General features: G+C 34.5%; 25 protein-coding genes, 4 long non-coding RNA genes and 1 pseudogene across 43 annotated transcripts in view; 15 read left to right on the forward strand and 15 right to left on the reverse strand.

The window, feature by feature from the left end:
• Positions 1 to 1,030: 1,030 nt before the first annotated feature.
• On the reverse strand, positions 1,031 to 47,348 carry LOC126828483 (origin recognition complex subunit 5). 4 transcript variants are annotated; one of them, XM_050558237.2, is made up of 16 exons: positions 47,174 to 47,348; positions 12,941 to 13,063; positions 10,990 to 11,113; positions 9,064 to 9,156; positions 8,528 to 8,716; positions 7,783 to 7,857; positions 7,485 to 7,596; positions 7,069 to 7,199; positions 6,786 to 6,834; positions 6,498 to 6,588; positions 6,231 to 6,298; positions 5,776 to 5,888; positions 5,393 to 5,443; positions 4,615 to 4,725; positions 3,984 to 4,096; positions 1,031 to 3,822 (listed from the first exon to the last, which is right to left on the reverse strand). In XM_050558237.2, exons 4-16 carry the CDS (start codon positions 9,145 to 9,147, stop codon positions 3,777 to 3,779), a joined length of 1,233 nt encoding a protein of 410 aa, XP_050414194.1. In that variant the 5' UTR covers positions 9,148 to 9,156; positions 10,990 to 11,113; positions 12,941 to 13,063; positions 47,174 to 47,348; the 3' UTR covers positions 1,031 to 3,776. The 4 variants fall into 4 exon arrangements, with proteins under 4 accessions (XP_050414194.1, XP_050414191.1, XP_050414192.1 ...); XM_050558234.2 differs by lacking the exon at positions 10,990 to 11,113; XM_050558235.2 differs by lacking the exon at positions 10,990 to 11,113 and having other exon boundaries at positions 47,146 to 47,348.
• LOC126828484 (LHFPL tetraspan subfamily member 3 protein) lies at positions 28,775 to 37,627 on the forward strand. The gene is made up of 3 exons (XM_050558238.2): positions 28,775 to 29,391; positions 33,954 to 34,193; positions 35,755 to 37,627. Exons 1-3 carry the CDS (start codon positions 28,980 to 28,982, stop codon positions 35,892 to 35,894), a joined length of 792 nt encoding a protein of 263 aa, XP_050414195.1. The 5' UTR covers positions 28,775 to 28,979; the 3' UTR covers positions 35,895 to 37,627.
• An 849-nt stretch (positions 47,349 to 48,197) lies between the features above and the next one.
• On the reverse strand, positions 48,198 to 66,461 carry LOC126827749 (protein CFAP20DC). 2 transcript variants are annotated; one of them, XM_050557260.2, is made up of 19 exons: positions 66,096 to 66,461; positions 64,258 to 64,338; positions 63,007 to 63,100; positions 62,425 to 62,497; positions 61,626 to 61,740; positions 60,869 to 61,025; positions 60,281 to 60,372; positions 59,116 to 59,206; positions 58,664 to 58,776; positions 58,295 to 58,331; positions 57,520 to 57,702; positions 56,624 to 56,743; positions 55,842 to 56,201; positions 54,811 to 54,940; positions 53,651 to 53,759; positions 53,106 to 53,501; positions 52,465 to 52,722; positions 51,284 to 51,366; positions 48,198 to 49,299 (listed from the first exon to the last, which is right to left on the reverse strand). In XM_050557260.2, exons 1-19 carry the CDS (start codon positions 66,114 to 66,116, stop codon positions 49,044 to 49,046), a joined length of 2,769 nt encoding a protein of 922 aa, XP_050413217.1. In that variant the 5' UTR covers positions 66,117 to 66,461; the 3' UTR covers positions 48,198 to 49,043. The 2 variants fall into 2 exon arrangements, with proteins under 2 accessions (XP_050413217.1, XP_050413216.1); XM_050557259.2 differs by having other exon boundaries at positions 55,842 to 56,204.
• Positions 66,462 to 66,817: 356 nt separating this feature from the next.
• On the forward strand, positions 66,818 to 99,830 carry LOC126827156 (5'-3' exoribonuclease 1). Of its 2 annotated transcripts, none has more exons than XM_050556387.2 (38): positions 66,818 to 67,010; positions 68,246 to 68,377; positions 68,625 to 68,725; positions 69,072 to 69,169; positions 69,800 to 69,909; positions 70,525 to 70,635; positions 71,070 to 71,158; positions 72,084 to 72,171; positions 72,406 to 72,574; positions 73,525 to 73,592; positions 73,965 to 74,099; positions 74,581 to 74,650; positions 75,234 to 75,357; positions 76,115 to 76,204; positions 76,469 to 76,625; positions 77,176 to 77,295; positions 77,530 to 77,699; positions 78,103 to 78,229; positions 78,670 to 78,863; positions 79,445 to 79,576; positions 83,948 to 84,110; positions 84,381 to 84,494; positions 85,899 to 85,991; positions 86,587 to 86,843; positions 87,356 to 87,442; positions 87,949 to 88,084; positions 88,289 to 88,351; positions 88,852 to 89,054; positions 89,611 to 89,941; positions 90,703 to 90,846; positions 91,489 to 91,890; positions 92,459 to 92,582; positions 92,889 to 93,027; positions 93,357 to 93,438; positions 94,412 to 94,525; positions 95,037 to 95,142; positions 95,442 to 95,794; positions 96,195 to 99,830. In XM_050556387.2, exons 1-38 carry the CDS (start codon positions 66,936 to 66,938, stop codon positions 96,453 to 96,455), a joined length of 5,532 nt encoding a protein of 1,843 aa, XP_050412344.1. In that variant the 5' UTR covers positions 66,818 to 66,935; the 3' UTR covers positions 96,456 to 99,830. The 2 variants fall into 2 exon arrangements, with proteins under 2 accessions (XP_050412344.1, XP_050412345.1); XM_050556388.2 differs by having other exon boundaries at positions 95,037 to 95,088.
• A 2,076-nt stretch (positions 99,831 to 101,906) lies between these two features.
• Positions 101,907 to 123,369, forward strand: LOC130013560 (uncharacterized). The gene is made up of 9 exons (XM_056102250.1): positions 101,907 to 102,031; positions 106,058 to 106,156; positions 119,179 to 119,347; positions 119,690 to 119,789; positions 120,109 to 120,299; positions 120,495 to 120,776; positions 121,117 to 121,273; positions 122,818 to 122,956; positions 123,217 to 123,369. The coding sequence occupies exons 1-9, from the start codon at positions 102,017 to 102,019 to the stop codon at positions 123,367 to 123,369; spliced, it is 1,305 nt and encodes a 434-aa protein (XP_055958225.1). The 5' UTR covers positions 101,907 to 102,016.
• A 641-nt stretch (positions 123,370 to 124,010) lies between these two features.
• On the forward strand, positions 124,011 to 187,477 carry LOC126827067 (dynein axonemal heavy chain 3). The gene is made up of 77 exons (XM_056102208.1): positions 124,011 to 124,115; positions 125,006 to 125,204; positions 125,856 to 126,062; positions 126,839 to 127,092; positions 127,466 to 127,670; positions 128,463 to 128,666; positions 129,227 to 129,357; positions 129,778 to 129,973; positions 130,502 to 130,696; positions 131,157 to 131,345; positions 131,579 to 131,707; positions 132,233 to 132,433; positions 132,617 to 132,756; positions 133,152 to 133,242; positions 134,286 to 134,353; positions 134,634 to 134,862; positions 135,263 to 135,415; positions 135,847 to 135,985; positions 136,352 to 136,550; positions 137,152 to 137,260; positions 137,413 to 137,532; positions 137,912 to 138,082; positions 138,734 to 138,871; positions 139,569 to 139,712; positions 140,106 to 140,270; positions 140,577 to 140,711; positions 141,201 to 141,419; positions 142,125 to 142,225; positions 142,607 to 142,721; positions 143,458 to 143,591; positions 145,761 to 146,042; positions 146,268 to 146,412; positions 147,530 to 147,565; positions 149,750 to 149,773; positions 150,832 to 151,070; positions 151,635 to 151,784; positions 152,253 to 152,469; positions 152,862 to 152,975; positions 153,755 to 153,904; positions 154,289 to 154,465; positions 155,989 to 156,127; positions 156,808 to 156,998; positions 157,579 to 157,674; positions 157,905 to 158,096; positions 158,389 to 158,522; positions 158,786 to 158,948; positions 159,303 to 159,485; positions 159,996 to 160,154; positions 160,271 to 160,342; positions 160,780 to 160,980; positions 161,736 to 161,891; positions 162,424 to 162,519; positions 162,645 to 162,749; positions 163,572 to 163,705; positions 164,211 to 164,382; positions 164,776 to 164,862; positions 167,535 to 167,651; positions 168,036 to 168,221; positions 169,200 to 169,337; positions 170,082 to 170,186; positions 170,933 to 171,093; positions 171,322 to 171,493; positions 171,881 to 172,006; positions 172,706 to 172,883; positions 177,390 to 177,466; positions 178,119 to 178,205; positions 178,701 to 178,907; positions 179,314 to 179,451; positions 180,026 to 180,286; positions 180,768 to 180,860; positions 180,985 to 181,083; positions 181,470 to 181,652; positions 182,159 to 182,251; positions 183,004 to 183,177; positions 183,814 to 183,924; positions 185,156 to 185,216; positions 185,618 to 187,477. Exons 1-77 carry the CDS (start codon positions 124,051 to 124,053, stop codon positions 185,761 to 185,763), a joined length of 11,472 nt encoding a protein of 3,823 aa, XP_055958183.1. The 5' UTR covers positions 124,011 to 124,050; the 3' UTR covers positions 185,764 to 187,477.
• A 1,145-nt stretch (positions 187,478 to 188,622) lies between these two features.
• On the reverse strand, positions 188,623 to 193,558 carry LOC126827303 (uncharacterized). Its single transcript, XM_050556575.2, has 4 exons — positions 193,394 to 193,558; positions 191,280 to 191,329; positions 190,300 to 190,528; positions 188,623 to 188,834 (listed from the first exon to the last, which is right to left on the reverse strand). Exons 1-4 carry the CDS (start codon positions 193,407 to 193,409, stop codon positions 188,809 to 188,811), a joined length of 321 nt encoding a protein of 106 aa, XP_050412532.1. The 5' UTR covers positions 193,410 to 193,558; the 3' UTR covers positions 188,623 to 188,808.
• A 2,855-nt stretch (positions 193,559 to 196,413) lies between these two features.
• Positions 196,414 to 199,913, forward strand: LOC126827304 (uncharacterized). Its single transcript, XR_007682649.2, has 4 exons — positions 196,414 to 196,568; positions 198,118 to 198,173; positions 198,508 to 198,592; positions 199,686 to 199,913. It is a non-coding gene; the product is annotated as an uncharacterized LOC126827304 (long non-coding RNA).
• Positions 199,914 to 205,729: 5,816 nt separating this feature from the next.
• Positions 205,730 to 207,441, reverse strand: LOC126827686 (uncharacterized). Its single transcript, XM_050557140.2, has one exon. It carries the CDS (start codon positions 207,318 to 207,320, stop codon positions 206,181 to 206,183), a length of 1,140 nt encoding a protein of 379 aa, XP_050413097.1. The 5' UTR covers positions 207,321 to 207,441; the 3' UTR covers positions 205,730 to 206,180.
• Positions 207,442 to 209,066: 1,625 nt separating this feature from the next.
• On the forward strand, positions 209,067 to 211,732 carry LOC126828067 (uncharacterized; annotated as a pseudogene).
• A 2,436-nt stretch (positions 211,733 to 214,168) lies between these two features.
• On the reverse strand, positions 214,169 to 250,028 carry LOC126828772 (zinc finger protein castor homolog 1). 3 transcript variants are annotated; one of them, XM_050558748.2, is made up of 11 exons: positions 249,918 to 250,028; positions 240,914 to 241,934; positions 225,426 to 225,555; positions 224,849 to 224,933; positions 223,071 to 223,235; positions 222,326 to 222,542; positions 221,840 to 221,977; positions 220,814 to 221,396; positions 220,290 to 220,412; positions 219,690 to 219,810; positions 214,169 to 219,120 (listed from the first exon to the last, which is right to left on the reverse strand). In XM_050558748.2, the coding sequence occupies exons 2-11, from the start codon at positions 241,815 to 241,817 to the stop codon at positions 216,958 to 216,960; spliced, it is 4,629 nt and encodes a 1,542-aa protein (XP_050414705.1). In that variant the 5' UTR covers positions 241,818 to 241,934; positions 249,918 to 250,028; the 3' UTR covers positions 214,169 to 216,957. The 3 variants fall into 3 exon arrangements, with proteins under 3 accessions (XP_050414705.1, XP_050414702.1, XP_050414703.1); XM_050558745.2 differs by lacking the exon at positions 249,918 to 250,028 and adding an exon at positions 243,977 to 244,098; XM_050558746.2 differs by lacking the exon at positions 249,918 to 250,028 and adding an exon at positions 242,782 to 242,916.
• Positions 250,029 to 256,336: 6,308 nt separating this feature from the next.
• Positions 256,337 to 265,709, forward strand: LOC126828773 (leucine-rich repeat-containing protein 23). The gene is made up of 8 exons (XM_050558749.2): positions 256,337 to 256,706; positions 257,458 to 257,570; positions 259,262 to 259,515; positions 261,147 to 261,277; positions 261,587 to 261,723; positions 262,142 to 262,218; positions 263,018 to 263,175; positions 265,146 to 265,709. Exons 1-8 carry the CDS (start codon positions 256,566 to 256,568, stop codon positions 265,179 to 265,181), a joined length of 1,047 nt encoding a protein of 348 aa, XP_050414706.1. The 5' UTR covers positions 256,337 to 256,565; the 3' UTR covers positions 265,182 to 265,709.
• Positions 265,710 to 267,057: 1,348 nt separating this feature from the next.
• LOC126828771 (dihydrolipoyl dehydrogenase, mitochondrial) lies at positions 267,058 to 277,299 on the reverse strand. The gene is made up of 14 exons (XM_050558743.1): positions 277,174 to 277,299; positions 275,784 to 275,853; positions 275,555 to 275,634; positions 275,226 to 275,364; positions 274,727 to 274,827; positions 273,942 to 274,085; positions 273,431 to 273,532; positions 271,465 to 271,686; positions 270,245 to 270,381; positions 269,866 to 269,927; positions 269,213 to 269,340; positions 268,580 to 268,717; positions 267,949 to 268,038; positions 267,058 to 267,698 (listed from the first exon to the last, which is right to left on the reverse strand). Exons 1-14 carry the CDS (start codon positions 277,213 to 277,215, stop codon positions 267,630 to 267,632), a joined length of 1,524 nt encoding a protein of 507 aa, XP_050414700.1. The 5' UTR covers positions 277,216 to 277,299; the 3' UTR covers positions 267,058 to 267,629.
• Positions 277,300 to 277,743: 444 nt separating this feature from the next.
• LOC126828769 (mitochondrial carnitine/acylcarnitine carrier protein) lies at positions 277,744 to 289,057 on the forward strand. Its single transcript, XM_050558742.2, has 8 exons — positions 277,744 to 277,994; positions 280,825 to 280,917; positions 281,174 to 281,301; positions 284,075 to 284,165; positions 284,745 to 284,938; positions 285,723 to 285,832; positions 286,055 to 286,179; positions 286,915 to 289,057. Exons 1-8 carry the CDS (start codon positions 277,902 to 277,904, stop codon positions 286,975 to 286,977), a joined length of 897 nt encoding a protein of 298 aa, XP_050414699.1. The 5' UTR covers positions 277,744 to 277,901; the 3' UTR covers positions 286,978 to 289,057.
• A 2,447-nt stretch (positions 289,058 to 291,504) lies between these two features.
• Positions 291,505 to 298,400, reverse strand: LOC126827390 (actin-related protein 2/3 complex subunit 4). Its single transcript, XM_050556686.2, has 6 exons — positions 298,336 to 298,400; positions 296,797 to 296,915; positions 296,304 to 296,415; positions 294,981 to 295,076; positions 294,200 to 294,407; positions 291,505 to 292,575 (listed from the first exon to the last, which is right to left on the reverse strand). The coding sequence occupies exons 1-5, from the start codon at positions 298,336 to 298,338 to the stop codon at positions 294,231 to 294,233; spliced, it is 507 nt and encodes a 168-aa protein (XP_050412643.1). The 5' UTR covers positions 298,339 to 298,400; the 3' UTR covers positions 291,505 to 292,575; positions 294,200 to 294,230.
• A 1,701-nt stretch (positions 298,401 to 300,101) lies between these two features.
• LOC126828143 (serine/threonine-protein kinase Nek4) lies at positions 300,102 to 326,372 on the reverse strand. 2 transcript variants are annotated; one of them, XM_050557737.2, is made up of 16 exons: positions 325,667 to 326,372; positions 325,008 to 325,274; positions 320,080 to 320,180; positions 319,364 to 319,460; positions 319,009 to 319,116; positions 318,344 to 318,501; positions 317,502 to 318,141; positions 316,351 to 316,479; positions 315,729 to 315,914; positions 311,307 to 311,367; positions 307,489 to 307,580; positions 306,930 to 307,054; positions 306,391 to 306,453; positions 303,221 to 303,496; positions 302,648 to 302,729; positions 300,102 to 302,195 (listed from the first exon to the last, which is right to left on the reverse strand). In XM_050557737.2, the coding sequence occupies exons 1-16, from the start codon at positions 325,760 to 325,762 to the stop codon at positions 302,094 to 302,096; spliced, it is 2,583 nt and encodes an 860-aa protein (XP_050413694.1). In that variant the 5' UTR covers positions 325,763 to 326,372; the 3' UTR covers positions 300,102 to 302,093. The 2 variants fall into 2 exon arrangements, with proteins under 2 accessions (XP_050413694.1, XP_050413695.1); XM_050557738.2 differs by lacking the exon at positions 306,391 to 306,453.
• Positions 308,993 to 344,531, forward strand: LOC126828150 (heme-binding protein 2). Its single transcript, XM_050557748.2, has 6 exons — positions 308,993 to 309,207; positions 338,253 to 338,555; positions 339,504 to 339,618; positions 343,344 to 343,476; positions 344,010 to 344,187; positions 344,301 to 344,531. The coding sequence occupies exons 2-6, from the start codon at positions 338,467 to 338,469 to the stop codon at positions 344,500 to 344,502; spliced, it is 717 nt and encodes a 238-aa protein (XP_050413705.1). The 5' UTR covers positions 308,993 to 309,207; positions 338,253 to 338,466; the 3' UTR covers positions 344,503 to 344,531.
• Positions 328,910 to 338,182, reverse strand: LOC126828152 (heme-binding protein 2). 4 transcript variants are annotated; one of them, XM_050557752.2, is made up of 6 exons: positions 338,076 to 338,182; positions 335,405 to 335,532; positions 334,904 to 334,990; positions 333,558 to 333,696; positions 330,448 to 330,628; positions 328,910 to 329,235 (listed from the first exon to the last, which is right to left on the reverse strand). In XM_050557752.2, the coding sequence occupies exons 3-6, from the start codon at positions 334,988 to 334,990 to the stop codon at positions 329,046 to 329,048; spliced, it is 597 nt and encodes a 198-aa protein (XP_050413709.1). In that variant the 5' UTR covers positions 335,405 to 335,532; positions 338,076 to 338,182; the 3' UTR covers positions 328,910 to 329,045. The 4 variants fall into 4 exon arrangements, with proteins under 4 accessions (XP_050413709.1, XP_050413708.1, XP_050413710.1 ...); XM_050557751.2 differs by having other exon boundaries at positions 334,904 to 335,004; XM_050557753.2 differs by lacking the exon at positions 338,076 to 338,182 and adding an exon at positions 337,575 to 337,593 and having other exon boundaries at positions 334,904 to 335,004.
• A 21,808-nt stretch (positions 344,532 to 366,339) lies between the features above and the next one.
• Positions 366,340 to 371,473, reverse strand: LOC126828147 (octopamine receptor Oamb). Its single transcript, XM_050557746.1, has 2 exons — positions 370,875 to 371,473; positions 366,340 to 367,367 (listed from the first exon to the last, which is right to left on the reverse strand). The coding sequence occupies exons 1-2, from the start codon at positions 371,305 to 371,307 to the stop codon at positions 366,679 to 366,681; spliced, it is 1,122 nt and encodes a 373-aa protein (XP_050413703.1). The 5' UTR covers positions 371,308 to 371,473; the 3' UTR covers positions 366,340 to 366,678.
• Positions 371,474 to 406,900: 35,427 nt separating this feature from the next.
• Positions 406,901 to 410,748, reverse strand: LOC126828153 (MICOS complex subunit Mic10). The gene is made up of 4 exons (XM_050557755.1): positions 410,592 to 410,748; positions 409,425 to 409,472; positions 408,397 to 408,506; positions 406,901 to 407,605 (listed from the first exon to the last, which is right to left on the reverse strand). The coding sequence occupies exons 1-4, from the start codon at positions 410,668 to 410,670 to the stop codon at positions 407,573 to 407,575; spliced, it is 270 nt and encodes an 89-aa protein (XP_050413712.1). The 5' UTR covers positions 410,671 to 410,748; the 3' UTR covers positions 406,901 to 407,572.
• A 2,888-nt stretch (positions 410,749 to 413,636) lies between these two features.
• Positions 413,637 to 433,411, forward strand: LOC126828151 (ADP-ribosylation factor 1). Its single transcript, XM_050557749.2, has 4 exons — positions 413,637 to 413,882; positions 429,395 to 429,546; positions 429,666 to 429,903; positions 430,381 to 433,411. The coding sequence occupies exons 1-4, from the start codon at positions 413,825 to 413,827 to the stop codon at positions 430,644 to 430,646; spliced, it is 714 nt and encodes a 237-aa protein (XP_050413706.1). The 5' UTR covers positions 413,637 to 413,824; the 3' UTR covers positions 430,647 to 433,411.
• A 352-nt stretch (positions 433,412 to 433,763) lies between these two features.
• Positions 433,764 to 442,580, reverse strand: LOC126828149 (zinc finger MYND domain-containing protein 12). Its single transcript, XM_050557747.2, has 8 exons — positions 442,383 to 442,580; positions 439,328 to 439,469; positions 438,985 to 439,156; positions 438,017 to 438,186; positions 437,130 to 437,252; positions 436,022 to 436,145; positions 435,099 to 435,244; positions 433,764 to 434,069 (listed from the first exon to the last, which is right to left on the reverse strand). The coding sequence occupies exons 1-8, from the start codon at positions 442,487 to 442,489 to the stop codon at positions 433,962 to 433,964; spliced, it is 1,092 nt and encodes a 363-aa protein (XP_050413704.1). The 5' UTR covers positions 442,490 to 442,580; the 3' UTR covers positions 433,764 to 433,961.
• Positions 442,581 to 445,507: 2,927 nt separating this feature from the next.
• On the forward strand, positions 445,508 to 456,004 carry LOC126828154 (uncharacterized). 3 transcript variants are annotated; one of them, XR_007682909.2, is made up of 4 exons: positions 445,508 to 445,755; positions 453,300 to 453,423; positions 453,683 to 453,770; positions 454,460 to 456,004. It is a non-coding gene; the product is annotated as an uncharacterized LOC126828154 (long non-coding RNA). The 3 variants fall into 3 exon arrangements; XR_007682910.2 differs by lacking the exon at positions 445,508 to 445,755 and adding an exon at positions 446,229 to 446,670; XR_007682907.2 differs by lacking the exon at positions 445,508 to 445,755 and adding an exon at positions 446,230 to 447,356.
• Positions 456,005 to 459,818: 3,814 nt separating this feature from the next.
• LOC126828155 (uncharacterized) lies at positions 459,819 to 461,424 on the forward strand. Of its 2 annotated transcripts, none has more exons than XR_007682912.2 (5): positions 459,819 to 460,066; positions 460,292 to 460,552; positions 460,682 to 460,843; positions 460,963 to 461,151; positions 461,275 to 461,424. It is a non-coding gene; the product is annotated as an uncharacterized LOC126828155 (long non-coding RNA). The 2 variants fall into 2 exon arrangements; XR_007682911.2 differs by having other exon boundaries at positions 460,295 to 460,552.
• A 2,985-nt stretch (positions 461,425 to 464,409) lies between these two features.
• Positions 464,410 to 467,135, forward strand: LOC130013618 (uncharacterized). The gene has a single exon (XM_056102429.1). The coding sequence runs from the start codon at positions 464,659 to 464,661 to the stop codon at positions 466,735 to 466,737; it is 2,079 nt and encodes a 692-aa protein (XP_055958404.1). The 5' UTR covers positions 464,410 to 464,658; the 3' UTR covers positions 466,738 to 467,135.
• A 6,373-nt stretch (positions 467,136 to 473,508) lies between these two features.
• LOC126828158 (uncharacterized) lies at positions 473,509 to 477,425 on the reverse strand. The gene is made up of 3 exons (XR_007682914.2): positions 476,687 to 477,425; positions 475,872 to 476,007; positions 473,509 to 475,577 (listed from the first exon to the last, which is right to left on the reverse strand). It is a non-coding gene; the product is annotated as an uncharacterized LOC126828158 (long non-coding RNA).
• Positions 477,426 to 478,287: 862 nt separating this feature from the next.
• LOC126828145 (uncharacterized) lies at positions 478,288 to 480,903 on the reverse strand. The gene has a single exon (XM_050557743.2). It carries the CDS (start codon positions 480,375 to 480,377, stop codon positions 478,299 to 478,301), a length of 2,079 nt encoding a protein of 692 aa, XP_050413700.1. The 5' UTR covers positions 480,378 to 480,903; the 3' UTR covers positions 478,288 to 478,298.
• Positions 480,904 to 524,261: 43,358 nt separating this feature from the next.
• Positions 524,262 to 534,056, forward strand: LOC126828142 (chordin). Its single transcript, XM_050557734.2, has 18 exons — positions 524,262 to 524,803; positions 524,989 to 525,089; positions 526,014 to 526,146; positions 527,527 to 527,740; positions 527,881 to 528,116; positions 529,067 to 529,189; positions 529,317 to 529,396; positions 529,584 to 529,725; positions 529,897 to 530,138; positions 530,285 to 530,441; positions 530,587 to 530,912; positions 531,068 to 531,256; positions 531,419 to 531,646; positions 531,825 to 531,927; positions 532,256 to 532,413; positions 532,566 to 532,704; positions 532,872 to 533,048; positions 533,168 to 534,056. The coding sequence occupies exons 1-18, from the start codon at positions 524,668 to 524,670 to the stop codon at positions 533,170 to 533,172; spliced, it is 2,889 nt and encodes a 962-aa protein (XP_050413691.1). The 5' UTR covers positions 524,262 to 524,667; the 3' UTR covers positions 533,173 to 534,056.
• A 5,589-nt stretch (positions 534,057 to 539,645) lies between these two features.
• Positions 539,646 to 555,767, forward strand: LOC126828146 (protein-serine O-palmitoleoyltransferase porcupine). Its single transcript, XM_050557744.2, has 13 exons — positions 539,646 to 539,952; positions 542,657 to 542,945; positions 543,638 to 543,851; positions 545,911 to 545,954; positions 546,274 to 546,458; positions 547,129 to 547,235; positions 547,912 to 548,037; positions 549,250 to 549,350; positions 551,002 to 551,078; positions 551,811 to 551,874; positions 552,612 to 552,697; positions 552,953 to 553,057; positions 553,548 to 555,767. The coding sequence occupies exons 2-13, from the start codon at positions 542,669 to 542,671 to the stop codon at positions 553,644 to 553,646; spliced, it is 1,485 nt and encodes a 494-aa protein (XP_050413701.1). The 5' UTR covers positions 539,646 to 539,952; positions 542,657 to 542,668; the 3' UTR covers positions 553,647 to 555,767.
• Positions 555,768 to 555,908: 141 nt separating this feature from the next.
• LOC126828144 (limulus clotting factor C) overlaps positions 555,909 to 576,716 on the reverse strand; it is a 40,946-nt gene continuing 20,138 nt past the window's right edge. The window contains exons 14-18 of the mRNA XM_050557741.2: positions 559,962 to 560,141; positions 559,076 to 559,161; positions 558,534 to 558,786; positions 557,447 to 557,554; positions 555,909 to 556,506 (exon numbers count right to left, since the gene is read on the reverse strand). Coding sequence (XP_050413698.1) covers positions 556,358 to 556,506; positions 557,447 to 557,554; positions 558,534 to 558,786; positions 559,076 to 559,161; positions 559,962 to 560,141 — 776 coding nt within the window. The 3' untranslated portion in view covers positions 555,909 to 556,357. The remainder of the gene's footprint in view (positions 556,507 to 557,446; positions 557,555 to 558,533; positions 558,787 to 559,075; positions 559,162 to 559,961; positions 560,142 to 576,716) is intronic.

The following is a 576,716-nucleotide window of genomic DNA, read 5'->3' on the forward strand; positions in this document are numbered from 1 at the left end:
TTAGAATCGAGAACGAACCATCCGGCACTCTTGAAATGGAACGTGACCCTCTTCTCACTTGCCAACTTTCATTTACTGATCTCACTAATTCCAGCTTGATTTCCGGTTTAATAAACCATTCCATCTAACCTTTCACGTTTTCCTTTTTCTTTCTTCTCTTACCTTACTATAGCCTCCGGGCCTCAGACCCGCCCTGGGCCTGCCTTCTTTTCCCATCCAATCTACCCGGTCTGAAGAGTTCAATACGAACGAAACTAATTCACCGCTTTTTGCCCGAAATCCCGGCAGAAGTATAGACACGTCTACCTCGCACCATACCTAAATCTTACTTTAGGTTAATCCTGAATTGAGCCTCAATACCGAACTACGGTATTCGAATACTCATGAACCTCACCACAAGACCACATTCTGGCAATATAATCTAGTAACCTCGGCGACCCCGCCTAATACTCACCCCGCTAAATCATATTTACGGGGACTATTAACACCGAACCCCGGTGCCTGGCATATTCATGAACCCCGCCAAAATATCAAACCCCGGTATACCAACCCGGCCAAATTATACCAAACACCTGTATAATCAACCCCGCCAAAATTTACCAAACCCCGGTAAACTGACCCCGCCAAATTTTACAAAACCCTGGTAAACTGACCCCGCCAATTCTCGGAATAGTATAAATAGACCTCCGCCTTTGGAGTCTAACCAGTCTGAAGAGTTCAATACGAACGAAACTAGTAACTTAAAAAACCAGGGATAACTAGAAGATCGCCCTTTTCTTTCTAATGTTATTTGTGATTTAAAGAAAAATATTACTCGAGATGTGATTAACTGATTTTTGATGTATTTGTCAATGTGGGAATTACTATTTTTAATGGATAATAGTACCATGACCCTGGTAAGACAAGCAGCTACGGGTGCACATTTTTTTTTTTTTTAAAATAATGTGTTCACCTTTTATTTTAACCTGCTAAACCCAACCGGGGGAAAAATCAATAACAAAAATGACGGTGATTGATAACGCCTCTCGGTAATACATTTTATTAAAATCTAAATTAAATCTTCCTCCAATGATGTCCAAATTTACGTTTGTCTTTTTAAGGCAGAAAACAAATATTTAGTATTTTGGGGTAAAGACATGAACCATTTCTGACATTGTGCCAAGAATTGTGAAGGAAATGTGGATAAAATGAAAAGTATGGAGATTTCTGTCACCATCTGAAAATATCGTTGACGGGTTTGCTTCAGTAAAGAACAATGTTACGGCTTGTGTACCAAAATTGATTATTATAATGAATGAATGTAACTGATTATAACCCTTTCGCTGACAATTTTTCAGTGCGATCAGAAGCCTTGTCTACATTACAAAACTTTAAGCGTGTCAAAACAGGATGTTTAATTTTTTGATCGTGGAAATGTATCAAACATAAGCGTTCCGTACTGAGAACTGCTCCAATTTGGAACACTGAAGATAAATTTTGTAAATAGGTCACTTCATGTAACTGAAGATCGAAATGATAAAATTTTGTAAAGCCCGACCATTTATCAATAAACTCCTTAGTAATTTCCCTAAAATGTTTGGCCCTAACCCGACTTTATCTATTGATGAACCGATGATCAAATACGACTGTCTAAAGTGGAAACAATATATGCCCCAGAAACCTACAAAGTGGGGAAAAAACCCTGATGCCTATGCAACGCCATTACTGGCTACTGTCTGCAATTTGAAGTTTATACTGGATGAACAAATGACGATAACCCTATCCTAACAACAGACTTGCCTACCTAGTTGTCATGGACCTGATGATTTCATTTTATCAAACCCCCAATAGAACTGTGATAGCTTTTTTTTTTTTTTTTTTTACCTCTCTTGACCTTGTGCGTGATTTGATGAGTGATAGGGCAAGTGTGATGAAATCATTTGACAAAAGTTTCAACGTGAAGGAGCAGCAATCGTTACAGAATTTCTGCATTACTTACAATGCTCATTTGGAAATTAAACTGCTTGTCTAAAAAATAATTGCCTCTCAGAGAAATTGAACAGTAAACTAAATGGTCACCATTAAACTAAGACATAGTAGAAACTAAACCATGTTTTACCATCAAGTTACCAGTAAGTAACGTCTTTCATCAACAAGCGAACTCTTTATCTATTTAGTGTTTAACCAACCAGTAAAATAATTTACGAACAAAATCATTTATCGAATCAGTAAATTTTGTTTACCAATAAGTAAAGTGTTTTACTAAGAAGTGTTTTACTTATCAGTACAATTCAACATGTGAACTGTTTACTCAATGTCTAATTTTAACTCAATATATGAGCTCTTTTGCCAACAAATGAACTGTTTCAACCAATTAATGTAATAAATTGTTACTTCTTAAATAAATTCTTTGAGGAATCATATTACAGATAAATTTACCCAAAACGAAAAATTCAAATTTTCAAAGCAGTGCTAGTTTTACCCAGAAATAAAATATGTTTATACTTCTGTTACATCAACAAAACAGCATTAAATTCATCAAACTACAGTATTACCTATAGTATAGATAACAAAATACAAACCAAATGATAAATTACCATTGCCTCTTGGAAATATTGTTTTAAACAAATTCCTAAAATAATAACATGTCTTTTGCAAGGCAATAATAAAAGCTTGAGATGCAATTATCACTTTCGAAAAGGAAATAAATGCATTAGGGATTTCTTTGAAATATAATTTCATTTTCAAAATGACAATAACTAATAAGAATCCAACAATACTATAAGTTTACGTATGTTTATAATAAATTGACAAGCTCTTGGAAGCAATTGCCAAAAGTGATAATGTCTCTTTGATTTTAGAATCGAAGAATTTCTTTATACAATTTGATTTATTTTCAAATCTGAAAAAGATTTTAAAGTATTATTCATCTTTATCCAGAAGTCACCATAAAAAAGTATGAAATCAGGTAATTATTTTATTTATGCTAATTCCTGCATAATACTGCTTATCAGCATGTTTTATCGAGATCTTTTCAAAATAAGTTTGTGACAAATTTGACTGATTATCCCATTTTATAAACAAATTCTTCACATGGACAGTATATTAAATAATATATTTTACAATATCTACTTAAAGATTAAGCCCCACATTATTGACTGCTGATTAAGGCTAAACGGGGATCAACTTCGAAGAAGTAACTAAACTTTTAATCACTGATTATCCCAAATCAGGAATCAAGAATATGGTGGTAATGCAATATTCCATCATATCAATGTTCTAAGCCTAAATAAGGTTATTTTGTACATGTAAATATAAACTCTGTATCTTCAAATAATTTAACATAAATTTTTGAAGACTTATTTCTTTAAAAAAAATTTTGTCAAATTGAATTCATTATAAATTTGAGTTTTCTCAACAAGACATGGCATTTTCATAATTTTTTTTTTTTTTTTTTTTACAGGCATTTGGAACTTTGAAATGACGAGAGATTGTCGACATTCATATATGTGAGATCAAATATGTACATGGAATGGGATGAATAAACTGGTGCTCAAAACATTAACAAAACATTTCAAAGTGTATGCCATGCTTCACTTACTTTTAAACCAGTCCTCTTGTTCTTCTGTAACATACTTGTCTTAAAAGTTTTTTTTGTTTTGTTTTTTTTTAACTTTAGAGAAGACTTTCACACACTTAAAGTTCCCCCTTTTTAAGCAACACAATACACAATTCACTGTCGAACAGCACAAACATTTATCTCACTTGACTTTGATTTATATCAGCTTTCAAAAAGTTTAAATGAAATCATACAGGTACTTAATCACTTCAAAATTCACTGTTCTGTAAAATAGAAACAATCAAACGTTACCATCTATATTCTTTACTTCCATTTAAGCACAGACAGACAGATGAAAACAGCAAGCATGTTGCATGGTCATTGTGCTCTATCACTAAATGCCTCACAAGGATTATAATTGTAAGATGGTTTTATAAAAGCTTACCTCGAGACAGAACGAATAAAATCTAATGAAACCAAACATTTATATTTTGGCATTTCTATCTGATCATCACCAGCTGTTTGTCCCAATAGATGCAAACTAACTAATGACGTAATCTGAAATAAACAAATACAAACAATTAGTTTTCTTGCTAGACAGTATACAATCTTCATGTATATGGTCAACATTTAACTTTCATATCATTTTTAACTTTTTACATACTTTATCATAATTTTTTTATCTTTTGTAAATAAATGGAATTTACTGTCCTGGTTGAAAAAACAGAATGATTGATGCTGCACAAAAGGAAGTGGTATCGAAACTATGCAAGAGACGGTGCACTGAGAGATGTAAATGCATTGGTGCAGTTGGCTTATGTTTTGCTTTGTTTTATACTTTTTAGGTGTATAGATGCTTTGAAACGAAAATGTAGCCGATGTTTGAAATAGATGCCACCCTCATTGTGCCAAATTTTAGGCTTTTACCATTTGGAATAATTACAGGTTTATAAACATGCAATATTTTGAAGAAGGTAGGCTACTCTCATCTTTATCATTGCATGTTTATAACTAAGTGATAGGATTTACAATACTGCACTTCCAGTACTGAGTCAAACATTGTTTAATTAAATTACCTGAGAGAATATATTAGCTGTAGGAGCTACTCGACCTTCTACTATAGAATAAAATATTGCTAATAGTCGATCTAGTGGGAAGGGTTTCGGTCCTAATAGATGATTACTGGCCTAGAATTAAACAATACATAGAATATAAATTCAGGAATTATTTTGAACTTGGTAGATGCATATAAATATTGACATTATAGCTCCTTGAAGAAAACAGGAGAAAAGTGATTAGTAAACACTGTAAACCGGGTATCATTTAATCATGTGTATCTAGCACTAATTTCTTTCACATTCATTTAATATCCAATCTTTGTTTAAAAATTTGTAAAAAGTGTTTAAAATCACCATAAATTGTTTAATTTGTACTTCTGTCCAGTTTAAAGCTGACCATTCTATTTTGATAATGAGTGTCCAATTTACAAGTGTTTAATTTCTCCATCAGTGTTAAAAAATAAACCCAATTGATTAATGATGTATTATGATTAATTTTTGAACAGTGGTTGGGAAATTAAATACTTGTAAATTGGACACTCATTATCCAAATTAATCAGTCAGCTTTAAACTGGATGGTTTTGGTCAGTCTAAGAAGCTCTAGTAACGGACAGTCCAAATGGTAAAGGGTTAAATATGGCTGGATCATAAAGAGAAACTGTATTAAAATTACAAATATTTTGATTGTAAATCGATAGAGATGTCTCCCGATAAATTTCAAATTTCCATATATCAGGGGATCATGGAAGCTCCATATCATGATTATTTTTGGCTAATTAACATTTTAAATACATACCCTTTCTTTTTTTTTAACCAGGTGAGCCCTTTTTGTCATTTTTGCAGAGCGCTGAAAATAGATATATGTAAAACTGTAAATAATATTTCAGAGTATCAATTTTTATCTAAACTATATTTAACTAATGAAATATAAACAATTTTTATTTAACAAATTGTACAAAGTAAAATATTCTTCAATCGTTTTTAATCAACAAATCTGAAATCTTCTAAATTAGTAAGTAATTGACAATATTTCATTTAATAAGTAGATTGTTTGGTTATTTCAACAGTTATACCATAAAGGCTATGGCGCAATTGTATATTGTACATAATGCATTTTTCTTAGTGATTCCTGGATCAATTTAAAGATTACACAATTCAAATTCTATGTAAAGGTTATACCTTTTTAAAGAACCTTGCATCTGATTTAACTGGATTATACGAAGCTAGGTAGCCTGCGATCAGTAAGTATTTTGAATAAAACGGTAACTCCACATGGCTTCTACTCAACATCACTGCAAAAATAAAGATAGGTTGACAGGCAACAAAACATCCATATGCATGCTAAATCATCTGAGCAATCCATAAAGATGGTCACACTTGTGAATTTGTTAGGTATATAAAAAGCAACCCTTTAGACCGTATTATATCAATCTTGCACTGACAATATTAAAAGATATAATCAAGAGCAATAACTCTTCACAAGATTTTACAAAGTGCACAAAGGCTATAACTCTAGAATTAAATAATTACTTTTTATGTTGTCAACAAATACTGCATATTTACCATCATTTCAGATACATATTAACCCTATTTCACAATAAATTTCTGAAATTTAAAGGGAGATAAAAACCTACCAGTTTTAGTTTGTGAATCTCCTGTATTTTCACTTGACTGTTCTTTCTGTAGTCTCTCCCACTGAGCACTAGAAATAAATTACACAAAAAAATCTACAAAAAGATCAAAATTGCTAAACACTAAGGAAGTTTCGGGCACATTAACAGTAAGGACATATTACATAGAAATCTAAATGAAAGTACGAAATATTACACAGAAAAATCCCCTAATAGGCAATATTACACCAAGAAACATTTCTAAGATAATCAGTGAGTACAGAATATTACCTAGAAACTTCTCTGAGATAAACAGTCTGTAAAGCCTTTCTTAAGTGAGGTTCAATATTTCTCCAAAGCTTACGAGAATCATTTATTGTAGCTGGAAAACAATTATAGAAATCCAATTTAACAAGCTATTTGCATGACATCTTAAACAAATCCTATTTCATACATGGTTCACATTTAAACATATAATTCAGGATTGACATCCTTTACAAATTATGTAAGTTTGTCATTAAATGTCTACTAAATTAGAAAAATCGATAACAAAGTAACAACACTAATGAACTACAGTACCTTCTCCATTTCGGATTGGTTCAATATATTTATCAAAATTCAACATTGTCTGAAATAAAATATAATACTGTTAACAAAATGGATACTATCAAGTTGAATAGCTTAAAACATTGAGAAATTCTGGAAAAAGATTTAGGCAAAAGATCATCACCAATAAATAACCATTCTATACATGCATGCACAAATAACATATGGTGGCAGTCTTCTATCTGATATTAGGCTATGAAAATCATAATCTTTCAGAATTAAAAAGAGCATTTATCTGATATCAAACACAACATACCAAATGTCTTAATTCTTTCAGATCTCGACACACAATATGAAATATAGAGAGAACAAGATTTGTGTAATTTGAATAGAAATCAACTTCAAAATCTGTTGGACAATCTAAACTCATTATCTCTACCATATTATCTGAAATGAGAAAAACAAAACAAATAACCAATTTGAAACTAAGTCTGAAAAGATAGCAATCCAATTTTAATCATTTTTTTTTTTCAAAATTAATATACAGAATTAAGCAAATGTACTTTAAATAAATTGATTGAGATTCTTTTTTGTTGAATTGTTTCAGTCAGATTTTGCAATCTTTTCATTTTTTCAATATTAAATAATTTGATTCCTGCTTTAATTCAAGGTCAATTGTCATGATATTCTGGAATATAAATGACGAAGCAAAGCGGTCTGTATGACACCCACCTTTTGTATAATCGGGGAAATGTAGAATATAAGGATCACAATAACCAGTTCCTGTTCTATACTTCTCCCATACTATTTCACTAATCAACATGACACACATGTTAAGATTTGTCTGAAATTTAAACAAAATTCATAACATTTATTACCAACATGTGTTTTTACCATCAAATCAACCTTAGCGTCATGTAAATGTAAATTTCTACTGAGATACAGAAAGTATATGGTCTGCAGACTAGTTGAGCAATTTTCCATTTCAGTCATAATTACCATAACTTGACTTTGTGCAACAAATACTTACCAATTCTTGCAGTCTAAGAAATGCTGGTAAAATATTAGCATCCATTTCTCTCAATCTTTCAGCCTTATCTAAAACCTGCAAAAATACCAAAAACACTATGGAAACAAAAACGGGCTTAACATCTCATCGTTTTGCACCAACCGGGCTTGATGAAGACAATTAAGATTATGCAAAATACCAGTCAGTAAGATTGTTTAAACTACTACGAAATAAACTGGATTATTTTATCATCCCTGAGTACCATATACATAGATATATATCGAAGTACTTTTCAGTGGAAAAGTAAAGCATATAAATTTCATTTCAAAATGATATCCCAAAACGGGTCAAAAAAGTTGATGTATGCATTTCAGTTTCTGTCCTGTTAAAATATTATATAATTTTCTAATAAAGAGAGAGAGAGAGCGAGAGAGAAAGAGAGAGAGAGAGGGGGGTAAACTCCACTCCACACAAGCTAGGTCATTTTAGGACTAACACATGGTTCAATTTTATTTCAACAATTCGCTTGCGTGTAGGGGTCTTTAGCCGTGGGAGGAAACCAGAGGACCTGGAGAAAACCAATGAGGTTGGACAGACGACCCTACTCCTTGTCATGTACAACTGGAGAATCGAAACCATGCCAGTTGACTCAATGACAGACCTTATGATACAGCACGCACAAGCTAATCATTTGGCCATCCAATAGCCCCCCACCCCCCAATTTTCTCATTCAGCTGTAACAGAAATTATAATAATGCCAACTTACTATATAAACTGTTTCATTAATCAGGCATCCATCTTTTACTATCTGTTGAAACTGACGAACAAAATCATTCATATTATCACATCTGTAGTGATCTGAACTCTTTACAGATTGAGGTAGATTATTCAAGATATGTTCATAGAGGAATCGGGCATTATAGCATTCAACACAATTCACTAAAACATGAGGTAACTGAAACAAAGATAAGTGTAATAATTCAGTATAGTACTTATATACACCTCAAAGAGTATTGTTTAAAAAAACTAATCCTCTGATTCGGCGAATTATTATTTCAATTATTAACAAGAATAAATCTAAATTTGTCATCGAAAATGGTAAGCGCAAGTAAGTGAAGTACATGTAATCTACTTAAATAGTTCCCTTTTTGTTTCAAATGTTGACAGTGGAATGCAAAAGCAGTTATATCTCAACATTTGCTCTATGTGGACCTTGAAGTAAATAGATATATTCACATTGCAAAGCAGATCAACACCAGCTAACTGAAACTGACTAGACATTAAGTAGCAGTTTATACTTACTTGTAATGTTTTAAATATAGTATTAACGACACAGGTTTTTCCTGTACTTGTATGACCATACACAAATACACATGGTGGAGACATCTGACTTTTCTATAATATCAAGACAGTTTACACAGATTAATCATAGATTTACTCCAATTGATAATAATTCAAAGAAAAAGATAGGTTGCCAGGCAATGAAACATACGGCCACAGCGGCTAAATCGTCCGAGCGGTTGACAAGGGTTGTCGCATATTTATTCCTTTGTCGGTAATTGGGGGCCTTTACAAGACAGTTCCATACAGATCAGATTATAATTTTTGCCGTTTGAGGGTTCACAAGGTTCTACAAATTGAACCAAGGGTATCAACTCTGGAAGTAATCTACAGAAATTGTTGAAATTTGACAGGCTTTTTCGTTCCACAAATTTAAATGATGCATATAAATTTCATACATATCGGATGATAACTTTCATCAATCGAGCATTAACAAGGTTGAACAAAGTTAAACAAGGGCAATAACTCTAGAAGTAATAAACGGAAATTGCTGAAATTCAATAACCTTTTTTGTTTCACTTATTTAAATAATGCATATAAATTTCAGAAAGATCAGATGATAACTTTTGATGTTAGAGCACTCACAAAGTTCAATAAAGTGAAACAAGGGCCATAACTCTAGACGTAATAAACAGAAATTGCGGAAATTCAATAAGCTTCTTTGTTTCATTTATTTAAATAATGCATATAATTTTCAGAAAGATCGGATGATAATTTTTGGTGTTAGAGCGTTCACAAGGTTCAATAAAGTGAAACAAGGGCCATAACTCTAGACGTAATACACAGAAATTGCTGAAATTCAATAGTCTTCTTCATTTCACTAATTTAAATAATGCATATAAATTTCAGAAAGATAGGATGATAATTTTTGGGGTTAGAGCGTTCACAAGGTTAAACAAAGTGAAACAAGGGCCATAACTCTAAAATAAACGGAAATTGCTGAAATTCGATAGGCTTCTTCGTTTCCCCAATTTAAATATTGCATATAAATTTCACAAAGATCGGATTTTAGCTTTTGGCAGAGCATTCACAAGGTTCAACAAAGTCAAACAAGGGCCATAACTCTAGTCGTTATAAACGGAAATTATTGAAATTAAATAGGCTTCTTCGTTTCACTAATTTAAATAGTGCATATAAATTTCAGAAAGATAGGATAACTTTTGGGGTTAGAGTGTTCACAAGATTCAACAAAGTGAAACAAGGGCCATAACTCTAGAAGTAATAAACGGAAATTGCTGAAATTCAATAGGCTTCTTCGTTTCCCTAATTTAAATATCGCATATAAATTTCACAAAGATCGCATATTAACTTTTGGCATTAGAACGTTCACAAGATTCAACAATTGCAACTTGTGAACTGTATTAGTGAAATTAGAAAATGGATGTCAAAGAACTTTCTAAAATTGAATGATGATAAAACCGAATATTTGTTATTAGGCTCAAGGCATCAATTAAGTAAATCTGCACAAGATAACCCCCCTGTTGTAATTGGTAATTGTGATATATTTTCATCTTATTCTGCTCGTAATATTGGTGCTATCTTTGATAGTTTTATGCTTATGGGAGCTCAAGTAAATAATATTTGTAAATTGTGCTATTTTAATATTAGAAATATAGGTAAAATACGTAAATGTGTAACTGTAGAGGCCACTAAGTCACTTGTTAATTCTCTGGTCACTTCTCGATTAGATAACTTTAATTCACTTTTAGTTGGTTTACCTTTAAAGCTTATAGATAAATTACAAAAAGTACAGACTTGTTACTTTAACTAAGAAATGTGACCACATAACTCCTGTTTTATATAATTTACACTGGTTACCTGTTAAATATCGAATTGATTTTAAGATTTTATTACTTACTTTACTTAAATAATTTAGCTCCTGTTTACCTCTCAGATCTTTTAGAACTTTATACACCTGGCCGAACATTACGTACATCAGATAAACTACTTTTAAAGTCCAAAACTGTTCAACTAGTCTTCTATGGTCAGCGCTCTTTTAGTTATCAAGCACCTGTTTTATGGAATAATCTACCATTTAGTTTAAGATGTTGTACATGTCTGTATTCTTTTAAAAAACAACTTAAAACACATTTATTTAATCAGGCTTTTAACTGACTCTGTATACAATCGTTAACATGCCCATAATCTTGTTGTTTATGTGTGATTTACATCGAAATTAAAAAAACTGGTCCCAACATTTTGTGCGCCTTTAAAGGGCGCACAATTTCAGTTATACCAGATTTGAAAAAAATAATATTTGCTTTCGAAAAATGGTACCTAACTGTCAAAATTGTAGTTTTTTGTCAATTTACGCCACTTCCGCCGACAGATAACACTATTGGTAACAAAAAAAATGACAATTGAGACAACGGAGCATATGAACTTTGTTTTATACAAATCGAACAATAAATAATCTAGGACTGAAAAACTGAATTAGCCAATGGGGGCTAAGGAAAATTACTGAGACAAAATTTTTTCACATTTTTGCCCAAGTCAGAGGACTCGTTATATTTGTTTAAAACACGACTAAAAAATATTCATAAATAAAAAAGTCTTTTGTAAAAATTTAAATTTTTCTAAATTTAGCGCCTAATATCTGCGAAGATTTGCCGAAAATCAAAAATCAAAAGTAGCGTAGCTTGGCTATGTGCCCCGTCTCCGGCTATGCCAAAATGCATCGAAAGTTAAAATCCAATGATTATTGTTAAAATTACTGCAATATTTCTAAAAACGATAGCTTCGGTGATTTCGGACATTTCGCATTGTCGCAGAACGTTCAAAATAGCTTTATCCTCTAAGTCACACCCACTTTTCCGATAAAACCGAAGAAATCGTAACGATCCGACAATCAGTTGCTGAGATCTACTCAAAACAAAAGAAGAATAATAATAATAAGAATAATAATTTTAACAAAAACAATAGTGTTTCACACAAGCTACGCAGTGTGAAACCCTAATAATTTTAACAAAAACAATAGTGTTTCACACAAGCTACGCAGTGTGAAACCCTAATAATTTTAACAAAAACAATAGTGTTTCACACAAGCTACGCAGTGTGAAACCCTAATAATTTTAACAAAAACAATAGTGTTTCACACAAGCTACGCAGTGTGAAACCCTAATAATAATTTTAACAAAAACAATAGTGTTTCACACAAGCTACGCAGTGTGAAACCCTAATAATAATAATAATAATAACAAAGTGAAACAAAGGCCATAACTCTAGATGTAATAAACAGAAATTATTGAAATTAAATAGGCTTCTTCATCTCACTAATGCAAACATATATCAATTTTAAAACAACTGGATGATAACTTTTGGCGTTGACCGACAGACGGAGGCGACAGCAATATACGTCCACATTTCTATGTGGGCGTATAAAAAATGGAGTTTACTTCCACACTATCAGAAGATGTTGGTAGATGCAGTTATATTTGATTTGTATGTACATTATTTCATTATCATTTTAGAAAATAAATTGTTATCTGAAATTAATCTTAAAAAAACTTCATTCCATGAACACTGGCCATGACTTTAAATGCACCAAGATGCGGTCAAAATTTAATTTTTTATGTGCTGGTCATTGTTTATTTGGAATCTTTTTTAAAATATTTGTTTCGGAATTTACTGCATTGATTGAAGTTTACCAAGCATCTAGAATTGAGTTCAAAAGATATTAGAGACTTAATTCATATGAATATCCAAGTAAGTCAATGCAGTAATAGATTAATAATGATCACCAGTTTGTTGAATAGCCACCCCATCACAAAATTATTTCCGAAAATCATATCAAAAGCCATCAAGGCTGTATTTAGTATTTAAAAATTTTATACTTTACCTCACCAATCAGAGATATTAAACTTTTAACCTCTTTCTCTCGACATGGAAGACTTTGATTTAAGGTGGTCCAGAGGTCTGAAGAATAACCCCATGTATAACTCATTTCACAATCTTCCATATTCTATAACATACAAACAAATTGACATAATTGTTACTGTCTGTGAGTAGGCTACATGTACTTGGCCATATCTGATTTATTTTAATTGTAAGAATCTTGATACTACTCTAATTAGTCTTATCAGGTTGGGTCAAGAATGTGACTATGAATGATAAAATCTGAACACTCAACAAAGAACAATACACTCCAAGAAAGACAGTGCCATATAGACATAGAAACCAAGAGTATGACAGGGGATTTGTGTCGAGTGGACGTTAAACCCCATTTCTCTCTCTCTCTCATATTACCGAAAAAATTAAAAATTAAAAATATGCGACAACTCTTGTTGACTGCCCGCACGATTTAGCTGCTGTGAGCGTATGTTTCGTTGCCTGGCAACCTATCTTTTTTCTACATAAAGAAAGAAAAGTAAAATATTTCGGCTTCCACATATAACTACGAAGAATTTTACTCTGAAGTCACCAGGGTTTTGTGTGAACGTGTGTGACAGTCCATGAGCAATGTGGACATAGAAAGTTGCCACAACAACCATCCTGCCCTTCACGAGAAGTATACATAATACAAAATATAATAGCTCAACAAATAAAAGGAGAAGAATAAACAATGGCCCATGGATGGGCATTACATAATTTATAAACAGGATAATGCAAAAGATGACAGCACCAAAAAGAGACAGTCATAAAGCTTAGATCTCGCGTGATTAAAAATAGGTACCGTGTGAACTAATATGCATACTGGCTAATTTCATTACTTGTTCTGTACACAAGACATATGTCGAAGGGTACAATACATAGGGCGAGTGTCAAACGAGAAGAGAAGATGTCAGAGTTCAGTGATTAAAGTTTTGGGTAGATGGACTTCGGCTTGTTGTGAAAAGTCTAATGTGAAATGTTTAATGACAAAAAGTAGTTGTCAATTTACAGGATGTGTGTCAGTATTACTGGATCCACCCCTGAATGGGCTTTACATTCTACAGTTCTGCTCTGTCTGACGGGGCTATGGGAGACGGGAATACGCCATACACTACAGTGTGCTATGGCCTACTCTTATATCAAATTCCAACTGTCATGGGATCTTTTACATACACGTCAATGTGTACACAGGACCTTGGTTTCCGTACCATCCAGACAGGACTGAGTGAATAAAATAATTTCACATTCGGTACTTATAGAAATCTATAACTTTATTTTATTATCAATGTAGGCCTGTTTGTATTTTCCAATTTACCATACTGCCATACTCAATATTGAATATGACTCAATGCACTTGTGGTACAATGATTTTTTTTTTTAATATATATACAGCATTAGCTGATTAACATCTGGATTAAACACTTTGTAAATTCTTTTCTTCCACATGAATGAGTGATCTAAATTAGTATATAGACATAGATCTAGTTATTTTCCTTGCAGCTCAATCCACCCATCATTAGCATTAGTATTAGGGCATCATTCCATGCACAAACTAATATATATTACTAACTAATAAACACTTCCTGTTAGTTTGCACAAAGACAAAGCAGGTAATTCTAAACACGTTAATTAGAGCACTGACAATCAGTATTAAACTATTATTAGTAATAATTAGTTCAATATAGTATTTGCTAAACCAACCAACCATACAGTTCAGATCTGCATACAAAACTGATCACGTGTCAATAACAATAATAATGGACTCTACACTTTCCCGCCTTTTCTGACCCGACAGGAAGTGAACAAAACTTATTTATAGCCTGGCAATTTGATTGGTCCAGTTTTCAGGGTACACACCACTGTTCATAAAATCATCAAGCTTTACTTTTCAATTTTATAACAATTCCTTCAGAGGAGCTTATATAACTTGTATTATACAAATTCAGTTGCTTGTAAATTCATAAATAATTATTCTATCTTTAGAAACTATCACCTAGATCTAAAGATAGATATTTTGTTTATTTGAAAGTATGTAAAATAAATGTTGGGTTTTTATGTTTGATCATGATCGAGCAATGGGGATCATGGCTTGTTTAAAAATAATCTTTAATATTTAAAAAATTAATTATATTCTTGTTTTAATAAAATTTTACAGATCTTATATATATATATATATATATATATAATGTTACGTACATATTGAATTCCCACATGTATGCTAGAATAAAATGTTTTCTATATATCTTCAATTATAAATAAAATGTTTTCTATATATCTTCAATTATAAGCTTACCGTATATATAATCATGGAGTTTTATATTTCATGCACCATATGGCCAAATGACAATGTTAGCTATATGACACAATTTAAGTGCAATTTGTATGTCAGTATTGATAGATTTATTTGGCATAAACAAATAGAACATAGAAAATGACAATTATTTATGGTACCAAAAATTTATTAAGCCGGTATAACTAATATTTGCCGCGCACCCCCGCCCGCTCCCCCACCGGCCCTGGTCAGTGTGAATTATTTGCCAACATTAACCAGCATAGAAATCCTAGCAGTTTAAGATATAAGATATTAAAATTTTTTAAATCTCAATTGATAGTCCTTGTTTATCCATTATGTCTTAATTGAATGTAAATATACAGTTCTATATGGTGGTATACTGCATACCTGGTCATTTGAAAGGGATTAAAAAGCCAAATCCAAATGAGGGTACAACAAAGAGCCCATGACAGGACCCAGATTTGAAGAGTGATATTTCCATGCAGGTATAGGATGACTGATTAGTCCATCAACCATATAAAATATAAGGGTGGTTAGGTGACCATGTGGTTTAACGTATGCGCATTAGATCATAAGGTCTGTCATGAGTCAAGTGGCATGGTTTTGTGTTCCTGCTTGAACGTGAATATGAGTACGGTCAGCTGTCCAACCTCAAGGGTTTTCTCCTGTTTCCTCCCACAGCCAAGCAAATTATTGAAATAAAATTGAACCAATGTTAGTCTCGAAATGACCTAGTTTGTGTTGAGTGGACATTAAACACCATTTCTCTCTCTCATAAAGTAATAAAAGCTGACGTTTTTTATAGCCCCATTTAATACTATAAAGGTCCCTAACATGAAAGCTCTGTAATATTAGCAACACTAGCAGAAGCTATATATAAACAACAGAATTAATACTCTAAACAATGAAAACTTACATTCCTAATACTGTTAAGCAGGTATTATTACAAACACACACCTACGTTCATACACATTAACAAGAATGTTAACACATTAAACCTTTGGGACTTTGCAAATAGAATGACCATAGCCATTTAGACAAGTATATTTTGCAATTTAAAAAAAAGAAAAAAAAATATTTACTATTTAGTAGTGTATTAATTAGGTTTTCACACTGCGTAGCTTGTGTGAAACACTATTGTTTTTGTTAAAATTATTCTTATTATTATTCTTCTTATTATTATTTTTTTTTTTTTCCAATTTGCTTATATCTCAGCAACTTCTTGTCGGATCGATACAATGTCTTCAGTTTTACTGGGAAAGTGGGTGTGACTTAGAGATTAAAGCTATTCCCGGCATTCTGCGACATTGCGAAATGTCCGAAATCACCGAAAATGTCGTTTTTTGAAATATTGCCGTAATATTAACAATAATCATTGGATTTTAGCATATGATGCATTTTGACATAGCCAGAAACTGGGGACATAGCTATGTTACTTTTGATTTTTGATTTTCGACAAATCTTGGAAGATATTAGGCGCCAAATTTTGAAAATTTAAATTTTTACAAAAAACTTTTTTATTTATGAATATTTTTGTCACGATTTGGCACCTGACCAATTGCCACTCGTGCAAACTACCCCCCCAGCTGCGTCTTCAAAATCATAAAGAAAACGAAATGGCATTAATAGTATAATTTAATACTTTATATATTTATATCAGATCAGTAAAACAATCAATTTTCAGAGTTCAGTATGTCCATAGGTCACTTCCGGTGGGAATCAAACCATCAATTCACAAAAACATTATTCGTCCAACGAAAACATTAAACATAGGCCTGCAATACCTATTCTGATTTAAGTTATTCGTAAAACATTTAAACACCGCACAGTTCTCCACAACACAGTTGAGATAATTATAGGCCTGTGGATCCTATTCTGGGATCATCTCAAATGTTCTGTTCACGATATCAGCTACGGCTAAACTTGGCCCCAACGCCGCTCCATATCAAACGTTGCCCAACAATAATCTACACACATAAAAGTTTCACCTACTGGGCGTAATCAAACGTGGCCCAGTTCCAATGTACCTCTGATTTAATTAAACATGGTCCGATATTCACTACAGTTATGTATTCAAAGAAGAAAGGTTAAATTGGCCCCCTCCTACATAATCGATCCGATTCGGCCTGAACGAACCTTACTAAAAGACTGACTGACTGACTGACTGACTCTGATGTGCCATCCACATCTGCTTATATAGCCATATTGTGCACATGCTGCATGCCTCAGATGCAGTTGACAATCAAGATGAGTTTGGGGGATACAGCTTAGACAATTAAAATTGAGTTTGGGGGATCAAACTCAGACAAATAGGATGTGAACATAAATATTTATAAATTCGGATGTAAAAGAAAAAATATGATATTTGATTGTGACAATTTTTATATGACATTTTAACCAAGGTTAAAGAGTCATCTGATTTGAACAAAAATGTCAACATTTTTTGTTTCCGTAATTTTCCTTGGCCGCCATTGGCTAATTCAGTTTTTCAGTCCTACATTAATTATTTATTGTTCGATTTGTATAAAACCTAGTTCATATGTTCCGTGGTTCAAAATGTCATTTTTTTTGTTACCGGTAAAGTTTCCTGTCGGAACCGGAAGACGCGTAAATTTAGCAAAAACTACAATATTGACAGTTCGGTACCACTTTTTGAAATGAAATATTATTTTTTACAAATCTGATATTATCCAAAAGATGCGCACTGTTAAGGTGCACAAAATCTCGGACTCAGTTTTTTTAATTTCGATTTCGTTTTCGGGCCATTTCGATTAAAAGGTAAAAAAAGGGGTACAAATAAGCTATTTACAACCCATCCAGCGCCTTCATATATTAAAATATTTCTTTGATACGTTCATAAACTTGTAGAAATAACCCATACGAAGAGAATGTATGTGAAAAATAGTTTGTAATATGAGCAGTTGCCGAGAAATGGGCAATTTTGCATGACTCACTTTTTACGCTAGTTTGCCTGTAAAAGTGTCAATCATTACTGGATTTTCATAAAAGTTACACCATTTGGTGCGTAATGTCAATTTTAACTAGGTCAAACCAATTCAACATTACCAATATCACCGGAAATTACGTAATTTGGGCAAAAACCGTATTTATAGCCTTCGAAACAAATAATTTATTCAAATGAGTTGTATTTGTTATTCGTTTAAAATTTTGATATTTGATTCCAATCAACTAATAGAATGAACCCATACGATCATATAGATATCACAAATTCCTTTCTAACTTGGTCAGTTGCGGAGAAATAGACGATTTTGAACAGGTCACTTTTCAAGGTTTTTGGACCATACAACTGTCAATTATTATTCGATTTTCATAAAATGTTCACTGTTTGATACCTTTTACCAATTATGATTTCATACAAGTAATTTCAGATTTTCATTATCACCGGAAGTAACGTCAATTTGGCAAAAACTGTATTTGTAGCCTTCAAAACAGATATTTTGGTCAAATGAGTCTGATTTGTAATGTTTTTACAATTATGATTTTTGACTCCGCTCAACAAATATATTGAACACATATGATCATACAGATACCGCAAAATGGTTTCTAACTTGTACGGTTGTAGAGAAATAGACGATTTTCTACAAGTCACTTTTCAAGGTTTTGGGTCTTTGCCATTTCTGATTTTAAAAAACTAATTTATCTTTATCATTATCACTGCATATAATGTAATTTCGTCAGGATCACTAAATGTATAAAATGAATTGATTACCAAAAGATGTTGGTTCCTGTGGTAATTAGCTCATATCAGATTGTTACTTCCTGAATTATATTATTGTATGAAAAAACTTTCTTGTTTAACTTTCTTCTCTATCCATCTCTTGCAAATTGTGTTTGTTTTTCTTTCCTCCAATTTAAATGGCTGATATTTACCATATTTGTTGGAAAGATTTATAAAAACCTTCAGAACCATTTGTAGGCTATGGTCTGGTATCTTAAAGTTATTATCTGATGGTGTTGATACCTGTCAGTCATTATGTACATGTATGCCTTAGTTTAGTACGTTCTGATTTCATAAACCAATTTAACATTTTCATTATCACCGGAAGTAATGTAATTTTGACAGGATCACTGACATGTAGCAAATGAATTGATTGCTGGATTTGGTTGTTTCTGCGTCCATTTTATTTCATGTGTGCAATGCTTATGTGGAAACCTGTTTAACGGTTTCATTGGTACCGGAAGTGACATAAGTTCAAGGGTAACGTGGCACCGGTGAAACCCGTCATTACTGCTTCGCAGTTCTAGTTATAAATCGTATTTACATTTTATTGATGATTTTTTTTTTAATTTTCGCATTGTTTTTGGGTTTTCTTATATCCAGAAGAAAACCTATTCTTTATATTCAGACATTACTTCTTATTATTCAAGAGCTTATAAGCATTTTAATCAGAGTATATTGTCCAATCAGGTTTTGATCCTTAAACATATATTATACACGAGCTAAATCTGCCTATTGCAGGTCATTCTTTAGGCCTTAAGAGCGTGTCCGCGAGAGCACCATGCAGGGGGTGATAACCCTTGGGTCAGGGATTTGGACCAAATTTTTTCTGTGAGATGGGTTAGTACCCAGATACATTCCCACAAAATATTAGATTGATTCAGTTGATACTGACCTGGAAAATTGGAAAAGTATTTTTTTAATCGAAAAATAAGCCAAAAATAGGCAATTTTGGATCCAAATTTGAATGACCTGCTATTCGGACAATAATTGATTTGGAAAGACAAAATTTTGGGCATTAGTAGGACCACTCAGGTTCCTCCTTCACACTGAGTTTGAAGTTTCTACTGCTAATTATACCTTGGTACTGGCCGGATACCCAACTCTCTCTGAAAATTGAATTTAATGAAAACCAATGTTTAAGAGGCTATAGCTCGTTCTTTGCAGGGGCTAGGACCAAAGTTGAATATTACCCACAACTAGCAACCTTCCTACTAACAAAATAAAAAATAAAAATGACCGGAACAGTCATAATAAAAACAGGAGAAATATATTAAAAACACCAAAAATTAGGATAAAATGTCCCGTCTATCAATACCCCAGATGAAGTATATGTATGGACATCTTTACAAATTTAATATTTTCCATTTAGTCGTTAGCAAGGATGATTTAGACATGAGAGGAACAAAGTAAAATGAGATTTAAAGTCCACTGGACACAAACTAGGTCATTTTGGGACTAGCATATTATGGTGATGCATACTGTATCTATGGACATCATCACAAAGTTAATATATTTGTTAGTAAGGGTGATTTTGACTTAAGAGAGAGAAATGGGGTTTAAGGTCCACTCAACACAAACTAGGTCATTTTGGGACTAACATATGGTACAATTTTACTTCAATAATACACTTGTGGGAAAAGAGAATATCCATGAGGTTGGACAAACAACACCACACCATGTCACTGGCATGCTGTCACACCACTTAACTCAATGACAGACCTTAGGATCTAAAGTCTATGTGTTAGACCAGGGACAAGTTTCATGAATGTCCAATGCAATTTAAACAGAACAAATCGTCTTCTATAAATATGATATAATGAAAGGTGAAATATGATACACGATTCAGTGTAAGCATATTTAAGCTCTTGGGTAAAAGAAGTGTTTCGGAGGGATGTACTTGTAACAGGTTTTAAGGACGAGGGGATTGTAGATGATCCAGTGACAGTAAGTCGTAGTCACACAATCAGCAAGACGACTATACAACACCTTTTCTACCAATGTTCCTTGTGCCAAATAGGTTATTTTGGTCAAACATATTTTAGGAATCAGACCAGCTTATTCCTATCTGTATTTAGGAGCCGATCATTGTATAGAAACATTTGGACGTTTTCATGGAGAGGCATTACAGATCGGGAGGCTATGATAATTCCATATTGAAATCCCTGAAGGAGAAGAGGTCAAAAACAGTACTACAAAATAAAACAGTACTCTGTGGTCCAAAAACCTTGAAGGAAGGTCAGAGAGAATTTACACTCGAACGTAGGAATCTAAGTAAGTGAGCACTTCTGCTCGAACGTAGGTATATGTAGGAGTTTGGCACATGCGGTCAACATTATCCTGGAGTGCCATAAATCCTGTTGTGATCTATGCCATGATTCAGAGATTTCAATACCAGATATTAAATGTCCCTACATGAACACTTCTGAATGTTTCTTCTTATGGTTCTTCTTTACATGAGCAGGTGTTCAAATTAAAAGATATCAAGTTTATGATAGTCATGTCAGTCAAATTTATACGATGATCTGCTCATGAATACAAATCTTAATAACAGTGGTCTGATCCCTGAAAAATTACACACCACTTATGACTCTTCCGTATGGCTATCAAGCAAGCGTGAAAGTCAGATTTTGTTACAAAAATATTATGATTTTAAACAAAATGATCTATTTGACACGATTCACGTTGAAATTACGAAATATTACAACTAATGGTGATGATCAGTAATCATTTGAAGATAATCGTTGGTCATTGCTGAAAAGGTGCTGCTTTGGTTAAATTGTGCTAATATAAAAGCTTGCTATGCCAGTCCTTACATTTATGCACTTCCGTGCTACTAACTACTGAATACAGATGAGAATAATCGTTGCCTGATCCTGCAAAATTATAAACCAGTTAAGCCCCTTTACTACGATGACCGCGAACGTCCGATTTTGTCACAAAAACTTAATGATTTTTAACCAAGATAGTATATTTGGCACAAGGAACGTTCAAGTAACAAAAAATAGTACTGATGTTCATAATCAACGGTCATTTGAACTCTTAAAAATAGTAGTCGGTCATCAGTGAAAAGACGAATTTCGTGGAAAATACCGTTTTTACACATTTTCAGAATATTACAGTACTCTGGTGGGTTGCGTTCCGGTCAGTTTTTTTCTTTTGACATTTACTTTGAGAAATGCCCTTCACAACCACACCAAGCAATTCTATGTCAGACCTGCAAAGAAGCAGCTACATGCGTTTTAGGATAGCATAGTTTTAAACATATGTAAAATGACCACTTTATGATCACTCACAGAAAATTCCACACGATTCATTCATTCCCAAACGACTGCAGAATTTTAAGACGACTACTAGGCCTATCATACCTGACCAATATCAAAAATTTAGAGACACAACATTTCGGGTAGGAGCGTTTTGAAATTAGGGTAACAAATTGGTCGAAATATGTCAACTTTTGCCCCAAAACAACCATTTCCAGTTATACCGGAAGTTGTCCGTTTAAAAATTTTTCACTTCATCATGTGACTTCTGTCGCCTAGGGGTCCCCATAGACCAAGTATGGTTGAAATTTGCTGACCCCCCGGGTTATCATTTTTTTCAATTTCTGCATGGTGCTCTCGTGGACACGCTCTTAAATGCTATATAAATTATTAATTAGATATGTATTCACATGGCAAGACCATACTCAACTCTCGATGTCAGATTTGAATCCGATCTGCGATTCCATGGCTGTTCTTGTTCAACGGTAAAAATGAATTAATCGAAACTTTGTTTATTATCGTAAAAACTGTAACAATGACAATCGCGAGGTTACAGTGTTTTTGAAATTCGGTTTTCTCGGCTCAGAGGGAAGTAATTCAATCTGATTAAAAAACAGATCTATATTTCGTTCCGTTTTTTTTATACTTTCAATGGTGTACACTACATGAAGATCTGACAAGTTATAGCGATAGGTCACGTCAGGGGTCAAAAGACTGACTTATGACCCTATGACGTCAGACATTTGATTAACCAATCAGCATTGATGTTACTAGTGGATTACCAACAGTTCCGTGAAAAACACGCCTAAAGCTCGCCGTAACAGACCGTTTCATTGGCTTATCCCCGACACCATTCAGAACACAAATTAAATAACAACTCTTCCAGATCCAAGTGTAGTAAAGACAAGTAAAATGAAATTTTGAACTATAAAAATGAAATTTTGAACTATAAAAACGAAATGAAATAGGATCTGTGTTTTAATTAGATTTGAAGTAATTTGAATTCTCTATATTTATGTTATCTATTTTTAAACTATTATTGCAAGAACTGTCAGCTCTTTATCTAGCAATTAAGTAGGGAAATGGAATCCTTTATGGAAGTGAAATATGAGCCTGCAAACAATTACCTAGCCTATACATAGAAAATAGGAAATTATGTCTGATCATTATTTGTTAAATATAAATTACATCCACGGCTTAAAAATATGGCCAGTAGTTCTATATTTTGAACAAGCTCAAAGGCACAGGCAGCATCTAAATACAGATAGAATTCTGATCATTGAGTCTAAATTTTCCTAGTTTTTGGCATTGTACACTTTTTGGCAGGTGAGACACACTAATGATAGGTTTATTCAATGTACTAACAAATATAGCCCTCTAGGCCATCTACTATTCACCACACCTTATTCAGTCTATATAAAACTATACTATATAAACATTCTTTATCTTTATACTTCATGTCTTTTCACTTTAAATCTAAAGATTAATTTATTTTAGCTTATTGTCAATTGAATCAAATTTAAAAACAAACTGTATATTTAGATTTGTATCAATTTTACAAAATAACGACTTGAGCAACCATTAATAATTTGTTGTGGGAGGGTTTTAGAATGAATTCATTCCTTTTATGAAACATATATTTTCTATATTTAAGCCTGATGTATATTATGTATAGAAATCAATAGAATTAAAACAAGTCTATACAGATTACTTATTGATTCATTAGTCTCCCCTTTCAATTGTTACCTGTATATTTCCCTCATGGTGGGGGGACAATAATAGGTGCTAATGACTATTAATATTATGTGTTAGGTTTGTTAAATATTAACTGCATTGTTTTCTGTCTATTCAACTTCTACCATCATGACTTGTACTCCCGCTTTGATTGATCTTTTGGTGTTTGTAGGATTTTCAAACGATGGCAGATCAACCCAATTCTGTACTTTCTGTAAGAGGTTTAACCCTTTTTCGTGCTTTAATTTTGGGAAGACCTGTTCTCCATAAGGTTGGTTAGAGAGCTGGAATGACAGACCATAGTAAAAAAAAAAAAGCCACTCTAGCCTTATAATCCATATCTAATGCAGTGGACACATTAGCCGAATCGTTCGGCCGAATCTATCGGAGCCGAATTTTATTCGGCCGAATGGGTGGACACACTAGCCGAATGCTTCGCCCGATTCAACCTGTCGATTGCATCACCTTTCACGTCACATGATTAAACATGGCGGCGTCTATGTCTTCAATCTATCACGTGACTTCTCGATATGAGTGGTGATTGGCTAATGAATTCTATATTCGGCCGAATGCTTCGGTGAAGCGGACACACCAGGCGAATATAATTCGGCCGAATATATCAAACCTCTTTGATTCGGGCGAATCATTCGGCCGAATGACAGTGGACACACTAGGCAAATTTCGACGCCGATTGAATCGGCCGAATCGTTCGGCTAGTGTGTCCACCGCTTAAGTGTTATCGTTTTAATGCACATTATCCTAATATATTATGTGTTTCAATGTCTCAGAAACATAACAGTAGCTTGCTTTATCAGGAGTGTGTCCAGAGGGAGGGTCTGGGAGGTCTAGCCCCCCCACCCCCGCTTGCTTGCTCAAAGTATATTTATTTTCTCCTACATTCATTGAAATAATGTGGAACAAACACATTTAAAAGGCATTGCCATTGTTGTTTAGTCTTCACTCCACGCTAATCCTATAAATGTATGCACCAAAATAAAGAGAAATAATGTCTCAGAGCATCTGATTTAATAAAAAATCTCAGGTAACCCCCTAGACCTCACACCAAACTTGAAGTCATATTCACCACACCCCCACTCAAATTACTGAACACAAATCTGCTTATAAAGCCATCAATTTAATTTTCTAACAGTTCTGGAAATAAGTCAAGCAATAATTTAAACATTCAACTACTCTGGACAATAGTTTCATGTAAAGAAAGAAAACAAATGCTGGCACTAAACAAAAATAATCATTTAAACTTTAATTAAGATCATTCACTGCTCTTGTATCATCAAAACAGCTCTTGCTAAGCGGTGGACACACTAGTCGAAGCATTCCGTTCAATCATTCGGTGCCGAATTGCAGCCAAATTCATTCGACTGAATGAGTGGACACACTAAGCGAATTCTCTGTCTTATTCACCAGTCAATTGCATCACCTGTCACGTTGCCATGCGGACTGTCTTCAAACAATATGATTTCTCAACATCAGTGGTGATTGGTTAATGAACTCTAAAAATCGGGCATATGCATCAGCGAACCAACACATTAGGCGAATATATTCAGTCGAATTTTCATATATCAAACTTGTTTGATTCGGCCTAATTTTTTGACACTGGACAAACTAGGTGAATTTCGGCGACCATTGATCTGGCTAGGGTGTTCACCACTTTATCAAACACTGACAATAGAAGATGGTAGTGTGAAATCAACAAACAAATTTCAACAGCAGAATTCTCCTTTAGTATGATTATAGACATTACCATTTCATTTTTTCTGCCATGTTGAAGTTTTAATATTTAGTATAAAATTGAAAACATGGCCGTCATAATAATGTTACTGCAATAAATGCAGACTTTTTACAAATGTCCAACAAAAATTGATCTTTATGTTTAACAGAGAGAGAGAAATGGGGATTAACGTCCACACGACACAAACTAGGTCACTTCAGGACTGATATATGGTTCATTTTACTTCAGTAATTTGCTATAATGAATCTATACTTGGAGTTTCATCACTCAATTATAACCAAATTTATCGTGCCCCAAAGCATCAACCAATCAGATTACTTATCTCTGCTTACCGTAAGCAGACAATGTTTATTATCAAAGTAGATCAAGGCATTCAGCTAATAAACGCTTACACCAAGTTTGAACATTCTACCTCAATTAGGAGAGTTATTGTGTTCCAAAGCCTCGACCAATCAAATTGCTTATCACTCTGCTTACCATAAGCAGAAAGTGCTCATTATTGAACTTAGTCAAGGTATTGATGTGATAAAACTATATACCAAGTGTCCTCACTCTCTCTTAATTAGAACTATAGTTATCGTGTCCCAGAGCATCAACCAATCAAATTGCTTATCTCTGCTTACCCTGCGCAGAAAATTCTCATCTTCTAACTCCGAACTCAATCAAAGCACTCACCTAATAAACACCTATGCCAAGTGTGAACATGCTAGCTCAATTAGAATTAGAGTTATTGTGTTCCAAAGTCTCGACCATTCATATTGCTTATCACTCTGCTTACCCTGCGCAGAAAATGCTCATTATCGAACTTAGTCAAGGTATTGATGTAACAAAACTATACACTTAATTAGAACTAAAGTTATTGTGTCCCAAAGCATCAACTAAGATTATTGTGTCCCAAAGCATCAACCAATCAAATTGCTTATCCCTGCTTACCCTAAGCAGAAAATGCTCATCTTCGAACTCCATCAAGGCATTGACCTAATAAACACCTACACCAAGTTTGAACATTCTAGCTCAATTAGAAGGAGAGTTATTGTGTCACAAAAAGTGTGACGGACAGACAGACAGACGGAAAAGAGAGATAGATGAACCCATTTTAATAGTCCCCTGCTTTCTTCGAAAGGCTGGGAACAAAAAATCTTAAAAGGGTATATTAAAGTGTTTCTTACAGTATAAGGAGCACAATACTGTGTCACTTTTCCGGTTGAAAACACATTGATAATCATGGACTAATTGAAGTCTGCAAGGTACAGTGAACTGGGCTGGTCCCTTTCAAATGTAGCAAGAATTCTGTCTTAGGTTTGGATAATTAAGGTGCCTCAGGGTTTAAATTCAAGCAAGGTCTCAATGCAATCGACCAATACAAAACTGATACAGAAGTATCTCCACCTAAACTACATTAATTTCCAACTATCAAGGTTTGTTACATACACCCAGATATGACAATATCAACACTGAAAATCTAAGATTATGCAAATGATCCCAAATCATGCTGTAGAGAAATACAATCCACCCTGACAAAATACGTAAATATTTTAGATCACCACAAATCATTCCAAATCAACTTACATCAATTTTGGAGTTCATCTCAAATCAATGTTGAAGATCAATACTGGAGATCATCATTCAAATCAATACTGGAGATCATCTCATTTCAAGATTGGAGATCACCTCAATTCAAGATTGGAGATCATCCCAATTCAAGATTGGAGATCATCCCAATTCAAAACTGGGGATCATCTCAAACCAATAGTAAAGATCACCACAAATTGACCATTTTAAATAATCACCAAAAAGTATGCTGCAGACCAATTCCACACATCACACACCATACTGCAGATCACACAATCTGATTAAAATACAGATCTATAGATCTGACAAGTTGTACTCGAAGGTCATGTCAGGGGTCATAGGAGCGGCTTTTGACCCTTTTAGACATTGATTAATCAATCAGCGTTGGCGTTTCTATTTCTTTACCCACAGTTCCGTGCATGGCACGCCAAGAAGTCACCGTAACAGACTGTTTCATTGGCTTATCCCTCACTTCAACCAAAATGCTGGTAATATAACAACTCTTCCAGATCATAGTATAGTAAAGACAAGTAAAACGAAATTTTGAACTATAAAAAACGAAATAGGATCTGTGTTTTAATCAGATTGCAGATCACAAAGTATATTGAAAAATGGCAAGAATTATACTGGTTAAGATATTGATAACTATAAACCATACTAATGGTCTTTTAAAAGGCAGATAACGACGGAAGTATGAGATTATAAACATTTTCATGATTGTAAAAGAGACATGACAGTGCCAGAACTCAAAGCGACAAATAATACAAACTATAGATAGCCCCTTGCCCTGAACTATGTGCATACATAAAGGATAATGTTATATTTTTGTCATATTTGACAATAGCTATCTTAAAATTTTGCATTTCGGCTGAATATATTGGCTTCAACACAATGTAACAGAAAATAAGTAAACCCCTAAAGGAGTAATTCTCTTTGATTTACAACAAAATAAAGTATTGAATTTTTGTCTTAAAACTACTGAATACAAAATCAGCAATTGACAATTTCAGTCAGAAGACCAAAAACATTTAGTGTAATAGTTCTAAAAATTTCATTCAAGGTTGTCATATAGAAAGGGATGACCTGCGGTCAAACAAAAATTAATCAGATTTAGTGGAGTCTTTAGACATACATGTGAAAAGAAAAAATGTTCAGTATGACCTTGCATTAAACAATAGATCACCTTTAAAAACTACTGATGTTTATCGTGCCCTAGCTTAAATTAGTGCTGCTATACTATTTCTTTCTCTGTACATTTAAACCTGTTTCTTAATCGCTGGACTATAAAGAATCTAACCTGTCAAGCGTAACATTTTTTCGTTATGGCCTAACGATTTTATCCTCATTCAGCTACCTGTGTATGAATGTATTATTATTAGCTGACAGTGTGGGCATGGAAAGAAAACCTGTTTGACTGGTTTCGGCTATAAATGTATTCAGCTGTATTGTTAAGAAGTTGTGTACAGTCGGCTAGATATGAACAATATAATTTCGTGAAAGAGCTAACAACACCCTAAAATACAACTAACACCGTTATATCTGGAATAAGACATATTTTAGGGTTTATATAGGAAACAGAAGGAGGAAATAAGGTGGAAATATCAAGAGGACATTTTGGAATATAAAAATAAGAATTTACTTTGGTAATACGACAAAATGATGCATCAGAATTATAACCCAGAGACAGCCAAAATCTACCATTTCAGATACATGAGAGAATATCGTGCTGTTGCTGTTTTATGGGGATTACTGTCAATAATTTGGTGTATACTTAATTTGGTCGCTTTCGTTCAGCCACAATGGATCGGAGATAGTCCAACAAGTCCTGGATACGGACATCTTGGTGTTTACCAACATTGTTATCCAGATACAGCCCAAGGAATTTACATTTGCAGTGGATCCTTCGTGGATTTCAAATCAATCTTAAATGATTCATTCAGAGCATCCACATTTTTCGTTGGAGTATCTGCTTTGTTAATGTTAATAGTTGTTGCTGCTCTTCTCCTCTTCTTCTGTTTCCGCAAAACTTATGTCTTCGTCTTCTGTGGAATTCTTCAACTTGTCTCTGGTATGTATTTTGTATTTTGTTTTTACTTTATATACTTCATACATTTAATGTTTTTATCTTTATTTTAATAACTATTAACGCAATCATACAATAATTCTAAATGTGAAGATGGAATTAAAAAACATTTATATTTGTACACAAAGTATTTTTTTATTCAAGAAATATACAAGATAATTGATGGACTGTTAAAAATATTAGGTCACAATTTTATGGCAATCAAAACAATGGTGTCATGAATAACATTTATTTTTGAAAAAAATTTACAGATTTTGTGTTCGACAAAAATCCATACAAATTTAGTTTATATAAAGGGGCATAAGTAATTATAACTAATATTTTGAATTAGTTTGTATTCATACAATAATGTCGGCCATTTTTGAATAAGACTTCTGGGATTTGGGAGTGTCAATAGAAAGTATTAATATACCACCCACATGTAAATACCTACGCCAATATTAACAACAAAAGAAATATAATCTTTATGAAAGGTCTCATAATACTAAAGGTAGTCATCCTTGTTAATGATGCCAAGCCCTTTAAATAATAAGATTAAAAATGATTTGAAATATTTTATACTATTTTATGGAGCAAACCATTTAAAATGGCTTCACATTTATTTAATTGACAAAGATTATTAAAAACTTTATGGTTTTTATTGTCTGTTATGAACTGGCTTGTCAATGCTATGAAACTACATGACTTTTCAGATTTTAGAGCCATGGTTACATCCTACACAAAAGACTGTCTCAGACTTTACTAACTAGAAAGCTACAAGACCAATAAATGCAATACTTTATAGTCTACTAAGTTGTAAGAGACAATTGGTAGAAGGCCAGGACGATAGTCTTACTTTTTTTTAGCTTAAACATTGTAATGCTATAAGTAAATTATGTGGAGGTCTTTGTGCAATATTTGTACATGGTCTTGTTGCAATATTTGTAGACTAGCAATTAGTGTTATTGTTCTGTATACACCTTTGTAGAGTATAAAACGACATTCCTTACCAATAGTATTAAAGGATTATTGTATTATCAAACACAATTAACTGATATTGACTGGGGATTAAATACATAGGTGTATCATTAAGATAGTTACATCGATAATACCCACTTTACTAATAGTGTACAGTACATAAGTTAAGTCTTATTACAAATTAAACATGTATTCACATGTACAAAACCGAATATACACTCTAAACACACGACTTTAAAATCAAGTACAAATATGAATATTTTTTAATGAAAAACTTTCCGTCAATATCAAAGATTCATTATTATCGCTTATAAACTTAAAGACACCTTTATATATTTGGACTAAGAACATATTCAAACAAATTTGTTTACCAATAGGTTGCTTCAAATCCCTCTCAAAAACATTTTAATAGCAACAAACTATCACAAGCTGTAAAAATCTAAATTCTGGAATTACCCACTGCCAACTCGTATTGTTCTCACAAACGCTAGCCATTCAATCTACACATACCAAGTGCTCACTATGCCAATTGAGCCGACAAGCCAACAGGTTGCCAGTTAGTGATACTCAGATACCATTACATTTTGGTCCTGTGTGCGCCCCGTGGGTGTTTATTTTCAATGAATGCAATATTCTTCTCGTAAGATTGGGTGTCCCTACTTTAAAAAATACCAAATTCGTCATACTTTTATTGGAAATAACTACCCCAGAAATACTTTCGTGGAGATGCATCTTTAATACATTTTTATTTTTAAAAAGAAGTAAATTAAGTACAACCGTGGGATCAAACACATGACTTAACATAGATGTCACACTTGTATTAGACCAGTTGGGACGCTCAACGCTTCACCACCTTGGTACTTCAAATTTCTTATATAAAGAAAGTATACCATAAATAACCCACAACCCAGACTGCACAAATATTTACTATTGTACATTTTACATTTAAACAAGACAGTGCAAGACTCTTATAATGTACATGTAAGAAATTTTGTCTACACATGAGACCAATTACCAGCACACAGGCAAATAAAACAGCAATTTTTCTTTTTTCAGTCTTTCGTCACTGTGCCCATGAAATTTATGTCAGAACAGACCATTTAAGAAACTTGAACATATTTTGTTAAACGACCAACAAAAAATATAGCAAAAGTGACATAATTTTTTTTAACATATTTTATTTAGCATATGCAATCATTATAATCTTAGTACACAGTATTTGCAAAAGCCTTTGATGACTGGATAGTTTACACTGTAAATTATATTATACATGTCATAAGATAATATTTTAACACTAGCAGGAAATCTGGCTTAACCCGGCAGTCTGGGGCCCAAATTCGAAGGCCTAAAACATTCATGGGGTCATGCTTGTTAATTTGATACCACATATATGGCGGGGGTGGATCGCTCCGACGAAGCATGATGGGCTAACAGACATATACAAAAATACACACTGAGATCTTAGATTTTATTTCTATAGAAGATAGATATAATAATTGTGTATCGGTAGTAGTCCGTGGGCCAGCAATGTAAATGTTTATCTAGTCGCTCCAATGTGATACATACCTGACCTGTTAGAAAGCATGTAACAGAACCAATGACAGTTCGAATTCGGAAAGTGGACTGAAAACACCCGTCTTCATTAGCCGGTTGGGGAAGAAAAGTAGGACGTTTAACCCCAAGACATTTCATATTTTCTATTCAACCACATTACATTCACCAGTACCCATAGCAGAAATTTAGAAACCTGTTTCTTCTTCATGCTAAAGGCACATCAGTACTATTGCAGTTATACATATATAACACACTTTCTCAATACAATCTGATTAAAACACAGATCCTATTTCGTTTCGTTTCTTATAGTTCAAAATTTCGTTTTATTTGTCTACTACACATAGCCTGCGTTTTGGATGGCATGAGGGATTAGCCATTGAAACCATCTGTTATGCGACTTCTTGGCGTGCGGATGCACAGAACTTGGGTAAACCACTAAAAACGTCAACGCTGATTGATTAATCAATGCCTGACATCATAGGGTCAAAAAAAGGCATTCGTACGACCTCGGACACAACCTTTTACTACAACCGGTCAAATCTTCATGTAGTGTAGGCCATCAAAAGTATAAAAAACGAAATGAAATATAGATCTGTATTTTAATCAGATTGTTTGTCAATAATAACAAACACAACGGACGTCAACAAACAAAAATACAATCCAAACAACTTCAACAGTTTCATGGACGTTTTTGCATGCGACTGAAATGGCAGCATGATAAAGAGTAACCTTAAAATGTCACATGAACAAATGACATACTAATAGATGAAAAATTATAACAGTATGATGAATATTTTATTTAATAGGCTGGAAAAATACTAGTTCAAACCGAATACATATATTTAATGGGAATAAACGTGCGACTGAATTGCCAGCATGATGGAAGTTTGATTTAATAGTCTGAAGTAGGGGGAGGGGGAATCATGATGGCTAAGTGGGTAAGACGCTGGCTCGCTAGCCTGGAGGTCGGGTGTTTTGTCCCTGCATTGGCCGAGAAAGTTCATTCTGATTTTCCGGCGTGGTTCCCCCTTGTCAGTGATGCAGGACGCAGGGCCTGACAAGGACAGCTGTTTAGTCTTTTGGATTGAACGAAAAACCAAGGCCCAGTGTACACATTAGCGGGCAAGTAAAAGATCCCTTGACAGTTGGAATTCGATATAAGAGTAGGCTGTAGTGCCGCTGTCCGGGCAAAATTTCCCTCATAGCACACTGTATGGCATATGCGCGTCTTCATTAGCCCAGTTCGGAGCAAACAGTAGGACGTTAAACCCCATTTCATTTCATTTCTGATGTAGGGGACTAACTAAAAGTACATCAAATAGTTGGGGTTTAAAATATCATGAATCCGATTATTTCATTTGAATATGAAAGGGTAGCTGTAATGGGATACAGACAGTATCAGCTGTTGTGTTTTCATAAATGTCTCCATGTAATCAGAAATTTGAGATCTGATGAAGTCAAACCAATTTGATAGGATTCTTCCTTATGATGGATGAAACAATCAACAATCTATGAAATATTACAATAGATCCAAGAACTCTCACTCATAGAAGGTTCACAAGAAATTCTCGACATACATGTACAACGGCAATCTGTTTCACAGAGGATTACGGAAGTCTTCTAATATCTCTGTAAAAGATGACTACCCTCAACACGTGACGTCTCATTAGGCGGCGTTAACCATTGGCTCAATGGCGCATGCATTGTTTACATAAGACTTTACTGGTTCGGGCAGAATAGAGTCTTTTACTCATTTTAATACCCATTTTCACTAATTAGGAAATAATTTTTTATCTACAAACACGTCGAACGTCTTTATTTTTCTAATACATAAAAAAAATGTTTTAGAATTTAATTTGTCGGAGGAAAAAAGTTAATATTTGTGGCTCATTAAGTTGCATCGATGTCATCCTTATCAGTGATTATTGCGTCCTAGCAAATATTCACTGCTGATCAGTGTGGAAATGTGGGTGTATAAAAACATCAGGAATTAATGACCCAGGTGTATAATAAGATGATTTATTTTTTGGTTTCAGCTGTTTTCATGTTCTTGTCATGTGTCATCTTTCCCAATGGTTGGTCACACGCTGAAGTAAGGACGATCTGTGGTTCAGATGCTAATGAATACAGATTAGGTGAATGTCAAGTTCGATGGGGCTACATCCTAGCTATTCTAGGAATCTTTGACGCTTTGGTCTTAGGTGTCCTTGCTTTTTTCCTGGCCACCAAACGAGCAAAGATTGAAATTTATTCTACCAGTGGAACAGTTACAAAATGTAAGTATAATTATTAATGATTATTAAGGAGGGGACTTCAGTATCTGGAATAGATCTGCCCCATGTTTCATACTGTAGAACCAATCGACACCTACTTTGTCAATCATAATGGCTGCTAAGTTAAAGAACAGCATTATGTAAAATGGTATATGCTTGAAACTTGAAGTAATTTTGTGAATATGCTTCCGTCTCCCACCTTGCGTTATCAGCATTCAACAATGATATCTAGGTGGTTGATTATAGGCTTGACATGTAAATAAATGTCTAAATAATAGTTTATATATCATTTGAGGCCAAAATAAAAACATGAAATAGGCAGGTTTTGCTCTTACATAATGCATCTTTAAGATAAAACATAAAAATTGATCAAACTCAAGTACCATAAGTTACACAACCAATCCATGAAGAAGGCATTCAAAAAACCTATAGAACTGTAACAACGTACAATGGATGTTCAAAACAATATTGATTATACAATCAACAAAAGTGATGTCAATTTTAAAATAAATACATGCAAATTAAGAAATCAATTAAGAATCAGCTCTAATTGTCTCTACTCTAGCACAGTGTTAAAGTACAAAATTTTGTTCTAGAAAGAGTAAGCATACCCAATCCTGTGGCTAACATGACTCCTACCACTATATAGCCAACTGGAGCAATTGTTTGCAGAGTATTCATTTAGACCAAATAACTAACAAATCTGTTATTTATAAGAGTGGCTGGATCATCCGGTAGATCTGTATAGTTACTGGATCAAACAATGATGCCGGCAGAGAGTAATAGATATTTAAGAATCCACACACGACAGCAGTACAAAAACAGACTTGAAATTTATAACTGACTTTAATTTGTTTAACTCGAGTTTAACTCGGGAAATTATAAAATTTCTATCAGCCCATGTCAATACAAAATCTAGGTTTGAAATTTCATTTCTATATCTGTTAAAAGTGTATTAAATTAAAAATTATAAAATATGAGTCAATATGGTCAAAAGTCAAATTAATCTTTTTAAATCTTGATCCTCTGTGTGAGATGACAATCTTTGTTAAGGGCAGTGGGTCTTGCAAGAAGCAGTGTTTTTTGATGTTCGAATGGGGCCAAAAAATTAAGTCCAGTGTACATGTCACGTTGGCATACATGTAATAGAAACCATGACAGTGTTCTGTAGTGCTGCTTTCCGGACAGAATTCCCCTCATAGCAGACTGCACTCCATTAGCCTGGTTGGAGCAGAAAAGCATGACATTAAAACCCCATTTTATTTTATATTCCCTCCCGAAATACAGCTACCGATAGATGTATACGATTTGAGAGAATGCAGGATAACTGCACACCAGGACACAGACAAAACAAAGGATATAACTTACATCATATAAGAACAGCACAAATTATATAAGAATGTAGCACTAATGATATATTCTCAGCAAAAACAAACTTCAATATTACATTATACACCATGGCTTTGATTTATTATCACGTGGAGCCAATTACAAAGACACACCTGATAATTTTGTTTTATAGAATAATACCAAATTCCATACGATTATCTTTATTATATTTCAGCTGAATTAAATGGTTATTCCGAAACAGTTTCAAAGAGATCACTGCCAATTCAAGTTATGACTGTTCCTGATAATGAGGATCGTTACTCTGAGTACTCTCAGTCTCAAAGACAACAACCTAGAAATGGATTCCAGCTTTAAATCAGAAAAAATGCATGCAAAAATTTTATACATTTCGTAAAATCAAATTAACACTATCAAGATCTAGGGTTTTTAAATCCGACTTTTCCAACCATACAACCAAGGTAAGGTGGAACTGCCTGATTTAAACAGATGCAAAAGTTATAAAATCGGTATGAAGATATCTTTTTAATGTAAAAACTGTTTTTTTTATAAAGTTTTTTTTTTTCAGCTGCTACAGCCAAATAGATATATACACCACTAACGTAGATATATACAGCACAGAAAACATTGCTTTATAATTGATTTGCCTTATGAAAATCACTATGTAATTAGTGTATCATTTGCACACATCAGCATTACATATAACAGTTGATGCCTTATCATATAAAATAACTAAATGCAAATTTCACTCAAATTTTATTTTCATAGAATATTATTATTATCAATCATTTTAGCTATATAGCATAAATGAAATTATTTGTAACTGGATAACATAACAAGGACAGAAACCCATGACCATGTATTATTATGGTTTCCCCTCTATGACTAAAGAGTTCAACAAGTTAATAGAAAGCAAGAAATTAAAAAGTTTGAGTAAAAGTGAGTAATTATTAAATTTTTCACTCAAATTGAGTAAAGATGCCCATTGGTCTCGGAGAGTAAGTTACTAAGTGTACAAAAATTGTATTAAGTTTATTCAACAGTTATTTTTGAATTTGAAATAATAAATTTCACATACATCTACATATATTGGTCAATGAGAACACGTCTGATATAAAGGCAAGAGTTGTCATTCTAATATAGTGAATGAAGCATAATATTCATATTAATAGAATATAAGATTTAAAGATATTGTAGTTAGCCAAAGAAGATGCAACATGATTTAAGAGTCAACACAATAACTTTCCTGAACACCTGTCTTTCTGAATAGGAAAACTACATTGCTACAAGACTTTAAAACGCTGATAGTCAATTGCATTTAATTAAGAGAGCAAAACCAAACTTTTAATAGTAGAAAATCTCCGTTTGGGTTGGATAGGATTATAAATACCCGTCTTTCTGAATAGGAAAACTACATGACTAAACAATCCTAAAGCTGCTGATTGTCATTTGCGTTTAATTAAGAGAGCAAACCAAACTTTTAAAAGTAGATAATATCTCAGTTTGGATTCAATAAGATTACAAAAAGGACATCATTTTACCCAAATATTGTAGCTTGCAAGGGATTAAACATCCCTCAAATGACAATCAGCGGCTTGTATATTTACAACACGAAAATGTATAAAAATCCCTGTTTATTTTAGGTTTTACAAGACAACAAACTCAGAAAATCATGTATTTTTTAAATATTTCATAATATTTTCTTAGTGTATGTATAAACTATAATATTTACTTGTATATTAATTTTTATATTTCATAAATAAATCAAAACCCTTAGTTTTTCATTTATTATTTCTAATGCAACTGTTTGATCAAATTGTTTAAATATTCTTTTTCAAAATACTCAAAGATAGTGTAAAGATTGGCTTTATAAATTTGTGTTCTAGATATTACTTCTGGTAAAATTTTTATATATGTTTTCTTGTGTAAATTTTAGTTATATTTTCATAAATTGTTTAAAACCATTATTTTATAATATAAGTGTATTTCTACAGTTACTAACATGACATACCGACTAATGTTTCTATCAAATGCATTGTCCATGACTATCAATATATATGTATTAGAAAAAAGTCTTTTTTAGAAACCCATATTTTTAGGACTTAATTTTTCTTTCTTCTGATAGATAATTGTATGCGCATTTCAAGAGATAGAATTGCAAAACGAAAAAATGAGACCCCATGTTTGATCCAGAAAAAAGCAGTGCCCCAATTAACTGTCAGGTTTTAGGCTACTCCCAATAAAGTATGGCAACATGTAAGAGCAAGAGGACCGCATCATGCATAAACAAAACACAAATCCACAGACAAGGCATACCACATAACAGAGATTGCAAACAAAGAAAAAAAACATTGAATCAAGGGAATGGATCCCTGGTCCAGCCGTAAGCATTCACATTTCATATTTGTACTGCAGTTACTGCTATCATTGTGATATATACCGCCAAATAATCATTGTTGTATACATTTATGTGTCATTGCTTTAACATTTCACCATTCTTAACAATTCTCTTCTAAGATACAGACTTTTTCCATACATGCTAAAAAATTTTTAAAAGATTATCTACCTTCGAAAAGAACGAAACTGAAAGAAACTATCGTAGCCCTCAATGTTTCATTGACTTTGATCCAGTAGCATACATGGCACAGTGACCCTTTCATGGCATATTATTCGAGCAAAGTGTTCACAGAAATTAGCACTTCCATATATTGCACTGAACAGCTTTGAATATGCTATGGGTCAACTCAAACAAGAATCTTCAAAACAAATATTCAACTCGACAAACAACAAACTGGATCTTGATCATTTTATGATCTCTTAAAATCGGTTCGCGACAATCTGCATTTACCAGATACATAAAAGAAACTAGAACTGCGAAGCAGTAATGACGGGTTTCACTGGTGCCACGTTACCCTTGAACTTATGTCACTTTTGGTGCCATGTTACCCTTGAACTCATCACTTCCAGTACCAATGGAACCGATAAACAGATATCCACAAACTTTGCACGCATCAAATAAAATGGAAGCAGAATCAACCAAATCCAGCAATATCAATTCATTTTATACATTTGTTACATGTAAGTGATGCTGACAAAATTACATTACTTCCGGTGATAATGAAAAAGTTCAATTAGTTTTAAGAAATCGGAAATGGCATAAGGCATCACATGATGAAAATTTTATGCAAATCGAATATTAATTGCTACTTTTATAGACCAAAAACCTTAAAAAGTGACTTGTAAAAAATCGTCTATTTCTCTGCAACCGTACAAGTTAGAAACCATTTTTTGGTATCTGTATGATCGTGTGGGTTCAATGTATGTGTTGATTGGAATCAAATATCATAATTTTAAACACTTTACAAATCAGACACATTTGAATAAAATATCTGCTTTGAAGGCTAAAAATACTGATTTTGCCAAACTGACGTTACTTCCGGCGATAACGAAAATCTTAAATTACTTGTATGAAATCGTAAATGGCATTAGGCATCACACACTGAAAATTGTATGAAAATCGAATAATAATTGACACTTTTATGGACCAAAAACCTTGAAAAGTTACATGTTGAAAATCGTCTATTTCTCCGCAACTGAACAAGTTAGAAACCATTTTGTGATATCTATAGGATTGTTTGGGTTCATTCTATTAGTTGATTGAAATCAAATATCAAAATTTTAAAAAAATAACAAATACGACTCATTTGAATAAAATATCCCTTTTAAAGGCTAAAAATACATTTTTTGCCGAAATAATGTCATTTCCGCTGACAGTGAAAATGTTAAATTGGTTTGACCTAGTCAAAATTAGCATAAGGCATCAAATGGTAAAAAAAAAAAATGAAAATCGAATAATAATTGACTCCTTTTCAGAAAAATAACGTGGTAAGTGACGCATGCAAAAATTGCCTATTTCTCTGCAACCGCTCATATTGCAAACTTATTTTCACATACATTCTCTTCGTATGGATAATTGCTACGAGTTTTTGAAAGTTACGAAGAAATATTTTAAAATATGAAGACGCTGAATGGGTTGTAAATAGCTTAATTTTACACCGTTTTTCACCTTTTAATCGAAATAGTCCGAAAACGAAATCGAAATTAAGAAAACTGAGTCCGATGTTTTGTGCACATTACATGGCGCATTCTTTTGGTAATATCAAATTTTGAACAAATAATATTTGCTTTCAAAAAGTGGTACCGAACTGTCAAAATTATAGTTTTTGTTAAAATTATGTCATTTCCGATGCCGACATAACTATATCGGTAACAAAAAAAAATGATATTTTGTAAAAAGAAGCATATGAACTTTGTTTTAAACAAATTGAACAATAAATAATCAATCTAGGACCGAAAAACTAAATTAGCCAATGGCGGCTAACGAAAATTACAGAGACATAAATTGTTCACATTTTTGCTCAAATCAGATGACCCTTTAGCCCTGGATAAAATACCATAAAGAAATATTCATTAATCTAAAGAGCCGTAGCTATGTGCCTTGTCTCTGGCTATGTCAAAATGTATAAAATGTTAAAATCCGGCACTTATTGTTAATATTATGGCAATATTTAGAAAAAAAACAACTTCAGTGATTTCGGACATTTCGCATTGTCGCAGAATGTTCGAAATAGATTTAATCTCTAAGTCATGCCATCTTTCCTGAAAACAAAAGATATCGGATTGATCCGACAAGTAGTTTCTGAGATATACTCAAGTGGAAAATAAAACGGCCAATGTGTTGGATGATTGTTTTTTTGGTAAAAACAATCATCACTAGAACTGCAAAGCAGTAATGACGGGTTTCACTGGTGCCACGTTACCATTGAACTTATGTCACTTTTGGTGCCATGTTACCCTTGAACTCATCGCTTCCAGTACCAATGGAACCGATAAATAGATATGCACAAACTTTGCACGCATCAAATAAAATGGAAGCAGAATCAACCAAATCCAGCAATGTCAATTCATTTTATACATGTAAGTAATCCTGACAAAATTACATTACTTTCGGTGATAATGAAAAAGTTCAATAAGTTTTATGAAATCAGAAATGGCATAAGGCATCACATGGTGAAAATTTTATGTAAATCGAATAATAATTGCCACTTTTATAGACCAAAAACCTTAAAAAGTGACTTGTAGAAAATCGTCTATTTCTCTGCAACCGTACAAGTTAGAAACCATATTTTGGTATCTGTATGATCGTTTGGGTTCAATCTATGCGTTGACTGGAATCAAATATCATAATTTTAAATACTTTACAAATCAGACGCATTTGAATAAAATATCTGCTTTGGAGGCTAAAAATACAGTTTTCGCCAAAATGACGTTACTTCCGGTGATAATGAAAATCTTAAATTACTTGTATGAAATCGTAAATGGCATTAGGTATCACACAGTGAAAATTTTATGAAAATCGAATAATAATTGACACTTTTATGGACCAAAAACCTTGAAAAGTGACATGTTGAAAATCACCTATTTCTCTGCAACTGAACAAGTTAGAAACCATTTTATGATATCTATATGATCCCATGGGTTCATTCTATTAGTTGATTGGAATCAAATATCCAAATTTTAAATAAATAACAAATACGACTCACCTGAATAAATTATTTGTTTCGAAAGCTATAAATATAGTTTTTGCCCAAATTACGTCATTTCCGATGATATTGAAAATGTTAAATTGGTTTGACCTAGTCACAATTGACATTACGCATCAAATGGTATCACTTTTATGATAATCCAATAATAATTGACTCTTTTACAGGCAAAATAGCGTAAAAAGTGACACAAAATTGACCATTTCTCGGCAACTGCTCATATTACAAACTAATTTTGCGATAGATTCTCTTCGTATGAATTTATGCTACAAGTTTATGAAAGTCAAAAAGAAATATTTAAAATATGAAACGCCTGAATGGGTTGTAAATAGCTCAATTTTACACCGTTTTTCACCTTTAAACCGAAATGGCACAAAAATGAAATTGAAATTAAAAAAACGGCTTTTCAACTTTTTTTGCCCCTTTACATGGCGCAACTTCTTTTTTTTACTTATTTTCAAAAAATAATATTTGCTTTCGAAAAGACGTACCTAACCGCAAAAATTGTAGTTTTGGTCAAAATTACGTCATTTCCGCTGCTGACAGAAAGCTTTATCGGTAATAAAAAAGTTGAGACTTTGCACCATTGAGCATATGAACTTTGTTTTATACAAATCGAGCAATAAATAATTAACCTAGAACCCATAAACTGAATTAGCCAATAGCGGCCAAGGTGAATTATCGATACAAAAATTTTTCATATTTTTGCTCAAATTACATGACCCTTTAATTTATAGGTAGAGCGCCATAAAAAAATATTAATAAATAAAAAAGTTTTTTGTCAATATTTAAATTTTCAAAATTTGGTGCCTAATATCCTCGAAGATTAATCGAAAATCAAAAATCTAAACAATCATAGCTATTTGCCGTGTCTCGGGCTATGTCAAAATGTAGCATATGTTAAAATCCGACAATTATTGTTAATATTACGGCAATATTTCAAAAAACGACAACTTCGGTGATTTCGGACATTTGGCATTGTCACAGAAAGTTCGAAATAGCTTTAATCTCTAAGTCACACCCACTTTCCCAGTAAAACCGAAGACATCGAGTTGATCCGACAAATAGTTTCTGAGATATGCTCAAGTGGAAAAAAAAAAAAAAATAATAATAAGAAGAACTAGAACTGCGATGCAGTAATGACAGGTTTCACTGGTGCCACATTACCCTTAAACTTATGTCACTTCCGGTGCCAGTTACCCAGCAATAATAATTTCATTTATACATTTGTTACATTTGTCAAAAAAGTGACCCTTACAAAATTTGTTACTAACTTACCGCTAAGTTAGCTGACTTTTTAATGGGAAATTTCTCGACAAGGGAAGGTGCTAGAAGAAATTTTTGGACATCTATATGATCGTATTGATCCAATCTATATGTCCATTGGAATCAAATATCATAATGTTAAACGAATGATAAATATAACTCACTTCAAAACAATTTGAAGGCTAATAATACAGTTTTTGCCAAAATTACATTACTTCCGGTGATAATACAATTTTTGCATTAATTCTATGAAAATATAAACGGCATAAGGCCTCACATGGTGAAAATTTTATGATAATCAAATAATAATTGACACTTTTATAGACCAAAACCTATATCTCTGCAACCGAACAAATTAGAAACCATTTTGTGATATCTGTATGGTCGTATGGGGTTTTGCCCAAATGTCGTCATTTTCAGTGACAGTGAAAATGTTAAATTGTATTGACCTAGTCAAAGGTGGCATGAGGCAACACATGGTAACAAAAATTGAAAATCGAACGATAATTGACGCTTTTACAGGCAAAATAATGTGAAAAGTGACCCATGCAAAATTGCCTATTTCTTGGCAACTGCTAATATTACAAACTAATTTTGACATAAATTGTTATGGTATGGATTAATGCTACAGGTTCGTGAAAGTTGTCAAGAAATATTGTAAAAAATGAAAAATCTGAATGCATTGTAAATAGCTCATTTTTACACCTTTTTTCAGCTTTAAATCAAAATGATGCAAATGCAAAACCGAAATAAAATAAAAAAACAAGACATATTTTGCATCTTTAGTATGAGCATTCATCTTGATCTATTAAATTTGTAAACATTAATATTTGCTTTTTAAAAGACCTTTCGACACGTCAAAACTTTTATATGTAGAAGTAAGTTGAGAATTTGCACCAGGTGGGCTTTTCTTTTACACAAATAAGGCAATAAATAATTAACCCAGAACCCATACACTGAAATTAAAATGCAAAAAATCTTAAAAAGTGATCCTGACAAAATTGGTTATTTCTCGGCAAGGGAAGGTGTTAGAAACTATTTTGTGATATCAATATGATCGTATTGATTGATACTATTTGTCCATAGGAATCAAAAATCATAATTTTACACCAATAATGAATATCGCTTACTTCAAACAATTACTTGTTTTAGAGGCTAAAAATACAGTTTTTGACAAACTGACGGTACTTCCGGTGATAATGAAAATACTAAATTACTTGTATGAAATCGTAAATGGCGTTAGGTATCACACAGTGAAATTTTTATGAAAATCGAATAATAATTGCCACTGGTATGGACCAAAAACTTTGAAAAGTGACCATCTGAAAATCGCCTATTTCTCCGCAACTGAACAAGTTAGAAAACATCTTGTAATATCTATATGATCGTATGGGTTCATTCCATTAGTTGATTGGAATCAAATATCATAATTTTGAAAACATTACAAACCAGACTCGTTTGAATAAAATATCTGTTTTGAAGGCTATAAATACATTTTTGCCCAAATGGCGCCATTTCCGGTGACATTGAAAATGTTAAATTGGTTTGAACTAGTCAAAATTGACACAACGCATCAAATGGTGTCGTTTTTATGAAAATCCAATAATAATTGGCTCTTTTACAGGCAAAATAGCGTAAAAAGTGACTCATGCAAAATTGACCATTTCTCGGCAAATACTCATATTACAAACTAATTTTGACATAGATTCTCTTCGTATGGATTAATGCTACAAGTTTATGATAGTTGCGAAGAAATATTTGGAAATATGAAAAGCCTGAATGTGTTGTAAATAGCTCATTTTTAAACCTTTTTTCACCTTTAAATCGAAATGGCGCAAATACAAAACCAAAATTAAAAAAAGTGAGTCCGACATTTTGTGCGCCTTTTGTAAGGGCATTTATCTTGATCTATCAGATTTACAAAAATTAACATTTGCTAGTGAAAAGACGTTCCGACTCGACAAAATTGGAGTTTTCAGCAAAATTGCGTCACACCCGGTACCGATAGAAAACTTTACCATGGAGCATATGAACTTTGTTTTATAAAAATCGGGCAATAAATAATTGACCTAGAACCGATAAAATGAATTAGCCAATAGCGGCCAAAAAAAATTATCGAGACAAAAAATGTTCACATTTTTGATCAAATCAGACGACCCCTTAACCCTAGGTAAAATGCCATAAAAAATTATTCATTAATAAAATAGTTTTTTGTCAAAATTTAAATTTTCAAAATTTGGCGCCTAATATCTCCGAAGATTCGTCGAAAATCAAAAATCTAAACTACCGTAGCTATGTGCCCTGTCTCAGGATATGTCAAAATGTATCCAATGTTAAGAGCCGACGATTATTGTTAATATTACTGCAATATTTCAAAAAACGACAACTTTGGCGTTTCAGACATTTCGCATAGTCGCAGAACGTTCGAAATAGCTTTAATCTCTAAGTCACACCCACTTTCCCAGTAAAACCGAAGACATCGAGTTGATCCGACAAGTAGTTTCTGAGATATGCTCAAGTGGAAAAAAAAAAATAATAATAATAAGAGTAATCTTAACAAAAACAATAGTGTTTCACACAAGCTACGCAGTGTGAAACCCTAATAATAATCTTAACAAAAACAATAGTGTTTCACACTGGCTACGCAGAGTGAAACCCTAATTAACTACCGGTACATTGTTTTGATACAATTCTTTCACAGCAGCAATACTGTGTTTTATAAATATATCGGTATAAGTAACATAAAGGCAATAAGTAAATCACTTTACCACAGACATGTAAATATACCGGACATGTGTGAGTAATTATTTCATGTCCACCTCCAGTCTTCCACCATAGACTGAAGTATTTGGTTCATTCATAGATATTTTGATGGCTGTTCTAATGGTTAAAGGGACTATCCCGATTTGAACAGAGTCTCAAAAGTAAAAGTCCGAGTTCGTATGAAATTTAAGCACCAAAATATAGAGGAATGGTTATTTACCTGGTCTCAAAATTTCAGCTCAAAATATTGAATTGTTTGACGTGAACGTCAAAAATGCTTATCCGGAAACGTAACCCCTTTAAGATTTCTGGTCAATTTTTTCGTTGGGTGACTTGATAATCTATCGCGGTTCCTTTATACAATGAATGACCCACGTGCCGTACTGGATAACGAAAGGTAAATTTCACCTACACATTGTTTTTATAAAATAAAAGTCTGGGCCCTTATTCACGAAAACTTAAACTAAGATACAATCGAAATTTTAAGAAATACTGCAATTCGATTGGCTGACCAGTAAAATCAATTTGCATATATCCAATTTGCATATTGGTCTCTATTTCCAGATGAAGACTGACGGGTGTAAGTTGTTTGAAAACATATCACAAATGTTGAATTAGTTGCTCGGCCTGTGGGTACGGGATTTTAAGGGGTTTTAACACAAAATTAAGCAGTTTTATTCTCCAAAATATTATCGGGATTGGCCCTTTAATGTATAGAAAGAACCTGTCAGATACTGCCTGGTTTGTCATTACCGGTATTTTAAAATTATTTACAAAGGTTTGAACTTTTGCATAAAAGCAGAGCTAAATTTCTTAAAGAAATTCTGAAATCTTATCTAAATTAATAAGGATTCAAAAAGCTGTTTGAATTGTTTGAATTCGACAACTGAACCTTATAATTAATACAGTCCATGGCCCTGTTTACACTTGGTCGCGATAAGAAATTGACATTACCCTACAATAACTGGTCTTGGAACCGTGTCTGGCACGCCAAATGTGGAACTCTTCACAGAAAAGTTCATTTCAGTCAATATGCAAATTACGGGGATAAAAACAATTATTGCGGTTGATTTAGTTTCGGCTGCAGCTATATAATATTGACTGAACGGGTGAAACTGAAAGAGCTGTAAAAGTTCACAGGGGAAAAAGGAAATGAAATGAAATGAAATGGGGTTTAACTCCCTACTGTTCTACTCCTAACCTGGGCTAATGAAGACGGGCATACGCCATACAGTGTGCTATGAGGGGAATTTTGCCCAGACAGCGGCACTACGGCCTACTCTTATATCGAATTCCAACTGCCAAGGGATCTTTTACGTGCACGCCAATGTGTACACGGGACCTCGGTTTTTTGTCCCAACCGAACTACTAGACAGCTTTCCTTGTCAGCCCCTTGTCACTGACAAGGGAGAACCACGCCGGAAAATCTGGATGAACGTTCTCGGCCAATGCAGGGATCGAACACCCGACCTCCAGGCTAGCGAGCTAGCGTCTTACCCACTTAGTAGGTTCATTTGGCAAATGCACAGTAATCAGTACCCTTCTCACATCGGATAGCTTTTACACTTCGAAAATAAAACTGTGCCATGCCTGGCTCCGTGTCGAGCCCCCTCCCAGTCCTCATTTCAGTGGACCAAATCGGCACGGTTGCCTACTCGGTACGGCTCGCTTATCTTTAACCCATTTACACTACAAAAAAAATTACCCTATCGCACCGTGCCTGGCACGCTTAAATTTCAATTTGTAATGTAAACGGGGTTTATGATTCGACAAATAGCCTAAATAATTTTCAAAGTGTTGTGAAATCACACAACCATGGAGCCAAGCCGCTTTGCCATTGGCATTGTCCCACCAACTGAACCAAACATCTGCAAAATGATCATAGACAACGGGCCTTTGAAAATTTCAAGTGCCTACGATCACGGGAACTGGTAGAGGTACGAAAGTGCAATAGCGCCAGTTAATTCTAATGAAACCTGTAGTTTTCGACTTGAAAATTTGTACCAGACTGTTGTACTTCTGACTGCTCTCAGTTCAAAACTAAGAATTTCAAAATTGGACGATTTCAAGACTGTTTCGTGCTTATTCTCTCCAATATCCAATGAGCGTTTGGAGGCCCAGTTTTTTCCCGCACGTGCAACTACATAAACAAATCGCCCAGTCCTGATCAAGACTAGTCGGGCACATGTCAAAAGGGAAATAACTCCATTTAAGCATTCTAATTGGGCTCAGACAAGTAAATCTCCCGCTGTTGACCTCGGTGATCAATCAGTGGCATTCCTTGGACTGCAACATTTTTTTTTTGAGGGTGAGAGAGAGAGAGGAATGGGGTTTAACGTCCAACTCGACACTAGGTAATTTCGGGACTAATATGTTTCTATTTTATTTCAATAATTCCCTTGCACGTAGGGGTCTTTAGCAGTGGGAGGAAACCGGAGGAACCGGAGAAAACCCATGAGGTTGGTATAACCACAAAGAGCCCAATATGCCACAATCATCCCATACAGATATTGAAGGAGGTGGCCATCTCAATGTTTTTTCTAATCCTTGTCATTGTATAATAGTTGATCCACAAAGTCATGAATATTAACTAAAACCCATCAGAAAATGTCTATTCAAACACTCTTCTTGGATTCTAGCCAAAAAAAATGGTTAACAGATATTGCCATGCATAAGAAAGGGGGGGGATGTTTAAATGAGAGAATTGATATCAGTGGCTTATTGTAGGTTGCAAGGTAAGTATTGCGCCCGCTAACCCATTGACCATTCTCACAGCAAAAATGTTACATGTCATGTTGAAAAATGGTGTAGAATTTTCAAACATTTAGTATCAGGGCCTGATATTTCGTATTTACAATTACATTTTTTTATAACATGAGTAATGTAGATCACATAGCAACTAAACCAGTGAGGTGAACAACTGCAACCCAGCATCTCTTGATTGACTCCCCCCACCCCCTTCCCAATCCTCAGCCCTCATAATTAGAAATAACAATACATTATCTTATAATGTTTTTATTCAGCCCCAAACACATAACCCCTCAACAAACCTAATTTACAAACTGTCTGTATTTACAATTCAAATCTAAAATAATCTTTCAGACATATATTATTTAAAAATGTACAATAACACAGCACTAAAGATAAACCAATCTGTATGTACATATATAAATATAAAGCACTCAATATAGTGTAAAATATTACACTGTACAGATCATTTACTTCCCTATCTGCAACATTTCAAATCATAGATCAACATGTCCTTTCTAGTTTTTATGAAAAGTGACAGTTCATCTTAGATTTTATCTGGCAACATGGGTCCAATTTCAATTTCTCTATTTCTCATGAACTTCAGACTTGCCATCTTATAATTTTAGAAGATCTTTAGCCTGTAAATAGCCAATCACAAGAGCATATGGGGAAGTCAAAATCTATGCATAATTGATTAATATTGCCTTCAATACAAAACAATTTGACTAAAATGAACAGTCAGCAAATTGGTTGAATTTATTTGAAAATACTAAAACCCTAATGCTACACTGGTTCATATTTCATCAGTTCAACAATCATGATAGTTCATGTCCCTGATTTTGTGATGTCTTTCTGCAGAAACTCATATACCACAAAGTTTATGACTTTTAATTAAAGTCTGTCCAGCAGTCATAATTATTTTCTCAACAGATTAACAAAGCTTACATTGACTTTTACCACAAAAATGTCTTCAGAGGAATCGTTCTTTCACATGGGAAAGAATGCATAACTTTTGCAAGTTTAGATTGTACTGTAATAATACTGTAAATTTCTGATGTAACATTTTGCAAACTTGCAAGACCCCGGACACATTTTTAGATCCTCACACTCGACATGTCTTTATTCACATGGACAGCTCATAATATTTATGTGTTTTAGGATCGTAGTAACAGTTTAATTCTGAATCAAACAATAAATCAAGTTCATCTCCATCTACTTCTGTGTCATAAAACTCAGGTACATTATTTAACGTGTTGCCCGGGCTAAATTTATCTTTCCTAGGAGAAAGACTACTGTCACTTAAGTCTGTGGAGTTTCTTAAATGACTGTTGACGTCGTTCGGTAGGTTGATAGGTGGACTAAACACACTGCTCCAATCTCTGGAAGGATTTTAAATTATATAATAATAAAAACTATATATCATCTTAGTTTAGATGAAATAAAAGTACTGGTAATACAAAGCTATGATTTTTTCTTCAATAACCATCAAGATATACTATTCAAAAAAAGTAGGGGATATTTGATTTTGGGGGCATAATACTAAAATATGCAAATGACTACGAAAAAAGTCACTATAGAACCTAACAGAAGAAACATTTCCAGTTACATGTGACGCCCAAACGCACCAATAGCTACCGCATGGAATGCAGGTGATGCTTGGGATCATCATGGGGGTCCAACCCAAGATTTGCACGACTCTGACTTTGAATGTTACAGTCATTGTGGCATTGAATTCCAGGGTGGAAACATCAGTTTAATTGTTTTAGTGACCAGAAAACAAATTTTGATATGCGTCGGCTTACCCAAAATGAAAGGTTACGTGCCCTTGGCATGCTACAGATCGGCACAACACAGGCGGTTGTGGCGCGGCCGATGAATGTTTCTCAGTCTGTCATAAGCAGGCTATGGTCCAGATACCGTGATACACAATCTGTACAGGACAGACCACGCTCAGGTCGACCAAGGTCGACAACTCAAGCCCAGGATCGATTTATCCGTACCTTGGCCTTGAGAAATCGTGTCATCACAGCAAATCAGATCAGCGCTCGTCTTCAAACAGACACTGGTGTGAGAGTGAGTGGCCAGACGATTCGGAATCGACTGCATAAGGGTCACCTTCGCGCCCGACGTCCTCGCGTGATCCCTTGTTTGAGAGATCATCACATTCAGGCAAGACGTCGTTGGTGTAGGGATCGTCAACACTGGGATAATCGACGCTGGAGCAATGTGATGTTTTCAGATGAGTCAAGGTTCACTGTTGATTTTTTGGACAGACGTAGGAGGGTGTGGCGTCGTCGAAACGAGCGCTTCCAAGACGTTAACGTCATCAGACATGATCGATTTGGGGGTGGTTCTGTTATGGTGTGGGGAGGCATCACTGTTGCTGGAAGAACGGCTTTACATGTTGTTGCAGGGCGTGTTACAGGCCAGTACTACCGGGACAACATCTTGGCAGTCCATGTTGTGCCGTTCGCACGACGTCATGGCCGCCGTTTCATCTTCCAGGATGACAACGCAAGATGTCACAGGGCCAGGATCGTTACAGGTTACCTCCAACAACAGAACATCACCACATTACCTTGGCCAGCACTGAGTCCCGACCTCTCCCCCATCGAGCATGTCTGGGACATGCTTGGACAGAGGTTACGTCAACGTCAACAACGTCCTGCCAATGTCCAAGAACTTGCTGCTGCGTTGCAACAGGACTGGGACAATCTGGACCAAAATGACCTTAGACGTCTCATTAGGAGTATGCCACGTCGGATCAATGCTTGTTTGGCAAACAGAGGAGGATTTACCCGTTACTGACTTGGTTGTGATGCTGTGGTAACTTTGCTGTTTGACCCCGGGTATCATTTTACCCTTATAATGGTCAGTCTGTGCCTTACTTAGTCTAACGATCATTTGGAATAAATCGATGAATGTGAACTTCATTTCATTTTGTCATTTGTTTCTTCGTCAGTTTCATTAGGTGACTTTAATAACACTTAAAAATCAAATATCCCCTACTTTTTTTGAATAGTATATATCCCATTGTAAATAAATAGACAATCTATTGCACCATCCCAAATTTAATTTTATCTGAATACATATGTTCCTTCTGATTCAAAGGTAAAGTAAACAGTGTGTTTACATAAATCAAACAAAGCACAATACAAGATTTGTAATAAATAGAAGTCTACATTTCAAGGGTCTCAATCACAAAAATCTGCATATATCCCAAAAGTTGGGGGGGGGGGGGGGTGGAGGGAGAGAGAGAGAGAGAGAGAGAGAGAGATTAACTTCCACTTGATCTAAAGAGCACATGTTAAACCATCCGCCCACCCAATCCCACTAAATGTTAGGAAAAACAATATACATTACCTAGGATTGGAAGACATTAATGTATCACTACTTTGTCGTGTTTTCATTTCATCATGTATATTATAACCTCTTTGGTTTCGGGCCTACAAAAAATACAGAAAATGTTTAAGGATATAAAATAATAAAACATACATCAGGGCAGATGTTTCAAAATAGCAAGAGGAGTAGGAATGTCACTTTTTATTGTTGTGTTTGTGGAAGAGGTGATATGAATAATGTTTACTTTAGTGTTAAACAAACAAAATGCAACAGATTTTCCTGTTTACATCTGAAGCTCAAAAGGACTGTTATGTTGCTAAAAACCACAACAAACTAGAACTACCTAGCATAACTGAATCTTTTATTTTGTAAGCATTAAATATTTACTTTTATCACAAAATCTATTTTCAAAGGTGGCCTTTTAAATGTCAAAAGCTAATAATATGTTCCGCATGAGATGGATAATAAATTAAAAACTAAACATAGTGTCACAGTGGTTTAATTAATTGAAGAAGCGTCTTATAGTATGTCCATGAAAACAACACATGTCCGGGAACTAAATACGAGGAAATTATCTCATTTTTACCTAGGCAATTGTACTCTGATCATCAATTTAATCGATCTCATTAAAATACAGATCTATATTTCGTTTCGTTTTTGTTTTTTTTTATACTTTCAATGACCTACATTACATGAAGATCTGACCAGTTGTACTGGGAGGTCACATCAGGGGTCGTACTAGCAGCTTTTGACCCTATGACGTCAGACATTGATTAATCAATCCGCGTTGATGTTTCTAGTGGTTTATCCACAGTTCTGTGCATCAAATGCCAAGAAGTCACCATAAAAGGTAGTTTCATTGGCTAATCCCTCACGCTATCATGAACACAGGTTATATAACAACTCTTCCAGATCCTAGTATAGTACAGACAAATAAAATGAAATTTTGAACTATAAAAAACGAAACGAAATAGGATCTGTGTTTTAATCAGATTGCAATTTAATAAAATTTCCTTAATAAAATCTGAGTTCCAAATAATATTCATATTAAAGCTGAGGTTTCATGATTATCTGCGTCCACATACAATAAATATATAAGTAACTGCAGCACGTCAAATATCCTAATTTTAAAAAAAATTATGAATCATTTAAATTGTGAAATTCAAAATCAGTAAGGTGCCTAAAAGTTTAAAATAACTTACAGGAGCTTTCCATGTACTTAAACTAGTATCATCATCACTAGTAGTTGATGGTGATTCATTAAAAAGATGGTTACTATTGCTATTATGTCTACCAGGATTCAATCTCCGCGGACTTATCACAACCTTTATATTATCTCTTCTCTCATTGGTCACGTCCTCCATAGATTCTTCCTGTTGACGCTGCATACTGGCAAACATGTTGGCTTCAAATGAATCTGTTACATCGGCTATTTTATATTTATTTTTATCGTAAGATCTCTGTTGACAAGAAAATAATATTCAATTAAAAAAGATAGATCGAAAAGCTACTCAAAAACAAACACACAAAAACAAAAAAAGATATAAATGCTCACAAAATGTATTCAATTCAGGGTAATTTAGAGAACACACTTCAGGACAAATATTGAAATTTCTTGTTTGTTGCACACAGAAAAAGAAAGTTATTTGCACTCTTTTATTAACAAATAAAAAATTAACTGCTTAAACGAAACAAGACAATGAAGAAATAATGTTACCGGTACTTTATAATTTATACCATAAATAACCTTTGTCCCCAACCCTATATCTTCATTCAAAGCCTTTTGGTGTGCAGCCCAAAGAAGTCCGAATTAATGAGATTATATTATACACTATTAAATTACCTCTGATTTTAGTCTAGGGTCGTTTTTGGTAATTTCTTTCAAGGCTCGCATACTTATTCTTGAGATTTGTCCTGATTGATATCTGCTGTTTCCAAGTTGATTTGAGTCTATATTCCGATGATTGGGACTTATACTGGATGGTTTCGGTATTACATGTGTTCGTTTTGAACCTGATCCAGTTCTTTGGTTTTCTCTATTTTTGGGACTAGCACCTGTACTAGATGTACCACTGGTCGGACGGGAATTGGGTTTTCGAGATTTTTGCAGATGATCTTCTTCTTCACTACTTGTTTGACTATTTATAAAATCATCCTCTGGACGGGCTCCACGTGCCGAATAAATATCCGCCTGTGATTTCCGCAAAGATCTTGAACTCTTTGAAAAACTCTTTTTTGACTGGAAAAAAAGTACAGATATTGTTTATCATAAGAGACATTTAAAATTTGGCAGACTTGATTAGTAGAGAATTAACTATCGAGAAGGTAGCTATAAGATGTGTGTTTGTATAAGGTGTATGTCAACATGCATAAACTTTTTACATTTACCTGTGGGCTGTCTGGATTTGTCTGTGTATTTGGGGAAATATTTCTTCTTGGTGCAGTAGTTGGACGGGAGGCAAAAACATGGAGACCTCCAACTTCTGATGTCTCCTCACTACAAATATACAATGATTACCGTAAAAAAAGATGTTAAATGAGTACAAGAATTTAATATGTTAATGCAACCTGCCACAAGCTGCATTAATTTCATTAAAGATTTCAATACAAATTGTTGTTCTATGATTACATGTAAATCAGCTGTGTTGTCAAACATTACGCCACTCAAAATAATAAACTAATCAATTTTGATAATTTAATTAAAGCGGTATTATGGAAGATTAGATAATGAGCTGACAGTTCTCGCTATAATATAGTTACACAATAGATTATGTAAAGGGAATATGCTGAAAATTTCAGTAAAATTACTTCACTCTGAACCAAGATGTTAGCAATACAATTATAGGCTAGCCTTGATTGTCATTACTACCGTTGTTATGATAATAAACAAAGTCTTAATTATCCAATTTTACGGTTAGTCATCACCCACTGTTGAACTGCAGATCTGATTCAAATCTGTTGAAAGTCTGACCCATCAGATGGCATCAAGAGTTGATTATGGACTTGTCATGTTAATAAATGTCTAATTTATAATTTATATAACATTTAAGGCCTAAAGAAAGACCTGCAATAGGTAGATTTAGTTCTTGCATAATGCCTGTTTAATAGACTATCATTGGTGTAATTATTTGATATTTACACTATAGAGTATTACCTCTTTGTACAACATACACAAAGCAACTCAGTTGTAATTTAATTTTAGAAAAGAGGATATACCCGGTTGCATTTATCTCAATACACAATATCTAACCCTTTAGGTCACATTAATTTCAACACACATACATATCAAGCCCTTTATATCAACACTTCATTAATTTCATGAAGGATTTACATTTATTTTACCGACTGCTTCACAGTTGGAATACACATAAACTTATTATAGCTGCTCTAAAAGATTGTTCATGTCTTAAATTGTGATACAGATTTAATTTTTTTTTCTAGTTTCCATAAAGTGTTTAAATCAGAATAATTTTTTTTAACGGAAATTAACTTATTGTTACGAGAGCAGGACCATTGTTATATAATTACTAAAGATGGATAGAACTTACTCATCACTTTCTTCATATTCCCCTGGTGCTGAAGAACTGGTTGATGAAGATGATATGCCACTTTTATCCAGTTTATATTTTAATGCATTTATAACTTCTAATATCTCATCATCTGACTCGTAGCCAACACCTGTACAAAAATATATATTCATTTATAACAGTTTTATTTTTTCAATACACAAATCTGATTATCTTCCTAGTGGTGTAGATCCTTATAATTCAAAAGTAATAAGTTTTGATTTGACATAATTTCACAACATGGTTTGATCGTGCAAATGTTTAAATTAGATCGTGGGGAAAAGTATAAATAGTTCAGTACTTGAGTTCTTTACCATATTGGATTATTTAAAACATGGTATTATTCAAAATTAATCAAATTTATTTTCTTGGTGTTATTAAAGTGATAATGCCTCTTTTAAATTACATTATGGACACGCCTAATGTTAGACTGGTACCAAAGATTTTGTTGACAATTCATATTTAAAGGGCATATGGCTCTATTTTTTGAAACCTTGAAATAGACAAAAATGGTTTTAAAAGCACATATTAATGTAATGTGAATGTATGTAAAGTGATTTATATTCAAATTTTGAAAACAATATTGTAATTTCTGATCAATTATGTTCGGTGAAATATGTGAACAGTTCAAAAGGAATGGCAGTTGTTTGCGTCTGCTTAGTACATTCTACACGTTTTTTAAATTATTTTGTCGTTTGTGAATCAGACTTTACTAATTACTTCCACATTTTGTTGTAGGATATTTTTTTATTTGTTCATTACAAAATGGAAACCGAAACCATAGGTTACATGTCGCATGTACTCATTATAAAATGTTAATTGTGTCTTAAATATTGGATATAGGAATCCTATAGTTTCACGGCAAGATAACAACATCAATATTGATTGAAATTGATCAATATTGAATTCTTATGCATGTTTTTAATTTCAAATATTATGGAAAATATTGAGTTAGTGTCTTAGCTCCTTTAAGCTCAGGCGATATATCTGATACTGTATAATTAATTAGTTACCGTTAGAATATTTCTTTGGATCAAAAGGTGGTTTATCCTTTGATATTTTATTAACAGTTTGTTTTGAACTTGATAAACCAGACAGATTAAATCTATCTTCACCATCACCCACACTTCTCAACCCTGACTTAACACTGCCTTGGCCTTGAGATCCAGAGTTTGGCCTTGACCCAGAATTTGGTCTGGAACTTGAATTTGGTCTGGAACTTGAATTCGGTCTTGAACCAGAATTAGGTCTAGATCCAGAATTCGATCTTGAATCTTGACCACTATGAACTTTTCGACCAAACGTTTTCACCGAGACATCTGTAGGTTTTTTGAATAACATTGATGGTTGTTCTGTTTCAGGTGTAATGTTTTCTTCTGGAATGAATAGTTATTAAAAAAAAATAACATAAAAGATAATAATATATAATTAAGTTAATGTGCAAGATTATTCTTCTTTGAGTATCATTTAGCAATTGACACATGTAATATACACAAAACCATAATATGGAACACAATTACTATTTTAATTAATATTATGGTTTTGTGTTTATTACGTGTGTTAATTGCTAAATCCCATTCAGCTTTAATTAAAATAATAATTGTGTTCCATATTATGGTTTTGTGTTTATTATGAAGGTAATCATTGCTGATAACTGAAAGAACCGATTTCCGTTTGTCCTGAACATATGAAGTATAGTTCACTACTTATAAACAAATTTCACCAATTGAAGGCAGTGGGAATAAATTTCATTAATATTCTATACAACAAATTAACAACATGCATATACCATTACCTTTCAGTGAACCAGCACTGGATTGTCTGTCTTTATTTATTCCATTAGCAGAAAGGGTTTTAACCCGCGGTCGACGTCTAACTCTGTCATTGGATGGTTCTCTAGGAGGATGTGGCGTTACTGTAATGATATCAATCACTGTTAGAATAATGCGAACGTAATGTCTTAAATACAGAAGCTATCATTGTTCTAAATAATTAAATTAATGTATTAAATACAGAAGCTATCAGTGTCCTAAATAATTAAATTAACAATCTGCATACTTGATCAATAACAAAGAAGGTAGACGCAAAATACAGTATATATGAAACGGCAAGTGTGAAAAAATCAAATGCCTTTCTTCAGGTGCAAAAAATATGGACTTGATCGATCGAGTGGATTGACTTCTAATGAGTAAACTGAACACCCAAATGACTAATTTAAATGCAAGCTGCTTTAAAAATAGGTCATATATCAAAAAGAAATGGTTATAAAGAATAGAAATAGAGCCTATACTATAGGCAGAGAGAGAAAGAGAGAGAGAGAGAGAGGGAGAGAGAGAGAGATATGGGGTTTAACCTCCACTCCACACAAACCAGGTCATTTTATTTCAATAATTCGCTTGCGTGTAGTGGTAGGAAACCAGAGGACCCAGAGAAAACCCACGAGGTTGGACAGACGACCCTACCCCTTGTCACGTACAACTGGGGAATCGAAACCAAGCCAGTTGACGCAATGACAGACCTTATGATTCAGGCGCACGCGCTAACCATTCACGATTCCAAACCTGCATTTACATAAGTGAACTACTCATTCATTGCATTTTGGGAACGACAACCCAGTTTGTCAATGATTTGGTTTCATTTTTGCATACTTCCCAAATGTGTTTATAAGATTAATTACAATATGAAGCTCACCTTTATTATTATTTTTTATTGTGTCAGTTTCATCAGTTATATTTACATCATCAGAATTAATGTGACGATAACTTGTTGATTTTTGCTCTGTTGGACTTGTTTCTGTTTTACCCGAACCAGTTCTTGTCCTACCATCTTGACTGGATAAACTGTTAGACAGATTAGTTCCACTTCCAAACCCATCTATAACAAATAATAATCAAGAGGTGTACAAGCCATTGGACACATTTTACAAACTGTAATTTGATCAACTGTTTTAATGTCATTTAGTAATTGAACTGGATATAAATAGTACACTATTCCCAGTATTGGTATGTGGGTTGGGATGTCGTCGTGGTCTAGAGTGTTTTGCTTCGAGCTCTGACTGGCCGGTCACCTCTAGCTTGCGGTCCTTGTTCTATGTGTGAGTGTATGTGGCTTGGAGATAGAGGCGTCTTAGCAACCTCATGTGTTTACTCCGGTTTTCTCCCACAGGAAAGACCTCTGCATGTGCGCAAAGCATAATAAAATAAGACAACTTGTCTGCGATATCACCCTGGTTGGAAGCAGACGTTTGGTATAGAATAGATATATAACAATATTAACACCTTAACTCATGATAAACAATCAGAAACATACCGCTTATTATATTGAAGATGACCTAACTTAATCAAGTTGTTGAGAATCCTGTTTGAAAAATTGCTCAGTAACAAACAGAAGATATCTTTACATTTGAATGTTGGATGAAATACAACTTTAGATTAAAGGAAATATTTGAATTCAAAGGTCATCTTACCTTTTTCAGATCTAAAACTTTTATTTATAGTACTACCCTGAAATATACATCACAATTTATATATGTTATACATACATGTATTTTCTTTTCAGATAATTCTAGCCTCAAAGCAGTTCAACAATATACCTAATACCACCAGATCTTCGTCGAATTCCAAGTGTCATGGGTTCTTTTTAAGTGTACGCTAATAAATACCTCTTTCTACATCCCATCTGAATAAGTAGATGCTTTTTTCTTGCCAGACTCTTCATTTTGCACCATTGACATGGAGAAACCAAGACAGAAATCCTAAATATGTTTCTATGCCAACACTGGGATCCAACCCAGGACCGCCTGCTTAGTGAATGGAAAAAATGAAACTGAACTAACCGTCTTTCCAGTGCCTGATCTACGAGAAGTATCAGGAACAGGAACTCTAACACCAAATGCTATACGAAAACTAGTGTCACTATTACCAGCTCTATGACTACTTGCATTCAGATCTGTGGATAAAATAGAACACCATAAGTATATATTATAAAAGATCTTTCTATATCACCAAATAGATTTTTAAACACAGAAGATTTTCATTTTCCTCGGCTTAAAGTAGCTTTTCATGTCCCCCACCCCAACACACACATATCAACACACCTATATATTTACATAAATAAACCTGACATTACTAAACAACACGCCTCTAAATATTTGTGTATTTGGTAATAATTATGTATTTGTTATGTATTTAGTATTGTGACTGTCAAAGAAATACACCATTAACAAATATTACAGATAGAATTTAGCAAATAGACCAAAATTCATATACATAAAATAAGTTAACCCACCTATATCTGACATGGACGTTCCACGACTTAGTTCACCTGTAGAATGACCTCTCAACCTTTCAGCATGTTTTATTTTATCTAAATTTAAAACCTAGAAGAACAAAATGTCCATTTAATGCATTATATTTCTGAAAAGTGTACATTTATATTCTTTCTGACATTCTAATATTTCAAGAGAGTCTGACTGAGTTGTATATTGTGATTAAATCTCTAATAAATACTATGAAATAAATTACATTAAAAATAGTAATGAATCTCTCCGCTCAGTATAAATCATATTTTTTGCAAATATGTGCTATTATTTTATATTTTGATACTGGTACTTCATTGTGTATGTTGAGTAATATGTGATATTATACTCTTCAAAAAAAGTAGGGGATATTCAGAAACAATACAAAACTGCGGAAATGCACTGCTGTTTTTATTAGAGGTAACCAGTGTATGTTAATAACAGGCCAATTGTCTACACATGAACATAAACAGTTCATATGGGCGGCTTATCTGACGGCCCCATTTCACTCGCAAAGAGATACACTGTCAAAAGTGAAAATGGACGTTTTTGATTTTTGTCTTAATAATGAGTATTTGCTCCACCAATCCTCAGACATTCAGCAATTTATCGTGGCATGCTCCTAATCAACCATCCAATCACGGTTTTGGGCAATCTGACCCACTCCTCTTGCAGTGCCACGGCCAATTCTTGCAGTGTTGTCGGTTGATGTTGACGTCGACGAACACGTCTCTCGATCAAATTCAAACACTAAAGCAAAGATTCGCTAAACAGTAAATCGTATGCAAGAACATGGATAGGATAAACCAGCATGCGGCAGTTTTCATCAACCCTTCTTTGAAGTGTCAATTTGACAATGAAACCCTCCCACGTGTATGGCGCTATTGCGTGTTACATGTGCAGCTCAGTGGTTCTGTTGGGGCGATAAGTTCTTCATCTGTGAACATACTCTCAAAGCATGTCAAGTGTCCATGACTATTTATCATATCGCAACCTGCGTAGGTATTTGCATTTCAATATCCCCTACTGTTTTGAAGAGTATATATTATTTTATATATTGATATACCTTTTATATACTGATACCAGTATTTACTTGTGTAAATTGAGTAATATATGATATTCTATTATTCTATATATTGATATACCAGTACTTACTTGTGTAAGTTGAGTAATATCACCTGTCAATACACATTGTTTAGGTATAGCTTCCAATACAGTGTCATTAGAATTAAAACAACCATACAGTTCTATATAAAAGAAGAATTAAACATGTAAGCACTTATGTAACGGTATATACATACTGTTTCGAAAGTTTATCTTTATCCACAAGTTTGTTACTGGGTACTGGGGTTTATATTCTGTGCAATCACTGGTATTATATAATCGGTTTTGGCCAATTTGACACATCAATCCAAAAATCTGAAATAACTATGCATCAATTTAAATTCTGCATTCAAAAGCCTTTAAATTTGTGACATATGCATTTATCTCAGACGATAATATTAATTTTAAGAAAAAAGTACGAAATGCGAGTCTTGTTCAGTCAGAGCTAGTCATGATTTGTATTACTGTATTAGTTAATAACGTTGAGAGAATACTCTTTGAAACCTCGCCCAAATAAATAAGTAGCTATTTTTCCTTAAGTATGTGTTATAGTTTATTGCTCTATCCAGTTTCTAAATGCCTCTCAAAGATTATTAGTCATGATTAGTTTAAGAAATGTTTAATTAATAAATATCTTACCATCATCATCTGTAGTATCAGGAGGTTGTGTTTTTAATGTAAATATTCGTCTAAGATGACAGTTAGCTGATACAGTAATCTGTTCTATAGAACGATATGTCTGACCCTTCCATACATCACCTACTAGTGATATCATATCTAAACACAGATTTAACCACTGAAAATTTCAAAAATATCACCATTAGATATTACACATTGCAGATTACATCTTGTATCTGGAAGTCAATGCTTTTTTTAAATTTGGTCAACGCATTCATGTTAGCTAACAGATTTATTTAGGAGCTTGATAAAGGTTACATTATTGAATTATTGTCATAAACATTCCTTATTATAAATATATGTAACAGTTGGATGTGACTGGATCAGAAATAGTTTTCCAGGTTACTAACTCATTATGATTTCTACTTGATAATTTCCATATAAAAGGGATTAGTTATAAAGATGCATGATGTAAGATTTAGATAAAAAGCTGACTGTTCTTGCTATAATAGTTCCAAAATAGATAATGCAAAATAGATATATTGAAAATTTCATTCAAATTACTTTATTTTAACCGAAGTTATCAATGTTTGGAGTTTTGACAAGATCTGGCTTTGATTGTTTATTGTTTCTCTGTTCATTAAATGGCCAAAGCATTCTAATAAATAGGAAAATTTAGCTCTTACATAATGCATCTTTAAAAATATATTTTGACATAGACGTTAAATGTTTCATATTAATCAATGACTACTAATTGACTATAATGCAATTAACTTACTATTGCTCGTCTTAGAATAGTAAGAGGTATTTTAGCATGAAGAGGTGTAACTTGTGTTTCTTTCTGCGATGTTGACAAAAATAATCGCCTTTTATTATTTCCTGTATCTGTTAACCTTTTGAGACATAAAAATATGTTACACCAGTGAGAAAAATTCTTGAATTATTTAGTTAATATAAGTAGAATAATGCACATGACAGGGTATACATGTATATTTACTATTTCTAGAACAAATGATACTGAGCATAAATTGCGGATATTTTCCTCTAATTTTTAAAATGTTTTGATGTGTTTCAATTTTTTTCATTTTATTATTGAAAAATATATTTTATTTAGTAGAGAAAAAATTATATTAAACTAAAATTATAGCGTTGTGAAATCTAATGATAATTTCCAATGATTTTAATCATTTTATTCTTAAATTTAATCGAAATTTTAGAGTCATATTCATTTAGTATATAGGTAAACCGTCCAATCAAGATCTATTCCACCCAGAGATCGAATTTGACGGACGCAAACACGCAAAATGCGTGTTGATTTTGTAGACGGCGTGTTACAAAATATGTCACATGAAAGAAATGCGTGTAACATTTTTTCGCTTATTGTTACTGAATAACATGATTTCTTCTACACAAAATCAAGACCATAATTATGACAAAAACCATAAATTCTTTTGATTATTTTCCTTCCATGATTCCACCCCACCCAAAGCCCGACCCTACTTAATAAATGGATTTTTAAAAAATGTGAATACTAATTGATATAACGATTTGTATGTTACAAAATTAAAAAAACTTACCCTAACTCAATTGAGAAATCTTGTCCTTTACCAACATAAACTTGTAAAACTAAATAATGCTGTATTAATGTCACTGAAATATTAGAACAATATCAAAGATTTAGTGGACCTTTTAGTGTTGAAATCTTTTTAGTATCTCTACAGTAGTCAGTCATGAAATCAGCAATCTACGACATACTGTTCTGAGTAGTGGGGGCAGGGGAACAACCTTCACTAAATCTGATTCTATATAAGTCTACATTTGGGGCAATTCTTGATAGATATGATTATTTCATTTTAAGCTTAGGCTCTTTTGTACTGTAGCGAAAGGAAATCAGACAAAAGTCACGTAAGAAATGCAGTTTCAACACAAAAATATCACTTAAGGACTAACAGATTCTAGGTCCTTTAGTAAAAGAAATGGAAAATATCTGGAGAATATTCCACAGAGGCACTCATGAAACCAGTTTCCTGTAGAACCACAAATGTATAATCATCAGCTTAACGACTTCCCTGGTCTGCAATTGGTTCTTTTTACAGAAAAAAACAGCTGTACGTGGAAACCTGTGCACAGACTAGTTTAGTTATGCGTAACAAACTTACATGATTGTTTTGAATCTTTAGGTGTTGATAATTTGGTTGTAGCTGGGGAACCTTCTAATATGTACACAAAGCCTTTTACATCTTTTTCATAAATCTGCAAAAGATATACTTAAAGTAAAATGAAACTTATAATAGAAGTTAACTTTAAACATCAATTTGAAATCATTGTGAATACGAAAATTGTCAAGATCTCAAGTCTAAGTAAATGAAAGAAACACGATTTACTACATCCTGTCAACAAAATACTTTTCAGGTTAACTTATTGTAACTTCTGTTTTCTTTGGATACATGCGCAATGCAAGTGAGAGACATTTTGCATTAACATTGGCATTTTTCCCATTGATACAGCAGCCTAACATATGACTACTTCAACACCTTTAATTCTAAGATAAAATTTTATGAGAAAACACAGGCGAAATATTACATCAGACTAATTCAAATGCTTAACAACACGCATTTAGCCAGTTAGTTGGAGATTGTATAGATTGAATACAGTCATGGTATAGAGCCAACCTATCATCAAAAGCTAGTTAAACAATAAATATTCATATGCATAGCCTTTCTTAATACAGAAGCTCACTTCATTACTGCCAGTTGCACTGATCTTCGCGATATAAATAAAATAAAATGGGGTTTAATGTCCTACATTTTTGCACCAACTAGGCTAATGAAAACAGTCTTAGTGATAGAATATGATCCACTGAATGACTGGCTTTTAAATTTCTGTCAATAGTGGTCATTTCTTTGAGGGTTATGAATTAAAATTTTAAGGTACTGTAGATAACATCTTCAATAGAAAGCTTGATCTCACTTTAACTACGAACATCTTATCAAGGTCTTCACGTAATACCCTGCATATTTCGGCACTAATTTCGATTGGGTACAAGCGCAACTTGTGAGCCTATCAGATTTCTCGATCGTCGCGAATACCAAGTTTCACGGTTTCAAGCTAAAATGTCTACCTGTGATAATCGAGTTGCAAATTTCAAGGTTCGTTCAATGTCAAGGTTTCCGTGGAGGTTGCGATGTCAGAACCTCTGACTGGACGCTACTGCTCATGTGTCTGTAGATAACATAGCTATAAGTTCGGGATTTGTGAAGTAAACAAGCAACGGCCAGATGTTGTAAAACTCGCAGTCGTTGCTTCAGGAACATGTGTAGATAATAGACACAACCTAAAGTCAATTAAAGCTGGAAACTAGCTAGTGCTAGCTGAGGTACTAGCATTATATAATTTTTGAGAATAATTACCTTTTTGACACCCCCTGACACTTTCCAATTACTTGTGGAATCTTTACCTTGTGCACTAAATATTTCAAAATAAGGTCCACCCTTCAAAAAATAAAAAAAATAAAAACATTTACTAATACATAGTACCATATAACAAATAAGAGAAAGTTGGATTAATGTACTGTTGTACTAAGGAACAATAAGAATATCAAACTGTCAGTTTGATAGATTGCCCAACTTTCTTTCTAACTCTAGGAACATCTGATCAATGATGGAATAGTGAGTGTCATTAGCGAGGGAGCTCATTGTGTAGCAAGCAAGCATGGTGTCTAAATAGCACTGTACCGTAAATAAAAAAGATGGTGCCTTCTTGCAACAGTTTGGCATGGTCTATGTTATTATTATTATTTGCTGTGATCAAATGTATTTATTTTACGGTTATTTCCAATAAATATATTTTGGCTGTTGCATCTATCTGGTTTATCTTTCTTTATCCTTGATAAACTTGGCTGTTTCACTTATATGGAAATGTCTTAAAGCTTCTTGAAGGTTTTATAGTAATACTAATTTAAACGATTACATGTCATTTGGGACTCACGTCATTTGGGACTCCAAAAAATATGACCACGACATTTGGGACTCAGGTATACGACGTTTGGGACTTTGGTATACGCCGTTTCGGACTCGGGAATACGACGTTAGGGACTCAGGATAATTTATTAGAAATAGCCCAATTCAAAACACGAAAGAAAATATTTATTAACATGAAACACGTGGTTAGTAAAAGGCTCAACCAAACGATAAAACATTAGTTGAACTTACGGTTCTTTGATAATCATCGTTTCTCATAAAAGTTATATATTTATTTAAAACGAATAATATGCTGTTGAATTTATTTGAAAATGACCTACACAAAAAAACAAAATCAATATTTACACGACATGCAATCTGTTTTACAAGCCCCTAGAAATTGTTAACGATAATCCGTGAGCTGCACGTTGACATGCTTGTCGTAGATGGCAATACCAATCGATAAATTAGTGCGTACAAGGCAAAGTTTTTTTGTGGAAAATATAAGAAATGGCAACGATCAAAGCGGGATAATTAAAGCTGATTAACTGATAATCCCGATGTTATTGCAGTATGTTCAAAGAAACCTAACAGTTCTTTGGTGGATGAGGAAAAACGTGAGTTGTCAATCATCGAGAATGGCGGCCGTGTGTTGACTGCAGTTATACCGTTTCACGAAAAAACATTAGCAGTGGTCGGTCAATCAAGCTCGATTACTATTTGATAAAAGAAAAACAACGAAGTATTACTAAATATACACAAATTTTCAACAATATATTATTGTCAAGTTTTATACTCGCAGATAAAACAAAACAAAGGAGAAGTTTTATACTCGCAGATAAAACAAAACAAAGGAGAACTAGCAGTGTTAATCGCGGTCTCAACAATCGCCGATCAACTAAATAAAACGAAAGACAACTAAGACAGCTGTTACTATACATCTCATAAATAAATAGTCCCAACTGTCGTTTATATTGAGTCCCAAATGTCGTTTGTGTTGAGTCCTAATTGATGCCAATCAAGTCCCAAACGTTGTCAACTGAGTCCCAAATGTCGTTTATGTTGAGTCCCAAATGACGTGATACCATTTAAACTAGGACATTAAACAAACAGTATAGACTGTCGACCAGATAAATAGTTTAACATGAATAACATGAATTGAGATGACTTTTGGCCATCAGTCTGGCATTAAATTCTTTCAACTAAATAAGATTCTATTATTGATTAGGTAATAGGCCTATTAGGCCCTCTACATGTAAGTCTAACTACATATTTAGTACCAGTAGTACCTGAAAATCATTTTTAAACATCTTGTTACCACCACCAATGATTCTTCCTGAACATGAATGCAAACAAATGTGTTCCTTTCAATACCACTTAGACTCTATGTTCAAAGTAAAGTACTTCAGAAACCTTAAAGAACACCTTTTTAGGCGAAATGTCAAAAAAGAAAATATCGAAAACTTTCACTTTTCAGAATGTAAACAAATCCATTAAAGTTCAATTTCCAACTAAAATGGTTGTAATATTAGAAAGATGCACTGCAACACTAATTAACAGACACATTTCACAATAAATATGCAGAATAAATCTCAAAAATATTAAATATATGGGGTAAATATTGTCTTAATATTTCTAATTCTTCTCTCAGTATTTCGGCAGCCGCCATGTTTGTTGCTACGTAAATTAGCCAATGAATGTGATCGGTACAATTTATTTTTACCAATCAGAGAAGCTTTTGCATATTTGGGATTTAAAGCCAGTGTACAAATTTGTAACTTATCTATAAACGGAACGTAATTATATATTTTATTTTTGACTATAGAAATAAAACAAAAAAGTAACAAAAATATTTGTGAAATATTTAGTAGTTCTGAAGATATGCTATTGATTTTGTACTTTTATCAGTGTATCCAGAGAGTGAAGTTCGTTGTGTTCTATAATGTACGTTTTATGTTCAAATCAAAATTTGTACGACACCAACCGGAAATTTTAAACGGGAAGTCAAACGAGAAGTAGTGAGATCTAAGAAAAGTTGCAACACTGCAAGATAAATTTCAGAATATGTTTTAGAATTACATTGAAGTTGCCAAGTTTATCTGTAGTATAGTAATTTACATCGATTGAGAATGGGTGTCCCAAAGTTTTATCGTTGGATTAGCGAACGCTATCCATGTTTGAGTGAAACTGTCAAAGAATTTCAGGTAAAAAAAAGTACAAGATCAAATAAATGAAAAATGACAATCAAAACAAAATTGCAATTATTATTGTAAGATTTATTAGAAATAATTATGACACATCCGTAAGTACTGTTAGCAGTGTTTATTAAATCTATTTGATTTCATTTCGTATATAAATAATGTTTGAAATAACTGAATAACCCAATTAATGAATTTGAATAATGTCATAATGAATGTCAAAATAGTTAAGCAAGCGTTAGTAGTGTAAATGTAAAATATATTTATCACATGTGCACCAAACTGTAGCAAAAATGAAGCTATTATTTTAATAGCGAATTTTACATCAGTTTTGGCAACATCACCCAAAATCTGATTGTTATTAATGCTTACTTTCCTTGAAAACCTTGCCAAATGAACAGTCAGCACAGACAGGTGTTAATTACATGTGTAATATAACAGCTGTTTTTGTTTTGCCAGTATAAGTAAGTGAATTATGTGGACATAATTGTGTGAAGAAGGTTATGTGGTTAATGAGGTCATGGCTTCTCAATCACATCACATAATGATTGGAAAGTCCCAACAAACATATTATTAGAAATTATAAAATTTAAAAAAAAAAAAAGGCATTGCCAATTTCAAGAAGATCATGATTGTAATTAATTTTGTATTATATCAAATTCACAATTGCATTATATTTCCCTAATTACATGAATTTTAAAAAAAAGTGTAAGCAATTGTATATAAGCTTATACGTTGCAGCTTAACATTTTACACAACAAGACTCGAAAAGTGTGCATATCTACTTGTCAACGGCTGATTTTTAAGTTTGACAGGTAGTAAGTAAAACCACCTGTATCTTTTGGTCTCTGAAGATTAGCATTACAAGGGAGCAATTTGAATATTTGTGGGGGGGGGGGGCAATTTGAAAATGATGTCAATAAGAAAAAACTTCACATGTACCTTCCTTCTATTATTACTTTTACACCAACGAAAAGAATCAATATCTTTGTGAAGGATTTAATTTTATTATATACTTTTGAAAAATTCAATTTGTTTTCATATCAAAGGGGAGGGGGGGGCACAAAATAATTTGCGATTTTGAGGTAGGGCATGGTACACAAAAGGTTGGGGACCACTGCTCTAGAGGATGCCTTTTGAATAGTTTTTTTTTTTTTTTAACAGAAAAAGATTTGTTCATAATAAACCTGCAGATCTACTGTACTGGAATTTATGAGGTCATAATTATATTTATTTTCCAGATTCCAGAATTTGATAACCTTTATCTGGATATGAATGGAATTGTACATGTTTGTTCACATCCTGAAGATGATAATCCACATTTTCGAATCACAGAGGAAAGGATATTTAAGGATATATTTCACTATATAGAGGTATTATTCTGTCATATTCATCTGGTAATGTTAATCATATCCTATTTCCATGATTTATTATGAAATCAAAATTTGTGTTGCACCAACCAGAAATTAAAAAAAAAATCTTTCTTTTTTCATAAATTGTAAGCATTGGTCAAATATCATTGACAAGACTTAGCTTTGCCTGACATACATGTACATTGCAATATTATTGAAAAGAAAAGTAACCAGTTTCAGTGAAATTTGGAATGTTATCTACTTTCAGTTTATATTCCGCATGATCAAACCAAAGAAAGTGTTCTTCATGGCTATTGACGGCGTTGCACCAAGAGCTAAAATGAACCAACAGAGAGGAAGACGATTCAGGTAATTTGAAAGTTTAGATTTTTATGGAAAATTTTAATTTTGAAATAAGAGTAAAGTCAAGAAAAAGGGCTTTTAAAAAAAAACATAGATGCATAGTCTCTACACAGGATTATAATACTCCTTTGAAGAGTTTCTAAAAAGTTACATTGGGTCTATAGTTTCTAATTATAGGTCTTTAAAATCTCTTCTCTTGTCATACAGAATGCCATCTTTTCTTTGAAGAGAGAAATGTCCGTTTCATTTCTTCTAATTATACAAGAGTAAGAATCAAGTTTGACCATTCTTGTTGGATGATCTATTTGCTAGTATGAAGTGATTAGCTATCATATTCATTTGATTATTTTAGATCTGCACGAGAAGCTGAAGATTTGATTAAAAGGGCAGAAATGAATGGCGAAGTTTTACCTACAGAGAAAAGATTTGATTCTAATTGTATCACACCAGGTAATATATTCTCTCAAGATTTTATTGAATGAGAGCATCATGACCTGGAAAGTGTTTGGTTTATGTATTAGTTATTGGTTAGTATTGAGATGAGTTTCTGTTAAGACGAGGGTTCTATCTCCATTATGACATGGTCCAAGTATTAAATAAATCCTTCGTCTTTACAGTACTGTTTAAAGATTTTAGGAGGGGTTAGATGGCCGAATGGTTAGCATGTACTTGCTGTAAAATAAAGTCTGTCATTGAGTCAACTGGTGTGGTTTCGATTCCCTGGTTGTACGTGACAAGGAGTAAGGTCGCCTGTCCCACCTCGTGGGTTTCCTCCGGGTCCTCCGGTTTCCTCCCACTGGTAAAGACCCCTACACGCAAGCGTTAGTCCCGAAATGACCTAGTTTGTGTTGAGTGGACGTTAAACCCCATCTCTCTCTCACTATCTCTCTCTCTCTCTCTCAAAGTTTTTATTTATAACACATAGTCTATATTAGAATTATGTATTGATAAAACTTTTGCCACTGAAAATAGAACAACATAATTTTGTAAAAGTACAATTTAAATATGAGAAAACTACTTGAATTCGAGATTAAATACAGTTTTTTTGCAACATTTAATATTGATATTTTTCTTCTCAAGGTACTCCTTTTATGGTCAGGTTACAGGAAGCCTTGAAATATTTTGTTGTACAAAAAATAGGCAATGATCCTTTATGGCAAGGTCCACGTATCTTTCTCTCAGGCCATGAGGTAAGTTTTAATTATTCTATTAATTGTACCAAAGGAAAAATTACAAGATATTTGAAATCCAGTTTATATATGACGACAACTGAATTAATTCAGAACAAAATCTGGACATGAATCTGGTAAAGGTCTAGTCTCTTAATCTCTTTAAAGTTACAATCTCATATTTTCTAAGAAAGTCAGAACATAATTATTTCTATTTCTTTTGCTCAATAGGTTGTCAACTCACTATTATACGATCATAGATTATCTTTCTCACTCTTAAAAATCTTCACACCGGAAATAATAACACAATTACCTCCCTTGTTTTCCTATTCCCCACCATGGAATAGCTATCTTCAAACGTTTGAATTTGAAGTTGAAAATGATATTTTTGCCAATTTCTCAACTGGCAATAGTGAATTATAGGATTAATAGGATTATTCTTTAACAAGGTAGGACTGTTTATAGATACCATCTATTTTAGGGCTTTATTTTTATACATTTTAAAAATATAACTTAAAAATATGAAATTGTAACTTTAAGAGCTGAAGCAAAGTTTTATAATTATTCAGAATGGAGCAATTGACTTTGTTTTCTTGTTAATTGCATAATTCAATTGGACTAATGGTTATTTTGTAGACACCAGGAGAAGGTGAACATAAAGTAATGGATTTTATAAGATATGAGAAATCGAAACCAGGGTATGATTCTAACACCAGACATTGTTTATATGGTTTAGATGCTGATTTGGTATGTAATATTTATTTTCTAATTTCACATTAATTACAAAGTTATGTTTTTTAGACTTGAATTAATCATAGGTTGAGTGGCAGTGTATTCTAGATCTGTCCATTCAATATTTCTCTCATAGCACACTCTATGGCGTATGCCTGTCTTCATTAGCTCAGTAGGATGTTAAACCCCATTTCATTTCATTTTATGTATTCTAGATCAATGCAGATCTCTGGTCACTGGGATCAGATATTCATCCTTCGGGAAAATTATTGAAATAAAGATTTTTGATGAGATTCTCAAAATGATGACCTACATGTATGGATAATGAATCACTTTTCTTAATATTTTTTTGTGTGGCTAATTTGAATATCGATTACATTTCATTATGTTCATTTAAACCAGAATGCATGAATTCTTGATATTGAGATATATATTTTGTTTCTTTATAGATAATGCTTGGTTTAACCAGTCATGAACCACATTTTTCACTCTTACGAGAAGAAGTACGATTTGGTGGTAAAAAAGATCAAAATAAAAGGTAAGTCTGCAAATTACATACCTCTTGATCTGCAGTCCTTCACGTTTACGAAATGGTATGAGAGCCATAAAAAACCATTAGCCAATTTCAAAAATGGGGAAAAAAAGATCCTGTAAAAGAAAGTCTTCTTGATTCTACATTTTTTTGAATTAAGGGGAGCCAAATTGTATTTATGCGTGGACTTGTTAAATATTCTCCTTATATGTACCATCAATTTTCGTCAGTTTGATCACTTTGTCAGCATGCTTAGAACACAATTTGCACCAAACCAATTTTGCAAACCCAGTTTTGTCCCCCTCTGCGGCTGTTTGCCCTCCAGTAATTCCAATTTAAAAAATGACGCATACTTGACAGTTTTCTATTTCCAGACATACCTATGGCGATAATTAACGCAATGACACCAGTAGTACATGAAAACAAGTTAAACAATGTAATGTTATTAGACATGTCATTCTATCATTCCTGCGGACATTCTGCATCAACATCCGACGATATATTAGGCTGTTAAGTCACATCGCATTCTGTTGGCTGATTTCAGATTCTGTCCAATTAAAACAAGTCTTACATTAGCATACATCAGAATGAAAACGAGAGTCAATATGTTTAGTGAATAATTATGGTAGCCTCAGAATTACCATGGAAACGCTTGAAGGAGGAGGTCACTGTACTCAAATGTATGCAGTTTTAAAAATCAACAAATAGTGAAAGTATGGTAGTTCACGAATCTATTTAGCTAATATGCTGGCGTATTTAATGACTCCCCCCGAAGATAAGTCAAGTTTTTCGAGAGGCACGAGAGCTAAAGCACACCTTAAACGTGAAGGACTGGATCTGAGTATAAATCCACACCTCCAGAAGTTTTTGAAGTACATTTCTTAGATCAATTTTTTTAAAGCTATATGAAATTTGATTTTGTTATTTTCAGACCAGCTACCCCAGAAGAAACAACTTTTCATTTACTACATCTGTCGTTATTGCGAGAATATATAGATTATGAATTTGCTTCTGTTAAAGTAAGTACAACATTGTATACAACCTTGCTGTTTATGACAGACTAATTTTACCACTGACAGTCTTGCTTCACATTTTGTAATGTAATCTTGAATATGAAATTACTTAGTACCTGTTTGGATGATAAATAATTGTTCAATATACTTTATTACGTATATTAGTATCAGTACTATCACATGTTTTGGTAATGTAATAGTATTATCATTTATTAATATGTATTTTCTTGTATATTTCAGCCATTATTATCATTTCCATATAGTTTAGAGAATATAATAGATGATTGGATATTGATGGGTTTTCTAGTAGGAAATGATTTTATACCCCATCTACCATATTTACATATTAAAAATGATGCTCTTCCAATGTTATGGCAAACATATATGCAAGTTCTACCAACATTAGATGGTAAGTACCTTAGGGCCATGGTGACTAAATGAGCAGGACACAATGTAACCCGGGTATCATTTAATCTTGTGTATTTAGCATTAATTTCTTTTACATTCATTCAATATCAAATATTTGTTTAAAAATTAGTAAAAATTGTTTAAAATCACCAAAAATCATCTAATTGGTACTTGTGTCCAGTTTAAAGCTGACCATTCAATTTTGATAATGTGTGTTGTACAAGTGTTTAATTTCTAGATCACTGTTAAAAAATAAACAACCCAATTAATTATTGATATACAATGATTCATTTTTGAACAGTGGTCAGGAAATTAAATACTTGTAAATTGAACACTCATTATCAAAATTAATCTGTCAACTTTAAACTGGACACAAGTACAAATTAGATGATTTTTTGTGATTTTAAATGATTCTTACAAATTTTTAAACAAAGATTTGATATTAAATGAATGTGAAAGAAATTAGTGCTAGATACACAAGATTAAATGATACCCGGATTACAGTGACATTGGCACACTAACCTGGAGGTTCCGTGTGCGATTCCTACATTGGTTGAGAAAGTAAGTGGTGCAGGACAGTGGGACGAAAAACCAAGGTCCTGTGTACACATTGGCATGTATGTAAAAGATCCCTTGTGTAAGAGTATACCGTAGTGTTGCTATCCAGGTAATTTCCCTCATAATACACTGTTTGGCAGTCGGAGCAGAACAGTAGGACTTAAACCCCATTTCATTTCAGATTATGGCCCAAAAAGTTTTTAAATGCTGTTAATATGAACTATTAACCCAATTCACTCTTGTAGACAGGGCTTTATCGCGGCCCTAAATTGGGTTACTTTCTCTCACTGTTCTGCACTGACTGTCATCACTTCATATACACCCTTACTTTGTATACTATTACTGTATAACATTTCTGATATTTTAATTCAACATTTACCCTTAATTTTCTAGGTTATATTAATGAAGGTGGTCATTTAAACCTAAAAAGATTTGAAAAATATATCACAACATTGTCCAAGGTAGGTATATAGATGACATGTATTTTAGTTTACCGCAATATATCGGCACATTATAATTTACTGTCTTGATGGTCATTTGATCTAAAATTGAACAGAAATATAATCTTTAACCAGGTCACAGATGGCATATACTTTAGATTGTTGAAAATTCTGTCGTTTTTCTAAAAAAATCTGCCTGATTCCAAGAATCTAGCAACTGTATAGCTAATAAAATTTAAAATGTTTTTAAAAGATTACGAAAAGAATCACTATCTTAGACTGAGCAAGGAGTCCTTATATAAGTTGGATGCATATTGTTTCCTATAGAGTTGTATATTAATATAGGTTTAGTTGTAGATAGGTTTAAATATAACTGTATTGTATTTGTTTCAGTTTGATATAGAATCATTCAATGATCAGTTTACTGATATTAAATGGATGGAAAGTAAAGTTGGCAATAAACATATCAATGAATCTGCCGGTAGAGCTGCAAAAGAAGAAAACCGAAAAAAAGAAGAGCGTCAGAAGGTAGGTCAAAATTTATGGGTACAATCATCGTCTTATAGTCAGGCAGATTTTATTGCCAAAAATACTATTACCACCGTGGATAGATCAGATTGCCGAATTGTCGGGCAACCCTCATTGCACAAAACTCTAAGACTAGAGCAATCTTTTAGGACAAATCCATGACAGTACAGTGCAGATTTGAGGTCAAATGATTATGAGGATACTCAATTGAGAAGTCTGAACTTGAATTCTCTCAGCCCCTATAAAGATGTCATTTTGAATAAGCATGAGAATTTTAGATGATGAGGCATGTGTCAACAGTGAAAATACAATGTCGATCAATTGCCATAGCTGAAACATGATTATGTAAATATTTTGCTTACACCAAACCTGGGACAGAACTCATTGGTGTGTCAAACAATTTCTATTCTTCCAGTTCGGAACGTTTTGGACTGACTCTCAGTCTTAACCATGGTTTTATTATACCATTTTTTTTCTTTAGAAAATGGCAGATTTGAGTCCGTTTGCAGCATTTAGTATGCATGAAGATAGTGAACCCTCCGATGATCCCAGTAAGTCAATATGTATTTTATTTAGTCGTATATTGTAACAAGAAATTAACATATGCCTTAATCTGTCACCAGTCATGTTAATTTCAATGCACAGTTATGGTTTGTAACAAAAACTAAATTTTCAAAACCATTAAATTTATATACACTTTAACGATGACATGCTTTAGATGCAGGAGGCCTTGTCGAATAAGGCATTGGATCACTAGTCTGGAGGTTTCTTGTTCGATCCCAGTGTTAGGCAAGATAGTTCCTCAAGATTTTGAAGTTTGCTTTCCCCATGCTTCAGGCGCAGGACAGAGGGCACGTCAATAAAAGGTGTCTAGTGTATACCATTGACAGAAGGTTAAGGATCCCATTACAGTTGGAAAGCAAAATAGGCTGAGTTAAAATTTCCCCCTTAGCAAACTGTATAGCGTGTTAGCCCAGTTGGTTCAGAAAAGTAGGACATTTAAACCCCATTTCATTTACATATTTTGATTTCTTGTTATACAGCACCCCCTTTTTTAATTCATATTACACAACGGTATATTAGCTTATAAATATTTTTTATCCATTGTTACAAGTTTGATTTATATTTGATCAGGTACAGATCCGTCCATAGATAAAACTGATGATGAAGACGATGATTTTGATACATTTGATGCTGAATTTAGACAACATAAAAGAAATTATTATATGGATAAATTAGAATATGAAAATGTCACAGCGTAAGTTAATTAATTAAATTAGTAAAAAAAATGGTTTCTAAAGAAAGATCTTGAAAGTAACAGCGTAAATTTCATAAATTTGATTGGATTCTTAATTAGTAAACAAATTACTTTTCAAAGAATGAACCTAAATGTAGCACTGTAAATGGTTAATTAAATAATTCTTAATTAGTAAAAAATGTTTATGAAAGAGAACCTAAATGTCACATCTAATTTCATTAATTGAATGGATTCTTAATTAGTAATCAATTCTGTGGCAGATACTAGTAATACATGTATGATGGAAGTATGGTAACTGAATTTACACCATTACAGTGAGTACCTGTAGGCACACTGATCAGCAGTGAATATTCACTAAGCCGCTACAATCACTGATAGGGATGACATTGGTGTAGCTTAATGAGCCCCCAATATTAACTTTTTTCCTTCTGCAAATACAATTCTACAACATTTTTTTGAAGCATTAGAAAAATAATTAAAGATGTTTGATGTATTTGTAGGTAAAAAATATTTCCTATTTAGTGTAAATGGGTAGGTAAAATGAGTAAATGGCACCATTCTACTCGGACCAGTAACGTCTTATGTAAACAATGCGTGCGCCATTGAGCCAATGATTGACGACACATGATGAAACGTCACATGTTAAAAGCTGTCGTCTTTTACAGAGCTATTAGAGGACCTTTGTAATACTGCTGTGAAACAGATTGATCTGTAAATACTAAAAGTGTTTAAATAAAGTAACATGTTTATATTATAGAGATGTATTAGAAGATCAAGCTGAAGGCTATGTTTTAGCTATACAGTGGATTCTACTGTATTATTTTGAAGGTGTTCCATCATGGGGCTGGTAAGTTTCTTATGACGTCAATATTAAAGACACTATCAAATGTTTTAAGATACTATATCTGTGATTATAAAGGAATAGAAAAGGAAAAGTACCAATAGATTGATCAGATAAATAGATTTTGTTTGACTGTCAGTGGAAATCAACAGAACAAGACAAAGTATTGTCTTAATGTAATGCTGTAATGAAATATGTCCGAATTTCTATAGTCACAACAATTTGTGTAAGTGTGTTTTTTATGTAATTTTTCTCTGAACTTTATTTCAGGTTTTATCCCCATCACTATGCTCCATTTATCAGTGATGTCAAGAATTTTAGTGATATGAAGATAGAGTTTGATTATGGGAAACCTTTTCTTCCATTTCAACAATTAATGGCTGTATTACCAGCTGCTAGTAAAGATCTGTTACCGAAACCATTACAGGTAATTTAAGAGGATAATCCTTCATTTCTAGGGTTTATTTTGTGTTGGGTAAAAGTGAATTCATAGCATCATTGTCTTATAGATCAAGCATGGCAGGTTTACTTATGCTGTCATTCTTTCTAAATTTGTAGCATTGTTTCATTTAAAATCTGCAAAGTTTTCACTTTAAAGGTACAATGTGTAATACTAATAGGTGTTGTGCTGGTGGCACAGCATGATTGTAGTATTTAGTTTGATTCTACACTGCTGATTCAAATCATTGATTAACTGAAATTACTTTTCTATACACAGCATATTTATGGATAGCTTCACCTGTCACATTCATTTTCATTCCAGTTGAATTTGCACATGATAGATTTACATACTGAATTGCAATAAAGATAGTCTTAGAATATCCTTAGTTTCTTATGATACCTCTTGTTACTGAGAATCTGTGTGGGATGGATGTTCTCTCGGTGGCAAGTTCACAGGGCCAACAGCTTTTAAGTGTTAACACGTTGGACATTTGAAGATTTTTATTTCAGTAATAATAAATTTTTTAAAATTTCAGACATTAATGATAATGGACTCATCACCAGTTATAGATTTTTACCCACAAGATTTTAAAACTGATTTAAATGGCAAACAGCAAGAATGGGAAGCTGTTGTTTTAATTCCTTTTATTGAGGAGGTTAGACTTATATTATTCAATTAGCTTTCCCACAAAAAATTACTTTCTCAGAACAAAACCATGAAACATTAAGATTGATTAATTTGATGGTTGCCCAATCAAATAGTTAAATAAACTGTGATAAAATGTCAGTGATATAGTAATACATTACTAAAGATTTAGACCTTTTATATGTAAAACTGTATTTTATATATTTCTCGGTTTATTTGTTTATATATTTTATTTTGTTTACAGAAAAGATTATTAGATGCAATGGATACCCAGTATAGATATTTAAGTAAAGAAGAAATATCTCGTAATAAACATGGTCCATGTTTAATGTATCAACATAGTGTTGAGTCCCAGGGTGTTTATGTTTCTCCCTTACCTCTAGTATTTCCTGATATTGGTGCCAATCATTCCAAGTAAGTTAATCAAGTTGGAATCGATCATCACTGGTTCCAGCTATTGTATCTATTAAAAATGTTTTTAGAACATGTCTAGTTACAATTTGGTATTATCTTTTATTCAAACAAAGCTTATTTTGCCTTATTTATGGAAATGAAATGAAATGGGGTTTAACGTCCTACTGTTCTGCTCCTGCCTTTTTTATGGAGTAGGGTTGTCTGGTTAACCATAAGCTTTTTCTCTGAGGGCCTCTAGTTTCCTGTTACAGCTAAAGACCCCTATGTGAACTAGTTTGGGTTGAGTGTATGTTAACCATTATTGATTAATTCTGATTACTTAGTGTTTCCACTCAGATTTAAGGTACAGATTTATCTCATTTTTTTCAAGAACAAAAACTATTTTTTCAATTTATCATTTTAGATTAACAGAGATACCTATAACAGAATACATCGTCGATCCAAATAAATTACGTAAAGGTTTAATGGATGGAGTTAAATTAGATGTTTATTTCCCTGGATTCCCTACACTAAAACACATACCTCATAAGGTAAGCTTATACACTTGATTCACACATACCTCATACAGTAAGCTTATACACTCGAGTCACACTAAAACACATACCTCAGAAGTTAAGCTTATACACTTGAGTCACACTAAAACATATCCCTCATAAAGTTAACTTATACACTCAAGTCACACTAAAACACATACCTCATAGGTAAGCTTATACACTTGAGTCACACTAAAACACATACCTCATAGCCAATTTTATACACTCGAGTCACACTAAAACACATACTTCATATGGTAAGCTAATACACTTGAGTCACACTAAAACGTATATGTCATAAGGTAAGCTTATACACTTGAGTCACACTAAAACACATTCCTCATCAGGTAAGCTTAAAGTTTATTTTACTTAGATGACTTCTTTATAATCATGTTGAAGTTTTCTTTTCTTTTAATGGAAAATGGCATTGTTTTCAGGCACATCTCAGTAGTGATGGAGTAAAAGTGTTCCAGCAAAGTAGTCGAGGACAGAATATGATGTTAGATATAATACCAAACCCTGTCAGAGATACAGAATTAGTAATTAAAGAATTATTGGATAAAACAACTTATGTTGGCTGGCCACATTTATATGAAGCTAAAGTTGTTAGTATCATGGATGGTGCTGTTAAGTAAGTATCCTAAGTCAAACACAAATTAATTCTAATATGATTATCCTTAGTACATGTGTAAACACAAGTATTTACTATAAATGTTTCCTGTGAATACCCTTAATATGGATTTATTATGCTGTCACCCCTGTCTGTCTGGACATCCATTTACGTTTGTTTGTGGACACTCTACAGGTCACAATAGAGGCTATAGTTTTTAACATATATGTTTAGGGGGGTCGGATGGCTGAATGGTTAGCACGTGCGCGCTGTATCATAAGGCCTGTCATTGAGTCAACTGGCGTGGTTTCGAATCCCCGGTTGTACGTGACAAGGAGTAGGGTCGTCTGTCCAACCTCGTGGGTTTTCTCCGGGACCTCTGGTTTCTTCCCACTGCTAAAGACCCCTACGCGCAGTCGAATTATTGAAATAAAATTAAACCATATGTTAGTCCCGAAATGACCTAGTTTGTGTTGAGTGGACGTTAAACCCCATTTCTCTCTTTCTCTCATATTTGTTTTGATGCATTTTGATAATATATGAAAGTACTTGTATTTTTAAATGTGTTGAACATACGGTATCTGGGGTTTTTTCCCTTTTAGATATGATCTGGTAGAAGAAAGTCCAAGTAAAGGAAAGAAATCAAAGAGTCCAAGATATGAGAGAAGAGTACAGGATTTAACGAGAGATGAAGCTCAGATATTTTATCGTACTGTTGATAATATTAAAGAAAGGTATACTATCTTTACTAATATTATGTTTTCACTCTTTTATCGTACTGTTGATAATATCAAAGAAATGTATATTATCTTTACTACTGTTGACAGTTGGAATTCGATGTAAGAGTAGGCCGTAGTGCCCAGTTCGGAGCAAAACAGTAAGACGTTAAACACCATTTCATTTCTTTACTACTGTAAAGCCTTTTCTTTGTTTTATTGATTAAAGGAGCTAAATCACTAACATTTGGGACTTAGAAATTGACACAATTGGGTCACAACTCATATAATACTGTAATATGAATGTATATAAACTGATATACATTCAATGGTTTCCGTTTTTACTCTAATTTCAAATCAGTTATGTTCCGCGAAATAAGCCCGCAGTCTCAATTGAATTCAAGTTCCTAGCGTCTGGTTATTCCAGTCTACATACGCCGTTTGGTTTGGTGCAATATGTCTAGCCTCGTTCCTCGAGTCTCTTGCTAGAACTGGGGCTGAAACGCATTATGGTACACGATTCGTGTACCAATGGCAAAATGTTTATTTTGTCTTAAATATTGGATATCAGAAGCCCATCTTTTTCCAGTAAGATCACAGCATCAATGTTGATTTAAATTGACAAATAATTTGTGTTTTCAATGTTGAAGATTTTGGATGATATTGAGTTAGAGACTTAGCTACTTTAAATTTGTACTGTTCTGGAAAGACTTAGAATCTTATATGAAAATAACTATTTTTTCAGGCCTCGAATTCTAATCTTTTTAGGGCCCTGCCATTTTGGCCTCGGGTTTTGGCCAAATTTAGGGGCACCAAGGCCAATGATGGGGGCATCAAGTCTAAAAAAGTACTCTTTTGGAAGAATCAATTAGTAGTAGTTTTTGGGTAGGCTGACACCTTGGGGTATAATTAAATGTGGATTATAAATGAAACAAATTGTTTATCCATTTCAAAAATATTAATTTTTAATTTTCTTATAGTCATCAAAATAAACAATAACAGCCTGCATCATTATGCATTTTTATATTTATATGTTGTTTTATATATACTATTCAAAAAAAGTAGGGGATATTTGATTTTTAAGTGTTATTAAAGTCACCTAATGAATCTGACGAAGAAACAAATGACAAAATGAAATGAAGTTCACATTCATCGATTTATTCCAAATGATCGTTAGACTAAGTAAGGCACAGACTGACCATTATAAGGGTAAAATGATACCCGGGGTCAAACAGCAAAGTTACCACAGCATCACAAACAAGTCAGTAACGGGTAAATCCTCCTCTGTTTGCCAAACAAGCATTGATCCGACGTGGCATACTCCTAATGAGACGTCTAAGGTCATTTTGGTCCAGATTGTCCCATTCCTGTTGCAACGCAGCAGCAAGTTCTTGGACATTGGCAGGACGTTGTTGACGTTGACGTAACCTCTGTCCAAGCATGTCCCAGACATGCTCGATGGGGGAGGTAACCTGTAACGATCCTGGCCCTGTGACATCTTGCGTTGTCATCCTGGAAGATGAAACGGCGGCCATGACGTCGTGCGAACGACACAACATGGACTGCCAAGATGTTGTCCCGGTAGTACTGGCCTGTAACATGCCCTGCAACAACATGTAAAGCCGTTCTTCCAGCAACAGTGATGCCTCCCCACACCATAACAGAACCACCCCCAAATCGATCATGTCTGATGACGTTAACGTCTTGGAAGCGCTCGTTTCGACGACGCCACACCCTCCTACGTCTGTCCAAAAAATCAACAGTGAACCTTGACTCATCTGAAAACATCACATTGCTCCAGCATCGAGTATCCCAGTGTTGACGATCCCTACACCAACGACGTCTTGCCTGAATGTGATGATCTCTCAAACAAGGGATCACGCGAGGACGTCGGGCGCGAAGGTGACCCCTATGCAGTCGATTCCGAATCGTCTGGCCACTCACTCTCACACCAGTGTCTGTTTGAAGACGAGCGCTGATCTGATTTGCTGTGATGACACGATTTCTCAAGGCCAAGGTACGGATAAATCGATCCTGGGCTTGAGTTGTCGCCCTTGGTCGACCTGAGCGTGGTCTGTCCTGTACAGATTGTGTATCACGGTATCTGGACCATAGCCTGCTTATGACAGACTGAGAAACATTCATCGTCCGCGCCACAACCGCCTGTGTTGTGCCGATCTGTAGCATGCCAAGGGCACGTAACCTTTCATTTTGGGTAAGCCGACGCATATCAAAATTTGTTTTCTGGTCACTAAAACAATTAAACTGATGTTTCCACCCTGGAATTCAATGCCACAATGACTGTAACATTCAAAGTCAGAGTCGTGCAAATCTTGGGTTGGACCCCCATGATGATCCCAAGCATCACCTGCATTCCATGCGGTAGTTATTGGTGCGTTTGGGCGTCACATGTAACTGGAAATGTTTCTTCTGTTAGGTTCTATAGTGACTTTTTTCGTAGTCATTTGCATATTTTAGTATTATGCCCCCAAAATCAAATATCCCCTACTTTTTTTGAATAGTATATGTAGGATTGTTATGAATTTAATAAATACATGAACAGACATAAAAACTAAATTACGGATTAAAATTGTCCTTCAGTGCTTCACACTCTCAGAAAATTAACAGAAAATATTGGGCATTTAAATAAAATGAAACTGGCTTTTAAGGTCCTACCAGACATAGATTAATACGTCTTACATTTCAATAAACCTGTTAGATTTACTGTCCCGTAGCAACAATCATTTGATTTGTTTTACTCATCATGACGTATGGAACTGTGAAATGAAAGACTGTGACCTCTTTCAAAATTAATTTCGAGGCCTGTTTTTTATAACAATCAGCATATCTAAGCAAAGCAAAGTGAACCCCTATGAAGGCTGTACTTATTAATTTTTATACGCCCACATTTTTATGTGGACGTATTATGCCGTCGCCCCCGTCCGTCCGTCCGTCCGTCCACAATTGTTTGTGGACTCTCTACAGGTCACAATTCTTATCCGATTTCGACGAAACTTGAAATATAGGTTTATCCCCAAAAGATCTCAGCTGCTTTCGATATTGGCATGTATCGGATCGAAACTTCATGGATTATGGCCCCTGTTTGTACGAAAAATCACGTTTTTAGCTTGTGGACCCTATAGAAGTCATAATTTTTATCCGATTTAAAAAAAACATTCTATTATATCACCGTTACACCCTAAGGATGACTGAATTCGAATTTCGTGAAAATCGGCCCAAAATTGACAGACAAAATGGCCGCCATTCGTTCCCAAATAGCGTAAGAATATGGTATATCAAGGTTGTGGACCCTATAGGGGTCACAATTTTTATCCGATTTTGTTGAAACTTGAAATGTAAGTTTATAACCCAAAGATCTCGGTTCCTTTCGATATTAGTGCATATCAGACCGTAACTTCCTGAATTATGACCCCTGATTGTACGAAAAATCACTTTTTTAGCTTGTGGACCCTATAGAAGTCATAATTTTTACCCGATTTAAAAAAACGTATTATTATATTACCGTTACACCCTAGGGACGACTGAATTCGAATTTCGTGAAAATCGGCCCAAAATTGACAGACAAAATGGCCGCCGTTCGTTCTCAAATAGCGTAAGAAAATGGTATATCAAGGTTGTGGACCCTATAGAGGTCACAATTTTTATCCGATTTTGTTGAAACTTGAAATGTAAGTCTATAACCCAAAGATCTCGGTTCCTTTCGATATTCGCGCATATCGGACCTTAATTTCCTGAATTATGGCCCCTGATTGTACGAAAAATCGCATTTTTAGCTTGTGGACCTTTTAGAGGTCATAATTTTTATCCGATTTAAAAAAACGTATTATTATATCACCGTTACACCCTAAGGACGACTGAGTTTGAATTTCATGAAAATCGGCCCAAAATTGACAGACAAAATGGCCGCCGTTCATTCTCAAATAGCGTAAAAATATGGTATATCAAGGTTGTGGACCCTATAGAGGTCATAATTTTTATCCGATTTAAAAAAACGTATTATTATATAACCGTTCCACCCTAAGGACAGTTGAGTTTGAATTTTGTGAAAATCGCCCCAAAATTGACAGACAAAATGGCCGCCGTTCGTTCTCAAATAGCGTAAAAATATGGTATATCATTCAAGGTTGTGGGCCCTATAGAGGTCACAATTTTTATCCGATTTTGTTGAAACTTGAAATGTAAGTTTATAACACAAAGATCTCAGTTCCTTTCGATATATGCACATATCGAATTGTAATTTCCTGAATTATGGCCCTTGATTGTAGGAAAAATCACTTTCTTGTTAGCTTGTTCTCTATCCATCTCTCGAAAATGTGCGCGTATCCTGCCTGGCAGCCGCTGGTTTACTGTTTTTTTGTTTTTACACAGATACCATGATCGTCATGGTGTAAATATAGGCATCACATCTCTCATAATAAATGCTTGTCCTATGACTGGAAGAAAGTATGCTTGTGGTTCACATGGGAAGATAACTCTAGAAAAACAGTTCTCCACTCAACCAGTAGCGTTTGCTCATCAAGCTACAATACAGGTAATGGTATTGTGTTAGCACTAGCAGTGATACACTGTTGGTTTCATTTAGATTGTGAGGACATCTGTCCAGGCTGCAATCAGTGATATTTATTATATTCAGTAGTTTCCTTTTTGCATGATCAAGGAGATTTCAATTAATTCCAACCTAAGTTTATTAGATTAAAATTGTAAGAAGCATTCACTAATCAACATGCTTTCAAAATGACTACTGACAAAAACATTTTTTAAAACATACAATTTTAATCAAAATGTTTTTGTATGTTTGTAGAATATATCTGTTCATGATCCAGCTTTCTGTCAGTTTATGTCAATGGAAGAACTGTTCCCTGCAGAATCACCTGTGTTCATGTTAGGTTCACCACATTATGGCTGTCAGGGTCAGGTAAGTTGTTGAAACAAGGTGGACTGAAACCATAAAATTTTTATATTCTCAGCAACTACTAAACCAATTTAGTACATATGATGTTTTAAATTAGTTACAAATTGTATATAACCAAATTAGTTACAAATTGTTTATACCAAATCAGTTACAAAGTTCGTATAACCTAATCAGTTACAAATTGTTTATACCAAATTAGTTACAAATTGTTTATACCAAATCAGTTACAAAGTTTGTATTACCAAATTAGTTACAAATTGTGTACAACCAAATTACAGTGGACTCTGTTACATCTGACATAGTACAGGATTGTTCAAATATGCCGGATTAGACAGCATGATGGAATACTCAATACAGGAAGTATTATTGTACCTTCAAATACCAGAAGTATAATCTTCTTCGGTTGTATGTATTTGGTGGCAAAAATCAATATTTATGTTGTTATAGCGCTCAGATTTTTATCTCACAATGAACGGTCGGGTAATGCTTTAAAAAACAAAATGGTTTCATCACAAAAATCTTTTCAGGAGAATACCCTTTAATAATAGACAGAATGCGCATGCGGAATTCTTCAACGGTATGAAGATTAACATTCGCACTTTCCCCGCTAACTTTAAAAGTTCATTCGACAAACCTTGCCAGACTCTGGTACTCTATATTCATAGAATTGGCCGAGGTGCGCCAAATGTTTAAAAGCTTTTATGTTGAAACTACTTGTGCGTCATTATGTTGATATCAAGGTAATCAACAAAGACCAACACTAGCATTAATCTCACCGATAATTGATTGGTGATTGCTTGTCAATCTTTCGTAAGTGAACACTGACGGATTGAAGGCTGAATTATACAATATTAATTTAATGCGAATTGTGTGATGGGACCGCTGATTGATATCGTAATTCGCAATAGTCAGAATATGGATTCCTCAAGACTTTTTTGGTTGAAGTAATAAGGAAATAAATCGGGACATGAAAATGATGACGGATTTCACAGAATGCCGTAGTATTCAGAAGCTGGATGTGACAGAGTCCACTGTATTTACGAATTGTATGTGACTAAATTGTTTCAAATTGAATGAAGTGAATGTTAACTTTAACTGTTAAAGTGAGAGGTGTCCAAATTGTCTTGACCCGTGTGCTTTGTACTTTAAATCATTGAGTAGTTGTGTTTTTTTATCCCACACTTGTAATGTGACAAGAAGTAGGGTCGTCTGCTTAACCTGGTGTGTTTTCTATGAGTCCTCCCACTGCTAAAGACCTGTATGATCAAGCAAGTTATTGAAATTAAATTGTACCATATGTTAGTTCTAAAAGGATCTAGCTTGTGTTGAGAGGATGTTAAACACGATTTCTCACTTTCTGTTAACTGTTGATATTTATTGTAATTTTGACCATCTTTGTATTTGTAGGTTGTGGAAGTAGATACTGCTGAGGGTCGTGTTAGAGTGAATTTTACTGTATTAATAGAACCAGATATAGAAAAAATACTACAGAGTCAACAGGTGAGCGATAACTTACTATATAAAATACAATAGAGATACAACTGTTCCTCTTGAAGAAGGGGGGTTGGATGGCATGGTTTCGATTCCCTGGTTGTATGTGACAAGGGGTAGGGTCGCCTGTCCAATCTTGTGAGTTTTCTCCGGGTCCTCCGGTTTCCTCCCACTGCTAAAGACCCCTACGCCAAGCGAATTATTAAAATAATATTGAACCATAAGTTTGTGTCGAGTGGACGTTAAACCCAATTTCTTGCTCTCTCTCTCTCTCTCTCTCTCTCCTCTTGAAAACCTGGAACAGGTTTCATGATCAATTTAAATTTAGCAGTGAAATTAATTCTGAATTCATAAAATTGATGAACAAGTGTGTATAAATGGATAATTTGTATTGAGCAAGAAGAAAGACAACACACCTTCATTTCTAATACTAAAGATGAAAGCAGTTTTAAGTAATCCATTAGGACTACAGAAATTATTGGGGTTTTTTAGCCTTTTTAACCACATTTATGTCGTAAGAAACTGAAATCATCAGTAAAATCAAGACATTTTATCTGATTGATTTATTAAATCTGATTTTGACGGCATTATGTTTATATTCCAGGGTTCTTCCAGTTATATGCCTGGTTTTGTTGCTGCACAGAAACTAGCTATTAATACACATTTCTTGTCACGGATAACTGGAACTATTTTCTTACAACGTGGCTCTCCTGATAACCCCAGTAATGGTAAAGTTAATATTGGCTTGAATTTGAAGTTTTCTAAAAGAGGAATGGAAGTTCCTGGTTATACAAAGAAATCTGAAGATGGTTGGCTGTATTCACAGAAAGCTGTGGATACTGTAGGAAAATATATAGAAAAGTAAGTCTTCATTTTTCCGACAGTAAAAAGTTAAAATTAAATCTAGCTCTAATAATTCTTATGTATCTGGTTTTAACACTTTAACCTGGGTATCATTTAATCTTGGGATTTAGCATTTATTTCTTTAACGTTCATTCAATATCAAAACTTTGTTTCATAATTTGTAAAAATCATTTAAAATCACCCGAATTCATCTAATTTGTACTTGTGTCTAGTTCAAAGCTGACCATTTAATTTTGATAATGACTGTCCAATTTCCAAGCATTTAATTTCCTGACCACTGTGTAATGTGATAGTAGAAAATGGAAGTGAGCTCAATTCTAAATATAACAGTCAACCCTCATAAATTACAAGGTTTAATATAGTTTGTTTTAAATCATTGGACTTATTGTTATCTGTCTTTAGAAACCATGTCAATATTGTTAATTATTTCTCTCTTTTGTTGATTATTTTAACATTTGTCTCTTCACATTACCTGAATCAGTTTTTAAATTATCACAAATTTATTTCAGATTTCAAGAGTTATGTGATTTTCTCTCTAACAGTGATAATAATAGCAGTGATATGTACTCAGCTCATGATATATTTGGTGATAACTGGTAGGTTAACTTTGATTACATCGATGCAAGAAAAATCAATCAGGGCATGCGATCGGACAAATTTTGTAAACAAAGTAATAGAAATATTTAAAAGATCTAGAAGTAAACTCAGTTGAATTATGGTCCATATTGCACCATACAATATGGGAGATAGTCCACATTGGGGCTACTACCTTCTCGACAGTTAGATTACTATTTGCACACATGGATAAATTATATATTAACAGAACACAGTTTTTATGGGGTACAATCACTAGTTTATTCTAAAAGCACAACGTTTCGACAAGTATCCTCTTATCGTTATCAAGCACAAATTGTCATTGTCATTTGTGCTTGATAACGATAAGAGGATACTTGTTAATGTGTTCCTCGATCGCTAAATGCCACTAAAAGATTATAAATTATATAGTTTTGTTAATCTCTCATATTTCATGGAAATGAATATAAAAGTGTAAGTGTGCGATTGGGAAATTTGAACAACTGAGCATCATACATTTATGTTTCAGTGGTGAGAAGATAAAGGAGATTGAAGCATTTATCAAAGCATTACCCTGTTCCTCTGTGGCCCCTATTAAATCAGGTTCAGATATGGTAGATGAACATATAGTAAAAGCTATAGAAGAAGAAGCAACAAGAATACATGTAAGTTTTTACTAAATGACAAGAATCTTATTTCTGAGGTGTTTTCGAGGTTTGTGATTTGGCAATAACAGAAAATTGGTAGCAGATTTCTTTTACGAAACATTAAGTCACATTTTCATTTATTCACTAAATTTAAGTTGGTGAGAATATGGTTCAGGTTTTATTAAAATTTCACTGTATTCATTTCTTATTATTTTAATTCAGGAATTAAACAAGAAGAAAGAAAGATGTATTAAGATGCAGGTTAAACCACATTTACTATACAGGGTGAGTTAAAAAATCACATTTACTATACATGGTGAGTTAAAATATCACATCTACTGTACAGAGTGAGTTAAAATATCACATCTACTGTACAGGGTAAGTTAAAATCTCTCATCTTTTGTACAGGATAAGTTAAAAAATATCACATTTAATATTCAGGGTAAGTTAAAATATCACATTTGCAATACAGGGTAAGTCAAAATATCACATATACTGTATAGATAGGGTATGTATGTAAAGATATCACAGTTTATTGTACTGGTAAGGCAGTACATCACATCTACTTTACAGGTTTAAGTACCAGTATTCTAAAACTATACAAATTTTTCTGCTTCAGCATATGATTTCATTTATGACATTTTTGATATCAGTGACTGTACATAAAATAAATTGCTTTGATATCTAGGGTAAATTTTAAGTTTACACTATTTAATTATAGATTTTTCTGTGTCTTGTTGGGATAGTTTTACTATATTTTATTTATTTACTCATTTTATTTTCAGCCAATCATTAGTTTAGGACCTATAATGCCTGATCCTAGTGCTAGATTTGAACTATACGATAGAATAGTGATATCTAAACAAGGTTATGCTGTACCGTTTGGTTTACGTGGTACAGTAGTTGGTGTACATCCAGCAGAAAAAGAAATGGATGTTTTATATGATGTTGTGTTTGATGAAGAATTTGTTGGTGGTATTGAAGTTAGGTATGTAATCATTATTCATATGTGTCCAAAATAACCATTCATTTAAAGATCAACTAGCATTATAGAGGCCCACTATTGAGCTTTTTAGTTAGAGCAGAACAGTAGGATGTTAAATTTCCACTGAGCTTTCTCGAATTATGTCGTTCTTAAAAACAATCAGTCTTCAAAACACAAGAATATCAGGAAACAATCACTACAGATGAAACATCTACTCACATGAGTCACAAGGAATATTTTGTTGTCATTCTATTGACGATCTAGACACACAATCGATCATAACCCTGTTAATTTTGATTTACTTTATTAATTCAAAATTTATTTCTAACAGTTAAAAAAAAACCATGGACACAATTTTCTGTCATTTTGAGATTAGATTATAGTTATGTCATTTCAATGGTTATATGTGCAATGTGAACAGGGATTTGTTCAGGGGAGCAGCCTTTCTGCAAACTCTTTTTTTGAATTGCAAGTGCTAAGAGTACTTTAACATGCAAAATTAACTAGAGAAAATCTACATACATAAAATAAATAACATTTGTTTATGTTTTGTTTATAGATGTTCCAAGAACCGTGGCTATCGTGTTCCATGTTTTACAATGATTAATTTAACTTATGGTGACATGAAGGAGAAGGGAAAATTACATTTACGAGACCAAACTTCAGGTGCCAACAAATCAGAAAATAATTCAAGACATCGAGAGAATAAACCCGTCAAATATGGTATTCGTTATTCCGAGGGGTCAAATAGAGGTGGAAGGTCTGATTCCTATCCACGTAAAGGCTATGATAACAATCAGCATGGCTACAATCAGTCTCCACGAAATGCCTGGGGTAATTCAAACCAAGGTCAAGGTGGAAGCAGAGGTCAGGAGAACAGACAGGTCAAGGTTGGTGGTTGTTATGACTATTATTATATGACAGTTTCTGATATAACAATACATCCAGTCTGCTAATTTGTTAAAGGATGATTGCAATAAACTAATATATGTTGTCTTTTTTCTTTCAAGTTTCTAATTAATGGCAGAGTAAATAACATAGTAGAAATAAATCAGTGAAAAAAGAAATTCTAAAAATTTGTGAATCTGTTTAAGAAAGTATCTCTTTGAAACCAGACCAAAAAGTATGAATTAATAGGCTGAATTTAAACACTATCTTTAGTATAAGTTCAAATATATGGCTACATTGCCACATTATCTCATGTTATTCTAATCATATCATTTTTGCTGGCCTTTTTGTTGTGCTAAGATCTGAAAAGTATTAAAATCTCCACCATAAACTTTGATAATTTCAACTGGCCAATTAAAGAAAGATTCTTGTATAATGTGACATTGTTTGGGATCACCTGTTACTCCAATTAGGATTTTTTTTTCTCATTTGACGTCATTTTTTGCCACCAGATTAATTTTTGATTATTTGTTAATATATAAGACTTTCTATGATACAAGTGTTTTTAAACACACTTTAGAATAATATTTGGTTTTGACAGAAATAGCCACTCGCCAAATGTGTATCCTATTTTTGAACTTCATTTGACTTGGCAACCATTAATATTTACCCCTGAATATAATCGAAACCACAGATTGCATTAAGAATTTATCTTTTAAAGACATTGGTAACTCTGATTTGATTGTGCCTGATTTATTTTTAGATATTTAACAATGAAGGATATGATGTTGATTTTCCAAGTGGAAGCCATCCACAGTTTGTTACACCAAAAGTTAACTCTGCCCACAGAGCACCACCAAGAAAAACTTATGCAGATCTCGCTGGTAATAGTAGAGGTCGATCACAGGTAAGAATATTTTTGTCTTTTATTAATTTGACCCAATAACTCAAAAATATTTGTACACCAGAATTCGGAGTTCTATGCAATTAAAGGAAATGAAATGGGATTAACAAACTAAATTTCTGCACCGACTGAACTAATGAAGACAGAAAGTTTTGCCAATAATGAGGCGTTACCGCCTACTCTTATATCGATTTCTAACTATGAAGGGTTCTTTCACGTGCACAGCAACACATACCCTGGACCTTGGTTTTGCATCCCATTTGAATGACTAGACACTGTATTGGCCAGGTCCTCCATCTTGCACCTCTGACAAAGGAAAACCACATTTAAATATCCCAAAGAACTTACTCGGCTAACTTAGGGATCGAAACCTTGACCTCCAGTTTAGCGAACCAGCACCTTACTCACTGAGCCACCACGGCCCTGCACAAACCTAATTGTTTATATTATAGTAACAACATTTATATCTGAATACATGTTCTGTTTAAATTATTTCATATGTTGGAGGTCAAGTGGTCTTAGGATTGCACTTAAAAATACACCATATGTTAGTCCCAAGATGAGCTTTTCTGTTGAGTAGACATTAAACCTTCACACTCAACTTTGATTTTATCCTTTAATGAGCGAAATGGTTGTCTTTTTCAGCAACAATCTTGGACAGGTACTGCTGATTCTGAGTTTTCTGATATGTGGTCACAACTTCAAGCGAAATCTCCCCAAAAACCAACTACAGTAGAGCCACCTAGCCAGACAGAAGAAAACAAAGGCCCATCACTCATAGATGCAGCCAAAGCCTTGAATAAGTTATCTCCTCCTGCTGGTTGTCTTAATGTGAAGTCAATAGAGAAATCTAGTGATAGCGTACCTAACGTGAACAATTCTAATCCTGTATCAAATAGTACTAAAATAGATTTAAATAGATTGTTTGATAGTGTAGGAAATAAAAAGGTTGTTGTCAGTGATGAGTTTTCATCCCATTTTAATTCCTTGTCATTAGCAGCTGATAGTGCAAAACAGACAGAAATTTTAGGTGCTTCACCTAATGAAGTAAGTACAATTTACAAATTATACTATTCTAAAATATGATGTGAATTTGCACATTGACATGTGTTTGATCATGCACTTTGTGCAGTTGTTTAAATGAAAGTGGTGCCATTCCTGAGTAAATTTCTCGGTCAAGCCTCAAACCATCATAAATCCTACACTTCTTTCACAATCCACAGAAAAATCTAATGTAAAGTCATAATGTTGCCAAACATAAATAAGTTTTTTTTACAGGTTCATTAAAGTTATTTTTTAACATGGGTGTGGGAGGGTGGATGGCCGAATGGTAAGCTCGTGATTGTTGTATCATAAGGCCTGTCATTGAGTCAACTAGTGTGGTTTCAAATCCTTGGTTGTACGTGACAAGGAGTAGGGTCACCTGTCCAGCCTCGTTGTTTACTCCGGGTCCTCCGGTTTCCTCTCACTGTTAAAGACCCCTACACGCAAGCGAATTATTGAAATAAAATTGAACCATGTTAGTCACGAAATGACCTAGTTTGTGTTGAGTTTATGTTAAGCCCCATTTCTTTCTCTGTCTTTTTAACATCTGTGTATGTTTTATATCTTACAGAACACTGGTGATTATTTAAAACCGCATATTACAAGTTCTTTAGGGGAATCCCCTCCTGATAGTTCAGCACTCCCCAATCCTAAATCTTATGGGACACAATTATCATTGAAAGAATTATTTGATAGTGAGTAGTGTTTCTTTAATTTTATTCAGTACAATAATTGATTATAAAAGTTGTTATTGGTCAGATGTAATTTTGTATATTAATGGGTGTAAAATTATTAGTCAAATTTCTTTTTAAGGAGCACTAGAATAATTTTGAATACAAATTTATTTTATTGTTAGAGAACTGTCTTTATACATTATGTTATGGCTCAAAATTTATTGACAGAAATTAAAACATTGAATTTATAATACTTATAAAAAATCATTTAAATTTGGGCTTCTTCATTAAACTCTGAAAAACTGAAAGGTTGGTGTATTATTTTAGGTGCTAAAGAAAGTTCTGTGTCGCCATCACAGCAACAAGAAGGAACATCTAATAGAAACAAACCCCTTAAACATCATTCTAGTCATCCGCATAATCAGTCACAGCCTAGACACCAGAGTGATACATCCCATAATACAAGGTAAGTACTATTCAAAGTTATATATAACAATTATTGTTATTATTGGGAATTTTATTGGAATTTATTCTGGGATTAAACTCAATATAGCAATAAGAGATTACTTGTCGCTATAACAACCAATGTTGAATTTAATATAAATGGTTGTTGTGTTTTGTCTTTATGAAGCTTTGTACACAAATCAACCTATTAATATTATAATAATAGTTATTTCCTTTGCTAATTAGACATTTCTGAGATTTTAATTATTTTTGTGTTTCCATTGAAATACTTTTGACATAGTTAATCACTCCTATGTGTAATTGATAATGTCAATCATTATTGGATTACAGAAAACCGGTAGAAGATTTGCATAATCTGTGTGTAACAATGTTCAAACAACCACCTAAATATGATATTAATACATTCAACCAAGTAAGTATTACCAACAACATCCAGTTGTTTGGATGGATCAAAAGAGTGAGGTCCTGTGTACACAATGACGTGAACATAAAAGAACCACTGACAGTCAGAATATGATGAAGACTGGGCGGAAATGCCACTGTCCCCTCATATAGCTCACTGCAGAGTGTATGCCCTTCTTTATTAGCATGGTCAGTGGTGTAGGATGGAGGGCCTGGCAAGGGACAACATATAGTCATTCGGATGGGAAAAGAACCCTTGACAGTTGGAATTTGATTTAAGAGTAGACCATAGGCAATATTTCCCTCATGACACACTGTATTACATTTGCCAGTCTTCATTTGGCCAGTTGGGGCAGAACAGTGGGACGTTAAACCCCACTTCATTTCTTTCTTTATAAGCCCAGTTCGTGCAGAAAAGTAAGACATTAAATTTCATTTTACTTCAAATTTTTCCATAGAAAAAAGATTGCATTTTATTTACTACTATTTGACCTAGTCAAATGAATGAGTTGTCTGGGATTGTACCTGAAAAGTTTTTTTGGTTTGTCTGTTTAATTGATCAAGAAAATACATATACCAATGGTTTAAAGGGACCATAACACTCTTGCTGGCTTGACAGCTCCAGAAAAAAAAAATAGACTTATTCTAAGTACTAGATGTGTTAGTGTCCTACCTGTTGTGTAAATTATCCATTAAATCATATTTTACTTTTCCAAAGGGTTCAAAAATATTTTTAAATCTAAGTCACATTTGAAAAGGTTTACGTTAGGCTTTTCAAATCATTCAGTTGAATTTTTCCAATTTTTTAAATTAGGTGTGTTAAGATGAAATTTGTATCATCAATTAATTGGAATATTGTAAAATAGTACAATTTTTGACCAGAATAAAGATTGGGACATATTATTCAGTTACAACAAGAGTGATATTGAGCCTTTAATGACAACCATGAACCATTCTGTATAACTGATCAATTTATATTTTAGAATAGTCATCAAGTATTTGTAACCATACCAAATATGGGACGATTTAATGGTGCATCTTGTGCTACAAAGGAAGAGGCTAGAGCCAGTGCTGCTAGTATAGCACTATTACGAATGGTAGGTAGAACATATCAATTTACAGACACTTAATCATATTTATCAGCTTAAAATTAATGCATTGTGTGGCCATTGGCTTCTCATCATACATACATTTATAGCCGATTTCTTTCCTGTTTCTTGATAAGTCAGTTCTCAAATCAGTATTTTATCCTTATGTGCTTCTTGATCATGATTTATGCTATAACCTGGGTATCATTTAATCTTGAGTATTGACCACTAATTTCATTCACATTCATTCAATATCAAATCTTTGTTTGAAGATTCGTTAAAATGGTTTAAAATTACCTCAAATCATCTAATTTGTACTTGTGTCTAGTTTAAAGCCGACCATTTAATTTTGATAACGAGTGTCCAATTTACAAGTATTTAATTTCCTAACCACTGCTCAAATGTTAATCATTATACATCAATAATCAGTTGAGTTGCTAAATACACAAGATTAAATGATACCTTTGGGTTGCAGTGTTAGTTATTGTGCCTAATTTCTATTATTGTCTTTATGAATTAGGGAGGAGCTGGAGCAGCTTTTACAAGGTTTCCTGGTTTCCATGGTAATCAAGGTACTAGACAATTGTTTTCTCCCAATTCTGCTTTTAGTCCTGTATTACCAGGTGGTAAGTCATATACTGTTTATATCCAGATAAAAAATTGCTGACAAATATTTTCACAAATTTTATTTTGGGAAAGGGACATTTCTTACTTTGCTTTTCAATACATGAAATTGGTTATAGCTGCGTGAACCCTTCAATTCAATTGAAAAGTGGCACCAGTTGTTGTAGAAAAAGTCCACACACCCGGGGGGTCATCACTAATACCACGATTGTTTGCACCAGATGCATAGGATTTTTTACATATAATTTCTCTGAATTACCCATCTTTTGCATAAACGGTATTTGTTTATTTCTTTTTCCAGCTCAACCAATGGGAAACCAAATGGGGAATCAGATGCCTCGTCCATTTCACATGCAGATGTTTCCAAGACATCCCTTTGCCCAACAACCAGGATATTCGAATCCACAGGGTTATAGACAGATGGGTAACTTTAACATGAGGGTAAACTTTAACCAGAGACCGCCAGCCAATCAGTTTCCTGGTAACAACCCTCAAATTCACACTGTATCCAATCAACATGCAAGTTACAGTCAAAGGGATCAGCATAGTAACCATAGAGACCAGCATAGTAACAATAGAGACAGTAACCCTAGAAACAATGTAGATATTAGTTCATCAACAGATAGTACTTCAAATCCTTTTATACCACTACAGGTAAACCAAACATAATATTATTAAAAATGAAATAGTAACTGCATGGGGACCACACCACACAAAAAAAACCTATTAATAAATTGAATTTGCTTCCACCCTTTTCTATGAAAATAATATATAGTATAAAGTAAGGCTGTTACATCAAAATTTAGCCCATCAGTCAAACTTTTATGCATTTTGGGATTAGCAAGATTTTTTTCGCAACAATTTTAAGTATTATTCTAATTTATATAGAAATTTCAAGAAATTTAAACCTTAATATACAATAAATACAATTAGATTTACAGTTTCTATGTATAATATATTTTTACATATAATCTAATCTGTCTGTAGACTGTTGACTACCTGTTAGAAACCTTCAAACATTTTATATTTGAATATTGTTGGGTTTTGTCTACAGGTAACAAAAAAACAGAAAACTCCACAAAAACGTCATAATTCTGGAGAACATCGTGCAGCTGCTGAAACAAGTGAAACTAGAATGTCTACGGAAGAAACCAAAACATCAACAGTCGGCAACAGACCCCAAAACAACAAACCTGCTACATCCAAAACACAAAAATCAGATCAACACCAAAAACAGAAACACACCCCACCAAGGGGCCAGAAAGGCCGCCGTACAAGAATAGCTGCTAATCTTAATTTTGAAAATTGTGCATAGGAAATAATAATTTGAAGAGACTAGAGTGCTAATTATTGTAAAGTGAAATCTGTTTTGAAGTTTAAAACAGTTCCAAATTTTACCTCAGATTTTGAATCTTAGTCCATTTTAGCCATTATGTCTGCCTGTATTCCCGAAGAAAGACTTAGCCGAAATGTTTTGTGATCATTTTTTTTATCTGTGAGTGATTGCGAAAGTCAGAGTCTCTGTTGTATTTCAGAGGCCCTATTAAATGTTTTATTACAATTACATAAGCTTACCCTCTTTTCAGGAATATAGGTTGAGGTACTGTACTCAATTATCACAATTTCAGTTGGTTTCTTTTGCTATCCCAATTTGTCCACAAAATAAAATGGATATTAAAAGGAAGACAGATTTGTCTTCTAATGATCATTTTACATAAAATTTAAGTTTGATTTGAAATACAAATCTTTTAATTTTATCTTTGGAGTGCTTTCCCATTTTTTTTTTTGTTGGTGCCAAAGTTTGTGATTTTAAGGGATTGTGAATTAGTTATGAGTATGTATATATTATCAAATAAACTGTATATAGCACTTTTAACGATCTCAAATTCAGAGACAGTATTTCATCGTTGCACACTTTGGAAAGGGTTATGTCAAAGTGAGATGTCAAAGGTCGAGGGAATAAGCCTTGTAACTGAGCATTGTAAATTGTTGAGTTTTCACCCTGGTGTGTTAAAATGTTTTAAAATGTGATAAATTCAAGGTGTAACTCGTGAGAATTCCTGGTGGTAAAATCTTGTGCCTTGTGGTCCCTGAACGATAACCTTGTTCAACTAGTGCTCTATAAGTTACGATGTTGCAGACTATTATCAAAGATGGCAGCACCAGACAGAGCCACATGACCCCATTTTCTGAGATATTAGGGTTTTGGGATATATAGGGAATGGATTGTGTTAGAAATTTCTATGTTTCGTACACACTTTTGTTAACTTTGTTTTATTTATATGTTTTATGTTTTGTTACATTAACAATAAGTTGATATTTTTATTTTAAGTTGTTATTTATTTTCTGCTGTCAAGATTTCAATCTGATTAAAACACAGATCTTGTTTCGTTTTGGTTTTTTCTGTTTGATGTTGGAGATTAGCCAATGAAATGGCCTGTTATGTCGAGCTTTGTGCAAGGTGTGGATGAAATTCTGAGAGTCCATTCAGACAAATTTCACCTGTATGACCCTCGACCTCCTACAAAAACAGGTCAGATCTATTTGTAGTGGAGGCCATCGAAAGTGTATATAAACAAAACGAAATTTGAATATGTATTTTTATCAGATTGTCAAGATTTATATGTTAATATAACACGAACTTTAAAATATATATTTGAAGATAAATGAAAATTGGAATAATTTTCACAACCAGTAATTTCCTCCAAAACAAATCTATCATTTGAAAAATTGTTAATACTATTAGCTTTATGATATAAGATCTATATGAAAGTGGCAGAACAATAAAATTATATTAAATGTACAATCAAATATTACTTGTTATGCTGTCAGTGTTTACATGGAAGATTAAAACTTGTGTGTATTAAATGATATTTTCTAATGAAATAATTTATATTCATAATTTTTACCTGGATCAAGCTCAAAGAATTTGATTGATACTGCCCGAAAGTATGATGCTTTTTAAGCTTGATTTGATGGCTTCAATATTAAATTGCATAGACTAGGAAAGATTGTGATCAAGGTAAATTCTGATTCAGTCTTTTATTTTAATAGAGATCCCGAGAGCTTAAATCAAAAACATCAATGAAGTCCAGCATGATTCCAGTAAATTTGTTGCAGTAAATTTGACTACTTTGGTACCCATGTCCATATAATTTTGGCCATTAAAGTACCTTTGCATTAAGCAAAGTTTTTGTTAATCACGGAACACCCATGGTTGCAAAGATAATTTTAAATGGAGTTTTAATTATATTAATCCCACTGCTAAAGACCCCTACGCGCAAGCGATTTATGTAAATAAAATTGAACCATATGTTAGTCCCGAAATGACCTAGTTTGTGTCGAGTGGACGTTAAACCCCATTTCTCTCTCTCTCTCTCTCTAATTATATTAACTAAGCTGGTCATTTAAGTCATTTGTGAAAGATCATTTTATTATCCATTTGTACATTATCATGAACATCTTATACATTCTTATTGTAATGATTATTTTAACGGAAAGTTGAGCTTTATTAATTATTTTTAAAAAACTTATATGTATTTCTTTCTCATCTTGAAAATAGGAAGTGGCATAGTTCATGTAATTGTTATTTTTTATAGAAATTTTGATAGAAAAATGATATACTATATGCGTGTTGTTCCTATGACTACTAGTGTGTCTTGTTAACCTTATTGCATTCTTGAAAATGTAGATTCATTGATTATAACCACATATACTAAAATGTCATCACTTAGTTTATCAATAATTGAAAAGAAACATAATGAGAGAAAAACAGCTATTAATGACATTGATTTTACTAATTTTGATTTGTGAAGACATTTTATTTGGTTCATTTACAGTAATCAGAAAACATCTTTAATCTTTTGTTAGTGGTGTAACCAGATTATTGCTGAGGAGGGAACACAGTCTTCAAACTTTCTAGGGACAACACCTTCCTAGTTCCCCACTCTGACTGCACTATTGCTACAATTTTTATGCTGCTGGTCAGTACAGGTGTATAAAGTGTGTCTGAAATCCACCTAAAATGGTAGTTTTGAATGTATCCTCATTTTTTTTTGCAGAAGAATGAAAAGCAGTTCTTATTTTTACCAGGAATTAGGTTCTTTATTTTAAGACACATATTGTTAGATATGAAACAATATATGCCATTAGTACAGACCAGAGCCAATTTCTCGAAAAATTAAAAATTGTTCATGGCTCAATAAAAAATAAATAGTTATGCAAGTTGATAGTATCCTATAATTATGTTTTTGAGAAGTATGTGCCAAGGGTCTATTTCTGGAAGTGATAATATTCCAATAGTCTAAAAATATGTTTAAGAAAGGCTTTTTAAACATGTCCTTTTATATGGTCATCCATGGCTATCGTAACAATTATAGTTGCAAAATAAATGAAATAAAGAAAGAAATACAAAGTGGAATACAATATTAAAAACAATATTTGAAATATAGAAAAAGTAGAAAACTATTTAATCTATTCTTCAATATTTGTTTACCTCCACCCCCAGCCTGAATTCTTATGATTACCATGGAAACCTTCCTTCTGTTTCTTATGTTAAATTGATTGGTGAGTAAACCTACTGATTTTATGTTTGTATATATAAAGATGATTATAGTATATTCTGTAAATAGTGTAATATATCCATTATGATGATGAAAAATATAATCAAATAAAACGTCTTTTCATTTTCTGCAGTGAGTTTTCATTTAAAGCTCATAGCCCACCCAGTACGAATTTATGCATCTGTCAAAAAAAGACAGATACCTGTAGTGGTAGTGTCAATATGGTTAATTATATAAAGACACCCATTAATGTTTGTGTTTGGAAGGCTAAAATTACATACTGCAAGTCTTCAACGAAAGCTTACTGCATAATGTCAGACCCTAGTGAAGATGGTAATTCGGGAAGACGTACTTAAATTAAAGCTTGACAATGCTTGTCCCGTTTGTGTGAAATCCCGTGTAAAAATCTCATGATATGAAATGTATAATTTCGTCAAATAAATATGAATTACAAGCCTGTTTATCCATTACAAACCATGTCTATAGTTTTATATTACAGTTGACACCTCGTGCATATATTCGAATCTTCAAAATTCAGTGGGGGGGGGGGGGCTTTTGTCTTAATTAAAAGATTACAAAACACCTTTCTGTTGATATTGATGTACATTTTGGAGGAGGTACAAGTTATATAGTGTTACTAAATCGGAAAAGTTACGTGGTCGACTAGGATCACATAAATAGACTTGATACGATATTTTAAACAATATACGGCAATCAGTGTAATTCTTTTAGTGCTGACTGGAGAAATATGTTTTATACTGTGGGGGTTTTGGAAACAATACGAGCCGCTTTAGACCTAACACAGATCCTTGGGGTACTCCAGTCACAAGAGAGCGAATCTGAAGCACAGTTGGCAATGACTACTTTCCGCGAACTAATAGCGAAATAGGATTCAACGTACAAACAGATACACCAAACTATTTAATACAACCCGTCTTCAGTAGCCCAGTCGAAGCAGAACAACAGTACGATGCTAAACTCCATTTTATTTGATACAAGTTTTATTAAAACACGTTTTTGAAGACGACATAATCGATCAAACTGTAAAGGGGTATTAACAATGAGGGCATTTAAAGGTGCTTTGACATCTAGACATAGCTTTGGTAACTTTGTTGGGATATACTAAGTTCACGAGACATGACTGCTGGAATGCTAATAAGATGTTTAGTTTCTTCATCAGTCCCTGGTTGAAAATTTGATATAAAATTGATATTAGCATTCTACTCACTGAGGTCGACCGACCGACCGAACTGGAATTGTGATTGTTTTAAGATATTGTATTTTCAAGACTTTACCATGAAAGAAATCTGAAAATCTTTAAGCTTGACATTAAAAGTAATCCCAATATTCAAATCTATTTAACTGTAAAAACTTAATTGCTCATTTTCCCGCCAGTCCTGTAAAACTAGACTACTTTAGACGTGCTTATTGGGTTAATCTCGCTGTAAAATGAACAAGCAGGGTTATGATAATAAATAGTTGAATAGCAGTGAGAGAGATTATCTGACGGTGTGTTGATTTCTATAAACGCTTCGTCTATCTTTTATCTATTGTTGTCGCTAGTAGTCAACTTATTTATACAACTACTCACTCACTGAAAGAGCGACCATAGATATACAACACCCCATAGCAACCTGTATATAAAGATTTTACACTGAGCTGTCAATACCATGCTGAAATAGAAAACCAGTGTGAGTGTAAAAAGGATAAAGGTAAATATAAAAGCAGGGATTAGTTTCTTTTTCTATTAATACTGTGTGATTAATATTACATCATTTTGGAGTTGTCAGCATGTGTAATAATAATCGGAAATAATACTATTAAAATTTTTAATAGAACTTGAATTTTATAAGTTCCTTGTTGAAAACTAATTAACATGTAAGCATATGCATCATATAATTCGGAAAACAGAGACGAAACAAAATTGAGATCAAATAATTGAAGCTATTTAAATACAGCATTAGATTTCTGTCAGAATTGGGGCCAGAGTTTGAAATCAAGTAACTATAGAAGTTTGATTTCTGTTAAGATGATGAATTGAATACTGGCTTATATATTCATTTGGTATTGTATAGGAAAAGTAGATCTCATTCATGATGATGATGTGTATGCCTTCTGTATCTTTATAATTCTAATCTCGATGAACAATAATGATTTTTTTGTAATTACTGTTATTTTGTTTTCTCTTTCCAGACAAACAAAAGATGGTATAACAAATATATTGTGTTTATCATTTTAAGTGTTGATAGTGTATTCTAAATGATAATGGATTATCCTGGATTATTGTAGTGTGTTTGGATTATAAAAGATAATAATGTCAATAAAACAGGTAAGTTCTAGGTTCATGAAAAATATTATATTTAAAGGGGTGATAGCAAAACATTTCAATCAACTTTTTAGTAAGTTATCATTTACAAAAATATACCCAGTGCAATACTTGTTTTCTCTATCCATACCCTGACATGATTTAATCTTCTTCAAAGTCACAGTTATCTTGGGTACACTCTACTCACTGTTTTTATGTAATCTGTACCCAACATTAATAACCAAACTTCATGCAATCCATAATTATTAACCACACTCTATAGTAGTCAACATTACTAACATCACATACTCTACACAAGATCACTATCAATCATCTATCATACATTTTTAAACAAATCCTACACAACAGTACTAATAATACTTTACAACAGCATTAACAATACTCTACACAGCAGCTCTAACTATACGTAACAGTACTGACTATACTCTACACAGCAGTATAACTATACTCTATGCAACAGTACTAACTATACTCTACACAACAGCACGGACTATACTCTACACAACAACACTGACTATAATCTACATAACAGTACTAACAATACTCTACATAGTAGCACTAACTATACATAACAGTACTGACTATACTCTACACAGCAGTACTGACTTTACACAGTATACTGACTATACTCTACAGAACACAACAGCACTAACTATACTCTACACAACAGTACTGACTATACAGCACTAACTATACTCTACACAACAGTACTGACTATACTCTACATAGTAGTACTTACTATACTCTACACAACAGCACTGACTATACTCTACACAACAGTACTGACTATACTCTACATAACAGTACTTACTATACTCTACACAACAGCACTGACTATACTCTACACAACATATGCCAAATTGTACTAAACCTACTTAATCTAACATTACTTAAAGATGATGCATTAGACATTTATTAACATGACAAGCCCATAATCAAATTTCTAGATCATCAGATGGCAGAGATTTAAATGGATGAGGACACCTGCGAGATTTCAATATTTAACAATAAAATGGACAAACAAGGCTAAGTCACTATTGTCCAGTGACAGTGCTGGCGATAATAAAAAAAATTGGTGCTACATCTTCGAAAACCCATAACTTTGTTCAGAATAAGGTAATTTTTCTGTAATTTTCAATATATTCATTTTTCATTGTCCATTTTTTAATCATTATAGCAAAAACGACCAGCTCTTTGTCTGAATCGTACATAATGCATCTTTAATTACTAAACATTGCTAACTACTGTCTATATTACATTACTTATACTAAACATCAACTACTCTCTAACTTTACTAGCCACATTATTTAAAAATTACATTATAATTAAACCCAACTTAACATCACTAACTACTCTATGGCTTTGGGTGTCTGAATGTGCTTTAGCTCAAAAAGTCTGTCAGTGAGTCAAGTGGCGTGGTTTCCATCCTACACTTGTATGTGACAAGGAGTAGTATTGCCTGCCTAACCCCAAAGGTTTTCTATGGGTCTTCCAGTTTCCTCCCACTTCTAAAGACTCTGTATGTACCAGTGAGTTATTGTTATAACTACTCTGAACTAACCACATTCTACAAAATACAATTTATTACACATTACTCACACTACTAAACAATACTTAGTGCACGGAACTAAACACATTCTTCTACACCTTATTAGCTATTTTTATTTTACACCCATTGCCTACTTAATACCATGATAAAGATGTATCCTATTTACCAGAAAAGAACATCTATTTGATTATTTGGAAGCTTTTAAATTTTATTTCCTGTTTGTGTGTATAATGGTAAATTGGATGCAGTGAAGTGTGACTGATTATACAATAAGATTATGTTTATTGTTTAATCAGGAAACCAGGTAAACACTCAGGTAATCAGATTGATTGAGTTGAACCAGCTGAACAACCTATCCTAATATTGAAGATTACATTAAAACAAACAATGTTATAGAAGAGCAGTGAGATAATGCACTAATAAAATCTAGTATTGATCCATGCAAGAATAGTAGGTTTTATTAATGCATTGATACATACAAGAATATTATGATGAAGGAAGAAGCTGACCTGCCCTCAAGAAAGAGATTTCTAACACCATGTTTTAAAGTGACATTTTTATATACTAGAACTGTTTTATGTTTTTACCCATTTCTTTAAATACTCCTCCATATGCGAATCTTTATTAAATCAACATGTCTATAATATCATGTATAATATATCGGAAACTTTGTCTATCTTTTATCTTTTGTTGCAATAAACAACACCAGCAACATGCAAGAACCCATCAAGTTTATACTGAGCTATTTTATCTATTGGAATTCTGTGTGCTACTGCTATTTCAGACATGGTGCTACAGATATTTTGGAAATGGTATCATATGCTTTTGACAATGGTGTCTTACCATTCTGACAGTGCTGTATTACCATTCTGACAGTGCTGTGTTTCCATTCTGACAGTGCTGTGTTACCATTCTGACAGTGCTCTCTCACCATGCAGACATTGCTGACTTAGATATGCTTGTAGAAGTATTAAGGAGGTCTATAACTGGCTTTCATTATGGTCATATTTTCCCATGTTGACTGCTGAGGGGTTAATTTGTCCTGTTGGCATATTTACTTGTTAAGCGGCGTTTACACGATACAACCAATCCATACAACCGTCGGATGCAACATATTGGACGACCGTTTACACGATACAATGGTTCTATTCGTTGTATGGCAACATTTATTCCTTCTTAGTAACTGAATAAAATGGCAGTAAGACGACACTTCTCACCCCCGTCTTCGTGTAGTGTTGATGCCGTTGGTTCAACAAAGACCTTGCTTCCTATACAGAGTTATTAGATTTTCTAATTCAGTCCAGGATAGGTTTAGATCCATGTTAGAGGACATCAAAGTACTCGAAGCGTCAGAAGAAGACATCTTTAATCAGGAATTCTGGTTGCCAAGTCAGATATGACATTCATACGGCGTATGACGTTGTCTAATATAACGCACTTTGATTGGCTATTGCATGAGTTGGTCGGATGAGAATAGAACTGATCCTATCCATGCAATAAGTCGTCCATCCGACCATTTGTCTGATCAGTTGGTCGGATGCGACGGTTGTATGGATTGATTTTATCGTGTAAATGCCGCTTTAGTCATTTTATATGCCATACAATTTATCCATAAAACACAACAAATATGGCTACATTTACAGTTATGATGTACAAATACACTTAGCAACTGATTTATAAATTTACAAATAATTTGCCAAAATGTGATTATCAAAATCTGAAAAAAGAATCCTGGTGTCTTACCCCTCTAGTAGAGAGAGGGAGGGAGAGAAATGGGGTTTAACGTCCACTTGACACGAACTAGGTCATTTCGGGACTAACATATGGTTTAATTTTATTTCAATAATTCGCTTGCACATAGAGGTCCTTAGCAGTGGGAGGAAACCGGAGAACCCGGAGAAAACCCACGAGGTTGGACAGGTAACCCTTTTCCTTATCACGTACAACCGGGGATTCGAAACCACGCCACTTAACTCAATGACAGGCTTTATGATACAGCGCGCACATGCTAACCATTCGGCCATCCCCCCCCCCCACCCTATTCTAGCAATTGGGTGTTTTATATTTGACAATAGTCTTGTAACCTTTACGGCACTGGTGTCTGATCATTTTTACAATGATTTCTTATCATTTTGGTAGTGGTATCTCACAATTTTCATGGTGGTGTCAGTCTTTATAGCTTGGTCATAGTGTCCTACTATTTTGGAAACTGCTTCCTATTATTCTGGAAATAACGTTCTTCTCTCTGACCTTGTTGTCTTACCATTCTGGCTACTGTGTCATATTATTCTGGCAGTGGTATCCTACTATATTGGCAGTGGTGTGTTACTAATGGTAATGGTGTCTTATCGTTCTAGCTATGGTGTCTAAATTAATATTCCAGCAATGATGTCTTGCTATTGTGGCAATTGTATATTACCATTCTAATAGTGTGTCCAACTTTTTAGGCCAATTGGTTATTTCTTTCATTTATTTTACAGGGTATCCAGCATCGTGTGCTGGTAGCTCAACCAAATGAGTTTGAATTAAAACACCGACCAGATTTTATCACTCATCTACCACCACTTAGTGCTAAACCGGTAAGTTAAATTTAAATTACTTATTCATAAAACTCCCAGGAGATTATATTTTAACCTTCAATTCTTCATCTGATAAATCTTATGCGCTAATATTAATGAAAACCCTTTAAGTGTTGGGTAATTTTTTTGATGGAACTCTTTATAATCTGATTAAATCCAAGCCACAAGATTATTTACTGTCGATATTTTTTGCGTTTTGTTTTCTTAATTAAATGTTAAATAATCGATATGAATACATTTTAGTTTGAATTAAGCAGTGAAAAATTAGATATTGTCTGAAATATATCAATGACTAACAGCAGCTTTAAGTTTGTCATTTGAAAAAAACTGTCACAACCCTTATATTACTGAACACACTGCACATGCCATACAGGCAGTGTCTGTGGTGAACCGATTCTGATATCTACCAGTACTCCAGTCTTCTAGTACTTTCTTCCTGCTCTCAAAATGATTACCAAACCTTTAAAATGTTGAATTCAGGAAGTAAGATTTCAAGTCATACGTACCTAGCAACACCAATGGACAAAAAATGTAAAAAGCTTTTGTAGTGAATTGAGATTTGAGTACAGCTTTGTTTTAAATTTTAAAAAAATGATATACACTGCTTATTACATGAGTTTGTTAAGGACAAGTTGAATAAGTAATCACCATAATATTAACTATGTATTATCTGCATTGATTAATCAATATAAACAAAACCAAAATAATAGATAATGGATACTTTGTGTATTAAGAAAGTTCTATTTTATTTCTGTAATAATTCAACACAAATCAATGAGAAATATTATATAATCAGTAATAAATGGGTAAAAATATTCATAACCATGCTCACAAAGTATTGTCATAAATATAACAAACTTATAGTAATCTTTTAGTCAATTTGAGATATGACTTGGAATTTGTTAAGCAACTTAAAGGAGCTAAATCTGCTAAATCTCTTAAATTTAGGTCAAAATAAACGGTTAATCTGATATGTTATTTCGATTAGTAATTGGGAAAACTATGTAAATTTGAATTTTCATCTGGAAAGAATGATAAGAAGTTGGATTTTTTTTTTTAATTTTAGTATCAATTTTGGCTTAAATCAGTACTTGAACACACATTTGGCTGTATCTAAACTAAACATTGTTTTTTTGAAAGAGTCTAAAATTTTGATAAGATAAATCAAAACACAAAATGTAATCCAATCAATAATTTTATTTTTCTTATCTAAATCAAAGATAGGGAGCTATTTTAATTTTAGTCTGGTAACATTATTGCTTTTCTTGGGGGGGGGGGGGGGGAGGTGGCGAACCTTTCTGGTGGAGTGGGCGGGGACACAAGGATGTGCTAAGCACTTTTCAAACCTTCTTTTGCAGGGAATTTATTTCTAACATTTGTTTTTGTGATACACTCACTTTAGAATTTAGTTGTACATTGCCATAACTTCTGTCTTTCGCCCACACCCTCTATTGAATACTTATATGCTTTCTTTAGTGACACAAAGAAAGATGTCAAATTTCCAACAAAAGTCTGAGTTATTGCCCTTGATCACATCATGAAATATTGTAAACTCTGTAGGGACAAAATTTATCAGCCAATTTAAGACCCCAATTGTTTTGAATTTATTAATGATCTTCATATTTAATGATGTTCTAAATCTTTTTTGAGAAGAACTGGTACCGTGTTCAACTAGGAGGTAAATTAAAAAACACAACACAATTTATATGGAATACAATTACTGGTTAATCCACATATAGCACAATGTTTCGACAAGTATTCTCTTATCGTTATCAAGTACAAATGATTGTACTTGATAACGATAAGAGAATACTTGTCGAAACGTCGTGCTATATGTGTATAATCCAGTGATAGTATTCCATATAAATTGTGTTGTGTTTTTTAATGTGCTCAATCACTAAATGCCACTCAAGGATTATAAGCAAGTAAATTGTTGTTGTAGTTTGGTGTTCCAAGAATGGTAACCTAAACCTGGTTGCTGACTGCAAAGGGCCCACATAGAGTTCAAGCTTTAGGGCCCCAAAAATGTAGGTTTGCCCCAGAGCGCATTGACTTAATGTTCAACATTATTTACTTTAAATCCACCCTTCTAATTTAAACAGTTGTCAATCCAGACTAAAAAAAAAAAAAAATCTTTTATAAAGAAAAAAAAAGTTTTGATATATTCTCCTTTAACCATTATTTACATAACCTCCAAATATTTATGTGTAAATGATTTATTGAGAAATATACCTAGGCATATTGAAGTACCTTATCAATATGTACTCTTTATATATAACTACAGTCAATAAATCAGTATAATACTTAATAGATCTTAGTTTAACATATAACTTATCCTAGAGATATAAAATATTAAAATAGAAGAAAAAAAATATCAAAAAAATTTCAAAAAAATTAATAATAATACATACATTGTGATTGATTTTAAAGAGTGCAATCATTATGAAATGAAATGAAATGAAATGAAATGGGGTTTAATGTCCTACTGTTCTGCTCCAACGGGGCTAATGAAGACAGGCATAAAACCATACAGTGTGCCCTGAGGAAAATTTTGCTCGGACAGTGGTGCTATGCTCTACTCTTATATCGAATCCCAACTGCCAAGGGTTCTTTTTCGTAGACACCCATGTGTACACAGGACCTTGGTTTTTCTATATGTTGCCCCTTGTGGGGTCCTCTGTCCTGCACCACTGACAATGGGGAACCACACCAGAAAATCTAGATGAACTTTCTCGGCCAACACTGGGATCGAGCACGAAACCTCCAGGTTAGCAAGCCAACATCTTACACAAACATTGGATTGGACTTGTGGTTTACAAAGAAAGCTGATCTTTGACTAATCAGCTATGACGTCTATAACATGTGGGATGAAAAATATAGGTATCTAACCAATAGGCTACTACCTTGTTGTAAACCTTCAGATAAGACGTATTGATACATGGATAAAACATACAATACAAGAAAGATATGTTGTCGATAAATTTCATATTTTAACAGATTGGGGGGAGATTGAAATAGGAGAATGGAGGGAGTGGGAAGGGGAGAGGGGTACACTACCCATTTACGATACACTGTTTAATTGACAAACTGTTTTAACAACGTTTAATAACTTCTGTTGCCAGATCAAGATCAATGACTTGAATTATCTTGAGGACTTTGTTTAACTAGTGATACAACTATTAGTATAGGTAACAACCAAAAAATACAATTAACATAACACTAGCAAGTAGTCATAACAACCAAACTACTGACTGTATTTGTCTTTTCAAAATTAGAGAACAATAGGGCTATACTATATACCAGAAAAACACCGAAAAACACCGGAAAACAATGGAAAACTACCGGAAAACTACCGGAAAACAACCGGAAAACACCATGTTATACTGAATACCGGAAAACACCGGAAAAACACTAAATACCAGAAAACACACTAAATACCGGAAAACATCCTGCATAGGTAACTCAGAACCTGGCCCTCTGGAAAACACGGGAAAAACCTGACCCTAAACCTAACCCACTGCTGGTCCTCTGGAAAACACCGGAAAAACCTAACCCTACCAACAATAACCCTAACTCTCCGCAAACATAGGATCAGGCTCTTTGTACCTATTTAGGGTGTTTTCCGGTATTTAGTGTGTTTTCCGGTATTTAGTGGTTTTCCGGTGTTTTCCAGTATTCAGTATAACACAGTGTTTTCCGGTTGTTTTCCGGTATTTTCCGGTTGTTTTCCGGTATATTGTATTGCCGAGAACAATATGTAATGATTAGGACTATATTGTGGATCTTTCTGTTAATGATGGATATGCTACTTCATATTACAGTATAACAAATTGTCATGTAACATTATAATTAATGGATAAAATTGGAGTCGGATAAAATTTTGTTTTACCATATTAAATACAAAATTGCCTAAGTAAAATGATGTACAATGTTCCTATAAAGGCCTTAAACATCACTTTATCATTTAATTCATTGCACTAAATTTATTATTGCCTAAGTAAACTGATGTACTTATAAAGACCTATAATGGCCTTAAACATCCTTTAGTCATTTAATTCATTACACTAGATTTATTATTAAACATAACAGAGAAATTATTGTGAAGTACTATCAAAAGAATCACAGTAATAGTTTTCCTTCTTCTTGTTGACAGGTTTAACATCCATTTTCACCCATGGTGATATCACAGACAATACAGTAATAGTTAATAGATCTTTCTTTAAATAAAAAAAAACAACATGATCAAATGTTACATAGTTAATAGATCTTCCTTTAAACCCGTCTTCTTTAGCCCAGTTGGAACAGAACAGTAGGACGTTAAACTCCATTCATTTCATTTCTTCCTTTAAATAAAATAAGTACAATCGTACTATGGACCAGGAACTGACCATGTTGGATGAAATTCAAAAATCTAATTTACCAAATCAATGCATAATGGTTCAAAGAACAAGCATGCCAATTTTCATGTCTATCGGACCCGAATTGACGGAACTTTACGATTTTCCGAAGAGCGCCACCCAAGAAGAACAAGACGAAGAAGAACAAGATGAGAAGCGGTTAGCGACCAGTTCCTTGCTAAAAAAAAAACAACACTATCAAATGTTACATGATTAATAAATGTTCTTTTAAATAAAAACAAAACTATTAAATGTTACATAGTTAATAGATCTTCCTTTAAATAAAAAAAAACATGCAAAGAGTTTACGTAGGTATAGCTTATCTATGAGACAAGAAGATATTATTATCATCATGTTTCCTAGTTATTATCAAGTATTGACAACTTTCTTACCATAGATAAAAGGGTTTCAATAACCTCTTTAAATATATTAAAACTGTCTCTTACCTTTTTATGTCTACCTGATAATCCATTAAGTTGCCTTTTTTCCAAATCTTATCTTGACACATGTGTTGAAAAGAATTCAGAGCTCCTGGACGTGGGCTTAATACGGAGTATTTCAAGTCTATATAATGACCTATCACCTGAAATTATAATATTAAAAAGGTGTGAAACCATGTAACTAAATTCTGAACTTTTGCAAATCACATCATCAGAACCCCCATGCTTCTCACCATCAGAACTGCTTTACAGACTTCCCCACCAGATCAACCTCACATCTCACCAATAGAAACTTTTCCCATCAGAACCTGTTTCCATCTCACCATCAGAACTTCTTGGCATTTCACCATCAGGACCTCTTCACATCTCACCATGAGAACCTCTTCACATATCACCATGAGAACCTCTTCACATATCACCATCACAACCTCTTCACATATCAGCATGACAACCTCTTCACATATCACTATGACAACCATGAGCACCTCTTCACATATTACCATCAGAACCTCTTCACATATATCTATCAGAACCACTTCACATCTTTGCAGCAGTACCTCTTCTGATCTCCCTATCAGAACCTCTTCACATATCTCTATCGAGAGAGAGAGAGAAATGGGGTTTAACGTCCACTCGACACAAACTAGGTCATTTCGGGACTAACATGGTTTAATTTTATTTCAATAATTCGCTTGCGCATAGGGGTCTTTAGCAGTGGGAGGAAACCGGAGGACCCGGAGAAAACCCACGAGGTTGGACAGGCCATATCTCTATCAGAACCTCTTGCCATCAAACCCTCTTTACATATCACCATCAGAACCTCTTCCCATCAGAACTTATTCGCATCTCAATGTCAGAAACTCTTCACATCTCAATGTCAGAAACTCTTCACATCTCAATGTCAGAACCTCTCCACATCTCGCCAACAGAACCTCTCCACATCTCATCATCAGAACCTCTCCACATCTCATCATCAGAACCTCTCCACATCTCATCATCAGAACATCTCCACATCTCATCATCAGAACATCTCCACATCTCATCATCAGAACCTCTTCACATCTCATCATCAGAACATCTTCACATCTCATCATCAGAACCTCTCCACATCTCATCATCAGAAATTATTCGCATCTCTTCACATCTCACCAACAGAACCTCTCCACATCAGAACCTCTTCACATCTCACCACCAGAACCTTTTCATCTCTCACACCATCAAGAATTTAAAAAAATATATTTGCTATTACATTAATTCAGGTTAATCTCAAATTAAATATTGTTTATAAAAGGCTTGTACTCAATACCCTCAGAAAGTGAAGTGTGGATATTTTAAAGTTTACCCCAATAATCAAAGCTTTATATCACTGGCATGAACATATAAGTCGTTATTGTGTGTATGTATTTTATAGTAGAGATATATTAAGTTTGTAGATCATTGTTATTCTAGATAATTATTACCACCTCCCTGTTTCTTCTACAATTGTCAACTTTCTAATTTATTACCTTATACAATAACATGTACTGGTATATACATGTTGGCATTCAAGTACCCACTCACATATAGATTTCATATTGGATTTAAATTAGAAGTATTATTGATAAAATATTTAGATATTTTGACAAGATTAGCTGACATATATAAACAGATGTTTATTGATATCTAATTTTATTTTGGATAAGCAGGAATTATGGTTCTTGTTTTTAAATCTAGCTCAGTTGCGATATTTCTGGAGGGTTGCAAGATTTGTTTTTCGTATGTGTACAAATTGATAACCATACAGTGTGCCCTGAGGAAAATTTTGCTCGGACAGTGGTGCTATGCTCTACTCTTATATCGAATCCCAACTGCCAAGGGTTCTTTTTTGTAGACACCAATGTGTACACAGGACCTTGGTTTTTCTATATGTTGCCCCTTGTGGGGTCCTCTGTCCTGCACCACTGACAATGGGGAACCACACCAGAAAATCTAGATGAACTTTCTCGGCCAACACTGGGATCGAGCACGGAACCTCCAGGTTAGCAAGCCAACATCTTACACAAACATTGGATTGGACTTGTGGTTTACAAAGAAAGCTGATCTTTGACTAATCAGCTATGACGTCTATAACATGTGGGATGAAAAATATAGGTATCTAACCAATAGGCTACTACCTCGTTGTAAACCTTCAGATAAGACTTATTGATACATGGATAAAACATACAATACAAGAAAGATATGTTGTTGATAAATTTCATATTTTAACAGATTGGGGGGAGATTGAAATGGGAGAATAGAGGGAGTGGAAAGTGGAGAGGGGTACACTACCCATTTACAATACACTGTTTAATTGACAAACTGTTTTAACAATGTTTAATAACTACTGTTGCCAGATCAAGATCAATGACTTGAATTATCTTGAGGTACTTTTCCGGTTGTTTTCCGGTATTTTCCGGTTGTTTTCCAGTATATTGTATTGCCGAGAACTATATGTAATGAATTGTCATGTAACATTATAATTAATGGATAAAATTGGAGTCAGATAAAATTTTGTTTTACCATATTAAATACAAAATTGCCGAAGTAAAATGATGTACAATGTTCCTATAAAGGCCTTAAACATCACTTTATCATTTAATTCATTGCACTAAATTTATTATTGCCTAAGTAAAATGATGTACTTCTAAAGGCCTTAAACATCTTTTGGTCATTTAATTCATGCCACTAAATTTATTATTAAACTTAACAGAGTGAAGTTATTGTGAACAAGTATATGATGAGTATTTAAGAAAAACGAAGTGCTATGAAAAGAATCACAGTAATAGTTTTTCTTCTTCTTCTTGACAGGTTTAACATACATTTTCACCCAGGGTGACATCACAGACAATACAGTAATAGTTTAATAGATCTTATTTTAAATAAAACAAACCAACACTATCAAATGTTTCATAGTTTCATCCTTTAAACCGTCTTCATTAGTCCAGTTGGAGCATAACAGTAGGACGTTGTTAAACTCCATTCATTTCATTTCTTCCTTTAAATAAAACTAGTATAATCATACTATGGACCAGGAACTGACCATATTCTTGGATGAAATTTAAAAATCTAATTCACCAAATCGATGCAGAATGGTTCAAAGAACAAGCATGCCAATTTTCATGTCTATCGGACCCGAATTGACGGAACTTTACGATTTTCCGAAGAGCCCTACCCAAGAAGAACAAGACGAAGAAGAACAAGATGAGAAGCGGTTAGCGACCAGTTCCTTGCTAAAAAAAACCAACACTATCAAATGTTACATGATTAATAAATGTTCTTTTAAATAAAAACAAAACTATTAAATGTTACATAGTTAATAGATCTTCCTTTAAATAAAAAAAAACATGCAAAGAGTTTACGTAGGTATAGCTTATCTATGAGACAAGAAGATATTATTATCATCATGTTTCCTAGTTATTATCAAGTATTGACAACTTTCTTACCATAGATAAAAGGGTTTCAATAACCTCTTTAAATATATTAAAACTGTCTCTTACCTTTTTATGTCTACCTGATAATCCATTAAGTTGCCTTTTTTCCAAATCTTATCTTGACACATGTGTTGAAAAGAATTCAGAGCTCCTGGACGTGGGCTTAATACAGAGTATTTCAAGTCTATATAATGACCTATCACCTGAAATTATAATATTAAAAAGGTGTGAAACCATGTAACTAAATTCTGAACTTTTGCAAATCACATCATCAGAACCCCCATGCTTCTCACCATCAGAACTGCTTTACAGACTTCCCCACCAGATCAACCTCACATCTCACCAATAGAAACTTTTCCCATCAGAACCTGTTTCCATCTCACCATCAGAACTTCTTGGCATTTCACCATCAGGACCTCTTCACATCTCACCATGAGAACCTCTTCACATATCACCATGAGAACCTCTTCACATATCACCATCACAACCTCTTCACATATCAGCATGACAACCTCTTCACATATCACTATGACAACCATGAGAACCTCTTCACATATTACCATCAGAACCTCTTCACATATATCTATCAGAACCACTTCACATCTTTCCAGCAGTACCTCTTCTGATCTCCCTATCAGAACCTCTTCACATATCTCTATCGAGAGAGAGAGAGAAATGGGGTTTAACGTCCACTCGACACAAACTAGGTCATTTCGGGACTAACATGGTTTAATTTTATTTCAATAATTCGCATGCGCATAGGGGTCTTTAGCAGTGGGAGGAAACCGGAGGACCCGGAGAAAACCCACGAGGTTGGACAGGCCATATCTCTATCAGAACCTCTTGCCATCAAACCCTCTTTACATATCACCATCAGAACCTCTTCCCATCAGAACGTATTCGCATCTCAATGTCAGAAACTCTTCACATCTCAATGTCAGAACCTCTCCACATCTCACCAACAGAACCTCTCCACATCTCATCATCAGAACCTCTCCACATCTCATCATCAGAACCTCTCCACATCTCATCATCAGAACATCTGCACATCTCATCATCAGAACATCTCCACATCTCATCATCAGAACCTCTTCACATCTCATCATCAGAACATCTTCACATCTCATCATCAGAACCTCTCCACATCTCATCATCAGAAATTATTTGCATCTCTTCACATCTCACCAACAGAACCTCTCCACATCAGAACCTCTTCACATCTCACCACCAGAATCTTTTCATCTCTCACACCATCAAGAATTTAAAAAAATATATTTGCTATTACATTAATTCAGGTTAATCTCAAATTAAATATTGTTTATAAAAGGCTTGTACTCAATACCCTCAGAAAGTGAAGTGTGGATATTTTAAAGTTTACCCCAATCATCAAAGCTTTATATAACTGGCATGAACATATAAGTCATTATTGTGTGTATGTATTTTAAAGTAGAGATATATTAAGTTTGTAGATCATTGTTATTCTAGATAATTATTACCACCTCCCTGTTTCTTCTACAATTGTCAACTTTCTAATTTGTTACCTTATACAATAACATGTACTGGTATATACATGTTGGCATTCAAGTACCCACTCACATATAGATTTCATATTGGATTTAAATTAGAAGTATTATTGATAAAATATTTATATATTTTGACAAGATAAGCTGACATATATAAACAGATATGTTTATTGATATCTAATTTTATTTTGGATAACCAGGAATTATGGTTCTTGTTCTTAAATCTAGCTCAGTTGCGATATTTCTGGAGGGTTGCAAGATTTGTTTTTCGTATGTGTACAAATTGATAGTGCACAACAAAATTAGTCTATTGGTAGATGCTGCCCAGGCAAAATCCAAACAGAAAAAAATTACTGTATGTTGGTATCAACTTGACCACAGTATTGTGTTAACTGGTTTGAGTGGGAGATAATTATTATTTGTGACCTGAGATCAAATATTTGAAGTATTGGTGACAATATAAACATTCTTTATTTTGTACAATAGTCGAAGACCTTGAAGTAAATAAAACCTACTCTTGTCTTATCTTTGGTTTCACCTCTGACCTTTGTTACTATTCCTACATATAGGCTAAACTATTTATAATAATAATGCCTATAGTATTCATATATGTCAAAATCTTCTGTGTACTTTTATGATCATTGAATATGAGTTTGAAAAGAAAAAATGTCAATATTATAAGAAAATTAATAACCCTTTCCAAATACATTCAGATAGACAAAAATTATAAGAATAATACCAAATTGTTTGATATGTCACAACAGTATTTCAAGGGCCAGTTCTTGGAGGCCATCAAAAGTCTTATTTTCTGACACACACAATTACTGACACAATCAACAAAAATGATATGTTTGGGTTATTTAAATCTGTTTATAGATACCTTTAAGTCATATAATAATTTTGCCTAAAAGTCTAATTTTTATTTAACAAAAAATATTGAAATCTAGTAGAAATCTATATGTAATAAATGATAAGGTGTAAACATATATGAGCAGTATGGTGTTAAATATATGATCACAGTTCACCTATAAGTACATGATATTTACCTGTATGCAAGGGTGATTGAAAATAAAGTGATATTAATGAAATATATTGAGTGACACTTAACCTATGGCAGGGAGTAATGAAGTAGAACTTGTAACTGTAATACTTCATTTATTACAGTCGATATCTTTATATCATTCTGTATATTCCACATTGTTATCTTTATATTATGATCTATATTCCACAGTATTATCTTTATATCATAGGCTATATTCCGCATTCCACAGTATTTTCTTTATATCATGCTGAATATTCCACAATATTATCTTTATATCATGCTGAATATTCCACAGTATTCTCTTTATATCATGGTATTCCACAGTATTATCTTGATATCATGATGAATATTCCACAGTATTATCATTATATCATGATGAATATCCCACAGTATTATCTTTATAGTATTATCTTTATTCCATGATGAATATCCCACAGTATTATATTTAAATCCTGTTGTATATCATGCTGGATATTTTATATTCCACAGTATTTTCATTATATCATACTGAATATTCAACAGTATTATCTGTATATCATTGTATATATTCCACAGTATTATCTTTATATCATGCTGGATATTTTACAGTATTTTATTTAAATCCTGTTGTATATTCCACAGCATTATATTTATATCATGCTGCATATTTCACATTATTATCTTTAAATCCTGTTGTATATTTCACAGTATTAGATTCATGGTCTATCTGGTCCTTCCACAAATATTTGATTTTGAATATTTAATCAATGTCATTCATTATATTTTTGTTAGTCTTTGTTATTTGATGTTGATGTTATTCCGTTTTATGTTTCCTGAAGGAAATATTTACAAATATTAATTAAATGAAATCCACTAATGTTCTAATAAAATCAAACAGATAAAGGGAAACATGTTGATATGAAATAAACCACCTAAAATACTCTAGAAATTATTTATATCAAATGAATCAAATATTTGAATAGCATTTGGAAAGGACTGACAATAAAATTAAAAAAAAAATAGCAATTGCCAACAGAAAATAACAATATAAGTCTATTTCCATTTTAGCTATATTCATCATATTGGATACACAATCATGCTTGATTTCATTTTATAAATGATCAAATCACTTATAATTCTGTTAGTGTTTGCCAAAGTAAGAACCTCTTTGAATATCCATTTGTCTATTCTGAATTACAAAATTATTCCATATTTCTTAAAATAATAAAGAGATCAAAGAGATTCATGGAATATTAAGACAAATGTCTGAGAAGATTTGAGTTAATGAAACGTGAAATAGTATAGTATTAATTCAAGTAAAATGACCGTATGTTATTTGTGTATGAATGGCCGACATGCACCAATGATATACGATGACGGTAATAATGTAAGGAAATCACCGCTATGATGAGTTATGATTGAATATTGTTGTCAGATTTGAATAATTTAAGGAAATTAGAAATCTATTCACCAATTGTTGTGGATTAATCATATATTGATTATTGATCTGTTGTCGACTAACGAGCTGATTAAAGATGATTGATGGCATTATGATAGACTCAAGGTCCAGTGACATATTGTCAGCTTTTTCATTCTGGTTTAAATTACAGATGTGCAATCAGAATGTTCAAAACAAAATCTTAAATTTCTTACTGTCATGGTCTCTAGCTTTAAAATGCTATTTTGCTCTCCAGCTAAAGAAGTTTACTGCCCTTGATGGGAATTGAATTTGTCGTTTAAGAGCAAAAGTAAATTTGTAATTTGTAATCCATCTGGTAAGAGAGAAATAAGAGACAATTTGTTCACGATCCCAATCATGCATTTTTCAGACAATATCTAATTTTTTACGACTTAATCCACATTTAATTAAACATACATTATGCAAGAGCTAAATCAGTATTGCCGATATTCAGACAATATCTAATTTTTTATGACTTAATCCAAATTTAATTAAACATACATTATGCAAGAGCTTAATCTGGCTTGTTTATAGGTTTAGAGGACGTTCCATTAAATGGAATTGAACCATTTGTGGACTGATTTCCTTTTAAAGATAGAATTGTCTGTTTTCGAGTGATTCAAGATCCCTCAAAAGGCATATAATGACTTTAATAACAGCTCTAGAATAATATACTTTTTTGTGAAAAGCACATTAAAATATTGGTCTATTTTATAAGTTGAAATATTTTCAGCCCGCCTTCAGTGAAAAACCCAAGATCTTAGAAAGAGGCTCATACACTAAAGCATCACCAGTGAAAGAAAAGAAACATTTCCGTAAAGTTAGCGATGCCATTGGTAATAATTACAGTCCCGGGGCAAGACATATTACAACAGCACAGATCTATGAAGCCACACGATTTGGTGAGTCTTATTTATATGATGAGCTAGGAACTTTTCTTGGCCATTTCTTTTTATTTTCGAGGGAGAGAGGTACAAGAAGCAGTGGCATTGGTTTTCAAGAGCTTTTACTAGCTGGTTGTTGATAACCTACTTTTGTTTTGGTAATCATTGAGCTAAAGAGATACAAAAACCTTTGATCTACTTCACATGCACTATCAGCCAGACCAAGCTCTAGGATGACACTATCCTTTACCTCAGGAGTTTAATTCATCATTCCCACCTTGAAACACTTTAACATAAATCTGACTTTAGTTGAAATTGTTTTATTGGAATTGTAAAAAAAATATTGTTGTATTGTGATAGCATATACAGTGGAGGAAATGCATTATTTATCGCCACGACAACAACATTTGACCAATGGAAATTCTCATCAACCAATATTATCTATACATGAAAGACAAAGGTAAATCTACAAAATATATTTTGTGTAAATATTAAATGAAATAAAAAAGTTTAATATTGGCAGACCAAAACTTTGTTTAATGTGCTGAAAAGTAAATTTTTTTATTTATTTGACTATAAGTATATTTTATTTTTATTTAGTTTGTGTTTGTATTTTCATATTTAAAACAAATATAAAGTAATTCAGAAACACAGCAAATCTTTTATTGATTCATCTTCCATTATTTTCTTTGAGTCATATTTTTAAAATGTTAATGATTCACAAGTGGTTATCATTGATTGACATAGTCAGGATGTATAATTGTATTAATAATCTTCAGATCTTCCACTGAGTTAATAGATGTAAATATCAACCCCCTAGAAAATCAGAATGGGGAGAAAATACCCCCTCATTTGTCAAATCATAAAACACCGGCTGAGAATGGTTACTATAGTACAACAACACTGCCACCTATCATTGGATCATCAGCATTACCCAGTGAAGCAGATTATATTGGCAGCTATCAGTTTGGTAAAAACAAAATTATGATATTTATTAAATTTAATTAGACATTTTAAAAAAGCATAATATATGTCGACAAGTATCAGTTTTGGTACAAAAAATTCAATAATTAGTAAATTTATTTAGTAATAGTAGCATTGGAGTAAAGACATTAAGGATGCAGGCCTTTGCTTGAAGTAACTAGACCAATATGAATCATTTTAGGAACCTCTGATCCTAGTCAAATAGTAGAGGATGCTGAAGAAGCAACAGAAACTACTTCACAAGGACCAGCAACACCAGCACCATCACCTGCTTCAGGTAGTCCCGTAGAGATACCAACAACTCCAGTAACAGCTTCAGTCAGTCCTATAGAAATACCAACAACCCCTGTGGAACTTATGTCTCCAAGAGATGGTGCAGAAACAGAAGAAAGTTATGATAGTGGAAGACCTCCATCAGGTTTTGTACCTGATATGTCTGTTGTTTTTGAAGCTCTTACACCAGGTTTGTTTTTCATGAAAATGTTTTGTATGCTATGAAACATATGACATGTTCTTGTTGGGAGTAGTCCTACTGTGATGTTAATGCAACCTGAAAGAGATCCATACAGATGTATATGGAAATGAATGTAAACTGCCATAAATAAAGTTTTCGATGTGTTTTCCATCTTTATCCCACTGATAAGGACTTCTAGACACAAGTCAGTTAATCCAGAAAGTCTTTGTCCAGTGGACATTGAACATTATTTCTCTCTCATGAAGAAAGCTCTATTTTATTTACCGAAAAAAATTACTTTGTTAGTCCCACATTAACCAAAGTCAAATAGAAATCTTTTATTTTTCAGGATCTGAGTTATATCAAGATGATGATTATTTTGACGAAACAAATCGTGAACATGATTTTAGAACTCAGGCTGTTTTAGATGTTTTGTTTCCACCTTATTTTTATTCTACACATGGTTTATCACGTCCTAGTACTCCTGATGAACTTGATTTACAAAGGTAAGAAATTAACTTAAACCTACAACATTTTGATTCAAATAGCAATCTGGATGGAAGGGGACTGAAGCTCTGTTGGCTAGTTTATTTTTATGGAGATGTTTTGAATCAGAATTAAAATATTGATTTACAGAGATACAAAACCCAAGTGATTTGTACCTTTTACAAAGTTGATAGTTTACAATGGTTTGATATTAGTTTAGATTGGTGAAACATTAGGTTGCAATGACTAGACATTAGATTACAATGGAGACATTGAGTTGCAATGGTTAGACATTGGATTACAATGGTGAGACATTGGATTACAATGGTTAAATGAAATGAAATGGGGTTTAACGTCCTACTGTTCTGCTCCTATACTGGGCTAATGAAGACGGGCATATGCCATACAGTGTGCTATGGGGGAAATTTTGCCCGGGCAGCGGCACTATCGCCTACTCGTATATCGAATTACAACTGCCAAGGGATCTTTTACGTGCATTCCAATGTTTACACGGGACCTCGGTTTTTCGTCTCATCCGAAGGACTAGACAGCTGTCCTTGTCAGACCCTCCGTCCTGCATCACTGACAAGGGGAAACCACGTCGGAAAATCGGGATGAACTTTCTCGGCCAATGCAGGGATCGAACACCCCACCTCCAGGCTAGCGAGCCAGCGCCTTACCCACCTAGCCACCGTGGCTACCTACAATGGTTAAACATTGGATTACAATGGTGAGACATTGGATTAAAATGGTGAGACATTGGATTACAATGGTGAGACATTGGATTACAATGGTGATACATTGGATTACAATGGTTAGACATTGAATTACAATGTTATACATTGAATTACAATGTTATACATTGAATTACAACATTGGATTACAATGGCTAGACATTGGGTTACAATGGTTATCCATTGGGTTACAATGGTTATCCATTGGGTTACATTGGTTAACCATTGGGTTACAATGGCTAGACATTGGATTACAATGGTGATACATTGGATTACAATGGTGATACATTGGATTACAATGGTTAGACATTGGATTACAATGGTTAGACATTGGATTACAATGGTTAAACATTGGATTACAATGGTTAGACATTGGATTACAATGGTTAGACATTGGATTACAATGTTAGACATTGGATTACAATGTTAGACATTGGATTACAATGTTAGACTTTGGGTTAAAATGGCTAGACATAGGGTTACAATAGTTAGACATTGGATTACAATGTTGAAACATTGGGTTACAATGGAGAGACATTGGAATGCAATGGAGAGGCATTGGAATGCAATGCTGACATTGAGTTGTAATAATTAGATACTGATTGACACTAGTGAGACATTGATTTATGATGGTGAAACATTGATTCACATTGGAGAGACATTGATTTACAACAATCAGACATTGATTTACAATAGTCAGTCATTGATTTACAATAGTCAGACATTGATTTACAATTGTGAGGTATTGAAGACATTGATATACAATAGTGTCTTATTAATAAATGTATAATAAAAAATAGATATATAAATTTTCAAACTATTTATTCCAGATATTACAAACTTGTAGATAAAGCTATAGAACCACACATGGTAGCACCTATTACCCAGGAAACATTTGATGGTTTATATCAATTTGTTCCTAAAACTTTACGATCTGATTTCCCTAAAGCAACAAACGAATTTTTAAAGGTAATGTTTAATTTGTTAATAAAAAATGTACCATGAAAAATGGTTAGCTATGTGAACACCTCAAATAAAGAAGAAGGAATATCAGGTGTTTTAGAGAAAGTAAACATACCCTACCCCATGTACTACACCTACCGCTAATTAAAGCTAACTGGTATTGCATTAGAGATTTAACTTTTATGGTATAAAAGTTTACATGGAATTCAAAATCTGAATCCTTTTTAATTCCAAACGTTTTGGATATATTTATTTTCATTTTTAAGGAAATGGAGAGTGATTATACATTTGCTGTAAGACAGGCTATTCTAGACTACTTATTGTTAGATCCAGTTGAGCAGGAAAGACTGGGTATTCCATTACCTCCAAAGGTAAATGACTTGAATTTAAAAGCATCTTCCCATGAAAATATTCTTTAAAATCATTTGTTAGATAATGTCCAGTCAAACAATTTTCTTAAAGTGGTGTAATCATGAGGAAAATTTCATATTTATTTTTATGATGTTTTCCATTCTCATCCTGACATTCCATTTTCCTTTGTATCTATACTTGAAAAACATCATATGTTATAACAAAAGAAGTGTGTGGGTTTATACCAAGTCCTAGAAGAAAGAGAGAGAGAGAGAAATGGGGTTTAATGTCCACACAACACAAACTAAGTCATTTTGGGACTAACATATGGTTCAATTTTTTTTTCAATAATTCACTTGCGCTAGGGGTCTTCGGAAGGCGGAGGAAACCGTAGGACCAGGAAAAACCCACAAGGTTTGACAGGCGACCCTACTTGTCATATACAAACTGGGAATCAAAACCATGCCACTTGACTCAATGACAGATCTTATGATTTCATGCGCACGCATTAAACCACTAGACCCCCCCACCCACCCACTCCTAGAAGAAAGTATATATAATTTACTATGTTATTCCTGTATCTTTCATCATAATTAGGTATCATTTTATACTATATTTGATTTTATAATATGTGTCCTCCTTCTAATGGGCATGCTGCTATGCATTATAAATTATTTTTGTAGCCCTCTAACAGTGCTGGTAGAGAAGAATATCCCTGGCATTCTACAGTTTTAGAAAGAAGATATTTTATGACAACTGATCTCTATATAGTACATCCTGTGATGAGAAAAATATTATACTTATTTCATACCAAGTAAGTATACATTTTGAGTTTAAGAAATATTTGATTATGGGTAAGTCAAAACAAATCATGCTTAAGCCCTTGTAACATGTCACTAGGGACCGGGTATCATTCAGATTTGATGAAAAAAGGAAAGAAACTGAGCTTACCATCTATAATCTAATACACATATTCAGTTAATAGATTGCCATGCAGAAAGTGTTAAATACCATCAAGATTCATCAAAAAACGCCCAGTTTGTGCTCCCGTTTAGTTTGACATTGGTTGTCTAGTTTATGAAACTAAATGGTCATAAACTGGATGACCAATATCAAAACTAAACTAAATGGTCATAAACTAGATGACCGATGTCAAAACTAAATGGTGTTTCTTAAACTAAACGGTAGCACAAACTGGGCGTTATTTGATGAATCTTGATGGTATTTAATACTTTCTGCATGGCAATCTATCAACTGAATATGTGTATTAGATTATAGATGGTAAGCTCAGTTTCTTTCCTTTTTTCATCAAATCTGAATGATACCATGTCCCTAGTGTGTGTAGAACACTTTTATTTCAGCAATGAATTACAAAATCTATCTCAAAGTTTGCTGACAATATAATTTACCAGATTGGACCATGTAGTCAAATGAAGTCAAATTAAAAGAATATTTTACTGATGGGAGTGAGATTGGCTCTTTAATTAGTCCATAATAAAAGCCTTTACTCTGTATTTTTATCTAACCAATTCTCTCACATTTCGGTGTGCACGTAATAGAACCCTTGGTAGTAGGAATTCGATATAAGAGCTGTACATGTTTGGGCAAAATTTCCCTCATAGCACACTGTATGACGTCTGCCCATCTTTATTAGCCAAGTCAGTTCTGAACACATTTTATTTTCTGTCACATTTTAATTTACAGATATGCAGATTTTCGTTTAATTGATATACCTAAGCTACGTCAGATTATGCCCATTACGATGGAGGAGTTTTTAAAACATGTTCAGACGTCTAGTAAAGAAGGAGCAAGATATTTACGTAAGACGTGGCTGAATGATTGCTGTGACATCGTGGATGAACTAAGAGATGATGTCGAGGCTATGATGCCAAAACATAATCAGGTATAATGTGACCAGTATCTCCAACATTTAGTCTTGGTGCAGCCTGTGCAAAAGGCGCTATAGGCATTCCGTACTCAGAACCGTTCCACACTCCAAAATATTTACTGTTCCTTTCTCGGCGCCTTTCCTGGAATGCTTCAAATCTGTAATGTAAACAGGGTTAAATAGTGTGACTTCCCCCGTACAAAACATTGGACTGGTATCTCTAGCATTTAGTCTTAGTAGTTGGAACTTCCCCCATACAAAATTTGACTGGTACCTGAAACTTCCACGTATAAAATAATTCCCCTGTCAAATGAAAAAATCTAAATTGTTTAGTTACTATGGGTGAGCAAGGTTACCAACAATCGAATATACACAAAATATTTTTGCTATGTGAAGCAAGAAGTGCTAAGAGATGTTCTACAAAAAATTATTATATTCTGTTGCATACATGACACCTACTGGAGCAATGGTTTGGACATGTTTTCAGAAGCCAAAGGCCACTGGGTAGAAGATAAGCTGGGGGTCACCAGCTGACTTAAGTCTGAATGGAACATTTCGCAATCGTCGAAGGCCAGAGACTCTTTTATAAACTAATGTTTGATTTGAAGAAATTTTCAATATTGTAATATCACAATTCAAAGACAAAGTTAATTCATCTGTTTTCAGGATTTACGAATGGATAAGATGGATCATTTTTTTGGTAGCGTTGCTTCATTAATGTCTAATTTATTACGACAATGTGTAAAGAATTCTATCTATGACCTAGTTGACCTTGTAGAAGAATATTGCCATGGTAACAGTTATGATGGTGTATATGATATATTTACTGGTATGGCGCTACCAACAATGATTCACCCTGTCACTATATTCATGGTAAGACAAATTTATTGCAGGGAGGCCATAGTGGTGAAGCGATTATGGTGCTAACCAGGAGGTCCTGTGTTTGATCCTGGTGTTGTTCACAGAGATTCTTCAGGATTTTCCAGCCAGATTTTCTTTTCTCAGTAGAGCCGGACTGAGGGTTTGGGAAGGGAAAAAAGCATGTAGTCATTCTTCTTGCATGAATAAAACCAAAGTTCACTCATGTACTCATGTACTCATTTGATAAAGATCCTATGGAATTGACACTGTTCGGGAAAAATTTCTATCATAGCTCACTTTATGATGTATCTCTGTCATCATTGCTTGATAATGACTAGAGAAGCCTAAAGGAAACGTCGCTCAGTAATAAGCAGTAATTGTATTCTACAGAATTGTGACCTGCATAATTACATACGCATTATAGCCTGGTGGGTGGAGAAAAGTAGGATGTTAAAACCCATTTCATATTATTTCTTTTTGCTGGTATTTTACCATGGTTGGTTTTATCCATTTGAGTTCGCTTCCAAACTGATAAAACAATTTCCAATCTTGAACCCACGGAATGAACAGCATTGTGGTCACTTATTTCTGACTACCCAGATCTATTGAATGATTCTCCAATTTGTGTTGTCTGCAGTCCTGCTGAATTATTACTGGGAATTGTCTGCCCATAACACTTTATGATGTGGTTTTGTTAAAGCTCATCCTAACAGATAGAATCCTTAGCACTGATTTTTTTAAAAAAAAAAAATTTTTAATAACGTTTTACCGGTATTTATTATTTCCAGTTAGAAGATGGAGAAAATGGTGATATAATGTTTAAACCTCCATTTCCACATACTACAGACTTTTTTAATTTAATTATTGACACCATGATAGTCAGTGTTGTCAAGTTACCTAGATTAGAGAACTTATTGTTTCAAACTGTTGAAGACTTGGACATCAAGTATATTAGTAGTGTTAAAATAGAAGAAGAATTGGTTGACATTGCAAAAAGTAGAATTCATAAAGTTGTCATGGAAAACAGTCACGGACCAATCAAGTGAGTTGCTTTGGGGTTAATAGTGTGTCAGGGGTTGTACAATGTTCATGAAAAAATAAAAGACTTGTCAAAAAGCTTGTGAAATATATGATTCTTGACTTATTTATTTATTCCGGACATATTTATCTATAATATCAAGTTATGCATAGTACTTTTGTATTTGGTATTAATGTTCTCACTATCATTTTAAGGTAGTTATTTTTTGTGATAAATTTATAGTAGATATTATTTTATAAATTTATAGTATATATTAATATTATGATAAATTTATAGTAGATATTAATTTTGTAATTTATAGATGTTAAATAGTCTATGATAAATGTCTTCTATCTAATGATAAATTTATAGTAAATATCTATTTTATGATTTATAGATATAAAACAGTCTATGAACCATATAAATATCTTCTATCTAACGAAGCTGATCAGACAGTCCATAAGTTCATCAGCCGTGAACGACCTTTACGAACATATGTTCAGGAAATCGAAAAACTCAGGAAAATGGTGTCAGAGGTTGGATCTCTTCCTGTGTTAGTTCCAATGCATCTTTTCCACCTCAACTGTGACCATATCAACAAGGTAAACAAAATTTGCTTTAATGATATATCATTTATGCACTATTAACAAATTGTGGAAAATGAAAGATGTATTTATTCTTATATCCACTTTTAAACTTCTGTGTTGCAAGTCAGAGTTCTTGTTTCAGTTATATTAACCAGTCTTGACTGACTAGAAGTCATATTGACTGGCTGGTAAGCTTTCGTATCAGTCAATTTACATGCCATTTAACCTTAAAATACAATAAATATTGTTAAATTTATATTGTTTGTAAAATATTAAAAAATCAATTTACAAATTGAGTAATAGTAAAAATTGTTATATTCTTTGAAAAATGTCTCCTGCAATTCTGAGATAAAGAAAGCACACTAAAAGTGGACCAGCTGGCAAGAAGGCCAGAAGGATTTTTCTGTCTGGATTTGGTTTCTAGCTTTGTTTTTCATTGCCCAGGCATTCCTCATCCAGCATTTTAATTACAAAGAATATATCAGTACTTGATAATCAAGGATCAAGCTGTGCAACTCCACACCAAAATTATAGCAAACTTTTGATAAAAGTATTGATTCCCTGGTTGTACATAACAAGGAGTAGAGTCGCCTGTTCAACCTTGTGGGGTTTCTCCGCATGCTCCAGTTTCCTTCCACTGCTAAAGACCCCCTACGCGCAAGGAAATTATTGAAATAAAATTGAACCGTGTGTTAGTTCCGAAATGACCTAGTTTGTGTCGAGTGGACGTTAAACCCCATCTCTCTCTCTCTCTCTCTCTCTCTCTGTGATAAAAGTATGTTGTTTATATATTTTATCATATTTCAGTGGTTAATAGACAGAGCAAGATCTTTAATTGATACCATGGTAACCAATATAATGACAACTAGCGTAGAATTTAATCGATCTATATGTGACCAATATAAATTAATTGTCAAGAAAAATGCACAACATGCTGAAACTACAGAATCTTTGGTTGAAATGCAGGAGTATGTTGAAAATCTGAGAATGGGAGAACTTTATGAACTCAAGGTAAGGAACATTTTAATACATTGTTTTACCGCCCAGAGGTATTGGGTGGCCAAATGGTTTTACACGTGCGCATTAGATCATAAGATCTGTCATTGACTCAAGTGGTGTGGTTTCGATTCCCCACTTGTACTTGACAAAGAGTAGGGTCATCTGTCCAACCTCATGGGTTTTCTGTGGGTCTTCTGGTTTCCTCCCACTTATAAAGACCCCTACACGCAAGTGAATTATTGAAATAAAATTGAACCATATGTAAATCCCAAAATGACATAGTTCGTGACGAGACGACATTAATCTTTAACCTCATTTCTCTCTCTCTCTCTTGTTTTCCGTGATCTTACTGATATTTGTACTGAGTAGCAAGACAAATTTCAAATTTAAAGATAAATTGTACTCTGGGCACCATCAATAGTTGAATGCTATTTGTAAACTAATGGATATATATTTCTTTTCTTTTTTATTTTGCTTAAAATTCAAGAAGGAAATAAAACTTGACAAAAACTCCCCTTTAAAAACTTTTTCTTGTCTTATCAAGTCTATGTTAAATTTGTTCTCATTGTCAGGATAAACTGGAGATAGCTTGTGGTAACGTTTTATTTTTAATGGATTATGCGTATTTATCATCAGAAGATATTTCTGTTAATAGCAGTACATTTAAATGGCCTGATAGAATTATACCCATTATACTTAACACGTAAGTTTATCTCTTTGACAATGTATTTTTATGACAAAGACTATACTTATTTCCATTCTTGTAATGTTGATTCAAACATATTTTATGACGGTACTGGAGGTAATTGGATTGGAGAAAAACTACAAAATCTGCAACCTCTGTCCAACCTCATGAGTTTTCTCTGGGTCCTCCAGTTTCCTTCCACTGCTAAAGACCTCTACACGCAAGCGAATTATTGAAATAAAATTGAACCATGTATTAATTCAAAAATAACCATGTTTGTGTTGAGTGGACTTTAAACCCCATTCTCTCTCTCTACCTCTGTATGGATTCAATGACAGGGTTTGATTCTTGACAGGAGGGTCTTATAACACCTTTTATATAGGATTTATTGTATACCAATGATACTATATTATATGATATCCATGTTTTCTATGACAGTGAAACTAAACTACAGAAACAACATGAAATGGCTGTGAAAAATCTGGCTAATAGAAAAGATAGATTCTGTGAGGACATTAGAAGAGTAGCGGAATCTGTTCGTGAATTTAAACAGAAAGACAAGATACCTGAAGCAGAGACGTACCATACACAATTGCAGGAACTGGGTGTTAAACTTGAAGTTTTTAAAGAAGAGGTAGTTTTATTAGTTCTACTTAGAGTTGGAAATTCTATATAATATTATTTTAGCTGATAGCGATGTAAACGCAGGTTCTACACATCGAATGCAAATATGTCATTGGGCAATTAGAATTCTCCACAGATAAAAAAGATTCTCCACAGTAACAAAAATATTGTATAGAATCTGATCTGTTGATCATCTGTAAATTAGTATTGTTATTTATGAAAGATTAAAATCTTTCTCAACCACATCCCTTAATAAAGGAGGCCTATTACCGGTAGTTGAAAAACATGATTGCATCATATTTTTTGTGAATTATTTTGTTTTACTTCTGGAAGAATATTAAGATTGGAATTATAAATGTTTAATATTAAAGCATTGATACTTTTGGTTGATATTTATTTTGTGGTACTTCAAAATCGGTGTGTTTGTAATTGTGGGAGGTGTAGCACATATTTGCTCAACTCTTAGATTCAGTTATAAACAGCATTATTATATAAACATAATATTAAAATATTTAGATTATCAATATTAATTTTACAGAAAGGTAATATAAATAAGGAAGAGACGTTATTAGGAATGGAGACTCAGACGTTATATAATGAGATAACAGATCTGATTGGTGAAAAGGAACCATTTGACCGACTCTGGTCGACAGCCGTTACTTTCCATGATCAGTATGAGAAATGGATGAATGGTCCGTTACTAGAAGTTAATGCTGAAGTGGTGGAGGAGGAGGTGAGTCTCTTGAATTTGAGTGGTAAAGAAAGCTGGTATCTATCCTGTCATTTCCCTGTTAAGTTTAATGTACAGAATATATAAAAGGCAAGAGTTGAAGCATTTGATTTAATGGAGCAAGCAGTATATGAAATGCTTGTGCAGTATTCTCAGAATGTTCAGTGATTCCCAGAATGTGCAGTGATCAACCTGAAATTTGCAGTGATCATCCTCATTTTGTGAAGTAATCTAAAATCACAGTTAGCATGGTTTTCTGGCATTATCATAATATACTGGTAATAGAATAGACACATGGTAGCAGACGGAGCATAGGATGTCAATTTTTCTTATTTCATACCTTTGTTGGTTTTATGTGTTATGGTATTACAGATTCTCAGGTGTGTAAGTGGGTGGATGGATAGATTGATTGAATCATTTCATGTTTGGAAAAAACACATTTATATCTCTGTTATATTTTAAGGTTCAAAACCAATGGAGAACAGCCTATAAATTAACCAAGATATTTGGACATCCTGATTTAAAGGGGCCCTTAAAAGCTGCTGCTACAATAAAAGCCAAACTAGAGAAGTTTAAGATTAACATGCCACTGATTAATGCCTTATGTAATCCAGGTATTAAACCAAGACATTGGCATATGATGAGTATGAAGGTACATTTAAAATTGGTTAACAGTTTTATTCTAAAAACATTTCATCTTTTAAGAAATCTCTTAAGACTGAACTTTATAAATCTGGTTACCGTTAATGGTAACTTTAAAATTCTCAAATCTTACTTCAAGAATTTACAGGTACGTTCCAGATATTATTGACAATAAACTATAAGATACAAGAATCTCTGCAAAAATTATGATGAAAATACTATCAATTCAATTATTTTTTAAAGGTTGGATTTGATGTGACACCTAAGGAAGATACACCACTCAATGACGTTCTAGGAATCGGTTTGGAGAAGTTTTTAGATGAATTGATGGGAATAAGTTCTCAAGCTAGTAAAGAATTCTCGCTAGAAAAGGTAATTTTATCTTTCTTTAAATCTACTAATGTTTATATCTTCATATATTTTTGTATGAAAATTATTCTGTTGTATGTGTATCATTTCCTTTAAAGTTACAATTTCATATTTTTAAGTTATATTTTTAAAATGTATTAAAATAAAGCCCTAAAATAGATGGTATCTATAAACAGTCCTACCTTGTTAAAGAATAATCCTATTAATCCTATAATTCCCTATTGCCCGTTGAGAAATTGGCAAAAATATCATAACGTTTGAAGATAGCTATTCAATGGTGGGGAATAGGAAAACAAGGGAGGTAATTGTGTTATTATTTCCGGTTTGAAGATTTTTAAGTGTGAGGAAGATAACGTATGATCGTATAATAGTGAGTTGACAACCTATTGAGCAAAAGACATAGAAATAATTATGTTTTGACTTTCTTAGAAAATATGAAATTGTAACTTTAAAAAAGGCGATTCTTAGATAAGTATGTTACTTTGAATTGTTTATAATGAAATTAATTTTATTTTCAAATTTTCACAGGCTCTTAAGAAGATGAAAGAAGATTGGCAGAATATGAATTTTAACTTTGTAGCTTATAAAGATACGGGAATCGATATTCTGTCATCATTTGATGATATTCAAGTTCTATTGGATGATCATATCGTCAAGACAACCACCATGAAGGGCTCTCCTTTCATTGGTCCATTTGAAAAAGAGGCTAGCGAATGGGATGTACAATTGGTAATGATATAAATGAAAAAATTTACAGTATTTATTATTTAAACATATAAAAGCCTTAAATTTTCATCATTAAATCTTATTTATCTTGGGGTAAAAAATGGGTTGATAGATGATAGATTAAATCTACATTAATGTATGGAAGCTTTGGTTGTTAAAAGGACAATTCTTTTGTCATTATTTCAGCATCGTATGCGTTCTATCTTGGAATCATGGTTAAAAGTACAGAGTGCTTGGTTATATTTAGAACCAATCTTTGGTTCTCAGGATATCAGAAATCAGATTCCAGTTGAAGGCCAAATGTTTGAAGAAGTTGATGAACATTGGTAGGTTATTCACTAAACACTACAAACTTAAAACAGAAGAAGTTGGCTTGTTTGATGAATTTGATTTCATTTACTGTATCTACAGTGGAGTTCAAAATTGGATATTTTTAAACAATGGATTTATGTATAGATTTCAATATCGAACAGTTGTCATCCCACAAAATAAATCCAATAATCCAGTGATATCGACAATTCTATTCCTGATCTAAATCAAGCAGGGGCTAGTCATATTAAGCTTTATCACACAGATCTGTCCCATTTTTGTGACTTTTTAAAGCTTTCCTTAACTCATAATATCTCAAAATAGCACCCAATAGAATATATTCCTGCATGTGAGTTACTAATTAGTTTCAACATTATCTTGTATTTTGTACGTATGTGGATTAATTCTGTAGGAGGAGTATGATGAGTAAAGCTATAGAAGATACAAGTGCTCTAGTCGTTGTTGGTCAAGATGAGATGTTAGAAAAACTTCAGCATTCAGAGGTAATTATAACATTAGGCGCAAATAAAAAGCTGGCAGTAGGGATATTATAAATAAAGATTCTTTATAAAGGAATGCTGGTACACCATCATTATTGGATACTGTGAAAATGTCATCATTATAGGAAAATGGTCACACCTTTGTCGGAAGGTGGTCATATCATTGTGGGAAAGTGGTCAAACCATTGTGGGAAGATGGTTATACCGGCATGGGAAGGTGGTTATATTGTGGGAAAGTGCTCATACCATGGTGGGAACGTGGTCACACACACACCATACGGGAAGGTGGTCACACCATTGTGGGAAGGTGGTCAGACCATTGTGGGGAGGTGGTTATACCTTTGTGGGAAAGTGCTCATACCATCATGAGAAAGTGCTCACACCATTTTGGGATGGTGGTCACACCGTTGTGGGAAGGTAGTCACACCATTGTGGGAAGGTTCTCACACTGTTGTAGGAAAATGATCACACCATTATGAGAATGTGGTCAAATCATTGTGGGAAAGTGCTTACACCATTGTAGGAAAGTGCTCACACCACTATGGGTGGTCACACCATTGTTGGAAGGGGCTCACACCATTTGGGAAGGGGATCATATCATTGTGGGAAAGTGGTCACACTATTGTGGGAAAGTGGTCACACCATTGTGGATGGATACACCATTGTTAGAAGGTGGTGACTCCATTGTTGGAAGGTGGTCATATAATAGTGGGAAGGTGCTCACACCATTGTTAGAAGGTGGTCATATCATTGTGAAACGGTGGGCACACATTTGTAGGAAGGTGACCATATCATTGTAAGAATTCAAGCACACAATTTTGGGAATGCATGCATACCCTGTGGAGATGCAAGTACATTATTGAAAGAAATTAGGAGAATATTGGCATATCAATACAAGCCTGTTATTAGCGAGTATGGATGTACCAGGGGAATACAAGAGTACCAACAATGGAATACAGGCACATTATTTCTTAATACTCGTACATCACAAAGTGAATGCTGTTTCAAGATGTGAATTATATGAATTTTCATTTCTTTTTTTTCAGTCTATGTTAGATGATATACAGAAAGGATTAAATGATTATCTTGAGAAGAAAAGATTATTTTTCCCCAGGTAGGCTATACTGATATGAATATTATTAATATTGACTCAAACATTTACACCTCTCATGATAATAGAAATAAGGCTCTTGTATTAGAAATAGTGTAGATATTTTAGATACGGTAGATCACTAAGGAAATTATAAATGATATATTATAACTTGGCAGACACCCCCTGCACCCTGTCCCTCAAATTAGTACTTTAAAGTAGTGTTGCATCCTTTGTGGATTTTAAAGAATGAATAGATTTTGTTTTTCTATATTTCCTATTAAATTCTGATTTTATTTTACAGGTTTTTCTTCCTGTCCAATGATGAATTATTAGAAATCTTGTCAGAAACTAAAGATCCTCTTCGTGTTCAACCTCATCTCAAGAAATGTTTTGAGGGTATTGCTCAGTTGACCTTTAATGAGGAGAAGGTCATCATTGCCATGGAATCTAAAGAGAAAGAAAGAGTTGACTTTCCTAAAACTATCTGCCCAGCTGATTCTCGAGGTCTGGTGGAGAAATGGCTTTTACAGGTAATAGTTTTATATCTGTAAAAGAGTGATCTCAGACCTCACTGTAAATTGAAACAGTGTAAAACATGTAAATTAAATGCTAATCTACGAAGATATCTTTAAATTTGATGACCCTTGAAATAATTATATTGAAGACTATTCTTTTCACGAGAGCTGACGACTAAGCGCATTTGAGCAGGCATACTGGATAAACCGTGCTATATAAATGACTAATTTAATTAATTAATAATATATTAACAATGATCATCGAAAATAATAGTCGAATATATATTTTCAGATTCTGTTCCCATCCTCAATTTTTCTTAATACACAATGATCATCAAAATCATATTTGAATATGTATTTTCAGATTCTGTTCTCATCCTCAATTTTTCTTAGAAATATTTTGTATATTTTGTAGGTTGAAGAAGTAATGAAGTTAAGTTTAAGAACCGTGATGACGAAAGCTGTTAAAGCATATCCTGAAACACCACGTAAAGATTGGGTTTTACAATGGCCGGGACAGATTGTACTAGCAGCAAGTCAAACACACTGGACAGCAGAAGTAACACAGGTGAAAAGACTTTGATCCACTTAAATAATTTGAGAAATTCATTTTCAACCTTCTTAAAGCTATGATTGTTTTAAGCTTTAAGGACTAGTAGGTCCTGAATCCACCATGTCTAAATAATTATGTCACTAATATTCAGTTGGTTATTGAATGTATTGGCAAAAGAAGATGCTACACATAAACTGGAACACCACACATGGATACCAGATAACAGACACGTTACAAGGATATTTGAAACAAGGATGTTTATGGAAGACCCGTGTAGTGGGGGGGCGGGGGCAGGGGTGGTTTTCTCTTCCAAGACGTCAAGATGTTTTCAAAATCATAGGATCAATGGGATATCTGACGCATATCTGGACCTGAATACAACTATCAATGATGTGTAGAAGTTATTAAGAGGCACTTTAAAATTGAGAGTTTTGTTTTATATATAGGCTATAATGGCAGGTCAGTTAGAAGGTTATTTAGAGAAAAGCAGAAAACAAGTGGAAGAAGTCGTCGCCATGGTACGAGGAAAATTATCCAAAATGGCCAGAATTACTCTAGAGGCTCTTATTGTTATAGATGTTCATGGTAGGTAACTTTTGATTAATAGTTTCCATTCCCAAAGATATGTGTATATTCAATATGTCTTTTTGTAATGATGTGTTGATTTAAGCGTCTTTTGAAATATAATAAATGTATTAATTACTTTATATATGCTTGGTACTTTTTAAGTCATACATATTTCATGAGAGCATATCCAATTGTTCGAGATTTTCTTGATATATGATGATTAAAATATAGTACCATCGATTCCAAAGGGAAATCAAACTCTGATGTCCATAAGCACAAAAAGATAAGTTATTTTAATAGTAGCCTATATCGAGTTTACCAGGGAGAAATACCAAAGCTTGAATACAATAGAATATGATTAATACATCATGACATTTATTTCAGCTCGTGATGTTGTATCTAATCTACATAATATTAATACCCAGAAGGAATCAGATTTTTCGTGGATCAGCCAATTGAGATATTATTATGAGAAGAATGCTATAATGGTAAAAATGATAACTACATCTGTAGCATATGCGTATGAATACCTGGGTAACTCTGGAAGATTAGTTATTACACCTCTTACTGATAGATGTTACAGGTAATTATTGAATACATTATTAGATCCATGATTCTATTAATAATAAAAACATCGCTAGAGTTGTTCAAGATAATAAACCTGATATATTAAACCATTCAAGTTTTATTATATTAAAAGAAATCTGTTCATACCTTCGTCATTAGGCCTATATATTGATACATTTTTAAAAATCTTTGTACACTTTCTGAACACAGATCTGAGAATTACTAAATCTTGGTATATTCACTCCCAAATATGTGCATTATATTACTAAATCTTAACATGTTATTGCTACGCAGCTCTGAACATTATTTAATAGAAGTTTATTGCCCAGACAGTGGTCCTTTATCTGGTTTTATCTTTAGAAAGCTGAAAAATACATTTGGTGGGTGCTTGAAGAAATTCTTTTTTATTTGTTGATGTTTTTTTTCGAGGGGATGGGAGTTGGCTTCATTTTATGTGCAAGGTCTTTTGTGTTATTACCTAATGCAGTGAATATCTTATCATGTCCAAAACATATTAATGCAATTCCAGGACCCAAAACATATTAATGCAATTCCAGGACCCAAAACATATTAATGCAATTCCAGAACCTTGATTCCGATTTTTGATACACTTTCAGAACACTGATGGGGGCATTATTATTAAATCTTGGTGGTGCACCAGAAGGACCAGCAGGAACTGGTAAAACAGAAACATCAAAAGATCTTGCTAAAGCAGTAGCTAAACAGGTTGGTAGAATGACTGTATGTGCAGTGCTGTGCTCTCATTTTGAGTTGTATGTGGTGTTTGACCATGGACCATTTTTATTTTTGGTGTTGGGTTCTCTCATTCTAATTTATGTGCAAGTTCAGATTGACCTTTGACCATTTTTTTTTTTCAGTGTGTAGTATTTAACTGTTCTGATGGATTAGATTATAAAGCTATGGGTAAATTTTTTAAAGGTTTAGCTCAGTCCGGTGCCTGGGCTTGTTTTGATGAATTCAACAGAATAGAACTAGAGGTAACTTATTCTGTCAATAAACAACATTATCAATCCATTTGTCCATAGTTCCAACATCAATGCCATCTGCACATATTAAATAGACCTGCTCTAATCTGATTAATTGATTATTAAACACAGTATCCATTTGATCTTAGTTCCAACATCAATGCCATCTGCACATATTAAATAGGCCTGCTCTAATCTGATTGTTGGGTGTTAAACATGAAAGCTTTATCGATGTTAGAATAACTTGGATGTATATCTTTGTTATCACAGTTATTTCATTATACGAATCTCTCAACTGACCAGGAAATATCTAACTCTAATGATCAATTATGTTATTAGAATGATAAATGCTTGATAATTTTAATACTTCAAAAAATAAATTTATTTCTAGGTATTATCTGTAATTGCTCAACAAGTACAGACCATACAGCGGGGTATAGCTGAACAATGTAAGACATTTGTATTTGAAGGAACAGAGATACTATTAGATCCAACTTGTACTATATTTATTACTATGAATCCTGGGTATGCTGGTCGTGCTGAACTACCAGATAATCTTAAGGTGAGCATTGCAAACGTATTCAGACTTTTCTTTAAAAATGAGAGAGTAATTAATAATGTTGATTCACTAACTGTCTTTGGGTTCTATAACATCAGGGGGATTGTGGTGGCTAAGTGGGTAAGACACTGGCTCGCTAGCCTGGAGGTCGGGTGTTCGATCCCTGCATTGGCCGAGAAAGTTCATCCAGATTTACCGGTGTGGTTCTCCCTTGTCAGTGATGCAGGACGGAGGGCCTAACAAGGACAGCTGTCTAGTCGTTCGGATGGGACGAAAAAACGAGGTCCCATGTACACATTGGCGTGCACGTATAAGATCCCTTGACAGTTGGAATTCGATATAAGAGTAGGCGGTAGTGCCGCTGTCCGGGCAAATTTCCTCTCATAGCACACTGTATGGCGTATGCCCATCTTCATTAGCCCAGTTCGGAGCGAAACAGTAGGATGTTAAACCCCAATTCATTTCATTTCATTTCTATAACATCACTGGAGTAGGGTCGCATAACCAACTTCATGGTTTTTTCCATTCATGAAAATATATGATATACCATATGATAGTCCTGAAATGACCTGAATGATTTAAGTGGACATTGAACAATATCCTTGGATGTTGTAGAAATAATTATGTAACAATAATATATTATTTTTTGTCCAGGTATTATTTCGTACAGTTGCTATGATGGTACCAGACTATGGTATGATTGGTGAAATATCCCTGTATTCTATGGGTTTTGTTGATGCCAGAAGTCTTGCTATTAAAATTGTGGCTACATACAGACTCTGTTCTGAACAGGTCAGTAGAACTTTGTGTTGCATTTATGTTCGTTAGTGAAGAAAATATCAATTGGGATCCTCTAGTTTTTGTCAAACAAACGATAAAACTATCTAGGTTGGATTTAAATCTGTCATGAAATTAATGTCATTTATACAGAAAAAATACACTATGTTGGCTAGATTAGTGGCTGGCCTGGTGACTTTCTATAAACCGAGATCTTGTTCATACCATAGCTATCACATTAGATATTCCTTGACACTTGGAAATTGAAATAGGAGTTGGTCAGGCAAAGTCTCTATCATAGAACACTGCATGGCATATGCGTATCTTCATTATCATGGTTGGTTTTTATAAGTCAGATGTTAAACCCTATTTCATTTCAAATTAGTGGGACATCAGGTTTTCTAGTTCTAGTTTCCTAAAAGGTCCCTTGGCAGTTGGAATTCGATATAAGAGTAGGTCGTAGCGTTGCTGTCCAAGCAAAATTTACCTCATAGCACACTGCAATGCGTATGCCTGTCTTCATTAACCGAATTGGAGCAGAACAGTAGGACGTTAATCCCCATTTCATTTCTTCTCATTTCAAATTAGTTGGACATCAGGGTTTCTTTTTCAATTTTATGGAATTTAATATGCTCGATGATTATATGTTTTATATGCTTATATTTTATGATTGTCAACTTAACTTGAATATTTCGTATTTATTTGATTATAGTTGTCATCCCAACATCATTATGATTATGGTATGAGAGCAGTGAAGTCTGTATTAACAGCAGCAGGCACATTAAAACTTAAATACCCCGAACAACGAGAAGATGTACTTGTTCTTAGATCTATAAATGATGTCAATTTACCAAAGGTAGGAAAATCGAGAAATCTTGCTTATTAACATAAATAGAGGTCATGAAACGAAGGATCCTTATCTGTTGTTTAATCAAGCACAATTTTTGTATGTCTGGTGCTCTGTAAGGGCGACATGAGACAGAAACGTCTTCTTGTTGCATTGAAGATATGGGTATAGCTGATAATTGTTTTTGGTCAAAATGTGTGGGGTAGGGTTAAGGTTAAGAACCTCTGTGACCCAAAAAATTGGTGGCTCAAACTTTCAAGCAAGACACCATATTCAGATATTGACATCATTATTATTGTATCAGTGACATTGATTAGTCTATCATCTAATTAATCACAAGATATTAAGCAATAATTCTTAGATTTTATTAATTTTATATCCAAACTTTTCTCTCTGTTTCAGTTCTTGTCCCACGATATTCCATTATTTGAGGGAATTGTTTCTGATTTATTCCCTGGTGTTCAGCTACCTAAACCTGATTATGTTCATCTAGAGAAAGCTTTGACTGACAGAATTAAACAACGTAATCTACAAGTTGTTCCATGGTTTGTGGAAAAGATTATACAGGTAAGCTCGAGTTACTGAATTCAGCAGTATAGCTGTCTGTCGGCAATAACTGCTTACCTGATGGTTTTTCTCTGAACTAGTTTCGTTTTTAGCAATGTTTGACTGGAATATTTTGGGATAAGTCAACTATTTTTTTTAAGCACTCAGTCTGTCATTGCATCTAATCTTGTCAAAATTTCAAATATTCATAACCTCGCTAAGAATAAAAAAAATAGACTGAAATTTTCTAAATATTAGATTTATATTATCTATTTTGAAACTTATATAGCAAGAACGACCACTTTATCTAACTCTTATATTTTCCAGATTTATGACATGATAATGGTTCGACATGGTCTGATGATTGTTGGGGATCCAATTGGCGGTAAAACATCCGCTTTTAAATGTCTGGCTGATGCTCTTGGTGATCTCCAAGAAAAGAAACTCATGGATGAATTCAAGGTATGACAGTTTTCATTATTTACAATTTTAAAATTTAAAACAGAAATGTAAACAAATATGGAGCTGGCTGTAAAGACGTACCGAATGGCATGTCTATTGGATTGTATTTGTATATCCTGGTACTACTGATTTGATTGCTGTAAAAATGTAAGAATTGCATGCCCATGGTTGCAGGTTCGCTTCCAGACATTAACATATCTGTGCCACTTACTTTGAACGATTCTCCTGAATATGTTGCTGTTGTTTTTACATTCTATTGATTCTATTTATTTTATTGTAGGTAATAAGTTATATTATCGTTCTATTGTAGGTAATAAGTTGTATTATCGTTCTATTGTAGGTAAAAATTTGTATTATTGTTCTATTTTAGGTAATAAGTTGTATTATCGTTCTATTGTAGGTAATAAGTTGTATTATCGTTCTATTGTAGGTAAAAATTTGTATTATCGTTCTATTGTAGGTAATAATTTGTATTATCGTTCTATGTAGGTAATAAGTTGTATTATCAACCCTAAAGCTGTAACAATGGGTCAGTTATATGGATGTTTTGACCCTGTATCACATGAATGGACTGATGGTGTTCTAGCCAATACATTCCGTGAACACGCCTCCAGTACGACCGATGAACGGAAGTGGATTATATTTGATGGCCCCGTCGATGCAGTGTGGATTGAAAACATGAACACAGTCTTAGATGACAATAAGAAGGTAAGTTGTCCATAACGCTGCACATGTTTCAAGATTTAGCTTTAGAAATTAGAATTGGAAAGCTATATAGTGATGGGTAACGGTCCCAGATTTCTCTCATAAAGCTACTAGTTTCGTTCTTATGCAAACTCTACAGGCTTGAGTGAGATTGTGCCACTGTTCCCTTTATATAGTCCCTGGAGACTGGAGTATTGCTGAAGTCTCAGGTGGACCATAGACTTATATAGTACAGAGTTTACCAAATGTAATTTTTGTTGTTATCTTCATTGAAAATTATACATTTAATTGTGTAACAGATAGATATCAGGGGTCGGATCCAGAGGGGTGGAGGGTCCATAGATAAAAAAATTTGTAAAACAACACTTTATGAAAAAAGTGTAATGGTCGTATGTTTTATCCTTTATCACCAGATGGTGGGATGGGATTGGCATATGTGATATCACAATTAATGATTTGCATCAATGAAATTGAATCACAATGTGATCCTACTAATTCATAATAAAAATTGACGTCAGGGGTGTTGGATTTCTCTTTTAAAAAAGCTCAGTGTGTATGTATGCCTACGTAATTTGGAGAAGATGATGGCATCGATCATGCATTGTCAACTGTCAAATTTTCTTAACTGGAGCCTGGCAAAATACCCTTCCTGCAAAAATTCCTGGCTCTGCCCCTGGATATGTCATGTATATGTATTATATCTTGTAGTTATGTTTAATGAGTGGAGAGATTATACAGATGAGTAATAAACAGAATATGATATTTGAACCTAGAGATTTAGAACAAGCTTCACCAGCTACTGTCAGCAGGTAAACTAACAGAAAAAGGTCCCATTTATGATTGAAGATACCTGGGTAGTTAGAATTTGAAGAATACTAGTTCAAAAAGCTGCTATTCAAGAAAAATTCTCCTGTGCCATAAAAAAGGGAAAAAAAGATTCAGTTGGACTCAAAATGACCAAATGTTGACAAGATGTTGAACCTATTCCATTTTCTTTCCTTAATATTAAACTGCTTTTATTTATTGACTTTCAAATTTGTTTGAATATCATCAAATTAAAAGGTCAGTCTGTAGGAAATTTTTATACAGAATTAAACCAAGAAAATCGCAGATTGTAATTGCACTGTGGAATCTAAATACGAGTGGTAGATTTTTATTATTGATTAAAATATTATTTGATTTCCTGATAGATGTGGTATGATATATCTGGATGCAATACAACTTGGTTGGGAACCTCTGGTTAAATCATGGATGGAGACAAATTTAGCTGATTCTTTCACTAAAGAACAAACAGAAACTATAAAGGTATATTTGTGTATATTAATCCTAATTGTCTGCAATATCACTCTTGATTGAAGTGGATGTTAAGCCCAAAGAGAAGAAGAAGACTAAATCCTAATGTTCAAATGTTATGTTTAGATAACATTTTACTCATCTTTAGAGTTCCATGTTCATATAGCAGTTGGGACTATATGACGAGTAAGCCAAAATGATGTGTTCTGTGAAAATTTTACTGTTGTGCATTGCAGATGTAACGATACAATATATTCAAGTGTTAGTTTCAAAAAGACTGAATTATTTAGTTGATGAGATGTTAAACTCCACTCCCTTGCTTTTCATGTTAAGGGGCTTTTAGATCATAAGATCTGACATTGAGTCAAACAGCCTGGTTTAGATGCCAAGCTTATACCTTTCAAGCATTAGGGTCACCTGCCCAACCTCTTGCATTTTCTCCAGGTCCTTAGGTTTCTTCCCACTGCTAAAGACCCCTACTTGCAAGCAAATTATTTAAATAAAATTGTACCATATGTCAGTCCCAAATGATATAGTTTGGTGTGTCGAGTGAATATTACATCCCCTCTCTCTCTCTCTCTCTCTCTCTCTCTCTCTCTCTCTCTCTCTCCTTTCATGTGTGCCAGGAAGCTGATAGAAGTAGAATAATTAAAATATTAATCACTTGTTCACTTGTCTTGCAATTGTTTCCTGAAGAATTACCAACACTTAATGTTGCACAATTGTTTCATGCCTCAATTCTTTTCAGATGTTATTTGAATGGATTTTACCACCATGTTTAAATTTTGTGACTAAATATTGTCGTCACCTACTACCCTGCCACTTGATGCATTTTACTATGAGTATGTTAAAACTGTATGGATGTCTCATGGACGATGTCAAGTAAGTTTTAATTTTTTGGTTGTCTGATTTCCCTTATAAATACATTGTCTGTTCCCAACTTATAAACCAAAATCTCCCAATTATAGTACTCCCATTTCTCTAATCAAGTTCATCTGATAGTACTCCCATTTCTCTAATAAAGTTCTCCTGATAGTACTCCCATTTCTCCAGGCAAGTTCTCATGATAGTACTCCCATTTCTCCAGCCAAGTTCTCATGATGGTACTCCCATTTCTCTAGCAAAGTTTTCCCAATAGTACTCCTATTTTCACAACCAAAATCTCCTGATAGTACTCCCATTTCTCCAATCAAGTTCTCTCAGTAGTACTAACCATTTCTCCAGCCAAGTTCTCCCAATAGTACTCCTATTTCCACAACCAAGTTCTCACGATAGTACTCCCATTTCTCCAACATTATCTCTCTCACAATACGGATGTCCGAATGGTTAGCACATGCGCGCTGCGCTGTATCATACGGTCTGTCATTGAGTCAATTGGTGGGGTTTCGATTCCCCGGTTGTACGTGACAAGGAGTAGGATCGCCTGTCCAACCTCGTGCGTTTTCTCCGGGTCCTCCGGTTTCCTCCCACTGGTAAAGACCCCTACGCACAAGCAAATTATTGAAATAAAATAGAACCATGTGTTAGTCCTGAAATGACCTAGTTTGTGTCGAGTGAATGTTAAACCCCGTTTCTCTCTCTCTCTCACAATACTTTAGTTTTCTTCAAAATCAAACAGACATTAATTTTATTTTTCAACTGATAATAAGATATTTCTACCACAAGTGCAATTGACTTGGTCAGCATAATCATTACTAACCCATATCTTACATTGGAAACTCTAATTTCTTCAACCTGTAAATTCTGCATTCCTGTTTTAAGCATACTTGCATAGATGGTCATATTTTTTGTCCCCCGCCTTTCGAAGAAAGCAGGGGACTATTAAAATGGGTTCGTCCGTCTGTCTGTCTGTCTGTCTGTCTGTCCCGTCTGTCTGTCCGTCTGTCTGTCCGTCACACTTTTTGGGACACAATAACTCTCTTCCTAATTGAGCTAGAATGTTCAAACTTGGTGTATGTGTTTATTAGGTCAATGCCTTGATGGAGTTCGAAGATGAGCATTTTCCGCTTAGGGTAAGCAGAGATAAGCAATTTGATTGGTTGATGCTTTGGGACACGATAACTCTCTTCCTAATTGGGCTAGAATGTTCAAACTTGGTGTATGTGTTGATTAGGTCAATGCCTTGATGGAGTTCGAAGATGAGCATTTTCCGCTTAGGGTAAGCAGAGATAAGCAATTTGATTGGTTGATGCTTTGGGACACGATAACTTTTAATTGAGCTAGAATGTTCAAACTTGGTGTATGTGTTTATTAGGTCAATGCCTTGATGGAGTTCGAAGATGAGCATTTTCCGCTTAGGGTAAGCAGAGATAAGCAATTTGATTGGTTGATACTTTGGGGCACGATAACTCTCTTCCTAATTGAGCTAGAATGTTCAAACTTGGTGTATGTGTTGATTAGGTCAATGCCTTGATGGAGTTCGAAGATGAGCATTTTCCGCTTAGGGTAAGCAGAGATAAGCAATTTGATTGGTTGATGCATTGGGACACGATAACTTTAGTTCTAATTAAGTGAGATTGATGAAACTTGGTGTATAGTTTCATTACAGTAATACCTTGACTAAGTTTGATAATGAGCATTTTCTGCTCAGGGTAAGCAGAGCGATACGCAATTTGATTGGTCGAGACTTTGGAACTCAATAACTCTCCTTCTAATTGAGGTAGAATGTTCAAACTTGGTGTAGCCGTTCATTAGGTGAATGCCTTGATAGAGTTCGATGATGAACATTGTTTGCTTATGGTAAACAGAGATAAGCAATCTGATTGGTTGATGCTTTGGGACATGATAACTTTAATTCTAATTAAGTGAGAGTGATGACTGCATGCTTTGGGACAAGATAATCGTGATTCTATCAGATAGAGAATGATGAAACTTAGTGTATAGTTTGATTGCTCGATACTTTTGAAAAAAAAAATAAATGTGCAATTAATTAATATGTCATCTATTTATTTTGGGATTTCAGCGGGGGACATCAGCCTCACTGTTGGCTTGTTCATAATGAGCTAGGCACCATATTGAATTTAAGTGTTTGTGTTAATTTTTGGTGCTTAGGAAAATTGGTCACGAGGATGAAGATGATGATGACATGGATTTTATAGAAGATGAAGAAGAAGAGATGGAGGGAGGTGAAGGTGGTGAAGGGGTTTACAGTCAACCTGCTTCTGTCATGGATCAAAAACTAAATGAAGAACGAACCAATATGATCATTGCCTACTATTTCTTTTCTATAGTCTGGTCAGTTGGAGCTACATTAGATACAACATCCAGACTTAAATTTGATGAGTTTTTTAGAGGTCTATGCGAGATGGAAGGAAATACTGCTAAATTCCCCAAGTAAGTTTCCTTTTGATGTGAAATGTTGAATTTTATTTTCATTAAACAAAAATAAGTTGATAGATGTGCACTATTAAAAGATATTCACATTTGAAAATTTCCCAGACAGGCATTTGAAGAAGATATTTTAACATTATTAATCCTGGAAACTTCTAGTCATCTTTATTTCATAGTACCGTACTCTATGCTTAGATTGTTTTATTATATTGATGGTTTCTTTTACAGACCAAAGAATCTGAAGTTTGCCAGAAATTTGTTAATACCGAAAAAAGGGACCATTTACGACCACGTTTATATAAGGAAACAGTATGGATCCTGGTGTTCATGGAGTTCTCTTGTGGAACCATTTAACGTGGAAACAAAGGCAAAGGTTTGTTAGATTTATCTTACCTGTATTTATAGCTTATATCTCTTGTCTCTAGTTATTACTCTCTGATGTGGATGAGTTAAAGCTGATGACTTTAAAGCAGGTTTATGTCGACCGTAAAATTGAGAGTAACTGTCTTTTCGGCAAATGGCTTCAGCTGACTTAAACTGAAAATGGTCGAACTGATGCCTGTTAAGACTCAAATCAACTAGTTGCCAGTTGCCCATGATGAACTTTCTGAAACTCGTTTCATCTAGCGACAACTAGTTGCCTTCGACATGAGTGCAACCTGACATAAGCACTTCGAATTCAGTTGCTCTCAGTTGCTGATTTGATTAGCAAAGGCACACTTACAGCTAGTTGAAAGCAGTTACTCCCAGTTGAAAAGTCGACATAAACCCCACTAAAGACTTTATTCAACTTCAGAAATTAATAAAAATGTGGTAAATATTTCTATTATTTAGTGTGTGATTTTGATTAGTTACTTTTTGTGTGAGTTGAAACTAGAAGTTTTGTTTGATTCAAATTCTTTTAATTTTTGCTTGGTTTTATTTTAAAACTTTTTACCTTTATTCAATAATTTTTTGCTCTAGATGTGTTTTATAGATAAATTAATTTTAGTCCATTTTTGTTTTTTTCATGTGTAAAAAAAAAGCGTAGATAGTGCCAAGTGTTCAAGCTAATGAGAAAATCAGGCATTTTGATAATATGTCATTGACGTATTGCTGTGGCTTAGTGTGCAGTGTTATTTAATTTTTTATTTTCTTTTTGTTATTTTTTTTTCACTTTGAACAGGACCTGCAGGTATTTTATCATTATTATTTTTGGAATATTGATATATACTAATTATAGATAATAGTGTTAATCAGCTTATTTTCCTAACAGAAATTAATCCATAGTATAGTAATAGAATATTAAAACAAAATGATATCTTAATAGAATAAACTTTTGATTAATTAGAATTTCTATTAAATAATAATTAAACAAGGTCAAATGATGTGTGTCAGATATTATATAAGGGAATAAAAAAAGTCAATAGAATATGTTATAAAAATGTCTATCAAGAAAAAAGAATATCTCTAAGTAACAGGCACATTTTCAAATAATTTTCCATTTTAAGGCAATATCAGGAAGTGTTTTTACAGCAGTAGATTGGGTAAGATCTGTGTTGAATTATATGTATGTGTATATTACATGTATACGTATAGCGATGTCATCAATATACTAAATGTTTAATTTTAATATATATGTATTTGCTAGATGTATTGTATTGTAACACCAACTATTATTTGGTAGTGTTTTATTATTATTTATGTTTTGTTTGGTTTAGTTTATGGTCATATTTTTGTCATTTTGTTACTACTGTACAGTGTACAATGTACGAAATGCAATATAATTACAAGATACCTCAATCTATAAGTTACTACAATATACCAACATATGTAAGATACCATGGCAAAGATGCAAAAATTTGTAATATAGCCTACCATAATATATATGATACCACACAATATAATTTTAAGATACCAAAATATATAATATTAAGATACCACAATATATAATATAAGATACCACAATATATATAATATAAGATACTACTATATTTAATATAAGATACCACAATATGTAATGTAAGATACCCTACTTTATATGATATAATATATGATACGATAGTGTATAATATAAGATACCACAATATATAATATAAAATACAATATATAATATAAGATACAATAAATAATATAAAATACCAAATATTATATAAAATACAATAGATACAACAATATATAATATAATATACAAAATATGATAAAAGATATCATAATATATAATATAAGACACCACAATATATAATATAATATAATATAATATAATATAATATAATATAATATAATATAATATAATATAATATAATATAATATAATATAATATAATATAACACAATATAAAACATATATGATATAAAATATAATATATAATATAATATACAAAATATGATAAAAGATATCATAATATATAATATAATATACAAAATATGATAAAAGATATCATAATATATAATATAAGACACCACAATATATAATATAATATAATATAATATAATATAATATAATATAATATAATATAATATAATATAATATAATATAACACAATATAACACAATATATGATATAAAATATAATATAAAAAACAATATATAATGTAAGATGCCACAATGTGGGATATAGAATACAATACATAATACAAGATACCATAATGTATAATATAAGATACCACTATATATAAGATACCACTATTTATAATATATAAGATACCACTATATATAATTTACCACAATACATAGGTTACAATAATGTGTAAGTTACCACGATATACTATCATATATAAGATAGCACAATCAAAAAGATACCATAATATGTAGTATAAGATAGCACAATATATATTATATAAGATAACACAATGTATTAGATACCACTGTATATAAAACACTGTTTTGAAAAAGAAGAAAAAAATAGTCATTTGTAGACTAATTGAGAGAAAACGAAATATAGGATATGACATGCTTTACTGAACAATGGTTTACGATGGCAAACTATAATAATCATACCACAACTATATATTGTTTCTTATCAACACAGGGCAAATTCAATAACTTGATTTTATTTTGTTTGATTTAATAATAATGCATATCTGTGCTTGAAGAAGATATACATTTGTTCCTGGCTCCCAGAAGAAACTACTATTATTTTGTCTATATGTTGTTGTGTATTGTATTTTATTTGTAATAAAACTCTTATGTTTGTAATGTTTGGTGATGGCTTTATGTGAACCATATTGTTGTTTCTATTAAAGTTTTATACATGTTGAGCAGAGACGAAATATTTATGGTTTTAAAATCATTCAGTTCAATATAATCATTTTTTTTTCGTAACAATCACTGTATATATTTGATGTTATTCAATAATGTAATAATATGAAGTTATAGAGCATAGAGTACCTGAACTGTCCTGAACCCCAGCAGAAGTGCTAACATTTAGCATCTTTGTTTAAGTTCAATATACTACCATAAAATTATGTATATTTACAGATATCAGTGATGAAAAATTATATAAATATTGACAGATATTAGTGAAAATATATTACAAATTTTTATAGATATTAATGATTATAAATTTTAAATATTTACAGATATTATTAGTGATTATATATTACAAATATTTATAGATATTAAATATTTACAGATATTAGTGATTATATATTTAGACACATGTATTAACTTTTAGTTAACTTTTGTAGTGATATTATTATCAAACAATGTTTCTATTTTTTTTTTAAACAGAAAGATCGAGAAATGCGTACAATGGTAAGACGATATGTTGTGTAATGTACATAATATTATATTGTGTAATGTGCATATTTTGTTGTGTTAGTACATATTGTGTTGTGTAATGTACATTATGTTGTGTAATGTACATTATGTTGTGTAATGTACATTACGTCGTGTAATGTGCATAGTATATGTATGTAAATATTGCATGTTAAATATTACCCGCCTCATTTTTATTACATCGGCAGTCTGAATGTAAGATAAAAGGAGTTACAATGGTAAATGTGGGTTCATTTGTATAAATATCATGCACAGAGCTGCAGTGATTGTGTGGTTAGGAACTGGTTCAAATCCCAATATGGGCCAAGAAAACACTGCACATAAATGATGCCTTGGCATTTGGAATTAGAAAAAAATAGAGAAGAGCAATGGTGACCTGTCTAATTACCATCCTCAAATTGCAAAACCTAACAATAATAAAAATAATACTGTATGTTAGTCTCAAGCTGACCTAATTTAAATTTCAAGAAAAGTTTGAATCCAATTTTATATACCGGTAAATGTTGTGTTTACTGGGACGCTGAGTTATTTGTATTATTGAACTATCTCCCCAGAACATTGTTCTCTTACTTTATATATGTATGTATTGAATGTCTATGAAAAAACTTGATTGATTCAATATCATTATACCTATTAGATCTTTTCATATTTATATGTTTATGATTGAACACAATGTAAATGAATGCACTTTCTTAGATTGTTTTTTAAAATCATTTTTTGATAAGACAAAATAAGATATATTATTAATCATTAACAAGTAGATTTTAAGTAGATTTTGATAAATTATTAAATTTGTTTAATTTATGTATAAAAGTATTTAAGCTTTGTCAGGTACTAGTATTTAAGATTTTATAAGGACAGGAAAAATGAGCAATTGAATATAGGTAACATTACAGAAAATCATGATGTATATTAGATAACATTACAGAAAATCATGATGTATATTAGATAACATTACAGAAAACCATGATGTATATTAAATAACATTACAGAAAATCATGATGTTTATCCTTGTTTTGTTTCTTGTCTTACAGATTAATGATCTCATCATTAACACAGTGGAAACAGAAAAACAACGATATTTCTTACAAAGATTTTTAACTCGTGGAAAACCTCTTCTATTTGTTGGACCGACTGGAACTGGTAAATCGGCCATAACCAATAATTTCTTGTTAAATCTACAAAAGGACAAATACGTCATCAATAATATCAACTTCTCTGCACAAACTTCAGCCAATCAAACACAAGATATCATATTCTCCAAGTTAGATAGGTAACAATAAATATAGATAACATTTTGACTATGTCTTGTATCAATGCTAGCTTTAAGTTTGGTCTAACAAGCTTGCAGAATGAAATGGTTTACAAATTTTAATTTCTGAGTTTTTGACAATATTTTCGTGGTTACACTGACAAATGAAAAAATAGATATTATATGTTAACAAGACCACAATTGAAAATATTATTTCTACGTATTATGAATTTAGAATGTAATGAATAGGACCTTTATGTTCCTATGTTGTAAGATAATTCCTGTAATAAGTTTAAATTTGAATTTAACCCTTTGAACCCATGCAGTTGGATTTCTCTTGTTTATGGTTTAAGTCCAGACTGTTGGTATGACTGGCACAACATGGTAGAAAATTGGAGATAAACCAGAAAGCAAAGTTGTACGTTGTAATTTCCGGGCAACAACTATCACTAAATCCCAGTGTATACGCTGTGAAACATTCAGTGGTCAAAGGGTTCAGACTCACATCCAAAATTTATGTTCTGACAATATGATCAAAAAAGGGAATCATTTTTCTCCATTCTTTTTTTTTTCTCAATTTTACAGACGTAAGAAAGGTATATATGGACCAGCTGTAGGCAAGAAACTTTGTGTTTTTGTTGATGATTTAAATATGCCAGCTAAAGAAAAATATGGTGCCCAACCCCCCATAGAGGTACTGAGGCAGTGGATAGATCATGGTTACTGGTTTGACAGGTAAATAATTCTAACTTGATATTCTGTTGATTGGGTGTACTGTTCAATAGATGGGGTGTGCTATTCTTTAGATTGGGTGTGTTATTCTGTAGATTTGGTGTACTATACTGTAGATTGGGTGTGTTATACTGTAGATTGAGTGAGTTATTCTATTAATTGGGTGTGATATTCTATTAATTGGGTGTGATATTCTATTAATAGGGTGTGATATTCTGTAGATTGGGTGTAATATTCAGTAGATTGTGGGTGGTATTCTGTAGACTGGGTGTATTAATCTGTAGATTGGTTGTACTGTTATGTAAGTTGAGTGTGCAGTGCTGTAGGTTGGATGTGCAGTGCTATAGTTTCGATTTACGGTATTTTCAGTTTGATTAAGAAAAAAACAGACATTTCTGTGGTTTTGATATTTGTTTCATAGACATTAAATATCAGAGACTTTTTATTATATTTATTTTTTTTTGTTCACAGAAAAGACACATCTATTCTGCAACTCGTTGATATAATAATGGTGGCTGCAATGGGTCCCCCTGGTGGTGGTAGAAATAATGTTACACCCAGATTTTTACGCCATTTTAACATTATTGGAATTGAAACATTTGATGAAGAAACCATGAAGAATATTTTCTCACCAATTGCTGACTGGCATTTTAAATCATTTGAAACTTCGCTACGTAGATTCTCCAGGGTAAGAACTAACACTTTGAAAAGGAGAATATAGGCATTGAAATATAGCTTGCATTTTTATGAATGGATACAATTCATTTGGGTAATTAGAATATAGGCATTAAAACTAAGTTTGCATTTTTATGAACTGATAAACATCACCTGAACGGATCGCTTATTTGCAAATTATATGTTCTTGAATGAAGGCATACACCTTTCTTTATTTTGATGCTATTATGCTTATAAGACAATACAATGAAATTAAGGTCTTGCAAATATGATGTTTAATTAAACATGTTTTGAATAGGATTTTGTTTAATTAAGCATGTTTTAAATAGGATGTTGTTTAATTAAGCATGTTTTAAATAGGATTTATTAATGGAAACAAACACATGTTGATATTATTTATTGTAGATTGTAGTTGGAGCTACTATTGAGATTTATCAGAATGCTATAACAACATTCCTACCAACACCATCTAAATCACATTATCTGTTTAATCTGAGAGATTTCTCTAGAGTTATACAGGTAAATATTGTCATACAAGAACTTATTGTGTCATGAAATTAATGTGACCTGAAGGGGGTCAACATAAATGTGCATTGAAATAAATGTGATCTGTTTTCTAGAAATAACAAATGGATGCCTTCTTGTTAGTTTAACAGTGAAGTAATACCAGTTTATGCCATCATTTATATTAATCCCATCATTGTTATTAATCCCATCATTGTTACGAATGCCATCATTACTATCAGTGTCATCACTGTCATCATTGTTATGAATGCCATTTTTGTTTTGAAAACCATCAATTTTATAGATACCAACATTATTATCAATATCGTCAGTATTATTATCAATAACTTCAGTATTATTATCAATAACATCAGTATTATTATCAATAACATCAATATTATTATCAATAACATCAATAATATTATCAATAACTTCAGTATTATTATCAATAACATCAGTAATATTATTATCAATAACATCAATAATATTATCAATAACATCAGTATTATTATCAATATTTTTATCAATAACATCAGTATTATTATCAATAACATCAGTATTATTATCAATAACATCAGTATTATTATCAGCATCAATATTTTTATCAATAACATCAGTATTATTATCAATAACATCAGTATTATTATCAGTATCAATAATATTATCAATAACATCAGTATTATTATCAATAACATCAGTATTATTATCGATAATGTCATTGTTCACTAAATTATTTAATCAAATACTGCATAAAGTGTGTATTTCTTCATTGATCTTGATACTGTATATTTTAGGGTATTTTATTGTTAAAACCAGACGTTGTACCAGAAGGGACAGAGGGAGCTCATAAAATCTCCCGAATCTGGGTACATGAAGTTTATAGAGTTTTCTATGACAGATTGGTGGATGATAAAGATAGGAATAACTTCTATAAAATGATCAAGGTGAGATGAGGTTTACTGTCAGGAATCAATCCCACAACCCTACGCATGGAATCCATCCACCTGTTTTGAGTGAGCCAAAGTGAATTCCCCACGACCAAGTCAGTAGGACGTATATTTAAACTTGAGACACCACAGTACAGAACAATCTAGGCATCCCTATATATGAATAATCGCATTGCACAGCACATATTATGTACATCCCTGCTACATAACAGTACACACATTTTTGGATATGGCGGCCATTTAGGGCAGAGATCTTTTCTCGAAGTGAGTAGATAGTTCTCTGTGTGAAGAAGGTTAAATAGTAAGACTACGATTAAATTTTTAATTTTAATTGTCCAGATAAAATAAGTTAGTATTCTTGTGATATTTTTCTCTTTACAGTCTTGTGTAGAGGCACATTTTAAAGATAAATTCAATGCCTTATTTAGTCATCTAGCAGAAGCCGGTAAAGTGGTAACTGATGACAACCTGCGTAGTTTACAATTTGGTGATTTTATGGGTAAAAAGGCAGATGAGAAAATTTATGATGAGATATTAGACATAGAGGAATTAAGAGAGGTAAGACTTTACTGTAATATACACAAATGTTGATAAATAAAAGGTGTTATCAGGTGTTTTAGAAAGAATAAGTATACACTGGCCCTGGCACAACACTGGTAAATATTTACAACTAACTGGAACGACAGTTCATCAGACTATGCTCAAAGGTAACATCAGAACCACAGGCCTTTGTCACTATAGATGACATCTTACTTTATGACTGGACAAGGTCTGAAAATTGTCAGGTCTGAGTCAAGTGTACACCTGGTACAAGTGTATTATAGTGACAAAAACATCAGGGCCAGATCAGGTGTATAAGCAAGGGCGGATTGGCCCGAAGGGCCGGTCGGACAAAAAATGAAAAAAATAATTTTGCCCAATTCATCTAAAAAAAACTTTTTCTGCTGAACATTATTTGGGTGGTATTGCACCGGCCATGGAGCGATGATGATCATGTTGTATGTGGCTGGTGGCTTTAACGGGCCGCCACGCCATCACTGGAGTCTGGAATGGATTGGTATAATAGACTTTCTGGGCTGGGTGTGGGCCGGAATTCGGAACCCTGCAATGGGGATTCCGAATTTCATCCGAAAATTTCATCGGATTCACCCGACACTGTCGCCCGCTAAGTCACCTGCACCCTGTTTATGCGGATACGCCAGAAACGTCTGCCGATGGTTCGTAACTCCAAAAAAAAAAATCAATTTTAAGGCCTCAGCAAAATTTGATGATAGCTGGTCTGCTGGCTGAATATGAGTGCGAGACGATTTCCTAAGGCTGTTGTTAAACATTCCTTGACATTTTTATTAATTCGTTATTTTCAGAGATCAAATTACAGAATTTGGATGTCGAGGAATGTTCTCAAATTGCCGGAAATGGCCTCCCATTTCCAAAAATTCAAAACTTTTCTCAACTAGTCCCATTTTTTAACCAGTTAAATAAGTTAATTAATAATATGACGATATGATAATTTCACAGGTTGATGGTTGTAAATTACATGCAGGTCGGGCGTTTGGCCTAAATTAATCGATTTATGAGATACATTATTTGACATAGATTATAATCAGATATGCCACCAAATCGCATATTTGGGGTTCATTTTTCAAATTTTTCACGGGGAAAAGCCCCTGGATCCCCCCCCCTCCGCCCAGTCCAGGCTCCGAGGTCAGTAAAAGGGGCCACTCCGACACGGGAGCCTGGGCTGGTTCCCTGACCCAATCCGCCCCTGTGTATAAGTGTATTATAGTGACAAAAACATCAGGGCCAGATCAGGTGTACTATCATGTTAATAGTAATAAAAACACCAGCAGAGGCACCTTAGTGTAACAGGAATATATATAAGTTTGTGGCACAGATTATTAATTAAAGAAATCACAAAAATGAAATGGAGTTTAATATGTCTTAATTTTTGGTACCAACCAGGCTAATGAAGATGGGAAGAAATCGCAGGAATGGAATAAGAAATCTACCAGAATAGATGAGATATGAACCACACATATTTAATAAGATGATTTAGGTTGTTTGTTTTTGTTATTTTGTAGACTATGGAGAGATATTTAGAAGATTATAATGTAATGACTAAAGCTCCGATGGATTTAGTGATGTTTAGATTCGCTATTGAACATGTGTCAAGAATCAGTCGTGTTTTAAAACAACCAAATGGACACTGTCTTCTAGTTGGTGAGTTGTTTTAAAGTTAGTTCAAATAGAATATTTTAAACAAAAGTGAAATTGTCAAGACTATGTGCTCTCAAGATTTTAAATCATTGTAAAACAAGGGGTAAGTGAATGGGAAGCAAAGGTTTGTTTTTCGTCATGGGTTTAGATTTTTTTACACCTTTTCTCAGATAGAAAAAATCATGTGGTTTTCATGGTGCTCATACAGTGACAAATATACTGTGGTTCAGATAAGCCCAAATCAACTTTAGCATGTTCTTTCTACAAAGCATCTTCCCCCAAGCCCAAATGATATACATATTTGGGGATCACGTGGCTAAGTGGGTAAGACGCATTGGCCAAGAAAGTTCATCTGCATTTTCCGGCGTGGTTCTCCCTTGTCAGTGATGCAGGACGGAGGGACTGACAAGGAAAGCTGTCTAGTCGTTCGGATGGGACGAAAAACCAAGGTCCCGTGTACACATTGGCGTGCACGTAAAAGATCCCTTGGCAGTTGGAATTCGATATAAGAGTAGGTCGTAGTGCCGCTGTCCGGGCAAAATTTCCCTCTTAGCGCACTGTATGGTGTATGCCCGTCTTCATTAGCCCAGGTTAGGAGCAGAACAGTAGACATATTTGGTTTTTGTGCACCCATGAGATGTAAATTCTATTCATCTTATAAAAGCATGATATATCTGTTTTAGGTATTGGAGGCAGTGGTCGTCAGAGTGCTACAAGATTAGCAGCATTTATGGCCGATTTTGAGGTGTTTCAGATAGAAATAACTAAAAACTATACAGTGACAGAATGGAGGGATGATTTACGTAAGATGATGAGAAGGGCTGGAGATGAAGGTGTGTCAACAGTCTTTCTGTTCGGTGATCATCAGATCAAGGTACATAATATACCTGGCTAAGATTTTCTTTCAATAGAACCTGATATAAAATCAGAAGTTTGGTCTGTGTTTCTCTGCAATAGATCTGAATTTGAGTAAATTTAAGGATGTTTTTGGTCATCAATAACTACACTTTGTTTGTTCACTTTGTCTATTCACTATGTCTATTTCCTATCCAATTTAATGTGCTGCTCACTATATCCATGGTCTACCGTTCTATCCTCCAACTATCAACTATCCACTTTGTCTATCAACACTACCCACTTTAGCCATTAAATTTATCTTCAACTATCCACTTTTACTATCAACTACCCACTTTAGCAATCAACTATCCACTTTGACTATCAACTATCCACTTTATGAACTTTATCTATCAACTATCCACTTTGTCAATCAGCTATCAACTTTGTCTATCAACTATCCACTTTGTCTATCAACTATCCACTTTGTCTATCAACTATCCACTTTAGCTATCAATTTTATCTATATGCTATCAACTTTGTGTATTAACTGTCCACTTTATCTATCCACCATCTGATTTATCTTTTTTCACTACAACATGTTTAAATTTGTATATTAGGATCAATCTTTCCTGGAAGATGTGAATATGATATTAAATACTGGTGATATACCTAATTTATATGAAAACGAAGAAAGACTGGAAATCATAGAAAGGGTATGTACATTGCACTGTTTTTATTTCCAGAAAAGGTTGACATTGGGTGCCAGGTTTAGATTATTTCCAACAATCTTGACCTTCGATTTAAAAACAAAAAAGATAGATGATTGAATGGGTGATCCCAGATAACAAGTGAATGCCAACATAAGATATAAAGATATACATATGTAATAAAATTGTTATTCTATATAATAACTATATAAAATTAATGATATACTATTTTTCAGATGATGGTTGTATGTCAACAAGAAAATGCTCAGATAGAATTGACGCCGTTAAATATGTATAATAAATTTATAGAGAGAATGAGAAGAAACCTCCACGTTGTTTTGGCCTTTAGTCCAATCGGAGATGCTTTTAGAAATAGGTTAAGGATGTTCCCATCCTTGATAAACTGTTGTACCATTGATTGGTTCCAGGTAGGTGGACATTTAATTATGGAATGTAGTGTACATCATACATTGAATGAATTTATTATGAAATTATCTAAGAAACTTAGTTGACTATGAGCCATTGTGTCTGGAATAGAATATCAGTGTGAATTAAACTTGTTGTTTTAAGTGCATTCTTCATCTAAGTTGGTTTAAACAATATTTTATTCACGAATTTTACAGAATTAATGTAATAAATATAGAATGCGATAACAAACTATATCTTGTCGGGTAAAACACTGCAGAATTAATATGAAATGTACCATAATTATTTTTTTAGGCATGGCCAGAAGATGCATTGGAATTGGTGGCTAATAAGTTTCTAGATGACGTTGAAATGACACAGGAAGTCAGAGAAGAAACCGTTGTTATGTGTAAACATTTTCACCAAAGTGTTCGAGCTCTCTCTACAAAGTTAGTTGATCATAATTTTTAAATTCACTTTGTACATATTTTTATAACAAACCTCATAAATAGACTAGATTTGTTGCTATGATGTCTTTAAAAATGTAGTTTTGAAAGTAATTAACATTCCCATCATTAATTGTGTAGAAGTTTAGGATTTTTTAAGCTTGTTAAAACGTTTGTCAAGAAAGTACCTTGATGTCTGATCATTCATGTGTCATGGAAAATCAACAACAAACAATTCTTTTTATAACTCTTTTGTTTTTTTACAGATATTATGATACCATGAGAAGAAGAAATTATGTAACACCAACATCATATCTAGAACTTATTAAAACATTTAAAAATCTGCTCAATAAAAAAAGATTTGAAATCCTCACATTAAAGAATCGTTATATGGTTGGTTTAGAGAAACTGGAATTCTCAGAACAACAGGTATATATTTTTGATTTCTAAGATCATCTTGTGTCAACAAAAAAAATATCTAGTACTGTTTGTTTCTACATGTAGTTTGTCCTTTTGATATTAAATACAGGTTTATCAAGTCACTAAAATCTAAGTGACTTGATGAGTTGTAGAATACCTGATATCAAAATGGACAAATCTGAGATTATATTTCAACGTAAAAATGGAAAAACATGTCAATCTGAATAAATTGAAGCAATATCTCCTTTATTTCAGTAAATATCACTTGATATACCAAACAAATTATATTAAATCTCATGTGAAATACATCATTTGAACTACAGTAACCTTCATATGTATTAAAGAGACTTTTTTATATTACAGATCAGTGTTATGCAGACTGAGTTGGTTGAATTACAACCTAAACTGATAGAAACAAGTGAGGAAACAGAGGAACTGATTGTTATAATAGAAGGGGAGACAATAGAAGTTGAAGCTAAGAAGAAACTTGTAGAAGAAGATGAAGCTGTTGCCAATAAATCAGCTGAGGAGGCCAGATCTATCAAAGTAAGTTACTCTGTTGGACAGAATTTCAAAGACTATTATATGATTTAAATTTGATACGAAGATTTGTACAGATTCTGGTTCTTTCTGGTGTCTCTAGATATTGAGAGGAGCTTTACAAATTTTCGTTTCTCCGGAATCTCCAGAGTGGTCCTTTTGTCAGTGGGGCAGGACACTGGGCTAAATTTTCCTCATAGCACACGGAAGTGATGTCGACGACAATCGACATCATCAAATTCCAAGGATTCTTTTATGTGTATGTCAACGAGTACACAGGTTGATCTGGTTTTTATCATAGCTTCCGAACATTTGGACTTTTCTTTCCTTTCCTTGCCAAACCTTATGTCCAGACCTACTGGCCAGGGTAAATCTCTGAAAAAATCCTGAGGAACTCAGTGTATTATTACTTAAATGATAAAAATGTGCCGAGAAAATTATGGCAATTCTATTTGCAAGCTGATTTCTTGTTTATTGTCCTATTATTCTAATATGATTGTTCTTGTATTTTGATAGATTGAATGTGAAGAAAAATTAGCTGTTGCTATGCCAGCTTTAAATGCTGCTATTGCTGCCCTGGATACGTTAAAACAAAATGATATATCTCTTGTCAAAACTATGTTAAACCCACCACAAGGAGTTAAACTTGTCATGGAATCTGTCTGTATCATGAAGGTAACCAAATTTATTAATTTTTTTAGATATCCTCTTTTGACAGTTATTATTTTTCAATCCTAAAACTTCAGAAAAAGATTTGCACATGCTGGTAATCCTGTTTCTATTTTGTAAAGGGTATAAAACCAGAAAGAAAGACTGATCCTAGTGGTAAAGCTATAGAAGATTATTGGCCGGCAGCTAAAAGGGTTTGTATTTCTTTAATACATTAACATCCTACCAATATAATAAGCTTCTAAATATAGTCAGTTTGATTTGATTATTATAAAACAAACAATTTGGTTAGGTAGAGGGCTGGGAGACCTGTGAAAACTTTAAAAATTCAGGTTGTTCAAGGTCATTTGTGGTGCTTATCTTGACCCCAACCTAAAAAAAAAATCAAATTTACAGATTTCATAGAAACAGAATAGTAAGTGAATTTTTATACTGTTATTTAGAGGGGGTGGGGTGAGGGGGGGGGGGGGCTAGGGCCCCAGCCTGGATTCACCAAAGGTTTTGACAGTCAGACATATTTGGAGAGTACAAAAAGGATGTATGTCATCAGATATTATCTTTCTGTTCTCCCATAATAGTTTTAAAAAGAGTCAAAATTTTGAAACTAGAATTTTGTATTTTTTTAATTCAGATGTTAAATGACATGAAGTTTTTAGATTCATTGAAAGAATATGATAAAGATAACATTGCTGGTTCCATCATGAAGAAAATACGAGAAAAATACACATCAAATCCTGATTTTGATCCAGCTATTATAAAGAATGTGTCATCAGCTTGTGAAGGTTTATGTCGTTGGGTCCGTGCTATGGATATCTATGATAGTGTTATAAAGGTATGTTGATTCTTTATTTTAATTTAAAGATAACTTATCACTCCCATCAGGAAAGTAAAAGGTTTGTACAATTTATAAATGAACAGTTAAAATGTCAATATCTCGGTTGTGGATTGGATATCTGTCCCAAATTTTTCTAGTTCAAACTTCCCAGAAAATTCATGGCAAATCTTACAAATTAAATATATATGCTTGAGAAAATAAGCTGGACCGGAAAACCCTGTAGAATTTTTTTGAGATTACTTTAGTCAAAGTCTAGCCCATATAAAAACAAACCATCTGATTCTATCCACCCCAAAACCTCAAAACCATCTGAATTTATTCACCCCAAAACCATCTGATTCTATCCACCCCAAAACCATCTGATTCTATCCACTCCAAAACCATCTGATTCTATCTACCCCAAAACCATCTGATTCTGTCCACTACAAAACCATCTGATTCTATCCACTCCAAAACCATCTGATTCTATCTACCCCAAAACCATCTGATTCTGTCCACTACAAAACCATCTGATTCTATCCACTCCAAAACAATCTAATTCTGTCCACCCCCAAAAACATCTGATTCTGTCCATTGCAAAACCATTTGATTATATTTAACCGTACAGAAATTTAATTCTATACATCCAAAAAATCATGTGATTGTATCAAATATGTAAATCAGTCTACTTAAAATCCTATAGAAAATTATATGCAAGTGTAAGACGATGTGACTAAATAAGCACATTCATTGATGTATATTATTTAATTCAGGTAGTGGCGCCAAAACAGAAGAGTCTAGCCACAGCTGAAGGAGTTTTATCAGAACAAATGGCCAAGTTACATCAAACCCAGGCTGAATTAAAACAAGTTACAGACAAATTACAAACATTGAATGATCATCTGGCTCAAAAACAAACAGAAAAAACAGTAAGTATAATATTCATTTAAAAATAACAGTATAAAATCTAGCTCCCATACACGATTTTTAGGCAACTAGCAATGCTGTTGAATTCCCAGAGATATGTGTAAGCCTACATGCAGTTGGTGGGCAAGGGTGTTAGGTGTTACGTTTTCACAAATCTGCATACCAGCATTTTGTGAGATCACATGATATTTTATCTTGTGCTGATCTGACAATCAAAAGAGCCGATATCCTTTGCTGTTGCAAAGACATGCACATGAGACGTTTTTAATTGTTTTTAGCAATATGTTGACAATTAAAAATCGCTTAAAAATTGCAAAAGAAAATACTGTGTGTGCTAGGTTGTAGGGCTTTGTGAATAATTTACATAAAGCTGACTGAATACCGGTAGGCACTTATAATGTTATAACATCAGCAAAGCTATAAGAGTATAACAAAAACTGCTGATTATGTAAAATTCCTAATCAAAAGTGGTGTTCTAAGAATGGATGATTAGATATCAGGTAAATTGATTTTATAATGATTTATATTTTGTAGAATCTAGAAGAGAATATAGAATTAACTAAAATAAAGATAGAAAGAGCAGAAAAGTTGATAAGTGGTTTAGGAGGTGAAAAAGTTCGATGGACACAGGTAAAGACTTTCGTGATTTTTAGCTTCCAATGTATCCTTTAAAAAGCCCCATTATTATCACAAACTATTATTTTGATTTAATGGTTTATTTATATTTTGATTATTATATTTTTTTTTGTATGCAGAATGTCGAAACGTTAACAGAAACATATATGAATATAGTTGGAGATGTTTTACTATCTGCCAGTGTTGTTGCCTATTTAGGACCTTTTATTCTTGACTATAGACAGGTAGGCTAGATTATTTTTATATTAATTTTGCTAAACAGAGTGTCATTGTATTAATTCCTGCATTTTGTCAGATAAAACACAATTTATCAAATTGTCATGACATTCCCCCCTGCTGAGACCCTAAGATTGTATTATTCAAGAAACGAAATATTTGATTATGGTCTGAGCTTCTTAGTCGTCTGACTACACCAATGTGAAGATCTTATTTGTTCAAGCAGGGAATCGGCAATACTCCCCTAACAGAGTAGCAAAGGCTGGACAAGATGGATCAAAAAGCTGATGCATACAGAGAGAGTAGACAAAAATAGAAAATCTGGGGTTATTTTTCTGCATACAGTCTGTACTTCTGTTCAGCAAGGATTATTCCATGTTCTGAAATGAAATGAAATGAAATGGGGTTTAACGTTCTACTGTTCTGCTCTGGCTAAGCTAATGAAGACGGACATACCCCATACAGTGTACTATAAGGGAAATTTTGCCTGGGCAGCGGTACTCTGGCCTACTCTTATATTGAATTCCAACGGCCAAGTGATCTTTCATGTGCACATCAATGTATACACAGAACCTCTGTCCCATCTGAACAACTAGACAGCTGTCCTTGTCAGGCCCTCCATCATCAGGGGAAACCACGTCGGAATATCCCGATGAACTTTCTCTGCCAATGAAGGGATCGAACATGTGAGACATCGTCTTACCCACTTAGCCACCGTGGCTCCTTGGCTCCCTATTCCTTGTTCTAATTTTAAGAAAGACACAATATTATTTCATAGTAGTGCTGTAATTGTCAATGACCCTTACTTTACAAATAATATTTGATTGTAGACTGCTATAAAGGAATGGTATTCTATGTGTAAAGATAAAGGTATACCTGTATCAGAGATATTTTCATTAAATAGAACACTAGGTGATCCGGTTCAGATTCGTGACTGGCAAATAGCTGGTCTACCTGTAGATAAGTAAGTTATATTTTTATACAATGATAGAATTTAATGATATATTAAAGGGACATTATTGAAGATTAGATAAATTGCTGGCAGTTCTCACTATAATTAGATAATATAGAGGGAATATGCTGAAACTTTCATTAGCGTTTAAATTTTAGGCCTAGCCTTGTTCATCATTACTAAAGTCGGTACGATAAAAAACATAGTCTCGATTATCCATTTTTGGATTAAATCATTGATGAGCATTGAGCAGCAAATCAGGTTCAAATCCAATGAAAATCCGACACATAAGATCGCATCGAGAGTTGATTAAGGTCTTTTAATGTTAATAAATGTCTATTTAATAGTTTATATAACATTTCAGGTCCATAGAAAGACCTGCTACCAGCCACTTAAAGATTTCCAGTTCCATAAATATTTATTAGAAAAATTTCCCCAGTTTTGAAACAATTAATAAACAGAAAAATGATATGATATTTATAATATTAATTCATTCTGCCTTTGTGTTTTCTTCCAGTTATTCAACAGATAACGCTATAATTGTGATGTCAGCCAATCGTTGGCCTTTAATGATTGACCCACAAGGTCAGGCCAATAAATGGATAAAGAATATGGAAAAGGCGAATAAATTAGAAATAGTTAAACCAAATGATCCCAACTATATCAGATGTCTAGAAAACTGTTTACAGGTAAACATTGGGTAATATATTTTGATCACATTCATGATAAAATGGGGTTTAACGTCCTACTTTTCTACACCAACTGGGCCATTAGCAAGGGGGAAACCAGTCCGGAAAATCCAGGGCTTTCTCGGCCAACACTGAAAGCAAACCCGAGACCGCTTGTTTAGCGAGTCAGTATCTTACTTACTGAGTCACCTCGGCTCACTGATGAAATCCAAGGGAGACCCAATAAGTCTTCAGTTTGGATACTGAATTTGTTCGGGATACTGACAGTGTAATGTTATACTCCTATACATATGGTATAACTTGTTAAAGTTAAGGTTTAAAACCTCTGTTTCTGAAATGGGTCATAGAACATAAGAATCACCAGAAATGATTATATTTAATTTTTTATTTTAGTTTGGTAATCCATGTTTACTGGAGAATGTAGGAGAAGAACTTGACCCAATTTTAGAACCAATTTTACTCAAACAGACTTTTAAACAGGTTAGTTTAACAACATTAGTATTTAACAACATGAGTATTTAATGTAGCTATTTTAGTATTTGACTACTTGAAAATAGTTGCAAATTTTAATGTAGTTATTTTAGTATTTGATGACATTTTAGTGTAGCTATTTTAGTATTTGATGACATTTTAATAAGCTATTTTAGTATTTGGACATTTCAGTATATGATGACATGAAAATAATTGTGAATTTTAATGTGCATATTTTAGTATTTGGTAACTGTAGTATTTAAACTTAATAAATTTAAGATCTTGCTGTCAATCATATCCTCTGCAGACAAAATAAACAAGCCAGTGCCACCTATAAGTAGTCTAGTCTTTTGATCGGCCATTTTTTAATATCTGATTGAATCCAAATATGGTTCAATTCTGTTGTGTATTTCACAAGATTTGGCATCCTCTGCAGACAATAAAAGTACGTTGGATCAGAAGGTCTGTCATTGAGTCACTTGGCATGGTTTCGATTCCCCACTTGTACGTGACAAGGAGGAGGGTCACCTGTCCAAACTGGTCCTCCGGTTTCCTCCTAATGCTAAAGACCCCTACGCGCAAGCAAATTATTGAAATAAAATTGAACCATATGTTAGTCCCGAAATGACCAAGTTTGTGTTGAGTGGACGTTAAAACCCCATTTGTCTCTCTCATTTTATCCTTAAATGTGTTTTTTAAACAAATAATTTTACATTTGAATGAAATACCTAATTCAACAGACTAATGTTAATGTTTGTTTTTTAAAGCCAGGTCAAGTAAGTAGTCATAGTGTAATGTATTTAATGTTGTAAATATTTATCAATACCTATACATGTATATTATCACCAACTAAAAAAATACCTCATACCCTTCTTCATGGAAATCTCAATATTCAATATTTATCCTATATACCATAACAACCATATTATCAACAAAAAATAAGCAACTAACAAAATACCCCATACCCCCTTCTTCATTGAAATCTCACTTTGTCTTAATCGGAAATATTCAGCATTTATCCTACATTATATACCATAACAACCATATTATTTCCCCCCCCCCCATAAAGCAGGTAACCAACTAATAAAATACCCATACCCAGGTGATATAATCAAAAAATAAAACATATATTATTATTGCACACTGCTTCTATTTAACCTTACTATCTAACAGATCAAGGTAAAATTCTATTATTTTTAGGGACTATCTCAAAATTTCAACACTAGCGTCCAAATGAATAACCCGCGAATAGATCTCGTCCCACCCACATGCAGTGAGAAAATGATGACATATTTCCCAAATAAACAATTTTAAATAGTAAATTACTGACATTTAATTTATGATTTTCTATCTGCAGTATCATTCAACCAACCCACCCAGTTCCACGGAATATTTGTTTGGACTCATTGTTGAAATTTTGCATTTGACACTGCATAGAAATAAAACAGTGTATTTACTCTGTCAAATGGATATTTATATTTCTGTTCGATTGGCTGCCCGTATGTTAAACAACAATACAAGTATTTAGCCTATAAATCATATAGCACAGTCATATTACCAGTATCAAGAATATCAACTAACAAAATTGTTTATCCCTTATTGTTTCCTTCTTTAAGTTGAAATCTCCAAATAATTTGAAACACCCCTTTTTACCATTCTGCACTTGGATTTCTTTTTCCAGTTTTTAAAGGCATTTATCACATCATAAGTAGCAACCTGTATGATCCACAATTTAATCCTCAATCCACAATTTAATCCTCAATCCACAATTTAATCATCAATCTAATCATCAATCCACAATTTAATCATGGTACTATTAATTCTTTTTATCACTGACATTTTTCTCGTTCACTTTCTGCATCCACCATATATGGTAATATCCATAGTAATTAACCTGTTAAGTGCGTAGGTCGTTATATAACCTCCTGGACAACTGCCACTCACTGTGTAGGGCATAATATAACGCCTTGGAGTTATTTTCCCCAACATATTCTTAGAACATAGTTCGTCACTTTGGGGAATCCCTTGGGAATTCCCCCACGATCGCAGCTTGTGTAGGACGTTATATTATGTCCTGGACAACTGCCACTCACTGTGTGTAGGGCATAATATAATGCCTTGGAGGTAATTTCCCCAACCTAATCTTAGAACATAGTACATAGTTCTTCGTCATTTCGTCAAATTAATTACACAATAGGGGGTAGTTAACGTTTTAAAAACGTCACCCTTAACGGGTTAAGTCACCAAGAGAAATTTGCTAGAAAGTTTACTGATTTGTGTTGTATGTATTGATCAGTATTATTGACTGTATGATACAATATAAGATCCATATCTAAGAACAGATCTGGTCAGATTGGAACATTTTAGACTCCACATTGTTCACACCAATTTACATTTGATTTTCTGGAAACACCTATCAAAAAATGATTTAAAAACAAAAAGCTTTAAATTATTAAGTTTTGTAATTTTAACAAAACAATATTTATTAAAAACTACAATTGGTTTGGCCTCATATTGAGAAATATTAAAGAGTAAGTAGCAATGTAGTATTTTCTTATATTTTGCTTATGGCTGGCTATATATTACGCTTTCAAAGCTTTAGTTATATAAATTATTATTGCCTCATCGGCTGCTCATATATTGTAATGCTTCAGGCTAAAAGCATAAATTATTTGTTTCAGAATAATATAGATTATATACGTCTAGGTGAACATATCATAGAGTACAGTCAGGGCTTCCAGTTCTATATCACAACAAGACTTAGGAATCCACATTATTTACCTGAAGTTTCTGTGAAGGTTGGTATTTCTCTTCTAACTGATGTTTTAATCTATTTTCTGTTCAATCAATAAACCATAGCCTTCGCTTTAAGGGGTGGCTCAGTGAGTAAGCCGTGATGTCACAGAGGTCCTGGATTTGGTCCTCAGGATATTACGGCATGGTTTCTCCTTATCATTGGTGCATGATGGAGGTCCTGGCAATAATGTAAAAGAACCCTTGACTGTTGGAATTCGATGAAAATTATGTGAAAACAACATTGTGTGGACAAAATTTCCCTCATAGCACACAGTTGATGAAAAAAAAACCATTCCATTATCCCTTTTAAATTCAAAAATTTTGCTGGATTTGCCAGATATTTTATCATCTTTTTCAAATGATATAACTAGTCATGTTTGTTTCAGGTAACATTGTTAAATTTTATGATCACACCACTTGGTCTACAGGATCAGTTACTAGGTATTGTAGCAGCCAAGGAAAAACCAGAATTAGAAGAAAAGAAAAATCAATTGATTGTAGAAAGTGCTTATAATAAAAGACAATTAAAGGAAATTGAAGATAAAATTCTAGAAGTTCTCTCCTCATCTCAGGTATGTCAATATTAATAAAGTGAAGTTGGTAAGTTTCAGACCTTTCATCTGATTCTTCTGACTGAGATTGTACCTCAAATGGACATGGAGATGCACCGAGAAAAAAACACATAAGCAGAATCCTAGAGACCCATCACAGAAAAAACATTAACAAACAACATCCTGGAGACTCATCACAGAGAATCAACACTCAAACAACATCCTGGAGACTCATCACAGAAAATCGTATACAAACAACATCCCGGAGACTCATCAGGAAAAAATAACACACAAACAAAATCCTAGAAAATCATTGCTGAGAATCAAACCACAAACAAAATCCTGGAGACTCATCAAAGAGAATCAACACACAAACAACATCCCTGAGAAAAATTACATTACACACAAACAACATCCTGGAGACTCATCAGAAAAAAATAACACACAAACAAAATCCTAGAGAATCATTGCTGAGAAACAAACCACAAACAAAATCCTGGAGACTCCCCAAAGAGAATCAACACACAAACAACATCCTTGAGAAACATTACATTACACACAAACAACATCTTGGAGATTCATCACAGAAAAATAACACACAAACAAAATCCTAGAGACTCATCACGGAGAAACAAAACACAAACAACATCCTGTAAACTCATCACTGAGAAACAACACACAAACAACATCCTGGAGACTCATCACAGAGAAACAACATCTTGTAGACTCACAGAAAAGCATTTTTTGTGCATTTCTCTTGAAGTTTTGGCCATTGGGGGTGACATGGAGTAAACTTTGTAATGCAAAATATAGTTACCATTTCAGAAAAAAAGGCATTTTTTTTTTGCATGTTTCTTGCTGTATCTCAAATAAGTGGACTGCAACATATGTTTCAAAGCTGATCACATATAGGCCTACCAATTGGTCTTAGCCAGCAGACAAAAATGAAGTTCAAATTTAAATTGTATTTATGTCAACATTTATTTTTTCTTATTATAGGGTAATATTTTAGAGGATGAAACAGCTATCAATATTTTATCATCTAGTAAAGTTTTATCAGAAGAAATTTCACAGAAACAACAAATAGCTTCCCAAACAGAATCAGAAATTGATGGCGTTAGAAATGGCTATAAACCTGTAAGTACTGGATAATTTTACCATTTGTAATTGATTTGTTCCTTACACAGTGTTACATATCACATCTGTTGCATAGTGAAATAAAGCTGGAAGAGAACATTCTATACTTTATAAGTGGTTAAATTCTATACATTAAAGAAATGAAATGAAATGAAATGGGGTTTAATGTCCTACTGTTCTGCTCCTAACCTGGGCTAATGAAAATCGGCATATGCCATACAGTGTGCTATGAGGGAAATTTTGCCCGGGCAGCGGCACTATCGCCTACTCTTGTATCAAATTCCAACTGCCAGGGGATCTTTTACGTGCATTCCAATATATACACGGGCCCAATATATATCCGAAGGACTAGACAGCTGTCTTTGTCAGGCCCTCCGTTCTGCACCACTGACAAGGGGAAACCACGTCGGAAAATCTGGATGAACTTTCTCGGCCAATGCAGGGATCGAACACCCGACCTCCAGGATACATTAAAGAAACTAGTACAGGTATACTATGGGCCAGGAACCAAGTGTGATGTCATCAAAGCCATCTTGGAATTGTGTCATATCAAAAATCGAAATCTGTCAATCGATGCAGAATTGTCGATCGTACATAAATTAGTGGACCCTCAGGCTTTTTCACAGAGTGTCAACCCCAATAACATCAAGATGGGGATCTGTTCCTGGTCCATAAACCATGATGTGATGATTTGATAACATGTTTTCTATTAATTCAGACGTTATAAATTGTTTTCTGTTGTAGGTTGCTCATCATGGAAGTATTTTATTTTTTACCATCTCGGATCTCGCTAATATAGATCCTATGTACCAGTATTCATTAACATGGTTTATAAACTTATATCATCAGGTAAGATATATTTACAAGCAAATATTATCTTTAGCCCAGGTGCGTTGCCAGGATTTTTTGAGGGCCGAGGGGACATGTGTAAGGGGAGAGGGTTCTTTTCGGTAAGAAAATTTTGACAAAATCACTAAATGACTGTGTCTGTGGTGATTTCTGGTGCATGGAATACAAAAACAATAATTAGAGCCCAACTTTATGCAGAAAAAATACACTCGGCTAACCTCAGCAGATTCCAGTACCCTACATCTAGCCTCGGCTGTATGCCGAAGTCCGCCATTGAAACTACTTTCAAGTTCCCAGATTACCAATGGCGTTGCCCATGACGACGCCTTTGAAGAATGTTTTATCATACAAAGATTTCGAAGTATGAAGCTGTTTTTCTCTCAAGTTTATCCGATTTTCTTTAGACAATGACAAGTTTGCACTGAATATTCTACACACTCTTGGAACGAGGTAATTGTAAGAACTTCTTTCTAAAAGCGGCAACTTTTCCTAATAAGTAAACTGGTGCTGCATCGCTGTTGTATAGGCGTAGGTACATATCAATAACCGTCATACAGCCTAGGCTAGATGTAGGGTACCGGAATCTGCCGATGTTTGCCGAGTGGAAAACATAGTGTTTTTAAGTTGTCCTGCCCCTTTTTAATGGGCACAGTATTTCAGTTAAGCCTATGCCATTGATTGAAATGACAATACAAATTATTTATAAAAACCATTATAAGTTCATATACATATTCTATTTTTTTCAGTCAATCATCAACAGCGATAAATCAGATGAATTGTGGGAAAGAATAAATAATTTACGAGAACATCTGACCTACAGTATTTATAAAAATGTCTGCCGCTCTTTGTTTGAGAAGGATAAATTGCTCTTTTCCTTTTTACTGTGCATTGGTTTAGAGAAAGGGAGGTAAGATGTCAGATTTATAACATTGATCTTTTGGTGATAAAAGTGGGATTACCATGAAAAATCAATAGAGAGACAAATGGAGTTTAAAGTCCACTAGACACAAACTAAATCATTTCAGTACTAACATGGTTCAATTATATTTCAATAATTCACTTAGCACGTAGAAGTCATTAGTGGTACTAAGAGTAATTTTTCCTTTAAATTATATTTTAAAATGTTTTTATTTAGAGGTGATATAGATGACCAGGACTGGAGGTTTTTACTAACAGGAGGTGTGGCTTTAGAGAACCCCTTCCCAAATCCTGCTGCCTCCTGGTTAGCTGATAAATCCTGGGCTGAGATTGTTCGTGCTTCTTCACTTCCAGCATTTAAGGGATTCATGGATCATTTTCAAAAACAGGTATTTCTCCTTTTTTTGAAATTGCCTAATATATCTGAGAATGTAAAATTTTCTGGTAGTTTGTGAAGTGGCGTTGATGAGTTGTCTATATTTTTTGTTTGGGGTGGGGGTATCATTGCCTCTATATCACTTCTTTTATCTGTGAGGGAGGATGATCTCTTGCACGCAGGAATCTCTAGCAGTAGGAAGAAACCAGAGGTCTCAGAGAAAACTCTTGAGGTTAAGCTTTGGTTGAAATGACATCACTTGACTCAATGACAGACCTTATGATCTAAACTGCATGCATTAGACCACTTGGCCAACAAACCACTTCTCTTGTACTCCTGGTCAACAATGTAACATGTTTGGTGGGTGAGTTGTTATAAAATGATTATGTTTCTGCTGCAGATTGATGACTGGAAGATGATTTATGATTCAGCCACACCTCACACAGAGACCTTACCAACACCATGGTGTGATAAATTAACTGATCTAGAAGAGTTGATAGTATTACGCTGTCTCAGACCAGATAAGGTTTGTCAAATTTTCTGACCAAATAGAAATAACATAATTAGACATTGACTAAAAATATTTCTTACTTTGTTGTAAAAATTCAAAATATCATTGAAAAATAAGGGTTATTGATGAAATGTTGGGTTGTGGACTTCATAAATAGGAAATGTTTTATCTTCAAATTGTAAAACATTAATATTGATGAAATGTTGGGTTGTGGACTTCATAAATATGAAATGTTTTATCTTGAAATTGTAAAACATTAATATTGAAAACTATTAAATGATTAAGTGCAATAATACAGATATCCATTGACATGTGTCTTCAGTTATTATGGTGTATCTACTGACATCACACTACTGCATATAAATCCTGTATGTGCCTCTGTACATTGCACCGATAACTGTATTTTTTAACGCTGTAGTGAGCAGAGGTTATCTGGCTATGCAGTGGTACATCACAATACTGCTTTTCCATCTTTCATGTGCCTCCTGACATGGTACCGATATAACTGTATGAACTGACATTGCACTGATGCAATTGTTATCTGATATTCCAGTGATACATCAAAGTGATGCATATATCTCTTGACATTATAGTGATACAGGTATCTCCCGATACTGCGGAGGTGCATGCCTCGCCTGGCAGTGCGATCATATATGCTTCTCCCAACCCATTTTTTTATTGAAAAATAGATATATTAAACAATTTTGTTTTTAGATGGTGCCAGCCATACAGAGATATATAGCTGATAGAATGGGTCAGTTGTATATAGAACCACCGACCTTTGACCTATCACTTTGTTACCAAGATTCAAATTGTTTCTCTCCTCTCATCTTTGTTCTGTCTCCCGGAGCAGATCCAATGGCTGGCTTGTATCGATTTGCAGAAGAAAAAGGTAATTTTATATACTCTACAAATTTTTATATTTGTTTTAAAAAATCATCGTTTGGTTAAAAATTTGCTTAAATTTTACTTGAAAAGTATTTTTTAAAAAAAAATAAACTGTGAGTACGGAAGTTGAAGTATGTATTTTATAATTGTTTGGCATTTTGCTGGCTAGATAGTAAAGAATTTATGTGATGTTAGTGTTTTTGATTTGCTGTAGATTGCTATTTTTAAAAAAATGATTTTGATAGTTATTTTATTATTGGTTGTAGTTGATTCAGTTTTGAGTTTAGCATTATGGTGAGCTGGCTAAATTAATGATAGAAGAGAACTGAAGCATTGTTTATCATTCGAATTTGATCATTTTTTAAAGCAAAATTGCTATTTATCAGTAGGTTGTTATAGTTTTGTTCATTAATATGCTATTAGCCCACTGACATTTGAATTGCCCAAAACTATTACTCCCTCTAGCACCTCAAACCGTACAGTCATTATTTTTTGGAATTTTGAATATGATTCACCATATCTTGATGTCCATTCAGTATATTCTCAGCTGGACGTTTGCTAACTCATGTTGGACATGTCCGGCATATATGGTTGCAACAGCATCCCTACCTCAAACAAAGTCACATGAATAACTTTAAGTACCATATACTAGTTCTATGACTAGTGTAGTTAAGGAAACCAGAACAAAAACACTAAATCCACAGACTGAAACCATTTAAGATTCCTAAACAAAATTTGTGACACTGTACATTGCAAGAATAATACAAATCTTATCGCAATGTAGGAATTGTGCAAAAAGCCAAGAAAATCAAGAAGAAGCCTGTACGTCAAGCTAGTCGTAGAATGTCAATATTACCAGTTGATGACCCAGAAGAAGAAGCAAAGCGTATGACGATAATCTAAGACAACTCGTAGATTGCTTCTAAAAATAGCATATATTATATTATGCTAAACGCTAGCTTTTTTCAAAATTATTTTATTTAACATTTCAATTTCAGATGTCATTTTAAAAATGTAATAAAAATATTTTTTACAATTTCATGTATATTTTATATCATTTCTTTAAAAGCAGATTGTAACAGATTTCTTTTAACCCTGACAAAGTCTATAAAAAGCCCAAAAAAGCTTTGCTTTGTTCCATATTACCCAATTTATTATTTTAATTTTCCATTAGTTTAGTCCGTTTATTTTTATTTGCATAGATTATAGATGAAACCAGGCTAAATGCTTCAACATTATTTTAGTTTTATAATCATATAATTTTAATATTCCTGATGGTTAAATTGTAAAGATATTTGGACCAGGAACTGGTCGCTAACTGCTATTCATCTTCTTCTTCATCTTCTTCTTGGGGTAACACTCTTCGAAAAAGCATAAGGCTCTGTCATTTCAAATCTGATCGATATGAAAATTTGCATTCTTGTTCTTTGAACAATTCTGTAAGGATTTGGTCAATTAGATTTTTATACGCCCACATTTTCATGTGGACGTATATTGTCGTCGCCCCTGTCCGTTCTTCCGTCCGGACGTCCGTCCACAATTGTTTGTGAACAGTCTACAGGTCACAATTTTTATCCGATTTTAATGACACTTCATATATAGGTTTATCACCCTAAGATCTCGGTTCCTTTCGATATTGGCATTTATCGGACTGTAACTTCATGGATTATGGCCCCTGATTGTGTGCGAAAAATCACGTTTTTAGCTTGTGAACACAGTAGAGGTCACAATTTTTATCCGATTTGGTTTAAATTTGAAATGTATGATTATAACCCAAAGATCTCGGTTCATTTCGATAATCGTGCATATCGGAACGTAACTTCCTGAATTATGGCCTCTGATGGTACGAAAAATTGCATTTTTAGCTTGTGGACCCTATAGAGGTCATAGTTTTTATCCGATTTAAAAAAACGTATTATTATATTATCACCGTTAAACCCAAAGGACGGCTGAGTTCGAATTTCGTGAAAATCGGCCCAAAACTGACAGACAAAATGGCCGCCGTTCGTTCTCAAATAGCGTAAAAATATGGTATATCAAGGTTGTGGACCCTATAGAGGTCACAATTTTTATCCGATTTTGTTGAAACTTGAAATGTAAGTTTATAACCCAAAGATCTGGGTTTCTTTCAATATTCGCGCATACCGGACCGTAACTTCCTGAATTATGGCCCCTGATTATACGAAAAATTGCGTTTTTAGCTTGTGGACCCTATAGAGGTCATAATTTTTATCCGATTTAAAAAAACGTATTATTATATCACCGTTAAACCCAAAGGACGGCTGAGTTCGAATTTCGTGGAAATCGGCCTAAAACTGACAGACAAAATGGCCGCCGTTCGTTCTCAAATAGCGTAAAAATATGGTATATCAAGGTTGTGGACCCTATAGAGGTCACAATTTTTATCCAATTTTGTTGAAACTTGAAATGTAAGTTTATAACCCAAAGATCTTGGTTCCTTTCAATATTCGCGCATATCGCACCATAACTTCCTGAATTATGGCCCCTGATTGTACGAAAAATTGCGTTTTTAGCTTGTGGACCCTATAGAGGTCATAATTTTTATCCGATTTAAAAAAACGTATTATGATATCACCATTACACCCTAAGGACGACTGAGTTCGAATGTCGTGAAAATCACCCCAAAACTGACAGACAAAATGGCCGCCCCTCGTTCTCAAATAGCGTAAAAATATGGAAATCAAGGTTGTGGACCCAATAGAGGTCACAATTTTTATCCGATTTTGTTGAAACTTGAAATGTAAGTTTATAACCCAAAGATCTGGGTTCCTTTCGATATTCGCGCATATTGGACTGTAACTTCCTGAATTATGGCCCCTGATTGTACGCAAAATCGCGATTTTAGCTTGTGGACCCTATAGAGGTCATAATTTTTATCCGATTTAAAAAAACGTATTATTATATCACCGTTAGACCCTAAGGACGACTGAGTTGGAATTTTGTGAAGATCGGCCCAAAACTGACAGACAAAATGGCTGCCCTTCATTCTCAAATAGCGTAAAAAATATGGTATATCAAGGTTGTGGACCCTATAGAGGTCACAATTTTTATCCAATTTTGTTGAAACTTGAAATGTAAGTTTATAATCCAAAGATCTCGGTTCCTTTCGATATTCGCGCATATCGGACCGTAACTGCCTGAATTATGGCCCCTGATTGTACGAAAAATCACTTTCTTTTTAGCTTGTTCTCTATCCATCTCTCGAAAATGTGAGCGTATCCTGCCTGGCAGCCGCTGGTTAAAAATGGTCAGCTCCTGGTCGGTAGTATGATCATACTTTTTTTTTCTAACTTTCATCAATAACTTTAGATCAGAAGCAAATAAATGTCATAAAGTCTTCTTTCAGTGGGGACATTTGACCGAATGGTTAACACATGCGCATTGCATCATAAGGGTTGTCATTGAGTCATGTTGCATGGTTTCGATTACCCGCTTGTACAAGACAAGGATTAGGGTCGCCTGTTCAACCTGTTAGTCCTAAAATTACCTACTTTGTGTTGAGTGGATGTTAAACCCCATTGCTGTCTCTATCTCTCTTTCTTCTCATAATCTTTCAGTGGCTATGTGTATGCTAGCCACGCCTGGAAATAAGATTCCTGTTAGAGACAATGTCAGGTAAAAATCTAGGCTATGTCTAGCACTATTCTGCAGGTACCTGTGTTTTTATAAGTCACAGATTTGCCTGTGTTTTGTATTTTTGTTCATATTTCTAATACATGTCTGGCACCAAATTAAAAATATCAGGTACCAGCAGTTCCAGGCCTGGTTATAGCACATTCTGGGTTTCCTACATAAGGTTCCAATAGTGGAAAATAAATGGGATTAATTAATATATATTTGTTGGTGTGACTTTTCTGTCCATTTCTATTTACAGCCTAGCTTAACAGTATTATTATGGAACTGGTAAAAAGAAATGTTTTATTGCATGCTATAAAGCATGATTATAATTGAATTTCTGTTATAAGTTTAACCTTTAAACCACAAACCAGAATTTGATATAAGAAATTATTATTAATTGTTAATAATGTATTACAGATTGAATGTCACACATTTTGATACTTTTATTAATTTCTAACCTTTAATATCTAATAAGTTATTGTGTTAACAAAGTTGATGTTATTTTATTAATTTGTTCCGCTATGATGTTTTTGGTGTGAATGATTTGAAATTTTGTTGATTTGATTTTATTATAACTGAAATTACTAAACAGATGTTTAATTAATTATTTTTTAAAAGAAAGTTTTATGAATTGTCAATTCATGGTTTCTTTAATGAAAAAAATTATTTAAAATTGATTTGTACGTAAAACGTACACATCATTTTTTTTTTAAACAAAAGATTTTATTTGTTAGTCTTATTGGAAACATGTTTTATACATTTACTGAAGTGGGTATTTATTTTATGATTGTATTTCATTTAATCTGAAAGTAACCCAGCTGACATATGCTAGATATTTAAATACCTCTACATTATAATTAATTTCCTACAGGTATGGGTAGTAAAGGTTTACAGACAATATCTCTAGGACAGGGTCAAGGTCCCATAGCCGAGAAAATGATTTTAGAGGTAAAATTTGTTGAGCCACTTTCCATTTATTTTGGAGCACCTAACACTGTCAATACAATCAATCACCAGACATGTATCCCTGGAATTTGTTTACATCTGTAGATAAAGACAATGTTGAGATATAGCCAATTTTCCACTTAATTTTTTTAAACTTGCTTAATCGATAATTGAAATAATATCTCAGATTACCCAATTTCACACTTTAGTTAGCTCCTTTCAGACTTGAGTTTAAGCTGGTGCCTGTTTGACGATTCACAGTGATAATGACACCGATATGATGTTATATCTCATTGGATTAAAGGTTATGGAAAAAACAAAACTAGTAATGTACTTCCTATTGATCATACTCCAGTCCCATTACTTTTACTCTTTATTTATGTCTTCATTCAAAAGTTATCAGCATTAGCAAGAAACACCACAGCATTAGTGATAAAGTATTGGATGCATCAAATCAGCATGGCGGAAGGCTTGTTCGTTTGTAACTCATGTATGAATGAAGTGATTCAAAATATGATGGGCAACCAGCTGGATGTTTCATATTTTAGTATGTTCCACATATACTAGTATGTTCCTTTAAATTATATAATTGTTCCATGGATCTCTATTCATCAGATTTTCCACATTAACAAAGTGTAAATGTTTATGTTTTCAGGCTTTAGAGAATGGAACATGGGTTGTTTTACAGAATTGTCATCTGGCTGCTTCCTGGTTACCAGAACTCGAGAGAATCTGTGAATCGGTAAGATCACAAAATTAGTTAAAACATTTCTTCAAATAAATTAGAAATGATATCACATGTTCTAGAAAGAATAAACGTAACCTCCTTACTTAATACTAAATGGATAAATACTTTACAATCAAGTTGTTAGATATGTTTTTGCCATAGAACAATAACCTGTTTTACCACATAATAATAATGACATAATGTGCACTTGTAGAGTGCCAAATTCATCCAAATGCACACTCAAAGTGATGAGAAAATAGTTACATACACAGTGAGTAGGAAGGTAATTCTCGCAGCATCTCGAAATAAGCGAGTCTTCAATTGTAAATTGAACACACATATATACAAATTCATGGACCTTATAATACATGGACCTTGTAATACATTATAAGGTCCATGCACATGTATTATAAGCTCCATGTACATGTATTATAAGGTCCATGACAAAATCAACACAAGTATCCTAATTTAAAAGTAGTAAATATAATAAATTTTCTCTTTTTAAAACAGGTGATTACAGATGCTACAAAAACTCAACCAACATTCCGTTTATGGTTGACAAGTTACCCATCACCTGCCTTCCCTGTCTCAGTTCTACAGAATGGTGTCAAGATGACCAACGAACCACCGAAAGGTCTTCGAGCTAATTTGCTCCGATCATATCTCAATGATCCCATTTCTGATCCCTTGTTCTTTGCCAACTGTACTAAACCTAGGGTATGGACAAATTTCGTATTAAGTTACTGTGCAAGAAATTGGAAAAAATTTGCTTGTGCAATGTATTTGGTATAGAAGAAATCTGTAAACTTTGATAAATTCCTGAAAAAATAAGTCCATGTAGTAACAAAGAGATTAAATTTTGAAAGAATTCTTACTTTGATTCATCAGTTTTCCATTTCTTTTTGAACTTGTATTGAACATGTATTGTACATGTATTGTACATGTATTTAACTTGTATTTAACTTGTATTGAACATGTATTGAACATGTATTGAACATGTATTAATTGTATTGAATAGAATATAACCATTAGTTGTCCCTAATTGTAACCATTTACAGCTACATAGATATAAAATTATATTTTGCAAGCGTTCTCCTTTTGATGTATCATTTTATAATTTCAGGTATTTGAGAAGCTATTATTTGGTTTATGTTTTTTCCATGCCTTGGTTCAAGAGAGGAGAAAATTTGGTGCTCTAGGATGGAATATACCATATGAATTTAACGAATCTGATCTCAGAATCTCAGTCAGACAACTAGAGGTTTGAATGCATTTTATTACAATATTTATAAACATAGATTGAGATTTCTGTTGTTAGGCCTATCCTATTTTAGATACACTGTTTTTGGTAATGCATATTGTACAGTATTTAAATTTATTTCTATTCTAAAATAAGTGAAGGAATTGCACTGAAATTAGTAGTAGTTAATGAATGATTTAAGAGGCTGATCCAGAGTAGAATGCAGGGATGTGTTCCCTAGTTGCTTGTGTCCCAAATTATCCCCATTTTCAAAAGTTCTGTTGATTGAATGTTCCGGAACTGAATTCTATCAATTCCAAAAATAGTAACAATCAAGTGAAAAGGGGAATTTTGGTCTATGATGGGTGTGCTAATGGCGTAAGAATATATATCAACTAACCATTTTACTTACACCATCTCCATTGTCAGGACTGACAGAACTGTGACGGGACTGATAGAACTGTGACAGGCCTGAATTCTGCATCACTCGATTGCAATTCTGTCAATTTTGGGTAGCTCCAGACTGACAATCAAGTTTCCTCATTCTGTGTCTGTGATTGTTATGTTTTATGAAATCTGGTCGGATCTGTTTCAGATGTTTATCAATGATTATGAAGAAGCACCTTTAGAAGCATTGAAATATTTAACTGGTGAATGTAATTATGGTGGTCGTGTTACTGATGATTATGATAGAAGATTGATTATGAGTATATTAGATATATTTTACTGTGAGAATATAATTGATGATGATACTTACAAGTTTTCATCCAGTGGATCGTATTTTGCTCCAGTAAAAGGAACATATCAGCAATATCTAGATTATATAAGACAGCTTCCACTTATTCCACATCCAGAGGTAAATAATAATGGTCAATATGAGTAGATCGGATGGGAGGGAGCGGGAAACAAATGGTTTATATGAGAATTTTTAGTAGATGATTCCTGTCAAATATAACTTGTGTCATCTGCTAGCCTACAGGTCATTTGATCTTGAGGAACTGCTGGGAAAACTCCCGCCATGCAGGAGATTTTGTGCAGAACGAGGGTTAAGGGATGAGTATGTTGAAGATCTTGTGCAGAACGATGAAGGCTGAAGGATAAGTATGACATACAACTGATAGAGCAGGTGTTATATGGGGTTTTACTATGTAATGATGTAAGATATGATGATATGTGATATGTTCAATACAGAATTTATACATAGCTGTGAATCTATTTAATAATTCCTATTGAAATAGAAATAATAATTGCCAATAACCCTGAGAAATGATTTGACAAGCTTATTTCAATATTAAAATGTGTGGTAAATATATCTGTTTTTTCATTAACCATTGTAGGTATTTGGTTTGCATGAAAATGCTGATATATCTAAAGATCAACAAGAAACACAACAGATGTTTGATGGTATTCTTCTTACATTACCAAGACAGGTATGATAATTTCAGTATTTGTATCTTCATCATATCCTCTTTACTGCTTGATCCTCCTCTTGCTTGTTCTTATCTGTGTTATAATTATACAACCTACTTGATTATTCCCATCTCTTTTTGTTAGATGTCTGGGGGAGGTAAATCATCCCAAGCTATTATTGAAGATCTTGCCAGTGATATTTTAACCAAGATACCACCAGATTTCAATCTGGAAGAAGTCCAGGTAAGGTCAACATATATTTATTAAATATTTTCATAATATGTCATAGGTTTGATTGCCGTAAAAGAATAATACAAATATTTGAAGAACCCAGGAGAAAAGTTCAAGCTAAATTTTAGAAAAATCCAAGCAGCCATAACTTCAATCTTTTTGAAAATAGCTCCAAATGAGGCCATTGTTTAGACATATGCTGCATTAACATATCGTCGTAATAAACAAAATACAGGCTTATCAAAAACATTTTCTTTATTATTTGAAAATAAATCTAAAGACATCTATGACACAAAATAACATGCAGAAAGAACATAATGAACGAGGATGCATGATTTTACTACAATAAACATTATACCATATCAGAGACAATAGAATTCTGATTTTATTTTTTTCAGAATAAATACCCAGTACGATATGAGGAATCAATGAATACTGTATTAGTTCAAGAATTGATCCGATTTAATCGTTTAATTCAAGTTGTAAGGCAGAGTTTACAAGACATACGTAAAGCTATTAAAGGCTTGGTTGTCATGTCATCCGAATTAGAGGATGTTTTTGATAGTATGATGGTTGGAAAGGTTTGTGCTATTAACTAATGGAATATTTTTATGTTCATATACAAAGTTTGAGTAAATATTCTCATAATGATAAGTACCCATTTACCTCAACTGATAGATGTATACTTGGGTCTAAAAATAGCCCAAAAGTATACAAACCTTGCAGTCAAGAATGTTTTTAAGGGAGTGTGTGTCTATATTCAAAAGTTTACAAAAATATTTGAGAGTTTGAGTGCACTTTAGATCATAAGGTCTGGCACTGAGTCAAGTGACACAGTTTTGATCTCCTAAGCTTGTATGTGAGGAGGATCAGAGGGGTCGTCTGCCAATCCTTGTGGATTTTCAATGGGTCCTAATTAAAGTTTTGTTCCACTGCTAAAGAACCCTAAGCACAAGCAAATTAAATTGTACCATGTGTTTGTCCTGAAATGAACTAGATTATATTGAGTGGAGATTAAACTCCATTTTTCTCTCCTCGCTCCCGCCATCCCCCACCATAAGTGTCTACTTCTACTTCTAAATTTTAGGTTCCTGCCATGTGGGCTGCCAAGTCGTATCCATCATTAAAACCAATGGGTAGTTATATAACAGATCTTCTAGCCAGGTTACAGTTCTTCAAGGTATATCTTTACAGTAAATTACTTTCAAAGTGAATCCAGAGCTGTTAGTTACACAAACTTACTAGGATAACTATATTCAATATACCTTGATTCTATTGAATACTAAAAATGTTTTCTCACTTAACTTAGAACTTTTAGTTTTTAGACTACCTGTTGTTTTTATACATTTCACTGATATGGTTACTTTTATAGGTAAATTTTACTTCAATATGTTTACATTCATATTTCTTGTAATATATGGCAGATCATGACTCTTGCTGACATTACACAATGGTTTCTCTGGGTTATATTCCTGATTGTTTTCAAATTTGAGTGAAGTCTGTGTCACTACAGACCCAGGAACTGTAAAGCGCAGTGGACGATTACGGCTAGCTCCTGGATCCATTCACTTAATTTGATATGTTCGTTTGTTTGTGATTTCTGCGTATTGTGTCTTGTCCATCGATTTGTTTTTGTGTAAATTATGTGTGGTGCAGTTGCCCTGCACTTACTATTGAGAGCCCGATCAAATGAGTTCCGCATCAAGTCACACTACCCTATGGACACTCACTGTTATCAATATATTTAATATACCTGTATATATTTCACCAGATATAGGTATCAGAGTACTTTTATCTCTTCTAATAGTCAGTGCAGGAGGACCACACCACACACAAACAATTACACAAACCTACGGACAGGACATAATATACACAGATATTTAAAACAAACTTGTATATCATAACAACTGTTGTTGTCTAACTGATTTTCAGGACTGGATTTTTAGTGGAGCTCCGTCTGTATTTTGGATATCAGGGTTTTATTTTACCCAGTCCTTCCTGACGGGTGTTTTACAGAACTACGCCAGACGGTATAAAATACCTATTGATCATCTTGCTTTTGAGTTTGAAGTGACCAATAAGGAGACAAGTATGCCAGCTAAACCAGTAAGTTTTTTAATAAATATCCATTCAATAACCCCATCATCATTTTGATTTATGCTTTAAACTTGGTCTCAATGACTAAATAATCTTAATTAGAGAGTGTAGTTAAAGGGTTGCAATATATTTTACCAGCATAAAATAAAGTTGCATTAATTATTTTTGAAGATTATTTTTAATAAATGATGGACATTCCAGTTTACATCAGTGCTTTCCTTCAGATTTCAAATTTGCTCATCGCATCACCAGGTCATGGTAATTGAAGATTTTAAATCAGCAATGTCATTCTCCTCTAAAGGGGGTGTTGGGTGGTCTTGTGGGTTAACGTGTACAATAGATCACAAGGTTTGTCAGTGAGTAAGTGGCGTGGGTTCGATTCCCTGATTGTAAATGACAAGGAGTAGGGTGTCCTGTCCACCATGTGAATCCTCCCATTGCTAAAGACCCCTACTTGCAAGCAGATTGTTGAAATAAGATTGAACCATATGTTAGTCCAAAAATGACATGGTCATATGACCTCCCTCTCTCTCTCTCTCTCTCTCTCTCAAATCTTTTCTCATTAGTCTGGTTGGTGCATTTCATTTCTCAGATTTTGCAGATTTTGAACATAATGCCACATGTGCATTATCTTTATTATTACAGACTAATGGAGCATACGTAAAAGGTTTATATATGGAAGGTGCAAGATGGTGTAGACAAAATCATGTCATCGAAGAATCACAGCCTAAAATCCTCTACGATATGATGCCAGTTGTATCCTTTAAATATAGAATCTTAATTCAAATAATGTAAATATATCAGTTTGTTCTCATATAGATGTTATTAAATTGACATAAATATAAGATAACACTGTACAGGGCCGGATTAAGCTTGTATGAGGCTCTTGGCTGAAAATTTCATGGGACCTTTGCATTAAAGTGTAAAGGGATCATATTCTGATCATTGTCCAAATCCAATTTGTATGTCAGTATAGTAGATAAATAGATAGATTTATTTGGCACAAACATGTACAACATAATAAATGACATATGTATTAGAACTAATTTGGTGTGGGGGGGGGGGGCAGCTTTAGCATTGTCTGCAGCCCAGTCAGCCCCCTTCCCCCTTTAATCAGTGCCTGATAGTACATGTGTGCCATAGTGAATGTCTGAGACTGCCATGTAGACAATCTGGTTAAAACACAGATCCAATTTCGTTTCGTTTTTATTGTTCAAAATTTCAATTTTACTTGTCTTTACTACACTTGGATCTGGAAGCGTTGTTATTTAACTCGTGTTCTGCTTGAAATAAGGGGTCAGCCAATCAAATGGTCTGTCGAATCGAGCGTTTGACCTTTTTTGCGCGGAACTGTGGGTAGACATTAACGGCAATAGAAATCAAAACCAAGGAAAAGTAGATAAAAAATACATGTCGGTCGCTAATTGGTTAATCGAATGACTGACGTAATCAGTGCCGGACTGGGCCCACCTGTCCACCTGTCCGTGACAGGTGGGCCTAAGCTCATTAAAAAAAGTGGACCTAAGCCTATAAAGAAAAAAAAAGGAAAAAAGAAAAGAGAAAGAAAAGAGAGGGGGAGGAAAGAAAAGAAAGAAGGAAGGAAGGAGACACCCCCCCCCCCCCAAAAAAGACGTTGAGTGCCTTTGGCGCGCTCGTGAAGCCCCTTCGGCGCGTACTTGTGTGGGCCTTGGTCAATGACCTGAACGGTGGACCTTCGACCCACCAGTTCGGCACTAGGCGTAATCAGGTCAAATGTCGCTTGCTTGGTACCTGACGTCATAGAACGTGAACTCCCACTATAACTTGTTAGATCTACATGTAGTGTAGGCCATCGAAAGTATAAAAAACGAAATGAAATATAGATCTATATTTTAATTAGATTGCCATTTAGAGTAACTTAGTTGAACATTGTGGGCAATTGAACAATAATTGGTATTGAAAATATTTTTGAAAATTTGATCTACATAAACCTTAACATATAAATTAGATTTGGTTGAAGCCAGGAGACAAAGCAAACTTTGCAGAAGAAATGACTTATGCTTGCCCAGGTTAGTGAATTTCACCAATAGATTACTAGTATGTTTTGGGGAGGGATTAATCAAATTTTTCAAATTTCAATACAATTCGTTAATCAATTATTCTGTAGGCGTATTGATAGAGCTGATGATCACCTATCTATCGTATTCTCTAATCATTATCTATTGTGCACGACAGACCTGATGACAACTAAAGACTCCTATGCGCAGGCAAATTATGGAAATAAAATTAAACTGTCCCGAAATAACCTAGTTTTTATTGAGTCGACATCAAAGCCCATTTCTCTCTCTCTATTCTCTAATATTATTTTTTAAGCAGTAAATACCGAGTAAATAATGAGTAATACGCGACTAATCAGTTATCGATAATCAAAAGTAATACACAACTAATAATCTACTTTTAATTTTTCTAGTTTATAAAACAAGTGCTAGACGTGGAACCTTATCAACAACAGGACACTCCACAAACTATGTTCTTACTATTCTTCTTAAAACAAACCAACCAGAAAGTCATTGGATTAATAGAGGTGTGGCTTTACTCTGTCAATTAGATGATTAACCAATCAAAAATCATTGGATGAAATTGATTTGCTGGATGGAAGAAAGTTACCAAGTGGCCTTTACAAAAAGAATGTGCCTAAACTTATATCAAAATGCTTGAATAGACAATGAACAGTTATTTCTTAATAACTGAAATATGGGTAGGCCCTACCGGTACCCGCCAACCTGAGGCTTCATGGGTCAGCTGGGTAACACCTCTCTCTTTGGGACTGTTTAATTGAAACAGGACGGGGTTAGAGGGAGGGCGAGGAGGTAGTGGAAAATTATAAATATTTAACTAAAATATCCTTATCAAGATTCTTAATTATTATACCGTCCTTTATTGAATATGCTCATTATTATAATATGTGATAAAAGATCTGTTTGTATATAAAATAAACTGTGATAGATAAAATATTATCAGGTAGTTTACATTATATCAGGGAACTCTTTTAGACTTTGGTCTGTCAGAAAATCAATTATATAACTTAATTACAAACGCTAAATATACAATACCTCCATAAGAGATTTTCAGATCATAATCTTCTGACATGCGAAATTGTGAACTGATAGAGCCCTGATGTTTATAGTCAAATTTTATATTGTTAATGATTATTAATGTATATATTTTTTTAATTGTACATCCATTTAAGAGACATTGCATATCTTATCTAATTTATTATGCCAAAACAATATTAAAGGTATTTGTTATGTTATTATGATTTCATGTATAAACTATCTCCTTGAAATTATTGCATTATGCGTTTAATAACCTAGTTTCATGATAGCTTATTTACTTATGTTCTTTTCCTAAATTATATATTTTCTAAGATCTCTGAAAAGTTTTTATGGGAGACTCAAGTTATCCAAATCCAATTCATTGTAATATAAGCTTAAATTTATTTATATGCATCTTTCTTAAAACGGCAGACTCACTAGCCAAATCATATGGCTAAATCAATGGCCGCCGAATTTATATGGTCGAATGAGTGGACACGTTAACCAAATTCTTCGCCCGATTCACCAGACGATTGCATCACCTTTTACATCACATGATTAAACATGGCAGCAACCATGTCGTCAAACAATCATGTGACTTCTCAACATCAGTGGTGATCGGCTAATGGATTCTACAATCAGGGGATTGCTTCGGCCAAATGTACACACTAGGCGAATGAAAATTTGCCCAAAAATATATCAAACTTTCGATTTGGACGAATAGAACTTCGAACGAATGACACAGGAGACACTAGAAGAATTTTGGCGGCGATTGATTCGGCTATCGTGTCCAAAGCTTTGGATTAGTTATATTCTATATATGTTATAAAATGTATTCAGTTTTCCGTCCTTTTTTATATGCTCATGTATTAAAGTGGTCATATATTGTGGTCACCATGTCCATCCGTGATTTATTATTGTGACAGTGGATCATTGAATCCTGTTTGAAATTTTAATAGGCTTTTCAGCTTATATAACCGGTATATTGGTTTTCAATATTTCTGCCTAATCCTTGACTTATAAACCATATGTACATTGTAATATTTTCTTTAAATGTAGCTTTCCAGTTTTTCCTCAAAACAAAAACAAGAGTTACAAATTTTCAATGATTGCATTGTTACAAAACCTGTTGGTGGGTGTATGTTTTATTGCCTGGCAACTTGTTCCAGTATTTTATTTTATAAATTATACAGTAATTATTAATAAATGTTTATGTTTATCTATGGCATCTTCAATGTGCAAGATTAGATTTTGTTTTCATTATTTGAAGTGATATGAATTCCAAGTAAGCCCCCTTCCTAAGCCATCTGGTTGCACAGAAACATATCACTGCGTAACGCATACATCTTAATTTTTGGACAAGGGACAAAGTATAGTTGATTGGATGATACGAACTCAGCTCCTGTGCACACATTGGTGTGCACGTCAAAGAACTGTTGATAGTTAGAATTCAAAGTAAGAGTCATGTTCCTGAAGCAACGACTGCGAGTTTCACAACATCTGGCCATTGCTTGTTTACTTCACAATTCCCGAACTTATAGCTATGTTATCTACAGACACGTGAGCAGTAGCATCCAATCAGAGGTTGTGACATCGCGACCTCCACGGAAACCTTGACATTGAATGAACCTTGAACTTTGCAACTCGATTATCACAGGTAGACATTTTAGCTTGAAAGCGCGAGACTTGGTATTCGTGCCGATCGAGGAATCTGATAGGCGCACAAGTTAGGCTTGTACCCAATCGAAATTAGTGCCGCAATATGCAGGGTATTACGTGAAGGCCTTGATAAGTTAAAGCGAGATCAAGCCTTCTATTGAAGATGAATAAGAGTAGGCCGTAGCACCTCATAGCACACTCCATGGAATATATGGCCGTCTTCATTAAACCAATTGGAGCAGTAAAGTAGGATGTTAAACCCCATTTCATATCTTAATTGTAGAACATCCAGTGAGTATGAATCATTGATATCACTGACTAAAGCCTTGACTACCATGGACTGATATCACTGACTAAAGCCTTGACTACCATGGACTGATATCTCTGACTAAAGCCTTGCCTTGACTACCATGGACTGATATCACTGACTAAAGCCTTGACTACCATGGACTGATATCTCTGACTAAAGCCTTGACTACCATGGACTGATATCACTGACTATAGCCTTGACTACCATGAATTGATTGCCTTGCATGATTTTCCAGACAGGAAATGAAATGAAATGGGGTTTAACTGCTCCGACTTCCAGATAGGAACCAAGCATAAATTTTCCCCTGTATTCATGTTACAAGTATTACGTCCCAGGTCTTACATCAGAATTATGGAAATGACAGAGGATTCTAGACAGAATCGCAGGGCATTTATCTTTACATAAGACAAGTTTTTGGTGGTTTTTTTTCACTTTATTAATTTAAAGAATAAAAATGAACAGTAATACATGTATTAATATTGTAAAATTGTCTAGAACGTCTTTTCACATTTCACTTTCACCATGACAAATAGAAGATGAGTGTTCTGATGTAGAATGTAGAATGGAGATGATGTAATAATTTATAAGAATTTATTGTCATTTCTTTCCAGTTTTTTTTCCACCTGAAAACAGAAATAAAACATATATTTTACTAGTATAAAGTACATCTACAAAAACAATTTAATTTACAATTTGTCATTTTAACATATTTCACTGTGATATATAACTATTTAACAGATTCCCACACACAGCAAAGTCATATCGGTAATGTCTTTCATGTTCATCAGTACATGTAGGACCTGGACGGTGGCTAAGTGGGAAAGACACTGGCCTAACTAGCCTGGAGGTCGCGTGTTCGATTCCTTCATTGGCCGAGAGAGTTCATCGGGACGGAGGGCCTGACAATGACAACTGTCTAGTCGTTCGGATCGGACGAAAAAAAACGAGGTCCATGAAGACATTGGCGTGCACGTTAAAGATCCCTTGGAATTTGATATAACTGCCGCTGCCTGGGCAAAATTTCCCTCATCGCACACTGTATGACATATGTCAGTCTCCATTAGCCCAGTCGGAGCAGAACAGTAGGACGTTAAACACCATTTCATATAATTCATTTACATATTGGACCTAATGAAGAATCCCACCTAGTTCCAGAAATAAGTTGTTATCTGATAATTTATAGCTACATGTAATCATTTGTATGGGCAATATTAACTAAAGCTATGAAACATATGTAAAATAATTTAGTAAATCATAGAAATTGATTCATTTAAACAATATGTTAAGGCCGCAGTAATGTACAGAAATACTGGCATGTACTACTACTAATATTTTTTGGAAATGTTGCAATACAATTTGTTGAATTATTTTATATTAGATTCAATATGCTTAATATACCATGACAGAAAATCTGTATCCATTTCATATTAATAGTAGACTTGTAAATATTACTACTTTAAAGGATCTAAGTCGCTAACATATGGGACCTAGAAATTGACAAAAGTGGGTCGCAATGCATATAATACTGTAATATGAATGTATACAAACTGATATACATTCAATGGTTTCCGTTTTTACTCCAATTTCAAATCAGTTAATGTTCGGCGAAATAAGCCAGCAGTCTCAAGCGAGTGCAAATTTCTAGCGTCTGGTTATTCCAGTCTACATACGCCGTTTTATTTGGTGCAAGGTGTCTAGCCTCGTCCCTCAAGTCTATTGATACAACTGGGGCTGAAGCGCATTATGGTACACGATTTGTGTACCAATGGCAAAATGTTTATTTTGTTTTAAATATTGGATATCAAAAGCCCATCTTTTCCCGGTAAGATCACAACATGAATGTTGATTTAATTAACAAATAAATCGTGTTTTCAATGTTGAAGATTTTGGATGATATTGAGTTAGAGACTTAGCTACTTTGAGCTCAAGTCTAGTTGTTGAATACATCTACCTATACAATATTTATGCTATGCAGTATCAAACCGGTTTTCTACATAATGTTCTCTGTGGCCCTATTTATTAGTAAATCTGATGTCCTGATATATTTTATGTTCCTGACAATTGACATTTTATCACCTGTAAACTTACCTTTTTCTTTGTGTGGTGCATCTTGATGTTTTTCTTTGTGTGGTGCATCTTGATGTTTTTCTTTGGGTGGTGCACCTTGATGTTTTTCTTTGTGTGGTCCATCTTGATGTTTTTCTTTGTGTGGTGCATCATGATGTTTTTCTGCTTTGTCTTCTTTATGTTTTGGTGCTTTGGGACCTGTGCCATTTTTGGGTTCTTCTTTATGTTTTTGTTTACCGGCTTTGTTATGCTAAAAAAAAAAGAAACAATATTTTGAAATGAAGCTAGATTAAGAGAACTGAGAGAGATCTTTATATATTTACTGTGGTGAATAAAACTGCTAAATTCTGAAAGACTCTTGACAATGATTAGGCCTACCAGAAGTTCTTTCATATTTTTCTTTAAAAAAGAAATACATTCTGTCCGTTTTTATATGATTGCCGACAAGTTCTCGATCTGACAATAAGAATTATAGATATTGTGGTTATCAGGTTTTTCATTATATATAATAAAACAAGAAAAAATCCAACAACTTTCAAACAAAGGTACCGTAATTATTAGCTATATCCATCATTTGATTTGCTTGTGAGTCTGGCAGCTAGGGCTGAATTAAGCATGCATGGGATTCCTGACTAAAAACATAATTGGGGCCCTTGCATCAACAGTGAAATTGAGTACCGGTATATTCCAGTGATGGGGTTTTGCAGGTATATTTTGAAATCCCATCACTGGTATATTCTCATCATTCTCCATCACACTCACCCAAATACAATTTGTATGTCAGTATAGTAGATAGATTGATTTATTTGGCACAAACATATACAACACAATGAATGACATTACATTCATTTATGGTACAAATTCTGTTTTTTATAACTAATTTGTGGGCTCCTTTAATACTGGGGCCCCTGGCTGCAGCCATCCCCCTCCTCATCTGCCTCTTACCCGGCCCCGAGATCTGGTACATGCACTCCTCCTTTTAATGGTTGGAGCATACTTACTTCATCTTCTTTGTGGTTTTTCTGTTCTTTTACAGCATGTTTCTTTCCTCCTGAACAAAAAAAACAACAAAAAAAGAAATTATAGCCTACAGTCAGATAAATAGTTCATTGCACTAAAAATATTAAATTTCATTAAAAAAAACCAACATAATCATGCAATTAGATTTATAAGTCAGTTAAGAGAAATATATATATATATTAAAAACGAAAAGTCAAAACTTATTTCTTTTTAATGTTTAATTTATTTCTAATCTGTGACACATGTTACGGCACAGCATATTGTGCATGCACACTTCGAGGCCTGTAATAGACAGATTTAGCCTGTTTAAATAATACATATAAACTAATACAGGTCGGATGATACAGAGCGTTCACACGCGGTTCCACAAAGTGAATCAAGGGTTATAACTCTAGAATTAATGGAAATCCATTAGGATTTTCGCCTCACTAACGTAAACAACATAATATTATATACATTTTAAAATGATCGGATGATAAATGTAGTCGGTGAGTTTTCCCAAGAAATGTGGACGACGGACAGGGTGACGGCATTATAGGACCACATTCACACGTGGGCATGTAAAAAAGCCAACGAAGATGTGAAATATGGGTTGTCAATATGGGAACTTGAATTATAGCGACGTTTGGAGCCAAATTTTCGGGAGCTTCGCTCTTTTGGGTTTATTTTCAGCAAGGGCGTCAAAATGTTATTGCTATAAGACAGTGGTTCTCAACCTTTTTTTTTTGCCAACGGCAAACCTTGGAACACATTTTGTCGGTCAGTTTCATTCTGATTTTTCCACAAAATTCGAACTCAACCATTTTTATGATGTAAATGTGATATATTTAAACGTTTTTTTTTAAAATTGAATAAAACATGTGACCTCTAGAGGATCCACAAGCTAAAAACGCGATATTTCGTACAATCATGAGTCATACTCGATGCGCGACATATCGAAATGAACCGGGATATTTGTGATATACACATATATTTTAAGTTTAATCAAAATCAGATAAAAATTGTGAAATCGAAAGAGGGTCCACAACCTTGGTCTATTACATACTTTTACACTATTTGCATACATTTTGTCGGGCAATTTCAGTCTGATTTCCACGAAATCCGAACTCAATCGTCATTAGGATGTAACGGTGATATATTGAAATATTGAATACAAATTGTGACTTCTAGAGGGTCCACAAGCTAAAAATGCGATTTTCCGAACAATCAGGGGCCATAATCCAGGAAGTCACGTTCCGATCGTTCCGATATGCGCGACTATGGGAAGGAGACAGATATAAACATAAATTTAAAGTTTCATCAAAATCGGATCAAAATTGTGACCTCTGGTGGGTCCACAATCTTCATTCATACAGTCTATAGCAAACGTTTAGGGACACCTTGTGAAATTGCCTCAATTTGCGTACGAGGATCGGCCATTTTGTCAGGCAGTTTCGGTCCGTTTTTTTATGATTTTACGAAATTCGAACTCAACCGTCATTATGGTTTAACGGTAATATATTCGGGTGTTTTTTTAAAAAAAAATAGGATAAGAAGGGCCAAAATCTAATTGCGCGAATATCGAAAGGAGCCGCGATCTTTGGGTTATAAACATACATTTCAAGTTTTATAGAGCGTGATTTTTCGTACAATCAGCTAGGGACCATAATCCATGACGTTACGGTCCCATACATGCCAATTTCGAAAGTAAATCGTGATATTTGAAAGATAACCCTATATTTCAATTTTAGTCAAAATTGTGACCTGTAGTGTCCACAAACAAATTTTGGACGTCCGGACGTCCGGACAGGGGCGACGACAATATATACGTCCACATGAAAATGTGCGCGTATAAAATTTCTTAGGACAGAAACTACAATTTTACCAACAATCATTATCAACGGCCAAGGAAAAAAATCCGTAGGACAGAAACTACAAATTATTTTTCCCCGGCTATTTTCACACCATAATTTAAAAATTCAGATTTCTTGGAATATTTTTGTTCCGAGTTTGCGGTGCTGAATAAAAATCTCTTTTTACCTAACTCAAGAATTCCGTAAATATGCGATATGTCGACCCTTGCGTGAAATCGAGAAATAAATAAATAAATACAAACCTTCTTTTCCAGACATGATGTTGTTAAAAGTTGTATAATTACACAAATTGGTTTAACTTCAACTCTTTTTATGCTCACGTTCAGCGCCTTCGCAAAAATTATATCCAAGACAAGGGGAGTAACTATATCTATTCAAAGTCCTCGGTAGTTGTGAATCACTGGCTGCCAGTGCATGTATTTATTATAGAAAACTGGTTTCAGCTAGCTAGTTGTTTTCGACGTCATTCAGTTTATAAGCCAGTTGGTAGAACGGTTATCCACCGGTTCAAACCAGACCATCTTGTCTGCGATATTATCTTGATGGAAGCGGCATTAAATAAAACGCATTATCGACCTGGTACATTTCAAGTCAGCAGCCAGTAGTCGGAAACAAACCCTTATAAGTACTGGCATTGCAATTTTAAATTAATAATAGTTTATTTACATAACACATAATTTAACAGCATATTAATTGTGTGTACTTTCGTATACACCAAACATTTACCGCACCTGGTCGTAGAAGAAACCTGAAATTGATGTTGTTAAGAATGACAAATTATACGGCCTTACAAACATTTTAATTTTAAAGATGCATTATATAAGAGGTAGGCTATACATCTGCCTATTTCATGTCTTTGTTTTGTATTTAAATGTTATATAAATTATTATTTAGAAATGTATATTCACAGGACAAGCAAATAATTAACACTTATAGACCGTCGGATGGTGGAGATTTAAACCGATTGAAATACTTTTTTAAGTGGCATTTAGTAATTGAACAGTAACACACTAACACTATTTATGGAATAGCAATTAGCATGCAACGTTTCGACGATGATACTCTCGTCTCTGTCATTTGCTTGACAGAGACGAGCTTGACAGAGACGAGAGTATCATCGTCGAAACGTTGCATGTTAATAAACCAGTAATATTTAATAGTACTATAGTGCGATTGAAATACGATCGCCATTTAATGATTTAATATGCTACGATAATAAACAATCTATATTACATCTTGTTAAAACTTCAAACAGTGATAACTTTGCTCAGAATAAAGTAATGTGAATGAAATTTACAATATATTAATTTAAAATTATCTATTTTGGAACTAAACTATTAGTGCAAGAACGGTCAGTTCTTTGCATAAATCTTGCAAACTGCACCTTTATACTATCTATATATAGAGGGCCGCGGTTGCTCGATCAGTGAGTATTTTAGGCGCCGGCTGACCCAACAGATGGGGCGTGTGTTCGATCCTCGGGAGTTTTCTGTGCATGGCTTGGCAAGAGATAGTCTAGTCTTTCGGGTGGGGCAAAAATCAAAGATTCATGTAGGCTATACACGTTACAGTTCGTTTGAAGTTGTTTTCCTTTCTCACAGCTGGCATATTAAAATTCTGAGCTCAATACGGAATGAAATAGATAGCCAGCGTATGTTCGTGACTATTTAGCTCGGGGTATTGTTTTGATTCAACTAACGGTTGGCATCGGGGCGACCAGTTTCCAGTAATTTGAAGGTAACAAAGTTATCGGCAGTATCAAATTCAACGAAAGGCCTAATTTACGAATATCTGTTGAATCCACTTCAGTACATCACTAAATTCTAGTAGACCCATGACACTTAGCGGGGCAGAACCCGAAATGCCCGAAGAAATTTCGGGTTACAGACGACGGCGACAGTCTTCTGCGAGAGCGGAGGTGCGGAGCTTACCGTGTAGCCCCCCCCCCCCCCAAGAAAATTTGATGGCCGCAAACGCGTTTTCCTATACTATTCTAGCCCGTGAATACAGCAACTTCAAAGTGGTCTAATATATAGCCGACATTGTAATTAAGACTCGAATTCTAATCAACCAACCAATCAATCGTTTACAGTGCACAAAGACGGGACCGTCGAGATAAAATTTTGAAGATTTAACTGCCGCAAACGCGTTTTCCTGTTATTCCAGCCCGTGAATACAGCAACTTCAATGTGGTCCAATTTAATATTGTCTACTTTAGGTGACTTAACTGAATCCCAAATCCCAAACCAACCAATCTTCGCGAGGTATGGGGGAATTTTGAATTTTGAAAATTTAACCGCCCCAAATGCGTTTTTCTGCTATTCTAGCCTCTGAATTTAGCAACTTTAATGTTTCCAACAACCGCCCGCATGGTTCGTACTAGACCGCAATATAACACAGTGTGAAATGAAGATGAAGAGTTTAACGTTCTATATATATGTATTTGTTTTTCTGCACCAACCGGACTAATGAAGGTGTACACAGAATCTCGGTGTTTCGCAAAATGTCCCTCATAGCACACTGTTCACACGTATACGTAGACTATTTTTTGTATTCCTTGTTGTGTGCTGTCCTCACTGTGTTTTGTTTTGATACATTAAAATAACATATAGTATTCTGTCGAATTCTATTATTGGAAGGTACAAATACAATTTTAAACAGACGCAAAATTATGTAGCCTATATATTATTTCGGATCTATAGGTCATGTGAAATGATAAGGCCTAGACTGAATTTAAAAACGAAAATTTTATGAGTTAAAATCATATATAATCCCACAGAATTCTATAGTAACTTAACTGCTTGCTCATCTTCATGGCAGAAACGCCGCTGCCCCCCCCCCCCCCCAACAAACATAGCACATTATTGCAGCCCACCCCTATTCTTAATGAATCTTTTTTGTTCAGAACAGTAGTAAGTTTAACCCTATTTCATTTTTTTACATGTTTTCTGAGGAGTCTCCCATTTAGTCCAAACTAGTTTAAACATATTATGAATAAATCGAAAGTTTACGCCATTCTAATGTATAGGCCTAAATAGTATCAAACTAGTCAAAACTAGATTACTGTAATAAATTCAACATGAACATATTTCCTCGCATTCTTTTGTAAATAGTTATCATCGTTGATATTAATAACAATTGTGTATCTTTAAAGAATTGAAGTCTAGTGCGCAGATTTGTAAACAGGCCAAAGCCCTAAAATCTAAATACGGCAGTAATAATTATTATTATAAATACTTCTTTTTGTGCTGCATCGCAACGACCTAGAGGTTTTTCTTAGAGTTACCCCCCTTGTCTTGGTTATTTTTCGAGGGCGCTAAAAGTGACCAAGAAGAGCCGAAGATAGAGAAACGTGACACGAATTTGTACAATTAAGGTGTTCATACAACTTGAAAAACAACATGTCTGGAAGAGAAGGTTTGTATATTATTTTGTTTCACGATTTATGGTAAATTAAACGTTAAGAAGTAACTAGTTCCGAAAGTAGTGTGTAAACTGTACTGTAATAAATAGATTGCCGCTGGTTGATATTCAAGATTGTTGCAAAAATTTGGATTGTATTGTGTAATAAAAATAAATTTCTATGTTATAAGGAATGGTGTGATGTTAAAATAAGAGATACTTTTATTGTCTATATCTATTGCCTTAGTCTTCTGCAGGTCTTAAAAATGAAAAAGGGACCTAATATATATAGTTTCCAAATAATAATTAAATATACTAAATTAAATAGATCAAGGCCTAATTTAATTGTTACCACTGACCACACACAGCATTGGTTATATAGGCCTGTAATACTATTGTTACAGTTTTGGATATTATTCATATAGTGATTATAATTAAGTGTACTGAGTGATGCTGTATCATGGTATCCACATGGTTTTCATATTGATACATCGATTTGCATATATGATAAGCTTACATGTATACAGTATATAGTGCAGATCTTCAGCACTTTACTTTAGTGTAAATCTAGCCTGCATTTGATTGTTCACTGAGTATTGATTATAATCTTGTAAAAGACATTGGCTTATCCAATTAATCAGTTTAAACATTCAGCAGAAAGCCAATCAAGACTCAATACAGAGCTACATTATCATTATTCATTAAAACATCGATCATCTATTAATCTCGGCCATGATCAGTCAATTGTGTAGGCCTGTATACTATTTGATAAAACAAGAACACCTGATGAGTAAAACTGATTTAGTACACCAAGTGGCATGCCTGTCTTCATTAGCCTAGTTGTTCATATACACATAAGGATGATACATTTATTAACAATAAATAACTCTTCTGAAACCTCTTCTCACACAGTCTGTAAATAGTAAAGGCAAGAATTACACCTTTTTTCTACCCCACGCCTGTTTCATCAATATCATCCCCAATCAGTTGATACTTGCCTGAATGCTCGTTCTCAAAGATTATAACTAACAAGACTATATCCAGCTTATTAAACTTTTGACAATAGCTAGAATACGATCATTTATATACAAAAATTTGCGCCCCCATAGATTCTGTTTTTATTCAAACTTTGAATTTAACATCATGTTAAAACATCCCAAATTTTCCCACCTTGATCTATTCCATCATGAATATTATTTCAAAAGATAAAACATTTTATATACCTGGATCCTATCTTGGAGGAACTAGACCCTGTTTAGACAGATAAATGTTGTGTAGATGTAAATAAATCATCATAGAAGATTTAATCAAATTCACATGGGATAATTTTGGATTTGATAGTGAAACTGGAAAGACCCAAAGTTTATTTTTTAAATTCTAAGTCACAAATGTGTTCTAAACACTAAGGTTCTTCTTACTAAAATGTGTCTGGCACCAGATTCTAACATCACTCTATATGACTGTCTCTTTCATCTTTTTCTCCAGACCAAAATTAAAAAGTAATTTAATATTTTAATTTGTAATTATGCAGGCTGTTATTTCTCCTTTTTTTTGTTATTTTTAGGTGGAAAGAAAAAACCTTTAAAAGCACCCAAGAAACAGAAGGCAGATGACGATGAAGTAAGTATAAAACCATTTAAAGCAGTCGTACCAGATCTCATCACAGGGTATCCATTAATACAAGTGGTTTTTACATGCAAATCAAATGTTAGAAATGGCCAATTTCCTTGTTCCAATGTTTCAGCTCACAGTTGCCAGAATTGATTAACAGGATTACATGTATACCCCAGTTGAAGATTTTTTTTTTTTCTTGTTGATATGTAATGAAAAACCTGATAACCACAACAACTATAACTATACTGCATATTCTTTCAGACACCACTACAGCTGTCAGATTGAAAATTCTTTAATAATTTTTAGCTTCATTTCAAAATTTTGTTTCTTTTTGTTTTAGGATGCCGTAGCCTTTAAACAAAAACAGAGAGAAGAACAGAAAGCATTAAAAGACATGGCTGACAAAGCAAAAAAAGGACCATTAGGTAAGTTTCCAAATGATAAAGTGTCATGTGTCAGGAACTTAATATATCACAGAATCAGATTTACTAATAAATAGTGCTAAAGAGGAGCATTATGTAGAAAACCGGGTTTGATACTGCACTGCATAAATATTGTATAGCTAGATGTATTCAATAACTAGACTTGGCCTACAATATTTAATGACAAGAATATTGTAAATAGACTGTAATTCAGTTCAAATGAAATTTTATCTTAAATATAATAGATTGTCTAATATATAATAATTCAACAAATTGTATTGCAACATTTCCAAAAATTATTAATGGTAGTACATGACGGTATTTCAGTACATTACTAGGGGGGGGTGGATGGCTGAATGGTTAGCGGACGCGCGCTGTATCATAGTCTGTCATTGAGTCGACTGGCGTGGTTTTGAATCCCTGGTTGTACGTGACAAGGAGTAGGGTCGCCTGTTCAACCTCGTGGGTTTTCTCCTGGTCCTCCGGTTACCTCCCACTGCTATGGCTATGCGCAAGCATATTACACATTACTGCGGCCTTAACATAATTGGTTATATAATCAATTTGTATGATTTACTAAATTATTTCACCTAATTTGTCGTAGCTGATGTGTCATAGCTTTAGTTGATATTGCCCATACAAATGATTTCAAGTTGGCATAAATTATCAGATAACAACTGATTTCTGAAACTAGGTGGGATTCCATGAAAGAAGTTAGAACCCAATGCATTAATATCTTAAGACAAGGAGTGGGGTTGTCTGTCCAACCTCGTGGGTTTTCTCCGGGTCCTCCGGTTTCCTCCCACTGCTAAAGACCCCTACGCGCAAGCGAATTATTGAAATAAAATTAAACCATATATTAGTCCCGAAATGACCTAGTTTGTGTCGAGTGGACGTTAAACCCCATTTCTCTCTCTCTCTCATTAATATCTTAAAATCCAGTACGATTTTATTATGTGTGGGGCAATGTGGGCATCAGTCAAAAAGTTGAATATCATGGTGAAGTAATATTTGAAAATTATCTACTAAATTGCTTTTTTTTTTACATGTACCTTATTCTTGTACAATCTCATTTAAGTTCGATGATTTATTTCAGGTACAGGAGGTATAAAGAAATCTGGAAAGAAATGACGAAAAAGTCTTATAAATTATTACATCATCTCCAATCGACTTTTATTATGTCATTCTACATCAGAACACTCATCTTCTATTTGTCATGGTGAAAGTGAAATGTGAAAAGACGTTCTAGACAATTTTACAATATTAATATTACAGTTCATTGCATTTTATTCTTTAAAATAAAAAATTAAAAAAAAACCCCAAATTTGCCTTGTGTAAATTTATAAAACCTGACGTTTATAACTACCCCAGATTTGTCTAGAGCCCTCTGCAATTTCTGTAATTATCAACAAAACTAGGGGTGATGATTTTCCGTGATCGCGGAAAAAACGCAGAAATCGCGGAATTGTCCACTCAAAACGGAATTTGAAATCTCACACAGAAAAAGACGGAAAAGCCGATATTTGCTGATACTAAACACAAACTCAAAACAATTTTGCAGTTATCCAAGTATTTCATCTTTTTATTCATAAAAATCGGAAATATTGAATGATATCGCGTGGTTTTGTTACTGTCTATTTTAGTATTTAGCTACTTTCATTTAGGAATCATAATTTTAATCGAAACGAAAACCCGTCTTTCATGTATCCCTGAATACAATTACTCTGTAGTTTAACTTAAATTAAACATTGTAATGTATATATATGTCTTAAAAAAAAACTTCTGTCACTTCATAAAAGTAAAAATCGTTTCATTTACTTCTTATTTTACTGCCAGGCTTGTGACTCGTGTTTATCCACATTAACCAGGTGACATCACAAATATACCGTAGTCTTGTGAATCCAGCCCTTATTCTCGAAGAAACGGTAGTAACTACGAAGATGTCTGGATAAATCGCGACTACAACTAGCAGCTGAGAAAAATGGCTTCGTCTGCTAAAAAGATGAAACGAGATCACAGGATGTAATTTTCTGTTATTTAATTCGGGAAACAGGTTTAAAGAATAACTAGTCATTGAACATTACAAGTCATTCACAATTCAACATTTGTTATCATTGGTTTAAAATGATTCGTTTTGTAATAAAAGGCATTTTAAGATGTTTTATTCATTTATTCATAAAATAACATTTTATCTCGAAAAAACGGAATATGGTCAGCTCTGAAATGGAAAATAACGGAATTAAAAATACTTAAAACGGAATTTGCTATTTTCTGAAACGGAAAATCATCACCCCTACAAAACACATACTTATGGAAAACAGATACTAGTGTATTTAAGGCGACGTTTCGTAGAGTATTCTCTCAACGTTATCAAGCTAAGTATGTGTTTTGTTGTTACTCTATCCAGTTACTAAATGCCATTTAAAGAACAATTCTGTAATTATGATGTAGGGATATTTTCTTGTTTTTGTTCCTTGTCTGGGGTAGTCAAGGTTCCAGTGATGGTAAGCCTTATTACTCCGGGTTTTTTTTTTATAACATGTAGAACTAATTACTTGTGGTACAGACCACTGGTCAATGCACTCAGTGTTTAAGCAGTGTGATGGAAAGTATTTTACAATTGCCTTATTTTCTTAAAGATGCATTATGTAAGAGCTGACTCTACCTATTGCATGGTTTTATTTTGGCTTACATTTATTCACATGCCAAGTCTATAATCAACTCTCTAGACAATTGGACAGTGCAGATGTAAACAGGTCAAAATACAATCGCCATTTAATGATTTAATTTGAAAATGTCAAAACTTTAAACAGCGAGGGTGGTTGGATGGCCGAATAGTTAGCACGCGCATGCTGTATCACAAGGCCTGTCATTGAGTCAACTGGCATGGTTTCGAATCCACGGTTGTACGTGACAAGGAGTAGGGTCGCCTGTCCAGCCTCGCGGGTTTTCTCTGGGTCCTCCGGTTTCCTCCCACTGCTAAAGACCCCTACGCGCAAGCGAATTATATAAAATTAAAAACCATATGTTAGTCCCAAAATGACCTAGTTTGTGTCGAGTGGATGTAAACCCCATTTCTCTCTCTCTCTTTAAACAGCGATAACATTGCTCAGAATAAAGTAATTTGAATGACTTTTTCAATATATTAATTTTGAGTTATCTATTTTGGAACTATTATAGCAAGAAAAATCAGCTTTGTCTAAATCTTACATACTGCATCTTTAAAGGGACATGTAAGATTAGATAAAGAGTTGATAGTTCTCACTATAATAATTAAAAAATAGATAACGTAACTAGAATATTCTGAAAATTTCAGTCAAATTGCTCCACTCTGAACCAAGATATCAGCTTTTGAATTTTAGACTAGCCTCGATCATCATTACTAAAGTCAGTACAATAAACAACGAAGTCTCGTTTATCTATTTTTATACGCCCACATTTTCATATGGACGTATATTGTCGTCACCCCTGTCTGTCCATCCGTCCACAATTGTTTGTGAACACTCTACATGTCACCATTTATTTATCCGATTTCAACGACACTTGAAATACAGGTTTATCACTATAACTTCATGGATTATAGCCCCTGATTGTACGAAAATTCACATTTTTAGCTTGTGAACACTGTGGAGGTCACAATTTTTATCTGATTTGGTTTACACTTGAAATGTATGTTTATAACCCACAGATCTTAGGGTAAGCAGAGATAAGCAATTTGATTGGTTGATGCTTTGGGGCACGATAACTTGACTAAATTCGATGATGAGCGATAAGCAATTTGATTAGTCAAGACTTTGGAACATAACAACTCTGCTTTTTATTGAGGTAGAATGTTCAAACTTGATGTAGATGTTCATTGGGTGAATGTCTTGACTGAGTTCAATGATTAAAGTTGCAATTTCATATTTTTACGTTATATTTTTAAAATTTATTAAAATAAAGCCTTAAAATAGATGGTATCTATAAACAGTCCTACCTTGTTAAAGAATAATCCTATTAATCCTATAATTCACTATTGCCAGTTGAGAAATTGGCAAAAATATCATTTTCCTCTTCCAATTCAAACGTTTGAAGATAGCTTCTCCATGGTGGAGAATAGAAAACAAGGGAGGTACTTGTGTTATTATTTCCGGTGTAAATGAGTTTTAAGTGTGAGAATAACACCTATGATCGTATAATAGTGAGTTGACAACCTATTGAGCAAAAGACATAGAAATAATTATGTTTTGACTTTCTTAGAAAATATGAAATTGTAACTTTTAACATTTTCAGCTAAAGCTAAGAAATAATTATGTTTTGACTTTCTTAGAAAATATGAAATTGTAACTTTTAACATTTCCAGCTAAAGCTAAGCAGAGCTAAGCAATTTCATTGGTCGATGCTTTGGGACAAGATAACTTTGATTCTATCTGATAGAGAGTGATGAAATTTAGTGTATAGTTGATAATCAGTTTGATTGCTTGATACTTTTGAAAAAAATAAAGGTGCTATTAATTAATGTGTGTCATCTATTTATTTTGGGATTTCAGCGGGGGACATCAGCCTCACTGTTGGCTTGTTTTTCTTATTTTAAGTTAGTCGTCTTGGAAACCAACTGCAAAGCCAAAGAAGATGATTTAACCATGTATCAATCTAAAATCTATTTACCGGTTGTAAAGGGAGATAACTGGGTAAACATTTCAATTTTCTGCAAGATATCGAATAATTGTTGCAGTAATTATACTAATGTGCTGCTATTTGACAATATTAGGTTGTTATTTGATTATATTGGGTAGTATTTGATGAGTATTTATTGGCTTGTTTGGAGGCAATTGGAACAGCCACACATCGGTATCGCATTTGAAGTACATTTCCTGCGATATAACTCTCTATTTTTGAAAAAAATCAAATTATGTCTATTTTGCACCATTATATTGTAGTATTGGGTAGTATGTGGTGGTATTGGGTAAATCGTCCCACCCGTAATTTTAAGCATTTTTATACGCCCACATTGAAATGTGGACGTATATTGCCGTGGCCCCCGTCCGTCTGTCGGTCCGTCCATCGTCCACAATTTCTTGTGAACGCTCTAACGCCAAAAGTTATCATCCAATTGTTTTAAAATTGATATATGTTGTTTACATTAGTGAGATGAAGAAGCCTATTTAATTTCAATAATTTCCGTTTATTACGTCTAGAGTAATGGCCGTTGTTTCACTTTATTGAACCTTGTGAACGCTCTAATGCCAAAAGTTAACATACGACATTTGTGAAATTTATATGCAATATTTAAGTTAGTGAAACGAACAAGCCTATTGAATTTCAACAATTTCTGTTTCTTACGTCTAGAGTTATGGCCCTTATTTCACTTTATTGAACCTTGTGAACGCTCTAACTCCAAAAGTTATCATCCGGTCTTTCTGAAATTTACTCGCATTATTTGAATTAGTGAAACGAAGAAGCCTATTGAATTTCAGCAATTTCCGTGTATTACGTCTAGAGTTATGGCCCTTGTTTCACTTTATTGAACCTTGTGACCGCTCTAACGCCAAAAGTTATCATCCGATCTTTCGGAAATTGATATGCATTACTTAGATTACTGGAACGAAGAAGCCTATTGAATTTTGGCAATTTCCGTTTATTACGTCTAGAGTTATGGCCCTTGTTTCACTTTATTGATCCTTGTGAACGCTCTCACGTCAAAAGTTATCATCCGATCTTTCTGAAATTTATATGCATTATTTAGATTGCTGAAACGAAGAAGTCTATTGAATTTCAGCAATTCCCGTTTATTACGTCTAGAGTTATGGCCCTTGTTTCACTTTATTGATCCTTGTGAACGCTCTAACGTCAAAAGTTATCATCTGATCTTTCAAAAATCTCAGTTTCTTTCGGTATTGGCATGTATCGGACCATAACTTCATGGATTATGGACCCTGATTCAAGTGATTGTACGAAAAATCACGTTTTTAGCTTGTGGACACTCTAGAGGTCACAATTTTGATCCGATTTTGATGAAACTTGAAATGCATGTTTATAACCCAAAGATCTTGGTTCCTTACGATAAGTGCATATCGGATGGTAACTTCCTGAATTAAGGCCCCTGATTGTATCCGATTTAGTATATCACCGTTACACCCTAATGATGCTGGAGTTCGCCCCTTGTACGCAAATAGTGTGAACATCTGGTATCAAGGTTGTTTAGCTTGTTCTCTATCCATCTTTTGCAAAATGTGGGCGTATTCTGCCTGGCAGCGGCTGGTTATCATCTCTTGGAGCACACAGCAGACGAACAATATTTTCACCATCTTTTAATACATTTAATCAACTGTCCAAAGACCTCAGATCAAAGAAAAGGGCTGTCATGTTCTGTATTGTGTTTCACCAAACTGGATAGAAATACGACATGTGCTTTTTCATAAAATAAATAATTCATATTAATTTATACACAATGTTTAGGGTCATGAGACAAACATTTGAAACAAATTCTAATTATTTCTGATAATTACTTGATCGGTTGCTACTCGTAATTTGATTTTCATGTTTTGTAAATGTTTTCATTACTGATAAATGAAAACATGCGATAACCCTTGTTGACTGCCCAGACGACTTAGCTGTTGTGGGCGTATTTTTTGTTGCCTGACAACCAATCTTTATGAAATTTGTGCACAAAACTTTGTATCAAACCCCTGCAAAGCTTATAAATGGATATTTTTTTCATCATTTGGCTTTGTTGCATACAATTCATGCTTAAAACCCATAATTTCAATTGGTGAGGCTAGTGCAAAATATTGCCACAGATGCTGTGATAACTATCAAGAAAGTTTTGTTGATTGTCAAATTGGAAAATGCCTAAAGATACCAAATTTCTAAAGAAATATCAGCGTAAATGGTGCCTGCAGGTCCCCACTAACCAAAGGGCATCTAGGCACTGTCGCTGCCAGGAAACAAGTTTTCGACAAAATCTTGTTGTGTTGGGTGTCTTGGTATGACTATACACTTTAGTTCTGTAACACAACGTTTTTGGTTTCCTCCCAAAGTTTAATTGTGATGAGACAAAGCTGGGGTGGAGAAATTTCTGAAAGCGCTGTTTTCGTTTCACTTACTCTTTTATTTTCTCTCAAATTTCAAAAACTAAGACAATAAGTTCAAAATAATACAAAACATTATTTATTACCAAGTAAAACAAAAGAATACAAAAATGTAAACAACAATAAATATTACGCATTTAGTCCTAATAAATTCATAACGTGATATTAATTTAAAATAGAATGTAACATAAATGAGTACAAAATATGAAATAAAATGGCGAGATAATGCAGAGCGAAAATATGTCTTATATTATGAATACAATGTACAAGATAACATTGTATTGGGAATGCCACTTTGTTAAAACATGGTTTGCTATAATAGAATACAGTACAAAACTTCATCACATATGTACCTGTTCACACCTATTTATGATTTCAACATAAGAAAAAAAAAAAGTATCAACCAGTTTAGTCCCTGTATAATTATAGGGTAACTAATCAATAAATCGGTAAACAGTGATCAGTCCAGAGTTGCTACTAATTCATGTGATATAGATGATAAAAGTTATTTGAAGTTAAAGTTATTTGAAGTTAAAGTTATTTCTCATTTTAGACTTTTGTACCATTCGTCTGGCTTGTTCCATCTGTACTTCATCCTCCTCTACATTGTAACATTCTTCACTAGCTGATATACCGTCCATAGCACTAGGTGCCATGGCCATACTCATAGGTGGGGGTGGTGGGGCAGATGATCTGGCAAATATCCCTCTTGACCTTGATGAGGGAGGTGTCGGCGTAGGTGCTGCTGCCAATGTCTCGCCATAAGCAGATTTCACGTCACTCATATTAGAGTAAGCCGAAACCTTCTTGGCGAATGTGCTCGCTTCTTGTAGCTTGCCCATGTTACGATGCAATTGCTTTGATTTAGCTCCTTTGCTCTGAAGGTGGCTATGTACCCTCGAACAAAGTTCGTCTTCAGTAACATTAGCTTCACCCTTTTCGTTCATCTCAGCTATGACTTGTTGGTTAACTTCCTCCATCCATCGTTCAAGAGAAATTTCTTCTTGAGCTCCTCCGATGATAACTTGGGTCAGTGCTTTAGCTCCTGCAAGAGGAACATATTGTCCTCCTGTTAAATACGCCAGAGCAGCAAAGAATTCTTTATATGGTGTGATGCTTGGTTCACAGCCAACAGTATATAGGGTTATCCCCTTTTCTGCCATACTTCTCACGATTGTCATTGGGTCCAAATTATTTGGACACCCGTCAGAAAAGTTATCGCTACATTGTGCGCCAAGTCCATGAGGTGGGGCATCAGAAATAAAAACACATATTTTAGTTGCTTCAGATCTCCAAGATAACTTTAAAACATCATGAAGAGCGTCTGCTACAGCCTCTGGTGTATCACCCCCACCTTGAGCTGAACACGCGTCTAACCAGCCTTTCATAGTCTTAACGGAAGAAGTAAAGTCATGAGTTCTGGTCACGAAAGTACTGTCCTCCGGTGGGTGGTCACGATATTCTACTAAAGCTAAATGAATGTTACTTTTCTCAGAGGCCACAATTTGTTCAACAATATTTCTAATATTTTCTTGACCGGTTTTAATGTAAGAACTCATGCTTCCTGTACAGTCCATAGCAAAAGCTAAATCTAATACGCTTGAATCGTGTTTAGCCAGGGTTGGCTGCTGAATATTTTCACTTTCCATATTATTAGCCATTTTCACCAAACCTTGTAGTCCTAGCTGTGGGCGCTGTATGAAATACTAGGGAAATATGTCCGTCTGATAAAAGATCCATATACACCTATACGTATTTACTATGTTTATAAACTAGGATATGTGTCATATTCTAAAAATAGAATCCCCGTCAATAAACTGGATCACGTGACTATTAGATATGTAACTATAAATATAGCTTGACACAGAATGCTGACAGCGTGTTTTCTTATGTGTATTATCCCCAAAGAGATATTGCTCTGGTATTGCATACCGTTGTGAAAATAGCTAGTTTTACTGTTAAAGGACAATATTGGTGCCAGTCATTATCACATATGTGATAGAACTCGTTAAACACGTTCCAAAAATAATTTCAACACAGAGATCATTGCTACGATAGATGCGTAATTAAGTTTTCAACAAACGGAAGTGACGAACGCAAAAGGAAAACACGAGTTATCCCTATATATAACTGACTGAAGTGAAGAATGATAACAGTTACACAGGCGAATTTCTGCTGACTAATAATATCTTCGAAGACCAAAAGTTGTTATGTGAGACTGTGAGAGGATATCTGACAATTCAAAAACGTAATTGAATGTCACTAGATAAAAGAACACGAGAAAAATAGAAATTACTTAATACCTAATAAAAACACAGTAATGCACGGAGTTTTTCTCTTTTTTTTTCATTTTCTATTATCTAGTGACAGTCAATTTCTTTTAATACGCCCACATTAAAATGTGGGTCGTAGCCTCCGTCCGTCGGTCCGTCGGTCCGGCGTCCACTATTAAATTTATGTCACTAGATAAAAGAACACGAGAAAAATAGAAATTACTAAATACCTAATAAAAACACAGTAATGCACGGAGTTTTTCTTTTTTTTTTTCATTTTCTATTATCTAGTGACAGTCAATTTCTTTTAATACGCCCACATTAAAATGTGGGTCGTAGCCTCCGTCTGTCTGTCCTTCGGTCCGGCGTCCACTATTAAATTTATACACAGTGTTTAAGGTCATGAGACGAAGAAGCCTATTGATAATTACTGCCAGAGTTATGACCCTTGATCACTTTGAAAGATCTTATTATGGGCGCTCTCGAGGCTAAAGTTAATATCCGGTTGACTTTAAATTTATACACAGTGTTTAAGGTCGTCACGTCATGATTTTATATTCATACACCGTGTTTACGTTTATATCTAATCGTTTCGATTGACTTTAGGTTGATACACAGAGTTTAAGGTCTTGAGACGAACAAGTATATTGATTTTCAATGATTTTTGATAACTTGTACAGCTAAATCCATGACATTAAATGTTTTGTGTACTAAACGTTAGCATATGGACCAAAAAAAACCTTCATTCCCAGTCAAATTTTGTAAAAAAATTTAAGCCCGATATTTTTTTTAATCGATGTTACTGCGAAAATCTCATTAAGTTAATCTTAATCTTAAAGAATTATTAGTGAGCAGAAATTCGCCCGTGTATCTGTAATCACTCGTCACTTCAGTCAGTACATATAGAAGTATAACTCGTGTTTTCCTTTTGCGTTCGTCACTTCCGTTTGTTGAAACTTTCATTACGCATCCATCGTAGCAATGAATAATGATCTCTGTGTTCAAATTATATTTGGAACGGGTTTAACCAGTTCTATCACGTATGTGATAATGACTGACACCAATATTGTCCTTTAACGCTACGTGTAGTATGGTAGTCATCCGAATCACATTTCAGTTGGTTGTGCAATCTAGATGTTGACAACACCAGCTATCGGTCATTATCAATTATACAATAACAATTTGGTCGTGTATGAAACGAAAAGTACAACGCCTGGATAATTAGTAGAACTGGTGGTACGTGTAATGTTGCCCTCACTGCCTTTTGAAGACACTCTCATAGCTATTGTATTCTAAATATTGATCCTACTATTCACGTTGTTCAGTGTATATTATAAGGTATATGTGGCTGACCAATTAATATTCATTTTGAACAACAGTGCTGTAATATGGCCGGGATAACGGAACAACCCACTCTTCCTAAACATAAAATAAAATAAAACCAAGTACGAACAATCCAAACCATTAGACAAAATTCGAAGTCCTAAAAAAACGGTATTGGCAAAATAGTGTAATAAGGCAAAATAGTGTAATCAGCATATGGACTGTTCACCGTGTACAAAATACACGACAAACAGTGGTAACAGGTGTCCGGAAGAGTAAGCTTACCCTGCCTGGCGCCACACCCGCCATAGTTGCATCCAAACTATTAGGCGAAATCTCGGTAAAATAGCGTGATTGGCCAATGGACTATCGGTATGCAAAATGCACGTGATGAACAGTGTTAACGATGTAGTAGACAGACATTATCAGGGATAGTATACGCGTCAATTAAATATATCTAAAATAATAGCCGAGAGAGACATGTTATATTTACCAATCAAGTCAATATGACGGCCATAAAACTTTTTAAAGGTTTTAATAAGTTTAGTTCGCAAGTATCCCTGTAGTTGAAGCTTAGATGACTAATGCCTCGATCTACTTAAAAAATCAGAATAAAATGAACAAGCTCTCGCGTAACGAATTAGTTGAGACACAAACACTCCATAAGCTGGTGATATTGGAATGTTACTACAACTAATAAATGGAAAGTTAACAATCGGAAAGTCAAAGTCATCACGTTTATCGTACAATTTAACACTAAGGTTATGGCAATTGTCAAAATCGAGACGCAAATCCAAGCAGGAAGTGTAATTGTCACCGTCAGTAGTGTTTTTAAATTCGAGCTCATCAGGATATATGAATTCTATGCCCGCAGCAGCTAAATCGTCCAAGCGGCCGACAAGGGTTGTCGCATATTTTTTCCTTTGTAGGTAATTGTGGGCCTTTACAAGACAGTTCTATACAGATCAGATAATAATTTTTGTCGTTTGAGTGTTCACAAGGTTCTACAAACTGAACTAAGGGCCTCAACTCTATAAGTAGTCTACAGAAATTGTTGAAATTTAACAGGCTTTTTCGTTTTACTAATTTAAATTATGCATATAAATTTCATACAGATCGGATGATCTCTTTTGTCATTCAAATGTTCACAAAGTAAAACAAGGGCCATAGCTCTAGAAGTTATTGGCGAAAATTGCTGAAATTCAATAGACCTCTGTTTCACAAATTTAAATGATGCATATAAATTTCATACATATCGGATGATAACTTTCATCAATAGAGCATTAACAAGGTTGAACAAAGTGAAACAACTGCCATAACTCTAGAAGTAATCATTGTAAATTGCTGAAATTCAATAGGTTTCTTCGTTTCACTAATTTAGATAATGCATATAAATTTCAGAAAGATCGGATGACAACTTTCGGCGTCAGAGCTTTCACAAGGTTCAATAAAGTGAAACAAGGCCCATAACTCTAGACGTAATGAACAGAAATTAAATAGGCTTCTTCATCTCACTAATGTAAACCACATACATCAATTTTAAAACAATCGGATAACAAGAAATTGTGGACGACGGACCGACGGACGGACAGGGGCGAAGGCAATATACGTCAACATTTCCATGTGGGCGTATAAAAATTGTAGAGCAAACCATAGCTCCAGGGAAAAGTGATATACGGTTAGCTTTAATAGAATATCGTGATCATCCACCCCAGGAAATAACTTTTGTTACTTGAACTCATGATTTTACTTCATAAAACGATGGTTAGACGCGTGTTCCGCTCAGGGAGGCGGTGATAGGCCAGAAGCTGTAGCAGATGCTCTCCACGATGTACTGATGAACTCATGATTTTACTTCATAAAACGATGGTTAGACGCGTGTTCCGCTCAGGGAGGCGGTGATAGGCCAGAAGCTGTAGCAGATGCTCTCCACGATGTACTGATCGAGATTGTGTTGGAGACCCAATGCAACGATACTTTCCCAAATGAATGTCCAAATAATTTGGACCCAATGACAATCGTGAGAAGTATGGCAGAAAAGGGGATAACTCTATATACTGTTGGCTGTGAACCAAGCGTCACACCATATAAGGATTCTTTGTTGCTCTGGCGTATTTAACAGGTGGACAATATGTTCCTCTAGTAGGAGTTAAAGCACTGACTCAAGTTATTATCGGAGGAGCTCAAGAGGAAATCTATCTTGAACGATGGATGGAAGATGCGAATATAGAGGTAGAAAGATCAGTGGAAGAAGCATCAGATGACGACATAAATGTGGAAGCTGTGACACGACGAGTATGGGGAGCGTTGAATGGCAGGGGTGCTCGGGGTAAGCAATTATTGAGAAACAAATCCGCTTTGTCAGGACCTAGCAAAGGAGCGAAGAAATTGTCGACATATGCAAATGTTGCTGATGTAAGAAAGATTTCAAAGAAAGTTCAGTTAGTGGAACATTCAGGGGGAGTGGCAGTGCTTAAGAAAAACAAGGGGAGGTAGGGATGGAGGTAGAGGATGCCCGAGATCAAGATCTAGATCTCCAGCAAAGCCCTGGTCTCCCGAATCATTCACAACCGAGGAGTTTGAAATTCAAACAGAACAAGCAGCACGCATGGTACAAAAAATCACTGATGAGGAAAGAATCAATAATTGGCAGATCTTATAGTAAATGATAAACATTAAAGATCATGCCCTACATTAAGCTTAATAAAGTACTCGGTGGGCTATATAAATGGTACTAGTAGACTAAATTTAATATTGTCTCAGATATATATATATCACCCTGGTGGGAGCGGACATTAAACAAAGCTATTTCACACACACTTTTTGTCCCCCGCCTTTCGAAGAAAGCAGGAGACTATTAAAATGGGTCTGTCTGTCTGTCTGTCTCTCTCTCTCTCTCTGTCTGTCTGTCCGTCCGTCCGTCCGTCCGTCCGTCTGTCTGTCCGTCACACTTTTTGGGACACAATAACTCTCTTTGTAATTGAGCTACAATTGGTCTAGGTGTTTATTAGGTCAGTGCCTTGATGAAGTTCGAAGATGGGCATTTTCTGCTTAGGTTAAGCAGAGATAAGCAATTTGATTGGTTGATGCTTTGGAACACGATAACTTTAGTTCTAATTAAGTGAGAGTGATGAAACCTGGTGTATAGTTTCATTACATCAATACCTTGACTAAGTTGGTTAATGAGCATTTTCTGCTCAGAGTAAGCAGAGCGATAAGCAATTTGATTGACCGAGACTAATTGAGCTAGAATGTTCAGACTTGGTGTAGGTGTTTATTAGGTCAATGCCTTGACGGAGTTCGGGGATGAGCATTTTCTGCTTAGGGTAAGCTCAGATAAGCAATTTGATTGGTTGATGCTTTGGGACACGATAACTTTAGTTCTAATTAAGTGAGAGTGGTGAAACTTGGTGTATAGTTTCATTACATCGATCAATTCTTTGACTAAGTTCGATAATGAGCATTTTCTGCTCAGGGTAAGCAGAGCGATAAGCAATTTGATTGGTCGAGACTTTTAAACACTCTTACTCTCACTCTAATTGAGTTAGAATGTTCACACTTGGGGGGCGTAGGTGTCTATTAGGTGAAAGTCTTGATGGAATTCGAAGATGAGAATTTTCTGCTTAGGGTAAGCAGAGATAAGCAATTTGACTGGTTGATGTTTTGGGAGAGGATAACTTTAGGACACTTGGTATATAGTTTTATTACACCAATACCTTGACAAAGTTCGATGATGAACATTTTCTGCTGAGGGTAAGCAGAGCGACAAGCAATTTGATTAGTCCAGACTTTGGAACACAATAACTCTCCTTCTAATTGAGCTAGAATGTTCAAACTTGGTGTAGGCGTTCATTAGGTGAATGCCTTGATGGAGTTCGATGATGAACATTGTCTGCTTACGGTAAGCAGAGATAAGCAATCTGATTGGTTGATGCTTTGGGGCACGATAAGTTTAGTTTTAATTAAATGAGAGTGATGAAACGCAGAGTATAGATTCATTATATCATTACCTTGACTACCTTCGGTGATGAGAATTTTCTGCTTAGACTAAGGAGCGATAAGCAATTTGATTGGTCAAGACTTTGGAACACAACAACTCTGCTGTTAATTGAGGTAGAATGTTTAAACTTGATGTAGATGTTCATTAGGTGAATTTCTTGACTGAGTTCAATGATTAACATTTCGGGCTAAAGCTAAGCACATTCATTGGTCGATGCTTTGGGGCAAGATAACTTTGATTCTATCTGATAGAGAGTGATGAAACTTAGTGTTAATTGAGGTAGAATGTTTAAACTTGATGTAGATGTTCATTAGGTGAATTTCTTGACTGAGTTCAATGATTAACATTTCGGGCTAAAGCTAAGCAAATTAATTGGTCGATGCTTTGGGGCAAGATAACTTTGATTCTATCTGATAGAGAGTGATGAAACTTAGTGTATAGTTGATAATAGGCAGATTTAGCTCTTGCATTATGTATAAGTGATGAAAATTAAGTCCTGTAGGCCTTGTGATCATAAATCGCCTCTAGAGCACCTCTGCAGTATCGAATCATTCTCAGTAACCAAGTACAATGCTGACATTACATACATGTAACTTCTGTCAAAGGTTATTTATAATTTGATTAAAGACAGGTACTGGTCAGCCATCTTGCTAGAAGGAATTTGGAAACCAGGCTCCTAGGAACTCTAAGTAAGCATAGAGTTTTATATGTTAAAAGATTTTTATGTGTCTGCAATTACTACAAATCTTAGCAATTTGCTTTTAATAAATTCAATATGGGAGAATTTTAATAAAGCAGCGGCTCCATGTGGCATCATTATTTCCAGATCATGTATCTTACAATGCAATTAAGAGTACAAGTATTTTATATATCCATGCATTCCCATCTCAATAACAAAAACAATCAATTTACATGAAGGTATATTTCTTTTATTAACAAGTAACTCTAAATGATATAGTTTAATGTGACCAGTAATAAATAATTAATAATAAATCAGGACTAATAAGTTGAACCCTCTCGGTAACATATCAACAGGGTGCGAATTAAGGAGAGGTCTGAGACCTATTTAAACAGCTATCCAATACTACATGTATAAATCAAGGCAACTAAATTGTAAATCATTCTCAAATATAAAACAGTCATCAGCAGTAATTTGTGATAATTATATCAAGCAAAATATATAAATAACAAAAATAAAAAGCTTATCAATAATTTTCCTAAATTTAATAACTCAACATTAGAAACTCAAATCAATTTCAAACACAATATATGGAAAAGAAGAGGGTATTTGTATAATCGGTATATAATTGCATAATGACTTTCTACACATTTCTACTATCTACATATTCTGTGACTCTTAGTCTTAAGAACAATACCGGTAATCACCACTCTTACTTTAGCTTGAAATCTCTGATCATCATTTAATGGATTTTAAGAGAGAGAGAGAGAAATGGGGTTTAACGTCCACTCGACACAAACTAGGTCATTTCGGGACTAACATATGGATTAACTTTATTTACATAATTTGCTTGCGCGTAGGGGTCTTTAGCAAGGGGAGGAAACCGGATTAATGGATTTTAAATCCTTTACAAACTACAATATTGTGAAAGTTGAATTTCTTAAAAATGTCTCCACCTAAAAATGTTCAGTATGATGGATATAATTTGTCAACATTTGACATCCTGTTTAGATTACATAAACAGGACATGGTCAAATAAGATCAGCACTATCTATAATTTTTGCTAAAATCTTTTGATCGTCTCATTTTAATGTGCTTTCTTAATAAAATTCTAAATAATCCATTTGAACAGATTCTAGTGTGGATTAATCTGTAAAAAATTAAATATTGTCTGAATAATGCAAATGACAATGAGGGGCTTTAATTAGAACTCCAATGAAATATTGCAGGTCAAATTACAGTATAAAGTTTTGAAGAATTCATAATAAACACTGAATGTCAAGTGTTTAAAAAATTCTAAAATATCACGGTAATATAAACATTTAACAGATAAATTTATAACCACTTGAGTTCAACTATAATAGCCGATGGGCCTTAGGTCTACTGGTATTTTCTATGGTCGGGATGGAATTGCATAAGAGAATAAAAAAGTAACTATTTCAGCAGTCTACATCTATGATGGTTATATAACGAATAAAGAAATGTAATAAATACTGGATAATATATAGGTATAATGATAACAATATATAAACTATATAACTTGTGTCTTTATAGAATAAATCAGCAGTATATGGATGGACTATCTTCATAATGTCAAGGAAAAAACAACATGTCTGATACCTTGACAAAATTAGCTGGCTCTACTGTACCCCCTGCAGGTTATGAAGCTGTAAAGCTTATTAACTGTACCGACCAAGGCACATGTTTTGTCACAAACCATGAACAATTTTTGATTTTTCTTGGATCTTGCCAAAATATTTTTGAACTCAGTGTTTGGTACGTTTTGGCTAATACAGTCAATCAGACATATCTTGCAGTACCTTGACATTGTGGAGATGTATATGAACATAGGCTACAATCCATTGTATTGTATTTAACATAGATTGTATGTGCTCAGTTATAGAAAATGGAGGGGAATTTGCATAGATTGTGCAGTGGCAGGAATATTTGTTTTTCAAGATGACGTCATATAGCCGTTGGAGCATACTGGTGTGTGCTGTGTACAAGGCAGAGTATGTCTACTCATTCTAGAACATGTGTTAACATCTCTTGCTACTTTACAATTTACATATTTAATCTTCTTTACTATAATTTTTTTATACTTTTAAAAATAAAATTTATTTATATACATTTAAGGTATTGGTATATGTTATCATGACTGGAATGACAAATCAGCTCAAGATTTTGAAATTTAAAATATAAATCAAAATTTTGAAAGGCTAGAAATGTATAAATAATAATTAAAGAAACAGATAAATAATAATTAACAACCTTAATGATAACAGGGAATGGAATACTGTGGGAATGGGCATTTTTAAAGTGATCACTATAAAATATATTTACACATTGATGACTTAATAACAAAATTATACTTTTATTACTAACAAAGGGAGATAATTTCTATTACATGGACTAAGGTGATGTAATTTTCACTTGTAAAAAATATACTATCAAATTTATTGCATAATAATACTATTTCACATACTAGGAGATTTGTAAATTACTTATTAATACATCATTAAATGGTGATTAAATTATCATAAATAATTCTAATTAACAGCAGTTTCAATACAAAGCATTTTAATGTATAAAGGGCAATGTTGATGAGAAAATGAATAAATGTCCATCTTGATATTTAATCAACATCGTGCAAAAAGACTGAGATATACCTTATCATGAAAGGTAAGAAATGTCTCAACTGGCGATGGTCAATTCTCTCTAAATATTCCAATCTATCGCCGATTTAGCCAAACTAGTGCTAGGTGTTGTGCATGAGATAGGGTATGGATACCCTTTCTAGAACAATCAAATCTGCTTCATTTTTTCTTGGGGAAATTCATACCGCTAACATTTTGTATTTTAAATTAACGGTCTGTTTTTTCTTCAGCAAGATATCCCTTTAATTCAATTAATAAATTAATTTTCAAAAACAAACAATATTTTTTTGTTTCTAACATGAATGAAACAATCCATAAATAAAATCAACAAGTATTAAATTTAAAATAATTTGAATGTACAAATTGTTATGAATGTTTTTCCTCTTTTATCTTTACGGAATGTTTCAGTTTGTGGGGAGCCATTTGTGCTGGTCCTAAGACAGCATGATTACAATTTTGGAATGTACAGTGATAGTGGGTTTGCTTTTTAGAATGAGCACAAAAAGGAACTTCACAGTCTTGACTACCAATATACTTAACGAAGCCTTTTGAACTGATATTGTCAAGTTTTAGATGATGTTTCCTATGAGCAGAAACTTTGCTTGAATCGGCACAAGAAAAGGGACATTTGAGACAGTGAAAATGTGACGATTTAGCGGAAAATTCACAATTGTTTTTTGTACAATGAACTGAAGCTCGGAACTGTCTGAATTCGTCTCCCATAATTTTATCGATCCTTTCGTGTCTCATTGTGTGTTGAATAAGTCGTGATCTGTCACTGAAACCGTAACCACAGTCTGATCGTAAACAGTGATAGTGAGTAGAACTATGTTTATATGCACATTTCATATATTCACAATCTTCATTGAAACGATATCTCGAATATCCTTCTTGCATATTATCAAATTCCTGTTTTATTCTTGGACTCGACATTTTCGGAACTTTAGGAGCAACGATATCACTGTCTATAAAATCTTCATGTTTTGTTGCTGTCCTCTTTCGTCCTGACCATTTAGATAAATCAGAAGGAGAACCGTCAGTGTCGTCAGCATTAGAATGATCGGACACCTCGCTGTCGTTACTTGTCAGACTATCATCTGGTTCTCTTTTCAACTTGATCTTATTCTCATTACACATTTCCTCTGATCTCCACATACTAGAAAACACAGCAGGGTCAAGGTTCAAGGATGATGAGGTCAAATCTGCTTCATCTTGGCGCCCGTTGCCATGCTCTGTAACAGTCTCTGAACATCTGATCCGCTTGGCTGGTGATGACAGGTCAAGACCTCCATCAGTTTTGGTGGATGATGGTCCTCGTTTTAATTTGATGCCATGTTTCTGTATATGAGTGCGAAGTCGAAGAGGATCTGAGAAGGCCTGGTTACATTCAATACAGTGGTAATGGTCTTTCTTCTTCAATTTACAAAATGGCCGACAACAGTTCTGGTTGTTAGAAAAGTGCATGGTATTTCTGAGATTTGACCAAGAGGATTCTGGGTTTTCTGAGTTTCCTTCTACTTGCTGCTGCTGTAAAAGAACAGGTAGAGTACTGGAGTTGGTCTCGGTAGATGGCACTGTTATGGGTACAAGAGTTTGCATGGTTGGTGAAGTTGGAACAATCAATTGAGGAACAAGGCTTAATCCTTGTATCGGGAAAAGAGTAGCAGCACTTGATGATGGAGAGAGAAGAGTTGACGTCACAAAGTTTGGTTGTCCAACAGATATCATGTTGGGTAGCGATACGGATACAAAGGTAGTGTTGTTAAGACCCGACAAGGGATAAAAAGTACCAGCAGATTTTACAATATTTTTATTTCTTAATTCGATGGATGCAGGAGTTGCAGGAACGATTGGGACAAAGTTCGTTGTTTTCTTGAGTGGTGGGGAAATTTTATCGCTATCCGTTGTGTGAGCTTGGTTGTGTTTCTTTTCATGTTGAGTCATTGTACTGTGACGGACGAACGAGTAATCACAGCCGGGTCGCGTACAATGGAAATGACGATTCGCTTTGTTGTTATGACAATGATTTCTACGACAGTTGACATTTCGATCAAAGAATTCATATCCATCCAAAATAGTGACAAAGCTGTGAAAATCTTTAGCATGGAGATTTAAAACATCCAATCTGTCCGTGGCATGGTAACAACGATTACGGGCACAATGATAATGATCTTTTCCAGCATACAGACACAAATCATCGGGACAAGTTTCGTTCTCTTCAAATTTCTGAAATCCGTTAAATACCTTACTGCTTTCGTCAACTTCCCCATGAAGATATCGTTGTACGGAATCTGTTATTTCATCATCAGAGAGGTTGACCTTTGGCACACTAGGAATTATGGAACGTGGATACTTTGGTGGTCTGCCTCGTCTACGTTTGGATGGATCATCATCAAATTTATCAAGAGAACCGAGTCCTGACGAGCGTGAGGATCGACCAGCTGAAACCTTGGCATATTCGTGGATTCTATAATGTTCTAATCTAGCAAACATATTACTTTCCCCATCTATAACATGGTTACACCCAGACTGAAAAATAAAAAAAACAGCAAAAATTATTATATTTTCTCAATTTATTTTAGGCTTATATTAATTCATGTGCGAAAAAAATCAATTTTTTTCTGTAACTCTGTAAATTTATATAGATCTATGCAATCTAATTCAGATATAGATCTATATTTCGTTTCGTTTTTATACTTTTGATGGCCTACACTACATGTACATCTAACAAGTCATAGTGGGAGTTCACATTCTATGACATCAGGTACCAAGCAAGCGACATTTGACCCAATAACGTCAGTCATTCGATTAACCAATTAGCGACTTCCATGCTTTTTAAAATTTACTTTTGCTTTGTTTTGATTATATTTACAAGTCTTTACCACCTGTCAGTGAAATTGACTGGCTAATAAATCTACCTGTCAGTCATTAATATGCCATAAAATATTATATTTTAAAAGATTACACAACTAATGAATTTCTTAAAAAAATAGACTACCAGACAAATATTTTGAAATGGATGCCAAGTAACGGTCAGGTTGTGTTCTCAATTTTGATTGGTTCATAAACAACCAATAATAAATACTAAATATATTTACCCAATTACAATGATGATGTTTTTTATTGCCGTTAAACTGACACTCAGTACGTGAACAATCTTCATCAGTATCAAATGATTCATAAACCAGTGGACTAATACGATCTTGTTGTTCGTGAAATCTGAAAAATATAACCAATATTTTAAAATAAACTGACATGAGATAGGGCCTGATGATCTTAAAAATCTTGTTCGAAGTCAAATATTTGTCTAAAATATGGATAATGATCCTATTATCAAGCAAAATGGTGTTTAACATCCTATTTTTTTCCACTCATCAGCAAAAGAAGGGAGGGAAATTTTGCCTGGACAGCAGTGCTACATTAAGCTCCTATTTTGATATCCAGGTGTCAGTCGTTCATGTTCTGCTAATGGAATAAGCAGCAACTTGGTCTTATATGACCACTAAACAGCTTTTCCTGTTCCTCATCCTGCACCACTGCAGGGAGAAATCAGCCCGGGAAAATGCTGATGATCTTTCTTGGCCAAAAAGTGATCGAACCCAGGATCTCTTTCAACTCATTGTGATTGGGAAGTCTGTATGAAGAACCTGATTAATCACTCTGGAATTTAATTCTTTCAATCAGACAATCAGACTCACTTTGAATGTTCTCTGACTCCATCTTTACCACGGAATAAATGATTACATCCCTCAACATGACAGTGATAATGATCTTTATAGAGTAAAACACATCGAGAATTACATGGATCATTAGCTGTATATCTGTAATATATAATAAACATGGTGATTTAATATACAACACATCATAACTGGTTACAAGTTATTGTCTTGTCAAAACAATGTTTCAGAGAGAGAGCGAGAGAAATGGGTTTTAACGTCCACTCCACTCGACACAAACTGTATCATTTTGGGACTAACGTATGGTTTAATTTTATTTCAATATTTTGCTTGCACACAGGGGTCTTTAGCATCGAGAGGTTATCGAAGACCCGGAGAAACCCCACAAGGATGGACAGGCGACCCTCTTTCTTGTCACATACAACTGGGGAATCAAAACCAGGCCAGTTGACTCATTGACAGCATGCACGTGCTAACCATTCGCCACCCCCTCCACAGACTTTAGAAAGCATTGTTAAATTACAAGATAAAATTATAGTTTGTACCTTATAAGATAATTTTTCCAGGAATCATCTTTATCTCTGCGATCTATTAATGGACGACCAACATCTGGTGAAAAAGTGAGACTATCTTTCTGTGGAGTGGGTGTCAATGTCTTCAAACTATTCTTGTGTGTTAGGTCTGATTTAACTTCAAGTTTTGGAATGGGTAAAGTAAGGGAATCGTTTAATTTTTCACCAGTCAGTTCATCAGAATAATTCTTCAAAACAGACTTCTCTTCTGTCTCCTCCTCCTCTTCATTATCTTCTTCTTCAGTTGTCTCCCTTGATGGTGAATCTCCTTCCTCGGTGGATGACTGTTGGAAAATGGGTTGTAAAGGACTAATTGTAACAGGTAGGGACATTGTGGTCACAGTCTGTACAACAGATCGTGGAGCAGTACTGCTAACAGTGACAGGTCTAGTGGTCACAAGTTGACCTGTCTGACCTTGACTGAGTGACTGTTTTATTACAGGACCATTACGCTGAGTGGTGCGAAAACTTTGATAAGCACTTTCAAACTCTCGCCTTTCATGCTTTCGTTTGTGTGAATAAAGTTGAGCAGTGGAATGTAGGACATAATCACAACCTGAAAATAGAATTCATTCCAACCATAACTTTATAGACAATTTTAATTTGATCAAGGGAGATAACTCCAATTTTCTTATCTCCCCTTGGATCAAAAAATGGAAACAAAATAATACTAAAATCGGACAAAATAAATAATTCATTTAAATTGAACATATGATATCACGTAACATTTATAAGACCGCATAAGACAGAAATGTGGATTGACCTACCAGGTTATTTTGGGACTAACACATGGTATTTCAATAATTGACTTGCGAGCAGGTGTATTTAGCAGTAAGAAGAAACCAGGGAAGCCAGAGAAAAACCCATGAGGTTAGGCAGGTGACCATATTCCTTATCACATAAAAGTGTGAAATCAAAACCATGGCACCTGAATCATTGACGGAATTATGATATGGACTACTCCGCCACCCAATCTCCCTATTTCTAATATCAACTTACCTGGTCTAATACAGTGTATATGGTTGCTGATCTTTGTATATTTACAATTTTTAAACATACAACTCTCATATTTCATAAATTTTTTAAATCCATCTTTAGATAATATTTCATCCTTCTGATGGTATGTCTTGTGTTTCTCTGAATAAGTCAATAAAAATAATTCAATTAAACAGATAGGAAATTATACCAGAGGGACAAATCAACCTCTCTTTGCAAATTCAAAGACAAGAGGGCAAATTATTGTCCAGGGAAGTGTGTGGGGGGGTGGGGGGTGGGCGTGACACAGGCACACTAGATTAATCAGAAATTTCAATTGCTGATTATAAGTAGTGCAGGTAAAATTTACAATGTTTATTTACTATCTTTTGAAAAAATCAATATTAATCAATAAGAAGAAATGCAAAATTTCAGATCAAGTAAAAGGACATTATGTGTAAAATTGTGCGATAAAATTGATTTTTCTGAAAGGTGGGGACTAAAACTTACCCATGTCAGCTTTGTTTTTAAAGGTAAAGTTACATGTTGCACGTCGACAGTGAAAATGTGTTGTTCGTTGTCCATAAAACTGACAAGATGGAGTACCACAATCTTCGGTTGCACGGAATCGTTGGAAACCTTCCAGAATAATGGCTGAATCTTTACGATGATAGTTAGCATGCATCTGAACATCCGAAGTACTAATATATACCTTATCACAGCCATTCTATAAATAAAACAAAATATAAGTATGTTAAAATTAGTAAAATAAATACATAATAACCTGTTTATCAACACTGCACCTTAAATTAACTCTCGCCTGATGATTTCCCATATCAAAATGCCAACCAGAAGTTTTATGGAGTGTGTCGAAATAAGTTTCTTAAACTTGATTTGTCCTTCTCTTTTAGAGTGTTTCTAAGAATTTTGGGGCAGGGGCCAGAAGTTTTGAAGTAAACTCATACAACAAATATTATGTTGACAAGGATCATCTTTTACCCTTATTGCGAAAAAATTAGGGAAAATTTACGAGGAGGTGAATTCTGTATTGATGAGTAAGAAATATAATATTTCGTCTCGAACCACTTTTGTGAAAACCCTCCATATAAATGGGATCACCATTACCTGTGTCAAGAAAGTATGGATGGTCAGTTAGAGATGAAGACAATAATATCAACCACTTCTCCAATAACTTAAATACACCATATCATTACAATAGAATCTCGTCATAACACAATACAAAGGTCAAACGAACCTGAAGACAGTGGTAATGAGTTTGTCGACCATTATGAGTACAAATACCAAATTTAGACTGACAGTTATCCATAGGACTATAACGCATAAACCCATGTTGGAGAGACTCTTCCCGTTTTTTATGCCATTTAAAATGTCGAACCATTTCTTCCTTTTTAACATAAACCTGATGATGTAAAATCAAATTATTTAATTGCTTTCTATAAGCTTGCGACTAAATACTAAGCACTCAACTTCAGCTAAAAAGCACTTAAAGCAGATTACTATGAATTGCATGCTACATGTTATTGTTATTTTCATTGCTAGGACCTTATTTCTAACTAATCAATCATGCACAAATGATAAAATATTGTCTAAAAAAACAAAATATCATCCAAAGCTAGTCAAACTGTCAGGAGATTTTTTCAACAGATCAAACCACCATGATATTTTGTGGATGTTAGTAGTACTCACACAGTAATATTCAAATAGTTTGTCAAGGCTAAACGAACAGATTTTTTTTTTTGCATCCGTTATTCAATGTCAATTTGTGGATTAAAATATTTGAGTTTGATCAGTTGATCCTGTAGTTTATAATATCAAATTAACGACATTATCTCGTATTCAAATATAAATCAGGAGGACAAGAAAATAGATTTAAAAGGGGCACAATTTCTTGAAATCTGAAAATGTCTGCAAAATAAGCCCAAAATTCAAAAGATGACTTGGAACATTCCAATAGTAAAATCAGAATTCAAGATAAACAGTTGGGGTTCTGCGACTATACATGTTCTAGAGAGATCCCTATGGTGTTTGTTGGGAGTCATGTTGTTGCTAGATCTCTTTAAAGATTCAATTCGATTCAATTTAAAGATGCATTATGCAACAGCTTAATCTGCGTATTGCAGGTCTTTCTTTTTGATTCAATTGTTATATAAATTATTATTTAGACATTTATTAAAGGGCATTAGGTAAGATTAGATAAAGAGCTGACAGTTCTTGCTATTCTAGTTAAAAAATAGATAATGAAAACAGAATATGCTGAGAATTTCAGTTAAATTGCTCCACTTTGAACTGAGATATTAGTGATTCAATTTTTGGCTTGTCTCCAATGTCATTACTAACTTTGGTGCAATAATAAGTCTAGATTATCCATTTTTACCTTAAATTATCCTTGACAAAATGTATTCAAATCCACTAAATATCGGAGGCTATATCGAGAGTTGATTATGGTCTGGATAAGTTAATTAATGTTTAATTAATACTTTAGATAACAAAAGGCCTAACAAAAGACCTGCAATAGGCAGATTAAGCTCTTGCATAATGCATGTTTAACATAAGCCTATAATCAACTCTCTAGACCATCGCATGGCTGAGATTTAAAATGGATTTAAACATCTGCAGGATTTAAAATTCTAAAATTAAAATGGACGATCAAGGCTAAGTGTCAGTTTTTAAGTACCGTTGCTATGATAATGAATGATCTAAGCTATTATCTTCAAATAGTCATAACTTTGCTCAGAATAAAGTAATTTGAATGAAATTTTCAATATATTCATTATCTATTTTTGAACTATTATAGCAAGAACGTCCAGCCAGCTCTTTATTTAAATCTTACATAATGCACCCATCAAAGAGGTTTAGCAACCATTAAATTGAAACAAACCTTATAAAGGTGAAGTCTTACTGTATGGTATGTCTGATTATTTTACCATGCCCAAAAATACTTATATATCATCAAACATTCATTGCCCATTTTTTAAAATAATGAACCAAAGGGAGATAATAAGTGTAACTTACTTTACAACAGTCGAGACAATGATAATGTTCTCTATAACCAAGTTCTTTACAATGACTTCCACCACATTGAGTTCCATTACTGAATCTATATTTATATAAAAAAAAACATTCAAAATATACCAACATCAATTTCAAATCAATACACCCTACTCAAACAGGTTATTAATGGGCTAGAAATTTGTGCAAAGATTCTCCCAGAATATTTACAAACTTTTTAAACATGTCCATGCTATTATTATTGACAAAATGACTGCCATTTAATTTCCTCCAAAATGAATGTTTTGATTTGTTTTCTTTCAGGTGATTCCAACAGATGGATTGAAACTGTCAGAATTTTATTAATGTATTAACTTATCAAGTTAATTAAGTTGTCAAATAATAGAATTTATTTTCATGATCTTGATAAAAATTTGAAACTGGATTGGTCAAGGACTCAAGGTAAATCCTCAATATATAAAATTGCGGATGTATTAAATACTTTGAGGATAAGATATTTTAATCTAATTGCAACACAACTTTTAAATCATTCTTAACGACCCTGTCGAGTAATAAAGCTAGAAATGTTTGTATAAATTACCTTTTTAAATATTTGGTATAATCTGGTAAAAGTGTTTTAGATGAGCCGAGTGATTTTAATCCTGGTAGTTTAGATGAGGAAACTTTGGTAAAGGAGGGACTAGATAATGGTTTGGCACTTGATTTATAACCTGTAAAAATTAACAGCAAACATATAAGTACATGTAGGATATAATGAATTGATGTCACCCATTTATAATTTCTTAACAAAATCATCCATGAAGATAGATTACTGAAAACACTTAATTAGAGGAACAAGATAAAAAAAGCCATAAAAAAATTGTCAGGTTGCCAATCACAAGATGATTGTGTAAGTCAAAACAAGTTGAATCCTGTATTTCATCACAGTTTTCTCTTCCTCCAAGGTGCATATTGCTTAATTTATCACCTAACAAGATATAAAAGTCAAAAAATAAATGTCTGGTTGCAAATCACAAGATAATTGTGCAGGCTCAAACAAGCTGAATCCTGTGTTTCATCACAGTTTTCTCTTCCTCTTAAGATGCATATTACCTAATTTGTTAACAAAAGTATCTGTGAAGATAGATTACTGGAAGACACATAATTAGAGGAACTAAATACAAGAGCCATACAAAAATCGAGTTGCTGTCATAGGATGATTTTCTAGGTCTATACTTATTGGGGTTGGCTTATCCTCTAAGGTGCATATCATGTAACAACAACTTTTTAAAATCCTATTTTATAAGTTAACCACCTAAATATAAAATATTTTGTAGCTGTTGAAAGTCGCCTAATAAAACCCCAGTTAATTTCCAGTATAAAAAGATTTGGTGTTTATGTATACTGAAGAATAAAACATGACACTCAGGTTATGCAAGTAAAATAAACCAAAGAAAACAAATATGATGGAATATTAAAAGGTCTTTGACCTACAAATGATCTTGTGGCAAGGTTTACATTTTTCATCATAAATGTGGAATGCCCTGTCTCACAACCCAAATTGGATTCACTTTTTGGCAATAAATGTCTTAAAATGTAAAGAATAAATTTAAATGGGTTATATAATAAGCTTATATAAAATAATGACGGGGATGGAGTTATTACACTAAAGGGAAATTGCCTTCATGGTATTAAATTTTACACAAACTGGATATTGAGCGCCGGAGTTGTGAAATAGGTCGGGGAAACCTGTGCCCTGAACTTTTTTTCTGAAGTAGCTTAAATTGTGTTTGTGGGGAGATTCCTCAAGCTCTAAATAAACTGATGTTAAGAGGCCATGTCTATACTTTCCATATTTACCAAATTTGTCATACTTTTATTGGATATATCCAGCCGATAAATACTTTCGGGACAATGTAGCTTTAAATGCAGTTGGTACTTCCTTCAATTCACTATGAACGGCAACCATGCAGATGAGAGAGAGAGAGAAATGCAGTTTAACGTCCACTCGACACAAACTAGGCCATTTCAGGACTAACAAATGGGTAAAATTTTATTTCAATAACTGCTTGCATGCAGGTGTCTTTAGCAGTGGGAAGTGGGAGGAAACCGTTGGACCTGGAGGAAACCCACGAGGTTGGACAGGCAGCGTTACTCCTTGTCAAGTAGAAGCGAGGAATCGAAACCATGCCACTTGATTCAATGACAGACCTTATGATTTCATGCGCATGCGCTAACCATTCGGCCACCCAATGCCCACACATCAGACTGAAGAAAATATGAATATCATACAGGCAAGAAACAACCTCAGTTCTCTTATCATTACATACATGTGTTTACATACCCTTTTTATACAAAGTTTATAAAAAAAAAAATCATGGTTTGAATACAATACTGAATGTAACATTGCAAGCCAAAACTTGTTTGTAATTCTACTTATAAATCAGAAATTCAGTATTTCAAGCACAAAGTACATAATGCAGCTCTATTCACATAATATACTATATTTGATATGCAGAACTGACTTTACTACAAATTATTAAGTAATGAAGCTATTCAGTTTAAATTCGATAGGAGAATTTATTTTATTAAGTAAACATGCTTTTGAAAATCATAAATAAAGGTTCACAACAATTAGTCATTAAATGTTCTTTACAGCAAGTTATTGGTATAATAACTAAAGTTGTTTAATTGTTAGAATTGCTAATGGTTACATATTATTACCTACAAGCTATGTTTATAAGGCTTGTATTATATCTATTATAAATTATTCTTCTGTACAGTACACTACCCCACTGCTTTTTAAAAAACAATTTTTAGATAAATAACATAAGTATTTGTTAATAAAGGATATTTATACATAATTGTGTGACTCAACCAAATGGCAACAAGCCAAATAATGAAGCATTAATTTATTCTCTAAAAAAAAATCTTTTGTAAGAAATTCTGTGAACTATGAGTTGTAACCCTAATATTACATATTCAACAGTTTCATTGGTATTTTGACATTACCAAGGTGATATTCATAACATTGCATTATTATATCGAATAGAATACATACTCATAGTTCTTGTTGTAACTTGAAATCAGAATAAATACTTAGAAAAGTTAAAATACTTTATTTAAAAAAAAAATTAAACCCTAATTACAGCACAGACTTGAGAGTTCTTCTTCAGTTTTCAGATTATCTTTAAGAGTATTTCTCTATCATACTAATTTGGGGTTACATAAACTTTTGAATTTGGAACTGAATTTAACCAAACATTGGTACTAAGGTTCTTTTATATTATAAATATTTGAATACTTATTGAAACCAAAGACTTAGAATGCTATTCTAGTTCTATGTTGAAATGTTGTGCTTACACATAATAAACCAGTGATTGTTGTCCCATACATGTATAAACATTTTTTTCTAGTTTTGTAATAAATAAGTTTCTAAAAATTCTACTCTTTTATTTTGGAGTAGATAAAATTAAGTCCTTTTTCCAGGGGAGCCACTGTGTTCGATTCCTGTGTGCCAGGAAAGTTTATCGGGATTTTCAGGGGTGGTTCCTCCTTATCAGTTACACAGGACTGAGGTACTGACAGGGGACAACGTATAGTCGTTTGGATGCAACAAAAAACCATGGTCCCCTGTACTCATTGGCATGCATGTAAAAGATCTCTTTGGAATTCGATATAAGAGTAGACCGTAGCGCTGCTGTCGAGGCAAAATTGCCCTCATACCACACTGCATGGCGTTTTCGGGACATTAAACCCCCATTTCATTTCATGGGGGTTAGATGGCCGTATGGTTAGCGCGTGCCAAGGAGTAGGGTCGCCTGTCCAACCTTGTGGGTTTTCTCCGGGTCCTCAGGTTCCCTCCATATATTAGTCCTAAAATGACCTAGTTTGTGTCAAGTGGATGTTAAACCCCATTTCTCTCTCTCATTTCATTTTTCCATAAATTGCACAACTACATGGAGAATAGAATGGAATAGAATGTAGTGACCATCAAGGGTCATTTTGAGACTAACATGTGGTAATTTGTATTCCTATGGTTACACGTGTGAGGGAATACACAGAGAATGGAACTAGTGCACACACTATAGACTAAAACAACACTTGTCTTTCCAAAACAATTTAAATGTCTATATACCACTTTATTCTATAAAATTAAACCAATAAATAAAGCCAGACAAGAAAAGATTTGTAATAGATATTTTTGTCATCATTTCATAAAAATTGCCACTTGATAATGTAGATCAGGTTATTGTGTAATCATGCTAACCTGAGATGAGTGAAATATACCTATGAAAAAGACCCTAAATCTCTGGAAAATTTTATGTAAATTTGTCAGTATCTAAAGTAATTTATTTGTATCAGATAAAATTTAAGCACCTTTGGAATTTGGGCAGAGGCCAAGAAAGATATATTTATTGTATATTTATGGTGTTATCTCGCCAAAAATATAAGCAGGACTCTGCTCTAAATATAACCTAATATCCTCAAAACACTCCAAATCTATCAACTTATTAACAGTACTAAAATAGAGTCACACCACCAAAAACCATCAGCATATATTCATATTTTTCACTCTCTTATCACCAGATAACATATTTTCCCTTATTTTTTTTTTGTGGATACCAGTAATTTGAAAATAAAGTGAAATAAGAGAAGATATAAATGTCATTAATAAAGTTATTTCGTTGTAAAAATGTCTGCATTAAGAGGACACCAGTAATTTGAGACTAGTTTTCAAGATGACAAACATAAATTTTATTTTCAAACAAATAATTTATTTGGAGTAATAAAGTTTACCAAAAGCTGCTTGATAAAAATTTTATTATCAATATGTAATGTTATTTTGTTGCAATTTTTTTTATATCGATGAACAATGTTTTAAAGATTATTTGGACATTTGATCAAAATTAATAATTGCATGCATCGTTCTTTTTTATAACTTTTTTTTTTCTTGAAAAAAAGCAAAAAAAGCAGATATTTCATGTTTATGCATACGAGTAGCCTTAGAGCTTTTGAAAATTAAAATTTAAAGGTTTAAAAGGTCAAAGTTCAATGACAGATACAGTGAGGTATAGATAGAAAAGTTTTCCCAGGACCAAAGCACAAAGATAACCAGCTCAAATTTAAACTAGTTTTCAACTCATTTCCACCTAAAATAGGCCAGATTTCCTGCCCATAAATATTCAAAAACTATTGTAAAGACTAAACTCAACCTTTGACTGTAAAAATATCGTTTAATTTGTCACATAGGAAAGCAACTTTTTATATCTTTTTACACCACTTGTTCAAAGTAGTGATCTAGTATCAAAGTGACATGAACTAAAGTCATAGAGCAAAATTTCAATGTTATTTTTTTTAATGCGTTTGATGCATTTTTTCTTTAAAAAGTGAATTTATATTCATAAATTCTTGAGCAAAAGAAGTTTTATAGGTAATATCCACATTAATTTCAAATGAATACATTGCATATATATTGCAAGTGTCAATCCCCATTTTTCCCCTTCTGAATACTGAATATAAATTTCTGTTTAAGAAGCCGCCACCCATGACAATTTTCTCCTTTAATCACATTTTGAAGTTTCAAGCACAACCTATTGCAAGTATCAATTCCCATTTTCCCTTCTGAATACTGAATATAAATTTTCGTTTAAAGGAGCTAAATCGCTATTCTTTGGCACCTAGAAATGGACACAAATGGGTCGCAACGCATATAATTATAATGTAATATGTTTTTACTGTAATTTCTAATCAGTTATGTTCGACAAAATACACAAAGTGTCTGAATTAAATGGCAGTCTTTTGTGTCTGATCATTCCAGTCTAGACCAGTTGTATTCTCCTACATGGGATATGTTTAGCCTCGTTCACTGAGTCGCTTAATAAAACTGGCGCTCGAAAGCATTCTGCCACACGATTCGGGTGCTAAATTTAAAATTTTCATTTTGTTTTCATATTGGATATCAAAAGCTCAACTTTTTACTCAAGATAACAACATCAATGTTGATTTAAATTGACCAGTAAATCGTGTCTGCAATCTCGAAGACTGTGGATGATATTGAGTTAATGACTTGGCTCCTTTAAGAAGCCACCCATGACAATTTTCTCCTTTTATAGCATTTTGAAGTTTCAAGCATCTAAATGATTTTGCTATAAATTCCCCCCACCCTTTATGAAATTGTACAAAACATTCAAAATTGTGTGAATCAAACTTTTGGAAAATATGTCCGGGTTAATAACCTTCAGACTGAATTAATGGAAATCGGTTTAATGTCTTTTCAGACAAACATGATAATCATAAGGTTGAAGACGTTTGCCAGGACTGTGGTGCTTCTGCCTTCTCTTTTTCAATTTCCAACTGCCAGTCAATGTGTTCACAAATTAACATCATTTTTTGTCCTATCCTAAAAGCTAGACACTTTCCTTGTCAAACCCGACAAGGACAGCTGTCTAGTCGTTCGGATGGGACATAAAACCAAGGTCCCGTGTACACATTGGCGTGCACGTAAAAGATCCCTTGGCGATTGGAATTTGATATAAGAGTAGGCCGTAGCGCCGCTGCCCAGGCAAAATTTCCCTCATAGCACACGGTATGGCATATGCCCGTCTTCATTAGTCCAGGTTAGGAGCAGAACAGTAGGACCTTAAACCCCATTTCATTTCATTTCATTTCCTTGTCACACCCACAGACACCACATCCTCGACCAGCATGGAACAGAGTCAACAGACCATTATTCAATATGATGGTTCTGTTGGCCTGATCTAGTGTTCAAACCTGGGACATTTTGGTTGAGGACCATGTACACTAACTCAACTGCTTGATTACTGTACCATCCGTCAGGTAAACTTGATGTCTTTACGGCTACAATGCAGGATGGGAAAATACAACTGATGACTTCTTAATTCTCTATAAATCATAATGCCGGAAACTTTTTCCGACTTTAGTTCATTTCCTCTGGTTTGTAAATTCACGAAAAAGGATCAATATCAAATAAGGAGACAATGTATATTTTATCTTGGAGAGAAATATTTATATTTTAAATCTCCTCAAGTCAAAGAGAAGAATTAAATATTGACTTTTATAAACATCAACAGCATCAGCTTCTTTCTTAAACATTCTTAAAACAAATATCACACACAATAAACAAAGAAAAATCACAACCAGAAATGCGGAAATTTTAAGATTTTCTGATCCAGAGTTTTTGTTCTTATTGAAGACATTTACTTCAATGTATATAACTCAGATATTTTCTCGGTGAGAAAAGAATTAAGGAAAGAGAGAAAATATTCGCTCTGTTCCGATGGATCAAAGATTAAGCGTGTAAAGACAAATAGCCAATGGAACGTGTTGTATACCTATATTAAATACTCCATTCATTGTTACAAGTATCATATTTACCAACCAGAAACCAGGAATTTCTTGCTTATTTTCCACTCTGTACAATTTGCAAATATAAACAGTCAAGTGAATCGGAGACAAGGATTGTTAACAATACAAAATTATTCAAATAAACTTCATAGAATTCAACAAAATATCAAAAATCAAAGCATTCCAGAAATTGGAGAAAACTTTTATCCTTCAGACAGAATGTAAATCTTTCGGAAAATGAATCCATGATCAATTTTATAAGCCTACACATTTTATTTTTAGTCCAGTTTCTCAATTTAAGTTCATGGATTTCCTTGATTTTCATTGGAATCAAAATCTACTTCTGGACTTCTGGATGCTTTTGTCCATACTTTCAATTTGAGGGAGGAAAAGAAAGAAAAACCTATATTCCAAAAAAATAGTCAAATTACATACTTTTATCGAATAACAGTTACTATGGTTTATTTCATTGCGACATTTCAACATGATTTCACAAGTCGTTATCAAGCATATAAGCTTACACAAACATATAGGTTTTCATGAATTGAAAAACAATTTCATTAATTGGAAAACAATCAAATTTAGTTCAATGACTGCTGATTGCAGAATCAAATATATTCATAAAGCAACAGATTATAATACAATGTTTCTAATGAAATAACTGTTAGTTTATTTTTTATATCCTATTCTCAGGAAACAAGGAAACATCATTAACCGAATTATTGTAATAAAAATTTATCAAAAATTTCAATGATTAGCTTTGCCAATAAGAGGAAATAACCAAATTGTTGAAATACCCTTTATTAAATATTCACACTTTTGCCATTGTACTTAAATTAATATCAACGCTATTTTAAATCTTAACATGATTTTGGAACATTCTACATGAAACCTTACAGGAAAATAATATTGAATTTGAAAAGAAATATATGAAATTTAAGTACAACTGTTTAAATTTGATGAAATAAAATTTCTATGTTATTAGCCTTAAAAACTTGGATTATTTTAATTAAAAACACACCCTATATTAATCTTTTTATTAGTACAACAAATAAGAAGTTGAGGGACGAGTTTGATTTCGGGTATTTAGGGTAAGGAAATGGAATGGGGTTTTACACCATACTGTTCTGCTCCGACTGGTTTAGGGTAAGGGGTAGAAACTATGTGAATAATGGTTACAGATAAATTGATGGAGATGAATTTATGTAAGCTTCAGCTTATTTTCAAATCCATTATATTGGTATTGAATATTCTTCTGTTTTGCTTGAAATAAAATATTGTTTACACCAGAAATGGTACAACAGTATACTGATCATTGTTTTTATTAATATGCAAAATTTCTCCTGTTTGACAATCTTTACTTTTAAATGTAGACAGAAACTCACTTCGCAATACAAATCAATACATCAAAACTTAAAGCATCATTTAGCCCTATACGAATCCCGTGCAAACTACAATCTTGTGATAGTTTAATCTCTAATAGGAATATCACATTAAAAATTGTTCAATTCTGTTTATCATTTTAAAAGTTATGATAAATTGAGATTTCATTGATCCATGCTGCTCGCTATATAAAAGATGCTGCTATCTTTTATTGGTAGCGGAGAAACCTGATGGGCCTAGTTTAAATTTGATTGAATCGTAGTCGAGAGATTAGTTAGTGTTGGTAAGCTTATACTATTTTACATTACCAGGCTAGAAATATATTCTACCTATTGCTCTCTATAATTAATACACATGCTTTTTTCAAAGCGAATCAAAGAACTATTTGCATATATTAAATATAACAGACCAAAACTGGTTCTAATACCTATTCATCTCGCAGGACATGCGAGTAGAAATGTAACGATACAAATAATTGGGCTTTTCACGACGGATCCCGTCTATGACATAAATGATCTGTCACACGTTGGATAATATCTGAACCAATTTAAATCAAAATTAATTCGCACTTCAGAACTTTCGCAACCAATAGCTATACAATAAGATTTAGTCCCGAATTGTCCCTATCTTCTTTATATTTATATTTGTTTTCCTAATCAAATAATCAATATGTGTACATATCTAGCATGTATCAAGAAGTTAAAAATTTGATATTATAGGGAAAATGCAAATCAGGCATCAAGCCCTTAGGTTTAACAAAATCTAAAATTTATTTTTTACCCAAAGCAACGAGGATTATTCATTTTGACAGATTTTTTAGTAAAATTCTTAAAATGAGTACTTTACAATCATAAAAGTTGGAAACAATAATATTCTGTCACCAAAATCGACCGGATATAAATAGAAAAAGATTTTTATTTTTAAGAATGTCAGTATTTTCCTCAGTTTGATAAACATCATTTTTTTTCCCTCTCAAATTTCAGTTGATTCAAACTAAACTAATTGCCTGTATGTTTGTTTAAATAAAAAATGTTTTGTTTTTTTTTTAGTTCAAATACTAATTTTGTAAATCTTCAAGGAAAATCTGATCCATCGAGTCTTTTTAATGACCTTTTTTCAAGGGAAAAACTCTCTTATACAACACTGTCTAATTTAGTAAGAAATTTTAAAAATTCACACCCTAACAATGACCATGCAAAAATTAATACATGTACATTTAATACCTAAGAAATATATTTTAGATTCTTTATGATTACACTTAAAAATTGCAAAGTTCACCAATATAATGATCTATCTCTTATACAAATACATTTTCTCTAAATGTATGACAAATAATATTGGTACTGGTATCCGATGTTCTAGAATGTGCAAGCATACTCTGCCTCATGTAGGTACATGTTAGAAGGCAACATTTGGGGGCAGACTGTCCATAGTCCTTATATATGTATCAAAGGCTTTTGAACAATATTAATTATTAAGGGAAATTTGACAAAAGATTTGATTTCTGCTTTTCTGTCCTGCAAGTCTCTATAGTAAAGAGAAAAAACAGTTATTCTGAGAATCTGGCCATCACTCAGATTAGCAGTTTTAATGTCAAGTATCTGTTAGGTCAGGTGGACCAATTCTGTAATTGGGGGTCTTGGTGGCTAAGTGGGTAAGACGCTGACTCGCTATCCTGGAGGTTGTGTGTTCGATCCCTGCACTGGCTGAGAAAGTTTATTCAGATTATCCGGCATAGTTTCCCCCCCCCGTGTCAGTGATGCAGGATGGAGGACCTGACAAGGACAGCTGTCTAGTCACTTCGGATGGGATGAAAAACCGAGGACCTGTGTACACACGTAAAAAAACCCTTGACAGTTGGAATCTGATATAAGAATAGGCCGTAGTGCCGTTGTCCGGGCAAAATTTCCCTCATAGCACACTGTATGGTGTATGCCCGTCTTCATTTGCCCAGTAGGACGTTAAACCCCATTTCATTTCCAATTCTGTAATCGCTACCAAACCAGCTCAAATTAGAACATTATGTGCTGAAGATACCCTAATATTATCTATAGACAGAACAATAAAACACAGCAAACTTTGTCAGCTATGCAGAATTCAATAACAATTAAAGTTCATAAAGGTCATTCTCCAGTCGACAAAAAACTTTTTTTCCCCAGTTAATAATTTATTTGAGATTGAATATACCAAACTCAGACAATTTATGTCCAAAGATGTAGACTCTGAAACTGTAAACAAATAATGGGAAAAGGCAACTTAGCAACCAACCTTACATCCAATTAATTTATTTTACTAGCTAATATAAAATTTATTATTTCGCTGCTTGGTTGCTGTGACAACAAGACAACAAATGGCGATTGATCGAGGGGGTTATGCTTGATTGACAACGATAAAAGAAATTACCTTTTATTCTTCTTGTCAAGAATGACTTGACGTAGATATCAATCTGATCTGCTTATAGTTACCTAGGTTACCTAACACATCAAACGCTATCAATAATCCTAAACATAGCAAAATGTCCCAAAATTGAGTGGGGAAAATGACACAAGATTCGTTATTATTGTTATCTTTAATAATCAATTTTGCATTTAATCAGATGAAAAGATCAAATAATTCTATCTAACAATTCCGATGAGGGCCACAAAAAAAGTTGGGAATTACACAGATTAGACATCAGATATTCCCAACGAGGCTCCGTTTTTAACCAGTTTATTGGAAATAAAGAACATGTTTACCTGGTTGTTATGGTAACAAGGTATTGTTGCAGATTAAGGCAACCAACAATGAAATAAGAGGAGATTTTAGGGCTGATGTTTTCTGCTATTTGACATAAATCTGACATATCACCATTTTATTCCATCAACTACAAACCGCAATCAAATTCCCTTTATTCTTTTTTCTAAACTACCAGCATCAATTGATCGATCAAACAATCCGTCAATTTCTTGTCATTCCATTAATTTCACACAAAATACATAGAGGGAGAAATGGGGTTTTAATGTCAACTTAACACAAACCTGTTTTATTTTGGATTAAAGGTACATTTCTATTTCCATAATTTGAAAATATATCTAATTTGAGATATCTATCTAAAAAAGAAACGAACTATCATATAATTAAATCAACATTTTTTTTCTATCCCATATTCTATTGTCTAATTCTGGGATTTTTGAACTGTCTATACTATATATCAAAGAGGTTTATAACCTTGAGGAAAAAATGTTAATACTTTTAAAGACAAAATCCTTAAAGACAAAGTTACTTATTTCCAAATAATTTCCAATCGACTCATCTTGGCAACTATTTAATCTAAATATCAAAATTTTCACAGTTCGATATTTGACATGCAGGGATGGATCATGGAACTGCATAAAACAGATTGAATCTCAAAACCTTCAGACTATTGTTTTACGTCAGTCACTATAACACAAAGTAAAAGACAATTCAAAGCTAAATAATTAAAATAAAATTTATAAATATAAGTAAACTTCTTTATTATAAAATCAATTTAGGCAGTTATAATGTAAAAGTCTTTTAGAAAATTGTCAGTGTTTATTGTTTTGGACGGAACAAAACATTCTGTGGTTTGTTATAATTGTTACCATGGTTATCTGGAAAACTCTTCTAATCCCCTTATAAATATATAATTTCTTCATTTTCTCAAGTGACAATTTAAGGAAATTATTGTTATTTATTGGTGATTTCATCAAGTTTTTATGTACATAAATCTAAGTAAAGAAAGTTACTGGCTGCACACAGTTGATGCAATATTCTCTTTCAATTCCCTTCCCACACCCCTACTGGCCTTTTAACTTTTATAATAAAGCCAGTCAATTTCTGTAAAGTGTAAAATTAATATTAAAGGCAACCTCTCTCTAAATTTTCTGTATCTTAACCAGAACTAATAATTTTTATCTGAAATATTTTTTTGCAAAGGTAACAAAAATCTCAATATTTCTGGAATGGACATGAATGGAAGTGTGTGCCTTCAATATAACGCGAGAATTTGATGATTGGATGATAATAGGTGTAGTAGTTCCAAATAGAATCTGATCACATTCTGTCAGCAGTCACTTTTAAGATGATTATCTTGAAATGTCACACATAGAAATGGAATTGGGTTTAACCTTGTACTTTTTTGCACCAGCCAGGCTAATGAAGATCTATGCATAGAAAGCAAGTCTTGTTTGCGAAATAATCTCTAAATCCCCATTCGTTGATCTTGATAACGGAAATATTTTCAATATTCAGACAAATAGAAAACAGTCTACTAAATAATAATCAAAGAAAAATTATGTGCAGTGCTAATCCTACAAGGATAGTTTTACGAAAACTCAGAGCAAGACAAGAAAAACTGCTTTGTTTTACATTATGTAATGGCTGTGCAGGTATTGTAGACAATATGTCTATACTATTCTGTTTAATCTGTCTGTTATTCTGTGTAAAGAGAAGTCTGCCCCTTTTTTTTGACTCATTAATATTGATAATCAACGTTAGAAGTTCGGGGAACTTGCATTCTCAGAGACAAACTACAGATGAAAGACAAAGAGAAATAGTATGAAATGATTAAAACAATATTTTAATAGAAATCTTTCATGTGTCACGGCATGTTGGTCCGTTATTTATTAAGACAATCTGAAAACAAACAACGGCTGATACAGACGTATATGTACAGACCAAATTATGAGGCTTTTCGTCAAATTTTCAACTCCACAGCAAATATGTTGAGGAAATCCCCAAATAAAATGCAAATTGACAAACAAAGCCATGATATGTTGTTAAACATAAGCAGAATTCCTTGTGGAATTCTAAAATAAAATAGAACAAAGTGAAAATTACACAGGTTGTCTTTGACTTTGATAAACTCTTGTCTGAGAAAAAAAAAAATTTCTGTAGATTTAATTTGTATGATATTTCTGCAACGTGAAAATAATTACAAAGTACAAAAGCCAAGTTTCAGTAAACCCTCGATATTTTTCTTCAGAATGGCAAACCAATATTTGTTGATGTTAAATAAATTACATTTCGACTGCCAACAATCCTCCATCAAAATGTAAAATTTTCCTATTTTAATCTTCAAATGTAATAATTATGCTACAATTGTCTCTGACAAAATATTTTTGGAAACTTTTATTTTTTTTTAATTAAGAATATTTATCCAATAAGTTGCCTACAGTTTTACAATCCAAAATTGAGTTTACTGCTATTTATTGCGGGTCTAATTTACTTAATTCTAACTAAAGACAAATTACTTTAAAGAATCATTATGTAAGAGTTAGAATTGATAATGCAAAATGAATATATTGAAAATTTCATTCAAATTACTTTATTCTGAGCAAAGATATTAGACTTTAAAGGTTTGACAAGATGTGTGCACTGATTGTAACCAATGCGCTGGTTGTTCGAGACTTAGCCTTGCTTCACCAACCATTTTTAAATCAAATCATTAAATGACCGAACCGTTTTTAAACTACTTTAAATTGGACCAATCCCATGGCATCGAGAGTTGATTATATGGTCTTGTCATGTTAATAGTTTAATTTAAATAGTCTTTTCCTCACAGGTTTTCAATTCCTTATTTAGCAACAATTATAAATTATGACACAGACATAAACTTCCACATAATTAATATTTATTTAAAAAACTCATTTTTATGTTATTATTGTGACAAATCATTTATTTATCAACATTTAATCACAGAAACTGACATTTTTATAAACTTTCTGCCCAAACTTTTCGACAAATTAACAATTTTAGGATTATTTAGTGCTATCATAATGTTTTACAATACCATAAATATCAATAAAAATTTCAAAATGTTGTTATTTTTTGATGTGTCAGAAAGAAATATAAAGAAAATGACATGAATGGCTACCTCCATGTTGAGAACTCAAGAATGTTGACAAAAATGTTCCCATGGTAAATCTTCATTCAATAATTTGTTTTAAAAGTAAATTCTATAGTATTTGGAGGATAATAGAGAACCTGTAGAAAACCCATGAGGTTAAGCTGGTGACTCTACACCCTAAGCCTGAGATCAAAACCGCAACCCTTGACTTGATGACAGACCATATGATCAAAAATACACTCACTAGAGCACCTAGCCACCCAAGATCCCAGTTGATGAATCTAACAACAATTAGGATATCCAGATAATAACTTAACATCTAACATTAAAATAATAACATTTAACATTGCCAATAAAACGATATTGAGTATTGACTCAAAATATCTTACATTTTGCGAAAACAGGACCAAGAAAAGACAGTAGGCCTACAAACATAAACTGTGATGGGTTCTGGCCTGCTGGGAATCTCAGTTAAGTCATCCCTATTGAGTGAGCCACCTCCCAGAAGATGTACAATAAGGGTAGAGCCCCCTTATTAGCAAAATATTGTGCAAGCCCTAGATAAAACTGTTCATCAAGACCGGTCAAGTCCTTGAACATATTCTGAATGACATCCATGATATATACATCCAGTTAGCTAAACCACACCGCAGTAGATTTAAAGATTAGGTTAGATAATAAGGAATAGAAATAACATTTTCAATCTATAATATACAGGTTTATAAGTTGATCAGAGATCGCATTGAATGAGACTTTGTTTAAACAGTTATACTTCAGTCAATAAAGCCTCAAAACCATGGTATATATTGGTATATGTGTGTGTACGAGCTATTACTCCTGCTAACCAATCAATTTACACAAACTAGTGTTTAATATCTAATAATTGATAGTGACAGCATTAGATTAGATACCTATAATATAATAAGCTACCAATATATAAACTATATCTAGTAATAAAAGACACAACAATATAAGTAATTATCCATTATTTCATACTCATATACAGTTAACTCTAATTTGGTTCAATCAATTGGGTACAAAGAATTTTATTATTTTTCGTTTATTTGGCTGGTTAGTATTAATAAAATCATTAATTGACCAGGAGAAAAAATATTTTATCATATATCACTTGAATAATAATATTACCGTGATAATAAATTTTTATCATGATGTAGATAAAATGTATCAACTGGTCTATAAGATTTTATGCACTTCAGGTTTTTTTTTTTTGTATGCAACTATCTATGCAAATAATTATGAGAAGCAAATTTTTTGATTTGATTATTAAAAAGTTTTATTTCTGATGGAGATATGTGTCAGAAAAATTTAAATGACAATTGAGATAATTTTAAATGCTTTTTGAGATAATTTTAAATGATATTTTACAATGGAATCAAACCAGAGATTTTTTCTTTCATCCACATTATTTGGTGCTGCACTGGTAAATGCTAAAACTAAGAAATTAAAAAACAAAAATAAAGTACACTTACCTCCATTCTGCAGAAGTAGAGGTGTTCTGGGATTGGAAAAAAGTCCTTTCTTTGGAGTGGAAAAATGTCCATTAAGGACAGGTGGAGGGACTGCATGGTTATTGGCTGGTATTTTGGGGATTAAACCAAGGTTTGCTGTGGCAGCAAGTTGGGCAACATGGTATTTGGTTAGCTGTAGTTTATCTGGGGTTTCAGTGGGGTTACCACCCAGTCCGTACATCTTCAGCAGTTCGTTCATGGTCGAGTTGAGTAGTTTTGCATCAGGAGTGGAATGTAAATTAGGATTGGGTTGGTTATCAGCAGTTGTTCTAGAATCAGCAGCATCTAAATTATCATCAGCAGTTAAGTTATGGTCATTCTGTTTATTTTTGGTATCCTTGGAAACTGTCAAATCTAAGGGAATACTATCATTATCGTTGTCAAAAGATTCATCTATTACCAATTTATCTGCATCTTGGGAATTTTCAAGAGAATCTGGTTGCAATGTGGAGCCATAATCAGACGATACATCATAAAAATTTGGACTATTTGGAGTAATAGGTCGAGAACTGGCTATGGTTGTTTGGTCATCTATGTCAATATCGCTGCCATTTTGGGAATCTAGGTTCCATTTCTGATTGTTGATTTCGTATTCACTTATTTCCTCTTTCTCGTATTTTTCTCCGCCTTTAAATTCAGCAATGTTTCTTGGCTTAGATTTACGACTTTTTCTTCGACTTGAACCAGATAAAATTGAAGAAGATGATGTTGATACATTAGAAGATCTGGAAATATCATGGTTTAAATCAGCAAGTTCTTTTTTGTTGTTGTTACTTTCAGGAGTTCCATCTGACGTTATCTGACTTCCAGTTCCATTGGCTTGTTTGTTTTTTAATTTTGCAAAAATTGCATCAAGTTTCCCCATCTTATGGGTCTAAATAATAAAAGGACTTGTTTGGTGGTTGTGTACCAGGACAGTAGAACCAACTTTAGTCATTTATCACCTCATTTGAAATGTCTTTGTTTCAGCTCCCAACATTTTCTGAAATGAGAAGAAAAAAAAAAGAAAATTTAAAATAAAAAAAAATATTGTAAGGATCAGTTATCATTATTTAACACTTAATTACATTTTATCACCACCAGAGAATATGTCAAATAAACCACCCTCTCATTTAAAAATACAGAGAGATTCAGTTAAGCCTACCACAATATGTGCTACTCTACATAAAATCAGACTACCAAATTCAAAAACTTTGACATGTACAGAACTCAGCTGCAGAATTGTTAACCAAAACCTGCAAACATGAGCATATCAGTACATCGGTTCATTCTAAACTACATTTGCTTCCAGTGAAAAAAAACCCAGATCTTCAAAATCAAGAAATGCTAACTACATTAAGGAAATGCTCAAACCCCAAGAATCCACCAGACTGCCAAGAATTCAAAGGTTGGGGGCCCACAAAACATGGTAAACACCAGGGTTCCCCACATGTTTTGCACAGGAGTCTATTACCACTTAACTTCAGATAAATCATGAAATCATTAATAATCAAACTATCAATAAAATCTCCAACATCAAATGTCCTTAAATACTAACTTTCCAAGAAAGAACAAACACAATCTGGCCAATATACTAATGCCTGACTTCAGCCCTCACAAAAATACTAACACATGACAAAGTGTCCAACTTTCCTCGCTGGTAAGCAAAATGATAAACTCCATACTATCAAAATTTTCACCAATCCCAAACCTGCATGTCACACAATGAAAATATACATTCATTAATTTAAATAATTATCAAATAAAACACCATTTCCTACCCTGGTCCAATTACTGTCGTTGGAGGTTAGAGGTTCAAAATCCTGAACAGAATAAAATCTGATACATACACAAAATATATGTGGTCCCATCTATATGTACATGTAACTTTTGTAAATGACATCGTCATGGCAACAGTGTTAGGCCAATTTCTATTTAATAGGCCATTTCAAGTCATTTTCTGATTCTGCATTAATTAAGTGAACTAAAATACCAAGAGAAATAAATTATCTAAAATGTGAAAGATAACTATAACAGTTGAGTGGAATTTAATCTCCTTGACCTAGCTTAGTCAATTTGCTATTAACACAAAATATATTAAATTTCAATAAAAATATTCACAATCTTTCCCAGTCACATCTAGCACACGCTTAAATATTTATAGCGCATTATAAATTATGATTTAATAAACTGTCTTAATAATGCAGTCATTAAAGCAAAAATCAAAATTAAAACTTAATTAGTGTCACTGGGTAGATTATTTATGGAGTTAATATAAAGTACCTTTTATAAAAAAAATCTAACTAACACCCTCATTCCCTGACTAACTTAACTCAAAAGGGCAAAATAAATAATGCTTACTCCTCTGACCATAAATTAGCTCTTTAAATTAATTAGCTAGGCTACATTTAGGAAAAAGATTACTATGGATTGTTTTAAGTTACCTAACAGAAGTTAGTATATAAATCTATTATGAATTTATTATGATCTATTATGATTATTATTAATATCAATAAATAATTTAGTTTCAGTACACTCTCAACTCTGATACTCTACCTACCTTTTCGTGATAAGACCAAGTATAACAATGAACTTTATGATACGAAAATCTTTATTTAACATTTAAACATAAAGATATCTGTGAGCTGAGACATAAAGAGTTGAAAGTTTCTCCAATAATGTAAAACAAATTCCTTGGCTATAACCAAACTAAGTTCACAACAAACAAACAATAATATAAGTTTATACACCTCATATTTTACCTGTGATACCTTGAAATAGTTTCTCACCTTGGTAAATATCTCATTTAATACCCGAGTTTATCAAATAATTCTCATCCTAAGTCAGGATGTTTTATAAGAATCGCTACAATAGAAAGCTAACTTAACAGGTTGTCAATTCACATTACAGATCATCTACATGTAGTGACCTATCCCAAATAAAAAATTTATATTTTGCCCCATAAATCTTGAACTCAATAAAAAATCATATCAATTATGATAAACTTGTTTTTCTTTTTTAAATAACATAGCAAGAAGGTTATACCTGGAAAATTTGATTCTAATTTGTTTCTCTACCCTTTTTGAACTATATGACTTTCAGGAACAATTCGACGCTGTCCCTTGTTTGACTAACAGATCACACCCAACCTCCACCAGGGAGGAAGTTTCGCTCTTTGAGATTATTGGCTTAAAACTTTTCTTTGAGATATGAATTAATGAATGTATATAAATTTCTTTACCATAAATAAATACCTACACTAACAAAACCTTTCTAAATTCTATACATTCACATGTAGTTTTACTGCACAAAAATTCAATACCTGCATTTATATCGCATATTGAAAGAAATTTTTTTTTATATTTAAATACAATTACCAATATGTTAATGTCAAGCAACAACCTGTAGAATTTCTGAACCAAAATAGTTGTCAATTCTGATTTTGTGTATCTGAACATGTTGAACCTTGTATCTATTTTTGACAGCATTTTGTTTTTTTGGGGGAACAAAAGGGCATAAATCCAATTTATATACTTATTCAAGATATTTTTATTTTTATGTGTCGCCAATGAAGGAATTTCTAAATATTTTTAATACAATTAAAATGTAAAATGATCAAAACATGCGTGTACATCATCACAAAAATAAACAGCAATTTTTCTGCGTTTCATATCTGTATCCTAATTTAATTTTATGGTCTTTTGCTTGGCTTACTCACATTTTATATGTTTCATCTTTTCTGTAATAACTTCGCATCAGAGCAACAGAAATTTGTTTCTAGATCATTTCAAAAGAATTTGGATAAAGTTGAAAGGTTAAAAGAAGTTAATAAACTAAAATTATTTCCTGTCGACTTTTAACACAAATTTCCTCTAATTTCAACCATCACTCATTCATACAATTATTATTAATGCTTTAATTAAGGAAAACAGTCAAAGGGTTTGCTTATCCAGACTCAATAATAATTTGACAAAAAATATGAAAGAAAAGTAATAAAGTTGTGTGCTACTATTATCCAGACACTTTGACAACAAACTTTTTAAAAACTTAAAAGGGAAAGAATTAAGATGTCCATTTGTTTTCTTGACATTCAATAATTAAACTCAAAAGAGCCCTTACAAACAAAAGGGTGGGATTGTATTTTTTTTAATTTCTGTGATTCTTGTCTGCACATAGTCTGTGATTCTTATCTGCATGTAGTCTGTGATCTTGACATGATCCCCATTCAAAAACTAAACAAGATGACTAGTCATCAACATCCCACGCCCTTGCACTTGTTTGGAAGAAATAAGGAAAAATAAGTTGTTTATGCTATTGGTAATCAATATAAAAATGTATCAGATTTCACAAACAGTGTCACTGGTCCTAATATTGTGGCCCTGTTTAGTAGATATTGCTCTCTATTTCTGAAAACAAATGACTGATTGATATTTACTAGAAGAAACCAAATTGTACAACAAAAACTAAGTCAAATTTGTTTCCATGGAAACACAAAAAATATAAATCTCAGAAATTCCTAAATAGCAAAAGGCACAACTACTGTAATAGGTTGATGTGTGTGCAAAGTTTCAGAAAGATATCTTGAACGGTTTATGAGATATGCTCCGGAAACAAAATTATACACAAAAAACTAAGTCAAATTTGTTTCCATGGAAACACAAAAAATATATATCCCAGAAATTCCTAAATAGCAAAAGGCACAACTACTGTAATAGGTTGATGTGTGTGCAAAGTTTCAGAAAGATAACTTGAACGGTTTATGAGATATGCTTCGGAAACAAAATTGTACACCAAAAACTAAGTCATTTTTGTTTCCATGGAAACACAAAAAAATATAAATCACAGAAATTCCTAAATAGCAAAAGGCACAACTACTGTAATAGGTTGATATGTGTGCAAAGTTTCAGAAAGATATCTTGAACGGTTTATGAGATATGCTCCGGAAACGAAATCGGACGGACGAACCCCATGTCAATATCTCTCCCTAACTTCGTTCGGCGCGGGATAATAAATGAATGTTTCACCACTGAAATCTTGTCAATGCTGAAAGTGGTTTTGGAAGTCTTTGACAGTTTCATATTACTTGTAAAACAAATTTTGACAAAAATCTGCACAGCGGCACAGCCATTACTCAGTTATAGTTAGTTATCTTAACTTTCAATTTATGTGGCATACAAAAATGAAATGGGGTTTCCTATCCCACTTTTCTGCTCTAGCCGGGATACGGAAGACATTCATACCCCAGGCAGTGTGAGTGAGCTATGAAGGAAATTTTGCCTGAACATGGATGTTTTTGGTAACTCTTATTCTTCAAGAGTCCTACTACTTGCATGCCAACAAATATACAAATAGACTTCCGCTTTTTTCATTTGATCTGACGCTTTTCCCTTACCAGGAATTCTGTACCGTAATAACAAGGAAGAAACGCGGTTGGAAAATCCTAAGGACTTTTCTTGCCTACCAACACCAGTTGGCGAGGTTACTCTGGCTCCACATAGTGTAAGTTTGTTCAAATATGATATTATACAAAATGGATATATATATTGAAAGCTAACTCTAAACCTCAAAATAATGGTTACTTGAATTATTTTTTATCTTTGGACAAGGAATGTTTATTTCCATTTTTAGATATAAGAAGATAAATGTTTTATAATTTAGCTTATCAATAGTCCAAATTTTATCTTTAAATTTCAAGAATTTGTAGATCAAGTTTAAAGGTTTATTTCTCTAAGTTGTATAATTGTTGAAATAGTAAACACCCTCTAATCAAAATGTAATGAAATAAAAGTCTCTGATATCATCAAGTAACAATGATCTTATTAAACAAATTAATTAGCTAACTCTTAATAAAACAATGTCTATAGTTTCTTGTAATAATACACGATTAAGTTCAGCTGATAAAATTAGAAATTGGCTAATGGCCTTTTTTGCTTGTTTCAGATATATATAATAATAATACTGTACATACTATACAGTATCAAGAGCTACAACCATTAAAACATGCCATCACAAAGCCGCTGATCCTCATTTCCATATCTCGGACCATATCTAATTTTTCATGGCTTAATCCATGCTAAAATGTACTCAAATTGATCATCTCACATATAATTAAGAAAGTAATACAACAATATCAATGCTTGGATTCAGTTGGATTTAAAAACATGCACATCAACAAACTTTAGTACAGATTTTAGTTGGGCTGGATTGTTTCAACTATATACTGTTTATATCACCTGTATTATTTGCTGAATATTGACAAATGTTTCTTTCATCATATTTGTAAATACTGAACAGAATTGAACCATTTTTGAACGATATTCGTTTATAAAAGAGATTAAATTTCACAACATTTTAGTTTGTAAAGGATTCAAACCCAGTTTGTCAGTTGGGGTTGCATTTGCAAAGCTGAACTGTTAATTGGCTGTGTTTTCGGACACAAACACCCCTTTTCTACTGAATGCTTTCAAAAATTCTATATCTGCATTACATTTAACTTCTATACTCATGCTTGGACATGAATAAGCTATTATCATTATGTAGCTAGCCCCTTGGCATAAACTTTTGTCAATTTATAGATATTTTCAGAACTGACAGTCTATATAGATACATGTATGTAGTGATGGACTTTCACTCCAAGTATCCTCAACAGAATAGGCCTACTTTAATTATTTGGTGACTATACATGGTATTTTTTATTTTTGCTCTTAATCCTGTCTTTCCACTGTACAATGTTTGGATGCTCATTTTTAAATTATTTCTAAGGAATGGGTGGTCAAGCCATATGACACCAACATCTTTCTGGGTAGCGTACCATCCCATGACTTGCATTGGCAAGGATTAGGATCTGTTGTCTACCTTATGGGTTTTCTCCAGATTCACGTGAACATCTAGTTCTATAGATCCAGCTTGCCAATGAGATAATGAAACAAAAATCTATTATGATATGCATTAATGACAAAATGACATGATTGTGTCTTTCTCAAAATAATTCTGTTAATAACATATAGAACTTATGTCTAAATTGAACTATCCAATTCACATCATGTTTTACTCTCTGTATAAATTTCACAATATTCATGTGAAAATTACATCAATCTAGCGACCAAATATTCATTATTGGTATAATTTGGTAATTGATAAAGAAATATTTTAATAAAAATCTGATTTAGATGAGTAAGTTTGAATATATTTATTATGGCTATATACCTACTAACCTCTAGTTGTCAATCCTCCAATAATTAGCTTTACAAACAATTTTCCCACAAAACACATCAATTTTCTCCTTTCAATTTAAAATGACATTTCACTTAATAACAAACCTTGATAATAAAACTGAACCGTTTAATTATATCATTTCAAAATTCACCACTTTTCAATAAAACTGTAATTTTTAAATACGATATATATATATAGATTGAGTTGAACTTAACTTCAAAGAAAAGTGAATATGATTTTTTTTTTTTCTATTTTATGAAAAGTGAACAGAAAATATCATAAAATAAAATGTTGGGTGTGTGTTTACCTAATACGTACATTTATTTTATAAGTTTTTTGGAAATGTGCCCAGTTATTTTTCATTCATTTAACACAATCTAAATGTACATGATGATGGGAAAAATGTAAGAAAAGGTGAAATAAGTAAAGAGACCGCGCCCATCACTTGATAAAGACTTAATATTAAACTCCATCTTCGGTTTTCTTATGAGTTACTCCATGACCAAACTATAGAATCGCTTGTTATATTCATTCCTAGTAATCCAAACATGTGAAGCTTAGCTCAAATTTTTCTTCAAAACTTTTCACATAAATGTGTTTGAAAAGCCCTAAAAAAGAATTTACTTTCTATTTACTTTTAACACAAAAGTTTTGTTGGAAATATATGAGATGAATATCTTTTAAATACCAGTTCACAAATGTATGTGCTTAAAAGAATGACATCCTAAGTTTCTTCGCAACCGAAAGGATTATAAAATTTTTAATACTCCATTTTATTTGATTTTCTTAAGGCTTCTAGATTCCAGTGTTGTTTAGTATATTGTTATGGTAACAATAGGATAAAGGTTTAAATATTTAATATCATAGGCTGTTGAAAACCCCTGGTTGAAACTAAAGATTGAAAAAAAAGCTATAAGACGATCAAGCTGTATATCTCTACCATTATTAGACAGAATGTACAGATAGATCAAATTGATTGCTTTAATTATTCAATAATTTGACTGATTTCTCCTATTGATTATTATTCTGAATTCTTGGGATTAATTAATTTATATAACAGAGGGGGATAAATGTTTGGGTTGAAGATCGTTGATATTAAATTACATTTGACTACAAAGGACAATAAAACCTAATGAATGAATTGTTAAGTGTATAATGAAAAAAGTCAGTTTTGACAGAGTAGCTGCAGTTTACAGGACCTCGAAAAAATCTTTCAGTTAAACTCATACCAGGACTGCAAGACTTTTGTCCACATAACATGTCTTTAGTTCCCTTTCTATGAAATGTGACTGAAGTCCCAGGGCCCTCATCAAAACTTTCTAAGCAAATAAACATTATCTGCCATGTGTACAACCCCCTCTCCAATGACAAATGAGTGCATTATTAGAAATTAGGATGTGATTTTTTAAAAAAATTTTATATATATCAAAGCAAAATTTCTACTTCATGAGCAATTTAAAAGTTTTAACTAAAACAATTGAGTTTGTTGACACCGGTTTGTACATAAAAGTTCATTAATAATAATCAATCAACATTTTAGCACAAAAGTGTGCTATCTAACCAGCTAAAAATCTAATTGTGATACATGATCAAGCAAGTCAATAAAACTGATGAAATGTGATCTATAAAGAACTAATTAAGTTGGGTATAGTTGAACAAGCGACCATTAACTTCACTGGAACAAATTACAGGTCTCTGTGTGTGTGTTAGATACCTGTATGACATAACTGTATTAGCATGTCACCACAGGTTAAACTATAAACTAATTTACCTTTGATCCATGAGGCTGGAGAGTAATTCTACCTGGCCACCAAAACTCCCCTGTCAGTTTGTCTTAGACAAATTATACCTGTCCCTATACCAATCACCCATAATCCACAAATTCATTGGTTGTCATAGCAACAACCACAATGCTAGATAGGGCATGCATAAATAATAGTTGGTTGCTATGACGCCTGATGATCTTAACTAACAAAGTGAATAAAAGAAAGAAACTGGGTGAGAATCAATGATTCCACACTGAATTACTTTTTACCACAAGCAAAGGTAGAACACAAAACATTCCAACCGATCGCCCGCCGTCGACTAGCGCCGTTTCCCAGGAATCCCAATAAATATAAAACATTAGATATGAAACTTCATGGAGGTATTCTATAGGTCTATAGATATAGTTCCGCTTATGAGCTACTCAACTCTCTATCACTTGATTTGGTTCAATAGGACAGATTTGTAATTAAAGGCACAACAAGCCAGGTTTACAAGAAGCCAAGCAACTTTCATGCAAGTAAAAAAAAAGTAATCTGTGCCCTACTGCACAACTTTGCACAACCTGGCTATAAAGATAAGTAGTGATGAGAGTTGTGCATTTGGAAGCCTACACTTCTTAAAATACCCTGATACCATTTCTCATCTGATGCAACAAATATGTGTTAATTTAAAGGGTATATAATTAGAGAACACTTTATGTACAGAAAAAAGTCTCATATTAAAGTCTATGATTGTCATTTGATCGATTGTTAATCCCTTGCAAGCTATAATTAGTGTAATATTGTGAAATTTGATTCTCTAAAAGGAATATCAGTTCAAAAATGGGTTCAATTCCATTCAGTCTTTACAATGAAAGATACGAGAGCTGGCTGAAAAGTTCTAAGTCTAAAAAGGATAGATCAATTGGGTTGAAACAAACTTTTGCCACCAACAAGTACAATCAATGAATGAATCAGATAAGAACTGCAACTGTATATACCAGACCATTTTGTAAACCTACCCATTGAAATCACCTGAAATGGACAGAACTGGCTATAGGACAGTAACTGCAACTGAAAGGACTAATCCCAACACAGATGTATGCCGACATGTTCTCCACTTTAGGGGATGATGCCCCTTCCTTTTCCACAGTAAAAAGAGAGAGAGAAATGGGGTTTAACGTCCACTCGACACAAACTAGGTCATTTCGGGACTAACATATGGTTTGATTTTATTTCAATATTTCGCTTGCGCGTAGGGGTCTTTAGCAGTGGGAGGAAACTGGAGGACCTGGAGAAAACCCACGAGGCTGGACAGGCGACCCTACTCCTTGTCATGAACAACCGGGGATTCGAAACCACGCCAGTTGACTCAATACAGCACGCACGTGCTAACCATTCGGCCATCCCCCCCCCCCCCACAGTAAAGAAGTGGGCTTACTAAATAATCAGTTCAGTACATTATAGAGTAGATTAAGGTGTCGAATATTGTCTGGATAACGGAAAAGTTGACACTTTTCTTGAAGAATGTTCATTGTGAATACTTAACTGGTTACATTTTGGGTTACAACTCCCCTATTTCAACCCAATACATATTTTATAAGATTTTGTGAAAAGCAGAGGTATATCTGCGGTATGGCAGGTAGGGCACGTGCCATGGGTTCCACTTGAAGGTCGTTCCACTTAAGAGTTACTGGTAGTAAATGCAGGCAGGGAAGGTGCATGTCATTTTCATGTAGTGCCATAATTTGTTAAACATACATTATGCAAGAGCTAAATCTGTCTATTGCAGGTCTTTCTTTAGGCCTGAAATGTTATCTAACTTATTAATTAGACATTAATTAACCTATCCAGACCATAATCAACTCTAGATGGCATCACTAGCCTGCAATCTTTAGTGCATTATGAGCCGATTTACTGCAAAACTTTCCTTCATGATTTAACGATTAAATGGATAATCTAGACAATGCTGTTTATCGTACTGACTTTAGTAATGATGATCGAGGATAGGCAGAAATTTCAATCGCTTAGTTCTCGGTTCATAGTGGATCAAAATGAATGAAACTTTCAGCAAATTGCCTTTACATTATCTGGTTTTTAACTATTCAAATCTCCCATAATGTATCTTTAATTAAAAGATTAATGAAATTGACTTGTATTTTTTTTTGCTGCTTTTATGGTAAAGATATCTAAATAAAACATAAATGGGTGTCCGATGTTTAGACAGGGGTGCAATTCATTCCAGTGCTTATAAAATCAAATAAACGAATATTGTGCCACGTTCACTGTAAATTGAATAATCTAGTTTGTTAACTTTTTTTTTAATAAGGAAACAATCAATAACTGTTCACATTTCTTTTAAATGTTAATTTTATTTACTCATTACCAAAGCTACTCTTTCATAGCTATACTAATAATTAATGAATAGGAAATCATTAAGAATCAATAATACATGAAAACTGACATGCAAAACAACTGAAGCAAAGCACAGATGATGGTCAATTAATGCCATAATGGTCAAATTATCGAGAGTTAAAAAAATAAAAATCGAATGTTTTAGAAAACAAAAACGTCATAATCATAATTGGAAAAATATACAAACTGTTAATAATATACACAAGATCAAAACAATGAATAAATTGATGGGTAGTTGAAATGATTTTATAAAGCAATAAATAGATAATACATAATGAAGCATCCAACAACACAGATCGCATGGGCCTTGATCCCCAATCAAACAATTGAAACTTAGTTGACAAGGCTATTGATCTGCTATCAAGTTATCCATTGGTATTTTTCTGTTATATCATGAACAACAAAAGTGATGACAAACTCACAAACTGGAGAAAAATGTTTCCATTGATAAAAAGTCATTTTTCATGCACAAATTTAACAAGTGATATATCATTTCTTTAAAATGCATTTCATAAAAAATAAATTTATAACACTTAAGTTAAGAAATACTGTATAAGAATGAATAACACCTGAATTTACACCCACCTAAAAAAAAGCTCCAAAAAAACCAACTTTCAAACAAGTAAAACAATACTAAAAACTGTATGAAGAAAAATTGAAGACATGGTGAATATAACATAAAATGTTATTTTTCCAGGTAATATTAGTAAGGTAATTATCTTTGTATTTAACAACTAAGGTAAGAAAAAGATCTTACCATGTTGTATAAGAATGTATAAGATTATATGATTTCTAATATAAATATTATTAGTAAAGTTATAGACTGATCTAGATTGAGGTTAATCAAACAAACGTTTGGTTCCCAGGGCAACACTTTAAACTGATATGCCTACCTAACAACCTTTATAATATTTATATCTATAAAAGCTTACATTACTTAACTTTACAAAATCTTGTCTTCAGATCATTAATATAGATCACAATAGAAGTATTAGAACCATTAATTGTTACTATTCAATAATTTCATATTATTCACATAAAGTATGGGTCAAACACTCAGAAAAACTCTAAAAATATAGGATTGTTTGCTTATTGTTATTTTGTGCATGTGTTGACATTTGGAATAATCATTTAATAAAATCTTGTGTCATAAAGTTTAAAAGGTATCAAACATATACCTGTTGCCCATGACAACCCGTATTTATAATCTGAGCTAAATTCAACATAATATCATAACATTATTTATATTATAATACCTATTTCTAGATGAATATCAAATATATTAATGTGTACTTAATACTTATATTACTGAATTTATGATTGATATTATTCAACATGCCTACACTAGATTCCTAGTAATATGGGCTTTTAGTCATGAATTCATAACATTTGCAAAATGAGCCAAGCTATTCTGCAAGTCACACCATTCAAACTGCTGCAAAATATTTGACTTTCTCCAGCTTTGTTGATGAATATTGTGCATACTGATATTTTTTTTTAAAAATTTTCTCAGTATTTGCATTATGATTTTGAGACTCTTCACAGGTATTCTGATATCTGGTTCAAAAGACTGTAAATAAATACATAGTAAATGGAAAGCTTAATGAATGCAATTCACTAGAAATGTAAAAAAATATTATGTAAAACTGTTTTTAAAAGCCTGAAAAAAAAGGCCAAACAAATTGATCACACTAATGGCACACATTACTTGTACATAGAACCTCTGTTCCTAAAACAGGATCTAGCTTGTAGTCTTAATCGGTCAGTCTGCATCAAACCCCTTCTCTTTACATGTATTTGTTGCTAGTAGAATGATACTCTGGATTTGGATTTCAGAAGTGGAAGAACATACTGGTGCTATGACCACTTATGTTGTTATTTAATATTTAGTTCAATCTTACCCATATTATTTATGGTGCAATTACTTGTTTTGCTTGATAACAAATTTAAACTTCAGTAAAGATTAATTTAAAAATATAACAATTAAAATTGGTGATGCATCACTGTCCTGTATTCTACAATTTATAATAAGTAACCTTATTAAAATTGCAAATTAAAAAACAAGAGTAAGACTACTTATATAAAACTGTTGAGTTGTCAATAGCACAGATATTTTATTCCAGACAAAATATCACAAAAGCTCAATAAAACAACAAACAAAACCACAACAAAAAAAAACCCAGCAAAAAGCTAACACTTAATTGAAATTGATTACTTTGAATAAAGGAATATTTAGCTCAAGTCAATCAATATATTCAATTATTGTTGGCAATATCATTTCTCATCCAGTTTCATCTTTTAGTTATAGCGTATCCATGACGATGGAAATTGGTTTCTAAAAACAATTCTAATGGTGAACCAAGAGAATAAAGAAAGATATTGACTGCGTAAAATAAACAATAAAAATAAACAATACCTTTTATTACTCTTTATTCAAGTTGTTGCTTGTATTAAGACTACCTAGGCCCTGTTACTATAGAAACCAAAATAACTAAACTTGAAATGAGACCTTTAGATCAATATCAGGTAAAATAAATCTTTAACAGAAAGAATACTTGAAATTATTATACTATTTATAAACAGTCTAACATAAGTGGTTTAAAACATAAAGATTGAGCAAGGCAACTTTCTTCGAGTCAGCAAATCGTTATAAATAAAACTGATGGATTTTTGTCAATATTGTCAAGCTAAAACCTAAATATTGATATTGAACACTTGGTAAATGAAGAATCAAATACATTGAAGGAAATCAATTGATAAGTAATTGTTTAGTTCTCAAATACATTGTGTAGATTCAAAAGACAACGAGAAAAAAAGTAGAATACAGGTTTTAACATAATTAAATTTAAAGTTTTACACAAAAAAAAAAAAAAAAAAATCATCACAAAATTCAAGACAAACCTTCCATGGTGAGCAATGCAAGTATTTGTAAATATTTTTTAAAAAATGACAGTAAAAAACCCTGGAGCTATGTAAATAGTAAAAAAAAAAAGGGTTAAAATCTATCATTTCTAGAAGTTATATATTCCAATGTCCATTTTGTACCTGGTCTTTGCCAAGAGGAATAAGCTTATAAATAATATAATCAATTTGTCTAGTTTTTAGTTAGCCCATAACTGGATCTACTTTGGCCTAATTTTATTTGGCACAAAATCAATAATTTGATCACTGTCCAGATAAATATGGTTACTATGATAAAACGCCCCTTTTTACAATCAAATTATCCTGTCAGAAAATTTACACAACCAAAACAATTCTAACTTAAACCATACATTTAACATTGTTGAAATTCCACAACTTTCAACAAATATGATCAAACTGTTTCTATACCATACTGGTACCTTAATTTTTTTTCAGGAAAAAATCCTTTTTTCAAATTTTTCATAATATGCTAATTAACTAACACTTAATCAAAATAAAAATGAACAATAATAAAGAGTCTGCTAATATATAAATCACATTTTGTGAACTAAATGAGGGAAATTGGGAGTTTTAATAAAAATGACACCAAAATTGTGCTTTGCCTTAAAAATTAAAAATATAAAAAAAAATGAAAGGTGTAGCGTACCGTATATTAAACGACAAATTTTACCTTTAGATAACTAAGTGGAGTAGTTTTCATTAAAATATATACATATATAAAGCTATCTTTGTGGCTTGTCACTCGATCTTTGGACCGTATCAAGATAATAATGATATTTTGGGATGAAAAGCACGAATTTTGCACGAAACACAAGTCAACCTTCTTATGAATTTTTTATGCGCTTGAACATTGATTTGAACAAACTAGATAAAGCACGTCAGAGAAGATAACGTCCCCAATATTTTAATTCATGAATTAATACGTTATATTCAATTTCAATAAACTTTGATAAAGTTAAAAGACATAAAATATTATTTTACCTCAACTTTTTATTGATGGATGTCTTCTGCTAGTCTCGTGTATTCTCGTGTTATTTTACGTAATCTTTGCTGTCACGGCTTAAAAATGTTCAATTTCAATCAATTAATCTTCCACAATTGTTAGAAATAATGCTAAAAGTTCACTTTTACACAAAACCGACTTTTCTCGTTTTTAAAATGAACATGAATGAACACGGCACGAGCTATTTGATATTTTGGGGCAAAATCGTATCTATGGTAACGGACGCCATATTGGATGTCAACACTTCGCATTGTAAACAAAGTCAAAGATTTTGTAGACGACAGCGTTTGATCATTACATTTTACAAATACTTTCTACATAATAAAATAAAAAAATGTCGTCGGAAGAGGAAACATTTGAGGAGGAAACTGGAGAAGAAGCTGAAGAAATGATGGAGGAAGAAGAACAACAGGTTGAAGGAGAAGAGGGGGAGGGGCAGGAAGAAAGGGATTCTGAAGAAGTTGAGGAAGAAGAGGTGATTATATATTTTGTTTGAATTCAGTTTAAGATATGTATGATCACTATCAATCTATCATTTGATGTGAATAAAATGTTGTCGGTCGTCCGTTCGTTCTTGGGGTTTAAGGTCCCAAATTATGGCTAATGCTGTTTTTATAAAAAAAATTATATTTGTAATATTGGGAGTGGGAGTAGATCATGATAATCATGACATGGTGATGTTGGTGTTTTTGATCTCATGAGCTTGACAATATTATTATTAGTCCGGTTGGTGCAGGAAACAACATTTCAAATTACAATAATAAATCGTAATTGGTCGATGATGCTCACTGGTAATTTCGTGTTTATTAATAATATTAATATTATGGTGGGCCTAGGATATTAGGCCTTTATATATTATGAGAGGTGACAAATTATACAATAAATGACTTTTGTAGATATATCTGTTATTGTGAGTGCCGTTTTATTTTTGAATATCATTCTTTACCAAGTCCCCTTTGATGGATTTATGTTCAGGGGTGGGGAGACAAGAATCTGAATCATACGTCCCCTTTTGGGAGGGTTGGGGCAGAGCCATTTTAGAATTTTCAATATATGAATTATGTTTGATTAACGCAGTTTCCGCAGAAATATCCTCCCCAAACAATTTTTTGGGGATGAAATAACCAGGCTGACAAATGACACAGTCTGGTTTTAGGTTAATTAACACTTCTTGATGTTAACCTAATGTACCAGTATTAAATTTTGAAATTGTTTTAATATTCCAGGGCCCACCTGACAATCCAATAACAACAGAAATTGTGTCTGAAAGTTTGTCTTTATTATGCAAAACAGGAGATGGATTGGCACACGCTTATGTTAGACTTGATGTTCATGAGAGGTACGGTACTTAAAGTAACTAAGTCTAACTCAATATCATCCAAAGTCTTCGACATTGAAAGCACAAATTCTTTGTCAATTTAAATCAACACAATCTGATTAAAATACAGATCTATATTTTGTTTTTTTATACTTTCGATGGCCTACACTACATGAAGATCTGACCAGTTGTACTGGAAGGTCACACCAGGGGTCATACGAGCAGATTTTGACCCTGTGACATCAGACATTGATTAATCAATCAGTGTCTACTTTTTTTAGTGGTTTACCCACAGTTCCGCGCATGGCACGCCAAGAAGTCGCTGGAACAGATGGTTTCATTGGCTAATCCCTTACGCCATCCATAATGCCTGTTATATAACAACTCTTCCAGATCCTAGTGTAGTACAGACAAGTAAAATGAAATTTTGAAGTATAAAAAACAAGACGAAATAGGATTTGTGTTTTAATCAGATTGAAATCAATATTGATGTGATCTTACCAGGAAAAGATGGGCTTCTGATATCCAATATTTAAGACAAAATAAACATTTTACCATTGGTACACAATTTGTGTACCATAATGCGTTTCAGCATTATTTGTAACAAGGGACTCGAAGAACGAGGCTAGACATATTCCACAAGTCATGTTAAACAGTGGCGCCATATTCTTATCTGGAGAGCATACAAAGTAAATACTACCGCTGTAGACTGGAATAACCAGACACTAGAGATTGCCATTCGACTGAGACTTATGGCATATAACTGATTAGAAATTATAGTAAAATCAGAAACAATTGAATGTGAATCAGTTTATATACAATCATATTACATCGTTATATGCATTGCGACCCATTTCTAGGTCACAAATATTAGCCACTTAGCTTCTTTAAATACCGGTGGTCTTATTTAGTTTAATTAGAGCGTCCTGGAGCAGCTTATTAGCAAGAACACTCAGTACTATACAAATTTATTATTATTATTAATTATTAGAGCTTTCTTAATAATTACTGTCTTTGACTCTTTCAGACCATGCCCTCTCTCACCCTTTTTTTTGGAGGAATTTTTCAATTGAATGAAACATTATTCTTTAGTATATTGGGCTTACCTGTAATTCCAGTTTAATGGAATAGATCAGTTGTTTTATCAACTTAATATATAGAGTTGTAAATTATAATGGACAGTGATTGCCTGATTAATCAACATTGATTAAGGACCTGATTAATTAATTATGGGTCCTTGTGTTGTTTTAACAATCAGACTTTAGACCATAATCTTGTTGATGCAAGAGAATTGCATTGTCAAAACACTGGCTGATCTGATTATGGAGCCCAATTATCTCCCAAAACATGTATTAGCTGGCATAACAATTTTATAAGTCATTGTTTTAATAATAGTTAAAAACTGTCACATGCCAGAAATAAGCATGTTATTTTACTGAATATATTAGGCAAGATAATTTTTTAACACATAGCAATATAAATGTCAAATGTTTTTATTTCAAAATGGTGTTTTTTTGCATATTTTGTGTGAAATAGCTTTTGTTTCTATTTAAATTTTAAATCAAAAATTTAATAAGTTTTATACAAAGAGTCATTACTGTAGCTTTACGTTTCTCAGCCTTGTTTGTGTAAATTTGAATAAAATCTTGGATGTGAAATAACATAAATATTCTACGACTACAAGTTTTATTATTTATTGTTGTTTATTTCAGAGAAATAACAGATATCAGTATTTTAAAGAATTATATTCATCTACGATATATTGATGTCAGTAAAAACAGTCTAAAAGATATATCACCACTTAGTTCATTAACTCATCTACTGACTTTAAAAGCTGACGAAAATTTATTAACGAATGCCCGCCTGGAAGAAATGCCATTTTTACAAACTGCCAGTTTTAATCATAATAAAATTCAATCAACTGAAGGTGTTAGTCATCCAATGTTAGAACATTTATCATTAAACTGTAAGTTTATTTATCATACTTTTGGAACTTAAGAATGGGGAATTTCAAATTTAATATTCACCCTCCTGTAATGAGGCTCTCGGATTATAACAACAATTTTAGGTCTCCTTCACATGTTTTCTTGTTACATGTGGCACGGTTCCCTGGCACTTAGAGTAAAATAAAAGTAGACAGTCTTTTCGTCTCCTTGTACAATTGTTAGTTTGTGTTCAATTAAACATACATTATGCAAGAGCTAAATCTGCCTATTGCAGGTCTTTCTTTAAGCCTGAAATGTTTTCTAAATTATTAATTAGACATTAATTAACTGATCCAGGCCATAATCAATTCTTGATGGCATCGGATTTCTCTGATATTACATAGATTGAACAGTTCAGCCATATTTTGATTTAAGCTAAAAATGGAGGAGCGAGACTTAGCTTCGAACAACCAGTACAGTGGTTGCAATTATTGTACACGTGTTGTCAAACTGTCAAAGGCTAATATCTTTGCTCACAATAGAGTAATTGGAATGAAAATTCAAATTATTCATTTTACATTATCTATTTTCGAACTATTATAGCAGGAATGACTAGCTCTTTATCTAAATCTTACATAATGTATGTTTAATAACAGTATAATTCAGCCACTGAAAATATCCTCTTCCTTTGGCAAAATTTCCCTCATCATAGCACACTGTATGACGTCTGCTCGTTTTCATTAGCCTAGTCGGAGCAGAACACTAGGACGTTAAACCCCATTTCATTTCATTTCCGCATTTTGGTTCAAATCAAACTTCAAAGAAAACAGGTAACCAGCAAATATTTAGATCTTATGTAGCTACAATTTATCTATCAGAACAAACTTAATCGTAGCACTTACCTTTTAAGTTTTTTGAATAATGCTAATTTGTTACGAAGCAAATTTTAATATAAAATGAACAACACCTGATTATGATTTATGGCAATCATACCACATATTTCAAATTGAAATTGCAATATTATGAGTTTACATATTGAATTGTAGTTCTTGCCAAATTTTTATTATATTTTATTCAAACAAGCAGTCTATTTAAATACATTAATTTTATAATCACAATTTATTATTATAATTAATTGCTAAAATATGTTAAGAATGACATATAGACATGTAAACAAAAAACATGTTAACTTTATTGACAGATTAATTGTTCATTTTTTTAAATAAGTTAATTTATTTGGGTATGATAAAATTTATTTATTAAAATTGAATGGCCAATAAAATTTAATGAAGAAAAAGCTTACTAACCAAAAGAAATCAGTAGCTGAATTGCCCCCAATATATATGTTTATACAAAATATCATAAATATAAGTATTAAACTATTATGAATGATACAATTGTTTATTCAATCTGAATAAAATCAGATGGATTTTGGTTTGTGTTCTTTCAGATATTTCATCATTGTATCATGTTTTTATTTGTATACTATAATTAGTCAATGAAAACATTGATGTTCCAATGATGCTAAGACATTGTCACTCCATGAAGTCTAATATCTGTTGGACAGCTTTCATTCTGTTTTAAAGATCTTATGTACAGTGTAGAAAATCAGAACCATAACAGATAGAACCCCAAAACGACAATTGTTTTTAGATTGTGTTATATTTTTCAGTTAATCAGATATCAACTGTTAGTGGGTTAGATGCATCAAAACTGAGTCGACTCCATACGTTAGAATTAAGAGGCAATCGTCTAGAAACATCTGATGGTATTTACCTTCCAAACCTGAAAAATCTTTTTTTGGTAAGTCATGTTTTGATTAAATTCGAATCCTTTCTTTGCTGCCTGTCAACTTAATCAGATAGATCTCAAGTGACAAGTTTCCAAACTGAAAGCAGCAATAGTGTCTGGAGAAACTGACCATTATGTGGTTGTCACATTTATCAGGTCACACATAACATGTAAACAATATGCCCAAATTCTGTTTGAATTATCTAAGTTTTATTCTCATACTTAAAGCCACATGTATCGGTGTGTACCTTGTGAAATTAGTCACTGTTCCCTTTAAAAGTTTTTATATACATTAATAACATTGGTTAAATTAAATTTCAGGGAGCTAATGTTATTAAAAAATTAGAGGGATTATCAAGATTAAGTGGTTTATCTACAATGCATCTACGAGACAATCAGTTGGAGAATCTAGATGGTTTTACGGATGATCTGAAGGTTCTACAATATATTAACCTGCGGTAAGAATTTAATTGTTCCCTTTTGACTGAAGGATGATTTATACAGAACTAACAGTAATAATATCTCCCAGTGACTTGTAAAAAAAGAGGTACCATTATTCATGACAATTTGCATAAGATATAAATTTAGACAAGTAATAAACTGCTCTTTATTATTCTGGTGAAAATAATATATTTTATGTAATTCATGTCAGACATTATCAGAATTGCTAATTTTTTTACACAATAAAATATCAAGCTACAAATAAAATTACTTCTGAAAAGGATAATAGCCTATATTGAAATAATAATTTTTTTATTTTTGTGTCAAGATGAAGTTTATGTCCTATTTTGCACCAACAGAGCTATTGCTTTTCTTAAAAGCTCTATAATTTATTTTTAAAACATCATATGTAAACTTATATTATTGTAATTTCAGTGGTAATAATATTGCTAGTGCTAAAGAAGCCGCCAAATTAAAATCTTTACCAATGTTACGAGCTCTCGTCATGTCAGGTAAGTTTCCCCCATATCCTTCTTGAGAGAAAGAAAAATATCCCTTTGAACAAAGTCTAGATTTTATTAGGCTTAGCATGATTACTAGCTCCTTACAACAAAACAGCCACACCCAGAAATAAACTTATTTTAGCAAAAAATCATCATTAAGGACCTGATTAATAATTTATGAAAACTCTTGCCACAATTTAATTAGGTAAACCCCAGACATCAATACTTGAGGATTGTATGCTGAATTGTTTAGGTAGATGGGTGTATTAAAGATACTTTCCCTCGTACAGACTGTATGATTTGATGATATATTTAGACTAAAATAAAAACATATTCAAACTAATTAATCTATTAAAAATTTGTGTCAAATCCCCCCTCAATCCTTTGTATGTGGGGAGATTCCTCAAGCTCTAAATAAACTGATGTTAAGAGGCCATGTCTCTACTTTCCATTTATACCAAATTTGTCATACTTTTATAGGATATATCCACCCGATAAATACTTTCAGGACAATGTACCTTTAAATGCAGTTGGTACTTACTTCAATTCACTATGAATGGCGACCATGCAGATGATGTCAATTGCTTTCGACATTATATTCAATCAGATGGCCAACCGTAGTTCATTGGCTGATCAACTCTGATTGCTGTGCCATTTTATCATTAAGGCTATGTAACACAGATCAATTGTACCCTTGTACATAGAATAGACAAACAATTGTAACATTAATATAAAGCTTGAAATTAGGCCTGAGACTAATGTTAACATCAAAACCTTATAATATAACTAAGTTTAAATTTTAATTCAGAAAATCCTGGAGCAGAAGAGGATGATTATCGTTTAGAAGTTTTAATAGCATTACGTAAACTTGAGAGACTGGATAAAGATGAATATACAGAGGAAGAGAGGACGGAAGCTGAAGAGATTTATGAACATCGTAGACAAGAAGAGGAGGCTAATGAAGGGGTATGTATTTAAACAATGACCACTTAATGAGAGTGGAATGCACAAGTTGCTAATCCAAGCAAGGAAAAATGTCAAAAATTTGATATATTAGTTCTAAAAGTTTTTTGATAAATCATCATAAATAATTCAAACCAAGAAGTATTTCTTCCTGATTAGTTGGGAATTAGGATAATGACGGGATTAGATGGTCTATGTTAATTTTTATTCTAAGTAAAATAGATGTGTAGGCCTATTTTAATCTTATATTAAAGCAGTCATTTGTATTTTTGGGACAATATCTAACTTTTTAAGGCTTAATTAATCAACACTAAAATGTACTGAAAAAGATTATTTAACATTTAAGAAACAGAACCAAAATATCAGGGGTAGATAATTTTCCGACTTGGATTAAATGAGATTAAAATGAGTGGCAAATGTTCTGAAATTCTCAATTCATATCTTTGTTAAAACTAAAGGAATTGAACCATTTGTAGACTCAGATAGAAATGTTATAATTAAGGTAATTGAGCTTTATAAGACTGATCCAGATAATGGCAAAAACGATGCCACTAGAAAAGCCCATGAATTCAAATGGAGTCACCCTTTAAGAACTTTCTCACTGGATGGCATTAACGATAAGATATAGAGAACGAAACTAGTCGCTTACAGAGAGGAATCTGGCAAGGCTATTTGCTACTCAGCAGATTTTTAATTCCTTTTAGAGATTCAACCTTCACATTGTTGTAGTCTGCAAGGGATTTAAAATCTCTCAAACTACCACGAGCTGCTTTAATAATTTGAGAGTAATAAGACCTATTAGAATACTAGACTAATTTTAACACTTGTGAATAATTGTATTATCTAACAACTGTAGAAATCAAAATGATTGTCATTCATTTTATGATTTTATCTATTTATTTTTTCCTAACTGTAAAGGATCTTGGTAATATATATACATGTTATATCTCATATAATATTATTTGTATTATGTATTCCCTATATATAATATACTATATATATTATACTTTAGATAGTAATTCCTGCATATATGTATATATATATATTCCTTTCTAGATGAAAAATTATTATAATCTCCTCCATATACTCAAATTTCGCTGTAGTTTCTATTTTACCTCTCTACTATATGAAACACCATAGGACATAGAATAGCAACAAATCTTGTTTCAAACATGTAATTTGATAGCATGCTCCAATGTCTTAGTTTTTTTTACGGTAGACAGAAAAACTCAAGAAAAGTATTATTCAGATAGTGATTTAAAAGATAAAAACAAAATGTTTTTGCAGTCAACTATAATTCAGACACTCTTGTACAGAAGTATAGATTTTGAAAACAGTAGAAACTAATGTGTTGTTTTTTTGGGGGGTGGGGTGGGGGTGGGATAAAAGTACTTCTGATTGTGTATGGTCTTAAACTCCATATTTTGCATTTTATTCTTGCATTTTTTAATTTTCATGATCTTGATATTAAATGAAAGGGACTTCTATTGTTTTTTCGCAAATTAATTAACTATTAAGTTGATTGGTTAAAATGTACCTTACACTGAAAGATGCATTTTGCAAGATAAATCTGCCTACTGCAAGTCTTTTTTCTGGCTTCAAATGTTATATAAATTATTATTTAAACATTTATTCACATGACAAGCCCATCATCAACTCTGTAGACCATTGGATGACAGATGGTTTAGACCATCTGTACAATATAATCATTTAATGTTAATAATCAAGACTGTTTATTATAATGGCAATGGTTTTTGTCTGAATTCAAGCTTAAAGTAATTTGACTGAAATTTCCAATATTCATTTTTTATTATCTATTTTTGAACTATTATAGCAAGAGCATACTGCATCTTTATGGTTGAGTTACCACATTCAATGTAAATCACTCCGATGGCAAATTCATTGCAGAGAAATAAGGGAGCTAATAATTTAATTTATAAAATTTTTATTATAATTTTCTTACTTGATTGTAGAATGAAGAAGTTATTCAATCTGGTGAAGAAGATTAAGATGATCTGTCCATACTGGAATCACAATCATAAGGCACCAGCAAAAAGAACAATATGTCAGCATTCAACATCTTTCAATACTAATCACTGAAACATTGGCTTTTAATTTTAAAACTGTTAAAAAATATATGTGCAGATTCATCGATTATAATTTATTTTTATAATTTTGACATTTAAATCGTATTGGGTTGCCAAAACAAGACCTTTACAGCATTATCATGGTGCTGATACCAGGTTCATCTGTTCGGTTATATTTCTATCACTTGTACAAGGTAATAATTATGCAATACAGTCTTTCCGTTTTGACCTATTACATTGTATATTCAAATTATGTTAAAACTGTTCTTTCATTTTTCCCCTGTTGTAAACAATTACATGTAGTTCATTTGGAACAAAATATATTTAAAATTTTTAATTAGTTGTCATGGTCTGTTATTGTAAATATACATTTATTTATACAGTATTATTATATTTTGTCTTATGATGTAAATTACTGTGATATTTTATTAATAAATCTTTGTCCATATACTTACTTGGCTTTTATTGATTCTTTGCATTTTGTATGTTGTCAAAATTTCTGTCAACAATTTCAATCGGTATAGATCTAATGCCAGTACTGTTTGTACTTGTTGTTCTTCAAAAGAGTTTATAGGAGAGGAGGGGATTGGACATTTCAGTTTAACTATTTAAACATGCATTATGCAAGAGCAAAATCTGCTTATTACAAGTCTTTCTTTGGGCCTGAAATGTTATCTAAATTATCAATTAGACATTAATTAACTTATCCAGACCATAATAAACTCTCGATGTCAAGGCTAGCCTTCGATGTAGGCTGGATTAGATTCCTATATGCCGCTAACAATCAAAGATAATTAAATCAGAAAAAGTGGATAATCGAGACTATGCTGTTTATATTAATGATTTTAGTAATGATAACCGAGACTATGCAAAAATTTCACAGGCTTCTTTCTCGGCTCATAGTGGATCAATTTGACTGAAATTTTCAGCAAATTACCTTTACACTATCTAGTTTTTAACTATTATAGCGAGAACTGCCATCTCTTTATCTTATCTCCCATAATGTATCTTTAAGTAACAAGCATGTAACTTGACTTGTGCAAGGTCGTATAAGGCACACTTGAAACAGCACAGAAATGTCTTGGTAAAGGAACGTGGTCGAAATGGTTTTTCATCCAGTATCATTTCTAACTTGTTTATCCACAACTCGCTAGTCAGATTTATCATAAACAGCTCAATTCCGATTAGTTGAGTGATGTGATTGTTAATGACAATAAAATAGAATATTGGCATCCCCCCTACCCCCCCAAGCCTTTGTACCTCATTTTAGTTTATAAATGACAACTGCCGAGTTAAAGATGCATTACGTAAAAGCTAAATCTGCCTATTACTGGGCCCTGTTTCTCGAAATCTTAACTAAAGATAAAATCCAAATTTTAGTAGATATTTCAATTTTGATTGGCTAAGCACTAAAATCAATCTAATATTATCCAATCAAATTACTAAAATTTAGATTTTATCTTAGTTAAAATTTTGTGAAACAGGCCCCAGGTTTTTATTTTGGCTTCAAACGTTGTAAACATGTAAAAACTTCAAACAGTGATAACATCCCTCAGAATAAAGTAATTTGAATGAAATTTTCAATATATTAATTTTGAATATTATCTATTTTGTAACTATTGTAGCAAGAACGACCAGCTCTTTATCTAAATCTTACATAATGCATCTTCAAAAAATCATAAATCTCTAGGTTGTACTATATTTCATACTTGAATGGAACCTGTTAGTATAAATCTGTAGATGCAGTAGAAAGGTGGGTGATTTTTTTTAATGAGGAAGATGAAAGGATGACAAAAACTGTAGACAAATATTTATTCACTCATTATTATACATTTTGTACAAATTAAATAATAATTATATTATAAACTGGCTTACTTATATCCTAGCAACTTATGAATAATCTCTAGCACTTTTATATTATATTACAATATCTACTCTGATGTTTCATCACTTTAATCATTTTAACAAAACAAACATTTAATATTTTTTTGATATACCTAATTAATTATAAAAAAGGTATGAAATTCAAGCCTGGATTATACTTGTATCGAATCTTTAAGAGACAAGTTAAAACTTCTAATATATCTGGAAATCTTCAAGGCAAGATAAAACTTTAATGTATCTTTATTTCAAATTAAAACTTCTACCCAGTGCATTACTAAAGAAGCAAGATTTTTAAACATTATTCTCATCTGTGTCTTTTCGAAAACTATATGCGTGATAAATCAAAGGAATTCCTTATAGAATCCTGTCATGAGATTCTATAAAAAGTCTGAATCCGTAATACATTCTGATGTTATTCTACACATGAAACAATCAACATGGACGCCACAATTCACATTTCCACTTATACAGGATCTCCTCCTTCCTTTAACCAAAGTTTATAGATTTACCGAAATAAGCTTGAAGATTGGCTTCACGGAAAGCTTCCGCCACAGTCTAAATAAAAACAAAATAATTTGTCCTATAATCTATGTGCTACATAATTTCAAAACCAGCATTTAAAAATAAAATTTTGCAACCACAATGCAGATGTGGTCTAAGGGGAGATAATATTGTGACAAGGACAACAATACATAGTTATCTCCCTTGACACATGAAATGTATCACATTTTTCGAAAATATCTTTTTTAATTTTGTGAATAAGTTTATAGAAATAATTGCTTTGGAGGGAATAAAAGAAACTTACAGGATGAGCATGACAAACTCTAGCTATATCTTCACATGATGCTCCATATTCCATAGCTAATGCTGCTTCATTAATTAGTTCACCTGCTACCTGAAAACAAAAATTTACCAAACTTTTCATCAGGATACTTCCCTTTCCCTCAATACATGATTCAACTACTAAATTATTACTTCAAAACATATACAATATAATAATTTATTTGCCGCCATATTTTTGAATAGTTACAGTTCAAAATAGGAACACGTCTCACACATATACACCAAGCCTTCACCATGATTTTGTTGGGACCCACAAAGGCCATACAAAAAATCTGATGCGGGAGGGAGGTTTTTATTTTTGTGTTTTCATTTTGTCAAATGATCACTAGTATGCCATATTTCAGGATTCATTAAAAAAAATAATTTTTTAGAGCTACTTCCTGTAACAGGATATAATGAATGAGACAGTTTTTACTTTTTTGAAAGAAAAACAAGTCATGTGACCAATTTTTAGTGATACAGGATTGTCTAAGAACATAAGCCCCCCCCCCCCCCCCCCCGAATGAAAACAAAGCAATAATAGTTAATGCCTAATATTGAGGCTCATGTTTATTTTGGGGAGCTTGAAATAATGTGAAAAGAAGAATACTTACTGAACCAATAATATGAGCTCCTAGTAATCTGTCAGTTTTTTTATCTCCAAGAATTTTAACAAGACCATCTGTATCGTTATTACATTTAGCTCTGCTGTTGGCAACAAGAGGAAATTTACCTACTTTAAACTCTACACCCTGGTGAAAACAAAAGTAACAGATTACATATAGGCATAGTTTTAACTTTTAAGGTGGTATGCAGCTAGTTCTACAGTCAAGATATTGTGACTGAGCACCTGCTAATTTGAAAATCTAGAATTATGTTTTCTGGTTCCAAAATAATCCCTTACGTTATGTAAACAAGCTAGAAGAATCTCAATTAAAAGTTGATCAAGTATAGATTTACTGTTTGAAGCAGAGAACAAGATTGTTTTAAATTATCAATATGCTTTGATGTAATTAATCTATGTATAATAAAGGTATCGTAAAACTCATATTTAATTATATAAAAGTAAATGAAATGAAGGTTGAATAAGTAACAGGAATGGTGGATCATTCTGGGACTAACATGTAGTAACGGTAATTCTATTTCTATAATTCATCTATTACAAACACAGGGCTATTTCAAAGTGCAAGGAAATGGGATAAAGGGTTGATCTACTCTATAAACTATTTTATTAATTAGTAATTTACCTCTTCTTTGAGTTGCTCCTCTGTTTTACCAACCCATGCTACTTCTGGATGTGTATAAATTACAGATGGTACACAGTTATAATCTATATGTACAGCTCCTCCACACATACCCTCTACACATATAATACCTACAATACATTTAAAGATACATCAGTTAAGAGTTTAATAAAGAGTTGGCCATTCTTGCTATAATAATTCGAAAATAGATGATAAAAAAAGAAAATATTGAAAATTTCATTCAAATTACTTCATTCTCAGCCAAGTTATCATTGTTTGTAGTTTTGACAAGATGTGTGCACAGTGGTAACCAGGGCATTGGTATAATCGGGACTTAGCCTCGCTTTCCCATTTTTAAATTAAATTTTTAAATGGCGAACCGTTTTAATCTAGTTAAAATATCGAGTATCCGATGCCATCGAGAGTCGATTATGGTCTTGTTTTGTTAATAAATGTCTAATTAATAGTTTATATAACATTTCAGGCCTAAAGAAAGGCCTACAATAGGCAGATTTAGCTCTTGCATAATGTATGTTTAATATTTAAAGTAATTGATCATCATTGGAGGGATTCTAAATTCCTTTCAAACTACAATATTGAGTTACAAGTCGAGTGTGAAAAATAACGAACCCCCTTAAAAAAAAAAATCAACTTACCCTCATCTTCAGCTTTGTGTGCTAACATAGGACCGGCTATACAATCACCAATAGCATATATACTACAAAAGAGGATCATTACAAATCATTTATATTCTGGAAGGACCTAATTATTGAAATTATAGTTTTATTAGTGAAATAATGATATAATATTTGGAATGGCCATATTATTGCAATGATGATTAGTGGAAAAATGATAATTATTTTACTATTACAAGAATAATGATCTTACTACAAGAATAATGATCTTATTACAAGAATAGTGATTTTATTACAAGAATAGTGATTTTATTACTAGAATAATGATCTTATTACAAGAACAATGATCTTATTCCTTGATGAAGACATCTAAATTGTTACAATAATATGATGTATCTACCTTGGTACTGTACTTTGAAATCGACTATTGACTGGTATTCTACCTTTATTATCAACTTGTAAACCTACACCATCTAGTCCAAGATTTTCCGTATATGGTCTTCTTCCTATACACACTAAAACTGTATCACAGTCAAGCTGTAATATATAGATTAAAATAAATATATATTGCTGTTCTTCTTTGTATACATGACAATACCAGTGTCTTGTCAGTGCTATTAAGGCTGCAGGTCGTCATTTAAGAGATAGTAAATATGTGAAATTTGAATATCTAAAAGCAATTAGTATTTACAACATATGATGACATTTTTTAAACCAGCCAGCACCACAGGTAAACGTTGGGTAAAGTATTTTCAATCCAATTGAATCCACCCCTGGAGATTATCTACTTTTGATATTTTTCTCCTTAAAGCGGCACTATGGAAGATCCATAGATAATGTAAAGGGAATATGCTGAAATTTCAGTCAAATTATTTCACTCTGAACCAAGAAATTCTAATTTTAATAACACTGTAGCCTTGATTGTCATTGTTACTGTTGCTACAATAATATACAAAGTCTTGACTATTCATTTTTATGGCTAATCATCAACCATCGTTGAACTGCAGATCGGATTTAAATTTGTCGAAAATCGGACCCACCAGTCAATTATGGTCTTGTCATCTTAAACATACATTATGCAAGAGCTAAATCTGCCTATTGCAGGTCTTTCTTTAGGCCTGAAATGTTACCTAAATTATTAACTAGACATTAATTAACTTATCCAGACCATAATCAACTCTTGATGTCATCGCTAGCCTGCGATATTTACTGGATTATGATCAAATTAGCTGCTGAACTTTCATTCATGATTTAACCATGAAATGGATAGTCGAGACTATGTTTTTTATCGTACCGACTTTAGTAATAACATTTAATCAAGGCCTAAAGAAAGACCTGCAATATGCAGATTTAGCTCATGCATAATGCCTGTTTAATTAACTGTTAATTAATCAATTTCAGTACAATTCAGAATGGCTTAAGCCATGAAACAATTGATATAGTATGAAAATGACGATCAGCACAGCTGATGAAACAAACATAATAACATTATGCTCTCACAAATACTGTAAAAACAGAAAGATGTTATTATAGTCTTTTCCAATATAAGTTACGTTATGTTATGAAAAGTCAAAATATCTAGCATTTGTATTCTTGAAAAATATGTCAAAGGGAGACTACCTCTTCTTGTTTGCCATCCTTGGCTCCTTCAATGGCTACTTTAATATTTTCTCCTTCTTTGGTTGCCCCTGTAACTTTGGTATTAAGTTTAAACTTGATGCCTTGTTTTGTTAGAATACGCTGGAAGTTTTTAGATATTTCCATATCTATACCCATTCCACCAACATGACCTAAAAATTCTACACAGGTAACTTCAGCACCTAATCTTTGCCACACAGAACCCTGAAGAAGAAGGAAAAAAAAGCATAAATATTATAATTATATGAAAACAGTTGGAAAAATAATGCCTGAACTTTATAATTGTACTCATAAAATGGATTATATTTCAACATACATTATATTTCTTATATGTGAAATGCTTGCAAAAAATGTTGTCAGGAAACTACATTTACAAAATGAAATGAAATGGGGTTGAACGTCCTACTGTTTTTCGTCCCATCTGAACGACTAGACAGCTGTCCTTGTCAGGCCCTCCGTCCTGCATCACTGACAAGGGGGAACCACGCCGGAAAATCTGGATGGACTTTTCTCGGCCAATGCAGGGATCGAACACACGAACTCCAGGCTAGCGAGCCAGTGTCTTACCCACTTAGCCACGCGATTCCAACTGCATTTACAGTCCAGCAGGATTGTCCAATGCTGACCTAGCAGGCCAAGTTTTTAAACATTGTAAATTAACATTAATAGATTGTTTATTATTGAAGCCCTGACAAGCCAGAATAAAGGTTATATATGTAGGGTTTAAGACAACAATCAAAAGTACTGTCATTAAAACACTTTTGTCCAAAAAGTAATCAAATTGCTCAATGATCAATTCTAACTCTGGTTATGATTTTTCAAAATTTACATTAATTTCTATTAATTTCATACAGTCTTTTTTTATGTGATTTAGATAATTAAAGTAATGATAATTCTGCCAGCTTATTTTTACAATCCAGGCTATTATTCATGAAGACGTTTAGATTCGGTTGCGCTTAATTACATAATATAACAAAACAACAGTCTTTTACATTAAAATAGCTCATATTGTTTACTTTTAAGATATCTGTTCTCACATATCTATTGTCCTTTCAAAATCTATTTCTACGGAAACTATACAATCTTGCAGGAAAATAATATTAACTGAGAGTATAACATATTTAACTATTTAGTTTCTGAAAATACATTTTTAAAACATGGAAAGCAACTTAAAGATACATTAGTTAAAGATACATTATGTAAGATTTAGATAAAGAACTAGCCATTGCTATAATAGTTCGAAAGAAGATGATGTAAAATGAATAATTTGAAAATTTCATTCAAATTACTCTATTGCAAGCGAAGATATTAGCCTTTGAAGGTTTGACAGACGTGTGCAATAATTTCAACCACCGTACTGGTTGATCGAAGCTAAGTCTCGGTCCTCCATATTTGATTAAATCTAGTATCGCTGAACCATTCTAATCTATTTAATATCGGAGAAAACTGATGCCATCGAGAGTTGATTAAGGCCTGGATCAGTTAATCAATGTCTAATTAATACTTTAGAAAACATTTCAGACCTAAAGAAAGACCTGCAATAGGCAAATTTAGCTCTTGCATAATGCATGTTTAAGAGTTCAATAAAGAGTTGGTCATTCTTGCTATAATAATTCAAAAATAGATGATGAAAAAAGAAAATATTGAAAAATTCATTCTCAGCCAAGTTATCACTGTTTGTAGTTTTGACAAGATGTGTGCACAGTGGTAACCAAGGCACTGGTATAATTGGGACTTAGCATCGCTTTCCCATTTTCAAATTAAATTTTTAAATGGCGAACCATTTGAATCTAATTAAAATCTTGAGTATCCGATGCCATCGAGAGTCGATTATGGTTTTGTTTTGTTAATAAATATCTAATTAATAGTTTATATAACATTTCAGGCCTAAAGAAAGACCTGCAATAGGCAGATTTAGCTCTTGCATAGTGTATGTTTAATAACTTACCAATTCTACTCCAATAACACCAGCACCAATCAGAACTAATTTTGTAGGAACTTTTTCTAAAGACAGTGCTCCTGTTGAAGACACTATTGTTTTTTCATCAATCTGAAATACAAGAAATACCAATTATGGATATCTGCGATTTCTTGTCTAGCTGTTTGGCAGATGCTGAAATCAGGATTCCAAGCTTTACGAAATAAAAAGTCTTTGTTTGAAAGGTTTACACCTCAGAGCTTAGCAGGATAAAATTTGAGGCTCAAAAGTAATTTGTTCATGAAGAATGGCAGAAAGAAAAGTATGTGATTATCGTCATGCAATGATAGATTACCAGCGATTTCTAGGTAATGAATGATACAATAAATTACCAAGATAAACAACATTTTTAAAAAAACTTGTACTCTGCAAAATTTGGTAACAAGTCAGATCTTTCTAAATGATTTACAGAAAATAGCTTGGACTGACTGTACCCAAGTAGGTACCTATTAGTTAACGATGAAGATGAAACACGACTTACTTCAATACCAGGGAAAGGTGTAACTTCTGAACCAGTAGCTATTAATATATTTTTAGTGGAGACTGTTTCTTTAGAACCATCAGATTTTGTTACTGTGACTTCATTAGGACCTGTTACACTACCCATACCTTGTAAATGTGTTATCTAGCAAAAACAAACAGAAACATTAGTTGCCAGGCAACAAAACACATGCACACATCATCCAAGAAGGTATGACCTACCGGTAGACAATCCATGTCTAACCTTTAAATGTATTTACCATTACCAGTTTTTATTTGCTATTAGAGTATTCGATAAAAGAAAGAGTTTTTAAACCATTTCTGTTAAAGGTCACACAAATATTCAAATTGTTATTCAGCGATTTTTCAACTGATTATTTAAATGAAATAGGGTTTAACGTCCTACTGTTCTGCTCCGAACTGGGCTAATGAAGACAAGCTTTGTTATTCAAAGTCAATATCAAAACAAATTCTATTTAACCAGTTTTTGTCAACTATTGAATATATATTAATTCAATGAAAGTTTTAATCTTTAAAATCAATACAGTTTTCTTTATCTTTGGAAATATATTAAACAATCTCTAAAATCAGAAAGTGTGCAAACAACAATTTTTATTTGGGACGATAAAAACATTATAATATTTCTGTAAATCAGAAAATTCAGAACAAAAAAAATTCTATTTGGGATGATAAAAAAAATGTAATATGACCCACAATGCTATTCCTAATAAAATACTTAGCCACCTTTTTCAATTCTACAGATAAATTTTCTTGTATTGTACTCACCTTATTCTGTTTAAATAAATGTGCTATTCCACCAGTTAGAGCTTTTACAGCATTTCTCTTCTGTTCCATCATAGTATCTAAATTTAGTTTTAAATCACTGACTGAAAATAAACCAATTTTAAATCAAAATTAAAGCTAGATAACCAAATTCTGATATATTGTTTAGTGTTTGGGTTTTCAGTTGATATAACTGATTAACTGCAGAAATGGGAAAGGGAACTCCATTAAAAGCCATTTGCAAGGAAATGAAATTGGGTATTACTTGCAACATACATGACAATATACAAATATGAATAAACCAACATTGTATGTATACATTACTAAAATTGAAAAATCAGGTAAACAAATAAAATCTAAAACCCACTTCTCATGAAAACAGAATGTGTGCTCATTCATTTCTAAAATCTAAGCTTATGTTTTTCGGAATATGTTTTCTAGTTGTTACTGTATGTGGTGTTGTCACCCTTAACAGTTACTATCAATGAAAACAAATACATACACTCTATTCCACGTTTATGCAAATCTTGAGTTTTAGCCATATGATAATAATGTGAGTTATTTAACATAGCTTTAGATGGAATACAACCAACATTTAAACACGTTCCTCCTAATGTCTCATTCTTTTCTACACAGACAGTCTGAAATACAAAACGATTACCATTTAATATCAAGAAAGCATTACCATTGTGCTGAATTATATTCTTGAACAATTGGTGTCACTCCTCATTTCTTTTGGAAATACATGTCACTCGAACAATTATGTTAATGTATTCTGTATGAATCTCGTAAATTTAATAGTTCTGATTACTAATACAAATTTGCACTAACCTTCATGCCTAGTTGAGCTGCTTTAATTGCTGCCACATAGCCGCCTGGTCCAGATCCAATAACAACTAAATCATTTTCCGCTTCATAAAGAAATATAACAGTTTATGTTAAAATAATTTTTCAAATTTCTACTTTTTATAAGGGTAATTTCTTTTTCATAAGATTATTATATATTATGATAAAAAAAGGTATAAATTTATTATTGAAGTTCTATAATAACATTAATTACCTCCTGATGAGTAATCTCTAACCGAACCATTTAATGCTGTCAAACAACGTCCAGCTTGATGACTACCACCCTATAAAAACAATTATAGTGTAAATTCCAAAACTGCTAATTTTAATGATGCAGCTAGTGTAGGTCTACATAACCTGTCCACCAATTTCTGATGGTTTATAGTGCAATTTGTGGATATTTTCACAAATCAGCATTTGATTTTATATAGATTAGGCTGCCTAGTTATTATAATTAATATATTGTCATTTATGACCAAGAAACCTGGCTCCCTTCAAGTTCAATTCAATAATGGTCTACAGTACAACAATAAAAATATGAGTGTGACTTTGACATGCCATATAAAGAGAGAGAGAAATGGGGTTTAACATCCACTTGACACAAACTTGGTCATTTCAGGACTAACATATGGTTTAATTTTATTTCATTTTTTCGCTTGTGCATAGGGGTCATTAGCAGTGGGAAGAAACCAGAGTACCTGGAGAAAACCCACGAGGTTGGACAGGCGACCCTATTCCTTGTCATGTACAATAGGGGATTCGAAACCACGCCAGTTGACTCAATGGCAGGCCTTATGAATATGAAATTATGATACAGCGCGCATGTGCTAACCATTCGGCCATCCACCCTCCCCATGTCATATAAAGAATGTTAGGAGGTAAACAATGGACCACGATGACGTGCTCTGCTGATTCTGTCAACAAATGATAATTATGAACGTTACTTGAGTGAGTAGGCCTAGTACAACTACACACCACGCCACCACGGTTACATAATATCGAGCGAAGCTCTAAAGCTAGGTGCTTGAGCAAAGCTCTTTTCCAGTAACACAGGAGCATAACTGAAATTGTCACCCACAGACTGTTGATTAAAAAAAAATTCAGACCGGAACCGGATACACTGGGCAAAACAGGCAATGCGCATGTCAACTTACCAAATCTCGCCCAAGCGAGATTACGCGCCTCATAGAACTATTTCTATGACGCGTCTAATCATGATGACGTCACATATTTTTGACGTCAATGAAAATAATTTTTAAAAACAAAATTAATGTATAGAATTTAGATCTAAATAAAAATCAATTTGGAAAAACTAAATTATTTAACATTTTTTGTATCACTTGAGAAAATTAATTATGAAGATTTTATATTTGACAATATAATCAGCTTAGCTCTACTCAGGCAATGCCTGTTACATATTAGGCCTAGCCTAAAATAAATTTAAGACAAGTGTTGAAGTGACTTTTACAAATTAGGCCTACTGTACATATTACATAAACTGCATGACGAATCTAAGTTAGCTCTGCTCTCAAATTGGAAATTTTCACGAGTTCTGCAAAAGCATCTGTGACATGGAAATAGGTTTATTATGAAGGAAAAATTACCCGAAGGGTGTTAGATAATTTGGAAACTGCAGAAGACAACATGACTTTGACGAAATCTCTCAACCGGTCATCAGAGATGGCGCTCTTCACCACTGTCCCTTTCCGGTTAAAGAAATTTTAGCTTATATTTTCACCGAAAAGCAACATAACAAAAATCCCAAAAAGAATAATAAAACATAGGGAAAATGACAAAAGAGTAGAATTCTGCAGAAGATATTTATTTTTTTTAGAAATAACTAATACTATTGTATAGATCATATTTGTTCGAGCATGATCATATTCGTTTTGCTTTTGTTCTTTTCTTTATCCAGTCTTCATTTCAATATTATAAGGAGAACGCTAAATCGGAGACGGTCCTGTACATTTGAGCACATATGACGTCATACGTCGATTGTGGGTTAGGGTTAGGGTCAGGGTTAAGACCCGCAAGACTAGAGATGTAAACAGGGCTAGCGCCAACCCTAACACTATGCCTGTACCAAGCCTAACCTAACCTACAATCCATATATTATGACGTCATATGTAAAGGACTGTCTCCGGTGTAGTGTTCTCCGAAATCATAATGAAATGTAACGAAAAATGTGTGACTGGTTAATCGAACATAAAAGCTTCATCGCGACAAGCAGCAAAACCCACTGTGGCGGAACGGGTTGATAAAAAGCTAACAACAACTCAAAGCAAGACTTTATTTCACTTAATCGTCTGCTAGTGTTCTGCAAAACAACAATATGTCGAAAGGTAGCCCGATTAAAGATTTTATTGCTGGGGGATTTGGTGGCGTTTGTTGTGTTTCAGCAGGCCAACCACTGGACATGATTAAAGTAAGTTTTTCTTCATATTCGTATTTTGGACATAGGCCTATTTTTTTTTTTAAAAGTCCAGCCCAGGTAATTTTGGATCGAGGTAACCTTCCATGAAAAATAATAATGGCCCAGATCTGTATGTACTTTAAGTGAAGTGGACTTTGACCTGCATCAATGTACATGTAGACTACACCAAATGGCAAAACCAAAAAAAAATAGTTTTTAGACTTTGATCTCAGTCCTCGCAACTCAATAAATTAATAAACCACGACACAACATATTTATCTTAAAAGACAAATTATATCTAGGTTTAGGCTATAATTCTTTTATAAAAAATACATGTAATGTATACTACTTTCAGAGAATGAATCCCAGAACAGCATGCAAACAAAATGAGATAACGTATACAGGTATTACTATTAGTTTAGGGAAGTTAATATAAAAATATAAGTAATGTATAAAATATCTGATGGGGGATTGCAGTATTTCATTAAATCATAGATAATACCATGATTATTAAAATAGATATTTTTTTTTTATCATAGAAAAAAAGGCAAATGCACTATGTGTATAATAATTTAAAGAATAATCTTATATTTTTCCATTTTTTTTTTTAACAGTAATTATCTCAAACTGGTAATTAATAAACTGAACTTTATTTAACCCTTGATTATGCACTCTCCATAGTGAGTGGTGGTAGATAGATTCTGGTATTATGCTTGTAGCTTAAAATTATATACACAGAGACTAGGGCTGTCCGTTCTTGCTGTAATAGTTCCAATAGTATAGATAATTCAAAATTAATATATTGAAAATTTCATAGATTGTTAATTATTGTAACAATGTTACTGGTAAATTGAGACTTGGCCTCGCTTCTCCATTCTTAAGTTAATTAAATCATTAAATGAGGATCGTATTTTAATCTGTTTACATCTATGCCATCCGATGCTTTAGAGAGTTGGTTATAGGCTTGTCATGTGCATAAATACCTAAATAGTAATTAATATAACTTTTGAAGCCAAAATAAAAAACTGTTAAAAGGCAGATTTAACTTTTATTACAAAATGCATCTTTAATATTGGTGATTATTTACATGTGTGTGAGTGTTCAATTTTATGACAGACATTAAACCCCATTTCTCTCTCAATTTTATGTCAAATCATGTAAGCACTAATATCTATTAGCTCACACTACATGAAGTATGTTGCTAGATTTAATACTGTATTTGTATCAGTCAGGTCTCATTTCTGAAATAAGATAATAATAATTATAAGATATGGATCTGTATACTGCAGAAAGTGTGACACAGGAGTTGAAAATAAAATATACACTAAAATACTGTACATTGTAGTTTTTGTATACAGAAATTATTGTAGTTTCCTAAAATATGAATAAAAAGATAACCCTGAAAGTAATTTTGACACATTTGTGAAAATGTCAGAGGTAAAGCATGAATGTTGTGGTGGTGATTTTGAAAAATTGACATGCAATTTATAATAAAATACTGAACAAGTACAAAACAAATAATACCTGTTCTGTTTGAAGAATTGTGTTTATTTATGTAATATGTCCCAAAAAATAAATATATTCTATTCTATGGTGTGTTAATTGCGGTGACCTAATCCCAAGACCTACATATACGTGTATAGGTCAGATATATGCATCTAACATAATGTGATATGTGCTTCTGCTTTCATTTATGTCAAATGTATAGAAAATAATTGCATTGTGAACAAACGAGAACACATTTATTGTTGTGGTCATGATTTTGACATGTTGACATTTGTCTGTTGATCGTAATTTTGACTTAATTGAGAGCAGCATAAAAATATCTTTCTTAGTTTATTATTTCCTCATTAGCACAGTACAGTGAAATGAAAAATGTTTTATATGTATTTTCTATCTTTATTATATTTATGAATTCATAAGTATTTGAAATAGGCTCAAAACACAAAAGAAAATATTAACCTGATGAAAATTGGCTGTATCGTTTCCTGTAAACAACATAGAAGGCATAAGCCAAAATCATCATTAATCTGTTGAACCATGGAGGAAATTGTGCCCCTTGCACAAAACAAATTAATTTGGGCGGTTTACCATAAATGCAACGTAGAAAGTGCTTACCATACAGTCAATAAATATCTTTAATAATAATCCCGTTCCATTTATAAAACTTATCTAAGACGCAAAAAATAATGTCCATTGCCTTATCCGCAAACACACTAATGAATCAATGAAAGAAACGTGTAACAACAGATCTCCCACATCTTCTCACAGCAGCCTTTACCACTGCAAATAAAATTAAGTGGTTGTTGATTTTCCCTTCTAACTGGTGGTAACGTTTGACATATTATAACAGTTGTAAGTGATTGGGCTTTGCTACACAATTCAACTCAATTTTATCAAAATAATGACCGTTTTGGCCTAAAACGTAAAATATATTTTGGTCGTGAGGTTGACATGATCAGTCGTTATTCTTGACGTCGCTTAATAGCTGTCAAGTATCGAGACCAAAACATAGTCAATGTCATTCTGGTCACGTAGAGAATGCCGACCATTTTATGACTGAAGGAATTACCTTTTAATTTACAGGAAAATAGCCCTCTGTCATAATAAAGCGGTTAATATATTCAATCTGTACACTTTTACGGTTATAGATTCCAATGTCTAAGAGGTCGTGACGATAATTTTGGTCCTGATTTTCTTTAATTTGTTTGACAAAATATATATATACCACAAACGTGTGGATTTTTTTTTTTACTTCGACATCCTGGGAACCGTGTTACTTCATTGTGGACAAAATTGTCAATAATCATATCTACATTCGTAACATATTTTGCTGTTTTAGGTAAGAATACAGACTATGCCAAGGCCGCCACCAGGCCAGGCACCACTCTATGCAGGTACCTTTGATTGTGCAATGAAAATTGTGAAGAAAGAGGTAATCATAAACAATACATGTACCGACAGTTCATTTTTGATTCATTGTAAACAGAAGTCTTAGAAACTTTTCCTTGGTAAAAGATTAGATTAAAATTAAAATTCAGTCTAGATGAAATAAATTCATATTTTTCATACAAATGAAAAGATAAATCCCCAAACATACATGTACCTATTTAAACAAAAATCAAAAGGAAGTGACAAAAAATGAGTTAAGATTTATTAAAAGTCTAATCTAATATTAATACTTGTTTCAGGGATTTTTTGGTTTATATAAAGGAATGGGAGCTCCATTAGCTGGTGTTGCACCAATGTTTGCTATTTGTTTTTTTGGTTTTGGTGTTGGCAAACGTCTTCAACAGAATAAACCTGATGATGTTTTAACGTAAGTCGGTGGCATTACCATTGGATTTACTAGCTTACATGTACTGTTCCTATAATACACAAGACATTTCTATGGAGTACCATAACTGATACAAATATGAGAGATAGAGAAATGGGGTTTAACCCCCACTCGACACAAACTAGGTCATTTCGGGACTAACACATGGTTTAATTTTATTTCCAGATCCTAGTGTAGTAAAGACAACTAAATCAAAATTTTGAACTATACAATTACAAACGAAACGCAATAGGATCTGTGTTTTAATCAGATTGGCTAAACCTCCTGATACAAATATGATGGGACATTGTGTTCCACAGAATTGCTGTATTCATTTCATTTGCATAGAATTATGTCCTGTGTATTTTAAGTTCAATGACCAAATGTGAATGAAATAATTAACAGTAATACTAGGTCAATCTGATTAAAACACAGATCCTATTTCGTTTCGTTTTTATAGTTCAAAATATCGTTTTACTTGTCTTTACTACACTAGGATCTGAAAGAGTTGTTATCATTGACGTGTTCTGGATAGTGTGAGGTATTAGCCAATGAAACGGTCTGTTACGGCAAGCTTTAGGCATGTTTTTCACGAAACTGTGGGTAAGCCCCTAGAAGCATTAATGCTGATTGGTTAATCAAATGTCTGATGTCATAGACTCACTTGCCGCTCGTATGACCTCTGACGTGACCTATTGCAACAACCAGTCAGATCTTCATGTAGTGTAGGTCATTGAAAGTATAAAAAAAACGTAACGAAATATAGATCTATATTTTGATCAGATTGATACTAGGTGTGAGTTTATCTTGTACTGGATTGTTAACCTTTTACTGGTCACACTCTGAATGATGGTAATTATCAGTTTTTCCTGACAATGGATAGTAATTGTGAATGAAAATAATAAAGCACTGTTGATATTACATGTACCCTTCTATAACAATGGCAGACAAATCTAAATTTTCCTCACATGCTTTTGGTGGTCACTTTCCCAGTTGGGCAGCACAAACACTGCAGTTATGCCAAATTGATTACTTACAGAAATCTATGGAAAAATCTGGCATATTTAAAAAGATGTATTGTTTCTCCATTTAAAACAGTTGCTCAATTATTTGGAAGCTTTGCTGTAGCCTTTTTTTTTTCTGCTATTCATGCATGTCGCATATGATTCTTAATTGAGGTCAAGGTCTGATTTGTCTCGAATGCTTGAGTGATTTTAGCATAGTTCATATGTATTTTGTCTTTGTTGTTTTTATTGCTATAGCTATAGCTCACACAACACAGTAACACAGAGAGCATACTTGATAAAATACATAAACAAAAATTGTTATTTAGTTAAAATTAAATGTAATTAGAAATTAAAATAGCTCTGGATATGTGATGTTGGTCATTAAGTAGGTGTTATATTACTAAAATGTTAATTAGTGATGAACACCACTATTGACTGTTTTTAGATATATAAGCATGCTATATGTATCACACTAGAAGTGGTATCGGTTTATTCCCACGAAGGCGCAGTTATTGACCGTAACGGATTAAAAAAGGTCGTTTTCGACGACTTCGGGGGAATCCACCCCCTAGGGATTAAAATGGATTAAAAACGTAACAATGGTGTTATAGATTGTTATGATAAGAATTTACACTTTCATAATCCCCAATGTAACTAATTAACCAACATTTTAGCATCAGTTATGGCATAAGAAACATAACTATACTATAACAAAAATTAATTTTATTTCGCCAAATAAGAAATAAAAACATAACTATACTATAACAAAAATTAGTTTAATTTCGCCAAATTCCTGGAGCTGGCTTTGGATTTGAGCATATTTGTATCCTTTCCTTGGTGGTTCCTGTCCCCCAGCATACTGAACGATTCTAATCTCATTGACATATAGTTCTTGTTGCAAAATTGGTGAATAAAATTCAGAGTGAACATAAATTCATAAAATCTTTAACACCGTTAATTGGGTCCTAATAACAACATGTCTCTATTCAAACGAAAGCCGACAAGTCGATATCTGCGCCTTCGTGGGAAGGATTAATTTTGGTCACGCTCAATAACTGCGCCTTCGTGGGAATACACCGTGGTATCGATAATCTTTTGCTACTAGTTACAGTCCCACCTGCTAATTAATGACTATGTATAATTGGATGGATCGACTTTCTTTACATACTAAACATTAGACTCTAAACTTTAGAGAAATGATGACTTGTATGGTTCGATGGCCAAAATATTTATTAATATTAGGTTAAATTAAGTTGAGCTATTGTGTGATTATGATTAGTGATGGGGTAAACTTTGTGTGATTACATTGATTTTGTTGGCTTACTAACTTTAGTTTAATTTTGACTTATTGATGTGTTAAAAAATTGAACCCAAAATGGATTATGTCACATTGGCTTTTATCTAATGACATAAAGTTTCGAACAAAGACAGGTTGACACTCCATAAATGAATGAATGAATGGAATTTTATGGCATGCCAGCTCCAGCCAGGCTATATTGTGACAAATCACCCCATAAAATAAATCAACCCATAAAATTTTGTGAAACTTAAAATTTTATTTGGATATATATCAAAGAGGTCAAGCCATTATTTTAAATTATTTTAACCTTTCCTATCATATATAAATTTGATGGACAGCAACATTGTTCTTCAGTTGTCGATGAAAAAAATCAATTTTTTATTGGTAACTGCTTATATTAACCTCAGAGTTATGCCTCTTTGTTGTGAATTACAGGATTAATGAGAGATTGAATTGTCTTTATTTGTAGATATGCTCAATTATTTAAAGCCGGTATGGTAGCTGGAGTATTTACTACAGTTATTATGGCTCCTGGTGAAAGAATCAAATGCTTACTTCAGGTAGATTTTTAACACTTGTTTCAGGCCTTTAAAGTTTCATAATCTCTGTTAGTGATATTGAAAAACAATGTGAAGAATGAAATTATCTTTTCAAAAAATCTTTTGAGTTGCATGCATTTTCAGTTGACCAACTAACAAAGAGTACAAATGGTAATATGTTATACATGTACATTTTTCACATTAAATTTATCACATTAAATTGCAATAAATTTATTGAAAAGTTGAAACAAATAATTTATTGTTGGGTGTGCTGTCTATTTATAGTCACTCACAGAGTTAACAGCAATGACCTCTCAATATGACAACAATTATGAAACCATCCTGTAGATTAACTGTTAACACTGTCTCTACCAATAAGATTACACAATTAATCTATAGTAATGAGTTACTCATCATTATCACTGACAGATGAGAGGACCTTATTGAGACAGGATGATAAAGTAACAAAATGTGGGGATCATCGAGTTGATAATTGATTTTAATAAAACTTATCTTATTGATCCCCAATGGTCATTCTTAAATGCAATTAAACACCCACAAAATTGATTTTTGTCTAATATTTATATTTGTTGTATCCAGGTACAAGCAGCTTCAGGTAAGCCAGCTATATATAATGGTCCTATAGATTGTATTAAACAGTTATATAAAGAAGGAGGTATTAGAAGTTTATATCGTGGTACTGCAGCTACATTATTACGTGATGTACCAGCTAGTGGAATGTATTTTATGGTATATGAATGGTTACAACATATTTTAACTCCAGCAGGAGGAAGGTAACTTATTATTTCAGTTAGATAAGGTTCATCACTTGTTTGATATGTGTAGGCCTGACACAATCCAGAAGTTCACTTATGAACAGTAAGTATACTTAAGCTTAGTTCTCTACTTTAATGTGGTAGGGACGGGGGATCTTCAGAAATGATTACTATTATCAGGGGGTGGTTATTGTCCCCCAACTTTTGGAGACAGCAGAGGACCATTAGAATGTGTTCAACCATCGTCTGTTCATCTGTGCCTCACACCTTTTAGAACACAATAACTCTGCTTCCAGTTGACGTTCAAACTTTGTGTAGGTGTTCATTAAATTAGGTGAATTGATGAGAAAATTCTACTTAGGCTAAGCAGAAATTGGCGTATAGTTTCATTACATCAATACCATGACCAAGTTTGATTGCTCGAGACACTGGTAGAATGTTCAAACTTCATGTTGATCATAAGGTCAAGCAGAGTGATTTGATTGTTCGAAAAGATAAATTAATTAATGAGTTCATCTATTTATTTAGGGATTGAGACAGGGGATATTTTAGGCTGTATTTATTATGTAGTTCTATGCTATACATTATGTTATAAATGTATTTCTATGCTATATTTATATTATGTTATAAATTATGTTATGAATGTATTTTTATGTTATATTTATGTTATAAATGTAATTTTATACTATATTTATATCATAAATGTATTTCTATGCTATAATTATACCATGTTATAAATGTATTTCTATGCTATAATTATATCATGTTATAAATTTATTTCTATGTATTATGTTTATTACAGTCGTAATGATTTAAGTGTTGGTAGAACTCTAGTAGCTGGAGGTGTTGCTGGTATATTTAACTGGGCTGTAGCTATTCCACCTGATGTCTTAAAATCTAGATTACAAACAGGTAAAAACATATAGTTTACGTAAAACCAAAAAAACATGCATCCCAGTCTAAGATAAATAGCATGTATTGCTTGCGGACTTGTGATGGATGTATGTAGCTTCCCCTACATGAGGCTGCGTGATCGTCGATTCGATTTGATTTATTTTTTTTGTGAATGAAAACCATGACTGTTGTTTTTTACTTCAATCTAATAATAAAAGATTCTTCTCTTAATGTTCACAGCTCCTGAAGGTACATATCCCAATGGTATACGAGATGTATTTAGACAGCTAATGAAGGAAGAGGGAATTCTCTCCCTTTATAAAGGTTTTACTCCTGTTATGTTACGAGCTTTTCCTGCCAATGCAGTAAGTTTATCATCTTTAAAATTCATTAGATGACCATACAAAAGAAATGTTCTATTTCTCAGACAATCATTCCAAAACAATATGATGTAGGAGGAAGGTTTTTATTTTTTGTTTGTTTTATTTTTTTGCCAAAGGATCACTATGACTAAATGACTGCTTACAAACATCACATTTCAAGCTTCTACATTTATTTCATCTTCTCTTTAATTGTATTGAGTTGACTGGCGTGGTTTCGAATCCCCGGCTGTACGTGACAAGGAGTAGGGTTGCCTGTCTAACCTTGTGGGTTTTCTCTGAGTCCTCCGGTTTCCTCCCACTGCTAAAGACCCCTATGCGCAAGCGAATTATTGAAATAAAATTAAACGATATGTTAGCCCTGAAATGACCTAGTCTGTGTCGAGTGGACGTTAAACCCATTTCTCTCTCTCTCTCTATTTATATGACCATATTGGACATGTAATTAATGGTAGACATAAGAAAACTGTACTACAAATACAATTTAAGAAGTTTAGCCACGAAAATTGTATTTTCTGTACTCTGACTGTCCCATTAACAATGAATTGAGTGACTTGAAAATAACAGCCTTATTTTATATCCTGGATATTTTAATACCAGTTATTTATTTCTTTGTGTGCAATATACATGTACATATACTTGCATATTTGTATATTTTCCAATATGTCTGAGGAAATCTAAAACTATCTGTTCTAATTTGATTGTAATTTTATTTTTCAGGCCTGTTTTATGGGTTATGAATTAGCAATGAAAGGTTTAAATTGGCTGGCACCAAATCTGTGATAATTGAGTGCAATTAATATTTTTATCATAACTCAGTAACAAATATGCATTAAAGTGTGGGTGGGGGAAATTGTAGGAAAAATGAATTTTTCTACCTTTGAAGATATATAAATATTTGATTAATGGTAATACTTACATTTCATACTCAAAATAAAATCAAAACAATTAATACATTCTGCAATTAGAATATGTTTTCCTGAATATTTACAGGGGGTATGTTTTTGGATATGATTTCAGAGACTATATCTTATCTTAATTTATATTTAGTTCAACTCTTCCAGTATTATTTCAATGTCTGTCTTAATTTATGATACAATCCCTATAAGATGTAAATATTTATATTATATTCTTGTTGTATTAAAGTCTTTCTAATCACTAGGGTATTGTTAACAGGAGAGCAAGCTATAAATGTATGATACACTGCCTACCTAACCCCTGTTTGAAGCCGTTTCACAAAGATGCATACACAGTGTAAATGTTAATGTCTTACAAATCTTTCAGTGGAAATGTTGATTGTTTAAACTGTTAGTGATTTTGTTAGATTTAATTTCAATGTACGGCAGCTTACAGTGCATTATGTGCCTTCATCCTGTGATTCCTTGCCTTCTTTGTTGATTGATAAAATGATGATACAGATCTCATCTAAATATTAACGGGTCTATTGTACTGTATACTACTTTTATAAACATTAATTAATTAAAACAACATTTATTTTATAACCTGTAGCTTAGAATTGTTTTAATTTTAAATATAGCACAAATAAATTTATTTGCCAGGATATGTAGTACCATAGTTCATTATCTATTATTAAAATAGTTTCATCAATACAGATCTTGTGTATACGGGTAACTATTGATCACTGTTCATAAATAAAGCCATGGCTTAATAGTCACTAGATCGAAGAATAATCTAGCATGTGTTTCTGGTTTTGTTTTGAGTGGATCACAGATACCCGGATACAGTCACAACCATAGTGTTAAAGGAGGAAAGTCGCTAACTCATTAAATATTTAAGACAAAATCAAAATTTTAAAATTGGCACACAATCACATGCCAGAATGATTTGGAGTGCCATTTCTAATGAAGTGATTCGATGAACGAGGCTAAACATATCCTACAGGACAATACTACTAGTTTAGACTGGAATAACCAGACGCCAAAGACTGCCATTGAATTTGGACTCTTTGCGTATTTCGCTGAACGTAACTGTTTAGAAATTACGGTAAAAAAGAGAAACAAATGAATGTAAATCAGTTTACATACATTCATAATACATTATTATATGTGTTGCGACCCATTTGTGTCCATTTCTAGGTGCCAAAGAATAGAGATTTAGGTCCTTTAATTGTTTAAGTAAAAACTAAAGGATTTGTGCTTTGAGCTGAAACTATTTCAATAGTAGATAATAAATTAATAAAATAACTTAAAAGTGGCATTATGGAAGATAAGATGAGGAGCTGACAGTTCTCGCTATAACAGTTAAAAAAAAAAATATAATGCTGAAAATTTCAAATTACTTCACCCTGAGCCAAGGAACCTCATTTCAGTAACACTACAATCTTGATTGTCATTGTTACCGTTGTGACGATAATAAACAAAGTCTTGATTATCTATTTTTATACGCCCATTGAAAGTGTGGGCGTATATTGTATTGTCACCCGTTTCGTTGTCCACAATTTCTTGTGAACACTCTGCAGACTACATTTATCATCTGATTGTTTTGAAATTGATACCTTGTTTACATTAGTGAGATAAATTCCAATAATTTCTTCTGGAGTTATGGCCTTGTTTCACTTAATTTCACCTTGTGAATGCTCTAACGTCAAAAATTATTATCCGATCTGTATAATATAACATTTAAGGCCTAAAGAAAGATATGATATAGGCAGATTTAGCTCTTGCACAATGCATGTTTAAATGGCTGTATCCCTCATTCATATGCCCTCTTGGTTTCCAACACCTTTGTGTTTTAATAGCATATATATACATGTCTTTATGTTAATTTTTCCCTTGCTGGTCATCATTTTATATCGGAAAGTCTGAAATGTCTTATGCAAATAAATTTTGATTCAAGCTGTCTACATACAAATCTCTGTTTTTCTGAACTCCACATTACTGTTTTTTTGGGGGATATATTTCACTAAAGGTGATGGTGGTCTAATTAAATTATATTAATATATATTATAACGTATTCCAAACAATTTCAAAGTGGTGTTTTTGTTTTTTTTTTACATCAAATGGAAATTGTACATAATATTTTGAAATAAATTTATATTGAACAGAATTTATTAAATTTTGTTATAAATAAAAAGACTACAAATTCACAACAAAACACAACACAAGGTATATATTAATATAATTAATTACTACTCTATTACTTAAAGATACATTATGGGAGATAAGATAAAGAGATGGCAGTTTTCGCTATAATAATTACAAACTAGATAGTGTAAAGGTAATTTGCTGAAAATTTCAGTCAAATTGATCCACTATGAGCCGAGAAAGAAGCGGGTGAAATTTTTGCATAGTCTCGGTCATCATTACTAAAATCATTTATATAAACAGCATAGTCTCGATTATCCACTTTTTCTGATTTAATTATCAACGGCTGTTAGCGGCATATAGGAATCTAATCCAGCCAACATCGAAGGCTAGCCTTGACATCGAAAGTTTATTATGGTCTGGATAAGTTAATTAATGTCTAATTGATAATTTAGATAACATTTCAGGCGTAAGCGAATTCATGAAATAAAATTGAACAATATTTTAGTCCCAAAATGATCTAGTTTGTGTCTAGTTACCCTCATTTCTCTCTCTCTCTCTCTCTGTAGCTGCTACAGTCATAATAATCCATTCAGATATTCAATACACCTTTTGTCAACATCAGAAAATATCTCCCAAACGAATACAAATGAGTTTGCCATGCACAGTGGATATTGAATTAAACAAGAGCATTGGTACTGCAGCAATATATGTCAACATTCCTGGGGGTTGGGGCATGCACCAAAATAAATAATTGCTGTCTTTACAGTATAAGGAATAGATATGCAAAGTTCCAAGATGATCCATTGAGAATTGGAGCTTGTAGACGATAAACACAAAAAGAGGGCGTAGCTCAGCCCCTGGGGGTTGGATATGGAACAATATAAATAGGGACAACCCTATGATGAATCATGCTGAATTAGATCAAAATCTGTTAATAATTGCAACCAGTAGATTATTTACAGACAAAATTTTAACAAAATGTGGGTGTGGCACCACCCAAGCGAGGCGGATCATGCACCAAAATCAATAGTTGTCGTCCTTAAGGAATAAGTATACCAACCTGAAAGATAATCTGTTCAGAATTGTGGCCTTCAGGTGCTCAACACAAAAAATGGGCGTGGCTCTGCACCTGGGGGTCGGGACGTGCACCAAAGTCATAGTTGCCGTCCTTAGGCTATATAGGGAATAGATATGCCAAGTTCCAAGATGATTTGTCAAGAAATACAGCCTAAAGACATCAAACAAACAAATACAGAAGATGGGTGTGGCTCTGCCCCTGGGGGTCAGGCATACATCAAAAACAATAGGGATCATCCGTAGGATATAAGGAATAAGTATATACAGACAGGGGCAAAGGCATAATATGTCCACATTATGAGAGAGAGAACCTAGGTACTTTCGTGACTAACATGATTCAATTTTATTTCAATAATTTGATTGTGTGTAAGAGTCTTTAACAGTGGGAGGAAACCAGAGGACCCAGAGAAAACCCACGAGATTGGACAGATGACCCATCTCCTTGTCACATATAACTGGGGGTCCACATTATGAATGTGGACATAAAAAAAGGATCATTCTAAAAATTATCTTTTGACATCGAATATTAGTTGAGGTAGAACAACATTTTATTAGAGCTTAGGCTGTGTGGGGCACCCTATATTTACTTACAGATGCATTATGTAAGAATTTGATAAAGAGCTGACAGTTTTTGCTGTAATAGTTCAAAAATATGTACCGGTAATCAAAAAGGAGTACAATATTGAAAGTTTCAGTCAAATTACTTTATTTTCTGCAAAGTTATTAGTATTTGAAGTTTTGACAATATAAAGTCAGAGCCATCTGATAGCTATGAGAGTTGATATGGGCATGTCATCTTATAAATGTTGAAATAATAATTTATATAACATTTGAAACCAGAAAAAAAGGGCTGCAATTAGCTCTTACTAGTCTTACATAATGTGGCTTTAAAAAAAAATTAAACCGAATATTTTTATACGAAAAGATTTTATTATTAATCTTAATTTCAATACATGTACATAGAATGATGTTAACATTATTTTTCATAATTACTTTGATGAACATGCATTACAAAATGTTATAATCAAAAATATATTTAAATAATTAAGCTTAATTCAAATTACACAGACCTGTGTTTTATATATATAAAATCTTTAACTTAGTAGTAATAAATAAAATTAGTATGAGCTATGTCATGCATACAAACAGCCTATACTGCATTCCTACATTGTGTATTTTGCCTGTATTTTGCTTTACAGTTACAATGCATTATCGAATATGTTTATGCAGCCTTAATTGAAGGTTTTTTTTTTTTAAATTGACAACACAAGTACTATGCACCTTCTTGTGGTATTTCACAACAAAACTAGTGCACATTAATTATTCTGTTGCATTCACTTCTTACATGAAGTTTTCTTTTTATTCAATTGCTGAATTATTGAGTGTAAAGAGTTTGGCATCATCAATTTACATCATACAAAGTTAAACATATAGAGCAAACTTAAGCAATTCTGAAAATTTTGATGTACATGTATCACTAAAGTGATAGCGGAGAGGAGAGACCTAACCTACATTTCAAGATTAATGTATTGTTCTTATCATCAATCCTCTGATAAAAATCTGCACTCCCTTTCAAAAAGGCAGTATGAAATGTTCAGAGGATTGTAATTCTAAAGATTGTGATTGAAATGTGATGAAATTCATAAACATACATACAAAAAAAAAAAAAAAAATTAATAATTGCCTAGTGGTGCTGCCAATGTCACCATTAACATAACATAGAGCTGTGAAGTTTTCATTTTATTATTTATGTATGATTTTATGTTATCTCCAGTCCACCTACTACTTTCTACCTGTGTTTCTAGCTGTCTTTTTAAATCCTATCACCATTTAAATAACCAATAATATTCCTACAAATAGTAGATCGTCACTTATATCCCCTTTGTAGCAAGCAGAAAAGCACTATGTAGAACTAATCATTTCAAACTGGCTTCTACATACCAGTAATGAATACGTTGCTGCTGCTGAATTGAAGCATACCCCATTGAAATAAAGTTGCACATAATGTCAGAGTTATCCAATATGAAATTTATCAACTGTTGAATCAAAATTACCCACTAAGTAATAAAAAGTGATTACTTATCAAAAAGGAATATTGACATGTTTTCCTATTAGTTTATTTATATATATAATATATACAAGTTGTATTTATAATTATATTAATGAAAGATGAAGAAATTTATACAATTAGGTTAAAACAAATTAACCCATGAGGTCTTTTCTTTTGGTAATATGATACAGCCATATATATATATATCTGAAACAAAATATTAGAAATATTACAATAATATACAAACCAAAATATCTAGAACCCCTTGACTGAATCTTGTAAATATTTAAAGTAGATGGGCCAACTATTGCTGTATTCTAACTACCAGCATAACATGAAATGAAATGAAATGGGGTTTAACGCCCTACTGTTCTGCTCCTAAACTGGGCTAATGAAGACGGGCATACGCCATACAGTGTGATATGACGGAAATTTTGCCCGGGCAGCGGCGCTACGGCCTACTCTTATATCGAATTCCAACTGCCAAGGGATCTTTTACGTGCCAGCTTCTTACCCACTTAGCCACGTGATCCCCACCAGCATAACAAAGACAGCCCACTACAATCAACATTTAAGTTTGAATGCCATGATATATCAACAATTTCGGTTGTGATGGAACTAGAACTAGCATTGACAGAAACATTACAACATTAACTCCTGATGGATATTCTTTTATTCATCCTCCAAGATTAAAGCCTGATGGTGGAGTTGGATTGTTGTTTGTTTCATTGAAAAAGCAGCATGAGACAAATTTGACAACTTCTTTAAAATTTGCACGATTTTTATGAAATTTGGAATGTAAGCCGATCTGACTGATGCGACTTGAACGAAGTCATTAGAAATTTTCCAACTTATCTCCCCTTGGTGAATTGAAGGATCAAAGTTTTTTTAAAATTTGAAAAAAGTAAGTCATATGGCCTTGTAAATTTCTTTCTGTACTAGCTATGGAGTATTTTGGGTATTTGAAAATTTCAAATTTCTACTTTGACTTTGTTTTGTGCTGACAAAGTTGTTTACGAGTAATAAGTCTGCATTAATGGCTTAGAAATATTCAGAATAGGCTGTCTTTTCGTGAATTTCATTTTCTGATCCATCCTGTTTTTAAACGGCTTGATCCATATTTCTGAATCTTCTGGAACAGGAAGTCAATCCGATTAAAGCAATATAAGTCTCAGTTATCTCCCTTTATTTTTCAGATTATTTTTTCGCTGGCTATATTTAGGCTTACAACTTCGCGAGCTTTTGACCGATTTTAATAATTTTTTTTGTTGTTGAGATTCTTTATATAACCCATGACATGTGACAGGAAGTGACCGTGAATATAAAAGCTTTCATATCTGCCTAGCAGATCTACTTATTATTGTTATTATGTATATATTTCTATTTTATTTGTATTCTTTAATTGTAACATTGTAAAGCACCCATGAACACTATGTGAAAGAGCGGCTATATAAATTTTGTAATAATAATGACTAACAGATAATTTTGATACAGGAAATAAATATCACCAGTATTGATCGTCATAACTGCTGATCTGTGTATCTATCAAATTTATCTACCTTTATATTCTAACAAAATAGATGGACAATTTCCTTTCCTTTAAGAAAGTCATCACTTTTTTCATCGTTAGTGTATTATAATCTTGTATGCAGCATTCATTCTATATCTTACAATCTATCCATTTTCTTATTAGATGATATATTATGTGAATTTCATTGTTCACAAAAATCATTTAAGAGTCTTTCAGAATAACTTCAGTAAATAGTCTTTTAATACATACTTTGTATTATTACTAAAAAAAAATATACATATACCGGTACCATTAACTTACATATAAAAGTTTAATCCTATAAAGCTCGCATTTAGAAATGTTTTAAGAACTCTTCAGCACTGATTCTAGCTCGTGAATTAACTGCTAATTTCATCTCATTTATTTCTTTATCAATTTCTTCCATAAATGTTATGAGAAAATCCACCAGTTTGTGTTTTAACATTTGTTCAGCATGGAAATTGGTAATCAAAAAACTGATATCATAACCCTGAAAAAAACCCATGGGAATATTGCATATAATATTAGAGAAAAACAAAGATGGCTGATAAAGTAATACAGGGAGAGAGAAAAAAAAATGGGGTTTGAGATCCACTCAACATAATCTAGGTACAACAGTTTGGGAACATATGACACATAATTGGCGCACCATAGCTAGCAATTCTCAAAAACAAAGGGCATATATATAAGTTATAAGAACACTAACAGGTAATTGCAACACACAAAATAAACAAATTTGACAATTTACTAAAAACATATTAGGTTATAAGTTAAGCTTTTTGATGTCATACTAATAGCCGACATCACTAACTCTACAGTCACAATGTAGAGTACATTTTGTAATAGAAAAAATAGTGCATGTAGAATCTACTGGTACAATAACAAAGGTCTTGAGTGACAGATTGATACTGCATCTAATATGAATACAATATCATGCACATGAATTTCTATGAAATCATCACATAAATCCAGTAGCATTACTTTAAATAATGGTACACCAACATCAAACGAAGTATATTAAATAGGGATATAAAGAAACAAAATGTACTGAAAGTCAACATACCTCCACTGGTTTCCTTCTTAAAATAAAGAAATTTTCTGCTCTCATCATCATGAACCTCATAAATTTATGACATAAAATTTTCTCTATTTCATCAGCCTACAAAATAATTGCGATTATTATTGAAATCAATGAAACTGAAACCTAAGTTTTGTTTTACAGTAACACAACTAAATAACAAATATCAGCTTGTAGATAATATTCTTTAAGCTGCTGATTGTTATTTAAATGTTCAAACCATAATCTTATCTTAAACAACTTATTCCATACTAACACGTACTCCAATTGATTTTTAACATTAAATTAAGAAAACAAAGTCAAAATATCAATGGCAAATAATCTTCCAGCTTGGGTTAGAGAAATCCATCAAAAGATCTTAAACATTCATATTTTTGTAAATAACTCCAGCAGTAATTATCGGAAATTGTTGAAAATCAATAGGCTTCTTTGTCTCATGACCTTAAACACTGTGTATAAATTTAAAGTTAATTGGATATTAACTTTGACCTCTAGAGCGTCCACAAGATTTTTTGAAGTGATCAAGGGCCATAACTCCGACAGTAATTATCGAAAATAGCTGAAAATCAATAAGCTTCTTCGTCTCATGACCCTAAACACTGTGTATAAATTTAAAGTCAATCGGATATTAACTTTAGCCTATAGAGCGTCCACAAGCAATTGTGGATGCCGGACGGACTGACGGGGGCGACAACAATATACGACCACATTTCAATGTGGGCGTATAAAAAACAATGACTGGTGATACAACGTCCTACAAAGACTTGGCTAATGAAGACGCGTATGCACCATGCAGTGTGCTATGCGAGCACTTTTGCCCAGCCAGCATGGCTACAGACTGCTCTTATTTCAAATTATAAATAGAAAATACAAGTAGAGGACGATAAAACCCCCACACTCGATAATTAAGGAGGACGGAAGATTCCCTAGAACTCTGGCTGATGAAGGGCTATTAGCCCGAAACATGTACTGGACTTAGAATATAATTTTTAAAAACCATCTACTTAGTGTTGTGAAGTCTGTTCCTGGGGATTCTCTTTTTTCAAATTATAAATGTTAATGGTTCTTTTACGTTCATGCCAATGTGTACACAGACCTGTTTTTTATCCCATCCGATCTACTAGACATTGTTACGTCATGCCAGGTACTTTTCGCTGGAAAACAGGAAACCTTTTCGGCCACCACTGGGATCAAACCCTGGACCTCCTGGTTAGTGGGCCAGCACCTTACGCACTATGCCACTGTGGCTCCAGTAATAGTAACAAACATACATATACTTGTGTTGTAATTTAAGTTCAGTACACCTACCTGTTTAACAGCTATACTGATACGTAATGAATTAATGGAACCTTCTATTAAAACTCTTTCTTTCTCATTACGACTAACCACTACAGATTGCAGTAATAATTCTTTACTTGATCTAATTAAAGGAGACAAAAAAGAATATTATAAATTATTCTATTATAGATACGAGCATTTACACTCAAGCTCAATCAGCTTAGACACAAAAATAATACCTGCATTTACTGTTACATTCTTGACCCCACAAAAAAAGGGTTGGCCAGAATATCTTATTCTTGCAGCATGGTCACAAGGGATACAATAAAACTAATAAATTAATCTTTGAAAAGCTTATGTACCGTACCTTTATGTTTCAATAAGTAAAGGTTAGCTTTTATTCATACTTTAGTTACTTATGTTGAAATAAACATGTGCAGAATGATAATGCTAAATTGTTTGTTATCCAATAGGCATTATGCATTTCATATATATTCCAAATCTCAATAAAAAAAAACCCTACTTTGTTTCTACTTCTGGTTTATTGTGTCTTTCTACAACTTGTGAGTCAAAATTCTGAACACACATGGCAGCTGTAACTGTGTTACGCACAGCAGTTAAGTAGGGTTTCAATGTTGCCGCCTGAAAAAAAAGATTTAAAACTAATGTAAGAATAATAATGTTTAAGCCCTCTGAAAATAAAATGAAAGATCAGAATGAATATTTAATGTACCGGCAAACAAAAAGTAATATGGTTTTATTGGACAGAAACTTTTTTGTCAGTTAACTGTCTGTCTCTGCACACATTGGTTGTTGAAGAGTTGGCAGAATTCTACCCCTCGAATTGTACCAGTTGAGTAAATGCAAATTACTGTATGTTATCTCTCCTCAAAATTAAACCCATTCCAATCTGGACATAAGAACCAAAATGTAAGCTGCCAAATAAAAAAGGCTGACAGACTCACAATATCTAGGAATAGGCTACCAGATTACTGCCCAATATACATGTAGGGTCTTGCTCAGTACATTTCCTCACCTAAATTGGTCTACATAGTATGTACGTGTTATGTACACATGTACCAATCACTACCAGACAAATAATTTAAAGGAGTGAAACTTTTTTTGAATTAGGTCAAAATACATGTACATTTATAGCATTGAATATTGTTTATTTGATGTGTTATTCATATCAGCGAAAAAAAGATACTTATTTATTTCGAAGAAATTAGTTTCTCTACAAATTTTACTTTTAGATTAAATTATGGCTGACTAAAATAATTAGTTCTTAACACTGGTTTCTGCGAGGTCTAGGATTCTACCAGGTCTAGCCAATCTAAACTAATGCTCAATAGTTCAACTGACATGTACTATGTAGTTAAAACCAGTGTGCTGATTCATCAATATTGGATTTTATTCATATTCACATATCATCAACATGAATGATCATTATTCACGAATATATATATGCAACAGAATTCATTCTCAACTTCAATGCAAGATTGACTTATTGAATAATTATTTTTCTGTTGGGCTAAATTAAGGAAGAAGGAAGTTGGACACAATCCCAATGGCCAATATATGCTGATTGAATTTAAATAGGTTTGGCTAGTAACTTAATTTTATCAATGTGAAGAGCTATTAATAGGCATAGGCCTAGATAGTAGATGGGACAGTAGAAAACTCCAGAGTCAAGGAAGTACTGTGGGTTGAGCAACTTAAATGTTTATTTACATATGATTTTTTGACATACAGCGCTTCTCGGATTTTGGAATCACGGAATTAATAGGTATTCTACATGAAAACTTAATGGCAATGAGTCATTCGCCCAAATTCTTGATAGCAAATCAGATTTTATAAATCCTCGATCAGCCAACCGGCCAAATGTGGCGATTCCTCAAAAAGTTTACATCCTAATTTTTGTACAATGAACAACAACGAAACCTTTAAAAATTGGCAGATTTATTTAATATAGCAGTTTCACAACCGGTTCATTAATTTAATGATTTAATACAATATAAATACTGCTAGAATTAAAGTAAATAATATTAAAGAAAACACCCACCATATTCCTCGCCTGAATCAATCCGGAAGTTGAACTACCGGGTGCGTCAAAGCGCCATCTATCAACAAAAGAGACCCAGTAATATTAAAGCTAAATCAAAAGTAGATCTAACATGACAGCTGTCAGAATTAGGCTAACATTTTTTTTGTAGTTTGAAAACCAAGTAGGTCTACGACAATCAGAAATGCCCAATGTATGGTATAATTTTCAAAGTTTGTTATTTACGAAATTTATTCTGAGACTAAATAAATAACTATATTATAATATAATATTGTTTTTGCCAGGGCAGTGGCATGGATCTGTAAGAAATCACAATATTAATTCCTTACAAAAGCATCTTTACTTACCAAGAAATTAAATTTAATTGGTTTTGAATAATATATTCAAATAAACTAAGACACGACTAATGATTGCCTGGACCTAATATATTTTGTATGAGCATCACGACAAAATATGTGCATAAAGTATGTATTTGATCATTTGACAAACAGGGTTAGCTCCAAGTATACCATCTAATTTGAACTTGACCAAACAAACTGAATAAACCAATGAAGACTGGTATATGGGTTGAGGAAAATTTTAATTATACTAGATAATAAACAAGTATGTAAGTTATTTGCTACTATAGATGCGCTAAAAATCTGTGATCTGAACCGTAATATGTTGAGACAGTTCAGTGATGGTTTTATGACTCAGGAATCCTGACACAACCAATATTCACTAAATTTCAATCACATGGAAGACTTAACCATCATTATTTAGAAAATCATTACTTGAAAAAAGGTGCATGAACTAATCTGTGAGTCTTATTATTAAACCCTTTTCCATTTCAATTGCAAATACATGTATACATAAATAACAGATATATACCAAATTCTGGTTTTTGAAAAGTTATTAGTAATTAACCATCCGAATAAAGGGAAATAACCCAGAAAGAGAAAGTGCAACTAAACAACTAGTTCATTTCAGGACTAATATGTATTTCAATAGTGGTCTTTAGCAGTGAGTAAATCGGAAAAAAAGGGAGATAGTTGTCACATATAAGTGAGGGATCAAAACTGTATCATTTGACTCAGACCTTATGATCTAAAGTGCAGACCAATCAGTTCCCCACCACCACACAGAGAAAAGCACAACATGTGGATCAAAGTGAGTAGGTTTGTTTAGATATCTCATAACAAAGAATCATATCTTGTCAACCACTAGATTTGACAATACTGCAGCATACTTCATGAAAGTGTCCCTCACTCACTGAAACTGAAAAAGACTTGGTTGTTGTAATTTAAGACACGAAATAGTAAACCTGCCCACAAATACTCTCAAAAATTAATAGTTTTGAGCAGAAAATGTACTTTTCCTGATAATTTAGAAACCTCCCATCAGATGGTAATAGAATTAGGAATAAAACTGGGTTTAAAGTTCTTCATTTCTGCACCAGCAGAAATAATAAAGACAGACAAATGGCATGTAAGGACAATTTTGCCCAAACAGTGATTTTTCTGTCTAATCTTCATCAAATTCCAACTGTCAAGTACTCTTTAACGTGCTCGACAATTGGTTTTATGTTTGTCCCATCCCAATGACTAGATGCGTGTCCTTGCCAAGTCCCCTGTTATGTACAACTGACAATGGGGAATTAGACTGGAAAATCCTGAGGAACAACCTTGGCCAACACTGCGAGAGTACTTAGTGGTTCATCCTTTCAAATTAGGAATAAGTTGTGGTCTTTAGAAAGCAAATCACAACACTCTTTAGTTTATGTGTATTTTATTTTTTTTCATCTTGTGATTTTTTTTAACATTTAATACATACATAAAATATACAAAACATTTTCCAATAATCATCATGTAAAATATACTAATTAGCAATGTGAATATACAAACACACAGATATCTTATATAATATATATACAAGGTGAATAAATATTGATATCTTATATCTACAATGTGAATAACTGTCTTCTTTAATATCATAAACAATGCTATTAATATGCTATCATTAACCAAAGGCTAAATGCAGCCATGTAATTATCAATTTCACTAGATTAGCTGGTTTTATTGAACAAATTAAATAATACCGTACTGGTAATTTTTTTAAAATCAGTACTTGGTTACTGGTATGTATCGCCATCTTCAGAATCAACAAAAGAGATCTTGTAATAGTGAACTGATTGGTCAACCAAGTTTAATTTCTGATTAATAAAGGTTTTCCTTAGCCAGCAAGTTACAAAGCACTGGTTAATAACTCCTTCAGGAATTTGCAGTGTAATAGGAAAATTTATGGTTATATTTGTAGACTGTAAAATTGTGGAAGGTTTAATTTATTGCCCATATATACTATTTACAAATTGTCAACATAGTAACATGTAAATATCTTCATTTATAGAGAAAATAAACCTTATTAAAGCACTTCTCCATAATACAGTCAAATACATGAAAATGAGTGCCTGATCACAGTCAAATATACGAAAACGGGTGCCTGAGTGATTACAATACTGAACACATTAGTGAACTAATGGTCTGATGATCATAAATCTATGCAGTAATATCTTTTAAAATTGAGACAGTAAAAATGGACATTACATCAAATTCTGTAAAATGTCAGTCATGGATTAACTTTATTAACATGTAACCTCGTGCTCAAACAAATATATATTTGTATGACTAGTGTTTTAAAGGCTGTTCGAAATAATTTTTAGGTATTCATCATTCCATGTCAATTGAAACTAATTGAATTTGATCTGTTTTTGTGTGTGCTATGATTTTATTTTTACTAATATTAATTTAAGGTCATATATATAACAAGTTGTGTTGTACTCTTGTATATACAATAGATTTACTGACAACTAACAATTGGTAATAAATAAATGATATAATTTAACCAAATATATTAATGTCAATTCATATATTTACAAATGTATACACACACTTTCTTAAAAGTTTTTTTCGCATTTCTGTGTACTTATATTGGAATGACACAAGTAATTACAAAGTTTTATTATCTCAATATCAACCAAAAATACTTGCCCACTGATGTAATAACTAGTTCAAAATGCATCACTGAAAATGTTGGGAATCTTTGCATTATAAAATTATAAATATTAAAATGTTTTTCCACATACCATAAGGATGCTAATCATATTGCTCATAAATAACAATTCGACTAAATACAGTCCTTTGTTTTATTTTAAGTTCACACAAAATCATACCACGCGAACGGGAGAACTATTTGAGCAGTCGAGATCTGGTGAAAATCATTTTGATTTTGATAGTTAATACTTGTTACATGGAATAATTTCCCATCAGTAACATTTCTCAACTATTGAAAATAGATATACTTTGCTGCATGTTGCTACACATACTAGACATATGCAATGATTTTCTATCACTGTAAAGTTTGAATTAAGTTTAAATGATGTAGTTTAATCAGTAGAACAAGCTGCGAGGTTGAATCAATAACACACAATCTTTAATTAATACATTGACAATTATGCGTACAGTAATACAGTCTGTTTGCTATTCCATGTCATTGATGAACATATGGCCACTCATTTTAATACGGTTTGTAAGTCAAATGAAATTAATTCACAACTAATTTCATATTAATAACAGTTTCTTTAATATTACTACACCATAGACATCCATCTTTAATGCCCAGATTCATATTTCATGTTCCGTCCATGTTCAGACAGTTAACACCTAGTACAATATACTCCATAGTCTCTCAGTCATCTTATTGTTAATTAACTATATGTTGAACTATGATGATAGAAATAAAGATTCCTCACAAAACTTGAGCTGCCAGATTTTACCTGCATATTCATCAAACTTATCTTTACCCAACAAAGCAACCAACTTTGGCTATAAAAAAAGGAATATAATATGAAATTTTCATTATACATGTATTTACAAGTAAAATTAAACAACAACAAAATAATAAAGACATAAAATGAAGACCCAGGTTTGATTACTGTCACGTGGAACTGATCAAATTCATGTTCATTAATTTACTACTTTTAACTACTGAACTTCTTTGAGAAAAAGAAGAAAGTACCGTATTGTCGAAACATTGTATGTTAATAAACCAGTAATTGTAATTCCATAAACAGTGTATTAACTACTCAAAACTGTGTTATAGTGAAAAGCTTAGATATCTAGGGTCCCAATAATCTCGGGACATAACACCCCTTTAATTTTGAAACAGGAAGTGTTGATCAACTAATTAAATCATAATTACTCAAGTCCGTGTTTTACTGAAATGCTGGCATAGTCTACTTTACAACTATATATTTACAGTATAAAAGAAAACATACCTCTACTTCATCTTCTTCTATTCTATTTAGAATATGATAGGCTTCTTTTACTTTTGCATAACCAACACCCTTTACACAATCACTACAAATAGACAAATTGTTTTAAAATGACTGAAGAAATTTCCAATATTGATTTGACTAAAGAATACTGACATTCAATAGCCATGCCATTCTGTGAGAAGACTCTAAAAAAACATTTATGTCATTCCCGTGCATTTATGTCATTCCAGTTTTCATGCGCAAATATGGTGATAAGTTTCCAGGTTTAGTGTCAGGATAACTATGTCTATAAGGTCGTCTTGTGTGATAGTCAAGATTATCAGGTCACTGATCAATACCAATAAACAGTACAGCAAATATCAGACTTACAAAACCCTCTAAATTAACTCTTCAGCAACTTTGACTTATTAATGTGAACACAAACTTTACAAAATTTTGGTGTTTAATGTAACTGTTCCATTAAAACATTGTATGAATGGGTGGAATGGGGGTTGAACAGAACTCAACACAATTAGATTATTTCGACGCTGATGCAGCCCTACTCCTTTTAACATGTTATAATAGGAAACTTACGTATGAAGTTGTTGAATTCTTTTCATGAGACGTGAATTATCACTCAGTGTTTCTATACTTGGCATTGACATAGATTTATGTATAGGTAGACTTTCGTTAGGTTTCAGTGAATTATTTGAGGCAGGATGATCAACAATGTCTGTCACTTCAGTATCTTCAATTTCTTCGATTGGTTTTAACGTTTCAGCCTCTTCATCATCCTCATCAGATTTCTCTTTCTCTTGTAGAAGTGTCGTATTCAACAGTGTTATAAAATTATTCATTTCTTTCGTCTCCCTGAACAGAAAAAATATGAAAATAAGTAAACATTTCAATTAGAGGTAAATTTTGGATTCTTTTATCTTGTATTAGGGCTGGGCAATATCTGAAATTTCCTTTATTCAAATGGTTTAACGTGTGAGCTTTAGATCTTAAAGATTCCCTGCTTGTATGTGACAAGGAGTAGGGTCACCTGTCCAGCCTCGTGGGTTTTCTCTGGGTCCTCTGGTTTCCTCCCATAGCTAAAGACTCCTACGAATTATTGAAATAAAATTGAACCATATCTTAGTCTCTAGTTGAGTGGACCATAAATCTCTCTCTGATAATTTGAATCATTGTAAAGCCAGGCTTTCAATTTTTTTCAATAAAATACAATAATCTTTCAGAGAATATTATTATTGCGATATTTCAGAAAATATTTCAGAAATGGCGATAATCTAAATGGTATAATGGATTATTGTGGTATTTTTAATGATCAAAATATATTGTCATTAAAATTTCAATATTGCAATATTGATTTTTTGAAATTATTGTTCAGTTCTCCCTATATATATAGATATGGTAGTCTACAATTTAAAAACTGTATTAAATTTAAAAAAGAAAAAAACAACAATAAAAGGAAATAATAAAAAATAATTTTTGATACATCATTTGAAATACACATATCCTGGATTAGTAAGCATATATATTCAATTAACACAATAGTTCATCTTTGAAATGTGAACTATTGCCCAAAATTCACTTTACAGAGTGGTTAAAATTTGATGATAATTTGGAATCTGATACCACGGCCCAGTTCCTTGCAAAATCTTAGGTTGAAGTCGATTTCTATTAAAATCTATCCCATTTATTTCATATATAGATTCAATGTGAATAAAATAATGGTTGGTAGATCCTGGTTTTCGTGCAAAAATGGAAATAATAGCATTTATTTTCTTGTGATATTATTTTGAAATTTAACTACAATGTTTTGAGAAATTTTCCCTTTTTTGCTTTTTGAATTGTGAGCTGGGTTTCTTTTTTTTTTTTTTATTGAAATGACATGAAACGTCCTACTTTTCTGCACCAACCCAACCTTGGTACACCATGCAGTGTGCTAAGAGGGAAATTTTGTCTGCACTATGGCCTATTCTTAATTCGAATTCAAGATGTCAAGAGTTATTTACATGCACACCATCCAAACGACTAGACAGCTATCCTTGTCATGCCTTTCGTCCTGCACCACTGACAAGGGGAAGTCACACTGGAATATCAAGAGAAACTTTCTCGGCCAACACCAGGATCAAACCCAAGACCTCCTGGCTCCCTTTTTTATGTGTGGTGTGGTTCTCCTGCACTTATTACTAGAGATAAGCACAAAAATGGATAAATATTTGTCCTGGAATTGAGTCCTGATATTAGAATCGGGTATCTGCTTTCACATTAGTAATGTATTGTTTAAAACAACTGCATCAAGCAAATTTGTGGTTATTATTAACTGAAGATGATTATTAGTTATATATCTGCTAGCTTTTCATTCATTTTCCAGTAGGCTAAGTAATATTTTTTAATTCCAATAAAGTATACTTGTCAAAATTAATTAAAGGGGAATTATGTAAGATTAGATAGAGAGCTGACAGTTCTTACTATAATAGTTAAACAAGCGGTTGCCATGCAAGATGCCTTCACATTTTGTAAGAGACGGACAGGAGCCATAATCCAGAAAGTTGGGGTCTGATATGCTAAAATATTGCAAGGAACCCATACCTTTGGGATATAAACATATGTTTTAAGCTTCATTAAAATCAGAAAAAAATTGTGACCTCTAGAGGGTTCACAACCTTAGTATTACATACTTTTATACTTTTTGCGTAAGGGAAACAGCCATTTTGTCAGGCAGTTTCGGTCACCTTTTCACACAATTCGAACTCAAGTGTCATTAAGGTGTAACGGTGACATATTTCAAAGTTTTTTCAAATCGTATAAAAATTTTGACCTCTAGCGGGTTCACATGCTAAAAACATGATTTTTCCTACAATCAAGAGCCATAATCCAGGACGTTACACCATAATATCGAAATGAACCAAGATCTTTGGGATATAAACGTAGCCTTGATAACCAAAGTCTCAATTATCCATTTTTAAATTAAATCATTAAATGACTGAACCGTTCTAATCTATTTATAATCTGAGCCATCCGATGGCATTGAGAGTTGCTTATGGTCTTGTCATGTTTTTTAATGTCTAATTAATAATTTATGTAACATTTAAGGTCTAAAGAAAGATTTGCAATAGGCAGATTTCACTCTTGCGTTATTGCCTGTTTAAGTTTTCTTGTAGTAAATCATTCACTGCTAAAATTAACATGCTTCACACACAATCTTGCAAAATCTTACTATAACATTTAAATGGGATAACAATATCCATTCTTGATTTAAATAACAAAGTGCAAGTATGAATCTTGAATGATGCATCTGACAAATAAACTAAATAAAGGAGGCCTATCATTTTAAACACAATTGCATCAAATCAAAAATAAATTACTAACCAGTGAAGTCCTCAAAATGTCAATGCCTCGTTATATCCAACATATTAAAATGTTAATTAATAAATATATTAAGCCTTATAAACCAGAGCTCCCATATGGCCATGTCATATCATAAAATTTAATAATGTTCAACTTTAAATGGCTTAAAAAGCTAAATAGTCAATCAAATCAAAACAAAAAAGATTCTTTTTAAAAAGCATTTTCAGATTGAATTTGAAAATCATAACGTGTACAAAGGTCTAAATGGTAGCCTAATATGTTTTGAAGTGAGAGCCCTGTTATAAATCCTTCACCATGCATGTAATGTTAACAATATGGGTCAATAGGCTGGATATTTCATGCTATATTAAACCCACAACCATATAGCATAGTAATGTATTATATACCTAGAAACTGGATGACAGGGACCCGAGTCAGGTGATTCAGTATTTATTACATATGTTTTAAACCTAGAAAATTATAAACAAACTTGTTGGCATCAAGATATATTTTATATCCTCCATTGTGCTCATGAAATTGCTGACCTTTCAATTCTATTGCCTCAGTCTCATTAACTGAGAATACCTTATTCAAAACAAAGTAAATATATGAGGTGTTTCAATAAGATATTATTCTTACTTTGGAAATGTTGGGTCTTATAAAAATCAGATTGCTCTTTCATTTATTTTTCTTATTTATTTTATACTGTTATTATTTACAGCATTGTATAGTCTAACATCATAATTACAAGAATGTGTTCAACTGCCATGCCTCTCATCTAGCCAATCAAAGCGAAACACAGAGTTAGGCAAGAATGATTTTCACCAATCACAATGTCTAGACATCAGACATCACAAAACACACAAAATACTTACATTTTAAAGTATTGAGACAAACAGAGCCCCCCAAAAATTAATTTTAGTGACGATAAGGAAATACAACACACCTTCGTTTAGCTATTTCTTTAGAGTCTCCTGCTTGTAATAATTCTTCTGATGAAGAACTGCTGTCATCATTTATTGATGGTTGACGTGTAGGCTTCTTCGGATCTACTATCTTTTGAACTACAACCTTCAACAAAAAAAACACGGATATACTCACAGAAAATGCAGATATTTTGATCATAATTTAGCTAGCATCTATGTGTGGACTACTAGAAGAAAGTCAAGAAAAACAGTTACCCATGGGCCAAAACTGTACAGCTGTAGCAGTACATTATAGTAACATAAAAATTATAGGACTTGTTTCCCAAAGCACAGATAAGATATGGCTGTATTAAAATCTAACATTTTACTATATAACTCTATTGAACTTAAGTGTAAAACCCCCTCTCCCTCCTCGCACTCCAGAAAAAACCCACCAATTCAAACCAAAACAAGTAAAATAGCTTCTAAGGTCAAATGCTGATTTAACCTAAGGAATTTGATTTATATCTATCCAGTGGTTTTGTATTTGAAAATGTAAATAGTTAATTACATTTGACAAGGTAAAAGATGTATTCTTACTTGTTTCTTTTCTGAACGTGTAACTTTCTCTGACAGGCGACGTTCTGGTGGTCGACGTAATTTTATCTTAGCTAAGTGATGATTATCTGAGGCTAAAAATAAATAGAATATTTTATTTTTCATAATATATTAATGTACAGTATCTATACGCAAGTCATGGGTTTGATCTCAGGCTTGAACATGACAACGAACAGGGTCACCTGCCTAACCTGGTAGGTTATCCTTGAGCTCGAAAATCGTGCGCTTACGTTTTTAACACAAAAAAAAATATTCAAAAAATTACGTTAATAACATCTAAATAAAATTCTACCAAACATCAGAAGTCAATTCTCGTTGTTTATTCCTCGTTACGAACTAAATAAGTAAGTGCAGGGGGCCGCACTACACGCAAAACAAAAATCTACAAGATAAACCTGCGGACAAGACAGAAAATAGGCATTGCACCGAATAAACAAATATCAAATCAAGTGAATGGATCCGGTTGATAATACACATGTAGGGGCCCGCATACTATGGAATAAGTTACACTGTATATGATTGGATGAATTCCGCAAAATGGCGCGTGTAGCAGTCATTTCGGCTAATGAGAAAGCATATTATAAACTGTAAGACAATCGCTAATATTCAACCGCGAACCTGAATAATCAATTTTTTCATTGGCTAAAATTATAACTCCTGTCATTATTATTCAAGTATTACCCAATCATATCTTGTGTAATAAATAACGCACGCCTTACAAAATGGTGAGCTATGCCGGGACATAGGTAAATTCGCGTACCGGTCGGCCTAATTTATTGATGTTCAAGGAAATAATAGTGGCCCCGTTCGCTCGTTTCTGGAGTTTAACAAACGAACGAACAAACGGGACCACTATTATTTCCTTGAACATCAATAAATAAATTAGGCCGACCGGTACGCGAATTTACTTATCTCGACTCGACTTTGGTGGTTATTCCCAGCACTTTCACGTTCGATGATATTATCGAAACCATCTATAACTCAACAAGCGAATCAAATTATAACTGGAATGTTTCCATTGTATTTTAACACAAGAATACGGAAAATTTATATCAAAATATGGTTATTTCATTTTTTAAAAAGTTAAACAAAGAAGCCACTTGTTACCAAATTTTAGTTTGTTATTAAATTTATTTAATTAAATATTATCTGTGTTTTTATTCTAACCAATAATATAACTAGATTATTTATAATATTATTAAAAATGGTACACAACCCTCAGACTATATAGGTATTATGCCAGACCACTTTGTGTTTTGAAACCCACTTTGTGTTGTGTTTACCGCACTACCGCACATGATTGCCAGAGTGGTGGCAGGAGAAACAAGGAATCAATTCAACACGGCCTAAGCCAACTCCTCATAGTTTCATATTAAATAATATCCACATATAGTTTCATAAGGTTTTCTCCATAATGTATCTTCTAAGTTTCTAAGAAAATGAAGAGAAACTAAGTTTCTGAGAAAATGAACCTTCAAAGAAAACTTAACCAGCCTTTCACTGGGATATACTGTGTACTTTACATTCAAGTTATTAAAGGGGATTGTTACTTCATATAATTTTTGTATTTGAGGAAAAGAGTCATTTTATTTGTGGATATTGTTTGCCCTGTCCAGTAAAAAAAGTGTGTTCTCCCATCAAAAATGTATTAAAACACAGTGTTGCTAAGAAAGAAATATATGCATCAGGAGTTTTCTGACGGTAAGAGTGTGCGTGTTCTGAACTTTTAATATAAATATGGCAGCAATCAGCCAGAATAAAAGTTAAATATAAACACACAAAAAAACTATTTATGGAATAACTATTATTGATTTATTAACAAATTTTTTTTTTTTAGTGTGTTAGTGTTCAATTACTAATTGCCACTCAAATAAGTTAAATATAGTTTAAGATAAAGGTACTTTTGTTAAGGCAGGACACTACCTAAGAATTTTACATTGATAACAGAAACTTGCCATTTAGTGTAATATTAGTATATGATGTCCCAAATCAGATTTGATAATTTGAGCGCAAAATGTTTATTTGTTGTCATGGAAATGGTGGCCATATTGGATTTTTTTATATATTCATGGTGGCTATGTTAGGAAATCAAAATCTTCAACAATTTTATTGAAACAAACTATTTGTGATTTGGAATAACATATATAGGCATTAAAGAGTGCAATAAGGCATAAATTTTACTATTTGAATGTTAAGGCCGTGTTGAATTGATTCCTTGTTTCTCCTCGCCCGCGCGCTTAGGTCGAGGACCCCGAAAATCGTGCGCTTACGTTTTTAACACAAGAAAAAAAATTCAAAAAATTACGTTAATAACATCTAAATAAAATTCTACCAAACATCAGAAGTCAATTCTCGTTGTTTATTCCTCGTTACGAACTAAATAAGTAAGTGCAGGGGGCCGCACTACACGCAAAACAAAAATCTACAAGATAAACCTGCGGACAAGACAGAAAATAGGCATTGCACCGAATAAACAAATATCAAATCAAGTGAATGGATCCGGTTGATAATACACATGTAGGGGCCCGCATACTATGGAATAAGTTACACTGTATATGATTGGATGAATTCCTCAAAATGGCGCGTGTAGCAGTCATTTCGGCTAATGAGAAAGCATATTATAAACTGTAAGACAATCGCTAATATTCAACCGCGAACCTGAATAATCAATTTTTCATTGGCTAAAATTATAACACGTCATTATTATTCAATTGTGTAATAAATAACGCACGCCTTACAAAATGGTGAGCTATGCCGGGACATAGGTAAATTCGCGTACCGGTCGGCCTAATTTATTGATGTTCAAGGAAATCAATAAATAAATTAGGCCGACCGGTACGCGAATTTACTTATATCGACTCGACTTTGGTGGTTATTCCCAGCACTTTCACGTTCGATGATATTATCGAAACCATCTATAAGTAACAAGCGAATCAAATATCGTCTAACTGGAATGTTTCCATTGTATTTTAACACAAGAATACGGAAAATTTATATCAAAATATGGTTATTTCATTTTTTAAAAAGTTAAACAAAGAAGCCACTTGTTACCAAATTTTAGTTTGTTATTAAATTTATTTAATTAAATATTATCTGTGTTTTTATTCTAACCAATAATATAACTAGATTATTTATAATATTATTAAAAATGGTACACAACCCTCAGACTATATAGGTATTATGCCAGATCACTTTGTGTTTTGAAACCCACTTTGTGTTGTGTTTACCGCACTACCGCACATGATTGCCTGAGTGGTGGCAGGAGAAACAATTTAGGAATCAATTCAACACGGCCTAATAAAGAACATTATGCATCCCACATAAAACAAGTGGGTGTGGCCGAACACACCACTAAAAGGATTTTGTACAATAAAATGTCCAGATGTATAACAAACACTTTGAAAATCACCTTATTGCAAACAGTAGCTATAGCACTAATCGTATTCCAAAGATGAGACCATTATCTCTCATAGATTTTGAGAATTTGATTTTCTAAGACCTGATAAGGGTGAAAAATTGAGTACGGAAAAAAGCAAGTTAAAAGTTAAAAATTTGATTTACCTCTACAAATGACTAAATATTTAACACTATATAATATAAAGGCTGGACACGACTTGAAAAATCAACAAATTTTAACTATTTTGGGCAATTTTAGCTGATATCAAAATTTAACAGATCAATCTATACAGAGTGTTTAATAAGGTAGTGTCCTGCCTTAAAACAAATTCTAGTCCAAAAATAATTGAAAACATCAATTTCAGCTAAGTTATGGCCATTTTCTGAAACCTTAGTATACTTACAGGCAGATGTTTGACTATCTCGTAACCGTCTTCGTTCTCTTGCTGATAAATTTGGTAAACTCTGAAAATAAATTGGACACTTTCTTGTCTGTGTAAAGATAGGTTGCCAGGCAATGAACATACTACCCTATTTTACACATGTCATACCAATTTCAAGGATATCAGATGGTGACATTATTACAAATTGAAACCAGATTCATAACAATAGAAGTAATTAACGAAAATTGTTGAAATTTGATAGGCTACTTCATTTCAATAATCTAAATACTGCATATTAGGCCACACAAAAAAAAAAACAGTCTGGTTCTCAGAAACCGCAGTGTCATCAAAAATGGATTGTGCCACACGTTTTTATTTTAAAAAATGAATAAAAGCAAATTCAATGATTTCCACTCGTTCTACTGAAGGTTTCTTGATAACAGGAATTGAACACTAGACTCGGCTATCAAGTACGTAACCATGGGAAACACAATTGACAACCACGAACGGCACTGGATATTCAAATTTTAATTTAGGGGGGTTGGATGGCTGAATGGTTAGCGCATGCGCATTGTATCATAAGGTCTGTCATTGACTCAATTGGCCTGGTTTCGATTCCACGGTTGTATGTGACAAGGAGTATGGTCACCTGTCCAGCCTCGTGGCTTTTCTCTGGGTCATTTGGTTTCCTCCCACTGCTAAAGACCGCTACACGCAATCGAATTGTTGAAATAAAGTTGAACTGTATATATATATATATCTATTTCAATAATATACTAGTGGGAGGGAAAACTGAGACCCACAAAAAAACCAATGATGCCATCCAGATGGCCTTACTCTTTGTAAATATAAGCCTGGGATCGAAAATCACAATAACAGATTTCTAAGGTGCATACTTTAAACCACTCAGCCATGGTGGCTCAGTCAGGTACCGGGTTCAATCCCAGTGTTGGCTAAGAAATTTGTGGTTTATCCTTGTCAGTGAAGAAAGGAGAGTCTGGCAATTAATAGCGTCTAGTCATTCGGATGGGATGAAAAACCAAACTCCACCTGTGTACACACTGACGTTCAGAAAAAAGAACCCCTGTCAGTTGGAATTCAGCAAAGAGTCCAGGCCAAATTTTTCCAAATAGTCCATATAACGAAAAAATGCTGAAAGTTAGTAAAGGAGTTAATCGATAAAATTTGTTTTAAATAAAACTGCCATATTTTTCTGAATAATATCGGGTATCTGTTTGATGAAAATATGAGTACGCTTTGATTCATGATCTTTTTCAAGTGAAAATAATTATTTATTCTAAAATATAATCGAAAAATGTTATATACATGTTTTTGATTCTAGAAAGATGACCAATTCTTCAAGTACGTGTTTTTTGATCAACGAAAGTTTAAATACAAGTTTAACAAAAAAATGTTAAAATAATTAGTTTTGAGCTTTCGAAAATTTATAAAAATAGAATAAGATAAAAAAAATTCATGTGTCTGATATATTTCATATTACAACTATTTAATATAATTTTCTAAAAGATTTGTCGTGATTTTGAAAAACTGAAAAGTACACAGTTCCTGATACAATGCCAAAGGGCTAATATGAGTAGGACAACGGAATCTGCAGTGACTCAGTGTGTAAGGCACAGGCTCGCAAACCAAGGCGTCCCGGGTTCGATCCCGGTGATGGCCTAGAGAGTTCCCCCGAAGAGGGGCTGGCAAGAAACAGCGTCTAGTCGTTCGTATGGGTCGAAAATCGAGGTCCCATGTACACTTTCCCGTACACGTTAAAGAACTTTTGGCGTTAGGCGGTAGTTCTTATAGCAAAATGCCCACCCCACCCCCACAGCACACTGTATGGCGTATGCCCGTCTTTATTAGCCCAGTAGGAGCACAATAGTGGGACGATAAAACCCATGTCATTTCAAATTTTTAGACCATGTGACCAATACACAATTTTGGAAAACTGAAAAGTACACAGTTCCTGAGGCAATCACAGGGATAATAAGGAGTGTGTGTAGGACAACGCGGGACTGTGGTGGCTCGCTAACCAAGAAGTTCCGAGTTCGATTTCGGTGTCGACCGAGAATGTTCCTCGGGATTTTCCAGCGTGGTTTGCTCTTGTCAGGGCTGGGAAGGAACAGAGTCTAGTCTCTCGGATGGGACGAAAACCGAGGTTCCGTATACACTTTCGCATGCACGTTAAGGAACCCATGATATCACACTGCATCGCGTCTGCCCATTATCCCGGTTGGTGCAGGCAAGTGGGATATTAAACCACATTCCACTTCATTATATTTAGGACAAGGTATTTACAAACCTATTAAAGTCCAGTCATGTCGTTGGTGGAAAATGTCAGACGACGTGACCAATAAAAAATAATCAGTGGATATAATTCACCAAAAAGATTTTGCCGATCTTCGTCTGAAACAGTACCGCATTTTTTCGTCTTGAAATAATTCAGGTTATGATCACATCGCTTACCAAGCTTTCTTTCCCCCCTCTCAGTGTATTCATGTTTACCGGTTTCATGATTTTTCCTGTACCCGGAGTAATGCTTGCCTTCCATCCGTAGTCTCTTATTTTGTATTGTTTTCCAGTTATCTCTATCCACTATACCCTTCCTCTTCTGTGTTAGATTTTCATTGGTATTAAGGTCTTCATCCATCTGTTCCTGATGTCTACCACCTTCATGATGTCCTTCATCTTCATCTTCTTCTATTCCCTGCTCTCCGTCTGTGCCATTGTCTTTTCCATATTCATCACTTTCGTCTCCATATTCCACATCATCGCTTTCATTCTGTTGTCCTTTCTGTTCTTCTTCTTTATCCCTTTTTACTCTGTAACAATGATCGCCACGTCCTCCTTGGTCATGAGCACTTTTCAACTTCTTAAAATTTCTCTCTTGTCGAACGTCACCTCTCGTTTCTCCATATGTACTCCCCTCTTCTCTCTCACCAGCTCTGTGTTCTACAAATTCAACTCCGATGTCCAGCCCCACTTCTGTCTTCCTCATCCGAAAAATCCTGTTCACAGTTCTCATGGCTTTCTTTTCTAGCTACACCCCCTTGTTCTTGTTCTCTACCGCCATATTGTGCTACCAACTTTTCAAGCACTGACGGTGCAGTGCTAGGAAGTACATCTGTACCAGTATCATTTAAAACAAGCTCCTCGTTATCGTTTCGGAATAATACATCAGCTAATAAATATATCTGCTGGATATCGTCATTCTCGGTTAAGGATTGTTCTATTAAGGCCACCGCCCCCTCATCAAGTTCATTAAAAATTGGATCATTAGACCTTTCCAAACCACATATAGGCCTATCTGGTATTAAATTCGTCAAATCATCATTTGTCTTTTCGGTCGGTATTGGGTTCTTCTGGGGACTCGGCGCTCTTTGAGCTGATTTATGCAATGCTAATTGAACAAGTCGCTGACCTCTACTGCAAAATTTCCCATAAAAGCTTTTGTTCCTGATCATCTTTAGGCCTAATCTGTAAAAAGAATAACAATCAGAATTTAGGATAGTCAGAATTTGTGAACACTCCCGTAAATAAACAAATTATGTCATCTGGTTTTTTGCAAGAATCTCTAGAAAAGTAAGAACAGGGGCGTTTAATTGGACCATTTTTCTGTTGTTATGACATCGTTTGGTACGCAGTAAGTAAATACAGCGTAGCTACTGTTCTTGTTTGTAGGCTTAAAGGCTTGTCAAATGTAAAAGCAAGAACATAATTGGACCATTTGTCGATTGTTATGGCATCTTTTGATACCGGTAAGTGTATAGCGTAGCTACTGTTCGTATTTGTAGACTTAAAGGCTTGTCAAATGTAAAATCTGGAACACGTGTAGAAACTGGACCACGTGGCATTTAGTCACAGTGACACATTCAGTGATACATGAACATTACACATTATATTTACTTATTTTTCTGTGCCTGAATTAAACAATGTGATATTGAATGGCACAAAAACAAGGAAACTTTCATAATTATACTAAAGTTTAAAAGAAACTTACGTTTTATCTTGGTACGTCGACGTCTTACTAGGCTAAATGACCTCGTATTATAGTAAATAGATGTCACGTGATAGGAATCTGTAGTATAAAAACCTTGTATGTCGGTTTATACGAGGTTTATAGATTACAATTGATAATATTTCTAATTCAAAACCTTGTATATTATTATACGGGGTTTTGATTGTATGCTATTTTATACGTGATATTTATTTAGACATTTTCAGACATTTAAAACTATCGTAGGTACACAAGGTTTTGATATTCAGAAGCGCGCTTTTACGAGCTTTACAATGATACCAAAAAGTGTTTTGGGCCAAAAATCGGTTATACGAGGTTTCAAGCGGAGACCCACGATATCCTTGATTAGCTGGTATGATGCAGGACGTTAAACCCCATTTGATTTCTCTAATTTAAAAAGAGATTAAAATAGAACTTACGCTATGTACAGGTGTATCTACATCACCACCAACATCTTCTTTAGAACTTGAAACACCTGATGATGAATCAGTTGATTTGGGTTCTTTATTACTTTTATCTCCATTTCTTCTCTGAGGTAGTCCAACACTTTCTACAACTTTTACTGGTGGAGTGGGTAATGGACGGGGTGTGACTACCGGTTTGGGCTATGAAACAAAATGTGTCCATATATCAATAGCATACAAATTAATTAAAGGAGGGATTCCACATATTCTTCTGTGAATAAAACTTGTTTATTTTGTGTAAAAGTGTCTCAGACAGAACCCTTTATTCTAGTTTCAATCAACTATCTGAAAATTTGTGATAGTTACTTAGGTTAAATGAGAGGAGGTCTATAGCTTCACAATGTTTTGGGTTAAAAGAACCTTTATCAAAAGATAACATTTAAAGAAATAACAATGACCAGTCGGAGACGGGAAGGTTTTTGACTAGGAATTGCCAAAATTCTATGGCTATAGTATAGGCCTACTATTCTTCAAATTCCAAATACAAAAGGATATTTTGTGTACTTCCGATTTGGAATCTTGGTTATGGACACTTTCCTTGTCAGTCCAGACTAATAAAAAGTTTCTAAATACTTACATTGCTAAATATAGATCTAGAAGATTTAACACTTGTTATAGAATCAGCATCTGATTTATCATCACCTTCACTTTTACTCTTGATACGATTTCTTAAAAATGCTTTCTTTTTAGGTGTTGTGTCCCCTTTCTAAAAATAAGAATATAAACATAATTACTTATAAAGAATTTTATGTGAAATGTGATATACACCTAACAAACTCAATAATGGCAGGGGAGAGAGAGAAGTCCACTTGAGATAAACTAGATCATTTTGGGACTAACATAAGGTACAACATTATTTCAATAATTCACTTGCCCATAGGGATCTTTATCTGTGGGATATGTATAAGCTAGGGATTAAAACCATGCCACTTGAACTAATGACAGGTAACTCAGCATAAATGTATCAATAATGACCCATGAATAAAAATTGTTTTTGTTGTACTGTATTATTTATCATCACAGACAAATGAATATACTGAGATGAAAGTTGTTATGCTTGAGTCCATTTCAAGGTCGATTCCTGAAACTTGAGACATTTTGTTTGACAATTTTCAACTGAATCTTGGTGTAAATGTTTGTACCATATACATTTAAATACTAACTAAAATATAATTATATATAGACATACAAAATTACAGTTAAACATACATTATGCAAGAGCTAAATCTGCCTATTGCAGGTCTTTCTTTAGGCCTGAAATGTTATCTAAATTATTAATTAGACATTAATTAACTTATCCAGACCATAATAAATTCTCTATGTCAACGCTAGCCTGCCATGTTTACTTGATCTAGGATAGCATTTGCTGCTGCACTTTCATTCTTAATTTAATTATGAAATGGATATCAAAACTATGTTTTTTATCGTACCGACTTAAGTAATGATGATTGAAGCTAGGCCGAAAATTCAAGCACTAAAATTTTCAGCAAATTCCCTTTACATTATCTAGTTTTTAACTATTATAGTGAGAACTGTCAGCTCTCTATCGAATCTCCCATAATGTATCTTTAAATATAATTATATATAGAATAGACATGCAAAATTACATTTATATACTAACTAAAATATAATTATATATAGACTTAAAAAATTCATTAAAAAATAAACATAAAAACTTTCCATATATTCATACAATCAAACAAACTGTTTTAATACCCAAAAATTTACCTTTTTCTTTTCATCTGTTTTAAGTGAACTTTGATCATCATCATCAAAACAATTGGCATTCATATCGCCACCTTGTGGAACTTGAACTTTCTCTTCAATTGGTTCTAGATCTGATCTGGATGACTTGCGTGAAAGATTCGTTCGCACCCCATCTCCCGATTCTGCCGGTCTATTATAAACAGCAGCTTGTTCTACATGATTTATGTAAACACTGTCCACTTCATCGGATCTGGATGGTGGTGTATCATATGATGAAGGGCCTGATCTTGAGTCATCTGGAATGGATAATGGTTTGTTATATGCTGATCTTGGTTGTTCCTGAACAGATTCCAATTTATTGTAATATTCTGAAACAGAAGGTTTGCTGATTTGACAAGGTGCTGATCTGGGCAGCTCTTCTTCTGATGACGGTGTTAATCTTGGGGGTTCTTGTGCCAATGGTGGTTTGCTATATGATGATGGTGATGCACGTGGAGGTGGTAGTGCTGATTGGGATGCAACACTGGCTGATGAAGGACATGGTACAGATAGCTCACTATTAGATGATGGTATAGATTTTAGTAGTGGAGTAATACTGGAAACAGATCGAGCTGATGATGCAGAGCTTGGCCGACTTCTACCTGCACTTGACGGGCGGCGGCTAAAATTAAATAAAACCAACATATCAAGGTTAGAAAAACCAACACCTGCTTTAAGACAAAAGAAAAATTTCTAGAATATGAAATGAAATGAAAAGAAAATAAATGGTGTAATCTGTTCAAAAAAAATTCAATCTTAACAGACATAAATTTAATCAACTGTTTCCATCTATCTGGTGAAATTTATGATTAAAGCAAACCAACCTCTTCTTGGTATCTTCTAGAAAGACAGCTATGTTTTTCTTAATGTAAGAATCTCGTAGAATTTTATTAACACTTGGACGTTTAGCTGGATCCTGATGTAACATCTGACGTATTAAGTTAACTAGTTCAACACTGTATTTCTTTGGCATTAGAGGCATCTAAAATACATGAATAGTTTATCACATTTAAATTTCAATATACATATCTTGAATGGATGCCAATGCCAGCACAGAGATGACATGTAAGTTTACAGGGACTATTCAGTTTTATATTTACAATAATAATATTATAGGATATAAAGAAGCTATCATTTGAAACTATTATGATTTTCTTCCTTGTTAAAAATTACAATATGCAAATTCTTCAAAATAAAAATTATCGTTTAAACTTAATAATATCATGTCCATAAACTACTTAGGCTGTTAATTTGGGACTAACATGTAATAACTTTTTATTTTGTTTATTGTAGTCAATTGTGAAATTTATAGGCATATTTGGGTATTTCTTCAGATTCAATCATTTCTCCCTGCAAGTCAAGTGGGAACTGCATTTCTCCCTGCAAGTCAAGTGGGAACTGCATGAACAATCTCAAAATTCTTTCTTTGTTGACATTTGATGCCCAGAGTCATGACAATGGCCTCCCCGACAAAATATTGATATCTTACCTTTCCTTTCAGAATTTTATAAACCAGAGCATTCATATCCTTAGCATTAAATGCATGTTTTAATGTAGCCATTTCATAAACACAACAACCTAGAGCCCAAACATCTGACTGAAACATGAAATAAATATATTAGTTTGTGTACCATTCTGTGTCAACATTTATTATCATCTTGAATTATAGATTTGAATTAAAATTTGTTTGTATATCTGACTTCAACATTATCAAAGAAATATTATTTACTGAGAAATATTTTGCTCTTTGTTCCAATTCTGATGTCCCATTTGTCTAAACTGATAGATGTAATTTCAACACTTTTTGTGAATGTCTAATAAAGGAATCATGATAGAACATTTACCTTGTGATTGTAGTGTTTATTTGCAAATAATTCAGGACTCATATAATATGGGGTTCCTATTAATGTGGATGCCATGTCATTAGCACTTTCTAACACTCTGAAGAAAAGAAAAGATATATAATATAAAGATTATTAATTACAAGCAGTATGGAAATAATACATGTGATATAAATAAAATACTGAAATAATACGTGTGATATAAATAAAATACTGAAATAATACATGTACATGTGACATAAGTAAAATACTGAAATGATACATGTGTTATAAATAAAATACTGAAACAAAACATGTGATATAAATAAAATACTTAAATAATACATGTGATGGTAATGGAATGTTATTATTACATGTTTTGGGGTAATGGTCATGTAACCAGTAATGGAGGATTTAAATAAATAAATAGTTTAGTCATATATACAGATATATATGTAAACAAAAGATGAGTGACACAAAACAAATTTAATGTAGACTTTATACATATTTAGGAGTCCATGAGGCACGGTATGTTTACTCTCTAGAACACCTTATACCACTTAATATTTAGTTGAAAACAAATTAAATTGTTCTTTTGTATTTAAAATAATTTACAAACATACCAAAAGCAGAAGGATACTACACCAGAAAATAATCTATTTAATTTTGGAAAGACATCACCACAAATAAATATATAATTATAGAAATAAATGTACACGTAAGTTAAAACTAACACTTACCTTGCAATTCCTAAATCTCCTATTTTGATTATTTTACTCTTGGTTAGAAATATATTTTGCGTCTTTAAATCTCTGTGAAGGATATTTCTTTCGTGCAAATACTGAAAAAAGCCATAGCATAAAATTTAATATCTATAGATATTAGTCCATAATGTGTAACTCATGGGTTCCAGGTTGGGCGTATATATGCCAGTCATGACTGCTTGATAAAAAATTGACCGAAATGCCTCGGGGCCCCATTGGTAAATTTACACACTGTAAAACTAGCATATTTTTCAAAACCCCATTTTCAAACATGGCTACAATCAACCTCTGCCATGTATTACTATACAAAATATTGCAAATGTATAAAAGTCACATCTGACATTATCTCATGATTGGTGTTATAGAGTTGTATACATAGTACAAGAGATAATTATACAGAGTGTTGTGTTGATAATTAACGATGAATGTCTGGTAGTAGAACAATAAAAATTGTTATACATGGGAATCTTATCAATGACGAGAAGTGGTCCATGCATTGTTAGCTGTTCTCATGTGTCACAAGAATTTTCAAGAATATAGCTGCTATACGTTTTCGACGGTCACACATGGTGAAAAAGAGATTAATTTGATCTTTGAATCCAATCAACTTTAATATTTAAAAAAAATAAAAATTAAAGATACGTTATGGGAGATAAGATAAAGAGATGGCAGTTCTCTATATAATAGTTAAAGCGAGAATTTCAAACTTTCTAAGAAAGTCAAAACATAATTATTTCTATGTCTTTTGCTCAATTATACGATCATGGGCATTATTTCCCACCCTAAAAAATCTATGACACAGGAAATAACACAATTACCTCCCCTGTTTTGCTATTGACAACATGGGGCAGCCATTTTCCAAAGTTGGAATTTGAAGTTAAAAATGATATTTTTGCCAATTTCTCAGCTGGCAATAGCGAATTATAGGATTAATATGATTATTCTTTAACAAGGTAGGACTGTTTATGGATACCATCTATTTTAAGGCTTTATTTCAATACCTTTTAAAAATATAACTTGAAAATTTGCAATTGCAACTTTAAAAACTAGATAGTGTAAAGGTAATTTGCTGAAAATTTCAGTCAAATTGATCCACTATGAGCCGAGAAAGAAGCGGGTGAAATTTTTGCATAGTCTCGGTCATCATTAGTAAAGTCATTAATATAAACAGCATAGTCTCGATTATCCACTTTTTTTGATTTAATTATCAAAGGCCGTTAGCGGCATATAGGAATCTAATCCAGCCAACATTGAAGGCTAGCCTTGACTTCGAGAGTTTATTATGGTCTGGATAAGTTAATTAATGTCTAATTGATAATTTAGATAACATTTCAGGCCTAAAGAAAGACTTGAAATAAGCAGATTTTGCTCTTGCATAATGCATGTTTAAGTAAATTGTCAAAACATGTCAAGAGAAATCTGCTGAAGAAAATGTATACGGCGGTATTATGGTCTTGTCCGGATTATAAAAATAAAAGCTAGAGATTAGTCAACTTGCTTACCGATAAAATTAAGAAAATTACGTATTCCAGTGCTATTTTACAGCAATAATATTAATAATCCTTGTGTCGCACATGTATAGTATAAATGTCTACTAGTACTATTAAGCACGAATAAACCATATTCTTCTAGGGGGCGCTGTGCTAATGTGAAAGCACGAATAAACCATATTTTTCTAGGGGGCGCTGTGCTAATGTGAAGTTAGCTTGTCATTCGCATTAGTTAATATTAGGATTTACACCACAATTCTGCATTCGGTAATGGTCTAAAACCGATAAATGTGAGAAATGCACTGTGGATAATTATATTTATATCTTCATTTTGAAGTTATTGTATTATTTATTATACAACTCAAAATTATCAAGGTCAGCTATGAAATGCTTTTTCTACAGCCAATTCAGCTCTTTATTTAGAATGAGACAATGAAGGAACATATGTGCAGCTCTTTAATACCTCTGAATGCTTGAGTGACAAACCAGCGGCTGCCAGGCAGAATACGCCCACATTTTCGAGAGATGGATAGAGAACAAGCTAAAAAGAAAGTGATTTTTCCTACAATCAAGGGCCATAATTCAGGAAATTACAATTCGATATGCGCAAATATCGTAAGGAACCGAAATCTTTGGGTTATAAACTTACATTTCAAGTTTCAACAAAATCAGATAAAAATTGTGACCTCTATAGGGTCTACAACCTTGATATACCATGTTTTTACGCTATTTTGTCTGTCAATTTTGGGCTGAATTTCACGAAATTCGAACTCAGCCATCCTTAGGGTGTAACGGTGATACAATTATACGTTTTTTTTAAATCGGATAAATATTATGACCTCTATATAGTCTACCAGCTAAAAACTCGATTTTTCGTACAATCAGGGGGCATAATTCAGGAATTTATGGTCCGATATGCGCGAATGTCAAGAGGAACTGAGATCTTTGCATTATAAACTTACATTTCAAGTCTCAACAAAATCGGATAAAAATTGTGACCTCTATAGGGTCCACCACCTTGATATACCATATTTTTAGGCTATTTGAGAACGAACGGCGGCCATATTGTCTGTCAATTTTGGGCCGATTTCCACGAAATTCTAACTCAGTCGTCCTTATGGTATAACGGTGATATAATTATACGTTTTTTTAAATCAGATAAAAATTATGACCTCTATAGGGTCCACAAGCTAAAAACACGATTTTTTGTACAATCAGGAGCCATAATTCAGGAAGTTACGGTTAGATATGCGCAAATATCGAAAGGAACCGAGATCTTTGGGTTATAAACTTAAATTTAAGTCTCAACAAAATCGGATAAAAATTGTGACCTCTATAGGGTCCACAACCTTGATATACCATATTTTTACGCTATTTGAGAACGAAGGGCGGCCATTTTGTCTGTCAATTTTGGGCCGATTTTCACGAAATTCGAACTCAGTCGTCCTTATGGTGTAACGGTGATATAATGATACGTTTTTTTAAATCGGATAAAAATTTTGACTTCTATAGGGTCCACAAGCAAAAAATGCGATTTTTCGTACAATCAGGGGCCATAATTCAGGAAGTTACGGTCCGATATGCGCAAATATCGAAAGGAACCGAGATCTTTGGGTTATAAACTTACATTTCAAGTTTCAACAAAATCAGATAAAAATTGTGACCTCTGTAGGGTCCACAACCTTGATATACATGTACCATATTTTTACGCTATTTGAGAACGAACAGCGGCCATTTTGTCTGTCAATTTTGGGCCGATTTCCACGAAATTCGAACTCAGTCGTCCTTATGGTGTAACGGTGATATAATTATACGTTTTTTTAAATCAGATAAAAATTATGACCTCTATAGGGTCCACACGCTAAAAACACGATTATTCGTACAATCAGGAGCCATAATTCGGGAAGTTACGGTCCGATATGCGCAAATATTGAAAGGAACCGAGATCTTTGGGTTATAAACATACATTTCGTACAAACAGGGGCCATAATCCATGAAGTTTCGATCCAATACATGCCAATATCGAAAGGAACCGAGATCTTTTGGAGATAAACCTATATTTCAAGTTTCGTCAAAATCGGATAAGAATTGTGACCTGTAGAGTAAGGGTGTGACGACTAAGCAAAACTTGAACCGGTTAGTCGACGGCTAAAAAACCGAACCGATTCGGTTTAGTCGATAATGAAAACTAACTGAAAAATATTAGTCTTCCATAGTCTACAATACACGCTAATATACAGGCCTTTATATATACGGAGCTTAATAAAACTGTAATGTGGCATACATACTGTTCTATGATTTATGTGTCCAGTACATTAAAAAAAAATTGGTTTTGTTTGTACTATGTAGTTTGTTCAAATCTCCTGTTTAACCTTTTTAATAAAAGTAATAAATACAACATATAAAAAACTTGATCAATAATATTAGTGATAAACCGATTAAAAAGCGTTTCTGGGCCATTCGGCAAACCTCGACAGATTCTACGCATCTAATCTCGGCTGTGTGACCATTTCCGCCATATTTGAACTATTTTAAAGGTTCCGAATGAAAAATGGCTGCCCCCATGGAGATTTCTGTGGAGAGTGTATTATATCAACAAACGTCACGTTTGGTATTGGGTTTGGGGAATTACCAGGGAATTTCATCAAACCAGCAGCTTTGAGACAATATCTATGCTCATTTAGGTATATACTCTCTACAAAAGACGCAATTTGGGATTTTTTTGTAAAAGCGACACGTTTTCCTGTTTAAAGTAAACCGGTAGCCGCATCGCAAATGTATGGGCGTAGGGTCTGGGCATCAGCTCAGTGCGCATGCCTATTGGACTAACCTGGAGGATTGCTTGTTTCTGATTGGGCACTTCAACCATTGACTTTAGCGACCGACCAATCAAATAACGTATTCTTAAAATAACTTCATTAGGTATGCAAAAACACACTGGCTTGTAATCACGAGAATATCCACGACCGATTACGGAATATAGTACATACTCATAATGTCTCGTTATTATTATTGTCGACCATTTATCAATGATGTAGCTTATTGCTTATTCGCCCCCATAATTGTCGATCGTTAATACATGTATCTTTTTAAAAAAAAAACATGTTATAATATTCGGGCGACTGGTTTATATCATGCTGTATTTTTTAGACGACTATCGATTTCCCGAAACTTGAACCGGTTTGTAGGTAAAACCGAACCGACTCCGACTAAACCGACTAATCGTCACACCCTTACTGTAGAGTGTCCACAAACAAATTGTGGACGGACGGACGTCCGGACGGAGAGGGGCGACGACAATATTATACGTCCACATGAAAATGTGGGCGTATAAAAAGGAGCCTAGATGCCAATGTCTTGCTAAATGTAGAATTTGTGGTTCAACTTCAACTAAAGATGTTTGTATCATCTTACCTGTAATGCCATAGATATTTGTATAAACCATTCCACAACTTGTCTTTCTTCTAGAGGCACACCTTTTTGTTCTTTCAGTTTATTATATAAATCCCCACCTTCACAATACTGCATAGCTATATATAAATAACCATTTTCTGTCTCAAACGAGTCTTTATAAGACACAATATTTGGGTGTTTTAATTTTGATAAAAGTTTTGCCTCTTGTTCAGCTGATTTTCTTTCTCTTTTTGATGCTCTTTGTAAATTCATCTTCTTTAAAACATACTGTAAATAAGAAAAACATGAAATCAGTTTCATCTGTTAAACCTAATCTACTAATAAAAACAAATCCCAGTCATCTTTTTATTGTAAGGTTACTGTAACTTTTAAACAAAGATAAATATTCAGATAAATATGTACTTGTATGCAGACTGTCCTTAATGGACATCTTGATGAAAACCATCTTATCTTATCTACTGTACATAAAAAGGATGGTTTAAATGGTACTATATATAAAGAAGATATATTTATGTTGAGAATTGAAAATTGAAAGATTTTTTTTATTAAAAAGTTTGAGCTCAACTGAAATCAATGCGAGTTTCTTATGGTCCTATTTACTGGTATAGTTAACAAAAATGACAAATGTCAGTCACTAATGACAAAATAATAGTACAAACCTGTTTTCTTCTATCTTTTTTGTATGTTGTTAACCAGACTTCTCCATAACTTCCTTTACCAATAACTTTAAGACGAGTAAAATCATCTAAACTCATCTTGAGGCACTGCTGAACTTTGTGATGATTTACTGATATAGTTTTCTTCTATATTACTGTTGTAAGTTTATAACCTATTCTGCACCAGATAATGGCACTTTGTTATTCCTTTTCCTTGTCATTTTCTCTCGTTGATGACTTCATCGTTATTTCTAAATCTAATGTCCATTTTCATTTTGCTTGTTTTTTTTAGATTAGAATAGATTACATCTGGATATTGATTTAATTTATTTTATCAATGCTATTTATTATCAGTCACATCACAGAGAATAGGACTGAAACAAGGTTAAGTCGTCTAATGTAGTTCTTTTTTTACTTCTTTGTCTGGATTTGTACTAATACAAATGTACTAGCTGTCACTCAACTCACCGTTGACCCCAAGATAATAATAAAGCCGCAAGTCTTTCCAACGGGCAGTAGTAGGATATCAGCTTTAAAGATTTTGCCTTGGCTGATCATTTCAGAGTTCCTCAAATCATTTAGAGCTACATCCCAAATTGTATATGGAGTTTAGATTACCGAAAGATAAACGTGAATTAAAACAATAGAATGGTTAAAACTCGTTGCCAACGGATGCTTTCTTGGGCAATTTTCTTACATCAACATTGGTCTCTGGGATATGTTAGGAATGCCATTTTTATCTTTAATCCTCAACAAATAGAAGATTAAGACAAGGGAGACAACCACGAAAATGAAATTGGCAGAATCCGCTAGCTGTCTTCGGTATTTCGACGACAGAGATTGATCAAATTTATTACTACAGCTCCAGTTTTAATTTAATATATTGTATCCTATAAATTAGCAAAGCATTATTGATGTTGCGTGGTTCAACATTTTGATAGCTATCAAAATGTGTCTGAAATCGTCTCCAATTCAAACCTGGAGTAATCTCCCTTATACTACAATATCAAAATCTTTTTAAAGTCAGAGATTAATCCAAAAGAATGTGGCCAAATCCTTTAAGGGAGAGAGAGAGAAATTGAGTTTAACGTCCACTCGACACAAACTAGGTCATTTCGGGACTAACACATGGTTCAATTTTATTTCAATAATTCGCTTGCGCGTAGGGGTCTTTAGCAGTGGGAGGAAACCGGAGGACCCGGAGAAAACCCACGAGGATGGACAGGTGACTCTATATCCTTGCCACGTACAACTGGGGAATTGAAACCCCGCCAGTTGACTCAATGACAGACCGTATGATACAGCGCGCGGTGCTAACCATTCGGCCATCCAACCCCCCAAATCCTTTAAGGGAGATGATAATTATAGGCCGGTTGGGGAGGTTTGAGAATTTCTGGAGTCCACAATGGCCGCTTTATATAACTGAATATTTTTGGGAATAGCCTAGGCCTACTACTAACCCTTTTTATAAGACTGAACTTAGATCCAATGTACCCCTCTAAAAAAGGTTAGGGTTAGTATTCCCCAAAATACTCATTTATATAAAGAGGCCATTCGGAATTTCCGGAACCGGCCTACAATTAGCATCTCCAATCCTTTACAGCAATATCTGTATCATAGATGTATTGTGAAAATGGCCTAGCAAATATTCACTGCTGATCTGTGTTGCCTTTATAGCCGTTTCATCTATAACCCAACCCCAAAGTTGTTGTCACTATCTTCTTTCATGAAAAAAAAGCATATTGATTCAAATTCATGTAATTCAACGTCTTTAGCACACTGATCCGCAGTAAATACTCGCTAGGCCGTGACAATCACTGATAAGGATGACATTAAAGGCTCAATACCACTCTTGTTGTAACTGAATAATATGTCCCAATCTTCATTCTGGTCAACAAATTGTAGGCCTACTATTTTACAATATTCCAATTAATTGATGATACAAATTTCATCTTAACACACCTAATTAAAAACTGAAAAAATTCAACTAAATGATTTGAAAAGCCTGACGTAAAGCTTTTCAAATGTTACTTGGATTTAAAAATATTTTTGAACCCTCTGGACAAGTAAAATAGGATGTAATGGATAATTTACACAACAGGTAGGACACTAACACATCTAGTACTTAGATGTTATTTTCCCTTTAATGAGCCACAAATATTAACTTTTTTCCTCTGACAAATTAAATTCTAAAATATTTTTTTTATGAATTAGAAAAATAAATAAAGACGTTTGAAGTAATTGTAGGTAGAAATTATTTCCTATTTTAGTGTAAATGTGTATTAAATAAGTAAAAGGTGCCATTCTCCTCGAATCAGTAACGTCTTATGTAAACAATGCACGCGCCATTGAGCCAATGATTGACGCCGCGTGATATGACGTCATGTGTTGAAGGCAGTCATCTTTTACAGTGATATAACAAAATTTTCGTAATAGGTTACTCTGTGAAACAGATTGCGTCTTTAGGCCTATCATGGCAATGTCCATAAGAACAATCAGGAACACTAAAGTCCCATTCCTAATCGACAGATGGGGTAGAAGCCTCAAGCTTTTAAGTTGGGCCTATATCTTGGTGGTGTATGTAGGCCTACGTACAATTCTGTACCATGCATTGAAGTGTTATCATAACATAAACATTGAACTCCACTGAAATTAAAATATTGAAGATTTGTTTCAATACATGTGAAATGCTGTGAAACTGTTTGACAGGCTAATGATTATGTTTTGGCAGTTTTCCATTAGAACTCACATATAATTCTAAAAAATCTCTTAACAAAAGGTATATCGATTGAGGCCAGAAGATAAATTTCTTTGTGCATTTACTCTAGCTAAAGTCAGTGGGTGAAACGCTGGCACACTAACCTGGAGGCCCTGTGTTCGATACTTGCGTTGGCTGAGAAAGTTCATCCGGATTTTGCAGCATGGTGTCTCCTTGTCAGTGGTGCAGGACTGAGAGTCTAGCAAGGGACAACGTATAGTCATTTGGATGGGACGAAAAACTGAGGTCCCACGTACACATTGGCGTGCAGTCGTGCACATAAAAGATAAAGTAAATGATAAGTTAGAGCCACTATGTTATGGTTCCTGATTGTCTTTTGGGACCTGCTAATTAATAGCTCTTAATTCAAACCAAACCATGTATTATAATGTATAACAATATAGATAGTACATTTTATTATAAAAAGACAAATCAAAACAAAAATTATAATTTAACGAAAACTTAAATAGATTGTAAATCGATATAAAACCAATAAAAATAGTTAAAGACCCTTTCAGCCAAAAATAACAAAGTGTTTTAATAATATCAGTTTTAGTCTATTACCAAATGGCAAAATATTGTATTTGATCTACATCATCAATTCATGAAATAAACATAAAATGTTTATTGGGTTTTGTTTGCTTTGTCATCTTCGACATACCAAATCTCATTTCTTCTATTAAACATTTTAAAGGGACTATCGTAACCAGCGGTAAACCAATAATTTTGGTTAATATTTTTGTCACTCAGTTCTTGAGCTAATTCTTGGGCATGAGAAACGTATTCATCATCTTTTGGTGATCCACCAAATTGTCTGAAAAGGCAAATAATACAGAATTGATCATCTGAAACCATAACCATTTTTATTTGCAAAAGAACTTTTCAATTACTGTATATTTCGTAACAAATGTATTTGTGTTGTGCTAAAAACACTGATGATTGAACTAAAACTGAATTTGAGCTACTTAAGTGAATTCTTTCATTTATAATTTATTGAAAATTTTATGAAATGATATTGATTCCTTTCATCCTAAATTTAAAAATGAATAATAAATGAAACACAATGTAAAATATACTTTAAAGCAAAAAAAATTAATGCCTGTGTTATTTAAATGCTCTTTGACATGGGAGAAATTTGTTTCATTTGTTTTGCAATAAAAGTTATATTAGATATAAGCCCGTTTTACACAATCCTACTTTTGTTCAAGAACATCATCCAACATTTGTAGGATGATGTTTGCAGGTAAAGTTCACAATAGTGAACAAGCTTGGAGAAGCTTGAACATGTTGGATGCTGTCCGTGCTTGCACATTAATTTGAGCATTGTAGGCATGTGTTCAAGGCCTTGAACCATGCAATGAGAATGCATATCTGGGTCAAGTGGTGTTTTAGGTCACATGACAATCAAGCATAATGGCAGCTTCCAAAGCAAGACCGCCATGTCAAAATAATCTTGAGAGAGAGATGGAGAGAGAGAGAGAGAGAAATGGGGTTTAATGTCCACTCGACACAAACCAGGTCATTTAGGGACTAACATATGGTTCAATTTTATTTCAATAATTTGCTAGCATGTAGGGGTCTTTAGCAGTGGAGGAAACCGGAGGTCCTGCAGAAAGCCCACGAGGTTGGACAGGCGACTCTATATCCTGGCAATCGAAACCACACCAGTTGACTCAATGACAGACCTTATGATACAACGCGCACGCACTAATCATTCGGCCATCCACCCCTGCCCACAAAACAAACTTGAACATTCACTTAATCCTGTGTGGTGTAAATTGACATGTTCGTGGACACCTCATGACGTTGAACATCATACTATAAATGTTGGATGATGTTCTTGAACAAAAGCAAGATTGTGTAAAATAGCCTTAACAAAAAAAAAGCTGAATAAACGATACCGAACTGATACTATATTTAGATACTAGGGTTGAAAAATCAGAATTAGATTTAGCACAAGAGTGAACATGTCATTGTACGTGTTTCACAATTGAAAATTGTGAATATGTGATTATATCACACTTACTTTGAGTATATAGTTTGAGCTGGCCAGGTTTCTATAAATACATCTGGATCTGTTGGTTTTGGGGGATTATCTGCATTTTCTGGAGGGATAAAGAAGGAAACTGTAAAAGTGCTTTCACAATTTGGGCCTGCACCTGGAACTATTTTAGTGGCCACTGGTGCTGTCATTTCTACTTTCTCACCTGCAAAATAAAATAATTTAAATTTAAATTACACCTTTCTCAAAATACTACCATTTACAGGAGTTATGGACATAAATATCTACGCCCCTTAACTGTTCAATATATTTCAAAATTTCGTAAATTACACATAGGATCTATATTATGTTATGTAACTGGATTCTGCTCATTTGCAATTTTTTTTCAAAAACTTTGGGTTTGTAGAGGTAATAAAATACCAAATAGGGGGATAAAACATAATCAATGATAAATAGAGAGAGAGAGAGAGAGAAATGGGGTTTAACGTCCACTCGACACAAACTAGGTCATTTTGGGACTAACATATGGTTTAATTTTATTTACATAATTCGCTTGTGTGTAGGGGTCTTTAGCAGTGGGAGGAAACCGGAGGACCCGGAGAAAACCCACGAGGTTGGACAGGCGACCCTACTTCTTGTCACGTACAACCAGGGATTCGAAACCACGCCAGTCGACTCAATGACAGACTTTATGATACAGCGCGCATGCTAACCATTCAGCCATCCAACCCCCCACCCCCCAATGATAAATAACACTGTTTGAATTTTTGACAAAATGTAGCACAGATTATTCAAGACTTAGTCTTTATTCACCCTTTTTAAAATGGTTTCCCCCCACTGCTAAAAACCCCTACGCGCAATCGAATTATTGAAATAAAATTAAACCATATGTTAGTCCCGAAATGACCTAGTTTGTGTCAAGTGGACGTTAAACCCCATTTCTCTCTCTCTCCCTTTTTAAAATAAATAATTAAATGGCCATCGTGTTTCAATCCATTTAAATCTCGGCCATCTGTGTCAAGTGGACGTTAAACCCCATTTCTCTCTCTCTCCATTTTTAAAATAAATAATTAAATGGCCATCGTGTTTCAATCCATTTAAATCTCGGCCATCTGTGTCAAGTGGACGTTAAACCCCATTTCTCTCTCTCTCTCCCTTTTTAAAATAAATAATTAAATGGCCATCGTGTTTCAATCCATTTAAATCTCGGCCATCTGATGGTCTAGAGAGCTGATTATAGCCTTGACATGAATAATGGTTTATATAACATCGGAAGCCAAAATAAAGACCTACAATAGATAGATTTAGCTCTTACATAATGCATCTTTAGTTTACACGTAGCCTAAAATTGTAGTGGAATGAGATGGGTCCCTTCCCTAAAAATATTTGAAGGTCAAAATTTTGAAACAGCATCCCTGGTTCCCAACCTAGGAATTCTAAATAAGGAATATCCATAATTATTTCTAGGACATGCATCCAATAATTGAGTGATCACACAGCACTTGATCCAATATTATTACAGCCTAGAAGGGGATATTATTACAGCCTAGAATTACAGCCTAGAAGGGGATATTAAGAATGATATAAATCGACCTATAAGGAGGTAAACAGCAACCCATTTTTAACGTTTGGTAAATGTATAACCTCCATCATGGGGACATAAAGGCCAACACAGGTCTTTTGTTATGGAGTCAGTTTACAAGACCCTAACCCTAGTGAAACTTAGGTCCACCACTCACATGGAAGATTTAAATCCAGGGTCAGTCTAGAATCTAGATAACTCCACAAAAACAAAAAAAATATCATAAGATATTATGAATAACTGAGCCTAAAATATATGCATCATACCATAAGATACACATATTTGGGGCCTTTATGTCCATATGATGGAGGTCATACTGAAGGGTTAAATCAGCAGGGCTCTATAAAAGTTGAGTGTGCCTGCGCACACACTTGAAAATGTGCCTGCAGGGTCATACTGAAACACAGGGATGTAGCCAAGAATTGGTGAGTGGTGTTAAAATGTACTTGGCGAGCGGAGCGAGTGCCAAAAATTTTTGGGAGGGGGGGCGTTATCTTTCATGAAAATTAAACCCTTCTTGGTGTATTTTCAGAGCATCTGCTGCCTTTTGTATTTGGTTCAGTGCAAATCTAATTTCCATTTATATATTCAAATTTTACCAAATTCACTTAATTTTCATCAATGATACAGGGATCTAAAAACTTTTTGACACCACCCGACCGAACTTAAAATTGTCCCGCCCCACTCTGTTTCTCTGGATAGATAAGTTGAGGACCTTTCGGTATTTGTTCTTTTGTTGGTTTTTTTTCAAATACTACTTTATTACTTTGAGATTAAAAATTAAAACGATTCTTAAAACGGTCTTTGTGTTTTATTTGAGTACAACGAATTATGACAACAGGGAGATATTGATAATTAAAACACGTTGTATTATTTGACTTGTTTGTAAAGTTGTTGTACGTGTCTCACGAATATTATTATTATTACGGTGGAATGAGAATCAGGTCAGGCAGAAACTGAGAAAGCTCTCATCGTCCTCCTAGTCCTACTCTCGGGCCGTAGAAAATCCACGGTCAACACAGGTAAGAAATAAAATAAGATCATCGTGAAAATTTGCAGGCACGTGTTGGACAATTACGACATTCAAACCTTTAACATTGGAGTGCCGTAAATTGGTCTGGGTGACCTATTTACGGCAAATAAACAAATATAAAGACCGTAGAATAATTGTAAAATGAATAGACCTAGGCCTACACATCTTCTAAATATAAATAAACAAAATACCAATACATCTTTCTTTAAACTAATTTGGAATGATAGGGTTTACTACGGCACACAAAAATAAATTATGCCGTGACAGACATGGTTTGCGTACGTCGGCTTTTACCATGGCTTTGCCATTTAATTGCCGTGGTAAATTTCGAGCATCTTTAAAAATGTGCCTGCAAAAAATGTTTTTCAAGCAAATGTGCCTGTGCACGCCGTGAGCATGTGCACGGAAATATATCGATGTCTGTAAATCAGGTATGCCATTTACCTCCTTATAGGCCGACTTATTTCCCTCTTCTAGGTGGTAATAATATTGGCATGGGTGCATCCAATTATTACTTACTTGGTTCATTAGCACCTTGAATATATTTAAACAGTCTTCTAAAACCTGTACTTCTGGCATCTTTATGAACCATACCAACTACTTTAGTACTGACCCATTTAGACTCTGGATAATGTCTCTCTTCATATGTTTGTGATTCCTGCAAAATAATAAGAATTTATTTATTTATCTCATATCAGTTTGCCACTTCCATAAGGTCTGCAGATTGGTGTTAGTTTAAACTTCAGCCTTCAATTGTTCTGAAACATTTTGTTCTATGGTAAATGGTACCACCCCTCACCCCCCCCCCCCCCAAAAAAAAAATGTTTGCTATCTGAACTCCTCAAATAAAATATTAAATTGTATCAGGTATTCTAGGATGAGTTAGCATACTCATGCATAACACCCATCATTACTAATAGCTAACTCAAGCAATGGTTTGTACCTGGATTTAAAGATGCACTTTGTAACATTTAGATAGAGAGCTGGCTGTTCTTGCTATAATAGTTTCAAAATAGGTGATTCAAAATTAATAAACTGCAAATTTCATTCAAATTACTTTATTCTGAGCCATATTATCACTGTTTGAAGTTTTGACATAGATTGTTTATTAATTGAGACTCAGCCTCACTTCTCCATTTTTTAAATTAAATCATTACATAGTGATCGTATTTCAATCCGTTTACATCTACACCATCCGACAGTCTAGAGAGTTGATTATAGGCTTCTTGCTTGTCATGTGAATAAATTTTTAAGTAATATTTTATATACCATTTGAAGTCAAAATAAAAGCCTGCAATAGGCAGATTTAGCTCTTACATAATGCATCTTTAAGAAGCCAAGAGATACCTTAGGATCAAAAGCTACCAGAAGAGTTACCAACCCAGCAGTACAAAGTACTACAACATTACCTAACCAAGCCTATACCAGTACCCTTATTAAATAAGTGAGCATACTCAAACTTATGCAGAATAATAATTTTTATCAAGCATAAATGAAATGGTGTTTAACGTCCTACTGTTCTGCTCCGACTGGACTAATAAAGACGAGCATATGTCATATAGTGTCCGAACGACTATATGTTGTCCCTAGCCAGAAAAACATGATTAACTTATATTAAGTGACAATACTGGTATTTCATTACAATTAGTCTCGTCCAGATAAAGTTTATCTGAATTATTAATTAGAAATATAATATGATATTGTCAAGTAAACTGATAATATTGGTACCAGTATTTCATTACAATTAGCCTTGTCCAGTTGAAGTTTGAGATTTTAATTAGAAAAACAATATTGCAACAATACACATAGTGACAAATTATACCATACTACCTGTTTTGTTGCCTGGGATGGACTTTAATACTTACTTTAGTGTTCTCAGCTGTAGTATAAACAGGCATATCCAACCCTTTACTTGTTAATGCTGTCTTGATTGTGTTCAATATGGTGGCCATCTTGATTGTTTGTGCAAAAAAAAAACAAAAAAAAACCCCATTCAAATAAATTTGATAGCATCAAAACTTATATAATATTTAACCATCACACATATAACTAGTTAGAAAATGATGTCGACCAATTATAAGTGGCATCATTGTCGTAACAGGTGCTGTCGCGACAGGTACAGCACCTGTCACAATGGGAGAGTATATATGTACTCTTTCCAGCAGTTACAGATCTCTTTTTATGTGGCAAGTCTAATTGTTGTTTTTTGATTTTGATTGGTGATTAGGATTGATTGTGCTGGACTTTTATTAATATTTCATTCAATATTAGTAAAATAAAGCATTGAAAACCCTATTAACTTTCATGTAGATCTACATTACCATAAAAGGAAATTATTCTTCAAGTTTGAATTTGAGCTAACTTACTGTTTGTAAATTATTTTGCAGAAAAAATTAGTTTCTTTCTATATAATATCAGCATTCACTTTGTCTTTTTAATGATGATTAAACTGACTGATTATCTGTTAATTTCTGTTTTTACTACTTGGTTAATTCTGTAATAAATGACACTGAATTAGCAAGTTGTAGTCAGCGTCTTTTATATCATATAGGGATAGGCTGTGTTTCATAACTTATTTTCTGATGTAAATATAAGTAAGTCCACTTGCACTGTTTCGTAACTTATTTTCTTATGTAAATATAGATTGGTCTAGAAGGACATATGGCTTGACTATCCTTTCAGACAATATTGACGTGAACTTGGGTAGAAAATTAGGCTAATGGCCTCTCACATTTTGACCTTTTTCCTAAACAATATGGTATACACATTATAAAATATAATTATAAATATATTGAATTGGAAATATACAAGTTATACATATACAATAGGTAGCCAGAGGAAGAGAGTGAGAGAGAGAGAGAGAGAGAGAGAGAGAGAGGTTTAATGACCACTACACAAACTAGGACATTTCATGACCAACACATGGTTCAATTTTACTTCAATAATTCGCTTGCGCGTAGGGGTCTTAAGCAGGATGAGGAAACCGGAGGACCCGGAGAAAACCCACGAGGTTGGACAGGTGAACCTACTCCTTGCCACGTACAACCAGGGAATTGAAACCGAAGCAGTTGAATCAATGACAGACCTTATGATACTGCTAACCATTCGGCCATCCATCTCCCCCTCCCTCCCAATAAGCAGCAGTTAATATATTAATTTCAAACATTTCCATAGTGAAATGATATGAAATGAAATGGGGATTAAACTACTGATGAATTGGGACATTTATTATGCCATGAACTATGTGCTACCACAGGAGTCTGACCTTCTATCCGTATATATATGCATACACCATGTCCAACCAATATATAATATCTTTTTTATTATATATTGTATGGTTGGACATGGTGTATGCATATATATATACGGATTGAAGGTCAGACTCCTGTGGTGCTACAATGGAAATTTTGCCAATACAGCAGTTTCCTCCCACTCTTCATTGAATTCTACCTGTCAATGTGTACAGAAGACCTTGATTTTCTGTCCTATCCGAACGACTACTCACTGTTCCTTGCCAGGCCCTCCATTCTGCACCACTGACGAGGGGGGAAATAACGTTGAAAATAACAAGGAACTTTCTCGGCCAACACCAGGATTGACCCTTGGACACACTGGTAAGTTGGCCAGTGCCTTATTCACTAAGCCACTATGATTGGATAGTGTATATTGTGCAGTAATAAAATAATCATGGGTGCATATGGGTGACACTGTGGCTCAGTGAGTAAGATGCTAGCTTACTAACCTGTAGGTATGTGTGACTCCCGAGTTTGATTCAGGACTTTCCTCCATTCAGATGTTAGATGGGGTGTGGGGTTCAATAAGGGAGAGAGCAAGAGGGGTCTTTAGCAATGGGAGGAAACCGGAGGACCTGGAGAAAACCCACGAGGTTGGACAGGCGACACTACTCCTTTTTTGTCACATACAAGCTGGGAATCGAAACCACACCACATGACTCAATGACAGACCGTCTGATCCAATGCGCATGCATTAATCATTCGGCCACCCAATCCCTGAGGTGTTCAATAAGAAGAGTAGGTGGAAATGCAACTCAAAACTTTCCTCATTGCACAATGCATGCCTGTCTTCATCATTAGCTTGGCTGTTGCAGAAACCCCATTTCATTTCATTAAAAATAAAATGAAATGGGGTTTAATGTTCTACTTTTCTGCACCGACTGGGCTAAGTTGGGCATTACGCCTTACAGTGTGCTACATGTACGAGGGAAATTTTGGCCGCACAGGGGCAATACAGCGGACTCTTATTTCAAATTCAAACAGTCCAGGTTTTTTTTCGGTACACGCCAATGTGTACAAAGGACCATGGTTTTCCTTCCCCTGAATGACTATAGACACTACCTTTCCTTGATAAGCCCTCCATCCTGCACCAGGGAAACAAAGGGCAACCACGCTGGAATATCCTGGACTCTTTTCATTGATCATCACTGAGACACAAACCGGGCCTCCTGATTAGTGAGCTAGGGGCCAGCCTTACTCACTGAGTCACACCGGCACCCCCATTTTATTAATTATAGGCTACCTGTATTATAGGAGTAATAATTTGATAGTGTACCATGCTTCCAAATATTCTTTGAATAAATAACATTATCAAACGGCGCAAATATTAAATCAAACATATCAAATGTCAAATCTTATATAAGAATTAGTCATGATTTATATAACGTGCGAAAACTTTTTACATAACAGAAAGTAAACAAATCGAAAGTGGGACAGTAGCGAAAAGGTTATTGTTTTAAACGCTAACATATAAACCAGTGGCACAGATGAGATACATGCTATCATAATCATCTATCGATAACTCAAATATTCTAAATAAATGCTGAAAATTAAAAAGATTGTTCCCCAAATTTGAGAACATAGAAGTTCGAGGACGAAACGTGTCCTTCACTCCCTCTGCATTCCTCTACTGCTTGGAATCAAAGGCGGGTCTGTGTAGTAACAAGTAGGTCAGTTAACGGGACTCTTATAAAACAGATGTTTGATTAACATTTCGAAGTTATATAATGGTGCCCATACTTACCGTTAGGTGTCAAATATCTTGCATTTGTTGATCAATTCAAGAGATGGGGTACGTCCACGTGAGAGAGAGAGAAAGACTGACTTCGAAGAATGGTCCAATTTTGAAATAGGGTAAAAAAGATTTCTATATCAACCAGCTACTGTCGACAATTCAATTATTTATATACAAACATTTTAGCTGGATATATATCTTAAGGTGAAACAACGATTATCAATGAAATTGAAGAACTTTATTAAAAGTATCAAAAAGTAAAACAACACTAAAGAACAACTGACACACCTATGTCACATGTGGTAATGGACTAGTCTAAATAAACTATCCGGCCACTCGCTATTATAAAAAGAAAGTAGAGTTAATCATCTGTCAAACTTATGCACTGAAGATTTTCAAAATGTTAAAAGTGGTCAGTTTGGTTGTCTTGCTGCAAGTAGTCCATGGTAATTTAATTACTGGGTTTGATGTAAATCCATCTTACAGGAGGTAAATATTACGGCTACCTTTTTTTTTTTTGTTCTATTCTGTCATTTTTTTGTCATCAAGAATTTTTATTTAATTTTGAGATGTAGATCAATTTTTGTTTTTAAATTGAATTATGGTCGTTTGTTGATTTAAAATCAGTTAAACTTCTTTTGCCCGAAATAATTTTAGGTAAAAGGAGTTAAAACTATATTATCCATAATATTCGAAATTAAAAACACGAATTAGAATTCAATTTTGGTCCATTTCAATCAACATTGGTGGTGTTATATCTTCCCGTGAAAATATAGGATCCCAATATTCAATAATAATATAGAAGACAAACTGAACATGTTATAATCAGAATACTTCGGCATGTCGCCAATGTACATAATGGTTTCGAGCGCTATTTGTAATGAACAAAGAAAAACATACCCCAGAAGACAATGTGGTAGTAATTAGAAGTGCCTGATTCACAAACGACATAGTAATAATTTTGTGGAAAAAAAGTAGAATGGACTAAACAGGCGTTAACGACTGCTCATGAATTTGGACGGTTCGCGTATTTCATTGAGCATAACAAATATTTTTAATAAAAAAAAAAATTGAATGTAAATCACTTTATATACACCCATGTTACATTAATATGTAATTTAATAATAAGTGACTTGTATTTTGACAACAAAATTAGTTCTAGTTATTATATCTTATTATTTTTGAATTAGCATCTGAAATTAAATAATAATGTCGCTGCCCTGGCAATAATTCGGTAACTCCATAAAATATACGGAAGAAAATGAAAAAAAAAAAATATATATATATATATCTCGTAATTATGACAATTATCTCGTAGTTACGAGATCCGTAGAAGACCATCCGGGTCAATCATATAACAAAAAAAGCAGCAATCTAATTTAAGGGTCTGTTTCAATTATATATTTTTCATGATTTTATACTGATTTCTTATTCTAGAGGCAATCGTGTATTTAATGAAGAACAGAATGATGGCAGTCAACAAGCTTCCAGTAAGCCTGATTTCTGTAATGACTTAGACTGCCCAGCATACACTGTTCTTGAAGATGTTCAAGTGAGTATATGTTTTGAATCTACTTTAATGAATCTAAATATCAAATGAAAATGGTTCTATAACATGGATGTCTTTCACTTTGGTCGCAGTCCTAGTTGAACCAACGCTCCAATACAAAACAAATTTCTGTACGATTATTTTGTGGCTAGTTTTTTTTTTATATACTACATAAAACAAAACTGTTCATTAATGAAACGCATGTTATAAATGTATGCAATATATATAAATTGAGACGTCAGTGGCCCGGAATGTCAGATGACAGATGGCACAGTAGTCATGACTTATCTGACCCTAATATTACAGATAGTCAGTCTAATGACAAAGATAACATGTATTGTCCAAACAATATTAAAGGGGCATTGTGGGATATTAGATAAAGAGCTGACAGTTCTCGCTATAATAGTTAAAAAATAGATAACGTAAAAAGAATATGCCGAAGATTTCAGTCTAAGTGCTCCACTCTGAACCGAGATATTTGTGATTGAATTTTAGGCATAGCTTCGATCATCATTACTAAAGTCGGTACGATAAATAAAACCTAAAAATGTCTCGATTATCCACTTTGACGTTAAATCATCCATCACAAAATGTATTCTAATCCAGTAAACATCGCAGGCTAGCGATGGCACCGAGAGTTGATTATGGTCTGGATAAGTTAATTAATGTCTAATTAATAGGCCTAATTTAGATAACATTTCAGACCCAAAGAAAGACCGGCAATAGGCAGATTTAGCTCTTGCATAATGTATGTTTAAGTAAAGACATATATTGTCGTTTGCGTAATACCTGAATGTTTTAAGGAATTCAGCGTCTTAATAAGCTATTCTGTTTACATAATAAAAACTTAAAGTAACGATGCGTCATTTGCATTTTTCGCTAAAATATCAAATTTCTCACGGTTTAATCCACGGCAATATTTGCAGATTGGTTAGGCTATTTAAAGAATACATTATGTAAGATTTAGATAAAGAGCTAGCCATTCTTGCTATAATAGTTCGAAAACAGATAATGTAAAATGAATAATTTGAAAATTTCATTCAAATTAGGCTCTATTGCGAGCGACGGTATTAGCCTTTGAAGGGTTGACAAGACGTGCGCAATAATTTCAACCACCGTACTGGTTGTTCGAAGCTAAATCTCGCTCCTCCTTTTTTGGCTTAAATCAATGGCTGAACTGTTCTCACTCGGCAAACCTCAGCAGATTCCAGTACCCTACATCAGCTAGCCTCGGCTGTATGACGAAGTTTTCAAAGTCGGAAGCGGTTTTTTTCTAAAGTTTATCCGATTTTCTTTAGACAATGACAAGTTTGCACTGAAAATTCAACACACTCTTAGGAGGACGCAATTGTGAGGACTTCTTTCTAAAAGCGGCAAGTTTTCATAATATGTAAATCGGTGCCGCATCGCAATTGTATAGGCGTATAGGTAAGTATCACTTACCGTCATACAGACGAGGCTAGATGTAGGGTATCTGATTCTGCCAAGGTTTGCCGAGTGAACTGTTCTAATCTATTTAATATCGGAGGAATCCGATGTCAACGAGAGTTGATTATGGCCTGGATAGGTTAATTAATGTCTAATTAATAATTTAGAAAACATTTCAGGCCTAAAGAAAGGCCTACAATAGGCAGATTTAGCTTACATTATATAAGACCTAAATCTGCCTATTGCATGTCTTTCTTTTGGGCTCTAAATTTTATATACATTATTAATTGGACATTATTGACATGACAAGACCATAATCAACTCTCAGTGCCATCGGATACCTCCGATTTAATGTAGATTAGAACGGTTCGGCCATTTAATGATTTAGTTTAAAATGGAGAAGCGAGGCTAATTTTCAATATACATGTATTAATTTTGCGTTATCTATTTTTGAAATACTATAGTGAGATAGTCAGCTCTTTATTTAAATCTTACATAATGTTCCTTTAAATCAAAAAAAACAAAGCAAAAATTCCAACGCTAGATAAACTCCCTGCTTGGATTCTATCGGATTTAAAATAGGCCCAACAATAATTACTCGCGGACAACTATAAATGGCGAAGGGCTTATTGCATAGCAAGAAGCATAAATCGATGGAATTTCAATTTAACATCTTTGTAAATACTGAACGGAATGCACCTTTTTTGGACTGATATTGCCATTACAGATCTATCTTTCACCGCATATTGTAGTTTGCAAGCGATATTCCTGTTGTGCTAAAATAACGCAATGAGACATTAAATGTCCACACAAAGTATTGTGATATATTTCCTCGCCTGTTGCGATCCTAACTACATAATCATCCTCTAGAAAATATACTTAGACACAGTGAAAACTCACCACTGATTTGATTGGTGCAGACGTGACATAATGGAGCCAAAATATGATTGTATGCTGGACGTTTACCGACACAATAAAATCAACAACAAACCACGCAGACATGACAACTTTACGTTACCGTGAATCATATAGGCATCAGGGGAAAAGTCAAAATGTTGAGCAAGAATGTGCTAAACGTAAGGCCAGCTGACACGCTGTCCGATGATTCGTAAAATGAAATGAAATGGAGTTTAACGTTCTACTGTTCTGCTCTTAACCTGGGCTAATGAAGACGGGCATACGCCATACAGTGTGCTATGAGGGAAATTTTGCCCGGACAGCGGCACTACGGCCTACCCTATATATCGAATTCCAACTGCCAAGGGATCTTTTACGTGTACGCCAATGTGTACACGGGACCTCGGTTTTTCGTGTCATCCGAACGACTAGACAGCTTTCCTTGTCATCCTGCATCACTGACAAGGGAGAGCCACGCCGGAAAATCTGGATGAACTTTCTTGGCCAATGCAGGGATCGAACACCCGACCTCCCGGCTAGCGAGCTAGCGTCTTACCCACTTAGCCACGTGATCCCCCCGGATGATTCGTAGTCGGTGACAAACAGTGACAGCACTGATGGACCAATTTGGTACCATTAAAGTAGAAGCAGCACGGTAAGCCCAACAGCCTGCGTTTCTGCAGATCTTGCGGTCTTGTCGAGGCGTTGTAAAGGGTTGCTGTCTTCATAGATCTCTAGTTGACCCTGTCGGCTGGAAACGATCGGCGAATCTCCAGATTGTATTGTGATGGCACCCAGACCTCCTGGTGACGGCTCTAGATCTGCTACGCACGCCTTCTTGAATTAATGCAATGAATTGATGACAACCTTGGCAAACCGTTGATTCTTACCAAAAGTAGGAGTTGTACTGACTGAATCTAGCTTTGTGTTAAAAGTCACATGCTTAGCTCATAAAGTCGTGATTTAAACATCCAGATTCTGTCGAATTCAATTTATTGTGTTCACGAAAATATCATTCCCACGTGTTATCGTCGTAATCTGGTGTTGTTACATGTAGAATTACAAGATTAAAGGTATCTCTCGCGCGAGATTTACATTCACTCATTTATAGAAAGACAGGATGCAATTCAGTATATATTACTTACTTACTTCAAATCAAGTAAGTTGTAAACAATACAAAAATTTATGTCTTGAGTGAAAAATTGTAATATAAACTCTATCTGCGTTTACCAGATTTTCCGAAATTTCATTGATATACTTTTATTTTTTTGTCATTGATATTTTATGTACGCTTTCGCTGCCCAAGGGGATATATTTAATACACACACACAAAGTTGAAAGTTCACCTGAAATGAAAACACTAATTAATCTTCATATATAAATATATGTTATTTTTTCCACAGGGCAAATATCAGAAACGACGTTATCAAGCTTCTAATTGGGTGACTACCCAACTTCTTGACATGGATTATCAAGTGGCCCAATCAACGATGTTTAGGAAACTGTTTTTATATATTTCTGGTAATAACACAAGAGGTGAGTTTAATAGACTACATATACAGTAGTATACACTACGTTAGTTTTGAGTAGGACATATAATTGCTGTCATTAATTCCTCTTCAACTAGTTGACCATCATGGTGACATGGTCATGTGCTCTAGTGTTATGACATGCACCCCATAGCCATCATTTTTATTTGGATTATTTGATGCACTCAAAACAATGATTTGCCTTTGTCCACCTATATTAACACCCCCCCCCCCAAAAAAAAAACAAAAAAAAAAACATTTACTCATTGACAGATTTTTACAAAACAATTTGTTATTTTTCTAAAACCCATGGGGGTTAAAAGTAATTGATAATCTTGAAATTATTTTATGTGTATGGTCCTTTTCCAATTACTCATTGACAGATTTTTACAAAATAATTTGTTATTTTTCTAAAAACCCATGGGGGTTAAAAGTAAAAGATAATCTTGAAATTATTTTGTGTGTATGGTCCTTTTTCAATCTTTGTGTATTGATAATTATGAAAACTGTATGTAGCATTTTTGTCATTTTGTTAACCAGGTGAAAAGATAGCAATGACATCACCAGTTATAACCAGATTAATACCAGGACCAGGTCCAGCTTGTGAAAGTAACTTCACTATGTCTTTCTATATCTCCAATACTGTAGCCAACCCACCGACCCCAACAGACACCACAGTAAAGCTAACTCAATTACCAGCGCTTGTCGCTTATGTTAGGTAAGTGACAAGCATCAATACTTATGGCGAAATGGAAGATGGCTTTTATCATTTTGTATACGCCATGTATATTCAGTTAACCATAGTGACAAATATAATTTATATATTTACAGGTCTTTCCCTGGTTTTGCAACTTCTGATCTATGGGTACAAGAAGCCACTCAGCTAGCCCAAGACTTGAATGGAAAATCATTTAATAGTGCGTACTTCTACACTGCTGGCTATGATGGCCCATTTAGAGTAGTGAATCGACATAACGAAGTCTGGTTTTTAGCTGAAAACGCCAAACCCAAAACATCTACGGTTGTTGGTTGAATAAAAATAATGTTAAACCCCCATTTAAATAGCAATTGTTTTACATTTTTATACGCCCATATTTAAGTGTGACCGAATTATGTCGTCATCCTGTCCTACAGTTTTCAACGGAGTCCTTTCAAATTTGGTGTGAAGCATTGTGGTCAAGAAATGACAAACCTTATCGATATTCGGTGTTCTACGACTTGCTGCTCCGAACTCATCCCTCTTTCTAAACGCGAAAGAAGCTACATTTTTTAACTTTTTTTTCAAATTTGGTTGTACGCATCAATTGTGGTCATGAGATAATGAACCTTATTGATTTCCAGAACTTTCCCTTCCGGAGTAATTCCCTTTACGTGAATGCGATGGGTAATGCTAACTAGCCCTCGGGTTCACTAGTACGCAGGTGCACTAGTCCGCCGATATCTATTGATGATCACATGTAAATGCACACTCGTAAGAGAGAGAGAGAGAGAGAGAGAAATGGGGTTTAACGTCCACTCGACACAAACTAGGTCATTTCGGGACTAACATATGGTTTAATTTTATTTCAATAATTCGCTTGCGCGTAGGGGTCTTTAGCAGTGGGAGGAAACCGGAGGACCCGGAGAAAACCCACGAGGCTGGACAGGCGACCCTACTCCTTGGCACGTACAACCGGGGATTCGAAACCACGCCAGTTGACTCAATGACAGGCCTTATGATATAGCACGCACGTGCTAAGCATTCGGCCACCCCCCCCCCCCCCCCCCCACACACACACTCGTAAGGAATTCTGACAATAATACTAACGCGCCCACCCTGCCAATGAAATATAATACACGGACCCTACAATGCAATGTAATGCACCAACCCTGACAACAGTATGTACGCAACGCGCCCACAATGACAATGGTATGTAACCATTTTTCCTAGTATTGATTGAATTCAATATAAGAGTATAGGCCGGTAGCGCCACTATCCGGGCAGAGTTTCCCTCATATTACATTGTACAGTAGGACGTTTCATATTGTTTACTGTTCCTACTTTGATGCGCCAATCGGACTATTGAAGATAAGCATACACTATGCAGAGTGCTATGGCGGAAATTTGCTAGGGACAGTGGCATTTCTCTATCGAATTCCAACTGTGATGGGTTCTTTTATGTACACGCCAATGTGTACACAGGGGGTTGTGTTTTGTCCGATCTACACAGTATACAACTATAGACACCGTTCTTTGTCAAGCCCTTCGTCCTGCACTTTCGAAAGGGGGCAGACAAGCTGCAAAATCCTGGGGAACTTACGTCACCAACACCAGGTTCAGTGTACATAATCCATAATCAAACTGTGTATTGAGAGGAAGATGGTCGACAACCCGGCATCACGACATTTTAACAGGACAATACGACAGGACACAATACGGGGTTAAAATGTCGTGACGTCGGGTTGTCGTGTGTCGGGTTAAAATGTCGTGAAGGGCGACACCACGATGTCACGACATGATACGAATCAGCCATCATACCTGCTGTTTTGGGTTTTTTTTATACCCATATTTATAGTATTTATTATAGCGACTGTTACACAATTGAGGAAATATCAATTAACCTTCCTTACATTAGCAATCTTATCAGATTAACAGAAGACGAGTAACAGCTGTAACAGCTGGCACTGACTTGACACGGCGAACAGCTGTGCGAATGTCATTAAGCATCACAGCTGACCCGAGTTACGCAAGGTCTTGGAATGATAAAGCAACCTGTACAGGAAGCTTATAATCTGTTTATTACATAATGACCAGCTGTAATCTCTGGCCATAATTGAATCTGAAATATAATACCTGGCCATAGCAGATTGGTCAATGACTATCTGTCCGATCGTGGCATCCACCCACCCCAGACTAATACTGACCAATCAGGTCACGGTGCATGGGTGTGGTTTCCAAATTCAAGGCTGGACCTCGATCCGGCCCAGTAATATATAAATTCAAACTAAATGTTTTACGGGACAATCCGGCCCAGAGAGAGGTCCGGACAGGACACGAGAGCGGAGGCCATGGGTGCCTCGGCTCGGCACGAGACGGAACGAAAAGCCAGCCCAGAGAGCCGAGCTGGGAACAAGACTGCTACTAGATGAAACACCTGTGACTTAAGTATTGTAGTACGATTATTGTAAATATGTTTATAGCAGAATAAAAAAGTATTGTATGAACCTGAAACTAGTCTTGTCATCCGAACCTGATTTAAAGACCAATACTGTCACATATAAACCCATTATTAATATTAGGGGTATCACAAAAAAAACCTCCCTCCCGTAAATATCGGGGCATACCATATTAACATTAGGGGTATCACAAATAAAATTCTCTCCCGTAAATATCGGGGCATCCCATTAACATTTGGGGTAATAGACACATATAGACAAAACAACAACAAAAAAAATTAGAGATAAACGCGTTAAGAGCGTGTCCGCGAGAGCACCATGCAGGGGGTGATAACCCTTGGGTCAGGGATTTGGACCAAATTTTTTCTGTGAGATGGGTTAGTACCCAGATACATCCCCACAAAATATTAAATTGATTCAGTTGATACTGACCTGGAAAATTGGAAAAGTATTTTTTAATCGAAAAATAAGCCAAAAATAGGCAATTTTGGATCCAAATTTGAATGACCTGCTATTCGGACAATAATTGATTAGGATAGACAAAATTTTGGGCATTAGTAGGACCACTCAGGTTCCTCCTACACACTGATTTTGAAGTTTCTACTGCTTATGCTAACTTGGTACTGGCCGGATACCCAACTCTCTCTGAAAATTGAATTTAATGAAAACCAATGTTTAAGAGACTATAGCTCGTTCTTTGCAGGGACTAGGACCGAAGTTGAATGTTACCCACAACTAGCAACCTTCCTACTAACAAAATAAAAAATAAAAATGACCGGAACAGTCATAATAAAAACAGGAGAAATATATTAAAAACACCAAAAATTAGGATAAAATGTCCCGTCTATCAATACCCCAGATGAAGTATATGTATGGACATCTTTACAAATTTAATATATTCCATTTAGTTGTTAGCAAGGATGATTTACACATGAGAGGAACAAAGTAAAATGAGATTTAAAGTCCACTGGACACAAACTAGGTCATTTTGGGACTAGCATAATATGGTGATGCATACTGTATCTATGGACATCATCACAAAGTTAATATATTCGTTAGCAAGGGTGATTTTGACTTAAGAGAGAGAAATGGAGTTTAAGGTCCACTCAACACAAACTAGGTCATTTTGTGACTAACATATGGTACAATTTCACTTCAATAATACACTTGTGGGAAAAGAGAATATCCATGAGGTTGAACAAACAACACCACACCATGTCACCGGTATGCTGTCACACCAATTAACTCAATGACAGACCTTAGGATCTAAAGTCTATGTGTTAGACCAGCGACAAGTTTCATGAATGTCCAATGCAATTTAAACAGAACAAATCGTCTTCTATAAATATGATATAATGAAAGGTGAAATATGATACACGATTCAGTGTAAGCATATTTTAGCTCTTGGGTAAAAGAAGTGTTTCGGAGGGATGTACTTGTAACAGGTTTTAAGGACGAGGGGATTGTAGATGATCCAGTGACAGTAAGTCGTAGTCACACAATCAGCAAGACGACCATACAACACCTTTTCTGCCAATGTTCCTTGTGCCAAATAGGTTATTTTGGTCAAACATATTTTAGGAATCAGACCAGCTTATTCCCATCTGTATTTAGGAGCCGATCATTGTATGGAAACATTTGGACGTTTTCATGGAGAGGCATTACAGATCGGGAGGCTATGATAATTCCATATTGAAATCCCTGAAGGAGAAGAGGTCAAAAACAGTACTACAAAATAAAACAGTACTCTGTGGTCCAAAAACCTTGAAGGAAGGTCAGAGAGCATTTACACTCGAACGTAGGAATCTAAGTAAGTGAGCACTTCTGCTCGAACGTAGGTATATGTAGGAGTTTGGCACATGCTGTCAACATTATCCTGGAGTGCCATAAATCCTGTTTTGATCTATGCCATGATTCAGAGATTTCAATACCAGACATTAAATGTCCCTACATGAACACTTCTGAATGTTTCTTCTTATGGTTCTTCTTTACATGACTAGTGAACCCCTCTCAACGCGATATAGCTACTGTTTTTTGTAAGAATTTTTTTTTCAAATTTGGATTGAAGCTTTGGGTTAAAGAGAATACGGCCCCTATCAATATTCAGCGTTCTGCGACTTTCCGCTTCAGAGTTATCCACCAGTGGCAGACTGGCCAGATTGTCAGCTTGTCCAATAGCAAGTGGGCCCCTCGGGAAGTGGGCCCCCTTAGACATTAGACAATATATTTAAAATATAAATTATCAAAAAATATATAAATATTAGAAAATAATTATTAGCATGAAAATTATAATTACATATTTTTGTTTCCACTAACATATTGTTGGAAAATTCAATTTATTCATTTTAAAAATTAAATGATAGAAGTGTATTGGTGGGTGGGTCTCCTTTGTCTCATGGCAACCAATATTTTCAGACCCAGTCCGCCACTGTTACCCACCTTTGTCGAACACAAGATACAGTTTTATGGATACACAATTACCGAGTTTAAAACTAAGCCATGTCTCGAAGAGGTTACTCTCGTCTTTATCAAGCCAATAATACGGTTTTTTGAATGTTTTTCTAATTTGGTGGGAAACACTGAGTGAACCCTATTGATATTGGTATTAAGCGTACTGCGACTTTCCATTACTACCCATTGTGATGCCGTATCGATCCAAAGAACTAGCACGCCAAAGTCCATGTCGATCGTACGCGTAAGGTTTTTTCTGAAGAGTGCCGTTGCAAGAAGACGATTACCATGTGTATGCAAACGGTTCCTGGTTATAAAATGTACGCTTTCTGTAAATGTCTATGAAAATATTTTTCCAATCCAGAAAAAAAAAAACGGATCTCGATAGTCCCGTAAAGAGCATGGGTCTTTGTCAAAATTTCGGATCGTATTCCGTTTGTAAATGAGCTTAAGATATTAGTTTTCATGGAGATGTTTTTTTTAAAAAAAAAAAAAAAAAGGCTGAACTTTAAGAAAAATCGATTAAGGACGTGCACATTAAAGTTTATTTTTACTGATGTTATTTTCCGATTGACGATCGAAGTGATTGGAATATTCAATAAATTGATTTTACTGTTTTGGTTATTTATTCAATTGAAGGGTGGAATTTTAGAAAACGGAGAAAGTCTTAGACTCAGTTGCGACTTTCTATAACGCAGAGAATACAGTCACAATGGATCCGTTTGTTGTTGGGAATTTAAGATTTCCAGATATCTTTGATTGGATAGCACAACTGAATTTAACGACGAGCGTCGCCACATCATCTATTGAAACAACAAATGAAGCAACAACCGAAGCAACAGCAAGTCAGAATGTGCCTTTGGTAGATCAAGGTCTGGTATCCATGGAAACATATGATTCTTTATATTCTATAGTCAGTTATTTCATGTATCCTTTGACCTTCGTTGGTTTTGTTTTCTGTGTTCTTGGTGCCGTCGTTTATTCAACAAAACCCATGAGAAGTCCCACCAGCATTTATCTGGTAGCACTGAACCTCTCAGAACTGGCTAATGTTTTAATAACTATGGCACTGGAAACTACGGCCGTCATCTACGGGCAGAAAGCAACATCTTCATTGGTTCATCTAACTGTAAGACTTTACTTTAGTATTTATCTGGGTACAGCATTTAGACGAGCAACTTACTGTCTATCATGTTTACTATCAGCTGAAAGATGTATTGCTGTCGTCTTTCCTCTCAAATCCCAAAATTTCAAGATTGTTAAAAATCCAGTTATATCTGTCATCAGTGTAACGGTTGTCTCCATTCTCTTTCATGTGTTCGTTGCATTCAAGTACATAGTTGTGTCGTATCAGTCTCCGGTTACAAATGAAACTCTGTGGAAATTTCAATTTACTGAAATATATTTGACTAACAGACGTGGATATGAAGCATGGAGTATATCCAGTAAAATGGTGTTTGTCTACGCTGTTCTGTTGGGTTCTCTAATTTTGAATTTCATCACCGTCATCACCTTAAGACGACATTCTAAGGCTCGTAAAAATATGGTTGCTACCAACCGTGCAAGAAATAGCTATCTGCGTATCACCGTAACTGTTCTCGTATCAACGTTTGTTATTGTGATATTAGCCCTGCCATCAAATGTAAGTTCCCTTGTACAAAACATGGCGACAGGTTACGGCACGAACACCAAAGAACATTACCTTTTTCATACCATAATGCGAATTGGAAAGTTGTGTGAGCTCATCAGCAACTGTATGGGGTTTGTTGTCTACATGATTCTCAGTTCTCAGTTCAGAAAAACGTTCTTCAAAATATTTGGACATTGTTGTGACCGGAAGTCAACTAACAATGAAACCGTAACCCTTTCGTTGGTCTCAGAAAGCACCAACTTGTCAATGATTTCAAAACTCTGAAGAAAATCATGGGAAATCCCCCTTCCCTCGTCTCAGAAAGCGCCAACTTGTCAATCATTTCAAAACTCTGAAGAAAATCCTGCGAAATTTCCCTTAATTCGTCTCTGTAAGCACCAACCTGTGAATGATTTCAAAACTCCATGAAGAAAATCATAAGAAATTAAAGTGTCGTTTTGATTAAATTCACTTAATGTTTAATTTGTATAGACAATGAGGAAATTTACGATCATAGAGTTATAACCAGTTTTGAAATACTTTTATATCTGATCATCTACAGGCTATACCAGTGCGTAATAACATAAAACGTTCCAACCCATAGAAGGGGGGTAAAGAGGGGGAATGCCACAGACTACAAGCATTTGGAAACTGACACCAAAGCCAATAATAGAAAATAACTTATGTGTTACGTCAATGCGATTAGAAAGTACACCGATAGACAATTGAATATATTCATTTGTATTTTGTACATGGTGAACATTCCATTTGCTGATTACACTATTTTGTCGACACCGTTTTTTAGAACTTTTATTAATATTTCGTGTGATAATGCACCTCTGCCCCCACTCGATATGACTAAAATTAAATGCATCCCAACAGTGGAAATACAGGGTGACTCTGATGCTTCTATGCATACTTTAGATATGACAGCTGTATGTAATTCAGTTAAAATAATTCGGATATATCAACTACAACTATATTACCAAAGGCAAAACTCAAACTGCGTGGAGTAAATACATATATAATGGGCTATCGCAATCAGTTCTATGGACATATCCGTAGCATATTCTTCCTCCATTTTCACAAGGCAAAACTCAAACTGCGTGGAGTAAATACATATATAATGGGCTATCGCAATCAGTTCTATGGACATATCCGTAGCATATTCTTCCTCCATTTTCACAATGATTGTCTTAATTAACCATCAAATGAAACGTGTGTGAAATTACCCAGGCAGATAGGTATGCTTTTATACATTTATGGATGCATATCGATCTAAGAATTGTTTGATTTATTTTGTTTTGAAATGCTCGGCTATATTTGCGCATTCGGCACATAACCCGGTATGATATTGATATGCCATTAAACACAGTAACCCAGGCAAAATCAAGCCTTTCACGCGTGCAATAGCAGCTAAATATAGTGCCATAAAAGTGCGAAACAAGTCTGATATGTTGATTAAACAAATCGACTTTAACGGCCTAGAGTGGACTGGATTCGTAAACAACTTGTACTCACATGAAGGTCCTAAAACTCTTTTATTACTCAAATTTAGAATTACTGAAATTTGTAATTTTGTGGGGTTGGTTAAAGAAAAGAGAATTGTTAGACAAACTATTGAAATTTAATTCTGAGAACCGCCTTTGATTGAATACATGTCCTTTTTGGTATACACGTATAGTCAATGTTGCAAACTTTGATCCCACCAATCTTCACTCAGACGTATACACAAAAAAAACGAGTAGAAGTTTCTCTATGTGTTTCCTACCTTCCAGTAATAATTGACTGGTTGAGAAGCGCCTGTATTTAATAATCTTGGCATAATACTTATCCCTCCCCCCCCCCCCCCTGTTTAATGGGTTTTCTGAAAGAGATTTTCCATATTACAGGTGCCCATTGTGTATTGACATTACATATTTTAAAAATTTTCCACAAACAAGTGAAATTTAAAAAACCATTGAATTTTATCGCCCTCAGTACTGTTTTTATAGTTTGAAAACTGGTTAGGCCTGTCTTTGAGTATCCCTTTGTTATTTTCCCTATTTACTAATGGATTATTTGTGGGTCCCAGTCTGTGTGTTATTTTTTAGCTCAAGGTCTGTCTATACTTTAAAATACAGATAATAGGATAAGATAAATACAACCGTTACAAATAAGTGTTCTTTATTTCTTACTGATTGCGGTCAGAGGCTGTGGTAACCAAAACTGAAATAATTTTAAGTCAAATACATATTTTATTTAAAAGAATGGCAGCTTACTTCGATAATAAATAATAATTATAATTTATTTATTCGCACACGCACACTTATACAATTAAGTTAAGAAAACATTGTATGTATAAGTATATATACGATTAATATTTATTTATTTATTTAGTTATTTATAAATACACTAATAAATATTAGTAAGATGCAACAATAACTCCATCGTTATTATGTACTCAGAACGTTTATAGTTCCATTTACATCTTGATTTTTGTGATATTGTCCCATATAAAATCCCTGATACAATAACCTTTTTGGTATAATCGTCACTACTCAAATTAATATCCTGTTTATTATCAAGATATTATAATCCTGATCCAACTATTTTCCATAGAAACTACTTGCAATACAAACTGGCTCGCCCTCGACCAGTAGCACACAGCCAACCTAAGGTAAAGTCCACCACATTGCAGACGGTACAACCTATACCGAAATGAAATGGGGTTTAACGTCCTACTGTTCTGCTCCGAACTGGGCTAATGAAGACGGGCATACGCCATACAGTGTGCTATGAAGGAAATTTTGCCCGGACAGCGGCACTACGGCCTACTCTTTTATCGAATTCAAATTGTCAAGGAATCTTTTACGTGCACGCCAACGTGTACATATGACCTCGGTTTTCCGTCCCATCCGAACGACTAGACAGCTGTCCTTGTCAGGCCCTCCGTTCTGCATCACTGACAAGGGTGAACCACGCCGGAAAAACTGGGCCCGATTCCAAGAAAATTCTTAAGCACGTTCTTGTGCTTAGATTTTAAGTAGACTTTGCATTTAAGTAAACTTATCTTATTTTATGTTCCCAGAAAATAGTTAAGAAAGTTCTTGTGTTTAGATTTTAAGTAGATGTCAGTGTAACCACAAGCACGTTATTATGTGTTCCAAGAAAAAACTTAAGAGCAACTTCGTTCTTAAACATTGTCAATCTAAGCAAGGTAGGGTATACGGCTTGCTTACCAATCTAAGCCTGTTTCTGTTCAAACAAGATGGCTGATACCAAAGAGACAATTGAAAGACAAAGAAAATCCTTTAGAAACATATTCTCGAAAAGAATGCTATTAATATTTTACAAATGAATAAACAACACAAACACGGGCTACTTTAAAGTTGTTGTGTGAGGATATCTGACAATTAATAAAAAGAATTGACTAAAATAGTAAGATTTTATATATATTTTCCTGTAATCATATATGCATATAAATATTACATAATCTACAAATTCTATTTACAAGCTCTATTTTATCAATACGATCAGTTTCTATACACAAATTGTAGGTAGTAAACGCATTCTACATATTAATCTTTGATAATTATAATATATAGGTTTTCTTAAATAATATTGAAGATCAAAATGAGAAATAATATAAATACAACCGTTACAAATAAGTGTTCTTTATTTCTTACTGATTGCGGTCAGAGGCTGTGGTAACCAAAACTGAAATAATTTTAAGTCAAATACATATTTTATTTAAAAGAATGGCAGCTTACTTCGATAATAAATAATAATTATAATTTATTTATTCGCACACGCACACTTATACAATTAAGTTAAGAAAACATTGTATGTATAAGTATATATACGATTAATATTTATTTATTTATTTAGTTATTTATAAATACACTAATAAATATTAGTAAGATGCAACAATAACTCCATCGTTATTATGTACTCAGAACGTTTATAGTTCCATTTACATCTTGATTTTTGTGATATTGTCCCATATAAAATCCCTGATACAATAACCTTTTTGGTATAATCGTCACTACTCAAATTAATATCCTGTTTATTATCAAGATATTATAATCCTGATCCAACTATTTTCCATAGAAACTACTTGCAATACAAACTGGCTCGCCCTCGACCAGTAGCACACAGCCAACCTAAGGTAAAGTCCACCACATTGCAGACGGTACAACCTATACCGAAATGAAATGGGGTTTAACGTCCTACTGTTCTGCTCCGAACTGGGCTAATGAAGACGGGCATACGCCATACAGTGTGCTATGAAGGAAATTTTGCCCGGACAGCGGCACTACGGCCTACTCTTTTATCGAATTCAAATTGTCAAGGAATCTTTTACGTGCACGCCAACGTGTACATGTGACCTCGGTTTTCCGTCCCATCCGAACGACTAGACAGCTGTCCTTGTCAGGCCCTCCGTTCTGCATCACTGACAAGGGTGAACCACGCCGGAAAAACTGGGCCCGATTCCAAGAAAATTCTTAAGCACGTTCTTGTGCTTAGATTTTAAGTAGACTTTGCATTTAAGTAAACTTATCTTATTTTATGTTCCCAGAAAATAGTTAAGAAAGTTCTTGTGTTTAGATTTTAAGTAGATGTCAGTGTAACCACAAGCACGTTATTATGTGTTCCAAGAAAAAACTTAAGAGCAACTTCGTTCTTAAACATTGTCAATCTAAGCAAGGTAGGGTATACGGCTTGCTTACCAATCTAAGCCTGTTTCTGTTCAAACAAGATGGCTGATACCAAAGAGACAATTGAAAGACAAAGAAAATCCTTTAGAAACATATTCTCGAAAAGAATGCTATTAATATTTTACAAATGAATAAACAACACAAACACGGGCTACTTTAAAGTTGTTGTGTGAGGATATCTGACAATTAATAAAAAGAATTGACTGCCACTAGATAAGAGAACACGAAAGAAAAGCAGAAAAAGTCCGTGTATGTTTTTATAAGGTATAGAATGAATATAAACAAGGGAATGTACGGACTATTCTCGTGTTCTCTTATCTAATGACATTCAATTACTTTATTGAATTGTCAGGTATCCTCTTACAGTCCCATATAACAACTTTTGGTCTTCGAAGGATTTATTAGTGAGCAGAAATTCGTCCGTGTATCTGTTATCAGTCGTCACATCAGTCAGTTATTATATAGAGGGACGACTCGTGTTTTCCTTTGGCGTTCGTCACTTCCGATTCAGGAAACATATATTACTCAGCTATCGTAGCAATGATCTCTGTGTTAAAATTATATTTGGAATGTGTTTAACCAGCTCTATCACTGATTACATATGTGATAATGACTGGCACCAATATTGTCCTTTAAGTCGGTTCGATGTCATCCTTATATAGCGGCCTAGCGAAAATTCACTGCTGATTGTAACGGCCTAGCGAAAATTCACTGCTGATTGTAGCGGCCTAGCGAAAATTCACTGCTGATCAGTGTGAAGCCGTAAATAGATCCCTACCAAAATTGTTTTTATGACGTTAAAGAGAGCATTGTAGTCTCAGTTTACCAGTCACAATGTTCTTACGTAAGAAAAAGTGAAGCATAACTTTGTGCTTACTTTTAAGAATTTTCTAGGAATCGGGCCCGGAATGAACTTTCTCGGCCAATGCAAGGATGGAACACCCGACCTCCAGTTTCTTACGTAAGAAAAAGTGAAGCATAACTTTGTGCTTACTTTTAAGAATTTTCTAGGAATCGGGCCTGGAATGAACTTTCTCGGCCAATGCAAGGATGGAACACCCGACCTCCAGGCTGGCGAGCCAGCGTCTTACCCACTTAGTCACCGTGACCCCCCATCTATACCGAGGTATCAACTGAATGGGAACCAAAACAAAAAGAAACAAAGTAATACTTAAGAACTGTATAGATTAATAGTGTACTGAACAACCAAGCAGGGGGCGTAAACAATTATAGATTTGTCTATGTTTATTAGTGCTAGAATTATTGATTTGATCAAACAATGTTTCAAAAGTCAGCTTGCTACGTTTCTTTTATTTTTCCATTTTTATATTATTCTGTGCGTATTATCAATATTATGGATAATTTTACTGTCAATTTTCCCCACCCGGTCTTCGCCACTGGTGTAATACAACGCATTTATTACGGGTTAATATTCCAATCCTTGTCATCATTTGTATATCATGCCTCACAGTAATACGTATTATATTAGCGCAATAGCCTTCACTATTCTTATTTTCTCATATTTTGTTATTCTTTATAAATTTTAGAAAAGACAAATATTTAAGGCATCAATAATATTAGAATTAACTTCCGGATAATCCCGTGAAATATTAACTGTTTTGAATTTACCATTATAATTATTGGGATAATATGCATCCAGATAAAATTAATAATTCTTACCTTAATTTTTCAATGTTCACTAACCCTTACGGTAGATATGCCAAATTTAAAAAATACCAATAAAATTACAGGTGATACTATTAGACTAGGACACGACATTCAACTTTCCTTTTAACCAGGTTTATAAACTTTTGTCCCATTCATTTACGACATATATCTCTTACTTGAGCACGGTTACACATCGGTTATGTTACCACAAAATTATGCCTAAATACCAGGATTCCCATATTTTTTTCTGATGTTGTAATTAAATTAGCCCAGTTCCTATTTTGTATTCCGATAAATATCCTTTTATTTTATGTATATATGTATCTTTATTTTTTATTTTATGTATGTATGTATCTATATTTTTGGAAGGTTTATGTTATTTTTACATTCAGCCATATTTTGATAATTGAAATTTTGAATTTTTCAACAAAATATTTTCACGGACGCGGGGTATTGTAACAGTGTGTATATTGAATAGAATATGTACCGATATTTTTATTTAATTCTTATGTATTTTATAGAATGTATATTTTATAATAGTTTAATTTAAATGTATATAATATGTTTATCAAAGACGCTGAATGAATAATCCCCTAATAAGCATAACACAGCCTTGACGTCATTACTCACATTGTCGTTACCTAACATATTAAACCAAAGGAGTCTAAATCTAGCCAATCAGAATTCGTATCGACAAATAGGCGTCTTTCGTAAATGGTCTTGCACCAATCAAAAATGAGCTAATCCTACACATGGCATGTTCATAGTTGCGGGACTTTTGGAAGATATAACTTTAACTTTATTTCTTTCTTCATACAATATAGTGAAATACAATAAATTAATATAATATAGATGTAAAAATATATGCAATTGATGTGTTATTGAGAACGGCCTAAAATGTACATCTCGTTTGTGGTGCGAAAGTGAAAGATATAAACAAAAACTGAACTTAATTTAATATTGTGTAAAGGCTGCACATAAAGCTTACAAACCTATACAAATTATATATTATAATATAATATTATTTTGAAAGAGAACAAATGCATCCCTTACGTTTTGTGTTGGTAAGTAAAAGATATAAGCCAAGATTATTCAATTCTTTGATATTTTGTACAAATAATAACCGAAAAAATTTAAACAGATTTGGGTTAATAAAATAGTAAGATTTTATATATATTTTCCTGTAATCATATATGCATATAAATATTACATAATCTACAAATTCTATTTACAAGCTCTATTTTATCAATACGATCAGTTTCTATACACAAATTGTAGGTAGTAAACGCATTCTACATATTAATCTTTGATAATTATAATATATAGGTTTTCTTAAATAATATTGAAGATCAAAATGAGAAATAATATGCTGATATAGTATACCTTTAGCTGACTGGCAAATATCTTATGTACATTTCTGTTTCAAAAATGTCGAAATTTCTATTTTTGACAGTAGGAAGATAGGGTTTATTATAATTAAAATGTTCCCAAATCTACCCCAATGCAATTGAATACAACTCGATTTTTACATTGGCCAACCATTCATCATTAATCATCAGCATTTTATTTAAACACGACTTTAACAATTCATTTTCAGTACATAATAATTTTAAAAAATATTTAAAAATGTGTATTTGTCTTTGAATATACAATAGGTATCGATCCAATTCATGCTATTGTTAGTGGACTGTTTTACGCCTAACAAACGTTTACAAATGTTTAAATGTAAGTTTTCTATGTCATAAGCTTTATGGAATCCCCAAATTTCAGATCCGTAAGTCAAAATACTATTTACATTAATATAAAAAATCTTTAATTTCGTTTCGAAATTAAAAAATAATTTTCATTGTCTACTATTTCTATATTGTTATTGCCAAATTTCCAAGTTTCATTTCCAGATATTTTACCCCCATTTCGAAACAGAGAGTCTAAAATATTTTGTGGACCGTCGGGTGTAGCCTTATCATCAGCATATAAGAGAAACAGAAAACTAGGGGACTACAGTTATCTGATTGCAAATGAGATTCAACATCATTAACAAATATTGAAAATAATACAGGCCACAATCAAGGTTGAAGGCTGACGACACCTCGCCATTTAACTTGACACAAAATTTGACTTTATCATAGGGTGGGCGAATACCTTCTTTAATTATTTTATACCAAAGATTTGATCTTGAAATCAAGTCATAAGCGCGTTTATAATCTACACGACAAACATATAATCTTTTCTTAGACTTGAGTGGACGATCTATTAGCGTTTGTAGAACAAATACAGCATCAACTGTTGAAAAGGATTTTCTAAAACTAAACTTGACATTAAAATTTTAGCCATACAGCTCAAAATAGTAATACCTATATAATTTTCAGGATTGGTGGGATCACCTCTATCATCTAGAAAAATATTTTGCGAATATAAGTCTGGATGCATTGTCAACATTTGAGAATAATAGATCATCGGCTAGATCTGTGGTTCTCAACCTTTTTTTGCCAACGGCACACCTTAGAACACATGAAAAAACAACGGCACACCTAGCTAAATATATATGAAAAATTTTTGAATTTTGCAAAATAAAAAGATGGGAAGTCAGACGGAATACAACCTTAGACAGAGAATAGTCATAGACACATATAATGACTCAATCTAAATAAAGAAAACACAGCTATGAACTTCTCAGTAGACACCAGTGAATACTCGTATGGGATCACTGTTTTTTCGCATTTTCTTAATGTGCCGTTCAAAATTTCGCGGCACACTTGTTGAGAATCACTAAGGGAGGTAACTAGTCCTAAACAAGATGTTGACGCCCATGAAATTAATTTAAGAATGCCATTTCAAAAAATCAATTTGATTGTATTGCCAGTTCAATATCTAACACTCTTAATTTCTCTCTTCATGGGCCATATATATGTTTTTTTTAAAAATTAATCATATTTCGTCGCCATGATTCATGTTTGTTTATATTAATGCAAGAATTATGGGATTTATTTTGGGAAGGGGCTCCTACTTGACTTGGCCAAAGATACTGGATAATCAACCACATTAAAAATCAAACTCCCGGTTACGCATGGGCAATGGACTTTCCGTCAAATATTGACAACGGTCCCAGACCCTCCGTACGTTGAAGACTAGGAGACCCTGGGTGACCGAGACTAGGATCACCCTTCTTATAAACGGGTACGATATTACCCACACACCATGCAGATGGAAAACAATCACTATTTAATATACTATTCAAAAAAAGTAGGGGATATTTGATTTTTAAGTGTTATTAAAGTCACCTTATGAAACTGACGAAGAAACAAATGACAAAATGAAATGAAGTTCACATTCATCGATTTATTCCAAATGATCGTTAGACTAAGTAAGGCACAGACTGACCATTATAAGGGTAAAATGATACCCGGGGTCAAACAGCAAAGTTACCACAGCATCACAACCAAGTCAGTAACGGGTAAATCCTCCTCTGTTTGCCAAACAAGCATTGATCCGACGTGGCATACTCCTAATGAGACGTCTAAGGTCATTTTGGTCCAGATTGTCCCATTCCTGTTGCAACGCAGCAGCTAGTTCTTATACATTGGCAGGACGTTGTTGACGTTGACGTAACCTCTGTCCAAGCATGTCCCAGAGGTCGGGACTCAGTGCTGGCCAAGGTAATGTGGTGATGTTCTGTTGTTGGAGGTAACCTGTAACGATCCTGGCCCTGTGACATCTTGCGTTGTCATCATGGAAGATGAAACGGCGGCCATGACGTCGTGCGAACGGCACAACATGGACTGCCAAGATGTTGTCCCGGTAGTACTGGCCTGTAACACGCCCTGCAACAACATGTAAAGCCGTTCTTCCAGCAACAGTGATGCCTCCCCACACCATAATAGAACCACCCCCAAATCGATCATGTCTGATGACGTTAACGTCTTGGAAGCGCTCGTTTCGACGACGCCACACCCTCCTACGTCTGTCCAAAAAATCAACAGTGAACCTTGACTCATCTGAAAACATCACATTGCTCCAGCGTCGATCAACTCTATCAACTCTCGATGCCATCTTATGTGTCGGATTGTCACTGGATTTGAATCCGATCTGCTGCTCAACGCTTAATGATGATTAAATCAAAAAGTGGATAATCGAGACATGTTTTTTATCGTACCGACTGTAGTAATGTTGACCGAGGCTAGGCCGAATAATCAGTCGCTAATATCTCGGTTCAAAGTGGAGTGGGGCAATTTGACTGAAATTTTAAGCATATTCCCTTTACATTATCTAGTTTTAACTATTATAGCGAGAACTGCCATCTATTTATCTGATCTTTCATAATGTATCTTTAATAAATGGAAAAGTGCGTTTATCGACGATATACTTGTTTATTTAAATATGTTTCAAGATAGATAATTAGTGTCTAAAATAGTTAAAAATGGTTCGCGCTAAAATAAACGGAAAAGTAACGAATATTTTACAATATATATATATTTAATAAGCCGAAAAGTACTATATATTTCTTAAAGAATTTTTTTATTTAGATTATTCGAGGGCCGAGGGGTTAAACCTGTTAACGACTGCTGTTAACGACTATGCTCAACATGCTTATTGTTATTGCACAGAAAACCCTCTCTTCTCTATAGTGTGCCATAACATTGAACATGTCTAGTTATTGCACGGTTAAGCTCCACCCAATCTACTAGAGGGAAAACAATCTGCTTATTCAACGAAAAGAACAAAGGAAGATTTCCCATCCATGTTACAAATTCTATTATCTATTAATGCTTATTGCTATCTATGGAATAAAGATCTAATAGTTTTATATTGAATTAATTCAACATCAGTAACGTTACTGGTAGCTCTATTAAAGTTTAAACGCCTATTTTACATTATTGTGAAATTATATATATATTTTAGCTTAAAATATATATAATTTCACAATAATGTATATACATGCATAGGTTGGTGTAGCTTAATAATTACACAATAATGTAAAATAGGCATTTCTCTTATATTTCAATAAGATAAAAACCAACAACATCAGTTTTACAATACATGTATCTACCCTCTCAAGGGTTATGCCTATGTAGTTGTTTGGTACTTATGTTTGTCCTTTGTGGAGAGAATAAAAGAATTCCTGCATATTTCAGAAAATATACACTGTAAAAATGGGTGTAATTAAAAACTATAAGCAGTGTTAATTAAGTATAAACTTTACACCACAGCTAGCGTTTCTTTTAAATGTAATACCTTTCCAAGGGTAACCAACAAAAAGAACTACACCTAACAAGTGTAACCGATATTCATGACTACTGAACACCTGAATAGGTGTAATTGTGGGGTGTTTTAGATAAGCAACACCACTACCAGTGTTATACTGCATTTCATTTACGCCAAAGGGTGTAACTATTATTGGTGAATAATCATAGAACATCGTTAATTTTTACAGCGTTTATTGGGTTGCAAAAGTGTAATCGATATTTATGAGTACTGAACACCAGGATAGGTGTAATTGTAGCCGCTAAAGGGTGTTTGGGATGCGCTACCCCACTACAAGCGTTTTATTGCATTTACACCAACAGGTGTAATTATTATAGGGAAACATTCCTCCGAATCAGGTGTCAATTTTACACCGTATCTTGCGTTACAAAAGAATTTGTGTACTCCAATTTGAGTGTATTTTGTAAAATATGACGTTGATTGCATTAGTAACACAACACAACTATAACTATAATTTTAGAGTGTTTACTCATAACGAGTAAAGTATAGATTTGTTTAGCTTGTATACACTTAAAGACGTGTAAATGTTCCAAAATATTACGAAGTACAATATCTTAATTACTAATTCTTAATTCCGACGAGGTGCATAAATAAATAAACCACATTATTCAGCTAAGATGTAAGGATATGTGTATTAATTTTTCATCGTGATTTGTATTCATTGTAAAGTAATACAGATTGTCTAATTGCCCAACAGCAGTTGAATTTGAATTAGTCTAATGGGTATTTGTCAATTTAATGTCGTTGTAAAATGAAGCCGACGGTCTATAAGTAATCTGGGTCGGGCTAGACGCGCTATAGGCCTACTAATCAGGCTATCATAGAAACCGATAGCCAATTTCAAGTTTGCTGAACTTAGAAGTCGTTGGCTTGAAATAAATACCCATCAAAACAAATTACACTCGCGTTGGTGTAACGATTAAAATGGAAGTGTAATTTACAAAACATCCTAGGGGGGGGGGGGGTAATGCTTAATCTACACCAGGTAGGTTACAGTACTAGAAATGGCAACTAGTTTCCACCTGAATTGGTGTAATACTAATTGGGTGTTATCGGTTTACACCACTAAAGGCTTTGAGTTACCCCTATTTAGGTGGAAACTAGTTTCAACCCGAAATGGTGCAAACTATCTTAATACTACCAGATGATAAGATTAACCTCGTTTTAAACAGGATTTCATTGATTGATTACATTTTTAAATGGTGTCGTAAGCGGAGATTAACCGTTACGTTGACGTCATACTCCCGGAAATTTTAGATCGAGGCTTCTTTATTTAGGCTTCAGCTGTCATAGAAATTATAAATTAGATCTTTATTTACACAACAAGCACAAAATCAACTCTGTAGACACACGGATGGCTTGGATTCGGCTTGGATTTAAACATAATTTCATTGATTGATTAAATTTTTTCATTGATTGGCGTCGTAAGCGGAGATTAACCGTTACGTTGACGTCATACTCCCGGAAGTTTTAGATCGAGGCTAAATGATAGAGTGTACGAAGCGAGGCCGCTGTTGATATACGGCCTTGATATTATGTTTAGTTATGGTTAAAATGAGAGTTTGGATGTCGGTATTATACGCTCTTTTGCCACTTGCGTTTACAGAAAAAATATGGAAATTGATAAACATCGCAGCTAACATCACCCCAGTTGAATTGCAGCCCCATTGGATCACTGTTTCCTATTTGTCTGCTTCGGGAGTTACGTAGGCCTACCCCAGTTACTACAGTACAAGAGTACACGCAGACTAACAAGAAGTCGGCTATAATTATGCCTCATTGATTCGGTCCATTCCTTTCAAACTTTCGCTTCTTATCTATATATTAAAAGTCTTATTTTTAATTTGTAGTAAAAATGAATGTGATAGGAATTGAACCGAATAGGCTAACGGTACTACAGCCATTGAAAACGTTACTTGATAATCGAGATTATGTAGGTGGCGTTAACGCCTGTCAATCAAATGATCGGCCATTTCCGGAGACGGTGAAGAGAAAGTTGACTCCTATTTCTAGTCAAAAATTACAATGGTGATAACTTTGTTCAGAATAAAGTAATTTGACTGAAATTTCAATATATTCTTCTTTCATCATCTATTTTTGAACTGTTGTAGCAAGAATGGCCAACTCTCATTAAAATCTCCCATAATGCATCTTTAAGTTAAAGAATTTTAAATACTGATCAGTTATGAATATTTATTTATTCATTTATATTCAAAGATACGGTATGCCAGTTTTGGTATATATATATATATACTGGATACTGGATACTCAGAAAAATACCAACGGGGCATACGTAATGCAAAAAATGTAAAGGGTTAAGCTAATGTCTGTCTCCTCGAGTGACGCAAGGGGCGCTTGATCTAATGGTTAACGGTTTTGAGAACAGTGATAACTTTGTTCAGAATAAAGTAATTTGACTGAAATTTCAATATATTCTTCTTTCATCATCTATTTTTGAACTGTTGTAGCAAGAATGGCCAACTCTCATTAAAATCTCCCATAATGCATCTTTAAGTTAAAGAATTTTAAATACTGGTCAGTTATGAATATTTATTTATTCATTTATATTCAAAGATACGGTATGCCAGTTTTGGTGTATATATATATATATATATATATATATATATATATATATACTGGATACTGGATACTCAGAAAAATACCAACGGGGCATACGTAATGCAAAAAATGTAAAGGGTTAAGCTAATGTCTGTCTCCTCGAGTGACGCAAGGGGCGCTTGATCTAATGGTTAACGGTTTTGAGAACAGTAGACTCTGCGATTAAACGGCGGAAATAGAAGTTGGAAATCCCCGGAGGTCACGTGTTCGATCCCTGCATAGGCCGAGCGAGTTCGTCGGGATTTTCTGACGTGGTTTCCGTAGTCGTGCAGGGTGGAGGGCCTAACAAAGACATCTGTCTAGTCGTTCAGATGGGGCGATTAACCGTGCCCGTAAAAGATACCTTGGCAGTTGGAATTCGATATAAGAGTAGGCCATAGTGCCGTTGTCCGGGCAAAATTTCACACATAGCACACTGTATGGCGTATGTCCGTCTTTATTAGCCTAGTCGCAGCAGAACGTTAAACCCATTTCATTTCATTTCTGATCCAGGAATTTACCTTGGCTTTGATATTTGTGGTAAATGGACAACGACTAACGACAGATATAGGGTGAAAATGAATTCTCCCTCAATTAAGGCACGTGATGAAAAAAGATTCTCGCCGCATGGGGTAGTTAGTTGTCTTCCGATTAATTAGTTTTCAGCACACTGATCAGCAGTGAAATTCCGCTAGGCCGCTACAATCACTGATAAGGCTGACATCGATGCAACTTAATGAGCCAGAAATATTAACTTTTTTCCTGCAACAAATTAAATTCTAAAACATTTTTTTTATGTAATGGAAAAATAAATAAAGGCGTTTGACGTATTTGTAGGTAAAAATTATTTCCTATTTAGTGTAAATGGGTATTAAAATGACTAAAAGGCAGCATTCCGCCCGAAGCAGTAATGTCTTATGTAAACAATGCACGCGCCATTCAGCCAATGATTGACGAAGCGTGCTGTGACGGCACATGTTAAGGCAGTCATCTTTGACAGAAATATTACTACTAGACTCGTAATTCTCTGTGAAACAGATTGGGATTTCAGGCAGATAAATTAGCTTTAGTAGCACCTAGCTCAAATATATCATCAAATCACACAGTTTGTAAGAAGGAAAGCATCTCCAACGAAGATTCTACGGAATGGGTTTTCATTTCAATTTCATCAATATCTGACTCTGGAATAGGAGTATTATGGAATAAGTTTGAAAAATGATTTTCCTATCACGGAGACAACAATACAAACATTATCAAAATAGGGATTATCATTTGCGACAGAATAACCAAATTTCTAATGCTCTTTAGGATTACGCGTTTCTAACCCAAGAAGTTGTAATAATATATCTGGTTAAATAATTCTTGTGATAGTCTGCAGAGGATGCCCATTTTTTTATTCATTATTTTGTAAATACTATACAGAATTGAACCACTTTGGATTGATATTCCTATAAGAGATTCAACTTTCACAATATGTAATAGCAATCCGTCAAATGGCGACCAGATACTTTAAATATGAGATTTATGGAAATTGTCAAGACGATGACACTCGTAAGCTGTCGTAGCTGTGGAGTGGATTTCATCTTTGCTAATGCTAGTCTAGCGTGGCACGTTCACTCGCAATGTTCTTGTCTTTTTCTTTCTTTTTATTTGGCGAGGGGTGTATTATGCCTCGTTGCCATTGCCGTTAACCCGAATTCTTCGGGCCCGTTGGATGTCTTCATTTCGGTCGTGCGCGTCACATTTAATTGTCTGGGACACTATTTGTCATTGACCTTGATTCGTTTAAATTTATTCCCTGTTTCTTTAAACCACAGCATACCAAGAGGGATGTAAACTGTGTCTTGTAACCTTGTTTAACACGACTGTTCATGATACCATAAATAAAGGGATTGTAACAACTATTCGCATAACCAAGCAGCAGGGTAAACATATCAAACGCCTGTGGCAAATATTCTTTCGCAAAAACAGACAGAAACATAGCCACACAAAACGGTAACCATGACAACACGAATACTAATATCATCACTAATAAGGTAGTTGTGAGTCGAAGTTCTTCAAGGCGTCTTTTCTCTATTTGGAGTGGTCTGTTTTTGACGGCGACTACATTTTTTGTAACCGTGTGATGTACATTCACAGAATTAATAGCAATGTTGTTGACGTTAGAAGTTGTATTAGAAGGTATTGCACTGGAATGTAATGCACTGGAATGTAATACTGTCCGCGCACTGCGGCGGTATTTTCTAAAAATTAAACAATAGGACACCGTCATGACGGAACAGGGGCCACCAAAGCACACCCCGACCATGAAAAACGTGTAGGAAATAGAAGCTGGCCATTCACTGAAACAGAAAGACTGATTTGGAAGATAGCTATACACTCCCCATCCCACTAAAGGAGGCGTTGCTAATGCCGACGAGAATAGCCATATACCTGAAAGAAGAAATGGTACCAACATAATCAAAAGGCAATATATAATCGATCACTTAATAAAGTTATTCACAAGTGACATCGATTGAATGGTATTGATTAATTAGAAATATAAGAACAGGCAGATCGAAACATTAGAGACTTTTGGCAAGCGTAAATTTCTGGTCCGTATCGCGTATCCGTATGGATTTTGCGTGTGACGTCATCAATGTGTGTGCATTTCTATTACTTGATACGTCACACGGATACGGCAGCACGTATCGAACAGCTTTCATACGGAAAAAGTCCGTATATCATTGTCGTGTCCTTTTAACGTCTTTTTTGCTACTTTTAGACGCTGAAATGTTGTATCGTAGCGTTTTTATGAATCTGTGTGCATTCCAGAACACGAAGGTGTATATTTGATGTGATTTGAACCATGATGGTTGATCTACGTGCTAAATTTAGGGAACGGAACCTTGCAATTCTGTAAATGATTTTATTCTGTGGTAAAAACTTTCTGAAATGATACATTAGTGAAACCAAAAATTGCAGTCGAGTCGAAGATTTTTAATAAGATTCGACATTATTTTTTTTAATAGCTCAGCGACTGTCGGGCGACTTTATTCCCTCCGGGAAATTGTCGGCTCTAATAGGCACTTGACTAGTACTGATTGTGATCTTGGTAGATATCTGCCATCATGCTGTTATAGAACTAAGCTCAGTTGATCGACGCACACATACGCGACGCGAAAATCTACCAAAACTCTAAAACTACACTGACGCAACGTATCACGTATACGATACGAATACGTGATACGGATGGGAAAATTCCGCTTGCCAAAAGTCTCTATTGTTTACGGGTCAATAGCATTCGTTTTACCTTTGACAGCCATTACGGGTGTACGGCTCGTGCAGAAACCTAAAACGACTACATCTTAACGATGGAGCGATAGCTCTAACTAAAATTGTGCATACAGTCTAATTATTTTTATTGACTGGCGTAGATTTCTAATAACATTTCAGTGATGCAGGACAGAGGGCCTGACAAGGACAGCTGTCTAGTCCTTCGGATGGTACTAAAAACCAATGTCCCGTGTATACATTAGAATGCACCTAAAAGATCCCTTGGCAGTTGGAATTCGATATAAGAGTAGGCGATAGTGCCGCTGCCCGGGCAAAATTTCCCTCATAGCACACTGTATGACTTATGCCCGTCTTCATTAGCCCAGCATAGGAGCAGTACAGTGGGACGTTAAACCCCATTTCATTTCATTTCATTTCTAATAACATTTCACAGAACATCATATTATATATCGCTCTGATGCCCACACGTTTTCCAATTTCGTTTCAGAATGATAATGGATAAAAAATATAATCTCTATTTTTAATAGAAATTCACCCCGAGAATAGTAATTTTAGTATGAGCTTATCCATAAAACATGACACAACTAATTAATTAGACATCAGTCTGAAATGTGACTCCTTTGAAAAAATTCATAAGACGTCACATAGATTCTTCATTAGAATATAATCTCACATGCTCTTGCATTTGTAAACTTGAGCTTCCCGTACATAGAAAGAGTGTAGTACTTGAAGTACATACATACATGTAGGTTGCCAGGCAACGAAACACACTCTCACCAGTTCTAAACCACACACACACAAATTTTAAAAATTTAACTAAACCTCATAATTTAAGGGGCTAACAATATTTCGTAACAAAGAGGAACAACTTTAGAATTTATAATCGAAACTTGTTGAAGATAATTAAATGAGCTAAATCCCTATTCTTTGGCACCTAGAAATGAACACAAATGGGTCGGAACGCATGGAATAGGAATGTGTATAAACTGATTTACATTCAATCGTTTCTGTTTTTACCGTAATTTCTAATCTGTTAGTTCGGCAGTCTTTGGCGTCTGGTTATTCCTGTCTACACCGTTAGTATTCTCCTGTGGTGTATGTTTAGCCTCGTTCACCGAGTCGCTTCATTACAAATGGCACTCGAAAGCATTCTGGCACGCGATTCGTGTGCCGATTTTTAAATTTTCATTATGCCTTAAATATTGGATACTGAAAGTCCATCTATTCAGCGTAAGATAGCAACATCAATGTTGATTTAAAATGACTAATACGTCTTGTTTGCAATGTCGAAGACTGTGGATGATACTGAGTAGCTAAGTCGCTAACTCAATATCATCCAAAGTCTTCGACATTGAACACGAATTATATGTCAATTTAAATCAACATTGATGTTGTGGTCTTACCGGGAAAAGATGGGCTTTTGATATCCAATATTTAAGACGCAATAAACACTTTACTATTGGTACATGAATCGTGTACCATAATGCGTTTCAGCGCAATTTGTACCAAGGGACTCGAAGAACGAGGCTAGACATATTTCACGAGCCATGTCAAACGGTGACGACATATTCTTATCTGGAGAGCATGCACAATAAATAATATCGGTGTAGACTGGAATAACCAGACGCTAGAGATTGCTATTCGATTGAGACTTCTGGCGTATTTCGCCGAACATAACTGATTTGAAATTAGAGTAAAAATGGAAACGATTGAATGTAAATCAGTTTATATACATTCATACTACATTATTATATGCGTTGCAACACTTCTGTGTCAATTTCTAGGTCCCAAATATTAGCGATTTAGCTCCTTTAAGTAATTACTTGATAACACATGTACGCCTCCTCTTTAGAATATTTTCATCTAGGTCGATATGCCAGAGAAAAATAATGTTTATAATGGCATCTAAGCTAGCTTCAAACCAATAACTTTAACATCAAATTTGTTGAAAAAAGATGTATATTAACTAACAAAAAAAATAACATGAATGTTTGGTCACATAACCAATATCTGGCCGTCATATTATCCATGCCATCCGTTGATCAGTCCGTCCGTCAACAATTGGCTTGTGAACACGATTAGAGGCTACAGCTTTTTACGATCTTTTTCAAATTTGGTGTGAAGCATTGTGGTCATAAGAGGAGGAAGTCTATCGATATTCCTTTCCAGAGTTATGCCCCCCGTTTGTAAACACCTTGTAGGCATGATAAATTTCGTGGGGGTCATGAGAAGACCAATCAGCGTACTGAAACTTTCCGTTACGGTGTCACTACCTCCTCGCGCATATAACCTGTAAACAAGATAGAGGATATAATTTTCAACGGATCATTTTCAAATGTTTTCGGAAGCATTTGGGTCATGAGAAGACGAACTCTATCGAACCCTAAGATAATCAGTTGGATGCATTGGGGTGATCAGGGGACGAACCCTATCAATAATCAATATTTGGCGACTTTTTGTTCCGGAGTTGCACCCCCTCTCCTTTTCCGGAGTTTCCCCCTTTTCAGATCTCCATAGAGGTTTTTCAAATATGATATTGAGTGCTCCGCGACATTCCCTTCCAATGACCAGAATATGTCCTTTTTTCACTATTGAGGCAAGGGTCCAATGCATGCTTAATCCGACCCTGGACATGGGGTGTTTTACACCAACTTGTGAACCTACCTAATATAATCAAGAAAACATTTCTCTTCGTGTAGATTTTCTTATATCGCTGACCTGTGCACACTTTATAGTACCTGTTAATACTTATTGCACCCAGTGACATAACACTGGCCACAAACGTCACCATGTTGATAAATCCTGCCAATTTACACACGTCATCACTGAATACCCAATCCCCCCTAAATATAGTATAACACGTGATCGGCATGGCCAATGACACAAGAACGTCAGCTGCAGATAAACACAAAATCAAATAGTTGGCTTCTGTTTTCAATTCCCGCGTTCTACATATAACTACCCATAGCGATATATTAGCTACCAGTGCAACAACGCAGATCACTGATAGAACAAGACCTTCAATAATTCTGTTGACCAAAATTTTACCGTCAAGAGTAACGTTCCCGGAAATAGAAGTCGTCACATTGTCCACCATATTGGATTAGTCCATTGATTCTCAACAAGCTTTTCGATTCCCTCCCTTCTATCAAAACACTATTTTACAGACTTGTATCTTTAAAGAGAGAGGTGTGTCTTTACAAGAAAGCACACTATTGATCGAACACTTCCAGGCGGGTTTAAAACTTAAACGCCAATACGATGTAATCAACCTTCATATAAACAGTTTCTACTATGACGTATAGTTGTATACACACATTCAAAATATCACTAGTCGTTCATTGAATGATTGTTTAAATTGTTTTCCGGTCATATTAAGAATCCATTCATTAAAACTAAAAGCATTAATAGACCTCAACAATTATGCGCCTCTTGTGCTCATTGCAGCAAGATTCGGTCTTTTTTTGTGCATCAAACATATTAAGAGTAGGCATGTACCATTAACTGTATACAAATTTATGGTTGACAGCAAATGTTTTCCCTTTAACTATCTTAACCATTCATGTCAAATCTCGGGAGCACATCATTTGTGTTAAAATCTGAAACCACCTCATGCCTGGGATATAAAAATGACATGGACTAAGATTCGTGTGAATAAATGTGTTCCGGGGGCAATTTGAACTCAAATTATGTCCACCAATCTCTACTGAATTTAAATTATTTGATGAGACTCCATTTCGCCTGCTTCTTCTATAACATTTCTTTCAGTCAGGTTTTCACATGCTTCAATCATCGGTATATAACTCCATTGACAGTACGTGTTTACACTTTTCAGTCACGTTTGATCCACAACAAAGCAATACACTTTGCTTTCTCCATCCATAAAGGGAGATAAGAATTATCTATTTGGCAAATGTCTTGACTGGATCGTTTACAACCTGAAAATAAATTTGAAAATATTATATCTGTTAGGATTATCTGGTGATGGAATTTAGCAAACGATAAAGAGTTATACGCTAAAAGGGCCAAACACTACTGATAAAAGGACTTACAATTGAGACTTCGTTTATTATCGTGGCAATAGTACGTGACAATCGAAAATATGAACTGTGAGTGGGGTTTCCTTCTGCCAATTTGTCTATTTCTTGTCAAAACTCCAATAATTTGACTGAAATTTTCAATATATTCAATTTTCACGATCTATCTTTGAACACTGACGTTACATAACGTAACATTTGCAGGTCTATAATATAAGATGAATCCCGGTGGACCATATTATGTGTAATATATTCTAGACATATTAAGATAATGTGAAATGTCAAGCTTCCTCTTTCAATTTACAAACATATAATATTACATTATAAAAACAGTTCTAAGTATTACAATTTTAGATTGTATTTCAATGTCCTCAATTAACTGATTTAGAAATTGAACAATTGAGATTATTTAACAAAAACATCCTGCAGGCTAAAGAAGCTGGAATTATGAGATTGTTGTCACTGCGGATATAATCCAGTATAATCTTTAGTACAAGAATGAACATAAATTACAAGACAACGAAATGTAAACCTGTTTAACTTAGATTTTTTTTTTCGACTTTTGACCTACTGAGGTGACCCAACAGTTCACTGACCTTTGACCTTTGCATATCTGATGACCCTGACGTCTACTTACAACTGATATTTAAGGTATCAATTTGAAACTTGGTAGGGATAAGGAACACGTTGGTGCCTTCAAAATAGCACATTAAAATTTTTTGTGATGGTTTCCGGAAACTTCCGGAAAAATACCAGGGACTTCCGATTTCCCCGAATATGAATAGTTCTCTCCATTTTAAAAATATACTAAAAATGAGATATTGTGGTGTTAGGCCTAGATAGTATCTTTCATTTCCAGATAACATTTCGATAACATTTTTAAGCGTTTGGCCGCCATTTTGGATTTTACAAAAAGCCTTAAAATCGTTTTCAGCAAAATCGATATTCGATTTTCGAAAACCTTTTCTGTTTTGTACCTACCCCAAATGGCAAGAGTTCTTAGGGAGCCGATTTTTGAATTTCGATTTTCTTTACTTCTGGTTTAACTTTGATTTTTTTTTTCAACTTTTGACCTATGAGGTGACCTAACAGTTCAATGACCTTTGACCTTTGCATATCTGATGAGCCCGACTTCTCCTAACAACTGATATTAAAAATGTTGGTCTTGAAGTATAACTTCCGGTTTTATTAAACATACATTATGCAAGAGCTAAATCTGCCTTTTGCAGGTCTGTCCGTAAGCCTGAAATTATCTAAATTATTAATTAGACATAATCAACTTATCCAGATCATAATTAACTCCTGATGTCATCGCTAGCCTGCGATATTTACTGGGTTTGAATCCGATCTGCTGCTCAACGCTCATTGGTGATTAAATCCAAAAATGGATAATCGAGACTATTTTTTTATCGTACCGACTCTAGTAATGATGATCGAGACTAGGCGTAAAATTCAAAAGCTAAGATCTCGGTTTACAGTGGATCAATTTGAATGAAATTTTCAGCAAATCCCCTTTAAATTATCTAGTTTTTCACTATTATAGTGAGAACTGCCATCCCATTATCTAATTTCCCATAATACCCCTTTAAGAGTTCAAAATAACAGGTTTTTCCACTCTAATAGTTCATGAGGTGATATTTGATTTTGGGGGCATAATACTAAAATATGCAAATGACTACGAAAAAGTCACTATAGAACCTAACAGAAGAAACATTTCCAGTTACATGTGACGCCCAAACGCACCAATAGCTACCGCATGGAATGTAGGTGATGCTTGGGATCATCATGGGGGTCCAACCCAAGATATGCACGACTCTGACTTTGAATGTTACAGTCATTGTGGTATTGAATTCCAGGGTGGAAACATCAGTTTAATTGTTTTAGTGACCAGAAACAAATTTTGATATGCGTCGGCTTACCCAAAATGAAAGGTTACGTGCCCTTGGCATGCTACAGATCGGCACAACACAGGCGGTTGTGGCGCGGACGATGAATGTTTCTCAGTCTGTCATAAGCAGGCTATGGTCCAGATACCGTGATACACAATCTGTACAGGACAGACCACGCTCAGGTCGACCAAGGGCGACAACTCAAGCCCAGGATCGATTTATCCGTACCTTGGCCTTGAGAAATCGTGTCATCACAGCAAATCAGATCAGCGCTCGTCTTAACACATACACTGGTGTGAGAGTGAGTGGCCAGACGATTCGGAATCGACTGCATAGGGGTCACCTTCGCGCCCGATGTCCTCGCGTGATCCCTTGTTTGAGAGATTTGGGGGTGGTTCTGTTATGGTGTGGGGAGGCATCACTGTTGCTTGAAGAACGGCTTTACATGTTGTTGCAGGGCGTGTTACAGGCCAGTACTACCGGGACATCATCTTGGCAGTCCATGTTGTGCCGTTCGCACGACGTCATGGCCGCCGTTTCATCTTCCAGGATGACAACGCAAGATGTCACAGGGCCAGGATCGTTACAGGTTACCTCCAACAACAGAACATCAGAACATTACCTTGGCCAGCACTGAGTCCCGACCTCTCCCCCATCGAGCATGTCTGGGACATGCTTGGACAAAGGTTACGTCAACGTCAACAACGTCCTGCCAATGTCCAAGAACTTGCTGCTGCGTTGCAACAGGAATGGGACAATCTGGACCAAAATGACCTTAGACGTCTCATTAGGAGTATGCCACGTCGGATCAATGCTTGTTTGGCAAACAGAGGAGGATTTACCCGTTACTGACTTGGTTGTGATGCTGTGGTAACTTTGCTGTTTGACCCCTGGTATCATTTTACCCTTATAATGGTCAGTCTGTGCCTTACTTAGTCTAACGATCATTTGGAATAAATCGATGAATGTGAACTTCATTTCATTTTGTCATTTGTTTCTTCGTCAGTTTCATTAGGTGACTTTAATAACACTTAAAAATCAAATATCCCCTACTTTTTTTGAATAGTATATATAATTTGCATACGTATTTAATTAATAAGATTTAAATTGCGTATTTTATTTTAAAACTAAAGTAACATTTCCTTGCTGAGGTTGATAGATAACAGCTTAACCCTGTTATATAAGAATATTTACGGATTAAAGAGACACTAGAAGAGTCCTTTATTGTGTATCATTTTAGATTGGTTTTAAGTATAATTAATGGTGACGCGTAAGACTTTTCAAACAATACGCTGGGATTAACTGGAGGCAATATAATTACTCAATATAACACTTGAAGGATTGAGTTAGGCAACATTGGTTTTTAACCAATCAATGACCAAGCTTCTGTTTTTTTTTCTGGATGCTTTAAACATCCACCAATCAAATTACTAGAAAAAAACTTGAATAAATTATACTTTTAACTACAATATTTGAACACCGATTTCTATTCAAAGGTATGTCTCTTTATTTATTGTATGTAAAATGTTTTAAGTATATTTCTATGTTTTTATATTGTATGAATTTGGTAATCGTAAGAATAAGATTTGATATTGATTCGATTCGTTATTTTATAGCATGGGTGAACTGAATTAATAGAAGATATATTTCATACTTGTACATGTAGTTTATACCAGCTAATTTAAAATAAAATAACCTTTGTTATTTCATAGATTTATATAAAGATTTTACTAAGCCGAAAAGCATGATTTAACAAATCTAGCGAATACGTGTTTAGTAAAATAAACATGATTTAAAATACTCGTCGATTTATCTCAAATTATGATATCAAGTACAATTCTTTATACGAAAACGAATTAATACTTGTTTATATTTAGATTTCGATGATTTAATAATGTATATAATCTTCTATACTAATATTTGTGACTGTCGTTTGTTTGTTTGTCTGTCTGTCTGTCTGTTCGGGGTTGGCGGCTACACTAGGTCTGCCCTAGCTACGAGAACGTAGCTAAAAACGTTGAGATATACTGATGTGTTTGTTTTTAGTTACGATTGGCAGCCTTCAGTTTGACGTGGCAAACTCATTTAGTACACGCCCTTTTTACCATATCCTGGGGTCTGCAATTTATTATCAGGTCCAAAATTGCCTTTTTGATTGGCTGTTATAAAAGCCTAATTTAGCCCCGCCTTCAAAATGACATATTATACGGTCTATATGCTGTTTAAAAAGATGGCGGTCTTAGTAACGGCTTAACGCCTCGATTTTAAATACGACGATTTGTACCCGTTTCAGGTAGGATTATATGCTTAATTGTAGTTGGGTGTTGTAGAAATAAATAACAATAATCAATCGTTGTTTTGATTAAAACTATTGTCAATTTTGTTTAAAAAAGCCGGGTGTGAATCGCTCCCGGAGCTGCAACGTTATAGGTCATGGCCTCAGTTCTTAACTCGAAACACGGAGGGTTGAGAGATTAAGGTTTGTTATCTAGGTCTGCCCCGATTCTGAAATTTGGGGTATAGGGGTAGCTCGGACCGGGGAGTAACATAGGCCAGGTGGCGTTAGTCTACCACTTCCGGTTACGGGGTTATGACCCCCGAGCGAAGCCGGGCATTCTTCTAGTAATACATAAATTAGTAAACGGAAAAGTACTTGCACTACAATTTATAGTTAAGATTTAAATGATTTCGGACATCAGATATCTCTCACAAAGCGAGTTATATTAGTTTATATTTTCATATTTACACCACCCACAATTGTTTATATACTATTCAAAAAAAGTAGGGGATATTTGATTTTTAAGTGTTATTAAAGTCACCTAATGAAACTGACGAAGAAACAAATGACAAAATGAAATGAAGTTCACATTCATCGATTTATTCCAAATGATCGTTAGACTAAGTAAGGCATTATAAGGGTAAAATGATACCCGGGGTCAAACAGCAAAGTTACCACAGCATCACAACCAAGTCAGTAACGGGTAAATCCTCCTCTGTTTGCCAAACAAGCATTGATCCGACGTGGCATACTCCTAATGAGACGTCTAAGGTCATTTTGGTCCAGATTGTCCCATTCCTGTTGCAACGCAGCAGCAAGTTCTTGGACATTGGCAGGACGTTGTTGACGTTGACGTAACCTCTGTCCAAGCATGTCCCAGACATGCTCGATGGGGGAGAGGTCGGGACTCAGTGCTGGCCAAGGTAATGTGGTGATGTTCTGTTGTTGGAGGTAACCTGTAACGATCCTGGCCCTGTGACATCTTGCGTTGTCATCCTGGAAGATGAAACGGCTGCCATGACGTCGTGCGAACGGCACAACATGGATTGCCAAGATGTTGTCACGGTAGTACTGGCCTGTAACACGCCCTGCAACAACATGTAAAGCCGTTCTTCCAGCAACAGTGATGCCTCCCCACACCATAACAGAACCACCCCCAAATCGATCATGTCTGATGACGTTAACGTCTTGGAAGCGCTCGTTTCGACGACGCCACACCCTCCTACGTCTGTCCAAAAAATCAACAGTGAACCCTGACTCATCTGAAAACATCACATTGCTCCAGCGTCGATTATCCCAGTGTTGACGATCCCTACACCAACGACGTCTTGCCTGAATGTGATGTTCTCTCACGCGAGGACGTCGGGCGCGAAGGTGACCCCTATGCAGTCGATTCCGAATCGTCTGGCCACTCACTCTCACACCAGTGTCTGTTTGAAGACGAGCGCTGATCTGATTTGCTGTGATGACACGACACGATTTCTCAAGGCCAAGGTACGGATAAATCGATCCTAGGCTTGAGTTGTCGCCCTTGGTCGACCTGAGCGTGGTCTGTCCTGTACAGATTGTGTATCACGGTATCTGGACCATAGCCTGCTTATGACAGACTGAGAAACATTCATCGTCCGCGCCACAACCGCCTGTGTTGTGCCGATCTGTAGCATGCCAAGGGCACGTAACCTTTCATTTTGGGTAAGCCGACGCATATCAAAATTTGTTTTCTGGTCACTAAAACAATTAAACTGATGTTTCCACCCTGGAATTCAATGCCACAATGACTGTAACATTCAAAGTCAGAGTCGTGCAAATCTTGGGTTGGACCCCCATGATGATCCCAAGCATCACCTGCATTCCATGCGGTAGCTATTGGTGCGTTTGGGCGTCACATGTAACTGGAAATGTTTCTTCTGTTAGGTTCTATAGTGACTTTTTTCGTAGTCATTTGCATATTTTAGTATTATGCCCCCAAAATCAAATATCCCCTACTTTTTTTGAATAGTATATATTCGCACTTTTATTTCACATATTTTGATATTGACTTGAATAAATTATACTTTTAACTACAATATTGGAACTCTGATTTCTATTCAAAGGGTACGGAAACACACGTTTATAATTTGGGAGATGTTTTAAAATCCCATCTGATGTCTGATATAGGAGTGAACCCAGATAATTTTCCGAGATTACGCGGCCACGTAGTGAAAGAAACAGACTGGAAAGAAATGGAAATTACCGAAGCTGAAACTTTAAATCCGGAAACAACCGAACAAGTAACCGTTAGTAACAATTTGCCAAAAGTGACACAACCGAAATGTCAATCCGTAATTATCCATACGGAAGAAAACAATAGACACGCATACATGGTGAGTTCTATTCATTTTGCAAAATTTAGTAGATCTGAAATCTTTTATAGTGGGTTTTGAAAATCTAATGGCAATTTAGAAAGTGATTTATCACATTTATCTTTTTATCTTAGTGGTGAAGCTAAATTTCGATTCCAAAAACTTTCAGCTGCACAAATGGCAAATTTTGATAATGTAAAACAATTACTTTTGAACGAATACAAATATGTTCTCGATATGTCAAAATAAAAATACTGTACCAATTGCAACAGCAAACAAGCGAAAGTATAGAACACTATGTTGCTAAATTAGGACAAATTGTTTTCGCTAGTGAAGAGAAATTGCCCGAAGAATTGTTAGTTCACACGGCAATAGAAACTTTTGTTGCCTAGAATAAGAGCCAGTGTGACCCAATTAAAGATTTAAAAAATGCTATTATGATAGCCAACCGAGTAGCCATGCTACAACCTTCGGATACTGTGGTAGCAGCAGCTAGCAGTATGAATGCCAGCGATTAGACCATATTAAACTGTGTAGAGAAGACAGTCGAAGTGATGAGGGCTAGGAACTATCATCAAACTAACCCACAGTACCAAGACAACCAATACCATCGGCAAAGGCCGCAGTATCAAAACAACCAATACCATCAGCAAAGGCCGCAGTACCAAAACAACCAATACCATGCACCCATATCACAGTACCAACACAAACAGTATCAGCAACCGAGATCCAGACAGTTTAATAACAGATAACCGTTTAACAACCAACAAAACTGAGAATGTGGAAGTTGTGGTGAGTTTAATTGTTCTTCTAGAAATTGTAATGGGAAGTACGTGTATTGTCATTTGTGTAAAACACGAACACATTCATATAACCACTGTTATTACCGCCAAAATAATAACAGATACCAAATGAAATAGGATAAGGCGCCTGTTTCAAACAATTTTTGAGCAGGCATAGTGATAACAAAAATATCTCGGCAAATAAAACTGGCCAAATCATAATTATAAACACGCCTTTAGAACGAAATATGATTAAAGTTTCAATTAAATACAAACGGTTTAATGCACCCATCTATACGGGGGTGTCAATTTCTTGTTTGTCGAGTTGATTAAATAAAGTTGGTCTATCAAAATTAGTCATTGAACCATCGTATATTACAAATGTTGTAGGCGTAGGAGGTCAAAAGCATAATGTTTCAGGTGTTATTCTGTACTTCTTTATATACTCTTAAAAAAAGTAGGGGATATTGAAATGCAAATACCTATGTAGAAAACGGGAAATCAAACAAAGAAGGATATTCAAATCTCAAAAAACAAAAAATATTGACAAAGGTAAATGATATAAATCAATCAATGATAATTGATCTACCTGAGGGTGATAAAATTAAAACATTTAAAACTAGATATCGATTTTATTGGCCCTTTACCCGAGAGCCCTGAGGGATATAAACATAACTTATTAGTAGTCGATTTTTTTTCGGGTTGGCCAGAAGCATTTCCAACAAAAACACAAGAAGCCTTTTCTCGACTAGATATCGATTTTATTGGCCCTTTACCCGAGAGCCCTGAGGGATATAAACATATCTTATTAGTAGTCGATTCTTTTTCGGGTTGGCCAGAAGCATTTCCAACAAAAACACAGGAAGCCAAAGAAGTTGCTGATAAACTTTACCATGAGAATTTTCGAGATACGGTGCGCCCAGAACACTATTAAGCGACCGTGGAGCCACATTCATGTCCCAATTAGTGGAATCGGTATGCGAAATATTCAAAGTTACGAAAACAAAAACAATTGCTTACCATCCAAGTAAAAACGCGACATGCTTATTGCAACAAAGAGCAAACTAATTGGCCATCTTTAATTTCTTCTATCATGATGAGTTTTCGGTCATCCGTTTCACAGTCAACTCAGGTTTCCCCTTTCAAACTTTTGTTCGGAAGAGAAATGCTATTGCCATTCCATGCTACGATTTTACCAAAAGAATCAGTGGGGAAGCATATATATTTAGAACAGTTGATAGAAAGGCTTAAAATTTCAAATAAATATTAAAACTTCTCAAGATAGAAATAAACTTTATCATGATCGTAATGCACATATACCCAAATTTCAGGTAGGAGATTCTGTATTCCTTAAAAACGAAAGAAAAGTTAAGGGTTTGTCTCCCAAATTGCAACCCAAATATACTCTTCACAAAAGTAGAGGATATTCAGGAACAATGCAAAACTGCGGAAATGCACTGCTGTTTTTATTAGAGGTAACCAGTGTATGTTAATAACAGGCGAATTGCCTATACATGAACATAAACAGTTCATATGGACGGCTTATCTGACGGCACCATTTCACTCCCAAAGAGATACACCGTCAAAAGTGAAAATGTACGTTTTTGATTTTTGTCTTAATAATGAGTAATTGCTCCACCAATCCTCAGACATTCAGCTATTCGTCGTGGCATGCTCCTAATCAACCGGCCAATCACGATTTGGGGCAATCTGACGCACTCCTCTTGCAGTGCCACGGCCAATTCTTGCAGTGTTGTCGGTTGACATGCTTTATAGCGGAAAGGTCAAGACTCATGGCTGGCCAAGGCATATGGACAATATGGTGACGCTGGAGGTAGTCATTCACGACACGAGCGCGACCTGCACGTTGAGCAAAGGGCAGAACTATTAGTGCCAGGATGTGGTCACGGTAGTACACACCAGTGACCCCTCCTTGACAATATGCAAGTCCGTTCTGCCCGTCATGGTGATTCCTCCCCCCCCCCACACCATAACAGACCCATGCCCGAATCTGTCATGCTGTCTGACGTTAACGTTAGCATGAAGCTCGTTTACACGCCTCTATCGGTGAAATCCAGAGTAAATCTGGACTCATCTGAGAACATTACACGCACCCATCAACGATTACCCCAACTTCTACGCTGCCTACACCATTGACGCCTGTTTGCCATGTGCTGGCGAGTTAAAGGAGGCACAACACGCGGTCGTCGCGCATGCAAATGGACTCCATGTAGCCGATTTCTAATCGTTTGGGTGTAACTCGAATTCCTGTAACTTGGTACAAGTTTACAGAAATCTGATTGGCCGTTTGTCCTCGATTTCGCAGGACCTGTATACGAATGTATCGATCCTGGGCTTGTGTAGTGGCTCTAGGACGACCTGAACGAGGTCTATCATCAACATTGTGTGTTTGTTGGTACCGGTTCCACAGTCAGCTGATCACAGACTGTGACATATTAAGCATGTTGGCTACTACTCGCTGTGTAGAACCCATTTGAGGCATGCCAATAGCACGTAAACGTGCATCATGTTGAAGACGTCTCATTGCAAATTAAACGTAACACACTAAAGCAAACAGTAAATCTTATGCACGAACCGTTAGGAAAGCAAACATTATGACATGGATAGGATAAACCAGCACGCGGAAGTTTTCATCAACCCTTCCTTGAAGTGTCAAATTTGACAATGAACCCCTCCCACGCGTATGGCGCTATTGTGTGTCGCGCGTGCAGCTCAGTGGTTCATCTGTGAACATACTCTCAAAGCATGTCAAGTGTCCATGACTATTTATCATATCACAACCTGCATAGGTATTTGCATTTCAATATCCCCTACTTTTTTGAAGAGTATATATAGGACCATGTATAATAATCCAGAAAGGGACACATTTTACGTATAAGTTCCAAAGTTGTGGCACTAATAAGATTAATAAAGGGTTTACAAATGCTGCAAAATTAATTTTTGATCAGAGGGGGAGGTCAAAGTAAACAAACAGTTATCCAGATGATTCTAAGCTATACCATATAAAAAAGACTGTTCAGTCAAAATTTCGTAACGGAAGGAAGGAATATTTAATACTCTGGGACGATAACAGTAGGACTTGGGAACCCTTAACATGTATTCCTGCGCATATTCGTAGGGATTTTCATGAACGAAAGACAAATACAGGCAAAACGAGAAAACGTCCGTTTCAAAGTAAATTCTTTAAATAATTTTTTAAAAATGTGAACTATCACATACTTCCAGTCTATATTTTTTTTAACCCATTTCCTATGTAATAGCGAAGCCAAAACCCTATAGATTCGTCTATGTATATTAGTGCTACGAGTAGTATGCGCAATTACTCAAACCCGGCCAAGCTATACATCTCTTATCTTTTTCCTTTTTTTTATAGGGACTTTAACCACTTTACAAAATACAACCAAGCCACGGACGTTATTCAAAGAATTAACTATGAAGCGATATTTAAACAAGCATCACCAGAGACTGTAATGTTTGGTGTCGAAAATTGGATGCATACGTTTGAAATTCCTCTCCCTACTGTACAGAGTATCCCACAAATTCCTAAATGTACGAAAAATGAACAATCTTGCGTTCTTATGCATCAGCTGTTAAAAGAGGTTAATTTGATAAAATTAGAACTATAGCTAATATTAATGAAACTGTTAAATTTATTACAAATTTATTGCCGCAAAGTAAACATGTACCATCAAGTAGATCTAAAAGATCACTTTTACCGTTTATAGGCGAATTTTCAAAATCACTTTTCGGTACAGCAAGGGTTACCACAAGGCGACAAGACCGTCATGTTGTGCGACAGCACGTGCAGAATCCCTTCACACAGGCATTTGAGACAGCACGTCAGACAGAGGGAACATACGCATGGCCCATCAGTACCGATACAGTGCACCGGCCGACATCTCACCAGAGAGAACATCCATTGCCGTAGACCGTACCGTGGACCGATCCTCACCCTTTGCCATCGACGTAAACGTCTACAGTTTGCCTAACAACACCAGAAGTGGCGACACAGGCAACTGAGAACTGTTCTGTTCACAGATGAGAGTCGGTATAGCGTATCAACTGCAAATGGCGGGATCAGAATATGGTGTCGACGTGGCCAGCGTTATTCTGACCAATGTGTCATGGAACGAGACTCATGGGGAGGTCCAAGCATAATGGTTTGGGTTGGAACCAGAGAGTGGGTCCTGTGGTTTTCCAAAATCTTATATTTTTCATTGGATGTGAAGATAAATTTTAATTATCTTGACAAAAAATATGTCAAATTATTTTTATCCATTCGGGGCTGACGGACCCTTGAGACCTTCGGGCCCTAGGACCACGGCCAACGGGCCTCCTCCCCCCCCCACCCCCGGCCCATGGTTCCCATCATCTTCTGTATTTAAACATCTGCTTCCTGTGTATAGTTTAACACTTATTAAAGATACATTAGGTAAGACTCAGGTAAAGAGCTGACCGTTCTTGCTATAATAATTCAAAAAGACATATGGCTACAGCAAATGGTTCGCATGTTGGTCCAGGTTAGAACTTGTCAATCAATTATCATCATGTTAACAGGCAATCGAATGAGCATCGATTTTCAAAAGTTGCTAAATTAGCTAAGTTTTATCTAGGAATATATGGAAATATATATGGATAATAGGCAACGTGTAGTCGTTCTGATGGGACGAAAAAAACGAGGTCCCGTGTATACATTATCGCGCACGTAAAAGAACCCCTGACAGATGGAATTTGAAATAAGAGTAAGACGTACCACTCACTGCCTTGCAAAATAATCATCATAACACCACATTGTATATATCCGTCTTTATTAGCCCAGACGGTGCAGAACAGAAGGACTTAAAACGCCATTTTATTTTTCCCTTTCATCTATATAGGTAATTGTAACATTGGTCTGGAAACTGGCTTATCCTATCGATACGTACCGTTGTTGTGACCGTTAGTCAGGATTGAACAATCCAACAATCGTTTATTAAAAGTACAACGTAATTCATTTATCTGAGTTATCGTCCTCAGTGATAGTCACAGAGGAATATTTAGTCTGTGACAGAGTTAGCTGCGCCTCTCCAGAAAATAACACTACGTCATACGTATTACTGAACGAGCCCTGTAAAAAATGGCTTTAGACCTAAATGAGGCGGATACAATTGGAAAAATGTTGGTTTATACATTATATTAATCATTATCTTTCCAAAGCATGCCAGCACAATATTTGTGTACATGACCTTGACATCGTCTTATGAATATCTACTGTATTAATCTACCTGTATGTGTATTTGTAGGTACTTTTCAAGGGGTGTGTTTCGCACCCTTTAAAATATATTAATTGAATAAATCTGGTCGTCAAATCTTTCAATGAACATTGTTTATGGATGCGATTTTAGACAAGACAAACTACATAGACATTGCAAGAAATAAACAACACATATCAAATCAAGTGAATGGATCCGGGGGCCAGTCGTAAACGTAATCAAATATCGTTTAAACCAATATCACCGACGGTCATTTTAAAATCGATTATAAGTTTAAATCAATAGGATTACTTGGTCATCTGTTTTCATTCTCAAATTATGATGTTAAGTTACTATCGATTGACAGACAAAAAAATCGAAATTGCGTATTGTTGGACTCAAACTCTAAACAAGCGTCAATAATGTGTGTGAGTTAGTTGTATTTTACGTCCCCTCCCACCGAGGTGATATCCCATTAAGCATCAAAACTTTGTAGGTCTATTTATAGTATGCGGCGTCACTGAATGACGCAATTGCCTAATTTACGTCACAATTTTATTTTACGTTATTGTTTGATTAGTTGACATGCTTTAATTTTCTCTGAATATAACTATGGAGCCGAATAAAAAGCGCAGAAAAAGTCTTTTGTTCGATATTACTTTATTCAATACAATGGCATATTCATAATCCTTGTTTGTTTCAAAACTTTGTGTTTGGCCCTTCACCTAAAAAGTAGCCCACCACTGCACTAGAGCAATGTCTGCTTACAATGTCAACCATAATTTATCAGACCGAATAATAAATTTATCACTGAAAATGTTCAAGTGTTCCCTTTGTATCCATCCGGGTTAATAGGCTATATAAGACAATGATAAGGATTGGTCCTTTTTTGACGAGTTTATGATTGTCTAGAGGAGTATAGTAAAATAAAATGTCACTCGGACGTTAACCGCTATTTAATTTCATTTCACTTCTACCATGATTTTGTTGTTGTTTTCATACAACTACTGATCTGGCCAGAAAGATCGAAATATGTACCTAGTTACAATCAGAAGATTTCAGTTACAAAGATATGATTAATTGAAAAGAACAAGTCCTCGGCTTTTCTGAGGACAGGAATAGTAGACCTTGTACAATACAAATAATGCCCAAGATAGTCGTAATCTAGATAAAGCTAAGGGAATTCTGTACATCATATGTCCCAGTAGATCTAATTATATTTAGGCCTACACAATTTAAATACCGGTATTATTAGAATAACACAATGTAGGCCTACTACGGTATGTATAAATAAAAAAGGAAATAAACGAATATATCAAGAAAGGGTTTTGATATTAAATTTTAAAAACAAAATTTCCTAAATAAATATCAATATTAACATATAAACTAAACATTAAAAAATATATAACTTACCTTACAGGCAGATCGAGTTAGATTGATCAGAAAAAATACTATAAACATATTTTTTTATCACGTGCATCCGTAATTCATCATAATTACTCATCACAGTTAAACTCTGAAGAAGACTGATTGCTCTATGATAGTCTACTGTTAATAAAGGTACGATTATGGATATAAAATGTACGGTAGACCATTGAGGACTTACACTTATCGACAATATATATGGTGGCCGGTTGTGTCCAGTTCGCTCACGCTCAGGATTACAAACAAGGGGTTAAAAAAGCTATACATTGGTTGTGGATGGGCAGTGAGGTGGGGCATCAATTCAGGTCATCAAAATATGTCCGTCAAGTGTCACTTACCCATCTTATTAACAGGTTTTTGGTAAATATCTTGTTATATTATGGGCCAGATACCTTTTATACACCGATATAATTTTTTTCTATACTATTCAAAAAAAGTAGGGGATATTTGATTTTTAAGTGTTATTAAAGTCACCTAATGAAACTGACGAAGAAACAAATGACAAAATGAAATGAAGTTCACATTCATCGATTTATTCCAAATGATCGTTAGACTAAGTAAGGCACAGACTGACCATTATAAGGGTAAAATGATACCCGGGGTCAAACAGCAAAGTTACCACAGCATCACAACCAAGTCAGTAACGAGTAAATCCTCCTCTGTTTGCCAAACAAGCATTGATCCGACGTGGCATACTCCTAATGAGACGTCTAAGGTCATTTTGGTCCAGATTGTCCCATTCCTGTTGCAACGCAGCAGCAAGTTCTTGGACATTGGCAGGACGTTGTTGACGTTGACGTAACCTCTGTCCAAGCATGTCCCAGACATGCTCGATGGGGGAGAGGTCGGGACTCAGTGCTGGCCAAGGTAATGTGGTGATGTTCTGTTGTTGGAGGTAACCTGTAACGATCCTGGCCCTGTGACATCTTGCGTTGTCATCCTGGAAGATGAAACGGCGGCCATGACGTCGTGCGAACGGCACAACATGGACTGCCAAGATGTTGTCCCGGTAGTACTGGCCTGTAACACGCCCTGCAACAACATGTAAAGCCGTTCTTCCAGCAACAGTGATGCCTCCCCACACCATAACAGAACCACCCCCAAATCGATCATGTCTGATGACGTTAACGTCTTGGAAGCGCTCGTTTCGACGACGCCACACCCTCCTACGTCTGTCCAAAAAATCAACAGTGAACCTTGACTCATCTGAAAACATCACATTGCTCCAGCGTCGATTATCCCAGTGTTGACGATCCCTACACCAACGACGTCTTGCCTGAATGTGATGATCTCTTAAACAAGGGATCACGCGAGGACGTCGGGCGCGAAGGTGAACCCTATGCAGTCGATTCCGAATCGTCTGGCCACTCACTCTCACACCAGAGCGCTGATCTGATTTGCTGTGATGACACGATTTCTCAAGGCCAAGGTACGGATAAATCGATCCTGGGCTTGAGTTGTCGACCTGAGCGTGGTCTGTCCTGTACAGATTGTGTATCACGGTATCTGGACCATAGCCTGCTTATGACAGACTGAGAAACATTCATCGTCCGCGCCACAACCGCCTGTGTTGTGCCGATCTGTAGCATGCCAAGGGCACGTAACCTTTCATTTTGGGTAAGCCGACGCATATCAAAATTTGTTTTCTGGTCACTAAAACAATTAAACTGATGTTTCCACCCTGGAATTCAATGCCACAATGACTGTAACATTCAAAGTCAGAGTCGTGCAATTCTTGGGTTGGACCCCGATGATGATCCCAAGCATCTCCTGCATTCCATGCGGTAGCTATTGGTGCATTTGGGCGTCACATGTAACTGGAAATGTTTCTTCTGTTAGGTTCTATAGTGACTTTTTTCGTAGTCATTTGCATATTTTAGTATTATGCCCCCAAAATCAAATATCCCCTACTTTTTTTGAATAGTATATATAGGGGCTGTGGGTGTGGGTGTGTGTGTGTGTGTGGGGGGGGGGGGTCGCGATTGGGATTGGGCGCATAAATCACTATATGGCAGCCAACTGAGGACACACAGCAAACGAGTGGCTTGTTTTTGAATATAAAATGTGTAATATACACATCATGAGCTAAATTGTTTGTCGTGTCTCTATTTTGTTGAGCATTTATCCCAGGTTTTCGTATTCCGGATGTTTTCTTGAGGTAAGATCGCCCAGCCAACAGTTTGGTTTTAAGCGTTGTGACTAGTTATGTGTAGCACAGTTCTGCCCAAAGGAGGGGCGGGTATATGGGTATGTGTGTGAGGTTGGGGAAAGATCTGGTCTGTTATGAAAGATGTATTAACAATTGGGCTTTAGATCATCGATGCACAATTGCAAAGATGAAATAGCAAATGGGTTTTAAATGGTCTGTTCCACACTTGTACTCGACAATGAATTCGTGGATTTCCCCCTTTCCATTAAATTTCTAAAGATCATTGCATTCAAGTGAATTATTTAAAACAATAGCTTTGTTTAGCTGGCATTAAAAATGGCAAACAGATATTTTTATCCGGAGGTGGTATGACAAAGGATCCAAACTACCAAGAAAAGTCACATACAGGTCACAATTTTATTGAATACAATTACTGCTTATTACTGAGTAAACTTTCTACTAGACTTTTTAGTCTCTATAAAGGCATATATCAAAACAATATAAATCGAGCGACAACAGGGATAGAAATAATTTCCGGAAAGAAATCAGATGGAACAAGGAAATATATCACACGGGACGAGGAAACAGTCAAGATACACTAATCGTTAACGCTGATCGTAATCGATAACCTGGGTCACAGCATTTCATATACAGAAAGGCAACAGATTTTGGAACCAAAATGCACAATTGAGAATTAAATGTGATTTGAAAACTTAATAAAAATATAATCTGAATGTCAAGAGAAAGCTGTCGTTGAATTTGATATATTGGTTGACGTAATGAGCTCACAAATGCATCAAATATATACATGTGTAAATGAAAGAAAGCACTTAGCCTAAATTTCATTAAATAATAGCGAGTTAATATAGCAGTAATAATGGACATCAGTTAATGGTCGGCCATCATTAGTTTTATATTTATAGTTGATCTTACCATTCATTCATCTCAATATTTCAGTAAATGGGCATCGATTGCGGCAATTAATAATTCTATTTTCTAATTAAATGATTGTAAACATATATTGTTTTGAAAAGGGCTTTATCTAATAAAGTATATGAGAGGTAAAACAAAAGCTTATAAAGAATGGTCTAGCTTCAGTGGTTTGTATGGAAAACCAGTTATAATTATGAGTGTATTTATAAACATAGACAACTAAAACTCATAAGGAGTACTCTCGAATTTGGTGACAACGGGATATTTCACTATTGGTTCATGCGCTTCGAACAGTTTAAAAAAAGGATGAGTACAATTTGAATATTAATACTATTACAATGAAAATAAAAAGCGATTGACATGCAAGGAGCTATGGCTTCTATCGCTTTCACAAGGTTTTCGAAAAAGGGGACATGACTCTAAAACTGAAGATCCGATGCACCCCAAAAGTTGTGAACTCTAGCGGGTCGACAAATATTGTACACATTTCACATTAAGCGTAAAAGGCAGGAGGAATACCTCCAGCACGAAAAGACCGATGCGCACCAAAATCGAACTCATCCAAGATCTTTTGATTCTGAATACATTTATCTAAATGGACACAAAATTGGACCTCTAATGGGGGGGGGGGGTTCCACAAACTTTGTACATATATTCAAACTCTATTTGCGTAAAGGGAGGGGGCGGGGTGCATTTTGGTGGGAAGTTTCCGTTATTCTGGTGTAACGCACAGTTGTACGGTTTTTAAAATTAAATGAAAATTATGATCTCTGGAGGTATAATACACAAGCTAAAAACGCGATTTTTCGTGCAATGAGGGGCAATAATCTATAACGTTGCGGTGCCAATATCGATAGGAAGCGAGATCTGTGAGATATAAACATGCCTTTTAAGTCTCGGCAAAATGGGATAAAAATTATGAATTGCAGATTGCTTACAAACAAATGTGACGGACAGGGGAGACGACATAATACGTGTATCGCATTACGCTGTGGTTGTGCTTTCCTATTATTTCCTATTTCCAAAGTTATGGACAAAATAATTAATTAGTGTAAACTATACAGTAACTGTCAGTCACATCATTATTACCTGGATAACCGACTCTATATTTACCGACTTCCTAAAGACATAATTATTGGTTTATACAACGTGGAAACATCATTATCGAAGATGGCCTTCGATCGGAATAAAGATGGATAACATTCAATACAACCCTAGTCGAAATGTCGCTCAGAAATAAAAAGTAAATGTATAACATAGAATTGTGTCCTCTGTACTGCTATTTCAATTACTAAATACCATTGAAATAAAATAACTTTCAGGTATCATGTCTCGACTCTCAATGTTATATTATTGGGACACTGAAGGCGAACAAAGGCAGCAGCTACTTTGTCTCCATGGCAAATTGCAGGAATTATGTACGGCTGTAACATCGGGTAATAAATATCCTTTGAGGGCTAGAATTGATAGATTTTAATATTAATTGGCAAAAATTTCTTTTTTTAAATTGCTAATCGTAAATCCCGTCGACGTTAGTACATTTTTTAAAACACACATTAACAAATTTAGGAAACAAACCCACACAATATTATGGGTAAAAATTGGACTCTAACAAAACGACCTTTGTTCATGCGGCTGAACCGCAGACATGATAAACAGTCAGCTCACCCCCCCCCCCCCCCAAAAAAAAAACCAAAAAAAAAACCCACCACGACCAGAAAATATACAGTCAACAATGATGACTGAGGAGGGGTTTATTCACGCGGTTGAACAGCCAGCATAACTGCAATTTCATTTAACTGGTGGAAAGAATTTACGAATAAGAACAGGCCTTGTGCGCGTTACGACATCACGAATTTGACCGGTCAAATAAAGTCATGATTTTATACAGACTATAAATCAGAGCAAGCTGGCGTGGGTATTTTTCAAAGACGACTAGCTGTATTATTTTGTTAAAGGGGAAGTCATAAAGTTCACCGAATACCCTTGAATAAAAGTGGGTTTAAGTACATGTATACCAATCACACGCCAAAATGATGAGAAAGAGTAAGAAATTGTGTATCCATAGGTATAAGTCTGGGTTACTTTTGTTTAAACGATATTTTATTGCGTATCGTACAAAAAATATCACGAGGTCTACAGAATCTCGGATACAACAAGCAAATTACTTGTTGACGTTAAATCGCTAACCTTGACAAACTTACCCGATTTTGACTTTGAGGCCACGGTGGCTGAGTGAGTAATGGCGATGTCTAAGCAACTAGGATGTCTCGAGTATGACTTTGGTGTTGGTCGAGAAAGTACCTCGGAATTTTCGAACGTGGGTTTCCCTTGTTAGTGGTGTAGGACGGGTGTCTATAGTTTCTAAGAGGGAATGATGTCTAGTGGTTAGTATGGGGCGAAAAGCAACTATTTTTTTTTTAACTTCATCTCAAATTCGGGGCTATATATTATTTAGAATATTGAACAGGTTGTGCCCCTACTGTTTAAACATGCGTATGTACTGAGCGCCATGGAAAACGCATCACTTAGTTTTTCGTATAACAAAATGATCCTGTAAACATATCTTATTTATTTTGCTTCTTATTGTGAACAATATTCAAATGGGAACACATCAATAACAACACATTTGTACACCTATGGATGTTTCATCTGTAATCAACGGTACAAAGTTAGAGGGGTCAAAACCAAAAGTACGACACAGATGTCAGTAGCGCGTGTGTCCTCCACGGGCTCTTACGCACACTGCAGCGACGTCGCATGGAATTTACCAATGTTTAAAAGAAGGCCTGGGGCAAATTGTTCCATTCTGGGACAAGAGCAGCTTTTAAAGCAGCAATGGTGTGCATCTGTGATCTCCGATACAGACGGCGTCCAATCTCATCCCAGACATGTTCTATCGGTGCCATGTCCGGAGACATGGCTGGCAAGTCCAAGACATTGATGTTGTTAGCAGCCAGGTAGTCCATACTAAAACGGGCGGTATGCGGACGTGCATTATCCTGTTGGAAGTGCTGTAGTTGTGGGTGCGCTCGAACCATCGGAACAACAATTTGTTGCAAGACATCATCACGGTAGGCTACAGCATTAACGCGACCCCTGCAAATGTGTAGGGCGGTCCGGTGATAAAATGTGAAGCCTCCTCACACCATTACACTCCCCCCACCCCATCGATTCGTTTCGAAGACGCAGCAGTCTGCAAGACGTTCCCCAAGACGTCTCCACACACGTTGACGGCCATCAGCGTGATAAAGATGAAAGCGACTCTCATCACTGAAGAGCACACTTTGCCAGTCTACTCTTCTCCACGTCTGGTGTCCTTTAGCCCATATCAAACGCCGCTGACGGTGATGATCCGCGAGGATAGCTACAACATAAGGTTGGCACTTACTGGTCCTTGTCTTCCGACGACTGTTGCACCTGTTCGAGTCGCTGGGCGGAATCTGTCACGCAGATGAGTGACCCGGATGTAGCGGTCTTGAGCCTGGGTTGTAACGCGTTGTGGACCAGGACGTTGACGGTCACGTGTTGATCCAGTAACTCGAACACGTTCCACCAACCTTACAATAGTGGACTGATGACAATTGAAGTGTCTGGCTTCATTCCGTTGATTTTCAGTAAGTCTCGGCATCTCTAGCTCGATTCCTTCCCACGTTCAACAACAAATTTCGACAGATTGACGTTTCACAGTTCATGTAAAACGATATTTTTTGCGTTTGGGAGCATTGTGTGAAACAATAGTTCATAGTATTGCATAATATATACTATTCAAAAAAAGTAGGGGATATTTGATTTTGGGGGCATAATACTAAAATATGCAAATGACTACGAAAAAAGTCACTATAGAACCTAACAGAAGAAACATTTCCAGTTACATGTGACGCCCAAACGCACCAATAGCTACCGCATGGAATGCAGGTGATGCTTGGGATCATCATGGGGGTCCAACCCAAGATTTGCACGACTCTGACTTTGAATGTTACAGTCATTGTGGTATTGAATTCCAGGGTGGAAACATCAGTTTAATTGTTTTAGTGACCAGAAAACAAATTTTGATATGCGTCGGCTTACCCAAAATGAAAGGTTACGTGCCCTTGGCATGCTACAGATCGGCACAACACAGGCGGTTGTGGCGCGGACGATGAATGTTTCTCAGTCTGTCATAAGCAGGCTATGGTCCAGATACCGTGATACACAATCTGTACAGGACAGACCACGCTCAGGTCGACCAAGGGCGACAACTCAAGCCCAGGATCGATTTATCCGTACCTTGGCCTTGAGAAATCGTGTCATCACAGCAAATCAGATCAGCGCTCGTCTTCAAACAGACACTGGTGTGAGAGTGAGTGGCCAGACGATTCGGAATCGACTGCATAGGGGCCACCTTCGCGCCCGACGTCCTCGCGTGATCCCTTGTTTGAGAGATCATCACATTCAGGCAAGACGTCGTTGGTGTAGGGATCGTCAACACTGGGATAATCGACGCTGGAGCAATGTGATGTTTTCAGATGAGTCAAGGTTCACTGTTGATTTTTTGGACAGACGTAGGAGGGTGTGGCGTCGTCGAAACGAGCGCTTCCAAGACGTTAACGTCATCAGACATGATCGATTTGGGGGTGGTTCTGTTATGGTGTGGGGAGGCATCACTGTTGCTGGAAGAACGGCTTTACATGTTGTTGCAGGGCGTGTTACAGGCCAGTACTACCGGGACAACATCTTGGCAGTCCATGTTGTGCCGTTCGCACGACGTCATGGCCGCCGTTTCATCTTCCAGGATGACAACGCAAGATGTCACAGGGCCAGGATCGTTACAGGTTACCTCCAACAACAGAACATCACCACATTACCTTGGCCAGCACTGAGTCCCGACCTCTCCCCCATCGAGCATGTCTGGGACATGCTTGGACAGAGGTTACGTCAACGTCAACAACGTCCTGCCAATGTCCAAGAACTTGCTGCTGCGTTGCAACAGGAATGGGACAATCTGGACGAAAATGACCTTAGACGTCTCATTAGGAGTATGCCACGTCGGATCAATGCTTGTTTGGCAAACAGAGGAGGATTTACCCGTTACTGACTTGGTTGTGATGCTGTGGTAACTTTGCTGTTTGACCCCGGGTATCATTTTACCCTTATAATGGTCAGTCTGTGCCTTACTTAGTCTAACGATCATTTGGAATAAATCGATGAATGTGAACTTCATTTCATTTTGTCATTTGTTTCTTCGTCAGTTTCATTAGGTGACTTTAATAACACTTAAAAATCAAATATCCCCTACTTTTTTTGAATAGTATATTATACATACAAAACCACCTAGTAATGTTTGTATAAGTATTTCTATACGGTTTATGCAATAAACAATATCTTCCCATATGTTTAGTTTAAAGTTCTATCACAGAGGTTATGTTACTTCCCTGGTTAAATCCCTGGTTATAGAATGTTGAAGTTGACATGTTATTTTTTCATCGCTGTATTTCTATAAGGTTTACGACATAAACAAAATTTATGTATCTGTCACCGTGGTTACACCTTCCCTAGGTCTAACCGGAGCCTTAAAATATATATAAAGCTGTGGGTTTAGCGATGCTTAAACATGCGTAAATGTATGTTATTAAAGTACTATGTTATTGTTTCTACAGTCTATTTCTATATGGTTTATGAAATAAACAATCTCTTTCTATCTGTTTATAACACAGTTTGTGAAAAACAACATATATCTCTATCTTTGGTTATATCACGTAGGTTATTCTCTTTGAGTAAACTTTTAGTCTTGTTAGTAAATGTAGACTAGAATAAAATCGTCATATATCGGCCTGTTTTCTAAAAAGAAAAAAAATATTTCATTTGGCTCTCTGTGTAGACAGTGGAACACAAATATCTCATATCTTAACATTGGTTTTATCTAGAGACCTGTAACATTTTCAACGAAGACAAATTTGCAAAATACACAACAAATAAAATAAAAATCAATTAGTCATTATTATGGAATGGAATGAAGCAAACCTTACATTTAGTCAACTGGGACTATTTAAACAAAAGAAAAATATCAGGCCTTATTCTACTGGAAATTAAAAAAAACCTGTTCAGCAGATGATTCAATCTGATTAAAATACAGATCTATAGTTCGTTTCGTTTTTTTTATACTTTCGATTGCCTAAACTCTATGAAGATCTGGCCGGTTGTGTGGATGGTCGCGTCAGGTGTCATACAAGCGGCTTTTGACCCTATGACGTCTTCCGTTGATTAATCAATCAGCGTTGACGTTTCTAGTGGTTTACCGCCGTAACAGACCGTTTCATTGGCTAATCCTTCAATTCAACTAGAACGCGCTTTATATAACAACTCTTCCAGATCCTAGTATTGTGAAGACAAGTAAAACGAAATGTTAAACTATAAAAAACGAAACGAAATAGGATCGGTGTTTTAATCAGATAAACGGAAAACGAATCGGGTTATCACTTCCATCTTAATTGAACTGTTTACGTTTGACTTTGCAATATTGTTGTCATCTGTCTGACAGATTATGGATTTTTATATCAAATTAACTAACAACGGAAGATTGTAGCGATCGATGGTATAATTTCAGTCAGTATTTTTAATGACTTCACTAAGGTGGACTACATGTATAAGGTGATAAATTTCTAATTTAGGGATAATGTTTCGTTTAATAGGCTTATTTTAATAATTATGGCACTGTCTTAGTAACAATGAGATCAATACGTTGGCCGAGAAAGTTCTCTGGGATTTTCCAGCGCTGTTGCCCGTTTGCCATTGATGTACACATTAGCGTGCACGTCAAAGAACCTTGACAGTTGTAATTCGAAATAAGACTAGGTCGTAACACCGCTAGCCGAGCAATGAGCCTCATCATTGTATTCCACAAGACTTTTCATTTTCATTGTTCGTTCTTTAATTGTTTACTTGTATATTTGACCTTTTGGGGGAAATGTATATACTTTTAGTAGTAAATTGTAGGCTAGAATCAAACAATCATTTGTTTTGTGGCTGCTTAATGCAGATTCTACTGTATATAGATAGATAAAGTACAAGTACTTCTATGTTTACGGTAGATAAATACACAAATCAATCAAAAAATACGTCCAGGTAAAAAAAATCACCACTTTACTCCATTCCGGTATACATTAAATCATAAGCTGCCATTTATAAGCGTCTTCAGATTTTAAGAACATATATATATATATATTTATTGTTTTGGGCTGTATATTAATACTTATATATATTTCAATTGTCTACGATATTAGTCTATTGTAAAACGGGTGCGTATTTCCAATTACCAATTGTTTAAAATCATAGCCTCTTAGAACAAGCACCAGATTTGTTTTTCCAAACCTTCATAGCCCCACTCCACCCTCAAATGAAAATCCCTGCTAACGCCCGTATCTATATGGTCTCCTGTTGAATCTGAACTAAAATATCAATGTTGTGACTGTAGCTACAATTTGGACGATATGTCAGCCCCTACATCACTTTGAGGTACAAAGCAACACGCGGTCAATCAATGTTCCATATTTAGATTTAACATATTTGGTTTCTAGAACGTTACAAATGGAAATTTATTATTATTATTATATAAAAGTGTTCGATATGTATATTGATTTAGACGATAGAAACAAAGTATGCTCATCAATATAATTGAATTGACTGTCGATAATGAGACAATGCAGTCGTAGGTGACACCAATAGACTTTTAATGGTCAAAACAAAGGTCAGAATCGTCAATTCTAACCTTTTTTTATCAAGATAGTTTGAGGTCTGAAATTTTATGTTTGCATTTTATTCTGAAACTGATTTTGTGATAATGAAATTGATATGGTAAAATACGTGAAACGAAATCTATCGATAAGTGGACTGCGTTCTATAATCGACCATGCCGATAAAGTTATACTTAGATAATCCGGTAGCCGGAACCACTATGTCCAGTGAAATCATGCAAATATAATTTATTCTTGAAGACTCCTTTTATCTGAGAACAAATTGTTTTCCGCTCTAGATAATCCCATTAATGGCAATTTTTGATGAACAAAGTCGTTACCATTGTTCTTGGTTTACAATGGAACCATTTTATTGTATTATAGCACGATCAGTGTGGCAGCCAAGAAATTACAAAAAGCGGATTGGTGTCGGTGCGGTACTTTTGGGGCATTAAATAAAATAAATGTGTTTTTCTGTCGTGACATTTAAAGGATACAGTACGGCTAACCACAGTTCTATTTTTCTAAAATGCTTACGGTCGGAAACTACATCTGATATGTGCTGTGTTGTGTTGTGTTTTTTGTTAGGAGGGGATGGGCGTGGGGGAGGGGGCACGAAATGCTTGTCCTCAGAAAGCATTGAAATAAGTTAATGTTTGGTAACGTAGTTCATAACCCTAAATTTTAATCCAGGAAACCGTTAAAAATCATTTGGATATTTTTATAGCTAAACAACCTTTGAGACACGATAACAAGGTTTCGTAACGTAGGGGTATCACACCCATGCCATCCCTTTGCCTATAACATTATGAACATCCGATGATCTTAATCTTTATCACTAGAAAGACCCCCAACACGTCACAATCATCTGATGAGAATACTGAAGGTTGTTGACCATCTGGATTTTTTGCTAAAGGAATCTGTAGTCTCTGACTTCATTTCTGTACGGAATTTCCCTCTAATTCGTGTCTGTTTATGTCCTGACCCTTCCGTCTCAAAATTTTGTCTGGACAACGTCGTTTCGCCAACTCGTTATCGAGAATTATTTTTTTTGTGTACGCCAAGTTGTACACGGAAGCTTGGTTCTCTCGTCGAATTCAAACGACAAGACGCTGATTCCCTACCAGGCCCTCCGTCTTGCACCAATGACAAGAGGAAACCACGCTGGAAAATCCAGAGGAACTTTTGCGGTCTACACTGGGATCGATCCGGGAACTCCTGGAGTGAGTCAGATGACCCTAACCAATGAATATCAGTTTTCAAAAACAGACAGCAGTACAATAAAGAGCAGTAGTATACTACTTATTGAAGAGGTCGTGAATGATTGGGGAGAGTGGGTGGGGTGTGATTGAGGAGAGGTATAGATTATAAGGTTAGCCATTAATTCAATTGTCGTGGCTTGTATGGAGTGTGGTCGCCTGCCTTACCTCATTGGCTTTTTCCAGAATCATCCAGCTTCTAATCAATTATTACTAAGCGACATTTTATCAGTATGGAGATGCAGCGGTCAAACTCATCGATCAAATACGAAAAACCGAGAGTAAATATGTATGTAACAATCTAATGCGATGCAGAGATGACAGTATAGTGCCAAAAGTCCGTCTTATCAAGCCAATTAAGGTAGGTTTCCTCCAAGGTAATTAGAATAGTGTCTCTGGTTGGCCAGGTTTCCTTCAAGGTAATTAGAAGAGTGTCTCTGGTTGGTCAGTATTAACCAAGTATTATTTTTTTTTACATAAATAGAGAATCTCCTACCAGTCTTTTTTGATATCAAAAAATATCAACACAAGTTGATAAAGTAAATAAAAACGAGGCTCTGCCGAACGTTAAACCCAATTTCATTCATACATTCTTCTTAATTATTTAATATTATCAGTGCCGGATCTATTGAGGGAAAAGTGTTACAAATATCACCCCCCCCCCCCCCCACACACACACACACACAAATTTTGGGTTGAGTACAAGACCAAAAGTTTCATTGGATGAGCAACAGATTCTAATGTAGATTTGAAAATGTGGTCACCCTCAAAAGTTTCTAAATTGATACCATTGATCGACTTTTGGCTATAGGTTTCTCTATAGTCTTTTATTAGTGAATATTTTTAAAAAGGATTTATCCCCCCCACACCAACAAGTTTAACCCGGTTCTGAATCCCCCCTCCCTCTCTCTTTCTTAAACACTTTACAATGATATTGTAAATGGACTATGATATTATTGTCTGTATTATTTATTATATTGACGTTAACGCAACATTAATTTATAGGATATATCATTTACATTATCATGAATTATGGAATATCTAAATTCCGTTTGAAAGTTATTAATGTGTGTATCAAATATCGATTTTAATGTACATCCCATCCATTTATGTAAATAATTAACGTGTTTATGGCGTTTACCTTGCTTCTACATAAATAATATTGCACTTTGATACGTGCCTACTGGGACAAATCAGACGTATTGGGAGCTAAAGTGGAGTACAATCTCAAAAGGTTTTCAGTTCACTATACAGCAAATTGTTGTTGTAAGGGGTCCTATAAATTAATTACAGAACAGCATCAGCGTTAAGTTCCTTGAATGACATTTAGAAGTAGAGGTATAATATTCATAATAACACAACTTTATGGATTTACTACTTCTTGGTTTATTACATGCAACGTTTCAATACTCTTACAGGTATCTTTATCAAGCAATGATCAATAATGAATAACAACTCTACATTTATAGTACATCCATGAGTAAGAACCATTTAACAATAAAAACATAACATTAATTAAGACTATAACAACAAACATCAGCGTTGATCAAGGACTGATATGTGCGGTAGCCTACAATGGCAGGTCCAGTTGATGATATGTTTAAAGAGCCAATCCCGATAATATTTTGGAGAATAAAATTGCCCAATTTTGTGTCAAAATCCCCTACCTTAGACCCGAGAAACTAACTCAATATATGTGATACGTTTTCAAACTATTTAAACCCGTCAGTCTCCAATTGGAAATGGAGACCGGTGTCCCAAGCTGTATTATACGGTGTCTGGATAAAACCAGACATTTTTTATAAAAAAAATGTGTAGGTGATAATTACCTTTCGTTATCAAGTACAGCACATGGGTCATTCATTGTATAGACCTCTAAATGAACGTGAATCGATTATCAGGTCACCCAACGAAAAAAATTGACCCGAAATCTTAAAAGGGTTACGTGTCCGGATAAGCAGTTTTGACGTTCGCGTCCAAACGATTCAATATTTTGGGCTGAGATTTTAAGACAAGGTAAATACACCATTCCTCTATATTTTGGCGCTTAAATTTCAAACGTACTCAGACTTTTTTTAGACTCTGTTCAATACCACAATTAGAGGCGCCGGAACGGCGCGAGGGCCAGGGTATCAAAATTTTGAAATTTAAAATACATGATAATGAAAGAGACAAAAGCCTGATTATTCACAATTTTCGTATCATGAGCAATTCATCTCATAAAAAATTATTTTTAATTTGACATTCAATACACCAATCTTCATCAAGAAAATAGAATAAGCTTTTTGAACGAGACAGTAGATTTAGAGACACGATTCTTGCAAGAGCTCATAATCAGGAGCAAGTGTTGACGAGAAACTATAATGATACTATAATCGACCGAAATAATTGATGCGCTGATCAGATTTCACAATAAATTCAGATAATATTTTCACAATGTCTATTTCGTCCATTCTCAACTTGTGAAATTTGGCAAATAGTTTAAAAATGAATAGACTAGTAAAAAGGTTGAAAACTTTCATCATTAGGGCATGGGTATACATGTATACCCCAGAAAAGGGCAGGGTACCATTTGTATATCCTGGTACCCGGGTTCCGGCGCCCCTGACCACAACATGATTCTTGCAACTCTTAGTCGGATTCGGTTTGTTACCTAATTCCCATCCGTCGGCTTTTCGGGTAGAAATCATGGAATAAGCTTTATTTTGTAGGTTTTGATGTTTGATTACAAAAAATCAATGTTGACATTTTTTCTGAGTAGGTCTTCATAGTATGGGAGGCCATTATTTGAGGGTAGCCATTTTGCGATAATATTCCAACTTATTTTATTATTTTCACCTTATTTATAATGTTATCGACATATCAACTGTGATTTGGCAATGTATTAATATTGGCAGGGTTCATGACTATACTTCAGATTGTTTTCCATCATTTCAGTATGATATTTCCAAGACGGCAACCATTTTTGGCGGAAAATCGGACGATGTGCTGATTTCGATTAAGTAGTAGTGCTTGGTGTCAATATATATGTTTTCATGGCCACAGATTCCATTCCTGACATTTACAACCTTGTAAAATGATCACATGTTCATTTACTTAGCATATTTCCAAGATGGCGGTCATTTTTTGGGGAAAATAGGACCATGTGCTGATATTGATTAAGTAGTCGTCGTTGGTGTCAATATATATGTTTTCAAGGGCACAGAAGCCATTTCGGTTAGTAACAACTGTGTAAAATGATTATTTTGCACATTTACAATATGACGGCCATTTTTTTGGCGGGAAGATGGAACGATGTGCGGATATTGAATAAGCAGTCGTCTATGGTACCAGGATATATTTTTTGGGGAGCATATTCCATTTTTGCCGTTTACAACTGGGTAAAATTACCACATGTTCACATATTTAGCATATTTCCAATATGGCTTTCATGTCGGGCGGGAAAATGGGACGATGTGCTGATTCTGTTTACATAGTCTCGTTTTTGTGTCAATATTTGTTTTTCGGGGGCGCAGATTCGATTTCTGCCATTTACAACTGCGTGAAATGGTGGTATGTTCACACATTCAGCATATTTTTGTTTGTGGCAGAACGTTTTCTAAACACATTATACTGTAAAGGTTTCTGAATCCAATTATGCTATGTATAAGCTTGTAGCATGTTCCTGGAAGCCTGTGCCGAGTTTACCCATTAGGTATATTATCCAACAAGGTTGTAGTTGAACTCCAGCGCAATATCATTCCACATGTTCGTTCTACAATCATCTTGGAAGTCAGTTAATAACATAATCTATGCTATGGGGGCTTCTTAGCAAGTATTTCATTTACAGCCACGTCGCCACCACTATCATCCACGTTGCTGCCAGGCTGGAACGAAGCTCCTGGCCATATGCTTGCTATGCTGTTACGACCTTTATGTATATATAGGGAAGATACTGAGCCTCGTACATCAGCTTCAGTCTAGCACCCAAAGAGGAAACCTCAAGAAAACTATGAAATGTTCTTCATTGCTTGATTGTTGGTTGTTTTCTGCTTTGAAAGTGAATGAGGACGGGTGAGCATGGCACAGTCTCTATAAGCGTGACGAGAGAACGCCTTACGCCTGGTAGGCATGTCACTGGAGTGTGGTGAGAAAGTATCCCGGTCTGACTGGTAACCGCGAGATCATGGTGGGAACACTTTTCGCGCAGCCAGATCTTGGCCATGAGCGTAGAAAGATCTTGTAGTAAGCGCTTGGTGTGGTCGTTGCAGGCGCATGATGGGCACGTGGCGTAAGCACCACGCTGCCGCTATGCTCTTTTTGCCTTCATGCCAGGAATAGGCTTTACTTTCCCAGGAAAATCGATGATAAATAAATGATAAATGAACATACGAACATTTTACGTAGTTGTATATGACAGAAATCGAATCTGCCTCCCCGAAAACATATATATTGTCACCAAAGACAACTACTTAATCGAAATCAACCCATCGTCCGATTTTCCCGCCACAAGTGGCAGCAATATTGGAAATATACTAAATATGTAAACATGTGATCATTTTACAAGGTCGTAAATGTCAGAAATTGATTCTGCGTCCCCGTAAACATATATATTGACACCAAACACGACCACTTAATCAAAATCTGCACATCGTCTCATTTTCCCGCCAAAAATGCCCGCCATCTTGGTAATATGCTAAATATATGAACATGTGATCATTTTACAAGGTTGTTAATGTCAGGAATGTAATTTGTGACCCCGAAAACATATATATTGACACCAAACACTACTACTTAATCGAAATCAGCACATCGACCGATTATCCCGCTAAAAATGGGCGCCATCTTGGAAATATCATCATGAAATGATGGAAAACAATCTGAGATATAGTCATGAATGCTGCCAATATTAATACATTGCCAAATCACAGTTGATATGTCGATAACATTATAAATAAGGTGAAAATAAAAAAATAATTTGGAATATTATCGCAAAATGGCTACCCTCAAATAATGGCCTCCCATACTGTGAAGACCTACTCAAAAAAAATGTCAACATTGATTTTTTGTAATCAAACATCAAAACCTACAAAATAAAGCTTATTCCACGATTTCTACCTGAAAAGCCGACGGATTTACATTAACGATCGGACTATCTGTATAAGAAATTGGCTATATACCAGAATTTATCCACCACTTACAGTGTCCGTATGACATTATAGAATAAAGATTATTTATATTGATCAAGACCAGGGTTCCCAACCTCCGGTTAGCGACCTCACCTTGGGAAAAGGAGCACTTTTAGTGGGGTCGTGGCGGACTACTCTGAAACTATTGAATATTGAAAAAATGCTATGTTTTCATAAAAAGTATATTAATCTCTGATCTATGCACCTCTTGTTAAATTGCCAATCGTCTTTCCTCTTTCACGCTCACGATTTGTTTCCTCAGTATCTCATTTCAACATTGTTTCCTCAGTCTCTCATTACAAAAAAAAAAAAAAAAAAAAAAACCCTCCAAGGATTATCAGATAAGGAGGACACTGTTACTGTTGGAAAGCTTTAGTGGTATATCTATTTTCATAGAACATTTCTTTTGCAAATGAACATTGTAAACGGTCTACAGATCGGAAAGATCAAATTAAAAACGCTTTGCGATTGTTGGCCTATTGACTAGGATGTTCTTGGAACTTTTTGTCGACATTTGCCCTTGGCTATTGCCTATGTCACCGAAACCTAACCTTAAAAGCACCCTACGGGACCAACCTTACGCAAGTAAAATACTAACAAATACAGCGCTGGCAGGTGAGCTCAAGTTAATTGGAAGTCCTTAGCAGAGAAATCGTTTACAAACCCCGGTATCAATTGGTGGGTTATCCGGAAAATTATTTGTGAATTTGAAATGCTACAAGCGGCTGCCAGGCAGGATACGCCCACATTTTCGAGAGATGGATAGAGAACAAGCAAAAAAGAAAGTGATTTTTCGTACAATCAAGGGCCATAATTCAGAAAATTACAATTCGATATGCGCAAATATGGAAAGGAACCAAGATCTTTGGGTTATAAACTTACATTTCAAGTTTCAACAAAATCGGATAAAAAAGTGTGACCTCTATAAGGTCCACAACCTTGATATACCATACTTTTTACCTTATTTGAGAACGAGGGGCGGCCATTTTGTCTGTCAGTTTTGGGCTGATTTTCACGAAATTCGAACACAGCCGTCCTTAGGGTGTAACGGTGATATAAAAATACGTTTTTTTTTTAAATCGGATAAAAATTATGACCTCTATAGAGCCCACAAGCTAAAAACGCGATTTTTTGTACAATCAGGGGACATAATTCAGGAAGTTATGGTCCGATATGCGCGAATATCGAAAGGAACCTAGATCTTTGGGTTATAAACTCTCATTTCAAGTTTCAACAAAATCGGATAAAAATCATGATCTCTATAAGGTCCACAACCTTGATATATTTTTACGCTATTTGAGAACGAAGGGCGGCCATTTTGTCTGTCAATTTTAAGCCGATTTTCACGAAATTTGAACTCAGCCGTCCTTAGGGTGTAACGGTGATATAATAATACGTTTTTTTTTCAAATCGGATAAAAATTATGACCTCTATAGGGTCCACAATCTAAAAACGCGATTTTTCGTACAATCAGGGGCTATAATTCAGGAAGTTACGGTCCGATATGCGCGAATATCGAAAGGAACTGAGATCTCTGGGTTATAAGCATAAATTTCAAGTTTAAACCAAATCGGATAAAAATTGTGACCTCTACAGTGTTCACAAGCTAAAAACGTGATTTTTCGTACAATCAGGGGCCATAATCCATGAAGTTACAGTCCGATGCATGCCAATATCGAAAGGAACCGAGATCTTTGGGTGATAAACCTATATTTCAAGTTTCATTGAAATCGGATTAAAATTGTGACCTGTAGACTGTTCACAAACAATTGTGGACGGACGGACGGACGGACAGGGGCGCGACAATATACGTCCACATGAAAATGTGGGCGTATAAAAATGTGAATTGAATATTTTGACTCGTCCTCGGTTTCTAGTTAGTCTTCCAGCACGTTATAGGGGTGGTTGACACGTGTTTGGTCACATGATTAAAAAAACAAAATCGTAACTAACGGAAAGCTTTTATAAAGCAGATTCATTCCATAACTGTATAATGTCTGAAAATTCTCTGGACCTTCAAAACCTTTGAAGATTTAATGTAGTTTGAAGATTTAATGTCGATCACCATGACGCGTTGGTTATACTGCACGTAGGCCTATGGCTATGGTATAATCTTCGTCTTGTTGACCAATACTGACGGCACGGCATAACTGACTATCTGTGGCACATGCTGTCCTTGGACTTCTTGATGCAATAAACATCTTATCTTATGTAAGGAGCACCAGTGTCAGGTTTCGGTTTTATGTGCTTTCCACCAGTTTCCTTTTCCGGATTTCAGCATATGATTTTAGAGCATATCACAGTTTAGCCCATTATTATAGATTTGTGTAACTCACACAAACAATAGAAAGACGAATCAAAAATGAAAATCAATAGGAATCTTCATTTCAGTTTCAAAAGGATATATCGATTATTGCATGTTTTTTATGCTAATGGACGGACAGACAGGGGTAAGACTACGTTAAAATATGACAAAAAATACGACAAAAAAATTAACATTGGTTTCTATATATTGGAAGTGGTTTTTTTTCGAGAGAAGAAGCACTGGCTTACTAAGAAATTTCCTTGTGACTTTTCAGCGTAATCCCCCTTGCTTGTCGTACATGAAAGGGGGCCTCACAAGCAAAAGCATATAGTCATTCGGATTGGGGGGGGGGGGGGAGGAGAGAGAGAGAGAGTTTAACTCGACTCGATACAAAACGGGTCATTTTGGGTCTTTAAATTTTATTTCAATAATTCGCTTGCGTGTAGGGGTCTTTAGCAGTGGGAGGAAACCGGAGGACATGTGTACACATTGGCACGTGGATGTAAAAGTACCCTTGACAGTTGGAATTTGATAGAGTAGCAAAATTTTTCCTACCGCACACTATTTGCCCTTCTTCATAAACCTGTTCTACTCCGACTGGGCTAATCAAGACAGGGGATTGCGTCAACCTTCAGCATTCTCTGCAGGCAATACAAAGGAGGAAAAGGCCAAATCAAGCCAGGATCACTTATAATCTTTGCTAAAATCTTTTAATGCACCACTTTTTATTCCAATTAAATGCAAGCCAGGTGATTATCTACAGTGGATATTTTTATTGTTTGTCTTAATCAAATGTTAAATAATCAAATCGATTACATTTTAACGTGGATTAAGCTGTGAAAAATTGGATATGCTTTGAAAAATGTAGTTGACTATCAGTGGCTTTAAAACCTAATCTGCTGGTAGTTAGAATATATTGAATCTATCTGTGTTCTACTTGCAGACATGATCCTGGATGTTGATTTGTTAAAAATAATCAGTCTTTGAGACTCCAAAGACTTTCAGGTTGTGTCATTTGTTGCAGGTGACAATACTGATCAAAAGTCTTTGTTCTTGTTTAACTGAGAACTTTGATTGAGCAGAGGGAGATGGAGATGGAGATTGTCATCAAAATTATATAATATGGCACAAAACTCTTACAACAAATTAAAAACATATAGTGTTTATCATATAATAATTTATTTCTTTGAAAATAAACCTAAATATTGTCATTGTAGCTAATTTCTTTTACAGTCTATTTCGTAAGTTTATAAATTTCACAATAAATTGCAATCAATATACTGATGAATAGTAGCATGGAATAATGAACCATGAAATAAAAAGTTATTCAAAAATAAACCTGGGAGTGACACATATTTTTCCACTTATAAATTATCTGTCCAGTGACATTACTGACTAATTACTATGCCCATTTACCACTCGCATCTATTAAATATAAGACGGTCTGACTCTGACCCCTACCTAAAATGATTTCCTGATTTTGTCTGTGTTCCTTCTCTTAATACCAACAGTGGCTTATTTAGCAGGGAAATCATTTGGCCTTGACCTCCTACCACCTTTAAATCATTAAATAGTACCAGATAATAAATCAAAATAATATTGCATGCCTCCACCCCCCTATATCATTCCTTTAATATCAATTTATTTAATAACTTTGTCCTGCATATGCCACTGGTTGCCAATAATAAAAAAGAGATTGCTCCTAATAGCATTAATATAGAAATTATTGTTTGTATGTCTCTAGTCACTCTCATCATTCTATCAGCTTTTATCACACATCACAGTTTATTATATACATGTATAGCACTGTTTAAATATAGTCACAACTTGGTTAGCTCCCTTTATTGTCGGATTGTTTATCAACCTGAAAAACATGACATAAAAAAATTATATACCATATATATTTTTGTTTACTGAATAGTTTTTACCAAAATGGCAAACAACAATGAAGAGCCCCCATCCCATAAACAAAACAAAACGGAAAAAAACTCTGCACTAATTGTGACTAAACCCAACAACACTTTATCATATATATAACCAGTAGCGGATTATCAGTGAGGCTGATGAGGCTGCAGCCTCAGGCCCAAAGATTTTGTAAAAAAAAATTTTTTTGACTTGTCTGATACGATTAAAAACGCATAGACAATGAATGTTAGGGGGGTTGGGTTTAGGCCCAACGGGAATCAACATAGGCCCTGACCCGAAATTAATTAGGCCCACGCCATTTTAAATAGGCCCTATTTAAAAACTAAATAGGCCCTCCAGCAACTGCCGCCTCAGGCCTTGGTGGAGCTTAATCCGCCACTGTGTATAACTCATTATTCTTATACAAGATCTACTCCCTCACTACATTTATTCTCTCCATCACAGGGATCATAAAAAGTCATATAGTTTATTTTCTAAAAACAAAAAATCAGTTGACAATTATTAGTACAGTTCTGCTTTACATGTATATCAACTTCCCATCTTTAAGAGCACAAACAAATTCATGTTTTGGAGTCAGTAACTTTTTTTCGTTTCAATTTAATTTTAAAAATTAATAAATAATTATCTACATGTATATTCAAACTGTATGTATTATACTCTTTACTGTAATTAAAAGCAACTGTAGATGTTTCGTATTAATTCATATATTCACAAAATTTGAAACTTTACCTTTACTTTTTTTCCATGTAATAAAAATGGATTCTGGAAATCATGTTGACAATTAGCATACGCCATACCTAAACCTATACCTGCTCCGAAAGCTACTGGCCATGGTCTCCCTAAATAAATGAAACCAATATAAATAGAGGATATTTCTTGCTTAGAGATGAAATAAAATATGTTATTCACGACAAAACGACAAATGTTCTATTTATTTTATGAATTTACAATCATTTTAGGTAAACACAACATGGACTACTGCTAGCCAGTGGAATAACACTTTTATTTCACTGATAAAACGCGGTATTCCACTACTGATCATAAAATAAATTGCTTTATTTAATGTTGGAGAAATAACTGTTATGTGCCTATTTTGATCAAAAATCTTTTACACCATGCTGTCATAATTTTATTTTGCAATAAAGGTTGACAACAACAAGTGTGAGAATTTCCAAGATAACATCATAATTTCATGACACACAAAGCAAGGAAGAAATGTCTGTGTGTGTGTGTGTGAAAAAGCTTTATTTAACATCCACTTCCACCGAAGTGATATCGCTGACAATTACATGTCATATATAGAAAAAATATTTACATAATGTCATAATGATAGCATGAAAAATAACAGGTAAAAAATGTTATAAACTTAGTACATAATTTACATAAATGTCTATGATTATAGATTTAATAATTCATACATGCAGATGAATTGGCTTCCTTTGATCTAAAATCACTCCAATGTATACGAATGAATAAGGGTCAAAATTATAATTATTCATTCAGTTTAGTTTACATTCTTCATCATTCAGTGTGAACTACAAAGTGATGGACTAAGAAAATAACTGCATTCGATGTAGAATTATTTCTTAACTGTCCAGTTTTCATGATGTGATCAAGTAATGCTGTAGGTACTTTCTGGATATGGGTCCATGAAATTGCCACACACTACAATGTATCTCTTTCTATTATACAATTCATGTAGTGCTGCAGTAGTAGCGAATTCTGCAAAATTGACTTAATGGATAAACAACACTTACTTTTAAAGAATACAACTGAAAAGACGATTCCTAAACCAAGACCACTTGCTGTAATGGACAAAAAACAACAATCTTATTTCAGAACATTCAGATATTCTAACAAAACTGTAATTGAGAGGAATTTATTATGCCTAGCACTTCTGAGATCTTGGCCTGAGCTCCTTGTAAACAAATACATTTTGATGTGAGTTGAGTTCATTACACAGTTACATGTTCTTCATTATCAGGCATTAACAAATCAGACTGTATAAAAATTTGTGACAAATCTAGGACGCCATGTACATTGCTCAGGATACACAATTTGGCATATTATTAATGAAATGAAATGAAATGGGGTTTAACGTCCTACTGTTCTGCACCTAACCTGGGCTAATGAAGACGGGCATATGCCATACAGTGTGCTATGAGGGAAATTTTGCCCGGGCAGCGGCGCTACGGCCTACTCTTATATTGAATTGTAACTGCCAAGGGATCTTTTACGTACACGCCAATGTGTACACGGGACCTCAGTTTTTCGTCCCATCCGAACGACTATACAGCTGTCCTTGTCAGGCCCTCCATCCTGCATCATTGACAAGGGGAAACCACGTCGGAAAACCTGAATGAACTTTCTCGGCCAATGCAGGGATCGAACATCCGACCTCCAGGCTAGCGAGTCAGCGTCTTACCCACTTAGCCACGTGATCCCCAAGGCCAAAGACAGTATTAAATATCAATATAAATTATTTTGATAGGAGTTGTAATAATGTATATTGATATTTAATACCGCTCTTTATTAATAAAAGGCCAAATTGTCATTTTTAATTTAAAATAGTAGAGTCTTTTGGAAATCGCCTTTATGACACAAACACGCCTACGCTACGATTTTTAATTAAATCAAACAATGACAATTTGGCATAAAGAACGGTAAATCACCAAAACTCGATATATATTATTATGATGCGAGTTGAATTAAAATTGGTGGATTAGTGTGGATTTGTTTGGGTAAATCATGCTACCGACATTACCATATGATTTTAAAAAAATTAAATAGTCAACAAAAAATGTAAGTTATTTTTAGATTGCCGGTACAAAGTTGGCATTTATCTCTTACAACTAAGAGATGAATCATTAATTTAATTAAAATATAAAATGTACATTATAAGATATAAATAAATCTAATAATACCAGTTTTTATTGCCGAATCCGAGATGCAGCGATCCCATTTTTGTCCAAGAACATCTTCTGACCTTACTTGTTCAGCCATTTTGTCGAAATTTTGAAAGTCACAATATAAAACGAAACGGAATCTATTAATGATTTTTAAAAATGTGGAATGTTTCGTAAGATCTCTTTGTACATATTACATTATTTGCTCTCCAAAGAAAAGCACACTGGAATCTGAACCTACAGCCCAATTTAGCAATATTCTTTATTATTCAATTTCGGCTACTAAAATTTCGGAAGATCTAAAATGCAGTTGCCTCCCTTCAGCTGAACTCAAAGTCGATTTCTTTCTTGAGTAAATTTTCTTCCCTAGATCCTGCCATCTTTATAAAAATTCAAAACCAACATTTGATTTTCTTTTAAACCCCACTTTCTTAGACCTGTTTATAAATTCATTAAATCAACCATTCACCTATTAGCATATGAAAGAAAACTCATACCAACATCAATCCGTACGTTTTTGCCAAAACAGTGGCTACCAGGAATTATTCATTAAATTTGCACGCCAATTTGTGATTTTCTATTCTTCGGACTCTTGAAAAATAAATAGAGACGTGGATTATGTGGAAGGTGATTTCTTTAAAATTACAAACCTTAAAACTTTAGAACTATTAGCTTTTGAACAAAGCAAAAAAAAAAAAAAAATGTTTGGAATTCAGTTTTTATTATTTACCCAATCGGGGCATAACGATATGACGTTAAACCCCATTTCATTTCATTTACTTTTGGAAAATTCGTTCTATCGAAGAAATATTAAGAAAATTTTCCCGAAGAAGAGAAAATCGAATTGGTGTGACCTGAGGATGGGAATATCCAGGGCAGAGGCTAAATCCAGGTAGGCTACTTTTATTATACTTTCATAAAATATGGACAACTGTGTAGCCTTAACCTCGTTTAAACAATATTGTATTCAATATAATTACAAATAATCATACGCAACTATATATATACAATCTAACTAGGATACGACAAAAAACCAAAAGGCGTATGAATGTCGCTTCCTGATACGGCGTTATATTTAGGCACAGAAGGAATGATTTAACACCTGAAGTTCCGGGATGCAAAAGGATGTCAATTGAAGGCACATTATAGAAGGAATGATTTTAAACAACAGAGGCTAAACCTAGTATCTGCGAGTACCAGTTAAAGTAGCTAAGTCTCTAACTCAATATCATCCAAAATCTTCGACATTGAAAAAACGATTTATTTGTCGGTTTAAAGGGCCAATCCCGATAATTTTTTGGAGAATAAAACTACTTAATTTTGTGTTAAAATGCCTTAAAACCATCTACCTACGGGCCGAGCAAGTAACTCAGTATTTGTGATACGTTTGCAAACAACTTAAATCCGTCAGTCTTCATCTGGAAATGGAGACCGGTGTCTCAAACTGTATTATACGGTGTCTGGATAAAACCAGACCTTTTTGGGTTTTTTTTATAAAAATAATGTGTAGGTGAAATTTACCGTCCGTGATCAAGTACAGCACATGGGTCATTCATTGTATAGACCTCTCAAAAAACGGGAATCGATTATCAGGTCACCCAACGAAGAAATTGACCAGAAAATCTTAAAAGGGTTACGTGTCCGGATAAACAGTTTTGACGTTCACGTCCAAACGACTCAATATTTTGAGCTGAAATTTTAAGAAAAGGTCAATACATCATTCCTTTCAGGATAGTTACTTTAAATCAACAATAATGTTGTGATCTTACCGGGAAAAGATGGCCTTCTGATATCCAATATTTAAGACAAAATAAACATTTTACAATTGGTACACGAATCGTGTACATAATGCGTTTCAGCGCTATGTGTAATAAGGGAATCGAAAAACGAGGCTAGGATTCCACAAGTCATGTCAAACGGTGACGCTATATTCTTATCTGGAGAGCATGCCCAATAAATACTATTGGCGTAGACTGGAATAACCAGAAGCTAGAGATTGAAATTCGATTGAGAACACTGGCGTATCTCGCCGAACCTAACTGATTAGAAATTACAGTAAAAACAGAAACGATTGAATGTAAATCAATTTATATACATTCATATTACATTATTGTATGCGTTGCGACCCATTTGTGTCAATTTCTAGGTCCCAAATATAAGCGAATTATATTTAATTATATAATAAGTAGCTACCTTCCTTCCCGAGTGAACTGAGAATGAGTCTGTGAGTATATGGTAGGCTCAGGGACCCGTACATTTTTTATGTTTTCATGCAGTTCGAGTGCAATGGTGTAGGACGGAGGGTCTGGCAAGGGGCAGCGTCTAGTCGCAGCGTCCTGTCGCTCAGATGGGACCAAAACCGAGATTCTGCGTACACGTTCGCGTGGAGGTAAAAGAACCATCGGTGGCGGGGCCGTCGGTGGCGTACGTATACCTGGTTAAATCCCAAGTGATTTCAGATTATAACAAGGTTGGCTACTGATATTATTTCAACACAAGGCAATGTTCTGATACTGTGAAATGAAAGGGAAGTATGGTATTTTTTTATAGACGTGGTATTTTTCGGTACGGCAGATGGAATTTTGTTGCTGTCTCCGTTATGGAACTGATACGTAGGCGCAGGCTAGACTTGTTTACACCAAGACAAAACAGTTACACCCACCCTAGCTACGTCTCAAATGAATCAGTTATTGTTTTGATTTAAACCCCATCCGTGGTATTTCAGTTCATTTTAAACTTTCAATAAATGCTTTATTTTTAAACAAAATCGTGATAATTTTGAAAAATTAAATCATATTTTAAATGTGATTTTAACTTTGTTACTATTTTGTAAAATCTAATTTAAAGTAAAAGAAATATCCAATTTAGATTCCGTTCTTTTGAACATGTGATTTACGGGACAAAATTACAAAATATCTCATTTATTTCTAAGCATCGTTCGTATTTCCCGATTGCGTTGAGTGAGTAATGAGTATACACGCATCAATAGACCTGTAGACGAAATATCCTCGGCACGCGAGATATCCACCAATCAAACAGGGAATAAACACGCGAGCCTCAGTTTCACCTGAACAATGTATCGTCTGCAAGTCTTGTTAATCCCTTCTGGAAGGTTGAAGAAGGCAGTAATAATATGTTACTTATGAAATCAGGAACTATATACAGCTTTTAGCACCAGGATTATCACAATTATATAGTTCAGATATGGAGGATTCATTTATACAAAGTTTTGTTATTCAGAAATAATAATCATGGGTCAGTTTTGGACGAGAATATTCAAACACAGAGATGTAAGAATACTGCTGCTAGGTAGGTAAACATTTGGATTATCCAGACTTTTCGCCCATAGAGAGGTATCGAAAAAAGAAAGACTAAATAACCGAGAAGGATTTTTACCGTTACACGCACGAAATATACGAGCATACACGCGTGCTTTTCCCATTATGACTGACTACATCGTCAGACCTTTGTTTACTAGATAAGATGCGATCAGATGATGTTACTGTTGAGTCTGACAAAACTATGATGAATTGCATCCATGTTCAATAATTACTCATATTATATACATTTACATACACATTAAATGTCAACCGCCAGAAGAGACCGAAACATAAATTTGAATACCGCAGATGAAATAAAAGGTTATCATGACTAATCAAACTAAACTTTTATGAATATTTTATGATTCAAATATCATCTGGTTAATTTTAGAAGGATGTTGATGAAATTGTTAATTGCTAAACCACTTTCAGAGAAATTTAACTGAATTATTCATTGGTAATTGTTGACAACTTCCTGTAGCCCATTGCAGTTAACTATTTGTTGTTAGGGCTGACACACAAAATATTTGAGAGCTATTAAAGTACTGAATAGATGAAATAGATTGTGCCATTTCATATAAGGGTGTAACAACCTTTAAAAAAAATATATATATATATATATAACACAATTTAAAAGTCATAAATTCAAACTGACACCAAATTTTGAATAAAATGACACATAAAATATGAGGGCATACAGAGACTGTGATTTTGGAACTAACATATGTCATTTATGATGTATGCATACATGAATATTCAGTAAGATCCAGTATGACCTGCACAAAGATTTGCGTGTCCAGAGGAGGGTTCCAGGTGGTCTGCCCCCCCACTCCCGCTGAGCAGGAAATAATTTTTGTCTCCTACATTCAAAGAACAACTCCTGATGTTATCAAATTCATGCGTGGTTGTCTCCACTTTGGACCCCCCGCTGCTCAAAAACTGAGAGAGGGTTTAATGTCCACTCGACACAACCTAGCTATGTCATTTTATTTCAATATTTCACTTGCGCATAGGAGTCTTTAGCACTAGTAGTGAAAGGAAACCAGAAGACCTGTAGAAAAACCACTAGATTGGACAAGCGATCCTATTCCTTGTCACATAGTACAAGCCTTTAACTAAAAACAAAAACCAGCCACTGGTTTCCTAGATTTATGTTCATGGGAACCAGACCCCTAAATCATGTGATACTGTAAAAAAAAATCAGGAATCGAAACATCAGGTCTGGTCCTTTTGTTTTGTACAGGCCAGGAACTGGATCAGGTTCCATATCTACTGTATCTCAGTTATTTAATTGTGGACATGGTCTTCAGTAGTGAGAGGAAATCCAAAATAATACAGAAACATTTTTCAATTATAAAAGAGATATGAGTTAACATAAATAAACCGATTATAAAGTTGATGATTTCCATGAGAGAAATAACATGGATTTAATGGACACATTAGATAATTATAGTTCTTTTTGGTGCTACACATAAGTTTTTATGATGTCTTTATTTCACTAATTAATGATGCAAAGGGCTTTTTAGCACAAGGCTGAAACTGGAGAACTTGGTTATTTTGGGCAATCTAATTCTTTGTCAGTGACAGTGATGGTCAGAACCGGCATATATACATTGTACATATCCAATTGTAAGTTGAATGTTATGATCATATGGTTCTGCTTGAAGAAGAAGGCCTTTAGCCAAAACAATCTATGGGAGATCATTATACATGGATTTATGATTTTATGATGTATTTATTGATCTGGCTGTCTGGCATGTTTTGATAATAAATTTGCTAATGTATTCCGCCCATAAGAAATAGATGTTTTATGGCATCAAAATGTCTTCCAATTAGCAGAATCAGAACTTAAGATAATGAAACTACCATAATAAGTGTGGTTTAAGCCATCTCCCAACAGTTTTATAGCCAATCTAATTAAAATTATATTTCATTTTTATGGTTCTTAAATCCTGCACTATACAATCTAACATAATTTTTAGAACGGATCAAATTACTGAATTAGGGTGAGCATCCAGTAAAAAAATATAATTAAAAAAAAATCAATCATCTATATCTAGAATATAGTTGCATGTGCAACTTAAAGTTCAAGAACTACTTACTGTAAGATTGCCTTTAACTACAAGCATTATGTCATGTCCAGTATCTACTGTAAGATTGCCTTTAAAATATAACTACATTATGTCATGTCCCAAGAACTACTAAGATTGCCATTGAAATGTAACTACAAGTATTTATGAAAAGTTTTACTTTATCTTCAACTATTTAAGCAGACCAATGAATCCCAATTATCTTCACTGTAGAATATTAATTTGAAAGGAGAATTCTTATTATGTACAGGTACTCTGAGATACAATAATGACCATGGGGGTATAGAGGTTTGAATTTTTAAAGACACTTATTTCCCCCCAAAAAGTAACCCATCCCAATGGCAATGGGTTACAATGTATGTGTACAATATATAATGACTGGTAATTTTAATCATAAAAAATATTCTTGACTGGTAATTTTTATCATAAATATTCTTGATATACAGTATATGTAATATTTATAAATAGGTTATTACCTACATCTTCCTGGTACAACACAGACTACTTGTATGCAATGCAATGTAAATATTGACATGAGAGTGGTTCAATTGACTCTCGAATACCTGAGAAAATTGTACTATAACAATACAATTTCCTGGTGTGAAACCCAGTTTATGATATACCATGCTAACTGATGTTTATGGATGTGTTTTTCTATCATTAATTTAACCCTTATCATAAACTAGCTATATGAATTCATGTTATGGATTAATGTAACAATTTTCTCTTTTTCTTTCCTGACCTTTCCATGGCAATTTCTTTTGACTTTTTGGTCAGGAGTCAAAGAAGAGTGTTTGAATTAAAATTTGATGCCAGATTTTGGTGAATATTCATGATTTTGAAATAAAGGGTCAGGAGGTCAACTGGTATGCATATATGAAAATAAGGTCACAACCGTGATTCTCTGACTAAATGATGGAGAAAAGTCTTGTATTTTGTGTTTGAAATCTGACTATCTTGAGAAGGGGGAAACATCAAAGGGCTTGCACAAAATCCATAAGGGTGGTGATAGATGCCCTTGTCATCATTTTGTTATGTTTTTATTTTAAATAGCTATTTGATGAGTTCAAGTAAAGTGTTCGATTCCGTGGTGATATGTGAGTAGGGTCGCCTGTCCAACCTCGTGGATTTTCTCCGGGTCCTCTGGTTTCCTCCCATTGCTAAACACTGCTACGCGCAATTATTGAAATAAAATTAAACTATATGTTAGTTCCGAAATGACCTAGTTTGTGTCGAGTGAACGTTAAACCCTCTCTTTCTCTCTCTACATATCACTACTATCTAATACTGTTTTAAAATTTAACAGTTTTTGTATGTTACAGTATTGTTATTTATGTGTTGGCACACCAATACACCCATTGGTTATTACCCAGGTACATCTTCCTATTGTTAACAATTAACTATAGGCTATGGTACATTTACATGCCTAACACAATAACATTGAATCTTGTAGTTAAGGTGTAAACTTGTTAAAATATAATCCAACATGTAGGATGCACCGTGGCACTTCCATACATACATGCTGTGGGATATACACTTGCCAATAAATTATAGGTTGTACACACAGTACATATTACCTGGGAAGCTGTGACGTATTGTATATTATTATTATATGAATGAATGTATGGTGGAAACCTAAGATTTTTTTGGTTCTTGTTAACAGTTTTTTTCTTGGCTAAACTTGCCATGTTTTCACATAAGGAAGTACTGTATTGTTTTGGGTGTTGTATTTTAATATTTACAATGTAGGCCTACATGTCATGTCAGGTACAATGTACATGTAATTATAAACAATAGCTGTCTAGTAAATTAGGTGTAGATATTTTTGGTTACAGGAAATTACTTAAATTATTCTAAATTGGAGGGTTGGGTGATGTACATGTATGTTTTAGATCGTCTGTAATCAATGCAAGTGCAGTTTACATGCCATGTGTGTAAAGACCCTGTTTATGACAAGAATGTGGATCACTTACTTAACTCAATGGGTTTTCTATGGGTTCTTCTCAAATGCCTAGTTCGTGTTGAGTGGGAACCACAGTGGCTCAGTGAGTAAGGCTTTGGCTCGCTATACCTGGAGGTCCCGGGTTTGATCTCAGTACTGGCTGAGAAAGTTGTTTAAGGTTTTACGGTGTGGATTCGCCTTGTCAGTGGTGCAGAATGGAGGGGGGTCAAGGAATAGCGTCAAGTTGTTTGGATGCATCGAAAAACCGAGGTAACTTGTACACATTGGCACATTGGCATGCACGTAAGAGAACCCTTGACAGTTGGAATTCGAAATAAGCGTAGGCCATAGCGCCGGTGTCTGGACAAAATTTCACTTGTAGCACACTGCATGGCATATGCACGTCTTCATTAGTCAGAATGGAGCAGAGAAGTAGTATGTTATTAAAGCTCATTTCATTTCTATCTCTTATCAAAATTGTATACCGAATACAGCTCTTTGTATTTATGAACAGTATTATTAGTGTAGTTTCATTATTCATGAGTGTAATTTTCTGTAGAATATGAAAATACAGCGTGGAATATGAGTAAACCTCTGCTTTATATAACATCATACATGTACATGTATATTATGTAATATAAGCCATGAGATATGAGCTCTATCAGACTAAACTCAGGTTCACTGCTAAAAACATCTGTTTATTGCAGATAACATAAACATTTTTACAGGAAAGGGGAAAGGAAAATTACCCTAAATTTGATTGTGGTATGGTCTTGTCTTTCTACCTTGTAATCAGAAAAAATTCTGAATAATTAAGTTCTTATGTACATGTTCCAGTCAATAATTATGATTTTGAAAACAGAAAGTTAGATACATGTACTAATAAAACAATATTATTCTTACTGGTAAATCAGATGATATATGTGGGCCTAGTCAATTAGAAACCCCATCTATGTTATCGTTTATTTTCCCTCAATTAGTGCTTACATGGCAACTGTCTACCAACAAATTAGAAAAGATATCAGTTAATTAGAAAATATGATTCTCTTTGGATGATAACTTTGTAACCCCCATGTGTAATCTTCTAGCTACTGTAGTAAAATTTATAAAAAAAGTTATCAGCCAATTTAGCAATGAAGAAGATAAGAAGTAATATTACCAATATACTTATCTATTTTATCTTTTCCTTTACCTGAAAGTGAAAACGATATGGAAAACATATTAGTCAATTGGTAAATACGATTTCCTTGGTCTTAGTTTCGTTTATGATCTAAACCGGTAATTGAAATTGATACAACCTGTGTTAAATATGTAATCTGCTAATGAGAAACTTGATTTAAAGAATACTGTGATTCCATTAATGCTCAGAGATAAAATCTAATTTTTTATGTACAATATTTAAATTACTTTCCATATATGTTTGATGTTTCTACTGATTTTCGTAACTACATGTAAATGATTTCATTTGGTAGATGTCCTATATAGGTGATCGGAAGCAGATACTGTGATTGTAAACCAATGAAATCCCATAGTTAGGGATATGATCATCATTCCTCAAAGGGACACAATATCTCCATAAAATTGGAAGTAAATTGGTTCAGTAAGCAGGGATATGATCATCATTCCTCAAAGGACACAATATCTCCACCAATTGGAAGTAAATTAGTTTAGTAAGCACTAAGAAAGATGCATTTTTGTGTTAAGATCCTCCATCTTAATGTGTTCATAAAATGGAGAAACCTGTCACAACAGAATTTTGGCATGTCAACGCTTTAATGGAAAGAGCCTATAGAATGCATTTGCTGCAACCCTTTGATCGCTATGAATGTGTACATTTGCCAGGTAAACCACATTCCTAGATGTGCTATAGATGCTTGATAAAGTACATATATATGTAAGCATTAATTATGTGAACATTTATCTAGAGTTTTATGTAAGAAAAATAAATTTGCAAGCTTAAAGGTGTAAGGTGCAGTATAATGATGCCATAATGATTAGATAAGGAAGCTCATGATACAAGAGTACAGTATGGATGTGTAGTAGATCAAAGGAACATTGTGATTGTGTATATCTTGGTTTTTACGTAAGAAAAACAAATTAGCCCGTAACAGATGGTACATATACAGGAAGGAGTTTATAAAAAAAGGTTTCTAGAATATTAATTAATACCAGAATACATGTAAAAGAAACATGGGTCATTTTGGAACGAGTTTTAATTCTATGATTTTGTTAGGCAAATCCAGTATTCCAGTATAAATGGCAAATATAGGAATCAAATGGGTTAACGTCCGGAATGAACTGGGCTAATGAAGGTCCAAATATTATGAAAATTGATCAATCGTAATGGAAGTTGTGGCTACTAATGTGTACTTATTACTTTCAAGACACCCATCACCATATTTATTCTATTATAAATTTCATTCATGGTCTGAACGATAACTATATATACATGTAAGCTCTATTTATGAACATCAAAATGCGAATGGTATCAAATTTATATTTTGTGGCTTAAATAATCTAAGTTACTTATTCTTTTTGCTTCTAGAACTTTGACTATCATTTGAATACATCTTATTATCATAACCATAGCCAACAAAATACAAACCCACCCAAACTAAAGCAAAATAACATAAAACATGACATTTTAAATGATGGATATAAATACACATAAATATATCTTGAGTAACGTATTACCAGACTTTGAATCATTAAACATGTATGACTAAATATTGGTCATGCCTATCTAGAAGCTCTCTTTTACCAGCTGTTTTTTCTGGTATCAGATTCAACTCTGAACTTAGGGGGGTAGATTAGTGGAAAGCATTAATGCTTTGAGTTTTGGGAGGTAAAAAGTAGATTTGGTTAAAAATAAAGTTGGTTGGTTAAAAGGTGTTTAAACAGCTGTGAGAGTTTCCACCTCGTGTTTGTTGATTTAATGAAGAAATTCATTAGAACTCGTCAACTGCTTAAATTATACCAATAAACTCAAATATTACTTGATACCTCAAATTAGACATTTGATTAAGACATGAAATATAAATCACAGAGTAGTAAAAGTTTAATGGCTTTCTTATTGATCCAAAATTATCAGTTTCGGTTCAATCAAACGTTAATTACTCAAATCTGTATTTTACAAAAGTCAATCATTACAAGTTACATCTGTTGATGAAAGTTTGTCTAATGATTAACGGATGTTGGTAAGGAAGTTAAGCTTAGCGCAGACGGTCACATCCAAATTTTTACCCAACCAACACTTTTTTATACAGATCGTGATATGGCAAATGTGATAGAAGCATGATACATGTACCCGAGTTTCATTATTAAAAGAAATACATCACCTATGATTTGTTGAGAATTCTGTAGACATTTGTATAATATGTTCAAGAAGGACGAGGTGCTGCTGGTGTCATGGTTTCAGGAATATAGGACAACATGTGTTTATTTTCATTTTGACAAGCACAAGTATAATATAGTGCATACATTTAAAATCCTTCCAGCCCCCCCCCCCCCACCCCCCCCCCCCCCCCTCAGAATTCAAAGGATTAATATAAAACATATTTCATTTTTGCATTTTGTCTGTTTTTTAGAACTGATGGAGTAGTTATTTGATCTTTGAGTTATGCATTTAAATAACAACTAAAAATAAATATGCCGCCCATGTTATTTAAACATCGCATATATATATAAAACATCAGACCATCTATACCTCTTTGAATCAATGGTCACTGTAGAAAGATATTTTCGATTTTATCTACTGTTGAACATATATAATTTTATTGAATCTTTTGATACTTACACAATTTAACACAATTTAAATAATTGTATAGATAAGGTACTGCCCTTGCAGAAGCACCCCTTTCAGTGAATATAAACATGTAACCTAACAAATAAACCAATCTGATGCCAGAAACAATATGAATCATTGATTGTCACCCATTCATCTAATGTCTGTAAACTGTAAAGCCTATAAAATAGCTGGTACATGTGGAGTTTAGTTGATGTGTTATTCCAGATTTATTTACATAGTGCTTTACACCTGAAACATATTTATCAGCAGGTATATGATGAGAAATATATAAATAGCTAATGTTATTATTGTACTGTTGAAATAAGTACCTGTCAGGATTCTAGTAAAAAAATGCCAATTACGTACATGTAATGTTTTTACTGTATGAAATTTTTGTATGTACTGTACATCAGATACACATAGTGCTTTTGACATTTTAAGTGCCTCTGTTAGTTCTTGTAATAATTACAAATTTCCGGTTTTATTTATTTTCTTTGCGTATTAAACAGGCAGTTTGAATGAAAAGACAACAGATTGAACTAAAACATTATCTTGATCCACAAATTTGAACAACAGTAAAAGCCGCTGATCTTCAATTGATTTGCCAACTAAAATATTGTGAAAGTGGAATTTCTAAAAGAATATTAGGTAAAAAATTGCTAGAGTCTGTAAGGTATTTACAGAAACATGTTCGGCATTCTCTGTTGATGATATAAATAAGCAAGCGCTAGTGTAAATCTTTCCAATCCGATTGAATCCAAGCTGGAATATTCTCTTGACAAGGAAAAAGGAAGCCTGTCGAACTTTGTACCCGGTAGTTACCTTTCTGCTCAATCTTTTTCTCTAAGCAATGGGAAGATGTATTTGTGTAAATACCTACATGTAGCTTGCATGATTTCAAGTGTAACATTAAGTTATACTACATTTATTTATTTAGTGCTCTGGGTAAACAATGTGGTAGAATCTAAATTATTTTCTCATTTAGGATAGTGTAACATCTGCATGATTCTCTATATGTTTCAGTAAATATTGACATATGTAAATTTTAAACATGTATCGGTAGATCTCCTTGCTATTTTATGCAGAGAACACACAATTACTGTGCAAGAAATAAGCAACTGATATCAAATCAAGTGAATGGATCAGGGGCCCAGCCTTAAGCATTCACTGCGCTGGTCTAGATGGTGGTCATCTCCTGAATGGCGATAGTCTGCTAATTGACGTCATGATGAGTTAGAACGTAAAATAAATTAACAACAAAAAGGGCGATAATCCGGGTAGAATCTTGGAAAACGCTTAAAAAAAAGATAATAAAGTGTAGTAAACAGACAGGACCAAAGCCCAGGACCCCAGTAAATAATTCAAAGTTTTTAGTGCACATATATTTGAATTAAAAGGCAGTGGTTTGGTTTGTATTTGCATTCATATTTGACATCGTAAAAACAACTAAATTATTATCCAAAAATATTTTAGTCACATATGGAAAAGATTTAATAATTCTCACAAAATTGCTACTTTGTGATAAAGAGGTAAAATGGCAATTCACGCTTGATACAAAAACCATTGATTATTTGGAATTCATCATTTAATTTTGGGTATTTGTAACATGCAGATGCTAAAAGAGAGAATACTCTAGCATACGCAATATGGCATCAGACAGCAAGCACATTTGCAAAATCCCTACTGTGAGTTATCAGTTAGGGGTCCATGTTGGGCCTGATTTGCATGTAACATAACTCTGCATGTGGGAAGCAGAAGAATACCGATCTCTTCGCTACGTGTAAAAATGTGTAGGAGACTAAGTCACTAAATTTCAGAAAGCAGTGTCCAGTAGTTATCATAGGTGTAGGAGCCGGGGGGGGGCAGAGGGGGCATTTGCCCCCCAAAAAATTTATTTTTGGGCAATGAAAAATTTGACGACCTTTTTTTTCTATTAACGTTTAGAGAAAAAATATAACTAACTTATTTCTTTGAGATCCACACTGCCCGAAAAGTGTTTTCTCGTCTTTTTCTTGTCCACTGCATATGCCCGAAAATATGCCCGAAGCTCTCTTATGATAGGTATGCCCGAAAAAACGGTATTGCCCGAAAATAGGTATTGCCCGAAAAAACGGGCATCGGCAGAGGAAACTAGCAGTAAAACGCGTTTGCAACCGTCAAATATTCCAAAATTTTCTTGGCGGGTCATTCGCCTCTCAAAGAAAACCGGCGCCGCTGTCTATAAATCCGAACTTTTTCGGGCATTTCTAGTTTTGCTTCCCTAACTGTCACCGAGCCCTAATAAAATACTAATTTTACTTTTCTTGTAATTGAATATCACAAATTTGTACTGAGTTGACTATGGATTAAAACATTTTGTCTGGAGCCACTCTACTTTGTGCGACATTTTTCAGGCATCGATTATTATTTGTGAATGCAGATGCAACAGTCTGATTGGATGGTTAGAATTCAGAGTGAGATTTTAGTTACAAAACCATTGGATACTTTTGGAGTTGCTTACACGGGCTAGAATAGCAGAAAACGCATTTACGGTGATTAAATTTTCAAATTTTTCTCCGGGAGGGTGAGGCCTTCATATACCGCGCGACGATTGATTGGTTGTTTGGAATTCGGAACAGCCAGGTAGGCTATATTGGACCAAATTGAAGTTGCTGTATTCACAGACTGGAATAACAGGAAAACGCGTTTGCAGCAGTTACATTTTCAATATTTTGTCCCAACGGTCCCGTCTTCGTTGACTGTAAATGATTGATTGGGATTCGAGTCAGCCACCTTAATAAGGCTATATTATATATTCGACCACTTTGAAGTTGCTTTGTTCACCGGCTGAAATAGCAGGAAAACGCGTTTGCGACAGTTAAATTTTCAAAATTTTCTCCTAACGGTCCCGTCTTCGAGGACTGTAAACGATTGATTGGAATTCGAGTCAGCCAACTTAATTAGGCTATATTAGACCGCTTGAAGTTGCTTTGTTCACTGGCTGAAATATCGGGAAAACGCGTTTGCGGCAGTTAAATTTTCAAAATTTACTCCTAACGGTCCCGTCTTCGAGGACTGTAAACGATTGATTGGAATTCCGAGTCAGCCACCTTAATTAGGCTATATTAGACTACTTTGAAGTTGCTTTGTTCAACGGCTGCAATTACAGGAAAACGTGTTTGCAGCCGTCAAATATTCCAAAATTGTCTTTGGGGGAGGGGGGGGTATACAAGGTCGCTGCTGTCTGTAAACCCGAAATTTTTTCGGGCATTTTGGGTTCTGCCCCCCTAACTGTCATCGAGCCCCTACGCCTATGGTAGTTATTACACAACACTATAAAACATGTGCATGGAATCCACAGAGACCCGACCACGTGCAACGACAAGTTTCCTAATGTATTGAGAAATGTCAATAAGATCCATAAAGTTTGTAGATGATATAGTTTGGTTTAACTCCATGCAAAGATTGGCCATGGTCGTAAACATATAACAAAAAAATGTCTAGTCGTTTGGTCTGGTTGAATGGCAGACTGGTGTAAGTCCTTCTTGGGACTTTTAGGTGAGTCTGGGTAGGCGATGGAGGACTGGAAGGCTTTTTATACCGATCTCATGAAAAATGGCAGTACAGTAGCTGCTTATATGCACTTTGAGATGGAGAATGTACAGCATTTGTTATGTTATAGTAATTCTGGTTTTTATTGCTTTTCTCGAAAAATTCATATAAAACGCAATAAGTTTAGTAACATGTTGACAATATGAAAAACAACATTTCATTCTAATCCTATGGCCATGCGATAAATTGTGTGACAAGCCTTTGATAAGAACTGGGTGATTTATCAACGCTTTATCAAGTATGAATAATTGATAAGTTGTCTGCATGTTTATAAACAATCAATAATTGCCCACAAAAATATTGGCAACATTCCTTATTTGTAAACACAGTCTGATTAAGATTCTATTTGTCCCCCGCCTTTCGAAGAAAGCAGGGGACTATTAAAATGGGTTCGTCCGTCTGTCTGTCTGTCTGTCCGTCTGTCTGTCCGTCTGTCTGTCCGTCCGTCTGTCTGTCCGTCACACTTTTTGGGACACAATAACTCTCTTCCTAATTGAGCTAGAATGTTCAAACTTGGTGTATGTGTTTATTAGGTCAATGCCTTGATGGAGTTCGAAGATGAGCATTTTCCGCTTAGGGTAAGCAGAGATAAGCAATTTGATTGGTTGATGCTTTGGGACACGATAACTCTCTTCCTAATTGGGCTAGAATGTTCAAACTTGGTGTATGTGTTGATTAGGTCAATGCCTTGATGGAGTTCGAAGATGAGCATTTTCCGCTTAGGGTAAGCAGAGATAAGCAATTTGATTGGTTGATGCTTTGGGACACGATAACTTTTAATTGAGCTAGAATGTTCAAACTTGGTGTATGTGTTTATTAGGTCAATGCCTTGATGGAGTTCGAAGATGAGCATTTTCCGCTTAGGGTAAGCAGAGATAAGCAATTTGATTGGTTGATACTTTGGGGCACGATAACTCTCTTCCTAATTGAGCTAGAATGTTCAAACTTGGTGTATGTGTTGATTAGGTCAATGCCTTGATGGAGTTCGAAGATGAGCATTTTCTGCTTAGGGTAAGCAGAGATAAGCAATTTGATTGGTTGATGCTTTGGGACACGATAACTTTAGTTCTAATTAAGTGAGATTGATGAAACTTGGTGTATAGATTTATTATATGAATACCTTAACTAAGTTCGATAATGAACATGTTTTGCTGAGGGTAAGCAGAGTGATAAGCAATTTGATTGGTAGAAACTTTGGAACACAATAACTCTCCTTCTAATTGAGGTAGAATGTTCAAACTTGGCATAGGTGTCTATTAGGTGAATGTTTAAACTTGATGTATATGTAGATGTTCATTAGGTGAATGTCTTGACTGAGTTCAATAATTAACATTTCGAGCTGAAGCTAAGCAGAGCTAATCGATTTCATTTGTCGATGGTTTGGGACAAGATAATCTTGATTCTATCTGATAGAGAGTGATGAAACTTAGTGAAAAAAATAAATGTGCGATTAATTAATATGTGTCATCTATTTATTTTGCAATTTCGGCGGGGGACATCAGCCTCACTGTTGGCTTGTTCATTTCTTATTATAGTTGAAAATTTCGTTTTATGTTTTGTTTTATTTGTCTGTACTACACTAGGATCTGGAAGAGTTGTTATATAACCTGCGTTCTTGATGGTGCGAGGGAGTAGCCAATGAAACCATCTGTTGCGCCGAATTCTTGGCGTGTGATGCACGGAACTGTGGGTAAACTGCTATAAACGTCAATGCTGATTGATTAATCAATGTCTGACATCATGTCAAAAGCTGTTGATGATCTAGTCCAAAAGGATTTGCATTGCCATTTTCTTTTTTAGAAATTGATTCCCAAACCCCACCTATAAGAAAAATCCTGAGTCCATGCTTTTATTTGCATTTAAAATTCTACCTGTATATCATCAATGTGTATTCAACATATTGATTACCTGTACACACATGATACAGGTATAATATAATTTATATTACAGGTGTGTCGAATCACATGAGCAAAATTAAATTGTTAGTCACATATTTGTACTTGACAACATTATTTTTATCCTTTTTTTCTGATTTATAAGTATCATATCAATTTCTGCAATAACCAGGTTATTGAAGACAGGCATATGCCATGCAGTCTACCATGAGGGTTAATTTTCCTGGACAGTGGTGTTCCCGCTTACCCGGTACTCTTCTTTGAATTTCAGCCGCCAAGGGTTCTTTTACGTGCATGCCAATGTTTAAATAGGACCTTGGTTTTTCGTACCATCTGAAGATCTAGATGCTTTTTCTTTGCCCGACCCTCCGTCCTCCCCCCTACTGGCAAGGAAAAACCAAGCTGGAAAATCCTGAGGAACTTGCTATGCCAACCCGGGCTCGAACCTGGGACCTCCTGGTTAGTTAGCCAGCTCAGCCAGCACCATACTGAGTCACCATTTTTCTTTAAACAAAAAATAAACATGACAGGAGGATTTTAAATGGTTTGCAGAATCTGTTGATGAATATTGACTTATGTAAAGTATGGTAGGACTTTTTTTGACCCAAGATCTCCGCCTTGTTCTTGTTGAGCTTAACATCTGCTTCCACCCAGGTGGTATCACATCCAAGGATCTGTCAGCATTGCCCTAAAATATGTCTTTTTTACCTACCTGAAAATACCTTTTGACTTTGGACACATTTGGCCCTATTCGACTCCCTGTCTAAATGAATTGAAATGAAATAAGGTTAGACGTCCTACTCCAACTGGGTTAATGAAGACAGGCATATGCCACACAGTGTGCTATGAGGGTAGTTTTGCCATGCTGGAAAATCCACAGGAACTTCTGGACGAACGCCGGCAGCAAACCCGAGACCTCCAGGCTATCGAGCCAGCATCTTACCCACTGAGCCACCATGGTTCCCAACTCCCTTCCTAACATACCCTATGTATTCTACTGTCTGTAAGAAGATTGATTGTGTTTTTTGATACAGTAATGAATAATTGTTTATAGGAAGTAATCTCTATGTTTATGTTCAACTTGTGTTCAGATAATAGATTACACATGTATACCTCTACATCTTCTCATTTTAGTTACAAAAATACAACTTGTTTACTCTGGAGGAAATCAGATTGGCCTAAAGGTTAACATATTTTAATGTTACCTGAAATTTGTAACATCTTACAGATAATATTTATATTAAAGAAACCAGTTGGTAAAATGTAATTTTAGATTGGAGGATGATGGTATTGTTCAAACTGTTAATTTGATTACACAGTTGCCTTGAGGATTTGCTATTATTATATGTGTTCATCTATGGCTTGTTATTACAATATTTAGGGTTTTTACTATTTGTTATCATTCCCTTTATAAATATGAGAAAAGCATTGTCGAATTGATGCAGGTTAATGAACTGGTAATTGTTATTCCATCTATCATTTACAATGTGGTATTCATATCGTATTCATACCTGCCAATGTTAAATGTAATGCAAATTTTTTCGTAGTTATCAACGAATTTTAAGAAGGCTGGTTTAAAATGTAAAAGCCTAGTGCTTGGATTTACGATAATTATGGTTATTTTGAATATGATGTTATATAAAATCAATTATATTTATTTTCTTGGTGGGAATGATAATGACTCTTTAAAACTGGATTCTACTGTGTACACTGTGCATTAAATAATTCTCTTATGACTTACAGTGTCTATGTGTTTTATCTTGCTCTAGTGTTTCAAGTTAGTTGTTTTTACAAGGGTATGTGGTGCGATCAGCCTGCATGCGATTACTATATTATTAGTGAGTATGGTTTCTGATTCAGTATGAGGTCCTGGGCTTGTTGATCCCGGTGTTTGCTGTGAATGTTACTTGGGATTTTCCAGTCTGGTTTCCCCTTATAAGTGGTGGAGTGCCTGTCAAGGCAAATGCATCTAGTCATTTAGATGGGATGAAAACAACGATATCCATCTGGCGTGCAGAAAAGTAGGACATTAAACTCCATTTCATTTCAGATTGGGACCTTTCCCTCTAATAGCAAAACTTTGGCATCCAGGCTAAAATTCGAAAAAGTAGATCCCAATTTAAGAGAATCCATTTTCCCTAAAAATGTATATTATGTACTCTGTATTAAGTTTTGTAAAATTGTTTTTTTTTTCAGGTTTGGATGCAGCAGGAAAGACAACTATTTTATATAAATTAAAATTAGATGAACTGGTGACCACTATTCCAACTATAGGTTTTAATGTTGAGTCTATACAGTATAAAGATGTTAATTTTACGGCCTGGGATATTGGCAGCCGAGATAAAATCGTAAGTTGCAATTGGTCAATTTAACATGTCCAACTACTATTCCACCAGTTTGTCATTTTGTAAATTTAGGATTTTGATGGTACTATATTTTTTTACCGTAATTATCTTATGTATTACAGCGTCCATTGTTTAGACATTATTATAAAGGAGCTGATGCTGTGGTGTTTGTTATAGACAGTAAAGATCGAGAGCGACTCGATGAGTTAAATTATGATGTTATAAAACCAGCCATAGCAGCAGAGGAACTGAAAGAATCCATCTTTCTTTTTTTGGCCAATAAAATGGATTTAGAGGATACCATGACAATAGAAGAGATCTCCGACAAACTGGGACTCAAAAACTTAAAACATCCCTGGAGTAAGATATTTTGCTTATCTTTATCAATTCATGCATTTCCAAGGATATTTCATTTGACTGAACCATTATGATCCTGTAGACACGTATGCAATATACATAAAGTTTCAGTAGACTGAGTGTAAGTTGTTTACCACTAAGTAAGTGTCATGTGTGCTTTGTGAGACAGGGCCCTGAAAATTTAGCATACCTTAATGTACATGTAAGTTATAATATGACCTGAAAGGCTTTTAACTTTTACACTAATGTTGAGATCTATAGAATATGCCCACTCTAAAGCAGGATCCTTATACATAATACACAAGGTCTTTATCAGTATAATGCTTTAGGGAGCCATACTAAATTCAGCCTGTCTTATAGCAAACTGTGCTGTTGCATGCACTGATAAAAATTTGATTAGCAGGTATTGTTACCATAGTAATACTTTATCTCCAAAATAAGCACATTTTTAAACCCAGTACTATTTTCTCTATCTTTCAGATATTTTACCAGTTAGTGGTGTAAAAGGTGATGGGCTTCATGGAGCTTTAGATTGGTTAGCATCAAAACTTGGTTCAGCGTCAACCAAAAATCAAAATAAGACTGCAGGTCCTTCGATAGGTCTGACCTCCGATACAGAGGAGATAAGTGAAGAGCAAGATGAAGCAATTGCGCACAGAGATTATTGTTCTCGTGCATACAGTGCTATAAAATGTCTGTTTTTAAGAACTAATAAAAATGACAGTCAAGACAGTTTGGATAAATAACAGTGAAGATAATAGAATCGTAACATTTTCCAGATATTTATTCTATAAATGTATAATTTTTTAATAGAGAAAAATGTCTCCCAGTTTGAGAAATTTTCAGTGATCTACCCTAATTTGAATTGTTGTCGATCTCAAGATTAGAATCAACAGTGGGAACAGATTAGAATCAACAGTGGGAACATGATGTACTTTCCTTCGATGATTCAAAAAATTGTGCAATTTTGTGTTAATTATTTAAATGAAACTGATAAATAAAAAAAGTGTGTGTGTGTGACAAATATCACAAGAAATAAATAAACAAAAAAAAAAAATTATAATAAACTCTTCTGATAATCAAATTAAAATAAACTGGTTCTTTTGAGGTGTTCCTCTGTAACTATTTAATGTTGATATGAACACATTAATATGGAATTTAAAAAAGACAGATTGTTTTTAGAAAATAACAGCATTGTTCTGTTGTGATCATTAACAATGATTATGGTATTTGGTGTATACTATACAAATACCGTATTTTATGATATAAATGAATTAAGCAAAAATGGGCACATAATTTCCCCCTAACCATCCACTTGATATCTACATACCAGGAGTTAATCATCATGATATAAATTAGATACTAGCAGGCCTGGATATAATGGTTTCAGTTGTACCTGAGAATTGTCTGACACTAATGAACTATATTATAGTTCCTGACATTCTCAACATATAATATCAATAAAAACACAGAAAAAAGACAAATTTGTGCCAGACAAAATGAAAGGCGCCAGAGAGATTGTGCCTGACAAAAGTCTAAATTTATGCCTGACAATGTCTGTGACAGGTGCCTTATATCCAGGCTTGCTGCATGTATTGTATGTGTGTTGTATCTTGTAAATCACTGTTTGAGTGTAACTTCATTTCGGTGTCATAGTTTCAACTTATGTCAAAGTGTGATAACAAAAAACAAACCTTGCCAGTCAACCATATTTTATAAATTTGCTATTCCAACATTTATTTCATTTGCCATGCATTCTTTTCTGTTTCAACGTTTAATATTTGTGTTGGCTACGGAGAGAGCTCTGCTTACAAAGTTAATCTCACTCAACATTTTAAGTAGTTCTACAGGTTAGAATCATCTTTCCTATGTTTATAAAAAAAAAGTGTAAAAAATGCATGATTTTTTTTTTTCATTTGAAATGTGTATCTAGTTTACATTATAGAGATGTTGTGATATTATAAAGGGAAATAACTCTTGTATTGAAAGTTAGATGAACATGTTTTTTTAATACACAAATACCATTAAGGGCATAGAGATGTTAATGCTCTAAAGAATGCTGTATCAGTACATGTTACATGTTTTTGTGTTAGAGGTGGGTTTGTGCTGGGGGAGTGGGGGGTCTTACCAGTTATGGAATCTGATTTTAGAGAGGGTTAAATCGCCAGTCTTGGAATCTTATTACGGTATCAGGGGGTTAAAATCATTGATCTTTGAACTTTTTTTTAGGAGGAAATGGGGGGGTAAATTGTCAGTCTTGGAATATTTTACAAATGCAGTTACCATTATTGGCAAGAATTTGAGAACAATCCAGTTAATATTACTGTATTAAGTTTGTAGAAGAAATGCTCATGTTAAGCTGCTCAGATTAATTATATATTAGTTGTACATAGATAATAATAATTATACAGAATATTATACTGTTTATAAGACTAGATTAATCACATACCCACTTCAAGGATTTAATGTGGGTAAAATTATTATGCATATTTTTGTTCAAAATGTTTTCTGTGCCCATTTAATTGTCCGTAACATAAATCATTGATCAGAAATATGCATTACTAACGGACAGGTAGTACCAATATAATGTTTAATGGGGAAACGTATGCCAGAACGAATTATAAGTCCTTTATGACACTATCCCTGTAATTGCAAAAAATATTGCTCTCATCATAAGACGGTTAAACAATGAAGTCCATGTGCATAATCTATGAAATCCTTGACATGATTTGAATTATTATATTATAAATATTACTGTTATTTGTATGTAAATTCAAAGTTCAATTTAATTTAAATGCAAAATATTGAAGATTTGTTAATTGAATATACAGAATTTATTTTACTAGCTATCTATATGTTTGTATTAGTGTGCAATAGAATCTCTAGCACTGTTCAGTAAGTTTTACACTGATTTTGAATGTAAGGTCAAAAGCCTGCTGGGCTGTTATGGTTAATACCAGGTTTCATTTATTTTTTTCCAGTTACGATAACTTTATTGTCAGTCATCGAAGTTCTTGACCTTGTATTTGCAAAATCAGGGGATTCTAACCATGAGGCATGTGGTTCAACAGGATTTTAAAACATAGTTACAGATAACCTCTTCAGTCTAGTCTAAGCATGTTAGATCCCAGTAACTATGTTATGCCGAGCCCTAGTGTACTTATTTATCATGGCTAAATATGATTATGTAGACATCCATACTTATACACTGTTTATTGTTTTAGCTGCCGTCCTTATGAAATTAGATTGACTGAAAACCAAGAAATATTGAAGAATATTTGTGCCATAATATTTGCATTTGTATGATTTGGTTTAATGTTTGCATGCTTTGGTTAAAACTCTATGTAAATGTCCATTCTTTACCAAATCTTGTGTAATATTTTCTTTCTTAGATTAAAGAATGTTTTGTTTCTTTTTATTTTCATACCTATCGAAATTCATAATATACACCTAATATTGTTAGAATGTAATTCTATAAATGATCATCAATAAATCCTTATGCTAAACATAATTAATCTGTATATTATTTGTAATCAGCAAGATTTTATTATTGCCAATGATGAATGGTCAGTGGACAAAAGGACAGCAAGGAATTCATAGTGCGGAATGAAAAATGGAGCTGTGTGGAAAAAAAAAAAAAAAAAATCCTGGAAGTCCTTAGCCTTTTCCATAATCTGATAAAGTGCCAAACTGGGGCGAGGAAAGGTCAAGCTACTGCTTACATTAGACTCCTGTCTTGCAAAGTGCATCAGTCCTCGATAGTCATGGGTGCACAGTGATAACAATACTGATCTTATAACTTACAGGATTAAGATGTTTGGATGGTCTTATGGTCTGCAGGAATTTGACAGAGAACTGAAGAGTATGGAGAAAACTAGTGCAGACAACAGCACTAGATATACAAATTTAATGTAACCTCACAGCGCTATGAAAACAAAATACCAGCAGAAATTTTTTTTTACCTTTCTTATTTACAAATAATATTATTAATTTACATTCTCTGATGACTGTATAAGCAAAACAAATAAAATATATGTATAAATTTACAAAATAAAAATCTTTTACTTTACATTATCACAAATTTTCATAAATTCAACAATTTTACGTGAAAAGTTTTCATCTGGGTTGTTACTGCTTGTAACTACAGCCTTTCTTCCATATTCCTTAGCCTGAAAATAAAAAAAAGCACAATTCATATTAAGCTTACTCTTTTTGTCTTAAACAAAAAAATTAAATAAAAATTATAACACAGATTCTTTTTTATTTGAATTTTCATAGTTTAAATTTTGTTTTATTTATTGGTGACAGTAAGGTTAGGATTGTTAGGAAGGTTCTTAATGCTTGGTGGATTTGCCAAGACAAGTAATCAAGATCAAGTTTTGTTTTTTTTTCAATTTGGATATTACATAGAACATAGGTTTTTTGTTTTTTTTATATAAACATTATTTTATTTAAAATTAAAAATACATTATGGGAGATTAGATAAAGAGCTGGCAGTTCTCACTATAATATTTAAAAACTAGATAATGTAACGATTGAATTTTTGGCCTAGCCTCGATCATCATTACTAAAATCGGTATGATAAAAAACCTAGTCTTGATTATCCATTTCATGATTAAATCATAAATGGAAGTCAATCAGCAAATCGGAACCTAATCCAATAAACATCGCAGGCTAGTGATGACATCGAGAGTTGATTATGGTCTGGATAAGTTAATTAATGTCTAATTAATAATTTAGATAACATATCAGGCCTAAAGAAAGACCTGCAATATGCAGATTTAGCTCTTGCATAATGTATGTTTAATTTTAGGATTGGGAAACCGGCAAAATCTATGTACTCCCTCTCCCCTCAGTTTGTTTGTACAAAAGTAGGGGCCAAGGCAGGTAAGCTGTTAAGGGAAACTTTCATGACTCTTCAAGTCCAGTTCCCACTGATAACTGCTAATAATGTGTCTTAAAATGATCAAGGTAAAGTGTCAACAAAACCATCTGTCACATTCCATTTTGTTTGCATGGGCTAATATTGAGAATCAGAAACGGGGTGTATATTACAAGTTTTACCTAAAATATGCTTTAAGACTAGAATGACTAATTCACAGAGAGAATGACTAATTCACATACAGAATGACTAACAGACAGAATGACTAATTGAGTAATTCACAGATAGAATGACTAATTCACAGTGGATAACTTACCTTATTCATTTCATGGAAAATAAAATATAACATGGCGAGTGCATGACAGATGAGAGCCAAGTCATCAACTCGACAGTTTGTCTGATGTTCACGCATATCATAAATAGCATTTAAAACTTGAATAGCTTCTGCTTCCTGGGCTTCATCTAATCAAAATAAACCCATTGATATTAATGAAATTACCATTATGAAACAGTATAAGATTGTGCAAAATGGTTTGTTTTTATTTAGGTAATGATACATATGACCACAGCAGCTACATTGGTCGATCAGTCTTCAAAAGTTGTCACAGAATTAATGGGGTGTATTTCAAAGACACTAAAACCTGATTGGTGTCTGCTAGTGCTAACATTTATTATACAAAACATGTATAACGTAGCAGATTGAGTTATTGGAAATCATTGAAAATAGCATTCTTCTTCTCATATACGGTATAAAATCACTGTGTATAAATTTCAAACATATTTCATTTTTTTTCTGGTTGCACCCCAATTTTCAAAATTCCAAATAAACTTCCAGTCAATTGTCTAATATTATTATTATAGTTCCATGCTATCCTTGAGAAGACTGACAGGAGTATTTAGGGAATTCATGAAGATGATAAAAGGATTGTTTATCTCCCTTGGGAATGATCAATAGAGTAATGTAAGACAAAAATACATCAGGATCAATTTAAAAAATTAAACATATCTGTGTACTTTGTATCTTGTCCGCAGGTTTGTCTTTTTGGTTTTGTTGGCATGTAAGTGCAGTACTCTTGCTCTTACCACAGAAATTGGGGTTAAATGTCCACACACACTCTCTTACTATAAGACTAATGTAAAGTAAATTGAACATGTTACTATACAATTCTACTAAACACTGTAAAACAAGATCTGTAGTCAACTAAATTGTTAACTTATCAAAATTTAATAAAAACTAACCTAGTTTGTCTTCTTCATCCACAATAACTTCTACAGCTCCAGGTCCAACTCCCTTGGGTGTTTCTGGTGTTCTAGTTCTACATTTGACTATACCATCTAAATGACTATACCATATATCTGTTACCTTAAACATAAAACATGCAATTTGAAATTCAAGCAGTGCAACAGTGGTTAGGACAACACAAATGTTTGTGTTTCTTTGAGAAATAAAAATATATTGTGAGAAGACGATGAACATTGTTTATAATTATGGTAGTTATGGTATTTCTGATTATGGCCCTTGGATCACAACTTTCAATCTCCCAGATTAAATCCAGTAAGAATCTAACCATGGACCTTTTATGATCTGACTTCAGGAGTATTTATTGGAAGAGATATCAAATGCATGAGTTGGTCAAAATCGCCAATACTTATTGGAAAATTTCCTGTATCTATCATGATAAAGAAATGAAATGAAATGAAATGGGGTTTAACGTCCTACTGTTCTGCTCCTATACTGGGCTAATGAAAACGGGCAGAGCCATACAGTGTGCTATGAGGGAAATTTTGCCCGGGCAGCGGCACTATCACCTACTCTTATATCGAAATCCAACTGCCAAGGGATCTTTTACGTGCATTCCAATGCATACATGGGACCTCGTTTTTTGGTCTATGTATTTTTTTCTGTTAATTTTTGCAAAGACGGAACTGAAGATATGTATAACAACTGATATCATTTTCAAAGCTGGGCAGGCAACCCTACTCATTGTGTATTGGGAATTTCTATGCTTGCAATGTCAAGAGAGAGAGAGAAATGGGGTTTAACGTCCACTCGACACAACTAGGTCATTTCGGGACTAACATATGGTTTAATTTTATTTCAATAATTCGCTTGCGCATAGAGGTCTTTAGCAATGGGAGGAAACCGGAGGACCCGGAGAAAACCAACGTGGTTGGACAGACGACCCCACTCCTTGTCACGTACAACCAGGTATTCGAAACCAAGCCAGTCGACTCAATGACAAACTTTATGATACAGCGCGCGCACGCTAACCATTCAGCCATCCACCCCCCCCGCTTGCAATGTCAAGTAAAAGGTTTTGTGTAAATAAATATAAACACAATGTACCTGTCTGTAGAGAGAATCAGCAATTTCCATTTTGCCTTGACGGAAAAACACATTTGCCATGTGGAAATATCCACCTGCTGTTCGGATATCATCAGTACCAAATTCTACAGATGCATGGTAGATCTTCAAAATAAATACAATAAATTGACAATACAACATATAATTTGCTTTAAGATACACACAGGGGCGTGTCCAGGAATTTGAGACAAAATTTCTGCTCACTTCAGTGCATAAATGTATAGGATTAGAGTGCAGTGAGGCATAAATAGTGGCAATGCTCTTTTGACCTAATTTCTATGAATGTAGAAGGAAAAAAATATGCTCTCTGCTTAAACATACATTATGCAAGAGCTAACTGTCTTTCTTTAGACCTGAAATGATATCTACATTATTAATCAGACATTAATTGACCTATCCAGACCATAATCAACTCTCGATGGCATCGCTAGCCAGCGATCTTTTGTGGATTATGAGCTGATTTACTGCATAACTTTCCTTCACGATTTAATGATTAAATGGATAATTGTGATTATGCTGTTTATCGTACTGACTTTAGTAATGATGATCAACGCTAGGTGGAAATTTCAATAGCTTAATTCTCGGTTCATAGTGGATCAATTTGAATTAAATTTCCAGCAAATTGCCTTTATATTATCTAGTTTTCAACTATTATAGTGAGAACGGCCAACTCATTATCTAATCTCCCATAATGTATCTTTAAACAAGGGAGGGTCTTGGTCCCCTGGATGCCTCCTCTGGACATACACCTGAAATGCTATAGTTATATATGAAATTGATAATAATAATTAGCAGTATTGTGCATTTAGATTTTTGCTTATAAATTTTGTTGGATTTATGGTGGTGCTGAATGAAAAGAGTATTCTTACATCATCTGCTAAATTTCTTAATGCTTCGTCATATTCTCCTTTGGCAGCATAAAGTAATCCCAGATTTCTATAGAGTTTTGATTTGATGGCATTGGAACATTCTGGTGTTTTCAAAACAGTCCACTGACCCTGTGCTAAATATTCCTCAGCTTGGGATAATCGCCCTAGGCCTAAAGCAAATTTGAAGATTATAATTACTGGTAGATACAATGCCAAAACCATGCAATGAAGAGAACGGTAAACAAATGGGTCCCATCTAACACTCACTCAAATGATCCTGCAATATCATGCAATGAGGTCAACGGTAAAAAATGGATCCTATCTAACACTCACTCAAATGATCCTGTCACAAACTTACATCTTTATTTCAATATTTCAATTATGCACAGGCTCTCATATTAGTGGAAGGTCCTGAAGAAAATCTTCATCGCTAGGCATTGGTGTCACAACATGAAGTCATAATGTTATGGGTAATAACAGTACTTTTTTTTAGAACAATTGGCTGCCAAACATCAAAAGATTTTGCTTAAAACTAAATTTCTTCTATTTTTCAACATGATTAATTAGGGATATACTGATATCTAGTAAAAAAATAGAGAGAGAGAGAGAGCGAGAAATGGGGTTTAACGTCCACTCGACACAAACTAGGTCATTTCGGGACTAACATATGGTTTAATTTCATTTACATAATTCGCTTGCTCGTACGGGTCTTTAGCAGTGGGAGGAAACCGGAGGACCCGGAGAAAACCCACGAGGTTAGACAGGCGACCCTACTCCTTGTCACATACAACTGGGGATTCGAAACCACGCCAGTCGACTCAATGACAGACTTTATGATACAGCGCGCGCACGCTAACCATTCAGCCATCCAACCCCCCAGTAAAAAAATAGAAGGCAGAGTAATTTTTCGAGTAAGATAAAAGACGATTGAAATCAGATTGTCATTAACAAACTCATTAAATACCTACCTATACTGGCTTCACCCAATATAAGATATGAAGGGACTAATTCTATACTAGACAGCCCATGTACATCTATAGCAAATCTTAATGACTGCATAGCAGCAGGTACTGCTTGTTCATGTTTTCCTTCAAATAATAATTTCTGCCCTGTTGTACGTGTTAGGTCTATCATCTGACGCTGTTTATATAAGAAAAAAAAAGTGTTAAATCAAATAGTGTTTTGTATTGCTTGAGTTTGTATTACAAGTATTCTGTGTTTATTTTTAAAGAGCTTTTTAAAAGCTTAAAGATACATTATTGTTTCAAGCTTAAGGAGCTGATTCAATTATAATTTTTTAATTAAACAAACCTTTTTATCTAGTAAAACCCTTTCTCTTTTCTCCCTCTCTCCTTCTGAGGGTAGAAATGGTGCTGGCTGACGGAGTAGTGCTAAATTTTCACATATCTTTTCATGAATTCCCAACCAATCTGCTTTTTGATGCTCTACACCACTACAATAAAAATTAAATAAGCATACATGAATATTTGAGTTCCTGGGGTGGGGTGGGGATGAAAAGTTTCTTTCTGGTACCTGAATTTCTTTATTTTGCTGCTACTGTAAATTGACTTATTTACACCTTTTTTATCGAGTGAGAATATTGATATTTCAAGTATTAGAGAGATTCTGGTTTTCTTGGTACTAAGCCTATACCTGTCCTTTAGTCAAAAAGTATTGAGTGGAAAAAAGGGTAATTAATTGCCCGAATTCCTGTGTCATCAAGTCTTCTTCTGAACCGTGGTAAATTATGAACGGATTTTGTTGATTGTGAACAAACTACTGAATAATTGTTATTAAAAACTTGCCTAAATCCTCTCCGGTTGAATAAAATCTACTGCACAATTGAATATCCCAATGAAAAAAAAAAAATCTCTCTTGAAAAGTCAATGTTTTTGCTTGTTTTTGTACAACTAAACCATCTTTATATGTTGAAGGGGGCAATGGTTGACAAATTTTGACAATCACATGTGCTGCATTCACAACAATTAACGCATGACCTTTCCGATCGTTTGAGTTTGGGCATCAAAAATGGCAATTGAAGACAATAAAATTAATTTGGAAACAATTGATTGTCAGGCTTCTAATTTTTTATTCACAATAAATATATCACCGATTACACAAATACACGTAAATGTTGCTTTTCACATCATCATCACCTCATAACTGTAAATACCCTGTGTTATTGTGTATTATATATATTTTAATAAATTATATTAGGCCCTACATCCCTGTCAATTATATGCAACTCTGTGGCTAACATTTATAAATAAACATACTTTATTTCATAAACTATGAAAAAATGTCATCGCTTCTCACGTTCCGACTGTTCACATCCATAATATTCCTGATTAAATTACTTTTTTTGGTTTATTCGATAGATAAGCTTACTGAAATCGAAACACTGTTGATAAGAACAGTTTAGGATGTCTAAACATCGTTTATCGTCTTTATAAAAATGTATTTAAAACAAAAAATCACTTGTCAAAAGGGGTATCACAGTTTGCATGTATTATTGGGTCTTGTGTGTTAATTATGCAGACCATGGGAAAAACTTGTGCAAGTTTCGCGCTAAATTTAAAATTCCATTCTCTGTGATTTTCAAAATGGAGTTGTACTTGTGATTAATATAGGCCTATATTTAATAACTGAGAGTACAATCCTATGGATACATTGCCCTGTGAATTTCCAAATACAAGCCGGGATTTTCGGAAATTAATTGTTTTACCGAGACGCAAAATTCTGAACACTTTTTGCACAACGGAAATAATATTCGAAGAGATATAGAAAGACATGGAACTGTCTGCACTATGATTTGTTGTTGAAAAATAATTTTCAGTATTTATATAAAAAAAAATAATAACGTTATACCAATTCAATGATTCAATGTAAAATAAATCGGCATTTAGTACATTTACGGATTTACCCCGGCTACAGCCGATTGCCGAGGTTAATTGACAGGACTGCTTAAGGAGCTAAATCGCTAATATTTTGGATCTAGAAATTGACTCAAATGGGTCGCAACGCATATAATAATGATGTAATGTGAATGTATATATAAATTGATTTACATTCAATCGTTTCTGTTTTTACTGCAATTTCTAATCAGTTATGTTCGGCGAAATACACCAGAAGTCTCAATCGAATGGCAATCTCTAGCGCCTGGTTATTCCACTCTATACCGATAGTATTTATTGCGCATGCTCTCCAGATAAAAATATGGCGTCACCGATTGGCATGACTTGTGGAATATATCTAGCCTCTTTCTACGAGTCCCTTGTTAAAAATGACGCTGAAATGCACCATGGTACACGAATTGGTACACAATTTGTGTACCAATGGTAAAATGTTTATTTTGTCTTAATTATTGGATATCAGAAGCCCATCTTTTCCCCGTAAGGTCACAACATCAATGTTGATTTAAATTGACAAATAATTTGTGTTTTCAATGTCGAAGATTTTGGATGATATTGAGTTAGAGACTTAGCTACTTTAAGTTCATCAGGAAATATTAAAGGAATGTCGTTCTTTTTGTTCAGCACCTGTGTTCAAAAGAAATAATCCCACTCAACTCTCTAACCAAATAATTAATACAAGATGGAAACAAAATAACGGACTACTACAGACGTACCGGTATTTATTTTTGTAAACGCCCGAACTCATTACTGGGTCCAAGAGCAATAACTTATTCATACACAAAATTTGAATTGTCATAAAAGAGCCAAACACCGTAACGATATTATTTTTGTAAACGCCCAAACTCATTACCGGGTACTGGGTCCAAGAGCAATAGCTTATTCATAGTGACTCATACACAAAATCTGAATTGTCATAAAAGAGCCAAACACCGTTACGATAGACAAGCCTTGCTGAGACCCCCTTATACACAGGTAAGTTTATAATAACCAAAGTCAAGTAGTTTTTTCATAATCGAAGAAATCCGTTTAAAATTTACGATGGTTCAGACAGTAGCTTCTAACTAATACTGGATACTGGTCTGTTGGGCAATGGGAATTTTCAAATAGTTTTTGGCAAGTCTGCTCACATGTCTATCCATCCAAGTCTTCTGGCTATAGGCCTACTAGATGGATCAAACTAGAACTACCAACTATTTATTTCCATTAGGCCTAGAGTCATTAGACTTACACTTAGTAATCTTTATTTTGGATGTGAGAACTTTTGGGAAGTGAATATAATGCATACAATGTTGGATATATAGTTATCATCTGATTTATTGTTAAAGAGTAAACAATATTGCTATAAATTTAGTAATTAACTTAACATGTGGTGGGAGCATGGTGATGATTGCAAGTGAATCAGCCAGTTGAGCTGAGTGAGTAAATTATTAAAATGATCTTCATAAACTTACCAGTAATACGTTACTCTGCACAAGGTACATTGGATAAATGCTGGTTTCTGACAGAGTTCGCATAAAAGTTTAAGCCCTTTAGGGTTTGAGAGGGGATTCAGTGTCATATTTGTCAGATCTCGCCAATATTTGGTTTACAATAAATGAACTATCTACAAAAACTCTAAAAGTCGGCCATTATTGTTTACATCTGTTGTTAGCGTGATTGCGCATGAACAGAACATGGGGAGCAAACTCCAGTTCAAAAATAAGGATTGAGACGAGTAATTTTCTCTCCATTGACTTCAATGTTAAGCCAACCACATTTCTTTGTCTATAACATTTTGTTGAACATTCCGATGATCTTAATCTTTATAATCATAAAGAGACCAACATGTCATAATCATCTGATAACAATGTCGAAGTGAGGTGATCATCTCGATTTTTTACCGCGCCTGGTACGTCAAACGAATATATTATAAAAAATCATGAATATTCACCCAAACCGCGCACTGAACGTAAATCCAAACACACTTCTTCTAGCCTTGACCAAAATTCAACAAAAACTTCATATGCAAAAGACTAAAAAAAGCGAAATGAAAGAATTGTTACAAATAGACGAACTACATATACATGAAATCGGGCGAACCAATTAGGCCTACTAATATAAGTCCATGGGAATGATCCTGCGGAAAAAAGGAAATATACGCCATTAATACGTAATATTACTAATATAAAATTTCTTTCTAGATATGCAATGAAAGAATTTGTATCTATTATATTTGAATGAATTACATTAACGACAAAATTAAGTATTTGTAACCACATACATTGGCTGCAGAAAGAGCGTACAGGATGATTTCAAATGGTTGTTTATCCCCTTTTCATAATATGCATGTTAAATGAATGAAATGAAATGGATTTCTTTCATAGGACCCCTATGGACATAACTCACAGACTAGGCTATTCATGACCCTCAACCTGTGCAATTACTGATATGATTAGTTACTTAAACATACATAATGCAAGAGCTAAATCTGCCTATTGCAGGTCTTTTTTTAGGTCTGAAATGTTATCTAAATTATTAATTAGACATTAATTAACTGATCCAGGCCATAATCAACACTCGATGGCATCGGATCTCTCCGATATTAAATAGATTAAAACGGTTCAGACATATTTTGATTTAATCTAAAAATGGAGAAGCGAAACTTAGCTTCGAACAACCAGCATGGTGGTTGAAATTATTGCACACGTCTTGTCAAACCTTTAAAGGCTAATATCTTCGCTCGCAATAGAGTAATTTGAATGAAATTTTCAAATTATTCATTTTACATGATTTATTTTCGAACTATTATAGCAAGAATGGCTAGCTCTTAATCTAAATCTTACATAATGTATCTTTAAGCCAAATGATGCAATCAGTAAATTTCCAATCACGTGTGATCTGATGATATTTTTTAACACATAGAACCAGTTGTGTTTAGTGGGATATCAAGGTCGTTTATCCTGTCTCTAAAAAGTTGTAAGGTATGATCACGGGGCACATTTGTGAAGAGGTCCACTACATCATAGGAGATGATCTTACAGTTGGAGTTTACCTGTCTTTTTTTCTTACAGAATTCACCAGAGTCTTGTATAAATGATTCGGCGGTTTTCCCTAAAGGTGACAGGAGCTTGGAGAGGTATTGGGAGGTATTGTAGTAAACTGAGTCCCTGGAGCAAATAAGAAGTCGGGCCTTGACTGGGTCTTTGTGGGTCGCTCTAGCATATGGTGGCACAACTCTCAGCACCGACAGTATTATAGAACTCATAAAAGTATGTATTTTCTCCACCTATTGTAGATTTCTATGAGCAGATCCTTGGCTTACCCATGGGTAGCCCCCTCTCACCTTTGGTATCTGAAGTATTCATCACGTCCCTGAAACAAGAATCGCTAAAGACATCCGCCATCAAACCTGTCGTCTGGTATCGGAAGGTGGACGACACCTTTGTTGTGCTCAAGAAAGATGATGACCCCAACTGCCTCCTGCAACATCTCAACAGCCAGACACACAGAATTAACTTCACCATGGAAGCTGAAGAAGATGGTACTATTAAATTTGGTTACCAAAGATGGAGACAACCTTAAAACGTCAGTGTATCGTAAACCCACTCATACAGACCAATATATTAATTTCAAGTCAAATCACCCATTGAACATTAAGAAGTCCATTGTGTCAACCCTCACTAAGCGTGCCACCACCATATGTCAGGAAGATTCATTAGCTACAGAATTAACACATTTACGCAAAGTCCCCACCGAATTTAATAATTACCAAACACAATTTGTTAACCAAGCCATCAGAGAAGTAACCAACGACAAAGATAAAAATCCTAAACCTGCTAAACTGGCTACGAGTGGTATAAGGGTATCCATCCCCTTTACTGATACAAGATCGCACCAAATTAGAAGATTACTTGTACACTGAAAAAAAAACTTGTGTTGGATCTCAACACAAGTACTTGTGTGAAAATTATTCTACACAAGTGATGTGTTGTTTTGCATTGCATTAACACAAACTTGTGTTCTTTTTAATGCATTAACACAAATCTTGTGTTTTTTCCATATAATTAACACAAGTAATGTGTACCGTCAACAAATATTTTTTTTTTTAAATTTGAACTCCATACAAAGTCTTAATCCGGGGGTCCACAAGTAAGAGAAAGGTATTTTTTACTCAGACAATATAGCCCGACAGACTTGAATGCTAATTGGTGTTAAGATGTCTGTAGTTAAAATAAAGTTGGGCCCAATAAACTGGTAGATCAAAGGCCTGTTGAGCGCTCATGCCCGGTGTGATTTTAACAATTGACTCCAAATGCGTTGACAAGAAAATAAGTAAAACTGTTATTGAATGTGATTGGTTGATAAAATCAACGTACTATAGGCTACATTTTGTCTGCGATATCATCTCGGTGGAAGCGGACATTAAATGAAGTGATTTCACACAATTAATTTAACATTTAACAACGTGCTGAAATGATTTTGGAGCAGTGATATGTTTGACAAATGTAAGCTAATGGTCACATAGAATACAAGACCGCGGGTTTGTGAATATTTATATAAAAAAAATAATACCATGTATGTAATTTGGCATCGATATTGTTTCTCTGTATAATATTAGTATTTCGTTTCCTTAAAAAAAACTCCAACAATTTAAACCGGAAGTTCATGTTTATAATATGGCGCGGTCAGGAAAAAAATTTCGGCATGTTATTATCAAATCTGTTCAATTTTTCTGAAATCATGCTTAATTAACATTAGTTGTTCGGCGCTACGATGTTGTTCAAATACTTACATTACAGAATCACATTATGATTAAAGCAGAAACGGCTCGACTTGAACCAGCAGGTAAGAATCTGTTTTGAAATTATATCTTGGGAGGTTGGATTGGCGTTGGAGACCCGATTGGCGGCCATTTTGATTCTCGTTTCATGATTTTTTTTATATTATAACGATTTTGCCAAGAGTAGACATAAACGCGGGCACAGACTAGAAAAAAATCTTTTTACACTTTTGTGTTAGTTGAATTGTAATCTAATTTATGTTTAAAAAAACAACCTTAAATCTAATAAGCAGACGGAAGATATGGAGGAACAACAAGAAGAAGTTATGGAGTCCTCCATCTCAGACGATGCCGACGTTAGTGTCTTCTGCGACGAAGAACCCGTAGTGGTGTATCACTATAAACCTCAGAATGCCTCGTTCGGCATTTCTGTCCAAACGAGGCAAAAACGTGTCAAAATTTTTGCCCCGATTTTGCCTCGTTGTAACGAGGTAAAAAAAATACCTCGTTTCTCTGGAGTTCCAAAACGTGTTTTTTTTAAAATTACCCTGTTTTTGGAACGAGGTATTTTGTTCAGAACGAGGCTGGGTAAAATTGCCTCGTTTACTAAACGAGGTATTTTATCCAAGATAATTATTAGCGGTATTTGCTGTCAACAAATAGAGCCATACAAATAATGTTCGGACCATCATGTGACCAATTGCAGATCTACAAATTAGATTATTTATTTGGGACATGATATTGTTCATAGTTATGGCTTACTACACTGGAGTTCTATTATGTATAATAAACGCTTCCCAAGCGAAACAAAACATAACAATGTCACGTGACAATATTACATATGGCGGATACAAGCGTTCTTTGATTACATGCTGTTTGGTTTGATTATTAAATAATACGGCAATCTGTATATATGGGAAAAGGAGAATGAATTTCCCCAAATCCAAAACTAGATGACTGGAATATTTATTGAATGGAAAGTAAATATTTTATAAACAAAAATATTCGGATTTGCAGTATCCTAGCTTGGATGGATTTGTGATTTGAATCTCGAACTCAGTGTTTTATACATTTTATTATAAAATTGTAATAAATGTTTTACATGAATGAATAAAATCTACAATTTAAAACAGTACAATAACATTGTGATTTGACGCTCTACAAATCACTAAGACTATAACAATTGCTTGTTGAAAAAGCGTTAATAATATGTTTTTTTCCATTTATTATTTTTTAAAAATATATTCAAAAAGAATGCGTCTTTTACAGATTTCAATATAACCACAAATGGTTGATTGTTTTAATGCTAAGATAAGTATTAATGGTTTGTATTTGAAAATCAAATTATATAAGCGAAAAATAGTAAGATACATTATGTATATCTTAAAACACGCCCTTCTCAGTTACTACTTCGGCGAATATCGTTTGATAATTTAGATGATCAGAATTAAACACCGTTTTGCTATGTTATTATTTTTTTATGATTGGGTGGGGGTATACTTAATTAGGGGATTGGATTGAAAGATTATAGCTACCATCTTATGGAGACATAATGTGTGGTGCATTTACGGTCTTATAAAGCTCTATTCTTACATAAAGAATTCTTGATTCGCACGGAAGTGTTTTAGCCGTGATCATTTTAAGTCATGCTTATGCCAAGATCTGGGTAAGTGTTAATTTAACTAGATATCAGAAAAGTACCACGTTTTCATAAATGTACTCTTTAGATAAATTGTACAATATTTATCAGTTCACTAGTTACAATAAAATCATGCATTATAGCTATTTTTATTTATTTATCCCTGGTGCTTCAAATTCAATTTAGGGTGCCTCAACATATTTAAAAATATGTTTTAAAGCTTTAGGCCATTTTATTATATCTTTCTACCATAAATAATAGCCCGAATTTAGGTATACCAAAAGTTAAAGAAATATAAACAGTTTTTGAGTCATTCAGATATGACTGCCAAAATTGTCACCAACACACATGTCGTGTTTAGGCTAAAATCTAACCAGAAAAGTATTGTCAATACATAATAAAATATATATTGCATTAATCAATTCCATTCCGCAATTGGTTTGTCTTAAACTCGTCATTTGTGTTCATGGGCATCAGGGTCGAGATGGCAACGTTATATGTTTTATTCGTCTAATTTACTATAAAACATCATTCGGTTTGCCTCACGGGTTAACGGCATATTAATAGCTTTATTCACTGAGATGGTTCCTTTACTTATAGTTTATTTTTCGAATTGCTTTTTGTATTTATTTAAATGGAAATATTAACAACATTCTATAAGTCAATCCACGAACATACCCAATTTCAATATTTGCGTGTTGACCTTTAACATCACACTTAGATCCTGTACGCTTTGTGTCTTACAGTCAATACATGTCATGAAGAACTCTTGAGACATAATTTCGTTTATAATACTTTACTCGTTTCTATTGAGTTGTTTAGCAGAAGTAACACATGACAACAATATGTTGAGACGACTACGTAACAGATAAGGACGATTCAATGTTATTAAAATGACACAATGACAATTTTAATTTTATTACCAACCCTTTCACAATATTTGAATGAAATATCTCACACAGGGTGTTAATCTGTTTTCAGTTTCTATTCCAATTCAATAAAACATTTAATACATGTCTTGGCTTGATTCATTATTTACAATTTAATACGTTAATCGTGTATTTTAAATAATACAGTTCAAGAGATCAAAACATTTCCGAATTTATACATTCAACATTACACGTAGACCTAAATGTATTTTTCAAATACGTGTATAAACATTTATATGAAATATATTATAAACAGATATGCTATGACCAGAGTTGCCATTATCTTTATTATTCGACTGGAAAACTCCTGTCATTCACTCTGTCGTTCGACTGATCCATCATTCACGTTGTCATTTCCGAGTCTGAAATTTGGGGTATAGGGGTAGCTCGGACCGGGGAGTAACATAGGCCAGGTGGCGTTAGTCTACCACTTCCGGTTCCGGAGTTATGACCCCCGAGCGAAGCCGGGCATTCTTCTAGTATATAAATAAATATATAAATAAATCATCTTCATGGTCATCATCATCGTCACCATCATCGTCATCATCACTATTTAACACCAATCATCGTCGCCTGACAATTACCTTATCTATTCAAAGCGCTTGTTTAGTTTTAAATACTTGTGAACTTTACTAAAACTCACTTTGTTGAACGGGTTACTTTCGTTGGTATCGCCATATAGGAACGCTTTTGTATTTATGGATTTAAATGGGAGGGTATTTAATGTTGAGATACGCTGAGACGAATAATTTGGGCAGTACAGAAAATAATGGTCGCTGTCTTCTTGAGTATGACTACAACTGCATGTTGGGTTATGTGAAATATGCATTAAAAATCTATGGAAGTTTAGAGCACTTTTACAATTACGAAGTCTGGAATGTATAATCTGAAATTTACGTTCTCCATAGTAACATCTTACTGACATCAATAAATACAAAAATATGACTAAGTCGAAAGTCAACAAGACGGTATACAAGCCAAAATGCAAGTCGAAAATAAGAAATTAGGAAAAAAAACGAGGGGCGCTATTATCGCAGTGTATTATTTCTTGATTTCCTTTTTTCGAGTCGATTTTGGCTTGTATAGCGTTGCTGTCGCCTCACATTTTGTCGTAACTGCTACTTTTCGACTTTCGTGTTTTGGAGGGCGAAAAGTAGAAATTAAGAATGGTAGGCTTCTATAGTTAGGCGTTTGTATATATGACTGTATACTTGACACATGTACGACCTGAATGGCTGAATGGCCGGTAACCAAATATGTTATTGTGAGTGTTAAACGACATCGTAATTATTTTATATTTTGCAAAAAAAAACAAACAACAAAAAACAAAACAAAAAAACACAAGCCGTGATTGCCATTACTACAATACGGATTACTAAATATACTTTGTGTTCAATTTTATATTTTAATACTGAAGACAGGGCCGGACTATAAATGAACAAGGCGGATCCTTTTGGCTTATATTGAGTAATTATTGCAACGTGTTACAGTTGAAAGTTCCAAAGCATTTTCACATTCCATGTCCGATAAATTTAATCATCATGCAACTACTGATTGGTGGGTCGTCGAAACATTTAGATGCATACATCACAGCACCGTGGTTTAGACAACTTGCAATTGAACTAGTTTTATTGTTGTACACATAATGAAAGAAACTGTGTTATTTCACAGCTGAATTCTATGGTAAGAACCGTAGAACCACCTTGTAGGGAATAACTTTTAAACTTTAACACCCTATACACACTCTGCCAGCGGCATCTTTGACCCACACTCTCTTAACATTAATCCAAACTTTAAATCTTTCAACGGTTTAACAAGAAGGTGCTAAATATTTTCATTTAAATAAATACAAAAAGCAATTCGAAAAATAAACTATAAGTAAAGGAACCATCTCAGTGAATAAAGCTATTAATATGCCCTTAACCCGTGAGGCAAACCGAATGATGTTTTATAGTAAATTAGACGAATAAAACATATAACGTTGCCATCTCGACCCTGATGCCCATGAACACAAATGACGAGTTTAAGACAAACCAATGGCGGAATGGAATTGATTAATGGAATAAAATATTTATTATGTATGGACACTAAGTTTTATGGTTAGACTTTAGCTAAGTGAAAATGTTTGTCTGGGCAGCGACACTATGGCCTACTCTTATACCGAATTCAAAGTTAGTGTTAGTTGTATTTTACGTCCGCTTCCACCGAGGTGATATCGCAGACAATGACGTGTTATGTGTACAAGGTGCATTAATTTACAATGTGATTAGTGAGAAATATTAGGATGGTTAGGTTTTCATATATATGTACATAGGACAATAAACAACAGTAGGATAACATGTGCAAAGGACGAAACAGGTGCCAGTAGACATTTACAAACATGCGATTTGACGGAACAGACATGGACAAAGACGGACATTTTCACAGACATAGACATATTATGTACATATATATATATTTTGGGTCGATTGGGTTGGTCTGGTCGTTCTGTCCGGTAGAATGGCAGGGCGGTGCAACTCTACCTTGGGGCTTTGTTGGTGAGTTTGAGTCCTGGTCCATTCTTCCTTCCATTTGGGTATGTTGTCCGGTATGGTAGCGTTTTTACATCTTTATTTATGTTATTCATTCCTTTTATTGTTGGTTCTCTGAAGGAAGAATCCAGCACCTGAAAAAGAAAGCTAGAGAAAAGAGAGTATCTGATCTTACTGTGATTTTTTGGTTATTTCGTCTAGTAAGGCTTCGTGGGGGGGGGGGGGGGGGCGGGGAATCATTTTAAACTAATAATAAAAATAATAAGTGAGAGTAAAAGAAAATAGAGTGTTAACTTAATTGCAGATAAATAATAAGAATAATAAATAGATATTAATGGTAATAATGAGAATAATAAATTACTCATGAATTATGTTGATGGTAGATTAGTGGTTTTATTATAAATGTAGGGAGGTTTACGCTTCCTTCTAGAGGACATTTTTGCGCTCCATCCTACTGTTGATTAATTGGTTTTATTAGTTGGTAGATTAATGGTTTTATTATAGATGTAGGGAGGTTTACGCTTCCTTCTAGAGGACATTTTTGCGCTCCACCCTACTGTTAATTGATTGGTTTTATTAGTTGGTAGATTAGTGGTTGTATTATAGATGTAGGGAGGTTTACGCTTCCTTCTAGAGGACATTTTTGCGCTCCACCCTACTGTTAGTTGGTTTTATTAGTTGATTTATTAATTATATCGGAGTTATATTAGTTGTGTAGGGCGGTTTACGCTTCCTTCTAGAGGACATTTTTGCGCTCCACCCTACTGTTAAATGATTAAATTCATTATTTTATATATATCGGAGTTATATTAGTTATGTAGGGCGGTTTACGCTTCCTTCTAGAGGACATTTTTGCGCTCCACCCTACTGTTAACTGATTAAATTCAGTATTTTATATATATCGGAGTTATATTAGTTGTGTAGGGCGGTTTACGCTTCCTTCTAGAGGACATTTTTGCGCTCCACCCTACTCTTTAATTGATTACATTATATATTTGGTCATCCCTATGTTCTCAATAAAATCCCAGACAAGTTGTGATGTCCAGTGTCTATCGTCGGGTTGTGGAGAAAGGAGTGATTTGAGACAGAGGGTGTTTCCCCTCTCTGCTAGATTCTTAATTACAGACTGACGTTCTTTGCTCAATTGATTGCAGTCAATTAGCAGGTGAGACGTGGTCGCGATTTGTCCACATGGGCATTTAATTGGATTGAAGGTGAAGTCTTTTATTACGTTTATCGTTTTAAGCCTCGTGATGAGTTTGCATATTTTGATTGATGGATGATTGGTGTAAACCTTGTCTACAAGATTGCTATCAATTTGATAGCGATGAGTATTCTCTTGTTTTAGACGGGTTTTCCATGCACTTTTAATTTTATCTTTGGCTATGCTTGTGAATTCTTGAGTGCTGTATTCTAAATTTTCTATATCAGTTAATGCCAACCCTTCCTTGGCTAGCTTGTCAGCCTGTTCATTGCCGAAGATATTGATGTGGGAGGGGATCCATGCAAGGACTCCCTCTCTTCCGTTATTCTTTATTGTTTGAATAATATACCTAATTTGGTGGATTATGTCCTGTCTGCTTTTGGAATAGTCTGATTCGATGGATTTAATGCTACTTAGGGAGTCTGATAGGATAACGGCTTTTTGGTGTTTTTGGGTGGCAAGCCATTCTATTGCAGTTTTGATGGCCATCAATTCTGCGGTGTACACAGAGCAATGTTCTGGTATCCTTTTCTTGATGTTTAGCTTTGCTTTGGGGATGAAAATGCCGTACCCTGTTAGTCCCTGTGTATTATTTTTCGACCCATCTGTATAGATTTTAATATAGTCTGCCCATTTTGTGTCTATCAGCTCTAGTGTTAGTGCTCTAGCCTCTATGGGATTCTCGTGTTTGTTTGTAACGTTGATTAGGTGCGTATTGATGATTGGATTGCTTAATTGCCAGGGTGGAGTGACGGGATAAGTTTTTGTTTCTATTATTGTCCCTTTTAAACCGTGTTTATTTAAGACATCGTTTGACATTTGCCCGAATGTCATAGGACGCGTATTTTTCCTATAGCCTATTCGTTTGAATTGTTGGAGGCACTTATATGTCGGACATTTTTCTTTTAGCATTTGGAGTTTGCCCCAATACTTGAGTGAACCGAATTCAAACTGCCAAGAGAACTTTTATGTGTACGCCAATGTGTACATTGGATCTCAGGGGAAACCACTCTGCAAAATCAAGATGAGCTTTCTCGGTCAACCCCAAGAGATAACCTGTGGCCTCCATGCTAGTGTGCCAGCACCTAATTTACTCAGTCACCATGGCCGTCTTCTAATTACTGCGACAGTGAAACCATGTGACAAACAAGGATTATTAAGATAGACTTTTACGGCTAGGTAGTTCCTTGGGATTAAAACTTTTGATACATATAGATACATTAGTTTCAATTTCATATCACACAGTTTGTATATATGGTAAGGTAGCTTTAATCGTAAATTACATATCATGTATTTATTTTTTCAGTTTCAATATTGGATGTATATGCAAATCACCCAGAAAAAGATCATGTAATAACAAAAGAAATTATAAAAGAAAAAAAGGAAGAAGAAATGGCTGGAAAAAATGATGATAGAGCAGCTTTTTCTTGGTGGGTAACTATTAAATTCTAATAGAAAAGATTGTTATGCTATTTTGAAATCTAAAATTCAGTTTAGTATAGTAAAACTGTACACGTCATGTATGAGCAGAGACAGAATCTTAGTTATATGTAGATATCACTGTCTCATCTGTGGCAAAGCAAACCAACACATGAAACAAAACAAATGTAATTAAAGTAACATTTTTTTAATTGATCAAAACTGTCTAGTCAATTTAAGCCAACTAATACATTGCCATTTTTTTTTCAGTTACCCACCTCGGAAGATCAAGTTGAAAAGGGCTATTGATATTGTGGAGACGTTTTCTCACAGATCTTGCTTATCAGACAAAGACTATGTAAGTACCATGCATATTTGCTTTTTAAATCAGGAACTGGTTCTATACACTTGGTGGGGGGGGGGGGGGTTGGATGGACGTTAAACCCCATTTCTCTCTCTCTCTCCTAAATATTGAGATTTTTGTTTACTTTTAAACTGCATATATTCAAGGTATCAGGAGCTTTTTATGGCTCCCGTACAATTTTATAAACATGAAGGACTGTACCTTTTGAATATTAAGCCATCAAATTATTTTATAATTTTGAAAATGAAATGAAATGGGGTTTAACATCCTACTGTTTTGCTCATAAATTGGGCTAATGAAGATGGGCATACGCCATACAGTGTGCTATGAAGGGAATTTTGCCCGGGCAGCGGCGCTACAGCCTACTCTTATATCGAATTCCAATTGCCAAGGAATCTTTTATGTGCACGCCAATGTGTACATGTATGTGTATTTTTACAGTAAATAGCAGTAAAATAATGATGGACAGTATTTTACTTTCAAATAGATTTCAGTAGATTTTAAAGGGTAATATCCAATTTGTTGTCAATGGAAATAAAATAAGAATGGGTCCAAAAATAATTAGACATTACGCAGAGTTGAAACCAAATAGAGACTCGGTCTCGATGTGGCAAAAATAAATTGTTTATTTAAACGTTGTGAACCATAGAAAGTATTCTTATCTCCTACTTTTTATTTTTTAGGCTGGAACACCATTGAAAGAGTATTTGCTGTATGATAACAACAAGAAAACCCAAGCATCAATTTATTTTATACTTCTGGGAAAGAATGCATTTGACCCAATTTTTAAATATTTATTTTTTGTTATTAATGTTAAATTTTCTTCCAAAACACAATTAGATTTTAATTCTCTTCAGAAATGTATGTATAATATAGCAAGTAAAGTGGCATATAAATCACTTAGAATTTGGTCAGAATCATAAAGTATTTAATAGGCATTACTAGAAACCAAATGTAGATCAAATACACCCAGAATTACAAAAAACCTTGACCTACATAAAGGTGACTTTCCCTTGCTTATGAAATGAAATACGGTTTAGTATCCTACTTTTCTGTGTTCTTAGAGTGATTCGACCCTACACCCTACTCTTATATCAAATATTTAAACTGTCAAGGGTTCTTTAACGGGAACCCGGGGGGGGGGGGGCAATGATTAACACGCACACATTTGATCGGGAAGTCTGTCATTGAGTCAAATAATTCAATTGTCAAGGCTTCTTCTAAGTGAACGCAGTGGGGATGGTTTGGATTCCGGGAATGGGGGAGGGGGTGGTGGATGGCCGAATGGTAAGCATGTGCGTGCGGTATCATACAGCCTGTCATTGAGTCAACTGGCGTGGTTTCGAATCCCCGGTTGTACGTGACAAGGAGTAGGGTCGCCTGTCCAATCTTGTGGGTTTTCTACGGGACCTACGGTTTCCTCCCACTGCTAAAGACCCCTATGCGCAACGAATTATTGAAATAAAATTAAACCATATGTTAATCCCGAAATGACCTAGTTTGTGTCAAGTGGACGTTAAACCCCATTTCTCTCTCTCTCTCTCTTTTGATTCCGGGCTTGTACCCAATTATCCCTTGCCATATCCAAGACTACTGACAAGTGGGAACTATGCCGGAAAATCCAGTTGAAATTTCTCGGCCAACACCTTATACTCACTGAACCACTGTGGCTTATGACTTGTGATTGTATATAAATGTTTTGTACATATGAAATTTTTTTATTTCAATCCTGTAATCTTGATGCTTTGCTTCTTTTATTTACAAAATATTCATTTTGTTTGGGGTTTTTTAATGAGGAAAAGGTTTTACATCATTTTATTACTCCTGCAAAATAGTGCATTTTTCTTTTGTTAGTTTTCTGTGTATATTAGTTATTTCTATATGTCTCACAAATCACTTGTAGTGTGATTTTGTAGCACTTTTCAGTTTTTGAAATTGTTTCAATTTAGTGCATAATTAATCTTAGTGCTTGGTTTGGATGTTATTAAATTTAGATATTATTTGAATTATATATTTTGGAGTATGGGGTAGGGATACTGTGTACATATCTTTATATTCTCAGTTCTTGTTTTGGGGTAAAGAACAATTTATATAGCTATTTTATATTTTGTGATAGGTAAAGTGTGTGGGGTTAAGAACAATTTAAATAGCTATGTTATATTTTGTGATGGGTAAAGTGGTGTGTGTGTGTGTGTGTGTGTGTGTGTGTGGGGGGGGGGTCATTATATATAACACAATATAATTAGTATTAGAATTCTCTGTTTTTCTGTTAACATTTCAAATATCTATTTAGTTTTGATGTATTAATTTACTTTTTCCAATGATTTTATGAATAAATAATAATCTTACAAAAACAAAAACAAATTTTGTTTCCTTCTTTTATCAAACTTTACAGGTCTAACAGAGCAAAGAGATGGGTCCTGCATAAAAAGGTTGCTATACTGTATATAAATTGGGGAAAAACACAAAACAAGTTTTTGTGGATGGTTATACACAAGTTTGTATGAAACCACACAAGTTTCAGAAATTTCAACACAAGTTTCAGAAATTTTAACACAAGTTTCAGAAATTTCAACACAAGTTTCAAAAATTTCAACACAAGTTTCAAAAATTTCAACACAAGTATTGTGTAGATTTTCACACAAGTTTCAACACAAGTTTGTGTTGTTTGATAAATTTTAACACAAGTTTTGTGTTGTTTCAACATTTAACACAAGTTTTGTGTTGTTTCAACACAAGTTTATGTTGTTAAATAGAGACACCTTACTTGTGTTGAAAACAACACAAGTTTGTGTTGTTTCAACACAAGTTTTTTTTCAGTGTAGCACTATGGCCCTTGTGACAATTTTGGCTCTTTATAAAATTGTCTCTTCAATTTGGTCTATAAAGAGAAATCATAAGTACTAAATGAACGTGGTTATAGTTGTTCGTAAAAAACAGTGATGTTTTAGTTAAATTATAATCATTGTCAAAATAGTCATCAAATTCTAGCTGTTTATTGACCTATGGTCGGTTGACCAAAAATAGGTAATGTTGCCTGTCTTGTTTGTGGGAAATATAGAGTTTTATTCCTTATATGGCGTGGAAATTCACGTCAAGGTTATTGAAGACCTGGAAAAAGTAGGGGGTATAAATTAGGGTGTAGAGGAGAGCTAGATTAGAGCTCACCCAGAAATTCTTACCAGTCATTATATATTTGAGAACGAGGAACCTGCAAAGTTATTTCCAGTTTACTAATAAAGCTGTGAAATCATTGTTGCTGTAGTATTATTTACGATCACAAGGAACACAACAAATAAAGAAGTCCGGTAGTACTACAGTATTCATTTGGTGCTGTGATTCCAGAGGCAGATAGAATTAGACAAATTATTATTGTGAGTATCTCTTTTTCGATTTTTCACTAATTTCTATCTGTAATAATGGCTGAGGAATTTTATAGAAATTTAGGTGCCCAGTTGATAGGCTTGTCTTCCTCTATTTCCACAAATTCGGTAGCGAATATAATTGAACCATATAAAGGGGATCCCAAACTATTTAAGGAATGGATCAAAAATATCGAAAAATACTGTGTTCTTGCCACAGTGCCTGAAGACCGGGTAAAGTTAGTTGCATTTCAATCTAGTAGGGGGGTTGTGAGTCATTTTATTCAAAGCAAAATGATAGCAGACGAGAATCTTACGTGGGCTGCTTTAAAACAAGATTTAATTGGTACTTTTTCGGAAATTACGGATACACAACAAGCATTGGCAATATTAACAAAAATCAAACAGAAACCCGAGGAAAACGTGCAAGTTTTTGCTGAAAAAATTCTATCGCTAGCCGCTGACGCATTCCCAGGATATGCCGGACAGCGGGAATTTGACAGGCAACTAATTAATTTCTTTGTAGATGGACTTCAGCACGAAAATCTCAAAACAAAAATTTTACGGGACGACCCGCAGACGTTCACCGCAGCCGTAGATTTGGCCAGTGCCGAACAAAATATTAGGAAAAGATTTGCGTTAAGATTAGGCGGGCAACACGCACAGGTATATACAAATAGCGCACATGAACCCATGGATGTCGATTATGTAAGAAACCGCACGTGTGGAATATGTTTTCGTCGTGGTCATGTAAGTCGTGAATGTCGACAAAGACGAGGCGTAAACGAGGTTAAGGCGAGTTTTCAGAGAAATTTGACTTGTTGGTTTTGTGGCATAGAAGGACATTTTAAACGTGACTGTAAGGAATTTGCTGACTATCTTAAATCAAATCCAAAATTTAAACGACGAGATACATCAGTTAAACCTAAAACACTACGAAAACGGGAAAACTAAGATACTCTTTTCGGGCGGCCTACGGAAGGGGTAGATATCAAAGGCCTTTGTCTGGTGTAAATGTTTCTGGCTCTTCTAGTTCGTGTTTGATTAAAATAGAAAAACGAAATTTTCGATCATTAGTTGACACTGGGGCTCAAGTTTCTTTAATTAGTAAACAGGTGTATGATTCTTTAAAATATAAACCAAAACTGGACAAAAGTAAAATCATATTGCAGTCAGTAAATGGTATTGAACTCAAATTGGTAGGTTCTGCACACTTGGAATTTAAAATTAAAGGTAAAAATTTAAGACATGTGTTTCATGTTGTTTCCAATATGAATAGAAATGTAATTTTAGGTCGAGATTTTCTTGTTTCGCATGACTGTAGGCTTTTCTTTGAATTAGGATGTATGAAAATAGGTAAAATGTATGTTTCCTTGGATAATGACGCAGTGATATCTTCTGTTTTGCGAGTAGCAAACTAGGTAATTTTAAAACCTCAGACAAGGTATGTCATTAATGTGAAATTGAAGAAACATAGTTACGATAGTGGGCAAGATTTATTCATGGTTGAACAAGCAAGTAAACGGTTTGTGAGTAGTGAACCAGGACTTATGGTCAGCAATTCATTGTTCAGCATGAAACGTGCTAAAAGTTTAGACAGAAGAATCCCAGTTTTTATTGTAAATGGTACGAACAAAACTTTTCGACTAAAAAGCGGGTGTGTTATTGGTCGCGCTGTCGAGGCGATTGACTGTACGATAGCCTCGGTAGATGAGGTTTTACGGGGAACTTCGGGGTGTACTGATGCTAATTTAAATGAAAAATTTGCTAAGATTAATGTGCCAGATACGGAACGAGTTAAGTTATTTAATCTTTTGAGGAAAAATCATGATTTATTTGCTGTAAGTGACTCAGAGTTAGGACATACTGATACTGTAAAAATGACTATTGACACGGGTCACCATTTCCCCATCAAACAACAGGCATATCGTACTCCGTTAACGTCTAGACCTATTGTTGATACGGCAATTGATGAGATGTTACGTAATAATATAATAAAAGAGAGTAATAGTCCTTGGTCGTTTCCTATTGTCTTAGTAGATAAGAAAGATGGAACAGAAAGATTTTGTGTTGATTTTCGGAAGCTTAATAAAATCACTAAAACTGTTAGTTGGCATTAACACAAATCTTGTGTTTTTTCCATATAATTAACACAAGTAATGTGTACCGTCAACAAATATTTTTTTTTTTAAATTTGAACTCCATACAAAGTCTTAATCCGGGGGTCCACAAGTAAGAGAAGGGTATTTTTTACTCAGACAATATAGCCAGACAGACTTGAATGCTAATTGGTGTTAAGATGTCTGTAGTTAAAATAAAGTTGGGCCCAATAAACTGGTAGATCAAAGGCCTGTTGAGCGCTCATGCCCGGTGTGATTTTAACAATTGACTCCAAATGCGTTGACAAGAAAATAAGTAAAACTGTTATTGAATGTGATTGGTTGATAAAATCAACGTACTATAGGCTACATTTTGCCTGCGATATCATCTCGGTGGAAGCGGACATTAAATGAAGTGATTTCACACAATTAATTTAACATTTAACAACGTGCTGAAATGATTTTGGAGCAGTGATATGTTTGACAAATGTAAGCTAATGGTCACATAGAATACAAGACCGCGGGTTTGTGAATATTTATATAAAAAAAATAATACCATGTATGTAATTTGGCATCGATATTGTTTCTCTGTATAATATTAGTATTTCGTTTCCTTAAAAAAAACTCCAACAATTTAAACCGGAAGTTCATGTTTATAATATGGCGCGGTCAGGAAAAAAATTTCGGCATGTTATTATCAAATCTGTTCAATTTTTCTGAAATCATGCTTAATTAACATTAGTTGTTCGGCGCTACGATGTTGTTCAAATACTTACATTACAGAATCACATTATGATTAAAGCAGAAACGGCTCGACTTGAACCAGCAGGTAAGAATCTGTTTTGAAATTATATCTTGGGAGGTTGGATTGGCGTTGGAGACCCGATTGGCGGCCATTTTGATTCTCGTTTCATGATTTTTTTATATTATAACGATTTTGCCAAGAGTAGACATAAACGCGGGCACAGATTAGAAAAAAATCTTTTTACACTTTTGTGTTAGTTGAATTGTAATCTAATTTATGTTTAAAAAAAACAACCTTAAATCTAATAAGCAGACGGAAGATATGGACGAACAACAAGAAGAAGTTATGGAGGTCCCAACAACTGAACCTATGGAAGTAGAAGAATCGTTTACAGCCGAAACCCGATACTATGTGCCAGTTCCAGTCATGGAGTCCTCCATCTCAGACGATGCCGACGTTAGTGTCTTCTGCGACGAAGAACCCGTAGTGGTGTATACGCAGGTAGAAGCTGGTACCTCCCGTGGCAAGTCCAAGTTGTTTGACAACCAAGGGTTTAGTTATACAATTAAGGTAGGGTGATTTATTTTACCTAGTTAACTACCTTGTATAGAAATGTATTTCAGCTACAAAATGTAAAGATAATTAACTCTAGTTAACCTAGTTAACTCTATAATAATAAATGAATTTAATATATTTTAGACAGAGAAGAAAACTACGATTTGGAGGTGTTCCAAAAGAAGCGGACCAACACGATGTCCGGCAACAGTAATCCAAGATGGTGATACATACCAACCAGGCTTAAAGAACCATCTTCACCCAGCAGAGCCCGGTATACACACGGCTACCAAGATAAAAGTTACAGTAGGTTTAAAAATTATATATCAATTAAATTAAAAATTTATATATGTGTGTAAATAAATAAAATATAAATAAACCAATAATATATTTGTAGTTTAATATGTTTTATCTTATCATTACAGGCAAAGCATGAAGCCAAAGGAAATGTTTTTACCAAGTCATGTTCCTCAATAGCGGAGAGAGTTTTATCCAGTGTCGGTTCTGCAGAAGAACCCATTCATAGCAGACCACCCATGGCAGCACTTGTAAGGTCGCTACAAAGAACCCGACAGACTCTGCGACCAAAAGATCCCACTGACGTGTCGTCAAGCGTAAGTACTCATGCAATTAAATACCCATGTATATAAGAATTTATTAACATGTAATTAAATGTACAATTTTATTTATTTATTAACATGTAATTAAATGTACTTTTTTATTTATTTTTGTTTTAGCTTAACGAAGATTTCATCGATCATAGTGCACCGGGATTTTATCAAAAAAGAGTAAAAGTTGGGGAAAGGCGCCATCACATTTTTTGTACTGATAGACAGATGCAACTACTCGCACGCGCAAAAACTTTTCGGGTGGTGAACAAGCCATGGTCTCAGCTGTTTTCCGTCCACGCCTTCATTAAGACTGGAGAGACCACCCGACAGTTACCATTGGTGTTTTGTGTAATGTCGGGTAAAAGCCAAGACGACTATTATAAGGTAAATAGCACTTACTGATTGAATTACTATTAATAGTAAAAAAGGACTATTATTTGGGACCTTGACATTGTCACAAATGGGTCGCACTAACAGCGACATTTGTTTCAGGCATATTTGCAGGGCAGCTGAGAACCAGTATCGCAGCGCAATTTGCGATACATATTTTGTCCGTTGCTAATCAAAAATTAAAATCTAACGTTTTTGATTCGCAGTAACTGCGAATCATTTATATGCCTGTCGTTTTGGATATTGACACGAAGATTTATCCACATTTCTCAACACTTTCAACGTGTATAAAATGTCAAATAAATTTTATAAGGAAAACTGAATTCTACTATACACATAATACAGGGACATAACTCTATGAATTGGGATTATTAAACCGGAAATAGGGAATCAAGTAGTACCACTCATGTTGCAAGACATAACAATTTCGAATAATTATATCAGTATTCAATTTGAACAAAATAAATTCAGTGTATCCCCCACGTATTGCCAATAAAATATAAAAAATAAATACGTGTAAACGTATTGTAAAATGAGAAATCAAAGTAAGAATTCCCGTAAAATATTATTGTCTAGTTAATCGAGATTATTCGTAAAAAACTGCGCGTCCGATTGAAAAAAAATAGTAACACACGATAAAAAGCAGACAAAATTGTTTTCTAACGAAGAAATAATAATTAAAATGAGTGGGACTTCGGAAGCCACTGCCAAGAATTGGCTTCAGACATAACCAAAAGTCTACATTCAGAAATGTTCACAGCTACCTGTACTGTAGCAGTGCTAAAATTCTAAAAATCTTAAGAATGAAATCTAATCATTTGTTATAAATTAAAGTAATCTTGTTATTTAGGTGTTTTATGTTGAAACCGAAAAACTGCTAATCAATTTTTAAATTTGCTAATCAAATTTGGCAAAATTGGACTTTTTGATTAGCAGTGCTGCTAATCATTTGTGAAAAATTACCGTCAGCCCTGTACAGCACCAAAGATTTTTATATCCACTGTCAAATTTGGCAATAAAATCCGAATCAATATATAACGAATTATAACTTGAGGCATTCCTTCATTAAAATGTGAATTATTGTACATATATATTATATTCATGTTTTATTATTATGTTTTCTTTTATCAAAACATTTATTTTAGAGTATTATCTAGGATACTTGGATTTACCAAGATACTTGTATGTAAATATATATTTTGTTTGAAATTATGAATATTAATTATGATTGCGTATTAATTATCCTTCAGTTTATATATATAACTTTGACATTGATGATCAGTTTATTTTTTTAAAGCTTGTGAGGACACAAAGCTAAAGGAGCAGAGGGAGTAATGTAATAGTTAGTGTTTTATCATATATTTTAAATCTTATAATCCCTATTGTTGTTTTAAAGATTATTCTAAACGCTACCTTAATTAGATGAATTCTGGTATAAGCTGTATTGGAGTATTAGCAAGTATTGTGAGGGCAACGTCTTAAGTTACAAACAATAAACATTAATTAGTGTTTAACTAAATTGGTTGCTATAAACTAGTTGCTAGGAATACATAATGTAGATATAAAAGGGAAGACATCTAGTAGACTCCTCATAAACTTGCTATACATCTAATACAGTGTTTGTTTCCATTTTAAGGTGAGCGTATATTTTGTATATTATTTGTTTTTAAAACTATCGATGCACTCTGTCCAAAGTGAGTAGTTTTATAATTTAAAGATAGGCGTCCTATAGACGAAATAGTGCCTCTACACACCAGCGTAAGAAAGCTCTTACACCCACCCCCAACTTATGTAAATATTAATATGTCATTTTATTTTAATTATATGTTTAATATTAGTATATATATTACTAATACTTTATTTTATGTAATTATATGTTTAATTGTCTTGTATAAATATGATCATGAATTACATATAAGATAAACTTGCTATACATCTAATCAGGGCAGCCGAGAACCAGTATCGCAGCGCAATTTGCGATACATATTTTGTCCGTTGCTAATCAAAAATTAAAATCTAACGTTTTTGATTCGCAGTAACTGCGAATCATTTATATGCCTGTCGTTTTGGATATTGACACGAAGATTTATCCACATTTCTCAACACTTTCAACGTGTATAAAATGTCAAATAAATTTTATAAGGAAAACTGAATTCTACTATACACATAATACAGGGACATAACTCTATGAATTGGGATTATTAAACCGGAAATAGGGAATCAAGTAGTACCACTCATGTTGCAAGACATAACAATTTCGAATAATTATATCAGTATTCAATTTGAACAAAATAAATTCAGTGTATCCCCCACGTATTGCCAATAAAATATAAAAAATAAATACGTGTAAACGTATTGTAAAATGAGAAATCAAAGTAAGAATTCCCGTAAAATATTATTGTCTAGTTAATCGAGATTATTCGTAAAAAACTGCGCGTCCGATTGAAAAAAAAATAGTAACACACGATAAAAAGCAGACAAAATTGTTTTCTAACGAAGAAATAATAATTAAAATGAGTGGGACTTCGGAAGCCACTGCCAAGAATTGGCTTCAGACATAACCAAAAGTCTACATTCAGAAATGTTCACAGCTACCTGTACTGTAGCAGTGCTAAAATTCTAAAAATCTTAAGAATGAAATCTAATCATTTGTTATAAATTAAAGTAATCTTGTTATTTAGGTGTTTTATGTTGAAACCGAAAAACTGCTAATCAATTTTTAAATTTGCTAATCAAATTTGGCAAAATTGGACTTTTTGATTAGCAGTGCTGCTAATCATTTGTGAAAAATTACCGTCAGCCCTGCATCTAATACAGTGTTTGTTTCCATTTTAAGACTTATAACCAGAGAATTTTAGCTTTTACACTATTCTTGAAATTATTTAGAAATAAAGGAAGTATATGGAAATAGATTTCATTGAAACATACATCGTAGTTCACGGTAAAATGTGTAATACAGGATAATTCACCGCGGACCAGTCACAACGATAAGAAAGCTTTCGCGTGAGGAGTGTAGAACCGCGGTGTCACACAACAGCCTAAATATTGACCGGTTCTTTTGCAGGCTACAGACTCCTTCATGCTGTATATGGTTGCTCTTGTTTGTCTTCTGTCTGTGTGATGGATATTATGTGGAACCTACACCGATATATCAAGCATTATGTTTATTTGATCGTGAAACGAAAGAAAAAATATATTGTGATGTCGTGTACTCTTGTTGTGTTTTTGATATTGCAGACTGATGTTATCTGGGACATATTTAACCAACACGTCGTTCTAAGGAACAATCAAAGTACGTACGAACCCATGTCTGTACACGAGGAGGAGTTTTATAATGCACTCTTGAAGCAACACTTTATCGACAGCCATTCGACCCATTTGGAGAGTGAAAATTCCGATAAAACTAATTCAAAATTAGCATGTGTTCACCCCAAATTAGATCCATTTAATCCATTACTTACGCAGTATTTTCACAAACTACCCAAACTACAATGTGCCAAAAAGGGAAATTGGGTATATATCGATAATGGAACGTTCTTCATCTATGCAAATTCACAAAAACTTTACGGCGATATTACGTGTGATATATATCCCCTGTTTCGTAAGGATGATTTTAATACAGTCGAAGGGGAAGTTGTCAAAGATATAAAAAATGGAACCGTATTAAAGGATGACTTTATCCGAGTCGCATGTGAATCAAGTTCGGGCGAGTCGTATACCAACAGACATGCCGGGGTTGCATTTCACCCAGAGTTATATTCACGAACCTCAAATTTAAAACGTCAACCTTTGGACCTGAATGTATTTATTATGGGCCTGGATTCAATTTCACGGATGACATCCATTAGAAAACTTCAGAAATCTAGAGATTATTTTGTAAACGTGTTGAATGGCATTGAATTAGAGGGTTATAATATAGTTGGGGATGCAACCAGAGCAGCAATGTTTCCTATTTTAACGGGAAAGACACCCGATGAACTACCGGAAATACGACACGGTTACCCGGGTGCTACGACCGCTGATGGATTTCCACTTATATGGAAGGAATATAAAAAATCAGGATACCTAACTCTTTGGGCGGATGATGATCCGGGAATTGGATGCTTTCATATGCTAGCCAACGGATTTGCGGAACAGCCCACAGATTTTTACTTAAGACCATTTTTTGTAGCTGCTGATTTTGTGCTCGAATTTAAGTATGGTTTCTTCCGAACTTATCTCCACTCATTTTTAAGTTTATTTATGAAGGATCCACCAGTTAACCTTCCGCTGTGTTATGGATCTAAACCTAAACATCAATATTTCTTAGATTATTTAAAAGGAATGTTTACCACGTATCCAACGAAACGAAAGTTCATGTTTGGCTTTCATGGAGAAATAAGCCACGGTAACAATAACAATGTGGAATATATGGATGAAGATATAGCTAATTTATTTAACTTTTTAAATACAAATGGATATTTAAACGATACGCTATTAATATTCATGGCTGATCACGGATCAAGGTTTGAGACATTCCGCTCAACAGTTCAGGGAAAACAGGAGGAAAGGATGCCTTTATTTGCATTGCGTTTCCCTCCATGGGTTGAAAAAGTTTATCCGGATATAATAAACAACTTAAAAATTAATAGTAAGCGTTTAACGACGCCATTTGATATACATGAAACTTTAAAAGACATACTTTCGTTTAGTGGAACCAAGACAGGTGACCTTTCAAAACGGGGAATAAGTTTATTGAATGAAATTCCACAAGAACGAACATGTACACATGCTGGAATTAAAGTACATTGGTGTGCATGTTTGGATTGGAAACCAGTCCTACAGACCGATCCTGTTTTAGTCCGTTTACTTCACGCAGTTTTATCGAAATTAAACGATATAACATCCTCTCATCGGAGTAAATGTGCTTTACTTGGCTTAAAGCAAGTTGTAGAAATTTTAAAATACAAACCCAACAAAAATATGGTCGAATTTGAGCACGTGGCTTCCAGAACAGAAACATTCTATCAGGTAACTATAGTAACCGTGCCGGGAAACGGTCGTTATGAAACCACTGTGCGACACGACCTGGACGAGGATATACTGATTTTAGACGAACACGATATCAGTAGGACGAATTCTTATGGTTCTCAATCAAATTGTATCGAATTGCGAAAGTTACTGAAATATTGTTTTTGTAAATTAAATAAATTGGTTTGATAAAACAACAAAACTCCAAATGGCCTTTTACATATTCTATTTTAGGTTGCGTGACATAAATATATCCTCCATATAGTATTACAAGTCAAATAGTCAGTATTTAGTTGGGTGTGTAACACTACCTTAGAGATAAGAGACTGTTCACTGTTAACAGGTAGTACTCATAGGTAAAGAACGTTAGTAAAGTAATGAGTTTTTAATTTATTAATAACTGTAGGTGAGACGTCATAATTTATACTATTAGTTTATATTAAAGTGACATATTAAGTTGTATAGCGTCAATAGTTTTTCAGTTAAAATTAAATAGAATTAAGGAATAATACAGGTGTATTCACAACCAGGAAAAAAGTTTAATTTTACATACGCATAATTGTTCTGTTTCTTGCACTGTAATTTTGGTGATCCGTTAACACTTCTTTCATTTCCTCTTTAGAACCATAAGCAGATATGGTTCTAAAGAGGAAATGAAAGAAGTGTTAACGGATCACCAAAATTACAGTGCAAGAAACAGAACAATTCTGAACAGGATTTGAAATAATGTAATGTTAGAAACAGTGAACTTATTGACATTGAAAAAGTGGTTTTTTTTATTGTGTTGGATTTATAACCGAGTATTTATATTGACAGTGGATCAGTGAACTTATATTATTGTAGTATGTTTATCAGTATAATGATATTTTAGAATTAGGACTTAAAATTTTAATGTACATATTCAGAGCTTTTAATTATTGATATTGTATTGTATTTATTGCATGTGACATAATACGCGTTAATTAAGCAACATTGCTTATTTAACGCATTGCAAAGGGGCGTGTTGTAATACTATAAGGTTTATTTTAGCTGTAAGAAAGGTGTTCTGTTTAATATAGAAATTCGTTACCTACATGATGTGTGACGAAAACTAGGGTAATGAAGTAGCTTGCATTATTCTACTACTATCTTAGACTAACTCGCCGACAGTTATGTCAGTATCCATTGCTGGAAGTAGGGTACTATAGTCCAGTTATCTCGTGCACAGAATAATACAATTAACTAGAATAGTATTGACGTAAAACGGTGCCTATACGAAACACTTACCCAAAAATGGTAATTGTCCCGCCCTAATAGATGACGTATTATACGTCCTCTATGGGAGAGAGCTTGTTTAATTTACCCTCAGACCATCATTCAGAGCTCAGGGGAATATGCCATAGCCTCCCCGGCTTAGAGGCTAGGGTGAACACATCATCCTAGCGCGAACCTTATGTAGAACTAGCAAGAAGTATGTGGCTATTGCCATGTTTAGGCCGTTAGATCTGAGTTAGAAAGGATATTAAACCCAGAATGTGGATAATTTAATAACTCGAAAAATACTATCATAACTTTGTAGTTTGCTGTATTTGTTCAATTATATAAACTTAGTAACAACATAAACGGCGTTCCAGAGTCAGTTAATTGATGATTGAAATAATTGATCCCACAACGTGAAGTCGAAATGAAATGGGGTTTTACGTCCTACTGTTCTGCTCCTATGCTGGGCTAATGAAGACGGGCATAAGCCATACAGTGTGCTATGAACGTGAAGTCGAAGAAAGGCCCAGAAGAAAGTGTCACACATCTACCCATAGTGTCACAAATCTTAATTCCAGATCAGTTATGTTCCGCAAAATACGCGAGAAGTCTCAATCGAATGGCAATCTCTAGCGTCTGGCTATTCCAGTCTACATCGGTAGTATTTATTGCGCATGCTCCCCAGTAAGAATATGAGGTGACCGTTTAACTTGTCGAATATGGCTAGATCTTTTTGTTAAGGCCAACTCAATTTTCGCCAAGGTCGTGAGATGTAAATAAGATTGGGGCACATGATTGTTAGCGAGATTGTAGGTTATGGTTCGGGTAAGCTTTAGGGCTAGGGTTAACATTTTGTGACGTTTGACCAAACTTGAAGTTGGCCGTAACAAATAGATCTAACCTGTCGAATATGTCTAGCCTCGTTCTTTGAGTCGCTTGTTACAAATGGCGCTGAAACTCATTCAGGTATACGATTCGTGTACCAATGCTAAAATGTTTATTATTAAATATTGGATATGAGAAGCCCATCTTTTCCCGGTAAGATCACAACATCAATGTTGATTTAAATTGACAAATAATTCGTGTTTTCAATGTCGAAGACTGTAGATGATATTGAGTTTGAGACCAAGCTACTTTAAGTTTAATTGGATTTTCATAATGTATTGGATTATCATTAAATTGATTACAGTCAAACCTCGCTTCCGACAGTGTGGTCTTTTTGCAAAAAATGTATTGTTAGTCTTCAAAACAATTACCTTTATTCAAATGAGCCTTGAGCATTATTTGTTTAAATTTGAATTCAAACAACAAATAGAATGAGTTTCTAATTTGTTTCATTTCCGTCAATTTTTTAAGATTTTCGCAGGTTAATAAAGCTTTCAAAAAGGCTAATTTAGGCGCTGGCTCACTAAACAGAAGACCCCGAGTTCCATCCCACTGTTGGCCGTGAAAATTCATCTGGATTTTCCATTGTTCCCCTCTCCATTCTTGTCTTGGCAAGGAACAGCGTCTTGTCGTTTGGATGGGGCTAAATACCGAGGTCCTGTGTACACCTTGGCGTGCACGTAAAGTAACCCTTGACCGCGGATATGCCTGCCTATAATTCACCTTTCGAAAATGTCTCTACATTTAAACTTTTAGGCATCATTTTTTGATGAAAATTTCACTTGGTCTCCTCATGTTGATCATTTATCTAAGCTTCTTCGACAGAAAAATGTTCAATTACGCAAATTAAAACAGTTGCTTCCTACTGAAGTACTTAAATTGTTCTATTTTGCTCATATTCAATCTCATATTAATTATTGCTTCACTATTTGTGACTCTTGTTTAATTACATCTACATCTAAACTTGAGAGACTTCAAAAATTATCCTTTAAATTAATTTACAATAGACCTATCTCTGATCATTCCTTCTCATCTGATTATCTTCATCCTTAAATCTTCAAACTATTTATCAAAGACTTTTAATTAACAAATATATTTTTGTTTATAAAATTATCCATAAACTTTGTCCATCATATTTATATAATATTTTTCATTATAACACCACTCCATATTCATCTCTCAATAATAGACTTTCTATGTGTGACCTAATAATGAAATATTTAAATGTAGTTTACAATATAGAGGCACAGTGCTTTGGAATTCTCTCCCATATTCACTTCAAAATATTATAAATCTTCATTTATTTAAGAAAAATATCACTAGGCATGTTATTTCTTCTTAACCTGTAGCCTATATTTAATATATGAACTACTTACTACATATTATCTATCATATTGCTTTTAGTTTTGAAGTTAAACTATTTAGCTTATCAGTATATATTTGAATGTTTTGTGTGTGAGTATTTGTTAAGTGTCTTGTTCTGTTACTCAAGTTACTGTCTTTTTCATTTCTTTGTTATAAAGGGCAAAATTGTAAACAGGCTTTAAGCCTAGTTTTCCCCTTTGAAAATAAAGATATTATTATTATTATTTTTATTATACGGTTGGTGTATAACAGTAAGACGTATGGCTGTATGGCTTATACCCCGTTCAGACGCTTACGTTGAACTGGTTTAAAAACCCCGGGGATCGTTAAACCAGTTTAACTTAAGCGTCTGAACGCACATGTGGGGCAAATAAACCAGTTTAAAAACCCCAGCTCGCGACCTGTCTTCGAGAAGGCTTTTTATTTTAAACCGGTTCATCTTAGCCGTCTGAACGGGTTGGCTTAAATACCCCAGCTCCAGCTTTCTTTGGACATGCGCAATACGTTACATTCCTGGGGAAAATGGCGGCTTCATGCAGTGCCGATGCCAGTATTATTGAAAACGACCATAATAATAATAGAGGGGTGAACTGGGGTGACGAAGAAACACATTTCCTCATTTGTGTGTGGGGAGAGGACGCCATTCAAGCACAGCTGGATGGCACCGTCCGAAACAAAAAGGTGTGGCAGTCTATTGCCAATAGGCTAGACTTGAGGTTAGTTATTTATTTTCATTCTATATTGATTGATTCAAATCGCGGGTTGACTTATTTCTGACCTGATCAGTTCAGACGAGCCAGTCTTTATTTCAAACAAAACTGTATTTATAATTTATATCTATATGTATTTTGAAGTAATACTGTACCTTTAGAGAATATAATGCCGTCACATGAGTAAGGCCTACATGGCTACATTGGCTACAAATGCAAAATTTCTTTCCTGAATCGATAAATTTTTTATTCATCACACCTAATAGTAATACTATTTATAACAGCGTAAGCATTTTTCATAAATCCCGGTTTTCTCATATTCTAGTAGTAAATGTATTTTATATTTTCTATCTATCAGGAAAATGGGTACAAAAAATCTGCAGACGCCTGCAAGAATCGCATAAAGAATATGAAGCATTCTTATAAAAAAATAAAGGACCACAACAATAAAACTGGGAGTGGCAAGAAAACTAGCAAGTTTTTTGACGCTATGGATAAAATATTAGGAACCAGACCCGCTACCCGTCCAACACATATTCTGGAGACAAGTATTAATTCAGGTAAGCGTACATGTTATTGTTATTATATTGTCAGGAGCAAGACTAAATCGATGCGATAGTTGGCAGGCAATATAAGCTTACAAACATGGGATCAAACTCACATATACACACAAAACAAATTAAATCAATTTTTTTTTGCATAATAGCCATTGGAGAATTAGTGTTTTAAAATCAAAAATTATGGAAATTATAATGGTATTTTGTTTTTTTTTAATAGAAACACAAGATTTAGATGATTTTGATGATGATGATAATGATGAGGAACCAACAAGAGTCAATTTGGAAAATGAAGAAAATGAGCCTACAGAAACCGTCCTCCGTAAACAGCCAGAAAAAAAAGGTTCAGTTGCTATTTATTCTAAATGGTTATCAATATTTGAAAAGAGTACAACACTGGAGCTGCTTTCTGTCTTAAGAAAGTGGTAAACGGGTCACTAATTCCTTCTGTGATTCAATATAAATTTTAAAAAATGCTAGAATAACATCCCACTGAAAACTAGCTGTACGTATAGATGAGTGTTGTGCAGGACAAATGGTACGTTACTGGTTATAAAGTACACGGAACATTTGATTTTGTATCCAATCAAATTAGAAATTATAGGTGTTCAAAAAAGTCATACCTGTGACAACGCCCTTCACTACTTTATATAGCTATTATTTACCTAGAGAATTTTGTTTATGATTTTAATACATAATAAGATCGGATTCAAAATAGTGTAGCCATGAATAGGTAAAACAAAACAGAAGAGTGACTTAATAAAGTGTATACCTATATGGAAATAAAATGCAGGACTTGAAATGTTCTCCGACAGGTCTGACAGGTAGTAAGTAGGTGGACTAAACTTACTAATGTTCAGGAAATTGACTCCAGACCACAATAGGCCTACTCACATATGATGTCACATTTATTTAATTATTCCTTTACAATATGGTTATTTTTGGTACATGTCTGACCTCCAGGGACAGAACCACGCCCAATTATTGTATAAGAACTTTAACACACCATCCACACAAGTTTTCATCTATAGCATTTTGAAGTATCTACACAGAAGTACATGTGTAACGGCACCATGGTAAATATTGTGGTTGTTTTTGGATAATTAAGAGTGACAGGTTAGTTACTGAAGGGATATTTCGAGGCCCGAATTGTCAATCATTGTTCATTTATTTAAACATTAAAGAGTTATTTTATTTACTTACAGGACCAGAAAAGAAAAAAAGAAACAGAGAGGATATAATTCAACGTGTTCTGAATGAGGCAACAACCAGCTTTATAAATTATCAAAGAGAACAAGAAAGATCATATTTTGAATTCGAAGAAAAAAGAATGAGAATGGAGGCAGATTCAGAGAGACTTAGAGAAGAACAGAGACGGGAGGATCGACTTAGAGCTGAGGAACAACGACGCGAGGATAGAGAAAGAGATAGGCAACATGAATTAAGATTATGGAGTTTGTTTGCCAATCAGGGATTTCAGCAGCATCAATTTTCTCAACAACAAAATGGACATGTTCCGCAGCCACAATTTTTACAAGGAGCTAATGGACACACATATACAAATTTATAAAACCATATTATTTTCAAGACCTATCATTTTGTGCAAAAAGTTCTGCTATGTAGAGGATTTATTTTCATTGATAACAGTTTATTTTTGTTTGTAGAAATACATAGTTTTATTTATCATTCCATTGTGCCAAGGCTAGAGTTTTAATAAATTAATTTCCATGTTTTAATTATTAATATCCATATCATTAACTTAATGTATCATGAAGCTGAATCATATTATTTTCAAGATATACCATTTTGTGCCAAAATATCTGACATGTAGCGCATTTATTGTCATTGATAACAGTTTATTTTTGTTTCTAAAAATACATGAATTTTATTTGTCATTCCATTTTACCATGGCTCAAGTTTTAATAAATTTATTTCCATGTTTTAATTATTAATATCCATATCATTATCAAATGTGTCATGAAGCTGATATATGTACTTGGTTGTGAAAGTTAACTGTAGTTGTAATACGTTTTATGTGATTTCAGTTTTTATGAATTTAAATTACCAGTATGAGATTAATTGTTTCAATGACATTTAGCAATTGAACTGGGAATACACAGGAAAATACTTGTTTATATCTAAAGCAAAGTTTTGACTTGGCTTCTTATCGTTATCAAATAATGCGAAACGGTATGAGATGGGTGTTTTCTTCTTTGTAAGTCAATTGATAAGCCCCTAATAAGAACAAAACAGTCTGTTATGTTTTCAAAAATGGTAAATTCTCTTTTATTTAATACATTAATTGAAAGACATAAATTAAAAATTGATCAATAACTTTATAGTGTAGGCTTGTACAGTGGACTCGGAATATTCCGAATTATTAGACCAATTTGGGGGCGTTACACGATTTCCGTTGAATTAACATTGGATAATCCGGCCTTCAATCAGTGGGTGTTAACCGACAAGCAATCAATTATCGGTGAGCTTAAAGTATGTGTCAGTCTTTGTTAATAAAACCTTGATAATTTTATAATTGCTTGTAAGAGAGCGCTTGGTATTTCATTTGATTTTTTCACGTCAAATACAGCAACATTAAATATAAATTGCTGAGATGAAGAATCACTATCTTTATAATATTTTGTTCATAACGACGCACAAGTGTTTTGTACGCACCCAAAGTAAAAACATAATAATTTTATATAATAAAGTTTTAAATGTACAGAAAGGTTTATCATATTTTTAAGTTCTGGGTATTCGAAGGTGCATTAAAATAATACTTTGGTATTCGAGGTACAATAATACTTGCGGTTTTGAGACAATTAAGTATTCCGTCATTGTATCGGTCCTGTACAATGTTGAAAGTGAAAGAGTCCACTGTATATTTTTAATTACATACACTTCTTCAATGATGGATGACAATTGGACCTCTTATTATATAATCCAACTCTGGCTTAATGAGATGCATGGATCAAAAATCAAGATGCCAAAAGGTGTCAATTTAAATTCTGTATCCAAATACCTTTAAATTAGTATGTGACTTTGAAATATGCTTGGAATATTTAAATTTGAATGTACCATAATATTACTTTTAAGAAAGAAGAGATTGAAAATTTTGGAAACAAATTGAACTCCATTGCAACCATTTGGCCAGAGCTGATCACATATATAGTTATAATAGACCCACTGTGTTATAAGATTATCAGTTATTTTTCTGTTGTATGATTTTTATTATGAAAATAAACCAATTTAGTTTGACCATTTTTTAGTTTTCTGCAAACACACAAAATGAAACAATAAAAGTAAACAAAAGATGGCATATACACATAGAAATTCTTTGTAGTGAGTGTTTGTAACAGTATGGCCAATTATTACTTTCTTAATTATTTGTTTTGTAAGATTAAATTATTCCTGGAAGTATTCAGCCAGGATATTTCTAATGTTAGTGCAGTCTGCATTGATTGCCTCTTCGTTACTTTGATTTGGCTGAGGCATTTGGTTTTCTCCCTTTGCTACATCCTCTAGCCATTCAACCCTAAATGGGTCTTTTGCTTGTTCGCATATGTTATGAAGTATGCAACAGGTCATAATAATATTGGGGACCTTGTCAACATTCATATCCAATCGCTTTAATAAGCAGCGCCAGCGACCTTTTAGGCGACCAAAGGAATTTTCTACCGTCATGCGTGAACTACTTAGCTTATAATTAAATGTCTTTTGTTTTTGGGTCAGGTGTCCATTGTCTGTGTATGCTTTCATTAGAAAGTTGGATAATGGATAAGCCGGATCACCTAACAAGACGATAGGCAGGCGCACATTATTGACATCAATCATCTTGCCGGAAAATAATGTCCCAGACAGCCCTTTTTCATATATTTTGGAGTTTGCATAGACTCGTGCATCATGAACACTTCCTGGCCACCCGATATTTAGGTCTGAATTCATAACGATCATTCACAACTGCTTGAACAATGATGGAATACCACCCTTTTCTGTTATGGAAGTCAGCATGGTTCATGCTCGGTCCTAATATAGGAATATGACTGCCATCTATTGCTCCACCTGCATTTGGAAATCCCCATTTTGACCGATACCCATTTACAACTCTATTCAGTTCTTCACCTGATGGAAATTTAATGAATTTGTCCTTGATCGAAATCAGGGACTCACAAAATATGTGTATAATTGAACACACGGTTGACCGGCCAACCCCAAATAATGCAGCCACAGTTCTGTACTCAGCATTGGTCCCTAAAACCCATAAACTTATGCCAACCTGAAAAAAAAGGGTTACCATACTTTAAATCGGAGGGGTAAAAGAGTGTTCTCAATATTTACAATCATTTTAGTTCAGTGATAAAAGCTATTATTCAGTCTAGTATTAAATTGACAAAACTAGATTTGTTTTTTACTAAGGCCATCTACATGTACAAACAAATATCTACTTCCAATCCAAATCAGTAGGCGGCCAACATAGAAAATAATAGTATGTGTTGCACGTTCTTATATTCTCCAAGCAGAAGTGAATATCTCAACCAATACAGCGATCATAAAATGCAAAATAGCCTACCTGTCGCTCAACAGATATTGGTTCCCTCATACTTGTTACTTGTTTCTCAAGAAATGGTCTCAAAATTCTGCACAGATATTCAAATGTACATTTTGACATTCTGAAGTTTTCCAAATACTGTATATCATCATAAAAGCTGAAAATAAAATGTAATGGAATTAGATTAGGTAAATAATTAAACTTAAAGTAGTCAATATCATCCAAAATCTGCAACATTGAAAACACAAAGTATTTGTCAATTTCAATCAACATTGATCTTGTGATCTTAACGGGGAAAAGATGGGTTTCTGATATCCAATATTTGAGACAAAACAAACATTTAACCATTGGTACACGAATTGTGTAATGCATTTCAGTGTCATTTGTAACAAGGGACTAGAAGAACGAGGCTAGACATATTCCCACAAGTCATATTCTTATCTGGAGAGCATGCACAATAAATACTATCAGTGTAGACTGGAATAACCAGTTGCTAGACATTGCCATTCGATTTAGACATCTAGAGTATTTCGACGAATATAACTAAATATTAGCAATTTAGCTCTTTTAAGCATGCAACTATTATTATTCGAAATTAAAAATTGTCTATATGGCACATATAATAGCACAGGCCTATTTGTGTGAAGATTGTTTTGTTTTTTTAGGTTGTTTTTTTTTGGGGGGGGGGGGGGACGTTATATTTTCTATAAATATTTAATTGATGACCCCTTGGTTAATATTTTTTTTATACACCTTGTCCGTGTACATATTTGACTACATTATAATGATTATAAATTTTTAAAAAAAATATATGAATATAATATATCAAACCAAACCTGTATGCGTGATTCCACCAATTGTCACTGTGATACCGTGACCATATTCTCCTGTTGGTTGGCATGAATATCACAGAAGTGCCACTCATTAGCATCAGAAAGAAGTACCTTTGTTGACTCTGTCGTTGTCTAAACTGTTTAATTCTATGTCTCAAAGCATTAGTATTCATTTCTAGGAAATGTGTATAAACTATCCGCGAGTAAGAGAAACAAATTTCGCGGATTTTTTTTCACAGGATGTTTACATATTCTACCAGGAAATGGCATGTACGCATGCGTAGTTAACTCTAACCTCCGACCGAAGAGGTCAGAATAGTTAAACTGGTTTGACTTATAGTACGTGTGAACGCAACACGACGCTGTCTTAAAAACCCCGGCGATTTTGAACTGGTTTAAAAATAAGCGTCTGAACGGGGTATTAGGTGAGGTCAAAATAGCGTCTATGATCTAAATAATTGTAAAATAGTCGACGTCACGTGATGTGCCGTTAAAGACTATAATACTATTATAATATTATCCCACGCCAAATTGTTTGATTTGCTTTGATACGGTAACCCCACCGGCGTACGCCATACGTACAGTAAACACCCCGATATAGCCATAACAAAGCTAGATAAAGAGTTATTTAAATACTGACTGAAATCAAATGGGGTTTAACGTCCTACTGTTCTGTTCCAAGCTGGGCTAATGAAGACGGGCATACGCCATACAGTGTGCTATGGGGGAAGTTTTGCCCGGACAGCGGCACCACGGCCTACTCTTATATCGAATTCCAACTGTCAAGGGATCTTTGAATTCCACCCTAATGTGTACACGGGACCTCGGTTTTTCGTCCCACCCGAACGACTAGACAGCTGTTCTTGTCAGGCCCCCCGTCCTGCATCACTGACAAGGGGGAACCACGAAGGAAAATCTGGATGAACTTTCTCGGCCAATGCATGGATCGAACACCTATGACAAAGAACTCTATAACTTTCATCAAATTGAACGATCATTTAGGTGCTTATGACTTTATGACCTCTGCTGGTTTTTGATAATGTTTCAGCTCTGTATAAACTTCTGTTAAGGCACGAACTGGCTATGATCTAATTAAATATGTAATTAATCCCATATGTCATTTACAAACTACATATGATCTGTGTACAAGCTCATTATGACTTCAAAGGAATATGCACTGGTCAGTAAGCATACCGTGACGAGATAATGATCATGAGTCGTATCTATTGTCCGAGGGTATATATTGAGGAGTTGGTGACAGTAAGACAGACGACTAGAGAGGAGGCGAGGCGCAGACGAGAGATCGGCGTATGGACTCACCGAGTTGGCAGAGGGGCGGAATGGTGGATTTAATATTGTTATATGTGTTCCTGTCGTAGTCTAGTTCCCGATGTAGTTTAGTTCATGCTGTTTATATGTAACCGTTTGATATTCTGTTCCGATGTAAATAAATCATAATATTGTATTTACTAAACTGATCTCTTATCACTAAGGTAGTGTTACACACCCGACTAAATACTGACTATTTGACTTGTAATACTATATGGGGGATATATTTATGTCACGCAACCTAAAATAGAATATGTAAAAGGCCATTTGGAGTTTTGTTGTTTTATCAAACCAATTTATTAAATTTACAAAAACAATATTTCAGTAACTTTCGCAATTCGATACAATTTGATTGAGAACCATAAGAATTCGTCCTACTGATATCGTGTTCGTCTAAAATCAGTATATCCTCGTCCAGGTCGTGTCGCACAGTGGTTTCATAACGACCGTTTCCCGGCACGGTTACTATAGTTACCTGATAGAATGTTTCTGTTCTGGAAGCCACGTGCTCAAATTCGACCATATTTTTGTTGGGTTTGTATTTTAAAATTTCTACAACTTGTTTTAAGCCAAGTAAAGCACATTTACTCCGATGAGAGGATGTTATATCGTTTAATTTCGATAAAACTGCGTGAAGTAAACGGACTAAAACAGGATCGGTCTGTAGGACTGGTTTCCAATCCAAACATGCACACCAATGTACTTTAATTCCAGCATGTGTACATGTTCGTTCTTGTGGAATTTCATTCAATAAACTTATTCCCCGTTTTGAAAGGTCACCTGTCTTGGTTCCACTAAACGAAAGTATGTCTTTTAAAGTTTCATGTATATCAAATGGCGTCGTTAAACGCTTACTATTAATTTTTAAGTTGTTTATTATATCCGGATAAACTTTTTCAACCCATGGAGGGAAACGCAATGCAAATAAAGGCATCCTTTCCTCCTGTTTTCCCTGAACTGTTGAGCGGAATGTCTCAAACCTTGATCCGTGATCAGCCATGAATATTAATAGCGTATCGTTTAAATATCCATTTGTATTTAAAAAGTTAAATAAATTAGCTATATCTTCATCCATATATTCCACATTGTTATTGTTACCGTGGCTTATTTCTCCATGAAAGCCAAACATAAACTTTCGTTTCGTTGGATACATGGTAAACATTCCTTTTAAATAATCTAAGAAATATTGATGTTTAGGTTTAGATCCATAACACAGCGGAAGGTTAACTGGTGGATCCTTCATAAATAAACTTAAAAATGAGTGGAGATAAGTTCGGAAGAAACCATACTTAAATTCGAGCACAAAATCAGCAGCTACAAAAAATGGTCTTAAGTAAAAATCTGTGGGCTGTTCCGCAAATCCGTTGGCTAGCATATGAAAGCATCCAATTCCCGGATCATCATCCGCCCAAAGAGTTAGGTATCCTGATTTTTTATATTCCTTCCATATAAGTGGAAATCCATCAGCGGTCGTAGCACCCGGGTAACCGTGTCGTATTTCCGGTAGTTCATCGGGTGTCTTTCCCGTTAAAATAGGAAACATTGCTGCTCTGGTTGCATCCCCAACTATATTATAACCCTCTAATTCAATGCCATTCAACACGTTTACAAAATAATCTCTAGATTTCTGAAGTTTTCTAATGGATGTCATCCGTGAAATTGAATCCAGGCCCATAATAAATACATTCAGGTCCAAAGGTTGACGTTTTAAATTTGAGGTTCGTGAATATAACTCTGGGTGAAATGCAACCCCGGCATGTCTGTTGGTATACGACTCGCCCGAACTTGATTCACATGCGACTCGGATAAAGTCATCCTTTAATACGGTTCCATTTTTTATATCTTTGACAACTTCCCCTTCGACTGTATTAAAATCATCCTTACGAAACAGGGGATATATATCACACGTAATATCGCCGTAAAGTTTTTGTGAATTTGCATAGATAAAGAACGTTCCATTATCGATATATACCCAATTTCCCTTTTTGGCACATTGTAGTTTGGGTAGTTTGTGAAAATACTGCGTAAGTAATTGATTAAATGGATCTAATTTGGGGTGAACACATGCTAATTTTGAATTAGTTTTATCGGAATTTTCACTCTCCAAATGGGTCGAATGGCTGTCGATAAAGTGTTGCTTCAAGAGTGCATTATAAAACTCCTCCTCGTGTACAGACATGGGTTCGTACGTACTATGATTGTTCCTTAGAACGACGTGTTGGTTAAATATGTCCCAGATAACATCAGTCTGCAATATCAAAAACACAACAAGAGTACACGACATCACAATATATTTTTTCTTTCGTTTCACGATCAAATAAACATAATGCTTGATATATCGGTGTAGGTTCCACATAATATCCATCACACAGACAGAAGACAAACAAGAGCAACCATATACAGCATGAAGGAGTCTGTAGCCTGCAAAAGAACCGGTCAATATTTAGGCTGTTGTGTGACACCGCGGTTCTACACTCCTCACGCGAAAGCTTTCTTATCGTTGTGACTGGTCCGCGGTGAATTATCCTGTATTACACATTTTACCGTGAACTACGATGTATGTTTCAATGAAATCTATTTCCATATACTTCCTTTATTTCTAAATAATTTCAAGAATAGTTTTAGAATTTTTTCGGCACCGACCAAAAGGTTAACATTGACGCCTCATTAACTATTTCATTCCTCTCACTGTCAGCGATAGTGAATGGAGGTCAATATTTATAAACTTCTCACTCGTCTCAGTAATAGTCTATAGTATAAACTTCTCACACTGTCTCGGAAGATAACACCTAAATGATACGGATAAATATAGCTACCAGTAAAGCCGGTAACAGGTCATGCAATTATTAATCACGCCATTCTTCGAGAGCTAGCTGTAGACAGGCAGAGGCAATTATCTGTAGGACAACAAATTATCACGTGACTCGCTGATAACAAGGATCGTGTGGGGATGAAAAGGCTGTTATAGTTTAAACTATATTTTATTCAATAAACTGAAATGGATTGAACAACAGGCAAAGGCCTATATAAGTTCTCTCCAAACATATAAAATAGTTTAATCTTATGTTTACAGTAAGGCTGTTGTACATAATCAGATTATTTCAACTTACTTATCCGATGGAAATACAGCTGTATAGGAGATATTTTAAAAGTGATAGGCACTGCATGTTTCAACATCTTAGATTTGACCACAATTTGACGCTTGAAACTACGTTAACAGAGAAAAAGTCTAATATTGCATCATGATTACTGTTTTAAAGTATTTTCGTGTTTGATTTATATTGAATTTATCTCATCTTTTTTACCGAATGCTATTATACGAGTGGTAACCTATTAAACAATTGAGTAGTTAGAAATTGTTCTAATAATTTGATCAACATTCTATATCCTCTGCAGATCGTATAAAAGTGTAATGACCAGATCCAGCAGCGCCACATGTAATATTAGATAAATATTTTGGTGGCCCGCTTTTTAAAAAGACTGAAGCAGTTGATATTTTAATTTTGATTTTTTTAAATAAAAATTAAATAACACATTTGATGATTAACCATGCAGTTTCTGTAATTGGAGTGGTATGTGGTTGTTTATAAGTTAGTACCATGTTCTATAGATTTTGGATCTTAACAACCAAAATATACATTAACCAAAAAAACACACAGTTCTTCAATCACTACTATAAACGTACCAGAAACCTGACCAATTCTGGTTATTCAAACAGAAATCGTCCTTATGTGACTTCTACGACAATCAGTGATTTGACAACGCGGTGTGGTAAATGCAGTACGCCATATCACATGATGTGTAGTTTCTGTCTGGTTGTGTTTGTAATATCAAATCGATATCTGAGCTGAATCTTTCCGCTTGAATTGAACAGTTCCAACCCAAATATCACCAATAGCCCGGTGGCACGATTTACCCGAAACCACGACAGTCATACGGTTACATCTTCTATTTATGACAATAGCGTCATAAATAGATCTTTGCCTTTGTCCAAAATTTGTGCATGGCCAAAAAGGGTCAACCCCCAAACGATAGAAATAAGCTTTTTTTTCTGGCAATAGAACTGACCAACATACTGATAGCACAAACATTAAATCTGCTTCGGTTTATACTCAAACTAATTAATGGCGGCATGACTCACTACAACATGTGGTGGTCGTTTTTTAAAGGAATATAATTTATGCGATCTCGATAAGTGATTTATTACAATTTCATTAATTACGAATAATGAAACAGATATATAATTGAAATAATAAACCAAATGATGAAATAAAAATTAATGAGACGCTGCCACCGAGATTTTATTGACCAAACAGACATGATGTACGGCCAATAAATGAAATGGGGTTTAATGTCCTACTGTTCTGCTCCTAATCTGGGCTAATGAAGACGGGCATACGCCATACAGTTGCTATGAGGGAAATTTTGCCCGGGCAGCGGCGCTACGGCCTACTCTTATATCGAATTACAACTGTCAGGGGATCTTTTACGTGCACGCCAATGTGTACACGGGACCTCGGTTTTTCGTCCCATCCGAAGGACTACACAGCTGTCCTTGTCAGGCCCTCCATCCTGCATAACTGACAAGGAGAAACCACGCCGGAAAATCTGAATGAACTTTCTCGGCCAATGCAGGGATCGAACACCCGACCTCCAGGCTAGCGAGCCAGCGTCTTACCCACTTAGCCACGTGATCCCCGTACGGCCAATAAAGATGTAACTTCCATATCATAGAACAAATACATATATACATACATAAAAAATAATATTACATCACATTTAAAACTATTACGAATAATTAACCTATTATTTTAACACGTACTACCTGTAACAGAGTGATTTATACCTGAAGTTGACGTTTATATTATGTTCGTTATTTATTTTTAATAAATAACCTGGTGTGACAATCTGATCTATAACTGAAGTTGACGTTTAAACTCTCGACAACTTCTGTGAAGACACGTTCTTAATAAACATCTAGTTAATTCAAGATGTTCTTCAACAAGCTACACATGATCCGCGTGTAAAACTAGACTGAACTTCAAAGAGAATGTATTAGTTGTCAGTTCATTATACCTTGACCTGACAATGACTTTTAAAGAAATATGCAGTTTAATTACAAACACCATAATTGATAATAAACAATACCATATATGATTATCACTCCTGTCCACCTCAGCTAAATGTTAGAGGCTTTATAAGCAGACGTTTAATGACAGCAAGTCAGACTTGGAATAGAGCTCCTCTCGATTTGTGTCTATTTCATGTTCTCAATAAAGGTCTTATATACATTATGATATTCTGTTATCTGTAAGAAAGTGTTACATACCCAGGCCTACTATAGACAGAACTGACTATGGCGTTTTCGCAGCCATATTGGAATTGTGACGTCATCATGAATCGATGGGCAATTGCCCAAGGAACACGCATGAGCAGTTTCATGACGATCGTACATGAATTGACAGAGCCTTTATCTTTCAAAGAGCGTCGCCCCCAAGAACAAGATGATTAGCGCTTAGGGAACAATTCGTTGACCAAAAATCAAAAACGAGTGTCAAATATCAACACACACTGATCAGCAGTGAATATTCACTAGACTGCTAATATCACTGAGAGGGATGACATCGGTGCGGGTTAATTAGCTCACAATATTAAAGATACATTATGTAAGATTTAGATAAAGAGCTAGCCATTCTTGCTCTAATAGTTCGAAAATAGATAATGTAAAATGAATAATTTGCAAGCGAGGATATTAGACTTTGAAGGTTTGACAAGACGTGTGCAATAATTTCAACCACCGTCCTGGTTGTTCGAAGCCAAGTCTCGCTCCTCTATTTTTAGCAAAAAAAATAAATTTTTTTTCGGGCAATGAAAAATTCGACGACCTTTTTTTTCTATTAACGTTTAGAGAAAAAATATAACTAACTTATTTCTATGAGATCCACACTGTCCGAAAATTACTTTCTCAGCTTAGCTACTCATACGTACGCGGCGCGAACGTCTGTCAAAACTCTAAAACTACACTGACGCAACGTATCACGTATACGATACGGATACGCGATACGGATGTGAAAGGATTTGATAACACTTATCTCTAGGTTATCCTGCTGCATACGTTCAACGCCATGGGTGTCTATTCCTATCAATTGTAAACGGGCTGGCATACATTTTGATTTAGATTTGGCTTCCTCTTTGCGACCACACTGCACACATGGGTGACGACTCAGGGCATCAGCATTGTTGTGCACTCGCCCAGGCCTGTGTTGTATATCAAAATTATATGGAGCTAGTTGTTCAAGCCAACGTGCCACTTGCCCTTCTGGGTTTTTAAAATTCAACAACCATCTTAGAGCACCATGATCGGTCCGCACCACAAATTTCTGGCCATGCAAATAAGCTTTGTAATACTTTACAAAATAAACAACAGCCAAAAGCTCTTTTCGAGTAACACAGTAATTTCTTTCAGCCTTAGACAGAGATCGGCTCCCATAGGCTACCACGCGTTCGGCACCATCATGCACCTGAGACACAACCGCCCCTATACCATAACCACTAGCATCTGTGTCTAGTATGAAAGGTTTCGTTGGGTCCGGATAGGCTAACACAGGACTTTCGGTTAAACGAAGTTTTAATGTCTGAAATGAACTTTCGCACTCATTGGTCCAATTAAATTCCTGTCCTTTTTCAGTTAACTTATTTAAAGGTTTGGCAATATCTGAGAATTCTTTGATAAACCGTCGGTAATAGCTACAAAGACCAAGGAAACTCCTAACTTCAGTTACATTAACTGGCGTTCTGCATCCACGTACACATTCAATCTTTGCTGGATCAGTGGCTATACCATTGGAAGACACAACATGTCCCAAAAGCGCACTTTCGATAGATCTTTGATTAAGAGCTCAACTAATAATTTTTATAATTAGCAGTATTAGAACGTGAGTGGATGTCTGAAGGTTCCTTTTTGTGTTCTTTTATGATTCAGGGATTCCCTCCGAGTGTTCGGTGCTAAGTTATATTGTTTAATAGTGTTTTACTACCTCTAGTGTTATTATATTAGAGATCATATTATTGTTTCATTATTACGTGTGTGCCAGTTTACCAGATTTCATACATCGTTACTGATCGTGTACACATGTGGTTGTGTGTCGACCATAATTTGGGTTTCGCCTGAAAGTGGTTTGATATTTATATCATTATTATGTTATATTTTGTAATTTGATCTTTACCAGAGGACAATATATATTTATTTTTATATGAATATCTATTTTGTTGTTTGTGTTATTGAGTAAGGGGAGACATTGTGCAAGGCGACATTGCAGTCGTATTTCATTCAATTATTATTGGAGATCCCGGTCAAAATTGGGAAGGGATTCCTTATAGTCACTCTTTAGCTGACACTTACCCATTACTAACCGAAGAGAGTTGTGATCCCAGGCGAGCTTAGAAAAACCCCTCCCTGGATATCAGATCAGTAGCCGAGGTTCCACTAGTGAGTCATTGTGATAGAGGGGCCCATTTTAGAGTGGATACAACCGTTGGACGCTACAACGGCAATAAATCAAATGAAATATGAGCGATTTGCCATAGCCGGTAGGCCTACGATTGTATCTGATTATAAGAGCTGATTTTAAACTGTCGCTTTGTTTGGGTTTAAGATAACAATAAGATGTCGCACGATCAACGTTTAATTTGGCTAGAGCAATCTTAGACATTAAAGAAAAGGTTAACAAATTTTCTAGCTTACTCATTTTAACGCTGAACGCCATCATTAGGGATACCCGTCTATTTTTAGTAACACAACGTCAAAACATGGCTGCCCACTACCTGTCTCTATATGCAAGTCAGAAAAGGAGTGACGTAGGAGCGAGTCTGACGTCTTAGAGCAGGTTATCCCAGTCTATGTGCTATGTTGAAGGCAATGGCCTCATCTCTATCTCGAAACACGGTGGTTTTAAGTAGCAGTTTTTGGGTTAAATGTTGAAAAAAAATATTTGAGATTCCTGTCACAAATATTGGGGTGAGTGTCGCGATGGTGGCTTTCTTGGTCTGATAAGAGTGCTTGGGTTTGTAATGGAGATCCTAGGAGATGTGGGCTGGTTTCCGATAAACTGAAGTTTGGAGCAATTTGTTGTTTCTCCTGATAATAACATCTAGAAAGGAAGACTGTTGTCTCGTTATGTGTCCACGGTAAACTTAAATTTATTATGCTTCATGTTGAGGTATACCTGTAAGGAGTGGTAGTGGTGGTGGGATGGGGGGGGCAAGTCGACAACATCGTAGGAGACGAACTTACGTTGATGTTATTACAAAAGTGAGACTGTGAAAGGATATCTGACAATTCATAAAACCAGCGGCTGCCAGGCAGGATACGCCCACATTTTCGAGTGATATAATAATACGGTTTTTTTAAATCGGATAAAAATTATGACCTCTATGGGGTCCACAAGCTAAAATTGCGATTTTTCGTAATATCAGGGGCCATAATTCAGGAAGTTACGTTCCGATATGCGCGAATATCGAAAGGAACCGAGATCTTTGGGTTATAAACTTACATTTCAAGTTTCATCAAAATAGGATTAAAATTGTGACCTCTATAGGGTTCACAACCTTGATATACCATATTTTTTCTGTCAGTTTTGGGCCGATTTTAACGAAATTCGAACTCAGTCGTCCTTAGGGTGTAACGGTGATATAATAATACGTTTTTTTAAATCGGATAAAAATTATGACCTCTATAGGGTCCACAAGCTAAAAACGCAATTTTGCGTACAATCAGGGGCCATAATTCAGGAAGTTAAGGTCCGATATGCACGAATATCGAAAGGACCCAAGATCTTTAGGATATAAATATACATCTCAAGTTTCAACAAAATCAGATAAAAATTGTGACCTCTATAGGGTCCACAACCTTGATATACCATATTTTTTACGCTATTTGAGAACGAACGGCGGCCATTTTGTCTGTCAGTTTTGGGCCGATTTTCACGAAATTCGAACTCAAACGTCCTTAGGGTTTAACGGTGATATAATAATACGGTTTTTTAAATCGGATAAAAATTATGACCTCTATAGGGTCCACAAGCTAAAAACGCGATTTTTCGTACAATCAGGGGCCATAATTCAGGAAGTTATGTTCAGATATGCGCGAATATCAAAAGGAACCGAGATCGTTGGGTTATAATCATACATTTCAAGTTTAAAATAAATCGGATAAAAATTGTGACCTCTACAGTGTTCACAAGCTAAAAACGTGATTTTTCGTACAATCAATATAATCATACATTTCAAGTTTTAAAAAAATCGGATAAAAATTGTGACCTCTACAGTGTTCACAAGCTAAAAACGTGATTTTTCGTACAATCAGGGGCCATAATCCATGAAGTTACAGTCCGATACATGCCAATATCGAAAGGAACCGAGATCTTCGGGTGATAAACCTATATTTCAAGTTTCATTGAAATCGGATAAAAATTGTGACCTGTAGACTGTTCACAAACAATTGTGGACGGACGTCCGGACGGACAGGGGCGACGACAATATACGTCCACATGAAAATGTGGGCGTATAAAAAATTGACTGTTACTAGATAAGAAAACATGAATAAACACGCGTGAATGTACGGACTGTTTCTATTTTATTCGTGTTACTTTTTTGAATTGTCAGATATACTCTTACAGTCTCATATAACAACTTTTGGTCTTCGAAGGAATTATTAGTGGGCAGAAATTTGCCCATGTACCTGTTATCACCCGTCACTTCAATCAGTTATATAGAGGGATAACCGCCGTCAAATATAAATAATTAAAGAGGTAGTTATTCTTATAAATCTTTCTTTTCGTCATTAGAATCCAAAACATAAAGAAATGTGTACGCGCCCCCCCCCCCCCCATTAACTTGCATGTTGTAGAGCATTTCCGACAGTCTATTTTTGAAAATTTTCTTGGCGAGGTCCCCAATGGACTCGCTACTTTGGCGCTCTTAAGGGGAATTCGTTGAGGTTCGCAAGTCCGTTCGTTTGACATTTTGTTCTCTAGTCGGATAAACTAGTGATCAGGCGACGAACGGTATCTGGGCATATCTATTTATCTCGACGATCGGTGCCTGACAGACAGCATTTCCGGCAGTAGGACTCCCTACTTTGACGCTCGTGAGTTGGCTTCGTCGTGATTTGCAAGTCCGTTCGTTTGACACTTTACCTCATCGATCAGTGCCTGAAATACTACCAGGCTGCATTTCCGGCAACCTGTTTTTCAAAATTTTCTGGGGGAGGCCCCCTACCCCTAGTTGAAACACGTGCCTTTGCCCCCTTAACCATGGACTTTGCTCCTCCAATCACCGACGGCTGGCGCCGCCACTGTTAGCAGTCCCTGTCAGGACCCCCGTTCCGCACCAGTGACAAGGGGGAAACCACGCCTGTGATTCTGCGATAAACGCCTACTCCTTTGTGTGTGTGTGGGGGGGGGGGGCAAAAAAAAGATGACCCGCTTTAATTAACATCTGGTCTGCCCTGTTTGCCCTGGGCATATCTATTTATCTCGACGATCGGTGCCTGACAGAATACTGTCAGACAGCATTTCCGGCAGTAGGACTCCCTACTTTGACGCTCGTGAGTTGGCTTCGTCGTGATTTGCAAGTCCGTTCGTTTGACACTTTACCTCATCGATCAGTGCCTGAAATACTACCAGGCTGCATTTCCGGCAACCTGTTTTTCAAAATTTTCTGGGGGAGGCCCCCTACCCCTAGTTGAAACACGTGCCTTTGCCCCCTTAACCATGGACTTTGCTCCTCCAATCACCGACGGCTGGCGCCGCCACTGTTAGCAGTCCCTGTCAGGACCCCCGTTCCGCACCAGTGACAAGGGGGAAACCACGCCTGTGATTCTGCGATAAACGCCTACTCCTTTGTGTGTGTGGGGGGGGGGGGCAAAAAAAAGATGACCCGCTTTAATTAACATCTGGTCTGCCCTGTTTGCCCTGGGCATATCTATTTATCTCGACGATCGGTACCTGACAGAATACTGTCAGACAGCATTTCCGGCAGTAGGACTCCCTACTTTGACGCTCGTGAGTTGGCTTCGTCTTGATTCGCAAGTCCATTCGTTTGACACTTTACCTCATTGATCAGTGCCTGAAATACTACCAGGCTGCATTTCCGGCAACCTGTTTTTCAAAATTTTCTGGGGGAGGCCCCCTACCCCTAGTTGAAACACGTGCCTTTGCCCCCTTAACCATGGACTTTGCTCCTCCAATCACCGACGGCTGGCGCCGCCACTGTTAGCAGTCCCTGTCAGGACCCCCGTTCCGCACCAGTGACAAGGGGGAAACCACGCCTGTGATTCTGCGATAAACGCCTACTCCTTTGTGTGTGTGGGGGGGGGGGCAAAAAAAAGATGACCCGCTTTAATTAACATCTGGTCTACCCTGTTTGCCCTGGGCATATCTATTTATCTCGACGATCGGTACCTGACAGAATACTGTCAGACAGCATTTCCGGCAGTAGGACTCCCTACTTTGACGCTCGTGAGTGGGCTTCTTGATTCGCAAGTCCATTCGTTTGACACTTTACCTCATTGATCAGTGCCTGAAATACTACCAGGCTGCATTTCCGGCAACCTGTTTTTCAAAATTTTCTGGGGGAGGCCCCCTACCCCTAGTTGAAACTCGTGCCTTTGCCCCCTTAACCTTGGACTTTGCCCCAGCTTTGCCCCTCCAATCACCGACGGCTGGCGCCGCCACTGTTAGAAGTCCCTGTCAGGACCTCCGTTCCGCACCAGTTACAAGGGGGAAACCACGCCTGTGATTTTGCGATAAACGCCTACTCCTTTGTGTGTGTGTGGGGGGGGGGGGGCAAAAGAAAGATGACCCGCATTAATTTACATCACTAATCATGAGATAATGAACGTATATCAGATATCAAGATATTTTCTTTCTAGCATTCCGCAAATGTTGATAACTGCCTCGAAAGCAGTATCACCCCTGATCCCCATAATGAAACGCAGGCGATTCTTGATTCGCGCAATGGAGATAAAAATGCTCACCGCGTCAGAGAAGTATATACCCAATAATGTCACTGTTGTCTGCTTGCTTTGCCGACTTCAACCCAGGGAACAATGGCTTGAAACTGAATGAGCTCATTTTCCATATACTCATTTAAATCATCCTTGTTGAGAGCAAATAGTATGGATAATGCGATTGTAAATGTCGGCTCGGCTCAGTAAATCCAAATTACCCATGTCTCCAAATTGTTATCCTAAGTTGGCATAGGTTAGCTGAAGTTTTATAGTGCAGACGGGAGGTGATCAATCATGGTCAGGAATTCTTCTCTGATCGTCTTGGTGGTTTTATGTCTGCTTCGATGGTTGTGCTATTGCAGACAAGAAGTGCGAGGAGTAGAAACTCTCACCTGTTATTGGAATTTTTCTAGTTGTGGTCTATGACCATGGATTGGTCTAGTTGTAATTGCCTCCCTTTATTTAGAAAACCAAACGCAAGCAGCTCAGCTAACCGAGTCCAAGTAGATAGTGAGTCTTAGCGAGAGACACCATCCGCGTGAGTTGTATTTTAGAAGATGTAAACACCTGTTGGACATTCTCTCGTCGCCAAATGACACCGCATCAATCTAACCATATTCAATTATTGGCAATAGTCTCAAATAGTTATTGTGTGACTCGGTGAATTACAGTAATGCTAACATTATAGTTTACCCGTCGACTGTTAGCATACGATTATTATTAAGGCAGCTGACAATATAATTAGCTGGATTACACCAGAAATCGGTATGAGAGAGAGAGAGGTTGGGTTTTAAATTCATATTTTAATAATCCTCGTGCGTGCTGTGGTCGCTTTTAACGTTATCTCCCACTAGCGATAACGATGGCATTTTAATGATTTATTTATCAATACCTTCATGCATATAAGTCTAAACAGGCGTGTTTTGTCGACCACTGAGCGTTGCCCTGTAAAAAAGGAACAAGCGTATTGGTCGGATTACCAATCTTTGTCGATATTAACAAGAGTAGTTGAATAGTTACCTCCCCAGAATTGCACAGGATACCTTCCCTTATATTGGCAGGTCTTTCATATCTTTCACATAACTAAAAGTTATATATGATGTCATAGCATGAGAGGTAATAATAATAATGTCGCTAAGGGAATTCTTTCTTAGGCAAAAAAAAAGTGGCAGACCACTCCACCCTTTTGCGGCTGATTAGGAAACTGTCCTTTGACCAAAACGGGTTGTTTTAGGCTTTGTCACTACATTGAGATTCTTATCCGCAGATCTTGATCTTAGGTTCTTGCCGGAGTGTAGGACTGACAGAAACCTCTCAAGTATTTTGGGACAGTACCATTTAAACATCGAAATGTATAACAGTGATTCTGTAAATAAAATGAAGAAAATGGAGATTTTATTTACAATTGGTGTTATGTGACTGTAACAAGGAGCAAGAGATATTATACTGGTTGCTTTGTTCTGGAACCTTCAGCGTCCAATAACAGGATTCGATCCCTGCATTGGCCGAGAAAGTTCATCTCGATTTTCCGGCGTGGTTTCCCCTTGTCAATGATGCAGAACGGAGGGCCTGACAAGGACAACTGCCTAGTCGTTCGGATGGGACGAAAAACCGAGGTCCCGTGTAGACATTGGCGTGCACGTAAAAGATCCCTTGGCAGTTTGAATTCGATATAAGAGTAGGCTGTAGCGCCGCTGACCGGGCAAAATTTCCCTCACAGCACACTGTATGGCGTATGCCCGTCTTCAATTAGCCCAGGTTAGGTGCAAAAGAGTAGGACGTTAAACCCCATTTCATTTCATTTCATTTCCAATAACAGGAGAAGGTCGAACGAGGCTAGTACACTATTGTGGTATTCTATTCTTCCTGGAAAGTGGAAAGAATCAAGCAGGATCAACATTAAAGCATTAAAATGCTTCCTAGTGCATCGAATGTTTTGTAGAATCAGGTAGTACTCTTTTGATGTGGTTGATGTAGGTTGCCAACATTCAGGTGGGTTATACAGCAACTATCACGCCTAGATTTAGGACCAAGAAGTAGAGCTCTAGTTTTCTGATTATTGAGTTTTAGTTTGTTAGCTGTCATCCAAAATTTAATTTGGGGCTGTGTTGAAACATTTGTCACTGGTGTAGGATTAACAAGCCAACAGTGAGGCTGATGTCCCCCGCCGAAATCCCCAAATAAATAGATGACACATATTAATTAATCGCACATCTATTTTTTTCCAAAGTATCAAGCAATCAAACTGATTATCAACTATACACTAAGTTTCATCACTCTCTGTCAGATAGAATCAAAGTTATCTTGTCCCAAAGCAGGAAATTGCTTATCTCTGCTTCGCTTTAGCTCGATATGTTAATCAATGAACTCAGTCAAGACGAACATCTACATCAAGTTTAAACATTCTACTTCAATTAGAAGAAGAGTTGTTATGTTCCAAAGTCTTGACCAATCAAAATGCTTATTGCTCGTTAGCCTAAGCAGAAAATTCTCATCATCGAACTTAGTCACGGTATTGATGTAATGAAACTATACGCCAAGTTTCATCACTCTCACTTGATTAGAACTAAAGTTATCGTGTTCCAAAGCATCAACCATTCAAATTGCTTATCTCTGCTTTCCCTAAGCAGAAAATGCTGATCTTCGCACCCCATCAAGGCATTGACCTCATAAACCCCTACACCAAGTTTGAACATTCAAGCTTAATTAGAAGGAAAGTTATTGTGTTCCAAAGTCTCGGCCAATCAAATTGCTTATCGCTCTGCTTACCCTGAGCAGAAAATGCTCATCATCGAACTTAGTCAAGATATTGATGTAATGAAACTATACACCAAGTTTCATCACTCTCACTTAATTGGAACTAAAGTTATCGTGTCCCAAAGCATCAACCAATCAAATTTCTTATCTCTGCTTACCCTAAGCAGAAAATGCTTATCTTCACACTCCATCAAGGCATTGACCTAATAAACACCTACACCAAGTTTGAACATTCTAGCTTAATTAGAAGGAGGGTTATTGTGTTCCAAAGTCTCGGCCAATCAAATTGTTTATCGCTCTGCTTACCCTGAGCAAAAAATGCTCATCATCGAACTTAGTCAAGGTATTGATGTAATGAAACTATACACCAAGTTTCATCTCTCTCACTTAATCAGAACTAAAGTTATCGTGTCCCAAAGCATCAACCAATCAAATTGCTTATCTCTGCTTACCCTAAGCCGAACATGCTCATCTTCGAACTCCATCAAGGCATTGACCTAATAAACACCTACACCAAGTATTAACATTCTAGGTCAATTAGAAGGAGAGTTATTGTGTCCCAAAAAGTGTGACAGACAGACAGACGAACCCATTTTAATAGTCCCCTGCTTTCTTCGAAAGGCGGGGGACAAATATAGACAGAGTAACAATGTCTTAAGAAGGGCGTGGTCACTATTAAGTGTGCCCAGTTCTTTATTGTATAGGGTGAACATTATTCGTCCCAATACAGATCCTTTGGGAAGTCCACATGTTAAATCAAAAGGAGAAGAGAGAAAATCATGGACTGCAACACTTAGACTTCTGTCTATTGTTGCGAATCCTCTGCCAACGAGAGATTCGTCTTTATTTTGGGAACGCCTCTGAGCTAGATACACGAGACCAAAAGAAAGGACAAGACATTTAACTTTTAATAAAACTTTACTTAACACTGAAAGCAATAATGATACAACAATATAATTTGAATTACATGTACAATAATCGTATTGAATTAAATGGAAATCGGAACTGGAACTTCTACTGCCACTGGATGACTGGAGTCGCTGAAAGACGACAGTCTCTGAAATTTAACATTAACTTAATATAAATACAAATGCTAATCGCAGATCAAATTGATATGCTATACACGGAGATATATCCGCTTGATAGCTAACATCGCTGGATGACTTGAATCCATAGGCGTACGAGCCAGGGGGAGGGGGGGCAACTGTCCCCTTAACTTTCGGGCAAGCCGACTTTTCGGGCAGACGGGTAAAGTGAAAACAAAAATTTATTTCATCTACTTGGCAAAATAAAGTGCCCGAAATCTGATAAAACACTAATTTACACGTGCTAGAATACCACAAAACGCATTTGCGATGGTTAAATTTTCAAAATTTTCTCCGTCAGATTATACCCCCGAACCCAGCGACGATTGATTGGTTGTTTGGAATTCCGGTCAGCCAGGTAGGCTATATTGGACCAAATTGAAGTTGCTGTATTCACAGGCTGGAGAAGCAGGAAAACGCGTTTGTGCCAGTTAAATTTTCTTCGTGGACTGTAAACGATTGATTGGAATTCGAGTCAACCACCTGAGGGGGCGGGGCAAGGTAAGCTCGACTCTCTTCGCCTCTCAAGGAAGACCGGCTATCTGTAAACCCGAAAATTTTTTCGGGCATATTGCGTTCTGCCCCACTAGCTGTCATCGAGCCCGTACGCCTCTGCTTGAATTACTGGATGATTGGAATCGCTGGATGATACTGGAGTTACTGGATAACTTTAGTCACTGGATGCTAATAAAAAATAATATGCTATACACAGACATATATCGCTGGATGACTGTAATCACTGGATGACTAACGCCGCTGGATAACTGGATAACATCAATCGAACCTAAATAATTGCTAACTATATAAATACAAAAGTTATTAACACTCGATGATTGGAGGAGGGTGTTGGCTTGTAGTGATGTAAGAAAGTAGGACATCTCCGCAGCGACAAGCAGACGCTAAAATGGCTGACTTAGAAGACAACAAATATTGCGTTAAAACATTATCAGAACTTAAGGAAATTCTTCGCGTACAAAAATTAAAAGTTGCCGGGGAAAAGAAAGATTTGGTTGAACGGTAAGTTTTTTTTTTAAGCAATATTTTTATTCAGATTTGTATCTGAATAGGGATTGGGGAACAGGCATAGCCTATATTAAACCCCTCTCCCTGTCAGATATAGATACATGTATTTACATTTTAGAAATAAATAATCAATGTACACATGAAAATATGATTACCGTGGTTGTGTTACAGCTGTCTATGGAATGGATTAGCATTTTAGAAATAGGCGAATAATGTACAAGTGAAAATGTAGTTACAATAGGTGCGTTATAGTTGTCCCTTGAAGCGTCTGGTGATTTCGAAAAACGAGTGGACAATTTTAAAAATATTGAGTGAGGTTTCTATGTCGCCAATTCCGTGCAGTAAGACAGTAGTGTTTTGATGGATAGTCGGTAAGTTATTAATTGTATTATTTCGGGCATCTGAATATAAGGAGCAATTCAATAAAAAATGTTCAGTATCTTCGAAGTGATGACCACAATTGCAGCATGGATTATCAGTAATATGACGTAAAAATTTATGTCCGTTTAGATTGCTGCAAGAGAGACGCAGTTTACAATGAATAATTTGGTTTGTGCGGGATCCAAACGAAAAAAAAATTGGTGGTGTTGAATCTTGAGCCATAAGGTTCGAATTGAAAATATTTAGAGATGTGGAATTTTTTGTGTCCGCACTTAGTTTGTTCCATTCTCTAATTGACGATGGTATGAAAGAATTATAGAAAATATTTGTTTTACATTTATATTCAGGTAAACATGTGTTTCGGAGATTATAATTTGCGCTTTTTGTCAAGATCAACTCATGAAGATAAGATGGAGAAAGGCCGTTTATAATTTTATAAATGAATTTGAGTTTATGTCTTCTGCGTCTCTCTTTTAGCGTAATAAAACCGGTTTCTTTATATAACAGTCTATGGCTGGTACCCTTTACAGCACCACATATGGACCTAAGTGCATCCAGTTGTAGGTGCTCTAATTTGTTAGCTAGTTGGTCTGTGCAGTTGTCCCAGATGACGTCACAATAATCAAAATGAGGTAGGATGAAAGATGTATAGATGGTTTGTAACGATTTACGGTTAAGTCTGTATTTAAGGGATCTTAAACAATTGACAGATTTGCTGGTTTTTTCGATAATATAGTTAATATGTTTATTCCATTTACAATTTTTTTGAAAAGTCAAGCCTAAATGTTTGTGATGTGGGACCTCCTTGATAGGAATACTATTTAGTGCAAGCGTAGGTAAAATAGGATTTTGTTTGGTTGTCAGTGCTAGTGTTTCGGTCTTTAGTGGGTTGAAGGATACCAGCCATGATTTAGCCCATGAGTTAATTTTATCTAGGTCACCGTTTGGAATATTTGCGCGTTGGGTAGGATCATCAATTTTCAGATAAAGGGAAGTGTCTTCAGCGAAGAGTCGAACATTTGATGTGATATCACTTACAATATCATTGATATAAATGAGAAAAAGGAGTGGACCGATGGAATGGTTTTGGGGGGGGGGGAGGAGGAGACACCCCCAGTAACAACAGACTGTTTTCTTCCCTCTAAATAGTTGAAGGATGTCTCCCCGTATCCCCGCAGCTTCAAGCTTGTGGCAGAGTCCAGCATGCCAGACCCTGTCAAAAGCTTTACTGATGTCACAGAACACTGCTCTCGTGTAGAATCCCTGGTCAATGGCTTGACAAAAGTAGTGTGCGATATCGGTAAGTTGATAAACACTAGAATCCTCATGCAAAAAGCCGCTTTGGAGGTTAGTTAAAACAGAATTCTCCCTTAGGAAGTTGAAGATATTTTTAGAAATGCATTTTTCGAATATTTTAACCATGATACTAAGTAGTGATATGGGCCTATAATTTCCGCAGTCTGATGGGTCACCCTTTTTTAATATGGCAGTTACATTGGCAAATTTCCAGATATTTGGTACTGTTTTCGATAAGAGGGAGTGGTTAAATAATTTACATAAAGGTTCAGAGATTTCGTTGGATATTAGTTTTAATAGTTTTCCGCTGATGTTATCGGGTCCGCTGGCTTTCAATTGTAGTAATAATGTCTTCAGCTTCCTTCTGGCTGAGGGTAATGTTAGTTAGAGAATTGGGTATTCTTCCTAGTGCAGGAAGTGGTGCATTGTTGCTGTCTATGTTGGATTGGTTTATAAAGAAATCATTAAGGCAGTTGCATTTGTCGGATGGTGTGTGATATGTAGTGTCGTTTACTGGTTGAGGAGGTAGTTCATTGCTAGTGCCAGCACCGTTCTTTTTCAGAAATGAGTTGACAAGGCCCCACCAGTTTTTGCTTCCAAAGTTATTGCAATTATTGATTTTGTTATCGATTTTGTCAAAATATTCCTTTATGCAATTTCTGATTAGGTTTATATATTCGTTTCTAATTGTTCTAAATTTGAGCCAATCTGATTATAAATTTCTTTTAACTGCCTTTTTATGTATTTTAGTTTTTTTCCTACTTAACTTTCGAATCGCATTATTCATCCATGGTTGGTCTTTGGGTCTGACAGTTACTGTTTTATTAGGAATATGTTTTTTCGCTAGCCTTGTCAGCTCACTTGTGAAGTTAACACAAGCCGCATTAATTGATTCGATGTTAATTAAGCTTTCCCAGTTCGTGTTAGTAACGTCCCGTCGCAATTCCTCAGGGTTAATGTTGTTATAGTGCCAAATAACTCGTCTGTAGCATGTTAATTTTGGATTCTGAAATGAAAGTCGACAGTACACAGGACAATGGTCACTACAAAAATTATCTAGACAGCCTTGTTCTTTTAATAGTTGGGACAGTTATAAGTGATAAGTAATCCAATGTTATCTTTAGATTTATAAACGCTAGAAACTCGGGTGAACGATAGCCTAGGCCGAGATATAAACAAACACAATTCTCTCGAACTACGAATTACCTATCGACCTATGTTTGTTTACGTAATTCGTTGATTGTTATTGTTTTCCATCCCGATTATAATTTATACAATAAAGATTGTAATAATTAGTAATAAATTTATTGTAATGAAAAAATATATGGTGGATACGAAGACAACACAGTAAATATATATCATTTCATTACTTTAAAATCTGCTATTCCTCCAGAACTGCCATGGCACTGGTACCGACCGTAATGCTAGCCGTCTAGGCTATACTATTAATATTAACACTTAGCCTGTCTTATTCTAGCCATTCATTAAATTTTAGATTGATATTTGATGACGGAAATAAAAAAAAAAACCCAAGCCAACAGTGAGGCTGATGTCCCCCGCCGAAATCCCCAAATAAATAGATGACATACATTAAATAATCGCACATTTTTTTTTTTTCAAAAGTATCAAGCAATCAAACTATACACTAAGTTTCACCACTCTCTATCAGATAGAATCAAGATTATCTTGTCCCAAAGCATTGACCAATGAAATTGATTAGCTCTGCTTAGCTGCAGCTCGAAATGTTAATCATTGAACTTAGTCAAGACATTCACTCAATGAACATCTATATCAAGTATAAACACAGAGTTGTTATGTTCCAAAGTCTTGACCAATCTAATTCCTTATCGATCATTAGCCTAAGCAGAAAATTCCCACCATCGAAAGTAGTCAAGGTAATGATATAATGAATCTATATTCGGAGTTCCATCGCTCTCACTTCATTATAACCAAATTTATCGTGCCTCAAAGCATCAACCAATCAGATTGCTTATTTTTGCTTACCGTAAGCAGGCAATGTTCATCATAGAACTCCATCAAGGCATTCACCTAATGAACGCCTACACCAAGTTTAAACATTCTACGTCAATTAGAAGGAGAATTATTGTGTTCCAAAGTCTCGACCAATCAAATTGCTTATTGCTCTGCTTACCCTCAGCAGAAAATGCACAATATCAAACTTAGTCAAGGTATTCATGTAATGAAACTATACAACAAGTTTCATAGCTCTCACTTAATTAGAACTAAAGTTATTGTGTCCAAAAGCATCAACCAATCAAATTGCTTATCTCTGCTTACCCTAAGCAGAAAATGCTCATCTTCGAACTTCCATCAAGGCATTGACCTAATAAACACCTACACCAAGTTTGAACATTGTAGCGCAATTAGAAGGAGAGTTATTGTGTCCCAAAAGGTGTGACGGACAAACCCATTTTAATAGTTACCTGCTTTCTTTGAAAGGCGGGGGACAAAAATATTTTTTATTTAGTGTAAATGGGTACATAAGTTAGTAAGCATTTTCTGCTTCGGGTAAGCGCAGATAAGCAATCTGATTGGTTGATACTTTAGGACACGATAACTTTAGTTCTAATGAAGCGAGAGTGATGAAACTTGGTGTATAGTTTCATTACATCAATACCTTGACTAAGTTCGATAATGAGCATTCTCTGTTCAGGGTAAGCAGACCGATGAGCAATTTGATTGGCCGAGACTTTGGAACACTATAACTTTCCTTCTAGTTAAGCTAGTGCGTTAAAAATTGGTGTATATGTTTATTAGGGCAATGCGTTGACGGAGTTCAAAGATCAGCATATTCTACTTGAGGTAAGCAGAGATAAGTAATTTGATTGGTTGATGCTTTGGGACATTATAACTTTAGTTCTAATTAAGTGAGAGTGGTGAAATTAAGGTGTATAGTTTTATTACATCAATACCATGAATAGGTTCGATAATGAGCATTTTCTGGTCAGGGTAAGCAGAGCGATAAGCAATTTGATTGGTCGAGACTTTGGAAGACAATAACTCTCATTCTAATTGAGGTAGAATGTTCACACTTGGTCAATGCCTTGATGGAGTTCGAGGATGAGAATTTTCTGCTTAGGGTAAGCAGAGAAAGGCAATTTGGTTGATGCTTTAGGACACGATAACTTTAGTTCTAATTAAGTGAGGGCGAGGACACTTGGTGTATAGTTTTATCACATCAATACATTGACTAAGTTCGATAACGAGCATTTTCTGTTCAGGGTTAGCAGAACGATAAGCAATTTGATTAGTCAAGTCTTTGGAACACAATAACCATCCTTCTAATTGAGGTAGAATGTTCAAGCTTGGTGTAGGCATTCATTAGGTGAACGCTTTGATGGAGTTCGATAATAAACATTGTCTGCTTGCTGTAAGCAGAGCTAAGCAATCTGATTGGTTGATGCTTTGGGGCATGATTACTTTGGTTATAATTAAGTGAGAGTGGTGAAACTCCGAGTATAGATTCATTATATCATTACCTTGACTAATTTCGATGCTGAGAATTTTCTGAAGCTAAAGAGCGATAAGCAATTTGATTGGTCAAATTGGAATGCAACAACTCTGCTTTTAATTGAGGTAGAATGTTTAAACTCGATGTAAATGTTCATTAAGGGTGAATGTCTTGACTGGATTCAATGATTAACATTCGAGCTAAAGCTAAGCAATTTCATTGGTCGATGCTTTGAGACAAGATAGCTTTGATTGTATCTGATAGAGAGTGATGAAACTGAGTGAAAAGTTGAAAATCAGTTTGCTTGCTTGATACGTTTGAAAAAAAATAAATGTGCGATCAATTAATACGTTTCATCTATTTATTTTGTGATTTTGGCGGGAGACATCAGCCTCATTGTTGGTTTGTTTATCCAGATATCCAACTCTTTATGGGTTTTTTTTTATCTAAGTACCGGTAATGATTTTAAAAACTTGTTTTGGAATATAATTTGCAGAAATTAATATTGAGAGCTAATTAACTCGCCCCAATGCCATCCCTGTCAGTGATAGTAGCTGCCAAGCAAGTATTTACTGCTGATCAGTCTGTGCCATCTTTTCAGGTTTCTTCTTTGTACATAAACTTATCCTTTACTTTTACAATACATTTGTATTTATTTTAGGTATCTAAGATATGTGCGTATCGTCATAAATAATATAACGTATATAACTTCGAACGTTTGGGCAGAAATGAAAAAATCAATGTGAATGTGCAGCAGGACAGGGACCATTGGCTCATTGTAAGTGCTTTATTTGGTCTTGTGAAATACTGCACATCTGGGAGCATTCGAAAAGAAGTAATATGCACACAGGTATATATATTATCTCCAATTAATATTATGATGTGTCATATTAATTAATTTTTTATTGATTCCTCTGCCTTTCAGTACCAATACTGATCTTAATTTGGTGTAAGGCATGGATGTATGACTGATATTGCCTTAGTTATAGTTTTATACTAGTTAACACCTAGTCATGTGTACTATATACAGCAATAATAAGTATAAAATTATAGGCCTAGTTCCCAGCAAGTCAAATCCTCTATCACTCCAGCCCTATCGAGACTGGATGCCCTGGTGTCATCTCCCATAAGGAAACGCTGGTCTGTGACATCGCTCTAGGTGGAAACGGGCCTGAAATGAAATGAAATGGGGTTTAACGTCCTACTGTTCTGGTCCTAAGCTGGGCTAATGAAGACGGGCATAAGACTGCTAGGACTTGGAATAAAGATTATACGAAATTCATTAAGAAAGTTTTGCATTCATTTCAGGTTTTAAAAAAAATTCACAGAAGTAAGCCCCAGAAAGGTAGCCCAGTGAAAACAAGGAACCTGGGCCCGGTTCTAGAAAATTCTTAAAGTAAGCACAAAGTCATGCTTTACTTTTTCTTACGTAAGAAACTTCTAAAAATACCGTCCCTAGAAAATTCTCAAGACCATTCTTACGAAAGCACAAGTCAAGTATAAGGCTAAGCACATTGTGACTGGTAAAGTTTACCATAAACTGAGACTACGATGCTCTTTAACGTCATAAAAACAACTTTGGTATGCGAATTACGTCTTAAATTTGCCGTCTGACATGTCCCCTATTCACATATAAAATGTGCCACAATATAAAAAACGCAGACATATACATACAAACTAACTGAATAATTGTGAGAGCGACTGATCTTAAAGTAGCCTGTGTGTTTGTAGCCTAGTGTTTACTAATTGGCAAATAAATAAAATGGTTTCAGGGTAGGCCTAGAAGCGAAATTTTCTATAGCATTCTTAATTTGAAATTTCTTCTGGAGAAGGATTTTCTCTGTCTTGTAATTGTCTGTTTGGTATCAAAAGGTGTCGGAAATGCCGTCAAATTATTCTACGGTCAGCGATCTTTTTGAAGCAAGCCATATACCTTGCTTGGACTTGTGCTTAGATTGACTATGTTTTTTCTTGGAACGCATAATAAGGTAAGTTTACTTAAATGCAAAGTCTACTTAAATCTAAGCACAAGAACCAGGGCAAATCATAAATTCTTCAAAAAGTGAACAAAACAAAACATGAGAAACATGGTACTTAATTGGCAGGCGAGCTATTAATTTCATATTTAATCGGTTTTACTATTTTTGACTGATTTATGTTATGAAAAATAAATCATAACTGGATCATCCTGGATTACCGTACCATTAAAGATCCGATCTTCCAATCAAGTTTCAGGTTTCCAGTTTGAAGTTCACCTTCTTAAGGTCAGGCACAGAAAACCAATGCACTGAATTTTAGACGTCAATCTTATTTATACCGGCGATATATGACGTCAACAAGCCTTATCCAATAGGAACGTCCACTAGGTGACGTTAAGAACGGCCATGACTTACCATGTAACGTTTTGTCCCAAAATTGCCATGTGAATTCTGTAAAAATGCAATATACGTCTCTATTAAGGACCCGTGAACACTAACCTGGATCACAATTACTGACTCGACAAAATTATATAACTTATTTGAATATCCTGACGTCTATACACGGTAAGTACTACTTCTGTTCCTACGTTAAGGCTGGCGTTTCATCCCGATGTCAACGGGATGGACAAGATTCTACCCAGTTTACAACACTAATAAAAAATGGAGTTTAACTTGTGTGTGTAGACCATCAAATTAGGTATCAATTGATTAGGTTCGTAACACTGTCCCCCTCCTTGGGGAACATTCGTCCCGAATCGCTGGATCACTTTTAAATTCTTTAGGATAGGCTACACATAAAAATCACAATTTATCGTTTCAAGTTTTATTAGCTGCTAATTAACAAGGTTGTCTTCGATTATGCGTTCTAGACCTTCTAAATTATAGAATACGGCCTCTGCCAATAGTTCTTCAAACTGGTTGTGGTTCAGGGGAAGACCCCGTGATAATGGCACCAAATTCTTATTTCTGAGATAATTAATTATGTACTTTACATGGGGTCTCGGTCTAAAAAGTAAGTATATACGTTATTGACCTCGTAGGGCTAATCATAAGGGCAAAGAGACAAGACGGGTCCGACTGTAGAGTGTGGACACACGTTTCGAACTTTGTTCCATCCACGTTCTTGAACAACCTCTTTAGCTTATCAGATGATACAGACGAAAACCGACGCTTCAACCGGTCTGTTGCTGTGTAGGTGACGTCTGGGTTGGTTTATGATGACGACGAGGAAGATGACGACGACGGTGTCTGCTTTGGCTCTTGTACGGGAATCGGGCACGGGACTGTCTGATGTCAAGGGAATGTCTTGTGATTTTTCCTTTTCTGGTACGGGTGCTGTGATTTTCAGCGGAGGGCCACAAGAGGTCAGCTGTTCCATGTCATCATGGCTATCAAGTTCGATAATCCCCCCTTGCAAACAGATAAAATTTCGGTCTTCCTCCTTCCTCCTCTCACCTGTTTTTGATGGTGTTGAGGTTACGCTCCTTTTTCTCTCTTGGCTGATCGCTACTGTCTTCCGACTCCTCCATCTGTCTTCTCTCTCCTTACTTCTGCTCCTCTTCTTACCATCCCCACTCGTTGTTTGTCCCCCTCTATCTCCACCCCTGCTTCTTCTTAAACCTCCTTGCCTTTCCTACATCTTTCTCCACTCTTACTCCCTGAACCATTCCTGCCACAGCTTTCCTCCCTTCTGGCTTCACCCGTCTCTCTTTATCTCTGTTTTCCTTTTCATTTTGATCACCTTTAGCTTCCGATCAATCTGAAACTGGTCAAATTATTGTTCTACCCCATTTCCAGATTCCATGCTCGAACGTTTGACCAAGACAAACAACGAGTCGGGTGAACAGGACTGGTGGCGGAAATCGTTCCTAGCACTTACGGACTTACATCCAGAGCATATGTAATCGGAACCACTGTGGGCCGAAGTTCGAAGCCGTCTTAAATTCCATATCGGCATTACACGTGCACACCGATATCTCACAACCTGGAAAATATAACCATCCCCAACATAAATTGCTGTGAAAAAACTTATTTGAATATGGGCATAGTTATTTATGATTGTTTTAACTCTGTCCAAAATAAGGTTTTATTATATACTCTTCAAAAAAGTAGGGGATATTGAAATGCAAATACCTATGCAGGTTGTGATATGATAAATAGTCATGGACACTTGACATAGCGCCATACACGTGGAAGGGGTTCATTGTCAAATTTGACACTTCAAGGAAGGGTTTATGAAAACTGCCGCATGCTGGTTTATCTATTCATGTTTGCTTTCCTATCGGTTCTTGCACACGATTTACTGTTTAGCGTATCTTTGCTTTAGTGTGTTACGTTTAATTTGATCGGGAGGCGTGTTCGTCGACGTCCAACGTCAACCGACAACACTGCAGGAATTGGCCGTGGCACTGCAAGAGGGGTGGGTCAGATTGCCCCAAATCGTGATTGGACGGTTGATAAGGAGCATGCCACGACGAATTGCTGAATGTCTGGGGATTGGTGGAGCAATTGCTCATTAAGACCAAAATCAAAAACATCCATTTTCACTTTTGACGGTGTATCTCTTTGCGAATGAAATGGGGTCGTCAGATAAGCCGCCCATATGAACTGTTTATGTTCATGTGTAGGCAATTAGCCTGTTATTAGCATACACTGGTTACCTCTAATAAAAACAGCAGTGCAATTCCGCAGTTTTGTATTGTTTCAGAATATCCCCTACTCTTTTTGAAGAGTATATGTGAGGAACTATCTTTGATTTCGTTCTAGGGTTCTTCCTTATTTCATAAATAACATCTGTGATTCTTTTCAGCACCGTAAAAGGTCCTTCCCAAGGGCATCGCAGCTTTGAACCCTAACCCCGAGTTCTTCTATTATACACCCACACCAGGTCACCAGCTTTGTTTCGGTTCAACTGTACAAGTCTGTCGCAATCTCTTTTCATTTTCTTAGAGTTTAAGTACAGTTTTCCTCTGTTTTGCTGACAACTAATGGGCATAACTGGAATTAAACTTATGTAGTTCCCCACGTAATTTACCAAGCACATGATCCACTGGTAAATTAATCTTATATCTTATAACGAGATACATCAGTTGATTCGTGTTCAGAAGCCATCAGTAGATGTTCATCCCAATCTCTTCTATTTGTGGATATAAAGGCGGACAACACTGCTTGTATTGTGCGTTTGTCTCGTTCTACCATTCCATCCGACTGTTGTCGATATGGCGTAGTTCTTGTCTTCTTAATCCCTAACATTTGGCATACTTTCTTAAATAAATTTGATTGAAAATTTGACCATTGATCGGTATGAATTTGCATAGTTGATAGAAAGAATTATTACAATATTTGGTACACGGTGATAGAAAGGATTATTACAATATTTGGTACACGGTGTACCAAATATTGTAATAATTCTTTCTATCAACTTTTCAGCTATGGTGGACGCTTTCTAGTCTTTGATGGGGATAGCTTCCGCCCATTTAGTGAAATAGTCGGAAGCTACCAATAAGAAAGAGTTGCCATTATTTGCTTCTGAAAGAGGATCCATTATGTCGATTGCCCAACGTTCGTTACACCAATTTAGGATATTTGTAACGGAGACGTAGGGTGTTTGAAGGAAGGCTTACGTGAGCCACAAGTGACTCAGTTTCTGCACCAATTCTGGATATCATTTGTCACCAATAGAATATCTCTCTGACTTTTGAAGTTGTTTTCTTTATTCCCAAATGTCCCCCGCTAATACTGTTATTCTGAAATAAATTGAATCAAACTACCAGGCAAAACAATTTGCTGTACGACTCCTCCCTCACTTGACAATTCCCATTTATGGCAATGTAAGGCATCGTGATATTCGAGGGAGTCAAAACGCGCCCAATAATATTTTATACATTCGTTCTCTAGGGAGATATCAGACCACGGAGGTTTTGTACCTTCTTTTACCCACTTCAAAACTATGGATAGGTTCGGATCTTTCTCTTGCTGAGATCTAATATTAATACAATGAAGTATAAGTTGCTTGTTTGGACCATCAAATGGTATGAATTGGCTAGCTTCGTAACACTATTAGAGTCCATAGTCAATTTGTAGTCGCGAAAGAAGAGCGGAGTCTGTACAACAGAATGGACGATAATCAGACTGATAAGCTGGACTCACACTGGCTTTCAATTTGTTTTCCGCTGAAAGTGAAATTAATTTCTATATAAAAAAATGGTAATATTTTTATTCCGCAAGCCGGAATATATTATCTGCCCAAATGTATGATTAAAAACAAACATTGTATTAATTTCATACACAAAGGTATGCATACAGAAGGATATGTGCGATAATAATAATAATAACATTTATACCATAATTTCCTGATCCCAGGTCTTGTAAATGGGAAATAGTCGAAGGCAATAGTGGATTAACATTTGAAAAAAACAATATAGCTCGTCTGGTAGTATTTGGGCAATCTAATATTGGCAATACATCAGACAAAAGGTGGGCTATGTACATAAATTTAAAAGAAGTCATTGACAGCAGTAAGAATATCCTTCCGTGATCAGTGGTAAGGCTCAAAAGATCATGTAATGATCGATGTTCTGAAAGATAAAGACAAACTGCACGTTCCATAACTTGAGAAATAAATGGAAGGTTTGATAATGGAAGGTTTGATAACGGGCGGCAGTTTTTTTTTTAACTTCTATGAATTAAGACCTGGTTTGTTTTTGTTTTTTTTGTTTTTTGTTTGTTTTTTTTCAGCAACGGTTTAACGAGAACTGTTCTGCAGATTTCATAATAATTTGGAGATCTGTCTTTTATTAATATTATACATTACTATAGAAATTAGCGATGCACTAAGATTGAATCTGATTTTTTTTTATAGATTCCAACAGAATTATTAATTGGTGTTTGTTTTTAATTTTTTTTTTTATTGAAATGTCATACCAAATGACAAGTTATAATAAGCTTACCATGAAAAAAATATTATACATTATAATATTATACATTACTATAGAATTTAGCGATGCACTAAGATTGAATCTGAATTTTTTTTATAGATTCCAACAGAATTATTAATTGGTGTTTGTTTTTAATTTTTTTTTTATTGAAATGTCATACCAAATGACGAGTTATAATAAGCTTACCATGAAAAAAATAATAAAGTATTAAATTAATCTTCCAAAATTTGTTTAATGTAGACTATGTAATATGAATGAAACTGTGATACATGTTGTCCCTCTAAGAAATACCACAACCTCCAAAACAAATGCCAGAGTTTAAGCAAAAGGAACCGGTAAAACATTATTATCAAAAGAATTCAAGTTTATTATGAATACAGTCTGACTGTTACGTATCATGCAAGTTAGATTTTAATGACTATAGCCCCGCTTACATTACAAATTGTGGGGTTGGATGACCGAATGGTTAGCGTGTGAGCACGGCATCATAAGGTCTGTCGTTGAGTAAACTGGGGTGGTTTCGATTCCCCGGTTGTACGTGACAAGGAGTAGCTTGCCTGTCCTCCGGTTTCCTCCCACTGCTAAAGACCCCTACGCACCAGCGTATTATTGAAGTAAAATTGAACATGTTAAGTCTCGAAATGACCTAGTTTGTGTCGAGTGGACGTTAAACCCCATACTCCCCCCTCTCTCTCTCTCACAATACAAATTTTAAGCGTGCCAGGAACGGTGACGAGAACGACAGTGCGCTTCTGGCAGATTCTGTACTCAAAATATATAACCCCTAACCATGCTGTGGATGTAATAAAGCCAACCGTGAATACCTTTCGACGATTAATCATTAAAACCCAATTTAATCACTTGAAGTCTGTTTGGTTATTGGCTGAATTTTAATTCTAAAATCTGGCACATGATATAGCACACCATAATGAATCGTCTCCAAAAAATATCAATTGTTCACAACAATGTATGTAGTATATTACCGAAAATATCAACAATTGAAGCAGAATTAAGTAATTATGATATTATATGTATAATTGAGTCACACCTGGATCATTCTATTTCTGATTCCAGAGTATGCTTATCAGGTTATCACACTCCTGTATGGGTAGATCGAAACCGGTTAGATCGAAACAGATACGGTGGTGGTATAATAATATTTATAAAAAGTAACGTTTCTTTTCATAAGAAATGACCTGCACCATAACGATTTAGAAATAATTTTTGTCAGTATTAGTAATTACAAGAGTACACTAAGAGTTCTATCTCGTCCACCAAACACGCCAATTTCTTTTTGGGACTCATTTTATGATACAGTAAGTAAAGTTTTAAACAGCGGTACCCCTTTCCCTTTGATATTAACAGGAGATTTTAATATTTATGTTTGATCTAATTCCAGTAATGCCGGAAAAAAAACTAAGCGTATTGTTACAACGCATGGATCTAGCAAATCTTATATATGAACCAACTAACTTTACAACCCACCCCGAAACATGCATAGATCAGGGTTTTTTTACAAATAAAAGGTATCTTATTTCTAAATATACAGTATTGCACCCTATATGTAGTACTCATTTGTTAATAACTGTAGAAATTAACTTTAACACCTATAAACAATTATCATATAAATGGAAAATCAGAAATTTATTTTAAAGGCTAATTTTGAAGGCTTATGTGATTCTCTTAAACAAATAGAATGGTCAACAATGGTGTTTAATAGTTAAGACATAAACAAATTATATAATGATTTCAAAATGTCCTTGACGAAAACACATCAATATACATTCCTACTAAAGTCATAATTTGACCCAATGATAAGCCTTTTATGAACAACTACATCTGCATAAACATTCGACAAAGAAACCGGGCTCATAAGCGTGACAAAAAGTCAGATAACCCAAACCATTGGCTGAAGTTCCGTAAAATTAGAAATGGGGTAATTTCACTTATAATACGTCAAGCGAAGGATGATTTACATCTAAAATCACTAATAAAATAAATAATCATAAAGTAACATCAAATCAGTGGTGGAAATTAGTAAAATCGATTGTAAAAATGGATAAAGTAAATAGTAATAATCAAACCCCAACTAACATCAATGGCAAAATTTCTTCCCATTCATTTGATATGGGAACAGTATTAAATTCATACTTTACATATGTTTCAAAACTAGATACTTCGCATGAATTACCCCCCTTTGATGCACGCTCTAATATCACAATGAATGATATTATCGTAACTGAACAAGAGGTTAAAGATCAATTAAAAATACTAGCTCTTCAAAGCCACCAGGACCAGATGAAATCAGCCCCTTAATTCCATTGTAATTCCATTAACTCGTCTACTCAACCTGTGTTTTACAACTAAACAACTTCTAGACATAAGGAAACCTTCACATGTCACAGTCGCTTTTAAAGGGAAGGGTGATCCACAATTACCAGAAAAGTATCGCCCCAATTCATTAACGTGCACAATTTGTAAGATCTTTGAAAATATTATCCTAAAACGCCTGTACAACTTTATTAAACAATATGTTTTATTATGTAAACATCAGTTAGGATTTTAAAAAAATGATTCAACAATAAACCAACTTCTTGAGATATATATACATATAATCATACGTAATCTAGACAAAGGGGAAGCGCTTAGTTTTGTATTCTGTGATATTTCTAAAGGGTTTGATAAAGACTGGCACTTGAGAGTTCTATATAAGCTGCGAAAGTATGGTAAGGTCTAAGTTGATGTGATTGGATATTTAACAGATCGTAAATAATGTCTTGTCCTTGAATGCTTTCATTCATCTTATTTGTCTGTTGAATCCGGAGTTCCCCAGGGATCAATACTCGGTCCTTTTATATTTTTAATCTACATAAATGATATTTCAGACAATCTAAATAACAATTACGATTACATGTATTTGCTGACAATCCGTCCTTATTTGCAATTATAAATGATAACCCATTGCAAGCTATTAATTATTCTCGTGGGCAAATAAAATTTAACCCAAATAAAACTAAAAACTTAATATTCACACGTAAAAAACTAATCATCCTAATCTTATGTTTGAAAATAAAATTATTGATAAAGTTACCCCACACTGCCACCTGGGACTAACTTTTCATCTAAACGGAACATGGGCAGAACATATTTCTAAAATTCACAAAAACGTTTGTAATAGACTCAACATACCACGCCAATTAAAATTCAAATTAAATAGATCTGCGTTATGTACGATATTTACGTCATTTATACGTCCGGTGGGATAAATGTAGTACTAAAGATTCGGAATTATTTGAGAATATCCAACTAGAAGCAGGAAGAGCCATAACTGGTCTGCTCCGAAATTCCCACAGAAAATATGTTTATGACGAATAAGGGTGGGAACTCGTTTATTTTTATAAAATTGTTAATTGCTATAGTTCTCATATTTGTCAGATATTCTAATAAAAATACAACCCGAAACGAATTATTACAATCTTTGAAATCACAAATTGGAAATACCACAATGTTAAACGTCTTCTTATATAAAAAGCTTTTTCCCAAACACAATAAAACTATGGAATATTCTTCCTGCGCACGTGCAGTTATCGCTGTCTCTCAATACTTTTAAGTTCAATCTCCTAAGCCAGTATCCTATACATAAAAAAACTAGTTACTTTCATTATGGAAACCGTATGGAAAATATCATTCACTGCCAACTAAAGGGGGTGGGGGCGAATGGTTAGCACGTGCGCGCTGTATCATAAAGCCTGTCATTGAGTCAACTGGTGTGGTTTGGAATCCCCGGTAGTACGTGACAAGGAGTAGGGTCGCCTGTCCAACCTCGTGGGTTTTCTCCGGGTCCTCCCACTGCTAAAGACCCCTACGCGCAAGCGAATTATTGAAATAAAATTAAAAAAACATATGTTAGTCCCGAAATGACCTAGTTTGTGTCGAGTGGACGTTAAACCCCATCTCTCTCTCTCTCTCTACCCCTCTCTCTGCCAACTAAGAAATAAATCTAGTAATCTCAACAATCACCTTTTCCACCACTACCTAGCTGAATCAAAAATATGTCCAAAATGCAATTCATCGGATGAATATAACTACCACTTCTTCTCTTGCCCATTTTTTCCACTATAAGAAACGAACTATTAAATTCATTAAAGGTAGTCACAGAAACTATACTAGATCTAATTTTGAATGGCTCTACAGACCTTTCCAACAACTCTAATATTTTGATTTTTGAAGCAGTGCATAAATTTATAAAAAAATACCTGTCGACCATTCATCATTAAAATCCAATTTAATCTCTTGAAGTCTATTTGGTTATTGGCTAAATTTTTATTCTAAAATTCAAAGTATGTGTATCGCAACTTGTCAACTCATGGTTCATACTGGTGGACTAAGAAAAACATTCAAAGAAATCTACGAGGGAACAAAATAAGCTTATCAGAAAAATGTAGTGTCCATATAGAATATTCTCCCTCCCTTTTAACTCGATTGTTACGTTTTAGAGAGAGAGAGATGGGGTTTAACGTCCACTCGACACAAACTAGGTCATTTCGGGACTAACATATGTTTTTTTAAATTTAATTTCAATAATTCGCTTGCGCGTAGGGGTTTTTAGCAGTGGGAGGAAACCGGAGGACCCGGAGAAAACCCACGAGGTTGTACAGGCGACCCTACTCCTTGTCACGTACAACCGGGGATTCGGAAGCGAAAAAAACACGACCACCGGTGCTCACGTGGACTTTCACGTAAAAGAAATCTTGACAGTTAGTGAAGAAGTGTTGACAACAAGGCGCTCTCTTGGCAAAAGTCTTCCCCCTGACATTGCACAATGAAGCATTTACCGCATGTTAGACTCGGAAGGCTGTTCCCGTCAAGTGTATTTAAATAAAGTAAAAAAAAACCAAAAACGCTGACAATTTCATAAAGCGGGCAATTAGGCCTACTCTCTGACACAGTATATTTGTAAGTAAAAGGAGGTACGTTTTTTTAATAACTTTGTTAACATCGTTCAACATTGAAATCATCTCTTCACGTGAACTAAATTGTTATGGGTGGAATGTAACAACTGTAAGCTTGGGGCCTACTCGACGTGCATGTATACATTTAACGTCTTGAATGAACTGCATGGGTCTCAGTTGAAGGATACTATTTGATCTGCCAAATCTTTACTTGATGTGACTTGAAAAAAGAGAACTATGTCTTTCATTCACACGAGGGATTAGGACTTGTTGCTGCTCTATAAAAACCATCCACTGCTTGTCTTAAGACGATGTGAAGTACGTATGGCTCCCGTTAGTCTAGCAAGGTGAAAAGCACGTGTTTATTCTGGGGTCAAGAGGGCGCTGTAAACAAAGGGGAACAATTACTGAAGTACTACAGGTATTTCAAGTTGTATCCAACCAGCTTGTTATAAAACCTTCAATTGTTCTCCTCTTGTTTCTGTCTCGTTTACCGCCAAACATAAGAGGTTGAATTCCCGCCATTTAGACCCATGGAAAACCCACTTGTCTGCTCTTCAGAGCGTGAAGATCACGCGTAGTCGAGCTCTTCCAATAGATACTTTAAATTGTATTAAAGTCTTGATCAATTAGCCAGCTAATCTGTATGGCTTGTATTCCACCACGTATTTAACATGTTGACTTTCACACGATGACTATAATCAAGTTTAATGTTGGCGATGACGAAACTAAGATTTAACTAAGTTGACATTGTCAACAATGTTTTCATTTCGTTCATTATTTTAAAGGTTTAGATACCCTTGATTCATGAGGATTTAAATTTAAATTTAATTCTTTTCAGTCACAGATAACAATTTGTACGAATCAAAGAAACATTGCATTGATAAACCTAGCATTGCAGAACTGGTGGTTCCCTCTAAACACTAAATATATATTAGATTAAGTCGATAAATGGAAACATTATTTACAATTGGACCAAATCCCCATTACCTTAATATTTTACCTATCAGAAAAAACATTTAATGTCACTTTGGTTCTCTCTTTCCCATCAATATCGATATAAGGTGTCTATATTTAGGACGCGCACTAAAAGGGAATATGAAAATATATATCCTGCTCTAGAAAATAATAAATCTATGCATGTGGCACTGGCCTAATTAATGCAGAAAGATAGGACTCCAATTCATTTCTGACCTAATTATTGATTTGTATACAATTGTCTTGGCTTGGCACTTTTACCATTTGTGACACTAAGGAATAAAAAATCAAAATGCGTATGTTTGTTTTGTTGAGGGAAGTGTTTACAATTGTCTATTATTGTGAAATATGCATAAATGCTTATTAAAAGTAGCTTGGAAAAATTTAATCGCCTTTAAATAATTTGATTGAAATTTATTTTTTACTGAAATGATGAGAACGCGTAGGAATGAGTATTCTGAATTGATCAAAATCACATGGGATGGTCAGAACAGGTCACTTCACATATGTCAATTGCCGTAGGCAACCGGGCAAATATAAATATGTGCTTAAGGCTAGGCCTCCTACCACTTCCCATCCGAAAAAACTTAACGTTTCCATGATTCCTTCGCAGTACCACCAGGCTGAAAGTACACACATTCACACCCATACCAGAATGTTTTGTCATACATAATATTCCCTAATTATATAAGTGTAGAAATTGAAAATTGGAGAGCTATCTCAAGTGTACGAGCAAACATACATCACTTCAAAGAAGCGATTAATCCGTCATGGAATGATAAAGGTGTGAAGTAGACTGGTAAATAAACACGTTAAACGAGAAGGACAACATATTTATCTTCTACCGTCTGATACTACTATAGTTACTACCTGAATAAATAACCACACCAGTTTAGTTATCAACTGCATTATCCCCCTTGATTAAGTCGTCTGCTACTAGAAGTGATAGAGCAGGTTGGCGAATGTGGTGTCCAAACAATATTCCAAAAGCTGGCGAAGAATTCGTAAATGCAGTTGTTAGTTATGCGAACTTCTCAGGAATTTAATGCCGGGTCTTCTAAAAAGAGAGAGAATGCCCTGTCTCACACACAACACCAGTCACTTATATATATTTGGATTCACAATATACGCTATGTGTTAGGGGTACCCGGATTTGAGTCCATTTAATTCTAAGAAGGGTTACTAGGCATGCCCCATTTTAATGCCACCGATAATCACGGATGAAATTCCCTGACACCATCTCAGTTATAAATACTGAAAGGGCCGCAACGGAATTCGATCCGTGCTGCGCGATTGCAATTTCACCACTTCCTTACGTTCAATACTGACTATCGACTAACGAACACCCTTATGATCTAGAATAAACTTGAATTTTTCTTTATCTTTTGTCGTGGAAGGACGGATTGTTGGGATACCTGACAATTGAGATATCAATTTTGTATCCAGTTGGATGTTTTTCTACAGATTAGAATATTGCGTTTGAATTCAATTATGGTCAGTAATAGAGAGAACGTCCACTCGACACAATCTAGGTCATTTCGGGATTAACATATGGTTCAATTTTACTTCAATAATTCATTTGCGCGCAGGGTCTTTAGCTGTGGGAGGAAACCGGAGGATCCGGGAAAAACCCCACGAGGTTAGACAGGCGACCCCACTCCTTGTCGCGTACAAGCGAGGAATGGAAACTACGCCATTTGACTCAATGACAAACCCGATGATCTCACGAGCACGCCACACAAACCCCTTGGTAAGAAGGGCTATAACAAATATTTGATGTTGCTGACGTTGCTTATCAAAAGGTCCAAAATATGCCTTTATGTTTATTATCAGTTGCACATTAGTTTTATTTTTAATATCATAACTTTTTCACTTTACAGGATATTATTCGTGTTTATCTGGACAAATTAAAATAATGGGTCTATCAATGCGACTATTGCGTATTACGTTTCACAATGTTTATATTTCCAAAATTCTTTAAATCCAAACATATGCCGATTTGGACGGAATCATTACCGTTGTCAACAAAACATTAATTAAATAAAGTTAACTACCAAAATAAATAGAATTCAGGCGCTGAATAAATGAATTATTGTTATTCTAAAATATTACTCTGTTTATCGTATTTATATCCTTCAATTACGATTCATGTAAGTTCTTCTAATCGACTTCCGGTTTTAGACTACGGCTATAAACTCGTCTAGACCGAGACTGGAGGAACTTTAATGATATTGAAGCTAACATTTCTCTCTACGTAACACAGGCATACGAATTTTTTTTAGTACTAGTTACTTCTTAAAAGACAATATCGGTAAAGTCACTTAAACAAAACAAAAAACAAACAAAATCTCGCGAACAATTTGTACAAAATGGTACAGTAGCATGGATAAAAATCCGTCACTGGCAAGTGTAAATAAAGAGAGAAATGAAATGAATGAATAAACTAGGGTTAGACGCTCAACCTTTCTGCAGCGACCGAGATAATGGAGACGGGCATACACCATGCAGTATGCTATGGGGAAACTTTGGCCCGGGCAGCGGCGATTCGGTTTACTCTTATTTCGAATTCCGGTTGTCAGTGGCTCTTTTACTTGCATTCAGGATATCTGACACTGAAAAAGAAATCAAGAGAAACTTTCTCGGTCAACACTGGAATCGAACCCGGGATTTTCTGGCGAGTGCCTTATTCACGGAGAAATAAAGAGAGCATAAAGAGAGCAAATACCTCCTCATAATCCTACCACTTGACGTGCCTAGTGGCTAAATTATTTGAATATTTAGTATTTTGTGATATAGTGTCCCTGGTAATCGAATATATAATAGTACCAAGCAAAATAATAATTCAAATTGTCAAATGTCTGAAAGGTTGCAATAGGAAAGTGTTATCAAGTGTTCCGGAAAGAATAAGCACATTGTGCGCCTTGCAATATGAGACTCTTATATGGTACATATTTGTGTTATTTGGTGATACCTAATTGGGATTCTCCACACCGAAAAAGGGCTTAAGGAAGAACCCGAACCTTTGGCGTATGCTTCCCGAGAGTTTGCACATTAAGTCTGTCATCACATGGTTGTGTCATACACAGGATATAAAAGATGGAATGCAATTACTGGTCATTCCAAGATATTGTGTGTTTTGTATTTCCAGTTCAATTTCTAATTGCTACTGACACAATCTGTCCAATTTGTTGAATTTTTCCAGATGTTATTTTGTTTTCTATCAAGGCAGTTACGGAAATGACCAGTTTGAGAGTTATCATATACTTGACATCAGATGAGAGTTTGGCCGAGAAAGAAGTGAAGCAAGAAACTATACATTATGTAAGATTTAGATAAAGAGCTAGCCATTCTTGCTTTAATGGTTCGAAAGTAGACGATGTAATATGAATAATTTGAAAATTGCATTGAAATTACTCTATTGCGAGTGAAGATATTAGCCTTTGAAGGTTTCACAAGACGTGTGCAATAATTTCAACCACCGTACTGGTTGTTCCAAGCTAAGTCTCGCTCCTCCATTTTTAGCTTAAATCAAAATATGGCTGAAATGTTCTAATCTATTTAATATCGAGAGTGATTATAACAGGAATTTCCATTCTCGCCAAGAAAATAAATATAAGATTTTAGTCACAAATCCAAGACCTACTTATTCTCATCTAATTATCAAAACTCCAAGCACTGGCCTACCTAGTCCCACCTAAGTATAAAAATACCACTAACTGTAGTCTCGTCTACGTATCCAAAATCCAAGCTCTGGTCTACCTAGTCTCACCTAAGTATCAAAATTCCCAGCAATGGCCTACCTAGCCTCACCTAAGTAGTAAAATTCCAAGCCCTGGTCTACCTAATCTCACCTAAGTATTTAAATTCCATGCCCGACTTACCTAGTCTCGCCTAACTGTCAACATTCATAGCGCTGGTCTACTGTGAGTAAGGTATATTTCACGAGTTTTTCGTAAACTCCTAAAATATTTGTACCACTTTTAAACTGGAAATCAAAGGGGTTATATTTAACCAATGGGTTCAAATATTGTTTACCATCTAATTTGAACAAGCGTTGTATAATTAGTTTACATGTTTTATTTAATTTTTTTTTCTGGCACATCTTTGGGTGATATCGCAGACAAGAAGAATTATATCGCACTGATTCATAACTGGTGACAAATACCTGGATAATTTACCTCTTGCTGGTATCGGTACGACGGGAGTCGCGTTTCGTGGCAGTGACCAACTACTCGAGGAATCTGTTCAGCAGAAAGTATTTCTGATCACCTTGTAACCTAGAAATAAATACCTACTAGTAAATGATTCAATAATAGTTACTACGGCTGCACAGTGAATCAAGATCTTAAATTGCCAAGAATGTGTCGCCTCTTTCATAATTACATCAATATATAAATATAATATCGCACATAAGTCATAATATAATCCCCGCTTGTATTAGAATTGTATAAATAAGTATAAGGGAATTAAAGTAGGCGCCAATAAACTGAGAAATGCCGCCATAAATTGAACAGTAAGTATAAAATTGACATGTAAAATAGTTCATATTAACCCCGAGTTCACTTTTCATGGTTATTATGTATGGTATTGGTCGTCGATTTTATTGAACTATGAAAGATAAGTCACATCTCTAATATTTAGTTAGTGACAACTACTGTACCTGGACTTTTAACTGTAGATAGCACACGTTCGAACAGAACTTCCGGTCTGGCTAACTTAGTTTCTAGTCTGTTGGGGTCGTTTTAATTTTTGTAACAATTTTGCTGAATGGATCAATGGCTTACGATCGGCTAAATGGAAATATTTTCTTTTTTTTTATGGCAAAACATTTGAATTGAAGTGTGGTGTTTTGGGTTTTTTTTGAGTTTTTAGTGTGTACGGTTCTCTGATTGGAATTAGCGCTTCGTTAACTTGTAAAAAGTTGCTTATAGCTTTAAATACATTAAACGGGAGAATATACTAACTCATCACCAGAAGGTTTTTGTAAAGCTTATCAGTTTATAGTGCTTCTAGAGGGGCGGAATGGCAACGAGATGTAATTACATATGAAATGCTTCAGTAATGCGTTGGCCATGCGGAATTGAAATATTTTCCTCGACGGAAGAGGAATAAGTTGTTCCTTATCTGTACACGATAAGTTAACGTCAAGAAAAAGATTGTTTCTACGATTTTTTAAATGTGTCCTGTGGTATCTTCGTTAGTAATATAACACTTACGATGGAAAGGGGGACATTTTTGGAAATTTTGAACAACCTACCTGGACTCAATCCAGTAGAAATCAGTGGAAATGTGAGTATACTATTTTCTTATTCATTCAGAGGAAATATTGGAAAAATAGTAAGTTTTTATACAATATGTTCTGTATACAAAATGCGATTTACGTTTGCTTCAAAGACTATATATACATTAGAATTTACTCACGTACGAAAGAATAGCAATGTGTATCCATAGATCTAATTGTGAACTACAGTCGCTTTACATCAATAACATAAAACATGCACAAAATACTAAAAACTTTTGAAAATAACGCACAAAACGGACTGGCAATGTTTAATAAATTTCCTAAAGATCGCTATGTGTGAAATTATCATATTAAAGAAGTAAGTCAATTAACGATTCAATGTTGGTAAATCTAAATCTTAAAACGGATTAAAACACCTCAAATCTCGATTTGTGTCACAGATTTATTGCACGTTGCAGGTGTGGCTATTCCGTTTAATACCCGCACTAACTTGGTTTAACAGATTATATATCTTGATTAGCCGCACGTGTTCATAATTAGTTCCTAATTCTTTACCTTTCTAATCCGCTTACAAATATTATCATTTTATACATTCAATATTTTCACAATCTACTTAAACACCTTATTGCTTCTTTATAATATACAATAATGTGCATGAAATGAAATGGGGTTTAAAGTCCTACCTTTCTCCACCAATCCGGCTAATGAAGACGGTTACGATTTACAAATTGTGCCTTGTGCTTTCGGATTATGATTCTGTTATTTTAACAGTTATCATAAGAAATAATTTCATATTTTCAGTATTAAATCAGATCATGTATGTTTGTTCAACATTTCATATGGTGTCGTTTTCACCAACGCGTAATCGACTTATTATCAACACAATATCATAATCTGTGATCTGTAGCATTCAGCCGAGAAAGTTCAGCAGGATTTTCCAGCGTGGTTCCACCTTATCAATGGTGCAGGAAGCAGGGCCTGACAAGGACAGCTGTCTAGTCGTTCAGATGAGACGAAAAACCGATTTCCCGTGTACACATTGTCATTGGAATTCGATATAAGGGCAGGCCGTAGCGCCGCTGCCAGAGCAAAATTTCCCTCATAGCACACCGTATAGCGTATGCCCGTCTTCATTAGCCCAGTCGGAGCAGAACAGTATGGCGTTAAACCCCATTTTATTTCATTTCTGTAGTATTATTTTTGCAGAAAGGAGAGAAAATTCAATTCAAAGTTTATAAATTGCCATTCAGTTTGATTTCGTATAAGGGATTGGAAAGAGACTTCTGAAATATAAAGAAATTAAAATGTCACTGCTGAAAACGCCAGTAAATATGCTTGAAAAATTATGTAGATACTGGCAAATGGAGAGAGTGGTACTGTTTAAAGGGGCTAAATCGCTAATATTTTGGATCTAGAAATTGACACAAATGGGTCGCAACGCATATAATAATGTAATGTGAATGTATATAAACTGATTTACATTCAATCGTTTCTGTTTTTACTGTAATTTCTAACCAGTTATGTTCGGCGAAATACGCCAGAAGTCTCAATCGATAGTATTTATTGCGCATGCTCTCCAGATAAGAATATGGCGTCACCGTTTGACATGACTTGTGGAATATATATAGCCTCTTTCTACGAGTCCCTTGTGAAAAATGGCACTGAAATGCACCATGGTATACGATTACCAACGGTAAAAAATTTATTTTGTCTTAATTATTGGATATCAGAAGCCCATCTTTTCCCCGTAAGATCACAACATCAATGTGAAAAAGGCACTGAAATGCACCACGGTACACGATTACCAACGGTAAAAATTTTACTTTGTCTTAATTATTGGATATCAGAAGCCCATCTTTTCCCCGTAAAATCACATCAATGTTGATTTAAATTGACAAAAAATTCGTGTTTTCAATGTCGAAGATTTTGGATGATATTGAGTTAGAGACTTAGCTACTTTAAAACCAACTTCAAGTCATACTGACGTCATAGATATATGATGCATGACCACGGGTCAGTTTCTTAAATAAATTTATCATGAGACCAATAAAACTACAAACTTCTGCAATAACACCATTTACGACTGAATCGGTTACATATATGAAACTAAACCAATAGCGCAGTAACAACATTTACGACTGAACAGGTAACATATGAAACCAAACCAATGGCGGTTAAATTGGCCATTAATTTGAAATCAATTAAGATCTATCTTGGTCATTTTCTTATGAAAACAACACTTTTCTTCACCTTTGATATCCGAATTCTGTTTTCATTGGGATTGAGGACATCATCAAAGCAATTACCGAAAGGGGGAAACCATTCAGATTCTATCATTAGTTAATGATGAAGCCATGGCCGTGAAATGATCCCGATGGATACATGTTTAAACTGTAAATAGGTAGATTTTATAAAAAATGTCGAAACCATAACTGAACCAACAAATGTTATTCTCTTAATAAAATTAGAAGCATTTATGAATGATGTTCCATTGAATTTTGATTTTTTTTTTAGTTCACTACAACCCATATAAAATTTAATATATATAGCCATGCATTTTCCTTTTTTAATTTTTATATAATGATACATATTACTAATACAGAGAAAATTAAAATATAATATAGTACAAGTCGATCCTAAATATTCGTTATTATTTTGCGTATATCTTAAGAATTTTTCTTCAAAGGTGAACGGCACACGTGTTCCAGTTATTATATTTGGTATCTTGAATAAGAAAAAACACATTAATGGTTTGGGTATCTTGCATACAAAAATCCCATATGTTAGCCTAATATTTTTAATCATATGTTTAAATGTCGATATAAATTATGATAAAGATATAAATGGAAAAAATCCTAATACAAAACATATAAAGAGACATTTCTTTTATAGAAAGGTGGGTTGGATGGCCGAATGGTTAGCACGTGTGTGCTGTATCATAAGGCCTGTCATTGAGTCAACAGGCGGGGTTTCGAATCCCTGGTTGTACGTGACAAGGAGTAGGGTTACCTGTCCAACCTCGTGGGTTTTATCCGGGTCCTCCGATTTTTTCCCACTGCTAAAGACCCCTACGCACAAGCGAATTATTGAAATAAAATTAAACCATATGTTAGTCCCGAAATGACTTAGTTTGTGTCGAGTGGACCTTAAACCCCATTTCTCTCTCTTTTATAGAAAGAATATTAACGATGCGTCGCAGACTTCAAAGTCGACTATATTACTATACATTCAGGGAAACCATTCTGAGGAATTACTGTTTGGGTGACGTTATATCATTGCTTTATAAAGCCGAAATATAATTTAAAAAGTAGAGAATTCTATAGTCGAAATGTTGCTCAGTGACAAACATTAATTTTACATGTATTCCATAGAATTGTGTTTTGTGTATTTCAGATTCAATTACTAATGTCATTGTAACAATTTACAATATGTCCATTCTTCTATAGTAAATGAAAGTAAAAGGATAAATATTCTTCAAGCAAAAGATTTGAATTCATGCTTATTCACAGAATATTGTTTTAATACGTTTATTGGTAATCGAATTGTACAGACGAAATATCCATATTATACTACATTAAAATTGCATATAATCGAAGATAATCTTTATATGGACTAGCTTGATTATAATATATGGATTTAATGTTATTTATTCTTTAGAAATTGCAATAGCACATATAGCACTATCTCAATTAATGATATGTCTTGGAATTGTTTTTATTGTATTAAAAAAGTATTATATCGAATACTTTTTAATTGTAAGCGGTATGTCTCATTGACAACATTACCTTCATAGATGTGTGTGGTCGACAAATTTATATTAAAAACGATAAGATTAAAATGATGATTTCCCTACATAAAAACGGTACATGTAACGAATTTGAACAAAGATATTTTACATGTATAGAAACCGTGATAATATTGAGCGCGATGTAGTAGTATTATGTATAATTAGACCTCCATTTTATCGCAGATTTTTATCAGTTTTGTGGTTGTTCAATTTCTGGTCGGTTTCACACATTTTTTTAATTTTGACGAGGTTCATAAAGAGTTTTAGAAATGACAGACAAATTATAAGGATAATGAATTTGTCTCGACTACATATTACTCAATATACTTTTTGTCATGTTTTTTCTTTCACTAGTACTGTACATTTTTAATGAAGCAAATAGACATGCTAAAATATACATTTATTAAAATCATTTCTCTTTCATTAATCCATATTTTTTCCTCCAAATTAATTACGGAGGGAAGAAACCCAATTTGTTTTCATAAGTAGATACTGTGATTAATTTCGGCTCTCCGCTGATCGCGGTAATTAAGATCATCGTCAAACTAATTACTTGTAATTGTTGTTTATCTAAGATGATTTTCTTAATTGGAAGCCCCACAAAGAACTTTCGTCGGTATCTTCCTTCAGAAAACTGGAAGAGAATATATGATTTTTTTAAATATGTAAATTAATGTATATCTAAACTTTTATCATTTTTAGTTTTTAACAATAAAGTTTAAAATGAATAAAAATAACGCAATTATCTTTGAAAATAAACTTTAAATAGTTGGGAAACACTTTATCTCAATTGCTTGCACTTATTCAATTATAAATTTTATAGTTGCAATTTTAAACAATAACAAATAAGAAATCAATCAAAAGTAGAAATCAAATATTATAATGATCAAATTGGGATGTAAATAGTTAAATACAATTATAGCATCGATATTAAAACATCGCTCGAGATTTCCCACACTGAAGTAATAACATGTAGTCAATTTTGAAACGAGGAATTTAAAACCCTACATTGACGCCTCTTTTCAGATTAATGGCAATTATTTCAACTAGACATCTTGAATAAATAAATTGACTAAAAAATTCGCGTAACTTTTGTACAGTTTGACAATTATATGTTTAGCCTTTCGTTCCGTTTTAGTGAACATTCAGAACGGCTCCAAATTAATACCCGTACAAAAACATACAAGTCGGAAAAACTCTTAATAAATAGATACATTACTATTTGTTTACTGGTATAGATATACTATATATTTACCTGTTCAACCTGCAATTCTTCAATAGGATATTGATACATAGTGCAATACCGTTAATTCGTATATACTAAAAACTATAACATAAGTACCAATATTCAATTTCTACTGTAAAGATGCTTAATTTCTTAATGTTTGGGCATTTAAGATTTAATATCGCCCTTTATGTTCTATGGCTGTCAGCTTTGTAATTTAAAGGTCACATATGAAATATTATTAGTACAGTCAAGTCAAAAAAATATGCACCTATATTTGTATTTGCTAAATCTTTCCCGTTGAATACGAAATCCTGAATAATCTACATGTATAACAATAATTTTAATTGGCATGTATTATTTATCGCGCTTCGTTTATGATAAAGTAAAAGCATATGAAACTTCAGAGAAAGGTGTATTTTGTACTGTTCAATATATCCCGGTTAAGTCTGACAAACCGATATACTATTATTATATTTATTATAAACAACATTCTATAGATAATTCAGTGCTTTATCTTCATATATATGAATATATGTTTATTATGATCTAGACCTTATCTAGGGCAAAATATGTATATATATTTACTATGTTCTAGGCCTGATCTAGGGCGAAATATGCAAATACAATATTATTAATCTAATATTGTTCAGTGAAAACAACAGATCTAAAATATATTTATGATACACAAATTCATTGAAAAAACCGTATTAGGCAAAATGATTATGCACAATATTTATTTTTCTTTTTTTTTCGAATGAGAAATGATAAATTACAAATTCATGCATTTTTTTTTTAAACACAGAAACGCACACAAATAAATATATTTTTAAGTTTTATATCATATGTATTTATATCTATAATTAGAACATATTTGAAATAACTTTCCATATCAAATCCACCGAATAGTAAAAATACAAATAGATATGATCGCTATGAAATACAAAAACTTCTTACAACTTTTTTTTCGGTGTTAGAAAATAAAACGTCTATTAAATTGTCATTATAACAATATCGTTTACATTGGTATAAAACTATTTCTCGTATACCACAGGTTTTCCACCAATCACAACACGTTAATATGAACTTCAAAGATAGTGTTGTATGTACCGTCATTGTATCAATGAAGCCATTGGCCGACTGATCGGAAGAATACGTCGTTGTAACAACTTAGCGGTAAAGATCAATTAAGAAAGCAGGTAGGATGAAACCCTTCCCAAGGTGGACCGACTGTTAATCCCTTGATTGTATTGTTAGAAGAAGTTTGTGGTTTCACGGCTGAAATTGAGTATAAGTAGTGAGCAAAAATCTCAGTGATCATCATTCATTGAGCTTCTTTCACCTTGTCAACTACTAGAAATACCATTCCGTTATTCCTTTAACTCATTGCTAAATTCTTGACATCATCTGTGAATTGTAATCACGTGACAACAGGTGCTTGTGTGCAGTGTATATCTATCTTGGAATCTAGTAATTTTAGTGTACTATTAAGTGTTACCCTAGACGGGTGCTCTCCGTGAGCTAAGTGATAATGTCGGTGTTTTCTAGTATGGATTTAGCTGTTTTTCTTCTGGTTCTCTCCGTCTACGTTTCCGATGCAAAGTTAAGAAAGATTCCCTTGAAACCAGTGAAAGAAAACTTAAATGGAATTCAACCGAACAGACCTGGTATGTAATAATATAGTTTATTTTACACCAATGGCTGGCTTTAATAATACTATCAATTTTTAGATAATTGATTGACATATAATTTATTGGTTATTTTGATCAGCAGTTAAAATTCAGTTAACTGTAATATATTTGTGAGGCATATAATGTTGAATAACAAAATTTTATGTTTTTGTTTACTTCAGGTTGTATTTTGGGCGGTAAGTTTTATGATATTGGTGAGAAATGGACCCCATCTATTCTACCTGTTGGCGAGATGTTTTGTGTAAAGTGTGAATGCGTGCCAGTAAGTCAAATTTATAATACATGTGTACATACATTTTATAGAGAAAATATCGACACACTTTCACTGATCGTATAGACAGTCTATTTAATTCATTCACACGCCCTTTATATATCATAGCTATGATAAATATTACCTTTACTATCGTTCAAGTCAAAGAAAGGCTTTTTGATTATTGACTATGATACGACTGGGTATTATTCTTGTCGTCACAATCATCATTTGATAGTTTGATTTAAATATACATTAACTATATCTGCTCCAATGAACAGCATTATATCGGTATGCGCTTTTCATCTAAATATTGCTATATATCTTGGATATTATATTTGATACTCCGATACCATCCCTGGAGATTTATCAAATTTAATCGCCATGCAGGTGTTTGTGTGTTTATTTCTATATTTTGTGTTATTCTTTAGACAAGGAGGGTTCTAAATACGGACGTCTTCTATTTGCAATGCAGACCAACTTCACAGGGGAAAATAGAGGGATAACTGTAGAGTGACTTGTCGGTCTATTCGATGTTTAAATGAGTCTGTGGGTGTTTAGCATCTTCCCGTTAAGTCTCGTATCTCCAGCTTCTGTGTTTAATTAAACAACCTTCTTATAGACTAGGTTGGGTTTTTATGTTCGTGATACGACATATACAAATATGGCAACAACCTACAGGGTTACATACAACACTGTCTTAACAAATTACTTATACTCCCATTTATTATAATTTATTTATAAAGATCATTGGGTCATGTAACCGCTGTAGTTTAACGAACTATTATCTCAACATCGCCCAAAACAAATTGGACATCAAATTCTGACACGTGAACTGTCTTTGATTAAATTTTATTAACAAGTTTCATTGTTAATTAAGATATCAAGTGTTGATGTTATGGTATTCTGGTGTTAATTGGGTGTATTTTATTTCAGGTTGAACGTAAAGGGATCATTGATATGAAAGGTCAGACTAGGTGTAAGAATATTAAAGACTTGTGCCCCCGTCCCAACTGTGTTAGCCCAGTTCTTCCAAAGGGTAAATGTTGTAAAGTTTGTCCCGATGAAGGTAAGCATTCAAAATTAAACAAGAAATTATTCAGTTCTTATAAAAGTGCGAAAAATACTGGATCAGACCACTCTACCATTATATTAAAGCACTATTTGTCGATAAATGGTTTGTTTTATCGGCTGTTAACTTTTTACAATGGTAGAATTAACGAAACGGATTAAGCCACATCCTGTCACAATGAATGCATGAATATAACGACCACCCACTGGTGCAAAGATAAGGCACCGAAAAACCCCTCGAAACGAAAAGTGTTAAACGAACAATATCAATGCGCCCAGGGGTGTGAATATTATATTGACAGAGTCTCGAGTAGCCAGTATAACATGTTCAATGAGGCATGGCTTATTAAATAGCGATTAGTCTGGATAATCAGGACTTGGTATTATTCGATATTTGCTAATTGTTCGGGGTTGAATATAGTCTAACCATGCTTAAGAGGCTCCTTCAACCCCTATGCCTGGTAAAGGTAACTATATAGGCTTTGAATAGCAGCTATTATACCTGCTTTAAGATGTTCTGCTATTTGCTTACCAATCTTGCCTTTACTTTACACCTTTTCGTCTCGCGCATACCAAATCATTGTCGTTATACTCAGTTTTTAACTTGAGCTTCCCCTTTTATCGGATACAACATATCTATATATATAAGCTACAGAAAAAAAAACAAATTTGTATTCATAGAGATTTCTTTTAGAATCTTGTACGTACGACAAATTTCATCGGTTAATCAAGGCGATAACTAACGTAAATCCCGCTTGTATCTAGTGTAGCGAATAGAAATAACTAGAATATTTTTACACACAGATTCATACTCAGATAAAATTGCCCTTTCTCACAAACACTATAGAAAGATGTAACATATGCTGATAGCATACCTCTTAGCAATTAAAATTTGTAAAATTAAATATTTTTACGATAAAATACCTCGTGGCAATTAGAATCAGAGCAGACCATAGCCCCACCCTCTAAAACCTTTGTTCCCACTTTTGACGTCACAGATTTGAATTATCTTCTAATAATTATCGTGCTATTTATCAACATTTTTGGCGCCATTTTGACGAGACGGTGTACAGGTTAAAAGAATTGTGTATATATGTGTTTATTACTATTATATACTTGCTATATATATACGACACGTGCTAACAACATCATTAATGTAGGTAATTGATCAGGTTCATGACTTTCTGGGAAACTTAAAATGCCATTATTAGATAAATATAGTTCTTTTAACCCGTCTGTTCCAAGACGTTATCTTTGGTTCAAAGCCAATAACCATTCGGAACTACTCGGTTCCTTTAACAAGGAAAGCATTATTCCACCTCTTTTATCCATTTTTAATGCCTATTTTAATTTTTGCATTATGTTGTTTTTTTTGTAGTGAAGAGTTTTGAAGATAAGTTCACCCTTGGTTTGAGCAAGCAAGTGGCCACGATGATCAGTTCCGATAGTAAACGACGAGCTAGAACAGAGTTTGTTGCCCTCTTGGTTGGTAAGAACGTGAGACGCGAGGGTGTCGAGACTTCCGCCGTAGCCGCTGTTTACCTGTCTGTTATTAGTAATGATGAAATCAGATATTCTGTTCGTTATCATAAGTAAGTTGCTTTAATTATAGAAACTGATAAAAATTAATCCCATTGATTTTGTTTCAGAAAAACGATACAAAATGAAATATTAAGAAGGCTCTGCTGTTCAAAACCCCATTATTAAAAATTATTTTAACCTATCATTTCAGATTAGATCGTCCAAAGTTTTTACAGATCACTGATGCTAATGGTAACGTGTTATTTGAACGACCCATCGAGAAACGACGAAATGGTGATAAGAGATTCTGTGGTATTTGGTCCAAGGTTCCCGCTGCTTATGTCCAGTTTGTCCGAAAAGAACGTCTTTTTGCGGTCATCACTTCTTCCCGTTACTCTAGTGGTTTGGTATCTGGTCGTTTAATGGTCAACCGTCACGCCAAGAGAGGTAAGCCAACGTCTTTCGTCTTATATTTATTTTGCTTTAGTATATGGCTCGAGCGTTCGGTTCATTCAGCGACCACAAAGGCCTTGCATTATATCTCCAATTGTCCTTGAATGAATTCGGCAATGATCTCCTCTATTGTATTCTATATACATGTATAAGGATATGTTGATATTTAACAAATATACATTATACATTTCCCCCTTTTCACACGGGGGTTCAACTTTTCACGTATACTCCATAATTTATTTTGCAATTTTCAAGTTTTGTCGCTAATTTAGTATTTGTTGATTTTAGTGTTTTACGAGCATCCGTGAATTAATTCGTCTCGTATTACGAGCAAGTGCAAATTTTTACTTCTCCATTTCCCCATTTACTTTAACAATTGAGACGCGAATCTGACATGTTTATCGTCTGGTAGAGAAAGGGCGGGAAAAATAACACAATAACCGACATGTCGTCTGCTCTGTAAAAATATTTTCGTATCTTATTTCCACCTGAAGTCAAACTTAGCACCTTTCTATTCGGTTTACAAATTGCTCTTTGTTGATTTTTATTACTGGGGTTAAACTAATCTGTTCTTTGATAAATGGGGGTGGTGGGCTGACACGTGAGATGACGAGATTTAAAAAGCAACAGTTAACATCGACGACTAAGACGTGTATAGTATAGTGTTAAGTTAAAAAGAAGTAAATATCCCACATTCCTCCCATAAACCACATAACGTGATACCTCGCCAATTATTGTACAGTACGCAACTTGAATTCATCTCTGTGGTTGGCCTGACAACAAGACACAAAAGACCCGCCATCTTTGTCAATATGGCATCGACGTGTTACGTTGCTGCTAAGTCGTAGCTAAAATTAGTTATTTCTTAGCGGATATCGAAGCTTTATGTGAACAGTTTCTCGTAACAATGTGAAAAACTAACATTTATTTTTCTTTTATTGTAGAAGTATTCAGTTCTGTGCTTGCGTCACCGAAACCCGCCGGTATTGGTGGACTTCTGTCTGTCATCTACAACCCCAGAACCCACCTTGTTGATTACGTCATCACTTTTGATGGTCTTTTCCCAGGTATGTATAATTCTAAATCTCTGAATTTACTCTAAATTACTTATATCCTGAAATTCCTGAAATTTTAGTAACCATAAAAAAGGATCCTTTTTTCAACCAATTAATAAATTCTGGTATTTGCTTCTAGGCTCATCTGAGGAATATTTCGTCACTATTGGTAAGAAGAGCAAAGTCTTGCACCAATCTACCGGTAAAGCCGACTCAAAGGTAAGCTGTCTAAAATATATTAACAAGATAAAAGAAACATAATAAGTTATTAAAGATGAAAATATCCAGCAACCTGTGAACTTTCCTTCAAGCTGACATCGTTTATAAACAAAATTAGCCTATTTCAATTATTATAAACACATCCACCTCCATCACGCCATATTAATTCTCTCTTTCGTCATTTCAGACTCGTTTCATCCGGGGTTCTTGGACTCTTAGCAACAAACGTCAATCTAAACAACTGGCACGCGGTCGTCTTCATCTTCGCCTGACTTCGTCTAATGGTGCCAGTGTCAGTGGTGATATCCGACCAAAGCTTACTTGTGGTGGTAAGTACATTTGAAATATTAATTTGAAAAATACCAGTACCAATCAGGTTTTTTGGCATCAGTGCAAATTTTCGACCATTTATTAATGACGATTAACCATCAACGACTTAACTGAAATGTACATGTACACGGGGATACAATTCTTACATTTTTTTATTCATTTTTTTTTAGTTTCCCAAACCATCTTATCATCTGGTAGTTCTCTAGAAAACGTGAAATTGGGTTCGTCCGGTACCGCCATATTTGAATTGAGAGAAAAGGGAACTGTTGAGTACAAGATTAGATTGACTGGTCTTACTAGTAAAGTTCACCGTATTCGACTAGAGGGCGCAGTTAACAAAAAGAACCGACGACAGATTATTGGTAGTGTACATAAGAACTTTAAAGCTGATGAAAACTCCTTCAATGGATGGGTAAGCACAATATTAAATATATTATAAATTGTAAACAGATCCAAATATGAAGACTACTCCCTAGGAAGAATATACACCAGCTCCTCCAATTATTGTTAAATATGAATTGCATCATTAATTTAAAATATTATCAATTGTTATTTCAGTCTAATGGTACCTTCAAGAAAATGACTGCTGATAATCTCCATCTTTTCCTCAACAATAAAATGTTTCTCAACGTCGCCACTACCAAACACCGTATCAGTGAACTTAGAGGTCGAGTTATTGCCCTTCCCTACCATCAACACTTCACTAATGGAGCCGGTAAGTTTTTATTACAATATATTGGTATGAAATATCAATTTACATAATGACTGGATAACAATAATAACATCACGGGGCAACAATCTGTGCAATAGCTAATACCAATTTTCATAATTTAAATTTCTAATTTCTTCCTGCCTTTCAGTTGTTCCTGCTACACTCAGTGCCTTGTCTTCGGACTCTTTTGGTCAAGCTGGTAATGCCTGGTTCTCTATGGAAATTGGTTGTTCTCTGCATTACGATATCACCATCACCAGCCAGGATAATCAGAACGACATCACCATCAGCTTAGTTAGTCCCACTGATCCAGATACCTATGTTACCATTGAGAAGATTCCTTCCACCAAACTGTTCGAATCACGCCTCGCTATCGGAAGTATTACAGATATCCCTGAAGACCTTTTCCACGATCTTGATGATGGAACCGCACTGCTTGTTGTACTTGTTGGGAAAACCCGCCTTGCTGGAAACGTAAGTTTTAATTAATTTATCCGAGATTTGAGTGTACTATATTTAAAAGGATGTAATGAACAAGATATGTTATCAATGGAGATTAATCATTGTCCATCCCATTGTTCTCGGATTCTTCTATTTCTATTTATTAAACATTTTCTTTATATTTTCAGGTGAGTGTACCTAATACCTGTTGGCAATACAGCCAGGATTATGATATGGATATATTAGTTGATGAACAGACATCAGAAGAAGTGGTTGCTGCTAACCGTTATAAATGTTTTTATGAGGGTAGTGTTTATGAGAATGGTGATAGCTGGTTACCTGATGTTAACGCCACCTGCAATACCTGTAGCTGTAACGTAAGTAAATTTAAGTCGAATATACAAAGAAAATATATGCCTAATCTATAAAAGAATCCTAAGAATACAAATAAATAAAATCAATCGAATTGTCGATTAGCTGATCGTTAGATATAAGTTTTTTCTGCTTCATTTGATTAATGTAACATATTATATTTACAGAAAGGAAAGATTGAATGTCATGCCTTGATCTGCCCTGTCCTGGCCTGTGCCAACAAGATAACTGTTGATGGTGAATGTTGTCCTACTTGTGTCCAAGAAACTTCTGAATCCAGCAAAGACTTCTTCTGCAAGCTTGATGGTGATCTGAGACGTCATCGTGTTGGTTCTACATGGCATCCGTTCCTTCCTCTTATGGGTTATGCTAAATGTGTCATTTGCACTTGCATGGTAAGTAAACATCATTATAATAATTATTACCAACGGTATATTTGGATATATGTTTCGACGGCACATTTTGTCTCATGTAAATGTTAACAAAGAAATTGTATAGCAGTTAACATACGTTTAATATCATGTGTTATCTGGTGTAATAATCCATTGATAAATTTTTTTATTTTTATTTTAGCCTGGTGGTGTATCGAAATGTGAACGAAAGTGTCCTAAACTCGACTGTTCTAAATCCCGACGAATCCGATTGAACCCTACTGATTGTTGCCAAGTTTGTGCCCGTAAGTTTCAAATCATTGTATACTCAAAACTAATCACTCAATGTGTATTCTTTAGTATATCCATGGGTATCAAATCAGGTGTACTCTTTAATATTTCCATGGATATCAAACCATGTGTATTCTTTAGTATTTCCATGGATATCAAACCATGTGTATTCTTTAGTATTTCTACGGGTATCAAACCATGTGTGTTCTTTATTATTTCTACGGGTATCAAACCATGTGTATTCTTTATTATTTCCATGGGTATCAAATAATGTGTATTCTTTCATATTTCTATGGGTATCTATTGAATGATGTTTATTTTTTTAATTCTGTAAAATTTCAGCTGAAGAAAAGAAACCAGTAGCTGCCGTAAAACCACTACAAGATGTTGACATGAAAGGTGCCTGTACATTTAAAGAACAGATCTTCGCCAATGGAGCTAAATGGCATCCACGTGTCATGCCTTTTGGTTATATGAAATGCATCGACTGTACCTGCAATGTAAGTATTAAGAATTTTAAAAAAAAGGATACATATTGCATCTTTATTTTATATACCCGAAATTTAAATTGAACAATTATTAAAATATCAATTTTTATAAGATTAACTTTATATTTAATAACATATTTAACTTTTCTTGTCTTTTTTTTCAGTCTGGAACACCTGTTTGTCAACGACCTCAATGTCCTAAACTTACTTGTAGCCGAAAGATTAGAAAACAGGGCGCCTGTTGTGATGCTTGTGCTGATGAACAACCCTTATCAGAAGTCAGTGAGGAAAAGAAAAGTGGATGTAAGTATTCTAGTAATTCTTTAGTAATAGTTTTACGGTAACTCGCTATTTCTTTTCTTCAGTCGAAAATATACAGTACATATATATAAAACATCGTTCAATAGATTGTTACCATACTGGCAATTGAATTTTGATAAAAATGTAATATTCCTATTTTATTATTTCAGCATGTGTATTTGGCGGCAAGAAGTATGATGATGGTCAAACTTTCCAGCCTGGTAGCTCAGCTTTAAGCAGTTGTGCACTGTGTACCTGTACTAATGGTTCCATGAAGTGTTCCATGACCTGTCCTAAATCCTGCAGTGATCCTAAAAAGAAAGACAACCCATGTTGTAAACATTGTGGTAAGTAGTTACTTTACTTTCATTTATATCTGAAAGATAAAATATAAAACATATAATTTTAACTTGTTTTTCCCAACAATACCATATTAATAAATTTGTCCTTGTTTTTGTAATTTCAGCTTGAAGATAGTAAACCAATTCCAAAAGTGATATTTAAAGTTATTCCAGTGAATGAATGAAAGATGAATGAATTTGTGAAAAAAATGAACTATTTCGTTGATCGAAAAACACCAACAAAACGTGGCAGGAACACTGACAACTTCTTACCTGTACGAGAAAGTTTGGTAATCAAATTGTGATCCAGTGAACTGTGTTCAGCATTTATATATATGTTGATATGACTTGACAGTTATTTGAGAAAGGACTCAATTAAAGTATAAACTCATGTCATTAAGAGAGAGGACTCTTGTTTTTTTAGTTGATTGTTTCAATCACGTGAGGACGATTCCTTCATTAACGAGTGACAAGTGCTATCGTTGACGTCACTGGTTAATTAGCCAATCGTGTACTTTAGGAAAGATCACGTGATATGAATGACAGTGACATTGTTGAGTGATGTTAATCAAAAAGTGCCTATTTATTATTTAGTGCTGTAGTTACACTATGTTATGTATATATTGTTATTGTTATTATTATCTTGTGTATGTCAAATGTCAAAATGTTTGATAAGAAATGAGTGCATTTAATAGAAACAATAATGTAGAACTATAAGCACTAATCCTTCATCGGCAGTGTTTCAGTATAACTGTAGAAAAACATTAATTGAATAAATTCCCCCGTCCGCTATCCAAACCAAAGATTTTCATCTGGTCATAGTAGAAATAATCATAGTCCTACTAATTAATGTACTCACTGCATTTCATCATCATTGTATGTGTATTTAGTAAGCAATATATGCTATGTATACTTTGTTGTCTATATTTGTATATGTCTTTATCATGTTATCATGTTTATTTGTCATCCCATGGTGCTACCATTTATGTATAATAATAAACAATTCAAAAACTATTTCATTTTTTGTTTGTTTTTCTTTTAATACATTCATAAATATCTGGATACATAAAGCATTGTTTCTAAATATGCTTATTATCATAAGCAAAAGGGTTTGGGGAATGGGATTTAAACCCATCTGATTAAAGATACAATTTTTATGAGTGTCCATTTAGGGTCTTTTACTAAGAAAATCCCGTTAGCCACTTTCATTTTCAAAATGACCGCCATTATCTAAGTTGGCTGTCAGAGTGTCAGTTTCAACTTTTCTTTCATAGAATTTTAGCCACTGGATCGATTGAGATGATGTTGATATTCATTCCTATGTTTTGATACAATGGAAAGTCGAAATTTCAACTTCAATTTAATGTGAAATAATGTACCACGGGGTAACTTAACGAATAGTAAAGTAATGGTCATCTTATTTGATAGGACAAACACTAGAAAAAACCCCACAGCCCTGGCACCCGTAGCTGAACTACACTATAAAGCATGAATGACTAGTAGGCTGTTGCTGAACCTCGTGCTGACTTTTCCCGATACTGATGGGACTAATGGGCCTTGGTTGTGCCTCGACATCGACTCTGTTGATAACCATTCTGTAATTGGTGGTTCCATTGTTGGATTGAATGGGTTTTTAGGTCATCACAATCAATACTTTGGTCATTTTGAAACTAACACATAATATTTTCCGATGTCCTTCTTTGATTTTCAACAAAGAAGAACCCCTAAAATTTAATTGTAAGAAAAGGTGTTTTGATGGTTTCTGATATTCTAAAAATTTACCAAAATGGGAGTACCGGAAATGCTTTTTTTTTCGGTCATTTTCCATTTTAATAGGTAAAACGTCACACAAGTCAAAAGACGTAAATTTTAAAGAGAAACAAATGAAACTGACATATTTCCATAGGTTGTCAGGGTCATCTGTGACATGAAATGGTTTTCATAGATGTCAAATACTCACTTATACTATTTTCGGTAGTACCCCTACCCTAATAATCTATAGCCGAGAACCCACATTATGAATGGGTATAACCCACATATAAGAATGCACTGTTTCGTCATAAATTTGGCCATTCTATTATTTGTAGATATACCCAGTGGTGTTAACTGGTCCTTTACACCATTTTCAGGTGTACCCCTACAAAGAAATGAAATGAAATGATGTTTAACGTCCTACTGTTCTGCTCCTAACCTGGGCTAATGAAGACGGGCATACGCCATACAGTGTGCTATGAGGGAAATTTTGCCCAGACAGCGGCGCTACGGCCTACTCTTATATCGAATTCCAACTGCCAAGGGATCTTTTACGTGCACGCAAATGTGTACACGGGACCTCGTTTTTCCGTTCCACCCGAACGACTAGACTGCTGTCCTTGTCAGGCCCTCGGTCCAGCATCACTGACAAGGGGGAGCCACGCCGGAAAATCTGGATGAACTTTCTCGGCCAATGCAGGGATCGAACACCCGATCTCCAGAATAGCGAGCCAGCGTCTTACCCACTTAGCCACGTGATCCCCCTACCCCTGCAAAACAACCTGAAACCGAAAAACCCAATTTACGAATAGACATAATACTGCAATGCTTCACCATAATGTAGCAAATTTGGTATCTGAACTAATGTTTTTAGGGTCAATAATTCATTTGAAAATATATGCTCAGGGGTGTTAACTGGTCCTTTATACCATTTTCGGAGTACTTTAACTTAATAGTCCGTCATAAACTATCTATATTGCATATTACTGGGTCTCCTTTAATAAGTTTTTAGTAGAAAATCTGTCGACATCCGCATCTGAATATATTTGGAAACTGTGCGGGAGAGAAAATGACATTCAAGATACTTTCTATTTGTACATACATGAATAAGAGGGTCCTAAAGAGGGTCAAGTGACCGTTTTGACTCGAAAATAGGACATTTTGCGGACACACAAGAGTGGTAAACAAGATAGAGTAGCTGACTTTCGCGAATGTTTTAACCAAAAGAGGTTTGGGGGACTTTTCAGGGCCTGACATGCCCAGTTCCGTAACTCAAGCATCTCCTTCTGAGAGTTGGCGGATGACACATCCACACAATGAGCAAATCGGGCACTACTTTTTAATTCAGCGATATCTGTCTCTCACTCACAGTTTAGTAGTAGGTAGACTAGCCTACTAACTGTCAAGCGCAACAGGATTGGACTCGCCCTTAGATTACTCCTGGAGATTAGAGACACCATCGAGGTGACTTAATTTTCCAATTCTGAGCAAGGTTAAAGGTTCAGAAAAAAATTGAAACTGTTGTCATTTTTGTTAATGAGTTAATGTATCCTGCCGGTTATTACGCGCGGGGGGGGGGGGGGGGCTCAGTGAGTAAGACGTTGGCTCCTCGCTAACCTGGAGGTCCTGTGTCCGTACGTGTACACATTGGCGAAAGATCCACTGGCGTTGTTCGGGCACAATTGTATTTCCCTCATATCACACTGTATGGCGTATGTCCGTCTTCATTAGTCCGTTAGGATGTTAAACCCCAATTCATTTCGGTTATTACGGCGAATAGAGTTTGTTAAAGGACTACGTTGGTGTCAGCCAATATTACATGTGATAGAACTGGTTTAAAGGGACAATAACACTCTTGCTGGCTTGACAGATCCAGAAAATAAATAATAGCCTTTTTCTAAGTATTAGATGTTTATGTGTCCTGACTGTTGTGTAAATTATCCATTACATCCTATATTACTTGTCCAGAGGGTTCGAAAATATTTTTAAATCCAAGTCACATTTGAAAAGGTTTACGTTAGGCTTTTCAAATCATTTAGTTGAATTTTTCCAATTTTTTAAATTAGGTGTGTTAAGATGAAATTTGTATCATCAATTAATTGGAATATTGTAAAGATTGGGACATTTTATTCAGTTACAGGAGTGGTATTGAGCCTTTAAATCATTCCAAATATAATTTTAACACAAACATCATTGCTCGGTAGATGCGTAACGAAGATTTGAAGAATTGGGAAGTGACGGAAATAAAAGAAAACACGAGTTTACCTACTGAAGAAGCGAGCGATAACAGATACAGCTCACTGATAAGTCCTTCGAAACGAGAAGTTGTTATATTAGATCAGTGATTCTCAACCAGTGTGCCGTGGCAACGCACGTGTGCCGCAAGATCTTTCTAAGTGTGCCGCGAAATTTTAAACGGCACACCAAAAGAATTTCTTACTAAAGAAGCCATCTATTTGACAGATGAAATTCGAAACACCGCGCTAAAGTAACTTCATTTTCGTGTTTTTCTTTATTTAGTTTGGGTCATTATGTGGCTATAACTAGTCTGTGTCTACGGCTGTATGCCATCTATGACTTGCCATGTTTTCATTTTGCAAAATACAAATATTTTTCATATATATTTAGCCAGGTGTGCCGCTATTTTTCCATGTGTTCCATTGGCAAAAAAAGGTTGAGAACCACTGTATTAGATTGTGAGAGGATATCTGTTCAAAACTAACAATTCATAAAAATAATTGACTGTCACGAGATAAGAGAAAGCGACAAAAATAGAAAAAAGCCCATGCATTCTTTGTTTTATTCATTTTCTGCTTACACATTTTAAGCGATTATTCCGGTAGCCGTACAAATATAGACATACTATTATTGTTTTTTTCTTAAAAGCTACTAGCCGAGAAAGTTCATCCAGATTTTCCGGCGTGGTTTCCCCTTGTCAGTGATGCAGGAAGGAGGGCCTGACAAGGACAGCTGTCTAGTCGTTCGGATGGGACGAAAAACCGAGGTCCCGTGTACACATTGACGTGCACGTAAAAGATCCCTTGGCAGTTGGAATTCGACATAAGAGTAGGCCTTAGCGCCGCTGCCCGGGCAAAATTTCCCTCATAGCACACTGTATGGCGTATGCCCGTCTTCATTAGCCCAGGTTAGGAGCAGAACAGTAGGACGTTAAACCCCATTTCATTTCATTTTAAAGCTACTACTATCTCGGCCACATCGATTACAAATCGCCACACGGCGAACTAGTCCCGGGGAAACGGTTTATGCCTACTGTTTGTTCAGTAACGCTTGGCCTATTTACTGGTGAGTAGTGTGCTACTATAGAAACATAACATATTGGTTTAAAACCAGAGACAAGCACATTCATAACGGTGTATTATTGCAAAATCATATGAATTAGAGTTTTACAGGCTACACCACGTAGATTACGTGCGACAATATAAACGCGCGATTTCCATATTCCTTTGCCATCAACAACATAAATAATTGCAAACTTGTAGCCTATCCAGATTCGATTTCAGGCCTGATTTGCACATTTTAAGCCCCTTTGTAATTTTCTTTTTCGAGGATGTGGTATTTCAAGGAAATTTTAGAATGCCGGATGGATAGTAGCCCCGGTTTCTGAAATAAACGTCTGATTATAAAGTAGTGGTCGGCGTTGTGTACGAGGTGGGATACGTGACCCTTTCCAAAACACCTCATGCCACTTGCATGCTATGAGTTCGCATACCTAACCAGTATTTGTTTTACTTTTGCATATATATATACATTAATTATCTGGTTTGAAGTTGCCGAACACAAGCGAATTTGTTCAAATTTGACCAGATGTAGCTACACACAAATCCAGAGATAATTTTTCAGTGAATTTTAATTACAAAAATGAGAATTAATATGAATGCAGTATTTGATAAATTGAGATCTCCTAACTGCGGTTTTAGAGGGCATGCCAAATTGCGATTTGTGATCCACGTGGCGGAGACAAAAGTAATTGCAAAATAATAATGATGGGCCTATATGACTAGTTTATTGAGAGGGGTACCGGAATAAACACTAGTCCTATTATTGTAAGTTGGGACTATTTCTATTTTCTCGCTTTCTCTTATCTAGTGACAGTCAATTGTTTTTATGAATTGTTAGATTCGAACATATATCCTCTCACCGTCTCATTTAATAACTTTCCGTCTTCAAAGGAATAATCATTGAGCTGAAAATCGACCGTATAGGCCTATCTGAACATTATCGCTGTCTACTTCAGTCAGTTATATAACTATATGGAAAACTCGAGTTTTCCTTTTATTTGCGCCCCTTCCCGTTTCTTCAAATCATCGTTACGCATCTACTGTAGCAATTAATATAACAACTTCAAATGCTGAAAATCGACCGTACGGTATATCATTATCGCTCGCTTCTTAGTTCTTCAGTCAGTTATAAGGTAAACTCAACTCGTGTTTTCTTTGTATTGCGTCACTTCCCCTTTCTTCAAATCTTCGTTACCGGTACGTATCTACTTTAGCAATGATGTCTGTGTTAAAATTATATTTGGAATGTGTTTAACCAATTCTATCTGTAATATTGGCGGACATCATAAAGTTATTCTTTAAGTGGCATTTAGCGATCAGGGAACAAATTAACAGAACACAGTTTTTATGGGATACAATCACTAGTTTATTCTAAAAGCACGACGTTGTGCTTGATAACGATAAGAGGATACTTGTTGAAACGTCGTGCTTTTAGAATAAACTAGTGATTGTGTCCCATCATAAAGTTAGTTTGTTACTAGATTATAAAGGGGGGGAAACTCTTATATGTCAACTTTCAAAGGGAAGTAACTGTTGTAAAAATAGACTCGTCCATTTTGGGGGTATCTATATAATACAATACCGCAAAGGTTCCGTTTCATATCACCATAAACTTATTTTATGATATATTTACCATTTTATACCAAATCCTAGCAATTTAACAGAATAACAGTTAAAATGGCAGAGAAACAACCGCAATTGATTTTGACATATCAATTTGCAACCCTTAAAATAGAACATAAAGTTGTCCATGAGAATGGCGGCGTGTATGAGAAGTTGTATGTTTGGTTTATTATTTTACTGAATTCAAGAATATTGAACAGATCTAATTAGTTCTCGACTTCGGAATTAGAAATTTAGTAAGTATTTATGTTAACATGTAAGTATTGATCATTAAATAATGTCGCTACCCATAAAAAACTTTAATAAAATAAGCTCATGTCCATGTCATCAGATAGATTAAGAATAAGATTAAGATTATGATTTATTTTTTTATACACCGGTAATAGGGGCCTAAATAAATATGGATCTATTGTTCGGTTTCAACTTATAAATGTCGAAAAAGAAATCTAGTCGAAAAGTGAAACAGACATTTAATTTGGATAGCTTACATATTTCGCTGAACATATAACTGGTTAGAATTACAATCAAAATATTAAAAAAAAAAAAAATGAATGTTAAACGGTACTGCTTAAATAAAATACATTCATAAAGTTCCAAAGAATGGAGATATACATGGTTTAGTCTAGATTGTTTATCTAGCCATTTTTGATACTTTCTCTTTGGATTCCTTACCTAAAACAATTCATATCATACATTGATCACAGGTTTAAGGATTTCATTTTTCAAGGGAACCTTTTGGTGGCTCAGTGAGTAAGACGCTGGCTTGTTAGCCTGGAGGTATTGGGTTCGCTTCTGGTGTTAACGAAAAAACTTTCTCAGGATTTTTCTGCTTTGTTTCCCCGTGTCAACGGTGCAGGACGAAGGCCTGACAAGAATCCTGTCTTGTTATTCAGATGCTGTGCATGTAAAAGAAACCTTGACAGTTGGAATTCGGTATCGCTCTCTGTCCAATATGGCACATGAAGGTTATGCTATTGGAAAAAAAAAATGTTTAAATTTATTGAACTGCTGAATAATGAAAATTCTATATTGTTAAATAATTTAGGAAAATTTGTACATTTGCACTAAAATCTAGTTTGTAGAGACGTCCTACATATTTATTTGAGTGTACATCTCTGCCATCACCACTTTATTGTAAACTATTGTTTTGTATAAACCTATATACTCCGGTATGTATTTGGTAATAAACAATTACAATCTGGTCTGTGTCTTTTATATAACCACCATCGCCACCATGATTGTTTTTCACACTGTTTGTCTGACAACCACTTGTTCTACAGTTTGTAGCATAGATAATTGTCTTTGACACATATTATTGTGATGGGAAGTCAAGCTTTCAATTTCCAGCATACAAAGAATATATTTAATCATGGCTATGGTAGTGGTAAGTTGTATAATGAGCATGGGGCGAAAGATTAACATGTTTGTCCAGAAATCTGGTCTCTAAATGGACAATGTTGTGTCTGTGTTTTATTATTGTGCAGTTTTTTTTTTACTTCATTGTCTATTTGTTATATTATGATGGCCTAAAATTTGCTTTTTGGGTTTTCCACAGCCTATTTTAGCATTTTCAAACAACACCATACCCTATCTAGACGGAGAGAGAGAGAGAGAAATGGGGTTTAACGTCCACTCGACACAAACTAGGTCATTTCGGGACTAATATGGTTTTATTTTATTTCAATAATTCGCTTGCGCGTAGGGGTCTTTAGCAGTGGGAGGAAACCGGAGGACGCAGAGAAAACCCACGAGGTTGGACAGGCGACCCTACTCCTTGTCACTATCTAGACAGTACCATTTCTTAATATCAGATTATATATGATACATGTATAACCACATAGTTGTTCTGAAAATTACTTCGAAAAGAGACAATTGTACTGAAAGAGTGGAGTCTCGTGAATTTGAAAGAGAATGCCCGCTTCATAAGTCATATCAGATATCAATCATTCCTATTAATTTCTTCTAGTAGTTTCCGCCTTACTTATTGTAGAGAATCTTATTAACAGCTCTAGCAACATTGATCTGTATAAAATTAATATTCAGTGTTCAGATCTGTAAAATAAATAAGCATATTATATTTCAACAATTTCTAATGATCAGCTCTACATGCACAGTTATTGAACGGGGGTTGGATGGCTGAATGGTTAGCGTGAACGCACTGTATCATAAAGTCTGTCATTGAGTCGACTGGCGTGATTTCGAATTCCCGGTTGTACGTGGCAAGGAGTAGGGTCGCCTGTCCAACCTCGTGGGTTTTCTCCGGGTCCTCCGGTTTCCTCCCACTGCTAAAGACCCCTACGCGCAAGCGAATTATGTAAATAAAATTAAACCATATGTTAGTCCCGAAATGACCTAGTTTGTGCTGAGTGGCCCTTAAACCCCATTTCTCTCTCTCTCTCTCTCTCTCTCTCTCTCTCTCTCTCACAGTTATTGAATTTATGTATATCTAGACTCTTGTCAATGTTCCAGTGGTATTTGGCTATTAAATTTACAGTATGACAACCTGTATTGATTGCTATGCGCATGTCAGTGTCTGACAACCTATTTTTATAAAATTAGCGTGCAGTATAGCTTATAGGTCGAACTGATCATTAGATTGAAAATCTTTGAAGTTAGAACTGAGTTTTTGATATTCTTTTTTCTTCTCTATAGCTCAGTGAGAACGACACTGACTTCCTAATGGTAAAGTCCCTGGTTTGCTACCAGGGTTGGCAGAGAAATTTCATCTGGAATTTAGGGTGCAGGACAGAGGACCTGATAAGGAACTGTGTCTAGTCATTTGGATGGGATGAAAAACCGAATTACCTTGTAGGCTGTGGTGACGCAGCCTGAGCAAAATATTCTTCATAGCACATTGTATGGCAAATGCTTGTCGTCATTATCCCAGTTGATGCAGAAAAGTATTACGTTAAACCCCATTTTACTTCTCTTTTATTTCAGAAAGGTAACAAAATGGATGACATGCTCGATTTTGATCCTGACCAACTGGATGATTCTGACTATGAATTACTACAACAGTATTTACAAGGGGAGTATAGTCCAGAACTAGCAGAACTTTTGGAATCATATGGTGGTTTTGATGATGACAGTGATGTGTATGAGCGTATACCTATAAGAAATCTGTATGAGAATTGTGTTATACCAACAGCAAGTCAAGCTATGTCTCATGTTATTCCTCTATTTATGTTTTGTTTATCTTTTAGAATCCTCTGTCTCTTAGCACATACAGGTAAACATTTATATTTACTATAAACATGTTATACTGTAACATCATAGGCTGTTCTGTCCCTGCATTGGCCGAGAAAGTTCATCCAGATTTTCCGGCGTGGATTCCCCTTGTCAGTGGCGCAGAACGGAGGGCCTGACAAGGACAGCTGTCTAGTCATTCGGATGGTACGAAAAACCGAGGTCCTGTGTAAACATTGGCATGCACGTAAAAGATCCCTTGACAGTTGGAATTCGATATACGAGTAAGCCGTAGTGGCGCTGTCCGGGCAAAATAACCCTCATAGCACACTGCATGGCATATGCCCGTCTTCATTAACCCAGTTCAGAACAGAGCAGTAGGACGTTAAACCCCATTTCATTTCATTTCATTTCATTTAACACCATAGGATTGATTGAAAGGCTATGTACAGGATCCGACTAGGGCTATGACATAAGTAACTATTTCAAAGAGTCCAGGATTTTATTATAGTTTTAAGAGAGTATTTAGAAACTAATTTTACTTTCAATCCAACCAATAGCCTCATAAATGGGAACAGAAAAAAACATCAAAAATACTGAGGCAGTACCGTTGTACAATTTATAACAACTAGTTTGTAACAATTAATTTGTTGCAATTATGTAACTCCTTGTGCTCTCTGACCTGTTATAATTATGGTAAGAAATATATTAGATGCTCTTTTTCTTGTCTTTCAGTATTCAAAGATTGTGCATCACCATTAAAGTTTTTACATTTTGTGAGTTGTGTGTTTGGACTGATGATATTGTATCGATTCTTTGAAATGGCATTAGTTTATATCATAGCCTGTTTAATTACTACTTACATCATAGTGCTATTAACATCCCAGTTTTCACGACCACAAGTGGGAATATTTGTATCTGTTTTTATTGCATCCTATATTTTAATGTGGTAAGTGAGCTTATTTTGGGGGTTTCAGATGTTATATAAATCATGGGGGATGGATGGCGGATAAGTCTGTCATTGAGTCAACTGACGTGGTTTCGATTCCCCAGTTGTATGTGACAAGGAGTAGGGTCGCCTGTCCAATCTCGTGGGTTTTCTCTGGTTTCCTCCCACTGCTACACAACCCTACGCGCAAGCGAATTATTGATGATCCTTGAGAGGCATTTAGAAGTTGACTTATAATAGAAACGTTGCTGTATAATAAACCAAGTGATTGAATCCATACTAAGTGTTCTAGTATTACATCTATTCATATGACAAGCCCATAATCAACTCTCTGGACTATCGAATGACTGAGATATCTTATGGAAACTTCAAACATTCAAAACTTCACTGTGAATAAAGTTATTTGACAAAAATATTCAATATATTCATTGTTCATTGTAAATTTTTGTCCCCCGCCTTTCGAAGAAAGCAGGGGACTATTAAAATGGGTTCGTCCGTCTGTCTGTCCGTCTGTCCGTCTGTCTGTCCGTCACACTTTTTGGGACACAATAACTCTCTTCCTAATTGAGCTAGAATGTTCAAACTTGGTGTATGTGTTTATTAGGTCAATGCCTTGATGGAGTTCGAAGATGAGCATTTTCTGCTTAGGGTAAGCAGAGATAAGCAATTTGATTGGTTGATGCTTTGGGACACGATTACTCTCTTCCTAATTGGGCTAGAATGTTCAAACTTGGTGTATGTGTTGATTAGGTCAATGCCTTGATGGAGTTCGAAGATGAGCATTTTCCGCTTAGGGTAAGCAGAGATAAGCAATTTGATTGGTTGATGCTTTGGGACACGATAACTTTTAATTGAGCTAGAATGTTCAAACTTGGTGTATGTGTTTATTAGGTCAATGCCTTGATAGAGTTCGAAGATGAGCATTTTCCGCTTAGGGTAAGCAGAGATAAGCAATTTGATTGGTTGATACTTTGGGGCACGATAACTCTCTTCCTAATTGAGCTAGAATGTTCAAACTTGGTGTATGTGTTGATTAGGTCAATGCCTTGATGGAGTTCGAAGATGAGCATTTTCCGCTTAGGGTAAGCAGAGATAAGCAATTTGATTGGTTGATGCTTTGGGACACGATAACTTTAGTTCTAATTAAGTGAGATTGATGAAACTTGGTGTATAGTTTCATTACAGTAATACCTTGACTAAGTTTGATAATGAGCATTTTCTGCTCAGGGTAAGCAGAGCGATACGCAATTTGATTGGTCGAGACTTTGGAACTCAATAACTCTCCTTCTAATTGAGGTAGAATGTTCAAACTTGGTGTAGCCGTTCATTAGGTGAATGCCTTGATAGAGTTCGATGATGAACATTGTTTGCTTATGGTAAACAGAGATAAGCAATCTGATTGGTTGATGCTTTGGGACATGATAACTTTAATTCTAATTAAGTGAGAGTGATGACTGCATGCTTTGGGACAAGATAATCGTGATTCTATCAGATAGAGAATGATGAAACTTAGTGTATAGTTTGATTGCTCGATACTTTTGAAAAAAATAAATGTGCGATTAATTAATATGTCATCTATTTATTTTGGGATTTCAGCGGGGGACATCAGCCTCACTGTTGGCTTGTTTAAACTATTAAAGCAAGAATAGCCAGCTCTTTATCTAAATCTTTCATATTAATGTATCTTTAAATCATCAAGCCAAGGCTTCAGGAATTGTTGGATATGTCTTCTACTTCAGTCTTTGGAAAGCTTGAATATGTTGTCGTGTTTCTGATTGAAGGTTTCATCTTGAAGCCTATATATAATTATCTATCGAGATGAGAAAAAACTCAATATCACTATCGTAATGAATTTCATGTACATGTACAGCATGTTGTTTCTGGACTACTGTCCTTCCTTTGACAAATGCTGCCATGACAAAATTCCCAAGCACAGATAAGATCATTTAATATCTTTGGTTAGTCTGAAAGTGACCAAATTATTGTGTTTACAAAACATTAAACTTTAAGCACCATTTCATTTGTGATATATATTTGTATAAGTTTATTTTTGTTGCAGTGAACTTATAATTGTTGATGGAAAGATCTGGCATAGTATGAGAGGTAACATTTTATTTTTTTGTAGATAAGATCTTATCTATTTCTTTCTGGAGTTCACAATGATGTGCAAAAGAGGGACTTAAAGAAAAACATTAATAGTGCCAATACCATTGTTTGCTACTGTTTCGAAAATATAAATGGCAAAGCATTGCCTCATTTGGATAAGTACTTTTCAATGTAGATTTTATATTTTGTTTGTGTTTATTAATATTTTCTTTGATTGGCATTTAGTAATTGAAGATATTAATACAAGGTACAATTTTATAGATACACAATTACTGAGTTTAATATTAATATTCAAGTAATATTTGTTTTTTCACAGGTGCCCAAATGATATTATCAATGAAACTTATATCCTTGGGTTTTGACTGGTCATCAGGAGCTATAGAAAGATTACCCAGTATATTAGAATTTAGTGGTTATTCTTTACATGTGGGATCTGTGATATTTGGTCCATGGTTTAGTTATAAAGATTATATATCTGGTTTACAAGAAAATAAACCATTGGTATGTAAATTATTATTTACTTTTTGACTACTGTAAAATGACAAATAATATACTATGAATTAATATGAAACAAAAGACATAAAAATAACATACAACCTTTGACAAAAAGATTTTATGATTCACATGTAAGTATGCAACCAAACTCTTTTAGGCAAAATAAATACCATCCTCTGTATCTCCAGTGGTCTCATTCCATTCCACTCAACTAACCCCTTGGTTCTTCCATGGGGGAGACATGTATTCAAATTATCTGCCCTTGATGATTGTGCTATTTTTATTGACCAATAACAGGATACACTTGATAGCCTGTTTTGACAGACATAAAACCATCTTGCCCATCAAAACATCTATTTGTGTTCATGTCACTTCTTTTATATTAAATTTCTTGCAAACTTTCTCATCAAGCAAACAAGCTGCCATATTGTTATGAACGTAAACAATGATTCTAAAACTGGTTTGTAAACTGTTTTTTGATTGGTTCGTAGAATCAAGATAATTTGTATATGTGAATACCCCATGGATGAACCCAGGGTATCAGGGAGTAGAATAAATACTGACAATGCAAAACAAGCTATTTGTGCCTGCAAGAAGTGAGAATATGCCTTTTAATTTTTTATTAAGGTACCTAATTTTATCATTTCATTTATTACTAAATGTTTTTGTATTACAGTGTAAATGGTGGATTATAAAAGTTTTATTTAGTTGTAGTTTAGCTGTACTGTGTTTAATTTATTCTACATGTTTTACTTCCTGGTTAATTATACATGGTTCATTTAGGTAATTATGGTTAATCTTTCATTTTTATACTCACACAAACGTTTCTTGTAAAGGCACCAGGGATTGTTCCTATGGTGGTATTAAGAAGAACCTGTTTGAAATTTTAAATATTTTGATTCCATATTGTGAGTTATCTCCCTTATTTATGGTCAAACTTTTGAAAGCTTTATTGGGACAAAGTTCTGGGTGAAATGTTTCAAACTTTCTGGAATTATTCAATAAGAATGGACCCTATCAATTTTCTAAATTTTTAGATACCTAGTAAATTTCGAACATGTTCTGCAGATTAATATTTCCATGTTTTGACTTGAAAAACAAAACAGAACAAAGTTCTCAGATGGAGTGTTATCAAACTTTGTGCTATTGTTCATTTGAATACTTTCAATACCAATTCATGGATATTCGACCGTTTGCATTTAAATTATGAAATTTGTTTTGTCTGTATCTTGTTGCGCAGTTGTCTATTACAAATACTTTTTTTTTTTCAAGTGACACACAAAAAATTATTAAACAGTACTTTGATTTTGATTCCACAAAAAAAATAGTCCAAAAACAATTTTACGGTAATTACTCTTCAGAAGTAGTTGGAGGAACCAAATCACTGAAATGATTATTTTACAAAATCAGAAAATAATTTCAACATCTTTCATTATTATTGTTCTTCTTTCTGTTTCAGTTGGTTATTAGCATATAGAGATGCCCAGTCATTTCGCTTCAGTCATTATTTTGTATGTTTTCTATCAGAGGCTACCCATGTATTATCAGGATTTGGTTATACACAGACAGCTGATTTCGTTAAATGGTAAGATATGTCATATATTTATACAAAAAGCTTTTAATGTTGCACATCATGTTGAGGAATATAGGTGCTGTCCTGGCAAAATTATTTGTGCAAATGCCCATAAAAATATATGTTATAGAGACTTTTGAAGGTGCGGTCCTAGAAATGTTTGGAATGAAATGAAATAGGTTTAATGTCCTACTTTTCTTTTCGGGCCTAGACATATTTAATGAATAAAACTGATTGTTTAACTACCCAAAGGTGTATTACAATTATTTTAAAAGAAATACAAACTTATGGTTTTTATATGTAGTTGGCAATAAGTCCCAAAGGGTAATAAACTTGCCAATGTTATAGTGGTAAGTGATTGTTGTGATTATAAAGACATTTTTACAACTGAGAAAATTTAGCAGTCATTTCCAAATGACTGATAGATTTGAATCAAAACTGTTAGGCAAGGTTACTGGGCTATTCCTTCACCTTTATGGTTTGACGGCTTAAAATAGTTTATTAAAACCTCTTTGGATTTCATATAAAATCAAGGACTTCTCCTTAAAGTAGCTATGTCTCTAACCCAATATCACCCAAGGTCTTCAACATTGAAAACACGAATTATTTGTCAATTTAAATCAGTATTGATGTTGTGATCTTATGGGGAAAAGATAGGCTTCTGATATCCAATATTTAAGATAAAATAAACATGTTACCATTGGTCACGAATCATGTACCATAATGCGTTTCAGTGCAATTTGTAACAAGGGACTCAAAGAACGAGGCTAGACATATTCCACAAGTCATGTCAAACGGTGAGTCATATCTGGAGAGCATGCACAATAAATACTATTTGTGTAAACTGGAATAACCAGATGCTTGAGATTGCCATTCGATTGAGATTTCTGTCTTATTTCGCCGAACATAACTGGTTAGAAATTGCAGTAAAAACAGAAACGATTGAATGGAAATCAGTTTATATATACATTCATAATACATTATTTATGCGTTGCGCCCCATTTGAGTAGAATTCTAGATCCCAAACATTAGCAATTTAGCCCATAAAAAGTCCCAACTACAGATATGACAATTTTGGTACAGTTGTGTGAGATGTTTTTTTGGGGGGGGGGGGGGGGAATTATTTTTCCTCTTGATTTAACCCTGAATAAAAAATATTACCATCATCAGTTGATTTTTATATTATACCTTCTCTGTATAATAATATAAGAAATAATATTTCAGGGATTATTCTGTTGTAAGACCAGATAAAATAGAAATACCTCATTCACTTGTAGAAGTTGTAACTAATTGGAATCTACCCATGCATACCTGGTTAAAAACATGTAAGTATTAGATATTTTCCCTGCAGGCCTTCAGTATCATATTATGTTGTTAGGAGCACTGCTTGCCCAAGTCTTATAATGAAACCTGCATTATTACGAAATCCACCTTAATGACTTGTGTTTTTCATGAGTGTATTTGGCGAACATGGAACATATGCAGCTGCTGATGACTGTGTGGATTATACCCCTGATTTTATTAAAATTTATGTAGATGACTGATATATTTGAAATGATAATAATTCTGTATTATTTTAATTGTCCCCCTGAAGAAAGCAGGGGATTATTAAAATGGGTTCGTCTGTCTGTCTGTCTGTCGTCCGTCCGTCCGTCCGAATAACTCTCTTTCTAAATGAGCTAAAATGTTCAAATTTGGTGTAGGTGTTTATTAGGTCAATGCCTTCAAGGAGTCCGAAGATGAGCATTTTCTGCTTAGGGTAAGCAGAGATAAGCAATTTGATTGTTTGATGCTTTGGAACACGATAACTTTAGTTCTAATTAAGTGAGAGTGATGAAACTTGGTGTATAGTTTCATTACATCATTACCTTGACTAAGTTCGATAATGAGCACTTCTGTTCAGGGTAAGCAGAGCGATAAGCAATTTGATTGGCCGAGACTTTGGAACACAATAACTCTCCTTCTAATTGAGCTAGAATGTTCACACTTGACGTAGGTGTTTATTAGATGAATTCCTTGATTGAGTTTGGAGTTAGAAGATGAGAATTTTCTGCTTATGGTAAGCAGAGATAATAAAGCAATTTGATTGGTTGATGCTTTGGGACGCGATAACTTTAGTTCTAATTAAGTGAGAGTGAGGACACTTGATGTATAGTTTTATCACATCAATACCTTGACTAAGTTCGATAATAAGCATTTTGTGCTTAGGGTAAGCAGATCGATAAGACTTTGGAACACAATAACTCTCCTTCTAGTTGAGGTAGAATGTTCAAATTTGGTGTAGGCGTTCATTAGGTGAATGCCTTGATGGAGTTCGATGAAAACATTGTCTGCTTACGGTAAGCAGAGATAAGCAGTTTGATTGGTTGATGCTTTAGGGCCAATAACTTTGGTTTTAATTAAGTGAGAGTGATGATACTCCGAGTATAAATTCATTATATCATTACCTTGACTAAGTTTGATGATGAGAATTTTCTGCTTAGGCTTAGGATCGATAAGCAACTTTAATCTGGTCATATATTGTCATCACCCCTGTCTGTCCGAGCATCGATCTGACATTCACATTTCTTGTAAGAACAAGATAGACTAGAATAAACAATATATCTTTTTGAAATTGATACGAGTTCAATTGTCTATCTCATTGAAAGCCATTGATTTTCAATGTTTTTGAATTGTACCTTCACAGTTATACCCCTTTGTTATGAAACCTTGTTTAAACTTTAAGCTATCGGCTACGATTATTAACCTGTCTTTGTTGTCTGTCTGATTAGAAGGAAGAACTTATTTTCAGAGATTTCTGATAACTTTCTGAGTTATTCCCCTTTGTTACAAAATCTTCTTAGCACCTTATAGGCTTCAATTATGATCTGATCTTTTTGAAATTTGTAAGTGTTGTTTAGTTCATAGCTGTTTGGACATCTTTGCTATGTATGTGGGCTTATGTTTAGTTACCTGGCAACCTATATTTTATTTTAGATGTATTTAAAACAGCTAGACCTCTTGGTAATTTTGTGGCTGTCTTGTTAACTTATGGTGCTAGTTCTTTATTACATGTAAGTTGATTTTATGTTAACATTTTATTCTCTGAAAGTACCTTACATGATAAAATAACATTCTACAGGGCTGGCTGAAAAGTTCTAAACCTATCTGTGAAAGCCCTGTACAAAAGCAATGGTCTCCATTTATTTTTCTACATAGTCCCCTCGAGATTTACACACTTTTGCTAACGGTGTTGCAAGGCCTAGATGCTGGTCACGAAGAAATTTCTTCAGCCACCCTAAAAAGGTTGTTCACAGCTGACATGATGTCATCATTACTAGGAAAGTCACGACCGACTAGTTCATTTTTGAAAACAGGTGGTAGGCTTGACGGGGCCAAATCGGGTGAGTAAGTTGGAACAGGTCGCCTTTAGTGAACATTCCCCTTTGCTTAGCTTTGATAGCTTCACGCAACTGTCTCAGTAGGTCAGCATAATATCTTCCATCACCTTTCCAGCGGAAGGAACCGACTTGGCTATTTGGGGGGCTGGCGAATCTGGATGCTTCCATTGTTTAGACTGAATTTTGGACATTGGTTGAAAGTGATGAATCCAAGTCTCATTCATGGTTACAAATCTGTCCAAAAAAATTATCAGTAGCGGCTTCAAAACGGTGTAGATTGTCACAGATGTCAGGAATCTTAACAATTGATAATTGATACTTGCTCTAATGTTTTTTTCAAAACAATTTGATATTGAACATTTTTTTTGTTTTGTTATACAAGAAATATTTTTGGATTTCTTTCAGGGTCTAAATTTCCAGCTAGCTGCAGTTTTATTGTCTCTAGGCTTTTATTCTTATATTGAATTCAGTAAGTAATCGAAGATTTCTTGTTAACAAACCCTGATGAATGCTATGTATGAATACATCATTAACATTAATACTCTATGACTTACTCTATGACTGAAGTTAAAATGTTGTTTGTCTCTGGTTATTGATTGACAAACATAAAGCACATGCTTTAACATCTAGTCTTCAAACCTTTAAAGATTCAATTTCAATGACATTTTATCAACATTTAAAGGAGCTAAGTCGCTAATATTTGGGACCTAGAAATTGACACAAATGGGTTGCAACGCATACAATAATGTAATATGAATGTATATAAATTGATTTACATTCAATCGTTTCTGTTTATACTGTGATTTTTAATCAGTCAGGTTCGGCGAAATACGGCAGTATTCTCAATCGAATCTCAATCTCTAGCATCTGGTTATTCCAGTCTACGCCGATATTATTTATTGGGCTTGCTCTCCAGATAAGAATATAGCGTCACCGTTTGACATGACTTGTGGAATATGCCTAGCCTCATTTTTCGAGTCCCTTATTACAAATAGCGCTGAAAGGCATTATGGTACACGATTCGTGTACCAATTGTAAAATGTTTATTTTGTCTTAAATATTAGATATCAGAAGGCCATCTTTTCCCGGTAAGATCACAACATCAAAGTTGATTTAAACCGACAAATAAATCGTGTTTTCAATATCGAAGATTTTGGATGATATTGAGTAAGAGACTTAGCTACTTTAACATGTTTTCTTTTTCAGTGTTAAGATTAAAGCTAGCCAGTAGTTTTGATGCCTGTATTTTAGCTAAAAGATGTAAAGAAAAATGTGATCACAAATATCAAATAGTAAGTTATATTTATAACCAATTGGTCATAGAATTTTGGTCTAAAATCTTCCTGTACAAAGATACACTTCTGTGTAATTTCTCAACAAATAATTAAATTCCTATGTCTCGTAAATTTTTTCTAAATTTGGATGAGTTGTATGGCAACCAAAGAAGTCATGAAATTTAACCCCCTTACATCACATTTCATGAATTATCAATTATATGCACGGTTCAACTTATTCTATGTATAATTTTTTTGTGTTGATATTTACAGATGAATCCTTTCGTAATGCTGACGAATTTATCTTTTGTTTTATTATCAATGTTTCATCTGGCTTATCTTGGTTTAATGTTTGATAATAGCGCAGATGAGGAAATGGTAAGTAAAATTTTAGTAAGATTGTGAAATGATTTCGAAAAATAATGTTGACTTTCTGTTGTTCAGACTTGCTTGATTAATATTTCGAAAGCCAGACTGTGTCAGTTAAGGCATAATATTGATAGTTCCAGAAGTATTTTTGACCGTGCACTACATTGACATCTGACATATTTTCTCATCGTCTATATAATGTTAGTGTAGTGAAGACAAGTAAATTTTGAACTATAAAAAACGAAACAAATTAGGATCTGTGTTTTAATCAAGATTGTATAGATGACTGATAAATGAGACACTGTTTAATAGAACACATCGCTTATAGAAAGTAGGTTAGATAATAATGTAGTGCTCAACTTAGGGTAAAAACAAAAAAACAAAATTGTAATATAGTTTTAAAAAGGCTGTATTTCCATGATAACTTTTTTAGATTAACATGTAATACTATTGTGTCTCCGAGTATATTATACTATTGTTTCTCATTGTATATTTTCAGGGTTATACTATGTCCCACACTCTTAGTAAATGGTCACAATTAAATTATGCCAGTCATTGGGCGGCTGTGGGAACATTTCTGTTTTATATTGTGATCTGATTTGAAGATACTGATAATATTAAGATCCACTGATCATTTCAAATAGAGAAATAATTTAAAGATAAGGTAATGAATTGAAGATAAAGTGAAGATAAAGTGATAATTTGATGATAAAGTGATGATTTGATGATAAAAGTGATGATAAAGTGATGATTTGGTGATAAAAGTGATGATTTGATGATAAAAGTCATGATAAAGTGATGAATTGATGATAAAAGTCATGATAAAGTGATGATTGGAATACAAACCAATGAGTTGAAGATAAACTGATGTTTAAAAAATAAACTGATGTGTTGAAGATAAAGTAATAATTTGAAATTTGAAAACAAAACAATATTGATTATTTGAAAACAAACTCATGTGTTAAAGATCAAGTGATAATTTGAAACAAACTCATACCATGAAAATAAATGGATGTGTTCAAGATAATTTTAGTGAATGATGCATCTCATAGTTTAGAAAGTATTATGATAAAAAAAAACAACATGGCAGGAAAACTGCACAATAGAAAAACACAACACAAAAATATAACACTGATTCCAAAGGATGTAACGAATGCCAGTGTTAACAATCTATTAATTAATATATGTTTTTTGAAATGATACTAAATAAACATGTTATACCACAGCAGTTTTAATTTTCAGAAATTCATAATAAATGCACTCTATGCAAGGTCTTTCAATACATCATTATATTCTATCTATTTGTGCAATCGAATCTCATTTTGTATGTGAAATCCAATCTACAAATTGTAACTAGGGCTGCCTCCATTAATTCTGATTTAAAACATCATGCCAGGATTATCATATTTAAATTCTGGATATTAAAAACAATATTTTGATTTCACATTAAGAGATCATGTGTTTCTATGCATCCATTGCTTAGTTATGGTATGGTTGCAGTTCTATATTACATGAGTTTTTTATACGCCCACATTTTCATGTGGACGTATATTGTCGTCGCCCCTGTTTGTCCGTCCGTCCACAATTTGTTTGTGGACACTCTACAGGTCACAATTTTTATTCAATTTCAACGAAACTTGAAATATAGCTTTATCTCCCTAAGATCTCAGTTCCTTTCGGTATTGGCATGTATCAGACCATAACTTCCTGAATTATGGCCCCTGATTGTACGAAAAATCACGTTTTTAGCTTGTGGACCCTATAGAAGTCATTATTATATCACCATTACACCCTAAGGACGACTGAGTTCAAATTTCGTGAAAATCGGCCCAAAATTGACAGATAAAATGGCCGCCCTTCGTTCTCAAATAGCGTAAAAATATGGTATACATCAAGGTTGTGAACCCTATAGAGGTCACAATTTTAATCCTATTTTGATGAAACTTGAAATATAAGTTTATAACCCAAAGATCTCGGTTCCTTTCGATATTCGCACATATCGGACTGTAACTTCCTGAAATATGGCCCCTGATTGTATGAATAATCGCGTTTTTAGCTTGTGGACCCTATAGAGGTCATAATTTTTATCCGATTTAAAAAAAAACGTATTATACACCCTAAGGACGGCTGAGTTCGAATTTCGTGAAAATCGGCCCAAAATTGAAAGACAAAATGGCCACCGTTCGTTCTCAAATAGCGTAAAAATAGGGTATATCAAGGTTGTGGGACCCTATAGAAGTCACAATTTTTATCCGATTTTGTTGAAACTTGAAATGTAAGTTTATAACACAAAGATCTCGATTCCTTTCGATATTTGCACATATCGAATTGTAATTTCCTGAATTATGACCCTTGTTTGTAGGAAAAATCACTTTCTTCTTAGCTTGTTCTCTATCCATCTTTCGAAATTGTGGGCGTATCTTGCCTGGCAGCCGCTGGTTTTTATTTATTTCATGTTTTATATATATATTGATTTTATATATGTACCAGTAGTAAATATAGCTTTATATACATATACCCGTTATATTATTCTTTTTATCTATTAAAGATGAAGGTTTTTTTTTCTGGCTTCAAATATTTATTAACAAGACAAGCCCATAATCAACTTACTGGGTCGTCGGATGGCTCTGATATTAAGTAGATTAGAACACTGTGGCCATAAAATAGATAGTCATTTTTCATTATAGCATTATTTTTGAACTATTATAGCAAGAACGGTGAGATCTTTATCTAATTCTTACATAATAGAGAGAGAGAGAGAGCGACAGAGAGAGGACCTCCCCTTTATATGCTTATTGGATTATATATAAAATCTATGTGGGAGTGCTTTATGAAAATGTGCAATGCATTGAAATCAACATTTTATAGTATTATATATTTTATTTTGTAAAAGCTATGACAATGTTACATTAGATTGATAATTTATATGGCGATATTTACTGTTGTATTGTTCAGGAAATAAATATTTTATTTGGGCTACACACTACTTCATTTTTTTTTTGTTTATATTTTTTTTATCCATGAGTCACACAGTTGATTTGCACAGTAGGGGGGGGGGGGGTGGAGAATTAATGGTACTGTTTGGTTAGAATACAGAGAAGCCCTTTTGTAATTGAGAGTTGATCATCCATGTTTCACCGAGTTTTTGCATCAGTCAAGAAAACAATATGTATATTAGTGCAGATCCAATGCTCAAAATTTTATATTGTAAAAAGTATATTATTAACTTCAGAAGAACCAATATCCTTTTTTACATGATGTACAGACTAAAAAGGATTATCCAGAGGTTTGTCCCTTCTATTTGTATTGTCATGGTGGTGCTTCTTTGCCAGTAATATGCCCGATCCATTTAATAAAATTCTGTATACGTGTATAAACATCCACATCTCCTGATGTACTATTACATGCACCTGTTCCCCAGCTGACCATTCCAATAGCTTGCCACCTTCCTTCTTTGTCTAAAATATACAATATTAAACGTGCAAGGCAATGACCATAAGTTTTAAAATACATGCCAAATTACTGAATAATTCAACCAAAATAATTCTTCAAAAATTTGTTGATGTAATTTAAAAATTTCGTGTGCCATCACTTTTTGACAAAATAACCCCCTTTTCAGCAGTTAATAACGATTTTTCAGGCAATTATCATTATTAGATTTGGGCAAGAATTGTACCCCCTTCCCAGCCTCCAAGGTCCCTATCCATAAGTCTATGCTAATACTCATAAAACATGTGTTAGAATGTTTATGTGGCTCAATGAATATTGCGCTGGCTCGCTAACCAGTAGATCTCTCCTGGTGTTGGCCGGGAAAGTTCCTCTGGATTTCCAGCACAGTTTCCTCTTACCAGTGGTGCAGGACAAAGGGCCTGGCAAGTAGAGTGTCTATTTGTTTGGATGGGATAGAAATAAGGGATCCTGTGTACACATTGTTGTGCATGTAAAAGAACCCTTGACAATTGAAATTCTAAATAAATGTAGGCCGTGGTGCCACTGTCTGGGCAAAGTTTGCCTTATAGCACACGTATTGCATCAGCCTGCCTTCATTAGCTCATGGGGGGGTTGGATGGCTGAATGGTTAGCGTGCGTGCGCTGTATCATAAAGTCTGTCATTGAGTCGACTGGCGTGGTTTCGAATCCCCGGTTGTACGTGGCAAGGAGTAGGGTCGCCTGTCCAACCTCGTGGGTTTTCTCCGGGTCCTCCGGTTTCCTCCCACTGCTAAAGACCCCTACGCGCAAGCAAATTATGTAAATAAAATTAAACCATATGTTAGTCCTGAAATGACCTGGTTTGTGTCGAGTGGACGTTAAACCCCATTTCTCTCTCTCTCTCATTAGCTCATTCGGTTCAGAAAAGTAAGACATTACACCCCATTTCATTTCATTTTTTGTAATTACCTTGTATCACTAAAGGTCCACCAGAATCACCCCTACAGGCATCAGATCGATTACTCACTACTACCCTTGCACAGAATTGATTATCACTTGCCAGATCAATTTTCCGTTCTAAATATAGGTGTAAAAAAGAGTAAAATTATAATGTAGTCAGTTTCATTCACATGACAAAATGCTGTTACGGTAATCACAAATTTGTGTATCTAGTATACTGAAAATAATTAAACATACATTATGCAAGAGCTAAATTTGCCAATTGCAGGTCTTTCATTAGGCCTGAAATGTTTTCTAAGTTATTAATTAGACATTAATTAACTGACCCAGGCCATAATCATGTCTCAATGGCATTGGATTTCTCCGATATTAAATAGATTAGAGCAGTCCAGCCATATTTTGATTTAATTTAAAATTGGAGGAGCGGGACTTAGCTTCGAACAACCAGTATGGTGGTTGAAATTATTGCACACTCCTTGTCAAACCTTCAAAGGCTAATATCGTCGTTTGCAATAGAGTAATTGAAATGAAATTTTCAAATTATTCATTTTACATTATCTATTTTCGACCTATTAGAGCAAGAATGGCTAGCTCTTTATCTAAATCTTACATAATGTATATTTAAATAACTTCTGCATAATTAAAAATACCTATGTGGTAAGATATTGGACTCACATTTGCTTCATGATTTCATTGAAATTCATGTGTGGGATAGTGTATCTGTATTTTAAAGGTCTGGAGCAAAACATTGAGTAATCAATCTATTGATACTGTACGACCTTTAACCCACACCTAATGAATCTCAAATAACTGAAAATGGTAAAGTATGACAACAAAGCTTATAAGTCCTATATACAGAAACTCCCACTTTGTGCACCCCCTGTCTCCACAACCTTAAATCAACAATAAAATATAGTACCATAAATCCTTAAGGGCAATCAAATTTAAGTCCATAAACACAAATTTGTGTATTAGTATGAGGGTTTAATTCACCAAGGAGGGGAACCAGGTAAAGTAATTCAGTGTTCCTATGACAAAGTAGTAACTAGCAACTATTTGACTTGAATTATAAATCATAAACATTTTTATAAAATACCTTTATAAAACTGTCTACAAACTTCTTGACCAATGATGCGGACTTTAGTCATTTTCAGGTGTGGTAATCTGCCACCCCAACCAGTGAATACGCCCTCAACACCTGTCATATTGGAACTTGCATTGTAGCTCTTTGGAAGACAAACTGGACGGATCCATCTGTTAAATTTCACAGTTTTCTTTAATTTAATCAATGCAATGTCCGACTCATATGTTTCAAAATCATAGTCTGGGTGGGGATAAATTGTGTTAACCTTTGAAAAAAACGAAACATTGACATTTTAACAACAAAAGAAAAATGCAACGATCGCCACAAATGATCACTGGATCTTAATGAATAGGGGTCCTCTTACCACACTAACAACTGATGTCTTTAATACAGAATTTCAGAATTTGAGTTCATAACACATCTAAAGAAAACAGCGATACCACTTTACTTGTACCAAAGTATTATATACATGTAGTATAATTTCATCAATAATTAAATTCAAAGATTTTACAAATGCTTCCATAAATATTAGTAGATTAGCCAATCAGTTTTACCTGTAAGTCTGGTGCCTTTACATCTTGTTTTTCTACGTGACCTAAACTTACGATAACGTCTTCGTCCTTTGGATTTTCGCTTTTCGCTAAAATGGTGAAAAAAAACACAATTTTAGGCTTTCTATTAAGATTTCATTTGAGGTGATTTTTTCAATTTGGGAATTTACAGTGTAAACAAAAAATAAATTCTGTGTCAACGATATGACACATATTGGCTTTTCACAGGAGTAAATAACTGTTGTCTTAAAGGGCTAATCCCGATATTTCTTGGAGAATAAAACTGCTTTATTTTGTTTTAAAATCCCTTAAAATACCATACCTTAGGGCCGAGCAACTAACTCAATATCTGTGATATGTTTTAAAACAACTTACCAGACATTTATTTTACAAAAATAATGTGTAGGTGAAATTTACCTTTCGTTATCAAGTACAGCACATGGGTCATTCACTATAAAGACCTCTCAAGGAACGGAAATCGATTATCAGATCACCCAACGAAAAAATAACCCAAAATCTTAAAAGGGTTACGTGTCCGTAAAAGCAGTTTTGACGTTCACGTCCAAACGACTCAATATTTTGAGCTGGAATTTTGAAAGATGGTAAATCCACCATTCCTCTATATTTTGGAGGTTAAATTTAATACGTACTCCGACTTTTATTTTTGTGACTCTCTTGAAATCGGGATAGTCCCTTTAACTAATTCTTAAATTTTTTTATTTTATCCCTCATCCCTACAAAAACTTTTAGCTTTAGTAAATTATAGGCAAAGCAATGCTATATCTCAACAGCAGCTTATCTGAAAGGAAAACTTCTTTGTTGACCAAAGTAATCTCTAGATGTACTGATAGTTTAAAACCTACAAAATATTTTGCAACTATCAACCTACCATTTGTGACACAATGAGCATCTGTAACAATCCATTCATCATATATCAGAAATCCTCCACACTTAAGTTCTAAGTGACCATCAGTTTTCCAATATATACTGGCCTGCCACGGCCACTGACCTCTTACAGGAATTCCCTGTTTATTTCGTACCAAAACAGAACTGGACGGCTTACCGCACTCTAAAGAGAAAAGAGGGTGAGAAATGGGGTTTAATGTCATGATTTGTAGTCTCGACATCTAAAACTGGTACATTTTAGACATCTTGGTAACCAAGGCTATGTTCCAAGACTATGTTGGGAGGTTTTCTACCATACATCATCTTGAAAATTAATGTTAGTTTGTAAGACATGTAGATAGATATTGTTATGCATCACAATGTGAAATGTTTGTTATAACTTCCATACTCATGCTTGTACATGTAGTTGTGAATAAACCGTTATTATTATTATTATTATCACAAGCAAATGTGACAGGGTTATAGAATTATTGTCATATAGTAATGTCACCTTTCATGGAAGAGTTCTCTCCCCTTTGTTCTTTATTGGAGTCTTTGGGAGTTATCTCCCATATGTGGGATCTTTTGTACTTAGAGAGGTTGAATAAAACATGGCCTATCTTACATGTGGTTTTTAGCTTCAATATACTTTAATCCATGCCATCCATGGTGAACCAAAGAACTACCCCCCACAGAGCATGGTGGAGACGCCAAACCAGAGTTTCATCCACAAAAGTAGCTGATATTTGTTAAAAATATGGAGGATTCACCAAAAATACAGCCACAGTGAAAACTGACACAATGAGTGACATTTTTCTTAAATATTCAGTTTGGCTAATTTTGTTAAAAACTGTGAAATTGTAGTCAAATTATTGTTGAATTTAGCCAAAGCACTCCAAGAAATCAAATTTGACATCATTTTTGCCTAGACTAAATTATTAAGGCTTAAATTTGAAACTGAAAGGCCTAGGGCCTAAAGCTAGTTAGTAGGTGTTCCTGATTTTGAGTGTTAAATAGTGTTCCACTACAATGAACACGTGTTCCAGTAATTCAGTGATTTTTTTTGCAAAATGGAAGTTTGCCATTTATTAGAATAGATGATGTGACAAGTCGAGAACACGAAAAGCTGTCAAAAATCATGACCACATGTGCCTTTTTCAAAACTTGTAACCTGAAATTTCTTCATATGGAGCTTAGGGCCCACAAGCCAAACATTTTGAAGAAAATTTAGAGCCTCCAGAGTGTGTGATAACTGCATTGTAGAACTAACATTTTTTTTAGTTTTGGTTTGTTGAAGTCCAGTGGTGTAGACCGGCCTACTACTAGGCCTACTGTGTGAATTTTTAACTGATGATATATCTGAGACTAAACTACAAATATTAGGCCTAGCCTATTCGACAGAAATTATTGATAATTAAGACAGTGTTTTCATTTTAACATTGAATATTGAACTATTGTGAATTTACCATTTTGATATTCCTTTGAAAGTGTGTGTATGGGAAATTTTGTATTCTAGTCATAGTCATACGGTAATTAATATGCATAGGATTATGTTTTGCAAGATAGTAAATTTAATATGTTGATTATTATTACCAAACCATTTCTTAATTTTGCAGTAATGATGTCTCATAATTAATATAATTTAGCATTTTCAGTATTATGATTGCCTAGAATTTAATTAAGGTAATAATTTTGTTCATGTTCTTCATCACACATGGTTTGTTTTTCTATAACGTTAATAGGCCTTTTCTAACTGGTTCTAATTTCACAATCATGGCTACATGTAATTCATCGGGTAGATTTGAGGGCACAACCCTATCCAGAGATAAAGCCTCTGCCCATTTTCTGTCGTTAATTGATAACTTAAGAGGCCAATAATCTCAATACAGAAACGACTGTGCAAGAAATGACACAATTATTAGTGAGGTTTAAACAAACTCTTAAAGGTTCAGCTAGACTTTGGATCGAATGAAAAGTTTTTCGCCATTTAGAAGATCTAAAATCTACATTTATAAATAGATTTTCTGAAACTAAAACATCATTCTCTTTACACCAAGCTTCTCAGAATTTCACCTATGATATGCAAATTTCTGCTCAAGAAAATTTAAAAATTTACAAAAGTTATCCAGCCATTTGGGTTTTAGGGATCAGCAAATCAGACATAAGTATATTTCTATATTGCCAGAACAATGTCGTCAAGCCGTGGTGATGTCTTTAAATGACAATGTTCCGATTGACAGAATACTGCAAAAGGTTCAATGTTTTTTCGATGTTTCAAAACTGAAAGAGGTAACTTTTTCGAATTCTGAAGTAGACTTACTTCATAATGAATTGCAATCTTTGGAGATTAATTCTTCAAACATGCCCAAATCAGGTTACAAATCGCCTAATAAACCACATATAGATTTTCGTTCAAAAGGTGTTACACGCGATACATATAAACGTGATCCGAGTCCAGATAATAATCATCGCCAAACTCGTGGTTCTTTTGATCACCGTTCTTCACGGAATTATTATCGAAAACAATATGATTCTTTTAATAGCCGTTCTTCACATTCTTACAGAAGAAGACTATTCTGTGAATTTTGCCTTAAACCAAACCACACATGGCGCAACTGTTTTCAGCGTGAACGTGAGTTGTCCTGCAGACGTAATAGACAACCTAAAAGATCTGACAATGCTGGTCAGGATTTTTGAATAAGGGAACTTGTGATTCTGCTCCTCGTGAGTTCCCTGAAGCTAATTCAAAACCAGTTGTTATTAAGTTGGATAAACGCAACTATTGTAAAGGCAGCTTTCATGATAGAAAACCTGCATTAATTCTTTTTGATAGTGGCGCATCAAGATCACTTATTTCATCGTCAGTTATTCATTCTTCGCCTTATCTTAATAATTTGCCTGTAAATAAGTTAAACAAGGCCCTAAAGTTTCGTATGGGTAATGGAAATTATTTAGTTTCTTCGTATTTTATTCGATTTGAGATTAGTATTCAAGGGCATATTTTGGAAGTTGAAGCATACTGTGATGCCGTGGTCGCTGTTATTCTAGAGGCGCAGGTCTAATTAATGGGAACCACGAAGATACTAGCTATTCTAGCTGAGACAGCGGTGAGTAGAGGAGCAGAAACAACAAGACGTCTGTTCTCGTTGAAATCTTTACTTCTACTAATCAAATTACAGGCAATTCGTTACGGATCGGTAAGAGAATAGGAACTGGAAGTAACCTACGGATTAGTAAGGGAACATGAACTACTGTGACACTACACTATTCCCCCCTTAATTTTTAGAGTTTTAATTACACTGATGTACACAAGATTCCCCATTTAAAGTTTTCAATCACAAAATCACTGAACAGGTTATACATCGTTGTATTTAGCCGGCTTCTTTATTGGTCGTCCGGTACGCGAAAATCTGGTATCTGGTAGCTTTGGGTCGGGAGGCAGTTGGTGTTGGGAGTCGGTTGACTCAGCAGACCTACCAGGATCCAGTATCCCAAGCCAATCTGCCGATTCAACGGAGCCTTGAAACGTAGAGTCGTTTATGGCAGGTTCGCTGATAACTGGTGATGTTGATGTTGTTAAATCATCCTCTGTAGATGTTGTACCACCATCAACAAGATCAACATCATCTGATTGCAATGTTATGTCTACACGAACTTGACGTCGCAATTTATTGATCCAAATTGGAGTACTTTCAAGAGTACATCGTTTCAAACGGTCATGGTGGTAAACAGTCCGCTTCTTATGATGAGCAACTTCAAACAGAACAGGTCCAAGAACTCGTGTGATGACAGCTGGCCCTTTCCACTGTGCTTGGAGTTTCGGACTTTTACCCACTCTTCTGGCTGTGTCCAAAATGTAGACTATGTCACCAACTTCATACGTTTTCTGGTTTATTTGCAGGTCATGGAGACGCTTCTGTCCTACAGCTGATCTCTTTAGGTTTTTACGGGCTATCCCATGGGTTTCTTCGATTGATGATCTAAGGTTCTCCACATAGTCATTCGTTGAGTTGTTTTTATGATCAATCAATCCAAATATCAATTCCTGTGGTAATCGAACTTCCCGGCCAAGCATTAGTTGGTTTGGTGTTAAACTGGTACTGGTGTGGGGAGTACTGCGATACGCACTAGTTAAAAGTGGGATATACTCATCCCACTCGTCCTGACGGTCAATATAACATCGTATCATTTGTAATAATGTGCGATTAAACCGCTCCATTAGTCCATTAGAGCTGGGGTGGTAGGGCGTCGTCCTTGTCTTGGCCCAACCCAACAATTGGCCATGTCGCTTCATCATATCGCTATCAAAATTACGTCCCTGGTCCGTATGAACCTGGGGGGTTGGATGGCTGAATGGTTAGCGTGCGCGCGCTGTATCATAAAGTCTGTCATTGAGTCAACTGGCGTGGTTTCGAATCCCCGGTTGTACGTGACAAGTAGTAGGGTCGCCTGTCCAACCTCGTGGGTTTTCTCCTGGTCCTCCGGTTTCCTCCCAATGCTAAAGACCCCTATGCGCAAGCGAATTATTGAAATAAAATTAAACCATATGTTAGTCCCGAAATGACCTAGTTTGTGTCGAGTGGACGTTAAACCCCATTTCTCTCTCTCTCTCTCTCCGTATGAACCTCTAGTGGAACTCCAAATCGGGAGATGAATTCATTTACGAATGTTCTAGCTACTGATTCGGCAGTTTGGTCAGGTAAGGGGTAGGCCTCGGTCCACTTGGTGAACTGATCAACCAGTACTAGAATATATCGGTTACCTTTCCTTGACTCTGGGAAGAGCCCTAGGATATCGAGTTGGACTCGATCTAGTGGCGATCCTGCACGGTATTCTTGCAAGCCAGAAACGTGTGAGTGAGATGATTTCTTGTGAACAGAACACTGTGGACAAGCAACAACGTGATTCTTTCCTCATAGAGTACCAGTAAAAATGCTGCTTCACGCGACTAAGCGTCCGATGAAACCCTGGATGGCCTGCAACAACTGAATTGTGGCAAAGCTCTAAAACTACTCTTTTCAATTTGTTTGGTACCAGTAGGAGGGACCGGTTACCGCTCTCATCTTTCCACGTATAGAAGATAACATTAGTCAGAACGAGCTGTGGGAAACACAACCAAAAATGTCTTAATGCTGGGTTTTCTGAAAATAGATGCTGTTTGTCAATTGGAGGAGCATCCGTAAGCCATATGTGTAGAATCTTTAGGACATGATCTTCCTGCTGAAATTGACTGATCTCTGCAGAGTCGTAACCTTCGAGCCAGCTTTCTCTGGATGGCTGTTTTTCTATGACAGAGCTGCGATCCCGTACATGACGAACGGCTATAGGAAGCACATCATCGATATCAGATTCAAACTTGGCCCATTGGTCGTGGAATCTCGTGCAGTATCTGCAACCACCACATGGAAGGCGGGACAGATAAGTTCCCGCGTTATAGCAGTCACATTCCTCATCAAACGGATAACGACTAAGGGAATCCGCATTACCATGGAGCTTTCCGCTGCGATGTTGAATGATCATATCAAACTGGCTTAACTGCTCTAGCCACCTGGCTAATTGCCCTTGGGGTGATTTAAATCTATACAACCAAGTCAAGGAGCCATGATCAGTTCGTAATATGAACCTTCGTCCAAGCAGGTAATGCTTGTACTTGTCTGTGAAGGTGACAATTGCTAACAATTCGCGTCTGGTGACACAATAACGCTCCTGAGCTGGCCCAAGTCTTTTGCTTCCATAGCTAATGACACGTTCCTCTCCATTCTGAGTCTGTGACAATACTGCGCCCACGGCAACATTCAAGGCATCTGTATCTAGTATGAATGTCTCTTGTGGCAAGGGAAGGGAAAGGACAGAACTGGTGGCCGTGTAAGAGACAGTTTCAGTAATTCAAAGGCGTTATGTTGGCTTATTGACCACTCAAAACTGACATCCTTTTTAAGCAGTTGAAACATATCCAGGAATAAGGCGACGATAATAATTCGTTAAGCCAAGAAATGCTTGTAACTGTTTCACGTTTTGTGGAATGGGCCAGTCACTAACCACAGCTGTCAAATCTTTGTTGGCTTCTATACCGTCTGCACTCACGTAGTGTCCCAAAAACAGCACTTTGTCCTGACAGAGCTTGCACTTTCTAGGTTTGAGCTTTAAGTTGAAATTCCGAAATCTTTTGAAAAATTCCCGGAGGTGTTGCACATATTCAAACAACCCGTACCTTGTGGTAAATGCCGTTTTATTTTGATCTTCAGGTGCTACCTCTATTTGGTGGTAACCAGTTTGTAAGTCCAAAGTTGTAAATATAGAGGCAAAAGCAATAGTATCTAAACAGTCGGAAATGTTCGGCAAGGGGTACGAATCCTTGGTCGTTACATCGTTGATCTTACGGTAGTCAATACACCACCGTACACCACCATCTTTATTTCGAACCAGGACAACAGGAGATGCCTACTCTGAAGTAGACGGAACCACTGTACCATTATCCAACAATTGTCGCAAGTGTCCCTTTTCTTCAGTTTGGAAACCAAGTGGCGTTCGACGAGGCGGTTGGCGTATAGGTTTAGCGTTACCAGTGTCTATATGATGTGTAATACCAGAAAAACATCCTACGTCGCTGTCATCCACAGCAAAAATATCATGGAACTCTGTGACCAGGCTCTCCAGGATTCCTGCTTGATCATCAGCCAAGTTCTTCGTTGCCTCTTGCAGAATATCTCTGAGGTGTTCTGAAGCCCTACCACTAGACTTGTTAACGAGCGATACATCATCTAAATTAGATTCACAAGCAACAGTTTCGACCATTTTCCCTAAATGTGTCTCCTTTGCAATTTTAATGGTAGAATTTGTTGGATTCACCATTCTTATCGGAATTTTATTTGTCATATTGGTCAGGACAGATCCAGTGTGTGCTCCGGATTTCAGAGAGGCTGGGTCAAGGACGCCAACTTTTCCTTCATCAGGATTATCCAATTCTGCCATAATAACAGTTTCTGTCAGGGGCGATAACATGATGTCTGACTGGGTCGTTGCTCTTGCAATATGACAATCATTTTGATGACGGTGCCGCCCGGGGACCAGTGTCCCATCTATTAGGATATCACCTTGCCTGGCAAGAATAACCTCATTGTGTTCTTTTAACACATCCATTCCGATCAGTACATCTTCCCGTATCGGCGCGACACAGATCTTACAATCAATAGGAATCTCACCTATGTACATCCGTACCGGGACATCTAGGAATCCATTCATCTCCTTACCATTTCCAGCGTTCATTAATGTTGTGGTGGTGTGTTCTCGGTATGGCAATGCAATTTTATCTGCATATTCCAATGAAAATACAGTTATGTCGGCCCCAGTGTCCACTACGCCGTTGGTACCAGTTTTGGCAACTGTAACTGGAACCAGAATCCCTTTATCAGGCTGTGCCGCAATCTTGTATAGCTTTTGACCAGTTTTAGAAGGGCTTGGAGATCGTGATATACGCCTTGGACAATCTCGTTGAAAATGTCCTTTCTCTCTACATGTAAAGCATTCGGATGCAGTTGGAGATAGCTTTGGTTTTTGACCCACTGTTGGAGTACTAGGTTTCGGAGAATGTGGTCGGCTCGATCGAGTGGATGACAATCCTAGGCCCATAGGATCCGGGTGACCTCTTACTTTTTCTAGCATTGCCCTAATAACCTCCATATCCTCTTCCAAACAGTGGCCCTCGCCATAGACCGGGGAAGCTGCGGAACTGGCGACATGGGCAACCTGTCGAACACCTCTAAGGCCTCATCTAATGGGGCATCCATGCCCGTATCATTCCATGACACCCGTCTAGATTTTCGTGTAACATCAGTATCTCGGCCTAAAGTTGCTCTGTAGTTGTGTTCTAACTGTGTAACGATGTCAAGCGCTTCAGCTATAGTCCTCGGGTTACGGTTTAAGGCTTCATAAGCAACTCTGGGGTTTCTGTAACCCTTCAGAAAAGCTTCTGCTGCCAACTCGTCTTGTAGAACGAGATAAACGTCTTTATAAGCCAATGTAACCAGGCGTCGCACTTCTTCTGAGAATTCTTCATTTGACTCGTGTTTTTGTCTTAGATCGGCCAGCCGCTTCCTAGCAGTTGTCGGAGGCTCCTTGCGATTGAACCGCTTCTCCATATAAGATATTAGAGTGGCAAAATCCCGTTGTATCTGTGGAGGAAGGGAGGCCTGAAACCTTGCTGCTTGACCCCTAATACATTCGATAAGACGGTCTAATTTTTCTACATCATCCCAGTTATTTCTGATCGCTGCTCGGTTAAATGGCAACATAAAAGAATCCCAATCTCCAGTGCCATCGAATGTTGGAAGTTTCTGCCTCGGTACATCAGATCTGTAGCTATGGTTGGCAGTAGCCATATGGGCCAACGGGACTCTATGAATCTGCATCTTCATGTGGTAAAGTCCAATTCTCTTGGAGCGGAAGCGGGTGGTTAGACTCCCAATGTCTTATGGTGTTCAAAACCGGCTGTAAAGGAGGGGCACGGTACCCTGCTCTTGGCGTAGATGAGATTTGTTGTGTACTTGAGTTTGAACCTCTGTTTAAAGGATTTTGATTCTGGGAAACGCCCAGGGTTTCATTAAGGGATTGCATTTGCTGTAATATGGACTGGTTTCCAGATTTGACATCTGCAGCTAGTTTGTCTATACTATCAGCAATTTTCATTAATAGTGGAAGGCAATCATTACCCCCCTTGGTTGCTGGTGTTAACATATCCCCCTTGGTTGCTGTTGTATGCTGTTGTAGTGACAAGATCGGCATATGACCTTCAGGGGCTTTGGGGTTTGAGTACGAACCATCAATATTTGATTCGGGACCCCCTATCCCAGGAGTTGCTACTGTGTCGATATTACCCCATGGATTTCCAGTGGCCATGTTAGGTTAAAATGATTGAAATTCTTGAGGGTCTGGATGAATTGATAGACTACCGTGGTCTATCCAACACTCTTTGATTATATCTAGCTGGAGTCGAAGCAACCACTTCCTTGCTAACAACTCTCCAGGGGGAATTCCGTCTTTCAATAGTGTATAATTTATGGTACGACGTCTTGGTGACCTAAGGATCTATTTAAGTCACAAATAATAGAATTTATTTGTGTAGTTTGCTTGGCAATATTTTTTGGAGTTGGCTCTTTGGAACCCAAATGTTGGTTGTATGCCACAGCCGAATAGGTAGGAAGTCCGACAAATTTAATGCTGTGATTGGAAGAAATAACAAAGTCCCTCAGTTTCTTGAACTCTGGCAGCAACTTTGCTGAAATATCTTCCCTCTCCGAATAGCGAAGAACAATGTGCTGATCAGGACGACGGCGTTTATGAGTAATATCACACGTCCCAAGCCAGGAGTAGATAACCATTAACTTGTGGTGACGTTTAAATATATGACCCAAATCTTCAATGGCAGACTGAACTGCGGTAGCCGTACGGGCACCTGGGTAGGTTAGAAACTCCACTGGGAAATGGCTGTCGGTTAACTGTTGTTGTAGATAACGTCCCTTACTGTCAGAAATAAGAACAGCTACACGCTCACTAGATGTAGTCGGCTGGCAGAGCGGGTGACGTTCAACAAATTTTAACAATTCGGAAGCACTCATAAATCGTTAGAAATAAAAAAACAAAACAAATTAAAACAATAGATTATACAAGTGGGAAAACAATAAAAATTATTTTGGCCACTTTAATGAAATAGACTTTAGGCTTATGTGAAACGTACAGGTCAGGGAACAATACACTATTACAAAACAACAACAACAAACCAATTGCTAGGCCCACCGTGTCCTTGAATATCTATCAAAATTTACATGTATGCTCCAATACGACATATACAATAATACAACATACAGATTTCAAAAATATAATAGGAAAGGTCTCACCGGGGTAAATATGTCAAAGAGAGTGTCGATTCTGACGGCTCCAATCTTTCACACTATTCAGCCGATGTCGCCGATGATGAGGAAGTCACACTGACACGTGGCCTTCAAAACAAATTCTCGCGGCAATACTATATACCGGAAAACACCATTTTATACTGAATACCGGAAAACACCGGAAAAACACTAAATACCGGAAAACATCCTAAATACCGGAAAACATCCTAAATAGGTAACCCGGAGCCTGGTCCTCTGTGTGCGGTTTTGGACCAAGTGAGCGCCGATGAAGGAAGGTCAAGGTCATGTTCGTTTTACAAATAGCCCCCCCCCCCCAAAAAAAAAAAAATCCGATTTTTTTTTCTCCCAAATTTTTTTGACGAAAAATTTTTTCTGTCCCCCCCCAAAAATTGAATTTTTCCGAAAAATTGGTTTTACAAAAAAAACATTCCGTAGGAAATAATTTTACAGTGAAAAATACTGGAAACAAAATTTGAATTTTTTGAGAGAGAAATTTGGGAGAAGAAATTCTTTAAAAAAAATCTGAAAAGAAATTTTTCTTTGACCGTAGGCGATCGCTCGCTTGTATGTTAATGAACTTATTTCATCAGCGCTCACCTGGTCCAAAACCACACACGAGGACCAAACTCCGCATTACTAAATACCTACCGGAAAACTTAGAAGAGTAAACTGTGCCCGAGATTTTTTTTAGAGAGCGCCGCGCCGCTCCGGGAGGGATCATCGTCAGGGTGGGACGGGGGTGGAATTGTCCAGTCACGTGACGAACATAGATCTTCCATTCCTCAACCCATATTATTTCCACAGTCATTGTCATTAATCACAAATTACGGGATGATATACGAAAATGCAGGTTTACTTTGAAATAGTGCAAATGATACTTTTCCATCTACAATCTTCAGATCAAAGGATGAAAGTTCTTACACAGTGTAGCATAATTTGTGCAACAGAAGACATCTCGAATATCGATTGTCGGAAAAAACATTTTCTCGGGGACATTTTTTTCCGATTACGCATTCGGTGTAAGTCTTCGGCCACCAGGAAGTGGTTAATATAGTAATGTTTTATTACGATAGTAGCACATAAAACAAATTGGTTGCCTGAGGTTCTCGGGGGGAAAGTAGCCTCATCGGCTAGAGTCCTCTATTTCACAAACAAAAACAACAATTGGTTCCTTGAAAATTTATGGATCAACCCTTTTCACAGACGTCCAGCTTACCACTTCCCGTCAATGCAGTAAGATAGAATATGTAGTTTCCTCATGGACAATTGGGCGAAAGTTGGGGTTTTCTCAAGGAAAACTGGTCAACGAGTTGGGGAATAAAGCTCGAAAAGTAATCCAGAAAAAAAATCCTGTGTGCGGTCCTCGGATTATGATGGAATATGTTGAATATTATTATGGTTCAAGTGATTATATTTGACACTGGAATGAAAGTAAGCTCAGAAACAAGTAGATTTTTAGCCCTTCCAACGAGATGGATAGCTCTTGGAAAGGATAGACACTTTTCAGATTACAGCCTGTCCGAGAATTGCGTGGCATCCATTTCGTTTGGTGATTAGGACACATAGCGGTTAAACCTGGAACTTCAACTCGAACTATTCAGAGATTTATTAACTCGCTTTTGATGATACTTGCTGTTTTATGATGCGATTTTTTGTTACCTAGGGAGGAGTTGGCCTAATCGTGCCTTCCACTAATTCGTACCACCCTGATGCCAGCGTTACTGGTAAGAATCAGGAGACCGGCGCAACCGGCATATAACGGGGCATTCAGAGGGCTGTGTTTAATCTACTGAAACACTGAAATCTACTAAAATTTACTGAAAACTAAAATTAAAATACAAAATAAAATATGGTCAATGATGGAGGTAGACTGATTGCGTCTTTTAAAACATTCAAAACATAATAGGCATCAACAAAATTTTGGAGAAAAAAAAATCGGAATTTTTTTTATTTATTTTTTTTTTTTGTTGGGGGGGGGGGCTATTTGTAAAACGAACATAGTAATGACCTTGACCTTCCTTCATCGGCGCTCACTTGGTTCAAAACCGCACACAGAGGACCAGGCTCTGGGTTACCTATTTAGGGTGTTTTCCGGTATTTAGGATGTTTTCCGGGTGTTTTCCGGTATATAGTATGGCCCAATTCTCGTTGAATTTTAACAACTTCTGACACCAATGTGATGCCGTGGTCGCTGTTATTCTAGAGACGCAGGTCTAGTTAATTGGCACCACGAAGATACTAGCTATTCTAGCTGAGACAGCGGCGAGTAGAGGAGCAGAAACAACAAGACGTCTGTTCTCGTTGAAATCTTTACTTCTACTAATCAAATTACAGGCAATTCGTTACGGATCGGTAAGAGAATAGGAACTGGAAGTAACCTACGGATTAGTAAGGGAACATGAACTACTGTGACACTACAATACATTGCCAAAGACTTAGTTGGAATTGACATTATATTAGGTCAAGAAACTTTATCATCCTAAGATGGTAATCTCAGTTTTCGTGACAATATCTTTCAGTGCAAATCACGCAAAATTCGTTTTTCAACCTGTCACAGTATTCATATAAAGCCTAATCATAGTCGTTTCGTTACTGTGTATGGTAAAGTCCCAGCAGTATTTAAGAATAGAGAAGTGTGACTTTATTGTAACAAAACCATTTCAGATGCCTGCCCTTCATCAGTTTTAGTAAAACTGAAGCGTAACAAGGCTATAATACCTATTAGCAACACAAGTGATAAAACTTTGCATATTAATGCATCAACACCTATTTCTTTTATGTGATTGGATGACATTTTTGTTTGTGAAAATTCAGATTTATCTAGTCACAATCATTCCAAAAGTATTGCAAACGAAGCAGTTCGAGATATTTTCAAGAAGAATATTGATTTGTCTTCAAGTATTCTTACTAATATTGTCAAAGATGGATTTTATGAACTTTTATGTGAGTATAAAAGTGCTTTCAGTTTACATGGAGAGATTGGTCATTGTCGAAATATGTCAGTTGACATTGAAGTTTCAAATGAAGACCCATTCTATATAAGACCCTATCCTACTACTGAAGCTGAGAAGCAAATCATTGACGCAGAGTTAAATAAATTGGTTAAACTTGGCATATTGGCTGTAGGTCACCAATCCTACACTTCGCCAGTTCTTGTAATTCCAAAGAAAGGCACAAATGAAAAGAGAGTTGTTGTGGATTTCCGATACCTTAACTCAAGGATTAAACGATTAAATCGTCCATTTCCTCTACTTTCTGAAACTTTCAAGCGTATTGGTAATTCTAAACCCCAGGTTTTCAGTTGCATTGATTTAAAATCTGCATTCTTTACTTTACCTTTGTCTCCCAAATCTCAGAAGTATACAGGTATATCATCATATTATGGTGGAAAACATTATTTCAAAAGACTAAGTCAAGGTCTTAGTGTCTCACCTGCTGTTTTCCAATCTAAGATCGACGAAGTGTTATCCGCAGTTAAAGATAGTTATCATTATTGTATTGCCCATCACGATGACATCATTGCCTTTAGTAAAGATCAGAATTCTCATAAACAACACTTAGCCCAAGTATTTCAAGCCTTAATAAATAATGGTCTAAAAATATCGCCAAAGAAATGTTCTTTTTTTCGTAGTAATGTTGTTAACATGGGTCATCAACTCACAATTTGTAAAAACGGATTGGCAACAATTCAGCCATTATCAGATAGATGTCGTGCTATTCAAAACTTAGCTCGCCCAAAATCAACTAAGGATGTTCGTAAATTCATTGGTGCTGTGAATTATGTATCTAATTTTCTCCCTAAACTACAGCTTGTATTACAACCGTTGCATAAGATATCAAATAAACGAGTTCAGTTTCATTGGACAGATGAACATGGATCTACATTTAATGAAGTAAAGAAACTTTTAATTCAGCCACCCGTTCTATACATGCCATCTGGTGATGGTAGGTTCACACTATACAGTGATACATCAAGGACAGCAACCGGTTCATATTTAACTCAAGTGATTAATGGACAAGAAAGGTTGTTAGGTTATTATTCTAAGCGACTTCCTAAGGCTTGTGAAAGATATAGTGTAACCGAGTTAGAATTATTTGGTTTATTAATCAACATAACCAACTTTCAGTACCTACTGAAAGGTGTTGAATTCGATGCATATGTCGACCATTCAGCAATAGTCCAGTTATTCCAGTCTAAACGTGAACCGTGTACTAACCGTTTAAAGAAGCTATTTGTTAGATTATCTCATTATGCATTAAAAATAGGATATAAGAAAGGTACCGAATTGGTCTTAGCCGATTTTCTTTCTCGAAGTCCTTTAGAGGACGATTCAGAAATAGATGCTGTTGTCCCAACTGCATTTTCTACTGAAGAAATGAATCCTGTAAGTGAGCGACCAGTTACAAGACAATGGGCTAAACAACAGAACATTCATGTTCCTGATATACATGTACATCCAGTTATAAAGCCCAATTTTTCTTCATCGTCGACCGCTCATGTTCCTCATATAACTAACGATAGTAACGACATTCCAGTTCGTATATCTAGTTCCAAGACAACGCATGCCCAGAATTCTAATAATTCTGAACCTAGACTAGTTGATAAACCTCTAGTATCTGAAGATGAGGAAATTGAAGTTCCTATCGAATTGTGTATTCCTCCACGACCTGTTATTCATAACTGTGAGAATATTATTCAAAAGAATTTTCCAAAACAACAAGATTTAAACAAACTCCTAAACGTTATTAAACGGAAGATCATCCGAGATTATAATCTTTCTATAGATGCAAATAAATTACGTATTGAACAAGAAACTTCACCATATTTTAAGCCAATTTACGATTATTTATGTCATGATATTTTGCCAGCCAATAAGAAGTCAGCAAAGACAATTCAATTAAAATCTGAAGAATATCTTTTATGCGATTCAGTTTTATTCAGGCTTATCATTCATAAAGATGAAACATTCACTTTGCAATTAGCCATTCCCGAATCAATGTGTCATAGCCTTATCAATATCTACCACGATAGTCAACTTTCAAATCACCAAGGTATTGTTCGCACATATCTGACTATGAGAAAATTATTTTACTTTCCTAACATGTTTGACACTATTTCTTCCTATATCAAATCATGTTTCAAATGCTAACAATTTAAAGGCAAAACAGACAAAGTTCGCATATTTCATAACCGAATTCCTACACATTATAGAACTTTTGATAGATTAAGTCTTGATTTCAAGAGTATGCCATCTTCATCAACCGGATTTAAAAATCTAATGGTTGTTTGCGACGAAATAACAAGATTCGTTGTTTGTGTTCCTTTAAAATCTCTAGACGCTGAAACTATATGTGAAGCAATCATACAGAAGATAGTTTGTAGTTTTGGTCCACATTCTGTTCTTATCACAGATTGTGCTGCATCGTTAACTGGTAAACTTATTAGTGTACTTTGTCAAGCTCTAGATATCGACCAGAAACTTATCAGTGTGGAAAATCATGGAAGTTTACTTGTTGAAAGACATATTCAGTCAATTTCTAATTTTCTCAAGTACAATTTAAATCAGTTTGGTACAGATTGGGTACGATATGTTTCAACATGCTGCTACGCATACAATTCATTCGTTTCCCCACAACTTGGAAACTATTCACCATATGAGCTAGTTTTTGGTAAAGAACCAAAGAATCTAACTTCCCTAAATTGGTCATTTACCGGAATATGTAAATCTTACGATGAGTATATGTCACACCTTAAATCTAAATTTGATGCTATTTCATCAACTATTCATAATCTACAGAAGAGACAACAAGAAAGTCAAAATATGAGCATTGCTCATAGTCTAAGCAAAAATCCAATTTATAGTCTTGGACAATTGGTTTTTGTGTTTAAGCCTTCGTCTTCTGCATTAACTGCTAATTCTCGGAAGATCAAAGCAGATTGGTGTGGTCCGCTAGTTGTTCATCAAATATTAGATAGGACACATTATATTTTATCAACCCTTGAAGGAAAGGTTTTACAAGAGGTCTTTTCCATAAACAGACTCAAACTTTGTTTTGTGCGATCTCATGAACCTAATAAACAAATAACTCATATAGATGCCTTAAGAAAGAGTTTAGGTAAATCAGATGATGAAAATGCTCATATTGTTAATTGCGACAATTTCTTAAAATGTACGGATGAAGTAGGTAATGTTTTGTCTACATTCGATGATAGCAATGTTGTATGTAATAGACTTACTACACCTGTAGATATAGCTCAATGTAAAGTTAATATTATTGAGAATAGAAACATTGCATCCTTAAGTAAGTTAAATTTAGGTCAGATAGAGCAACAATTCCATCACATAGTTGATCTTACTAATGACGATTATATGGAAATAAAGAAAGCCAGATTTAAATTTGGTTCCTTAGAACTATTAGTAGAGATTCCATATCAAAAGAATAAGGAATTTACTTGGATTAAAGTTGATAATTATCCTTTTTTGCATCCAGTTGTTGAAAGCTTACTATGTGATCCAACATTCCATATCACAGGTAGTTTAAGAAAATACAACAAATATTATTGTTAAAGCAAGTTTATCATAAACTTAGTGTTTTGATGTTGTGATTTAATAAACCAACAATCGTTTTTATAGGTAAACCTTTTTAATGCAATATTATCTTCCTATTGAAAAACTCTATAAGTTGTATTCAAATCGGTATTAATCACGTATTTGATGTTGGGAAATGTATGTACTTGCATATAATTTGTGATATTAAGCATTGAGGTTGGATCAATACTTGTAAAATCAATTGGAATCAAACATCTTATGAGAATTTCATACTTACAATCTTTATTGATATTGTGGGAA

Source organism: Patella vulgata, chromosome 7, assembly GCF_932274485.2.
Source record: "Patella vulgata chromosome 7, xgPatVulg1.2, whole genome shotgun sequence".
Classification (NCBI taxonomy): domain Eukaryota; kingdom Metazoa; phylum Mollusca; class Gastropoda; family Patellidae; genus Patella; species Patella vulgata.

Bases quoted from the DNA above. Each gene is read 5' to 3' on its own strand.
- LOC126828483 (XM_050558233.2), bottom strand. The intron at 6,299-6,497 runs GTAATATTCTGT...ATTTATTTCTAG, and splicing joins TATCTCAGAGAAGTTTCTAG to TGCTCAGTGGGAGAGACTAC. The intron at 4,097-4,614 runs GTAATTTAATTA...TGTTTATTTCAG, and splicing joins CAGCTAATATATTCTCTCAG to ATTACGTCATTAGTTAGTTT.
- LOC126828484 (XM_050558238.2), top strand. From the start codon at position 28,980: ATGATGCATCAGAATTATAACCCAGAGACAGCCAAAATCTACCATTTC. The intron at 29,392-33,953 runs GTATGTATTTTG...TTTTGGTTTCAG, and splicing joins AATTCTTCAACTTGTCTCTG to CTGTTTTCATGTTCTTGTCA. The intron at 34,194-35,754 runs GTAAGTATAATT...ATTATATTTCAG, and splicing joins CAGTGGAACAGTTACAAAAT to CTGAATTAAATGGTTATTCC.
- LOC126827749 (XM_050557259.2), bottom strand. From the start codon at position 66,116: ATGTTTAAAAATGATTTTCAG. The intron at 61,026-61,625 runs GTAAGTTAATTG...TGAAATTTTCAG, and splicing joins CTATTCTAAGACGAGCAATA to TGGTTAAATCTGTGTTTAGA. The intron at 60,373-60,868 runs GTAAGATATTTA...TCTTTTATATAG, and splicing joins TGATACTACAGATGATGATG to AACTGTATGGTTGTTTTAAT.
- LOC126827156 (XM_050556387.2), top strand. From the start codon at position 66,936: ATGGGTGTCCCAAAGTTTTATCGTTGGATTAGCGAACGCTATCCATGT. The intron at 70,636-71,069 runs GTATGTAATATT...GTTTCTTTATAG, and splicing joins ATGGTTTAGATGCTGATTTG to ATAATGCTTGGTTTAACCAG. The intron at 85,992-86,586 runs GTGAGCGATAAC...TTTATATTCCAG, and splicing joins AAATACTACAGAGTCAACAG to GGTTCTTCCAGTTATATGCC.
- LOC130013560 (XM_056102250.1), top strand. The intron at 119,790-120,108 runs GTAAATCTACAA...AATAATCTTCAG, and splicing joins TCTATACATGAAAGACAAAG to ATCTTCCACTGAGTTAATAG. The intron at 120,300-120,494 runs GTAAAAACAAAA...GAATCATTTTAG, and splicing joins TATTGGCAGCTATCAGTTTG to GAACCTCTGATCCTAGTCAA.
- LOC126827067 (XM_056102208.1), top strand. From the start codon at position 124,051: ATGACAACTGATCTCTATATAGTACATCCTGTGATGAGAAAAATATTA. The intron at 141,420-142,124 runs GTAAGTTGTCCA...TATATCTTGTAG, and splicing joins TCTTAGATGACAATAAGAAG to TTATGTTTAATGAGTGGAGA. The intron at 170,187-170,932 runs GTAAGATATATT...TATTTTTTTCAG, and splicing joins TTATAAACTTATATCATCAG to TCAATCATCAACAGCGATAA.
- LOC126827303 (XM_050556575.2), bottom strand. The intron at 190,529-191,279 runs GTAAGTATGCTC...TTTTTTTTTTAG, and splicing joins AAAACCACAAAGAAGATGAA to CATAACAAAGCCGGTAAACA. The intron at 188,835-190,299 runs GTAAGTTTACAG...TTCTGTTTTCAG, and splicing joins TGCACCACACAAAGAAAAAG to GTGGAAAAAAAACTGGAAAG.
- LOC126827686 (XM_050557140.2), bottom strand. From the start codon at position 207,320: ATGGCTAATAATATGGAAAGTGAAAATATTCAGCAGCCAACCCTGGCT.
- LOC126828772 (XM_050558748.2), bottom strand. From the start codon at position 241,817: ATGGGGAAACTTGATGCAATTTTTGCAAAATTAAAAAACAAACAAGCC. The intron at 224,934-225,425 runs GTAATTTATACA...ATATAAATATAG, and splicing joins TATACCAAATATTTAAAAAG to ATTCAGTAATGGAACTCAAT. The intron at 219,811-220,289 runs GTGAGTCTGATT...TATATTTTTCAG, and splicing joins GGAGTCAGAGAACATTCAAA to ATTTCACGAACAACAAGATC.
- LOC126828773 (XM_050558749.2), top strand. From the start codon at position 256,566: ATGTCGTCGGAAGAGGAAACATTTGAGGAGGAAACTGGAGAAGAAGCT. The intron at 257,571-259,261 runs GTACGGTACTTA...TGTTTATTTCAG, and splicing joins AGACTTGATGTTCATGAGAG to AGAAATAACAGATATCAGTA. The intron at 259,516-261,146 runs GTAAGTTTATTT...TATATTTTTCAG, and splicing joins AGAACATTTATCATTAAACT to TTAATCAGATATCAACTGTT.
- LOC126828771 (XM_050558743.1), bottom strand. From the start codon at position 277,215: ATGTTGTCTTCTGCAGTTTCCAAATTATCTAACACCCTTCGG. The intron at 274,828-275,225 runs GTATGTATTTGT...GTTTATTTTCAG, and splicing joins GCATAAACGTGGAATAGAGT to TCAGTGATTTAAAACTAAAT. The intron at 270,382-271,464 runs GTAGTCTCCCTT...TATATATTACAG, and splicing joins AGGATGGCAAACAAGAAGAG to CTTGACTGTGATACAGTTTT.
- LOC126828769 (XM_050558742.2), top strand. From the start codon at position 277,902: ATGTCGAAAGGTAGCCCGATTAAAGATTTTATTGCTGGGGGATTTGGT. The intron at 284,166-284,744 runs GTAGATTTTTAA...TGTTGTATCCAG, and splicing joins GAATCAAATGCTTACTTCAG to GTACAAGCAGCTTCAGGTAA. The intron at 284,939-285,722 runs GTAACTTATTAT...TGTTTATTACAG, and splicing joins TTAACTCCAGCAGGAGGAAG to TCGTAATGATTTAAGTGTTG.
- LOC126827390 (XM_050556686.2), bottom strand. The intron at 296,416-296,796 runs GTAGGGTTTTTT...TCCTTTAATTAG, and splicing joins AAACCAGAAGTAGAAACAAA to ATCAAGTAAAGAATTATTAC. The intron at 294,408-294,980 runs GTATGTTGACTT...GGTTTTTTTCAG, and splicing joins TAAGAAGGAAACCAGTGGAG to GGTTATGATATCAGTTTTTT.
- LOC126828143 (XM_050557737.2), bottom strand. From the start codon at position 325,762: ATGAGTTTAGATGATTTTACTCGTCTTAAAGTTATTGGTAAAGGAAGT. The intron at 325,275-325,666 runs GTTTGTACTATT...TCTTATTTACAG, and splicing joins AAAAAGATAGAAGAAAACAG to TATGTTTTAAAGAAGATGAA. The intron at 319,117-319,363 runs GTAAATGTTCTA...TTCATGTTTCAG, and splicing joins ATAAACACTACAATCACAAG to TCAGATGTTTGGGCTCTAGG.
- LOC126828152 (XM_050557752.2), bottom strand. From the start codon at position 334,990: ATGGCCACCATATTGAACACAATCAAGACAGCATTAACAAGTAAAGGG. The intron at 330,629-333,557 runs GTAAGTAATAAT...TTTATTTTGCAG, and splicing joins TCAAGGTGCTAATGAACCAA to GTGAGAAAGTAGAAATGACA. The intron at 329,236-330,447 runs GTAAGTGTGATA...TTGCCTTTTCAG, and splicing joins GCTCAAACTATATACTCAAA to ACAATTTGGTGGATCACCAA.
- LOC126828150 (XM_050557748.2), top strand. From the start codon at position 338,467: ATGTTAAAAGTGGTCAGTTTGGTTGTCTTGCTGCAAGTAGTCCATGGT. The intron at 338,556-339,503 runs GTAAATATTACG...TTCTTATTCTAG, and splicing joins GTAAATCCATCTTACAGGAG to AGGCAATCGTGTATTTAATG. The intron at 344,188-344,300 runs GTAAGTGACAAG...ATATATTTACAG, and splicing joins GCGCTTGTCGCTTATGTTAG to GTCTTTCCCTGGTTTTGCAA.
- LOC126828147 (XM_050557746.1), bottom strand. From the start codon at position 371,307: ATGGTGGACAATGTGACGACTTCTATTTCCGGGAACGTTACTCTTGAC. The intron at 367,368-370,874 runs GTAGGTTCACAA...TTCTTCTTTCAG, and splicing joins TGTTTTCTTGATTATATTAG to GTATATGGCTATTCTCGTCG.
- LOC126828153 (XM_050557755.1), bottom strand. From the start codon at position 410,670: ATGGCTGAACAAGTAAGGTCAGAAGATGTTCTTGGACAAAAATGGGAT. The intron at 409,473-410,591 runs GTATTATTAGAT...TGTCCATTACAG, and splicing joins GGATTCGGCAATAAAAACTG to CAAGTGGTCTTGGTTTAGGA. The intron at 408,507-409,424 runs GTAAGTGTTGTT...TCATTTATTTAG, and splicing joins TTCAGTTGTATTCTTTAAAA to GGAGACCATGGCCAGTAGCT.
- LOC126828151 (XM_050557749.2), top strand. From the start codon at position 413,825: ATGGGTCAGTTTTGGACGAGAATATTCAAACACAGAGATGTAAGAATA. The intron at 413,883-429,394 runs GTAGGTAAACAT...TTTTTTTTTCAG, and splicing joins TGTAAGAATACTGCTGCTAG to GTTTGGATGCAGCAGGAAAG. The intron at 429,547-429,665 runs GTAAGTTGCAAT...TATGTATTACAG, and splicing joins TTGGCAGCCGAGATAAAATC to CGTCCATTGTTTAGACATTA.
- LOC126828149 (XM_050557747.2), bottom strand. From the start codon at position 442,489: ATGACACTGAATCCCCTCTCAAACCCTAAAGGGCTTAAACTTTTATGC. The intron at 438,187-438,984 runs GTAGGTATTTAA...AATTTGCTTTAG, and splicing joins ATTGGGTGAAGCCAGTATAG to GCCTAGGGCGATTATCCCAA. The intron at 434,070-435,098 runs GTAAGTTATCCA...TTTTATTTTCAG, and splicing joins TTTTCCATGAAATGAATAAG to GCTAAGGAATATGGAAGAAA.
- LOC130013618 (XM_056102429.1), top strand. From the start codon at position 464,659: ATGGATATTATGTGGAACCTACACCGATATATCAAGCATTATGTTTAT.
- LOC126828145 (XM_050557743.2), bottom strand. From the start codon at position 480,377: ATGGATATTATGTGGAACCTACACCGATATATCAAGCATTATGTTTAT.
- LOC126828142 (XM_050557734.2), top strand. From the start codon at position 524,668: ATGTCGGTGTTTTCTAGTATGGATTTAGCTGTTTTTCTTCTGGTTCTC. The intron at 528,117-529,066 runs GTAAGCCAACGT...CTTTTATTGTAG, and splicing joins CAACCGTCACGCCAAGAGAG to AAGTATTCAGTTCTGTGCTT. The intron at 529,726-529,896 runs GTAAGTACATTT...ATTTTTTTTTAG, and splicing joins ACCAAAGCTTACTTGTGGTG to TTTCCCAAACCATCTTATCA.
- LOC126828146 (XM_050557744.2), top strand. From the start codon at position 542,669: ATGGATGACATGCTCGATTTTGATCCTGACCAACTGGATGATTCTGAC. The intron at 548,038-549,249 runs GTAAGATATGTC...ATAATATTTCAG, and splicing joins ACAGCTGATTTCGTTAAATG to GGATTATTCTGTTGTAAGAC. The intron at 549,351-551,001 runs GTAAGTATTAGA...ATTTTATTTTAG, and splicing joins GCATACCTGGTTAAAAACAT to ATGTATTTAAAACAGCTAGA.